The following is a 432500-nucleotide window of genomic DNA, read 5'->3' on the forward strand; positions in this document are numbered from 1 at the left end:
TTGGTTGTATTTAATGCGGTAGAATGAAACTTGCCGGATTCTCCATAATATTCACCGGAGAAGACAGCAAGGGAGATATTTTATAGTGGATGGGGTTGCAGCCCATTCATTGGAGCTTAGAGTTTATAAAGTGTGGTCCAGTTCGCTTCAATGGGAAGAAAATCCTCCCTATTCCCAAAATCAATTGGCTGCTCCCTGACCGACATTCCATGAAGCCAAGGACTGGGAAAAGTGTCTCCGGCTTGGGCCAGGATGTGGTGGGAAATGTCAAGAAGCCGGAACATGGCAGATCGGTAATCCCAGCACACAGCCCTGTATATCAGCATTTGTTAAATCAACACCATCCAGCAAATGTTGACATAAGTTCCATGCTTTGTGACCCGGGAAGTAACACACACATTATATAAGTCCCCAGAGCGGGGCTCCTGGCACGGATTAGGTGAAAGCATTGTTGGCCGGCAGTGGCTTGGGTGTGAACGCCGCTAATGAACCGTAGATAAGGCAACATGACGCTCCAACACCTCTGCTGACTATTGCCCCGAGCGCCCCGAGCGTCCCACACAACGCCATCTCAATGACAACAATCTCCTGTCCCAACTTGTCAGAAGTCATTTTCCTACCATTGAGATGATAGATCGGGAGGCACTTACCTGACAAAGGCCAGAAAGAGAAAGAATAGAAAGTCAGCCTAGTGGTAATTAGTCCCATTTAACTGGACTTGTTCTGCAAAGCTGAGGAGGTTTCGGAGATTCTCCAAGCCGCTTCTTCAGTTCAACATTTCAGAAGAAGTCAAATTCATTGTGACTTTACTACTAGATATACCAAAATCCCATTTATGCATTGAAGGAGAGAAAGTTGGGACTTTGTATGAGGCCATGACCATCCGGTACACAGGTCTCCATCCCTGTTTATATGAAAACATAAAGGGGAAGAGGGGGGGGGGGGGGGGAATTTGGGACTTTATATGAAGCACACCACTCAGGTCGGATGAGACATACAGTAGACATAGTATATGTAGTTAAATCAGTGGCTATCATGGGCATATTATAATGTGCTTCGACGTCACGCCCCTCACGCCCGCGCGCCTGACGTCACTGTTGGCGTCGCGCACCGACGTGTTTTTTGCCATCAATGTGCAGGCTGACGGAGGATTCAGGTGCCCACATTATAGACGGTTCCCGCATGTGTGTGGTCTCCCTCCTCTATCACAGCACTACAATACGTGGCGTTGGCGGGACACTTGCTGGTTGGCAGGTCTACCTCTCTACCATCTTTCATTCAGGGACCTTACTTCACTTCACTTCACTTACACGGGGTACTTTCTCGTTTTCACTTCACAGTCCACGGAAATTCACTTTTGGTATTTCTTATGCATTTCTATTCCTGGTGTTTGTATTTTCTCTTTTTCTATATCACCCTCAGACTCTCCTTTCCCTGTACGGTGGGACCTAATCCTGCACTGTTCCATCACTCTCTTCATCATTCTCTATCTCACTCCCCTTCCCCATAACCTTTTATATTATACTTACCTGCATATTTTATATATTTACACAATATTTATGTATTACAGCATACTCCTTGAGGTTATATTCACCCCTATAATTTTGGAATGGGGGAGTCCACTCCCACACCTTTCATTATTCCTAAGCCCTGTTTGTGGTTTTGCCCTGCTGCCGCAGTGTCTGCCGCCTCAGCTCCCCAGGTTAGGGATGTTTACTCCCATCCCCCGATGTCCTCCATTACACGTATACTTACATAAGTTATTTTGTACCTTTACCAGATACCCATAGGTAAGAGTGTTAGGACCATCTTTTGGTGTTCCCTCTCTTCCTATGTCAATTTATAATTTATAATTAATTATATACATTACACTCTATTACAGGCATTCCCAGACTGGTTTCTCCTGATGAGTGGATATTATTCCACGAAACGCGTCAAGCTTATTTATTTGGTGACAGATCATGGTATCCATGTATACACTATGGGTCTTATTCGGCTGAGTCATAAAGAATTTTTCTTGAATTTTTATTGTTTTTACTTTTATATCTGTGCCTATCTTTGGGTATATTTTTGATACGTATTGTACTTACATGTGTTACATTGTCTACTATGCTATGAATTGTACATTGTCATGATGGTATAATTATGTTTGACTATGTATTGTATCCAATTATCTATTTGATTACATTTTTTATCAATTATTATAATATGCCCATAATAGCCACTGATTTAACTACATATACTATGTCTACTGTATGTCTCATCCGACCTGAGTGGTGTGCTTCATAAAAAGTCCCAAATCCCCCCCCTCTTCCCCTTTATGTTTTCATAATCCCATTTATACCACGACCCGGAGAAATGGGAAGTTCGCGTACTTTCTCCAGGTTATTACTTCGTCGTTTTGAGGCCAATGGGTCAGCTTGGCATCCGGACAATGGTCATTATTAAAGAGGACACCAATGGCTGCCTTTATGTGAAGGTTCATCCAGGTCACGGTGAATCTAGCGGTAGTTAGTCCCATTCACCTGGATGTGTTCTGCAATGCTGAACATGTTTCGTAGGTCCCCCAAGCCGCTTCTTCAGTTCTGCAATTCCACATTACAGAGGAAGTCCAGCTCAGTGTGACTATTACCAGATATACCATGACCTGGATAAATGGGAACATTGTATGCTTTCTCCGGGTCATTACATCAGGGTATAAAAGCCAATGAGAGACAGCAATGGCTGCCTTTATCTCTGTGAAGGTTCATCCAGGTCACGGTGTATCTAGCGGTCACATTCACCTGGACTTGTTCTGCAATGAAGTGGCTTGGAGAACCTACAAACGTCTCCAACACTGCAGAACAAGTCCAAGTCACCTGATAAACGGGAACCTTCACCGACATAAAGGCAGCCATTGGTGTCTCTCTTTCTGATAATGCTCTTTGTCTGGATATCATAGCGATCCATGGGCTCCATCACCATGAAGTAATGACCTGGAGAAAATACGCAAGGTTTAGAGCACGGGGTCCCCAAACTTTCTAAAACAAAGGGCCAGTTTATTGTCCTTCAGACTTTAGGGGGTCAAGACGGTGGCCAGAAGCAGTGGAAATTTTCTTGGCATCGGTGAGAGTAAACATCACCACGTTTGCTATTAGGGAGAGGAATTATTGCCCCATCGTTTGTATCTTTGGGAGGAATAGTGCCCCATTGTTGGTATCATTGGGAGGAATAGTGCCCTATTGTTGGTATCATTGGGAGGAATAGTTCCCCATCGTTGGTATCATTGGGAGAAATAGTGCCCCATTGTTGATGTCAGTTGGCAGAATAGTGTCTCCTATCAGTGGGAGTAATAGTGTCCCGTCATTGGTATCAGTGGGAGGAATAGTGCCCCATTGTTGGTATCACTGGGAGGAATAGTGCCCCATTGTTGGTATCATTGAGAGGAATAGTGCCCCATCATTGGTGTCAGTAGGAGGAATAGTGCCCCATTGTTGATATCATTGGAAGGAATAGTGCCCCATCATTGGTGTCACTGGGAAGAATAGTGTCCCATTATTGGTATCACTGGGAGGAATATTGCCCTATTATTGGTATCACTGGGAGGAATAGTGCCCCATTGTTGGTATCATTGGGAGGAATAGTGCCCCATCATTGGTGTCACTGGGAAGAATAGTGCCCCATCATTGGTATCATTGGGAGGAATAGTGCCCCATTGTTGGTATCATTGGGAAAAATAGTACCCCATTGTTGATGTCAGTTGGCAGAAGAGTGTCTCCTATCAGTGGGAGAATAGTGCCCCAAGGGCCAGATAAAGCCAAGTAAAAGGCCACGTCCGGCCCCCGGGCCACAGTTTGGAGACCCCTGGTTTAGTGGTCATAAGAAAAGTGTAGGTGTTTTTTCTAAAATAAAGTTTGCAATACTCACCTTACTCCACGGTCCTGCAACAGCGGATTTCCAGCTCTGAAGTGTCAGTTATGGGGGGGGGGGGGGGGGCTGGGGGGAGGGGTTACCTCCAGCAACAGTCTCCTCCCATCCTGACAATGTGGGCACTGGAATTATTTACAGTGCAGAAAACAACCAAAAGAGCGGCGACAAGACCAGTCAGAGATTGTGAAGCAGAGGGGCTTCAGCGGTCCTCACAGCCAGAACTACCAAGGAGGAAGATATGGTTACAAATTTCCTATGGCGGGGGAGGGGGGGGCACTCTTATTTTTCTTGTAACCTGGTTAGCTGGGCTTTAATGTATAAGAATTGGGATTATATCATCTGATAATAAGATTACTTTCATTGGCACTGATGTCACTTTTTCCTGCTGAGTGTCTGAAATGTAATCTGCAATCTTGGTGTAAGGAAATGACATTGTGTGGAAGGAATCGTTCGCACTCATCCCATCCGATGAAGGTCCGGCACCTGCATCGGCTCCGGAATTAGTACACACAGAGCTCTGCTTCAAGGGACGCGTCGCCATCCTGTCTGCGATGTTATGGCTGCCGATCCATTAGAACGCACGCTGCACTCGCATCCCATAGACATTATTACTGATACTTTCCTCCGGGGAAAAGAAGAGAAACCCAGCAAATCCGCCGAATTCTGCCAGAAACCGGCCGCAGACTGCAGACTGGTTTTCACTAAGCTTCCGCCCGCAGGTGACAAAGAGCTAACAATCATTCCAATCGCCATTCCATGAGCGTGCGCAATTTTAACCCCACCGGCACCGGCTGTGCGCAAATATGCGGCCTCTCCGCGCCTGGTGCCGAGGGGTGACATATTTTACGTGAATTTCTGACCAAACAGCTGTGCCGAGATGCGCATGCTGCGCCTCCCTCCCCCCGACACAGTCACCGGTGCCTTAACCGAAAGCTCCCGACCGCTGCTTGCAATCGGGTGTTTTTGGATCACATGACCACCGTGACAGCCAATCACAGCGGTCATGTGGTGTTAAGCCCCGCCCCATAGCATCCGTGCTGTTACGGGCCGGGAGGCGATGGCATGAAAACGCTAAAGCCGAGTTACCCCTGGGGAAAAAAAAAAAGTAAAGTCAGGAGCTACAAATACTGCAGCTGCTGACTCTTAATATAAGGACACTTACCTGTCCCAGGAGCCCGTCATGTCGTCACCCAAGGCTGACCCGTCCCTCGGCTCCGGGTGCAGGCGGCTTCACAGCCTGTCTCCTACTGCGCATGCGTGAGTCTCGCTGCGCGTTCTGAATGGTCCCTGCTGTCTTCTGGGACCTGTGCATCTCCCAGAAGACAGCAGGGGGGGGGGGGAGGGAGAAGCGGCCCAACATTGCGTAGTGCGGCGATTTTGTTCCCCGGAAGAGGGAGCAGATACCTAGATTTGACAAATATCTGCCCCCCCCCCCCTGCAAATGCGTCACCAGAGGGGGAGGGGGGAGGAATCTGATCCGCTGAACTTCCATTTTTGGGAGGAACTCCGCTTTAAAGCCTGACATGTTACATATCTATTTACTCGGCGTAACATCATCTTTTTACCAAAAAAAAAAAATGGGCTATATATTGGGTATTTTTGCATTAAAATTCAATAAAGTGTATTTTTTCAAAAAAACAATAAAAAAAAAAAATAGACTTGAAAAAAACACTGCACAAATACTGTGTGACATAAAGTTTTGTAAAGATCACTATTTTATTCACTAGGGTCTCTGGTAAAAAAAAAAATATATATATATATTTTTTTGCTACAAAATTTCATAGAACCCCCAAACATTATAATATATTATAATGTTATTATATATATATATATATATATATTATAATGTTTATTATACTATTATAATTTAATTAAATAATTAAATGTAATTATAATTATCATTTAATTATAATTATATTTTTTTTTTTTTACCAGAGACCCTAGAGAATAAAATGGTGATGTTTACAAAATAAAAGATTTAAACTTGTAAACCCGCGGGGTGCCAGAGTAGGAGCGGTGTGGTCGGCGAGTAGTTGTGTAGATGTGTGCAGAGCCATTATCTCGCTCCTTGGAGATGAGGAGTCTCTTGTGGTCGGTGTTTCATCATCACATTAATCCGTGTTTTATATTCTGGAGTTGTAAACATTCCCATAGAGAAGGACTCCGGTGTGACGCTTGTCTCTGTATCTCCAGACATGGCTTGTATACAGGTCTCCATCCAACACAAATAATGTCACCAGACAAACAGCAACAGCAGCACACAGGTCGGCCTTTCCTGACTTCCATAACCAGTCCCAGGACCTGAAGCTCGGTCCCTGCCAATATCCTCATTAAAGCAGAACCCCAACCACAACTTCTTCCTTTGGATAGAGTAAAGTGAGGGGCTGGACCCTATGTCAGATTTTTATTGCTGTTTATGTCCCGATCAGAGAAATTCACCTGTTTGTCTTGATAACCATCCCCGCTATCTGCATCTCCCCCTCCCCCCCCCCCCTTCCTCTAATCCCTAAAGAAGTCCCCCGTCTCCTCTTATCTCTCCAGTAATGTCCATTCTGCTGCATCGCTCCTCCGCTTTCTAGTCTCAGAGGACACACAGGCAGTAGGGGGAGCAATTGGCTCCTGCTGCTGTCAGTCAAATCCTAAAGTGGGGAGCTGGGGGTGTGGCTGAGCCATGCTGTGTGTGCCTGTGGATACACACAGCCCAGGCTCAGGAGTGTGCCCACATGGGTGCTCCCTTCAACACATGGCTTGCTATGGGGTCACCCGCAGGAAGAAAGAGTGGACAGGGCCAGCGGGGGGCAGGGGGGGGGGCAACAAATAGGAGGGAATGGGCAATATCGCTGCACAGAGCAGATAAAAATAATATCTTTTTTATATATAAACAATTGTCTTTACGGTCCTCCTCCTAGGAGGTGGTATGTGCCAGCAAAGCCATGGAAGGTACGGTCCTCCTCCTAGGAGGTGGTATGTGCCAGCAAAACCATGGAAGGTGCGGTCCTCCTCCTCCGAGGTGGTATGTGCCAGCAAAGCCATGGAAGGTACGGTCCTCCTCCTAGGAGGTGGTATGTGCCAGCAAAGCCATGGAAGGTGCGGTCCTCCTCCTAGGAGGTGGTATGTGCCAGCAAAGCCATGGAAGGTACGGTCCTCCTCCTAGGAGGTGGTATGTGCCAGCAAAGCCATGGAAGGTACGGTCCTCCTCCTAGGAGGTGGTATGTGCCAGCAAAGCCATGGAAGGTGCGGTCCTCCTCCTAGGAGGTGGTATGTGCCAGCAAAGCCATGGAAGGTACGGTCCTCCTCCTCCTAGGAGGTGGTATGTGCCAGCAAAGCCATGGAAGGTACGGTCCTCCTCCTAGGAGGTGGTATGTGCCAGCAAAGCCATGGAAGGTACGGTCCTCCTCCTCCGAGGAGGTGGTATGTGCCAGCAAAGCCATGGAAGGTACGGTCCTCCTCCTAGGAGGTGGTATGTGCCAGCAAAGCCATGGAAGGTACGGTCCTCCTCCTCCTAGGAGGTGGTATGTGCCAGCAAAGCCATGGAAGGTACGGTCCTCCTCCGAGGAGGTGGTATGTGCCAGCAAAGCCATGGAAGGTACGGTCCTCCTCCTAGGAGGTGGTATGTGCCAGCAAAGCCATGGAAGGTACGGTCCTCCTCCGAGGAGGTGGTATGTGCCAGCAAAGCCATGGAAGGTACGGTCCTCCTCCTAGGAGGTGGTATGTGCCAGCAAAGCCATGGAAGGTACGGTCCTCCTCCTAGGAGGTGGTATGTGCCAGCAAAGCCATGGAAGGTACGGTCCTCCTCCTAGGAGGTGGTACGTGCCAGCAAAGCCATGGAAGGTACGGTCCTCCTCCTAGGAGGTGGTATGTGCCAGCAAAGCCATGGAAGGTACGGTCCTCCTCCTAGGAGGTGGTATGTGCCAGCAAAGCCATGGAAGGTACGGTCCTCCTCCTCTGAGGAGGTGGTATGTGCCAGCAAAGCCATGGAAGGTACGGTCCTCCTCCTAGGAGGTGGTATGTGCCAGCAAAGCCATGGAAGGTGCGGTCCTCCTCCTCCTCCGAGGTGGTATGTGCCAGCAAAGCCATGGAAGGTACGGTCCTCCTCCTAGGAGGTGGTATGTGCCAGCAAAGCCATGGAAGGTACGGTCCTCCTCCTCCGAGGAGGTGGTATGTGCCAGCAAAGCCATGGAAGGTACGGTCCTCCTCCTAGGAGGTGGTATGTGCCAGCAAAGCCATGGAAGGTACGGTCCTCCTCCTCCGAGGAGGTGGTATGTGCCAGCAAAGCCATGGAAGGTACGGTCCTCCTCCTAGGAGGTGGTATGTGCCAGCAAAGCCATGGAAGGTACGGTCCTCCTCCTCCTAGGAGGTGGTATGTGCCAGCAAAGCCATGGAAGGTACGGTCCTCCTCCGAGGAGGTGGTATGTGCCAGCAAAGCCATGGAAGGTACGGTCCTCCTCCTAGGAGGTGGTATGTGCCAGCAAAGCCATGGAAGGTACGGTCCTCCTCCTAGGAGGTGGTATGTGCCAGCAAAGCCATGGAAGGTACGGTCCTCCTCCTAGGAGGTGGTATGTGCCAGCAAAGCCATGGAAGGTACGGTCCTCCTCCTAGGAGGTGGTATGTGCCAGCAAAGCCATGGAAGGTGCGGTCCTCCTCCTAGGAGGTGGTATGTGCCAGCAAAGCCATGGAAGGTACGGTCCTCCTCCTCCTAGGAGGTGGTATGTGCCAGCAAAGCCATGGAAGGTACGGTCCTCCTCCTAGGAGGTGGTATGTGCCAGCAAAGCCATGGAAGGTACGGTCCTCCTCCTCCGAGGAGGTGGTATGTGCCAGCAAAGCCATGGAAGGTACGGTCCTCCTCCTAGGAGGTGGTATGTGCCAGCAAAGCCATGGAAGGTACGGTCCTCCTCCTCCTAGGAGGTGGTATGTGCCAGCAAAGCCATGGAAGGTACGGTCCTCCTCCGAGGAGGTGGTATGTGCCAGCAAAGCCATGGAAGGTACGGTCCTCCTCCTAGGAGGTGGTATGTGCCAGCAAAGCCATGGAAGGTACGGTCCTCCTCCGAGGAGGTGGTATGTGCCAGCAAAGCCATGGAAGGTACGGTCCTCCTCCTAGGAGGTGGTATGTGCCAGCAAAGCCATGGAAGGTACGGTCCTCCTCCTAGGAGGTGGTATGTGCCAGCAAAGCCATGGAAGGTACGGTCCTCCTCCTAGGAGGTGGTACGTGCCAGCAAAGCCATGGAAGGTACGGTCCTCCTCCTAGGAGGTGGTATGTGCCAGCAAAGCCATGGAAGGTACGGTCCTCCTCCTAGGAGGTGGTATGTGCCAGCAAAGCCATGGAAGGTACGGTCCTCCTCCTCTGAGGAGGTGGTATGTGCCAGCAAAGCCATGGAAGGTACGGTCCTCCTCCTAGGAGGTGGTATGTGCCAGCAAAGCCATGGAAGGTGCGGTCCTCCTCCTCCTCCGAGGTGGTATGTGCCAGCAAAGCCATGGAAGGTACGGTCCTCCTCCTAGGAGGTGGTATGTGCCAGCAAAGCCATGGAAGGTACGGTCCTCCTCCTCCGAGGAGGTGGTATGTGCCAGCAAAGCCATGGAAGGTACGGTCCTCCTCCTAGGAGGTGGTATGTGCCAGCAAAGCCATGGAAGGTACGGTCCTCCTCCTCCGAGGAGGTGGTATGTGCCAGCAAAGCCATGGAAGGTACGGTCCTCCTCCTAGGAGGTGGTATGTGCCAGCAAAGCCATGGAAGGTACGGTCCTCCTCCTCCTAGGAGGTGGTATGTGCCAGCAAAGCCATGGAAGGTACGGTCCTCCTCCGAGGAGGTGGTATGTGCCAGCAAAGCCATGGAAGGTACGGTCCTCCTCCTAGGAGGTGGTATGTGCCAGCAAAGCCATGGAAGGTACGGTCCTCCTCCGAGGAGGTGGTATGTGCCAGCAAAGCCATGGAAGGTACGGTCCTCCTCCTAGGAGGTGGTATGTGCCAGCAAAGCCATGGAAGGTACGGTCCTCCTCCTAGGAGGTGGTATGTGCCAGCAAAGCCATGGAAGGTACGGTCCTCCTCCTCCGAGGAGGTGGTATGTGCCAGCAAAGCCATGGAAGGTACGGTCCTCCTCCTAGGAGGTGGTATGTGCCAGCAAAGCCATGGAAGGTACGGTCCTCCTCCTCCTAGGAGGTGGTATGTGCCAGCAAAGCCATGGAAGGTACGGTCCTCCTCCGAGGAGGTGGTATGTGCCAGCAAAGCCATGGAAGGTACGGTCCTCCTCCTAGGAGGTGGTATGTGCCAGCAAAGCCATGGAAGGTACGGTCCTCCTCCGAGGAGGTGGTATGTGCCAGCAAAGCCATGGAAGGTACGGTCCTCCTCCTAGGAGGTGGTATGTGCCAGCAAAGCCATGGAAGGTACGGTCCTCCTCCTAGGAGGTGGTATGTGCCAGCAAAGCCATGGAAGGTACGGTCCTCCTCCTAGGAGGTGGTACGTGCCAGCAAAGCCATGGAAGGTACGGTCCTCCTCCTAGGAGGTGGTATGTGCCAGCAAAGCCATGGAAGGTACGGTCCTCCTCCTAGGAGGTGGTATGTGCCAGCAAAGCCATGGAAGGTACGGTCCTCCTCCTCTGAGGAGGTGGTATGTGCCAGCAAAGCCATGGAAGGTACGGTCCTCCTCCTAGGAGGTGGTATGTGCCAGCAAAGCCATGGAAGGTGCGGTCCTCCTCCTCCTCCGAGGTGGTATGTGCCAGCAAAGCCATGGAAGGTACGGTCCTCCTCCTAGGAGGTGGTATGTGCCAGCAAAGCCATGGAAGGTACGGTCCTCCTCCTCCGAGGAGGTGGTATGTGCCAGCAAAGCCATGGAAGGTACGGTCCTCCTCCTAGGAGGTGGTATGTGCCAGCAAAGCCATGGAAGGTACGGTCCTCCTCCTCCGAGGAGGTGGTATGTGCCAGCAAAGCCATGGAAGGTACGGTCCTCCTCCTAGGAGGTGGTATGTGCCAGCAAAGCCATGGAAGGTACGGTCCTCCTCCTCCTAGGAGGTGGTATGTGCCAGCAAAGCCATGGAAGGTACGGTCCTCCTCCGAGGAGGTGGTATGTGCCAGCAAAGCCATGGAAGGTACGGTCCTCCTCCTAGGAGGTGGTATGTGCCAGCAAAGCCATGGAAGGTACGGTCCTCCTCCGAGGAGGTGGTATGTGCCAGCAAAGCCATGGAAGGTACGGTCCTCCTCCTAGGAGGTGGTATGTGCCAGCAAAGCCATGGAAGGTACGGTCCTCCTCCTAGGAGGTGGTATGTGCCAGCAAAGCCATGGAAGGTACGGTCCTCCTCCTAGGAGGTGGTACGTGCCAGCAAAGCCATGGAAGGTACGGTCCTCCTCCTAGGAGGTGGTATGTGCCAGCAAAGCCATGGAAGGTACGGTCCTCCTCCTAGGAGGTGGTATGTGCCAGCAAAGCCATGGAAGGTACGGTCCTCCTCCTCTGAGGAGGTGGTATGTGCCAGCAAAGCCATGGAAGGTACGGTCCTCCTCCTAGGAGGTGGTATGTGCCAGCAAAGCCATGGAAGGTGCGGTCCTCCTCCTCCTCCGAGGTGGTATGTGCCAGCAAAGCCATGGAAGGTACGGTCCTCCTCCTAGGAGGTGGTATGTGCCAGCAAAGCCATGGAAGGTACGGTCCTCCTCCTCCGAGGAGGTGGTATGTGCCAGCAAAGCCATGGAAGGTACGGTCCTCCTCCTCCGAGGAGGTGGTATGTGCCAGCAAAGCCATGGAAGGTACGGTCCTCCTCCTAGGAGGTGGTATGTGCCAGCAAAGCCATGGAAGGTACGGTTCTCCTCCTCCTAGGAGGTGGTATGTGCCAGCAAAGCCATGGAAGGTGCGGTCCTCCTCCTCCGAGGAGGTGGTATGTGCCAGCAAAGCCATGGAAGGTACGGTCCTCCTCCTAGGAGGTGGTATGTGCCAGCAGAGCCATGGAAGGTACGGTTCTCCTCCTCCTAGGAGGTGGTATGTGCCAGTAAAGCCATGGAAGGTGCGGTCCTCCTCCGAGGAGGTGGTATGTGCCAGCAAAGCCATGGAAGGTACGGTCCTCCTCCTAGGAGGTGGTATGTGCCAGCAAAGCCATGGAAGGTGCGGTCCTCCTCCGAGGAGGTGGTATGTGCCAGCAAAGCCATGGAAGGTACGGTCCTCCTCCTTGGGGTCACTTTATTGTCCCCAACATCCCAATGATCTCATGGCGGCTCTGCAGCCGACGGCTCATTCAGAACCGAAGCAAAAATCCTATCCGAGTCTCTTTGTTTGTATGGCTGGGAGCAGAATTGGCATCTTATCAGAAAAAGCCTTTCACATAATAGACAAACCATTAGACTGCGGCGTATAATTATACCCTTCATAGACCTCCCACAGCCGCCGAACAAACGTGAGGAGTCCGAGAAAATAAACACAACTAAAGAAGAACAATCACACCTTAGTACATAGAGAAACAACCTCATACTAAACCACAAACCTTCCATAGGAATACTTCTTAAAGGGGAACTGCACTCTGTTAACATGAGCTCCGTGTAATCCTGATGCTGCCACCATTAGTAAATAGATAGGAACTTGAAGGCTCGGCCTTTTCCAGGACTGTTAGTAAAAATCTGTATTTTTTGCTACAAAATTGCTTAGAACCCCAAACATTATATATATATATATTTATTTATTTATTTCAGCAGAGACCCTAGAGAATAAAATGGCGATCATTGCAATATTTTATGTCACACTGTATTTGCGCAGGGTTTTCTTTCAAATGCTTTTTTTTTTAAAAGTACAGTTTAATGAATTGTAATGCAAAAAAACAAAAAAAAAAAAACAAACACCATATATACCCCAATTTGTTTTGTAAAATATAAAAGATGATGTTACTTTGAGTAAATAGATACCTAACATATCACACTTTATAATTTCGCACACTTGTGGAATGGCGACAAACTCCGATAGGTGACACTTTAGAAATGTTTACAGATTATCAGTTTAGAGTTACAGAGGAGGATTAATGATAGAATTATTGCTCTCGCTCTGACGTTCACAGTGATAACTCACATGTGTGGTGTGAACACCATTTAAGTTTACACCATTTGTGTGTGACTTATGTATGCGTTTGCTTCTGCGTGCAAGCACAGGGGGATGGGGCTGCTTTCATTTTTTTTATTTCTCATTTATTTTATTTTTACACTGTCCCTTTAGTTTTTTTTTATCATTTTAATTCCTATTACAAGAAATTTAAACATCCCCTGTAATAGAAATAAGAGATGACGGGTCCTCTTTATGGGGATCATGTAATAGAAATAAGAGATGACGGGTCCTCTTTATGGAGATCATGTAATAGAAATAAGAGATGACAGGTCCTCTTTATGGAGATCTCATGTAATAGAAATAAGAGATGACAGGTCCTCTTTATGGAGATCTCATGTAATAGAAATAAGAAATGACGGGTCCTCTTTATGGAGATCATGTAATAGAAATAAGAGATGACAGGTCCTCTTTATGGAGATCATGTAATAGAAATAAGAGATGACGGGTCCTCTTTATGGAGATCATGTAATAGAAATAAGAGATGACAGGTCCTCTTTATGGAGATCATGTAATAGAAATAAGAGATGACGGGTCCTCTTTATGGAGATCTCATGTAATAGAAATAAGAGATGACGGGTCCTCTTTATGGAGATCATGTAATAGAAATAAGAGATGACGGGTCCTCTTTATGGAGATCTCATGTAATAGAAATAAGAGATGACGGGTCCTCTTTATGGAGATCTCATGTAATAGAAATAAGAGATGACGGGTCCTCTTTATGGAGATCATGTAATAGAAATAAGAGATGACGGGTCCTCTTTATGGAGATCTCATGTAATAGAAATAAGAGATGACAGGTCCTCTTTATGGGGATCTCATGTAATAGAAATAAGAGATGACAGGTCCTCTTTATGGAGATCATGTAATAGAAATAAGAGATGACAGGTCCTCTTTATGGAGATCATGTAATAGAAATAAGAGATGACGGGTCCTCTTTATGGGGATCTCATGTAATAGAAATAAGAGATGACAGGTCCTCTTTATGGGGATCTCATGTAATAGAAATAAGAGATGACAGGTTCTCTTTATGGGGATCATGTAATAGAAATAAGAGATGACAGGTCCTCTTTATGGAGATCTCATGTAATAGAAATAAGAGATGACGGGTCCTCTTTATGGAGATCATGTAATAGAAATAAGAGATGACGGGTCCTCTTTATGGAGATCTCATGTAATAGAAATAAGAGATGACGGGTCCTCTTTATGGAGATCTCATGTAATAGAAATAAGAGATGACGGGTCCTCTTTATGGAGAGAATGTAATAGAAATAAGAGATGACAGGTCCTCTTTATGGAGATCTCATGTAATAGAAATAAGAGATGACGGGTCCTCTTTATGGAGATCTCATGTAATAGAAATAAGAGATGACAGGTCCTCTTTATGGAGATCATGTAATAGAAATAAGAGATGACAGGTCCTCTTTATGGAGATCATGTAATAGAAATAAGAGATGACGGGTCCTCTTTATGGAGATCTCATGTAATAGAAATAAGAGATGACAGGTCCTCTTTATGGAGATCATGTAATAGAAATAAGAGATGACAGGTCCTCTTTATGGGGATCTCATGTAATAGAAATAAGAGATGACAGGTCCTCTTTATGGGTCTCATGTAATAGAAATAAGAGATGACGGGTCCTCTTTATGGAGATCATGTAATAGAAATAAGAGATGACTGGTCCTCTTTATGGAGATCATGTAATAGAAATAAGAGATGACAGGTCCTCTTTATGGAGATCTCATGTAATAGAAATAAGAGATGACGGGTCCTCTTTATGGAGATCTCATGTAATAGAAATAAGAGATGACGGGTCCTCTTTATGGAGATCTCATGTAATAGAAATAAGAGATGACAGGTCCTCTTTATGGAGATCTCATGTAATAGAAATAAGAGATGACGGGTCCTCTTTATGGAGATCTCATGTAATAGAAATAAGAGATGACGGGTCCTCTTTATGGAGATCTCATGTAATAGAAATAAGAGATGACGGGTCCTCTTTATGGAGATCTCATGTAATAGAAATAAGAGATGACGGGTCCTCTTTATGGGTCTCATGTAATAGAAATAAGAGATGACGGGTCCTCTTTATGGAGATCATGTAATAGAAATAAGAGATGACGGGTCCTCTTTATGGAGATCATGTAATAGAAATAAGAGATGACGGGTCCTCTTTATGGGGATCTCATGTAATAGAAATAAGAGATGACAGGTCCTCTTTATGGAGATCTCATGTAATAGAAATAAGAGATGACGGGTCCTCTTTATGGGTCTCATGTAATAGAAATAAGAGATGACAGGTCCTCTTTATGGAGATCTCATGTAATAGAAATAAGAGATGACAGGTCCTCTTTATGGAGATCATGTAATAGAAATAAGAGATGACAGGTCCTCTTTATGGAGATCATGTAATAGAAATAAGAGATGACGGGTCCTCTTTATGGGTCTCATGTAATAGAAATAAGAGATGACAGGTCCTCTTTATGGAGATCTCATGTAATAGAAATAAGAGATGACAGGTCCTCTTTATGGAGATCATGTAATAGAAATAAGAGATGACGGGTCCTCTTTATGGATCTCATGTAATAGAAATAAGAGATGACGGGTCCTCTTTATGGAGATCTCATGTAATAGAAATAAGAGATGACGGGTCCTCTTTATGGAGATCTCATGTAATAGAAATAAGAGATGACAGGTCCTCTTTATGGGGATCTCATGTAATAGAAATAAGAGATGACGGGTCCTCTTTATGGGGATCTCATGTAATAGAAATAAGAGATGACGGGTCCTCTTTCTGGGGATCTCATGTAATAGAAATAAGAGATGACAGGTCCTCTTTATGGGGATCTCATGTAATAGAAATAAGAGATGACGGGTCCTCTTTATGGGGATCTCATGTAATAGAAATAAGAGATGACGGGTCCTCTTTATGGATCTCATGTAATAGAAATAAGAGATGACAGGTCCTCTTTATGGAGATCATGTAATAGAAATAAGAGATGACGGGTCCTCTTTATGGGGATCTCATGTAATAGAAATAAGAGATGACGGGTCCTCTTTATGGGGATCATGTAATAGAAATAAGAGATGACGGGTCCTCTTTATGGAGATCATGTAATAGAAATAAGAGATGACAGGTCCTCTTTATGGGGATCAGGTAATAGAAATAAGAGATGACAGGTCCTCTTTATGGAGAGAATGTAATAGAAATAAGAGATGACGGGTCCTCTTTATGGAGATCTCATGTAATAGAAATAAGAGATGACAGGTCCTCTTTATGGAGATCATGTAATAGAAATAAGAGATGACAGGTCCTCTTTATGGAGATCATGTAATAGAAATAAGAGATGACGGGTCCTCTTTATGGATCTCATGTAATAGAAATAAGAGATGACGGGTCCTCTTTATGGAGATCATGGAATAGAAATAAGAGATGACAGGTCCTCTTTATGGGGATCAGGTAATAGAAATAAGAGATGACAGGTCCTCTTTATAGAGATCATGTAATAGAAATAAGAGATGACAGGTCCTCTTTATGGGGATCAGGTAATAGAAATAAGAGATGACGGGTCCTCTTTATGGAGATCTCATGTAATAGAAATAAGAGATGACGGGTCCTCTTTATGGATCTCATGTAATAGAAATAAGAGATGACAGGTCCTCTTTATGGAGATCATGTAATAGAAATAAGAGATGACGGGTCCTCTTTATGGGGATCAGGTAATAGAAATAAGAGATGACAGGTCCTCTTTATGGAGATCATGTAATAGAAATAAGAGATGACGGGTCCTCTTTATGGGGATCAGGTAATAGAAATAAGAGATGACGGGTCCTCTTTATGGAGATCATGTAATAGAAATAAGAGATGACGGGTCCTCTTTATGGAGATCTCATGTAATAGAAATAAGAGATGACGGGTCCTCTTTATGGGGATCTCATGTAATAGAAATAAGAGATGACAGGTCCTCTTTATGGAGATCTCATGTAATAGAAATAAGAGATGACGGGTCCTCTTTATGGAGATCTCATGTAATAGAAATAAGAGATGACGGGTCCTCTTTATGGATCTCATGTAATAGAAATAAGAGATGACAGGTCCTCTTTATGGAGATCATGTAATAGAAATAAGAGATGACGGGTCCTCTTTATGGGGATCAGGTAATAGAAATAAGAGATGACGGGTCCTCTTTATGGGGATCAGGTAATAGAAATAAGAGATGACGGGTCCTCTTTATGGGGATCAGGTAATAGAAATAAGAGATGACGGGTCCTCTTTATGGGGATCAGGTAATAGAAATAAGAGATGACGGGTCCTCTTTATGGAGATCATGTAATAGAAATAAGAGATGACGGGTCCTCTTTATGGACACCAAATCTCTCCTCTATCTTTGAAAGCAAAAGATCAACAAAATAAAAATTTGATCTTTTGCTTTAAAATAAAAAAATGATTACTTCCACCCTAGAACAGAAGTCTAGGAGTTGTGTTACTGGCCAGATCACCAGGTGAAAACGGAGACTAAAAAAAGAAAATGAATGCAGCCACCGCATCTAATGACTGGTGAGCTGTGATATACGACACTTTTGGGTTTATTACCGCTTTATTGACAATGCAACAATCTGTCTGCAAGAAAAATGGGAGCGTGTTGCTGCTGAGCATTTATTGAAGGTTGCGGAAGTTGCAGAAGTTCGGATTCCTTTCAATGAGGTCACAGAATCATTTTTATTTTTTTTTAAATCTTAAAGTGTTTGTAAACCTCAGTCATGAAATCTGAACAAAGCACATCCCTCTATAGTGTGTACTTATCTCTGTCCAGAGCACTGAGTGTCATTTCTGTCTGCTGCCTCCTTCCTCTGCTATCTGCATGAGCCACTTCTGATAAGAGAAGAATTGTGACAGGGGAGGGGGCTCCAGCACATAGCCTGTGATTGACAGGCATAGCTCTCTTCCTGTGTGAAAAAAAGGGGGGGGGGGCTCCTCTTCAATTCGCTCTCACTGAGCTCTGCAGGGTGTAACTTCATCTCTCCGCCCCTTTTTCTGAAAGCTCAGACATGCAGTATAAATTCTGCACTTTGAACAGATGTAGATAAGAGAAGACTGCAGATAAACAGGTACAACTTCTGCAGGAGGATTTGTACTACCTGAGGTCAGTCACTTCACTTGGTATATGGAGGGATTACAGACATTTGAACCCCTTGATGCCAACATAGCACAGATGTGCGGCCTCACTGGACTGGGAATTTTGCTGTGGTGCCACATATATGCCTATCTGGCTTTGTGGCAGGAGCGTGCCACACAGTGCACTCCCAGCACAGAGATCGGGGTCTCACCCAGAGCGTACTAATGATCGGGACCCGGAATACCCGATTCTGTGTCACCTGATCACTGTGGTAGCTTCTGATTGGTCACTGTGAAGCCCACCCCCCTTGTGTTTCTCTCTTTGTGAATGGCCAGGAAACATACATTGTATCTCTTTCTCTCTCTCCTTGCAGAGAGGAAAAAATACTGTGTGTAAAAAAAAGATAACAATAAAAAATAAAGAACAAATACCCAGATGAGGGTTTGCTGTAGCTCAGTGCCAGGCTTAGTGTTTGGGTCAAAGGTCAGGGTCAGGATATTTGGGCGGGATTTTATTTTTTATTAGTGTCGGTGTGTTTTCAGTAGGACAAAAAAAGCAAAATGCGCGCTGTTATTTCTGGGCTGTACTCCGCGTACAAACACCAACCAACATCCACGTGTGGTATGTCTGACATCATCAGGAGCGGGAGGATTTTTTTGGGGTTGTTCTTTGGTGGAAGCTTCCGGTAGTAACAAGAAATATACAGCTATATCTTAAAATATATATATATATATATATATATTTACTATTTTGCACCAGTTTTCCTTTAAAAAAAAAAAAAGGAAGTAATCAAATTACTGTTTACACCAAATGAAAGGCCAGTTTGTCCTGAAAATAACTCAGTATAATCCACGTGGATGGGATGATATGTACGGTGTTACTAACACGTGCCAAAGTTGCAAAATGTTGCTTAGGCATTAAAGAGGAAGTAAACCCTGATGGGTGTTACTTCCTCTTTGTCTCCCTGCAAAGGTAAAGCATAATGGACTACTGTGCATCTCATCGCATCGCATCACATAGTAGTCCATTATGTGTCACTTACCTGACACAGGAGCCAGCGAAGTCACCGCTGTCCCCTGTAGTCCGGCACATCCATCTTCTCGGTGGGTCTCGCTGCTCCGCCACTGTCATTCGGCGAAGCCGCGATGACGTCACTCCCACACATGCACACGGGAGCCGCCACTCGCGGCTTATCGCCGTTGACAGCGGCGCGATCAGTGCGCTTGTGCACCGCTGTCTACATGCGGTGCCTGTCTTTCAGCAAATATCTCCTAAACCGTGTAAGTTTAGGGGATATTTCTTGGACCTACAGGTAAGCCTTAATCTAGGCCTTAATCTAGGCTTACTTGTAGGTCAAAGTTGGTTGTAAGGGTTTACAACCACTTTAACATTTGTTTTACACTTTGAAAAAAAAAGCGCCTGTAAAGCGCTTGAAAGAAGCCTCATCTGCAATCACAATGTGAAAGCCCCGAGTGCTTTAAGAGCCATTTTACGCTGCCAGCGCCCGAAAAACACTCGTAAAAGCGCCGCTTAAGCTAGAGGCGCTTACCAGTGTTTTTTGAGCGATAGTGGGGCGCTTTTAACTCCCACTTGTGGCCAAATAAAGGGTTAAAAGCGCCCACAAAGCGCCGCTGCCAAAAGCGCTTTGCAGGAGCTTCCCATTGATTTTTTTTGTGTGAAAGCACTCGGGCCTTCACATTGGGATTGCAGGTGAGGCTTCTTTCAGGTGCTCTAAAGGTGTTTTTTTTTACCACTAAAGCACCTGAAAAACGCCCGAAAAACGCCCCCGTGTGAAAGGGGTCTTACACGCGAAGGGGTTAAAATTCAATAAAAATATATCCAATTTTCTGATTGGAGGAAGTCCGTGTAACCAGAGAAGATAAATCCTTCGAAATACAATGTAATGGAATCTCGATACAAAATGCTAAATTTAGACTGGTGTAGCCGCGGCCTGTTTGCTTCCTTCATGACACGGATTCCTCTGATTGGACAGGGCTGTGTATTGTGTGATCACGTCTGATAATGTTTAATGACACGCGAGTAACACTAATCACGGGAGAAGATTCGAATGATCTCATCAGATAGCGATGGAAGGAACGGCGGAGCACTAATTATTGTGCAATCAGGAGCTCTATTACCACCCATATCTCATCACTCCTCTAAGGCAAAGTTCAGGTGACACCCTGACATTTACAGTCATATCTCCAGGGAACGCCCATCCATTCACTTCTGTATTTCTACAAAAGTCAATACGTCTTTTTTTTTGTAATCCAGCCAATGTATTATACAGCAGCTGAAAGGAGAAATCAGGCTTGCTGTAGGAATGGTTTTATGTTGGTTCACAGGAGAGGGAAGCACTCTATGGATGAAAGGTTCACCTCCTCCATTCATAGATCGCTTTTCATTGTGGGATGCTATAGTACAGCTTCCATGAATGGAGGAGGGGAGGCAGAAAGGGTGGGCATACTCAGCAGGTCCAGCCAATCAAATTATCCCTTCAGGTTACAGCTGTGGAGGGTATGGGGGTGGCAGTGGACTTTGGCTTTCAGAGACTAATGCCGCGGACTTTCCGGCGGACTAGGTCAGACGGACTTTCGGCGGAGGTCCAACGGACTTTCCGAATGAACGGACTTGGCCACACACAACCGGACTAAGTCCATTCGAAAGCCCGTTCATTTTGAACGTGATGACGTAAACGGGACTAAACAAGGAAGTTCAATAGCCAGTAGCCAATAGCTGCCCTTGCGTCGTATTTGGTCCGTCGGACCAGCACACAGACGAACGGTTTTCCAGATTTTTAGTCCGTCGGACAGATTTGAAACATGTTCTATTTCTAGGTCCGTCTGTTTTTTTTTTATAAAAAGTGGTCGGATTAGCCCACACACGATCGAATTGTTTGACGGACTGATCCCGTCGGACCTAGTCTGCCGCAAAGTCCGGTCGTGTGTACGTGGCATAAGAGAGCGGTCATCAGCACAAGGGACTTTTCAATGAATGTAAGTCCCGTCCCTTGTGCTGATTTTTTTTTTTTTGATTGTAAGCTCTCAGGGGCGGGGTCCTCTGATTCCTCCTGTATTGAATTGTATCGTAATTGTAATGTCTGCCCGTTATGTTGTAAAGCGCTGTGAAAACTGTTGGCACTATATAAATCCTGTATAATAATAATAATAATGATAATAATAATAATATATAAATCCTGTATTATAATAATAATAATAATAATAATATAAATCCAATAATAATAATAATAATAATAATAATATAAATCATGTATAATAAGAATATATAATAATATTATAAATCCTGTATAATAATATTAGTAATAATAATAATAATAATATATAAATCCTGTATTATAATACTAAATAATATAAATCCAATAATAATAATAATAATATATAATAATATTACAAATTCTGTATAATGATAATATATAAATCCTGTATAATAATAATAATAATAGTAATAACTAAACTTCAGCCAGAATATAACGTTGCCCAAAGAGCAGTCAGGAATAGTCTATAAGCCAAAAGAAAAATGTAATAAATAAATATATAAATATTGAAAGACGAATGCGGATTGGCTGCTGGGGAAAGCAGAATGTTCCGCGTTGCTCCTTCATTAGGAAATCATTGTAATGATGTTGTATTTAATGAAAGAATAACAAGTTGTGATGTCTGTGATGTACTAAGCAGCCGTCAGACAGGTTATGGTGGATCATGAAATGATAAAACAATTAAAATTCCTGAAGTACAATGATTGGAGATTGCGGTGTAAACACGGCCGGGAGAGGAGAGCACGATATATCTACACATTCCGGTGGTGGGAATGACGCGCTCCATTGGCATCTCCACATATAATTCCACACATTTCCCCCATCCACAGACATGTGTACAACTAATGTAACCATACACGGCACATGGATCTAATGTAACCATACACGGCACATTGATCTAATGTGACCATACACGGCACATGGATCTAATGTGACCATACACGGCACATGGATCTAATGTAACCATACACGGCACATGGATCTAATGTGACCATACACGGCACATGGATCTAATGTAACCATACACGGCACATGGATCGAATGTGACCATACACGGCACATGGATCGAATGTAACCATACACGGCACATGGATCTAATGTGACCATACACGGCACATGGATCTAATGTGACCATACACGGCACATGGATCTAATGTGACCATACACGGCACATGGATCTAATGTGACCATACACGGCACATGGATCTAATGTGACCATACACGGCACATGGATCTAATGTGACCATACACGGCACATGGATCTAATGTGACCATACACGGCACATGGATCTAATGTGACCATACACGGCACATGGATCTAATGTAACCATACACGGCACATGGATCTAATGTAACCATACACGGCACATGGATCTAATGTGACCATACACGGCACATGGATTCAAAACTTATTAAAACTATTTCAATGAAGTCTTCCACAGAAGAAACATGTTTTTTTTTTTTTTTTCTGAGATTGCTGCACTCCTGACTGTCATTCCGGTCCAATGCCTTCAATACTTTTAGACTTCATTCCAACTAAGGTGATCTGCTGCGGTGCTTTAACATGTCGTTCATGTGCACAATGTAATTTGTTAATTTTGGTAATTTGATGCACCACAATTCACTAATATGTGTATGGTACTATGAGTTCCCCGGACACGGCAGCATGACCTCCATCAGCAGCATGATCTCTATCAGCAGCATGATCTCTATCCGCAACATGATCTCTATCAGCAGCATGATCTCTATCCGCAACATGACCTCCATCAGCAACATGATCTCTATCAGCAGCATGATCTCTATCCGCAAAATGATCTCTATCAGCAGCATGACTTCCATCAGCAGCATGATCTCTATCTGCAACATGACCTCCATAAGCAGCCAGACCTCCATCCGCAACATGACCTCCATCAGCAGCATGACCGCTATCAGCAGCATGACCTCCATCAGCAGCATGACCTCTATCAGCAGCATGATCTCCATCCATAACATGACCTCCATCAGCAGCCAGACCTCCATCAGCAGCATGACCACCATCAGCAGCATGACCTCCATCAGCAGCCAGACCTCCATCAGTAACATGACCTCCATGAGCAACATGACCTCCATCAGCACCATGACCTCCATCAGCAGCCAGACCTCCATCAGCAACATGACCTCCGTCAGCAGCCAGACCTCTATCATCAACATGACCTCTATCAGCAGCATGACCTCCATCAGCAACATGACCTCCATCAGCAATATGACCTCCATCAGCAATATGACCTCCATCAGCAGCCAGACCTCCATCCTCAACATGACCTCCATCAGCAGCATAACCTCCATGAGCAACATGACCTCAATCAGCACCAGGACCTCCATCAGCAACCAGACCTCCATCAGCAGCCAGACCTCCATCAGCAGCATGACCTCCGTCAGCAGAAAGACCTCCATCAGCAGCATGCCCTCCATCAGCAACCAGACCTCAATCAGCAGCATGACCTCCATCCTCAACATGACCTCCATCAGCAGCATAACCTCCATGAGCAACATGACCTCAATCAGCACCAGGACCTCCATCAGCAACCAGACCTCCATCAGCAGCCAGACCTCCATCAGCAGCATGACCTCCATCAGCAGCATGACCTCCGTCAGCAGAAAGACCTCCATCAGCAGCATGCCCTCCATCAGCAACCAGACCTCAATCAGCAGCATGACCTCCATCAGGTGCAAGACCTCCGTCAGCAGCATGATCTCCATTAGCAAAAAGACCTCCATCAGCAGCAAGGCCTCCATCAGCAGCATGACCTCCATCAGCAGCAAGGCCTCCATCAGCAGCAAGGCCTCCATGAGCAACACGACCTCCATCAGTACCAGGACCTCCATCCGCAGCCAGACCTTCATCAGCAGCATGAGTTCCATCAGCAGCATTACCTCCGTCAGCAGCAAGATCTCTGTCAGCAGCAAGACCTCCGTCAGCAGCATGACCTCCGTCAGCAGCATGACCTCCGTCAGCAGCATGACCTCCGTCAGCAGCACGACCTCCGTCAGCAGCACGACCTCCTTCAGCAGCATGACCTCCATCAGCAGCATGAGTTCTATCAGCAGCAAGACCTCCATCAGCAGCATGAGTTCCATCAGCAGCAAGACCCCCGTCAGCAGCAAGACCTCCGTCAGCAGCATGACCTCCGTCAGCAGCATGACCTCCATCAGCAGCAAGACCTCCATCAGCAGCAAGACCTCCGTCAGCAGCACGATCTCCGTCAGCAGCATGACCTCCGTCAGCAGCATGACCTCCATCAGCAGCATGAATTCCATCAGCAGCATGACCTCCGTCAGCACCAAGATCTGCGTCAGCAGCACGACCTCCATCAGCAGCATGACCTCCGTCAGCAGCATGACCTCCGTCAGCAGCACGACCTCCGTCAGCAGCACAACCTCCATCAGCAGCACGACCTCCGTCAGCAGCAAGACCTCCGTCAGCAGCACGACCTCCATCAGCAGCATGACCTCCGTCAGCAGCATGATCTCCGTCAGCAGCACGACCTCCGTCAGCAGCACAACCTCCATCAGCAGCACAATCTCCGTCAGCAGCACGGCCTCCGTCAGCAGCACGACCTCCGTCAGCAGCACAATCTCCGTCAGCAGCACGACCTCCGTCAGCAGCACGACCTCCGTCAGCAGCACAATCTCCATCAGCAGCACGACCTCCGTCAGCAGCAAGACCTCCGTCAGCAGCACGACCTCCATCAGCAGCACGACCTCCGTCAGCAGCACAACCTCCATCAGCAGCACGACCTCCGTCAGCAGCAAGACCTCCGTCAGCAGCACGACCTCCATCAGCAGCATGACCTCCGTCAGCAGCATGATCTCCGTCAGCAGCACGACCTCCGTCAGCAGCACAACCTCCATCAGCAGCACAATCTCCGTCAGCAGCACGGCCTCCGTCAGCAGCACGACCTCCGTCAGCAGCACAATCTCCGTCAGCAGCATGACCTCCGTCAGCAGCACGACCTCCGTCAGCAGCACAATCTCCATCAGCAGCACGACCTCCGTCAGCAGCAAGACCTCCGTCAGCAGCACGACCTCCATCAGCAGCACGACCTCCGTCAGCAGCACAACCTCCATCAGCAGCACAATCTCCGTCAGCAGCACGACCTCCGTCAGCAGCACGACCTCCGTCAGCAGCACGATCTCCGTCAGCAGCACGACCTCCGTCAGCAGCAAGACCTCAGGTAGCAGCACGACCTCCATCAGCAGCAAGACCTCCATCAGCAGCAAGACCTCCGTCAGCAGCACGACCTCCGTCAGCAGCACGGCCTCCGTCAGCAGCACGACCTCCATCAGCAGCACGGCCTCCGTCAGCAGCACGACCTCCGTCAGCAGCACGGCCTCCATCAGCAGCACGGCCTCCGTCAGCAGCACGACCTCCATCAGCAGCACGGCCTCCGTCAGCAGCACGACCTCCATCAGCAGCACGGCCTCCGTCAGCAGCACGACCTCCATCAGCAGCACGGCCTCCGTCAGCAGCACGACCTCCGTCAGCAGCACGGCCTCCGTCAGCAGCACGACCTCCGTCAGCAGCACGGCCTCCGTCAGCAGCACGACCTCCATCAGCAGCAAGACCTCCGTCAGCAGCAAGACCTCCGTCAGCAGCACGACCTCCGTCAGCAGCACGACCTCCGTCAGCAGCAAGACCTCCGTCAGCAGCACGATCTCCGTCAGCAGCACGACCTCCGTCAGCAGCAAGACCTCAGGTAGCAGCACGACCTCCATCAGCAGCAAGACCTCCATCAGCAGCAAGACCTCCGTCAGCAGCACGACCTCCGTCAGCAGCACGGCCTCCGTCAGCAGCACGACCTCCGTCAGCAGCACGGCCTCCGTCAGCAGCACGACCTCCATCAGCAGCAAGACCTCCATCAGCAGCACGACCTCCGTCAGCAGCACGACCTCCGTCAGCAGCAAGACCTCCGTCAGCAGCACGATCTCCGTCAGCAGCACGACCTCCGTCAGCAGCAAGACCTCAGGTAGCAGCACGACCTCCATCAGCAGCAAGACCTCCATCAGCAGCAAGACCTCCGTCAGCAGCACGACCTCCGTCAGCAGCACGGCCTCCGTCAGCAGCACGACCTCCGTCAGCAGCACGGCCTCCGTCAGCAGCACGACCTCCATCAGCAGCAAGACCTCCGTCAGCAGCAAGACCTCCGTCAGCAGCACGACCTCCGTCAGCAGCACGACCTCCGTCAGCAGCATGACCTCCGTCAGCAGCACGACCTCCGTCAGCAGCAAGACCTCCGTCAGCAGCAAGACCTTGCAGGCCAGCCATCAGCAGCACGATCTCCATCAGCCTCATGACTTCCATCAGCAGCATAATCTTGCAGGCCGGCTATCAGCACTAAGCCATAAATCTCTCTATTGAAGCCGCAAAAAAACTAAACTGAGAAAACAAAGTTTCTGACTTGGCAGTTTAATTACGTCACAGTGCACGCAGCTACGCAGGTTAGTGGGGAATGACTAAAAACTCTTCTACTGCATTACAGGAATGTGGAGAATGTTATTGTCCATAGACTGGGAACAGCATTAAACCGAGTATATTGTTTTTAATAACAAGAGACCCCAGGTGGATTATGACGCACATTATGACGTACATTTTCACATTATGACAGACTGCCCAGTCACACCAAGCCCTCCAGCGCGGAGATGTCACCGTGCCCTCCCGTTCCTTCACTTTGGCTGCATGAATTTCCGGTGTAACGACATGTTCGGCGACCCATCACAGTTTGCTAGGAAGTGTCATTACGTCGCCGCCATCTTGCTACACCCCACACTCGTCCATAGTAAGGATACACTAAGAAGGGGGAAGCGGACATCTTGTTACACCCAGCGCAGGTTTGCATTTTACACGTATTTATAACAGTAAACTGCGTTTCTATAGTGAAATACGGGACTTAAGAACTCCGTCTGACGGGTTAGATGTTGAATTTTAAAAGCAGCAAACTTCTGTGAAATTAGTGAACCTGTGAGATGAACAGGGATGCCGCTGCTTTTAAAATTCAACTTCTAACCAGACAGATGGAGTTCTAAGTCCCGTATTTCACTATATAAACGCACTTTACTGTTATAAATACGTGTAAAATGCAAAACTCCAGTGGGTGTAACAAGATGTCCGCTTTCCCACTTCTTAGTGTTTCCTTACTATGGACGAGTGTGGGGTGTAGCAAGATGGCGGCGACAGAACGTCACTTCCTTAGCAAACACCGAATATGTCGTTACACCGGGCTGCGATGACATCACTTCTACCCATGCGCATTGGACTCATATCAGCTCTCCACAGATTGGGTGCTAGAAATGTATGCCTTGCTGCGCATGCGCGATACATGACAGCTGATAGGCAGGGGGAAGCATTTTTCACAGAAGAAGCCAATAGCCTGTCAGCAACTTTTAAAAATTAAATGAATACAACTTTTTTTTTCTTTTTTTTATTGCAGACAAAGTCCACATCAGTGTGACACCCAAGTAAAGTTTTATTCAAATGACAAGTAGAGAGGTAAGTGCCTCTCACCTGCAGGTATAGAATACTGTAAGTGTGATGAGGAATGTGACAGCGCCGTCTGGTCCTTTTTGTACAGCGCCGGGCCGGTCAGTTGTTTGTGTACAGCGCCGGGCCGGTCAGTCCTGTGTGTACAGCGCCGGGCCGGTCAGTCCTGTGTGTACAGCGCCGGGCCGGTCAGTTCTGTGTGTACAGCGCCGGGCCGGTCAGTCCTGTGTGTACAGCGCCGGGCCGGTCAGTCCTGTGTGTACAGCGCCGGGCCGGTCAGTTCTGTGTGTACAGCGCCGGGCCGGTCAGTTCTGTGTGTACAGCGCCGGGCCGGTCAGTCCTGTGTGTACAGCGCCGGGCCGGTCAGTTCTGTGTGTACAGCGCCGGGCTGGTCAGTCCTGTGTGTACAGCGCCGGGCTGGCCAGTCCATTGTTTACAGCGCCGGGCCGGTCAGTCCTTTTTGTACAGCGCCGGGCCGGTCAGTTCTGTGTGTACAGCGCTGGGCCGGTCAGTCCTGTGTGTACAGCGCCAGGCCGGTCAGTTCTGTGTGTACAGCGCCGGGCCGGTCAGTTCTGTGTGTACAGCGCCGGGCCGGTCAGTCCTGTGTGTACAGCGCCGGGCCGGTCAGTTCTGTGTGTACAGCGCCGGGCTGGTCAGTCCTGTGTGTACAGCGCCGGGCTGGCCAGTCCATTGTTTACAGCGCCGGGCCGGTCAGTCCTGTGTGTACAGCGCCGGGCCGGTCAGTCCTGTGTGTACAGCGCCGGGCCGGTCAGTTCTGTGTGTACAGCGCCGGGCTGGTCAGTCCTGTGTGTACAGCGCCGGGCTGGCCAGTCCATTGTTTACAGCGCCGGGCCGGTCAGTCCTTTTTGTACAGCGCCGGGCCGGTCAGTCCTTTGTGTACAGGGCTGGCCAGTCCTTTGTGTACAGCGCCAGGCCGGCCAGTCCTGTGTGTACAGCGCCGGGCCGGCCAGTCCTGTGTGTACAGCGCCGGGCCGGCCAGTCCTGTGTGTACAGCGCCGGGCCGGCCAGTCCTGTGTGTACAGCGCCGGGCCGGCCAGTCCTGTGTGTACAGCGCCTGGCCGGTCAGTACTTTCTGTACAGCGCCGGGCTGGCCAGTCAGTTTACAGCGCCGGGCCGGCCAGTCGTTTGTGTACAGCACAGTTGCTCGTGACTCAATGATGCAGCAATGTCGGTGACAAGACAACAGAGCCGTTGCCAGTCCGGCTGCCTTTGTCATTGGAGCGTCTTACTGTCCTTAGTGCCGCACTGAGCTCCATGTGGCCGGTAATCACCGTCAGTACAATGCAATATTCATAGAGGCTGCAGAACTCTCAATGATTTGGATGAGAATCATTCCCTTCCGTAATCCTTCCGAGAGGAGAATGTTAGTCTTTGTGAAGGTCGGCTGTCAGGAAAAATGTTGGCCCGATCGATGACTTCTTTACTGAAATGCATTAGACGCCTGTATGATGTGCACTGAGCACGTGCCACATAAACAGCATTGGGGTTAATTTACTAAAGACTGAGCACTCTGAAAGTGAAATTACTCCAGAGCTTAGTACGAAGGGGGAAGCTCTGCTGACTTCCATCATCCAATCAAGTGCAAGCAAACATGTTTGTTTTTTTCCTTAGATGCGATTGGGTATTCTTTCCAAAGTATATATATATAAAGGAATAGAATTTGGGTCTAAAACTAAGGAACAAATTCCTCACAACATATAGGACACGTGGTGAATTGGCTATGCATAACAATGAACCAGGTGTACTGTGTGATCAGTGTCCATAGATTATTCAGAAAACGGCATTCCTCGATGGGTGACATATGACATCATATCCACCAGAAATTTGAAGGTGCAAAATAGTCTGTAAGACCCTTTCGCACTGAAGACCGCCCCACGCCAGCGGTAAAGTGACGCTCGTTTTAGCTGCGCTTAACTGGCACTGTGAAGGCGGTAGCGGGGTGCTTCTAAACCCAAAGAAAGGGTTGACAAAGAGTTAAAAGGGCCTGACAAGAGATGGCCTGAGACTGCAGACATGATACAGGAGATGATCAGAGACTGCAGACATAGTACAGGAGATGATCAGAGACTGCAGATATGATACAGGAGATGATCAGAGACTGCAGACATGATACAGGAGATGATCAGAGACTGCAGACATGATACAGGAGATGATCAGAGACTGCAGACATGATACAGGGGATGATCAGAGACTGCAGGCATGATACAGGGGATGATCAGAGACTGCAGACATGATACAGGAGATGATCAGAGACTGCAGACATGATACAGGGGATGATCAGAGACTGCAGGCATGATACAGGGGATGATCAGAGACTGCAGACATGATACAGGGGATGATCAGAGACTGCAGACATGATACAGGGGATGATCAGAGACTGCAGACATGATACAGGGGATGATCAGAGACTGCAGACATGATACAGGGGATGATCAGAGACTGCAGACATGATACAGGGGATGATCAGAGACTGCAGACATGACACAATAGATGATCAGAGACTGCAGACATGATACAGGGGATGGTCAGAGACTGCAGACATGATACAGGGGATGGTCAGAGACTGCAGACATGATACAGGGGATGGTCAGAGACTGCAGGCATGATACAGGGGATGGTCAGAGGCTGCAGACATGATACAGGAGATGGTCAGAGACTGCAGGCATGATACAGGAGATGGTCAGAGACTGCAGACATGATACAGGAGATGGTCAGAGACTGCAGACATGATACAGGGGATGATCAGAGACTGCAGGCATGATACAGGAGAATGGTCAGAGACTGCAGGCATGATACAGGAGAATGGTCAGAGACTGCAGACATGATACAGGGGATGGTCAGAGACTGCAGACATGATACAGGAGATGGTCAGAGACTGCAGGCATGATACAGGAGATGGTCAGAGACTGCAGGCATGATACAGGAGAATGGTCAGAGACTGCAGACATGATACAGGGGATGATCAGAGACTGCAGGCATGATACAGGAGAATGGTCAGAGACTGCAGGCATGATACAGGAGAATGGTCAGAGACTGCAGACATGATACAGGGGATGGTCAGAGACTGCAGACATGATACAGGGGATGGTCAGAGACTGCAGACATGATACAGGGGATGGTCAGAGACTGCAGACATGATACAGGAGATGGTCAGAGACTGCAGGCATGATACAGGAGATGGTCAGAGACTGCAGACATGATACAGGGGATGATCAGAGACTGCAGACATGATACAGGAGATGATCAGAGACTGCAGACATGATACAGGAGATGATCAGAGACTGCAGACATGATACATAGCCATAGAGACAAGAAAATTTAAGGAAGCAGGATGGAAAATTTCAAAATGTGAATATTTTCTGGAAGTGAAATGTGTTTATTATTTCTGGGATTCCATAGCAGGCCCGGATGAAATCTGAAGGAATTTCAAATGACATGAGTTGACTCATCAATGGCAAGAAAGAATGTTCTATCAAAGGATAAGATGGTCATAGATTGTTCATACCAGCCTCCAATGGAAAATCTATCTGTGTATGGCCAACTTTATTTCTCTCACTTCCTGTTGTGTTTCTGGGACAGGAAGAGAAGATGATTCTCTCCAATGGGCAAAGGTTGTAACCATTCTCTACTCAATCCAAACCCCATAGCTGGCACTTAATTGGTTAACACTATTATATTTCTGTGTATAAAGCAATCAGCGATATTGCTGCGATTCGGCACAATGCTGAGACATGAGTTATGTGCCGCCAGGCGCTCGCTCAGCACAGGAGGCCTTGTGTCAGTAGAAATTCCACAAATCTTGCTGAGTAGAAACGATCGGCTTATTATCTCCTTATCACAGTTCACTTGGGATGGAAATGATGCAGAAAATGTTTCTTCCTCTATAGAAGATCTAAACACAATTCACCAATCAGACTAGAAAATCCCGCGTCACGGCCGCCGCAGACTGTCAATACCGGGAGCTTAGCTATAGGTTGTCTGGTCGGGTTTATAGTAACTTGGAGGAAGAGAAGGAGAGACACAGAGATGGAGGGAGAAGAGGAGGAGAGATGGAGGGAGAAGAGATAAGATGGTGGGTGAGAGATGGAGGGAGAAGGGGAGAGATGGAGGGAGAGGGGGAGAGATGGAGGGGGAGGGGGGGGGAGGTGGTGGGTGAGAGATGGATTGAGAGATAGGGGGGGAGGTGGTGGGGGAGGGGGGGAGGTAGTGGGAGGAGAGATGGAGGGAGAGGGGGGAGATGGAGGGAGAGGGGGGGAGGTGGTGGGGGGAGAGATGGAGGGGGAGGGGGGGAGGTGGTGGGGGGAGAGATGGAGGGGGTGGGGGGGAGCTGGAGGGAGAGGGGGAGAGATAGGGGGGGAGGTGGTGGAAGGAGAGATGGAGGGAGAGGGGGAGAGATGGAGGGGGAGGGGGGGAGGTGGTGGGAGGAGAGATGGAGGGAGAGGGGGAGAGATGGGAGATAGGAGGATCTTTCCTGTTTTTCCCATCTAGGAAATGTTTCCCAGAAGGAGGTGTAACTATCATACGGTCATGTGAGAGCACAGAGCGAGGGGTGAGTATATTGGACTTATGGGGTCCATACGCTCATGTGAGAGCACAGAGCGAGGGGTGAGTATATTGGACTTATGGGGTCCATACGCTCATGTGAGAGCACAGAGCGAGGGGTGAGTATATTGGACTCATGGGGTCCATACGGTCATGTGAGGGGTGAGTATATTGGACTCATGGGGTCCATACGCTCATGTGAGAGCACAGAGCGAGGGGTGAGTATATTGGACTTATGGGGTCCATACGGTCATGTGAGGGGTGAGTATATTGGACTCATGGGGTCCATACGCTCATGTGAGAGCACAGAGCGAGGGGTGAGTATATTGGACTTATGGGGTCCATACGGTCATGTGAGGGGTGAGTATATTGGACTCATGGGGTCCATACGGTCATGTGTGAGCACAGAGCGAGGGGTGAGTATATTGGACTTATGGGGTCCATATGGTCATGTGAGGGGTGAGTATATTGGACTCATGGGGTCCATACGGTCATGTGAGAGCACAGAGCGAGGGGTGAGTATATTGGACTCATGGGGTCCATACGGTCATGTGAGGGGTGAGTATATTGGACTCATGGGGTCCATACGGTCATGTGAGAGCACGGAGCGAGGGGTGAGTATATTGGACTTGTGGGGTCCATACAGGATGAAATACCCTTTGAGGGTTCTAAAGAATAACAGTACGTCTTATTATTAAAGAATGTGTCTACGCGTTTCCTGACTTCTGCAATTTGTGTGACTCGCGTCTTCCAGGCTGTTCTAATGGTTTGTTTAGCAGCTGGTAATATATACAGCATGTCGCTAACTAAAATTGGGGTTTAGTGAGGATGGGGGGAGGGGTGTTGAGATGGAGAACTGGCTCCTTCTATTTTTCAATCAAAGGATATCAGGCAGACGAGTGTCACCAGGGCCACCTACGGAGCAAATGCCTTCATAGTATGGCCAGCTTTAGGAATACATCAAAGCTAATCTAGGGTTCCCCCCACACCACTAGAAGGCACTGTAGTGACACTGCGGTTGGCAGGAGGAACCACTGAGCGCAGCGGGTGGGGGCCGGGAATCTGACACCCCCCAAGTCTTTGGTTTTTGAAGACTTTAGTGGGGGATTCCTCTTCAATGTAGAGGGATTGAGCAGTGCTGGTGCCGGGAGAGGTAAGTATTCAGTTTCTTCTTTGCGGTAACAGGTTGGCACTTCCAGTAAGGTGACGAGGTCACTCAAAGGAAAACAATCTTCTAATCTTTTGGAGAATAATTACCTCCCTTCCAACTGCCATTTGTATTTAATAACCCGCTATCACCCCGAGGGAACTGATCTGAAGCTATTCATAGAGCGGCATGCCATATTGCTTCATAGACTCGGGAAATGTGTCCAGTCTGATGAAGAAACTTTCCACAAACCCCAATGACTTCTTCTACACAGAAAGGTGAATGATTGCACAACATGCACAAGGCGAGCCAAGAGAAAACCCAAGAGATGTTTCCAGGTATAGAAAATGTCCTCCATCAATAATGATTGCCAAACAGACCCACAACAAGAACATTCATAGGAGGGAATCGGCCCGGATAAAACGTGTTCCACACTTTGATTTTACAGACAAAGATCAATATTATGTCAAGGATGGTCTATTGACGAGGATCAGTGTTATGTCATTGGGTATTCTTCTAACCCTTTCTAAGCTGTAGGGTCTTCAGGACTGATATTGTGGTCCTTACAGGTCAGTGTACAAAGGGTTACATTTACAAGCAATGTACAGGGTTAGCGTAATGCCGCGTACGCACAACCGGGCTTCCCGACGGACTTTCGGCGGAGGTCCGATTGACTTTCTGAATGAACGGACTTGGCCACACACGACCGGACTAAGTCCGTTCGAAAGCCCATTCGTTTTGAACGTGATGATGTAAATGGGACTAAACAAGGAAGTTCAGTAGCCAATGGCTGCCTTTGCGTCGTATCTGGTCCGTCGGACCAGCACACAGACAAACGGTTTTCCAGATTTTTCGTCCATCGGATAGATTTGAAACATGTTTTATTTCTAGGTCCGTTGGACTTTTGGGAATCGGATTCCAATCCGCCAGACCAAGTCTGCCGGAAAGTCAGATTGTGTGTACGCGGCTTTAGTGTTAGGCCACGTACACACGGGCGGACTGTTCGCTCAACTTTGTCCGCTGAACAGTGTTTGGGTGGACAGTCCGCTCGTGTGTGGGCTTTCAGCGGACAGTTTCAGCGGACAGTCTGCTGAACAAAGTTTTTCGGAAATTCCGAAAAACTGTCCGCTGAAACTTTGTTTCAGCGAACAGTCCCCTCGTGTGTAGGCTTGTTCGTCAAACTAAGTTCCGCGCATGCTCAGAAAGGATTTACACGCCGAAGTTTGCATTGCAGTGTATAGGACGTCGTATTTTTCGTCCCGTCGTACGTGCCGTTCACGTCATCGCGCACGATTTCAGCGGACTGTTCGTTCGTCGTGTGTGGGCAAGTCCGTCCATGCTAATTTTGAGCGGACTGTCCGCTGAAACTGTTTGACGGACAAAGTTGAGCGAACAGTCCGCCCGTGTGTACGCAGCCTCAGGCTTAGTTTAGAGTAACAGGAAGGGTTAAGGTTTGAGTAGCAGAATTTGTGTCAGCATTACAGGCATGGCGAGTTCTATGCCGCGTACACACAACCGGACTTTCCAGCAGACTAGGTCCGATGGGATCAGTCTGTCGGACATTCTGATCGTGTGTGGGCTAATCCGATTGTTTTTATAAAAAGAAATCTGATGGACCTAGAAATAGAAGATGTTTCAAATCTGTCCAACGGACTCAATTCCTATCGGGAAAACCGTTCGTCTGTGTGCTGGTCTGACAAACCAAATACGATGCAAGGGCAGCTATTGGCTACTGGCTATTGAACTTCCTTTCCTAGTCCCGTCATCACATTCAAAACAAACGGACTTTCGAATGGACTTTGTCCATTCATGTGTGGGCAAGTCCGTTCATTCGGAAGTCCGTCAGTACTCCGTCGGAAAGACCGTCGGACCAAGCCTGCGGGAAAGTCCGGTCGCGTGTACGCGGCATTAGAATTACAAGGAGATCTAGTGTTTAAGTAACAAACATAATTAGTGGTAGCTTGACAGGCAGGGTTAGTGTAAAAGAAACAGGTAATGTTGGTGTTAAAGAGGAAGTAAACCCTGATGAGTGTTACTTCCTCTTTCATTCCCTGCAAAGGTAAAGCATAATGGACTACTATACATCGCATCGCATCACATCACATAGTAGTCCATTATGTGTCACCTACCTGACACAGGAGCAAGCGATGTCACCGCTGTCCCCTGTAGTCCGGAGTATCCATCTTCTCGGTGGGTCTCGCTGCTCCACCGCTGTCATTTGGCAAAGCCGCGATGACGTCACTCCCGCGCATGCGCACGGGAACCGCATCTTCGTCGTTGACAGTGCCGCGCTCCGTGCACAGTAGACAGCGGTGCCTGTCTTTCGGGAAATATCTCCTAAACCATGTAGGTTTAGGAGATTTTTCTTGGACCTACAGGTAAGCCTTAATCTAGGCTTACCTGTAGGTCAAAGTGTGTTGTAAGGGTTTACAGCCACTTTAAGACAAGTGTTATGCCGCGTACACATGACTGGACTTTCCGTCAGAAAAGGTCCGACGGTCTTCCCGACAGACTTTCAACGGAGTTCTGATGGACTTTCCGAAATGAACGGACTTGACCACACATGAATGGGCTAAGTCCATTCGAAAGTCCGTTCGTTTTGAATGTGATGACATAAGGCGGGACTAAAAAAGGAAGTTCAGTAGCCAATAGCTGCCCTTGCGTTGTATTTGGTCCGTCAGACCAGCATACAGACGAACGGTTTGCCCGATGGGGATTGAGTCCGTCGGACAGATTTGAAACATGTTCTATTTCTTGGTCCATTGGATTTTTTTTTTTTTAAAGAAAAACGATCAGATTATCCCACACATGATCGGATTGTTCCGACGGACTGATCCCGTCGCACCTAGTCTCCCGGAAAGTCCGGTCGTGTGTACGCGGCATTAGAGCACAGGAATGGTTAGTATTAGAGAAACAGACAGAATCAGTGCCAGAATTACAGGCAGGGTTAGTGTTAGAGTAATATACAAGGAAGGGGCACAAAAGAGATTGATGCAGGCTGATAAAGTAGAACTGTAGGCAAAACTTTTTTTTTTTTTTCATTATAGATAGAGTAAGTGAGGCTTATAACCCCTGTCAGATTTTTTTTTTTTTTTTTCACTTGTCCCATTGCAAAGATTTCCCATCACTTCCTGTCCTATAGCCAAACGGGAAGTGAGAAAAAATCCCTGCAAATTAAGGGAACTCCTTTGGGGACCTCCCAGGTCACCAGAACTGGTGTCCCCAATGGAAGATTTCCCCTCTATCACTTTTCTGGGGGCAACCCAAAATCTGGGGTTTTCTTTTACTTTCACTTTTAATGATAATGGTAAACAGGACAAACGGAGAGGGTGAATCTCCCCAACGGAGACACAGACAGTAATAAAAACTGACAGGGGTTCTAATCCCTGTCCACAACCTAAGAAAATGTTTTGCCTTTAGTTTTACTTTAATGATTTATTGGGCACAAAAATGTAATGTATTACCTCCTGCACTCTTTTGCAACTGTTTCCTTTTCTTTTTACCATTCGGGCACTTGGGCACTGCCCGAGGGCCCCATGCCACTAGGGGGTCCCATCAGGATTGCCAGCCTCAATAAAACCAGGGACAGTATGTAAAAATCCCAAGATTATAGCTGCACTGTCTCTCCAGTACCTTTTCAGTGTGTGTGTGTGTATATTGTATGTGTGTGTGTATATTGTATGTGTGTGTGTATACTGTGTGGCCCCATAATCAAATGCCTGGGGTCCCCATAATCTCCTATTGCCCGGGGGCCCCATGAGTTGTCAGTCTGCCTCTGGATCCACCTTGAAGTCCCATCCATGGACTTGGCAGCATCTGAGTTTTCAGTACATTGGCAGCTCTCCTAGGTTTAGTTTTTGGGAAATATCTTCCAGATTAGATTGTTGTTGTTTTGTTTAGTTTTGTCTGGTTTAATGTTATGATACAATATCATTATTGTCATTATACAATGTTGTTGTTATTATAATATAAAGTTATTATTATCATCATACAATGTTATTATGTTGCAAAGCTTCTGCTTTGTTGTTTCTTTCCCATGACAAATAAAGAAACTTTCTAGGTTTATATGTTTTATCCTGTGGATTGCTGAGAGCTTAAAGTGGTTGTATACTCTTTTTTTGTAACTTTACCTACAGGAAAGCCTATAATAAGGCTTACCTGTAGGTAAAAAAAAATATCTCCTAAACCTGTACGGTTTAGGAGATATTCCCCTCGGTATGCGCCGCTGACTGCAGCGGCGCATGCGCACGAGGGGATTCTCGGCCTGAAAATCCGGCAGTGTCCGGCCGGCCGGAATGAAATCTCCCGCGCGCATGCGCGGGAGTGACGATATCGCGGCTCCGGCCACTCACAGCGCCGGAGCCGCGATACCCGGAAGAAACGCAGAGGGAGCATGTCAGCTCCCTCGGCGTGGATCGTGCCAGATGTCGGGGCCTCGTTCTAAGGTAAGTATTTCATAATGAGCTAGTATTGCGGTGCATACTAACTCATTATGCCTTTTGCTTTGCAGGTGTTAAAAAAAAATAGCGGGTTTACTACCGCTTTAAGTGCCCGTTCACACAGGGGCGACACGACTTGCAGCGCGACTCACAGATGCGACCTGCACACGACTTCAGCAGCGACTTGCAAAACGACGACTGTATAGAAGTCAATGCAAGTCGCCTGAAGTCGCCCCAAAAATAGTACAGGAACCTTTTTCTAAGTCGGAGTGACTTGAGTCGCTCCTCTTAGAACGGTTCCGTAGTACAGAACGTAGCGCGACTTGTCAGGCGGCTAAGTCACCTGACAAGTCGCGGTAGTGTGAACGGGCACTTATGGTCATTGTTTTTCTTTCTTGGTGTTGGGGTAACAAGCAGAAGCAGTGTTGGCATTACAGCCAGGGTCAGTGTTAAGGACAATATTCCAGTAACAGGGAAGGTGATGCCGCGCGCACACGACCAGACTTTCCGGCAGAAAAGGTCAGACGGAATTATTTCTTCGGATATTCCGATGGTGTGTGGGGGCTTCATACGACTTTTTTTTTTTTTTTTATTCTGCCGGACCTGGAAATAGAACGTTTTAAATATTTCCGACGGAATCAATTCCTATTGGGAAAACTGTTTGTCTGTATGCTGGTCCAACGGACCAAAAACGACGCAAGGCTACGTCACCGCGTTCTAAACGAACGGACTTTGGTGTGTAGGCAAGTCTGTTTCAGCTGAACTCCGTTGGAAAGGCGTTTATTCTGACGGAAAACCCTGTGGTGTGTACGCGGCATTAGTCTTACAGTACCAGACCTAATTAGTGTTGGCATTACAGGCAGGAATGGTATTTTTCCCCGTACACACGATCCTAAATTCCACCAGCAAAAGTCCGATGAGAGCTTTTGGTTGGAAATTCTGACCGTGTGTGCGCTCCATCAGACTTTTGCTGGCGGAATTTCGGCCAGCTAAAGATTGAGAGCAGGTTCTCAATTTTTCGAACGGAAAAAGTTCAGATTGGAAATTCTGACGCGCAAAATTCCTACTCATGCTTGGAAACAATTTGACGCCGGCTCGGGAGCATTGAACTTCATTTTCCCGGCTCGTCGTAGTGTTGTACGTCACCGTGTTCTTGACAGTCGAAAATTCAGGGAACTTTTGTGTGACCGTGTGTATGCAAGGCAAGCTTGGGTGCCACGCATGCTCAGAATAAATTAGGAGACGAAAACTATTGGCTACTGGCCACTTTATAGTCCCGTCGTACGTGTTTTACGTCACTGCATTCAGAACGATCGGATTTTCTGACAACTTTGTGCGACCGTGTATATGCAAGACAAGTTTGGGCCAAAATCCGTCGGAAAAAATCAGATGGATTTTGTCGTCGGAAAGTCCAGCTGCGTGTATGGGGCATTCGGGTTACAGGCAAGTGTTATGGTTAGTATTAGGGTTAGATAAAGGGGAATTGCACAGTGGTGTAGTGGTCAGCACTTCTGCCTGGCAGCACTGGGGTCGTCGGCTCCAATTCCAACTAAGGGGTACTAGCTGCATGGAGTTTCCATGTTCTGTCTGTGTGGGTTTCCTCTGGGTACTCCGGTTTCCTCCCACATCCCAAAAACATCCTGGGAGGTAAATTTGGCTTTGGTCTAAATTGGCCCTAGTATGTGTATTTATGTTAGGGATCTTAGATTGCAAGCTCTTGGGGACAGGGACTGATGTGAATGTACAATGTATATGTAAATTGATGGCACTAAAGAATAATTATTAGGGTTACAGGGAAGGTGGTATTGGGGTGTTGGGGTTGGATGAAGATTAATTAGGAGGGTTACAGGGAGGTGGTATTGGGGTGTTGGGGTTGGATGGAGGGTAATTAGGAGGGTTCCAGGGAGGTGGTATTGGGGTGTTGGGGTTGGATGAAGGGTAATTAGGAGGGTTACAGGGAGGTGGTATTGGGGTGTTGGGGTTGGATGAAGAGTAATTAGGAGGGTTCCAGGGAGGTGGTATTGGGGTGTTGGGGTTGGATGAAGGGTAATTAGGAGGGTTCCAGGGAGGTGGTATTGGGGTGTTGGGGTTGGATGAAGGGTAATTAGGAGGGTTCCAGGGAGGTGGTATTGGGGTGTTGGGGTTGGATGGAGGGTAATTAGGAGGGTTCCAGGGAGGTGGTATTGGGGTGTTGGGGTTGGATGAAGGGTAATTAGGAGGGTTACAGGGAGGTGGTATTGGGGTGTTGGGGTTGGATGAAGAGTAATTAGGAGGGTTACAGGGAGGTGGTATTGGGGTGTTGGGGTTGGATGAAGAGTAATTAGGAGGGTTACAGGGAGGTGGTGTTGGGGTGTTGGGGCTAGATGGAGGGTAATTAGGGGGGTTCCAGGGAGGTGGTGTTGGGGTGTTGGGGTTGGATGAAGAGTAATTAGGAGGGTTACAGGGAGGTGGTATTGGGGTGTTGGGGTTGGATGAAGAGTAATTAGGAGGGTTACAGGGAGGTGGTATTGGGGTGTTGGGGTTGGATGAAGAGTAATTAGGAGGGTTACAGGGAGGTGGTGTTGGGGTGTTGGGGCTAGATGGAGGGTAATTAGGGGGGTTCCAGGGAGGTGGTGTTGGGGTAATATGGAGGGAGGTATAGTGAGGCAGTAATCACGGCTCATCATTTCTGCCACAATCTCCCATCTCGGATCTTTTCTGATACATATTATATAATATTTTTCTCTCTCTCTATCCTCCTAGCATCACCTGCTGATCTAATCACTCGGACCTATTGTGTCTTATTGACATTTCCGGAATTTTCTGCATTTTTATTTGCCTCCTAATAGCACCTTCTGTACATATTACACATTGTAACATTTACAAATTCTATGCAGTATTTAAACAAATATAGAGAGCCCCTCCCCCACGTGGCCTCCATGCACCGTGTACATTGCCGGCCCTGCTGGGAAGGGAACAAAGGCTGTACAGCCACAAGGCACATCGTCTCCCCATGACGGATACAACTCTGTACAGGAAGAACAATCTGCAGAGATGATTAGAAGCACAAACATGACCTAGAAAGTCTTGTATAAGTGGAGGTGTGCGTTCACACAGCGCCGCTCACACAGCGCCACTCACACAGCGCCGCTCACACAGCGCCACTCACACAGCGCCACTCACACAGCGCCGTTCACACAGCGCCACTCACACAGCGCCGTTCACACAGCGCCATTCACACAGCGCCGCGTCCAATCCTTCCGCCGATGCATCCAGGAAACGCTGCAGCTGTGCTAAAATCACAACATCTATACACTACACACTATACACTATACACTATACACTACACACTATACACTACATACTACACACTACACACTATACACTACATACTACACACTACACACTATACACTGCCTTTCATTGGAATTTCAAGTAAAGTTGCAATGATTCCTTACAGGCAGATTGAGCAAGGCTTTTACAGTTCCTGCAGACAGTACTGCAGCCTCTGGTCATCCATTCCTCAGTGTATACAGTGCCTTGAAAAAGTATTCATACCCCTTGACATTCCCCACATTTTGTTACATCCAAAACCATAAATGTATTTTATTGGGATTTTATGTGATGGACCAACACAAAGTGTCACATAATTGTGAAGTGGAAGGAAAATGATAAATGATACAAATAAATATGTGAAAAGTGTGTGGGGGAGGGGCATTTGTATGGCGCCCCCCGGAGTCAATACTTTGTAGAACCCCCTTTCTCTACAAGTCTTTTTGGGGGTGTCTCTACCAGCTTTGCCCATCTAGAGAGGACATTTCTGCCCATTCTTCTTCTTTGTAAAATATCTCAAGCTCTGTCAGATTGGATGGAGAGCGTCTGTGATCAGCAATTTTCAAGTCTTGCCACAGATTCTCAATGGGATTTAGGTCTGGACTGTGACTGGGCCATTCTAACACATGAATATGCTTTGATGTAAACCATTCCATTGTAGCTCTGGCTGGATGTTTCGGGTCGTTGTCCTGCTGGAAGGGGAACCTCCGCCCCGGTCTCAAGTCTTCTGCCGACTCTAACAGGTTTTCTTCTAAGATTGTCCTGTATTTGTCTCCATCCATCTTCCCATCAACTCTGACCAGCTTCCCTGTCCCTGCTGAAGAAAACCATCCCCACCACATGATGCTGCCACCACCATGTCTCACGGTGGGGATGGTGTGTTCAGGGGGAGGGGCAGTGTTAGTTTTCCCCACACATAGCGTTTTACTTTTAGGCCATAAAGTAGAATTTTGGTCTCCTCTGACCAGATCACCTTCTTCCACATGTTTGCTGCCCCCTCCCCCACATGGCTTCTCACAAACTACAAACAGGACTTCTTATGACTTTCTTTCTCCAATGTCTTTCTTCTTGTCACTCTTCCATAAAGGGCAGATTTGTGGAGAGACGACTAATAGTTGTCCTGTGGACAGATTCTCCCCCCTGAGCTGTGGATCTCTGCAGCTCCTCCAGAGTTACCATGGACCTCTTGGCTCTTCTCTGATGAATGCTCTCCTTGCCCGGCCCGGTCAGTTTAGGTGGACGGCCATGTCTTGGTAGGTTGGCAGTTGTGCCATACTCTTTCCATTTTCCGATGATGGATTGAACAGAGCTCCGTGAGATGGTCAAAGCTTGGGAGATTTTATTATAACCCAACCCTGCTTTATACTTCTCCACAACTTTATCCCTGACCTGTCTGGTGTGTTCCTTGGTCTTCATGGTGCTGTTTGTTCACTAAGGTTCTCTAATAATCCTCTGAGGGCTCCACAGAACAGCTGTATTTATACTGAGATTACATGACACACAGATGGACTGTATTTACTAATTAGGTGACTTCTGAAGACAATTGGTTCCTCTAGATTTTAGTTAGGGGTATCAGAGTAAAGGGGGCGCCATACAAATGCCCCTCCCCCACACTTTTCACATATTTATTTTTATCATTTATCATTTTCCTTCCACTTCACAATTATGTGACACTTTGTGTTGGTCCATCACATAAAATCCCAATAAAATACATTTATGTTTTTGGTTGTAACAAAATGTGGGGAACTTCAAGGGGTATGAATACTTTTTCAAGGCACAATAGATATTCACATTTTTCTTTTTGCGTTTTCATCACATGGCGTTGTGGGACATTTCAATGTGCGACAAACATAACAAAGTAGCTCATGTAACTTCTTGCCGCATTGAGCCATGCTCCTTTTTTACTGTGCGTTTGGCTGCATTTGTTGTGCATTTTTCTGTGTACTAAAATGCACATGTTGGTGCTGCATTTGGGATGCCGGTAACAATAAATGGGACCCCAAATGTGATGCAGGTTTTTAGTGCTTTTGTAAATGTGGAAAAAATATGCAATTTTGCATGAATGTCCAAAATGTGCGAATAGAGCCTCTTCCCAGCAGGCATCATTGTAAGGGGGGCATTCCTCCCAGCAGGTATCAGTGTAAGGGGGGCATTCCTCCCAGCAGGCATCAGTGTAAGGGGGGCATTCCTCCCAGCAGGCATCAGTGTAAGGGGGGCATTCCTCCCAGCAGGCATCAGTGTAAGGGGGGCATTCCTCCCAGCAGGCATCAGTGTAAGGGGGGCATTCCTCCCAGCAGGTATCAATGTAAGGGGGGCATTCCTCCCAGCAGGCATCAGTGTAAGGGGGGCATTCCTCCCAGCAGGCATCAGTGTAAGGGGGGCATTCCTCCCAGCAGGTATCAATGTAAGGGGGGCATTCCTCCCAGCAGGCATCAGTGTAAGGGGGGCATTCCTCCCAGCAGGCATCAGTGTAAGGGGGGCATTCCTCCCAGCAGGCATCAGTGTAAGGGGGACATTCCTCCCAGCAGGCATCAGTGTAAGGGGGGCATTCCTCCCAGCAGACATCAGTGTAAGGGGGGCATTCCTCCCAGCAGGTATCAATGTAAGGGGGCATTCCTCCCAGCAGGCATCAGTGTAAGGGGGGCATTCCTCCCAGCAGGCATCAGTGTAAGGGGGACATTCCTCCCAGCAGGCATCAGTGTAAGGGGGGCATTCCTCCCAGCAGATATCAGTGTAAGGGGGCATTCCTCCCAGCAGATATCAGTGTAAGGGGGCATTCCTCCCAGCAGGTATCAGTGTAAGGGGGGCATTCCTCCCAGCAGGCATCAGTGTAAGGGGGGCATTCCTCCCAGCAGGCATCAGTGTAAGGGGGACATTCCTCCCAGCAGGTATCAGTGTAAGGGGGGCATTCCTCCCAGCAGGCATCAGTGTAAGGGGGGCATTCCTCCCAGCAGGCATCAGTGTAAGGGGGGCATTCCTCCCAGCAGGCATCAGTGTAAGGGGGGCATTCCTCCCAGCAGGCATCAGTGTAAGGGGGGCATTCCTCCCAGCAGGCATCAGTGTAAGGGGGGCATTCCTCCCAGCAGGCATCAGTGTAAGGGGGGCATTCCTCCCAGCAGGCATCAGTGTAAGGGGGGCATTCCTCCCAGCAGATATCAGTGTAAGGGGGACATTCCTCCCCGCAGATAGCAGTGTAAGAGGGGCATTCCTCCCCACAGATAGCAGTGTAAGGGGGGCATTCCTCCCAGCAGGTATCAATGTAAGGGGGCATTCCTCCCAGCAGGTATCAATGTAAGGGGGGCATTCCTCCCAGCAGGCATCAGTGTAAGGGGGACATTCCTCCCAGCAGGCATCAGTGTAAGGGGGACATTCCTCCCAGCAGATATCAGTGTAAGGGGGACATTCCTCCCAGTAGGCATCAGTGTAAGGGGGGCATTCCTCCCAGCAGATATCAGTGTAAGGGGGACATTCCTCCCCGCAGATAGCAGTGTAAGAGGGGCATTCCTCTCCGCAGATATCAGTGTAAGGGGGGCATTCCTCCCAACAGGCATCAGTGTAAGGGGGGCATTCCTCCCTGCAGATAGCAGTGTAAGAGGGGCATTCCTCCCCGCAGATAGCAGTGTAAGGGGGGCATTCCTCCCCGCAGATAGCAGTGTAAGGGGGGCATTCCTCCCAGCAGGCATCAATGTAAGAGGGGCATTCCTCCCCGCAGATATCAGTGTAAGGGGGGCATTCCTCCCCGCAGATAGCAGTGTAAGGGGGGCATTCCTCCCAACAGGCATCAGTGTAAGGGGGGCATTCCTCCCAGCAGGCATCAATGTAAGAGGGGCATTCCTCCCCGCAGATATCAGTGTAAAGGGGGCATTCCTCCCCGCAGATAGCAGTGTAAAGGGGGCATATTTCACATTGACCACCGATGAATTGATTATATTGGGGGTTCCCTGAGATATGAAAATGATTTGAAGGGTAAAAATGTTGAGAAAGGCGTCTGTAGGCCGTTTGATTATATTACAATCAGAAGGTGGATGAAGGTGGATAAAATAAGTAGAAATGTCCCCTATGTATTATTAAAGCCATCTGTTCACAGAGACGCACACAATCCAGCATGCAGAATCCCTACAGAATCCCATCCTCCTCCCATACAGACCACAGACACGCACACCCCTCTCATGCACAGCGCCGCTGACTGCTCTTTGCAGTAAAAGGTGGGGGATGAGGATGAGGACCCAGCCTTCTGCCTGCAGCATGGCGCATGATGCAGATGTAAACACTGGGCAGGTGCAGATCAGGTTCCTGGCATCCATCCCCACACATCCCTACAGAGCCATACCCGAGCCGTACACAGGGGGCATGGGAAGCAGAGCTGTGAACTCGGCTCACATACCTGGCAGAGTACACTGACATGAATAGAGGAGTGCCGGCGGGTTACACCTTCCTCTGCTGCAGTAACATTATATACCAAGACAGAGCGAGAGGCAACCTCAGAGGGATCCCTACTTATTGGGATCATTAACCTCGCATGCTGGGTGAACAATAAAAAAAGCTTACAGAAAGAGCAATTATCACTTCATCAGTATTCGTTTTTATCTCACTTTGAAATTTTTCAAATTTTTTTTTTTTTCATTTAAAGGAGTTCTGTAAAAAAAAAAAAAAAAAAAGTAAAGTAGAAATAGAATGTGAAACATTAGAACCTTATTGTGGATACATTCTTCCATTCCCCCTACACCCCCTGTACCTTTACACCCCCTACACCACTATACCCTGTATACCCCTACGCTCACATACTCCTACACCCCCTATACCCCATGTACTCTACACCCTGTATACCCTTTACACCTCCTATACCCTGTCTACCCCTACAACCACATACCCGCTACACCCTCATACCTCCTATATTCCCTACATGCCCTATACCCCCTTCACCTACTACACCTACTATACCCCCATAATACAACCCTCCCAGGCATTCTCTCCTATAACCTGCTCAATGAATTTAAATTCTTGCAACTCTCTTCTTTTTGTTTCTCTTCTCTCTCTCTCTCCCATGTATCTGTACTTGTTTCTCTCCTCCTCTCTGTTATTCTCTCACTTTCCCTCCCCCATATAATGGCAGAGGGGGGACGTCACATCCGGAGAGAGACCCCCATATAATGGAAGTGGGGGGACGTCACATCCAGAGAGAGACCCCCATATAATGGCAGAGGTGGGACATCACATCCGGAGAGAGACCCCCATATAATGGAAGTGGGGGGACGTCACATTCAGAGAGAGACCCCCATATAATGGCAGAGGTGGGACGTCACATCTGGAGAGAGACCCCCATATAATGGAAGTGGGGGGATGTCACATCCGGAGAGAGACCCCCATATAATGGAAGAGCGGGACGTCACATCCGGACAGAGACCCCCTTATAATGGAAGAGGGGGGACGTTACATCCGGAGAGAGACCCCCTTATGATGGTAGAGGGGGGACGTTACATCCGGAGAGAGACCCCCTTATGATGGTAGAGGGGGGACGTTACATCCGGAGAGAGACCCCCTTATGATGGTAGAGGGGGGACGTTACATCCAGAGAGAGACCCCCTTATGATGGTAGAGGGGGGACGTTACATCTGGAGAGAGACCCCCTTATAATGGAAGAGGGGGGACGTTACATCCGGAGAGAGACCCCCTTATGATGGTAGAGGGGGGACGTTACATCCGGAGAGAGACCCCCTTATGATGGTAGAGGGGGGACGTTACATCCGGAGAGAGACCCCCTTATAATGGAAGAGGGGGGACGTTACATCCGGAGAGAGACCCCCTTATAATGGAAGAGGGGGGACGTCACATCCGGACAGAGACCCCCTTATAATGGCAGAGGGGGGACGTTACATCCGGAGAGAGGCCCCCTTATAATGGAAGAGGGGGGACGTTACATCCGGAGAGAGACCCCCTTATAATGGAAGAGGGGGGACGTTACATCCGGAGAGAGACCCCCTTATAATGGAAGAGGGGGGACGTTACATCCGGAGAGAGACCCCCTTATAATGGAAGAGGGGGGACGTCACATCCGGAGAGAGACCCCCTTATAATGGAAGAGGGGGGATGTTACATCCGGAGAGAGACCCCCTTATAATGGAAGAGGGGGGACGTTACATCCGGAGAGAGACCCCCTTATAATGGAAGAGGGGGGATGTTACATCCGGAGAGAGACCCCCTTATAATGGAAGAGGGGGGATGTTACATCCGGAGAGAGACCCCCTTATAATGGAAGAGGGGGGACGTTACATCCGGAGAGAGACCCCCTTATAATGGAAGAGGGGGGACGTCACATCCGGAGAGAGACCCCCTTATAATGGCAGAGGGGGGACGTTACATCCGGAGAGAGACCCCCTTATAATGGAAGAGGGGGGACGTTACATCCGGAGAGAGACCCCCTTATAATGGAAGAGGGGGGACGTTACATCCGGAGAGAGACCCCCTTATAATGGAAGAGGGGGGACGTCACATCCGGAGAGAGACCCCCTTATAATGGAAGAGGGGGGATGTTACATCCGGAGAGAGACCCCCTTATAATGGAAGAGGGGGGACGTTACATCCGGAGAGAGACCCCTTATAATGGAAGAGGGGGGATGTTACATCCGGAGAGAGACCCCCTTATAATGGAAGAGGGGGGATGTTACATCCGGAGAGAGACCCCCTTATAATGGAAGAGGGGGGACGTTACATCCGGAGAGAGACCCCCTTATAATGGAAGAGGGGGGACGTCACATCCGGAGAGAGACCCCCTTATAATGGCAGAGGGGGGACGTTACATCCGGAGAGAGACCCCCTTATAATGGAAAAGGGGGGACGTTACATCCGGAGAGAGACCCCCTTATAATGGAAGAGGGGGGACGTTACATCCGGAGAGAGACCCCCTTATAATGGAAGAGGGGGGACGTTACATCCGGAGAGAGACCCCCTTATAATGGAAGAGGGGGGACGTTACATCCGGAGAGAGACCCCCTTATAATGGAAGAGGGGGGACGTTACATCCGGAGCTCCCGGGAGATACAGAGTTTCTAATGTTTTATAATCACTTCCAGGAAGAGAGAAATTGCTGCCGCTGAACCCGCCACACAATGCCGTCCTGCAGGACTCACAGCGGACTTTACACCCCAATCAGAGAAGAAATCCTTCTAATCACAACAAATATCTGATAAGCCATTTATCAATAGGAACCAACATGAATGCAGAATAATGGGGGTTTCATGATGATCCAAAGGGAGGTCCAGGGACATTTCCAGGGACACAATCTTCCCAATCAGAGACTGGCTCTGGCCATTTAGAAGAAGGGAATACATACAGGGCTGCCATTACAATCTTTTAAAAATGCTATTTGATTGGCTGTTATGTAGATCCAAAGACATCGTCCCTTCACAGATTCAGAATATGTATGTAGAATGAGAAGTGACTTTACTAACTAGTCCTGCTTCATGCCTGAGCCCCCCCCCCAACCACGTCCAAACAGCCACTGTATGCCCCTCTATGTGGCCCTTGTGGCACTGTTCATCCGACTGACACCAATGACGGGACACTATTCCTCCCACTAACACCAATGATGGGGCACTATTCCTCCCACTGACACCAATGATGGGGCACTATTCCTCCCACTGACACCAATGATGGGGCACTATTCCTCCCACTGACACCAATGATGGGGCACTATTCCTCCCACTGACACCAATGATGGGGCACTATTCCTCCCACTGACACCAATGATGGGGCACTATTCCTTCCACTGGCACCAATGATGGGGCACTATTCCTCCCACTGATACCAATGATGGAGCACTATTCCTCCCACTGACACCAATGATGGGGCACTATTCCTCCCACTGATACCAATGATGGGGCACTATTCCTCCCACTAACACCAATGATGGGGCACTATTCCTCCCACTGATACCAATGATGGGACACTATTCCTCCCACTGACACCAATGATGGGGCACTATTCCTCCCACTGACACCAATGATGGGGCACTATTCCTCCCACTGATACCAATGATGGGGCACTATTCCTCCCACTGACACCAATGATGGGGCACTATTCCTCTTACTGACACCAATGATGGGGCACTATTCCTCCCACTGATACCAATGATGGGGCACTGTTCCTTACACTGACACCAATGATGGGGCACTATTCCTCCCACTGATACCAATGATGGGGCACTATTCCCCCCCCCACTGACACCAATGATGGGGCACTATTCCTCCCACTGATACCAATGATGGGGCACTATTCCCCCCCACTGACACCAATGATGGGGCACTATTCCTCCCACTGATACCAATGATGGGGCACTATTCCCCCCCACTGACACCAATGATGGGGCACTATTCCTCCCACTGACACCAATGATGGGGCACTATTCCTCCCACTAACACCAATGATGGGGCACTATTCCTCCCACTGACACCAATGATGGGGCACTATTCCTCCCACTGACACCAATGATGGGGCACTATTCCTCCCACTGACACCAATGATGGGGCACTATTCCTTCCACTGGCACCAATGATGGGGCACTATTCCTCCCACTGATACCAATGATGGAGCACTATTCCTCCCACTGACACCAATGATGGGGCACTATTCCTCCCACTGATACCAATGATGGGGCACTATTCCTCCCACTAACACCAATGATGGGGCACTATTCCTCCCACTGATACCAATGATGGGACACTATTCCTCCCACTGACACCAATGATGGGGCACTATTCCTCCCACTGACACCAATGATGGGGCACTATTCCTCCCACTGATACCAATGATGGGGCACTATTCCTCCCACTGACACCAATGATGGGGCACTATTCCTCTTACTGACACCAATGATGGGGCACTATTCCTCCCACTGATACCAATGATGGGGCACTGTTCCTTACACTGACACCAATGATGGGGCACTATTCCTCCCACTGATACCAATGATGGGGCACTATTCCCCCCCCCCACTGACACCAATGATGGGGCACTATTCCTCCCACTGATACCAATGATGGGGCACTATTCCCCCCCACTGACACCAATGATGGGGCACTATTCCTCCCACTGATACCAATGATGGGGCACTATTCCCCCCCACTGACACCAATGATGGGGCACTATTCCTCACACTGATACCAATGATGGGGCACTATTCCTCCCACAGATATCAATGATGGGGCACTATTCCTCCCACTGATACTAATGATGGGGCACTATTCCTCCCACAGATATCAATGATGGGGCACTATTCCTCCCACTGACACCAATGATGGGGCACTGTTCCTCCCACTGACACCACTTCTTTCTGAGATTTGGTGTTTACAAGTTAAAAACGTTATTTATTTATTTTGCTAGAAAACACCTTAGAACCCCCCAAACATTATACATTTTTTTTTCTAACACCCTAGAGAATAAAATGGAGGTCGCTGCAATACTTTCTGTCACACCGTATTTGCGCAGCGGTCTAACAAGTGCACTTTTTTTGGAAAAACTACATGTTTTTTTGCATTAAAAAATAAGACAACAGTAAAGTTAGCCCAAATGTTTTTTATATTGTGAAAGATGACGTTACGCTGAGTAAATTGATACCCAACACGTCACGCTTCAATATTGCGCCCCCTCGTGGAATGGCGACAAACTTTTACCCTTAAAAATCTCCATAGGCGATCGATGTTTAAAAATAGGTACAGGTTGTATATTTTGAGTTACAGAGGAGGTCTAGGGTGTAGAATTATTGCTCTCGCTCTACCGATTGTGGCGATACCTCACGTGTGTGGTCCGAACACCGTTTTTATATGCGGGCGCTACTCACATATGCGTTCACTTTTGCAGGCGAGTTCGGTGGGATGGGGAGCATTTAAAAAAATAAATAAAAATTCTTATTTATTTGAACTTTTATTTAATTTTTTTACACTGTTCTTTATAAAAAAAGTGTTAATTTTATTCCTATTACAGGGAATCTAAACATCCTTTGTAATAGAAAAAGGGCGTGACAGGACCTCTTTAATGTGAGATCTGGGGGGTCACAAAGGCCTCACATCTCATATTTACACTAAAATACAATAAAAAATAATTCAATCATTTGAAAAAATAAAATATAAAATGTCCCTTTAAGCCCTCCGTACACACGGCCGGACATTCCGACAACCAAATCCGTCGGACTTTTTCCAATGGATTTTGTCCGAAACTGGTGTTGCATACACACGGTCGGACAAAGTTGTCGGAAAATCCGATCGTACGTAACGTGATGACGTTATTTCGTTACGACGGGACTACGTTGCGGCTGGTAGCCAATTGCTTTGGTCTCGTAATTTGATCTGAGCATGCGTGGCACTTTGTCCAATCGGAATTCTCCACAAACGATCGGACAAAGTCCGATCGGATCATGTTGTCGGAAAATTTCATATCCAGCTCTCAAACTTGGTTGGTCGGACATTCCGACGGAAAAAGTCTGATGTAGCCCACACACGGTCGGATTATCCGACACCATGGTCCGATCGGACATTTTCCGTCGGAATTTCCGACTGCGTGTACATCGCTTCCGCCCTGCAGCGGTAAGGAGAGGGGCGGGGGCCGTCTATCCCTCTCCATGCCAAGCCAGGGAAAAGACCGATCGCCTCTGCCACTATCGACGTGGTGGAGGGCACCGGAGAGCGGCGCGGGGGGTCCTCTCCTGCTGCCAATAAAAGTGATCTTGCGGTGAATTCACCGCAGAAACCACTTTCATCTTGAAGCGGACCACCCGCTGAAGAAGAGGATACAGGGGTTATGGTAGCTGCTCCCATAACAACAATATTTCTTTTCAAAGTAGTGATGTAAAACAACGGTGGGCGGGCGGACGGTCCGGAAGTGATTAATGTAGAAAAATGTAAAATAATGCGTTTGGGTGGCAAAAATCTGAATGCAATCTATAGACTGGGGGGAGGGGAACCTCTGGGGGGATCTAGGATGGAGGGGGACCTGGGGGGAGAACCTCTGGGGGGATGTAGGATGGAGAAGGACCTGGGGGGAGAACCTCTGGGGGGGATCTAGGATGGAGAAGGACCTGGGGGGAGGACCTCTGGGGGGGATCTAGGATGGAGGAGGACCTGGGGGGAGGGGAACCTCTGGGGGGATCTAGGATGGAGAAGGACCTGGGGGGAGAACCTCTGGGGGGGATCTAGGATGGAGAAGAACCTTGGAGGAGAACCTCTGGGGGGATCTAGGATGGAGGAGGAGCTGGGGGGAGAACCTCTGGGGGGATGTAGGATGGAGGAGGACCTGGGGGGAGAACCTCTGGGGGGATGTAGGATGGAGAAGGACCTGGGGGGAGAACCTCTGGGGGGATCTAGGATGGAGGAGGACCTGGGGGGAGAACCTCTGGGGGGATGTAGGATGGAGAAGGACCTGGGGGAAGAACCTCTGGGGGGATGTAGGATGGAGAAGGACCTGGGGGGAGAACCTCTGGGGGGGATGTAGGATGGAGAAGGACCTGGGGGGAGAACCTCTGGAGGGATCTAGGATGGAGAAGGACCTGGGGGGAGAACCTCTGGGGGGGATCTAGGATGGAGAAGGACCTGGGGGGAGAACCTCTGGGGGGATGTAGGATGGAGAAGGACCTGGGGGGAGAACCTCTGGGGGGGATCTAGGATGGAGGAGGACCTGGGGGGATACCTCTGGGGGGATCTAGGATGGAGAAGGACCTGGGGGGAGAACCTCTGGGGGGATCTAGGATGGAGGAGGACCTGGGGGGAGAACCCCTGGGGGGATCTAGGATGGAGGAGGACCTGGGGGGAGGGGAACCTCTGGGAGGATCTAGGATGGAGGAGGACCTGGGGGGAGAACCTCTGGGGGGGATCTAGGATGGAGGAGGACCTGGGGGGAGAACCTCTGGGGGGATCTAGGATGGAGGAGGACCTGGGGGGAGGGGAACCTCTGGGAGGATCTAGGGTGGAGAAGGACCTGGGGGGAAAACCTCTGGGGGGGGATCTAGGATGGAGGAGGACCTGGGAGGAGAACCTCTGGGGGGATCTAGGATGGAGAAGGACCTGGGGGGAGGGGAACCTCTGGGAGGATCTAGGGTGGAGAAGGACCTGGGGGGAAAACCTCTGGGGGGGGATCTAGGATGGAGGAGGACCTGGGGGGAGAATCTCTGGGGGGATCTAGGGTGGAGAAGGACCTGGGGGTCCTAGTAGATGATAGGCTCAGCAATGCCAAGCTGCTGCTAACAAAGCAAACAGAATATTGGCATTAAAAAGGGATCAACTCCAGAGATAAAAGGATAATTCTCCCCTCTACAAGACTCTGGTCCGGCCGCACCTGGAGTATACTGTCCAGTTCTGGGCACCAGTCCTCAGGAAGGATGTATTGGAAATGGAGCGACTACAAAGAAGGGCAACAAAGCTAATAAAGGGTCTGGAGGATATTAGATATGAGGAAAGGTTGTGAGCTCTGAACTTATTCTCTCTGGAGAAGAGACGCCTGAGAGGGGATATGATTTCATTATATAAATACTGGACTGGTGACCCCACAATATATAAATAGCGGACTGGTGACCCCACAATATATAAATACCGGCCTGGTGACCCCGCAATATACAAATACCGGACTGGTGACCCCACAATATATAAATACCGGACTAGTGACCCCACAATATATAAATACCGTACTGGGGACCCCACAATAGGGAAGAAACTTTTTCACAGAAGGAAGTTTAATAAGGCTCGTGGCCACTCATTAAAATTAGAAGAAAAGAGGTTCAACCTTAAACTATGTAGAGGGTTCTTTACTGTAAGAGCGGCAAGGATGTTGAATTCCCTTCCACAGGTGGTGGTCTCAGTGGGGGGCATTGATAGATTCAAGAAACTATTAAATAAACACCTGAATGACCACAACATACATGATATACAATGTAATACTGACATATAATCACACAACATACATGATATACAATGTAATACTGACATATAATCACACAACATACATGATATACAATGTAATACTGACATATAATCACACAACATACATGATATACAATGTAATACTGACACATAATCACACAACATACATGATATACAATGTAACACTGACATATAATCACACACATGGGTTGGACTTGATAGACTTGTGTCTTTTTTCAACCTCACCTACAATGTAACTATGTAATTATGTAACTCCGTCCAGCTGGAGCCTTCCATAGACTTTGACAGGCTGGAGGCAGCAGTGCCAGGGGCTGTATTTGTCCTTCCCTGGCAGTAAAACACAGAGAAGCGCACACAGAACATAGAGGGCCCCCCATGTTCAGGGGGCCCCTGAAATCTCTAGGTATGGAATACAATCTGCTAACATTTTGCTTAGATGTGAATTTTAATCGATAGTTTTTTTTAGAAATGCTCGACATGTAGATTCTCATTGTGTCCCATGATGCCTGACCCCCGCTGGTGTGGTGACGCTTGGGGTTTGAAAAAAGATCATGGACCCCCTGGGGCAGGATTGGGCCTTTCTCGGTTTCTTTAGACCAATGGGAAATAGGCCAGAAAATGCACCCAGTTTATTGCCTCTTCTCCTGGCAGATCTCCCCATTTAGACCCTTTCACACTGGGGTCATTTTTCAGGCACTATAGCGTTAAAAATAGCACCTGCAATCCGCCCTCAAACAGCGGCTCCATTGTCTCCAGTGTGAATGCCCCGAGGGCGAGGGCCTTCACACCGGAGCGGTGCACTGGCAGGGTGTCAGGAAAAGTCCCGCCAGCAGCTTCTTTGGAGCGGTGAAGGAGCCGGGTGTTTACCGCTCGGTGTGAAAGGGGTCTTACTAAAACCAAAATGCTCAAACAATGTGACCCCGGGGTGGGGGGTACCCAGGGTGGGGTGACCCTGGAAATCCTGAGTCAGGAAATCAACATTTTATAAACAATTCCAGGGTCTCTGCTATGACAAGTCTACAGGTCTTTCTCTAGAATAGATTGTAAGCTCTGCAGCCAAAGCTCTGCACTCACCAAGAGTCTCTTCTATAACAAGTCTATAGAACTCTCTAGAAAAGATTGTAAGCTCTGCAGCCAAAGCGCTTCACTCACCCGGAGTCTCATCTAGGACAAGTCTATAGAAATAGATTGTAAGCTCTGCAGCCAAAGCTCTTCACTCACCTGGAGTCTCATCCATGACAAGTCTATAGGTCTTTCTCTAGAATAGATTGTAAGCTCTGCAGCCAAAACGCTTCACTCACCCAGAGTCTCATCTATGACAAGTCTATAGGTCTCTCTAGAATAGATTGTAAGCTCTGCAGTGAAAGCTCTGCACTCACCTGGAGTCCCATCTATGGGAATAGATTGTAAGCTCTGCAGCCAAGGCCTGTGTACAGGAATAGATTGTAAGCTCTGCAGCCAAGGTCCGTCTATAGGAATGGATTGTAAGCTCTGCAGCCAAGGCTTGTCTATAGGAAAAGATTGTAAGCTCTGTAGCCAAGGCCCGTCTATAGGAATGGATTGTAAGCTCTGTAGCCGAGGAATATATTGTAAGCTCTACAGCCAAGGTCCGTCTATAGGAATGGATTGTAAGCTCTGTAACCAAGGCCCGTCTATAGGGATATATTGTAAACTGTGTAGCCAAGGAGAATAAATTGTAAGCTCCACAGTCAAGGCCCGTCTATAGGAATGGATTGTAAGCTCTACAGCCAAGGAGAATAAATTGTAAGCTCTGTAGCCAGGGCCCGTCTATAGGAATGGATTGTAAGCTCTGCAGCCAAGGAGAATAAATTGTAAGCTCCACAGTCAAGGCCCGTCTATAGGAATGGATCATAAACTCTGTAGCCAAGGAGAATAGGTTGTAAGCTCTGTAGCCAAGGAGAATAAATTTTAAGCTCTACAGTCAAGGTCCGTCTATATAGGAATGGATTGTAAACTCTGTAGGCAAGGCCTGTCTATAGGAATAGATTGTAAGCTCTGCAGCCAAGGCCCGTCTATAGGAATAGATTGTAAGCTCTGTAGGCAAGGAGAATAGATTGTAAGCTCTGTAGCCAGGGCCCGTCTATAGGAATGGATTGTAAGCTCTGCAGCCAAGGAGAATAGATTGTAAGCTCTTGACTCACCCGGAGCCGCCAGGGTGACGGTGCCATCCCGGTGCAGTAGTAGTGATGCGGGGTCCCGGATTCGGGCGGTGCTCGGTACCCCCGGTCCCTGGCACAGTCCCCGGGCACACTGGTAGCACACGGCCCACGCCTGCTCTTCATTGATTGGCTGATCGTACGACTTCAGCACCCGATCCAGGGACAGCTCCCCCATCCCCCCACCGATCTCCCCGCCACCACTGCCTGCCTTCCCCGCCATCCGGGCCGCTCCATCACCGGGAATACACCGGACACACAGCCATCCTCCGCCCCTCCCACACCCCGCCCACTACTCCGCCCTCCTACCGGGAACTGTCATCACCCGGGAGGGGGGAGGAGAGGACTGGGATAGGGATCACAGGAGCGGTCCTCTGTTAGAACTGGGATAGGGATCACAGGGGGGGGTCCTGTACTAGGACTATAATAGAGACTGATAGCGGGGATCCTGTGCTGGGACTGATAGCGGGGATCCTGTGCTGGGACTGATAGCGGGGATCCTGTGCTGGGACTGATAGCGGGGATCCTGTGCTGGGACTGATAGCGGGATCCTGTGCTGGGACTGATAGCGGGGATCCTGTACTGGGACTGATAGCGGGGATCCTGTGCTGGGACTGATAGCGGGGATCCTGTACTGGGACTGATAGCGGGGATCCTGTGCTGGGACTGATGGAGGGGATCCTGTGCTGGGACTGATGGAGGGGATCCTGTGCTGGGACTGATAGCGGGGATCCAGTGCTGGGACTGATAGCGGGGATCCCGTGCTGGGACTGATAGCGGGGATCCAGTGCTGGGACTGATAGCGGGGATCCTGTGCTGGGACTGATAGGGGGATCCTGTGCTGGGACTGATAGCGGGGATCCTGTACTGGGACTGATAGCGGGGATCCTGTGCTGGGACTGATAGCGGGGATCCAGTGCTGGGACTGATAGCGGGGATCCAGTGCTGGGACTGATAGGGGGATCCTGTGCTGGGACTGATAGCGGGGATCCTGTACTGGGACTGATAGCGGGGATCCTGTGCTGGGACTGATAGCGGGGATCCAGTGCTGGGACTGATAGCGGGGATCCTGTGCTGGGACTGATAGCGGGATCCTGTGCTGGGACTGATAGCGGGGATCCTGTGCTGGGACTGATAGCGGGGATCCTGTGCTGGGACTGATGCCCCACAGGCAGGTGACAGGTGTGTTCCTGGCCTCACCCAGTGCAAAGCTCAGCAGATAAGTCGGTGTGCTCTGGCTGTGTGCCTGGGACCTCACCTTCTCCTCACATATGGCAGAGTATGGTGGGGTATGGCAGGGTATAGTGGGGTGTGGTAGGGTATGGTGGTGTATGGCAGGGTATGGGAGGGTATGGTGGGGCGTGGCAGGGTATGGTGGGTAGTGATAGGGTATGGCAGGGTATGAAGGAGTATGGTGGGGGATGGCAGGGTATGGAGGAGTATTGTAGGATATAGTGGGGTATAACAGGGTATGGTGGGGTATGGCAGGGTTTTAGTGGGGTGTGGCAGTATATGGTGGGGTACCGCAGGATATGGTGAGGTGTGGCAGGGTATGGTGGAGTATGGCAGGGTGTGGTGGGGCATGGCTGGGTATGGAGGAGTATTGTAGGGTATGGTGGAGTTTGGGTGGGTATGGTGGGGTATGGCAGGGTGTGGTGGGGCATGGCTGGGTGTGGCAGGGTATGGAGGAGTATTGTAGGATATAGTGGGGTATAACAGGGTATGGTGGAGTATGGGAGGGTATGGTGGGGTATGGCAGGGTTTTAGTGGGGTGTGGCAGTGTATGGTGGGGTACGGCAGGATATGGTGAGGTGTGGCAGGGTATGGTGGAGTATGGCAGGGTGTGGTGGGTAGTGATAGGGTATGGCATGGTATGGAGGAGTATTGTAGGGTATGGTGGAGTTTGGGTGGGTATGGTGGGGTATGGCAGGGTTTTAGTGGGGTGTGGCAGGGTATGGTGGGGTACGGCAGGATATGGTGAGGTGTGGCAGGGTATAGTGGAGTATGGCAGGGTGTGGTGGGGCATGGCTGGGTGGGCAGGGTATGGTGGAGTATGGTGGTTTATGGCAGGGTGCTGAAAGGGTCGTTCCACCCAAAAATCCGTTTTCCATTTCTAGGTGGCGCCCCTTGGCATCATTCTGCGCTCTGTTCCTGGGGGTTCGTGGACCCCTTTATGCATTCCGGCTCCTCCTAACATCCGAGATGAAAAATGTGCCTGCTGCTCGTGAACACGCATGATTTTGCATGCATTCCCAACACAGTAATGTGAACCTACCTAAGGCCTGTAGAGTACCGGAGAGGTAGAAGAATGTGTCAGCCGCCGGTGTGATCAGCCTGTAACGCGTTTCGCCCTGACGTATTATATTGGAGGGTTATTCAAAAAGGTCGCCTTTTTAAAACTTTATTGAATATTAAAAAAGTGTGGAAACTTTTTGAAGACCCCTCGTGTTTTTTCCTGGACGGGGGCTCACCTGTGACAGGAGAGGTTTTTATTCCTGCAGGTTTTATTTAGAAGAAATGATAAAGTATAAAAAAAGGAATTCTCAATTTTTTTCCCCAATTTATCATTTACATCATTTGCACACCCAATCACTCCTCACTGCCTGTAAAATGCCACCTAAAATTATTTTGAAAGTGGCAATTCAGCCCCATGTCTAAGCCTTAGTCTCCCCGGGGGGGCATGTAAAGGGGTAACAATGCGGGTGCAATATTGGGGGACTCTTGGCACCTAATCACAGGAAGTGGCTGAACAAGAACCTCCATGGGAAGGTCCCCGGGGATCATTTGAACAGATTGAGGTGAAGAAGAGTAACAACTTGTCCAATGATAGTTACATGTTCCTTCCTCCATGAAATGTCGGAGATTGGGGCGCAGCGCTCCTCCTATAAATATCCCCTTATGTAACCAAATGATAAGTCTTGGCAGGATGGCAACACGCAGGACCGGAGACATTGCAACATCCAAGGATGAATCTGCAACTTTTCTTTTCTAATCATCAGGAAACAATGTGAAAGTTCCCCACAGCTGGGAGGAGGGACTTATTTCAAGGATTTGTTCAAGTTTTTACAAGTTAATATTGATATAAGGAGAAGGGAAATGTCTCAGTTCAATTACCCCATAAATCATCTTTTCACCCCTGAAATAACTTTCTCGACTTAGGGACCCTCTGCAAATAATTCCTCTACAACTCGTGATATAACAGTGTGATGGTCAGAATGTCCCTTACATTGGTGATCAGTGAGAAGAATGTTCCTTACATTGGTGATCAGTGAGAAGAATGTTCCTTACATTGGTGATCAGTGAGAAGAATGTTCCTTACATTGGTGATCAGTGAGATGAATGTTCCTTACATTGGTGATCAGTGAGAAGAATGTCCCTTACATTGGTGATCAGTGGGAAGAATGTTCCTTACATTGGTGATCAGTGAGAAGAACGTTCCTTACATTGGTGATCAGTGAGAAGAATGTTCCTTACATTGGTGATCAGTGAGAAGAATGTTCCTTACATTGGTGATCAGTGAGAAGAACGTTCCTTACATTGGTGATCAGTGAGAAGAATGTTCCTTACATTGGTGATCAGTGGGAAGAATGTTCCTTACATTGGTGATCAGTGGGAAGAATGTTCCTTACATTGGTGATCAGTGAGAAGAATGTCCCTTACATTGGTGATCAGTGAGAAGAACGTTCCTTACATTGGTGATCAGTGAGAAGAATGTTCCTTACATTGGTGATCAGTGAGAAGAATGTTCCTTACATTGGTGATCAGTGAGAAGAATGTTCCTTACATTGGTGATCAGTGGGAAGAATGTTCCTTACATTGGTGATCAGTGAGAAGAATGTTCCTTACATTGGTGATCAGTGAGAAGAATGTCCCTTACATTGGTGATCAGTGAGAAGAATGTTCCTTACATTGGTGATCAGTGAGAAGAATGTCCCTTACATTGGTGATCGGTGGGAAGAATGTTCCTTACATTGGTGATCAGTGAGAAGAATGTTCCTTACATTGGTGATCAGTGAGAAGAATGTTCCTTACATTGGTGATCAGTGAGAAGAATGTTCCTTACATTGGTGATCAGTGGGAAGAATGTTCCTTACATTGGTGATCAGTGAGAAGAATGTTCCTTACATTGGTGATCAGTGAGAAGAATGTCCCTTACATTGGTGATCAGTGAGAAGAATGTTCCTTACATTGGTGATCAGTGAGAAGAATGTCCCTTACATTGGTGATCAGTGGGAAGAATGTTCCTTACATTGGTGATCAGTGGGAAGAATGTTCCTTACATTGGTGATCAGTGAGAAGAATGTTCCTTACATTGGTGATCAGTGGGAAGAATGTTCCTTACATTGGTGATCAGTGGGAAGAATGTTCCTTACATTGGTGATCAGTGGGAAGAATGTCCCTTACATTGGTGATCGGTGGGAAGAATGTTCCTTACATTGGTGATCAGTGAGAAGAATGTTCCTTACATTGGTGATCAGTGAGAAGAATGTTCCTTACATTGGTGATCAGTGAGAAGAATGTTCCTTACATTGGTGATCAGTGAGAAGAATGTTCCTTACATTGGTGATCAGTGAGAAGAATGTCCCTTACATTGGTGATCAGTGAGAAGAATGTCCCTTACATTGGTGATCAGTGAGAAGAATGTTCCTTACATTGGTGATCAGTGAGAAGAATGTTCCTTACATTGGTGATCAGTGAGAAGAATGTTCCTTACATTGGTGATCAGTGAGAAGAATGTTCCTTACATTGGTGATCAGTGAGAAGAATGTTCCTTACATTGGTGATCAGTGAGAAGAATGTTCCTTACATTGGTGATCAGTGAGAAGAATGTTCCTTACATTGGTGATCAGTGAGAAGAATGTTCCTTACATTGGTGATCAGTGAGAAGAATGTTCCTTACATTGGTGATCAGTGAGAAGAATGTTCCTTACATTGGTGATCAGTGAGAAGAATGTCCCTTACATTGGTGATCAGTGAGAAGAATGTCCCTTACATTGGTGATCAGTGGGAAGAATGTTCCTTACATTGGTGATCAGTGGGAAGAATGTTCCTTACATTGGTGATCAGTGAGAAGAATGTTCCTTACATTGGTGATCAGTGGGAAGAATGTTCCTTACATTGGTGATCAGTGGGAAGAATGTTCCTTACATTGGTGATCAGTGGGAAGAATGTCCCTTACATTGGTGATCGGTGGGAAGAATGTTCCTTACATTGGTGATCAGTGAGAAGAATGTTCCTTACATTGGTGATCAGTGGGAAGAATGTCCCTTACATTGGTGATCGGTGGGAAGAATGTTCCTTACATTGGTGATCAGTGAGAAGAATGTTCCTTACATTGGTGATCAGTGAGAAGAATGTTCCTTACATTGGTGATCAGTGGGAAGAATGTTCCTTACATTGGTGATCAGTGGGAAGAATGTTCCTTACATTGGTGATCAGTGAGAAGAATGTTCCTTACATTGGTGATCAGTGGGAAGAATGTTCCTTACATTGGTGATCAGTGGGAAGAATGTTCCTTACATTGGTGATCGGTGGGAAGAATGTTCCTTACATTGGTGATCAGTGAGAAGAATGTTCCTTACATTGGTGATCAGTGAGAAGAATGTTCCTTACATTGGTGATCAGTGAGAAGAATGTCCCTTACATTGGTGATCAGTGGGAAGAATGTTCCTTACATTGGTGATCAGTGAGAAGAATGTTCCTTACATTGGTGATCAGTGGGAAGAATGTTCCTTACATTGGTGATCAGTGAGAAGAATGTTCCTTACATTGGTGATCAGTGAGAAGAATGTTCCTTACATTGGTGATCAGTGAGAAGAATGTCCCTTACATTGGTGATCAGTGGGAAGAATGTTCCTTACATTGGTGATCAGTGGGAAGAATGTTCCTTACATTGGTGATCAGTGAGAAGAATGTTCCTTACATTGGTGATCAGTGGGAAGAATGTTCCTTACATTGGTGATCAGTGGGAAGAATGTTCCTTACATTGGTGATCGGTGGGAAGAATGTTCCTTACATTGGTGATCAGTGAGAAGAATGTTCCTTACATTGGTGATCAGTGGGAAGAATGTTCCTTACATTGGTGATCAGTGAGAAGAATGTTCCTTACATTGGTGATCAGTGAGAAGAATGTCCCTTACATTGGTGATCAGTGAGAAGAATGTTCCTTACATTGGTGATCAGTGAGAAGAATGTCCCTTACATTGGTGATCAGTGGGAAGAATGTTCCTTACATTGGTGATCAGTGGGAAGAACGTTCCTTACATTGGTGATCAGTGAGAAGAATGTCCCTTACATTGGTGATCAGTGAGAAGAATGTTCCTTACATTGGTGATCAGTGAGAAGAATGTTCCTTACATTGGTGATCAGTGAGAAGAATGTTCCTTACATTGGTGATCAGTGAGAAGAATGTTCCTTACATTGGTGATCAGTGGGAAGAATGTTCCTTACATTGGTGATCAGTGAGAAGAATGTTCCTTACATTGGTGATCAGTGAGAAGAATGTTCCTTACATTGGTGATCGGTGAGAAGAATGTTCCTTACATTGGTGATCGGTGAGAAGAATGTTCCTTACATTGGTGATCAGTGAGAAGAATGTTCCTTACATTGGTGATCAGTGAGAAGAATGTTCCTTACATTGGTGATCAGTGGGAAGAATGTTCCTTACATTGGTGATCAGTGAGAAGAATGTTCCTTACATTGGTGATCAGTGAGAAGAATGTTCCTTACATTGGTGATCAGTGAGAAGAATGTTCCTTACATTGGTGATCAGTGGGAAGAATGTTCCTTACATTGGTGATCAGTGGGAAGAATGTTCCTTACATTGGTGATCAGTGAGAAGAATGTGCCCCACACCCCCATGTGTGCAATGCTCCAGTTTATTAGCATGCGCAGTGGCTTTCTCCTGATCTTTTTGCTCTGGTAAGACTGATAGTAAGAAATAAACTTCCCATGAACACATTTTTCCTTCCACAACTTACTGGTCCCAGAAAACAAAGATGAAGGAAAGGACGTGACTTGAAAAGTTCCCATGCCGGTACAATGGGAGTCTGTGCTCGCCGTCCCAGACCATGGATATGGGGCCAACCGGCAAAGACTGAGACCCTGTTCTCTGGTCGGATCTCATTTCATGTAAAATGAGTCCTCACTGCTGGTCCCACAGGACCCCGGACAAAGGGAGATCAGAAAAGTGGGCAAACAGGATCCCCCGGTGCCCTTTGTCTTCTGCTGTGCTGAAAGGCTGAACAAAGCTCGGCCCCAATGACTTCAGTTACATCAACCCCATGAGCCCAGAGGAGGAAGTGCTGAGGAATTTATACTCTGATTACTACAATCCAATGGAATCCTCCGTAATACGCTAATCAGCACCTGAGATTTTACAACGCAGGGCTACGTTCATTATGTGCTGATCATTCACTAACCAGCATGTCACCTGCTATGTAACCATAAATGTCTACAAGGAAGACACAAACTACTTGTAGCATTTTTCAAATCAGAGATTAGTAAATGAGCAGAATCTCTGCTGACTTCCAACGTCCAATCAGGTGCAAGCAAAAATGCTGTTTTTTTTTTCTTTTTTCTTCTTGCATGTGATTGGGTATTCTTGCCAAAGTGAAGCTTCCCCTCTTTTACTAAGCTTTGGAGCCACTGCCCTTTGCAAAGTGCACCGTCTATTTACCTTTTTTAAATCAACCCCAGTATGTAGGCGAAGGAAACGTCCCCAATATGGCGAGAGTTACACGACCCAAAAAGATCTAATATGCAGAATATGATTGGCTAAACCACACAACTGATTTTTTGAAACCTCTGTTTTTAACGTGACCCTGTGCTGATAATCCTTCTACTAGATTAACCATTTCTTTTCTTTTTTGCTTCCTCTTTGTTATACTCATGCTGTGTATTTAGCTAGGATAGCATATTCTGTATGCTCTGACTTTATTCCTTTTTTATTTCTTTTTTTGTTTCAATACATTGGCTATTTGACCTGTATTATATATGAAAATGCTCAATAAATAAATAAATAAATTATTATATATATATATTTTTTTTTTTAACTCAATTTTTCCTTTTTATTGGCTTATCAAAGTAAAAAATTGAGTAATCTAGAGGCATTGGTGTTATTGTATTAGAGTGTGCACCCCAGAGCATTAACACACATGCGTGTAAATCAGCAGAGCAGTAGAAGGGGTCAGTAGGGCAGAGATTGGGACTAGTGACAGTGGACAGTGTCAGAAGTTTTTTAATTTTATTATTTTTTACAATTTTATTTTTGCAATTATTTTTTACACTATGTTTGTTATTTTATTATTTTTGTAAATATTTCTTTACAATTTTTTTATTTTATTATTTTTTTACAATTTTATTTTTGTAATTATATTTTACAATATTTTTTTATTTTATTATTTTTTACCATTTTATTTTTGTAATTATTTTTTACAATATTTTTTTATTTTATTATTTTTTACAATTTTATTTTTGTAATTATATTTTACAATATTTTTTTATTTTATTATTTTTTACCATTTTATTTTTGTAATTATTTTTTACAATATTTTTTTATTTTATTATTTTTTACCATTTTATTTTTATAATTATTTTTATTACAATATTTTTTCTGTTATTTTATTATTTTTTACAATTTTATTTTTGTAATTATTTTTTACAATATTTATTTTATTTTATTGTTTACAATTTTTTAGGAGCCCCGTTGGCGGGGGGGGCTTTGGTGAAATATCAAGGATCTAAACAGACCCCTGATGTCTCATAATCAAACATAGTTTACTATGCTTCAGTTAACGTGGCTGTAACCCCCCCCCCCCCCCCCCCCCCGAGACATTTTTACATATATGTAAGCCTATAATAAGGCTTACCTTGGTGCAGGCAGTTTCCCTTCACTGCAGCATCTCCTCTCCCTCCTGGGATCTGTCAGTCATTTCAGGGGGAGCCACAGGGGGATCACTTCAAAGGAATGCCCCCTCTACCACTCTGAATACCCCCTCTCCAGTATCCCCTTTCATCCCCAGCTTTGATCCCCCACCACCGTGTTTACTATGCTTTGGTATGTGAATGACCAAGTAGCATCTATATAGAGAGCTTCCTGTTCATTTGTTCTGTAGCAGCTGAGGCTGCAGAGAAAGGATTGGGGGGTTTGTGTCCTCAATCACTCCTCTTAAGAGAGAAATTGGGGATCTATTTAGAACCCCGATATTTCACCCCCTCCCAGGCTATTACAAATTAAAAAAAAAAAAGTAATTACAAATAAAACCACAGGGCTCATTCACAGGGGTACTCGGACCACGTGTGGTTTGTTCATGTGGCTGGAGCCGTGTTCAGGGGGTCATTCACCTGCACCCACCCAAGCTGGGGGGGGAGGGGCCCTGTCAGGTACGCTCTAGTGGGGCCCCATGATTTCTAACAGGAGCCCTACAAGAAGCACATCGTACCAATTGCAATTTCTGTCCCTTGTGCTGATTTTTCTGTTTCTAATTCAGGCTAAACGTATCCCTTAATGTGAACTTTGACTTCTATTCAAATTATTGTGTGATAAACGCGTGTTGATGGGTGGAGCGCTGTGATCTCATCGCTGATAGAATCTGTACAAAGGTTCATGAGGAGCCGTAAAAAGTTAAAAATATGCAAAAGCTGCATAAAGCAAACAAAGTGCAGAGCGCAGCCAATACGAGTACATGCAGGCCGGACTTTTTATTGCCAGAGATGATATAATAGATTATTGTGACAAACAGCACCGTGTATATGCTTGGTAGGGGGGCCATAAAAATTGACACCCCCTGACTGCCCCGTGACCATTGGAAGGGACCAAAAGAGACATTTTACCAAACGTGCCGGCGGGCGTGCTTGTCCTGGGGGCGCCTGTTCTGGGGGCGCCTGTTCTGGGGGCACCTGTTCTGGGGGCGCCTGTTCTGGGGGCACCTGTTCTGGGGGCGCCTGTTCTGGGGGCGCCTGTTCTGGGGGCACCTGTTTTGGGGGTGCCTGTTCTGGGGGCGCCTGTTCTGGGGGCGCCTGTTCTGGGGGCACCTGTTCTGGGGGCGCCTGTTCTGGGGGCGCCTGTTCTGGGGGCGCCTGTTCTGGGGCGCCTGTTCTGGAGGCGCCTGTTCTGGGGGCGCCTGTTCTGGGGGCGCCTGTTCTGGGGGCGCCTGTTCTGGGGGTGCCTGTCCTGGGGGCGCCTGTTCTGGGGGCGCCTGTCCTGGGGGCGCCTGTTCTGGTGACAAGCAGTTTTTTTTTTTTTTGTAAGTGGAAGAAGAGCCATCGGGGGAGATTTACTAAAAGTGGAGCACACAGAGACTGGTGCAGCTCTGCATGACAGCCAATCAGCTTCCAGGTTTAAGTGAAAATCTGATTTCACAATGCGATTTCTGTTGCGGCGGTTGCAAATTGAATGCAATTTCTGAGCTAAAGATTCAGTTTGCACCGCACCCCCCACTAAACTCGCACAGGACCCTTTTTTTTTTTAAACGGGGTCAAAATTGCACACCGCATTGGTGCGGACGGCCTTCATTGGAAATAATGTGTTTTTAGATGATATACAGGCCTGAACCGTCACACTGAGGTGGTGTGAATTGATGCGATTTCACAGTGCGACTTGTGCTTTGACAGGTGCAAATTTAATGCATTTTCTAAGTAAACTAGGCAGTGGCGATTCGGGGGCTGGTGCTCCGTAATTCAGGGGCTGGTGCTCCATAATTTGGGGTCTGGTGCTCCATGATTGGGGGTCTGGTGCTCCATAATTTGGGGTCTGGTGCTCCATAATTTGGGGTCTGGTGCTCCATAATTCGGGGTCTGGTGCTCCATGATTGGGGGTCTGGTGCTCCATAATTTGGGGTCTGGTGCTCCATAATTTGGGGTCTGGTGCTCCATAATTCGGGGTCTGGTTCTCCATAATTCGGGGTCTGGTTCTCCATAATTTGGGGTCTGGTGCTCCATAATTCAGGGGCTGGTGCTCCATAATTCAGGGTCTGGTGCTCCATAATTCAGGGGCTGGTGCTCCATAATTGGGGGTCTGGTTCTCCATAATTTGGGGTCTGGTGCTCCATGATTGGGGGTCTGGTGCTCCATAATTTGGGGTCTGGTGCTCCATAATTTGGGGTCTGGTGCTCCATAATTTGGGGTCTGGTGCTCTATAATTCAGGGTCTGGTGCTCCATAATTCAGGGGCTGGTTCTCCATAATTTGGGGTCTGGTGCTCCATGATTGGGGGTCTGGTTCTCCATAATTTGGGGTCTGGTGCTCCATAATTTGGGGTCTGGTGCTCCATAATTCGGGGGCTGGTGCTCCATAATTTAGGGACTGGTGCTCCATTATTCGGGGGCTGGTGCTCCATTATTCGGGGGCTGGTGCTCCATAATTCGGGGGCTGGAGCTCCATTATTCGGGGTCTGGTACTTCATAATTGGAGGCCTGGTGCTCCATAATTCGCAAAAGTAGTGCAGGAACTACTTTTTCACATTGGTGCGGCACCGCAAAGTCGGTTCCATTGCTGACAATAGGGTGCGACTTGTCATGCGATTCACCCAGTGTGAAAGGGGACTTTTCTGTCAAAGTCCAATTGAAGAAGATTCTGTACTCCCCAGTTTCATAAATCCTACTCTATGGCCAACTATTCCCAAAAATGTCCCCTCCCCCCTCCTCCTACCTACTACAGTATACATAAAACAAGATGGATACACTGAGCCTCTTCTGTCCGTTCCCATGATCCTGCGTCCGGGGCCGATCATCGCAGGTAAACGCTCCATGCACGATTAAAAGCGATTTGCTACAAGTTGCATCAGCTTTGCCGCGGCTGCTGCGGCATGTGAACATCCCTGTCCGCTGCCTATTGCAGATTAAAGGGGGGGCAGTTGGCGGGCGGAAAAATGCGTCTCAGCCATACTTTTTTTGCTGCCTCTCAACCACAGGTCTAAACAACGCCTAATAGACATTTGGGGGGGGGGCATTCCTGGAGTTGCACTTTAAGGGGGGGGTTCACACTGGTGCAAACACAGACATTGCATGTGATTGGCACCGCATTGTTGAGCACATCACATGCGATGCGAATTCATCTACTGTATACTGTTTGGCTGATTTCGTATCACAGGACCTTTTTCTTGGTCCGCACTAGTGATGGACGAACTTCCGACGGGACGTTTCGCGAACGCGAAACGCGAACGGACACAAACGTTCGCGAAAACGACCGTTCGCCGCGGGCTCCATTGACTTCAATGGGAGGCGAATTTCGCAAACCTTTAGGTCGAATTTGCGGCCACGGGGTAATTATTAGGGGGTAGCACGTAGTCCCACCACCTGGACAATAGCATAATACATGTATGAGGTGAATTTGGGATCGATAACTACAAGCATTTTTTTTTTATTTGGGAAATTGTTCTGACAATTCAGGACTATGGAGCTAATGAAGGCAATGGAGGAGAGGGAAGGTCAGGGACCAGGGTAGGCAAACAAGAGGGTGCAGGAGATACAGAGCACTGACAGCAGCACCGTAATACAGAGCACTGACATCAGCACCGTGACATACAGCGCTGACAGCAGCTCCGTGACATACAGCGCTGACAGCAGCTCCGTGACATACAGCGCTGACAGCATCTCCGTGACATACAGCGCTGACAGCAGCTCCGTGACATACAGCGCTGACAGCAGCTCCGTGACATACAGCGCTGACAGCAGCACCGTGACATACAGCGCTGACAGCAGCTCCGTGACATACAGCGCTGACAGCAGCTCCGTGACATACAGCGCTGACAGCAGCTCCGTGACATACAGCACTGACAGCAGCTCCGTGACATACAGCGCTGACAGCAGCTCCGTGACATACAGCGCTGACAGCAGCACCGTGACATACAGCGCTGACAGCAGCTCCGTGACATACAGCGCTGACAGCAGCTCCGTGACATACAGCACTGACAGCAGCTCCGTGACATACAGCGCTGACAGCAGCTCCGTGACATACAGCGCTGACAGCAGCACCGTGACATACAGCGCTGACAGCAGCTCCGTGACATACAGCGCTGACAGCAGCTCCGTGACATACAGCGCTGACAGCAGCTCCGTGACATACAGCGCTGACAGCAGCTCCGTGACATACAGCGCTGACAGCAGCTCCGTGACATACAGCGCTGACAGCAGCTCCGTGACATACAGCGCTGACAGCAGCTCCGTGACATACAGCGCTGACAGCAGCACCGTGACATACAGCGCTGACAGCAGCTCCGTGACATACAGCGCTGACAGCAGCTCCGTGACATACAGCGCTGACAGCAGCACCGTGACATACAGCGCTGACAGCAGCTCCGTGACATACAGCGCTGACAGCAGCTCCGTGACATACAGCGCTGACAGCAGCTCCGTGACATACAGCGCTGACAGCAGCTCCGTGACATACAGCGCTGACAGCAGCTCCGTGACATACAGCGCTGACAGCAGCTCCGTGACATACAGCGCTGACAGCAGCTCCGTGACATACAGCGCTGACAGCAGCTCCGTGACATACAGCGCTGACAGCAGCTCCGTGACATACAGCGCTGACAGCAGCTCCGTGACATACAGCGCTGACAGCAGCTCCGTGACATACAGCGCTGACAGCAGCTCCGTGACATACAGCGCTGACAGCAGCTCCGTGACATACAGCGCTGACAGCAGCTCCGTGACATACAGCGCTGACAGCAGCACCGTAAGCAGCCCCAGGAGGAAGTCAGCACAGCACAGGGATGGTGTGATCCCCTCATAATAAGAACCCCCAGGAGGAAGTCAGCACAGCACAGGGATGGTGGGAGCCCCTCATAATAAGAACACCCAGGAGGAAGTCAGCACAGCACAGGGATGGTGGGAACCCCTCATAATAAGCAGCCCCAGTAGAAATATGACACCGCTCAACCTCTTCAAAGAGGAGGGTAGGGGCATATAGTACGGTGTGCTTTTTTGGGTCAGGGAAGTGAGCCAAATGAATTAAGAAGGTCTGTGTGCTTGATTCCAAAAATTGTTTATAGACATATACATGGTCTACTGATCACATGTGTTGAATTCCTCCGAGATCCATGCCTCATTCATTTTTAGAAATGTGAGGTAGTTAACACTGTGGTGAGCTAGGCGAGTACGCTTATCGGTCACAATCCCCCCTGCTGCGCTGAACGTCCTTTCGGACAGGACACTGGATGAGGGGCAAGCCAACAGTTCGATTGCAAATTGGGCAAGCTCTGGCCAGAGGTCAAGCCTGCCCACCCAGTAGTCTAGGGGTTCATCACTCCTCAGAGCGTCCACATCGGCCGTTAACCCAATGTAGTCGGACACCTGACGGTCTAGGCGTTCCCTGATGCTGGATCCGGATGACACCTGTCGATGGGTCGGCTGAAAGAATGACCTCATATCCGAAGTCACCAACACATCTTCAAACCGGCCTCTTCTTGCAGGCGCTGTTGGATTGGTACCCGCAAATCCTTCTCTGGGAGTGGGAATTGCTCCTCTGCCAGCGCACGCAAAAGCAGAATGCAGCATTTCTCGAAGCAAGGCCTGGAAGTGCTGCATTCTGACAGCCCTCTGCGACGGCGGTAACATTTCCGCCATTTTGTGTTTGTACCGGGGGTCTAAGTACGTTGCCACCCAGTACTGGTCCTTGACCCTCATGCTTTTTATACGGGGGTCCCTATTAAAACACTGGAGCATGAAGGCCCCCATTTGCACTAAAGTGGAAGCGGTGTGGTGGCCTGGCTCCTGCTCATCATCCAGGATAATGTCGTCCTCTTCATTCTCCTCTCCCCATCCTCGCACAACAGGGATCCCAGAAAGGTTTAAAGCATGCTCTTCTTGCTCCTGCTCATCCGCCCCGGCACCATCCTCCTCTGACTCCTCATCAGACTCCTGTTGTTGACTTGTCTCAGATAGAGTAGCCCCCCCTGGGAATTCATCCAGCATTGCGACTTCCTCATCTTCCCGCTCCTGCTCCTCCACAGCCTGATCAATGACACGACGCAATGCACGCTCCAGAAAGAAGGCATAAGGTACCATGTCACTGATGGCGCCATGGCTGCGACTGACCAGTTTGGTGATCTCCTCAAATGGCCGCAGAAGTCTGCATGTGTCGCGCATGAGCAGCCACTGGCGCGGTGAAAAAAAACCCAGCTCCCCAGAACCGTTTCTTTCGCAGAGTTCATACAGGTAGACGTTAACTGCACGTTTCTGCTGGAGCAGCCTATCAAGCATATAGAAGGTTGAGTTCCATCGCGTCGGGCAATCGCAAATAAGACGTCTGACCGGCAGATGGTGTCGCCGCTGAATGTCAGCAAGGCGAGCCATGGCCGTGTAAGATCTTCTGAAATGGGCCGAGATTTTCCTTGCCTGCCGCAAGATGTCCTGGACCCCAGGGTATTTGACAAGGAATCGCTGCACGACCAAGTTTAAGACGTGTGCCATGCACGGCACGTGCGTGATTTTGCCCTGTTTCAATGCGCTAAGCAGATTGGCACCGTTGTCACACACCACTTTACCAACTGTCAAATTGAGCGGTGTTAGCCACTCATCTGCCTGTGAACGCAAAGCTGAAAGGAGTGCCGGGCCAGTGTGGCTCTTTGCTTCCAGGCACAACAGACGCAGCACGGCATGGCAACGTCTCACCTGGCATGTGGAATAGGTTCTGGGGAGCTTGGGCGGTGCAGTGGAAGAGACGCTAGCAGCGGAAAAGGAGGAGGCAGCTGAGGAGGAGAGGGAGGAGGATGGAGTAGGAGGAGGAGAAGAAGAGTCAGGCCTGCATGCAATCCGTGGCGGTAAAACCAAATCTACACGGGTGCCACGGGTTACATGCTTGACGGCCGTCAGAAGGTTCACCCAGTGGGCAGTAAAACTGATATACCTTCCCTGCCCGTGTTTGCTAGACCACGTGTCTGTGGTCAGATGTATCTTGGCACCGACACTGTGTGCCAGAGATACATTCACTTGCCGCTGAACATGGCCATATAGCTCTGGGATGCCCTTCTCTGAGAAATACTTCCTTCCTGGGACCTTCCATTGTGGTGTTCCAATGGCCACAAATTTGCGAAAGGCCTCCGAGTCCACCAGTTTATATGGCAGTAGTTGGCGGGCTATGAGTTCTGACAAGCCAGCCGCCAACCGTTGGGCAAGAGGGTTATCCGGCGTCATCATTTTTTTACGCTCAAACATTAGGCCCACGGAAGCCTGCCTTTTTGCAGAAAAATGTGAGCTTGGCGTGATGGAAGGTGGAGTGGAGGACAATTGTGAGGAGAGAGGAGAAGGAGAAGTAGAAGACGAGGCTGGACGGTGAGAGCCTGCAGTGTGGCTTTGTGTGTTCCGTTGCTCCCACTGGGCTCGGTGATGGCTGCTCATGTGCCTTCTTAAGGCGGTCGTCCCTAGGTGAGTATTGGGCTTACCGCGACTAACGCGTTGACTGCAAAGATTGCAGATGGCAACGCTATTGTCAGCAGCGGACACGTTAAAAAAAGCCCACACTGCGGAGCCATGTGCCGGTGTCCTGGGAGCGCCAGATGTGACCGTACATGGTCGATGACTCGCTCCTGATACATTTGCAGTCTGCTTTGTCCCTGCTGTGCAATGTAAGTCATTGCTGCTTCTCCTCCCTATCTGCTGGTCCATATCTCCCTCTGAACTCCCCTCCTCTTCCTCTCTTGTGGGCACCCACGTGACATCACTAGACACGTCATCATCAACGTCACCTTCCCCACCGCTATAAGTAGAGTAGGCAGCAACACCGGGGACCAACCTCCTCCTTGGGCTGATCTGGGTACTGGCGTCAGACTGCTGAGTAGCGCTTGTTGCTACCTCCTCTTCCTGATCCAATACCAAGAGTGGCTGCGCATCAGAAATGTCCTCTTGATATGGATCGGAAAATAATTCCAGTGACTCAAGCGGAAGGTATGTGGTGGTGGTGGTGGTGGTCGTGTTGTTGGTGGTAGTGTCTTTGGGGGTGCACATAGCAGAGAGTGAAGAAGAGGGTGCAGATCGAGAGGATGAGGAGGGTGCAGAAGAGTAAGGCTGAGCGAGCCACTCAACCAAGTCTGGTGCATCCTTTAAAGTAATTGAACGCACCTTCTGCAACTTCCCACTTTGGCTCAAGCCTGTTGCTCCTGCCCTACCCCTACCACCCCTGCGGAAGGGCCTGCCTCTTCCTCTGCATGTCATTTTTTAAATGACCCTGTGACAAAACTCTTAGTCCCTATACCGCTGAAGGACTGCTGCAGTATAGGTGAGCGGTCAGCAGTGGTGCACGTCAACCCTATCTATTGTGGACCGATAGCGGTCCTTACAGAACAGCAGACTGTACCGCACTCAAGCCTATGTACCGTAGCACCCTATACCAAGTTACCAGTCCTTATAAGAACTTTTGTGGACCAAGCAGGTTGTGTATTAGTGTTTAGCAGACTGTACGTCAGTCCCTATACCGCTGAAGGACTGCTGCAGTATAGGGCAGCGGTCAGCAGTGGTGCACGTCAACCCTATCTATTGTGGACCGATAGCGGTCCTTACAGAACAGCAGACTGTACCGCACTCAAGCCTATGTACCGTAGCACCCTATACCAAGTTACCAGTCCTTATAAGAACTTTTGTGGACCAAGCAGGTTGTGTATTAGTGTTTAGCAGACTGTACGTCAGTCCCTATACCGCTGAAGGACTGCTGCAGTATAGGGCAGCGGTCAGCAGTGGTGCACGTCAACCCTATCTATTGTGGACCGATAGCGGTCCTTACAGAACAGCAGACTGTACCGCACTCAAGCCTATGTACCGTAGCACCCTATACCAAGTTACCAGTCCTTATAAGAACTTTTGTGGAACAAGCAGGTTGTGTGTTAGTGATTAGCAGACTGTACGTCAGTCCCTATACCAATGAAGGACTGCTGCAGTATAGGGCAGCGGTCAGCAGTAGTGCACGGCAACCCTATGTATTGTGGACCGATAGCGGTCCTTACAGAACAGCAGACTGTACCGCACTCAAGCCTATGTACCGTAGCACCCTATACCAAGTTACCAGTCCTTATAAGAACTTTTGTGGACCAAGCAGGTTGTGTATTAGTGTTTAGCAGACTGTACGTCAGTCCCTATACCGCTGAAGGACTGCTGCAGTATAGGGCAGCGGTCAGCAGTGGTGCACGTCAACCCTATGTATTGTGGACCGATAGCGGTCCTTACAGAACAGCAGACTGTAACGCACTCAGGCCTATGTACCGTAGCACCCTATACCAAGTTACCAGTCCTTATAAGAACTTTTGTGGACCAAGCAGGTTGTGTGTTAGTGATTAGCAGACTGTACGTCAGTCCCTATACCAATGAAGGACTGCTGCAGTATAGGGCAGCGGTCAGCAGTAGTGCACGGCAACCCTATGTATTGTGGACCGATAGCGGTCCTTACAGAACAGCAGACTGTAACGCACTCAGGCCTATGTACCGTAGCACCCTATACCAAGTTACCAGTCCTTATAAAAACTTTTGTGGACCAAGCAGGTTGTGTGTTAGTGTTTAGCAGACTGTGCGTCAGTCCCTATACCGCTGAAGGACTGCTGCAGTATAGGGCAGCGGTCAGCAGTGGTGCACGTCAACCCTATCTATTGTGGACCGATAGCGGTCCTTACAGAACAGCAGACTGTACCGCACTCAAGCCTATGTACCGTAGCACCCTATACCAAGTTACCAGTCCTTATAAGAACTTTTGTGGACCAAGCAGGTTGTGTATTAGTGTTTAGCAGACTGTACGTCAGTCCCTATACCGCTGAAGGACTGCTGCAGTATAGGGCAGCGGTCAGCAGTGGTGCACGTCAACCCTATCTATTGTGGACCGATAGCGGTCCTTACAGAACAGCAGACTGTACCGCACTCAAGCCTATGTACCGTAGCACCCTATACCAAGTTACCAGTCCTTATAAGAACTTTTGTGGACCAAGCAGGTTGTGTATTAGTGTTTAGCAGACTGTACGTCAGTCCCTATACCGCTGAAGGACTGCTGCAGTATAGGGCAGCGGTCAGCAGTGGTGCACGTCAACCCTATCTATTGTGGACCGATAGCGGTCCTTACAGAACAGCAGACTGTACCGCACTCAAGCCTATGTACCGTAGCACCCTATACCAAGTTACCAGTCCTTATAAGAACTTTTGTGGAACAAGCAGGTTGTGTGTTAGTGATTAGCAGACTGTACGTCAGTCCCTATACCAATGAAGGACTGCTGCAGTATAGGGCAGCGGTCAGCAGTAGTGCACGGCAACCCTATGTATTGTGGACCGATAGCGGTCCTTACAGAACAGCAGACTGTACCGCACTCAAGCCTATGTACCGTAGCACCCTATACCAAGTTACCAGTCCTTATAAGAACTTTTGTGGACCAAGCAGGTTGTGTGTTAGTGATTAGCAGACTGTACGTCAGTCCCTATACCAATGAAGGACTGCTGCAGTATAGGGCAGCGGTCAGCAGTAGTGCACGGCAACCCTATGTATTGTGGACCGATAGCGGTCCTTACAGAACAGCAGACTGTACCGCACCCAAGCCTATGTACCGTAGCACCCTAGACAGACCAAGTTACCAGTCCTGATAAAGAGCTTTGTGGAACAAGTGAGTTGTGAATGATTAGCAGACTGCAGCAGAAGGGCAGCAGTCAAGTATAATATTCTTTCTATATTTGGAAGAAAGAATATTATACGTGTACAAGCCTATTACCGTACCACTGATACCAGTCCTGAAAAGAACCTTTGTGGAACTAATAGTAACAGCAAGTCTTTAAAATTATCCTCACTGCCTGACACACTGCTTCCTGCCTGTCCCTATACAAATTGGCAAAAAAGAGTAGGCTGGAACGATTAGCTGGAACAGCTCTTTTGTGGACCTGATAGTAACAGCTAATGATGATGATGATGATGATGATGAAGAAAGACTAATCTGGCTGAGCTGTCCCTAAAATAGCAGCATACAGCGCTCTGTCCCTTTATCTAAACTGACAAAAGAAACTCAGGCTGCTGACCTAACACCTATACCAGTCCTGAAAAGAACTTTTGTGTACCAAATAGCTAGCGTTTTCTCTGTCCCTACTCCACACAGGATCCTTTCCCTACAGTGACAGAAGAAAGAATGTAAAATGGCCACCGGATCGGGTGTATTTATAGGTTAGGGGGAATGTCCAAGTGTCCATGAGCTGTCATGTCTCAATTGGTTGTCCTGTAACACATGATAAACGTGTCACGAAAGGTTAAAGTTCTTGTATACATTAAACACGTAAGTCCGCCGGGGCGAACGACGGAAAAAGGCGTTCGAACCCGCGGACGGCGAAAGTCGGAAATTCGCCGCGAAACGACCGCCGGGCGAACCGTTCGGCCATCACTAGTCCGCACTGGAAACGGATCGGATTGGGTCTTCACACTCATGTGATTCGATTCCTGTATTATTTCAGAGGTCGCACTGCGATCTGCGGACCGATCTGGGGGGGGGGGGGGCGTCATTATTTTTTACATTGACACCCGCTACAGATGTCAGTGTAAACGGTCTGCGATGCGGGAGATCCGCACAGGATTCGCAGGGTTTCCCGCATCGTACGGGTGTGATCCCAGACTAAGCCTCTTGCCATGACGTTCCCTACTTGGCACAATGTATCGGCTTACATTCCTCCTAATGGTTATTATCGGGGAACAATGTGTCAATATTTGTCTGGCAGTGACAAGTACTCATTAATGGGGAGGAGCAGGCATCCCGTGCGCTCTGTGTTTGTTCTACAAATGATCTCATAGAATGACATCATACCGGATGTGGAATCTCTGACCTCTCCGCTCAAATATTTACCATTGTGATGTCATAATGACCTGGAGGTGAAATTGTTCTATCCCGAGAGATGTGTGACATCATAGTGACGGGGCTGAGTGATCCAATCCTTGTACTGGGGGGTTCAAGGGGCTCAGAGCGATCGATGTACCGAGTGTGACACTTCGATGATGTCATCCTCATGCACATGGCGGGTATCGATGGGAAGCTGAGACATAATACAGGACTGAGGAGTAGAAGATGGAATGAAGACAAAGGAATCACTTTTATTAAACCCAAAACCAAACACTGATTATATTGCAGCTTATCAATTCTTCGATGTGGTGGCTGCATTCGTTTTATTTTTTTAGACTTTCTTTCCTTTATTTTCACTAGGTGATCCTGCCAGTAAGTCTGATGTTCTTCAACAGAACAAGCTGTCCTGCAGACAGGGCCAGTGCTAGACTATTTTGCACCCTAGGAAAGACCAGCTACTTGCACCGCCCCCCCCCCCCCCCACCCCCAAAAAAACACAACTTAATCGCTTGCCGCCTGCCAACCGTAGGAGGGACGGTGCGGCTCTCGTTCTAGGATGTTGTCCCAGAATGGACGATCTCTCGCACCTGCGGGAGGCACACAGCATGGCGATCACGGCCACGCCACATTGCTAGGACGCCCTGCAACCCCCAATCTCTGTAAAGAACCGTGGCTCTTTAACCATGTGATTGGCTGTGTCCAATCACAGCCGGTCACATGTAAACACGGAAATGCCAATAAATGGCTCTCCTCTCCTCACACTGACAGAGAGTGGTGAGGAGAGCCGATCAGTGGCATCTCCTCACAGGGGACATCCAGACATGTAATCAGGGCACCGATTAAAATAAAGCGCCACCAGTGCCAGCAATCAGTGCCCATTATTGATGCCAGTCAGTGCTGGCTATCAGTGCTGCTCATCAATGCCGCCTATTTGTGCCACCCATCAGTGCCCATAAGTGCCACCATTCAGTGCCCATTATTGATGCCAGTCAGTGCTGGCTATCAGTGCTGCCCATCAATGCCTATCAGTGCCGCCTATTTGTGCCACCCATCAGTGCCACCATTCAGTGCCCATTATTGATGCCAGTCAGTGCTGGCTATCAGTGCTGCACATCAATGCCCATCAGTGCTACCTATCTGTGCCGCCCATCAGTGCCCACCAGTTTCACCTATTAGTACCCACATGTGCCACCATTCAGTGCCCATTATTGATGCCAGTCAGTGCTGGCTATCAGTGCTGCCCATCAGTAACGCCCATCAGCGCCACCTATCTGTGCTGCCCATCAGTGCCCACCAGTGTCCCCTATCAGTGCCCATAAGTGCCACCATTCAGTGGCCGTTATTGATGCCAGTCAGTGATGGCTATCTGTGCAGCCCATCAGTGCCCACCAGTGTCACCTATCAGTGCCCACATATGCCACCATTCAGTGCCCATTATTGATACCAGTCAGTGCTGGCTATTAGTGCTGCCTATCAGTGCTGCCCATCAGTACCCATCAGCGCTGCCTATCTGTGCTTCCCATCAGTGCCCACCATTGTCACCTATCCATGCCCATAAGTGCAACATATTAGTGCCCCCTCATCAGTGCTCATCAGTGAAGGAGAAAAGTTACTTATTTACAAAATTTACTGACAGAAACTAAGAAACACTTTTTATTTTATTTTTTATTCAAAATGTTGTTTTTTCTTGTTTGTGAATGATTACATAGCGCCAGCAGAAAGCTCTATTTGTGGGGAAAAAATGATAAAAATGTCACATGGTGTCAGTGCAGCATGACCGCGCAATTGTCATTCGAAGTATGAGAGTGTAGGTGGGTGCCGTCCCTTCTGACGTCTCCGGCTGATTGTTGGGTGTAAATCCGTGTAATGGGGTGCGGTCTTCTCCACGCCTCGGAAGAACTCGCCGGGGTTCATTCCTCGGGGTTCAAGCCGGAGCTAAGAATACACACTGCAGGAGGGGGCGGAGCCGGGGATCTCCTGATTGGCCGGTCTGGGGGGGGGACGCGATCGCTCTGCTGTCAGGAGGGTAAATCGTATTTTTTGTTTTTGGTCTTTGGCTGCAGAAATACTAAAGTGAGATTTTTTAAAAATAAATATTGAATTGAATCTTTATTATCCACGTCCAGCGCAGACAATTCTCCCTTTTCTCTCCTAAAATCATCATTTGTTTCCTAGAAAATGACTTCCAATCCCCCAAACATTCTATATATATATATTATCCCCTGAATGTGCCCCGTACAGGAGACATTTTAGCAGCGCTGGGGATGTGACCAGCGCATGCGCGGTGCGCTCTCAGTGGATGGCGTGCGTGCGCGGGACTGACGTTGATGCGGCCAATCACATGGCGGCTGCCTGTAGACCTGGAAGGAAGGCTTTCTGGTGCTCCTTTCCAACTTCCTAAGATGGGAATGAGGGACACCTATCAGCAAAAGTATACAGGTATAGGACACACCCCCCTGACACGCCCCCTTAAAGGACAATTGTACAAAAAACAAGATTGGTTAAACCCACAAGTGATTTTTTTATCACTATTATTCCTTTATATTGACTTTTGGAATTTACAAATGCAGAAATTTAGAGATCAGATGAAAAGTTTAGCACCAGGAAAGATAGATAAAAAGTGCACTCCCTCCAAATCGGGACACTCCCTCCAAATCGGGACACTCCCTCCAAATCAGGACACTCCCTCCAAATCGGGACACTCCCTCCAAATCAGGACACTCCCTCCAAATCGGGACACTCCCTCCAAATCAGGGACACTCCCTCCAAATCGGGACAGTCCCTTCAAATCCGCACAGTCCCTCCAAATCAGGGAAAGTCCCTCCAAATCGGGACACTCCCTCCAAATCAGAGACACTCCCTCCAAATCGAGACAGTCCTTTCAAATCGGGACACTCCCTTCAAATCAGGGACAGCCCCTCCAGATCGGGACACTCCCTCCAAATCAGGGACACTCCCTCCAAATCGGGACACTCCCTTCAAATCAGGGACACTCCCTCCAAATCAGGGACAGTCCCTCCAAATCGGGACACTCCCTTCAAATCGGGACACTCCCTCCAAATCAGGGACACTCCCTCCAAATCGGGACAGTCCCTCCAAATCGGGACACTCCCTCCAAATCAGGGACACTCCCTCCAAATCGGGACACTCCCTTCAAATCAGGGACACTTCCTCCAAATCAGGGACAGTCCCTCCAAATCGGGACACTCCCTTCAAATCGGGACACTCCCTCCAAATCAGGACAGTTCCTCCAAATCAGGGACAGTCCCTCCAAATCCGGGACAGTTGGGAGCGATGGCTGTCAGCGGAGGGCCGCGTTCTCAGGTAAGTCTTCCATAATGTGTACCCCAATATACGGGACGCACCTCACACATCATCACACTCATCTGCAGGGAGAAGATCTTTTTCTTGCGGTTTTCTACCGCTTTGGATTTGATTTTTTTATTGGAGATGTTTTGTAGCAGAAAGTTTTTTCTTTTTATTGTTGGTCTTTCTTTGTTTATATAATAAAATAAAAATACAGAGGTGATGAAATTCCTCCAGAAGAAAAGCTCATAGAAAATGATATAAATGTCCTTCGGGCAGAGTGCGGAATAATCGCGCACCTGTCAGATAAAGTAGCGCAGTTCTGCATGGCAATAAAATAAAAGTAATCCCGCAATCAATATGAATGGATTGGAACCCGATATGACCTGAGAATTGGCACTACACGGCTTTGGCCACAATAAAATGGCCGCTCCTCCGGCCCCACAGAAGTGTCTTCACCTCTAGCGTCCAGAATCCCACCAATAGAAGCGCGCCCCCACCGCGGATCCACCAATAGGAGCACAGCGCGCCCCGTGTGGCCGCAGAGTGGCGGAAAGGTCCCGGTGATCCCGAGGAGTTGTGTGTGTGATGTCGGCGGTGACCGGCTCTACCCCGGGAGGTGCGAAGAGGAGCCTGGCGGAGCTGCTCGGTATATGTCACCTTTATTTCCTATAGGCGGTGTGCGGTACTACACCTCCCATCCCCCCCCATGTGCAGAGCTCCTCCATCCTCATCACAGGAGATCCCCGGTGTGTCATCCGGGATCCCTGGTGGGGTGGAGTTCCCCTTTAGGACACACTTCTGCCCCTGGATGATTGGACGCCCCTGTGTGCAAAGTGACACGGCGGCAGATGTACGAAACTTCCTTGTGACAGTATTGATTTCCACTTCCAGGACACTTCCCGGAGTATCGATTTCCCGGGGAAATGGCCACTTCCCGGAGTATTGATTTCCACTTCCAGGACACTTCCTGAAGTATCGATTTCCCAGGGAAACGGCCACTTCCCGGAGCATCGATTTCCCGGGGAAACAGCCACTTCCCGGAGTATGGATTTTCACTTCCAGGACACTTCCTGAAGTATCGATTTCCCGGGGAAACGGACAGTTCCCGGAGTATCGATTTCCACTTCCAGGACACTTCCCGGAGTATCGATTTCCACTTCCAGGACACTTCCCGGAGTATCGATTTCCCTGGGAAACGGCCACTTCCCGGAGTATCGATTTCCCGGGGAAACAGACAGTTCCCAGAGTATCGATTTCCACTTCCAGGACACTTCCTGGAGTATCGATTTCCCGGGGAAACGGACAGTTCCCGGAGTATCGATTTCCACTTCCAGGACACTTCCCGGAGTATCGATTTCCACTTCCAGGACACTTCCCGGAGTATCGATTTTCCCGGGGAAACAGACAGTTCCCGGAGTATCGATTTCCACTTCCAGGACACTTCCCGGAGTATCGATTTCCCAGGGAAACGGCCACTTCCCGGAGTATCGATTTCCTGGGGAAACGACCACTTCCCAGAGTATCGATTTCCACTTCCAGGACACTTCCTGGAGTATCGATTTCCTGGGGAAACGACCACTTCCCAGAGTATCGATTTCCACTTCCAGGACACTTCCCGGAGTATCGATTTTCCCGGGGAAACAGACAGTTCCCGGAGTATCGATTTCCACTTCCAGGACACTTCCCGGAGTATCGATTTCCCAGGGAAACGGCCACTTCCCGGAGTATCGATTTCCTGGGGAAACGACCACTTCCCAGAGTATCGATTTCCACTTCCAGGACACTTCCTGGAGTATCGATTTCCTGGGGAAACGACCACTTCCCAGAGTATCGATTTCCACTTCCAGGACACTTCCTGGAGTATCGATTTCCTGGGGAAACGACCACTTCCCAGAGTATCGATTTCCACTTCCAGGACACTTCCTGGAGTATCGATTTCCTGGGGAAACGACCACTTCCCAGAGTATCGATTTCCACTTCCAGGACACTTCCCGGAGTATCGATTTCCACTTCCAGGACACTTCCCGGAGTATCGATTTCCCTGGGAAACGGCCACTTCCCGGAGTATCGATTTCCCGGGGAAACAGACAGTTCCCGGACTATCGATTTCCACTTCCAGGACACTTCCCGGAGTATCGATTTCCACTTCCAGGACACTTCCCAGAGTATCGATTTCCCGGGGAAATGGCCACTTCCCGGAGTATCGATTTCCCTGGGAAACGGCCACTTCCCGGAGTATCGATTTCCACTTCCCGGAGTTTAGCTTTCCCTGGCAAATGGACAGTTCCCGAAGTATCGATTTCCACTTCCAGGACACTTACTGTAGTATCGATTTCCCAGGGAAATGGACACTTCCCGGAGTATCGATTTCCACTTCCAGGACACTTCCTGGAGTATCGATTTCCCGGGGGAAACGGGCACTTCCCGGAGTATCGATTTCCCGGGGAAACGGACACTTCCCGGAGTATCGATTTCCTGGGGAAACGGCCACTTCCCGGAGTATCGATTTCCACTTCCAGGACACTTCCCGGAGTATCGATTTCCCGGGGAAACAGACAGTTCCCGGAGTATCGATTTCCACTTCCAGGACACTTCCCAGAGTATCGATTTCCACTTCCAGGACACTTCCCAGAGTATCGATTTCCCAGGGAAACAGACAGTTCCCGGAGTATCGATTTCCACTTCCAGGACACTTCCCGGAGTATAGATTTCCACTTCCAGGACACTTCCCGGAGTATCGCTTTCCCTGGGAAATGGGCACTTCCCGGAGTATTGATTTCCCGGGGAAACAGCCACTTCCCGGAGTATGGATTTTCACTTCCAGGACACTTCCTGAAGTATCGATTTCCCGGGGAAACGGACAGTTCCCGGAGTATCGATTTCCACTTCCAGGACACTTCCTGAAGTATCGATTTCCACTTCCAGGACACTTCCTGGAGTATCGATTTCCCGGGGAAACAGACAGTTCCCGGAGTATCGATTTCCACTTCCAGGACACTTCCCGGAGTATCGATTTCCACTTCCAGGACACTTCCCGGAGTATCGATTTCCCTGGGAAACGGCCACTTCCCGGAGTATCGATTTCCCGGGGAAACAGACAGTTCCCAGAGTATCGATTTCCACTTCCAGGACACTTCCTGGAGTATCGATTTCCCGGGGAAACGGACAGTTCCTGGAGTATCGATTTCCACTTCCAGGACACTTCCCGGAGTATCGATTTCCACTTCCAGGACACTTCCCGGAGTATCGATTTTCCCGGGGAAACAGACAGTTCCCGGAGTATCGATTTCCACTTCCAGGACACTTCCCGGAGTATCGATTTCCCAGGGAAACGGCCACTTCCCGGAGTATCGATTTCCCAGGGAAACGACCACTTCCCAGAGTATCGATTTCCACTTCCAGGACACTTCCTGGAGTATCGATTTCCTGGGGAAACGACCACTTCCCGGAGTATCGATTTCCACTTCAAGGACACTTCCCGGAGTATCGATTTCCACTTCCAGGACACTTCCCGGAGTATCGATTTCCCTGGGAAACGGCCACTTCCCGGAGTATCGATTTCCCGGGGAAACAGACAGTTCCCGGACTATCGATTTCCACTTCCAGGACACTTCCCGGAGTATCGATTTCCACTTCCAGGACACTTCCCGGAGTATCGATTTCCCGGGGAAATGGCCACTTCCCGGAGTATCGATTTCCCTGGGAAACGGCCCCTTCCCGGAGTATCGATTTCCACTTCCCGGAGTTTAGCTTTCCCTGGCAAATGGACAGTTCCCGAAGTATCGATTTCCACTTCCAGGACACTTACTGTAGTATCGATTTCCCGGGGAAACGGACACTTCCCGGAGTATCGATTTCCACTTCCAGGACACTTCCTGGAGTATCGATTTCCCGGGGGAAACGGGCACTTCCCGGAGTATCGATTTCCCGGGGAAACGGCCACTTCCCGGAGTATCGATTTCCACTTCCAGGACACTTCCCGGAGTATTGATTTCCCGGGGAAACAGACAGTTCCCGGAGTATCGATTTCCACTTCCAGGACACTTCCCAGAGTATCGATTTCCACTTCCAGGACACTTCCCAGAGTATCGATTTCCCAGGGAAACAGACAGTTCCCGGAGTATCGATTTCCACTTCCAGGACACTTCCCGGAGTATAGATTTCCACTTCCAGGACACTTCCCGGAGTATCGCTTTCCCTGGGAAATGGGCACTTCCCGGAGTATTGATTTCCCGGGGAAACGGCCACTTCCCGGAGTATCGATTTCCACTTCCAGGACACTTCCTGGAGTATCGATTTTTCCCGGGGAAACGGCCACTTCCCGGAGTATCGATTTCCACTTCCAGGACACTTCCTGGGGTATTGATTTCCCGGGGAAACGGGCACTTCCCGGAGTATCGATTTCCACTTCCAGGACACTTCCCGGAGTATCGATTTCCCTGGGAAACGGGCACTTCCCAGAGTATCGATTTCCACTTCCAGGACACTTCCCGGAGTATCGATTTCCCGGGGAAACGGCCACTTCCCGGAGTATCGATTTCCACTTCCAGGACACTTCCCGGAGTATCGATTTCCCGGGGAAACGGGCACTTCCCGGAGTATCGATTTCCACTTCCAGGACACTTCCTGGGGTATCGATTTCCCGGGGAAATGGCCACTTCCCGGAGTATCGATTTCCCGGGGAAACTGGGACTTTCACGGAGTATCGCTTTCCCTGGGAAACAGACACATCCCGGAGTATCGATTCTCCAGGGAAACAGTGGTAGGTGACACGGTGGCAAGTTAAAAAGCGGATCTGGTGACCGGCGACGGTGGCAGGTGAACCCCCCCCTCGGAAGAAAGGTTGGTGACCGCTGCCTTGGGCTCTGGCCCTGATCTCTTGCAGACCTGGCTGCACCTCTGGTAGGAGCTTTACGTTTCCTGACAAGGGGAACTTCCACTTGAAGGGATTGCTTGTGATAAGAAGTGATTGGTTCTCTTGGCTCCGGCATTGGATGGAGGGTCACACCCACTCGGCAAACACTGACCGCCATGATAAGAGGTACAATTATAACCCTCCGATATATAAATAGGAGGAGCTCCCACCCCGGGGCGGATCTTATTTGTCATCAATAGTTTTCTTTGAATTTAAAGTGGAACTCCGAGCGCAGAGATTTGTGGTAATCCTGAGGTGTAGGACCCCTTTCACACTGAGGACGTTTTTCAGGCGTTTTTGCGCTAAAAATAGCGCCTGTAAAGCGCCTCTCGTGCCCCCCCCCCCCCAGTGCGAGACCCCTGAGGGCTTCCACACTGCGGGACGGGAAAAAATGTCCTGCAAGCCGCATCTTTGGGGCAGTTTGGGAGCGCTGTATACAGCTCTGTATACACCCCTCAAAAAACACCCCACCTGTTGAAATGAATGGGCAGCGCTGTCAAAGGGCCTGCTTTTAACCCTTTCCTTGGCCACCAGCGGGGATTAAAAGTGCCCCGCTAGCGGTCAAAAAGCGCCGCTAAAAGAACGGTAAAGCTAATGCAGCGTGGCCCCGGTGCGAAATAAATGTTACATCACCTGGAGGGTGATCACTGGTCAGATCACTTCCCAGCACCAGGAAATCAATACTTTGTTTCCAGTGGAGCTCCCGCTCTACATCCGACTCAATGTGTTTTATGGAGACTTCCTCTTCCTCAGCCCCTGAAGAAGTCTCCTCGAAACGCGTCCTGGAACCACACACAATCCAGCGGTGATGTCATTCAGGGGCCGGTCAGCTTGGAGCGGGGGATCCTTGCGGCTCATCTACCACCACACCAGGCCAGTCCTCCATCTCTCCCTACATCCACAATCCCAGCCGATCCCCCACCCCCCACCACAGTGCCCTCATGTTATATCCCTGAGAGTAGAACTGGTGGTTATGTTGGTGATATTGCACTATGGCGTATGCATTGATTTCCCCCCCCCCCCCCTCGTCTTTCCATCGATGGGATCCACGGCTTTCATATCCAGATGTACAGAAAGAACCCAACCCCCCCCCCCCGCCAATCTCCGGGACACAAGCCTGCATGCTAAAATAACATTGTATTTCTTTTTTTTTTTTTCCTTTTTTTTGCTTCCCGCCCCCTCCCCCTATTTCATTATCGGAGGGGAACTGAGGAGATAAATGACATTGTGTGTCAAAGATCATGTTTGGAATTTTCTGAAAATGCTGAAAATAATAATAAATTAAATTAAAATAAGCTCACGGGAACGGGTCCTAAAGGTAAATACTGCGAAAATATCTCAAAATCTTCATTCCAAGAGGTCCGTTTTATACAAAATTTGTTGGACGAATGTGACAAGAATTCACCCGTCCGACTCATTCTGACCATCATTTCCTGAAGATGTTGATTTCCTGAGATCGTCAGCTCCATCTAGTGGCCACAAAAAAGTATTCACTGTGCTGTGCGCTCCGATAGAAACTCCTCCATTCACTATGCGCTCTGATATATACTCCTCCATTCACTATGTGCTGTGCGCTCTGATATATACTCCTCCATTCACTATGTGCTGTGCGCTCTGATATATACTCCTCCATTCACTATGTGCTGTGCGCTCTGATATATACTCCTCCATTCACTATGTGCTGTGCGCTCTGATATATACTCCTCCATTCACTATGCGCTGTGCGCTCCGATAGAAACTCCTATTCACTATTTGCTGTGCGCTCTGATATATACTCCTCCATTCACTATGTGCTGTGCGCTCTGATCTATACTCCTCCATTCACTATGTGCTGTGCGCTCTGATATATACTCCTCCATTCACTATTTGCTGTGCGCTCTGATATATACTCCTCCATTCACTATGTGCTGTGCGCTCTGATCTATACTCCTCCATTCACTATGTGCTGTGCGCTCTGATATATACTCCTCCATTCACTATGCGCTGTGCGCTCTGATATATACTCCTCCATTCACTATTTGCTGTGCGCTCTGATATATACTCCTCCATTCACTATGTGCTGTGCGCTCTGATATATACTCCTCCATTCACTATGTGCTGTGCGCTCTGATATATGCTCCTCCATTCACTATTTGCTGTGCGCTCTGATATATACTCCTCCATTCACTATGTGCTGTGCGCTCTGATATATACTCCTCCATTCACTATGTGCTGTGCGCTCTGATATATACTCCTCCATTCACTATGTGCTGTGCGCTCTGATATATACTCCTCCATTCACTATGTGCTGTGCGCTCTGATCTATACTCCTCCATTCACTATTTACTGTGCGCTCTGATCTATACTCCTCCATTCACTATGTGCTGTGCGCTCTGATATATACTCCTCCATTCACTATTTGCTGTGTGCTCTGATATATGCTCCTCCATTCACTATTTGCTGTGCGCTCTGATATATACTCCTCCATTCACTATGTGCTGTGCGCTCTGATATATACTCCTCCATTCACTATGTGCTGTGTGCTCTGATGTATATAAACTCCTCTATTGATGATTTTGCAGCCGGCAGAGCCAGCAAGGCATCCAGGAAACCTGAATACAGCCGGAAGAGGATCCAGGAGGCGGCGGTGTATTTGCTGAGTTGTCATCAGGATGTGAATGGATTTCTGCTGGAGGTGAGGCTGCTGGAGGGTCCCGGATGCAGAGTTGTTGGGGGGGGGGGGGGGGTGAGCGGAGGAACACCCGGATTTTATAGCTCCTCTGAATCGCACGTATTGGGGCGATGTTTCCGCACTCGCAGCAATCATTTTCTTAGGCATTAGAGACCCGGTCACCAGAGATTTCATCTCAGCAAAGATCTTCCTATAGGATTATATTTGCATTACTTTGTGTTATTGCTGTTCTTTCCTGGAAGATCCTCCTTTATATAGACTTTCATAAGTCCGTAGACTTGTGCTGGGAGCCGCCATCTTGGATGGGATGTCAGCAGCCCCACAGACTCAACTGTCACTTAAGTGACACTCTATAGCACAGGCCACAATAAGTGGAGCGGACGGAAGACAGATCCGTGTCTGCTCTGTATATGTAGAGCAGAGCGGACATGGACACACAGCCCACTCTACTCCTGTGGGCCCCTCTATCCCATCCAACCAGAGGGAACATCTGAAAGCTCTGCGGGCCACATGTGGCCCCCAGGCCACTGATTGGGCACCCCTGTACTAGAACCTGGTAGGAGAGAATAGCGAGGATCCTTGTGAGGGCAGTTGGAGTTGCACACACTGCATAGTGCATCCCTAAACCTTGCACTCCCATACACAGCGCAGCCCTGAACTCTGTATGTTAAGCCCCATACACACTATCCGTTTTTCTGCTGAGTTTTTCTTTCACATTTACCAAAACCATGTAATATGAGGTCAGACCTTAGGAGTTTCAATGTGTCTGCAATCAGGCCGGCCCTTCTACTACATGGTTTTGGTAAATCTGAAGACAAAAATAAGCAGAAAATCGGATAGTGTGTATGGGGCTTTACTCACTCCCGAACCCTGCACTCTGTACGTGGTGCACCCCGAACCCTGCACTCTGTATGTGGTGCACCCCCAAACCCCGCACTCTGTATGTGGTGCACCCCCGAACCCCGCACTCTGTACGTGGTGCACCCCCGAACCCCGCACTCTGTACGTGGTGCACCCCCGAACCCTGCACTCTGTACGTGGTGCACCCCCGAACCCTGCACTCTGTACGTGGTGCACCCCCGAACCCTGCACTCTGTACGTGGTACACCCCCGAACCCCGCACTCTGTACGTGGTGAACCCCGCACTCTGTATATGGTGCACCCCCGAACTCTGTATGTGGTGCACCCCCGAACCCTGCACTCTGTACGTGGTGCACCCCCGAGCCCTGCACTCTGTACGTGGTGCACCCCCGAGCCCTGCACTCTGTACGTGGTGCACCCCCGAGCCCTGCACTCTGTACGTGGTGCACCCCCGAGCCCTGCACTCTGTACGTGGTGCACCCCCGAGCCCTGCACTCTGTACACGGTGCACCCCCGAGCCCTGCACTCTGTACACGGTGCACCCCCGAGCCCTGCACTCTGTACACGGTGCACCCCCGAGCCCTGCACTCTGTACACGGTGCACCCCCGAGCCCTGCACTCTGTACACGGTGCACCCCCGAGCCCTGCACTCTGTACACAGTGCACCCCAGATACAACCGACCCTTTTGAAGGCAACCATACTGCTGATGCGGCCCACGATTAAATTGAGTTTGATGCCCCTACTCTATAGTATTCCCCTTCACTCTTTCCCAGCAGCTACATAAAAGGTTATGAAGGGAGGTGATTGGAGGAGCTGGGCCAGCACAGACAGTATCTAAAACCTTCCCAGAAGAGGATATGACTATGGTGTGCAGGGGGGGGGGGGGGGGGGGAGGGTGGCTCTGTCGGGAGTAGTTAAATTTTTTTTTTTTAAAGCAAATTTAAAGGCACATTGCAAGTGAATAAAATGAAATGTATGGAAAGGAAACGCAGCAGGTAAACATCTAAAGCAGAACTAAAGTCCACAACACTTTCCACTCCTTCAGTGGTCAGCGGTCCCTCACTTGTGCTGGCATCCTCTACCCGGCTTCTTCTGGGCGCTGTGATGCAGCCCTCCTCATTGGCCAGCGTTGGATGATGTCACTCTTGTGCCGGGGTTCAGTCGCCCCGACACACGGGATCTATAAACCATGGCATGTGCACCACACAGGGAGATGATTGGCTGTGGGAATGGGGCCCCGGGCGCTGAGCGGAGAGAAACGAATCGCATGCACCCGGCTTTAGAATGAAAATTTCTTCTATTTCACTGCAAATTGTAGGTAGAGGATCCTCCCTGTAAGAAGGTTTGTGATGGGGAAGATTCCGATTCCAAACATTCTCCGAAATCTGCCCGACTTCCACAATCGTTTATCGGTAAGTGAAATCTTCTGCCGGCCTCCCGACTCGCAATGTCCATCTTCTGTCCGAACCTGAGAGAAAGTATCCAAAACTTTTCTTTCTACATTCACTTTATATAGTGACCATTGTCAGGAAATGTTGTTATACTTTTAATATGTAATTCTTTTGTAACTCTCTTGTTTTAAAACAATTGTAATTGCAGCAAAAATATATTTACCATATGAATAACTAACTAGGCAGACAGGCAATGTATGAGCAGCCCTCATTATCCTGTGTTAGTAGTTGTGTCTGAGCATGACTACATCCTTCAATAGTCACCAGAGTTTGATCCAGTGTTGTCGGCAATCGGCACTCAGTAACAGATGTGGTCAGACCCCCTCCCCCCCTCCACAATGTCCTCCAAATGAGGACCCTTGTGCTGAGGGTTGTGCCTGCTACTGAGCTCTGCCAGCATAGAGCACTGCAGTGGGAGAGCAGGAAGTACCATTTTGATGATTAAAAAAAAAAAAAAAAAAAAGTTTCCTAGCAGAAATCGACCACAAATTCGAATACATGGAGTACAGGACTATAAAGAGATAAAATGGTGTGAGTACCCCACAGGGTGGATTTAATGTTCTGCAATGGCTCCCCCTCTGACCCCGCTGTCGGCTCCCTCCTCTGACCCCGCTGTCGGCTCCCTCCTCTGACCCCGCTGTCGGCTCCCTCCTCTGACCCCGCTGTCGGCTCCCTCCTCTGACCCCGCTGTCGGCTCCCTCCTCTGACCCCGCTGTCGGCTCCCTCCTCTGACCCCGCTGTCGGCTCCCTCCTCTGACCCCGCTGTCGGCTCCGTCCTCTGACCCCGCTGTCGGCTCCGTCCTCTGAGCCCGCTGTCGGCTCCGTCCTCTGAGCCCGCTGTCGGCTCCCTCCTCTGACCCCGCTGTCGGCTCCCTCCTCTGACCCCGCTGTCGGCTCCCTCCTCTGACCCCGCTGTCGGCTCCGTCCTCTGACCCCGCTGTCGGCTCCGTCCTCTGACCCCGCTGTCGGCTCCGTCCTCTGACCCCGCTGTCGGCTCCGTCCTCTGACCCCGCTGTCGGCTCCGTCCTCTGAGCCCGCTGTCGGCTCCGTCCTCTGAGCCCGCTGTCGGCTCCGTCCTCTGAGCCCGCTGTCGGCTCCGTCCTCTGAGCCCGCTGTCGGCTCCGTCCTCTGAGCCCGCTGTCGGCTCCGTCCTCTGAGCCCGCTGTCGGCTCCGTCCTCTGACCCCGCTGTCGGCTCCGTCCTCTGACCCCGCTGTCGGCTCCCTCCTCTGACCACGCTGTCGGCTCCCTCCTCTGACCCCGCTGTCGGCTCCCTCCTCTGACCCCGCTGTCGGCTCCGTCCTCTGACCCCGCTGTCGGCTCCGTCCTCTGACCCCGCTGTCGGCTCCGTCCTCTGACCCCGCTGTCGGCTCCGTCCTCTGACCCCGCTGTCGGCTCCGTCCTCTGAGCCCGCTGTCGGCTCCGTCCTCTGAGCCCGCTGTCGGCTCCGTCCTCTGAGCCCGCTGTCGGCTCCGTCCTCTGAGCCCGCTGTCGGCTCCGTCCTCTGAGCCCGCTGTCGGCTCCGTCCTCTGAGCCCGCTGTCGGCTCCGTCCTCTGAGCCCGCTGTCGGCTCCGTCCTCTGAGCCCGCTGTCGGCTCCGTCCTCTGAGCCCGCTGTCGGCTCCGTCCTCTGAGCCCGCTGTCGGCTCCCTCCTCTGACCACGCTGTCGGCTCCCTCCTCTGACCCCGCTGTCGGCTCCCTCCTCTGACCCCGCTGTCGGCTCCCCGACAGTTCCATTCACTTTAATGGGACGGTTGGTGATGGGGCGGTGACACAACAAGGTGAGTGATGTGGCGGCAGCAGGTGATTGGACGCCCACTAAGAGGCACTGCCATGATGGATCTGAAATGACAGGGGCTCTTTATATGGAAGGACTTATTCTTAATGGTAATTAGAATCTTTTAATATTTGCAAACAAAATGAAGGTTTCCTATTTATAATAATAAGCTGTCAGGTCAGTAAAGCAGCGATATCAGAACCGATCCAATCATACAGTTTGTAGTGTACATAGATCTCCTAAACAATGGGATGAAGGAATATATTCCTGAACTTTTATCTTCATGGTTACTGTGACATTGTGTGATCAATGCAGTGCATGTTATCTCAGCCTGCAGAGCTTGGATTCATTGAATGAGTTTACCAAACATGTAAATATTGCTGAATATACAGCCTCATGCTACATAACTAAGCTCCATTTCATGCTGAATAAACTAAATTATTAATGTATCTTAAATAGAAAACTTATCAAATTTTTTACTGCAAAAGCATTTTATTCAAATAAATTTGATATAAATCCACATAAATTGATTTAAATAAAAAATAAATAAAAAAAACTTAAAAAAAAAAAAAAGTATTTATTTTTAATAATAATAAAAAAAAAAAAATCTGTGATTTATATCCACCCTGGTACCAACATTTCAGATATGTTGGGGGGGGGGGGGGGGGGGCAGATTAGCAGTATGTTGCTTTTAAGGGCGTGTTCACACCAGCGGTTGTGTTAGGATGACAGCAGAGCCGCTGATTGTGGCACATCGCACTCTATACTTTTTATTTTTAAACAAACTTTTATTGAAATATCGGACATGGACCGCAGTGTGGTGTGAGGAGGTAGGTTGAGTCGTGCTGCATGCCACGCATTTTGCCTTGTTTTGCGGGGGGGGGGGGGCGCGACCCCACTGGAATGAGGGGGGGGCGGGGGCGCGACCCCACTGGAATGAGGGGGGGGCGGGGGCGCGACCCCACTGGAATGGGGGGGGGGCGACCCCACTGGAATAGCCACCCAGCACATTCCTACCGCATGTGAGCCCTAAAGCTGAACTCCATGCATTCCGCAGTAGACAGAGATGTTCTTCAGCACAGTCCAATCTGCCAGAGTTTAAGACCCGACTTCTCTCTGTTGCAGGTCAGTATCACTTACAGGTCTTTTCCCTCCCCCAGCCTGTGATTGGACAGTGAAAGGAGAAGTAGGAAACTCATGTTTGTGTCCCTCAGCTCTCCTCTTACATGGGAACAAATGTGCCAGATGTGTTGGGGGGGGGGGGGTTATTTGTTCAAAAATTGGGCTTTAAACCTGAAACTGAAACAGAGAATCCATCCATCTGTGTATTTTTCTTTCTTGTCAGGTTCCACCTTAAGAGATCAGGCCTCACATCTGGGCGTTCCTGCTGATGTACTTGGTGCAAGATCTGCTGTCTCCAATATCCAACAGCTCTGCCATAACCCCGGAGACAACATGGAGGACGCCTGGCTCAGCCAAGACCAGCGAGTGAGCACAGCTGAATATAGAAATCTTGGCGTTTTTACCATTTAATGGAACATCTAAAATCTTCATATCAAATCTGATTACTGAAACGCACATTCTGATTGGTTGCTATGAGTTTCCACCATTTGCTGATATCATGATTTCTAGTGATTGTTTCTCCAGCAGCCACAGAACACGAATTTCATTACCTTCTACTGAGAGACTTGATTGTTATTGTAATGCCGTCTCTGTGTCTTCACACTAATCGTTTATGTCGGGAGACGTCGGGCACACACTCTATATTTTTGGATAGATCTAAGTGATAAAATCTGTGCATGGCTGAAACTTTTTTCTGATCGAGTAAACAGAAACGGTTACAACCCCCGAGCAGTTTTATGTTCTGCTGTCTGTTCAAGAGATTTCCCTTTTCACTTCCTGTCCTGGAGACACAACAGGAAGTGAGAGGAAATCTTTCCAAAGTAAAGAAGTGTCCCCATTAGAAGAGATCTCCTCAGCGCTTCCTCTGGTGTAGAATGTAGAATTTTACATCATTGTGGTATCGGTGATGACGGTCACTGCCGGGTGTTTTTCACCTTAATACATAGGATGCACGAGGGTTTACAACCCATTGAAGTTCCCTTTAGGCTGGGCTCACACCTCTGCATGGAGCGGCTCACAGTGGGGGGTCCCGTGTTTTCCTGATCACCGTTTTCAGGTCCAATTCCAGTTTGAATTTTTGGCTGAATTTGGACCTGAAGACGCACAGGACTCCTCTGCAATTCACTCCGGATCCGCTCCAGAGATGTGTGAACCGGCTCCATAGAGAGCTCCATAGAGAGCCGGACACGGTCTCCTGACATACGAATTGGATGCGGGAAAACCTCTTCCAATTCACAATAGTGTCAACCCGGCCTTAATATTTCAGTATGAAATGTACAAATCTGCACGCCGGTATTCCACATTTTATTAAGGGCTAATCCCCCCCCCCCCCCCATAGTCCAATGTTCAGGAAGTAGGCTGCAGTTGGGGGCGTGTGTATATTGGGTTTGTGTGTGTGTGTATTGGGGGGCGCGTGTATATTGGGGGTGTGTATATTTGGTGTGTGTGTGTGTGTATATTGGGGGGGCGCGTGTATATTGGGATGTGTGTATATTGGGGGCGTGTGTATTGGGGGCGTGTGTATATTGGGGGCGTGTGTATATTGGGTTTGTGTGTGTGTGTGTATATTGGGGGGGGGGCGCATGTATATTGGGGGCGTGTGTATTGGGGGGTTGCGTGTATATTGGGTTTGTGTGTGTGTGTGTGTGTGTGTATATTGGGGGGCGTGTGTATTGGGGTGTGTGTGTATTGGGGGGTGTGTATATTGGGGGCGTGTGTATATTGGGTTTGTGTGTGTGTGTGTATATTGGGGGGGCGCGTGTATATTGGGTTTGTGTGTGTGTGTATTGGGGGGGTCGTGTGTATATTGGGTGTGTGTGTGTGTATATTGGGGGGGCGTGTGTATATAGGGGGGCGCGTGTGTATTGGGGGGTGTGTATATTGGGGGCGTGTGTAAAGATTTTGCGTCACAAAGAAATGTCAGTACAGTAGGGGTTAATCACCAGAACTCTCATCATCACCTTTTCTGGGCTGATGAGTGTCGTTGTACACCAGCTCTGAGCATCGCTAACAGTCCCTCATTTCTATCCTATTTTTAGGACAGGTTGACGGCTTTTCTGAGGACACTGAAAGTGCTGATGACAGAAAATTGCTTCAGACGTTCGGTTTTCTTGAAGGAGATTTGGGAACAATCAGTGAGTTGAGTTGCTGAAAATCATTTTTAAAGCCGTTCCATTTCTTACATCACTCTTGTTACTTTCTGCTCAGCAGCGCCCTCCAGTGTTAGAAGTTGTGTGGCACTTGCACAGTGTGGATATAGTGGGAATAGAGGATGTACTGGAGAGGTAAGACTGGCCTGTGTGTATTGGTAAGTATTGCCTGATAGAGCATTTTTATTTATTCTTATTGATTTATTTCAGGTACGTGCATAGCGCTGTCAATTTACACAGCACTTTACATTGTATATTCACATCAGTCCCCGCCCTCGAGGAGCTTACAAGGTCCCTAACTCACATTCATACACACATGCTGGGGCCAATTTAGACCGGATCTAATTAACCTACCAACATTTCTTTGGAGCATTCAAAGGACATTGTAGCAAACAAGAATTTGCAATGGATGAAAAGCTTAAAGAGAACTGCATTATACTGTACATAGAAAATGGAACAATATTCAGAATTGTGCCGCAGTATCTGATTTGGCCCCGGTTCACACTGCTTTGACTTGTCATGCGACTTGAGAGTTTAAAGTCACATGACAAATCGCACCCCATTAACAGCAATGGACCTTTTCTAATTGGTGTGACTTAAAAAAAAATTTCCTGCACTACTTTTGGTTGCGACTTCAGTATGACTTGCATTGACTTCTGTTAACTACTTAAGGACCCGGAAGGATTTTCCCCCTTAATGGCCAGGCCATTTTTTGTGATACGGCACTGAGTCGCTTTAAGTGATGTTGTACCCAAGCAAAATTCGTATGAATCATAAAAATATTAAAAGTGCAACACACATAATAATAACAATCGATACAAAGTGTCCCGTATAATGAATCTCCAAAAAGACGTCCAAACAAAGAAAAGCAAAAAATCCCTCCAATGTCCAGTGTGAAATGTGAGGCAAAGGACAATCCCTCCAAATTCTTCCTTATTTCACCAACGTAGCGCTCTCCATCACCAGATGTACTAAATATACTCCCCAGAGGCAGGCGCAGGGAATTCGGTAAACCAGCTAATCGCACATTTATCTCTGGGAGTCGGGATCTGCGCACGGTTCAGAAATTTTTCTTTCGGGAATCTCTTTAAGGCCGGGTTCACACTGCTGCGGGGGGAGATCCGGATGTGATTCGCACCGCACTGCAGTGCAAATCACATCCGATCTCCGTAGCGATGCGAGTTCAGCCATACAGATAGTATACAGATAGTATGACTGAATTCGCATCGCTCCCGCAGCAAACTCGCACGGGACCCTTTTTTTGGTCCGCAACAGAATCGGATCGCATGGGTGTTCACACCATGCGATCCGATTCCTGTGCGAGTCGGCAGACCGCACTGCGATATGCGGACGGATCTGGGGGTGTCATTAACATTTCATTGACACTCCCAGCCGTTCGCATAGGGCAGTGTGGTGTGCGATGCGGGAAAACGCAGCAGATTCGCGGCGTTCCCGCATCGCTGTGGTGTGAACCCGGCCTTAAGGGGAAAAAAAGGTGTGAAACCATCAAAAAGACAAAACAAAAAAAAAACTAAACTCCCATTGATGTGTCTCCACTGACTGACACTAGTGTGATGGATTCAATCAAATGTTCGAGCGTGAGTACGGACCTGGCGTGTGTGATGACATCACATCCAAGCCCCGCCTTACACGCTTTATCATCCAATATATTGTAGGATAAAGTTGGGGTGCCGTTCGCAATGAACGGCACCCCAATGGGACGTGTTCCATGACGTATTTTGCAGTAATGCGTGTTATTGAAGGAGCCCTGAGAATCCCATTATCTAGACCCGTCCTCGCACTATTTTTAGCGGCGCCTCTTAGTGGCGTATTGTGAGATTCTGCCGTTGTCGGGTGAGAAGTGCTAATCCCTCTCTTGTAGTTTCCTAAATGTGAATGACATTTGATGCATCACACAATTTCTCTGCTCACTGACACCTTGTGTTCAGTTGTACAGGCGCGGGTGGTGCTGTGGATTGGTTCTGCTCGGGAATGCGGGCGCTGTGTCTACACCTGGAAAATTCACCTTCCGATGCCGAGTTCGTGGAACAGATCATATCTAGTAAGTTCTCCAAAGTTTTATTTATAACATGGATAGGAATCTTTGCATTGCCTATATAGCAGTACGGGGGATGTGCCCGGCGTCCTGTGCCCGGCGTCCTGTGCCCGGCGTCCTGTGCCCGGTGTCCTGTGCCCGGTACATTAGACAAGATACAGCTTCCATGTTGTCTAAAGATTTTCATCTTTGAATCTATAGATCTGTTGGCTGTGTTGATTGGCAAAGCGTTTTGTCAGGCTGCTTCTTCTGTGAAGGATCCAGAACAGTCCAAAATGTCCAAGGTATATCTTATTACTGCTGTTTTACCTTTTCTTGTATCTTCTGTACAGTTTTTTTTTTTTATAACGGAGCTTTTCCACTATTTCAGATCTCGCTCTCCATCCTGGACACGATGCTTTCATGTAAGTAATCAGCAGACTGATGAAGCTTTTCCTTCATTTTAAAGCGGTAGTAAAGTCCACTTTTTGCCTTGTACCCACAGGAAAGCCTATAATAAGTCTGACCTGTAGGTGTGTTGAACCTGCACTGATCAGGAGATGGAACTCTGATCACAGCGCTGCCCCAATGTTTACTTCTAATGTGCCAGAAACTTCTTAAGACCCCTTTCACTCTGGAGGCGTTTTTCAATCCCTACAGCGCTAAAACTGCATAGCACCTGAAAAAAGCCTCAGCTGCAAACCCAGTGTGAAAGCCGGAGTGCTAAAAAAAATGTAATGGCTACCAGGGTAGAGTGAGGCTGGATTCATCACACCTATGGCATTTTTAGTGCATTTTGCAGATTTGTACTACAGTCCGTTTCCCATGGTTTCCTATGGAAAACGTTCTATTGTGCAAATCTGCAAAATGCAAAACACTAAAAATGCCATAGATGTGAATCCATCCTTACAGAGGAGGTCTTCTTGCTAGAATTATTGCTCTCACTCTAACAATCACAGCGATACCTCATGTGTGATTTGAACACTCTTTCCATATGCAGGTGTGACTTATGTATGCAGGTTCTTTGCTGCGCAGGGACGGGGGCGCTTTAATAAAAAAAAATATATATTTTTTGTTATTTAAAAAATGTTACATAAAATAAAAAAAAATAAAAAATTCAGATTACTTTTATTGCTGCCACAAGGAATGTAAACATCCCCTGTGACAGTAATATTTGATGAGGTGATGACAGGTGCTCTTAATGAAGGGATCGGGGGTCTAAAACTCCAAATCCCTCCTTTGCATGTCAAAGTATTCAGATCGCTAAAAACGGTATTCTAACTGTAATTTTTTATTTTTTAACAATCGGTGCCAAGGCTGGAGTCCCTGGGAGTCATGATGGCATTGGGTCACATTGCTAATACCCCTGGATGAGCATGTGCCCCCCCCCCCCTTCCTATATACGGAGGCAGAAACCTAGAACTGACCACTTTTGGCTCAGGCGATCGGTGCTGTCTGCCATATCTCCAGGCTCCCAGTCTCCCATTTTTAAGAAAGTTTTTAAGTTACGCCTTGTTAGCTGTGTAGACATTACCAATACGTACCTCTCTCTGCGGGTGATCCGGCTCATTTGGACAATCCTTGGTCAGCTGGATGTACTGGGCCACCGGACCTTGCTCTTCCCTCATGCTCTGGCCATAATCCGGCTCCAAGTCCTCAGTGCATTGAGCCAGGAACCATTGTCTGAGGACACTTACCTTTTGTGCGAATGCTTTCATTAGATGAGAGCCCATGCTTGTCCTGAGGAAGCCATAAGGTGAAACATGTAAAATGTTAGCATGGGAAAAATGACAATTTAACAGCTTACAATGTATCCCCTCTTCCAGTCGGATGTGGATGATGTATTGTGTGTGTATATAGTGATTTTTATCAATGTTATTTCTATATAATATAATGTATCTTTTTTTTTTTTTTTTTTTTACACTGTTACATGTTTGTAATAATTCCTCCCAAATTCTGTTTCTTGTTCATATACAAGGGGTGTTGGTACTATTTCATTGACCCTGGTATTGATCACATCACTTTCTACATAGGAGGTTATTTACTAAAACTGGAGCATGCAGAACCTGGTGCAGAGCTGCATAGAAACCAATCCGCTTCCAGGTTTTATTGCCAAAGCTTAATTGAACAACCTAAAGTTAGAAGCTGATTGGCTCCCATGCAGAGCTGCACCAGATTCTGTGTGCTCCAGTTTTAGTAACCCCCCCCCCCCATAGTGTCAGTAATATTGAGTGAGGTTGGTCTCTATGGTAGCCTTTCACCCTGACTCTGGGCTCATGTTTCTGCTCTCATAAGGTATCGGCGCACACCTACCTATCCTTGAGAATTTTAAGACTAAATTCTCAAAGTGAACCTGTGGTTTGCCTGTAAAGAACAAAGTAGAGCTGCACGATTCTGGCCAAAATGAGAATCACAATTTTTTGGCTTAAAATAAAAAGATCACGCTTCTCGCAACGTAAAATCTTTCACATTATACAAAAAAATTGGGCTAACTTTACTGGTTAGTGTATGTATGTATGTATGTATGTGTGTGTGTGTGTGTGTGTGTGTGTGTGTGTATATGTATATATGTATATGTATATGTGTATATATGTGTATATATATATATATATATATATATATATATATATATATATATATATATATATATATATATATATATATATATATATATATATATATATATATATATATATATATATATATATATATATATATATATAAATATACCGTTTCCCCTGAAAATAAGACGTAGCGTGCTTGTCGGTGATGGCTGCAATATAAGCCCTACCCTGAAAATAAGACCTACAAGGACTTTAACTAGGGATTATTTGGGGGGTAGGGCTTATATTGCAGCCATCACCAACAATCACGCTAGGTCTTATTTTCTGGAAAACGGGGTGTGTATATATAGGGTTATATATTATGTTTGGGGTTCTAAGTAATTTTCTACCAAAAAAAAAAATATTATTATTTAAACTTGAAACCAACAACAAATGTCAGAAGAAGGTTTAGCGTTTAAGTGGTTAAACTTTCCTCATTTACACACAAAGTCTATTCCTTTGACAAATTGTTACAATGTTTATACTTAAGTTCCACTGATAAAAAATGTTGTGATTCTTGGCGGACTGCCCGTGGTTTTTTTTTTTTCTTTGCATAGAAAGAATCGTGAAACCCTTTTTGTCAAGATTGCAACAGGAAAAAAATTGCGATAACAATTCTTGGCGATTAATCGTGCAGCTCTAGAACAAAGCAATGGCTTCCATTACCTTCTCCCTCTTCTGCTTCACATACATTTCCTTTGCTTCACCCTCCACTCCGCTTGACTGCTGGGAGCATTGATCATACCCCGTACCTCTGGGTATGGTGGATCATGGGACTCTCTCCTCTTACTTAGGCCTGTGTCACCACTTGAAGCTTTACACAGTGCACCCGCTCTTCATTCCTAGAGGTTGGCTGAAGCTCGCGGCCCGGGGAGGCTGGGCTCGCGGCCCGGGGAGGCTGGGCTCGCGGCCCGGGGAGGCTGGGCTCACGGCCTGGCTGGGCTCGCGGCCCGGGGCGGTTGGGCTCGCGGCCCGGGCGGCTGGGCTCGCGGCCCGGGGAGGCTGGGCTCGCGGCCCGGTGAGGCTGGGCTCGCGGCCCGGGGAGGCTGGGCTCGCGGCCCGGGGAGGCTGGGCTCGCGGCCCGGGGAGGCTGGGCTCGCGGCCGGGGAGGCTGGGCTCGCGGCCGGGGAGGCTGGGCTCGCGGCCGGGACAGCTGGGCTCTTAGGTGGGGCGGCTGGGCTCGCGGCCCGGGGCGGCTGGGCTCGCGGCCCGGGGAGGCTGGGCTCGCGGCCCGGGGAGGCTGGGCTCGCGGCCCGGGGAGGCTGGGCTCGCGGCCCGGGGAGGCTGGGCTCGCGGCCCGGGGAGGCTGGGCTCGTGGCCGGGAGGCTGGGCTCGCGACCGGGGCTGTTGGTTCTTTAATATTCAGATTGCACATAGAAGAATGGCTTCCTTAGAAGAGATGCTGATTGGATCTTTCGAATTGTATCCTAGCCAGTAAAATCTATTTGAACCACAAACTGCTGTAGAAATGTGATCGATGTGTTTTATTTCAGGGCTCCTGGATGGCGTTGTGGAAGCAGGGAGTGGTCAGTCATACAAGCCAGGTGTTGAACGACATTGGTAAATCTCCCTTCCCTGCGATTTCAGTTGCTGGTTGTGCAATCCAATAATGTACTGCAAAGGGCTGTTCTAAAGTTATCTGATCGCTGTTATTATCTCTCTATTGCTCAAGAAGGACAGGTCTGCCAACCACCATCTAATACCTTTTGGGTGCCTTTAAAGTGGGACTTTACCCAGAACAACTTGTTTAGTTAGGAACATCCATCCCACATTAATAATTCTGCTGCCAAAACGAGTATGTGCTGTAAATTGCCTCCAGCGTTGCTCCTGTTTCTTTATTGCTGGAGGCGGCCATTTTGCAGAAGCCCAAAGCCCCTGAACAGCAGTAAATCCTAAAGTGGAACTAAACCCATCGATTTTAACGGTTTCAAAAAACGGTTACATTCCTGGAATGCTGGGATTGCTAACTGTCACATTTTGCTTGTGTCCTCAATCAAACTGCCAGACCATCAAATGGCCGGAGTCCTAACTGATCACATGTGCAGGACCATGGCAGTTGCAGATTACACAGAAGCAGCTTCCTTGGCTGTAAAGGATAGGAGGGTTTCATTCCGCTTCAAGGCTGTCAGCAGATCGGCCTCTACAAAGTCAGCAGTGACTAAAAATGGAGAGCAACTGAGCATGTGCAGAGCAGGGCAAAGCGATGTATTACTGGATTATTCTTAATGTTGTGCAGATCTATACCGGCAAAAGGGGCCGGCCTGAAATCATCTGGCAGGACTTCCTTTCTAACTAACTAAAGTTTCACTTTGAAGCCAAATAATCGGGTAGTTTTGATATAAAATGCTCCATTTAATCCTCAGAGCTGTGTTTTTTGTCTCTGTTTCTCTGCAGGTTAATTGCCTACAAGGTCTCCCGGTACAGAGCCCGCGTGATTCCCGAATCGCTAGAGGAATTCTTTCTGCACACGCTCAGTCACACGCTTACCTATAAGCCGAAGCTGAAAGGTACCCGATCCAGTGTCGACCTTATTGTCTGTCTTCCTCAGGAGGGGATTGAAGGAGAGGATTTAGGGTTGGGTGAAGGGTGAGGATAAATCCCAAACACTTTATTTTTAGATAGTAAAGGGAAGGGTTAAATCTCCTATTGGGGTATTTTTTTGCTCTCTGTGTCCTGCGGGGGGGGGGGGGAAGAGTTGCCCTCACTTCCTGTCTTGAAGATTCAACAGGAAATGAGAGTAAATCTCCCCAGAATGAGGGGAATTCTCATGTCCGTTGTCATCAGAACACTTGTCCCCATTGGACGATCTTCCCTCACATCTTTGTCCTACTAATCCTCTAATTTGTTGGATTTTCTTCTATATTTTGTCTTTGGTTACTCTGGTCACAAGGACCAATAGAGGGTTAAATCTCCCTAGTGGGGACACTGACCGCAAAAAAAAATAATGTAGCACAGGATTTAAACCCTTTCCACCCTAAATTAGAAAAAAAAAGAAAAAAAGTTTTACCTTTTAGGCTACTTTCACACTGCGGCGGTGCTTTACCGCTGTTTTAGCCGTGCTTTTAACCCCTGCTAGTGGCCAAATAAAGGGTTAAAAGCACCGCGGCCCTTTGCAGGTGCTTCGGCAGCGCTGGCCATTGATTTGAATGGCGGGGGTGGTTTAGGAGCGATGTATACACCGATCCCGCACCGCCACAAAGACGCCGCTTTCTTGTCCTGCAAGGCGCACCACCCCGGTGTAAAGGCACTCGGGCTTTCACACTGGGGCTGCGGGGGAGGCGTTTTTCAGGCGCTATTTTTAGCCCAAAAGCACCTGAAATAATGCATCCAGTGTGAAAGTAGCCTTAAAGTGATACTAAAGTCTCACTTTTGTTTTCGTTCTCTTCACACCTGAGTATATTGTTTTCAGACAGAAAGTCGTGTGATTTATTTTTTACTGCGATTTTTTTTATTTTATTTTTTTAAATCTTTTTTATTTATTTTTTGCACAGGTCAAAAGGTGACCAATGTAAACGAATGTAAAATGCCTGTAATCTGCCCAAAAAAAAAAAAAAAAAAAAAAGAAGCTCCTGTACTTTTTTCAGCGACGGGCGTTTTGCTTTAGGTGACAGAACGCTCAGATGTGAACAGGGGTCATTGAAGTGAATGGGATTTGTCTTGTTCGGCATTTTTAGAGCTGAGGTTTAGAGCAGACATATACCCCCCATAAGAACGCCTAGATGTCATCGGAGCCTTAAAAATAACAAACATGTCATACTTCCTTCCTCTGTAATGGATTTGCACAGAGCGGTCCCCGATCCTCCTCTTCTTGGGTCCCTCTTCGGTGCTCCTGGTCCCCCTTCAGTCCTAATGTGAGAAAAGATTCACAATACAAATGATCTCCAGATTACAGCAGTTGATCTACTAACAGACTCCAAGGGCCACTGCCAACTGACGCGTTTCGAAGGGATACCTTCTTCGAAATGCATCAACACTGAGGAAGAAGGTATCCCTTCAAAACACTTCAGCCAGCAGTGGCCCTTGAAGCCATCTGGAGTCTGTTGTTAGTAGATCAGTTGCTGTTATCTGGAAATCATTTGTATTGCGAATCTTTTCCCACATGTTTGTGAGTTTTTTTATCTTATTTTTTAATAAAAATCTGTCCATGGATAATGCACAAGGCTGATGCGCCCTCCTCCTTTTTTTTTTTTTTTTTTTCTCTTCTCGCTCCGGACTATTAGGATACCCCTATCCTTGAGGGCAGAAAGGCCTGAGACACTATCCACTACCAGCTTTAGTCCACCTGGCAACTCGCTTGTGCACAGGAGTGTTTGTCTTTCTTAAAGGGGTTGTAAACCTTTTGTGTGTTTTTTTTACCTTAATGCATCCTATACATTAAGGTGAAAAAACAGCTGTCAGTGACCAGCCACCCCCCCCCCCCCCCAGCCCCACAGCCCCCAAGATTTATTTACCTGACCCACGGGGACGTGCTGTCTCTCTGCCCGAAACCTGGCTCTTGATTGGATAGATAGATGGCAGAGCAGCCGTTGGCTCCTGCTGCTGTCAATCAAATCCAATGACGTGAGCGCCGGGGCCGAGTCCTGCATTCAGCCTCTATGGAAGGTGATTGCTGGACTCGGGAGCGCCCCCACAAGGTAACCCCCTTGGGGAAGCTCTTCTCCAAGGGGGGTTATTAGATGTGGGGAGGGGCCGTGAGAGCCGCCGAGGGGCGTTCCTTCTGGTTTGGTATTTTCAGCCGACATTAATGGCCGGGCTGCGGCGATGTCACAAGGATGTCACATCACCGCGACACGCATAATGTGATCTGAGCTGCGCATGTGTGGCTCGGCTCACATGACTCGCTGACATGCAGCGTTTGATTTAATGTCACTGTATTTCTTTGAATCGGCTGTTAAATTTTTTTTATTTTTTTTTCACCCCGTAGTTTCTGACGCCATTCGATTTCAGGGGAACTGGAGCTTTGTAAAGACGTGCCCGCTGCTGATGGATTTGTTCCGCAAGGTATGTCGGGTGGAATGGCGACAGTTATACTGTGGGGGTCAGTCACATGACCAGAAGCACAGGGTTGGTCCTGTTTGTGCTGTGATCCCGGAGGTCACATGACCAGTGCCGAAGCATTTGATTGGCAAATGTGAGATTCCTGAGAAATGGTTTCTGCAGCAAAGTTTGTAATGATTTCTGTTCATTTGTTAGAACTTTCAATGAAAGAACCTAATTGTGTATTTATTCCATTTTATTTTATGTCAGCTGTTTATTGATCATGCCTGTAGGCTGATGGTGTATATATATTTTTTCTTGTCCAGTTGAGGATCTTGAAGTCTTAAAGCGGAGTTCCGCCTAATTTTATTTAATTTTTTTTAAAGAATCGGCTACAAATACTGCAGCTGCTGACTTTAAAAATAAGGACACTTACCTGTCCAGTGTGCCCACGATGTTGGCACCCAAAGCCGATCTGTCCCTCGGCTCCTGGGTGGAGGCGCCGCCATCGGTGAAGGGATCAGGAAGTGAAGCCTTTGTGGTTTCACAGCCTGGTTCCCTACTGCGCATGTGCGATCCCACGGGTCCTTTCTGTCTTCTGGGACCTGTGGGTCTCCCATAAGACAGCGGGGGTGGATGAGGCATTGGATGGATATGACGTAGATATCCGTGGATACTGCAGCTATCCATGCCCGGAAGTGGGAGTAAATACCTGGATTAGACCAGTATCTACTCCCCCCTGAAAGGTGTCAGATGTGACACCGGGGGGGGGGGGGGGGGGGAGAATCCGAAAAGTGGAAGTTCCATTTTTGGGTGGAGCTTCGCTTTAACCCTTGGGGTTATATTGCTGCCTACAGAAGGATTGGACAATGGGAGACAAACTGTAGGCCAGCCCAAGTAAACAGCATTCCAGTCATATACTAACTATTCCTAAACCTTCTCCCACCCCCCCTTCTAATACTAATCTAACTACCCTTCAAAGGAAAGATGTGTATACTTACCTAGTCTGAGGGCACTCTGGTCCGGTCACATGATCTCTGCAGCGACCGGCTTCAGCGAAGAGAAGAACTGAGACAACTGCTGTGCCTGGGCGGTGATGTCACCCATAAGCTTATACCAGGGCATCCGTTGTCGGCTGTCCCTCCTCTGCGCTGAGGCTGGCACTTGGTTCTGATCATGTGACCGCACTGGAGCACCCTCAGCATAGGTAAGTATAGACCACCTTTCCTTTCGCAGAGTAGTTAGAATGGGCGTAGGAGTAGATTTAGGTATAGTAGGGATTTGATTGGAATGCTACTTTAACCCCTCCTACTACCAGCGGCAATCCGGTGTGGTTGTCCTCAGCCTGGCTTTGAATTGCACCACTTCCGGATCCCCGCTGGGCAGAATGTTGTGGGGCTGCCCTGGAAGTGACCTTTTAGGCACGGAGTTCTGTATGGAATGCTTTCTAGACTAAGTTTTGGTTAAGAGAGCTGCGGAGCACATTCCAGGCCCAGCATTGCCTCCTGCTCTTGCTCCGGTCTCTGAACACCTACTAAGTAAGTATTGACCAAGCAGTACACGGATCTTCCCAGTGAATGGCTGTGCAGGGGGAAATCTCAGCACAAGTCTGATCACTGGCAGGCTGTTCTCCCATCGCATACAAAAACCTGACCACACTGGGATGGATGAGCTTCTTTACCTAACGTGGTCATATTTTAATAGGAAAACAGAGGGACAAGTAGGATCACTAAGAATTCCTCACAAAGGAAGGAATACAAAGAGAACTCCTTCATACCAGTACGTGGGACAGCAGCCAGGGGAGGGAATGTTGGGGGGGACATATTCTTTAGGTTTGCAGATACAAATCTATCTGTCCTTTGCTCCCCTCTAGCTATTTGTGCTGCTGAGTGCCGAGAAGCTGACGTCACACGTACAGAACATATTGGATACACAGGAAGTCAATTGGTATCATATTCTATCGTTTTTTTCCTGCCTTGTCGTCTGTCAGTCTGAAGCTCAGCATCTGGTAAAAGGTGATCTCATGTTTACAGCGTCTCTTCCATTATTATGCTTCTTGCTTTGTCTTTTTGTTATTTGTCGCTTTTTAATACCTCCATATGAATGTGGACAGGGTGGCAGTTTTTGTGCAGAGAAAGTATTTGTGTCACAAGCACTGGAGCCGATAGTGGAAGCATTGACATCTTCTGGTGTTCTATTAGTTATTAGCCCTTAAAAGAGTTTTTATATACAAGACCGAGAGTCTCTCAAACTTTATTTTTTTTTTTTTAGCTTGGCAACAATCTTAAAGCTGTAGTAAAGTCCACCTTATAACTTGTACCTAGCGGTAATCCATGAATAAGGCTTGCCTGTATGTACAATGAATATCTCCTAGAAGTGCACCGTGTAGGAGAGATTCACATTTGTAGAGTCCAGTGACGTCACCGGCGCATGCGCACTGCGCTCTGAACAGACGGCATATTGGAGTATGTCATCCATTGAGAGCGCTGTGCTGTGACCATCATCTCGGCCCGGCCATTCAAACGGCCTAAGCCTGGAAGGAAGTCCGGGTGCAGATGGAAGCGCTGATAGTGGTGATAGCGCTCCACTGGAGGGCTTTGTTTCAAGGTAAGACTGAGTGCCATATTGTGCTAGTCATAATAAAACCGCCCGGGGGCCCAATTGTTGTGGTGTGTGTGTATGGTGTGTGTTTTTTGTATAATCCAGGTATCTGCACCCACTTCCAGGAATAGCTAGCCGCAGATGCCCGCCCACCCGTTGTGTTCTGGGAAAACACACAGTTCTCAGAACACAACTGGGACCAGTGAAGACGCGCAGCGCGACTCGCGCATGCGCAGTAGGGAACCGGGCAGTGAATCCGCAATGCTTCACTTCCTGATTCCCTGACCGAGGATGGCGGCAGGAGCAGCCAAGAGACGAGTGATTGCTCGTCATCTACTGCCGACATCGCCGGCACCCAGGACAGGTAAGTGTCCATTTATTAAAAGTCAGCAGCTGCAGTTATTTTGTAGCTGCTGACTTTTAATAATTTTTTTTAAGGACCAGCCGCCGCTGTTATACTGCAGCAGCTTGGCTCCCCTGGGTGAATCGCTGTAACTCTACATCGGCGGCTTTAAGAGCTCTAGTGGGCGCCGGCCACCTATGATTGCTCCTGACAGAGACAGAACGGAAAAAAAGTGTCCGATCTGTCTGCTGCAATGTTGCAGTCCCACTAAAAATCGCAGATCGCTGCCATTACTAGTAAAAAAAAATGCCATAAATATATCCCCTATTTTGTAGACTCTATAACTTTTGCGAAAACCAATCAATATACGCTTATTGCGATTATTTATTACCAAAAATATGTAGGATATATTGGCCTAAACTGATGAGAAAAATTTTATGTGGGTACAACGTCGCACGACCGCGCAATTGTCAGTTAAAGCAACGCAGTGCCGTATCACAAAAAAAAATGGCCTGGACAGGAAGGGGGTAAAATCTTCTGGAGCTGAAGTGGTTAAACAAGTTTTTTTCAATTAACAACAAATACTTATAAGTACAGAAAAAGCATCATAAAGACATTCAAAATAAAATGGAATACGGAGTCAGAGCCATAACAGATGTATGAGCCCTCCCATGACAGCCATATATACCGTATTTATCGGCGTATAACACGCACTATTTTCCCCTTTTTAAAATAGGAGGAAAACCGCGCGTGTGCGTGTTATAGGTCGATATAGGCTGCCACTGAGGGGAAGGAAGGGGACGAGTGCTGCCGGAATAGAGCCGGATCTCCTGTGTGCTTGGCTCGGCGCTCAGTCACGCCCCCTGGACGGCTTCTAGCATTGATGTCCCAGGATTGGACCGGCGTTATGTCCAGGGGCGGGACTGGGCGTGATGCTTGCAATAAGACACTTTCCGGAGAATTCTCTGGAAGTGAAGATCATGGTGATCCATGTGTGAACATTACGATCGCTTCTGGACATTCTGATACATGAAATCATTGCACCTCTTTATATGTATTTATGAACACTAATGGATGATCTATGAATTGATCCCCGAGATGTGGAGATCAATATATGAATTGTTGTCTAACAAATTCTGTTTATTTAGGAGGTGCCACTATTGGGCTGAGCGCTGCACTATTGTCTATACAAGTCTCTGTATTACATGTTTTAAAACTCAAACGTGCCTTATCAGTGAAGCCGAGTTCCATACCCCATACGGACCAATCAGGAAATGGCTTTTCCTGATCAGACTACAAACATCGGGGGGCTTTGAGTATCGGCATTTATAGTCATCATTTTCTGCAGCGCTTTGTTCAGAGTTGATCTGTCAGTTCAGTGATTCTCATTCTCGTCTTGCTTTAGATCTCTTGAGCCGTCTTCTGTCTCAGGCCTTTGAGACCTACGAGCTGGAATATCTCATCACCGCCTTCCTCATCGCTCGCCAAGCCGCTCTAGAGGGTCCTGCTGCATTTATCTCCTACACAGACTGGTTCAAGGTCGGATAGTTCCATCAACAGACAGAAAATTTAATTTGATGTTCATCTTATCTGGGGCCCCTTGTTTCCTCTAATGTGTTCCAAATATGTTTTGGCCCTACTGACTTTTAGTTTATGATGTTGCCGTCCTCCTGTACCCCACCAGAATCCTAAACCTTGACCTAAATCCTTAAAGCCCCTCCGCCGCAGTGTGAAAGCAGCCTTAGAAACAGAAATCTTCTGCCTTAGTAACAGAAATCTTCTGCCTTAGTAACAGAAGTCCTTCTGGGTATTTGGATCTCCTGTATGTTCACCAGAATACCTCCGCTCCTCTCCACCGTATGTCCCGCAGAAGTATTCCTATAAATGAGGGAAACTTGGCCATCGTGTAAAACTGTATCACCAATTTTGTTAAAAACAATAGATTTTGATTTTGTTAAACGTGGAAGCGATTAGTATACAATGTTGCCGCTCGTATACAGACCTTTGGCCTCGGCTGTGACACGGAAGTCATGTCCTCCATCTCCTCCTGACGCCCCGAGCCCGGGACATGCGGTGGGGAGGAGGTATATGGTGAGCAAATACGGGAGATCTGACTTCCCAGGAGGATTTCTGTTACCGAGCGTTATAGACCTGTATGAGGATATGGGGTCTATATTGGAGGTGAGCCACAACTTTATCACAGGGCCCCGTACACACGGTCGGACTTTCCGGCAGAAAATGTGCGATCGGACTGTTTCGTGTGTGGGCTCCATCTGACTTTTTCCGTTGGAACTTCCAACACACATAGTTTGAGAGCTGGATCAAAAATTTTCCGACAACAATATCCGATCATTTAAATTCTGATTGTGTGTATACCATTCTGACGCACAGAGTGCCACGCATGCTCAGAATAAATTACGAGACGAAGGCTATTGGCTACTGGCCTCTTTATAGTCCCATCGTACGTGTTGTACGTCGCCGCATTCCGAACGATCTGATTTTCCGACAACTTTGTGCGACCGTGTGTACGCAAGACGAGTTTGTGGCAAAATCCGTCAGAAAAAATCCGACAGATTTTGTTGTCGGAATGTCCGACCCGTGTGTACAGGGCACAAGGGTAGAGCACAGTGTGGTGAATATTTATTGCTATCTTCTAACGAACCAGAAGATGAAGGTGGGATGTAGTAGGAATCGGGACTTTGGACTGGTGGAGTTAAAGGACTGGCTGTGACATAACTTTGCTTTTTGTTTTTTTTCAGGGAACATTTGGTTCCTCCACCTCCCACCAGAGCACCAGCAAGAAGTCTTTAGTCTTCCTGTTGAAGTTTCTTTCTGATTTGGTTCCATTTGAAGCCCCACAATACTTAAAGGTAAGCCTTTCCTTTTGTGCCAATATGGTGACATCTGTCTGACATCACTCCTCCTCTGACAAGTCCAAAAACTGTGGTCAATCATGGGCACAAAGGAGAGCGGGAGGGTAGGAGATCTCCATACAAGTCGGTCACAGGTCTAACAATCGAGAAACAACTTTTGCATGGAAACCAAACGATCAGCGAACACTTTGCTCCTCCCTGTCTTCTTTGGCCTCTATGATTGCTCCTGTTTAATGGGCAAAACGTCATAAGAGTAGCCAAGTCTGAGGGGGAGGGGTCACCATTGGCTCAGATTAATAAATAGTTCTTGTAAACCTTTTACAGCCAGCCCAGAACCCATGTCTGGTGTGTACTGCTTGTACCGCGCTCCATCACTTCTACTACCAAGATATCAGATTCTCGAATTTTCTACCTTTTTGCTGATACTTTTTCCAGTCTCTGCAAATGTCTTTCATTTACTTCCAGGTCCATATCCTGCATTCGCCATTTGTACCCACAAAATTCCGCTCCTTGTTGATGGAATATGTCACACTGGCTAAGACCCGGCTTGCCGACATGAAGGTACGACCCCTGGGGTGTCCAGACTCGAAATTTCTCTTTACTACACGGCTCTTATTTTTTTTACACTTTGTGTTTTATTCTCTTCCAGGTGTCTGTTGAAGACATGGGATTGTATGAGGACCTGTCAGTTGGATCAGATAAAGATCAGGTGTGAAAACGTTCCTCTTATCAGATTTGTATGCACTGCTGTAAACTGACTTGCATTTAAGACCCTTTTTATGTTTTTTTTAATTTTTAAATTTTTTATTTTTTTTGCTTCTGAGTTGGCTTGGCATTCACTTGATTGCAACAAATCTTTGTGTACATGTCCATGCACCATACATTGGGAGTTACTTTAACCACTTTCCGCTCGCCATATAGCAATATGATGGCAGCAAAGTGGTTCTGTTATCCTGACTGGACGTCATATGATGTGATCAGGATAACAAAGCCGCGGCGCGCAGCGATCGAGGTGTTCTGTGTCAGTCTGACGCATCGCATCTCCGATCATGGTATGGAGCCTCTGACGGAGGCTTATTGCCATGTGATCAGCTGTGACCAATCACAGCTGGCCAATCACAGCTGATCATCATGTGAACCAGGAAGTGCCGGTAAGCGGCTTTTCTCATTTCACGCTGAAAGGGAGAGCCTATTGGCAGGGGGTTCTGCGCTGATAATCAGCACATTGAATATCCGTGCAGCCCCCATCAGAGGCCAATCACTGCCCATCAGCCGCCAGCCTGTGCCCCATAAAGAATGCCTATCAGTGCCCCATAAGTAATGCCTGTCAGTGCCCTTCAGATGCCACTCTATAATGCCTGTCAATAGCTCCTCATCCGTCCTGCCTATACAGTGCCATCTATTAGTTCCACTCCAGTGCCGCCTATCAGTGCCCATCGTTTTTTTTTTTCTCTATTTTGTTTTTTTTATCAAAAAATAACCCCAGAGGTGATAAAATACCCCCAAAAGAAAGCTCTATTTGTGGGGAGAAAATTATAAAAATGTAGTTTGGGTACGGTGTTGTATGACCACGCAATTGTCATTTTAAGTGCAACAGCGCTGAATGATGAAAATTTTTCCTGGGCAGGAAGCGGGTGAAAGTGCCCGGTATTGAAGTGGTTAAAAAGCAGTCTCTTTTTGGCAGACCCAGTAGTCACAGTAGCCTTTCTGGGGCCCTTGTTGTCTGACCATTGTTTGTTTGTGTGTTTTTTTTTTTTTTTTTTTTTCTTTTTTTTTTTTTAACCTCCCAACATGTTTCCTAACAGTTCCCACTTAATTAGATATAGTATTAAAACAAAGAGGGAAGCGCGGTCTCTCAAGCAGGCGGACGCACATGTTGCGAGCTCCCATTTGTCAAATGGGGGGATGTAGATTACCATTCCCTGGGAATGCAACTACAGATTCCTAAAGTCTTATAGTTCGTTAACATCACCTGACCATTCAGATCAGAGTTGCATTGCCCACCCACCCCCAGGAAGGTTTGCTAACTGATCCATGCTCCCTCATTGTCTCCCTGCCTCAGGAGTCCAACCTGTATGTTTCCCAAGGGGATGATGTCATTTTCCCCCCCTCCTGTGTACAGGCCTGGCTATTGGCTGCTCTGCCCTGAGCACTATCAACCGGGAGAGGTTAAATGCCCCCCCAATACCCGGAACCTGGGGCATCAATGGAGCAGGCTGGTGACGCGGTTGCACAGATTAATGAGTAGACTTCACCAAAGACGTGAGCTATCAGAAGGCACTTTTCATTTTGCCCTGAAATGACTAAATGTATCTACAAGCACTAAATTGATTCTCTCTGCAGAGGAGACGCTTGAGAGGAGATGTGATGGCGATTTACAAATAACCCAATGGTGATCCCAGCATAGGAATCAAACTTTTCAGTCTCAGGGAGTGTAAAAGGACACGGGGGGGCACACAATGAGATTGGAGAAGCAGTTTAACTTTTAAGCTGTGTAGGGGGGATTTTTTCACTGTCGGGGCAATAAGGATGTGGAGCTCCCTTCCACAATTCCTGTCAGTGTGGATTATTGCTATTTTTAAAAGACTCTTGGATGTGCATCTTGGTGAACAAAACATACAGGGATATGGGAAATGATTATCAACATGGACACACCTACAGAGGTAGAACTGGGTGGACTATTTTCTTTATTGAACCCTTTTTTTTTTTTTTTAAAGGTGTTTATTTTGATTTTGTAACATAGAAACACAAAAAAAACAGAAGGACTGTAATTACAAATGTGTAAAGTGCACTTAGTAGAACCTTTACTTAGTAAAGAGAATGGGACAGGTTTACTAGTCCATAAAAAACAGAATTGCCCCAACAACACACATTTATACCTTCCTACATGCAACCATTCAAACCTGCAACACATGCGATCCCCTGAGGACAGCAAAGGTCTAGAATCCCCCCCATTCAGTAGATGCTTCATATAAGGCAATCTGTGATTATCAGTTTTGGTATCTTGCCGAAAATGAAGATTGGAGTACATAAGTAGTGGGCCTACTGGGAAAACTGTGAAGAGAGGACACCCCCCCCCTCCCCCCCCCAAAAAAAATCCTCCCATACATCAGGCCATGGTTGCCAGATTTTAGTGAATTTCTTAGGGCATTCCCTACTCTTGTATATCAATGTGAATTTGGGAAGAACCCCCATGAACAATGCGGAAGACAGCGCGGGCTGAAAGAGGGCCCACGTCCTCCCGTCTTTATTGAACCTCACCAACTATGGAAATGAGCGGGGACAGCATCACTTTAAAGCTTAAATACAATAAAAGGTTATGTTTATCTGCTGCGTTTTATGGTTTTATTGTCATTTTGCTACAGCATAGCTTATTGCCTCCTTTCCTCCGGTACAGACACAGTCTCAGGCACAGCAGGATGTAGAGAAAGCTGTAAAGATATTTCAGAATACCGGCAAGATTCCAGCTAGTGTAATGGAAGCCAGGTAAGTGATTATTGTTGTTTTTGTGTATTTTTTGAATGTTTATCTTTCTCTAATATGTATAATAAAGCTCATTCTTCAGTCCTGAGGAAGCAGCAGCACTGTGAAACGCGTAGCCTGATCTAATTTTTAAAAAAATTTATGTATTCTCTTTATTTAAGAAACAATGATATCAAGTGTCACATTGTGGAATGTTTTTATGTCCCTCCTGCACGTTGCCTGAATTCTGTTGGCACTTTGTTATGGGAAGTTCCGGGGACACGACGGGGTGATGGGTCTCTGGTGTCGGGCTCTCTTCTTAATAGAGGTAGCTGGGGGGTCCCGTATAACCTCCAGATACCGGAATGAGATCAGCATGCTCTGGATAGAGAAACTTGTGACCATAAGTTGCGCCATGACTCCAATGGTCATCTGAGCATCCGGACTGTGGACAGGAAGTGGACCAGCGCCAAGATAAAGGTCCACAGGGTGAGGTACAAGAGTGTCTTATCGCGGATATCGATGGCACAGCGAATCACAGACGAGAGCAGAGTCCAGATCCCCAAGGTGTGAGTCTGCAGGCCTCTCACTTCGCTTGGCCTTCCCGCATATAATTGATCGATCAGGAAGCTGTGATCGCGGAATTTCTGCAGAGTGTTTCCAGCTACAATAATGGAAACCATCATCAGCCAACTACAGAGGACGGCGAGGAAGCAACTCGTACCGGCCACCGGTGTTCTGAAAGATAGTGTCCTGCCATCATATAGTGTCCGCCCCGTGCATGCGCAGTACGGAGCAGAAGAAGCTTCGGAAAATCTCAGAAGATGAACGGCGCCTGCGCCGTGAGTGGAGGTGGTAGCCCCACCATCCAAGCGGACATAGGGCTGGGAAAATTAGAGGGCCCCTCGCTTCGCTCGCCACGCTTCGGGCTCGGCCTCTCTGCGCTCGGCTCTTTTATATTCCAACTCTATGTCCACTTGGATGGTGGGGATAGAACCTGGACTCAGTGCGCAGACGCCGTTCATCTTCGGGTATTTTCGGAATCTGTGTATGCTGTGTTCTGTGCATGCGCAGTACACAGCGGACACTATCCGATGGGGGACACTATATGATAGGACACCGGGACCCGGCACCCTGCAGACTCTGATCAGACTCGTATTATCACGGCTGTCAAGGCTAGCCCCGCCTCCCGACTGATCGAGATTTTTGAATGTTTAGCCTTTTATATTTGTGTATTTTATATGTTGCTTTTGTCAAATACAAAAGATCCCGTGTCTGTATACATGTTTGGGATCACTTTTACATTTTGTATGTAATAAAAGTGTAAACATTTTACCAAAAATTGTTGTAGCAAATACTGATACAGAGTTATCCCCAGGGGGGGTGTTTATAGTCCCGTTTACATGAAATGGTATTTGGATAAGTATGAATCGGGATGATGCCCCCCCCCCCTCCCCCTACGAATGTATTCCATATATATATATATATATATATATATATATATATATATATATATATATATATATATATATATATATATATATATATATATATATATATATATATATATATATATATATATATATATATAAAAAAATTTTATTATTGAGTTCACATATATAATCTTTGTTTATATGGGTTACGATTTACCACTTTTAACGTCTCTGAAATTCAATTCTGTTTATTGATTTGCAGCATTTTCCGGAGGCCGTACTTTACATCGCGCTTCCTGCCTGCGCTGCTCACCCCCAGAGTGGTCAGTATACACTTCTAGTGTCATCCCGTCAAACTCAAATTTTATATCATTGTTTGCATGTTCATGAATGGAGATTAAAGTTTACAGATTATTTGTTTGTTTTTTCTTCTTCTTTTTATTTTAATATAGCTGCCTAAGAATTCGGATTCACTCATGTTACTGATCGACTCATTAAAACGGTGAGAGAATTGAATATTCATAAGCTTTGACCTTTTCTAGTTACCTCCTTTTCTTTCTTTTTTGTTCTTTGCTATCGCTTCTCTTCTCATCGTGCACACTCACATATGGATGGAGTTACAAAAGAGACCCATGGAAGCACAGAGAGAAGACAGAAACCCCCTGCAGATAGTGAATCCGTCCCATGAGCCTAGCACTGCAAGGCAAGATTGCCCTCCACCATCCTAAAACGCATTAATTAGGTGTTACTCTCTGAACTAACCCCTTCCTGTCTACAATATGTATATAAATGTTCCTCCACATGATGCCCTGCGCTGAGGATACATGAACAAATGCTATTGCCTTGTCAGCAGCTAGCCAACTTTGTTGCCCATTAACAGTCAAGAGCCAATCAGAGTGGTTCTCAAATCATGAGATTATGATGCCAACAGCAAATAAATGGTTTCAGTGTGTATAGGCCACAGCAGCCTGTAGATGGCAGTATACCTCTGTTTAAAACTGCACTTGCATCGGTTTTAATACTGTAATCGTTTAATACATTTATAGTGTAGAAAAAAAAATTATTAAAACATTTGAAAAATAAGTGTCTGATCCACTTGTCAATCTGTAATAAAAACAGAGAAGGGAGTTAATTAAATTTGTGTACCAAAAGAAAATGTTGTATGCCCCTCATAAAATGAAAAGGATATTGGGATTGGCACATTATTCAGTTATAGTCATTTTTCCCGGGCACATATTGGTGCTGCGAAATGTGTCCTGGGAATCTAGGCTTCAGTGACTTGGTATAAAATAAATGTGATATTTGGTAGTAAAAATTAGACCCTACTGCTGCAAGATAGCCTGGAAGCCTATAAGGTGCCTACAGAATGGAATTTGGAGATTTGAGAAACTATTTCTCTATGGCACACATCTACCCACAATGCAATGGGGGCAAAGCAGGTTTATGTGCCTTCTGGGGGGCTTATTAACATTGGAATCTCACTGGGAGGCTGATGGGCAGTGTGGATAGAGTACACGTACCTACAGTAAAGTGAACCTGTTATCTTGCCCAGTATGGTATTACTGTAAGATGAACATATTATTATTAATTCTCTATATTATTAATATGCTACTCATGTGATCTGCTCACTAAAATCCACCATCATGCCAGATTTCTTATTTGTCTTTATCACTGTAGAGCTGATAAGATTCCTGCAAACATGCTGAGCTCCTATCTAGATGGCTGTGAACTAAAGAAGCATCGGAAGCTGGAAGGTGAGGATCTCGGCTGTTGGAGGATTGTCAGGATGATGGTTAACCAATCAGATTAGTTGAACTTTGTTTAACCGCTTCAATACCGGGCACTTTCATCCCCTTCCTGCCCAGGCCAATTCTCAGCTTTCAGCGCTCTCACACTTTGAATGACAATTACACGGTCATGTAACTCTGTACACATATGACATTTTTATAAAAAAAATTTTTTTTTTCAGACAGAGCTTTCTTTTGGCGATATTTAATCACTGCTGGGTTTAAAGTTTCTGTCAGAATATTTTTTAAAGAAGTCCATTTTTCTCCTTCGCTGATGGGCACTGATGAGGCAGCACTAATTAGGTGGCACTGATGAGGAGGCATTAATATGCTGCACTGATGGGCGGCACTAATATCCCGCACTGATAGGTGCCATTGATGGACACCAATAGGTGACACTGATGAAGAGACCCTACTATGCTGCACTGATAGGCACTTATGGGCAATGATATGGTGGAATTGATAAAGCACAAACCACCATGTGAAATGTGTCTACCCTTTTTATTTTTTTTTTGTCCCTTCCCTTCCGATCAATATTGGTTGTTTTTTTTTTTTTTTTTGTTTTTTTTTATGAATTTGTTATACAGAAATAAAGCAGTTTTTGCATTATATGAGAGTGCAGATATCCAATTTTTTTTTTCTTTTGCAATGTGTCTGCAGCAGTGGCAGGGCCTTGACATTCACAGTGCAATTTTGAGAACCATAGCCAGATGGTATCACCTATGAGCAGCAGAATCTCTTTACCTCTATATGGGCAATGATAGGGGGCACTGATTGGGGGGGGGGGGGGCACTAATGAGCAGGCACTGATGGACACTGTATGGAAGCACTGATGGACACTGATTGGTGTCATTGTTGGGGCTGCACTGTTGCTCTGTACCCGGATTACCTGTACAGTCTCCCCTGCAAGGAGATACCTCTGATTGGATCTCCTCACACTCTGTCAGTGTGAGGTGGAGAGAGCTGATAAACTGAACTTTTAAGCCGATCACATGGGTAAGGAGCCACACCATTAGATCTTTCCTGTCATTGGGTACACGGCACGGCGGCTATCTGAGCGCGAGGGGTGACGCTGGGGCAATTTTTAGATGACGTCACCACCCCAGAATGAGAGAGGATCCCGCCCGCAGTCTTTTTACTATATGGCAGGTGAGAGGTGGTAAATGACTCGCTTCATGTTCTAAATTGGTGTATTGATGCCTAAAAATTGAACATGACACATCGATTTAAATTTTAACAAGCAATTCAGTAATTTGTACCTAAAGCTGAAATCCAGGCAATGTGAACTCTACTAACATTAAAGAGGAAGTAAACCCTGATGGGTGTTACTTCCTCTTTGATTCCCTGCAAAGGTAAAGCATAATAGACTACTATGCATCGCATCGCATCGCATAGTAGCCCATTATGTGTCACTTACCTGACACAAGAGCCAGCGAAGTCACCGCTGTCCCCTTGTGTACGGAGCGTCCATCTTCTTGGTGGGTCTCGCTGCTCCGGTGCTGTCATTCGTCGGAGCCGCGAAGACGTCACTCCCGCTCATGCGCACGGGAGCCAACACTCGCGGCATATCGCCATTAACTGCGGCGCGCTCAATGCGCCTGCTCAGCGCATGCGCTGTAGACAGCGGTGCCTGTCTTTCGGCAAATATCTCCTAAACCATGTAGGTTTAGGAGATATTTCTTGGACCTACAGGTAAGCATTAATCTAGGCTTACCTATAGGTCAAAGTGGTTTGTAAGGGTTAACAACCACTTTAAGCTTTCAGATTGTTGGAACAAAAATGAAAAGGGCATTGCAGAGGTAGAATGTAATGCCATTAAACATAATAAAATGATATCCGGTGTTCAGCTCCCAGTAGGGAGCGGGTAATTCAGTCTTCTGTGCTCCATCCATAACTGAAATGTGATTTCCTTGTGATTTGTGACCTCACACCGCATCAAGTGCAAAAACTCTACTGGTTTTACACCCGATACAAATACACATTCTGTTCCTGGTTGCAATGGGGCCCATAATCCATGAAATGGGAGCAGAAACGATTGATGTTTGTGTTGGGGGAATTGAAGCGCTTTGAAGTAATAAGTATGGTGATTTGATGAATGATGTCAGCTTAATTGTTAAATGATTTTCTGATTCGTTAGGCAATGAGAAGATGGACGTGTCCCTGAATGAGGAGCCCATGGCGAGGTTACAGGCAGCACTTTGGGAGCTGAGACCATATGTCATGGATGGCAAGCGATATGATGGTGGGTGGTAAAAGGCCTGTAAATGTAAATTACAACTTTAGGCAAAATGTACAAATTTGTGTGTAAAGTAAACTAGTACTTCTAGTAAAGAAAATGTGTAAACAAAGATTTTCTCCTGCGCTCGTGACGGCGTTGTTGGTATAGATTGGTAGTCCTTTGAAAGGAAGGGAATTAGAAGATGATCATGTGTGTCCCGCTGCCTAAACTGACCAGCGGTGGTCCGAAGAAAGCCAGGTGAAAGAAAGAGGTGGAAGGCACGTGATCTTATGTTTTGATCAAAATTATACAGTTTATTCATATACAAAAAAAGGATGAAAAAAATATCTACGTATTCATAAAAACTGGGTTACAAAATATACACATTCAAATTTAGAAATTAGACATGCGCATACAAGGGCAAGTACTCAAAGGTGGGCTGATGCGTTTCGAGGGGGTTCCCTCTTCATCAGAACCTTGAAGAACAATAAGAAAAGTCTGTACAATATGGTAGAGCAACATAAAAAGCAGTGGCCAGTTAGGAAGTGTATCGCATGGTAAGTGATGGATTCTCCTTGGCTCTAGAGCTGTCCACATCCCAGCGCTCTATATAGCGTAGAGAGATGTGGTTCCTGTGTTTTTTATGGGGATTCCATATATGTCTGTCAGCTGTGCCTGCATCCGAGTATGTAAAGAGGTTGGAGCCTGCATGCATCGGTTCAAGAACAGGAGGCAGATACTTCTGTGGGGGTTCTATGTACCTCTTGTCAGAGTTGCCCTATGCAGCCTGATGTCTCACACAGATGGAGACAGAAATGTGTAACCTGCCCATTCAGGACAAACATTGCAACCCCTAGCATTGTTTGTCTACTCCCTCACCATCAACTAAGTGCAGGAGTCCACTCTCCGCACGTTTTGGTATCAGAGTTTATCTGGGTAGTTGACCTGATGGGGCCCCCCCATATTACAGTGATTGAGCCTTGAGCCAGTGATTGAGCCCGCTCAGGCCTGGGCACTTTTATATTATTATTATTCAGGATTTATATAGCTCCCCAGTGTCCAGTGGAAGTGAGGGTGGCTGCTTACCAAAAGATGTTGGCTTACAAATGAATGAAAAGCCAAGTGGCGCCTTAGAGAATATATCCCAAACACATCCACACTTGTTATGGCGGCCTTGGATATATCCTCAGCTCCCTGGTTCCATTTGCGGTATTATATATAATATAAAAACTCATAGCGTAGTACATAATATTGATTTATTTAAAAAAAAACATGAATTGCACTCACATTGCTGAGGATAAAAGCATACATTTCAATGTATAATAGCGGCAGCAAAGCCAGAATCTCGGCATTGCAGTCCGGCCAGTGGCCGCTGTACGTGGTGACATCACATCTGGTAGCAGTTGTTAGATGGGGGCTTGGATAGGCCTCTGAAGTGATGAGTTTTCAGGGATCGTCTGAAAGTGGACAGAGTAAGAGATAATATGACAGATTGGGGTGGGGAGTTCCAGAGGATGGGAGAAGTCCTGGAGTTAAGAATGGGGAAGGTCACGTTTTACCATTTTTAGGAGCCCTTCACAGTTACAGAAACAGATTGGGGGTCGTGAAGGATTGCGGACGCATGACTATACCTTGCTGAGGACGATCCACATCCACAGAGCCATTTGGGTCCTTCCTCCTGTCTGTGGTAGACCTTTAGCAGCCAATGTGATGATGTCACAGGGGACAGAAGTGTTTTTTCTTTACTTTGGGAGGACAAGTAACAAAAAAAAAAAAGTGAACGCAACAACAGAAGAGGGGGGGGGGCAGATAAGAGTTTTCCATTGTTGCTTTAAAGCGGTAGTAACGTCCAGGTAAGTCTATAATCAGGCCTATAATAAGACTTGCCTAGAAGTAAAATGAGTTTCTTCTAAACATGCACCGTTTAAGAGATGTTCACCTTTCATGCCGCCGCTGATGTCAGTGGTGCACTGCGCTCCGAAGGTCCAGCATACGGTGCCGGATCTTCAGAGCTTCTTGCCGAAAACAAGTGACGTCATCGCGGCTCCGGCCACTCTCAGCGCCGAAGCCCGCAAACCCGGAAGAAAGGCCGCAGGAACAGCTCAGCCCTCTCAGCGTTTGACCGAGCGCCGCTTGAAGGACTTTGTTCTAAGGTAAGTATTTCATAATGTGCTAGTATGCAATGCACCTCCCCCACACATTATGGTTGTCACTGGGAGAGAAAGTGATGGGAAATCCAACATATTAGGGTTGTCACCAGGAATTCAGTGACACTCTGACTAGTACATTGAACTCTATTACAGAGGTCTCATCACAGGTGGCGGTGATTTCAGATAGGCTGACAGCAGTGATGGGATCTGGTGATCCAAACGCCGTTCCTGGGATCTCGGAGGCGCTATTTTCTCATAATATTGAAGAACTGGAACCCCAGGAACTGACCGTGAGTTTAATGGGATTTTGTTTTGTTCTAATCTGCACACCATGTGCCTTCCTAACCGATTTCTCTTCTGACAGGTATCAGACTTACTCCTCACATGCTTTTGTCAGTGTGTCATGGCGGCCTCCAGTACCAGTCCACCTAACCGGTAACCCACAACTGTCTATAGTGCATGTGTTACACTGTATAGATAAACGTTCCTAGACACCTGATCGTAATAAGCGATACAATACAATATGGAGCTGGCTTTGTACACGAGGTGGGGGGGTGGGGGCAAAGTCATGTTGGAACAGTGCAGCAGCCTCCCCATTGCCTGCAGTGCAGCAGCCTCCCCATTGCATGCAGTGGAGCAGCCTCCCCATTGCATGCAGTGCAGCAGCCTCCCCATTGCCTGCAGTGCAGCAGCCTCCCCATTGCCTGCAGTGCAGCAGCCTCCCCATTGCCTGCAGTGCAGCAGCCTCCCCATTGCCTGCAGTGCAGCAGCCTCCCCATTGCCTGCAGTGCAGCAGCCTCCCCATTGCATGCAGTGCAGCAGCCTCCCCATTGCATGCAGTGCAGCAGTGCAGCCTGATCGATGCCCATCTGCAGCCTAGAGGGGACAGGGAGGGGGGTGGGGCGAGTGCCGACATTACATACAGTGAGAATCTCCTATGATAGACAGACCAGTGGTCCAATGGTGACCCAGGAGATGGGACTTCCTATTACAGAGGCCGCCAAGTAAACAGGAGATTCTCACTGTATGTAATCTGGCAGCGCTCGTCCCACCCCCTCCCTGTCCCCTCCGAAGCAGCTAAAATTGAAGTATGGGCATATAACACACACGCCCTATTTGCACCCGATTTTCAGGGTGAAAAAGTGCACGTTATACGCCAATAAATACAGTAATTATTGAATAAAGAATAACTAATGCGCAAAACAATTTACAAGTGTCAAAGAGTGGCTGCCAACATTAAAACTGTTCCCACACAGAAAAATTTGAATCAAATAAATGTGGCACTTACTCTTATGGAAATCAAAGTGAAGAAAGAACAATCAAAATCCATGAGGTATAAAAAGTGTAACTAAATGAGCGAACGTTGCAAGAGCACCAACCAATCCTCAACTTATAATGCAAATGTGAATGGCAATATGAAAAAATGGCAGTGAGCGATTATATAAATCCAACAAAAAAAGCTGCAAAAATAATAGTACTAATAATAATAATAATAATAGTTGCAAAAATAGTATAGAAATAAAGCGCTTGTAAAAAATACTTTGTATTAAACGTGCAAAAAATTCAGTTGCTATAATGCCGCGTACACATGACCGGACAATCCGACGGACTTTGCAGCTGAGGTCTGCCGGGCTTTCAAACGAACGGACTTGGCCACACACGATCGCTCCAAAAGTCCGACGGATTTGAACGTGATGACGTAGAATAAGGAAGTTCATAGCCAGTAGCCAATAGCTGCCCTAGCGTCGGATCGTGTGTACGCGGCATAAGTGTAGTGATAATTGGTTCCACCATCCGCAGTACACCAAAGGTGTGCCCAGCCTCTCTTCTCAAGTAAAGACCCCCTACAGGTCTAGTAACCCTTTTTGTTGTAAGATACCCTCAATGGCAAAAACAGCGGACTCTTCTCCTTGGAGCATACGGCCAGGTAGGGTATAATCCAAGAATTGGAAAGAGAACTCTGCTTAAAATATTCTCCTCCAGTCAAAGCATCATGAGGCCACGCCAAACATTTCATCCAAGAAAAAGGCTCATTCACATGATCATTTTCCTTTCCAATTATTGGATTATACCCCACCTGGCCAAGGAGAAGAGTCAGCGCCACATTTTATTTATTTGATTTAAATGAAATTATTGGACATTCCATTCCAAATCCTTTAATATATTATATATATTATTATGGAGTTAGCCCTATATTTGAGGCTATAACATGCTCCCCTCTTCTGGGAAGGCTTTCTACAAGATTTTAGAGTGTTTAAGTGGGAATATAAACATTACAATTACAACATTACGTAATATTCAATCAAAAGGGGATTTGTGAGGTTCGGGTATTGATGTTGGACAAGAAGGCCTGGCTTACAATATGGAGCTGGCTTTGTACACGGGGTGGGGGGGGGGGGGGGGGGGCAAAGTCATGTTGGAACAGAAAAGGAAAAAATATCTGCACTTTTTCCCCGATGTTATATGTGTGTATATCTCACATTTATGAGTTGTTGCTTTATTTTAGTTTATTTTTTACATTTTCTGTTTAGAATGCGGTATTCTTTCCCTTGTTCCTATATCTGTAACAGAAAAGGGCCTTCACCAAACTGTTGCCACAAGGCTGGAAGAGCACAACTGTCTGCATTGTTTTCGCATGCTGTAGCTTTAACAGTGCTCTTCACATACCTTTGGCTATGTGGTAGGTGTGATGGTCAGGTGGCCACAAACTTTAAGCTGATCTATCGGATTATCGGCCTATAAGGTTTTTTTGTTCTGTTTTGCAAAATGGTAATCCAACTCCAACCCAAACCTTTTTGTTTGGATAAAATGGGTACAGATTAGATCCTCTATTTTCCTGCTGCCTGTGTCTTGTTAGGACTTCCCAGAACTTTAGTTGGCCAATTTTTATTATTGCTCATGGTTTTGGATTGGGATGTCCACCAAGTTTATATATAGGTGTAGCAGTTGGATGTCCTCAAACCTTTTGACCAGGTAATATACAAATGTATTGCGTACGATTTTAGTCAGAATGGCTTCTGCTTGAGGCAGAATAGGTTAACATGAAGTGCAGGTTGTAGAAGTCATGAAAGTCAAGACAACATATTTCACTTGTCAGTAAAACAGTATTATATTTGATACCCCATACCTTGTTACCATAAACATTTTTCTCATTTAATAGCCAAGGACCATGGCCAACCCTGTATGTGAAGATGCTGTTTGGCCATCGCAGGGCCCTTTTTGCTTTGCTGACCAGAATGTTGCAGCTCTTGTGTCATCAGGTGAGTCTATATGGCTGTAGATACATAATTAGGCTTGTACAGACAAAATCCTGAATATTATAGAATGATTGATATAAAGCAGGGGGTCTCAAACTGGCTGCCCTCCAGCTGTTGCAAAACTACAAGTCCCATCATGCCTTTTGCCTGTGGGAGTCATTGTCAGGAAGGGTTTCACCTGCTGGTGGCACTGTCTGATCTTTGGGCCGCAGTACCGGTGGCCACCAGTGGTTGTCTACTAGCAATCTGGAGCTGACATCATCTACAATCAGGTGTCACCTGAGACTAATTGCAGGAGATGTGTATTTATACCTGGCAAGCACTCACACACGCCTTGGTATTGTCTTTGAGCCCTGAACCAGAACCAGAACCTGTTCCTCCTGTTATCCTGTACCCCTGCCCTGCAGCCTGATCCCTTCCATCTTCTATCTGCCCTGTCTTGCTGCTTGCCCCCATCTGCTGATCTCCCATTTTATGACCCTGGCCTGACTACAATTACGATTCTGGTATTTCCTATTTACTGTATATACTAGTTTAGGTTGTTGTGCTTTGTGGGTCACTGGTATTGCAGGTGCGTTTTTATATCTGTGTTCACTTCTCTTAATTATATTACTTCTTTCACCTTTTTATATATGTCTTGGTTCACTCTGTTGCAATCCACACAGTTCTGTTTATGACAGTCAGGCTTGTAACTGTCATCCTTGCAATGCCTCATGGGACTTGTAGTTTTGCAACAGCTGACGGGCCGCCAGTTTGAGACCCCTGATATAAAATATAGAGTGTGTTTTTATGTCTGTCATCTGATTGGTCTAGAACAGATCGCCAAAGAATGTTCAACTTCATACACCCACTGATTATCTGGTTTATCCATGCATAATCAGCAAAAATAGGAATGGCGAGACGTTCTTGTCCCTGCCTCCGCCTGGCCTTCACTTTATTAGTGATGGTGTCCATTATGACGATGGAGTAGTAGCGGGGGTAACATGTGCACAAAGGTAGAATCAGATTGGCCACCAGTACTGGATCTTTTCTAGTATGTCTTCCTGATATTTCAGGAAGGATTCAGGTATTTACACTAATTGCGATTCATAATATGATTAATACGTTTTAATAAATGCATATCTGTATTAATTGGTGCGTAAAAGTAGTGATGGGTCAGTGGAAGAAAGATGGCCGCCATCTAAGTGAATGTATTACAGCGCCAGGGACTGTTACATAATGCAGAGGGGAACGTTGTGTTTTACAGTCACGTCACCAGTAGGTGTTTTTTTTTTTTTTTTTTTTTTTTTTTGGTGAAATCTAACATTTCAGTCCCGGGTCTTTGTAGACCACACAGAGTTCTGTTCTTATTCACAAACCAATAGGATTATTTCCTATTTCCCCTCTTTAATGTTACAGTTTTGGTCAGATATTCACACGTCTTGTCCTGTTCATTTCAGACTCCGCTCCTGAAAGACGCACATGTAGTGGGACTTGCTGCTTTTTCAGTCCATTTACATGATTGCCGGATGTCGCTGGTTCCCCCGGGTTCTGATGCCTCCTCATTGGACAAGTTCTGGGGAGCGCTGCTAAACCCGCAATGTTCAGGATCTCTTCCTGTAGTCCTCAGGTGAGCTTACACAGAAATGCTGAATACCATTCACTGCATGGAATCCATATGGTCAGGACGTGTGTGTGTGTGTGTGTGTGTGCGTGTGTGTGTGTGTGCGTGTGTGTGTGTGTGCGTGTGTGTGTGTGTGTGTGTGTGTGTGTGCGCAAGTCCATTGTATCACAGCCCATTACCTGCTGGTATATTTGCACCTTATCTAAGCATGTAATGTTCTGCATTGTTTAGCATCCAATTTTACTGAAGGGGATTATGTCTAAGATCGTTCATTTCAATAGAAATCTTTCCATAAGGTTATATGTGCATGAGATGTATTGTGTCGGCATGCTATTTACTTGTGGAAGCCTCCCTTGCATAGTTATCCAAAATCCCTGAGGCTGTTACTGGGCACCATGCGAAGATTCATTGATAAGAAGCTGCCCTTACCCTTTCTATGTGGAAGATATTGTGTGCAAAATAAGTGAGCAAAGGAAGCAGTGATAGTACATTCTCTCATAAATGAAAAGCGGGTTTTTGGGACTATGAACGAGGCGTAGAGCACAATGGGCTCGTCGCCTCCATTCCTATTGGAGGAAGAGAAGAGAGGAAGGTTGGGACTTTTATATGAGGCGCACGCTAAACAGTCTGTAAATGGAAATGGTGGGACACATAAATAATATAGATATATAAAAGGATAAATTCATACAGAAAACATACAAAAATCGTATTGTTGCAAGAAGATTATTGAACAACCTCATCAACACAAAATGTAAAAGATTCATATCGTACAATTCATACATGTATAAATCCCAGATAAAATATTCAATGAAATCATCACAGACTATAACAGGCAAATATTGAATTCAGAGCTGATAATGTAAATAGGTAGAATAATACAATAGGTTCATGATGGGTAAAAAAAATTCATGTATAATGTTAAAAATAACTGTGAGCGCAAGGAACAGTGTAATATAAAACAGAATAATAGTAATAAAAAAAAAATCACCATTTACCGAATCCGTATTAAAAGGGAGGTTATTAGTCCATAAGCACAATAGTAGTTTAAGAATACAAATAATGGAGGGATAATGTCCTCGGAGAGCTGGCACTGTACACAGAAATAGAGGGAGAGAACAAAGGAAGCGCCACCTAAGTGCAGTATTAGAAGCAGATTTTTAATGGCAAGGTATACATAAACACTCACAAGAAGTAAGGAAGGTACAGGCTGTTCTGTATAGGTAGTCCCAAGGGCTCCTTGAGTCCGGAAGGGGTTCCTGGTGCGTGGTGTGCTGATGGCAGGTCCGCAGCACGTCCTGTGGCCACAGGAGAGGAGCCGCAACCAGCATGGAGCGCACGGAAGTGACGTCACGGGTCACATCTGGAGGAACTGGTCACAGGAAAGGAAAGTGGCGGGCTACGCGCTCGAAGCTTCACTCCAGCTCCTTCTATTGGCCTCTAGAAGAAGCTGAAGCTCCGAGCGCGTAGCCCGCCACTTTCCTTTCCTGTGACCAGCTCCAGCATTAAACCTTAATGTTGAGGGCCCGTGTCTCCCTCCTCTGACACGCATGTTCTTCTCATGATTTTCTTGCAGGTTCTGTACAGCGGCCGTTTCCTATGCCTGCTGCAGGCTGTCCCTCCTTTCTCTGGAGACGTCCTCCGATTCCATCCCTCCCCTCTTCATGCGCAAGGTAATTCTGTCCGATCGGGCCGCTGAGCGTTCCGCAGTAAAAAGTATAAATGTGTCTGTGCCGCGCCTGGGCAGATCTACCATGAGGATCGATCGCCACTCGCCTCTAGGATACATGCAAGAATTCCCCAATAGTAGAAGTAATGGGAACTGCTTCTCATGGTGTATAATCTCAATTCAATTTATTAATTAAAAAGTATTGCACTCATTTTACATATGAATAAAAAACGTATGTCAGTAAACAACTCCAGCGTTACCAACCAGCAAGATGGCTGCCGAATCCCGATGCATGATGACATCGCGTGTCTCCAGCTCCTCCTCCTTGGAGGGGGAGACGCGGCGGCCATCTTGCTGGTGGGTAACGCTGGAGCTGATTACTGACCATGCAGGTTTTTATTCATATGTAAAATGAGTGCAATAGATTTAGTTGAGATTACTACACTATATGAGAAGCATTTTCCATTCTTTCTTCTACTATTGGGGAATTCCTGGAGGAGACAAAGTGACGAACAAGACCCGGGACAAGGGGTGGGCAGAAGGGCGCTTGCCCTGGGCACTGTGGTATCAGGTGGGGTGGGCACTGCAAGGAGATTGTGGGGGAGGGGGGGGGGGTTGTTTGGGAGGGGGAAGTTGGAGGACGACAGGGGATAAGAATTGTTCAAGGAGGGTAAATTAGAGGGCTGTGCTAGGAATGGCGATTTGAGGGCTGTGCTAGGAATGGCGATTTGAGGGGATTTGTGTTGGGGGGGATGTGGGAAGAAGATTTGTGCCACACGGGGGAGATTTGGGCATTTTGTGCTAGTAGAGGTGTTATAAGGGGGAAGGAATTTGTGCTAGGAGGGAAACTTTTTTTTTTGGGGGGGGGGGGGGGGGGTTGAGGGGGAATTTGTGCCAGTAGGGATGATTGAGGGGGTATTTGTGCCAGGAGGGGACATTTTTTTGGAGGGGGGACTGAGAGGGGGGGATTTTGAGTGGGGGAGAGGATTTGTGTTTGGGGGGGGGTAATTTGTGGGGTAGAGGATTTGTGCCAGAAAATCACCGGTGTGGACGCACCCATAAACTTTATGCACAATTGTGCGTTGAAATGCGTTGCTTTTCATTGCATACGAATCAGACATGCGGCACAACAATCCACCTGTACGGTGTGAACAGGGTACATGGAGAACATTTGTCTTCTCCAAGGTCTGGGGTTTTGGTGATCGATTGCGGACCAGAGGATCTGGCCAGGGCTTTCTGGTAAAGCTCAGATTTCCCACTGAAAAAGAAAAGCGAGCGAGGTGGGGGAGCCTTTTATAGTGTAGTAAATTAATTCAGAAACCAGAATGCAGCGCTTCCACAATAAAAGGAAAAAAGGTCAAAATGGACTTGGAATTGTTGAAGTTGCCATCACCCAACTATGGGGGGGGGGAGGGGGGGACTGGTGTGTGGGCGGGGAAAAGCTGTGCCCACACAGGGTCAGTGTGGTCGTTCTCTATACCTCGGGCATTCCCATCCTGGGTGCTCCTAGGGGGGGGGTTCTCAGGTGGGTGAACAAAGCGGTAGAAAGTCTTTTAGGTCGTTTGATTATCAGAGGCGCCCGATGTGATTGTTCAAAGGATCGGCACGAGACGTCTACTAAAGGAGTTACATCCAGTTACTTTATTTCACAAAATAAAATGTGTTTTGTGGCTTTAAATTTCCACTTCCTCAGTTCAAGGTGATAAATTTGGTGTCTGGTATCCGCTGGCAGTGAGATCCACTTGGGAAATTATTCTTTATTGGCCACTTGGCGGAATGTCTGGAAGGAAAAGTTGAGTATTGGGAAATGTGAAAGAAGTAATCAGAAGAATTCTGATATAAAGCAATTGGGCATTTAACTTAAAGAGGACTTCCGACCACATTTATTTCGGGATCCCCTCTGGTTGTCTACATAATATACATGAAATCATGTCTCCAATTCAGTCCCTTTTCATCTACATGGTTTTTAGTCTTTACTTTACCTTTTAGATTTTGTCTTCCTGAGCGCTTCCATCTTCATTGTGGGCATGTGAAGCCCACTCAGACTCTCTTCCAGGATACGGTGCTGCTGGCTACCCAGCATGCACCTCCCGATCTCACACATGCGCATTGTACACAGAGCGTAGCGCAGACGGGGTGTCTGGTTGCCCACTGACTCCTGGGAATTAAGACACGCCTCTCCCAGGAGCCAAGTGCGCAACAGGAAATTGTACGTCGCTGCGGAGGGGAGGGAGGGGAGGGACAGGAAGAGATATAGAAATGCCTTGGAAACGAGGTAAGCAAAGAAAAAAATAATAATAATTTGCCCAATGCAGTCAGTATGGTCAGTTCTGAAGCGGATGATGTGGGGATATAAAAGTGGGCGGAACTCCGCTTCAAGCAGACGACTTCTGCCTATCCTTTTGACCAACCAAATTGGGTGCCTTTGCCAATCGAACTACCGAAGGGCCCTTGTCGTGCTGACACTTTCTACCAACTTGTTTTCTCTGCATCCAAGCATTGAGCCTGCATTGATCAATGATGATCAGCGACATGTCTGGTGTGACCAAAGCCTAATTGTTGAGTCTCCAATACCGAGAATCCATACAGGGAGCAAGAAACCATCATTGTGCTTGGTAATGACTGTAGTAGTAGAACAGAGCTCCACTGCTGATTCTGCATACATCATCCACCGTGAGAGCAGTTTAATAAGAAAAGTTTCATCAGAAAGCAATGTCTGTTATCCATGATGGCGATGTCCATGGCCCACCATGGTGGGGATGTCTCATGGTGGAGATGACCATGGCCCACCATGGTGGAGATGTCCATGGTGGAGATGACCATGGCCCACCATGGTGGAGATGACCATGGCCCACCATGGTGGGGATGTCCATGATGGCGATGTCCATGGCCCACCATGGTGGAGATGTCCATGATGGAGATGCCCATGGCCCACCATGGTGGGGATGTCTCATGGTGGAGATGACCATGGCCCACCATGGTGGAGATGTCCATGGTGGAGATGACCATGGCCCACCATGGTGGAGATGACCATGGCCCACCATGGTGGGGATGTCCATGATGGCGATGTCCATGGCCCACCATGGTGGAGATGTCCATGGTGGAGATGACCATGGCCCACCATGGTGGAGATGTCCATGGTGGAGATGCCCATGGCCCACCATGGTGGGGATGTCTCATGGTGGGAATGTCCGTCTATTAAATATTTCTTGGTTCACAGATTCAGCACCTCTTACCCAGACTGGTCCTGGAAACAAGAAGGGAAGGCATAATGGAGGAAGAGATAGACACCCCGACTGTGATCAGCGCCCTCTCCCTTCCTTCTGCAGAGTGGAAAGAAGCAGCGCGTTCTCTATGGCGCCAGACACGTGTCCAGGAACTTTTTAGAAAGGATTTATTCCAGGTACGGCTCTGTGTTTTCAGGGACAGAATTTATCTAATGTCAGGATCTCGATACACGAGCAAAAGAGGTCAACTTTTTACTTGTCAGACCAAAATTAGAAATAAAAATAGATGATTTGGGTTTGTTGCCATGGATTGGCACATCATTGTTCTCTGCATGTCTAAGCTGAATATCAGGCAGGTATAAAAGACTCCGTATGCAGGAATACTTAAATGTATTTATTGCAAGCGGTGTAAGTACATGACTCTGACTTGGAAATCAGCCTCTTGCAGTGCCTGGGGGGGGGAAAGCAGCACAAGGGGACAGTCAGTGAGCATGCTCAGAGTAGGCGGGAGCAGAGATGAGCTCATCAGAGATCCGCTTCCCGTTTAGCCCTGGTTCACACCGGTGCGATTTGTCATGTGATTTGACACTTCAAAACCACAACAAGTCTCATCCCATTGCCAGCAATAGAACCATTCAAATAGTTGCAACTCAAGTTGCAGTGACTTTAAAAAAGGTTCCTGCACTACTCTTGCGATTTCATTGTAACTTGCATAGACTTCTGTTAAAATGAAGTCGCACGCCGCAATGAAATTGGAGGTCCAAATCGCACTGATCTGCGGCTTTGAAATTTCAAAGCCCCGCTGGTGTGAACTGTCCAGCCACAGACATGGAGAGAGGCAAGTAGAGTAAAAATCACAGAGCTGTGTAAATCTCTGAACTGGATGGAAAGAAATGGAGATCCTTTGGCAGGTAAAGCTGCTGCCTTTATATGTATTTCAGCTCTATATTTAGCTGTTTGTGGTTCAGCTTTAAAAAACAAATCTATAAAAAAGTTCAGCGCTGCCCCCCATACACCACATAGATAGCAGAGCTCCCGGGTGGTCGATCCTCAGACGCCGGCTGATGTGGAATAAATGATCCGCCACTCCGGTTGTTGCTCTTAAAATCTCTTCATTTTATTGAATAGCCACCGAGAAGAAAACGCAGATTCAGTCCGTTGACTCGTTTCGGCCTGTAAGGCCTTAGTTATAATTAAAAACGAATCTACCAAATTAAAAAATGTATACTTGAGTGTATAGGGGGCGTCTCCTTGTTACCAAATCGCATGTTTTATTTAAAATAATTGATATCATGAATAGAAACTCTGTTTTCCTCATGTGACCTAAAACAACCCACGTCACATGATCGCCGGCTTTCAGTAGCACTGACATTAGCTGTTCAACGCGCCCAGCAGTCCAGCTTAACCACTTCAGCGCCAGACCAATTTGCAGCCAAAGGACCAGGCCCCTTTTTGCGATTCGGCACTGCGTCGCTTTAACTTGCGCGGTCGTGGCGACGTGGCTCCCAAACAAAATTTACGTCTTTTTTTTTTTCCCACAAATAGAGCTTTCTTTTGGTGGTATTTGATCACCTCTGCGGTTTTTATTTTTTGCACTATAAACAAAAATAGAGCGACAATTTTGAAAAAAACGCATTATTTTTTACTTTTTGCTATAATAAATATCCCCCAAAAATATCAAAAAAAAAACAAAACATTTTTTTCCATCCGTTTAGGCCGATACGTATTCTTCTACATATTTTTGGTAAAAAAAAAAATCGCAATTTTTGATTGGTTTGCGCAAAAGTTATAGCGTTTACAAAATAGGGGGTAGTTTTATGGCATTTATATATATATATATATATATATATATATATATATATATATATATATATATATATATATATATATATATATATATAATATTTTTTTTTTTACTAGTAATGGCGGCAATCAGCGATTTTTTTTTTTTTTTTTTTTTTTTTTTTTTTTTATTGTGACTGCGACATTATGGCGGACGCATCGGACGTTTTTGGGACCATTGTCATTTATACAGCAATCAGTGCTATATAAATGCACTGATTCCTGTGTAAATTACACTGGCAGTGAAGGAGTTCACCACTAGGGGGCAGTGTAGGTGTTATGTATGACGTTATGTGTTTTTTTTTTTTTGTAGGGGGGCGTGGCCTGGCATGTGATGTCACTGATCGTCCTTCCCTATAAAAGGGAACAGACGACCGTTGACAGCCACACAGCGAAGCACGGGGAGAGGTTTGTTTACACAGACCTCTCCTCGTTCTTCAGCTCTGTGACCCGATCGCAGGACACCAGCGGCGATCGGGTCCGCTGGTCCTGCGGCCACGGTCACGGAGCTCAGGATCGGGTCGGGAGCGCGCCGCCGGCTGGGCACTTAAAGAGCAACGTACATGTACGTGATTGTGCCCAGCCGTGCCATTCTGCGTGAGGCGGTTCTTAAGTGGTTAAAGAATAGCTTCACCTTTAGGTACATGTTACACTCATTTTTAGGGTGGAACACTGCATGAGCCGCTCTCTGACCCGCCTCCTCTAGTGACAGCAAGTGGGGGATCTTCTCCTCACACTCACTGTCACAATTTTCTTTAAAAACACTGAAGAAATGACACTTGTCTACAATGTAAAGTAGTGAGTGTACAGCTTGTATAACAGTGTAAATTTCCTGTCCCCTCAAAATAACTCAACACACAGCCATTAATGTCTAAACCGCTGGCAACAAAAGTCAGTACACCCCTAAGAGAAAATGTCCAAATTGGGCCCAAAGTGTCAATATTTTGTGTGGCCGCCATTATTTTCCAGCACTGCCTTCACCCTCTTGGGCATGGAGGTCACCAGAGCTTCACAGGTCATCACTGGAGTCCTCTTCCCCTCCCCCATGACATCACGGAGCTGGTGGATGTTGGAGACCTTCCCCTCCTCCACCTTCCGTTTTGAGGATGTCCCACAGATGATCAATAGGGTTTGGGTCTGGAGACATGCTTGGCCAGTCCATCACCTTTACCCTCAGCTTCTTTAGCAAGGCAGTGGTGGTGTTGGAGGTGTGTTTGGGGTGGTTATCATGTTGGAATACTGCCCTGCGGTCCAGTCTCTGAAGGGAGGGGATCATGCTCTGCTTCAGTATGTCACAGTACATGTTGGCATTCATGGTCCCCTCAATGATCTGTAGCCCCCCAGTGCTGGCAGCACTCATGCAGCCCCAGACCATGACACCCCCACCACCATGCCTGACTGTAGACTCTAAATGTTTGATTTTTAATTGTCGATCCTTCCTGCTGACACCAGTGACTGTAAAAGGGACTTTCACATCCTTCAAAATTCCAAAATTGGCGCAGTGCAATCCAAAATGAATAATACAGTAAAACCTTGGATTGCGAGCAGAATTGGTTCCAGAAACATGCTTGTAATCCAAAGCACTTTTATATCAAAGCGAATTTCCCCATAAAACATAATGGAAACTCAAATGATTTGTTCCACAACCATTTATTCATAAGTCCTTCAGTTTATAGTCCATGTAAAAAGATTCTAGCAATGTGATTGGTTGTGTGACCATAAAATTTCCGTCCACAAATGGAATCTTCCACAAGAAGCAAAATCCAGCAGGAGCTCCAGAGTATAAAACAGAAGAGAGGGCGCCTCTAAGTGTAGCAATATGTTGCTAAATTTTGTACCTTCATTAAATGTAACCATATTGCTACACTTAGAGGCGCCTCTTTTCTCTTTTATACTCAGATGTGACACTACTTGTATATCAAGACATTGCTTGTAGATCAAGTCAAAATGTATTTAAAATTATGCTCTCCAACCAAGTTACTCACACCGATGTTTACTGTCTATACTTTAGTGAATAATGTAACCACTTGTCTTGTGAATATATAAATACAAGTCCACAATGTATAATCAAAAGTGAACATTGGGCGCTCCCCTCAGATATGACCCCTGAATTATCGGGAAGGTCACACAACACTTTGTTGCCCTCGGGGAATGCGACTCCTGGTATCGTGCCTTATTCTCAATGTCGCCGCACACCGGCACATTCCATCAGCGGGTACAAGACGTGTTCATGTAGGAACAGAGGAAAACACAAAACCTGGTGTTTAAATTTTATCATTTAATTTAATTAAAACGTGGAATTTCAGTTACAAAATAAAGCACTATAGCCGGTGCTAGCTTGAAATGCACGAGATGCAGAGCCGGCATCCAGTTGAAATCCAAGATGGCCGCGGGATGACGTCATGCCCTCAGCTCCGCCTGGATGCGTTTCAAGCTTGGCACTGGCTTCTTGAGAACCAATGCCAAGAACTGGACGGAATACTCCGTGCAGCCGGACCCGAGGCTTGTGCATTGGTAGAATGAGAGTCGTATCTCTGGAGTGGAACCTTTTTTTTTTTTTTATATGTCTGCTGGCCTTGCTTCCTGCAGCTTGGCCTTGCAATCTGTTGCTCCGTCTGTTATCATTTAGGACCTCCAGGTCCTTTTTCCTTCCTTGTTTCCACCTTGTCCGTTGTTGTAATACACTTTTTGGCGCCCCGGTATGTTCATTCTGTAGTAATTTGCTGTTTTAGCTTTCATTCCGGGATTGGCTGCTGTGGGAGATGTCTATGAATCCGGATGTAGATCCTCTGTCTGACCTGGAGAGGTAAACCTGTCTACGTGAATACAAATGATCGGGAAGTCCTTCATTACACTGAGACTGTGCCTTCTCTCTACAGACAGGACTACCAGCGATGGGCGGTGAACCAATGTTTTCTCCCAGAATCCTCTGCTGTCGATGGATGTGGAAACCATTTGGAAAAGGCCTGTTCAGCAATAGTTAATGCCGTCTTAGATTTTAGTACTGGGTGAGTTCAATCCTCCGATACCTAAAGAAAACCTGGGCCTGTGCAGGTCAAGGCAACAGCTTCACTTTGCAGGGCGCTACCGCCGGAGCTGATACTTCTCTTCCCTTTGCCCCCCACCACCCCCACCCCCCCGGCTGCTGCATTCACCTGTGGGAGCAAGGAATGGGAAACCTGTGTAGGTTTAAATGCTAGTCATGGCCGGAGACTCTGTCCCCACCCCCGATCATGACACTGGTACCCCGAGTAGCCAATTCTCCAGCACTGAGGATAAAGTAAAGCAGAGGACAACGTTTAGGTGAAGCTGTTGCTGTGGCCAAAGCTCAAATTTGCTGTAAGGGTTGGCACCTGACATGTAGATAAATGCCCATCTAATCATACAGAGCATACATGATTATACAAGATTCATTCTTATATTCTCAGGAATTTTCCACACCGGCAGCATTTTCCACTGCAAACTATAAGGAGGGTGACGACCTGATAAACATGTATTCAGACTTTTTATTCTGCAGACTTTTTGCCAACTTCTGCCTATTTGGTGAACTCATAATGAACTTTACCACATTGGTGATGCCCGCCTAAGCACCTCCTCCTCCTGTCTATATTTGAGAGCTGGGTGATGAGAGATCAGAATTCGGTACCGCATCCCATTTAAACAGAGAAAAAGGAATGAAGGGCAGGCGGGACTTTTAAGGTACCAAGGAGCAGAATAATCAATCAATTTAGAAAAATATAAATTTTATTTAAACAATTCTTTAAAATTGCAATAAACAGTTACAAGAATCACGTCTTATTTCTTTTAACATGTAAAACCACTTCTTAATCTACATGTTTCGCTCAGAAGAGCTTCTTCAGGAGTTTTTTTTGGAAGTGTCGCATGGAGTAATAAAATAAAATCACATGGCATGTCAATAAGACATACCTGTATACCTATACAAACATATAAAGGTATGTCTTATTGACATGCCGTGCGATTTTATGCATGGCAATTTTTAAGTATATATTACTTCATGCGACACGTCCAAAAAAAAACTCCTGAAGAAGCTCTTCTGAGCGAAACATGTAGAGTAAGAAGTGGTTTTACATGTCAAAAGAAATAATACGTGATTCTTGTAAATGTTCATTGCAATTTTAAAGAATTGTTTAAATAAAATGTATATTTTTCTAAATTGATTGATTATTCTACTCCTTGGTACCTTAAAAGTCCCGCCTGCCCTTTCCTCCTTTTTTTTTTTTCTCCTCCTCCTATCCATTACACTGATAAATCATTTCATTACCCTTAAAGCGGAACACCGCCCTTTTTGTGAAGTTCCCTCCTCCCCACGTAAAGGACTTCCTTTTTTGAATTTTTTTTTTGTTTGTTTACTTTTTTTTTTTTTTTTCTTAAGAGTTCTGTCCCACCCCCTAATGCCTGTGAATCGCCTAGGTGAATAATGGGTATTATGCCTGCTATGGCTCCTGGGATATGCATGCCACGTTGCCCAGGATGCATAGCTCTTCATAGACAAAGGAGGAGGGGGCCGAGCTTAGCAGCACATCATCCCAAGGCCCGTCAGCTAAACCTGGAAGAGCTGATGGGCTTCGGGGTGACATCACACAAAAAGATGGCGGTGTGGGGCCAAGCAGGGGCAGAATTCGGACAGGATCCTGCAAGACACCGCTGGGTTGCCGGGCGGGTCAGTATTTCAGAAATTTGGAACCCACCAAAAAGTATGCAGGGCTTTAAAAAAATGGAGGGGGGGGGGGGGGGTCTGAAGAACCGTTTTAAGGGCATGGATGTTAAAGCAGAACTCCAGTAGCTCACCTCGCTACCCGCCTTTTAGTGACAGGTAAACGCCCCAGTCCTGGGGTACTGTGAGCTCAGTCTGCAGGATGTTTTGCCCCTAGGGGGCGGGTCATCTAAATGACAGGCTGGGCTCACATGAAATGAGATAAATGTGATTGCTTCATATTCTGCTGTAAAGTGGACGGTAAGGACGGAAGAAGTCGGGAGCAGTGCTGGAGGGGGGGGGGTAAGTACAAGTTTATTTTTTGGTTTTCTGTTTTTTGGGGGGTGATCAATGTGGGGGGAAAAAAGCCGACATTCTGCTATAACTAATTTGCATGATCCATTTGGATCTGGATTAAGGTGTCTTGTACTCATTTGACCAATTCAATGTTTGACTTTTTGTTGCAGGTCTGAGCTCGTCCCTGGAAGTCCTCCATCTGATGGCCGCTCGGGTCTCAGCGGCATCCTCAGTCGCTTACAGGTAAGTGTGCAATCCGGCCAGAGCCTGTCATTGGTCGTTGCTCGGAACTCTGGGACAGAATTGGATGCAGCTAAACTACAGTAATTCTTTTGTATAAAGTCTCCGTGAGACTCCCGGTGCCTCCAATCTGTGGAGTAACAAATAAAAGGAAGAAGTTGATTGGCTGCTTTGTATAGACCCTACAGATGATTTGATGTGAGACCCTGTGTGCTCTTTGCCTAGGAGTTGGTGTGTGATTTGTTACTCAGTCACTCCGGGAAGAACATCCAAGTTAATTTCCTCCTTGACGTGTTCCATCGGAGGTTAGGAAAGATCTCAGACAGCGTGGAGACGGGGGCCCAACTCCGGAGACAATGCCAGCTCGCCATGTGCTGCAGGTATGGCTTCTTCATTCCCCTTTATAATGCACTTTGGTTAGATGTGAAAAGTTGCCATTTAAAAGGCAACTCCGCTTTACATGCAGTTTATTGGCTAGGCTAGAATTCTGAGCCAATAATATTCATTAACTATATTTATATGCTCTGCGTATTCAGGTATAGTACATACCAGGGGCGTCATACTCCATTTTATCGCGGGCCGCATCAGCATTATGCTTGCCTTCAAAGGGCCGGTTGTATCTGTAAGATTATATACGTTTATCCGGGACTTTTTTCCTCAGAGAATAGGTGTTGGAACCCAACCGCTGCCCCCCCCCCCCCACTGAACAACCTCAAACCATGGGTGTGGCAAATTTACACAGTGGGAGGATCTTAAAAGAACAATAAATAAGTGCGTTATGTGTGGAGTTCAGGAATGCACTAGGCACAGAGTTCAGGGGTTTGTTGTGCACAGAGTGCAGGGTTCAGGAAGGCGCTATGCACAGGGTGCAGCGTTCAGGAAGGCGCTATGCACAGGGTGCAGCGTTCAGGAAGGCGCTATGCACAGGGTGCAGGGTTCAGGAAGGCGCTATGCACAGGGTGCAGGGTTCAGGAAGGCGCTATGCACAGGGTGCAGGGTTCAGGAAGGCGCTATGCACAGGGTGCAGCATTCAGGAAGGTGCTATGCACAGGGTTCAGGAAGGCGCTATGCACAGGGTGCAGCATTCAGGAAGGTGCTATGCACAGGGTTCAGGAAGGCGCTATGCACAGGGTGCAGGGTTCAGGAAGGCGCTATGCACAGGGTGCAGGAAGGTGCTATGCACAGGGTGCAGGATTCAGGAAGGTGCTATGCACAGGGTGCAGGGTTCAGGAAGGCGCTATGCACAGGGTGCAGGGTTCAGGAAGGCGCTATGCACAGGGTGCAGCGTTCAGGAAGGCGCTATGCACAGGGTGCAGGAAGGCGCTATGCACAGGGTGCAGGGTTCAGGAAGGCGCTATGCACAGGGTGCAGGGTTCAGGAAGGCGCTATGCACAGGGTGCAGCGTTCAGGAAGGCGCTATGCACAGGGTGCAGGGTTCAGGAAGGCGCTATGCACAGGGTGCAGCATTCAGGAAGGTGCTATGCACAGGGTTCAGGAAGGCGCTATGCACAGGGTGCAGCATTCAGGAAGGCGCTATGCACAGGGTGCAGGGTTCAGGAAGGCGCTATGCACAGGGTGCAGGGTTCAGGAATGTGCTATTCTCCCTGCTAAGTCAGAGCTCTGCAATCGGCAATCACACTACCCACTGATTGGAGGGCTCCGTCTCTGACTCAGCAGGGAACCTCTGCTGTGAGACCCCTGCTTTCACTCAGAGAGCAAGGATCCCACTCTGCTGCAAACCTGTCCCAGGGCCAGGGGACAGGCTTTTCTACTCAGGATGTGGCTGTCTTCTAAAGGAAACAAACTGTAGGGGTTGCACACATTTCGTTTTGGTAAAGGTAAAATGTATGCCGTCCCTTCAGGGTGCTTCTCCGCGGGCATGGCTCCCGTGCGCATGTGCAGGAGTGACGTCACAACGGCCTGGCCATTCAAACGGCTGGAGCCCATGAACTCGGAAGGAAGACCGGGAGAAGATGGAGGCCATGTCAGCGGTGACACCGCACCACAAGAGAGCTTTGTTGAAGACCCCTTTCACACTGGGGGGGCTTTAGCGCTAAAGCAAAGCATTTTTTTTAGTGGCGCTCTAACACTGTTTAAGCATCTCTTTTTGGCTGCTAGCGGGGCTCTTTTAACCCCAAAGAAAGGGTTAAAAGCGCCTGTGCTGCGGCGCTGCCCATTCATTTCAATGAGCAGTGCGTTTTGGGAGTGCTAAATACAATGCTCCAAAACCGTCCCAAAGATGCTGCTTGTAGAACTTTTCCTAATGTCCCAGGAGCGCCTCGTCCGAGTGTGAACGCAGTCTGGCTCTCACACTGGGGCAGTGTGGGAGGCGCTTTACAGGCGATATTTCCAACGCTAAAATGCATGCAAACTGCCTCCGTGTGAAAGGGGTCTTAAGGTAAATCTCTTTTAATGTGCTAGTATGCGATGCATACTAGTACATTATGCCATCTTGCAGGGAGAGGTTTTTTTTTATTTTATTTTTTTTTGTCGCAACTTTACTACTGCTTTAAATGAGACATTGGTGATTTTGTACAGGATCATCCTGGGACTGCCCTCTTCCCTCCTCATCAGGCCGCACACCAACGGAGGCTTCACCACCCTGAAATCTGATGACTTCTTTCAATTTGTCAGCAAGCATTTGGTGAGCTTCTAATTCTCTTTTATTTTGGTGAATTGTTGGCTCTGGGTCATCCTTGGATTGAAGAACGCCTTGTCTTTACTTTTGTCTTGCAGAAAAACCTCAGTCAGCGAGGATATGCTCTGCCGTATCACCTCACTGCACACTTCTTCAGGGTAAAAACATTATTTTTTTTTTTTTTAGTTACCACCTAACTTTAAAATGGAACTTTAAGATAAGGAATTAAAATTATGCTGCAGCGGCCGCCTCTCTGCTTACATTTCCTGACTGTTGGCATCTCTGTTATTTCCGCAGGGGTTGTTGAGCTCCAGCGCTCAGTGTGAGGATCCTGAAGAAGCTGTGAATTCGGTTCTCACTGCCGCTTATACACAATGCCCCGTTGTGATGACCTCTGCTGCGGTATGCCACTTCCATTCTTCTCATGTCAATCACAGATAAAGAGAACCTGTCAGGGCAGATATAAGGGAGCCGGTGCATTGCTTTCTGCTTCACTGACTCTGAACAAGTTTTGGCAAAACTACCTGACATACTTGATCGAAGTCAGTGATTCATTAGGGGGTGAGGTAGGGATCAGGATGGCGGCACCTTTTAATGTAATCCTGTGTTTCACCCATGCAGTGCAAATATAATCCACCTGGAAGCACAAAGTAGTTGTGATGATCTGTACGTTTTTACTAATGCATGTTAGGCGGGAAGGAGTTAATAATAAAAGCTCCTTTTTATGTAACTTTTTTTTTTGTGAAATTCTTTTTATTTAAGATTTTCTTTCTTTTTGTATTTATTTTAGTTTTTTCGTATTTCATATTGTGAGTTTGTGGTGGTGAAGATTCTAACACTTTGTATTTTGTATTGTGAAGTTGTGGTGGCCCCAGCTGGATGCAGCCATCGGGTGTCAGTGGAAGTGCCTGTATGAAGCTGATTTGCCCCGGGAGATTGAAAGACTGAGGGAAATGCAGGCAGCTGTGGACAGGTTAGAGAGTCCGGCTTATCATCATTTTATTCTTCTTCTGTAACATACAGAACCTTTCCTGTGATCCCGATCCCTCCGTTCAATCCTCTGATTGTTCCCAGGTTCCTCTCCCAGGGATCAGCTCCGCCCCTCACTGACACCGTCTGGCTCTCCGCCGCCTTCCTGCATTTCACCATCCGAAGGAACAAAGTGCAACAGAAGAGACTCCCGGGCTTACTTGGTAGTTTGAGCGCAAAGTCTTTGCAGGTGAGAATTTTTGTCTGAGGAGGCTGAATTGGGGATCCCACCTTCCCAACACCATCACCTTCCTCCAGCTCTCTCGTCCCTTTGAGCTTATTAGAAAAAAAAGTATATCCACAACAAAGAAATGGCCCATTAAGAGGTTAAAAATACTTTTCCCCGCTGACCTGTCCGCTGATCCCTCCTCTGAGCTGTCCTCTGATCCCTCCTCTGAGCTGTCCTCTGATCCCTCCGCTGAGCTGTCCGCTGATCCCTCCGCTGAGCTGTCCGCTGATCCCTCCGCTGAGCTGTCCGCTGATCCCTCCGCTGAGCTGTCCGCTGATCCCTCCGCTGAGCTGTCCGCTGATCCCTCCGCTGAGCTGTCCGCTGATCCCTCCGCTGACCTGTCCGCTGATCCCTCTGCTGACCTGTCCGCTGATCCCTCTGCTGACCTGTCCGCTGATCCCCGCTGACCTGTCCGCTGATCCCTCCGCTGATCCCCGCCGACCTGTCCGCTGATCCCCGCTGAGCAGGCAGATGACAGGTCCTTGTCTGCTCCGCTATGCAGACAAGGAGGCAAGATGTCTCCAATGGTTGACCGAAAACAGGGGGGCACTCTTCTCTTCTCTTACTTTTTTTTTTTTTAATTATCATACAGAAATAGTTTCATGTCTACCCATTTGTATTGCAGCTGTTGGATTGCTTCCTGTTTTTCTCCATCATGGATCTTATCCCTCTAACGTTGAAGGTAAATGCGTTTCTCTGCTCTAGAATCATTTTGTTTACAGATGAATCCCAGCTGTGAGATTATTTCTATATGGTTACATTGTTCCAGCTTGGACCAACTATGTACAGTGGATAAAGTCTACACACCCCTGTGTTAAAATGCCAGGTTTCTGTGATGTGTTAAAAAAAAAAAAGACAAATATAAATCATTTCAGAACTTTTTCCACTTTTAAAGTGACCTATAAACTGTACAACTCAGTTTATTTTTCAACTGAGATCTTCTTTTTTTTTTTGTGGGAGGGAAGTTAAAAAAAAAAAAAATGTATGTGGTTGCATAAGTGTGCACACCCTCTTATAACTGGGGATGCAGCCATGTTCGGAATTAAGCAATCACATTCAAACTTGTGTTAAATAGGAGTCAGTACACACCAGCCTCTGATTAACCCCCAAGGGTTGGGGAGTGTCCGGTATTGAAGTGGTAAAAGTTGTTTTATTGTTGAATAGGGAGGAGCTGAACACACGATGGCGCAGTACTGCATACAAACCATCCAGTGCCTGGAGGAGAGGGGAGGGAACTGGCTTACAACTTTCCAGCTAAAATCTGAAAAATGTGAGTACGCACGCGCGGTATGAACATTGTACTTCTTGCTTTTGTATTACATAAATACAGCAACCAAGATTAGGAAAATATTAGGATATCCAAGGCAAAAAAATAAGTATATATATCTCAAGCAGCAGGGGATCGATCGCCTCGAATGATGCTGCCAGTGAGGATTCCTGTGCCCATACCCAGGGCACCCGCCATCAAGAGGCATCCTAATGCCAATGGAAGGGGAGATACTTGGAGGTCACTGCTGGCTGATTACAGCTGACCCTGTGCTAAGAATGATTAGTATAAAAGTATCACATGTATTATTATTACATAGTATAAATAAATGTTGTTTTTTTTTTTTGATAAATACTTTTTAATAAAGATGTATATTGCAGATTTTTGAAATCTATAAAGTATTCCCTCCAGCCTTATGATAGACGATCCCTGCGGGGCGGTCCCTCTGCATTCATATAGAAGTGATGGTGGAATTTCTCTCTTGCAGATAAGTGTCCCCTCCATCAGTCCGTCTCTGAAGAGTTTCTGAAGTTGCTCCCCATGGCGTTCTTCAGGTACAGCCACCTGGTGGTTGGGAAACGTTTTCTATCATTATTATAATCCCTTGTGATGAGGGATCCCAGCCTCACTCCTCTTCCCCCTTCATAATAACAGTGATGGTTAAACTTGATTTTTGTAGAAATTTGTACCTTTTTAGGGTGTTTGAATCCCCCCCCCAATGTCTGTGACCACCCAAAGTGCAAAGCAACAATAAGACAAAAGGTAATGTAATAATTCTACTTTTTCTGGTTGCAATGATGTGTGTTGTCTCTGCAGTGTGGCGCTGTCTCTTCCGGTGGAGAATTCGCTCCATCAGCGGGACTTTCTCCCCATTTCCCTGGAGATGTACACACAGATCTTCCAGCTCTTCCTGGATGGCAGCGCTCTTCTCCATCCCCTGCAGGTCTGTATTACAGACTGGACAGTAATACAAGAAGATGGGACTTCTGCCTGATATCTTAAAAAGGGAATTTTTTTTAAAAAAATTTGTGCTCCTTTTTTAGAGCGATCCGCAGGCCGTCTTCAACAGGGGGCGCCAGTTTCTTCTCAGCTGCATTGTGAAGGGCCAACACACAAGTGCTGCGTTCAGAAGTCGCCTGCCCCAGGTTTGCCAGTCCTCATCGTATTTCCTTCTGTAGTGTCCGCATTCTTTGTGTTTCCGGCAATGAAGGGCTCCGTTCTCATCCACACAGGATGTTTTTATTTGAACTCTCTTTGAAGCCGGCAGTTTTTGCAGAAAAAAAAAAATGCCTGCTTCTTGTAAAAGTATCTCTAAAGCATTTACAGGTGTCAAGCTTTCAGGTGTTTATTTATTCAGGCCAATGAAATGAATTCTTTATTCAGGCCATTGAAATGAATTCTTTATTCAGGCCATTAGAATGAATGTTTAAGCACCAGCGTTTACTTTTTTTTTTTTTTCCTCCCCAAACTCTGCTGCTCCTGGATGCACTGGCAATGGGGGGTTTATTTTTCCTGCCAGTAAATGCTGATAAAAGCCTGAGAATGCATGGACACAGACTAACATGTTTAGCGGCAGGGGGGAAAAAAAATGTCTGATGCCCCTACAAGCCGCTGTAAAAACATCCCACGTACATAAGAACATTTGGGTTCTATCAAAAAATAAATAAATAAATAAACGGATTTTTACTTGTAAACGACAAATGTAAAAGATAGGCCTGGTCCTTAAAGTGGTTGTAAACCCTAAAAAAAAAAAAAAAAACCTGCAAGACCAAAAGGAAAAATAATGAACTGTTATGCATTACTTACCTGAGATCGAAGCCCCTGCAGCTGGAGTGCCCCGCTCCCAGAGTTACGTCCGGGTATCGCGATGACGTCACTCCCATGCAGGAGCTGCCGGTAACGGCTCAGTGCCGATGACGTCGGCACATGAAAATACAGGCGATATCTCCTAAACCGTGCCGGTATAGGAGATATGCGGGGGAGCTACAGGTAATCCTTATTATAGGCCTTATTATAGGCTTACCTGTAGCAAAAAGTTGTTGTAAAGGGTTTACAACCACTTTAACCGCTTCCCGACCGCCTCACACAGATATACTGCGGCAGAAGTACAGGCAGAATTGCGTACCTGTACATTGCCCTTTAAGAGGCGGGCTGCGCATGCACCCACCGGGAGCTTCGTGATCGCGGGTCCCGTGGACTCTATGCCCGCAGGGATACCCGCGATCGTCTCGTGGAGAGGACGAACAAATGCTGATTATAAATAAATATCTCCCTGTTCTGCCTAGTGACACTGATCACAGCTCCCTGTAATCGGGAAAGGTGATCAGTATTGTCACACACAGCCCCTCCCCCCCACAGTTAGAATCACTCTCTAGGACACACTTAACCTCTTCACTGCCAGTCACATTTACACAGTAGTCAATGCATTTTTAATTGCACTGATCGTTGTATAAATATGAATGGTCCCAAAATCACGCCAAAAGTGTCCGATGCGCCCGCTGTAATGTCGCAGTCACGATAAAAATCGCTGATCACTACCATTACTAATAAAAATGCCATAAAACTATTGCGCAAACCAATCAAACACTTATTGCAATTTTTTTTTTTTTTTTAACAAAAATATGTAGAAGAATATCGGCCTAAACTGAGGGAAAAATTTATTTATTTTTTTATATATTTTTGGGGGATTTTTTTTCACTTTTTTTTTTTTTATAGCACAAAAAATAAAAACCGCAGAGGTGATCAAATACCACCAAAAGAAATCTCTATTTGTGGGGAAAAAAAAGGACGTCAATTTTGTTTGGGAGCCACGTCGCACGACCGCGCAATTGTCAGTTAAAGCGACGCAGTGCCGAATCGCAAAAAAAAACGCTCTGGTCTTTGGCCAGCCAAATGGTCCGGGGGTTAAGTGGTTAACACCATCTATGCAATAGGATATAAATAAAATGATTTACGTGAAGACCTCACACTATTCATTGCACAATCTTCCTCCCTTAGACCCCTTTCACACCACACCGCCCATAGCGTGGGCGGTAAAACGCCGCTATTTTTAGCGGTGTTTTACCGCGGGATTTGTGGCGCATTTCGTAAAAGCGCCCCGCTAGCGGCCGAGAAAGGGTTAAAACCGCAGGCAATATGCTGCAATAGTGGCATTTTGCCGGCGGTATTACAGCGCTGCCCCATTGATTTCAATGGGGAGCAGCGGTGGAGGAGCGGTAAACACACCGCTCCAAAGAAGCGGCTGGCAGGACTTTTCCTTGACGTCCTGCCAGCGCACCGGATTTCTTACGCTATAGTGTCTGCAAATTTCCCTGTTGTGAAAGGGGTCTTAGATTTATTAACAATCAGCTTGTAATGTGTGTGTGCTCATCTTCTGTGATTGATGGGCATTGTAACGGGCGTGTCAGACAAGCACTCGCCAGCGGCAGGATCGATAAAAGACAACTTTTACTTCCTTGCCAGGCCAGTCAGGATGTGTCGCTCCCTATCTAGTAAGTGAGGATCTGTAGCTTCCCAATGAGAAAGAACAATTCCCAGGGGGTAAATGGCGGCCGACCTTCACCGTTGTCCATCTGAGGGATGTGGTGGGGGAAGGGGGGGGAGAATAATTTTGCCCAGAGATGAGTTTTAACCAATTTTTTTGTCAGATTCCCCTCCAGATAAATGTATGGAGTAATCTGTTTGTTCTGTGCAGATTGTGATCTCCTGGGAAGAGAAGGACCCGGAGTTGGCTGGCTTGCTCAGGAACATTATGCGGAGCGAGGAGGAGGACTGTATGTACGATGAGCCCCCCGATCTATTCTGAAGAAGTCTGCCTCTAATGACCACGCAGGCGGAGAGATGTGGTTGGTGCAGGAAGTATAGAAAGCGATCGATGGCCGGAGTCATTGCAAAGAGCAGCTGGCACTGTTTACTGTGTAAATAATTTATTCAAAGGCTTTCACATCAGTTCATAAATTATCCACCTATCTATCTATCGATCTAGTTTTATGTCTGTAAACCCAGAGAGGAGGAAACACTGCGCTGCAGCGTCTGCTTTCCAGTTCATGGAGGAGGAAGCACTGAACACTTCGGGGGAGGGGACGCCCGGAGTGCCAAAAAAAATAAAAAATAGGACTGTTTTATGTTCACTGTGTGAAATCCAAGGGCTCGCGGATCCGCGCTGTGCTCTGTACAGAAAAACAATTAAAAATCGTATAAAAAAGTTAGTCTTCCACATGTTTTTTTTTTCTGTCCAGGCCTCAGCTGGGCAGTTGTCGGGCCAGTTCTGGTTTCACAGCTTCCATCGTCCCTGAGGGGGTGTCGGGTTCAGTTTCGGGGGGCTTGGCGGGGCTCTGGGTGAGCGGGTGGACCATAGACATGTGCACGTTGAGATTGTGCGCCTTCTCAAAACGTTTCCCGCACTGGTCACACGCGAACTCCAGGTCGGCCTCGGCCTTGTGCTTGGTCATGTGATACTTGAGTGACGCGCGCTGTCTGCACTGGAAGCCGCACACTTCACATCTGATGGGGGGAGGGGAAGAGGAACGTGTTACAGATAAACGCCGTCACATGACCACTCAGAAGATGCAAAAAGGCTGCGCTGGCTGAGAGACGACAACGCATGACGAACGTTCCGTTCACGGAGGAGACAGAAATGACATTTCGTTACTATAATACATGAGTTACAAAGCATTATGAATCGGATCTGGTTTACACTTTTGTGCAACTTCTGATGAGGTTCAAGTCACACAAATCGCACGACAGGGGAAATCTCATCGTTTACAATGATGCTCATTCCCATCAATGCGACTCAGAACGGGGCAATTTTGGAAAAGGTTCCTGCACTACTTTGGTGTCATTTACAGCGCGACAGGACCGCAGATGTTCTCTTCACTCAGGGAGGTGCAGGAGTCAGTGATCTGACTTGGGCTACTTTCACACTGGGGTGGTAAAGCGGCGCTATATTTAGCGGTGCTTTACCATAGTTTTAGTGGCGCTATTTGCCTGCCAGCGGGGCAGTTTTAACCCCCGCTAGTGGCCACAAAAGGGTTAAAACCGCCCGCAAAACGCATTGGCGCTTTGCAGGTGGGTTTGCAGCAGTGCCCCATTGTTTTCTATGGGAAGGGGCACTTTAGGAGCGGTAAATAAAGCGCTCCAAAGATGCGGCTTGCAGGACTTTTTTGACCGCCCTGCAAGCGCACCGCTCCAGTGTGAAAGCCCTCGGGCTTTCACGCTGGAGAGAGAGCAGCGGCTGTTTCAGGGCGCTTTTTTTTAGCGTTGTAGCGCCTGCAAACCACCCCAATGTGAAAGGGGCCTTTATAGTAGAACTATGGGCAAAAAATTTTTTTTTTTTCCATCGTAGAGATTTTCCTTCACTTCCTGTCCCATATCCAAACAGGAAGTGAGAGGCAATCTCTGCAAATTAAGGGGACCCCCCCCATTGGAAGATTTCTCCTTTTATTACTTTCCCGGGAATGACCCAAAATTTGGGATTTTCATTTACTTTCAACAATAATATTAAACAGGACAAATAGAAAGGAGGAATCTCCCCAACAGGGGAGCAGACAACTAAAAACTGACCGTTCTAATCCCTTTCCATTGTAGAACAGATGAAAAGGCCTCGATGGAATGTGGCAGATCGCTTCCAGCCATACACAGCACTGAGCTGTTTTTAGTAATAATCCCTTTCCATTCTACCCAAAACTAAAAAAAATATATATACTCTAATCACCTTTTGTGTGAAATTCCAGCTTCAGCTACTGAACTCTGTAACCAAGTCTATTTTTAATAGGAGATGGGGATGCCCTGGAAAACACATTGAAAGAATTCTAAAGCTTTATGCACTGCTTCAAAGGATAAGTTCACCTTTTTTTTTTTCCGAGGAAGCCTGCAGAGCATTGTACCCGTGATCAGCAGATCTCAGGTGCAAAGTCAGGCTCCTGCAGACTCTCTTTAAAGGCCAGGTTCACCTTTTGGAACATGTTACATGCTCTTCTTGCTCCCTCCTCCCTTTGTCAGGGGGCAGAGAATCCTCTCCTCTCACCCGCTGTCACAATTTGAAACCAGTGTGGCCATGCGGGGGCTACGGCCACATCATTCATTCATAAGTACCGCCAGCCATTGTGGCTGATGGATTGTAGTTCTTAAAGTGTGTGTTTGTTTTTGTTTTGTTTTTTACCTTTTTTTTATTTTTTACCTACAGGTAAGCCTAGAATAAGGCCTAGAATAAGACTTCCCTGTAGGTAAAATGAATATCTAGGTTTAGGAGATATTCACTTTTCATGCAGCTGCTGACATCAGCGGCACATGTGCTGCAAATGCCCAGCAGACGCTGCCGGACCTTGCTGGGAAGAAGACGTTGCGGCTCCGGCCTTTTGCAGAGTCGGAGCCGCGAACCCAGAAGAAACGCAGAGGGAACATGTCCGCTCCCTCGGTGTGGACCAGGATCAGACGCCGAGGCCTCGCTCATAATGAGCTAGTATGCGGTGTATCTTCGGTAACTGCCTGCCCCTATGATGTACTACAGACAGCTGTCATGAGAGTCTGCAGAAGCTTGAGATTGCATTCAAAATGTGCTGATCACAGGTGCAATCCTCTGCAGATGCCTTAGAAAAAAAAAAAACTATATCATTTTTATTTTATTTTTTTTAGGTAAAAAAAAAAAAAAAGTGCAAAAAAGAAACTTATCCTTTAAAGAAAAAATACAAAATATTAAAATACAAAATATTAAAATACAAAATATTAAAATACAAAATATTGTATTTGTGACCTAAAAAAATTTAACTTTTGGTTTATCTGTAAAAATCCTGTTCTTGGAGTACATCAAAGGACACAGCGTTTCTTCATCTCCATAACAATTGGGTTATGCTGCCACCATTATGTGAATGGAGAATGGGCAAAAAAAAAAAAAAAGGAAGGAATGTGCGGGTAGGCAGCCTTGATATCTACAGATACCAGGAAGGAATGTGCGGGGAGGCAGCCTTGATATCTACAGATACCAGGAAGGAATGTGCGGGGAGGCAGCCTTGATATCTACAGATACCAGGAAGGAATGTGCGGGTAGGCAGCCTTGATATCTGCAGATACCAGGAAGGAATGTGCGGGTAGGCAGCCTTGATATCTGCAGATACCAGGAAGGAATGTGCGGGGAGGCAGCCTTGATATCTACAGGTACCAGGAAGGAATGTGCGGGGAGGCAGCCTTGATATCTGCAGATACCAGGAAGGAATGTGCGGGTAGGCAGCCTTGATATCTACAGATACCAGGAAGGAATGTGCGGGTAGGCAGCCTTGATATCTGCAGATACCAGGAAGGAATGTGCGGGTAGGCAGCCTTGATATCTGCAGATACCAGGAAGGAATGTGCGGGGAGGCAGCCTTGATATCTACAGATACCAGGAAGGAATGTGCGGGTAGGCAGCCTTGATATCTGCAGATACCAGGAAGGAATGTGCGGGGAGGCAGCCTTGATATCTGCAGATACCAGGAAGGAATGTGCGGGTAGGCAGCCTTGATATCTACAGATACCAGGAAGGAATGTGCGGGTAGGCAGCCTTGATATCTACAGATACCAGGAAGGAATGTGCGGGTAGGCAGTCTTGATATCTACAGGTACCAGGAAGGAATGTGCGGGGAGGCAGCCTTGATATCTACAGATACCAGGAAGGAATGTGCGGGTAGGCAGCCTTGATATCTGCAGATACCAGGAAGGAATGTGCGGGTAGGCAGCCTTGATATCTACAGATACCAGGAAGGAATGTGCGGGTAGGCAGCCTTGATATCTGCAGATACCAGGAAGGAATGTGCGGGTAGGCAGCCTTGATATCTGCAGATACCAGGAAGGAATGTGCGGGGAGGCAGCCTTGATATCTACAGATACCAGGAAGGAATGTGCGGGTAGGCAGCCTTGATATCTGCAGATACCAGGAAGGAATGTGCGGGGAGGCAGCCTTGATATCTGCAGATACCAGGAAGGAATGTGCGGGTAGGCAGCCTTGATATCTACAGATACCAGGAAGGAATGTGCGGGTAGGCAGTCTTGATATCTACAGATACCAGGAAGGAATGTGCGGGTAGGCAGTCTTGATATCTACAGGTACCAGGAAGGAATGTGCGGGGAGGCAGTCTTGATATCTACAGGTACCAGGAAGGAATGTGCGGGGAGGCAGCCTTGATATCTACAGATACCAGGAAGGAATGTGCGGGTAGGCAGCCTTGATATCCACTGATATTGGGAAGTCCCATTGTTGAAGTGAAGCAATCACCAACTGGGTGGACTCCATTCTGAATTTCTGCACTCAACCTTGAGACAGAAGATCCCAATAATCTGGCAGTGCCCACAGAGGGTCTTACTGGGTTAGCTTTACATCTGTCTGGGCCAGTCCAGAGAAATGAGGATCACCAGAATGCACTCCTGAATCCTGCGAAGGCATGTAAGACGTTTCAGGGGAGGAAAGGAATAGATCCGGGTCTACTCTCTCTTATAGAAACCACCAGAGCTTCCTCTAAAGCAGGGGTCTCCAAACTGCAGCCCTTTACATACCTTTATCTGGGTCTTGGGGCACTATCCCCCCCCCACTGACACCAAGAGTGGGGCACAACTCCTTCCATTTATACCAATGGCTGGGCACTAATATTTCCCCTAATAGCAAAGATGGGGCATGGTTTACTCCCACAAACACCAGGACGTTTTCTTCTCCCACTGGCCACAGTCCAGCCCCCCTAAAGTCTGAAGCAGATTAAACTGGTCCTTGGTTTGTACATTTTAGAAACTCCTGTGATAGAGGATCCCTGCACCTTGATACAAACCCATCCAATTAGAAGATGATCCTGGAGGACAGGAAGTCCACCTCTGGCATCCCCCGCCTGCAACACAGCTCCTGGAAGACTTCCATGTGTGGGGACTACTCCCCCCGGGTCCAAGAGCTGCCATGTAGTCCATCTGATTGAACACATTCTCTTCTGCCTTACTTATTGCTGTACAACAATGGTTCTCAACCCTGTGCTCAAGTACCCCCAACAGGCCATGTTTTGGGAATTTCTCTTAGATAAAGTAGCTGTCCAAAATGTAAAGCACCTGTGCAAGATGTTTTGTGGAGACAGGAGGTTATAGGAATGGCGGGGCAGTTGCTGATACTATACCCGGCATATCCAAACCTACAAGATTGTCCGGAGTTTATGGACTACCTCGGTACTTGATAATAAATGTCAATCAAATATAATAAAAAAAAATGTACAAAAGTTTAATAACCAAAAAATATATACAAACATGTAAACATTTAATGAAATAAAACCAAACAAACAATTTCTAGCGGGTTTCGTATTCGTATTTCGTTAAATGTTTACATGTTTGTATAAATGTTTTGGTTGTTATTAAATGTTTCTACATTTTTTTTATTATATTTGATTGACATTTATTATCAAGTACCGAGGTAGTCCATAAACTCCGGACAATCTTGTAGGTTTGGATATGCCGGGTATAGTATCAGCAACTGCCCCGCCATTCCTATAACCTCCTGTTTCCACAAAATGTATTGATTCGGATGATGGTACGCTCATTTTTTTTGTGATCTAATGTTTATTCAAGGCTAAAACTTACCTTATTGCTCTGTGCAAGATGAAGGAAAACCTGAAAACATGGCCTGTTGGGGGGACTTGAGGACCGAGGTTGAGAAGCACGGCTGTCGAACACCCACAAAATTTCACATCTGTAGAGTCCATGTGATCTACCAGATGTCACTTCCAGTACGTATGTACTCCACGCTGCCCCTTTATGTAACAATAATACATTGGTTTTTGGCTGGAAGGCCGGTAGGTACTATCAGCATTGAAGTTGTACTTACTGTAAGGGTTTAGCTCCTGAGTGTCTCATCTGATGCACAGATAAGTGTTTTCGTTGTTTGAAGGCCTGTCCACACTGGTCACAGATGTAATTCCTCTCCTCTGGGGATCAGATCACAGGTGTCAGACAATAAGGCTTCCTATACTTTACAGTCTAAACTAGAGAGGTGTAAGCCCTTGTACACGCGGGCCGGACATTCTGACAGCCAAATCCATTGCATTTTGTCCGAAACTGTTGCATACACACGGTCGGACAAAGTTGTCGGAAAATCCGATTGTACATAACGTGATGACGTTATTTTGTTACGACGGGACTACGTTCAGGCAAGTAGCCAATAGCTTTGGTCTAGGAATTTGATCTGAGCATGCGTGGCACTTTGTCCGTCGGAGTAGGCTACACATGATCGGACTATGTCCGATCGGAGCATTTTGTCGGAAAATTTTACGGACAAGTTGGAAAACTTGGTCCATCGGATATTCCGATGGAGACCACACACAGTCGGATTATCCAACGAAACGGTCTCATGGGACACATTCCGTCTGAATCTCCGACCGTGTGTACAAGGGCTAATAAGGGCCTGCAATACACCTACTCGGTGCCGCATCAAACCCACAGCTTCCCCCAGCAGAACTACACCGATAATAAATAAATTGTACTTCATAATATAATATGCAACATATTAAAAAGAATACCAAGCAGCTGTTTAAAAGATAAAGCAAAATAAAAGAGTAGTATCTGCATAAAACAAATATAGTCCTTGGATGATTCAAATACTAAAACATTGCTGTAAATTAAAAATAAATGATGATAAAATCATGAGCATGTGGCAGAACACCGCAGGCGATGGTCTCTATATAGACGGATGTGTTGACAGTTCAAAGTGTAATAGGCGTTTGATCACAATTGTCTTAGCACCTTCCACCACAGAATAAAGTTCTGTAACCCACCTCGTGAAGCAACTCCCCCAGGGGGTCAAACTCACCAGAAGCCTCTATTAACCACCTGACATCCGCTGACAGCGGAGGAGAAAAAAAAAAGCCAAGCACCGGCTTATCTTAAAAGGGACATCGGACCCGAAAAGGAAGAGGCAATTATGCCTCATTTATAGCATCTAACAGTCCCGGAAGAGTCCAGCGAGAAGAACCCCCCAAGACGGAAGAAGAGAAGACCACCGGAGCTGTCTAATAAATTATTTTAAAAACTTGTGTTTTTTTTATTTACACTTTTTTCACCAGGTGAATGGGTAGGGATACATTGTACCCCATACTCATTCACATAGGGTGGGGGGCCAATATCTGGGGGCCCCTTTATCAAAGGGGGCTCCTGGATTCTGATAAGCCTGCAGAGTGGCGTCATATGGGGTCTGTGGGAGGGTCCTTAGCAGTGGTGGCTGGTGCTCAATATTTTGAATAACTAACACCACCCCCCCAAGACTCCCCCTAGCCAATTGGGGCTTCCTGATGGGCCGGGAGAATGAGGAAGACAATAGCCCTGCAGTGCTCTGCGCCCCAAGCCCACCCTTTTTCAAAGCAAATTCGAGCCTCAGGCTCTAATTATGTGCTTAAAAAAAAAAAAAAAAAAACATTGGAATCCATGTGTTGGCATTATTCATGTAGATTAGGGGGCTGGACACATAGGGGGGTGGCCCCTGTGCCACTGGTCCTTAGCCCTGTGGGCACCAACCTGGAATTTATACTGGGCTTCTTGGGGGCAAACAAGGCAATGGCGGAGTACAGATAAGGTACTGCAGGTTGAAGACCATCAAACAACCGACTAAGGCCTGTGTCACCTGGGGCTTCAGCTTGCAGAAGAGCGGTGTGGACAGCAAGCTCTGTTAATGCTCTAAACCATTTGACAACCAGCAACGTTCTTCAAATGCAGAGGCTGGGCATGACGTCATAACATCCGAATGATCCGAGACTTCGGGGGACCATCTGGCCCGCCGGAAATCTCTACAGTCAACATGCGGTGCTGTTCGATTCCTCCTCCGGTTCGCCCATCACACGGAAGACCTGGTAGAAGCACTGGAGGGCGGCGGGAGGGGCGTCCCGTCCCGCTGCATGTAAAAACGTTCAAGCAGCCGCTATGATTGTTCCTACGGTGCAGGGAATCGCCAACTCTAAGACCCCTTTCACACTGGGGCGTTTTTCAGGCGCTTTAGCGTTAAAGAAAAGCGCCTGTAAAGCGCTTGAAAGAAGCCTCATCTGCAGTCCCAATGTGAAAGCCCAAGAGTTTTAAGATCTCTTTCACAATGTCAGCACCCGAAAAACGCTCATAAAGCGCCGCTTAAACTAGCAGCACTTTACCAGCGTTTTTCAAGCGTTATTGGGGCGCTTTTAACCCCTGCTAGTGGCCAAATAAAGGGTTAAAAGCGCCCACAAAACGCTGCTGCCAAAAGCGCTTTTCAGGCGCTTCCCATTGATTTCAATGGGAAGGGGCTCTCTAGGAGCCGTGTATTCATCGCTCCAAAAGCGCTGCAAAGAAGCTGCTTGCAGGACTTTTTTTGATGCCCTGCCAGTGCAGCGCCTCAGTGTGAAAGCACTCGGGCTTTTACATTGGGATTGCAGTTGCAGCTTCTTTCAAGCGCTTTACAGGTGCTTTTTTTAACGCTAAAGCACCCAAAAAATGCCCCAGTGTGAAAGGGGTCTAAAAGAAGATCTCCGAATGATGTCTGTAAGTGAACCCACCATTCAGATATTACTGATGATGTTGTGCGGGTGGGAAGTGGTTAAGGAGGCTGCTAGCAGGTTTCAGAATTTCTTGAAGCTTGTTAAAAGCCTACTAGCAGCCTCCTTATAGTCTCAATCAGCATTCCCGTTAGGATCGGTGTGTAAGGCCGCGTACACACGGGCGGACTGTCTGGCCAACTAAGTCCGTCAGACAATCCGACGGACAGTCCGTCCTACTTTTGAATGAACGGACTTGACCACACACGATGAACAGACAGTCCGCTGAAAGCTTGCGTAATGACGTGTACAACACGTACAACGGGACTAGAAATACGACGCCCAATACACTGCAATGCAACCTTCGGCGTGTAAATCCTTTCTGAGCATGCGCCATTCTTAGTCCGTCCAACTTGCCTACTCACGAGCGGACTGTCCGCTGAAACCAAAGTTGGACGGACAATATTACGGAAATTCCGAAAGACTAAGTCCGCCAGACTGTCCGCTGAAAAAGTCTGCTGAAGCCCACACACGGGCGGACTGTCCGCTGAAACACGTTTCAGCGGACCAAGTCCGTCAGACAGTCCGCCCGTGTGTACGCGGCCTAACATTTACAAATTGGAGCTGAATGGAATGTTCAGTGGAAGTGCAGTCACCTGTGTGGATGAGCTTGACGTGTCTCTGCAGGTAGCGGTCTATCATGAAGACTTTGTTGCAGCCGGGATGGGGACAGGGTCGCTCTCGTACCTCCTCGTGATGTTCCTTAATATGTTTCTGTAAGGCACAGCCGAGAGGTGACTTTGTGTTCCAGGAATGACATTCAGGATCAGCCATTGTGCTCCTACCTACCTTCATCCCATCGGCCCCTCTGTAGACGGCAGTGCAGCCCTGGTAAGGACACTTGTAGATTGTAGGCAGCTCCTCCCTGGAAGACAGAGTACAATTGGTGCCTTCATCGCGGATGCCATTGGTGGGGAATGCTTAGAAAGCTACGACCTGAAATCGCCCGTCCTTCCCTATACTGATGAAGTGCTGGCTGACGTCACTTCTCTTTTCATCCAGAGCCTAACTTACCTCCTGTGTGAGATTTATTTCAATTTGCTCCGGAGCCCTCCCTCCACTTGTGGCATAAAATGCCACCCCCCCCCCGCAAGCCAAGGGCTGGCCACCAACCAACCAGACCAGCGAGACTACAATAAGCGTGATCATTTATATCTAGGACTCAGGACCCTCACCACCCAATCTCTATAAAAACATGGTCAAGTCACCGTTTAGTACATAGCTGAGGAGGAAGGGGTCCAAGGGGAACTTGGCCTCTAGCGCCCTCTGTGATAAAACATCTGCACAGAATGCTCTGACTTGCTGCTGACTTCCCCTCTACTCCCGTTGTCTGCTGTGGGGGATCATTTCAATATTTAAGAGCAGAGGAAGGGGCCGGTAAATATGTACTTTACCAACCCCTTCCTTGTCTAAATGAACACAGTAAGTGATCAGTACCGATCACTATGTTCATTTGTAAGTGAAGTATAGTAAACTGTGTTTACTATGCTTTGGTTTGTGAATGAATGGGAAGCCTCTGTATGGAGCTCTTCCTGTTCATTCATTCTGTGCTGCTGAGGCTGCAGAGATGAAGACTGAGAACTGCGTCCTCAATCTCCTTCTTTAAAAGTGAGACATAAGGGGTCTGTTTAGACTCCTGATATCTCACAAAAGCCCCCCATCAGGGCTGTAAAAAAAAAAAAAAGCAATTGTAAAAAAATAAAATAAAATAAAAATACTGACACCATCTGCTGCACTATAACACCAACCTCTGCCGCACCCCGGTGACCTTTAATCCCTTTCATGTTGTTCAGGTTGATCCCCGATTCTCATTGGTTGCCTCCCCCCCCGCTATAACCTATTGTGCGATTAGTTGGGCGGAATTCATCTCTGATTGGGGGTGGGAAATATTACTATTGAGGGATATATTATCCCTACTTGTGATGGGAGTTCTGTGGAACCCGGAATCCCTTGGGGAGGTTGGGAAATCCTTGGTTCCACTCCCCATGCACCTCCTATGTCTAAGTCACCCTGTGTCTCTAATAGGGGCTCACCTACCGTGGTTTATAATCTCATTCACACGTATTATATCATTCACAACTTGTGGGCGGCGGATGTTTTCAATTCTTATTTAATGTGATTGTTGAGTTCAATAATTCAACTTTTGCAAATTTGATGCAGAAAATGACTTTTTTTGACAAATAATTTTATTTAATTGCATATATATCGTTTTAAAATTCCAGAGAAAAATGGCCCCATACTCACCGCTCTCTTTTAATCATATTCTTCCAGCCTGGTTTGGGGCCCGGCTTCTTCCTCTCCCGGGGTTCTCGGGTCTTCCGAGCCTCTCTGTGTCTGCTCTTCCTTGGAGCGATCCTGAATGGCCAAACAGAAAGAGATCAGTCTCTAATAGGGGGAAGGGACCCGATATAATGAGATCAGGTCTCTAATAGGGGGAAGGGACCCGATATAATGAGATCAGGTCTCTAATAGGGGGAAGGGACCCGATATAATGAGATCAGGTCTCCAATAGGGGGAAGGGACCCGATATAATGAGATCAGGTCTCCAATAGGGGGAAGGGACCCGATATAATGAGATCAGGTCTCTAATAGGGGGAAGGGACCCGATATAATGAGATCAGGTCTCTAATAGGGGGAAGGGACCTGATATAATGAGATCAGGTCTCCAATAGGGGGAAGGGACCCGATATAATGAGATCAGGTCTCTAATAGGGGGAAGGGACCCGATATAATGAGATCAGGTCTCTAATAGGGGGAAGGGACCCGATATAATGAGATCAGGTCTCTAATAGGGGGAAGGGACCTGATATAATGAGATCAGGTCTCCAATAGGGGGAAGGGACCCGATATAATGAGATCAGGTCTCTAATAGGGGGAAGGGACCCGATATAATGAGATCAGGTCTCTAATAGGGGGAAGGGACCCGATATAATGAGATCAGGTCTCTAATAGGGGGAAGGGACCTGATATAATGAGATCAGGTCTCCAATAGGGGGAAGGGACCCGATATAATGAGATCAGGTCTCTAATAGGGGGAAGGGACCCGATATAATGAGATCAGGTCTCTAATAGGGGGAAGGGACCCGATATAATGAGATCAGGTCTCCAATAGGGGGAAGGGACCCGATATAATGAGATCAGGTCTCTAATAGGGGGAAGGGACCCCATATAATGAGATCAGGTCTCTAATAGGGGGAAGGGACCCGATATAATGAGATCAGGTCTCTAATAGGGGGAAGGGACCCGATATAATGAGATCAGGTCTCTAATAGGGGGAAGGGACCCCATATAATGAGATCAGGTCTCTAATAGGGGGAAGGGACCCGATATAATGAGATCAGGTCTCTAATAGGGGGAAGGGACCCGATATAATGAGATCAGGTCTCCAATAGGGGGAAGGGACCCGATATAATGAGATCAGGTCTCTAATAGGGGGAAGGGACCCCATATAATGAGATCAGGTCTCTAATAGGGGGAAGGGACCCGATATAATGAGATCAGGTCTCTAATAGGGGGAAGGGACCCGATATAATGAGATCAGGTCTCTAATAGGGGGAAGGGACCCGATATAATGAGATCAGGTCTCTAATAGGGGGAAGGGACCCGATATAATGAGATCAGGTCTCCAATAGGGGGAAGGGACCCGATATAATGAGATCAGGTCTCTAATAGGGGGAAGGGACCCCATATAATGAGATCAGGTCTCTAATAGGGGGAAGGGACCCGATATAATGAGATCAGGTCTCTAATAGGGGGAAGGGACCCGATATAATGAGATCAGGTCTCCAATAGGGGGAAGGGACCCGATATAATGAGATCAGGTCTCTAATAGGGGGAAGGGACCCCATATAATGAGATCAGGTCTCTAATACCTTCAAGAAAGCGCACTGCTAACTCCTCAAAAGCGCTCGGCTTTTATAGGTAGTTTTCAAGCGCCTCAATGTGGAAGGGGTCTAACAGTGAGCGAGAGAATAACAACAAAAATAATATCCATAAAATTGCATTTCAAAAGTTATAAATTGATTTGCATTTTAATGAGTGAAATAAGTATTTGATCCCCGATCAATCAGCAAGATTTCTGGCTCCCAGGTGTCTTCTATACAGGTAATGAGCTGAGATTAGGAGCACTCTCATAAAGGGAGTGCTCCTAATCTCAGCTTGTTACCTGTATAAAAGACACCTGTCCACAGAAGCAATCAATCAGATTCCAATCTCTCCACCATGGAGACCAAAGATCTGTCCAAGGATGTCGGGGAGAAGATTGGAGACCTACACAAGGCTGGAATGGGCTACAAGACCATCTCCAAGCAGCTTGGTGAGAGGAGACAACAGATGGTGGGATTATTCACAAATGGAGGAAACACAAAATAACGATGGATCTCCTCGGTCTGGGGCTCCATGGAAGATCTCACCTCGTGGAGGATCAATGATCAGGAGAACGGTGAGGAATCCGCCCAGAACTACACCGGAGAATCTTCTCCATGATCTCAGCTGGGACCATAGTCACCAAGAGAACAATCGGTAACACACTACACCGTGAGGGACTGAAATCCTGCAGCCCCCGCAAGATCCCCCCCCCGCTCAGGAAATCACATGTACAGGTCCCCCCGCTCAGGAAATCACATGTACAGGTCCCCCCGCTCAGGAAATCACATGTACAGGTCCCCCCGCTCAGGAAATCACATGTACAGGTCCCCCCGCTCAGGAAATCACATGTACAGGTCCCCCCGCTCAGGAAATCACATGTACAGGTCCCTCCGCTCAGGAAATCACATGTACAGGTCCCTCCGCTCAGGAAATCACATGTACAGGTCCCCCCGCTCAGGAAATCACATGTACAGGTCCCCCCGCTCAGGAAATCACATGTACAGGTCCCTCCGCTCAGGAAATCACATGTACAGGTCCCTCCGCTCAGGAAATCACATGTACAGGTCCCCCCGCTCAGGAAATCACATGTACAGGTCCCCCCGCTCAGGAAATCACATGTACAGGTCCCCCCGCTCAGGAAATCACATGTACAGGTCCCTCCGCTCAGGAAATCACATGTACAGGTCTGTCTGAAGATCACTAATGAACATCGAATGATTCCGAGGAGAACCGGGGGAAGGGTTGTGGTCAGAGGAGACCAAAATCCAGATCTTTGGCATCAACTCAACTCGGCGTGTTTGGAGGAGTAAGAGGAATGCTGCCTATGACCCCAAGAATACCATCCCCCACCGTCATACATGGGTGACCTATGACCCCAAGAACACCATCCTCCACCCTCATACATGGAGGACCTATGACCCCAAGAACACCATCCCCCACCGTCATACATGGAGGACCTATGACCCCAAGGACACCATCCCCCCACCGTCATACATGAGGGTCCTATGATCCCAAAAACACCATCCCCCACCGTCATACATGGAGGTCCTATGACCCCAAGAACACCATCCCCCACCGTCATACATGGAGGTCCTATGACCCCGAGAACACCATCCCCCACCGTCATACATGGAGGACCTATGACCCCAAGAACACCATCCCCCCCGTCATACATGGAGGACCTATGACCCCAAGAACACCATCCCCCCACCGTCATACATGGAGGACCTATGACCCCAAGAACACCATCCCCCACCGTCATACATGGAGGTCCTATGACCCCAAGGACACCATCCCCCACCATCATACATGGGGGACCTATGATCCCAAGAACACCATCCCCCACCGTCATACATGGAGGACCTATGACCCCAAGGACACCATCCCCCACCATCATACATGGGGGACCTATGATCCCAAGAACACCATCCCCCACCGTCATACATGGGGGACCTATGATCCCAAGAACACCATCCCCCACCGTCATACATGGGGGACCTATGATCCCAAGAACACCATCCCCCCACCGTCATACATGGAGGTCCTATGATCCCAAGAACACCATCCCCCACCGTCATACATGGAGGACCTATGACCCCAAGAACACCATCCCCCACCGTCATACATGGAGGTCCTATGACCCCAAGAACACCATCCCCCACCGTCATACATGGAGGTCCTATGACCCCAAGAACACCATCCCCCCACCATCATACATGGAGGTCCTATGATCCCAAGAACACCATCCCCCACCGTCATACATGGAGGTCCTATGACCCCAAGAACACCATCCCCCACAGTCATACATGGAGGACCTATGACCCCAAGAACACCATCCCCCACCGTCATACATGGAGGTCCTATGACCCCAAGAACACCATCCCCCACCATCATACATGGAGGACCTATGACCCCAAGAACACCATCCCCCACCGTCATACATGGAGGTCCTATGATCCCAAGAACACCATCCCCCACCGTCATACATGGAGGACCTATGACCCCAAGAACACCATCCCCCACCGTCATACATGGAGGTCCTATGACCCCAAGAACACCATCCCCCACCATCATACATGGAGGTGGAAACATTATGCTTTGGGGGTGTTTTCCTGCTAAGTACCTCCAAATCTTGAGTGAGAACCTCCTTCCCTCAGCCAGGACATTGAAGATGGGTGGTGGATGGGTATTCCAGCAGGACAATGACCCACAACACACATTCAAGGCAACAAAGGAGTTGCTCAAGAAGATTAAAGGAGTTGTGGAGGCAGAAGGTGTATTCTATGCATTAAGATATAAACCTTCTCTGTGTAGCAGCCCCCCTAATTACTTACCTGAGCCCCCTCTCTCTCCAGAGATGAAACAAGCGCGCCGCTGATAAAGACAGAACCTCTGTCTGGCTGCCTTGTCCTAAAGCTGGCCATAAACGCTTCTTTTTCTTTTGTTCAGCCAGCGCACTGAACAAAAACAAAGTGGATGGAGGAATCTTTCCTCACCAGGACGTGGTATTGTGACAGAGGGACCCGGACTATCCGAATACACTGATCAGCCAATTAAAAAAAAATGTGACAGAGGTCGATGAAATGACTCCACACACCGAAAGAGATTCGGCTGAACCGGATGAATTGTGGTCAGTGATTGGCCAGCTTTAGTCGGTGACTCACAAGGCAGAGAAGTGAGGACCAGGAAGAGTCCCGGTGTTCTGCCTAATACAGTCCGCCCATCAAATGCTGTCCGCAGCCGGAAAATCTCCGAAGCTGAACGGCGCCTGCGCCGTGAGTGGAGGAGGTAGCCCCACTATCCAAGCGGACATAGGGTAGTGAATTTTAGAGGGCCCCTCGCGGGCGAGCTTCGCTCGCCACGCTTCGCTCGCCACGCTTCGGGCTCGGCCTCGCTCCGCTCGGCTCTTTTTTATTCTAACTCTATGTCCACTTGGATAGTGGGGATAGAACCTGGACTCACGGCGCAGGCGCCGTTCGTCCTCGGCAATTTTCGGAATGTGTGTTCCTGTGTACTGCGCATGCGCAGTACGCAGGGGACAGCATCTGATGGAGGACCCTATTTTACAAGACACCGGCACCCCGGACCGCAAATCAGCAGCTCCTTTATCTCGATTCTCGTGACTTCACATAGAAAAATCTGTTTTAGGCTGGGTTCACACTGAAGCGATGCGGGAACGCCGCAAATCCGCGGCGTTTTCCCGCATCGCATGCCTCCCGGCGGCAGTTCACACTGCCCTATGCGGACTGCTGGGAGTGTCAGTGAAATGTTAATGACACCCCCAGATCAGTTCGCATATCGCAGTGCGATCTGCAAACTCGGACAGGAATCGGATCGCATGGTGGAACACCCATGCGATCCGATTCTGCTGCGGACCAAAAAAAGGGTCCTGTGCGAGTTTGCGGCGGGTGCGATGCGAATTCAGCCATACTATCTGTATACTATCTGTATACTATCTGTATGGCTGAACTCGCATCGCACAGAGATCGGATGTGATTTGCACTGCAGTGCGGTGCAAATCACATCCGGGTTCTCGCTGCCGCAGCGGTGTGAACCCGGCCTTAGGATCGTAAAATTCTTTGGCAGATGTAGATAGATTACCTTTTCTCTGGGTACGGTTCAAAGGAGTCATCTGAAGACAGGAGGTCCCCCCTCTCCTCTCCATCTTCTTTACTATGGGACTCTCTGTAGAGAGAAAACCCGTTTCCTGACTTTAGGTAACATTTACCTGTATAGAGCCATTACAGGGTCCTTATACACACACACACATATTATATATATATATATAAACACACACACACACATAAAACATACACATTATATATATATATAGAAATAAAAAACACACACACACATATATATATATAAACACACACACACATATATATATATATATAAACACACACACACATATTATATATATATATATAAACACACACACACACATATATATATATATAAACACACACACACATATAATATATATAAACACACACACACATATATATATATATATAAACACACACACACACACACATATATATATATATAAACACACACACACATATTATATATATAAACACACACACACATATATATATAAACACACACACACATATTATATATATATATATATATATAAACACACACACACATATATATATATAAACACACACACACATATATATATATATAAACACACACACACATATATATATATATAAACACACACACACATATTATATATATAAACACACACACACATATTATATATATATAAACACACACACACATATATATATATATAAACACACACACACATATTATATATATATATATATATAAACACACACACACATATATATATATATACATATATATATATATATATATATATATATATATATATATATATATATAGAAATAAAACACACACACACTAGAGATTCACGATTTTGGATAAAATGAGAATCACAATTTTTTTGCTTTAAATAAAGCTCATGATTTGCGGCGTAACATCTTTAACATTAAAAAATTGGGCTAATTTTACTGTTCAGTTTTTTTTTTCATTTATTGAAGTGCATTTTTTCACAAAAAATTGCGTTTGAAAGACTGCCGCGCAAATACGGCGTTACATAAAATATTTGCAACGACTGCCATTTTATTCACTAGGGTCTCTAAAAATATATATATAGAATTTATGGGGGTTCCAAGTCATTTTCCAGCAAAAAATACTGATTTTAACAAATGTCAGAAAACAGTCTGGTCTTTATGTGGTTATAATGCCCTCATTTATAGACCAAAGATCACCCCTTTGATCTCTAAAAGAACCAAATGATACAATGTTTGTTTTAAGGGTTCCCCCCCCCCTTTTGACAGCTGTGAGCAGGAACTGCTCTGCACTTGTTACACAGAATCATGGAAATGCCGGATTAAGATCCTGAGGGGAGTTGAATTGAGATTGCATTTTTTTTAACGATTAATCGTGCAGCTCATACATATAAAAAAGCAAATGATGAATATGAATAGTGCTGGAAAACAAACAGATCTGCCCTAGTGGCTAAAAATAAAGTCCATAATAGTAAAATTCTGTTATATATATATGAAAAGTGCATTTATAAAATGTATAAAAGCAACATTAGCGGCCGCTCCCCATAGACCAGTGATGGGGAACCTTGGCACTCCAGATGTTTCGGAACTACATTTCCCATGATGCTCTGGCACTCTGCAGTGTAGTTGAGTATCATGGGAAATGTAATTCCAAAACATCTGGGGTGCCGAGGTTCCCCATCACTGCCATAGAGTGAAGGAATTCTCTGTAGGAAACAGACAGGACAGAAGGGGGCGCCAACCTAAGCGGGTTTTATTAAAAGCCAAATGGCGACCTACATAGCTAGCAGACAGGTAGGTATAGATCTATACGTTGTATTTGGGCCAGAGGGAGGTGTCCTGGAGTCATCTGTGGAAGTTCTAAGGAAAGTAAGCCGCTCCTCCTGATCTATCTGCCCCATTTTCGGCTCGGCTCCCCCTGCGGTCCTCGCTGACTACAGTTCCTTCCGGCTGGTGGCTCTCGTTCCGGTACAGGCACGCTAGGCTGAGTGGCAGCTTACTTTCCTAAGAACTTCCACAGTTGACTCCAGGTATATATATATACACACACACACACATATATATATTACACACACACACCCTTACCTGTCTACCACCTAAATTGCCATTAAAACCCATTCGTTTTGAACCAGTCCCGATTGTTACACACACGAGCCACTCACCCGTCTGACAGGTCGCTGCCCTCCTCCTTGTCCCGCTCATTCGTAGTCTGAGGGAAAGCTCCTCCAACTTGTTCTTCTGTAAGAAAGAAAATTCAGAGCGTCTATTTCACTCTATGGAAGGATTTAAATAGAAACAACCAGCAGATAATGGGACCCGATTCATGAATGCCAACATCCCGATGTAACTACAAGCAGAGAATTCTAAAGGCATTCGGGCATTCCACATGTTCACACATATAGTATAGATATAAAAAAATAAAATACATTTTTATTTGAAACATATTAAAAAAAGAGAAAAGAAGAAAAACAATACATGAAGCCCCAACTGTGATCAGAACATGTTGGGTACAATTCTCTTCTCTCTCACACGTTTCCAATAACACTTCCTCGGGGGAAGTAGGAATATCCTATGTAAGTTTGTTGGTTGGCTTGCAGATGGTTTCCTCATCTGTAAAGAAGAAAGTGTTGTTCGAAACGCGTTGGGTGTGAAGAGAATCGTTCTGTGAATGGAGGAGTTGAATGAGTGGATTTATTTCCGCTCATCCACAGAACGCATCTCTGATATTTTGCCCTTAAACAGAAGATGTATTATGTTTTGGGGGCTTTTAAAGTGGTTGTAAACCCTTACAATCCACTCTTTGCTACAGGTAAGCCTATAATAAGGGCTATAATAAAGCTTATCTGTAGCTCCCCCGGATATCTCCTGTATCTGCGTGTGCCGACGTCATTGGCACATGTACACTGAAGCAATGGCATGTACGTGCCGTTTGCTTCAGTGAATGTGCTGCTACCGGCGGCTCCCGCGTGCATGTGCGGGAGTGATGTCATCCCAGCTCCGGCCAATCACAGCGCCGTAAGGTACGCATTAGTAATTCCAGAGAGAGATGTCGCTGGCTGGTGCTTTGTGCGGGCACCGCAGCAAGGGTTTCAATCTCAGGTGAGTATTACATAATGAGCTAGTATACTATTCATACTAGCTCATTATGCCTTTGTCTTTTTTTTTTTTTCATGTGGGTTTAAAATCACTTTATGTAATCTTCAGGCCTAAAATATATATATATTTTTTAATGTGTGTAAAAATGGCAAACCGCTCCAGTAGCAAAAAGGGACTCTGCTCAGGTGTCCCCTGTAGCAGGCTGCTGGCTGAGGGTCACCCGAGCCGAGTCAGAGCTCTGTGTATCTATTCAGACACAGAGCCCAGACCTGGCCCCCGCCCCCTCTCCCCTGTTTGGCTGGCTGATTTTGATTGACAGTTGTGGGAGCCAATGGCACCGCTGCTGTGTCTCAGCCAATCAGGAGGCGTCTCTGGGACAGGTAAGACACTGGTGGACATCGCTGGAGAGAGAAGGGGCTCGGGTAAGTATGAGAGGATGCTGGGGACACTGCTACACACAGAAGGCTTTTTATCTTAATGCATAAAATGCACCTTCTGCACTTTAATCCCTTTTTGCTACTGGAGCGGTTTGCCATTTTTACACACATTAAAAAATATATATATATTTTAGGCCTGAAGATTACATAAAGTGATTGTAAACCCACATGAAAAAAAAAAAGAGGAGGAGGAGCCAGGAACAGCAAAGAAGGACCCCCAGAAGAGGAGGATCGGTCTGCTCTGTCCAAAACCAACTGCACAGAGGAGAGAAGTAATACATGTTTGTTATTTTTAAAGAAAAAAAAAAAAAAAAGAAATGAGCCTTTACAATCACTTTAAATGTCCCCGAGATTGGGATATTCCCTTGTGTGTTCAATATCTGACATAAAAGGATTTTTGCAAGCATCTTATGATGAAAAGAGTGTGTGCCACCACAGAGCGGGCACGTGCATCCACAGAGCAGGCACCTGCATCCACAGAGCGGGCACGTGCATCCACAGAGCAGGCACCTGCATCCACAGAGCGGGCACGTGCATCCACAGAGCAGGCACCTGCATCCACAGAGCGGGCACGTGCATCCACAGAGCGGGCACCTGCATCCACAGAGCGGGCACCTGCATCCACAGAGCGGGCACGTGCATCCACAGAGCGGGCACGTGCATCCACAGAGCGGGCACCTGCATCCACAGAGCGGGCACCTGCATCCACAGAGCGGGCACCTGCATCCACAGAGTGGGCACGTGCATCCAGGCAATGGCCATGAAGGATCAAAGCGCACACATAAGCGGTGGAGGCGTATATACAGATGTACACTCGGTGGGGTAGAGCAGATGAGAAGTATTGAGTCATGAAGAGATCAGGAGAGGAACGCAGAGCGAGAGAACGCGCCCAGAGGATGTGATGTAACCAGATTGTGATCAAACGTTTGTGCCAACATATGACTCACAACCAGCAGATCTGTCACCGTCTGCCAACAAATCGAGGGAGGAAACCGTCTCCATAAGAGAAGTGGAGGAGTGACATGGAATTCGGAATTCAGGGTGAAGAAAAAGAAGAAGAAGAGGTGAAGAGAAAAAAGGGAGAAGAGGATGAGTCTGATAGAGGAGAAATAGGGGGAGGGGCGGAGGGGGCAGTGCGGAGAGTAGGAGGGTGAGCTGATAAAAGTCGGCGTTTAGTTTGGTGGAGATTATCTGAGCCATGGCTGCCAAATCAAGAAAATCGTTAGGGCCTCAGGCGCACACAGGCGTTGTGTCCATGTACACATACAGGTGTTTAGAGGCAGGTAAAATAAATCCAAAGTAAACCATTAAATTACATCGGAAAAAAAAACAATATAATATTATAATGTGTCTACTTTCTGAAGAAATTGAATGGTTTACTTGGGATATCTTGTTTATTGCATTATCTGTCAGCTACCATATCCTATAAAAGGAAGGCAGAAAAGTGGATCCTGAGGAAGCTCTTTCTGTGTGAAATGCGTCACTCCCACCATGTTTCAAAGCTTGTATACTTTTCTGCTGACTGGTTGTAATTGATGGATATGGCTTTTATTGTGTATTTTAATGCACTAAAAAAACAAAACGGTATATTTGTCGTTATTTTGCCACACACTAGAAGCCCCCAGTCTCTCCCTTCTGGGGGAACACACTTTGTTGGTTTACATTTCAGTGGATTGCGCCTTGTTATTGTTACATTGTGGCTCTCCACCTATTAAATGTCGGAACCTCCCAGCCATTTAAAGAGGTTTCTGATGCCGGAAGGTGGGTTGAAATTTTGTTATCATGTGACCGCTGTGATTGGCAGTCACATGATTGGAAAGACCCCGATCGCAAGCAGAGATCCAGAGCTTTCCATTAGCTGCCAGTAACTGTGCAGTGAGTGCGCGGGGCGCGGGCTCTCGGCACAGCTGTTTACATTCTGGTGCACATATATATGCGGCCGCTCAGTGTGAAGGCCCACCCGCCTAGAGGTCACATATATGCACACATGCGTACCGCCGACATGAAGGCCCCACCCACCTAGAGGTCACATATATACACACATGCGTACCGCCGACATGAAGGCCCCACCCACCTAGAGGTCACATATATGTGTACCACCGGGATGAAGGTCCACCTGCCCAGAGGTCACATATATGCGTACCGCCGGTATGAAGGCCCACCCACCTAGAGGTCACATATATGCGTACCGCCGGTATGAAGGCCCACCCACCTAGAGGTCACATATATGCGTACCGCCGGTATGAAGGCCCACCCACCTAGAGGTCACATATATGCGTACCGCCGGTATGAAGGCCTGCCCACCTAGAGGTCACATATATGCGTACCGCCGGCATGAAGGCCCACCCACCTAGAGGTCACATATATGCGTACCGCCGGTATGAAGGCCTGCCCACCTAGAGGTCACATATATGCGTACCGCCGGCATGAAGGCCCACCCACCTAGAGGTCACATATATGCGTACCGCCGGTATGAAGGCCTGCCCACCTAGAGGTCACATATATGCGTACCGCCGGCATGAAGGCCCACCCACCTAGAGGTCACATATATGCGTACCGCCAGCATGAAGGCCTGCCCACCTAGAGGTCACATATATGCGTACCGCCGGTATGAAGGCCTGCCCACCTAGAGGTCACATATATGCGTACCGCCAGAATGAAGGCCTGCCCACCTAGAGGTCACATATATGCGTACCGCCGGTATGAAGGCCTGCCCACCTAGAAGTCACATATATGCATACCGCCGGTATGAAGGCCTGCCCACCTAGAGGTCACATATATGCGTACCGCCGGTATGAAGGCCTGCCCACCTAGAGGTCACATATATGCGTACCGCCGGCATGAAGGCCTGCCCACCTAGAAGTCACATATATGCGTACCGCCGGAATGAAGGCCTGCCCACCTAGAGGTCACATATATGCGTACCGCCGGTATGAAGGCCTGCCCACCTAGAGGTCACATATATGCGTACCGCCGGTATGAAGGCCTGCCCACCTAGAGGTCACATATATGCGTACCGCCGGTATGAAGGCCTGCCCACCTAGAGGTCACATATATGCGTACCGCCGGCATTAAGGCCCGCCCACCTAGAGGTCACATATATGCGTACCGCCGGTATGAAGGGGTTAACAGAACATCGAGTATATCCAAAGTCCATACAGTTCTAGTTCAGAATGTAATTAAATTAGGAGGTGCGATTTGAGCAGCTTTATAATAGTGAGATATGTTGGTTGCCCATTCTGCTTAGACTTGCAGAGTGCTTTTCTATTAAAGGATAAGTTCAGCTTTGGAACAGGTCACATGTTCCCGCTCCTGCCTCCTCTTCCCCCATGACAGTGGGTGGGGTTCTTCTCCCCACACCCGCTATCACTTTTTGAAAAGAGAGCAGCCGTGTGGCGCTTTTACTCCCAGACAGCCATATCATTCAGTCACAATTTCCTGTGAATGAACAAACTACAAGTACTGTCTTCCACCGCAGCAGACGGACACGTCCTCCAGCTTACAAACAGAAAGCTTGTACAAAGCCGGAGGATGTGTGTGCAGAAGTCTACTGATCCCGGGTGCAATGCTTTCCAAGCACATATTTTTCCAGGAAAAAAAAAAGGAATAGGTCTATTTATTTTTTCTATGAACGGTGAACTTAGCCTTTAAATCTGGGCTTGATGGGACCCCAGATAAGGTTCTGATTGAATGGAGTGTATTGGAGAGCACTGGATTGGGTAAAGTACCAAGGGAGGGTGAACCCCAGGAGGGCGGTCCTTCCACAGAAATGTCCGTCACTGAATCCACCCGAAAAACAACGACACAAAAGAGAAGCAGGCTGCGACACCATGTGACAATTATTATGAGGGTTTCGCCAGTGACCAGGATGATGGTGAACATTTAAAAGTGATAATGGAAAAGAAAAAAAAAAGAGAAATTTTCCTTTAAATAACTAAAATGCTCAACATGGAAAATGCGCAACATGAAAAAAAGAATAATGTGTCACAATGCCGTTTCTAAATCAGGAAAGACGGCTCACTTTTATTTCCTCTTCGCCTCCGCCGCCCACGTTTCTCTGTTCTACAATTAAACTTCTATTGCAGCCGGACTGACCATTTCTGCTGGAAGGTGTGAGCTTAGTGCACCATAATGTTTGAAAATCCCCCGAAAAAGTTTATATTTTGTCTTGAATTTTACTTCTGAAATAAGCAGTAGAATTCCTGCACCTTATAGCTGTATATCTGCAGCGTGAGATCATCTAGGGCAGGGATATGCAATTAGTGGACCTCCAGCTGTTGCAAAACTACAAGTCCCATCATGCCTCTGCCTCTGGGTGTCATGCTTGTGGCTGTCAGTCTTGCTATGCCTCATGGGACTTGTAGTTCTGCAACAGCTGGAGGTCCGCTAATTGCATATCCCTGATCTATGGCACTGCCGCCTCTGACTGCTTGTCAGGAGATTTGGTGATCTCACTGATCGGCTGCTCACTGTTCTCCTTGCTGGAGAGAAAGCCGTACCTAGAGACCTACAGTGCAAGGATTTCCCTGCTTCTGCCTCATTCATTCTGTGGATCTGTACTTCCTCCTTCTTGAATATCCCCCCTTCAGATTACTAGTCATCAGGGGAGCAGCTCTAGCACAAGAAGGCAAATATTTGCCAAGATGGCTGCCTCCTATGAGGACACCATGCAGGAACAGGCATAGGGAGTCAGTAGAGGTGAATCAATTTGCTGCAGGGAGCACACAGGCAACACTGGCCCTTCGTCCTCTGCTTGTTTTGTTTGGGCTCAGCTTCCACAGCACACGTCCTCTTTAAAGTGTTAGCTCACTGTTACAGGACAGACCAGAGGGCTTCTAATTGGTCAACACTGTCACATGAACAGCACTGACCAATCATAATCTGTCTGGATCGTCCTTGCAGCACTGGACAGAGAGGAGAGAATGCAGCGAGGACTTCAGATCCCTGGAGCAGTTGCTGCGGCTAGCTCAGGAGGGGTGGGGGTCCTCTGATGTTACGCCAGCTCAGGACTGCTGGGGGGGGGGGGGGGGGGTCGTCTGATGTTACATCACATTTATGGACTTTGCGTAAAGGTGAACTAACTCTTGAAGGCGGTCCTTCCACCAAAAAGCAAGGCTTGCTTATTTAACCCCTTCCTGCCCCGGCCAATTTTAAGCTTTCAGCACGGTCACAATTTGAATGACAATTGCGCGGTCATGTGACGCTGCACACATGTGGAGTTTTTGTCATTTTTTTGGAGACAGATAGAGCTTTCTTTGGGTGGTATTTAATCACTTCTGGGTTTTTATTTTTGCTAAATAAACGGAAAAAAAAAAAAGACCACAATTTTGAAAAAAACAAACAACAACAACACGTGTTTTTCTTCATTTGTTATAAAATTTAGTAATAATCTTTCTTCATTTAGATGTGCACTGATGAGAAACACCTGTTTGTGCTGCTACTTAATATCCAACAAACATGCAAATGAGGTGAAAGAAACGTCAATGTAAAAAAAGAGACAAACGATTCCACATTAGCGCACCAAATTAATCTACAAATCTCCTAAGGCTGGGTTCACACCATTGCGATGCGGGAAGGCCGCGAATCCGCAGTGTTTTCCTGCATCGCATGCCTCCCGCCGGCAGTTCACACTGCCCTATGCGGACTGCTGGGAGTGTCAATGAAATGTTAATGACACCCCCAGATCCGTCCGCATATCGCAGTGCGATCTGCAAACTCGCACAGGAATCGGATCGCATGCTGTGAACACCCATGCGATCCGATTCTGCTGCAGACCAAAAAAAGGGTCCTGTGCGAGTTTGCTGCGGGTGCGATGCAAATTCAGCCCTACTATCTGTATACTATCTGTATACTATCTGTATACTATCTGTATGGCTGAACTCGCATCGCTACGGAGATCGGATGTGATTTGCACTGCAGTGCGGTGCGAATCACATCCGGATCTCCCCCCGCAGCAGTGTGACATTGACAGTGACAATGACAGTGTACATTTCGGCCAAACTGTATTCTGTTACATTTCTTGGGTGACAATAAAATCAGTGTATATGATTTAGTGTGTAGGAAAGTTACAGCGTCCGCAATGTATGGGGTAGATATGTGACAATCGATCAATCCGGATGTACTGACGGCCGATCGCATTTCTTGAGACCCCAAAACACCAGGACACTACAAATACCCTCCTAATGACCCTTTTTTTGGAAAGTAAACAGTTCAAGTTTGAAGTTGTCATTTTTTGGCATTTAAAAAAAAAAAAAAAAATGAAGAGCTTAAAAAAGCTTCTTTTCTTTTTTTTTTTAAATTGAACATCCTGTCACCAGTGCAGTGCGGCGTCATCATATAACAGATGTGGCGGTGATCAGGGACACTGACTGGTGACAGTATGCAAAAAAAATAAAAAAAAATTATTTACATTTTTTTCCTTTTTTCGATGATTTTTTAACAATTAACCAGAGCATTACAGTGTTACCATAGCAACATTGTACTACTCTGGGGAAGAGATCAGGATTTATTTTTTCACATTAGGAATGCTTATACCAATGAATTTCATTGGTATAAGGCTAAGCAAACATTTTTACTGAATGAAGTTGACTCATTCAGTGTGAGTTGCTGTGATTAGCCCTGTCTGTACCATATGATCACTGTGACCAATCACAGGTAGCAACACAATTGTACACAATGAATGGCTTGAATTAAAGGGGTTGTAAACCCTCGTGCATCCTATGCATTAACTGCTTGCCGACCACCTCACTCTGATATATATGTTGGCAAAAGGGCTCGTACAGGCAAACAAACATACCTGTATGTTGCCCTTTAAGAGGCAGCCTGGCGCACGCGCACCGCCAGGAGCGAGCTCCATGAGTCGGGTCGCGGGTCCCGCGGACTCGATTGCCGCAGGGATACCCGCGGTCATCTCACAGGGAGGAAGAACGGGGAGATGCTAATGTAAACAAGCATCTCCCCGTTCTGCCTAGTGACAGTGCCACTGATCTCTGCTCCCTGTGATTGGGAGAGCTGATCAGTGACGTGTCACACGTAGCCCCGCCCCCCACAGTTAGAATCACTCCCTATGACATGCTTAACCCTTACACTGCCAGTGTCATTTACACAGGAATCACTGCATTTAAATAGCACTGATTGCTGTATAAATGACAATGGTCCCAAAAATGTCCAATGTGTCCGCCATAATGTCGCAGTCACAATAAAAATCGCTGATCGTCGCCATTACAAGTAAAAAAATAAAAAAAAATTATAAAATTAACTGTCATAAATCTAAATGCAAACCAATCAATAAACGCTTAGTGCGATTTTTTTGTACCAAAAATATGTAGAAGAATACGTATCGGCCTAAACTAAAGGGGATATTTATTATAGCAAAATGTAAAAAATAATGCGTTATTATCAAAATTGTCGCTCTTTTTTTGTTTATAGCGCAAAAAATAAAAATAAACCGCAGAGGTGATCAAATACCACCAAAAGAAAGCTCTATTTGTGGGGGGGGAGGGGGGAAAGGACGTCAATTTTGTTTGGGAGCCACGTCGCCACGACCGCGCAATTGTCAGTTAAAGTGGCGCAGTGCCGAATCACAAAAAGTGGTCTGGTCTTTGGCCAGCAAAATGGTCCGGTGTTTAAGTGGTGAAAAAACACCTGGCAGTGACCGCCCCCCCCCCCATTTTACTTACCTGAGCCCTGGAACTTGACCCACGGGGACGCGCTGTCTCTCTGACCGAGGTTCTCGGCTCTTGATTGAATAGATTGATAGCAGCGCAGCCATTGGCTCCCACTGCTGTCATTCAAATCCAATGATGTGGGTGCTGGGGCCGAGTCCTGCATTCGGTCACTATGGGCGCCAAATGCTGGACTCGGGAGCGCGCCCCCAGGACATCGCTTCTCCCATGGGGGCTATCTGATGTGGGAAGGAGCCGCGAGAGCCGCCGAGGGACCCCAGAAGAGGAGGTTCGGGGCCACTCTGCGCAGAACGAGCTGCACAGTGGAGGTTAGTATGATATGTTTGTTATTTTTATTTTATTTTTAAAAACAAACCCTTACAAACACTTTAAAGCCATTCATTGTTTACAATTGTCATGTGATCTGCTGTGATTGGTCACAACGATCACATGGTACACTGATCAGCCAGATCGTGTCGTAGCGCCATGCATCCACCCGGAGCAATGAAAGTCCCGCCCGGCCGTCATTTGGCAATAGGATGGTTTGGGAGTGGTTAGGCCTCCACTTCTGTTCTTGTCTAGTGTCTATAATGGAGATAGACGCACCTTGCATGGAGTCCAGCTCAGGGCACGGCGGTGCGGGAGTCTCCAAAGGCAGAGCTGGCGATCTGTTCTGCGATGGAAGATTAGCAGCCCTGGCGGTCTCAGGAAGCGGCACGGTGGTCTCCATCCTCTCTGATGGGCTGTATCCTACGGGCACCGGGCCCCCCCCTGTACTGACCGCTGGCACTCCATTACCGCTCGGCATCTTCTGGATTTCCTCGTGGTGAGAGGTGACAGAGTCAGAGTCGGCTTCCATGATGTAGTCGTGTCCCTCGCCACACCCCCACACCGCCCGTATGATGCCATAGTACTGGGCGGAGAGGACCTGCTGCAGGCTGGGTACACAGGGGCAGCCTCCGGCATGGCTGTGGGTCCAGCTCACCAGGCTGTGCAGACATTCCGGGCTGGAGGTGATCAGATCTGAAAGCCACAAAACCAGGTCAGGCAAAGAGTAAAAGTTTTATTTTATTAATAAAAACAAATCAAAATTACTAAAGTAAAAAAAAAACAAAAAAACAGCTGTACATGAAAAATTGTATATTAGACCCAAAACCAAAAATGTCTTTTACAGCAGCTTACCAATAATTAGATGGGGCGGCTGCGTTAGTTTTATTTCCTATGGCCAGTAACACAACCACCTGTATTAGAGCGTCCCCACTCTGGAGGAAGGAGCACAGGGGGAACACCAAACAGCAGCATTGTCAGTCTGGGGGGAGGGAGTGTTAGATGGACTAGCAGATTTAGATTCTATATATAGAGAGAGAGAGAGAGAGAGAGAGAGAGAGAGAGAGAGAGAGAGAGAGAGACAGAGAGAGAGAGACAGAGAGAGACAGAGAGAGAGACAGAGAGAGACAGAGAGAGGGAGAGACAGAGAGAGACAGAGAGAGACAGAGAGAGAGAGAGACACAGAGAGAGAGAGAGAGAGAGACAGAGAGAGACAGAGAGAGACAGAGAGAGAGAGAGAGAGAGAGAGACAGAGAGAGACAGAGAGAGAGAGAGAGAGAGAGACAGAGAGAGACAGAGAGACACAGAGAGAGAGAGAGAGAGAGACAGAGAGAGACAGAGAGAGACAGAGAGAGAGAGAGAGAGAGAGAGACAGAGAGAGACAGAGAGAGACAGAGAGAGACAGAGAGAGAGAGAGAGAGAGAGAGAGACACAGAGAGAGAGAGAGAGAGAGACAGAGAGAGACAGAGAGACACAGAGAGAGAGAGAGAGAGAGACAGAGAGAGACAGAGAGAGACAGAGAGAGAGAGAGAGAGAGAGACACAGAGAGAGAGAGAGAGAGAGACAGAGAGAGACAGAGAGACACAGAGAGAGAGAGAGAGAGAGACAGAGAGAGACAGAGAGAGAGAGAGAGACAGAGAGAGACAGAGAGAGAGAGAGAGAGAGAGAGACAGAGAGAGACAGAGAGAGAGAGAGAGAGAGAGACAGAGAGAGACAGAGAGAGACAGAGAGAGAGAGAGAGAGAGAGAGAGAGAGAGAGAGAGAGAGAGAGAGAGAGAGAGAGAGAGAGAGAGAGAGAGAGAGAGAGAGAGAGACACTGTATCTAAATCTGTTTGTCCATCTAACATTAAGCGCAGTTTTTTTGGTTTTGATTTAAAGGTCTGAATGTGATTGGTGGCTTCTTGTATGTGGGAGGCAGCAGGGAGCACATCTGGGAATCTGGGAACACCTTCCTGGATTACAAACATGTAAGGAAAAGGGATTCCCAGAGGTTGTGATGTAGATGAGGAGCTGCAGCTCTGCACAGGAACCCCCCAACTCTCTATTATGAGACGCACAGCAGTCGGCGTAGCGCCGGAAGAACACAAACACATTCTATGAATCTTCCCCCAACCACCTGATTACAATTCAAAAGCAAACGTATGAATCAGACGGCGCGGGGCCGTTCCCTCACCTGCACAGGGGCCCCGGGGAACACCATTCGGATTCTGAGGTTTGCTGTGAAGATAAAACAGAAATTAGAAAATCAGAAATGTCAACTATTCTTTTCCAAAGGAATGGGGGGGGGTCAGTCATACCCGGGGTGACCCTGAATGATGCCACAGTGGGGGGGGGGGGGCGGACATGCATACCTGGGGTGCCCCACATATACCAGTGGATGTACACAAGCAGCAGTGAGTGGAAATCAAAGGAAGAAGGACCCTCCATCAAAGGAAGCTCCCTAAACTATCCTAAGCTTTGCCCCCCACCAAAGTGCTTTCTCACCTCCCCCTCTAAGGGCAGAATTTACATTTTGGCTGACAAAATCTAGAGAGCAGCGACTTCCCGGAGACTTGTACAGAATATAACGGGGTGACATTTATAGGGAAAGGTGATCCGGGGAAAATCCGATTGCCTCTCTGGGGGTCAGGAAGGAATTTTTTCCCCTGCTTTAGAAAATTGGATCATGGCTCTGCTGGGGTTTTTTGCCTTCCTCTGGATCAACTCTGGGTATAGAATTGGGTATATGGGCTGGTATGATATTATTATTACATTTTATTTATTTTTTTGTGGTTGCACTTGATGGACTTGTGTCTTTTTTCAGCCTGACTAACTATGTAACTTATATAGGTTGGGCCTGCAATGTTGAACGGTGGTCTGATTCTAGTCTATGGGACATTACAGTGCAGATGTTGCCATTTGAGGTAGCAATTGGGAGAGGTACAGTATCTCACAAAAGTAAGTACACCCCCACACAATTTTTGTAAATTTGGTGTCCCCTTATTTTGAGGGGACAGGAAATTTACACTGTTATACAAGCTGTACACTCACTACTTTACATTGTAGACAAGTGTCATTTCTTCAGTGTTGTCACATGAAAAGAGAGAAGAAATGTCACTGAGGGGTGTACTTACTTTTGTCAGACACTGTAGGTGTCTGTATTACATGTTTTAAACTCAAACGTGCCTAGGTAGAGAGGGGGTTGGGGTTTTAGTTGAAGGTGAACTTGCACTTTAAAGCTAAATTCCAGGAATGAAGGCAGAAGATGAGCCGAGTCCAGCGAGGTGCCGGACATCTCATGGGCTTGGCTCTACACAAAAAAAAAAAGAGAGAGAGAAAGCGAGAGCGGTCATTGGCTGACAGCTGATCACATGGTAAGGGGCCAGGATCACTGACCGCAGCCCATGCACGGAAGGAGGTACACGGACGCCGTTCCGGCAATCGAGGCCCCGCGCTGTGGCCGGCTTTTGGCTGTAGTGCGGGCGTGAAGAGGTTAAAGAGCGAAATCCTCCTGAACTCCTCCCACCAGCCCGGTTTATAGAGCGTAAGCTCCGGGGGTTATCCGACGTTTTCTGTTTTCCTGCCACTGATCTGTAGATTAAAGTGAACCTTCCAAACCAAACAGAAGGCAGTGTGATGAGCGACCCCCCCCTCCCCCGCCTCCCCCCTCCCCCACCTCCCCCGCCTCCTGTACAGTCACTGACCGGCGGGGAGGTAGGTCAGAAAAGCAGACCTTCTGTTTGGCATGAAAAGTTTGCGTTCCCCTCCCCCCCCTCTGGTATGATGCCCCATGATCAATAATCTGCTGTTATAATGAGGCTCCTGATTCCAAGACTACACTGTCACCAGCAGGAATGGTCTCCAACTGTTGGGAACTTTTGATTGGCTGTCACGTGAACAGGAACCAATCATAGTGATCACATGGCTTTGTTTACAAAACAATGGTGCCTGGCATAGTGTGAGGCCTGCGGACAGCCAACAGGGGGCGATAAAGTAAAAGTCGGTGGATCCCCAGACTTCACTGAGCCGGGTCATGAAGAGGTTAATCATGCCCCTCCCCCCCTCCCCCCGGTGACAGCGGCACACACCTGGTTATGTTGGTGTCCTGGCAGGTCGGGGGAGAGGTTCACCCTCTGGATGAATGTCCTCAGCACGCTGCGGCATTTGTAGAACTGGGCGTGGCAGTCCTTGCATACAAACTGCGGCAGTCGGGGGTCCCGGCGGACCGACACCCCGACCAGCTGCTGGAAGTCGGCAAAGAAGACCTGATCCATCCGCTTCTGCTTCTCCGAGCTCCCGCCGGTGACCGGCACCTTCCCGAAGGCCTGCCGCAGACTGCGGGACGAGAACTTGCCATGGCAAAGCCGGCAGTACCCGGTGCTCAGCGTCTTACCGATACCTGGAGGGGGAGGAGACAAGGGAAAGGGGCGGTCACTATCATTCCCAGCAACTGAATCCTCCAATACGGAGCGATCATTCCTAGAGAGCGATCCCAGGATGGAGAATTATTACAGATCGATCGATGTGAATACCCGACCCGACTGATGTCCCTGGAAGGTGGAAATCACTATAGTAGATGACTCAACTACAACGCTACTACGTCACTGCTTCACCGCTACTACGTCACTGCTTCACCGCTACTACGTCACTGCTTCACCGCTACTACGTCACAGCTTCACCGCTACTACGTCACAGCTTCACCGCTACTACGTCACTGCTTCACCGCTACTACGTCACAGCTTCACCGCTACTACGTCACTGCTTCACCGCTACTACGTCACTGCTTCACCGCTACTACGTCACAGCTTCACCGCTACTACGTCACTGCTTCACCGCTACTACGTCACAGCTTCACCGCTACTACGTCACTGCTTCACCGCTACTACGTCACTGCTTCACCGCTACTACGTCACAGCTTCACCGCTACTACGTCACAGCTTCACCGCTACTACGTCACAGCTTCACCGCTACTACGTCACAGCTTCACCGCTACTACGTCACAGCTTCACCGCTACTACGTCACAGCTTCACCGCTACTACGTCACAGCTTCACCGCTACTACGTCACAGCTTCACCGCTACTACGTCACTGCTTCACCGCTACTACGTCACAGCTTCACCGCTACTACGTCACAGCTTCACCGCTACTACGTCACAGCTTCACCGCTACTACGTCACAGCTTCACCGCTACTACGTCACTGCTTCACCGCTACTACGTCACAGCTTCACCGCTACTACGTCACTGCTTCACCGCTACTACGTCACAGCTTCACCGCTACTACGTCACAGCTTTACCGCTACTACGTCACAGCTTCACCGCTACTACGTCACTGCTTCACCGCTACGTCACTGCTTCACCGCTACTACGTCACAGCTTCACCGCTCTACGTCACAGCTTCACCGCTACTACGTCACAGCTTCACCGCTACTACGTCACAGCTTCACCGCTACTACGTCACAGCTTCACCGCTACTACGTCACAGCTTCACCGCTACTACGTCACAGCTTCACCGCTACTACGTCACTGCTTCACCGCTACTACGTCACAGCTTCACCGCTACTACGTCACAGCTTCACCGCTACTACGTCACAGCTTCACCGCTACTACGTCACAGCTTCACCGCTACTACGTCACAGCTTCACCGCTACTACGTCACTGCTTTACCGCTACGTCACTGCTTCACCGCTACTACGTCACAGCTTCACCGCTACGTCACTGCTTCACCGCTACTACGTCACAGCTTCACCGCTACTACGTCACAGCTTCACCGCTACTACGTCACTGCTTCACCGCTACGTCACTGCTTCACCGCTACTACGTCACTGCTTCACCGCTACGTCACTGCTTCACCGCTACTACGTCACATGTTCACCGCTACGTCACTGCTTCACCGCTACTACGTCACAGCTTCACCGCTACTACGTCACTGCTTCACCGCTACTACGTCACAGCTTCACCGCTACTACGTCACAGCTTCACCGCTACTACGTCACAGCTTCACCGCTACTACGTCACAGCTTCACCGCTACTACGTCACTGCTTCACCGCTACTACGTCACAGCTTCACCGCTACTACGTCACAGCTTCACCGCTACTACGTCACAGCTTCACCGCTACTACGTCACAGCTTCACCGCTACTACGTCACTGCTTCACCGCTACTACGTCACTGCTTCACCGCTACTACGTCACAGCTTCACCGCTACTACGTCACTGCTTCACCGCTACGTCACAGCTTCACCGCTACTACGTCACTGCTTCACCGCTACTACGTCACAGCTTCACCGCTACTACGTCACAGCTTCACCGCTACTACGTCACAGCTTCACCGCTACTACGTCACTGCTTCACCGCTACTACGTCACAGCTTCACCGCTACTACGTCACTGCTTCACCGCTACTACGTCACTGCTTCACCGCTACTACGTCACAGCTTCACCGCTACTACGTCACTGCTTCACCGCTACTACGTCACAGCTTCACCGCTACTACGTCACTGCTTCACCGCTACTACGTCACTGCTTCACCGCTACTACGTCACAGCTTCACCGCTACTACGTCACAGCTTCACCGCTACTACGTCACAGCTTCACCGCTACTACGTCACAGCTTCACCGCTACTACGTCACAGCTTCACCGCTACTACGTCACAGCTTCACCGCTACTACGTCACTGCTTCACCGCTACTACGTCACAGCTTCACCGCTACTACGTCACTGCTTCACCGCTACTACGTCACAGCTTCACCGCTACTACGTCACAGCTTCACCGCTACTACGTCACAGCTTCACCGCTACTACGTCACAGCTTCACCGCTACTACGTCACTGCTTCACCGCTACTACGTCACAGCTTCACCGCTACTACGTCACTGCTTCACCGCTACTACGTCACAGCTTCACCGCTACTACGTCACAGCTTTACCGCTACTACGTCACAGCTTCACCGCTACTACGTCACTGCTTCACCGCTACGTCACTGCTTCACCGCTACTACGTCACAGCTTCACCGCTACTACGTCACAGCTTCACCGCTACTACGTCACAGCTTCACCGCTACTACGTCACAGCTTCACCGCTACTACGTCACAGCTTCACCGCTACTACGTCACAGCTTCACCGCTACTACGTCACAGCTTCACCGCTACTACGTCACTGCTTCACCGCTACTACGTCACAGCTTCACCGCTACTACGTCACAGCTTCACCGCTACTACGTCACAGCTTCACCGCTACTACGTCACAGCTTCACCGCTACTACGTCACAGCTTCACCGCTACTACGTCACTGCTTCACCGCTACGTCACTGCTTCACCGCTACTACGTCACAGCTTCACCGCTACGTCACTGCTTCACCGCTACTACGTCACAGCTTCACCGCTACTACGTCACAGCTTCACCGCTACTACGTCACTGCTTCACCGCTACGTCACTGCTTCACCGCTACTACGTCACTGCTTCACCGCTACGTCACTGCTTCACCGCTACTACGTCACATGTCACCGCTACGTCACTGCTTCACCGCTACTACGTCACAGCTTCACCGCTACTACGTCACTGCTTCACCGCTACTACGTCACAGCTTCACCGCTACTACGTCACAGCTTCACCGCTACTACGTCACAGCTTCACCGCTACTACGTCACTGCTTCACCGCTACTACGTCACAGCTTCACCGCTACTACGTCACAGCTTCACCGCTACTACGTCACAGCTTCACCGCTACTACGTCACAGCTTCACCGCTACTACGTCACTGCTTCACCGCTACTACGTCACAGCTTCACCGCTACTACGTCACAGCTTCACCGCTACTACGTCACTGCTTCACCGCTACGTCACAGCTTCACCGCTACTACGTCACTGCTTCACCGCTACTACGTCACAGCTTCACCGCTACTACGTCACAGCTTCACCGCTACTACGTCACAGCTTCACCGCTACTACGTCACTGCTTCACCGCTACTACGTCACAGCTTCACCGCTACTACGTCACAGCTTCACCGCTACTACGTCACAGCTTCACCGCTACTACGTCACTGCTTCACCGCTACTACGTCACAGCTTCACCGCTACTACGTCACAGCTTCACCGCTACTACGTCACAGCTTCACCGCTACTACGTCACAGCTTCACCGCTACTACGTCACTGCTTCACCGCTACTACGTCACAGCTTCACCGCTACTACGTCACTGCTTCACCGCTACTACGTCACAGCTTCACCGCTACTACGTCACAGCTTCACCGCTACTACGTCACAGCTTCACCGCTACTACGTCACTGCTTCACCGCTACTACGTCACAGCTTCACCGCTACTACGTCACTGCTTCACCGCTACTACGTCACTGCTTCACCGCTAGTACGTCACAGCTTCACCGCTACTACGTCACAGCTTCACCGCTACTACGTCACTGCTTCACCGCTACTACGTCACAGCTTCACCGCTACTACGTCACTGCTACTACATCACTACTTCACTGCTTCACCGCTACTACGTCACTGCTACTACATCACTACTTCACTGCTTCACCGCTACTACGTCACTGCTACTACGTCACTGCTACTACTTCACTGCTTCACCGCTACTACGTCACTACTTCACCGCTACTACGTCACTACTTCACCGCTACTACGTCACAGCTTCACCGCTACTACATCACTGCTTCACCCCTATTACATCACTGCTTCACCGCTACTACGTCACAGCTTCACCGCTACTACGTCACTGCTTCACCGCTACTACGTCACTGCTTCACCGCTAGTACGTCACAGCTTCACCGCTACTACGTCACAGCTTCACCGCTACTACGTCACTGCTTCACCGCTACTACGTCACAGCTTCACCGCTACTACGTCACTGCTACTACATCACTACTTCACTGCTTCACCGCTACTACGTCACTGCTACTACATCACTACTTCACTGCTTCACCGCTACTACGTCACTGCTACTACGTCACTGCTACTACTTCACTGCTTCACCGCTACTACGTCACTACTTCACCGCTACTACGTCACAGCTTCACCGCTTCTACGTCACTGCTTCTACATCACTACTTCACCGCCTCACCGCTACTACGTCACTGCTTCACCGCTACTACATCACTTCTTCACCGCTACTACATCACTTCTTCACCGCTACTACATCACTTCTTCACCACTACTACATCACTGCTTTACCGCTATTACATCACTGCTTCACCGCTATTACATCACTGCCTCAACACTACTACACAGCAAACGCTTCTCACCTCATCCAATCAGTGAACACTTTGCATTCATTCACAAAATACAAACTGTACTCTGATTGGTGCCAATCAGCCGACCTCCTGTGATCAGTAAACCGAGGAGGATTATAAACGATCGTCTGTAATTTTATTGGTCGGTTTATAGAACAACGAGAGAATAACAACAAAAATATCCAGAAAAACACATTTGATAAAAGTTATTTCATTCATTAAAATGCAAATCAATTTATAAGTATGTGAACCCCTCACAGAACATGACTTAGTAGTTGGTGGAGAAACCCTTGTTGATCACAGAGGTCAGACGTTTCTTGGAGTTGGCCTCCAGGTTCGCACATCTCAGGAGGGATTTTGTCCTCTTTGCAGATCCTCTCCAAGTCATGAAGGTTTCCAGGCTGACATTTGGTGACTCCAACCTTCAGCTCCCTCCACATATTTTCTATGGGATTAAGGTCTAGAGATTGGCTAGACCACTCCGGGACCTCAATGTTCTTCTTCTTGAGCGCCTTTGTTGCCTTGGCCGTGTGTTTTGGGGTCATTGTCATGCTGGAAGACCCATCCATGACCCATCTTCAATGCCCTGGCTGAGGAAAGGAGGTTCTCACCCAAAATTTTATGGTACATGGCCCCGTCCATCGTCTCTTTGATGCGGTGAAGTTGTCCTTTTAGCAGAAAACCCCCACAAAGCTTATTGTTTGTGCTTCCATGTATGATGGTGGGGGGGGGTGTTCTTGGGGTCATAGGTCCTCCATGTATGATGGTGGGGGATGGTGTTCTTGGGGTCATAGGTCCTCCATGTATGATGGTGGGGGATGGTGTTCTTGGGGTCATAGGACCTCCATGTATGACGGTGGGGGATGGTGTCCTTGGGGTCATAGGACCTCCATGTATGACGGTGGGGGATGGTGTCCTTGGGGTCATAGGCGGCATTCCTCCTCCTCCAAACACGGCAAGTTGAGTTGATGCCAAAGATTTTGGTCTCCTCTGACCACAACACTTTCCCCGGCTCTCCTCGGAATCATTCAATGTTCATTAGTGATCTTCAGACGGACCTGTACATGTGATTTGCTGAGCGGGGGGGACCTGTACATGTGATTTGCTGAGCGGGGGGACCTGTACATGTGATTTGCTGAGCGGGGGGGACCTGTACATGTGATTTGCTGAGCGGGGGGGACCTGTACATGTGATTTGCTGAGCGGGGGGGACCTGTACATGTGATTTGCTGAGCGGGGGGGACCTGTACATGTGATTTGCTGAGCGGGGGGGACCTGTACATGTGATTTCCTGAGCGGGGGGACCTGTACATGTGATTTCCTGAGCGGGGGACCTGTACATGTGATTTCCTGAGCGGGGGGACCTGTACATGTGATTTCCTGAGCGGGGGGACCTGTACATGTGATTTGCTGAGCGGGGGGGACCTGTACATGTGATTTGCTGAGCGGGGGGGACCTGTACATGTGATTTGCTGAGCGGGGGGGACCTGTACATGTGATTTGCTGAGCGGGGGGACCTGTACATGTGATTTCCTGAGCGGGGGGACCTGTACATGTGATTTCCTGAGCGGGGGACCTGTACATGTGATTTCCTGAGCGGGGGGACCTGTACATGTGATTTCCTGAGCGGGGGGACCTGTACATGTGATTTCCTGAGCGGGGGGACCTGTACATGTGATTTCCTGAGCGGGGGGACCTGTACATGTGATTTCCTGAGCGGGGGGGACCTGTACATGTGATTTGCTGAGCGGGGGGGACCTGTACATGTGATTTCCTGAGCGGGGGGACCTGTACATGTGATTTCCTGAGCGGGGGACCTGTACATGTGATTTCCTGAGCGGGGGGACCTGTACATGTGATTTCCTGAGCGGGGGGACCTGTACATGTGATTTCCTGAGCGGGGGGACCTGTACATGTGATTTCCTGAGCGGGGGGACCTGTACATGTGATTTCCTGAGCGGGGGGACCTGTACATGTGATTTCCTGAGCGGGGGGACCTGTACATGTGATTTCCTGAGCGGGGGGACCTGTACATGTGATTTCCTGAGCGGGGGGACCTGTACATGTGATTTCCTGAGCGGGGGGACCTGTACATGTGATTTGCTGAGCGGGGGGGACCTGTACATGTGATTTGCTGAGCGGGGGACCTGTACATGTGATTTGCTGAGCGGGGGGGACCTGTACATGTGATTTCCTGAGCGGGGGACCTGTACATGTGATTTGCTGAGCGGGGGGGACCTGTACATGTGATTTCCTGAGCGGGGGGACCTGTACATGTGATTTGCTGAGCGGGGGGGACCTGTACATGTGATTTCCTGAGCGGGGGGACCTGTACATGTGATTTCCTGAGCGGGGGACCTGTACATGTGATTTCCTGAGCGGGGGGACCTGTACATGTGATTTCCTGAGCGGGGGACCTGTACATGTGATTTCCTGAGCGGGGGGACCTGTACATGTGATTTCCTGAGCGGGGGGACCTGTACATGTGATTTCCTGAGCGGGGGACCTGTACATGTGATTTCCTGAGCGGGGGGACCTGTACATGTGATTTCCTGAGCGGGGGGGACCTGTACATGTGATTTGCTGAGCGGGGGGGACCTGTACATGTGATTTCCTGAGCGGGGGGACCTGTACATGTGATTTCCTGAGCGGGGGACCTGTACATGTGATTTCCTGAGCGGGGGGACCTGTACATGTGATTTCCTGAGCGGGGGGACCTGTACATGTGATTTCCTGAGCGGGGGGACCTGTACATGTGATTTCCTGAGCGGGGGGACCTGTACATGTGATTTCCTGAGCGGGGGGACCTGTACATGTGATTTCCTGAGCGGGGGGACCTGTACATGTGATTTCCTGAGCGGGGGGACCTGTACATGTGATTTCCTGAGCGGGGGGACCTGTACATGTGATTTCCTGAGCGGGGGACCTGTACATGTGATTTCCTGAGCGGGGGGATCTGTACATGTGATTTCCTGAGCGGGGGGGACCTGTACATGTGATTTCCTGAGCGGGGGGACCTGTACATGTGATTTCCTGAGCGGGGGGACCTGTACATGTGATTTCCTGAGCGGGGGGACCTGTACATGTGATTTCCTGAGCGGGGGGACCTGTACATGTGATTTCCTGAGCGGGGGGACCTGTACATGTGATTTGCTGAGCGGGGGGGACCTGTACATGTGATTTGCTGAGCGGGGGGGACCTGTACATGTGATTTGCTGAGCGGGGGGGACCTGTACATGTGATTTGCTGAGCGGGGGGGACCTGTACATGTGATTTCCTGAGCGGGGGGACCTGTACATGTGATTTCCTGAGCGGGGGACCTGTACATGTGATTTCCTGAGCGGGGGGACCTGTACATGTGATTTCCTGAGCGGGGGGACCTGTACATGTGATTTCCTGAGCGGGGGGACCTGTACATGTGATTTCCTGAGCGGGGGGACCTGTACATGTGATTTCCTGAGCGGGGGGGACCTGTACATGTGATTTGCTGAGCGGGGGGGACCTGTACATGTGATTTCCTGAGCGGGGGGACCTGTACATGTGATTTCCTGAGCGGGGGGACCTGTACATGTGATTTCCTGAGCGGGGGGACCTGTACATGTGATTTCCTGAGCGGGGGGACCTGTACATGTGATTTCCTGAGCGGGGGGACCTGTACATGTGATTTCCTGAGCGGGGGGACCTGTACATGTGATTTGCTGAGCGGGGGGGACCTGTACATGTGATTTGCTGAGCGGGGGGGACCTGTACATGTGATTTGCTGAGCGGGGGGGACCTGTACATGTGATTTGCTGAGCGGGGGGGACCTGTACATGTGATTTCCTGAGCGGGGGGACCTGTACATGTGATTTCCTGAGCGGGGGACCTGTACATGTGATTTCCTGAGCGGGGGGACCTGTACATGTGATTTCCTGAGCGGGGGACCTGTACATGTGATTTCCTGAGCGGGGGGACCTGTACATGTGATTTCCTGAGCGGGGGGACCTGTACATGTGATTTCCTGAGCGGGGGACCTGTACATGTGATTTCCTGAGCGGGGGGACCTGTACATGTGATTTCCTGAGCGGGGGGACCTGTACATGTGATTTGCTGAGCGGGGGGGACCTGTACATGTGATTTCCTGAGCGGGGGGACCTGTACATGTGATTTCCTGAGCGGGGGACCTGTACATGTGATTTCCTGAGCGGGGGGACCTGTACATGTGATTTCCTGTGCGGGGGGACCTGTACATGTGATTTCCTGAGCGGGGGGACCTGTACATGTGATTTCCTGAGCGGGGGGACCTGTACATGTGATTTCCTGAGCGGGGGGGACCTGTACATGTGATTTGCTGAGCGGGGGGGACCTGTACATGTGATTTCCTGAGCGGGGGGACCTGTACATGTGATTTCCTGAGCGGGGGGACCTGTACATGTGATTTCCTGAGCGGGGGGACCTGTACATGTGATTTCCTGAGCGGGGGGACCTGTACATGTGATTTCCTGAGCGGGGGGGACCTGTACATGTGATTTCCTGAGCGGGGGGGACCTGTACATGTGATTTCCTGAGCGGGGGCTGCAGGATTTCAGTCCCTCGCGGTGTGTCACCGATTGTTCTCTTGGTGACTATGGTCCCAGCTGAGATCATGGAGAAGATTCTCCGGTGTAGTTCTGGGCGGATTCCTCGCCGTTCTCCTGATCATTGATCCTCCACGAGGTGAGATCTTCCATGGAGCCCCAGACCGAGGAGATCCATCGTTATTTTGTGAATAATAATCCCACCAACTGTTGTCACCTCTCACCAAGCTGATTGGCGATGGTCTTGTAGCCCATTCCAGCCTTGTGTAGCTCTACAATCTTCTCCCCGATGTCCTTGGACAGATCTTTGGTCTCCATGGAGGAGAGATTGGAATCTGATGAGGATCGGGGCAAAAATGTGGCCCTGGACTTCATCCACACCGGCCCGGGGCACAACACATCAGGGTACAGTACATCGGGGCATGGGGCATATCAGGGGGCACATGGCACATTACGGGACAGATGATGGGGCACATCAGGGGGCAGATGATGGGGCACATCAGGGGGCAGATGATGGGGCACATCAGGGGGCAGATGATGGGGCACATCAGGGGGCAGATGATGGGGCACATCAGGGGGCAGATGATGGGGCACATAGCGGGATCTTAGTATTCAGCACGCAGAGTAGCGCAGGAAGCGCCTGTAGTCAGTTCTCTCTCACGTCACGCAGCGCTGCTCCCCGGTGGCCCCTCCTCTCTTCTATCCCAGATGATCTTACAAGCCAATGGGGATAGAGGAGAAGAGAGGAGGGGCGTGACCTGAGAGAACTCACTACAGGCGATCCTCTGCAGGAATCTCGATCTGCCCGTCTGGCGCCCGCTGTTGCCGGTGACGGGCAGATTGCACCGCGGCTGAACCCGGCCCACCCCGGCCAACGGAGCACCGGGAATCTCCTGCTAGTCCCGATTGGCCGGTCCACTCCTGAATCTGATTGGTTGACTCTGTGGACAGGCGTCTTCTTTACAGGTAACAAGCTGAGATTCGGAGCACTCCCTATAAGAGAGAAGAGTTCTCTAATCTCAGCTTGTTACCTGTATAGAAGACACCCAGGAGGGAGAAATCTTGCTGATTGATCGGGGTTCACATACTTATTTCACTCATTAAAAAGCAAATCAATTTATAACTTTTATGAAATGCGTTTTTCTGGATATTTTTGTTGTTTTTCTCTCTCTGTTCTAATAAACCGACCAAATTATAGAGCCAATCAAATCCTCTCCCCCTCTCTGTACAGCGATTGGTCGGATCTCCATCAATGTTACAATGTATAGTACGGGGATCCTCAGGATTTGTGTCCCCATGGAGGAGATTCCCTTCACTTCCCACCCCGGGGACACCACAGGAGGGGGAGGGGAGTGTTGGATGGATGAGCAGATTTACATACTGAAGTTTTACATCAAAACCTCCCCTCCCCCTCCCCGGTGTGATATGGGGGGAGGGGGGTGCACACTCCATGCAGACCCCCCCACCCCCCACATTGTACCGGAAGGCCCCGGTGTTGTCACACATAGGAGGGGGCGGAGTTGTGTAGTGTGGGGGCGGGGCTGTCTCTCCGGTAGGTGCCGGTCGGTGTCCTCTCACCCGCTCCGCTCTCCTCCTCCTCGGGCGGGTTCTCCTCTCCGTCCTCCTCTCTGGCGGCTCCCCGGACACTCCTCCGGTGACACGCCGAGCTCCGCCCTCTCCTGTCCCGCTTCATTCCGCGACTTCACCCGCCGACACCGGAACCGACTACCGGGAGCGCCATTCACCTCGGAGGAGCGCCGCACAGCGACACCCGGTGTCCGCACAGAGGTACTACACCTCACCTCACTCATCGTTACACAGCGACACCCGGTGTCTGCACAGATGTACTACACCTCATCTCATCACTACACAGCGACACCCGGTGTCCGCACAGAGGTACTACACCTCACCTCACTCCACTCATCATTACACAGCGACACTCGGTGTCCGCACAGAGGTACTACACCTCACATCGCTCATCGTTACACAGCGACACCCAGTGTCCGCACAGAGGTACTACACCTCATCTCATCACTACACAGCGACACCCGGTGTCCGCACAGAGGTACTACACCTCACCTCACTCCACTCATCATTACACAGCGACACTCGGTGTCCGCACAGAGGTACTACACCTAATCTCATCACTACACAGCGACACCCGGTGTCCGCACAGAGGTACTACACCTCATCTCATCACTACACAGCGACACCCGGTGTCCGCACAGAGGTACTACACCTCACCTCACTCCACTCATCATTACACAGCGACACTCGGTGTCCGCACAGAGGTACTACACCTCATCTCACCTCATCACTACACAGCGACACCCGGTGTCTGCACAGAGGTACTACACCTCATCTCACCTCATCACTACACAGCGACACCCGGTGTCTGCACAGAGGTACTACACCTCATCTCACCTCATCACTACACAGCGACACCCGGTGTCTGCACAGAGGTACTACACCTCATCTCACCTCATCACTACACAGCGACACCCGGTGTCCGCACAGAGGTACTACACCTCACCTCACCTCATCACTACACAGCGACACCCGGTGTCCGCACAGAGGTACTACACCTCACCTCACTCCACTCATCATTACACAGCGACACTCGGTGTCCGCACAGAGGTACTACACCTCACCTCATCACTACACAGCGACACCCGGTGTCCGCACAGAGGTACTACACCTCATCTCATCACTACACAGCGACACCCGGTGTCCGCACAGAGGTACTACACCTCATCACTACACAGCGACACCCGGTGTCCGCACAGAGGTACTACACCTCACCTCACTCATCGTTACACAGCGACACCCGGTGTCCGCACAGAGGTACTACACCTCACTCCACTCATCACCACACAGCGACACCCGGTGTCCGCACAGAGGTACTACACCTCACATCACTCATCGTTACACAGCGACACCTGGTGTCCGCACAGAGGTACTACACATCACCTAACTCATTACACAGCGACACCCGGTGTCCGCACAGAGGTACTACACCTCACTCCACTCATCACCACACAGCGACACCCGGTGTCCGCACAGAGGTACTACACCTCACATCGCTCATCATTACACAGCGACACCCGGTGTCCGCACAGAGGTACTACACCTCATCTCATCATCACACAGCGACACCCGGTGTCCGCACAGAGGTACTACACTTCACTTATCTGACATTATCACCCCAACAGATACACTGACTGCCCCCACCAATCCACAGCGCAACACTATTTTATTGAAACTCAAATAATCTATATTATAATTTATAATAACCGAAATTATAATTTGTCATTTATAATAATTATATAATTTATAATATCATTTATAATAATCTAAATTATAATTTATAATAATTGTAATTAATAATTTATTATAATAATATAATTTATAATAATATCAATTATAATTATAATAGTAATGCGATAAATGATGATTCTAATAATAATAATGTAATAAATACAAATCTTTACTTGTATTTTCCCGATAGTATCTTCTTTTTTTTCTGATTTTATTTTTATCGTGAATCTCTAAACTGAAAATCTCAATAATATATATATATATTTCTTTCTAGATATATGAGAATATAATATATTGCTATTATTAACTTTAGAAACACCTGAGACTGAAATGTAAAAATATTTTTTATTAGAATGAACATGCTCAGCAATGACATTATCATAATCTCAGCACTCCCTGTCATGCTGTCCTCCGAGCAGTAGGTGGCGCTGCGCACGACTCTCTCCTGCTTCTCTGGCCAATCAGGAACCGTGTTTATGTACGCTCGGATTATCTCCCGGCCGGGAAGCGGAGCGGCGTCTCTCGGGTTCCGGAAGCGGGGCGGGTTCCGTGTGTTTATTATTGGTCCGCCCGCTGTCATGGCCTCCCCGGCTGGGGACGGGGCTCTGAAGCCGCTGCAGAGAGCCATGAAACTGGCCAACAGAGCCATCAAGCTGGACACCGGCAACCGGCACCCGGTGAGGAAGGGGAGGTGTCACCTCTCATTGTGTCCCCATCCCCCACGACTGATTATTAACCCCTTCCCAGCCGGGGGGAGGGGCAATTCTCACCTCATTTATGGAACAATCAGAGCTTAGGGGTTTTTTTTTTTTTTTGCTAGAAACTTAGAACCCCCCCCTCCCCCCAACATTATATATCATTTAGCAGAGACCTTAGAAAATAAAATGGCGGTCGTTGCAATTTTTTTTTATGTCACGCAGTATTTTTTTTTCAAACGCAGTTCTTTTGTAAAAAAAAAAGAAATAAAAAACTACTTTAACCACTTCAGCTCTGGAAGATTTACCCCCCCCTCATGACCAGGCCATATTTTGCGATACGGCACTGCGCTATTTTAACTTGTAATTGCGCGACGCTGTACACAAATAAAATCGATGTCCGTATCTTCCCACAAATAGAGCTTTCTTTTTTGGTGGTATTTGATCACATCTGCGTTTTTTTATTTTTTGCGATTATATAAAAAAAAAATAATAATTTTTTGAGAAAAACAACAGGAGGAGGAGCAGGAGGCTGGAAGTGTGAACAGGTCACAGTGTGCAGTGAGATTGGAGGATGGCGGGTCAGTCCAGGGGAGGACTGGAGTACAGGCCCGGAGGGGAGGACTGGAGTACAGGCCCGGAGGGGAGGACTGGAGTACAGGCCCGGAGGGGAGGACTGGAGTACAGGCCCGGAGGGGAGGACTGGAGTACAGGCCCGGAGGGGAGGACTGGAGTACAGGCCCGGAGGGGAGGACTGGAGTACAGGCCCGGAGGGGAGGCCTGGAGTACAGGCCCGGAGGGGAGGACTGGAGTTGGAGGCCCGGAGGGGAGGACTGGAGTTGGAGGCCCGGAGGGGAGGACTGGAGTTGGAGGCCCGGAGGGGAGGACTGGAGTTGGAGGCCCGGAGGGGAGGACTGGAGTTGGAGGCCCGGAGGGGAGGACTGGAGTTGGAGGCCCGGAGGGGAGGACTGGAGTACAGGCCCGGAGGGAAGGACTGGAGTACAGGCCCGGAGGGGAGGACTGGAGTACAGGCCCGGAGGGGAGGACTGGAGTACAGGCCCGGAGGGGAGGACTGGAGTACAGGCCCGGAGGGGAGGACTGGAGTACAGGCCCGGAGGGGAGGACTGGAGTTGGAGGCCCGGAAGGGGAGGCCTGGAGTACAGGCCCGGAGGGGAGGCCTGGAGTACAGGCCCGGAGGGGAGGACTGGAGTACAGGCCCGGAGGGGAGGACTGGAGTTGGAGGCCCGGAAGGGGAGGCCTGGAGTACAGGCCCGGAGGGGAGGCCTGGAGTACAGGCCCGGAGGGGAGGCCTGGAGTACAGGCCCGGAGGGGAGGCCTGGAGTACAGGCCCGGAGGGGAGGCCTGGAGTTGGAGGCCCGGAGGGGAGGACTGGAGCTGGAGGCCCGGAGGGGAGGACTGGAGTACAGGCCCGGAGGGGAGGACTGGAGTACAGGCCCGGAGGGGAGGACTGGAGTACAGGCCCGGAGGGGAGGACTGGAGTACAGGCCCGGAGGGGAGGACTGGAGTACAGGCCCGGAGGGGAGGACTGGAGTAGAGGCCCGGAGGGGAGGACTGGAGTAGAGGCCCGGAGGGGAGGACTGGAGTAGAGGCCCGGAGGGGAGGACTGGAGTACAGGCCCGGAGGGGAGGACTGGAGTACAGGCCCGGAGGGGAGGACTGGAGTACAGGCCTGGAGGGGAGGCCCGGAGGGGAGGCCGGAGTTGAGCTGTAAAGTAAATCCTGTTGAAAAATAGAGTGTCCTCTCTCTCCAAGGGAAGCTTAGCGTCTCTGTTCCGTACAATGGCGGCGCCTCCCTCTATGGCGGTGTCGGCTCACACAATGATTTCTCCTTGTTGCCCTCATGCAGGAGGCCTATGTGGAGTACCTGAAGACTGTCAGTTTTATCTCCCAGTTCCTGGCGGACGAGGCTGAGCAGAAAGGTAACCGCTCTGTGCGATGTTATTATTATTATCGTCCTTTTATTCTAATCTATGTTTTTATAGCCATTTAAAGGGGAACTCCGAGGAGTTTTCAATTAAGTTATCTAATGAAGCTGCATGTAAATCGATTGTGTGTGAATGGGGCGGAGTGAATGCTCCCCGATGATATTCTCTGCAGTGTGAATGTGGAAAATACTGTGTTATGACCACTAGATGGCGCTGAGTATATTGGGAAATAAGAATGCTCCTCAGCTCCATCTAGTGACCACAATGTGGTATTTTCATCCAGTCGTCATACCCCATGTGTCCCAATGATAGCCATTCATATGCTGTATGTCTTAATTTGTAGCGACTTCTTCAAAGTAGTTCATGTACTGCTTTAGTCCGACTTTCATGCAACTTGAGGCCTTCAATGTTAACCCCTCAAATATAAAATAGGGGAAGGGATGACCGCTCCAAGTGGAAATAGAACTCTCCTCGGAACTGGAACGTCAGGTGCCGGCTAAGCATATAGCAACGTGGGGCAAAAAGGAAGTTCTGGACAGCCGCGCTCCGGAATATAGCCTTTATTAGTAAAAAGTCCAACAGATACAAGCCACAGCAAAAAATGGGACAAACGAGCTGACGCGTTTCACACTTAACAGTGCTTAGTCATAGCGAAAAATTTAAATATTGTAGCTGCTGACTCTTACTATATGGACATTTACCTGTCCAGGGAGCCGGCGATGCTGGCTCCCCAGCCGATCTTCGGATGGATTTGTCGGGTGTGGCCGCCGCCATTCTAGGTAAGGCAACCAGCAGTCTTTCGGCTTCACTGCCATTCCTCTACTGCGCATGCGCGATACGCGCTGCGTTTTCTGATTGGCCAGGCGGCGGAGGGAGGAGGGGGGCCAAACTTTGCGGGACATCAGGCCGCGGCCCGGTCTCCCGGAAGTGGGGAACAGGTCCCTGTTCCCCCCTGAAAGGTGACAAAATGTGACACCGGAGGGGGGGGGGGGGAGCTGAAGTTCCACTTTTGGGTGGAACTCCCCTTTAAAGTCAGACCTGAATGTTTTACATGGAACAGGGGGTCGAACTTTGCAGAGGGACAACAAGTCACATCCAAAGTCGCATCCCGAAGTCGTGTGCCTTTGGAGTTCTACAAGTGTGAATGGAGCCTTAAAGTGGATTTTCACCCCCCCCCCCCTAATTTTTTCTTTTAACTGCCTGCTCACCAGGGGTTGTCTTCTGCATAATTCAGATACTCGCCACCCAGCGTTGTGCCCCCCCCCCCCCCGGTCTCCTCTTCTGTTTTGCCAATGCTTTGTCCCACGCTGCCATGATTTCTGTGACGTCATCAGTAGGCGCTGGCATAAATCAAACCTTATGTGAGTTTCCTAAAAAGTATTTTTTCTTACGCTCACCGACTAACACAGCTCCTTTCTTAGACCATAGGTTTGTTACGCCACCTTCAGGAGAGGACTAGGCTGAACATGTTATAACAAAACCAGAACTTTCTAGTTCTGTCCAAGGGGCGGCCCCTTATGTAACAGCCCCCCGGCCTGCCTCCTGCAGCCTCAGTTATTGATTAAAATCAGGTCCCGTAATAGAACATGTGACTTACATTAAGGTTTTGGATAGAGCAAGGAAGGAGTAACATTATTATGTGCAGTCTGTGTCCTATCGGGGAGATTTCTCTTCACTTCCTTTCTGCAAAGTGAGGGGAAATATCTTCTAAATGCCGTATCAGTCATAAGGGGTCCAGAGAGGTTTTGTTACATAGAAACGACAGAGTTCTTCTTCTATATTTTAGTAATCCGTGTACATTGGTGAATAGAGGAGGATCTGATTTGTGTGTGATCGGTCCTTCTGGTGATGAATATTTGATAAAGATCTTATTGTGATGATTTTTGTTGGCCTGGCAGGGGGTGAGTTGCTGAACTCGGACTCACACAAGATGCTGAAAGTGGCTGATCAATGCCTGGAGAGGGCGCGGACTACAGCCGGTAAACTAGGTGAGTCCACCTACCCCAATAATCCCCACCTACCCCAATAATCCCCGTCTACCCCAATAAGCCCCATCTACCCCATTAATCCCCGCCTACACCATTAATCCCCACCTACACCAATAATCCCCACCTACCCCAATAATCCCCGTCTACCCCAATAAGCCCCATCTACCCCATTAATCCCCGTCTACACCAATAATCCCCGTCTACACCAATAATCCCCACCTACACCAATAATCCCCACCTACACCAATAATCCCCGTCTACACCAATAATCCCCGTCTACACCAATAATCCCCGTCTACACCAATAATCCCCGTCTACCCCATTAATCCCCACCTACCCCATTAATCCCCGCCTACACCATTAATCCCCACCTACACCAATAATCCCCACCTACACCAATAATCCCCACCTACACCAATAATCCCCACCTACCCCAATAATCCCCACCTACCCCAATAATCCCCGTCTACCCCAATAATCCCCACCTACCCCAATAATCCCCGTCTACCCCAATAATCCCCGTCTACCCCAATAATCCCCGTCTACCCCATTAATCCCCACCTACCCCATTAATCCCCGCCTACCCCATTAATCCCCGTCTACCCCAATAATCCCCGTCTACCCCAATAATCCCCGTCTACCCCAATAATCCCCGTCTACCCCAATAATCCCCGTCTACCCCATTAATCCCCGCCTACCCCATTAATCCCCGCCTACACCATTAATCCCCACCTACACCAATAATCCCCACCTACACCAATAATCCCCGCCTACACCAATAATCCCCACCTACACCAATAATCCCAGCCTACACCAATAATCCCAGCCTACACCATTAATCCCCGCCTACACCATTAATCCCAACCTACACCATTAATTCCCCCCTAGCCCATTAATTCCCCCCTAGCCCATTAATCCCCCCCTACACCAATAATCCCCCCTACACCAATAATCCCCCCTACACTAATAATCCCCACCTACTCGAATAATCCCCTCATACACCAATAATCCCCATCTACACTAATAATCCCCGCCTACACCAATAATCCCCCCACCCCATTAATGCCCGTCTACCCCAATAATGCCCACATACACCAATAATCCCTGTCTACCCCAATAATCCCCGTCTACCCCAATAATCCCCGTCTACTCCGGGGAGTCCGACTTCTGCAGAAATCACCATCTCAAAAAAATGATAAGGAAATTTTAGGTCTAGCGGAAGACCCTCCATCCATTTAACGCCCCCTCTTTTCTTTCTCCTCTCCCCCTCTTTCTGGATGGGGGAATTGGATCCTTTTTTTTTTTGTTTGTTTGTTTTTCCTTTTGTTCAAGCCGCTGGTTGAACGAAAAATTAAATAAATCAATGTAGAACCTCTGTCATGTTTTTTTCTTTTTACTGTCTGGCTCCATTGGGGAGATTTCCCTTCAATTTTCCTGGGGATGTTATTACATGGACAGGAAGTGAGGGGTCGTCTCCCTAACAAGCAAACATTGAATACACATTTTTTCTTTCTTTAGTAAATTCAGGAGCCTCTGCCAGCAGTTTATTGTTCTCCGTGTTGCCATAGACACAAAAGGTTCTCCCAGTTGATCTGTGTAGCTGCACAGTGAGCCGTCTCTGCTGTCTGGGAAAAGGAAAAGATTGCAAAGTAAGAAAATTAAAGCCAGACTTCAGCTAGGAGGGAAAAAATGGCGTTTAGCCCTTCCCCCATCCTCAGACAATTTTATTGTTTTTTATTTTTTCCAAATTAAGCTGGTTACATACAGTTCAACATCAAGTCATTTTGATGCAGGGATCTCCCCAAGTGCGCTATTGTATTCTGACAGCAGGAACCCATCCCCCCCCCCCACCAGAATACACTGATCAGCGCTGCTGCCATTGGCTACAAGTGCTGATCTAATACTGGTTTTCCAGCAGAACTGTTTAAGAGAAAACGACTGGTCATTCGATCAGCTTCTGATGAACAGACAACGGTACTTGACCACTGAGAATTGTCCTTTTCCTGCAGAACCAGCTGACTTTCAGTAGGTGTGTCCCCGGATTTAGGTATCTGTGGCCCAGTTTTACTCACCTTCATCCAGGTCCGGAATCCAAGTCCTCGTCTTCGGCACTGCGGAGTGGGAGCACCCTCCATCCCATCCTGATGACAGGGAGGCTACACATTTGCTTGGGGGGGAATCGAATTTACAGGATGCTGATTACAGAGCAGACGGGGTGTTGATAGCTCGAGGGGTCGCCAACAAGGCCGGCCGCCTGCAAATTGAGGGGCTGCAGCTGACCGATCACTTTCATTGAATCGGGCACAGTAGACGATCGCGAGTCCATGATAAAAAGTCAGTATAACTGATTCTTACAAATTTTACTTAAAAAAAATAAATTTCAGCTTTCATTCCCATAAGCGGTATTCAACCCAAAATCAAAAATGTCATATATTGCAGCCTACCAATCCTTGCTTTTCTTCCCCCTCTGTTTTCACCTGGTGATCTGGCCAGTAACCCACTCTGGATGAATGGGCACAGCAGGCGGCATCATTATCAGTCGGGGGGGGGGGGGGGGGGAGGGGAGTGTTGGATGGACTTGCAGATTTAGATAAACTAACGCATTGAAAGCCAAACTCCATCTCACACTTACAGTAACAGATAAAATTAAGCTAAAATCTGTTCATTGTGAGCACCCCTGTCAGTGTTAAATAGTTTGCCTCATCCCTGTAAGCTAATATATTCTGCAGGAGAGTTTGTGCTGTGAAAAACAGACCTGCTGGCAGGATGACCAGATGAAAATAGAAGAAACCCTAAAAAAAGAAAACAAATGCAGCCGTCACATCTAGGAGTTGGTAAGCTATATAATACATTTTTGGGTTTTAAGGGGTTGTAAAGGCAGAAGGTGCATTCTATGCATTAAGATAAAAAACCTGTGTGTAGCAGGTATCAGCCCCCCTCCCCCCCCAATACTTCCCTGAGCCCCCATCTCCCTCCAGTGATGTCCATGAGTGTCCTAGCCACCTGGGACTCTCCTCCTGATTGGCTGAGACACAGCGGCGGCACCATTTGCTCCCACAGCTGTCAGTCAGTCAGTAAGCCAATTGGGGAAGAGAGGGGGTGGGGCTGGGTCGGGGCTCCATGGCTGAAGGGACACACAGAGGAGCTCTGACTCCGCTCGGGTGCCCCCATAGCAAGCTGCTGGTCTATGGGGTTGCTCACCAGGAGGGAGGGGCTGGGAGCAGCGACGAGGGACCTGAGAAGAGGAGGATCGGGGCTGCTCTGTGCAAAACCATTACAGAGGAGGAAAGTATAACATGTTTATTATTTAAAAACAAAACAAAAAAGAGACTTTTCAGTCACTTTACTACCGCTTCAAGTATGAGACATCTTTTTTCTCAAGCACTTTTGTTAAACAAATCCCCCTAATGATTTTTGTAATGTGTTCCCTTCTACAGGTAAAGCTGATGTAAGCTTGATGACACAGAAGAATCGTATCTCGGAGATCCCTGATCCTCCAGCCACTACCAATGTCTCTGCTCCTGCCCCAACTACCTCTGCGCCCCCCCGGGCTTCCATGGGCCAGTCCTGGGGTCATCGTAGGTCTTGCTCTGATGAGGTCCAGAAACACGGTGGCTTTCCCTCCCCAGAGGTTTTTCAGATGCTCAGAGCAGCCGAGGCTCAAAGTTCCAAAAAGTAAGACTGAGGAGCCTGAATCAGTCCCGTAAGAAGTCTACAGTGAGCAGTTCATTGGTGAACAGTGTGTCCTTTATCCACAGGGAGCTGACACCCATGCAGGAGGCCTCCATACAGAACCAGAAGCTCAGAGCTACGTATGAAGCCCGTCTCTCTAGACTGGATCCAAGGCAGGCCGCTCAGAAGACCTCACTGGTTAGTGGCTAAATATTACCAGGTCTGGTTTGTGTTACGCTAAATGGCTGGAGTAATGCTGGCTATAGATGGATGGAATGGAATTCCTCTATCAACCTCGCTTGTGTGGATGGAGGAATCTTCTTCTTTTCTTGTGGCCAGCTTTACACTGGCATTGTCACCAAGTGTTTTATTCAGTCACATGCACAATCTATAAAATATATCAGAATACAAGAGGATGAAGCAGGTTGCAAATCAAACCTCTGCTCTTTGAAGTTTTCAAGGTTACACGTCAGCGACTACAATAAACATTTATGTATACAAACAAGCCCAAGGATAAACCGAGGAAAAAAAAACAAGCTTTACTCACCACCAGCCCACAGACAACCAAATAACCTGTCTAACAATATGCGTGGGTTTAGTCTGCACACGTTTGCAAATGCATGCGTAAGCCACAGAGCCCTGGCCAAGGCACCCCAATATCCGTGGTACCTAACACTAACTTGTAAGTGTCCCCACAGTGGAGGCACATGCATTCTGATGGATAGATGAAAGCAGGTGGACTGAAGGGGAGCCACCCCTTCTTAAAGATACAGGAGCACACTGAACACCCAGCACAATGGCAGCACAGGTGTCCGTGAGATGCCTGACCAAAAAACACAAACTGTGACACAAAATCAGAATGCATGTGCCTCCACTGTGGGGACACTTACAAGTTAGTGTTAGGTACCACAGATATTGGGGTGCCTTGGCCGGGGCTATGTGGCTTACGCATGCATTTGCAAATATGTGCAGACTAAACCCCTGTTTTTAACGCATATTGTTAGACAGGTTATTTGGTTGTCTGTGGGCTGGTGGTGAGTAAAGCTTGTTTTTTTTTCCTCGTTTTATCCTTGGGCTTGTTTGTATACATAAATGTTTATTGTAGTCGCTGACGTGTAACCTTGAAAACTTCAAAGAGCAGAGGTTTTCGGAACCATGGACTTTGTACTGCCACTTTGGCAATCATAAGCGGCCAATACTAGCCATGTCCACCAGATGTGAAGGACATCCCCGCGATGGCTCCGGCTTTGATTTCATTTCACATTTGTTTTGGTTGATATTTTGGGGAATTCTGAGACCTTTGTACTGCCGTTTTTTTTTTTTTTGTTTGTTTCCAAAATCTTTGTGTTCTAGTCATTTACCCCTCCACCCTCTTTTCACTGCATCCTGTCAACATGCACTTAGGGCTGGTTCACACCAGATGGAGTGGGATTGCATTAGGCGGTTATTCCAAGGCAGTCCCATCACACGGACAAGGTGAAATGCCTTGTCTCCTATGTGAGCTGTTCACAGAACTGCGATGAGGTGGTGTGCTGACACAATGAGCTGAAAAAAAGTACTGCATGCAGCTCTTTTGTTTTAGTGCATCGATTTTCCAGTCAATCCAGACGCAATTGAAATGTATTATTTATTTCAGGTACTTGTATGGCGCCATTTAATTTTACGCAGCGCTTTACGTATGCATTGTACATTCACATCAGTCCCTGCTCACAAGGAGCTTACAATCTAAGGTCCAGGGCTTTATTTTCAGCTGGAACCTCCAGCTCAGGCCCTCTCCTCCCTGCACACCAAGATCGCTCGGTGGCAGCCAAGCTTTCACTTGTAAACACAGAAGCTGGACTTGTTTGTTTACAAGTGACAGCTTGGCTCCCCGAGATCTGATCTCCTGAGTGGCTCCCACTGAGTGCAGGATGGGGACAGGGGGATGCAGGTGCCCGGGGTGTGTTCAGGGCGTGGTTGAGTTCCTGCACCTAGGCTGATTAGCGTAAATTAAGTGTTATTAAGGGGTTAAACAGAGGATAATTTTATCCCTTTTGATCTGCAGATGAAGAAACAGAAATATACAAAAAGATACAATGTTTCTTTTTATTTTAGTGTTTCAGGGCTGAGCAATGATGTTAATAAACATTGTCGGCGACCCGCTGTCGGCTCAAAGAGCCGAGCCTGAAAGTATTGGTGCATTTGCACGCGTACCGATACTTGTGCAAATACTCTGTATCGGCACCGATACTAGTATCAGTGCAACCCTATCAGGATCACCAGGTATCTTTTTAAAGGAAATTTCACAAATTTAAAAGAATTGAAAACTACTTTGGGTTCAGCTCTTTCAGAGATTTAAAGCAGATGAATGTTGTATAGTGGATGGTGTCACACGGCTTGTAACGAGATAATTTTTTATTTTTTTTTCTCTTCTCTAGACTTTGTCACTTCAGCGGCAGATGATGGAGAACCTGGAGATTGCTAAGGCCAGGGAAGAGACTGTATCCTTCACTGTGGGTGGAGTCCACTGATTTGGCAGCCAGACATCTGTTCTTTTGAATGATAAAGTTTTCTAGCCTAGTGCTAACAATGGCCTAAGAGATGCTAATTCCTTAACCTCCACCCCCTCCCCAGCTGCAGAGGAAGGCAGAGGAACGCAAGATCCGACTGCAGGAAGAGTCGGACAGGTAACTAGAGATGATTTTTCAAACAATGTGCAGGGCCTTCTTATCCCTCTTTCCTTGTATTTTCTGCAGACGCTTCAAAAGCAAGCGCCTGACGCCAGCGCAGGAAGAGCAGAAGAGACTCTATACCGCCGTGCTGGAGTACGAGCAGGACCATGTGAGTACAGTGCATTCCTCCATATAACCTCCTGCAGACGTCAGCCAGGGCTTCATCTTCCCAAGGCACTCTGGTGATGCTCAGCTTTCATTTTCGGTGTCAGCAGACGGGTCATGTTTTCCAGATATAGCCTCAGAGTTGGTGTGCCTGACTGAAGCTGTTGCTGTTTATGAACACATTGGGAGAGATTTACTAAAACTTGAGAGTGCAAAAATCTGATGCAGCTGTGCATAGGAACCAATGGGCTTCCGCCCCGTTCACATCAGTGCGATTTGATCGCAGCCTATTGCCGGCAATGGCACTGTACCGATCGGTGCGATGCCGACTTTGCGGCACTGCACTGATTTCTAAAAGTAGTTCCTGCACTACCTTTGGCGACTTGGGGGGGGGGGGGGACGCGACTTCAATAGACATCTGTGTATGAACCCGCACAGATGTCTTTCAAGTCGCCCCCGAAGTCAGACTGAAATTGCACAAGTTCAGATGAAGTCGCACGTTTTTAAAGCCATGTTCACTGCTCCAGGTTTTATTGTCAAATTGTATTGTTTTAGTAATCCCCCCCCCCAGATTGGTTCTACCTAGATGGCTGGAAAAGATACACTGGGGTTGATTTCCTAAAGGCAAATAGACTGAGCACTCTGCAAGCTGCTCCGGAGCTTACTAATTGAGAGGAAGCTCTGCGGACTTCAATTGTCAAATCATGTGCAAGCAAAAATTATTATTTTTTTTTCTTAGCATGTGATTGGGTAATCTTTGCAAAGTGAAGCTTCCCCTTATTTACTAAGCTCTGGAGCAACTGCACTTGCCGAGTGCACAGTCTATTTTCCTTTAGTATATCCACCTCCACTGTCTCTTGTTTCTCCACACTCAAATTGGGAAATTGTGCTTTAGAATGTAAAAAGGTCAGTTCCATCCCAAACTGGAAAACCCTTTTATGGTCTCCTAGTAGCGGTAAGATTCCTGCCCCCACACTGTCTTTAAAATTTTCACCTTTTTTAGAAAAAATATAAATGGGTACGAACACCCTACAACCTCCCCACTTGCCTCCCCACCCCCCTGTCCCCGCTGCTCTTGCCTCCCCCCCCCCCCAGTCCCCGCTGCATTTACCTCCATGGGTGATACAGTTTTACCATCCATGCAGCCTGGTGGATTGTGCTGTTCTTCCTCTTTTCTCCCTAGGGACGCCAGGACAGATCAGAGCATTTGACATGGGCCGGCACCGGTCCATGACTGCGCCAGCCAATCAGACCGGCTCTAATCTGTCCCGGCATTCCTAGAGAAAGAAGAGGCAGAGCAGCCTCTTTTTCAAACCCCTGGTACACCGCATTGTTTTGCGTTGATGGTGAGACTGTATCACTTACTGAGGTAAGTGCATTGGGGGGGATTTGTTCCAGTAAGGTGAACTAACACTTTAAGCCTATAAAGAAGGCATCATTCTCTGGACAGCTGGATTCTTAATGTGATCCTGTCGCTATGATGGAAAAAAAAATGAATGCGAGTTTGGAGCATGCTTTAAAAGAAGAAGCTTAATTCTGACCTGTGCCGCTTGCAGCAAGTCTTATCTTTTTGATTTCTTTCACAGCAAAAAAGTGCTGCTTTCCAACAATTCTGATGCTAACAAATCGGAAATCACCTTTCAGGTGACTCCATTGTGTAGTTTTATGTGGATTCCAAGACACTGGAAACCCCGCCTGGCTCCTTCTATCTGGTTTAACTTGTAATGAACCTCTAAGTGATTGAATTAGCATGTCCCCTGCTGGGTGCTGGCAGTCCTTATGCTGGTCTTTCCATCACTTCACATTATCACGCTTAATAGTGACTCGGAGGTCACAGGCTGTCCCAAACCCTCGGAAATGCTGAAAAGCTGTGCCTGCCAAACTCTGCATCTAAATCATTGCCCACCGGATGGGTAAAACGTTCATTTTGTTTGGGTTCACATTCTGCATCATAATGACAGAGTTGCCTTTATTGATCCTTCTATTTATAATGGATCCATAATGACAGCTACTGTAGATACCATGAATTGTGGAATTGGAAACAATATTGGGCCCCTTTCACACAGCTGTTTTTTTGCGGCCGCGGGATTCCTGCGGGAAGAATCTGCAAATTCTTGCTGCTGGAATGGCCGGGTTATGCGATCAGCAAGTGGCATTAGTTTAAATAGGCTGAGCGGCCGCTGCTGATCGTTAAACCCAGTCATTTCAGCAGCAAGAATTCACAGATTATTACTGCAGATATCCGAGGCGTGCTCACACTTTTTAGTATAATTTTAAAGGTTCCTTTATTTATTTATTTTTTTATATATTTTTTTTATAACAAACATATCGTACTTACCTCCACTGTGCAGCTCGTTTTGCACAGAGTGGCCCCGAACCTCCTCTTCTGGGGTCCCTCGGCGGCTGTCTCGGCTCCTTCCCACATCTGATAACCCCCCTAGGAGAAGCGCTCTCCCGGGGGGTTACTTTGCGGGCGCGCTCCCGGGTCTAGCAATGTATGACTCGGCCCCACCCCCCGGTGCTGCATCGTTGCATTTGATTGGCAGCAGCGGGAGCCAATGGCTGCACTGCTATCAATCTATCCAATCAACAGCTGAGAACCCCCTAGCCAAGAGACGGTGCATCCCCGTGGGACAAGTTTGAGGGTTCAGGTAAGTAAACTGGGGGGGGGTTACTGCCAGGTGTTTTTTCAAAAAAAGAAACAAAAAAACACAAACCTTTACAACCCCTTTAACTACATTTCTAATGCTTAACAAATGCTCGCTTTTGAAGCGTTTGATGAGCGTTAAGGGGCATTAAAACCGCTCCACAAATGCCCATTCCATTACAGGAAATAAGCTAATCTTAATGCCCCACAACCACGCTGCAACTGCCTGCCAGAGAGTTTGCAAAGTGTTACCGAAGACTTGAATGGGAGGCGTTGAAAGGCTTCAAGCACCTCCTGACTTGGCACGAGACTTCAATTTTGAAGTGACGTGACGCTAATGCTTCATGTTTTGATAGTGTGAACAGCACTGAGTGCCCTCCATTGTATCATTTGAGGGGCGTTTTTAACACCTCTCAAACGCCTTTTTATTTTTTTTATTTTTTTTTTATGTTGGTGGTTGGTGTGCACTTGGCCTAGATTGTCACCCACCAAAGTATTGTCTTTGTTGTTGGCCTTTAAAAAAAAATCAACATCTCATTTACTCCTAATTATATTATTTAGGCCTCGGAGCGATTGCCCAACTCTTTTGAACGCCTCTCTCCTGGCAGGAGAAAAGCAGCGTTATAAACACGCCCAGAGCTGCATTTTGCAAACCTGGTCCGGCGCCCATTTAATTGGCCAGACTATCAAAGGATAAATTCACAGTTTGTAGCATGTTACACCCTGAACATGGGTTACTGTAGCACCAGCCCTCACAATCCAACCCCCCCCCCCCCCCCCCCCTGCCATGCAGGGCTCTGCCATTCATTGACAGAGTTCTGTGAATGTGAAAACTACCAGTACCAACATCCTTTGTAGCTGTCGGCTTGTAGTTTTCAATGAGCTACCAGGGTGCTGTTGAGTGCTGTGGCAGTCCATTGATTCTTCCTGGCAGTGAAAAAACTGCTTACCGGTATGATGTACTATGTACGGGCAGACAGCTCACACTGACAGTCTGCAGGAGTCCTGCATAGCGCCCCTCATCTGCTGATCATGGGTGCAATGCTTTCTGGGCTCCTACAAGAAATTGAAAATAAACGCACATTTTTATACCTGCATAAAAATGTTCATTTATTTATTTTTAAAAAGTGAATTCATCCTTTAATTTATTCTGTCCATTGAAATGAATGAACACGCAAGCGCTAAATGTGGTCAGTGCTTTAATGCTTTTTTTCTGCTGGAACGTTCCTCTCCTATCGCTCCCAAAACCACTGATCTAAGTGTTTTTTTTTTTTTTTTCTGCCTCTAAACGCTTGAAAATGCCTATAGTGTGTATGGACACGTAGGTTAACTTGGAGGGCACGAGAGGGACAAATGACACCGCACAAGCACGGAGTCATTTGTCCCTCTCTAAAATTATATATAATATAATATAAACATTTTTACAATGTTACAACTGCTTTAAAGTCAAAATTCAACCAAAATATTTTCTTGAAGTTTTGGTGTAGGGCAGGGTTAGAACCTCTGAGTTTTTATTTCATGGAATAATTTCCCCTTGTTTTCTGTCCTGTGGGATGGGAAGGTCAGATCTTAGTTATTTGGATGATAATGTGTCCGGACTTCCCAGGAAGTTCTGCCAAGGATGTGACACTTCCTGTAAGCACTTGTGCACGTCTATTCACGTGTACTGTCACTGTGCCTGTTGGCATTTTCTTTTTCCAATTTCCATTCTTCTTGTTGTAGTTATCTGACAAGCACAGGCTTTTTTTTTATTCCCCCCTTTTTTTTTTTTTTTTTTTTTGCAGTGGTGGGGAAATGAGAGGAATTTTTTCATCTCTGTGTTGCTGATCCCCTCAAGACTACTTTCGGCACTTCCTGTCCACATGCACGTGCTCCAAATCATTGCTCTGATGATAATGGTGGAGCGTGTCTGTGCGATGTGCGTGGTACAAAGCGAGTTCTGGTTCCGGGGCTCTCAATAGGTCCTGTGCAAAGGGCCACTCCCAGAAGACATGCAGGGCAGTCTCTTCATGGATGATACAGAAGGGGGGCAGTGCCTGTAATCTGCACAGGATTCTGGCATGTACTGTATGTCCTCAAAGGATCTCCATCCATGCGAGATCTTTGTGTGTTACCGACAGCATTACCAGGTGTATGTACAGGGGAAAAAAGTAAGAGAAAAATAAATCTAATGCAGTCACCACGTCTAAGGACTGGTTAGCTGCAACATATTACAAATCTTGGGTTCTTCAGCTCCCCCCATGAAAAAATAAAAAATCAGCAGCTGGAAATACTGTACAAATCCTGTAGCTGCTGACTTTTAATACCTGTTCTGGAATCCAGCATTGTCAGCTCCCCAGCCAATGTATCCATCGGCTCTCGGGTGCTGCCACCGCCTTGTGGCTCCACATCCGGTTCCCCACTGCGAATGCGTGAAGCACGCTGCTCTTTCTGAATGGCCCAGCGGAGGATGAAGGGGGCAGGGGGCCAAACTTCCAGGGGACCTCTCCACATCTCGCCGCAGCCAGGTCTCCCAGAAGTGGGGAGGAAGCAGATAAGTGGAGCTTCCCCTTTTGAGTGGAGCTCCGCTTTGAGTTTGTCCACCTCTCACCGATAGGACGTCAAACAGTGGCGGCTCCTGGTAATTTTTTTGGGAGGGTTGGGGGGGGGCGGCAATGGGTGCACTCTGAACCCCCCCCCCCCCCCCCCACCTCAGGTCTGGTCAGTTAGTCGGTCGGTGCACTTGCCACAACCACAGGCAGCTTCCCCGGCTCTCCTCCGCAGGCATCTTCTTCTCCTGCTTAGCGGCTTCCATCTCCTCCCTCCCTCCTCCTCTGCGGGCAATCAGAATGCTTCTTTCGGCCAATCAGGAAATGAGTCTCACACCTGTGATTCCTGATTGGCAGAGAGGCAATTCAGTGTTATTGATTGGCAGTTCGCTATTCTAACATACCTGAGTGGGTTCCAAGCGCAATGCTCTGCGTCTGGAGGGTGGCTGTAATATGTTGTCTCGGGCTCTTGAGTTCAAATACACTTTTAGGCTCGGTTCACACTGGAGTCGGCTGTGGATCGCACAGGACGCTGTGCGTCCCCAATTTTCCAGTTCAGGGACGAATCGACAGCGGAGCGCACTGCACAGAAACGCTGTGCGTCGTTGGCTCCGTTTCAGGGCCGAATTCAGGCAAAGATTCGGCCCTGAAATTGAGGTAACGACGCACAGCGTTTCTGTGCAGTGCGCTCCACACCCGCCCCGGAGATACGCGAACCAGCTCCATAGAGAGCCGGTCACATTCTCCTGCTATGCAAATTGGATGCGGAGAAATCCTCAACCCATCCAGCCTTAAAGTGACACTAAAGGTTTGTGTGTTTTTTTTTTTTTCGTTTTTTAAAATAAACCTATCATCATACCTCCACTGTGCAGCTCGTTTTGCTCAGAGTGGCCCCCAAACCTCGTCTTCTGGAGTCCCACGGCGGCCTCCTCCCTGCATCAGATATCCCCCCCCTAAGAGAAGTGCTCTCCGGGGGGAGGAATTGTCTTGCAAATGCGCTCCCGAGTCCAGCATTTGGCGTCCATAGAGGTCGGCGCCCATGTCATTGGATTTGATTGACAGCAGCGGGAGCCAATGGCTGTGCTGCTATCTATCCAATCAAGAGTGGAGAAAAGTTCAAGTGGGACAAGTTTGAGGGTTCAGGTAAGTAATACCGGGGGGGGCTGCCAGGTGTTTTTTCACCTTAATGCATAGGAAGCATTAAGGTGAAAAAACACACACCTTTAAGCCCAACACACACTATCAGATTTTCTGCTGATTTTTTTTCCTTCAGATTTACCAAAACCATATAATATGAGGTCAAACCTTAGGAGTTTCAATGTGTCTGCAATCAGGCCGGCCCTTCTACTACATGGTTTTGGTAAATCTGAAGACAAAAATCTGCAGAAAATCTGATGCTGTGTATGGGGCTTTACAACCCCTTTTAAGGTGCGATTTTCAATGATGGTGATCAGCTGATAGATCCGCTGTAGCGATCAGTATCACTCATTGTGTGCATGTCATTAAATCTTTCTTATTTCACTCTCTAGAGATGGACATGGATCTGCAAGCAGAAGATAAAGAGCAACACCAACGACCCAGGCCCGGTATCCAACTATGTGTATCAGATATTCAGGTATTCATTCTTGATGTTTGCAGGATGTCAATAGCAGCCTAAAGCAGGCCATACATTATACATACGTTTTTTTTCTTTGCTAAACCAGAGGGTTAAACAAAAAAATAAAAATGCAGCTTCCTCCAACCACCTCAAATCTCTCCTGCAGAGCTATTGTGAGATGAGCCTTCCCTGCCATCAGGACACGGTGATCAGTGTTGCTGGCTGTATCTGGTGGCACTGATCATTTGGAAAAAAGAATGGTTGTACAGAGTCCCCATCGACTTCTGTACAACCAGGATGCCCATACATGGATAGAAATATGGCTGGTTCCTGCTGAACCAGCCGAACTTTAATCCATGCATGGCTGGCTTACATCTTCCAACTTCAGCTCTCTGATATTAAGGCTGCATTCACACCTGAGCGTAGCGTTTTCAAGCAGAAAATCACGTGAATTTACTGCGTTTTTGTGGCGTTTTTTACAGCGATTTGCAGCGTTTTTTTTTACCGTGATTTGCCGTGATTTTGTGCAGGGCAAAAGGTCACCAATCTTAAAAGAAGAAAAACGCCCAAATCTGCTCAATTCGAGCGACAAAAAAGGGTCCGGAACTTTTTTGAGCTTCAGGCGTTTGGCTTCAGGCAACATGGAGTGGAGATGTGAACCATCTCCATTGAGAATAATGGATTTTTTCCCCTCCAGCGTTTTGTAGCTTCAGGCTTCAAGCTACAAAACGCTCAGGTGTGAATGGGGTCTTAAGCAAAAATCTATAACACCCGTGATGCTTCCCTGAATATGCTAACCAACCAGATTGTATTCACAGAGCTGAGCTCTGTTGTGGCAATAGTCTGTCTCCCACTAAGTAAATGTGAGGAAGTGAACAATGAAGAGGAGTCTTTACCCCCCTGCCTGTGGGTAAACAAAGGAAGGTAGCTTGGAATGTAGATGAAAGCAGAGGCACCTAATTGCATCTAATTTGAAGATCTGTATAAACGATTGAATGCAAAGTACGGCTTGTGAATCGGATAACTAGCAGTCCTGCAGCTGTGTGCCACTAATAGACAGTAAGGACCTCCTGTATACACTGCATACATCTCTGCATGAGAGACAGGACCCTGGTACACGCTATACAGTGCCTTGAAAAAGTATTCACACCCCTTGAAATTTCCCACATGTTGTCATGTTACAACCAAAAATGTAAATGTATTTTATTGGGATTTTATGTGATGGACCAACACAAAGTGTCACATAATTGTGAAGTGGAAGGAAAATGATAAATGATACAAATAAATATGTGAAAAGTGTGGGGGAAGGGGCATTTGTATGGCGCCCCCCGGAGTCAATACTTTGTAGAACCCCCCCCCCCCCTTTCTCTACAAGTCTTTTTGAGGATGTCTCTACCAGCATTGCAACTTAGCCAAGCAGGAAACAGATGCAAAGTCACAAGCATAGCCGGGTTCGGGTAGCACGCAGAGCAGCAGGGTACCAAGACATTAGGCAGGAGAAAGGTCAATCAGAAATCCGGGATTAGGAACCAGTAATCAGGAGTGTAGGAGAGTCCAGAAGCAGGGTCAAGGAAAGCCAAGGAAACAGCAGGGTTTAGATATCAGGGAACAGCTGAAGATCATTCCGCATCTGTCAGAGGTCAGTGTGCCCCTTAAATAGGCCATCTGGCTTCAAAGGGAACTGCAGCATCCAATATCTTGGAGCCTTCTCTCCAGTAGCGCGTGCGAAGGGAATATTGACAGTTGTGCATGAGACTCGGGAACCCAGTGCACTGCATAAATGTCTGCATGAGAGGAGAGACCTTGGTACATCGTATAACTATGTGTGCATGAGGGTCAGGACCGTGCCATAAACTGCATAAATATCTGCATGAGAGTTGGGACCACAGCAAGTTGGATCAATGTAAATAAGGTCGGGACCTCAACATACACCACAGTAATGGTGTAATATGTCTGCAAGAAGGTCCGGACCCTTGCACCCTGCTTAAATGTTTGCATGAGAGTCAGGACCCCAGTGCACCGTACTAGTATGAATGCAAGAAAGTCTGGACCCCAGCGCCAGGCATAAATGTTTAGGGTGCCCCCCCAACCCTTTGTCACATATTGAGTCCTGACCAGACTCCTGGGTGGAGTACCCCACTCTCCCACACCAGTACTTCATTATCAGTGTCCACCAGTAAGTCATTTTAGGGAGAGTCCCTTTTTTAGTGCAGTCTAAGCAGAGGAATTTGCAGTATGCCATTCCTGAGAAAACCCTGCACTGGTGGTGTCCCAATCCTGCAGCTGAACCAACTGTAGGAGACAGTCCAGGCGCTTGCTGGACTTTCTTGTGCACCTTGAAGCCTTCTTCACAACAATTGAACCTCTCTCCTTGAAGTTCTTGATAATCCGATAAATGGTTGATTTAGGTGCAATCTTAGTAGCTGCAATATCCTTGCCTGTGAATCCCTTTTTGAGCAAAGCAGTGACGAGTGCACGTGTTTCCTTGCAGGAACCCATGGTTAACAGAGGAAAAATAATGATTTCAAGCACCACCCTCATTTTTTAAAGCTTCCAACTCAGTCAGCATTACAGAGTGATTTCCAGCCTTGTCCTCATCAACACTGACACCTGTGTTAACGAGAGAATCACTGACATGCCAGCCGGTCCTTTTGTGGCAGGACTAAAATGTAGTGGAAATGTTTTTTTGGGGGATTAAGTTAATTTTCATGGTAAAGAGGGACTTTGCAATTCATCTGATCGCTCTTCATAACATTCTGGAGTATATGCAAGTTCCATCATAAAAACCGAGGCAGCAGACTTAAAAATTTATATTTGTGTCATTCTCAAAACTTTTGGCCACAACTGTATGTCTGCATGAGAAACAGTGACCCACTAGGCCAGTGATGGTGAACCTTGGCACTCCAGATGTTTTGGAACTACATTTCCCATGATGCTCAACTACACTGCAGAGTTCATGAGCATCATGGGAAATGTAGTTCCAAAACATCTGGGGTGTCAAGGTTCACCATCACTGCACTAGGCACTGCATAAGTGTCTGCCTGAGAAATAGGATGTCCTGACAGTACCAGTTCTTTTACTATGCTCTGAATTTCTTCCTGGTATCTGAAACCCAGTCTGGAGTGTCATTGTCCTGAAAAGCTGCATAAAGTTACATAGTAGGTGAGGTTCAAAAAAAGACACAAGTCCATCAAGTCCAACCCGTGTGTGTGATTATATGTCAGTATTACATTGTATTTCATGTATGTTGTGTGATTGTATGTCAGTATTACATTGTATATCCCTGTATGTTGTGGTCATTCAGGTGCTTATCTAATAGTTTCTTGAAACTATCGATGCCCCCCGCTGAGATCACCGCCTGTGGAAGGGAATTCCACATCCTTGCCACTCTAACAGCAAAGAACCCGTTCTCATTACTAAAATCTTGTATATATTCCCTTATCATCCCCTCCAAGAGCTTGCATACTATTGATGTTAGGCTGACTGGTCTGTAATTCCCAGGGATGTATTTTAGGCCCTTTTTAAATATTGGTGCTACATTGGCTTTTCTCCAATCAGCTGGCAAAGTGAAATTCAATGCGTTCTCATGTGTACATCAGAATTAATCATAACCTGTGCTTGCATCCTTCCTTTTCACTCTCCTTTATGGTGTTTTAGGGTTGCTGGTCAGTAAATATTTTAAAATAATTTAAAAAAAATGTAACTAATTCTTGTTTTTGTTTTTTTTCCTCGTATCAGCACCCCAGAACATCCGATTGCCAAACTAGTCCGGCTTCTCCAGTGCCAGATTTACAGCCGCCTATACCTGATCATCAGCAAAGACCCGTCTCCGGAATCTTCAGCCTCCGATATCGGTCACCGGTCACTCCCTGTAGAACTCGTTTCCTTACCGGCCTCCGGGAGTCCTAAACTGAAGAGCTCTCAGAGTCTGTATTGCCTCTCCAGCTGCCCCCGGCCCTCCATTCAGCACAGCCTTTCTATAGGCGAGGAGCTGCAGAGCCTCCAGAAAAGTACAGATTGCCACAATGACACAGAGCTGGGCAGCAAGGACATTGAGAGCTCCTATGAGGACCTAGAACATTTGTTGTCTCCTTCTTCCCTCTCCGGACCTGCGGCTCTGGAGAGATTGTCAGCTTCGCAGTATTTGAATACAGTGGTGAAAGAGATCCACAACGCCAGAGGTAAGTGCTGAGAGAGTCCAGCCTAGAATAAGCTCAACTCCAGGCAGATACACAAGACACAAAGTCATGCTGCTCTGTATTCATTATTGTACTATGAAATGTGTGTTTTTTTTATTTATTTATTTATTTTTTTAACCCTGCAAGTATGCATTGAATACTAGCACATTATGTGACACTTACCTTAGCATGAAGTCTTCCAGTGGCGAGCTGGCTTCCATCTTCACTCAATCAGGTGATGCATTTACAGTAAATATCTCCTAAACGGCGCACATTTAGGAGATATTTACAGTGCCTATAGGTAAGCCCTCCCTGCCTGGCCTATCGTAAAATGACAGCTGGGCAGGAGCACTGTTGTTTTGGGAAGACGTCACCAGCCGTGTCCAGCGGTACCATGTGACCGCTGTGGCCAATCACAGCAGATCACATGACAGCTGTACACAATGAAAGGCTTGATTATGTACTGTTGTGATGAGCTCTGTGATTGATCACAGTCATCACATGGTACAGAGAGGGCTAATCACAATAGTAAACACTGAATGAGTAGTTTTTCATCCAGAAAAAAAATGGTTGCTTATAACTGTAAAATGCACAGTTATAAGCAATCCTAGTGTGCAAAAAATAAAATAAAAAAATCTCGATCACCTCCCCAGAGTAGTACAATGTTACTGTGGTAACATTGTATTGCTCTGGTCACTGTATGAATACAAATTAAATAAAAAAAATATAGTAAGGAAAAAATAAATAAAAACGTTTTTTTCTTTTTTACATACTATCACTGGTCAGTGTCCTTGATCACCGCCACACCAGTTATGACACCGGTACTGCACTGGTGACAGGATGTAAAAAAACAAATGTAAAAATTGTGAAAGATATTTTTTTTTTTTTTTTACATTTCTTTACTTTCCAAAAAATGTGACAAAAAAATGACAACTTCCAAAAACTTGCCATGCCTCTTATTAAACACCTTGGGCTGTCTCATTTCCAACAAGGGGTGATTTTGTGGGTTATCTGCACCAGCCTGACAGTTTTGGGCCTCAAGAAATGAGATCGGCCATCGGTGCTCGTCAGGATTGATCGATTTTCAGATATATATCCCATAGTTTGTGGACTCTATGACTTCCCTACAGACTAAATAATATACACTGATTTGGGTTATTTTCACCAAAGAAACAAAGCAGAATATATTTTGGCCTAAATTTTATGGAAAAAGATTATTTATTTGCAAAATTTTATAACCATTTTTTTCCTTTTCAAAAGTTTTTTTGGCCTTTTTTTTTCATTTATTTTGCTAAAAAAATAAAAATAAATACCCCGCTGTGATTAAATACCACCAAAAGAAAGCTCTATTTGTGTGAAAAAAAAAAAAGATAAAAATGTCATATGGGTACAGTGTTGTATGACCGCACAATTGTCATTCAAAGTGCAACAGCGCTGAAAGCTGAGAATTAGTCTGGGCAGGAAGGAGGTAAAAGTGTCCGGTGTTGAAGGGGTTAAACACAAACACTGTATTGACTTAATATCAGACCTTTGCAATCGCTGTACAGCAGAGCTCACACTGGGAGTGGCAGGAGCACCACAAGGAACCAATCGCATTTGGTGTAGTGTAAGTAGCATGTGGATAGGAGGAGAGAGCAGATTGACAGAGATGAGCTCATCAGTCTGTTGCTTCTCCGTTCACTGTCCATTCACAGACTGCGGGAAAAGATGGGGGAGGGGGCGGCAAGACCTGTAAGTATTACTAAGCAGCAGCAGAAGAACATGAGGTCTCCTGCCAGATAGGGTGTGCTGTGTTACAGAAACGTGTAAATCTTCTAACTGGATGTAGAGAAATACAAATGGTTTTGCGGGTAAAACTGCACTCACATCTGTATGTTATCTGTGTGAATAGCTGGCTCTCTGGATTTCAGCTTTAGGGCGTTTGCCCGGGTAGAAAGAAATCCTGGAGTTCTGCAGCACAAAGAGGAGAATCTGTTTACAACTCTCCCACCCTCCCCGCCCCCCCCCCCCCCCCCCATACTGGCTCGCGCTCGGTCGGACATCAAGCCCGGCACTTACCCCATCTAGGTTGCGGCTGTGGGCAGGTTGAGGGCTCCTGCGGGCAGTGGCTTCTGTGTCCTCTCCTCCCCCTCTTCTGCGTCATGGCGGCGTCTCCTCCCTCCTACTCCTTCTCTCTCTTAGGTGTCCAATAGAATTGCCTGTCCTTTCAGCCAAGACCCGCTTCCTGATTGGCCATGAGGAGGATCAGTGTGGCATTAGCGAATATTAATTTGCTATTGTCACACAACTGGGTGGGCTCGGAGCGCAGTGTGCCCTGAGCCCACCCTTTTTTTTGAAGCCCATTCAAGCTTCTGGCTCTAATCACATGCTTTGAACCCCCCCGCAGAATCCATGGTGCGGTGCCCTGTATGTAGAACAGGGGGCCGGACGCATGGATGGGGGGATGCCGCCTGTGTGCCCCTAATGGATGGGCCACCACTGCACCCAGGGGAGATTTTACTAAAACTGGAGTGCGGAATCTGGTGCAGCTGTGCATGGCAGCCAATCGGCTTCTAACTTCAGCTTCTTCAATGAAGCTTTGATAATAAACCCTGGAAGCTGATTGGTTCCTATGCACAGCTGCACCAGATTCTGCGCTCTCCAGTTCTTGTAACCATCCCCCATACAGTATTCTTCCAGACACGTGGTGAGTGTGACCCAGTATATATTTCCCTATAATGTGATTGATCGGTGATATTGATGTTGGATACGCTTGTCCTTTATTACATAACTATAGTGTGACTGCCGGGGAAGTTCTGCTGAACACTTCACATGTACCTCCAGCAGAGGTCAGCACAGAGTATATAGGAATACGCCGAGCGCTATACATAGATTTGAGGTCAGACAGAGGGGGTGACGGTGACATCTGCATGGCGTGACAGCTCTGCATTTCTTTCATGACGAGAGGAACGTCTGGACCCTTCTGCATTTTCCAGTGCCCTAGACAGCAGTCTTCTTCTCTCCAGCAGAGATCATAGTTTAGAAGAAGTTTCAGTACTAGACAATTACTTTGAGGTAAAGTTTTACCTTTACATAAAATAAAATAAATTCACACATTTTTGCAGCTAAAAAAAAGTACATTTATTATTTTCTTTCTGGAGACTGCAGAGCAATTGCACCCGTGATCAGTGCAATGTCAGGCTCCTGCAGAATGTTAAAGTGGCTTAGGAGCTTAAATTGGAGGACAGGCGGGCTTTTTAATGCAGAAGAGACTTGCTTTGTCTCTTCTCCATTAAAACTGTTTGCTTACCTACCTTTCCGCCCTTGTACTGTAAGCCGAGCATGCGCAGCTCACTGTACAAATTTGGCAATGCCAAATCTGACTGAATGTCATCCCCGCCCTGCCAATGACAGCAGCTGGCGATCAAAACCCCGGAAGCCGGCCACCCAAAGATGTCAGCTGTCTGGGTGGGGAGCTCAGGAGCACCACATAGCTAGAACTGAGGTGAGTATTGTTCTACTTTAAGTATAGCTTTCTGCCCATACCTCCGTACTTCCATATGTCCCGTGCCTCTGTACATCCATACTGTACTTCCATACTTCCCGTACCTCTGTACATCCATATCTCCCGTACCTCTGTACATCCATACTGTACTTCCATACCTCCCGTACCTCTGTACATCCATACTGTACTTCCATACCTCCCGTGCCTCTGTACATCCATACTGTACATCCATACCTCCCATACCTCTGTACATCCATACCTCCCGTACCTCTGTACATCCATACTGTACTTCCATACCTCCCGTACCTCTGTACTTCCATACCTCCCGTGCCTCTGTACATCCATACTGTACATCCATACCTCCCGTACCTCTGTACATCCATACCTCCCGTGCCTCTGTACATCCATACTGTACATCCATACCTCCCGTACCTCTGTACATCCATACCTCCCGTACCTCTGTACATCCATACTGTACTTCCATACCTCCCGTGCCTCTGTACATCCATACTGTATTTCCATACCTCCCATACCTCTGTACATCCATACCTCCCGTACCTCTGTACATCCATACTGTACTTCCATACCTCCCGTACCTCTGTACTTCCATACTGTACTTCCATACCTCCCGTACCTCTGTACTTCCATACTGTACTTCCATACCTCCCGTACCTCTGTGCATCCATTCTGTACTTCCGTACCTCTGTACTTCCATACTGTAATTCCATACCTCTGTACATCCATACCTCCCGTTCCCCTGTACTTCCATACTGTGCATCCATATCTGCCGTACTTCCATACTGTAGCTCTGTACCTTTGTACTTCCATACTGTACATCCATATATCCCGTATCTCCATACTTTCATACCTCCATACTGTACATCCATACCCCCAGTTCCTCTGTACTTCCATACTGTACAGCCATACCTCTGTACTTCCATACCGTACTTCCATATCTCTGTACTTCCATACAGTACCTGTACCTTCATATCTCCCATATCTCCCATATCTCCAAACTTCCATACCTCAATTCTGTACATCCATACCGCCCATACCTCTGTACTTCCATACTGTACATCCGCACCTCCCATACCTCCATATCTCTGTACATCCATACTATACTTCCATACCTCTGTACCTCCATACTGTACATCCATACCTCCCATATGTCCATATCTCTGTACTTCCATACTGTACAGCCCTACCTCCCGTACCTCCATACTTCCACATCTCTGTACTTCCATACTTTACCTTCATACCTCCCGTACCTCTGTACTTCCATACTGTACAGCCCTACCTCCCGTACCTCCATACTTCCACATCTCTGTACTTCCATACTTTACCTTCATACCTCCCGTACCTCTGTACTTCCATACTGTCCATACCTCCGTACTTCCACACTGTATATCCATACATCTGTACTTCCATACTATATCGCTATCTCCAGTACCTCCATACCTCTGTGGAAGGTGTGCCATAGAGAAGGTGAATAGCTACACCTTATTGAGCCTATAAGTCATTTTTAGGAGGAGGGTGATCCTTTTTCCAACTCAGTGACCCCGTTTTTGAATATATATATATAATGTATATGTATGTGATATTTTTTATTTATTTTTTTCTATCATGTCACCATTGTGTTTCCATTCTCCAGACTTGTTGGTGTCGTCCTCAGTGCTGTCTTTGGATCTTCCCATCACACCGCCAGTGAAAGAAGTGTGCCTGGAGTGTATAGATGAAAGCTTCTTTCCTCCTCTATGGCCGGCACTACTGGCTCTCTACAGGTAACAGCGCCGCTCATATTTCCTATGAATGTAGCAGTATGGCCCCTCCGCATTAAGGACTGGGCCTGTGTTTTGACACTTGTTTACTTGTTAAAATCAGTTTGTTTGTTTTTTGCTAGAAAATTACTTAGAACCCCCAAACATTATATATATATTTTTTTCAGACACCCTAGAGAATAAAATGGTGGGTGTTGCAATACTTTATGGCGTATTCACGCAGCGGTCTTACAAACGCAATTTTTTGGGGAAAAAAATACACTTTTTTGAATTAAAAAATAAGACCGTAAAGTGAGCCCAATTTTATTTTCTATATTGTGATAAATAATGTTACACTGAGTATATTGATACCCAACATGTCACGCCTCAAAATTGCACCCACTCGTGGAATGTCGACAAACTTTGACGCTTAAAAACCTCCAAACTTGTACAGATTACCAGTTTAGAGTTACAGAGGAGGTCTTTTGCTAGAATTATTGCTCTCGCTCTAACGATCGTGGGGATATGTGTGGTTTGAACACCGTTTACTTACTTATTATTATTATTATTAATAACGATTTATATAGCGCCAACCGTTTACGCAGCGCTTTACAATGTATAGGGGGGAGACAGCACAATTACAGTACAATACAAAAGGTACAGGAGGTCCCGGCTCGTAGAGCTTACATTCTAAAGGGAGGGGGTGGTGGTACAAAAGGTAATAGCTGCAGAGAATGATTTGATGGGGGGGTTGGCTCGGGGACAGTTAGGTGGGGGGTGGGATCGGCTTCCGTGAATAAATGAATTTTCAGGGAACTCTTAAAGGTAGACAAGGTAGGGGCTGAGCGGACAGACTGGGGCAGGGAGTTCCAGAGGATGGGAGAGGCTTACGTATGCGTTCACTTCTGAGCGTGAGCATGGAAGGACAGGGCGGTTTAAGGTTTTTCTTTTAAATGAGAAAAAAAATAAAAAATTTTTATTTTTTTTACATTGTCCCTTTAAAAAAAAAATCCTATTGCAAGGAATGAAAACATCCTTTTGTAATAGAAAAAAAAAAGCATGACAGGACCTCTTTAATGTAAGATCTGGGGTCAAAACGTTTCTCAACAAAAGTGGATTTGCACTTTAAATGGAAGTCCACCTGCACTTAGTTTTCACCTAGCGCCCCTGCAAAGCCCCATAAATACCTGATGAAGACCACCTAATGCCACTTCTTCTGATGTATAAACAAGGCCAAGGATTAATCCAAGGAAGAAAGAAAAAAACAAGCTTACTTACCGAACAGCCCGCAGGCAACCGAATCAACCTGTCTAAAGCCTTGTACACACGGTCGGAGAATCTGTCGGAATGTGTCCTATCGGACCGTGTCGTCAGATAATCCGACTGTGTGTGGTATCCATCGGACTGATTCCGTCCGAATCTCCGTCCGACCCAATTTTCCAACATGTTGGAAATATTTCCCGACCAACTGGGCCGGACGGACCTAATCCGATCATGTGTAGAGCATTTTCATCGGACCAAGTGCCACGCATGCTCAGATCAAATTCCTACATCAAAGCTATTGGCTACTAGCCTGAATGTAGTCCCATCGTAACAAAATTACGTCATTACGTTCTGAAAGATCGGATTTTTAGCCAACTTGGCCCAACCGCGTGTATGCAAAAGTTTCGGACACAATCCGTCGGACTAAATCCGACGGACAAAATCCGACCGAATTTGGTTGCCAAAATCTCCGACCGTGTGTACGTGGGCTAACAGTTTGCGTTAAAACGGGGGTTTAGTCTGCACACGTTTGCAAATGAATGCGTAAGCTACAGAGCCCCACCAAGGCACCCTGGTATCTGTAGTTCTTATCACTGACCCCACAATGGAAGCGCATGCATTTTGATGAGTAGGTGGAGGACACATGGACTGAAGGGAGCCCCACCCCTTCTTAAAGGTGCAGGAGCACACTGAACAACCCAGCACGTAGCTCAATTGCTGCAAAGGTGTCAGTGCGTTGCCTGCCCAATATACAGTCATACAAAAAAAAGAGGGCCGATGCCCCCACCTTCAACTGGAAATTGCAACAAGCAGCATTGGAGGGCAACATAGAGTATAAACAAGACAAAGGATTAAAGGGGTTGTAAACCCTCGTGCATCCTATGCGTTAAAGAGGAAGTAAACCCTGATGGGTTTACTTCTTCTTTGTCTCCCTGCAAAGGTGAAGCATAATGGACTACTATGCATCTTGTTGCTGAACTCCTCCCGCTATGAGCTGCAGTGCCTTTGAGGGGGGAGGGGGGGAGCGCATGAGACACAACTGAAGGAGGATTTGGCTCAGGGGGGAAAACAAAGTTATTTGTTTACTTTTATGAGGCTCGTTCTTCACATAGTAAGTGGATTTGTTACTTGTTTAGACTGAAAGTTCCCCACCAACAATGAATCTCCCTTTGCAGGGGATGCATGTCATTTAACTTTAAGCTCTGTGCAGACTTGTGCGATAAATCAGTGAGAGACGGTCACATGGACAAGGTGATGGGATGTCTATAGAGTCCTGTAAACAAATTATTGTCACTGTGCTTACAAGGAAGAGACAATGTGGGATAAGGTGTGTTGATCAATACTTTATTTTCCTTTTTAATATGAGTCTTTGTTTCACTTTTCCTCAGACAGGTCCTCTCTGCACGGGAGGAATCCCTTCTGCAGATCATGGAGTTATACAGAACAGCGCCACCATCTGTAGTAGGAGTATCAAATCGCCTGTACCCAAGGACGTCAAAGACCCTTACAGATCAGCCGCAGAAGACTTAGAACAAATGACCAATCAACACACTCCAAACAAGAAGCTGGAGTGTATAGGTAAACAAAGCCGTGCTCGGGGGAGGGGGGGGGTGAAGAAATCCCTATTCTGCCGAGGTCCCATCTGTGGGTCTCTAGAGTTGTGCTGCAGTACCAGGTTTTACCTTTAGGTGGGACATGTGGAACTTGTTACTGCAGATTAAAGGGGTTGTAAATGTAATTTATTAAAAAAAAAAAAAAAAAACATTTTTCCTGCACTGTAATGGTTTTGCATAGAGCAGCCCCAATCCTCCTTTTCTGGGGTCCCCCACCAGGGCTCCTGTCTCCGCTCCCCTGCTGAGTGTTCCTGTATCAAGCTGGTTGCTCCTGCAGGCTTGCTCCTGAGCTACACTGTGTACGTCTATTGACACACTTAACCCCCCCCCCCCCCCCCCCCGCCTGGATTCCTTGCCAATGGCCTCCATATCCAATGAGGAGAGAGAACTCACGGGCACAGCGCTGGATTGAAGTCATGTAAGTATTGAGGGGGGACTGGACACAGAAAGTTTTTTTAGGTTAATGCAGAGAATGCATGATGGTAAAAAACCTACCTTACCCTTTCACACTGAGGCAGGTTTCAGGCATTTTAGCCCTAGAAATAAAAAACACCTGTAAACTGCCTCCCATTCCTTGCAATGAGAGCTCTCGCACTGGGGTGGTGCGCTTGCGGGACGTTAGAAAAAGTCCTGCAAGCAGCATCTTTAGGGAAGATTTGGAGCGCTGTATACACCGCTATTCCCCCGCCCCGCCCCCTGCCCGTTGCAATTAATGACCGGCACTTTGGAAGCGACGCAACACGGAAGTTTTTAACCCCTTCTACGGGGTTAAAAGCCCCGCTAGCATCCGAAAAGTGACGCTTAAACAGCGGTAAAGCTAAAACATACCCCTTTCACATGGGCAGCCCCTTACAATCACTTTAATGCGAACTTCTGAGCGCAGAAATGTGGAAGCCTGTATGGTAAACTTTTGTTTTTAACGTTGCAAAGTTCAGGGCAATCCGTACTTTGTGAATCACTGATCTGGACCAACTAAGCAGGGCAGAATTTCAGACTTCACTGGCGGCATGCTTGTTCCAGGCCAATTAAATACTGGTTGGTGAAGCCAGGATCAGAAATAACAGCCCTAGCTGTCAATAACTGCTGCTGTCAATCAAATTCTATGATGAGGTAGGGATTGTCAGGGCTGAGCTGCCCTGTCTGTGTCTATAGACGCAGACAGGGCGACTCAGGACCAAGCCCACATGTGTGCCCCCCCCCCATAGAAAGCGGCTTTCTAAGGAAGTATTCCCTGAGAAGGAGGTTCCGGGAGCGCTGATGAGGGACCCGAGAAGAGGAGGATCCGGGCTGCTGTGTGCAAATCCATTACAAAGCCGGTAAGTATAACATGTTTTTTATTTTAGTCTAAACTTTACAATCACTTTAAAGGAGTTGTAAAGTACATTCTATGAATTAAGGTGAAAAACCTTCGGTGATGCAGCAGCCCTCCTTTTACTTACCTGAACCTGATCGTTCCAGCGACTAGGGCGAGCGCAGCAGCTCCAGCCGTCGCCTCGGGTCCTCATTAGATTGATTGCAGCCATTGGCTCCCACTGCTGTCAATCAAATCCAGTGACATGGAGTCGGGGGGTGGGGCCCGGGTCCTGTTGTCTGTGTGAATGGATGCAGCAGCAGGACTCGGGAGCGCGCGCCCGCACGAGTGCCCCCATGGAATGTAGCTTTCTGTGGGCGCACTCGATAGCCAGGAACGCCGCCCGGGCACCCCAGAAGAGGAGGATCGTGGGCCACTCTGTGCAAAACCCTTTCACAGAGGAGGTAAGTATGACATGTTTGTTATTTTTAATTTTTTTAAACTAACCTTAACAATCGCTTTAAGTGTCCTGCACAGAGCCCTGACCTCAACCCTATTGAACACCTTTGGGAGGAATTAGAACACTGATGGTGAGTCAGGACTTCTCATTCAACATCAGTACCTGACCTCACAAATGCTTATTTGTCTGACTGGACAAAAAATCCAGAAAACTCCAAAATCCTGTGGGAAGAAGGAAAGGAGGGTTTTTATAGCCACAAAATGGGCACAGGGACGCTATAATAAGGAGATGTTCAAATACTAATACAGGATTGATGGTGGGGTGTCCGCTGACGTTTGGCCACATAGTGTTAGTCACTGACAAATGCAATGCAGTGAGGACATAAGTTATCTTCGAGTTCCCAGGTGTCTTCTGTTCTGATAGTGTTTATAGTCATTCCTGTATCTGGAAAAAAGTTGTCAATAGATCCAGATATATAAAACTATTGGGATGCCCCTTACCCATCACAGCCGGGGGATTGGCAGTTGTGATATGGCATCAATACCCTCTGGGAGCCATGGCAGCGGGTTCTCTTTGAGTAGCTTAGTGACTATGTAGACATACCCAGAGCCACTGTAGTATTTACTGACATGTCTGTATTTTCTAGTGAGGACCCTGCGGGGGATATGCGAGTGTGCCGATGACTATTGTGCCACCCCGGCGCTGCATCCATGTGAGTATCCTTCAAATAATTCTATAAATATGAATATTTTCCTGACCAGAAGACCTAATGATGCCTACATGGCCAGACCCAATGTAGTATTGTCAGGAAATAATAAAGCTTCTATCTCTGGGATCTCTCTGTCTCTCTCTCTCTCTCTCTCTCTCTCTCTCTCTCTCTCTCTCTCTCTCTCTCTCTCTCTCTCCCTCTCCCTCTCCCTCTCCCTCTCTCCGTCCCCCCCTCTCTCTCTCGCTCTCCCATCTCTCCCTCTCTCCTTCCCCCCCCCCCTCCCTCTCTCTCCCTCCCTCTCTCTCCCTCTCCCCTCCCTCTCTCTCCCTCTCTCTCCCTCTCTCTCCCTCTCCATCCCCCCTCTCTCTCCCTCTCCCTCCCTCTCTGTCCCCCCTCTCTCTCCCTCTCCCTCTCCCCCTCCCCCTCCCCCCTCTCTCTCTCTCTCTCTCTCTCTCTCTCTCTCTCTCTCTCTCTCTCTCTCTCTCTCTCTCTCTCTCTCTCTCTCTCTCTCTCTCTCTCTCTCTCTCTCTCTCTCTCTCTCTCTCTCTCTCTCTCTCTCCCCTGTCCCCTCTCTCTCTGTCCCCTCTCCGTCCCCTCTCTCTCTCTCTCTGTCCCCTCTCTCTCTTGCTCTGTCCCCTCTCCCCCCCCCTCTCGCTCTGTCCCCTCTCCCCCCCCCCTCTCGCTCTGTCCCCTCTCCCCCCCCCCTCTCGCTCTGTCCCTCTCCCCCCCCTCTCGCTCTGTCCCCTCTCCCCCCCCTCTCGCTCTGTCCCCTCTCCCCCCCCCCTCTCGCTCTGTCCCCTCTCCCCCCCCCTCTCGCTCTGTCCCCCCCCCCCTCTCGCTCTGTCCCCTCTCCCCCCCCCCTCGCTCTGTCCCCTCTCCCCCCCCCTCGCTCTGTCCCCTCTCCCCCCCTCTCGCTCTGTCCCCTCTCCCCCCCCTCTCGCTCTGTCCCCTCTCCCCCCCCCTCTCGCTCTGTCCCTCTCCCCCCCCCTCTCGCTCTGTCCCCTCTCCCCCCCTCTCGCTCTGTCCCCTCTCCCCCCTCTCGCTCTGTCCCCTCTCCCCCTCTCGCTCTGTCCCCTCTCTCCCCCTCTCCCCCCCTCTCGCTCTGTCCCCTCTCTCCCCTCTTCCCCCCTCTCGCTCTGTCCCCTCTCTCCCCCCCCCTCTCGCTCTGTCCCCTCTCTCCCCCCCCTCTCGCTCTGTCCCCTCTCTCCCCCCCCTCTCGCTCTGTCCCCTCTCTCTGTCCCCTCTCTCCCCCCCCCCTCTTTCTCCGTCCCCTCTCTCTCCGTCCCCTCTCTCTCCGTCCCCTCTCTCTCCGTCCCCTCTTTCTCCGTCCCCTCTCTCTCTCTGTCCCCCCCCCCCTCTCGCTCTGTCCCCTCTCCCCCCCTCTCGCTCTGTCCCCCTCCCCCCCTCTCCCCCCCCTCTCTCTGTCCCCTCTCCCCCCCTCTCTCTCTGTCCCCTCTCCCCCCCTCTCTCTCGTTCCCCTCTCCCCCCCTCTCTCTCTGTCCCCTCTCCCCCCCTCTCGCTCTGTCCCCTCTCCCCCCCTCTCGCTCTGTCCCCTCTCCCCCCCTCTCGCTCTGTCCCCTCTCCCCCCCTCTCGCTCTGTCCCCTCTCCCTCTGTCCCCTCTCGCTCTGTCCCCTCTCGCTCTGTCCCCTCTCGCTCTGTCCCCTCTCGCTCTGTCCCCTCTCTCCCCCCCCTCTCGCTCTGTCCCCTCTCTCCCCCCCCTCTCGCTCTGTCCCCTCTCTCCCCCCCTCTCGCTCTGTCCCCTCTCTCCCCCCCTCTCGCTCTGTCCCCTCTCCCCCCCCTCTCGCTCTGTCCCCTCTCTCCCCCCCCTCTCGCTCTGTCCCCTCTCTTCCCCCCCCCCTCTCGCTCTGTCCCCTCTCTTCCCCCCCCCCTCTCGCTCTGTCCCCTCTCTTCCCCCCCCCCTCTCGCTCTGTCCCCTCTCTCCCCCCCCCTCGCTCTGTCCCCTCTCTTCCCCCCCCCCCCTCGCTCTGTCCCCTCTCTTCCCCCCCCCTCTCGCTCTGTCCCCTCTCTTCCCCCCCCCCCTCTCGCTCTGTCCCCTCTCTTCCCCCCCCCCCCCCCTCGCTCTGTCCCCTCTCTTCCCCCCCCCTCTCGCTCTGTCCCCTCTCTTCCCCCCCCCTCTCGCTCTGTCCCCTCTCTTCCCCCCCCCCTCTCGCTCTGTCCCCTCTCTTCCCCCCCCCCCCTCGCTCTGTCCCCTCTCTCCCCCCCCCTCGCTCTGTCCCCTCTCTCCCCCCCCCTCGCTCTGTCCACTCTCCCCCCCCCCCCTCTCGCTCTGTCCACTCTCTCTCTCTCTCTCTCTCTCTCTCGCTCTGTCCACTCTCTCTCTTGCTCTGTCCACTCTCTCTCACCCCCCCCTCCTTTCTCTCCTCTCTCCTTTCCCTCTCTTCTCTCTCTCTTCTCTCTCTCCTTGTGTGCCCAGGTTGCAGAATACATGATGTTTATTGGGTACAGATATGAGGCCCCTGCAGGGATCTGTAGTGATGGATGAGATGTGACATTGTCGGGCAGAACACGGCCTGTCCTGCAGAGCACAGGGGGGCTGCGGCACTCCGCAGAGCAGCAGCTCCCAAGCACAGCGGCTGTCAACTCTAATTAGCGTAGAGAGAGAGAAGATGGGGGCAGGAATGGAGCCAGGCTCTGGAGTGAGAAGAGGGGAGAGGACCCTAACGCACGCCAGGATTGGAGGGCAGTGATGCACAGAACTCATAGAATGTTCCTGTATTAGGGATATGGAGCCTCTTTGCCATGTGGGGGAGGGGGGGGGGGGTAAAGAACATAAAATCTGATCCTTTAACAGCTCAAAAACAGAAAATGAATTTGGAGATCACATTTAAAGAAAAACTCTGTTGGGTTTTTATTGCTGTTTGTATCCCTGCCGGATACATTCACACTCTGCGTTTGTCCCGGTGCTGGTCCCCAAAAAAAGTGTCACTTCGTGTCCGATTTGCCGCAATATCGCAGTCCTGCTATAAGACGCTGATCGCCGCCATTGCTAGTAAAGAAAAAAACCATAAAAATATCCCATAGTTTGCAGATACGATAACTTTTGCGCAAACCAATCAATATACTCTTATTGGGATTTTTTTACCAAGAATATGTAGCAGAATACATATTGGATGTTTTATAGCAGAAAGTAAAAGATGTTGTTTTTTTTTTTCCAATATTGTTGTTTTTTTTTCTGTTTATAGCACAAAAAATAAAAACCTCAGGGTTTTTCACCTTAATACATTCTATGCATTAGGGTGAAAAACCTCTTGTGATGTGCCCCCCCCCCCCATGAGCCCCCTTTTACTTATCTGAATCCGCTCTTTCCAGCGCTGGGGACTAGCACAGCACAGATTGATAGCTGCGTAGCCATTGGCTCCCGCTGCTGTCAATCAAAATGCAATGACGGGGGGCGGGGCTGAGTCCTGCTGTCTGTGTCAATAGACGCAGCAGCAGGAAACAGGAGTGTGCCCGCATGAGTGCCCCCATGGAAAGCAGCTCTGCAACGGGGCACTTGAGAAGAGGAGGAGCCAGGAGCTCCGCTGAGGGACCCCAGAAGAGGACTATCGGGGCCACTCTGCAAAACCAACTGCACAGAGGAGGTAAGTATGATATGTTTGATTTTTTTTTTTTTTTTTTTTTAACAAACCTTTACATATGCTTTAAAGTAACGCAGTGCAAAAATGACCTGGTCATGAAGGGGGGTAAATCTTCCAGAGCTGAAGGAGTTGAGTGTATACGGAAGAGCCTCACCTAGAGGCGGCACTGTGCCTCATACAAAGAGGTGGTCTAGGTAGCAGAGAGGTGCTGGGTAAAGTAGCCGGGGAGGTGATCAGGGCTGGGGGGGGGGGGGGGGGTAATACAGACGAATGGAGACAAATCTGCCTTGGTGGGGGGTGGGGGAGGTGGATTTTGCACAGGCGGCATCCGCCGTGGCTGAGGGCACGCTCTGGGTGCAACTGTCAGCACATAATGAGCCACACATCCAGACACATCAGCATCCAGAGCGGCCCCATTGTGACCCCGGACAGCAGGGGGCAGCTTTGGGATGCTGACCCCAGGCAGAGGGGACACCTTGATGTGTAAACTCCTGATATTTCCTCGGTGGGTCCCCACCACCCCCAGCAACTCGGAGAGCCAGAAATGTCACGACCCCAAAACTCAGACACCAAAGGAATTCCTAAGTGCACCTCCCGGCATCGGATGGAAAATCTTCTAAAGAAAATCCCCCTGAGCAGCAGCCCTCGCTACAACTGTCTGATAACATAAAGCGTTCGTAGTCTGGAGGGACCGCAACTCGCCCTGAAAGAGTTTTACCTTCATGGTGTCTTTGTGACTCCGGCGTGATGTGTGAGAATGTTTACCGGTGACTCTGGCCGCTCCCCACAAACCTGTTGCAGCCGAGTTGTTGTCCTGAACCAGGAAAAAAAAAAAGTTTCCATCCCACAATGCAACGCAGATAAAGCTTGAATCTGCCTTAACCGCTTGCCATCTGGAAGATTTTACCCCCTTCATGACTAGGTCATTTAGGGCAATGGTCATCAACCCTGTCCTCAGGGCCCACTAACAGGCCAGGATTTATGTATTACCTCGGGGGAGGTGCAAACTAGAATCCGGCAATCACTGAGCAGTAAATGAGATCACCTGTCATGGATTTCAGTTATTCTGCAAACCTGGCCTGTTAGTGGGCCCTGAGGACATGGTTCATGACCACTGCTTTAGGGCACAAAATTCAAAGTATTACCCATTTTATTTGTTAAAATAAGAGGAGGTCGCTCTGAGTAAGCAGATACCGAACGCGTCGCGCTTTTACCGCTTCCTGACCTCCCACGATGTACTGCGGACGGGCGGCTGGTGTAGGCAAAGAGATGTACCCAGACGTCACTGCCTACTTCCAGGTTTAGGGCACACGTGCGCCCCCACCTGGCACTCGCTGTGGGAGTCTGTTAGAAAGTCCTGGCCAATAATTCACGGGCACGACCTGCTGATCAGTTGTGACCAATCACAGCCCAGAGCTCTGTGTTGCCAATTAACACAGTGCTCTGTACAGAGCGAATGATCTCTCTGTTTCTCATCCCTGCAAAGCAGGGACAGTGTTATAGTGTTAGCACTGATCACTGTATTCATGTGGTTGTAAAACCATTACAACAACTTTATGCTACAGGTAAGCCTATAATAAGGATTACCTGTAGCTAACCCGGATATCTCCTATACCTGCACAGTTTAGGAGATATTCCCTGCCCCCTGCATGTGCCGATGACATTGGCACATGGGCACTGGGGCAAACTGAAACAGTGGCACATACGTGCTATTACCGGCAGCTCCCGCACGCATGCGTGGAAGTGACGACATCGCGCCTCCGGCCCAATCACAGCGCCGGAGCCGCGATACCCGGAAGTAACCCCTGGGAGAGATGTCGCCAGCCTGGGGGGGGGGGGGGGGAGAGACGAGGACTGCTGTGGGGGCTTCGTTCTTGGGTAAGTAATTTATATTGAGCTAGTATGCTATGCATACTAGCTAATTATGCCTTTGTCATGCAGGGTTTTTTATTTATTTATTTTTTATTTTTTGCTACAACCACTTTAATGTCAATGGCAGTTAGTTCGCCCCCCCCCAGTGCCAGTTAATGTCAGATTGCCTGCTGCACTATCGCAGTCCCATTAGTAGTATCACAAAAGAAAAAATTCCAGTATATATCCCGTAGTTTGTAGACGCTACAACTTTCACACAAACCAATCAATATATACGCTTATTGGAATTTTTTGTTCAACTTTTGTTCAAATGTTCAACTTTTTTTTATATTTATTATTATTATTATTTATAGCACAAAAAACAAAACAAAAAAAAAACACCCCAACGGTGACCAAATGCTACTAAAAGAAAGCTCTATTTGTCTGAACAAAATGATAAAAAATTTAATTTGGGTACAAAGTGGCACGACCGCGCAATTACCAGTTAAAATAGTTCAGCTATGAGCTTGTCATGAAGGGGGGGGGGGGGGGTAAAGCGAATCGGTTAAATTTGCGTCTGCAGAATGGCGACAAACTTCGGTACCCTATATTTTTCAATCGGCGACACTTTCATTAGATCGCTTTCCCTGGAAAGCCGACACCCAGCTTGTGAAGTGCGCAAACAACCCTCCATCCCCCCCCCCCCCCCCCCGCGGCTGCACCATCTTCCAGGAGTGTGCATACCCCCCCCCCCCCCCCCCAGCTGTCACTGCTGTAAGACATACGGCGGTGGCAGTAAAAGGGTTAAACAGTAAGAACAGTTGGCATTTTTCTTTCCATAATGTCACGGGTGGCCGTGTCCCTCTGGGTGGATTCTTATTCAAAATGATATTTTAGTACCAGCGGGAGCCGGTTGGGTTGGGTTGGGTTGAGCCCATTGCTTCTTATGTTTCTTATATATTCCCACCAACAAGGGTTCTCCTCCCATGATCCCTGACTTCGCTGTGTGTTCCCTCTCCTCCTCCTTCTGTTTTGTTATTTATATTATAAATGAATAAAAAAAATCCATCAGGGACTGTGAGCCCCTCATAATGGGCGACGCATGTCTGAGGACCTGGGATGTCTGCACTGACCACACTGAGCGCTGGAAGGTGGGGATTTAACTCTCCAGCATCTACCAAATGCTGAGGTATTTGTTTTGGGTGAATTATTTTTCACGGGGAAAAAATAACAACAACAACAAAAAAAAATAATAATGCTCTAGCAGATACAAATTGCTTCATATTGTTATTGGAGGTTATTAAAAATGACCTTTCCAGGGGCTGCAGGAGAAGAGCCCCCCCCCCCCCGGATGAATTCCGCTTAAAAAGAATAAATAAAATTAAGTCAGCAGCTACAAATACTGCAGCTGCTGATTATTTTAATAATCGGACACTTACCTGTCCCAGGGTCCAGCGATGCGGGGGATCGAGCCCCGCTCCTCCACTCGGTGGCGCCGGGATTATAACTGTGTGCGCGGCCAGCTGTGGCTTCACAGCTAGGCACCCACTGCGCATGCGCGAGCCACGCCACACAATCATCTGTGATGTGTCCCATATGATCGCCTAGAGGGAGGGGGCAGAGCTGATATCCCTTCCTGCGTCGAGGGGAAGTGACGTCGGGAGCCCAGGCACCAAAGGAGGCAGATTACGAGGGACCCCCTAGCAACAGCATTTAAGAGGCGAGTAAAAAATAATAATTTTCTCCAAATGTTTTTTTTTTTTTTTTTTGAATGCACATTAATGACTTTTTTTTTTTTTGGGTGGAACTCCACTTTAATGAATCTCTTGTTTATTTCCAAAAATACAATAAACATATTGAAACAGAAAAATTATCTTTTCAATCTGCAGCCACTGTAATTTTTGTAAAATTCAATATGGCCACCTGGAGGCGCTTTGCACACACGGGGTAGTATCTACCACAAGGCAGTAGCCTAGGGGGGGGGCAGTGCCGCCTCCAGACCACAGTGCTATAGCTGAATGACGTCTACAGAGTGGTTGTCCAGTTCTGGGAGGGCGTCTATTGACATCCTCCCAGAACTGCGTGCCCCCAGATTACCGGACAACCCCAACAGTGCTGCCTATCCGTGCCTCCTCATCAGTGCCCATCAGTGCTGCCTATCCGTGCCTCCTCATCAGTGCCCATCAGTGCTTCCTATCCTTGACTCCTCATCAGTGCCCATCAGTGCTTCCTATCCGTGCCTCCTCATCAGTGCCCATCAGTGCTTCCTATCCTTGACTCCTCATCAGTGCCCATCAGTGCTTCCTATCCATGACTCCTCATCAGTGCCCATCAGTGCTTCCTATCCATGACTCCTCATCAGTGCCCACGAGTGCTTCCTATCCATGACTTCTCATCAGTGCTTCCTATCCATGACTCCTCATTAGTGCCCATCAGTGCTTCCTATCTGTGCCTCCTCATCAGTGCCCATCAGTGCTGCCTATCCGTGCCTCCTCATCAGTGCCCATCAGTGCTTCCTATCCTTGACTCCTCATCAGTGCCCATCAGTGCTTCCTATCCATGACTCCTCATCAGTGCCCACGAGTGCTTCCTATCCATGACTTCTCATCAGTGCTTCCTATCCATGACTCCTCATTAGTGCCCATCAGTACTTCCTATCTGTGCATCCTCATCAGTGCCCATCAGTGCTTCCTATCCATGACTCCTCATCAGTGCTGCCTATCCGTGAATCCTCATCAGTGCCCATCAGTGCTTCCTATCCATGACTCCTCATCAGTGCTTCCTATCCATGACTCCTCATTAGTGCCCATCAGTGCTTCCTATCCATGCCTCCTCATCAGTGCTGCCAATCAGTGCGTCCTTATCAGTGCTCTTCATCGGTGCTTCCTATCCATGCCTCCTCATCTGTGCTGCCTCATCCTCTGCCCTGCTGACCCCCCTCCTATGTCCTGCTGACCCCGTCCTATGTCCCGCTGACCCCGTCCTCTTCCCCACTGACCACATATGTGGCACTTGGAGGAATCATGTCTCGGGGTCTGATGAAGAAGCCGCAGTTGTTCACTGTGAGCAGTTGCAGCGTTATTCATCAGACCCTGAGATGAGAATGGGATACCACGGCTGGGGTGGGACAAATTTTAGGCGGGGGGGGGGGCGCTCCTGATTTTAGTCTTGCCTAGGGCCGCACAAAACCAAAATGCAGCACTGTGTACACAGATGGTATACAGAACTCCCCCCAGAAATGTAATTTCCTGCTTGTGTGATTAAATCATTGATTTTCCCGGAAGTCTGCACTGAGATACAAGTCAGATTTTGGGCATCCTTTGCAACAAAAATGCAATTTTGGGTGAGATACTCCCAAAGGGAAATCACATTTAAAGGAATGCATGTTCACTATTAGAACCCTGCAGGTGCAGCACCTGATTGATAATTCTAAAGTCACGCCTGTTCACATTCACTGTGCACATGGAAACAGCTATTTCTTCAGAATAACAAAAGGTAGGGATCTGCAGAAAAGTTTTAAAATCCTTGCAATGTACAGCGATCACCCAGAGGAGGAGGGGGGGGGTGTCTCTACAATGTTTAAAGTTAATAAAGATTCTTTGTAAGCCGTTTGTCTCTGATGTCCAGCTGCTCACCACGCTTTCTCTTTGACCTTTTTCCAGCGGTGCGGATGACCTGTTACCCATCTTGGCCTTTGTGATTCTGAGAAGCGGCATGTCCCACTTGGTGTCGGAGTGCGCTGCGCTGGAGGAGTTCATATACGAGGGGTGAGTACGCGTCTCCGGCGCTGGCTGCCTCGCCCCGCGCCGCCTTCTGCTTTAATATGACAGTTTATGTGAGTGTCACGGCTTCTGCCCTGCCATTAATTAATAAACGAGGAAGCGCTCTGGCCTTGTAATGTCACTCACTTTTAGCTGCCCGGCTGACATGTCTGCTGTTGTGACAGCTTTATTGTCTGGCGAGATCTCCCTGAGCTAAATGTGCAGACTGCCGTCTCCCTCGATTTCGTTCGGCCACTTTACTTCTGCGCCTCCCTCCCCCTTCCCACCACATCTGCTGTCTGCTCCCCCTTTTTCTGATCTATTTGCTGGGAACTTTTTTATTTTATTTTTTATTATTTTTTTTTTATTATATATGTATGTGTGTGTGTGTGTGTATATGTATGTGTATATATATATATATATATATTACGGCCTTTCCTAATGAGGGTAGAACTCTCTGAAGTCACCCACAGATCTAGTGCCTTGAAAAAGTATTCATACCCCATGAAATTCCCTACATCTTGTCCTGTTACAACCAAAAACGTAAATGTATTTTATTTGGATTTTATGTGATGTCACATAATTGTGAAGTGGAAGGAAAATGATACAAATAAATATGTGAAAAGTGTGGGGGAGGGGCATTTGTATAGCGGCCCCCGGAGCCAATACTTTGTAGAACCCCCTTTCTCTACAAGTCTTTTTGGGGGTGTCTCTACCAGCTTTGCCCATCTAGAGAGGACATTTCTGCCCATTCTTCTTCTTTGTAAAATAACTGATTGAGATATTTTACTATCATACTATACGGCTGTTATTTTACTTGATAAGCTCTTGTTTAGAAGTGTGACTCTTTGCTTCTCTTCCTCAGGTATCTGATCGGAGAAGAAGGATATTGTCTGACCTCTGTGCAGAGTGCACTGGTCTATCTGGAGACCCTTCCCATCCCCCCATCACCGCCTGCTATCTGAGGGGCCAATCCGCTGCTTTTATGTTCTAAGGCGTCCTGAGGACAGGCCAAACCTTCTATTGCACCTTATCTATGTAAATATTGCCAACTGCAAACACTGGTCAATCTTCTCCCCACCAATGTGAAACTGAACACTACAGGGGGTGTAGAACTGAGCAACTGAGCCTGCAGTCCTCCCAACCACCTTCATTTTGGAAATTTTTTTTTTTTTTTAAAGAACTTTTTCCCGCGTTCCCAGAGGGTCACATTGCATTGATGAGGAGCAGCCGGTTCTGGACTTGCTATAGAATGAGGGACATTGGAGGCAAATAGTTCCAGTACTTTAGGAACTCGGTGTGCTGGTTACAACATGGCGGGTAATGGAGGACTTCTGGAAGATATGGAGGAGGGGGGGGTCATATTTATAGGGATGGGCTTAGGCGTGTTCAGATCATAGTCCCAACCCACCTGAGCAATCCCGCCAGGAAGCCCTCATTGCACACAGCCAATCACAGAGAGGCATTTCCCGGCCCGCAGCTGCGCATACACATGCTGCCTTTGATTCGGAGGTGTGCAGTGCCGGCTTCCTGGCGGGGGGGGGGGGGGGCCGGATCCGAACACGCCTGAGCCCATCCCTGTCATCCCATCAGGGGTGCTGCTGAATTATGTTACATGGGTGAAATAGTATTCCTTCTAGCTGTCCCTATTTTTAATGGCGGTCTCAGTATTCTGGCCTAAGTGAGACTTTGAAGAGGAAACAACATGACTTTGCACAGGTCTTAAAGTAGAGGTAAGCCCAATCGCAAACATCCTTAATGCGGAACTTTTACCTATAAGAATGTGAAAAAAAAATAATGTTCTTTAGCAAGGAAAATCCATTCCACACTCATAACCCCTTCCCGCCCGAGGGTTATACAGGGATAATGCTCGCAGCTGCAGGCATCACCCCGGTACTATTTTTTAGAGCCGGCGATCGGCTTTCCAGTGATAACAACCGATGTGGCTAAAAGCCGCTCGGCTGTTATACCGGAGGAGCGGGAAAGGACGCCCCCCTCCCCCTCCCGCCGCTCTTACTGGGGCTCCCGTTCCATCGATCCCTCCGTAAAAAGTACCTGTCAACACCTATTACTGTCACAAGGGATGTTTTTGTGACAGCAATAAAAGTGATCAAAAGCGCTTGCCCCGACTTGTTCATGCCCCGACTTGGGGTAGGCGGAACACTTTGGTGGGGGTGGGTCAGCCTGACACTTGACCTTTGACCTCTGAGGGACACGCCTGCTGACCTTTGGGGGAGGTCCCTATTCCAATCCCTGAGTCCTAAACTTGTTCTTCTAGGGGAAACCCTAACCCTAAACCCTAACCTAATAATATATATACTTATGTGTCAGATGTCTCCCCTCTGTCTATGAGATCTGAAAAACTGCAGATTTTGTGGGTGAGTCTGTTGTCCGGAGCCCGGTAGGTGGAGTCGTGATGTCAGTAGACTCCCCGCCCACCTCTACACTCCCCTTATCAACATGCATTTTCTCCTGTGTATTTCTTACACTGAACTTCTGCTATGATCACTAACATCCAGTCACAACCCAGAAAAGTCACCACATGACTTCAGCATGCCAAATCATGCTGAGGTGTGGAACAGCCAATCCTTGCAGAGCAGCAGAAGAAAGGATTGGGGGAGGGAATTAAAAAAGAATGCATGTCTCTTAGGCTAGTGCACGTGATATGTAAATCACCCGTCACTCACAGCAAGGGGGGGGGATTTGACAAAGTTTTTCTCTGTTTGTCAAGATTAATCTCACTGAGCAATAAAAGAGGATTGGGCTCAAATGATGGGAAATCTTATACTCTACATCATAACCTCAAAAAAAAAAAAAAAAAACGTTAATAATTCTGCAACCAAAATGAGTGTGTGCTGTACATTGCCTCCAGCATTGCTTCAGTTTCTTCTTGCTGGAGGCGGCCATTTTGCTGAAGCCCATAAAGCGGAACTAAACCCATCGATTTAACGATTTCAAAAAACAGTTACTGTCCTGGAATGCTGGGGTTGCTAACTGTCAAATCTGCTTGTGTCCTCAACCAAACTGTCAAACCATCAAATGTCCGGTGTCATAGATCAAACAGAAGCAGCTTCATTGGCTGTAAAGGATAGGAGGGTTTTAGGCTGTCAGCAGATCGGCCTTCCTCTACAAACTCGCCAGTGCCTAAAAATGGAGAGCAACTGAGCATGTGCATAGCAGGGCGAGACAGAGTATTGCTGGATTTTAAACAGACTTCGGCAAAATGGCCGCCTTCAGCAAGAAGAAGCAGAGCAATGCTGGAGGCAATTTACAGCACATACTAATTTTGGGAATAGGATTATTTATGTGGAATGGATGCTCCTTGCTAGAGAATGTTGTTTTTTTTTTTTTTTTTATCAAGTTATCGGTAAAGTTATAATGTTTTACTTTGCTATACCTGCAAAAAGCGCCGGCCTAAAGTCATCTTAGTTTTCTGACTAAAGTTCCACTTAACATGGTAAAGTTATTTTTAAAAGTGATTTTCAATATTTTTTTTTTTTCTTATAATGTGCTGTATTTCTGCTGATATAAAAATATGTGCAAAAAAAGTGAGGCCCTTGCTTGACATTTGAGGTGTGACCTGAAAAAACTGCAACCCCTAAATCCCCAACAATCATTCTATTGGCAGGCGGGTCACTGTGCATGGAACTGTTACATGGCGGAGGCCGCGGGCATACCTGTTGCTCAGTTTTATACCCCCTGACAGTATTACCCCCCCCCCCTGATATTCATGAACGATGCCTATTGATGTCTAAGAAGAGAAGTAGCGTTGAAGGCAATTTAAAGGAGAACTCCAGCAAAACATATTGCGTAGAAAGAATTAGACTACCTGTGTATGTTCTTGGATACATTTCTTCAATGCAAAAATAGTTACTTATGTAAAATTGGGTCTCAAAGCCTGTCCTGTTTATGGGGACCGCAGACAGCGGCTAGCAGCTCTTTGTGACTCCCCATATTTGCAAGAAACTTTTATTAGAACTGTGGCCTCCACTATGGGGACCTGATTGGTAACCATTACTGTAAGTGTTCTGGATCTCACCATCAGAGGAGGACACGTTCTCATAATTCAGTTTTTTGGGGGGGTATTTTTACGAGGTGTGTCTACAAAGTTTGGTGAATGGTATCGGAAAACAAACAAACCAGAAGGTACAGATTACCTTTTATTGGCCTTCATAATGGCCGCCATCCTTCACCACACACTTTTGCCAATGTTCATGAAGCTTCTGGAAACTGTCAGCAAAGGCCTCTTTAGGAATCGATCGCAGAACCGCTTTTACACGTTCTCGGATTGCCGCCACGTCCACAAAACGTGCGCCTTTCATGACGCTCTTCAGGTGGGGAAACAGAAGTCTGCAGGCGCCAGATCAGGGGGGTGCGGTGGATGATTGGGAACCGGTACGCTGCGCTGAGCCAAGAATTGGCGCACACGGATCGCACAGGCGCATTATCGTGCAGCAACGTCCACTGTCCAGTCCTGTGCATCTCTGCAAATGTGTAGTAGCGACCGCTACAAAACATCCTTGTAGAATGCGGCGTTCGCGGTTTGACCGGCTGGAACTAATTCCTTATGGATGATACCACTGTGCCAGACTTTTGCAGGTGACTTTTTTTAGGACGCGGGGAAGACGGTAAAAGCCATTCCATTAATTGCTGCTTGGATTCCAGATGGAACTGGAAGCACCGGGTCTCATCCCCTGTGCCGGTGGTTGGCAGGCCGGATGGATCCTGGACACACATGGTAATGAGATCTCCAGAGGTTGCCATCCATTTCGCTTTTCTGTTCGTCTGTCAGCTTGTGTGGCACAAACTGGGAACAGATCTTCCGCTTACCCAAATCTTTGTGGCTGAACGGTGTGCACCGTGTCCTTCCTGATGCCCTGGTAATGACTAAACGCACGTGAAGTGTGCGAAACGCGTCTACCCAGCATTCTGATGCCTATAATTTTTTGGTATGTCCAAATAAAGAGGATTTTGATCTACAGTGGTGTGCGGCCATTTCTTCTCATTTCATTGCCCTGTTCCTCCGCCATCAATCGTAGAGTCAGTCGTCGATCTCGTGTCAGCATTTGTCACACTCGCTCGATCATATCTGAGGTTTCTGCTTGTTGACGGCCGACGCGAACGCAGCTCATCCTCAGTCGTTTCCTTCTTGGCGCGAGAGTGCTCAAACCAGTCGTAAACACATTTTCAGCTTTTTATTTATTTTTATTTTTTTGGACCGACATTTCATGCGCCTCCGTCACCATTTTCCCCAATTTGTACCAGACCTTGATGTTCACTCGTTGCTCCATTGCACTGTGACCCAACCTCGCTCGGGTTACCCTGATGAACACGTGTACTCCACGCCAGGTGGTCTCTGAATAGCCATGTGCAGCGCGAGCACCTGGCCCATGTTGCTGTTGAGATATCGGCTGTTCACCGAACATTTTAGACACACCTCATATAAAAAAACTGCTTGGGTGAGTCTCAGCTGGTGTTCTCCTTTTCTATGACTACTTTAGCGATATACAGACTCATTGGAGATGAGGCTTAAAATGAAAAGGACAAGAGAGTGTTGCCTGTAGTAACCGTTTCAGTTAGGTGTCAGTTTCTAACTCAAATTCTGGAATCTGGGGTTACTTTGGAAAATTCCTCCACTTTTTTTTTTTCTAATGATTACTTAAACCTGTATGAGTCAATGTTTGTGGACACCTGACCATCACAACTATACGGATAAAGTATGTTGACACTCCAAATGATTGAGTTTAGGTGTTTCCAGTGAAGGGTACTGTCCATTCTACAGCATACAACGGGCAATTTAGGCAATTGTACCCTTCCTACCTTGTGGTAACAGTCTGGGGAAGACCCTTTTCTCTTCTAGCATGACTGTAGTGGAGGAACTCAAGTGTCCTGAACAGAGCCCTGACCTATGTGGTAACAGTTTTGGATGAAGACCCTTTTCTGCTCCAGCAAAAAGACATGGGTTGACAAGTCTGGTGTGAAGGAACTTGAGTGTCCTGTACTGAACCCTGACCTATGTGCCCGCCCCCCCCCTCCCCGGGTTCCATAGACATGGTTTGGGGCTGAGGAACTCAAGTGTCCTGAACGGAGACCTCAACCCTACTGAACACCTTTTGGGATGAGCTGGAATGCCAATGCCAATGTTGAGCCAGGTCTTTTTTCTGGTGCCCAACATGTGAGCCATTACTGTTAATATTCCATCATACAAGGACATTGAAGACAATTGTGCTCTTCCAACCTATGTGGTAACAGTCTGGGGAAGACCCTTTTCTCTTCTAGCATGACTGTGGTGGAGGAACTCCAAGTGTCCTGAACAGAGCCCTGACCTATGTGGTAACAGTTTTTTGGGTGAAGACCCTTTTCTGTTCCAGGAAAAAGACATGGGTTGACAAGTCTGGTGTGAAGGAACTTGAGTGCCCTGTACTGAACCCTGACCTCGTCCCTACTGATCACCTTTGGTATGAACTGGAACTCGGCGAGCCAGGTCTTATTTTTTTTTTTGATGCCCAATGTGAGGCAGGTCTTCTTATCCAACATCCGTACCTGAGAGGTACTGTTAATACTCCATCCTACAAAGACGTTGTAGACAATTGTGCTCTTCCAACCTTGTGGTAACCATTTGGGGAAGACTCTTTTCGGTTCCAGCATGACTATGCCCCCCCCCCCCCCCCCCCCCGTGTACAAAGACAGCTCCATAAAGACATGGGTTGGCCAGTTTGGTGTGGAGGAACGCATGTCCTGCACAGAGCCCTGACCTCAACCCTACTGAACACCTTTAGGATGAACTGGAACTCCGATTGTGAGCCAGGTCTTTTTTTCTGGTGCCCAAGGTGAGGCAGGTCTTCTTATCCAACATCAGTACCTGAGGGGGTTACTGTTAATACTCCATTATACAAGACATTGTAGACAATTGGGCTCTTCCAAGCTTTTGGGAACAGTTTAGTGAAGGCCCTTTTCTGTTCCACCATGATCGTCCCCTGTCTACAAGGCCAGCTCAGGTGGTTTGATCAGCTTGGTGTGGAGGAACTTGAGAGTCCTGTACAGAGCCCTGACCTCATCCCTACGGATCACCTTGAAGGCGGACAGTGAGCCAGGACTTCTGGTCCAACTTCAGTTCCTGATCTCACAAAAGGGCACAAATCCCCACAGACCCCCTCCAAAAGTCAGGTGTCCACAAACTTTGGGTTATATGGATTTTATTGTATGCACTGGGGCTGAAGACATTCTATTGTTACTGGTCAATGCTTTCTCGTACACTAAATTTGCAATGTAAATTAGCCTGTGGAAATGCTGGTGAAGTTATTAAAGGAAACCTGTCATTGGGACTACTTTTGTCTATCTCTCCTGAAAATGCTAGTTGCCTGGCTGTGATGGTGACCCTCTGACTTTTACATAAACAAGAATACTATGACTTTCTGATTCACATTTATTGAAGTGCAAATGTTCAGCGTAATGGCCAGACAGCTGGTATTTTCAGAAGGAAGTCAGCTATTGGCCTACTTATTTCTTTCATGACAGGTTGACTTTAAAGCATCGTTTTTATATAAAAGCCAATTGCTGGACCCTGACAAAGCTACATCAGGAGCCTCTAAGGGTGGCCATAGAAAGGCAAATGCCGGGCTTTTGCACCCCTGTGAACTACATAGGGTCACCCTGCACATGGAGGGAGAGCGGAGCTGTGGGAGGTGCCTAGCAGGTTCCACCCACTACAGGAGGGGGCGGAGACAAGACCAGTCACCCTGCACGAGGAGGGAGAGCAGAGCTGTGGGAGTTGCCTAGCAGGTTCCACCCACTACAGGAGGGGGCGGAGACTAGACCAGTCACCCTGCACAAGGAGGGAGAGCAGAGCTGTGGGAGGGGCCTAGCAGGTTTCACCCACTACAGGAGGGGGCAGAGACAAGACCAGTCACCCTGCACAAGGAGGGAGAGCAGAGCTGTGGGAGGGGCCTAGCAGGTTCCACCCACTACAGGAGGGGGCGGAGACTAGACCAGTCACCCTGCACAAGGAGGGAGAGCAGAGCTGTGGGAGGGGCCTAGCAGGTTTCACCCACTACAGGAGGGGGCAGAGACAAGACCAGTCACCCTGCACAAGGAGGGAGAGCAGAGCTGTGGGAGGGGCCTAGCAGGTTCCACCCACTACAGGAGGGGGCAGAGACAAGACCAGTCACTCTGCACAAGGAGGGAGAGCAGAGCTGTGGGAGGGGCCTAGCAGGTTGCACCCACTACAGGAGGGGGCGGAGACAAGACCAGACACCCTGCAAAAGGAGGGAGAGCGGCAGTGAGTGGTCTTGATCCCAAGGAGCTCTGGCACAGAAGTTGTTTGAGGGCGGGCCACTGCACAGATATGGAAGACCTTCACAAAGGACAATATAATTTAGCTGAGAACGCACATGACTTTCATTAGTTTTTTTGTTTTTTTTCTCAGCTTTTAATTCACACTTTCATAACTCTAGAGGTCTGGAAGTGGAATCCATCTACCAAAGTAGTGGATCCTGGTGATTGGCGCTGGTGTCCGTTGCTTTGGCTCTGCACCCCTGGGAACGAGATCTGGGATAAAGCTGCCTTGACTGTTAAAGTAGTAAACTGCTGGCAATTATTTTTTTGTTTACCTGCAAGGCAAAGTTATAATGTGCTAGTATGCATTGCATACTAGCACATTATGTGAAACTTTACCTTAGGATAAAGCCCTTCTGCTGACAGAGCTTACATCATCACCTGTCTTCCTCCTGGGTTCGCAGACTCCGGCTGTGTGAATGGCCAGAGCCACAATGACTGGCATGCATGCGTGCAGGAGCCACAATGACGTCACTCCTGCGCATGCATGCAGGAGCCACAATTTATGGCACAAGACTCTAAAGGAACGGCTCAGGTGGTCAGAGCGCATGCAATGTTATGTCACTGGCTGCATGTGCACTAAAATAGCTCCTAAACCGAACTTGTTTTGGAGATAATTACAGTACATATAGGTAAGCCTTATTATAGGATCACCTATAGGGGTACATTTTGGGCGTATACTCCCTACTTCAAAGGCTTGCCAACCCCAATGGGCAGATCTGTCATTGAAGTGAAGTGCGGTGACACATCTGTCCGTTTATTGCTTGGTACTTCCACCACCAGAAGATGCTCCGCCGTCTTCTCCCACTGATGTACGAATGAGGCACATAACTCATTGAAATCGGTGACTGGTGTACAATCTCCGTGTGTGATAAGCCCCTCCCCCACCAATCCGCATGTTGCCGGTCATTGCAGCCAATGCTGGATTCGGCTGCATCACGCTCTGTATGGCAGGGATAAAACAAAATTCTTGATTTCTAAAAGCTGACGAATCACTGTAAATGTAATATTCTGTCTTTTTCTTATTGTATGCAGCATGAATAAGCAGCCTGTGGCTCTCTAGTTATGGTGGAACTACAAGGCTCAGCATGCTGGTAAGATGTAGCTCCACGATGCTTGGGAGAGCGCAGACTACATTAGAGGAGAGACTAGGAAGGTTTATTATTTTTCTGATTGAGATTAAGTTATTTTCAATAAAGAATTTGATAAAAGCAGTCTTGGCGTGTCTTGTGTGCCGTTCGGGAGGACGATGGAAAACGCAGGAAGAGCGCCAACTATTCACAACATGGTGATTATTATTATATGGAACGCTGTCTATTGTGAAATCTTCGGTAACATCTTGAAACATTTAAAAACGTATTTATATTTTCTTCAACTCCCCAAAATTAGCGGCGTCTTCAATATTTTCTATTTTTGGAACAATTGCATTTTACAGGAAAGACTCGCACGAACGTCTGGCCAATGACAGCTGACTTCAGCACATGCCTCTTCAATGAAATGATGCACTGCTGAGGCCTGTGCCACCCGGGCTTCACATTGTAGAAGAACAGAAAGCTTTGCTGAAGCTTTTAAAAGCACCGTCCAGCTCCAGTTTGTAAATGCTGAACACGGATCCTAATGGGAGTGCTGACTGCCACTTTAACCACTTCCCACCCGGCCTATAGCAGAATAACGGCGGGGAAATGGTTCAGTTATCCTGACTGGGCACTATATGCCAGGCCGTGCAGCGCGGGCGAACGGTGGTGTGTCGCTCTGACACACCGCATCTTTGATCATAGTAAAGAGCCTGTGACGTAGGCTCTTTACCATGTGATCAGCTGTGACCAATCACAGCGTGAACAAGGAAGCGCCGGTAATCGGCTTTCCTCGGTTTGGGCGGACAGGGAGAGCCAATGTATGCTGATAATCAGCACATTGATTATCAGTGCAGCCCCCATCAGATGCCCACCACAATGCCAATCAGTGCCCTTCACAGATGCCTGTTAGTACCTCCTTATCAGTGCTGCCTATTAGTGCCATTTGTTTGTGCCGACCAGTGCTGCATATCAGTGTAGCCAATTGGTGTCCATCAGCGCCACCTACTACTGCCTATCAGTGCCCAGCAGTGCTGCATATCAGTGTAGTCTATTGGTGCCCATCAATTTGACATATCAGAGCCACCTCATCAGTGAAGGAGAAAACAACAGAAACTAAGAAAAAAACTTTTTTTTCAAGTTTGTTCAGCAAAAAAAAGCTCTATTTGTGGGAAGAAAATGCAAAAAATTCCATATGGGTATAATGTTCTATGACTTGTCATTCAAAATGCAACAGAGCTGAAAATTGGTTGGGGGGGGGGGGGGGTGGAGTGCCCAGGATTGAGGTGGTTAAACAAGCTACTAGCAGGCTTCAGAATTTCTGGAGGCTTGTTAACCACTTGCCACAAAATTCCGTGCCTGTACGTCATTTTGCTTCAAGTGGTTGTAGCGGGCGATGCTTGCAGCTGCAGACATCCCCCCCCCCCCCCCCAATACCGGTTTTTAGAGCAGACGGTCAGCTTTCTTGTGATAACGACCGATGTGGCTAAGCAGCTGCTTGATTGTTATTACAAGCAGTGGGAGGGGATGTCGCCTTTCCTGCTAAAATATTGCAACAATTGCCATTTTATTCTCTAGTGTCTCTGCTAAAAAAAAAAAAATTATTATATATTTATAACAAATATATATATATATATATATATATATAATATATAATGTGTGTGTGTGTGTGTTTTGGGGTCTAAGTCATTTTCGAGCAAAAAAAAATTACTGCTTTTAACCACTTGAGGACCGCCGTATTGCCATTGTACGTCAGCACAATGGCACAGGCAGGCACAATCACGTACATCTACGTGATTGCCTTCCAGCGGGTGGGGGGTCCGATCGGACCCCCTCCCGCTGTTTACGGCGGTCCGATTCGGTCCAGGAGCGCTCCGTGATGAGGGGATGGCCGTTGGTTTTCGGCCACCCCCTCTGGATCGCTCCTGGCCAATGAGAAGCTTCCTCCCCTGTGTATTGTTTACACAGGAAGGAGGAAGTGATGTCATTCTCCTCGGGGCGGTCTTTTTGACCGGACTACGAGGAGAAGAGTAAAAGTAAGTGTGCACCAACACTACACTGACATGTAGGTACACACAGGCACACAAACCCCCCCCGATCCCCCCCCCGATCGCCCCCCGATCCCCCCCCCCGCCCCCCCTCCCCCCCCAGTCACAGTGTCACTGATTGCATTGATCATTTCTTTACTGATCAATGCATTCAGTGTCAGTTGTGACAGTAAAAACTGTCAGGACAGTTAGTGTTAGGTCCAGGGTAGCCCCCTATCACCCCCCAATAAAGATTTAACCCCCTGATTGCCCCTAGAGTTAACCCTTTCACCCCCTTTTGCCAGTGTCACTAAGCGATCATTTTTCTGATCGCTGCATGTGTCGCTAGTGTCGCTAGGTAGCTAGTTATTTTTTTAGGTTCACCGCCAGGTTTTTATATCGCTAGGTACCCCGATATACTACCCAATAATGTTTTTAACCCCCTGATTGCCGCTAGTTAACCCTTTCACCCCCTTTTGCCAGTGTCACTAAGCGATCGTTTTTTCTGATCGCTGCATTAGTGTCGCTACAGTCGCTAGGTAGCTAGTTATTTTTTTAGGTTCACCGCCAGGTTTTTATAGCGCTAGGTACCCCGATATACTACCCAATAATGTTTTTAACCCCCTGATTGCCGCTAGTTAACCCTTTCACCCCCTTTTGCCAGTGTCACTAAGCGATCATTTTTCTGATCGCTGCATGTGTCGCTAGGTAGCTAGTTATTTTTTTAGGTTCACCGCCAGGTTTTTATATCGCTAGGTACCCCGATATACTACCCAATAATGGTTTTAACCCCCTGATTGCCGCTAGTTAACCCTTTCACCCCCTTTTGCCAGTGTCACTAAGCGATCGTTTTTCTGATCGCTGCATTAGTGTCGCTACAGTCGCTAGGTAGCTAGTTATTTTTTTAGGTTCACCGCCAGGTTTTTATAGCGCTAGGTACCCCGATATACTACCCAATAATGGTTTTAACCCCCTGATTGCTGCTAGTTAACCCTTTCACCCCCTTTCACCAGCGATCACAGTATAAGTGTCACTGGTGACGCTGGTTAGCCAGTTAGTTATTTAGGTTCCCCGTCAGGTTTTTATATAGCGCCAGGGACCCCCATATACTACCTAATAAAAATTTGAACCCCCTGATTGCCCCTAGTTAACCCTTTCACCACTGATCACCGTATAAGTGTTACGGGTGACTCTGGTTAGTTTGTTTTTTATAGCATTTTATATTCAAATCCGGAAGGCAGTGCTTGGTTTTCGGGGTCCCGTACGTGGCTAGGCTCCCAAAAAGTCCCCCACATGTGGTATCCCCGTACTCGGGAGAAGCAGCAGAATTTATTTTGGGGTGTAATTTGACTTCTGCCCATAGCATGTGTGAGCAATATATCATTTAGTGACAACTTTGTGCAAAAAAAAAAAAGTTTGTAATATTCCCGCAACTTTTGGCAAAATATAAAATATTCCATGGACTCAACATGCCTCTCAGTAAATAGCTTGGGGTGTCTACTTTCCAAAATGGGGTCATTTGGGGGGGTTTTGTGCTATTTTGGCATTTTATGGCCTTCGAAACTGTGATAGGTAGTGAGGAGTTAAATCAAAAATTTGCACCCTTAGAAATCCTGAAGGTGGTGATTGGTTTTCGGGGTGCCGTGCGCGACTAGACTCCCAAAAAGTCCCACACATGTGGTATCCCCGTACTCGGGAGAAGCAGCAGAATGTATTTTGGGGTGTCATTTCACATATGCCCATAGCATGTGTGAGCAATATATCATTTAGTGACAACTTTTTGTAAAAAAAATTTTTTATTTTTTTTTTTGTCATTATTCAATCCCTTAGGACAAAAAAAAAAATATTCAATGGGCTCAACATACCCATCAGCAATTTCCTTGGGGTGTCTACTTTCCAAAATGGGGTCATTTGGGGGGGATTTGTACTGCCCTGCCATTTTAGCACCTCAAGAAATGAGATCGGCAGTCATAAATTAAAAGCTGTGTAAATTCCAGAAAATGTACTCTAGTTTGTAGACGCTATAACTTTTGCGCAAACCAAAAAATATACGCTTATTGACATTTTTTTTACTAAAGACATGTGGCTGAATAAATTTTGCCCTCAATGTATGACTAAAATTTAGTTTATTCGATTTTTCTTATAACAAAAAGAAGAAAATATCTTTTTTTTTCAAAATTTTCGCTCTTTTTCCATTTATATCGCAAAAAAAAAAATCGCAGAGGCAATCAAATACCATCAAAAGAAAGCTCTATTTGTGGGAAGAAAAGGACGCAAATTTCGTTTGGGTGCAATATTGCATGACCGCGCAATTACCAGTTAAAGCAGCGCAGTGCGAAATTGCAAAAAGACCTCTGGTCCTTAAGGTGTTTATTGGTCCGGAGCTGAAGTGGTTAATTTGTAAGCAGCAAGTCTCAGAAAAAGGCTTAGTCCAAGCTGCTAGCAGGCATCAGAATTTCTGGAAGCCTGTTAAAAAGCCTGCTAGCAGCTTGTTTAAAGTGGCAATCAGCACTTTCAGTAGGATCTGTGTTGAGCTGACACAAACTTAAAAGAGAAGTTTTTTTTTCCGGGCTGTCAGAGCGGACTGCACTCCTTTGATGCAGAGGAGAAGTACAGCCAAAAGGAGCCGCAGTTTGAAGAATGGAAGTCCTGCCCTATAATGATCTTCTGTAGATAAGAATACAAAAAAAAAAAAAGATTTGTTTTCTGGGGTAAAAACCTAAAATGTGATTCTCAAAGGTCAGCGGGTGATCTGAGCTTGTACCCTCCTATACACACATTGTACATGACACACGAGTTTGTTTTTTTATTTTGTATTCTTTATTTTACACAGAAATAGGTCCACCAAGATAAAAAGGGAGGCGAGGAGGAGGAGGAGGAGGAGGAGGAGGAGGAGGAGGAGGTCGAGGAGGTCCACTCTGGGATCTGTCCGAGGTCATAATGTAATGGGATCGGCTTCAACCATCTCTTCAAATTTAAAAACTCTGAACATAAGAGCCATGTGAGAAATGGGGGCGTTTGGAATAAAAGTCATCTAAATTGAGTGTAATAAAAGCCTCGTTGGTTTTGGTTCCTCAGAAGGATCTCCCCTCCTAGTTATCACAGTAGAGGGGCCACTAATCCAGAAGTTACCTCCAGGGTGACCCAAGGATCTACAGCCCTTGGGCACCATCAGGCTTCCCATCTAGGACACAATACGTCTTTATGCAGGCCATACATGGGTCGAATTCCAAATGATTTGTCAATCGATTGAGAATTTGCGCGTTTTTGTACTCCCGATGGCGCCACCGTTGATTTCGAAATTTGACCAACCAAGCCTTCAATTTCATCTCAATTTACGGAAAAAGAAAATGCATGGCCGGGAATCTTTTCTTTACCGGTCACAGCTTATGCGCATTTCTTTTTTTCTTTTTTTATATTTCTCGCACGATTCTCCCATCATTGATTAAAAAATTTGTTAATTTTTTTTAGAAAATTAGAAAATTTCCAGCCTGCCCAGTCGCTCAAGTTTGATGGCCGAACGATGATAATCAGCCGTTGCTACGGCCTCGCTACTGATCGGAGATCACACCATTATTCAAAGGTGGGGTTTTCAAACAGAGGAATTGTTCAGAATTGGAGACGTGTATGGCCCCGGCCTCAGTCCTCCCCTCTCTGATGTCAGACATAAGGCTCGGCTCGCACCGCTGCGACATGGGATCCGACTTGTGAGACCCCCAAGTCACATGACAGATTCAATGTTTCTCTATGAGAGCCGTCTGATCCCACACAAGTCATTCTGACTTTAGAAAAGGTTCCGGCACTATTTGGTCCGACTTGGATGTGATTTCAGCCTTTGTATCCTAAATATCATCCTAATCAGATCATTTGGGAGGGAAATTGCAGGGCAAAGTCGCCATCGCAGCAGTGTGAACCGATCCTTAAGGGGGTTGTTTTTACTAAACCTGGTGAGTGCAAAATCTGATGCAGCTGTGCAATGGTAGCCAATCAGCTTCCATTTGTTTTGTTAACCACCTCCCACCTGTGCTATAGATGAACGACGGCTACAGTGTGGGCCTTAAATGCCGGGAGGGTGTCAATAGGCGTCCACCCGTGCATGAGCTGCCTGTGTGCCCGAGTGATCACTAGGAGACTCGGCTGATCACAGATTGGAAAAAGAGGCAGACGCCGGCCCCTTACCATGTGAACAGCTGTCAGCCAATGACAGCTGATCACGTGATGTAAACAGAAGACTGGTAATGGTTTTTTTTTTCCCCCCCACACACTGGCACCAGCTTCTGCAGAGGGACATCGGTCCTTCACACAGAGAGCCGCAGCTGCCTCATCTGTGCTCACCAGTGCCACCTATCGGTACCCACCAGTGCTGCCTTTCAATGCCCATCAGTGGTGCCTTTCAGTGCCACCCATCAGTAGCCACCAGTGCCACCTACCTTTATCCAACAGTGCCACCTATCAGTGCCCATCGGTGAAGGAGGAAAATTGCTGGTTTTCAAAATTTTATAACAAACTATGAAACTGTTTGTATTGGGGTTTTTTTTTTCCAAATTTTTGGTTGTTTTTTTAGCAAAAAATAAAAAACCCTGCAGTGATTAAATACCACCAAAAGAAAGCTCTATTTGTGTGAAAAAAAAAATGATAAAAATTGAATTTGGGTACAGTGTTACATGGCTGAGTAATTGTCATTCAAAGTGTGACAGCACTAAAAAGCTGAAACTTGGCCTGGGGCAGGAAGGGGATTTAAGTGCCCAGTAAGGCCCCTTTCACACTGGGGCAGTGGGTGCGTCGGCGGTAAAGCGCCGCTATTTTTAGCGGGGCTTTACTGTCAATTTTGCGGCGCCATTCGGCTGCTAACAGGGAGCTTTTACCCCCCCCCCACTAGCGGCTGAGAAAGGGTTAAAACCACCACAAAGCACTATGCTGGCAGTATAGCTGCGCTGCCCCATTGATTTCAGTGGACAGCGGTATACACGCCGCTCCTTCACCACTCCAATGATGACTGACAGGACTTTTTTTTTTTGCGTCCTGCCAGCACACCGCTCCAGGGTGAAACCCCTCGGGGCTCACACTGGAGAGACAGCAGCGGCTCTTTCAGGGCGCTTTGCAGGCTCTATTTTTAGTGCTGTAGCGCCTGCAAAGCGCCCCCAGTGTGAAAGGGGTCTAAGCAAGTGGTTAAAGATGAATTGAACAAGCTGAAGTGGGAAGCCGATTGGCTCCCATGCAGATTTTTCACTCTCCAGTTTTAGTAAATCTACCCCAAAGGCTCTAATACACTTCTTGTCTCACACTAAACTCTAAAAGTAAATCTAGAGACTCTTGGGATGTGTCTGCACCCCATTAAAAAAAAAAAGAAGTAAGTTGTACGATGGCAAATGCATATGCCCAAGACCTTGAATGCAAGTCAGGTGACTCACTTCCAGCAACTTGGGTGCCAAGGCATAGCTGTGCCATTGGCAGGGTCAGCGGCAGTAGAGAGGGTCGATGTCTGCCTCTTCCTTTCAGGAGCGGATACAACTGTCAAATCTTTAGTATGATGTGGACAACCTCTTTAAGACCAGGCATGCATAGAAGTTTCTGGTGGTGAACAACAATACTTTATTCTCCCCTGTTCCCAAACTCGTACAAAGTTCAGTCAGTCCTCCCCTCTCCTTCAACAGAATGGAATGTTCCAAATGTCATCTTTCATAATCCACTTGTGTAGGTCTTCTCCATCCACTGCAAGGTGGTGATGGACAACGTAAAGCTCTCGGTATCTTGCTTTTCTATTACTTACTTTTCTTGGGATATCTCAGTACTATGGTCAGTGGTGCTGAACACTGGTGGTCTGAAGCAGGTGGAGGGTGGTGGTGGCGGCTTGTTTGGGGCTCTGAATTGGCCCTCTGTGATCTGGGCAGGATGCGAAGTGATGAAATGTATAGACAAGGTAGCAGTGGATGGGTGGTCACAGTACGCCAGGAATTAGAATCGGGCGGTAGGAGGAAAAGCATCCCGGTGCTCACAGCTTGCCCTCTAAGATAATAGTCTTGAGGTCGGTGGTGGAGTTGGCGCACAACACAGTATGTGACACTCGTCTCTTCTCCACCAGCGAGGCAACTGCCTCTCCCACCTCCAGGTGGCTCACGTAGCCGGGTCCGAGGCGTTCTGGAAGGGCCACTCCCATGTTGATCTTGACCTGCAAAAAAAATAAAAAATTCACAGCCTCTGCCCAAAGCATAATCTACCTAGAGGCTGGGTTCACACCGCCCCCGCACCCGTCACGTCACCCCCGCATCTGTCACACCATCCCGCATTGGTCACACCGCCCCGCATCGGTCACACCATTCCCGCACCCGTCACACTGCCCCGCATCGGTCACACCGCCCCGTCACACCATCCCCGCACCCGTCACACCGCACCCATCACACCGCACCCATCACACCGTCACACCGTCCCTGTCACACCGCCCCCGCACCCGTCACACCGCCCCCGCCACACATCACACCACCCCCGTCACACCGTTCCCGTCACACCGCACCCATCACACCGCACCCGTCACACCGTCCCCGTCACACCGTCCCCGTCACACCGCCCCCGCACCAGTCACACCGCCCAAGCACCCGTCACACATCACACAGCCACCGCCCCCGCACCCGTCACACCGTCCCCGCACCCGTCAGACTGCCCCCGCCACACATCACACCGTCCCCGCACCCGTCACACCATTCCCGCACTCGTCACACCGCACCCATCACACCACACCCGTCACACCGCCCAAGCACCCGTCACACTGCCCCCGCCACACATCACAACGCCCCCGCACCCGTCACACCGCCCAAGCACCCGTCACACCGTCCCCGCACCCGTCACATTGCCCCCGCCACACATCACACCGCCCCCGTCACACCGCCCCCGCACCCATCACACCGCCCCCGCACCCGTCACACCGCCCCCGCACCCGTCACACCGCCCAAGCACCCGTCACACCGCCCCCGCCACACATCACACCGCCCCCGTCACACCGCCCCCGCACCCGTCACACCGCCTCCCATCACACTGCCTCCGCATCCCGTCACACTGCCTCCGCATCCCGTCACACCGCCCCTGCACCCGTCACACCGCCCCCGCCACACATCACACCGCCCCCGTCACACCGCCCCCACACCCGTCACACTGCCTCCGCATCCCGTCACACCGCCCCTGCACCCGTCACACCGTCCCCGCACCCGTCACACCGCCCCCGCCACACAACACACCACCCATCACACTGCCCCCACTACACATCACACCGCCCCCGCATCCGTCACACCGTCCCATGCCCTATTGCCTGGGACCTAGGGCTGCCACCTCATCCCTTTAAACCTGAACACATATGAATTACACGGGTTCTGTGGCTGGTTAAGGTGGTAATTAAACCCACTTGGTGCCTTAACTGCATTAAATTAGCCTTGGAACCCGTGTAATTCATATATGTTTGGGTTTAAAGGGATGAGGTGGTAGCTCTATCGGGACCTCTCCTTTCTTAAAAATCACCAGCTGGTTCTCTAGGTCAGGGTTTCTCAAGTCCAGTCCTCAAGGCGCCCCAACAGGTCATGTTTTCAGGATTTGCCTCAGATGAAAAGGTTGTGGTAATTACTATGGAAGTTAAACTGATCAAATCCCCTGTGCAAAATAATGATCAGTTTAACTTCCATAGTAATTACCACAGCCTTTTCATCTGAGGCAAATCCTGAAAACATGACCTGTTGGGGCGCCTTGAGGACTGGAGTTGAGAAACACTGCTCTAGGTGCAAAATATACCTTCAAACAAAAAAAAGTCCTCTCTTTGAGTTCATTGGCAGACACAGATCTTCCTTATTCTTCACCATTGGGTTATATCGCCACCTACCGGAGTTTAAGGGGGGCATGCTCTCCACTGTCCACCAATGTAAGGAGTATTCCATCCATTGGTCACCATTGTAAGGGGTGTTTTTGCTTCTGACCCCAAAGAATTATATTTAGCGGTTTCCTTGAGACATACAAATTATTTTCATGGGTTCCTCTAAGATCGGGATCTCCAAACTACGGCCCTCCAGTTGTTGCAGAACTACGCATCCCATGAGGCATTGCAAAACTCTGACATTCACAGACATGACTGGGCATGATGGGAATTGTAGTTCCTGAACAACTGGAGGGCCGTAGTTTGGAGACCCCCTTGCTGTTAGGTAAAATGGTTGAGAGAAGCGGCTATGGAGTGACAGCTCTGAGTCTGCTGGGGCTGCTGACATCACATCCAAGATGGCGGCACCCAGCACAGGTCTGAAGACTTTAGTGTGTCTACAGGGGGGGAGGGGGTTATTGGGAAATAACATGAATAAAATGATAATCTCCTGAGAAGATCGCTTTTGGGATAAATAGCAACCCCCCCTCCCCCCCTCCCCCCCCCCCTTTGCACAAATGATAATTTTGTTTTCTTTTTTTTTGAACAGATTTGTTTCATTTTGCAAGGCTGCCCTTCCAGGTTCCCGGCCCCGTTGCCTCCTGGGATTGTTACATCACAGTTGTCCCCGTGTGTTACGAAGTCACAAGTTTGTGGCATTTGTGAGCATGCGCAGCAGACAATGCGCACTGACAACAAAATTTGTTCATTTTTGTTTCATTCGTTTTTTTTTTACAGAAATTAGAAAATTTGACATTCGAAAATTAACAAATTTGTCAAAATTTGTTAAAAAATGAATTCAGACCTTAGCAAATTGCACATGTCTAGATTTCTGCTGCAGGACTCTATAGCGCCCCCCCCCCCCCCCCAGAAGCTGGTGTTATTTGTGCACATGTGTGGCATCCGCCGCGCATGCACAGGTGCACCGCCGCTCTCTTCCGGCTCGCTTCCTCCTGAATCTTTTTTTTTTCAATCCCAAAGGAAGACGTAGTAAAACGTTGCACTGCAATTGCAAGCTGTGCATTTGGTTTCAGGGCGGCCCCATTGATCCCAATAGGCAGACTTGCAGTTTAGTATGTAGTTGGCTTGGGGGGGGGGGGGGGTAAAACCACAGCTTAACCACTTTTTTTTTTTTTACCGCCATCTCTGCTGCACATGTCAAAGAGCCCTTTACAAAGTGTTACAAACCTCATTTAGTTTGCATGGAATATCCGGATACTCCTCCCGCACCACCTGGGAAAAGGCCAGAGCCCCCGCCGCTCCTAATGTCAGGAAGCCGGTACCGGGCATCAGCAGGCGCTCGCCAGCGCCACCTGTGGTAGGGAAGACACAAAAGGCAACTTAGCGTGCAGAGCCTGAACTATGACCGATGCTCTGCACAATACGGAGCTCCGATGTGGAAATCTGGAAGCTGCCATGGCAAATATAGGATTCTGAAAATGCTGGCTGCCTGGCTTTCATGTTGGCCTAAACACCTTCAAAAACGTCCTTCATCACTGACCCAGAGCAAGAAACTAATGCAAAAAGTTCTGACTTCACTGCCTGCATGCTTGTTCCAGGGCAGTGCAGCAGTCAGAGGATCAGGGATGACAGCAAGGCGACTAGCATTTCCAAAACGGGCCAATAATGGGAATCTCCCCGCTTCACTCGGCAAAGGAAAGTTCTATGAAAGGACGCAGGTTGCCCTTGCTAACCTCTCCTCTTGAAAATGCGTGTCGCCTGACTTCCATGTTGATCTAATTGTGTAAATACCGTCCCAGGAATTAGCCTGGAACAAGTGTTCAGATCGGGAATTCTGATTTGCTTATCAGGAGTCAATAACACCAAAAGCTCAAAAGCCAGGCAAACAGCATTTTGAGGAGGGCATCCTCCATACACCTCTCAGTAGAAGTTTCGTTTTAGCTGGCAGAGTATGCTGGACGCCACAGACGGTGCTACATAGCCGATTTACCCCGAAATGAGCAGCCGGACACTGGAAGAAGACCAGGAGAAGACATCAGTGGCGGGAACACAGGAGCGAGGGAGATTGCAGCCACAGTCTGAGTAGAAAAGCCTGTCCCCTGCCAGCATCTGCAGAGAAGGAAGCTTGCTCTCTCTGTGTGGAAGCAGTGGTCTCTCTGCAGAGGTTGATCGTGCCGCTCCCCCCCCCCCTCCGCATAGGTATGACTCTGCAAAGTACATGCTCCCCACTGATTGAAGAGCTCTTGTTTTGATTCTGCAGGGGAGCACATCACACCTTTGCAGAGAGACCACTGCTTCCACACAGAGAGCAAGGGTCCTTCTCTGCAGCATGCTGGCAGGGGAGGCTTTTCTACTCAGGCTGTGGTTAATTTTTTTAAAGAAAACAAGCTGCATTGCTTTACAGATCTTTCCTTTTGTTCATATTTCATGTCTGAGATTTACAACTTAAAGTGATTGAAAAGATTGTTTTGTTTTAAATAACAAACATCTTTATACTCACCTGTTGTGTGTAATGGAATTGCACAGAGCAGACCTGATCCTCCTCTTCTCGGCTCCCCCACCTGCGCTCCTCCTCTCTTTCTCGTGCCCAAGCCGCTTCCCTCGGGGGGGGGGGGGGGAACGAGTGCGTGCTTGCTCCTGAGCCCCGCCGCTGCGTCCATTGACACAGACAGCAGGCCCCGCCCCATCACTGGCTTTGATTGAACAGCAGCGGGTGCCAATGGCTGCCGGTGCCCCAGCGAGACCCTGGAGGGGAGGGAAGGGCTGCAGACATGCACGGTGCTGGATCAAAAGAGGGCTCTGGTAAGTAAAAGGGGGAGGGGGAGATACTGATGCCTAAACATTTTTTACCTTAACCCTTTGGTGCCGGCGCCTCCCGGCCCTTTATGGAGTTTCAGATGCCGAGAGGCGGGGCTTATGTGACCGCCGTGATTGGCAGTCACATTATTGGAAAGCTCCAGATTGCCAGCAGCAATGAGGAGCTTTCCCTCAGCCTATCAGTGACTGTGCTGGGAGTATGCATGGCGCGCACGCTTGGCACAGCTGTGTTTGCAATGTGGTACGCAAATATGGAGCCAAATCCCACCCGCTGAGGGGCTGCATATTTCGGGTCCTGACGGGACCACAAGGTTAATGCAAGGAATGCAATACGGTAAAACATGTTTACGCTTTAGAACTGCTTTAAAGCATGTCAATTATTTGTGATATAAAGCAGCACTTCCACGTTTATCACCTCGATGAAAATTACATCCCCCCCCCCCCCCCCCCCACCTGTGCATGCACAGGTTTCGGAGAGGAATCGCACCGCATTCCTGTGCACATCACATTCAATGTCTGTGTGATTTGAACCATATATTTTGTATAACTCAAATCGCACCCGCACCAAAATGGTGCAGGACCCTGTTTTTTTTTACCCCCACACCCAAATTGCACTGCATGATGGATTGAACAGAGCTCCGTGAGATGTTCAAAGCTTGGAAGATTTTTTTATAACCCAACCCTGCTTTATACTTCTCCACAACTTCATCCCTGACCTGTCTGGTGTGTTCCTTGGCCTTCATGATGCTGTTTGTTCACTAAGGTTCTCTAACAAACCCCTGAGGGCTTCACAGAGCAGCTGTATTTATACTGAGATTAAATGACACACAGGTGGACATTTACTAAATAGGTGACTTCTGAAGGCAATTGGTTCCTCCAGATTTTAGTTAGGGGTATCAGAGTAAAGGGGGCGCCATACAAATGCCCCTCCCCCCACACACACTTTTCACATTTATTTGTATCATTTATCATTTTCCTTCCACTTCACAATTATGTGACACTTTGTGTTGGTCAATCACATAAAATCCCAATAAAATACATTTACGTTTTTGGTTGTAACGTGACAACATGTGGGGAATTTCAAGGGGTATGAATACTTTTTCATGGCGCTGTATGCATCTCATTAGTCTGGACCTTGTGGCTGACCTCTTAGCATTACTCCCAACTGTCCCCCCATTTGGAGGGACTGTCCATTCTAGAAACCCCCACATGGGACCCTACCTGTGATGAATGTGTAGGTTCCATTGGGATCGTCCTTCACCAATGGGAAGAAGGACTTCCAGGAGGTGAATGTGCTGAGGAGGAGAGTGTCCAGCACCTACAGAGGAGGAGAAAGGAGAGAGATGAGCACTAGACGGGTTCCTGCCCCGAGGTTGCCACCGTGACCACTGAAATGTGGGTAATAAATCTCATCCATGGAAAAGTGAGCAGTTCTCTTGTTAGGAGACCCTCAACCCCCCATTGATACCCTCACCACTCTCTTCACCACTCTCTTCACCACTCTCTTCACCACTCTCTTCACCACTCTCTTCACCCAGCTCCATTGTTCTACAGGAGAAAGCCGAGGATCGAAATCCTTCCAGTTGGAGCTTCCTCTGGGTTAATGACCGGCTCCCCTCTACAAGCGGTAGCTCTTGGGCTCGGCGAATGGAAGCACAGCCTCCAGGGGGAGGTCACATGTTTCCCTATACCCACAAGTACGAGGCAATTCCCAGCACTTTCATAGAGGAGGGGAACATTGGGGAAGTGTGGGACAAGGGTCAGTGGGTGAGGGGAGCCCCAAGAAGAGAATCGGTTTGCCTTCAATGGGTGAAGTGACGGGTTCTCTTCTATGGAGTAGAGTATTCCCATCACACACATTCCTGGAAGGGCTTGACGGAAGGGGTTCTGTAGTAACTACCACCTGAGAACCGGCATCGGCACAAATCAAAGCATATGTGGCCGGTGTTCTGCCGAGAACTCCACAAACTCGCCGAAATCTCCAACTACCTCACTTTCGGTTAGAGATTTCGGCAATAATTGGAGATTTACAGGAGTTGGGAGATTTGCGCCAGAACCCCCGGGGGGGTGTATACAGTCCGGGATGATTTGAATGCCGCCCACTACTAACCAAAAGCATGGCCGCCTCCAAAGCGGTGACAACTTTTCCTCCATACCCGATGTTCTGTGAAAAAAAAGCGAAATCACCCCGTAGCGGATTGTATACGCTTTCCGGGGTTCTGCCGAAAATCCCAACTCCTGGAAATCTCTAATTATTGCAGAAATCTCTAACCGGAAGTGAGGTGGTTGGAGATTTCGGCGAGTTGGAGTTCTCGGTAGAACACCGGCGCACCATGGGCTTCAGAATAGCGGCCAAAAGTGTATTAAAGCAGAACTAGAGGCAAACTTTTTTTTTCCTTTTGGATAGAGCAAGGAGAGAATTATAACCCCTGTCAGATTTTTTTTTTGTTCACCATCTGTGTCCCACTTCACTTCCTGTCCCATAGCCAAACAGGAAGTCAGAGGAAATCACTGCAAATGAAGGGAATCCCTTGGGGACCCCCCAGGTCACCAGAACTGATTTCCCCTCTATTACATTTCTGGGGACAACCCAAAATTTGGGATTTGGGACTTGCAATGATAATGGTAACATAACAAATAGAGATTTAGTGATCTCATCACAGCAGTGCATTGAGACGTTTGGGGGTCACGCAGGACCCCTTCATCAGGTATAGAAGATCCCGCAGTATGGGGTTCTCTATAATGGAAACCTGATGAAGACTGCCAATCCTAAACTCTCCTTCCATCTGCCGGTCATGCTGATCCTTCACTACGTCTCTTCCCTTATAATTATTGCAGGTCACTGACCCGGGGCCACCAATGGGGGGGGGGGGGGGGGTGCCACTGGGCCTCCTGTACACAGGTGGATGGAGAGTTGGGGAAGGGTCGGTAAATATCGTATTTATCGGCGTATAACACGCACCTTCATTTTAAGAGGGAAGTTTCACGATTTTTTTTTTTTTTAATAAAGTATTTTGAAGCAAAATAAGGGTCAGTGCCCATCAATGCAGCCTCATCAGTGCCCATTATTGAAGCCTGATCAGTGTCCACCTGCAGCCTCGACATTGCCCATCATTGCAGCCTGATCAGTTCCCATCTGCAGCCTTGCCATTGCCCATCACCACAGTCTGATCAGTGCTCATCATTGCAGCCTAATCCGTGCCCATCTGCAGCCTTGCCCATAATTACAGCCTAATTCGTGCCAATCTGCAGCCTTGCCCATCATTGCAGCCTAATTCGTGCCAAATCTTCAGCCTTGCCCATAATTACAGCCTAATCTGTGCCCATCTGCAGCCTTGCCCATAATTACAGCCTAATCCATGCCCATCTACAGCCGTGCCCATCTGCAGAGAGCCGGATCTCCTGTGTACTCGGCTGGCAGTCACGCCCAATCCCGCCCCTTGGCTTGGCTCGGCTCCTATGATGGACATAACGCAGGTCCAATGCCGGGATGTCAATGTTAGGAGCCTCCACGGGGCGTGACACAGAGTCAAGTACACAGGAGATCTGGCTCTGTGTATTTTGGCGGCGCCCATTCCCTCCTTCCCCTGGGTGTCAGCCCTATATCGGCCTATAACACGCACATACGATTTCCCCCCCTATTTTAAGGGGGAAAAAAGTGCGCATCATACGCTGATAAATACAGTATGTCATTTACCGGGCCCTTCCGTTTCTGAATTGGACACAATGAGAGATTGGTACAGATCGCTCCTGTGTCCATTTATTACTGAGCCTAGGAAATTGTGTATGAATTGTGGACGATGCTTCAGTTTATGAATGAGGAGGAGCCTCTGTCTTCTGTTCATTCGGCTACAGAGAAAGGAATGGAAGAATCTGTCTCAAAGGTGAGATGTCAGTGGTCTGTTTGGACTGCTGATATTTCATCCATATTTCAGCCCGCTGTCAGCTGATGTCACAGACTTGGTCCAGACTCGGGTAAGATCGCGACCATATGCCTGGAACGACACCCAGCTCCGCCTCTCAGCGAGCCGCCCCCTCCCCAATTGTCGTTAGACAAAATGCACGAAAATTGTGGCGAAAACGCAACACCAGATGTGCCCGGGGCCGTGCCAAAATGTGGTACATGAGCTTCTTTGGTGCGTCTTCGGAGCGGAAGGAGGCCCATTCAAAATGAATGGTGCTGCTATAAAAATGTGCAAAAAAATGCGATGGGGAAGAGTGCCGCTCTGTGAACGGGGCCCTAAAGGGGTTGCAAACCCTACGAGGCTTTTCACCTTAATGAAAAATCTGCTGCAGTGCAGCAGCCCCCCCTTTTAATTACCTAATTTTCCATCGACCAGAACAAGCCCAGCAGCTCCAGCCAGTGTCTCGGGTCCTCATTGGATAGATTGAGAGCAGCGCATCTATTGGCTCCCACTGTTGTCAATTAAATCCAGTGACATGGGAGCCGGGGGCGGGGCCGAGTCCCGCTGTCTGCATCAATGGATGTAGCAGGAGCAGGACGCTGGAGCGCGTCCGCACAGGTTCCCCCGAGGGAGAGTGACTCTCTGTGGGGGGCAGCCGAGAAGAGGAGGAGCCAGGAGAGCTGCTGGAGGACCCCAGAAGAGGAGGATTAGGGCTGCTCTGTGAAAAACCCTTACACAGAGAAAGTAAGTATAACATGTTTGTTATGGAAAAATAAAAAATAAACTTTTACAGCCCATGAGCTTCTATTGGACAATTATGGCAAGCAAGTACTGTATTTTTTGGACCATAAGACAAACTTATTCCCCCAGAAATATGGGGGAAAATGTCTCTGCGTCTTAGGTACCCACACCACCACCAGAAGAGAGGCAGGAGAACAGGGGACACACATTCAATCAGCGGATGGGAGATCATCAGGTAAGGCTCTGTTTGTGGCAATGGTCAGGCTGAATTTTATGGGCACTGGAAAATATTTTAGTACACCATTTGGTTCAGAATATTTTTTTTCTTGTTTTCCTCCTCTAAAATCTAGGTGCGTCTTATGGTCGGGTGCGCCCTATGGTCGGGTGCGCCTTATGGTCGGGTGCGCTCTATGGTCAGTTGCGTCCTATGGTCGGGTGCGTCTCATGGTCGGGTGCGCCCTATGGTCAGGTGCGTCCTATGGTCGGTTGCGCTCTATGGTCAGTTGCGTCCTATGGTCGGGTGTGTCTCATGGTCGGGTGCGCCCTATGGTCGGTTGCGTCCTATGGTCGGGTGCGCCCTGTGGTCGGGTGCGTCTCATGGTCGGGTGCGCCCTATGGTCGGTTGCGTCCTATGGTCGGGTGCGCCTTATGGTCGGGTGCGCCCTATGGTCGGGTGCGTCCTATGGTCGGGTGCGCCTTATGGTCGGGTGCGCCTTATGGTCGGGTGCGTCTTATGGTCGGGTGCGTCTTATGGTCAGGTGCTTCCTATGGTCAGGTGCTTCCTATGGTCGGGTGCGTCCTATGGTCGGGTGCGTCCTATGGTCAGGTACTTCTTATGGTCAGGTACTTCTTATGGTCAGGTACTTCTTATGGTCGGGTGCGTCCTATGGTCAGGTACTTCTTATGGTCAGGTACTTCTTATGGTCAGGTACTTCTTATGGTCGGTTGCGTCCTATGGTCGGGTGCGTCCTATGGTCAGGTACTTCTTATGGTCGGGTGCGCCTTATGGTCAGGTGCGTCCTATGGTCAGGTACTTCTTATGGTCAGGTGCGTCCTATGGTCAGGTGCTTCCTATGGTCAGGTGCGTCCTATGGTCGGGTGCGTCCTATGGTCAGGTGCGTCCTATGGTCAGGTGCTTCCTATGGTCAGGTGCGTCCTATGGTCGGGTGCGTCCTATGGTCGGTTGCGTCCTATGGTCGGGTGCGTCCTATGGTCGGGTGCATCCTATGGTCGGTTGCGTCCTATGGTCAGGTGCTTCCTATGGTCGGGTGCGTCCTATGGTCGGGTGCGTCCTATGGTCGGTTGCGTCCTATGGTCGGGTGCATCCTATGGTCGGGTGCGTCCTATGGTCGGGTACTTCTTATGGTCAGGTGCTTCCTATGGTCAGGTGCGTCTTATGGAGCGAAAAATACGGTAACTTTCATCTTCCAGAGAATCCATGGAATCTATTTAGAGGGAAGCACTGGTCTTCATAAATTAACTTTTGATTTGTTAATAAAATTCATTTCATTCCATTTCTCATCAAAGCAAGAGAAAAAAAGAAATAAATCTGTTGTCAGAAATGACGTCACACATTATCATATATCAGACGTTCGTACCCTCTGCAGCTCCTGAAGGGTCTGTGTGTGGGGCGGACCGCCCTGCCACCAGCTGAACCCCAGCGATGAAACCACATCGGTCACCTTCCCCACCCGACTGGTGAGGGCGTCTGCCGCCTCCTGCGCCCCCTCCTCAGAACCTGCACCCAAACACAAAGGGGGCAGAGGGTCAAACACCACCACGGGGCTCTGCTCCTCCGCCACACAGCCAACTCTAATTATAGGCAAGCAAACCACACACCCCCTTCATCCTCCAGATCTGCCCAACAGATGTGGTGACACATCGGGAAATGGAAAGGAATGTTGAGGCGCCTAAGATCTGTCTGGTTCACACGGACCTGGGATTAGATGGAAAGGAATTCTATAGAAAACCAGACTGGACAGATTATTACTGGATCGGGGCCGGTCACGTTTGGTCGCACCTACATCCCTCACTGAGAACGGTTCAATGGGGGGGGGGGGTTTACTAAAGGTAAATAGACTGTGCACTTTGCAAGGGCATTTTCTCTAGAACTCAGTAAATGAGGCGAAGCTTCACTTTGTAAAGAATACCCAATAAGGTGCAAATAAAAAAAAATGCATTGTTGCTTGCACATGATTGGATGATGGAAGTCAGCAGAGCTTCCCCATCATTTACTAAACTCTGGAGCAACTGCCCTTACACAGTGCTCAGTCTATTTGTCTTTAGTAAATCAAGCCCCTAGATCCCTCACTGAGAGCGGGGCAATGGAGTTGGTTTACTAAAGTGCACTCTGTGAGGGCAGTTGCTCAAGAGCTTATTAACCACTTCAAACCCAAAAGGATTTACCCCCCTTCCTGACCTTGTGATTCGGCGCTGCGTTGCTTTAACTGACAATTGCGCGGTCGTGCAATTTGATCTCTGTCATATCACTAGGCAGAAGAGTGAAATGCCTTGTTTACATCTCCCCATTCTGCCTCTCCATGACATGATTGCGGGCCCCCGGCGGACATCGAGTGCACGGGCCCTGAGTATGTGGGGCGCGCGCACGCCAACAATGCCGTGATTTAAAGGGGATGTACCTGTATGCCCATTTGCCCAGCCGTGCGCTGGTCGGCTAGTGGTTAAACGAGGGTCTCAGATAAAAATAGTGCCAGTTGGAGATTTTCACTTAGGGGTGTACTGACTTTTGTTGCCAGCGGTTTAGACATTAATGGCTGTGTGTTGAGTTATTTTGAGGGGACAGGAAATTTACACTGTTATACAAGCTGTACACTCACTACTTTACATTGTAGACAAGTGTCATTTCTTCAGTGTTGTCACATGAAAAGAGAGAAGAAATGTCACTGAGGGGTGTACTTACTTTTGTGAGATACCGACTGTATATATATTACACACACACACACACACATTACATATATATATATGCAAACATACACACATACAATGGGATTCCCAGTTCTCCATCTTACCCACATCTCCGACCATGGTGTGAAGGTTATCTCTGTACTGTGCGGGTACAAAATTCCTCAGCTTCTCCAGACGGGAATTTTCCCTGGAAATCACAGCGACCTGGAACCCTGCGACACAAAAATTCCCATAATCCCATTTATGTGCGTTACTGCACCACCTTCCTCTGGACTGTCACCCACAACTGTCCATCCAGATCAGCCGTTCTCAACCAGAGTTCCTCCAGAGCCTTCATATAGTTTCATAGTTAGTAAGGTTGAATAAAGACACCAGTCCATCCAGATTCCAGTTCAACCTGAGTGAGTGTCTACAATGGTCCCTATCCCTGTACATTGCACACTCACATCAGTCCCTACCCTCAAGGAGCCACAATCCAAGGTCCCCATTCATATACTAGGGGCCAATTTTGGACAGAAGCCAATTAACCTACCTGCATGTCTTTGGAGTGTGGGAGGAAACCGGAGTACCCGGAGGAAACCCGCACAGGGAGAACATGCAAACTCCAGGCAGGTAGTGTCATGGTTGGGATTTGAACCAGCGACCCTTCTTACTGCTAGGTGAGAGTGCTACCCACTACACCACTGTGCCACTCACTACACCACTGTGCCGCCCTTCTATAGGGTTCCATGAGCAGTGGCTGGTTGACCTCCCATTGGATGGCGCCTGCGGAGTTCTGGGGCCAATATCGCTTAGCAGAGCCAGCTGCATGAATGACACCAACCATCCTATTACCCGTCTGTAAGAATGAAAATTCTGACCACCGCTGTGAAAGGGGTATTCCTCCCACTGACCCCCCCCAAGGAATTGGTTTTAGCAGGAGTTCCTTGAGATCTGGAATTGATTTTAAGGTTCCCTCAGGGGTGGACTGACAACTCATGGGGCCCCTGGGCAATGGGAGATTATAGTGCCCCCGGGCAATAGGGGAAGATTATGGGGCCCCTGGGCAATAGGAGATTATGGGGCCCCCGGGCAATAGGAGATTATGGGGCCCCCGGGCAATAGGAAAAGATTATGGGGCCCCCGGGCAATAGGAAAAGATTATGGGGCCCCCGGGCAATAGGAGAAGATTTTGGGGCCCCTGGGCAATAGGAGATTTTGGGGCCCTTGGGCAATAGGGGAAGATTATGGGGCCCCCAGGCAATAGGAGATTATGGGGCCCCCGAGCAATAGGGGAAGATTATGGGGCCCCCGGGCAATAGCATTTTAGCTTGCATATGATTGGATGATAAAATCAGCAGAGCTTCTCCTCATTTCAGATCTACCCCTTAGATTTGCACTTGTAGTGCAAAGTGGATTTGCCTTTCATAAATAACCCCCTCTGTGTCCTTCTTTCCTCAACTGCCCATCTAGATCTGTTCCTTATACTTGTTTCAATTGCAGTTAATGCACCTTGCACATACTTGTAAATCATAAATATAATTTTATTTTATAAGATCCCCACCCCCACCCTCCTTCCCTCTGGACTCACACCACTCTGTCTCCCTGGTCCTTACACAACTGTCCCTCTACAGATGTATACGGTGGATTTACTGAAGGCAAATAGCCTGTGCACTGCAAACTTGCTCCAGAGCTTAGTAAATGAGGCACATGCAAGGAAAATAAAAAAACAGCATTTTTGCTTGTACATGATTGGATGATAGAAATCAGCAGAGCTTCCCCCATTTTAGAGCTTAGAGTGCTACCTACTACACCAAACCACTGTGCTACCCACTAGACTACACCACTGTGCTACCCACTACACTACACCGCTGTGCTACTTCTATCTCCAGATGTATAAGGCTATAGATAGCACAGCTGTATTATCATTTTTGCTGGTGTTGTACTGTAGGTGTATATAGATGTCTGTAGGTGTATATAGATGTATGTAGGTGTATATAGGTGTCTGTAGATGTATATAGGTGTATATAGATGTATGTAGATGTCTGCAGCTGTGTGTAGGTGTCTGTAGACGTATATAGATGTATATACATGTATGTAGGTGTCTGTAGGTATATGTAGGTGTCTGTAGGTGTATATACATGTATGTGGGTGTCTGTAGGTGTATGAAGTTATATCTTTTTGTATATGAAGTGTTTGTGGGATAAAGTAAGGATGGGTAATGGGTAAGGAAGGGTAATGAGTAAGGAAGGGTAATGAGTAAGGAAGGGTAATGAGTAAGGAAGGGTAATGAGTAAGGAAGGGTAATGGGTAAGGAAGGGTAATGGGTAAGGAAGGGTAATGGGTAAGAAAGGGTAATGGGTAAGGATGGGTAATGAGTAAGGAAGGGTAATGAGTAAGGATGGGTAATGAGTAAGGAAGGGTAATGAGTAAGGATGGGTAATGAGTAAGGAAGGGTAATGAGTAAGGAAGGGTAATGAGTAAGGATGGGTAATGAGTAAGGATGGGTAATGAGTAAGGAAGGGTAATGAGTAAGGATGGGTAATGAGTAAGGATGGGTAATGAGTAAGGATGGGTAATGGGTAAGGAAGGGTAATGAGTAAGGAAGGGTAATGAGTAAGGAAGGGTAATGAGTAAGGAAGGGTAATGAGTAAGGAAGGGTAACGGCGTCTTTGTAACCTCAGCTCTACATCTGCCACCTCTTCCTATCACTAAGTTGGGATTGGATCATACCATAATGACAAGGCTCAGGGGTCACCCCTGCTGGCAATTCTCATATTAGCGCCCTCACCTGAACAGAACAATAACCCGATTCCTAAATATTACCTTTTTCCAGGAGACACTTCACTATTCCGGATCCAACAGTGCCGGCTCCACCCAGAACCAAAACCAGCCTGTGCGCGGTGGACATGATGACCGGGCAGGACGTCCGCTGAGGAGAAGCTAGGTGAGACTCCGAGGGGACAAAGAGAACAGTTTGGAATCAGGATTTCAGATCCAATATTAATAGCAAGCTGCTTATGGTCCCTCCCCGAAATCCCTCATACCTCCCCACCGGCTCCCACCCCCCCCAAAACTAGCCAAATCCCACCCTCCAACCCATCCTTCTCCTAACTCTGTAGATGCCTTGCCAATGGAATTATTACAGCCATGCCTAAATACTTAGGTGTGGTGAAGGACAAATTGAAAGCTCTTTGGGTCGGTGTCTTCAGCAGGACTGACATCTGGATTTGGATTGTTAAGCAAAATGTTTATATCACAAGAAAGGGGCATTTAGAGCATTGAAGGGTGTGGAGTGCATAATTCCTACCAGGACTCAACAGGTAATACATTTTTTATTGATGCCCCCATAGGAAGCAACACGGCAAACAAATAGTGCCCTCAGCTTTTGTTGTCAATGTGCGCCCTCTGCTGGCTGATCTTCAGTGCAACACTTGATTATCATTATCACCAATTCCTCAGATCCCTGGTGCCTCTGCGGCTCTTTGGCACTTCTTGTGCACCCCTTTGGCTCTTATTCTGCAGCCCCCTTGGCTCTTATTCCCTTTGGCTCTTATTCTGCGGCCCCTTTGCCTCTTATTCCCTTTGGCTCTTATTCTGAGCCCCTTTGGCACTTATTCCCTTTGGCTCTTATTCTGCAGCACCTTTGGCTCTTATTCTGAGGCCCCTTTGGCTCTTATTCAGTGGCCCCTTTGGCTCTTATTCTGAGGCCCCTTTGGCTCCTATTCTGAGGCCCCTTTGGCTCTTATTCTGAGGCCCCTTTGGCTCTTATTCAGTGGCCCCTTTGGCTCTTATTCAGTGGCCCCTTTGGCTCTTATTCAGTGGCCCCTTTGGCTCTTATTCAGTGGCCCCTTTGGCTCTTATTCAGTGGCCCCTTTGGCTCCTATTCTGAGGCCCCTTTGGCTCTTATTCAGTGGCCCCTTTGGCTCTTATTCAGTGGCCCCTTTGGCTCTTATTCAGTGGCCCCTTTGGCACTTATTCAGTGGCCCTTTGGCTCCTATTCTGAAGCCCCTTTGGCTCTTATTCTCTGGCCCCTTCGGCTCTTACTCTGAGGCCCCTTTGGCTCTTATTCTGCGGCCCCCTGGCACTTGTTGTGCCGCCCTCCAGGTGCTTGCAGACATTGGTCTTTTTTTTTTCCTGACTCAGGTTCTTACACAGGCCAGTGAAAGAAAAACAAACTTTAGAATGCGTTCTAGAAGTTTGTGGCTTTTTTTTTTTTTCCACAATATCTTAGTATCATCTATACATTGTGAAAAGAAAGAAGCACAGAAGCTCAAACCCCATAGTGGAGCATTAAGATCATAAGAGGTTTATTAATTGGTTAAAAATGCACTTAGAAAAGACGCATGTACTCAGCCTTTTACAAACTGTGCTGCCAAAGGACCAGAATTGGCAGAGAAGTAACCCGCGGCTCCAGGCTTTGCCCGCCGGCGTGAGGATGGAGAGTGCAGTGATGGTGGGAGCTGCCCGACGTCACTCGGTGTTCCGTCAGCCTCAGAACGCTTTCCTGTGTAATGCACATGGGCTACGCCGGGGGACATCAGGTTCGAGGACAACCAGCAGCGGCTCCTCCTGCAGACCAGCGTTAGCGGCTCCCTTCCATCTCTGCACGTTCCATCCCCATGGCGGTGGCCAGGCCTGGATCCTCTGGTTACTGCTCTGTTACTTCTGGCCCTTTGGCAGCCCAGTTTGCTGGGAAATTTATTAAATGCAACGATACGGAATCATAAAATTTTTTTTTATTTATTTTTTTTTTTTAAATGGGGAGGTGATGGGGTAACATTGCCAAATGCAAATACCTAAATGTTCTAATGCTGCACTTAAAATTAGTAATAACTCATAAAATAATAATTATAAAAGGGCGCAATTAGACAAATGATAGTTAATAAAATATGAACACGCAGTGTTATACAAATAATAAAGTGCACAATGCATTAATACATCGTCCATAACAAACACACTATGGTCAATTCCTCTATATCTATATATATATAGTCCAACACCGTGCTTCTAAAGTACAATGTGCTCCAAGATCTCAAATACAACGGTGCTTCACCCCAAGTGATAATGAAATGCACTCACCAGATCGCACTGACCATTAAGCCTGTATTATAGGAAATAGGGCTGGGCGATTTCCCCACCCCAAAAAAAATCTGTGATTTTTTTTTATAAAAAACTCGATTTACGATTCATATCGATTTTCTTTTTTTTTTTTTTTATATATTAATAAAGTGCATCAGCAAAATTGCAAAGGCAAACCCTTTCTCTAACTGAAAAGTCAGTGTGCAACAAAGATTGTTAAACATCTAAATAATTTATACTGTAATTGGATTGAGCTAATAAAACAACAAAGCATCCTGAGGTTACTGGTCCGATGCAGGTCAGTCACTCACTGGCAGGTAAAATTCCACCTGCAAGTAAATTGTAAATTATTAAAGAGGAAGTAAACCCTGATGGGTTTTACTTCCTCTTTGATTCCCTGCAAAGGTATTCATCGCATCGCATCGCATAGTAGTCCATTATGTGTCACTTACCCGACACAGGAGCCAGCGATGTCACCGCTGTCCCTTGTAGTCTGGAGCCTCCAGCTTCTTGGTGGGTCTCACTGCTCCGGCGTTGTCATTCGTCGGAGCCGCGATGACGTCACTTCCGCACATTTGTGCACGGGAGCCGCCACTCGCGGCATATTGCCGTTAACTGCGGCGCGCTCAGTACACGGTTTGGGAGATATTTCTTGGATCTAGAGGTAAGCCTTAATCTAGGCTTACCTGCAGGTCAAAGTGGTTTGTAAGGGTTTACAACCACTTTAAACTGATGGCCGACTCCAGCCCTGATATGGTATTGTTCACTCTTATTATTGTAAAACGTAAAAAAAAAAAAAAAAAAAAAAAAAAAAGCAGCGGCATATGTTCAGAAAGAAAGCCGATATGAAGACAATGTAACGTATCATCTTAGTATACTATGGTGGGGAAATAGACGCCATGCTGGACAAAGAGCACAGGATGCTTCGCAGCACACTGGCCATAGAACACTGCACGCTCGTCTTTTTTACTGACATTTTGGAAGAAAATTGGTATTTAAATAATTGAGAAATCATTTATTTACTAAAGTGTTCACAGCCTAGACACCCAAGAAGATTCATTGACATTCCACAATCATAGTTGCCAACATTGTAAAAACAAAACAAAAAAAAAAAACGGTAAACTTTTTTTGGCTGTAGGCGGAGTTGTATTATAATTAGGGGGAGGGGCATGCATTTGTATGAGTGCCATAGAAAAAGTTAAAAATGTGGCACGCTAAGTGCACCGTGGTGAAAAATGGGCGTGGTTTGCGCAAATAGTGGACGTGGCTTAAATAGGCGTGGCTCAAAGGGGTGTGGTTAGAGTCTGAGATGAATGTGGGATGGAGAGGGAAAAGGGGGGGGGGGAGGGATGGAGGGACAGCAGCCCCAGATCCTACACAACAATAGCAATGTGTGTTTTCCAGAGTTTGACAATCAGCAGATAAAGATACTCCAAATACCTGGTGTTGGCGCTTCAATCATTCCGGCGCCATTATTGTTATGGTGTCAGGATGATTGAAGCGCATTGTTTCTATTATTACATTGTAATATAAAATGAAATCATTCAACTCACCATAATTCAGAATCAGTGGGAGCTATGAGCGTGTCACTAGCCACATTGCCTGCCACCAGATGCCATCAGGTGCCCCCAGCAGAGTCCCTCCTTACATCCGGTGTCCCCGTCAGGCCTCCTAACATCCGGTGTCCCTGTCAGTCCTCCTTCACAAAGGATGGAAATGCCTCTAAGGCTCCACTATACCCACTCATCTACCCCCAAGGGTGGCGATGGCTCTGATACACGCACTCACCTACCACAAAAGGTAACAATCCCTGTGATCAGGCTACGCAACCTGCCTCACCTACCACCAAAAGTGAATGCTACCACCCTGGGTATGGGGCGAGTGTGGACAATGGAGCTTCCCCCCCAAGTTTCATCTGCCCTCACTCCCCAACACCCAGCATACTGGTGCTTCCCTCAGACCCCTCCAAAGTGCACTCATCTACCCCAAAGGGTGGCAATGCCTCTGATCAGGCTCTGCTACACCCACTCATCTACCCCCAAGGGTGGCAATGCCTCTCATCAGGCTCTGCTACCTGCCTCACTTACCACTAAGAGGGGGGTGCTACCACCATGGGTATGGGGCAAGTGTGGGCAGTGGAGTTCCCCCCCAAGTTTAATCTGCCCTCACTCCCCAACACCCAGCATACTGGTGCTTCCCTCAGACCCCTCCAAAGTGCACTCATCTACCCCAAAGGGTGGCAATGCCTCTGATCAGGCTCTGCTACACCCACTCATCTACCCCCAAGGGTGGCAATGCCTCTCATCAGGCTCTGCTACCTGCCTCACTTACCACTAAGAGGGGGGTGCTACCACCATGGGTATGGGGCGAGTGTGGGCAGTGGAGTTCCCCCCCAAGTTTAATCTGCCCTCACTCCCCAACACCCAGCGTACTGGTGCTTCCCTCAGACCCCACCAACTGCCCGGTATTGAAGGGGTTAATAACTGCTGGGGGGGGGGTGTTATATTTTGTGTAGGAAATGTATCAGAGGAGGAGGTCCCAGGCAGAACTTTGCAGTTGCCTGCCCAGAACATTAGAGATACATTTGCATTGGGTTTAAGGCTCCATTCACACCATGGCCGTCCGAACGGCGGGCGGGCAGAAACGGAACTTCTTTTTGCGCGATTCGTCCTGGGACAAACGTGGCAAAAATTGTGCTGTGATTCGGGTGCCATAGAAAGTTACGGGGATTGCAAGTGTGTCCCGCGGTTTGCAGCAATTCGTAGTCTCAATCCGCAACGCAATGGTGTGAACAGAGCGCCACTTTTTTTTTTTTTTTTTCCAGGTTCACTTAAAGTCTATCCACCAGTGTTAGAATTTCTATCAGGCTAACACACATTCCCACTTTGTCCAAAACACAAAAAACAGATTTCAGTTTCCATGAATTCATTTTTATTATGGGGGGGGGGTTGGGCAGTCCGGACATTGTGACATTACCGCCGTTTCACGTCATCCATGTCTGACTGTCCCTTCTGTAGTCAGAGAATTCTCAGCACTGAGCAGTCCTGGTGAGCGGCCGGATTCCCTGATCAGGACTGCAGAGCCTAGCACGGGACGACACCCCATCCCGATCCATCCATCCATCCCAATACAGACACGAGGGACAAGTGTAGGGAACGCCATTCTATTGTTGGCTCTCCATGAGGCAGAAGCAGAGGGTCCAATGCTGCACCTTCTCCAGGGAATCCAACATAAAGCTCAACGTATGGTAGTTGATTGCAGGTCCTTTGGTGGGCATCAGAAACAGTCACAGATCACCCCTATGAATATCCGTCCTTAGAGGGTAGCGCCCCCAGCGAACCACATTCTCACAGTCCTTATCAGGGGGGATCAGAAGGACTCGATCCCCACATGAAACGTTCTCATTGGTTTTCTGGCATTAACAGTCCTCATACTCTTACCGCAGAGACATCTTCCAGACATCAGCTGGACAGTCCTCATTCACACCGCACTGGAAAACATGGCCGCTCCGCTCTTCTTCACAAGTATGTCCTTTCACGGTTTGCAGCGTTTGGCCTGGAACTCCGCCCCGGCGCTGCTCACTCTCTTGTTCCGGTGATGCGGGAACGTCGGCATCAGTTGCGGCTCACAAGCTGGGAAAAAAATAAAAAATTTAAAAAAAAAAGGTTATTTTAAGATTTAAAGTGTTTGTTACCCCAACACTGCATATTCCTGACATGTGGCTGCTGTCCCATGTCCTGGTATGAAGAAGTCTCCTGTTCTCTTTGTATTGCTTCCTTTATGTGAAATCTTTGGTTATCCTGCCAGTCCCTCTGGTTTCCTATTAAAACCTGACCACACTAAGCAGAAGAGCACACTGTGGTCAGTTCTCTAGCTATGCTGGGAGCGCAGCTTTCTCTCCTCCAACGATTAGACTTGTCCTGCACAGCCATTCACTGGGAAGATTATTGTACTGCTTACCATACCTTGTTCTGTACAGTATATGTACAGGCAAGGCTTTGCTTTCCTTGTGTCAGAAGTGCCCCCCAGATGACTGGTGGGGTAATGATAGAGGATAGGATGATAGCGGAGGAAGCACAGAGCCACGGAATAAATGAAGTAGAAGCAGCGATATTCTTGCACTGCAGATCTCTAGGCACAGCTTCCCCTCCAGCAAGGAGAACAGTTAGCAGAACAGTAGTGATATCCCCAAATCTCACTCCAAACTTCCTGAAACAAGCAGTCGGAGGCAGCACTGATACTGCAGATATACAGCTATGAGCGTGTAAGGGTTAGGAGTGCCCTGTACTCTCCATACCAGGAATTGCTCCGCTTTATTATCAGGAGGAACTTGTCAGGGCAGTGCTTAGATACAAGAAGGCCGCTTTCACACTAAGACTTCAAAGTCACGCGATTTTTATGCGATTTCAGGGAATGCTTGTGTAAACTTGCATCAAAGTCGGACCAAAGTAGTGCAGGGACTACCTTGAAGTCGCACAGATATGAACAGTACTCATCGGAAATCATGGGGTACGACTTGTCATGCGACTTTGCAGTCCCAAGTCGCAGGACAAGTTGCACTGGTGTGAAAGGGGCCTTAGCATTTCTAAAGGTTTCCTATAAAAGAGCAACTCTTTATATCGGAGTTCAGGTCCAGATTCCAGAGTATTAAAATGGTATTTGCAGGGCGACGCTCCAAGTTGCACATGGCAGTGAATACTCCATTTGTTCACCTGCTGAAAATACGATCGACCCTCAACACTGGAGGAGTGCGTGTGGCTGGAATACTTACGTAGAGGCTTCTCCTTGAAGTAGGAGCTGGCCAGACTGTCCTCAGCTGTGGCTCTGAGAAGGTAGGAGAGAGAAGAATGCTCAGTATTAGAAGTTTAGGACTTGGCATGAAAACCTTCCACCTCCCCCCCCCCCTCCCTCCCCCTCCTTACCTCTTTTTTGGGTCATACATGAAGAGGAAGTTGAGCAGGCGCAGGCCGGCCTCTGACAGCCAGGGGAACTTGTGTTTCAGGTTGTTGTATGGCTGTTTGCGGACCGTGTACTGACCAACCAGAGGCAGCTTAGAAAAACCCTGCAATGAGAACAAAGACACGGAGAAGAGAACATCAGAAAACCTCAGGAGGACCAACAGATTTATTTTTTATCCAGTTTCAGATTTCTAAAACCATCAGCGGGGTGTCTTCCCTCACCTCTGGTAGCCTGAACCCCCATCTAAGGTTTAGTTTTCAGTATGCTTTCTTTTTGTACTATACTATATTTTCCTAGATTGTAAGCTCTCAGGATCAGGGCCCTCCGATTCCTCCTGTATTAAATTGTATTGTAATTGGATGACCGAATCCTGTAAATACCGGCACCGGCGAGAGATTGGACCATCAGAGAGGAGTTTGTTCTACTTTAAAGTGGATCCCCACCCTCCCCACTGCATTTTTACTCCCCTTTCAATCCAAACATTCACCCATGATTCTAACCATTTCAGATACTCACCTGCCCAGCGGATCCAGCGGTGTCCTGCAGAATCCTCCCTGCTCTGTCCTGTGCCGCCATCTTCTTATGCGACATCATTGAGGGTCTCACCAGCTCTTCTGGGTTCAGCCACCAGGCCTCACGATGAGTAACAACCTCATCAATGCAGCCTCACAGTTGCCAAGAATGCAGCCTCACAGTTGCCAAGAATGCAGCCTCACCGTTGCCAAGAATGCAGCCTCACCGTTGCCAAGAATGCAGCCTCACCGTTGCCAAGAATGCAGCCTCACCGTTGCCAAGAATGCAGCCTCACCGTTGCCAAGAATGCAGCCTCACAATTGCCAAGAATGCAGCCTCACAATTGCCAAGAATGCAGCCTCACAATTGCCAAGAATGCAGCCTCACAATTGCCAAGAATGCAGCCTCACCGTTGCCAAGAATGCAGCCTCACCGTTGCCAAGAATGCAGCCTCACCGTTGCCAAGAATGCAGCCTCACCGTTGCCAAGAATGCAGCCTCACAATTGCCATGAATGCAGCCTCGCCATTGTCATGAATTCAGCCTCACCATTGCCATGAATGCAGCCTCACCATTGCCATCAGTGCAGCCTGATCCATGCCCATCTGCAGCCTGGGAGGGGATAGGAAAGGGGCGGGACGAGCTCGGTTAGATTACACACAATCTCCTGTTTACTCTGCGGCCTCTTTAATACAAAGTCCCGCCTCCTATGACAGGCGTCATTGTCAGTATGTGTTCATGCTAGCCCAACCTTGTTCGCAGGGCAGCTTAGTTCCATACAGATGCAACATATGAGTATACCGCTATTCCGATACATTTTATATGTAATTTCTACTCCCTTTGCCTATGCAATCTTTTATTGTATGTTTATTATAATAAAATTTATATTTTTTTACTATAATACCTGGTCTGCCTTTAAAATCCGGAGGGGTTATACCGTAACTTGAGCATTAGGTTCTCTTCTGTCTATCATAGGAGAAAAAATAAAAAAAACAGTCCTCCAATGCCAGCCCAGGAGACGGGACTTCCTATTACAGAGGCCGCCGAGTAAACAGGAGATCCTCCTGTATGTAATCTGATGGCGCTCGTCCCGCCCCCTCCCCCTCCAAGGCTGCCAGAAAAATAAATAAGGTGTGTATTATATTATATATATATATATATATATATACACACACACACACACAACGTATTTATCGGCATATAACATGCACAAAAGTTTCAGGAAAAAAACTTTTTTTTTTAAATAAAACACTTTGAAGCAAAATAATGGTCAGTGAGCATCAATGTAGCCTGATCAGTGCCCATCTGCAGCCTGATCTGTGCCCACCTGCAGTCTAATCCATGCCAATCTGTAGTCTAATCAGTGCCCATCTGCAATCTTGCCGTTATATATGCTGCCATCGAGGGGTAGGCAAACAATGCCAAAATAGAGCCGGTGTTCTGACACAAAGTCTTCGCCTATGGAATAGTGTCCGGGCCGTACTGCGCAGCGCTTGCACAATACAGGGGACAAGGAGAAGCTGAACATCTCCGAAGAAGAACGGCACCTGCGGACTGAGTCCAGGTTGAAGCCCCACCATCCAAGTGGACATAGGGTTCGCTCGGCTATTTTAAATTCTAACTCTATGTGCACTTGGATGGTGGGGCTTCAACCTGGACTCAGTGCGCAGGCGCCGTTCTTCTTTGGAGATGTTCAGCTTCTCCTTGTCCCCAGGACGGACACTATGTGATGGGGGGACACTATCTCATCGGACACCGGATCTCCTGTGCACTCGGCATCATGTACAGTCCCGTCCCTTTGCCCGGATCCTATGATGGACATAATGCTGGTCCAATGCCGGGACACCCATTCTAGGAGCCGTCCAGGGGGCGGGACTGAGTGTGACTTCGAGCCGAGCCAAGCACACAGGAGATCCGGCTCTATTTCAGCAGCACTTGTCCCCTCGGTGGCAGCCTATATCGGCGTATAACATGTACACACGATTTTCCCCCTATTTTAAAGGGGGGGAAAGTGTGTGTTTTACGCCAATAAATACAATGTATATGAAGACTTGACACTTTCTCTGAGAGGCAAGTCTGACCTAGCCAAAAAGATATGGGCCTGCTGGGTCGCCTTTAAGTACACCTTTGTATATGCGGATATTGTGTCTCAACCTATGTAATGTAATGTAATAGTACCGTAAAGTTTAATCGTAATTTTTATGACCGATGCTGAAGATGGACCCTGCTGAGGCGAACAGCCACCCCCCCCCCCCCCACCCCTTCCCTCTTTTTCCTACCCCCCCCTCCCACCCTCTCCCATCCCTCCCCCCTTTCCTACTCCCCCCCCCCCCTTTTCCGCCTAACTACCCATCTTGCTTCTCTCTACACTCTAGACTTTTATTCTCTCTCCTTCTGAGCTTTCCTCCCTTTCAGAGCTTAACAGACTTCTTTATGTAAAACCGGAAGGAGGGATATGCTTCTTTTGATATATTACCTTTGGAGTCTCAGTTAAACCCAAGAGGATATTGCTGGTACCAGGGGGGCCCCAGGACTTTACTGGTGGTCTGTTATCACTGACTCTCCCTCGGAGGGGTGCCCTCTGTATCCTACCTGCTGTTTCTTGCACGTTTGTTTATGTCATGATTGATCGTGTTACTCCTTTGACGATTTGTTTTTGATAAGTTGTATATGCTTCTTTTCATTAATAAAAACTGATTAAAAAAATACAATGTATATATTTTTATTACCTGTGGGGCCACATTAAAACTGTACGCAGGCTGCAATTTGGACATGCCTGGCGTAGTCACATGCGACACCGATAACCATCCGAACGGACTTTGTTTAATGAAATGTGTCTACAGTTGGAAAACAAGTGCTGACCCCATACATACCGGCCAGATGGTCTCATTTGGTGTCCCCAGAAGTTGTATAATAAGATCGATCTGATGGATTTCCGAAGAGCCCGGTAATAATGGCTTGTGAGCCAGAAGCTCGGCCAGGATACAGCCCACAGCCCTGTATGGAAGAAAGAAACCCCATCATCATCATCCAACCACAACGTGGGATGTATAAAATGTCCAGGGGAGGGAACGGGCAGGAGGGGGTCGGAGGGCTTTGTTGTTTATATCGTAACCTAAAATCTTCATTTATAAAATCAGATTAAAAAAAATAAAAATTCACCAACAGATTACTCACCTGCAAAGCTGAATTCCAAGAATTCTGCCACTTTGTAAAAAGCGAAGGCACACTATGGGGTTGATTTACAAAAGGCAAATCCACTTTGCACTACAAGTGCACTTGGAAGTTCAGTCGCTTTGGATCTGAGGGGAAGATCTGAAATGAGGGGAAGCTCTGCTGATTTCATCATCCAATCATGTACAAGCAAAAATGCTGTTTTTTTCTTTTCCTTACATGTCCCCCATCAGATCTACAGAGACTTTACTTCCAAGTGCACTTGTAGTGCAAAGTGGATTTGCCTTTAGTAAATCAACCCCTATGAGTCCAAGAAGGTGCCTGACATCTCTTGAACTTATCTCTGATATTTATATCTGATGGGTTTATGGCTCTGCTGGAGCATACACAGACACGGGACTGTGAGAAGAGAGAGCCACACAGGAGAAGCTATGCCTGTCCTTCTCCTCTGCTGACCATTTGTATTTTGTGAAGGAGTTCTTATAATACAAAGGCTTCTGTGATTGGAAAGGAGGGAGGGAGGTGCAGGCTTAGCCGCTGCAATGATTAGAATGCCAAGCCCCCGGAAACACAGCAATAGCCCTCTTCCGGGAGTGCAATAAAACTGTCAGATATAAATAATAGGAGATAGGTCCAGGAGAAGTCATGCACCTCCTTGGACTTAATTCATAGTGTGCCTTCACTTTTCAAAAAGGAGCTGAATTCCTGGAATTGAGCCCCGATTTCTGCAAAACACAAGGAAGATTTACCCAGAAATAAGAGTGCGTTGGTCACCTCTTTATTGAATAAGGTTAAATGTGAATATGACCCATTAAACAGGGGTGCTCAACCTTTTGAAGGGCGAGTGCCACTTTGGCAACTTGGTATCATTTCAATAAAATAATACTTTCTAAAGCCTCGTACACACGATTGGATTTCCTGCAGACAAAGCACCAGACTTTTTTCCGAAGGGCGTTGACCAGGAACTTGTCTTGCATACAAACGGCACACAATTGTCGGCTAACAAACATGAATGTAGTGACGTACTACGAGGCTTTTCAGCTCTTTAGCGCCACCCTTTGGGCAGCTTCTTCTAATGTCGCGTTTAGGGAGCATCGATTCCGAGCACGCGTGTTTGTATTTTGGACTTTTGTCTGAAGGACTTGTGTACACAAGATCGGAAAATCTGACAACAGACATTTATCTGTGGAAAATTTATAAGCCTGCCATCCAACATTTGTCCGTGGAAAATCTAACAACAATTACCCGATGGAACCTACAAACGGTCGGATTTTAGGCCAACAGTCTGTCATCAGTCAATTCCTGGAGGAAAATCCGATCGTGTGTACGAGACTTTAGATTAGGTGTGAACTTCCCTCCAGTTAGATTGAGTCCCGGTGTTCTCGATTTTGGTTTCATATTGAAAAGATCTCCTTACCGAACCTTATTCATCCCCTTCATGTATTTAAAGAAGGAGGACGCTCACCATGCCAACATCCAAAATATATATATAAAAATGGCTTGAGAAACTCAAAAAAATAAGTGGACTCTGTGGGCACCATATAGGAGGTGAATAGACTGGATCCGGCTGAAAAATAAAACAGGCGGACCCAATTGGACCGATCGCGTGAAAAAGGGACCCACGGCCAAGGCCGTCTTTAAGGCAGGGCCGAAGGGACAGCTGCCCTGGACCCTGTCATTGTTGTGGGGCCCAAAGCAGCTGCCCCATACTTGCCAACTATCCCAGTATAAATTCTCTCGTCCCTTGAAGTTTTAGTCCTGTGCTGTGTCCCGATGTCTCAGTGTGAAGTTCAGTTACTAATGCTGCCCAGCTCTGCCCTATTGTTGTGTACAGGCGACTCACCTGCAGACCCTGTGTTTACATGGAAATACCAGCATTGATATGTAAATAGTGGCAGCTCGGCAGCATTCATATGTAAATAGAGGCAGTATTCATATGTATATCATGCCCCCCTGAGGTCATATCCACCATCACCTATACGGAATTCTGCCTCTAGGGAGATAAAGGGGCATGCTGGAAATTGATCACACTCAGCACTGCCACTGATCCCCGAAGTCCTAGGATCCCTAGGAGTTTTCTGTCTATTAATGGGTCCCCTCACCTCCTTAGTACATGGTGAGCAGGCAGTGAGGAGATGATGTGCAGTAACCTCTAGCAACCAATCAGTGAGCAGTATCGATGTACAGTAATCTCTAGCAACCAAAGAAGCATAAATCATGTGCTGCAACTAATACACTGTGACCTCTGGCAACCAATCGTAATCGCTGCCTGATCTGATTGAGTAAACGGAGTTTGAGTCTAGCTGCTATTTATTGTAGGTCTCAAAGCAGATGGAGAGCGAAACTGCATGGGGGGGGGGGGCCCAGGAAATTTTTTGCCCAGGGTCCAATCAATATTAAATACGGCCCTGCCCATAGCTGCTTTCACAATGATGTGCTGTGGATTACCCACCCTGCGGGTGCAGCAGTGCCTTTCCTGTGAGTTTGCTGCACTTTTCCATAGACTTCTATTATATCCTGCAGGTGTGGTGCAGTGAAACTCCTGTAACAGAAGTCTATGGCTCAGTGCAGATAACCTGCAGGTGCACCTGTGAGTCAGTTTGAAAGCAGCCCAGTAACCAGTGCAGAAGAGATGTGCCTATATATATATACACAATGTGATTTTATAATATAAACTGACCTTTAATAACAGTCTTCCATTCAGGAATCACCTTGCAGGTATTGCCGGAAGTTGCTGTCCCAGGCGGAGTGCATTTGGTATCACTCCGCCTGTGACAAGAGTTGGCAATATACAGGAAGCAATCGGCTTACGCGGCCCTACTCCCTCCACAGCCGTGCTTCCTCTAGCGCTGGCTCCATTCAGAACTCTGGTGCTCTGGGACGGCGGCCCAGGGAACCTCCGCTCTGGGGTGGTGGGCGGTAGGATGGCAGACCAGGAACCTCCGCTCTGGGCTTGCCGAGCCGCAATCCCAGAGCAGGAGGCTGCAGGCCACTTTAGAGGACTCCTCTGTAGTAAAAGATTTGTCCACATTTTGTTGATGTCATCACTTTGGTGTCTGTAGGTATATTGGGGAAACTAACTGCAATAAAAAGCTGACTGAGGTTCCAGTGTTCAGCTTTAAAACATTCTCTACTCCAACAAAAAGGTAAAAAGTTGAGGCTTTTGATACTCTTAAAAAAAATAGCTGAGCCAAATTTTGGGCCAATTTCCATGTTGAGATGTTTCTTATCTGACATCCACTAAGGAGGGACAGAGAGAAACGTCACATGACCCGAGTGCTAGTGCCTCCGTCTCATTTTTGACAGAACCCCCCCCCCCCCCCCCCTTATATAACAGAAGCTTAGCAGAACTTGAGGCAATTCAGTTCGCATTGTAGCGCTATACAAATTATTCATTCATTCAGAACATGTGTTCCCTTTATATTCTCATAGACATACGAAAGTTTAGAGGTTTGGGGTCTCACCACATATCGATGGCGGTTGTTTGTGTCGTACTTCCAAACAGCAGCTCAGGCGCTCGATACCTGAAATCAGAGAAGCAGACACCGGAATGTGAGACGGGAACTGCAAATTATTCAACAATTCTGGAATTTAAAGAGTTTCTTTTAAAAAAATAATAATACATTTTTTATTATTTATGTTATGTAAAACTTTTTTTTTTTTACACTGTGCTGTTCCTATAATTGTTTTTTTTTAAATCAACTTTATTGCTGTCACAAGGGATGTTGTTCATCGCTCTGTAGAAGAGATTGAGCGGCTGTATAGTCACTTGGATCACTTCTACAGTAAAGCCCATCGCTCGCCAAAGATTCTGATGACCTTACAGGACATGGCTAATGGACAGCCATTGGGCAGTGTCACTGGCAGCAATGTTCATGCCTGAAGAAGGAACTTCCACTCTGCGGTCCAGAAGAAGGAAGACTTGGAGTGACTTAAGAATTTGGTTCTTTTAGATTTACTCTATTGGAAGATTAGCTGGAGGGGGCGTGGGCAATGTTTTGTTGGGGTGGATCCCTGGCTGGAAATGAGCTTTAAAAGAGAAGTATGGGTAAAGCTCTTTGGGCCTCACTCTCCTGTGACCCAGAATCAGGCGACTGTGGACTTAAACCTGCTGTTGGCCGAAATCACAGAACTGTTTCAGACACTGGAGGGATCCAGATAATGATTTTGGGATCAACCCAGATACCTCACTGGCAGCTGGCTCTGGCTCTCGGCGTAGCACTCCTGCCCGAGCTCAGCGCTTCCAGGGACCGCTGGAGGGGCAGAGCAGAGAATGGCGACTGACAGTCCCCGCTCTTTGTTCAGAAGTGACCAAGATGAGCGATCGGTGGTCATGTGATCGCTCAGTTCTCCGGCTTAGAGCCGATGTGGAACAGAGAGCCAAGTACATACATTTGCTTTTTTTACTATCCCCACACATCTCCTCCTTTGAAGCGGAGGTTCGCTCAACCCTGCAAATTTAGAAAGCCAGCAGCTACACATACTAATATTTTATTAATAGGATTGTTATTTTAATAGGACACTTACCTGTCCTGGAGTCCAGCGCAGCTGATGTTTCCGTCGGCTGCTGCGGCCACCATTGCGGGTAAGGGAACCCGGCAGTGTAGTCTTACGGCTTCACGCTGGGAAACCTACTGCGCACACGCGAGGCTCCGCTCCTCTCTCCTACTGTCCCCGGCGGCCGGGGAAGGAGGAGGAGGGAGCTGAGCTGCTGGCGTAATTTGTTACGGCCGGACTCCCGGAAGTGGGAACAGGATACCCGTTCAAAGACAGGCATCCACCCCCCCCCCCCCCAAAAGGTGCCAAATGTGGCACGGGGGGGGGGTAAAGGAGCAGAAGTTCCACTTTTGGGTGGACTTGCGCTTTAAGCCTATACAGAAATAACTCAAAGTCTGCGCTCTCGGGTCATACATTATGCTTTCTTTCAAATGGTCAGCTGGGATTGTTCATACTCAGCAGAACTCCCAATTAAAGGGGTTGTAAAGCTTTGTTTTCTATTTTCTACATAGGTTCCTTTAAGCTAGTGCATTGTTGGTTCACTTACCTTTTCCTTCGATTTCCCTTCTAAATGTTTTTTTTTCTTTGTCTGAATTTCTCACTTCCTGTTTCTCCTCAGTAAACTTCACACCATCATCCGAGAGGTGTTTAGTCAGCCAGAACAGCTTACTGAGGAGGAACAGGAAGTGAGAAATTCAGACAAAGAAAACAAAGAAAAAAAAAACATTTAGAAGGGAAATCAAAGGAAAAGGTAAGTGAACCAACAATGCACCATCTTAAAGGAACCTATTTAGAAAATAAAAAACAAACTTTTACAACCCCTTTAACTCTACACAGCCTCCTACTCACCAGAGAGTCACAACTTTTGGCGTCATCTGCTTTGCAGGAACGCTGTATGCACGAGCGAGACCAAAGTCAGCTGCAAGAAAAAAAAAAAAAACACAATCAATGAGTTCCACCAAACAAAGCAATCAGGAAATGATTGAGCAACCAAGAGAACAGCCATCTTTACTTCTCCAAATAGTGAACAGAGGTCACAGCTTACCGATCTTCACACATCCCTTGTCTGTCATCAGTAGATTGGACACCTTCAGATCTCTGTTAGGAGGGAGAATTATGAACCCATTAATAAAATGGTTACACAGTTGGGCTGATAAATAGAAAAAAAAAAAGTCCATCTAGTTCAACCAATATAAAAATCAATGAAGAAATAAAAAACATCCATAAACCCCCAAAAAAAAAACCTCCATACCGCTGGTTCCCAAAACGCGGCCCTCCATGTGCGGCCCACAGGCTGTTGAGCACCCTGTAGTAAGCAGAGTGGGGCGCTGGAATACTGTCTGTGCGCTTTGGTCTTTTGCTAATCCATGCCGACTATTCACTTATATTGTTTCTCAGCAATGTAAAAGGGTAACTAAACTCAAATCATAAGTGAGCCCTCCCCCAATGCCAAGTATACCCCCCCCCTCCACTGATCTTAAAAGGGTTGTAAACCTTTGAGGTTTGCATTCTATGAATTGAGGTGAAAAATCCTCTTGTACTGCAGCAGCCCCCCCAGATCCCCCCCCCCCCCGTTTTACGTTCCTGCGCCCGAGACGAGCACACCCGCTCAAGCCGATTTGTCTCGGGTCCTGATTGGATAGATTGATACCAGCGCAGCCGTTGGCTCCCGCCGCTTTCAATCAAATCCAATGACGTGGGAGCCGGGGGGGGGGGCGGAGCCGAATCCGGCTTTCCTACTCACTCCCAACACAACGCCTGTGCATACCGCCGTTCATTCCTGGAATGTTACAAATGCAGGAGACGATGCGACTCCAGTGTGCATGATCAGTGTCAGAGCAAGAAGACAACAAACTCATGAGAGAGACCGGCAGCAGCAAAGAGGAGGGTGGCGGGTATGACATCACTGCAGGGGGCTGCTCTCGGTACACAAGCGGTAGTAAACTTTTCTTTTTTTATATAAAAAAAAATAAATAAGCGCTGACAGGATATTTATGACAGAAGGGAGGAGCCTATCAGTCTCTCCTGCCCGTCAGCTTTCATGTACACTGAGCTGGTGCATGAGCAGCTTAGCGAACATTTACACCCCCGATTTGATCATATGACTCCCGCGTGCATGCGTGTGTGTAACATCATATCACCATGGGCAGTCAAGTGACTGAAAGCACCGAACCCGGAACAAAGGAAGACCAGGTGAAGGTAGAAACACCCCTGATCGATCGCAGTACTGGAGGGCTCGGTTTGACAGGTAAGTATGCCTTAATGCAGTGCATACTAGCACATTATCACCAGGACAAAGTGGGGGAGGGGGGGGATCCAGAACTTTGGGTTGTCACTGGAACAGGAAGAGAGGGGAATCTTCCAATGGGAACACGCGTTCCTGTGACAACTAAGAGGGCATTGGTGAGATTCCATCCTGCTTTCTGCTGTGTCTCCAAAACAGGATGTGAAGGGAAATCTCCCCAATGGGACAGAGACAGAAAAAACAAACCTGACGAGGCTTTTATCCGATCTCCTCTCCATCCAAAACTAAAATAATGCAACGTCTTAGTGTTCCATATACTTCATATATATGTCATTAGAGGGAGTTGTGTGAAATGTTCTACCTGTGCACTATAAAGCTCTCATGCAGATACTGAAGACCAGTGAGAAGCTGGAAACAGATGCACTTTACCTGAAAGAGAAGAAAAAGAGAAGAGAAGAGAAGAGAAGAGAAGAGAACTTTACGACAACATTGTATAAAAAATATATATAAATAAATAAAATATTTATAACTCCATTTTATATGATGAAAACCAACTGACTGAATCCCCAGGACTTCTGCTCCAATCGTTATCATTATGTGTACACTTTTATGGGGCGGCTATAGAGAAGAGAAAACCAACTTCCGGTTTTGTACCGTCCCCTCCCCCTCCTTGGGAACTTTGGACATACTGGGACCGTTGCTGGAAAGATTGACCAGGAGGACACCGGACTGCCCTACTAGATCACCACACAGACTGCTCAACTGAAACGTTTTACCATAATTACTTTACAAAGCTGAGGGGAGAGTGTAGGATATACTTTTAAAGACTGTTTTATGCTTTTATTAAAATAAATAGGTTGGTATAAAACGCGTTACAATTTTATTAAAAGGTCACTGAGCTTAGCAAACTGAATCAGCCATCACTCCTGACCCCTGCACTATGCATCCAATACTACTGACCCCCTGCACTGTGCACTGCTTACTACTGACCCCCCTGCACTGTGCATTGCTTACTACCGACCCCCCTGCACTGTGCACTGCTTACTACTGACCCCCTGACCTGTGCACTGCTTACTACTGACCCCCTGCACTGTGCACTGCTTACTACTGACCCCCTTGCACTGTGCACTGCTTACTACTGACCTCCCTGCACTGTGCACTGCTTACTACTGACCCCCCTGCACTGTGCACTGCTTACTACTGACCCCCCTGCACTGTGCACTGCTTACTACTGACCCCCCTGCACTGTGCACTGCTTACTACTGACCCCCCTGCACTGTGTACTGCTTACTACTGACCCCCTGACCTGTGCACTGCTTACTACTGACCCCCTGACCTGTGCACTGCTTACTACTGACCCCCCTGACCTGTGCACTGCTTACTACTGACCCCCCTGACCTGTGCACTGCTTACTACTGACCCCCCTGACCTGTGCACTGCTTACTACTGACCCCCTGCACTGTGCACTGCTTACTACTGACCCCCCCTGCACTGTGCACTGCTTACTACTGACACCCCTGCACTGTGCACTGCTTACTACTGACCCCCTGCACTGTGCACTGCTTACTACTGACACCCCTGCACTGTGCATTGCTTACTACTGACACCCCTGCACTGTGCATTGCTTACTACTGACACCCCTGCACTGTGCATTGCTTACTACTGACACCCCTGACCTGTGCACTGCTTACTACTGACCCCCCTGACCTGTGCACTGCTTACTACTGACCCCCCTGACCTGTGCACTGCTTACTACTGACCCCCCCTGCACTGTGCACTGCTTACTACTGACCCCCCCTGCACTGTGCACTGCTTACTACTGACCCCCCCTGCACTGTGCACTGCTTACTACTGACACCCCTGCACTGTGCATTGCTTACTACTGACACCCCTGCACTGTGCATTGCTTACTACTGACACCCCTGCACTGTGCATTGCTTACTACTGACACCCCTGCACTGTGCACTGCTTACTACTGACACCCCTGCACTGTGCATTGCTTACTACTGACACCCCTGACCTGTGCACTGCTTACTACTGACACCCCTGACCTGTGCACTGCTTACTACTGACCCCCTGCACTGTGCACTGCTTACTACTGACCCCCCCTGCACTGTGCACTGCTTACTACTGACACCCCTGCACTGTGCACTGCTTACTACTGACCCCCTGCACTGTGCACTGCTTACTACTGACACCCCTGCACTGTGCATTGCTTACTACTGACACCCCTGCACTGTGCATTGCTTACTACTGACACCCCTGCACTGTGCATTGCTTACTACTGACACCCCTGACCTGTGCACTGCTTACTACTGACCCCCCTGACCTGTGCACTGCTTACTACTGACCCCCCTGACCTGTGCACTGCTTACTACTGACCCCCCCTGCACTGTGCACTGCTTACTACTGACCCCCCCTGCACTGTGCACTGCTTACTACTGACCCCCCTGCACTGTGCATTGCTTACTACCGACCCCCCTGCACTGTGCACTGCTTACTACTGACCCCCTGACCTGTGCACTGCTTACTACTGACCCCCTGCACTGTGCACTGCTTACTACTGACCCCCTTGCACTGTGCACTGCTTACTACTGACCTCCCTGCACTGTGCACTGCTTACTACTGACCCCCCTGCACTGTGCACTGCTTACTACTGACCCCCCTGCACTGTGCACTGCTTACTACTGACCCCCCTGCACTGTGCACTGCTTACTACTGACCCCCCTGCACTGTGTACTGCTTACTACTGACCCCCTGACCTGTGCACTGCTTACTACTGACCCCCTGACCTGTGCACTGCTTACTACTGACCCCCCTGACCTGTGCACTGCTTACTACTGACCCCCCTGACCTGTGCACTGCTTACTACTGACCCCCCTGACCTGTGCACTGCTTACTACTGACCCCCTGCACTGTGCACTGCTTACTACTGACCCCCCCTGCACTGTGCACTGCTTACTACTGACACCCCTGCACTGTGCACTGCTTACTACTGACCCCCTGCACTGTGCACTGCTTACTACTGACACCCCTGCACTGTGCATTGCTTACTACTGACACCCCTGCACTGTGCATTGCTTACTACTGACACCCCTGCACTGTGCATTGCTTACTACTGACACCCCTGACCTGTGCACTGCTTACTACTGACCCCCCTGACCTGTGCACTGCTTACTACTGACCCCCCTGACCTGTGCACTGCTTACTACTGACCCCCCCTGCACTGTGCACTGCTTACTACTGACCCCCCCTGCACTGTGCACTGCTTACTACTGACCCCCCCTGCACTGTGCACTGCTTACTACTGACACCCCTGCACTGTGCATTGCTTACTACTGACACCCCTGCACTGTGCATTGCTTACTACTGACACCCCTGCACTGTGCATTGCTTACTACTGACACCCCTGCACTGTGCACTGCTTACTACTGACACCTCTGCACTGTGCATTGCTTACTACTGACACCCCTGACCTGTGCACTGCTTACTACTGACACCCCTGACCTGTGCACTGCTTACTACTGACCCCCTGCACTGTGCACTGCTTACTACTGACCCCCCCTGCACTGTGCACTGCTTACTACTGACACCCCTGCACTGTGCACTGCTTACTACTGACCCCCTGCACTGTGCACTGCTTACTACTGACACCCCTGCACTGTGCATTGCTTACTACTGACACCCCTGCACTGTGCATTGCTTACTACTGACACCCCTGCACTGTGCATTGCTTACTACTGACACCCCTGACCTGTGCACTGCTTACTACTGACCCCCCTGACCTGTGCACTGCTTACTACTGACCCCCCTGACCTGTGCACTGCTTACTACTGACCCCCCCTGCACTGTGCACTGCTTACTACTGACCCCCCCTGCACTGTGCACTGCTTACTACTGACCCCCCCTGCACTGTGCACTGCTTACTACTGACACCCCTGCACTGTGCATTGCTTACTACTGACACCCCTGCACTGTGCATTGCTTACTACTGACACCCCTGCACTGTGCATTGCTTACTACTGACACCCCTGCACTGTGCACTGCTTACTACTGACACCCCTGCACTGTGCATTGCTTACTACTGACACCCCTGCACTGTGCACTGCTTACTACTGACACCCCTGCATTATGCAGTACTTACTACTGACCTATGCACTATGCTTTACAAACTTATGCCCAAAGCCTTACCTACTCATGAATCCAACATTACATACTACTGTCTGAAGAACTCTGCATTACTTACTCCTGACCCCCCTGCCCTTTGTGATATTTATTCCTGAGGCCCTGCATTGTTTTAAACACTATTGGCCTCTGAACTCTGATAATTACTTCTGCATTGTGCATTAGTTACTACTGACTTATGTGCTACACTTTACAAACTCATGCACAAAGCTTTAATTTCTCATAAACTCTACATTACATACTACTGTCCCAAAGAAATCTACATTACTTGCTCCTGGCCCCTACCCTTTGTGTTGTGCTTACTCCTAGCTCCCTGTACTGTGTTATACACTATAGGCCTTTGCGCTTCCCTGATGCCCTGTGTTACATACTACTGACCTGTGCACCATGCTTTGCTTATTACTGACCTGTGCACCATGCTTTACCAACTACTGACCTGTGCACCATGCTTTACCAACTACTGACCTGTGCACCATGCTTTACCAACTACTGACCTGTGCGCCATGCTTTACCAACTACTGACCTGTGCACCATGCTTTACCAACTACTGACCTGTGCACCATGCTTTACTAACTACTGACCTGTGCACCATGCTTTACTAACTACTGACCTCTGCACCATGCTTAACTTACTACTGACCTCTGCATTCCTTAAATCTGACCCTGAACTCTTCAAACCTACTATCTTTAGGTTTTTACTCCATAAGCATTTTATTAAAATAAATTTGATTTTAAAAGAAAAAAAAAAAAAAAAAAGGGGGGGGGGGAGGATTTAAACAAAATAATAAAAAAAAAAAAAATAATTAAAAAAAAAAAAAAATCACAAAATTAAAAAAAAAAAAAATATATGATTTGATTTTATTTTTTTTAAATCGTTAAATTATATCCACCCTGGTACAGACACTACAAGGACCTGCACTACTACTACTTCACAAAGGTTTTACACCATGCCGGTTCATTTTAATGGGAGATAAAAAGAATTCACTGCAGTCACAGCAGGAAGGTGAAGTTGAGTCCCCAGAAACAGAACAGAAGGTGTTATAGTATATAATTCCAGCATCCCACCAAAAACTGGCTTTTTATTAATGAAGAAATTGAACTATAGAGAAGTGTCAGTGTTCTCCAGTGTGTCAGTGTGCTCCAGTGTGTCAGTGTGCTCCAGTGTGTCAGTGTGCTCCAGTGTGCTCCAGTGTGCACCAGTGTGCTCCAGTGTGCACCAGTGTGCTCCAGTGTGCACCAGTGTGCACCAGTGTGCACCAGTGTGTCAGTGTGCTCCAGTGTGTCAGTGTGCTCCAGTGTGTCAGTGTGCTCCAGTGTGCTCCAGTGTGCACCAGTGTGCTCCAGTGTGCACCAGTGTGCTCCAGTGTGCACCAGTGTGCTCCAGTGTGCTCCAGTGTGCTCCAGTGTGCACCAGTGTGTCAGTGTGCTCCAGTGTGTCAGTGTGCACCAGTGTGTCAGTGTGCACCAGTGTGTCAGTGTGCACCAGTGTGCTCCAGTGTGCACCAGTGTGCTCCAGTGTGTCAGTGTGCTCCAGTGTGTCAGTGTGCTCCAGTGTGCACCAGTGTGCTCCAGTGTGCACCAGTGTGCTCCAGTGTGTCAGTGTGCTCCAGTGTGTCATTGTGCTCCAGTGTGTCAGTGTGCTCCAGTGTGTCAGTGTGCACCAGTGTGTCAGTGTGCACCAGTGTGTCAGTGTGCACCAGTGTGTCAGTGTGCACCAGTGTGCTCCAGTGTGTCAGTGTGCTCCAGTGTGTCAGTGTGCTCCAGTGTGTCAGTGTGCTCCAGTGTGTCAGTTTGCTCCAGTACCTGGGCTTCTGTGAAGGGGGTCTGCATGTTCTCTAATAGGCTGGCCAAGTCCTGTTCACAGTAACCCATCACCAGAAAAATGCTGCAAAAACAAAAACAACAACCAATGACAGTTTTATCCAACATCAAGACACACAGATAACAGATATCTCTTTATTAGGCCAACGGCTGCATCAGGAGCTCCAGAGTATAAAAGAGAAGAGAGGGCGACTCTAAGTGTAGCAATATGTTGCTAAATGTTGTACCTTCATTAATCACTTTTTTCCCCACAAATAGAGCTTTCTTTTGGTGGTATTTGATCACCTCTGCGGTTTTTATTTTTTGCGCTATAACCAAAAATAGAGCGACAATTTTGAAAATAAAATGCAATATTTTTTACTTTTTGCTATAATAAATATCCCCCAAAAATATATAAAAAAAACATTTTTTTCCCGCAGTTTAGGCCGATACGTATTCTTCTACATATTTTTGGTTAAAAAAAAAAATAAAAAAAAATAAAAAAAAAATCGCACTAAGTGGTTATTGATTGGTTTGCGCAAAAGTTAGAGCGTTTACAAAATAGGGGAGTTTTATGGCATTTTTAGGGTTTAGAGCAGAGATCAGCGTCACTAGTTGCTAGGCAGAACGGGGAGATGCTGTTTACAACGGCATCTCTCCATTCAGCCACCCCGTGAGACGATCGCGGGTATCCCCGTGGCGATCGAGTCCGCGGGACCTGCGACCGGACTCACGGGGGTCCCCCGACCGGCACACTCGCGATGGCAGGGCGGCAAATTTAAAGGGACGTACAGGTACGCCCATTTGCCTGCCCGTGCCATTCTGCCGACGTACATCGGCGTGCGCCGGTCAGGAACCCGGTTAATTGTCGGTCGTTTTTTCTTTATAGCACAAAAAATAAAAACTGCAGGAGGTGATCAAATGCCACCAAAAGAAAGTTCTATTTGTGGGGAAAAGAGGGACATCAATTGTATTTGTGTGCAGCGTCACACAACCACGCAACTGTCAGTTAAAGTAACGCAGTGCCGTATCGCTAAAAATGGCCTGGTCATGAAAGGGGGGTGAAACCTTCCAGAGCTGAAGAAGTTAAAAGAGCAGTTTGGGATTTTTTTTTTTTTAATAGAATCATTCTTGCCTAGGGGGGATGCAGAATCTCTCCCCTGCCGTCTCTAAGACTGAGAACCGAGCGATCAAACACCCCTGATCGCTCGGTTCTCAGAGCTCTGTGAGCATTGACTGTCAGTCACTCCCTGCAGCGCTGGGCTGTGTAGGGGGGGGAGTGGGAGCGGCCGACTCAAGTTCTCAGCTGAGAGGCTGAGCCGAGTGCCGGTCCAGGGTTCTGGATGGATCCAGACCATATTGTCACGATCCCGAGCCTGGACCGGGTCTGTGACGTCAGCCAACTTCAGCCCGCTGTCTGCTGAAAACGGGTCACAGGAGTGCAGAACAAACTACACCCCCGTGATCCACAGGAGACGTCCAGCCAGACCAGCTTTCCCCGTACTTCTCCTTTCAATGGGGGGAATGTAGGATGGAGGTACCCCCACCCCAAAACATTTTTACATAGGTATGAAATGAATACTCATAGCATGCGCCAAACCTGAATAGCCTGTTTGATAGGAAGAGGTCCTCCAAGTCTTACCTCTCCAGGTGATTTCCCACCACCACTTCCTTGAGCCCCACTATGTTGGGGTGCTGCAGCTTTAAAAGCAGTGTGATTTCCCGCAGACTGCTGATCGGGATTCCTGAGTGATGAAGAGGAGATATCGTTATCAGTGACACCCTTGGGATATTACTGCCGGGTAAGGACGAGCTCAGTTGTGTGTTCGGATCCCAGTCTAAACCCACCTGAGCAAATACACCCCCCTGAAAGTCACTGTACTCAGCCCATCATAAGCAGGCAATGCATTCCATCCTCCCTCCCCCATATCTACATGTCCACTGATCAAAAGATAAACACCCCCCCCCCATTAGGGCTTATAGTGAAGCTGCTGACAGATCGAAGTGGTTGTAAAGGCAGAAGGTGCATTCTATGCATTAAGATAAAAAGTTTTCTGTGTCCAGCTCCCCCTTACCTCCCCAATACTTACTAGAGCCTCAATCTCGATCCAGCGATGTTGCACGATAGACGCGGCTGTCCGGGACTCCTCTCCTCATTGGCCGAGACAGCAGGGTGGCACCATTTTCTCCTTTGGCTGTCAAAGTCAGTGAGCCAATGAGGAGAGAGGGGGAGGCGGGGCCAGGCCACAGGCCCGAGCCTGAATGGACACAAAGAGCTGTGGCTCAGCTCGGGTGCCCCCTGAGCAAGCCTCATGCTGCGGGGACACTTAGGAGGAGGGAGGGGCCATGAGCACCAAACAGGGATCCGAGAAGAGGAGGATCGGGGCTGCTCTGTGCAAAACCAACTGCACCGAGGAGGGAAGTATAACATGTTTGTTATTTTTAATGAAACAAAAACGAGAATTTAGTATCACTTTAACTACTTTAAATCCAGCTCACTATATATTTTTTCATATGAAGCCCTGAGAAAAGGAGAGGGGGGGGGGGGGGGGGGTCTTTTGACCCAGAATTGTGTTGGCCCAGTGAATAAGCCAGTGGGGCCCCCCAGCACTGAAAGTCACAGCAAATATGGTCAGCACATCCTGGACTCTCCAGATAATATCCACACATTTGTTAAAGTGATGAGATCACAGCAGTGAAGGTTTTTCAGGACCGTTTGTCATCACATGCCAGACCCAGGAGCCATGTGCATCCCTGAAATCTTGTGATCTGATCACTTTATTAAATGCTTGGAAATGATCTTGAAGGTCCGTGTTGTGCTGGCGATCCTTGGACCTAGGATGTTATCGCTCTCCAGCCCCGTCTTACTTCTTGCCATTTCAGGCAACGTGTGTGATGTGCATATTATATGTGCCCAGCACTTCAAGGGTTAAATAATCGTTAGGTCCAGGAGGAGCTGAAGAAGGTGGGTGGTGCTGTAGGTGGTCCCGTTGTGTCGTCACGTTCAATGTGGGGCTATTAACCCTGCGTTGTACATGGAGGAGGCAGACCGCAGCCATGAGCACCTTAGAGAGTAAGCTTTGCAGGAGCGGGCATGCAGATAGGAGGAGTCTGCTGGAACCCTCGCTTCCTCATTCCCGTTACACCCTAGACTTCACAAGCAGTAAGGGCTGTGCAAGATCTGGAATACACCGAACTCACCGTCCTTCTCTTTATCCATCCTCACTTTCTTCAATGCCACAATCTCATTAGTGCTGGTGTCCCTGGCACGATCTAGAAGCAGAAGGTGACAATGAGGAATCCCAGCAGGTGAAAAGGTTGCAAAAAAATAAAAATAAATAAAAGGAAACAGGGGAGCATTAAATAAATTCTAGTCACAAATTCACAAAATGCCTGGATCACACGACCAAATAGAACCGGCAGGTATACCAGTGTTTATTACCGTAAGCTGCTGCTTGCTCTGAAGGCTGTAAAGCCAACAACTGCTATCCAGGACTCTGTTAGAAAGATTTTCCCCTCACTTCCCATCCTGACACCAGCGCCTTTCCCTCCCCTCACTTCCTGTCCTGACACCAGCGCCTTTCCCTCCCCTCACTTCCTGTCCCTACACCAGCGCTTTTCCCTCCCCTCACTTCCTGTCCCGACACCAGCACCTTTCCCTCCCCTCACTTCCTGTCCCGACACCAGTGCCTTTCCCTCCCCTCACTTCCTGTCCCGACACCAGCACCTTTCCCTCCCTCACTTCCTGTCCAGGTGCCAGTGCCTTTCCCTCCCCTCCCTTCCTGTCCTGACACCAGCGCCTTACCCTCTCCTCCCTTCCTGTCCTGACACCAGCGCCTTTCCCTCCCCTCACTTCCTGTCCCGACACCAGCGCCTTTCACTCCCTCACTTCCTGTCCCGATACCAGCGCCTTTCACTCCCTCACTTCCTGTCCAGGTGCCAGTGCCTTTCCCTCCCCTCCCTTCCTATCCTGACACCAGCGCCTTTCCCTCCCCTCAGTTCCTGTCCTGACACCAGCGCCTTTCCCTCCCCTCCCTTCCTGTCCTGACACCAGCGCTTTTCCCTCCCCTCACTACCTGTCCCGATACCAGCACCTTTGCCTCCCTTACTTCCCGTCCCGATGCCAGCACCTTTCCCTCCCCTCACTTCCTGTCCAGGTGCCAATGCCTTTCCCTCCCTGTCCTGACACCAGCGCCTTTTCCTCCCTCACTTCCCGTCCCGATGCCAGCACCTTTCCCTCCCCTCACTTCCTGTCCAGGTGCCAGTGCCTTTCCCTCCCTGTCCTGACACCAGCACCTTTCCCTCCCTCACTTTCCATCCCGATGCCAGCACCTTTCCCTCCCCTCACTTGCTGTCCAGGTGCCAGTGCCTTTCCCTCCCTGTCCTGACACCAGCGCCTTTTCCTCCCTCACTTCCCGTCCCGATGCCAGCACCTTTCCCTCCCCTCACTTCCTGTCCAGGTGCCAGTGCCTTTCCCTCCCTCGCTTCTTGTCCTGACACCAGCGCCTTTCCCTCCCCTCCCTTCCTGTCCTGACACCAGCGCCTTTCCCTCCCCTCCCTTCCTGTCCTGACACCAGCGCCTTTCCATCCCCTCCCTTCCTGACACCAGCACCTTTCCCTCCCCTCCCTTCCTGTCCTGACACCAGCGCCTTTCCCTCCCCTCCCTTCCTGTCCTGACACCAGCGCCTTTCCCTCCCCTCCCTTCCTGTCCTGACACCAGTGCCTTTGCCTCTTCTCACTTCCTGTCCTGACACCAGCGCCTTTCCCTCTTCTCACTTCCTGTCCCGACGCTCTAGGGAATATTTTACAAGGTAATGCTATGCACAACAGCTCACCCAGCTTGTTTGGTATTTATATGATATAAACAGAAAAAAAAAAAAAAAAAACACATAAGATTTACTAATACTGGAGCACACAGAATCTGGTGCAGCTGTGAATAGGAACCAATCAGCTTCCAGCTTTTATTGCCAAAGTTTAATTGAAGAAGCTGAAGACAGAAGCTGATTGGTTACCATGCACAGCTGCCCCATATTCTGTGTGCTCCAGTTTTAGTAAATCTCCCCCATGCAGTCCATCCAATCTGCAGTCGTTCAGCAATCAAACTACAAGTCCCAGCCTGCAGAGCACGACCACTCCCACAACATCTGAAGCCACCCTAAACCTCCATCACCCCCCCCCCCCAATACTCACACACAATGCCATAAGTCCCTTCCCCAATTCGATTTAACTTTTCAAACTCTTTCACACTCCGACATCGGCCGAGCTGTAATGACAAAGAGTACAGATCATTAGGAGGAAACCGTCATTGCTCTGATGAGAAAAATTCTGTATGGAAACATATTAACTTAAAGAAAATTCTCTGTGTGAAACCTGAAAATATAAAAGGACGCCGGTACCAAGGAACCACACTGGCCGCCACTGCTGAACTCTATATGAAGATGCTAGCTGCCTGGCTGTTATTTGGATCCATAGGCCTCAATACTTTCCGTCAGAGCCAAGAGAAATATGGAAGTTTAGAAGGAGGTTGGTAAAGGCGGCACCTGCATGTCTCACAGGTCCACTTTACAATGATCCCCATACCGTATGCCCACCATACCATAGACCCACCATACCGTATACCCACCATACCGTATACCCACCATACCAGAGCAATTTTGATTGGTCAAAGCAGTGATAAGAAAACATGTGACCAATCAGAATCACTTTGACCCATCCAGGAAGAAGACCGCAGCATCCAAATCCTGGATTCCTTCACCGGCTGGATGGGCAACGAAAAGCGAATCATCCACAGGGGGTGGGGGATGGGGTCTGCAGAGCTAGTTCAATTTTTTTTTTTTTTTTTTACAGAAAATTAAAAGTGACCTACACATTAAACAGGAAGTAAACTCTATTTTTTTTTTTTTTTACTTATACCTAGAGGTAAGCCTATAGTAAAGTTTACTTGTAGGTACAACAAAGATCTTGCTCCGTTTAGGAGATATTCGGAGTGTATGCAGCCGATGACGTTACCGGCGAATGCATACTAGATCATGATGCCTTTGTTGATGCCACAGCGCCTAGAGGCGATTCAGTTCGCATTGTGCGCTATACAAGTATTTCATTCATTCATTCATCTTACAGCTTTTTATTGGTGGGGGGGGTTTCACACCAGGATCTACAACCTCTCTAAAGGATAGGATATAAGTTCACTTCTTCCTCAAAGGGGCGGACGCATGAATAGAGGGTGGCTGCGGCGGCCATGGATAGATTCATTAAATTAATTATATTGGGGGGGGGGGGGGTGGCCCATGTGCCCTTCATGGACGGGCCGCCCCTGGTTCACTGATGACTACAAGCCAACAGCCACTAAGGATGTCAGGACACACAGAGCTGTATATATGAATGACGTGGGGGCGGAGCTCCACATGGACGCACTGTTTTCAAATAGTGACAGCTAGTACGGGAAATTTCTCCCCATACTGCTGCCCCGGGGGGAGGGGGGGGAGGGGGGGTGGCGACTACAGTGCTGGGGACAGGTTACATGTTCCACTCTAAAATCAGGTTGAACAGGTTACATGTTCTTAAAGGTGAACTTATCCTTTAAGATCATGTTACTTCCAAATTTAGGAGGGGGAGGGGGGATGTAATAAAGTAATCGCCCCCCCCCCCACAAAACAGCCCCCCCTCCTCTCCCCTGAAGCAGCTGTCAAATTTGCATGTGGCCGTGAGTGCCCCTCCCCCCTGTACAGCCGTATCATTCATTCACAGATCTGCAACCGCGGCAGACGGACTTCCCAATGGAAGGCGAGTACATTGATCTCCGCCCTCCGGGTCTGCCGACTCTTCCTCCAACTCTCTAACTGAACGGCCGTATCTCAGTATAAATCAAGCTGCAGGAAGAGTCTGCTGGAGTCTGGGGATTCTAACTGCACTTGAAATGCAAAAAAAAAAAAAAAAAATAAATAGAGGTCGACCGATATATCGGCCGATATTTGCCGTTTTTTAAATAATCGGCATCGGCCGATTTGTGCTGATAAAAAGCCGATTTAGAACTACAGCGGGACTTTGAAATGACTTCTGTAATAGAAGTCAGTCTAAGTTGACTGAGTCGTCATAGCAACACTTTCCTCCTCTCTGGGCAGACTGCCAAGAAAAGAACTAAATGATACAATGTTTACACTTCTGAATGAATGAAGTCATCTCAGTGTGTAAAGTTCTCAGTTTAACCATTTAAAGACTAAATCTTTTCTGACACTTGTTGCTTACAAGTAAAAATCCTGTATTTTCTGCCAGAAAATCACTTAGACCCCCCAAAAATTATATATATTTTTTTAGCAGAGATCCTAGGGAATAAAATAGCGGTTGTTGCAATATTTTATGTCACACGGCATTTGCACAGAGGTCTTTCAAATGCATTTTTTTGGGAAAAAAATACACCATTTAAAAAATAAAAATAAAATAAAAACAGTAAAGTTAGCCCATTTTTTTTTTTGTCCAAAAGTTTTGACTACCTGTTTTTATTTAATATATATATATATATATATATATATATATATATGTATTTTTTTTTTTTTATCTAAATCATACATACAAGTAAACTGATTGGAGGTTTGTTTTGTTTAATAAATGTTTAAGTGTAAGAAATTTTCTGTATCACTTATGAAGGCAGCTTTCACACTGGAGCGGGGAGGCGTTGATGGTAAAACGCAAGTTTTAGCGGCTCTTTACCGTCATTTTAGCGGTGCTATTTGGCTGCTAGTGGGGCACATATAACCCAGCTAGCGGCCAAGGAAGAGGTTAAATGCGCCCATGAAGCACTGCTGCCAAATCGCATTGCATGCGCTTCAGCAGTGGTGCCCATTCATATCAATGGGCAGGAGTGGTGGATGAGCGGTGTACACCACTCCAAACGTGCTGCTTGCAGGACTTTTTTTTAAGATCCTGCCAGCGCATCGCCTCAGTGTGAAAGCACTCTGTACTTCACACAGACTGCAGGGGAGCCATTTTACAGGCACTTTACAGGCGCTATTTTTAGCCCAAAAGCGCCTTAAAACGCCCCAGTGGGAAAGGTGTGTTAGATCAAGGGGGATTAAAAATAAATAAATAAATAAAATAAAATCGGCCTAACATATCGGCCCAAAAAAATCGGCATCATATATCGGCTATCGGCCGCCATGATTTCTAAATATCGGCATCGGCCAGAGAAAAACCCATATCGGTCGACCTCTATAAACAAATAAATTCACTTTTTTCATGCAAATCTGTGTGCATTTATTATTTTTTGCAAAAAGCAGTGTTGGCAAAGAGGCACGAGGCTTATTACCTTCATGAATTCTATGCATCAAGGTAAAACAAAACCAACCTTCTGTGTGCAGCAGCCAACCCCCCCCCCCCCCCCCAACACACACACACACACACACACACACAGCCAGTGAGACAATTAGGAGATGGAGGGGGTGGGGCCCTGTGTGAATGGACACACAAAACTGCGGCTTGGGAGTGAGCCTACTTGGGTGCCCCCACTAGCAGGAGGGAGGAGGGAGGAGCCAGGAGCGCAGGCGTGTGCAAAACCATTACACAGAGCAGGCAAGTACAACATGTTTGCTATTTTAGAAAATAAATAAATAAATAAATTAAAAAAAAACAAGACTTTAATATCAATTTAAAGAGGAAGTCCACCTAAAAAAATAAATAAAATAAAAGCCAGCAGCTACAAATACTGCAGATTAATAAATGGACACTTACCTGTCCCAGGGTCCAGCGATGTCGGCAGCCGAAGCCAATCAATTGCTTGGCTCTCGGTAGCTACCGCTGCCATCCTCTGTGAGGAAATCAGGTAATTAAGCATTGCGGCTTCGCGGCGCGTCCTGACCGGGACCCGTTTGTATGGGACGGGAAGGGGCGTGACTCCTGTGGGAGTCTATTCCCGGACGTGGGTGCAAATACGTGTCTTAGACAGGTATCTGCAACCCCCACCCCCCCAAAAAGGTGCCAAATGTGACACCGGAGGGGAGGAGGGGGAGGGGAGGAGGTTTCCGAAAAGCAGAGGTTCAATTTTTGTGTGAACCTCCGCTTCTAGCAATCTCCACCGGCCACCGCCGTGTCATTGGACAACCATGAGATACAGGCAACCAATGGCTGCTGATCGCACAATTTGTGCAATTATCGCTTGTATGGGCTGCAGTAGAACGGGCCGATGGAGGCAGCAGAAGAGATTTCTGTGGCACAAGACGGCCAGCACAGCCCCCGACTTATGGGAATAAGAAGGAGTGACATTTCCAGGCACAATGTCCTCGGTCTGGGGCTGTCCCTGGAAATCTCAGACCACAGACCATTCACAGGAAAGACTTGTAGACAGAAAACTGCAAATATCAGACGAGGTACAAAACATTCAATGTATTTCCTTAGCACCCATGAAGTCCAGGTTCTGATCCCAGCACAGCCGGACTCACCCTGTCCCTCTCTGGAACCGGGATGAACTTCTCCTCTCGGGCGCTCTTCAGGCGGATCTGCTCCAGCTCGGGGTCGGGCTCTGGTGCGGTGTCGGCCATTGTGGAGAGCTCAGCATGCGCAGCCTCTGTACACAGCACAGGTCTATGGGGCTCACAGTCTCAGCGCCCTCTAGTGCTCCATATGAAGAATGACCACAGCTGACCCTGCAAAGGATTGAAGCCAAGTTAACATGTCAGAAGTAATCATATGCCGGTTATACAAATATACACCAACTAACTGCCCCCGACTTCCAGGAGTGACCAACTAACTGCCCCCGACTTCCAGGAGCATCCAACTAACTGCCCCTGACTTCCAGGAGCATCCAACTAACTGTCCCCAACTTCCAGGAGCAACCAACCAACTGCCCCCGACTTCCAGGAGCGACCAACTAACTGTCCCCAACTTCCAGGAGCAACCAACTAACTGTCCCCCGACTTCCAGGAGCAACCAACTAACTGTCCCCCGACTTCCAGGAGCATCCAACTAACTGCCCCCGACTTCCAGGAGCATCCAACTAACTGCCCCCGACTTCCAGGAGCATCCAACTAACTGCCCCCGACTTCCAGGAGCATCCAACTAACTGCCCCCCGACTTCCAGGAGCATCCAACTAACTGCCCCCCGACTTCCAGGAGCATCCAACTAACTGCCCCCCGACTTCCAGGAGCATCCAAATAACTGCTCCCCGACTTCCAGGAGCATCCAACTAACTGCCCCCCCGACTTCCAGGAGCATCCAACTAACTGCCCCCCGACTTCCAGGAGCGACCAACTAACTGTCCCCCGACTTCCAGGAGCATCCAACTAACTGTCCCCCGACTTCCAGGAGCATCCAACTAACTGCCCCCCGACTTCCAGGAGCGACCAACTAACTGTCCCCCGACTTCCAGGAGCATCCAACTAACTGTCCCCCGACTTCCAGGAGCATCCAACTAACTGCCCCCGACTTCCAGGAGCATCCAACTAACTGCCCCCGACTTCCAGGAGCATCCAACTAACTGCCCCCGACTTCCAGGAGCATCCAACTAACTGCCCCCGACTTCCAGGAGCATCCAACTAACTGCCCCCGACTTCCAGGAGCATCCAACTAACTGCCCCCGACTTCCAGGAGCATCCAACTAACTGCCCCCGACTTCCAGAAGCATCCAACTAACTTCCCCGACTTCCAGGAGCGACCAACTAACTGCCCCCAACTTCCAGGAGCGACCAACTAACTGCCCCCGACTTCCAGGAGCATCCAACTAACTGCCCCCGACTTCCAGGAGCATCCAACTAACTGCCCCCGACTTCCAGGAGCATCCAACTAACTGCCCCCGACTTCCAGGAGCGACCAACTAACTGCCCCCAACTTCCAGGAGCATCCAACTAACTGTACCGACTTCCAGGAGCATCCAACTAACTGTACCGACTTCCAGGAGCGACCAACTAACTGCCCCCGACTTCCAGGAGCATCCAACTAACTGTTCCGACTTCCAGGAGCATCCAACTAACTGCCCCCGACTTCCAGGAGCATCCAACTAACTGCCCCGACTTCCAGGAGCATCCAACTAACTGTACCGACTTCCAGGAGCGACCAACTAACTGCCCCCAACTTCCAGGAGCATCCAACTAACTGTACCGACTTCCAGGAGCGACCAACTAACTGCCCCTGACTTCCAGGAGCATCCAACTAACTGCCCCGACTTCCAGGAGCATCCAACTAACTGTACCGACTTCCAGGAGCATCCAACTAACTGTACCGACTTCCAGGAGCATCCAACTAACTGTACCGACTTCCAGGAGCATCCAACTAACTGCCCCCAACTTCCAGGAGCATCCAACTAACTGTACCGACTTCCAGGAGCATCCAACTAACTGCCCCCGACTTCCAGGAGCATCCAACTAACTGCCCCTGACTTCCAGGAGCATCCAACTAACTGCCCCTGACTTCCGCTAGAAAATTACTTAGAGCCCCCAAACATTATATATATATTTTAGCAAAGAATCTAGAGAATAAAATGGCGATTGTTACAATATTTTATGTCACACGGTATTTGTAACACAACTTTTTGGGAAAAGGGAGACTTTCATGAATTTAAAAAAAAGCTAAACAAGAAATTTGGCCAATTTGTTTGTATAATGTGAAAGATGATGTTACGTAGAGTAAACAGATACCAAACGTGTCGCGCTTTATAATCGCACGCACTCGTGGAAAGGCAGCAAACTACGGTACCTAAAAATCTCCATAGGTGACACTTTCAGTTTTTTTTTTTTTTTTTTTTTAACGGTTACCAGGTTAGAGTTACAGAGGAGGTCTAGTGATAGAATTATTACTCTTATGATCGCGGTGATACCTCATGTGTGGTTTGAACACTGTTTACATATGTGGGTGCAACTTCCATATGCGTTTTCTTTGCTGCGCGAGCTCGCGGGGTACAGGGGCGCTTTAAAAAAAAAATTCTTATTTATTTTAATATGATTAAATTGTTTAAAAAACAAAAAACATTTCCGATGACTTTTATTGCTGTCACAATGAATGTAAACATCCCGTGTGACGGGTCCTCTTTATGGAGGGATCGGGGGGGGGGGTCCAATCCCTCCTTTGCATTTCAAAGTATTCAGATCACAGTTTTTGGCGATTCTGAATATTATTATTTTTGAAACCAGCGCCATTGGTAGCCAAGTAAACAGGAAGTGACGTCGCTTACGTGTTCACAATCAGGAGGCCGATTCCGGCGTCTTTCCAGTCTGTCTCCGGCCGCCGGAAGAGCCGGAACGTCGATCGGGTTTCCTGGTGGGACGGGAGGCCCAATCAGAGCGGTGGGAGGGAGGGGGGGGCGTCCCCCTCCTCCAGGATAACAGCCTCATTGGTTGTTATTTCTGGACAGCCAATTGCCGGCTCTAAACAACGGTACCGGGATGATGCCTGCAGCTGCGGACATCCCCCCAGTATAACCCCCGAAACCTGAAGCCACACATCTGCGTACGCTTGGTGGGAAGGGGTTAATTTGCTGTTGTAATACCCGGGTGGGCTCCGGACTCAATGCTCTGCACTCCGAGACCTCCCTATTGTGAAGCCAATCAGAGCCTCTCATCAGGGGCTGAGGGCGGAGCTCCTCCGAAATAAAAAATGGAAAGTCAGCCGCTACAAAAAGTGTATCTGGTGACTTAATAATCGGACCCTCAGCTGCCGCCCCCCCTCCAGTGATGGAGCGAATCAATCCCACTCCTCCTCCTTCCTCCTCTCCGCACTCTTCCCCCTTCCTCCTCCTCTCCCCACTCCTCCCCCTCTCTCTCTCCGCTCCTCCCCCTCTCTCCGCGCTCCTCCTCCTCTCCCGGCTCCTCTCTCCCCACGCTCCTCCCCCTCTCCCCGACCCTCCCCCTCCTCCTCCTCTCCCGGCTCCTCTCTCCCCCTCCTCCTCCTCTCCCGGCTCCTCCTCTCCCCGCTCCTCCTCCTCCACTCCCAGCTCCTCCCCCCAATCCTCTCTCCCCCCCCTACTTCTCCTCCTCTCCTCTCCCTTCTCACTCCTCCTCTTCTCCCCGCTCCTCCCCCTCCCCTCTGTGCCATTCTACCTGTGGGCGCCGGCTGTGTCTTCACACCCCGGACATGCACTGCACATGTGTGAGCCGCGTTCTGATTGGCCGGGCAATCTTCTGGGACCTGTGACGCGTTCAGGAGGGAGAAGGGAGGGGGAGGAGTGATCTTCCTTCCGGTGCGGTGGAGGCAGAGGAGGAAGGTGGGGGCTGGGTGCACCCCCCAAAACAAAATGACACGCTAAATGTGACATGGGGGGGGGGGGGGGTCACCATCACTTAAAGGGGAAGTTCCATTCTTGGGTGACACGCCACTTTAAAATTAAAAAAACTCATCACCGCTGGAATTCCCGCGCCCTGAAAGGGGTGGGATCATGAATGGGGGGTCCGAATACATAGAGGGGTGTGGAAAGGAGAGGGGAGAGGGCTGTCCCTGGTCACTATGATGTCACACTGATCCCCTATCAGAGGGGGAGGAGCCCCCCATGCAATGCAGAGCAATTCACCCCTCCCCCCCTCCAGTCACTGATACAGATGTGGGGGGTGTACTGATTACACCTCAGGGAATAGGAAGACCCCCCAATCCTTCCCCTCACCCACTACAAACCTGCCCGCCGTACGGGGATCACCGCTGTCACGTGACTCGGGGGACGCGCCGTCATGTGATCGCTCCGGCCCCGCCCCCTCAGGCTGTGTCCTCTCGCGAGATTTGGAGTCAGGCGGCTCCCAGAACCCGGAAGTGTTGGAGAGAAGAGAAGAGCTGAGGATGGACGGTGAGTACTGGAGGGGGACCTACCGCCCTGTTCTGTGTGACCCCCCCCGTACTACTCACCTGACTGACCCCCTATAGGGGGAGAGGGACTTCATGTCTGTGTGTGCAGCCAATGTGGTCTCCCGAGGTGGGTGGAGTCGCGCTGGGTTACGCCCCCTGTCAGGTCTCTCCCCCCCTGATCTCTTCTCCTTCCCCCCAGTGATCTCTTCTCTCCCCCCTGATCTCTTCTCCTTCCCCCCAGTGATCTCTGCCCCCCCCCCCAGTGATCTCTGCCCCCCCCCCAGTGATCTCTGCCCCCCCCCCAGTGATCTCTGCCCCCCCCCCCCCCAGTGATCTCTGCCCCCCCCCCAGTGATCTCTGCCCCCCCCCCAGTGATCTCTGCCCCCCCCCCAGTGATCTCTGCCCCCCCCCAGTGATCTCTGCCCCCCCCCAGTGATCTCTGCCCCCCCCCCAGTGATCTCTGCCCCCCCCCCCAGTGATCTCTGCCCCCCCCCCCAGTGATCTCTGCCCCCCCCCCAGTGATCTCTGCCCCCCCCAGTGATCTCTGCCCCCCCCCCAGTGATCTCTGCCCCCCCCCCAGTGATCTCTGCCCCCCCCAGTGATCTCTGCCCCCCCCCCAGTGATCTCTGCCCCCCCCAGTGATCTCTGCCCCCCCCCCGTGATCTCTGCCCACCTCAGTGATCTCTGCCCCCCCCAGTGATCTCTGCCTGCCTCCCCACCAGTGATCTTTGCCCCCCAGTGATCCCCACCCCCAAGTGATCTCTGCCCCCCCCCCCAGTGATCAGCAGCCAATCAATTATGTTTTTCTCTCACTGTAACATGATCTTCCAAATAAAATGTTTGTAAACCCCTCCCCCCATACATACACATGTACAAACTTAAATACATGCAATGGGGTGCCTACCTACGCCTAAAAGATCACGGGGGGGGGGGGTGAGAGGAGAGATCACGGGGGGGCAGTGCAGAGATCACCGGGGGGGGGCAGTGCAGAGATCACTGGGGGGGGCAGTGCAGAGATCACAGGGGGAGAGAGAGAGAGAGAGAGAGAGATCACTGGGGGGGCAGGGCAGAGATCACCGGGGGGAGAGAGAGAGAGATCACTGGGGGGGGGGAGAGATCACAGGGGGGCAGGGCAGAGATCACTGGGGGGGGAGATCACAGGGGGGCAGGACAGAGATCATTGGGGGGAGAGAGATATCACTGGTGGGCAGAGATCTGTGGGGGGGGGGGGGGGGGATCAGCGATTTTAAGAGGGTCTGCAATATTGTGGCAGACAAATTGGACACTACCTGACACTTTTTTTTTATACTTTTTTGGGGAGGCAGTGACACTAATACACTGATCAGTGCTAAAAATATGCACTGTCACTGTACTAATGACACTGGCTGCGAAGGGGTTAACATCAGGTGTGAGCAAAGGGTTAAGTATGTCCCTAGGGAGTGTTGTTTAGCTGTGTGGGGGGGTGGACTCGCTGGATCTGTGTTTTCTGCAGGTTTTTAGCAGGAACAGAAGATCGCTGCGTTCTTCCCTTGTCAGAATGGAGATCTGCCTTGTTTACATAGATCCCTGTTCTGCCTCTCCGGACCCGCTGATTGGCTCCCCCTCTGGCCAATGGATCGCTTTTCAGATGAGCTACAAGCACTACCACATGTGTGAATGAGCCCTGAGGGCGAGTCCAAACCCACCCATACCGCCGGTACCACCCGGTGCCGGAATCTCCTATTTCCTGCAGAGTGCCCCTCCTCCCATATTGGGGGATCTTTCCCCAGAATAAAACTTGTTACAATGTTGTATCATTTCTTATTCTCTGATTTGCTGTATATAGGGAGGTGTCGGCTGTATTTGCAGAGTAGAGATGTCATTGTGTCAGATCGGCTCTGCGGTCTTGTGACTGCGGTGAGTAAGTCGGGTGACGTGATCGGCGTGATCGGAGTTCCGGGTGTGTCCGTGGACCGGGAACGGCAGGGCAGGTTTTCTGCGGAGACATCACCATATCAGCAGAGTGCGGTATTTATAGGACCGGCCCGTCGGCTTCTATCCCACAAGGACTATAAATAGAGCCGTGACTCAGAAAACCTGCAAGAAGCACGGGGGAGGGGGGGCAGTTCTGACACCTTCCTAAACTTCTACCTGCAAGACTTCCTCCAGCCTCACCCCTCCCTGTTCCGGGTCAGTGACTCCAATGTATGGAAATATGTGGCCCAGCAGGACCGCCAGGCAAGGCAGCCGCCATGTTTTCCTCCATCTTCCCCGTAGTGAACCAGTTGTCTCTCCAAGAAAAACTCTGAGCAACTTTAAAGCAGATCTCCGATTTTTATTTTTGTTTTGTTTTTTCAGACCCCCATCCCCCCCCCCCCCCCCCACCTCAGGTGTCGGCAACTTTTTTCCACTTAAGGGTCGGATTCAATGTATGTGAATATATCGGGGGCTGCATTCACCTGCTATTAAATGAAGGGGCTATAAAAATAACCAAAGGTCAGACTTCAAGCAAAGAAACAATAAAGAAGTAACAAAAATATTTATTGAAAACAATGAAAAGTCATATGAGAATTACACTTTACAGATGTGCCATTATGAGTGCTGTCTGTTTTCAATTACAATAAATTGAGTTAAGATTACAACGCCCCCGCAACTCTGGCCCCCTTTACATTACACAGCCCCCTGCACCTCTGGCCCCCTTTTACGGTACACAGCCCCCGCAACTCTGGCCCCCTTTTACGGTACACAGCCCCCGCAACTCTGGACCCCTTTACGTTACAAAGCCCCCTGCACCTCTGGACCCCTTTACGTTACAAAGCCCCCTGCACCTCTGGACCCCTTTACGTTACAAAGCCACCTTCACCTCTGGACCCTTTTTACGTTACACAGCCCCCTGCACCTCTGGACCCCTTTTACATTACACAGCCCCCTTCACCTCTGGACCCCTTTACGTTACAAAGCCACCTTCACCTCTGGACCCCTTTGCGTTACAAAGCCCCCTTCACCTCTAGACCCCTTTACATTACACAGCCCCCTTCACCTCTGGACCCCTTTACGTTACAAAGCCCCCTTCACCTCTGGACCCCTTTACGTTACAAAGCCCCCTTCACCTCTGGACCCCTTTACGTTACAAAGCCCCCTTCACCTCTGGACCCCTTTACGTTACAAAGCCCCCTTCACCTCTGGACCCCTTTACGTTACAAAGCCCCCTTCACCTCTGGACCCCTTTACGTTACAAAGCCCCCTTCACCTCTGGACCCCTTTACGTTACAAAGCCCCCTTCACCTCTGGACCCCTTTACGTTACAAAGCCCCCTTCACCTCTGGACCCCTTTACGTTACAAAGCCCCCTTCACCTCTGGACCCCTTTACGTTACAAAGCCCCCTTCACCTCTGGACCCCTTTACGTTACAAAGCCCCCTTCACCTCTGGACCCCTTTACGTTACAAAGCCCCCTTCACCTCTGGACCCCTTTTACATTACACAGCCCCCTGCACCTCTGGACCCCTTTTACGTTACAAAGCCCCCTTCACCTCTGGACCCCTTTACGTTACAAAGCCCCCTTCACCTCTGGACCCCTTTACGTTACAAATCCCCCTTCACCTCTGGACCCCTTTACGTTACAAAGCCCCCTTCACCTCTGGACCCCTTTACGTTAAAAATCCCCCTTCACCTCTGGACTCCTTTACGTTAAAAATCCCCCTTCACCTCTGGACCCCTTTACGTTACAAAGCCCCCTTCACCTCTGGACCCCTTTACGTTACAAAGCCCCCTTCACCTCTGGACCCCTTTACGTTACAAAGCCCCCTTCACCTCTGGACCCCTTTACGTTACAAAGCCCCCTTCACCTCTGGACCCCTTTACGTTACAAAGCCCCCTTCACCTCTGGACCTCTTTACGTTACAAAGCCCCCTTCACCTCTGGACCCCTTTACGTTAAAAAGCCCCCTTCACCTCTGGACTCCTTTACGTTACACAGCCCCCTGCACCTCTGCATATTACACAGCTGCCCCCCCCCCCCCCAGCTGTGTAAGCATGGAGGCATTGGGTGCTTTTTTTTTTTTTGCTTTCACAAGGAATGTAAACATCCGTGTGACAGGTACCTTTTATGGAGGGATCTGAGGATCTATAACACCCCAAATCCCTCCACCAAGTTTGGCCGTTCTGAATGATGACGTTTCTCTTCAATTTGGCGGCTTTAAGTCGTCTGTGAAGGCGCGTTATGACATCACTTACCAAATTACCAAATCCAAGACCCGATCCAAGCCGAGTTCCAGCTTCCTTCAGGTCTCCGGCCAACTGGCGGATGTGCCGGCTGGTCGCTCGGGCCTCCCGGTGGGGTGAGAGAGCCCCGGGGCGAGCTGCGGGAGGGAGGGAACGTCCACTTCCGCTGCTTGGATAACGGCTAAGCATCTTCTTAGCTGCATTGGTTACCCCAAGAAAGCCGACCACCGGCTCTAAATAAAAACAACGGTAGCTGCCGGCGTATCCCCGGTACAAACCCTTCAAGCTGAGGCCGCATATTTGCATACGGTTGGCGTGAATGTCTGCAGGCCGGGTGCTTTGGGTTCTCCACGTGCGCCGAGCGCGGCCAGCAGGCTGTAGGATGCCTACCCCTGACCTACCTTGTTACAGGTTTCAGATACTTCCCCCCCCCCCCCCCACCCCCCAATGGCCCCAGCGGTCTCCTACACAATCTTTAGAGAATTCTGCCCCCGCTCAGTCCCGTCGTGCCAAATGGGAAATCGAAATAGCCGGGTGGAAAAAGGTCATCCAAAAAGTCTGTAAAAGTGGCGGGGGGGGGGGGAATCGATCTATTTTTCTCATGTAGTCCAGAGAAAACATCTTTAGGTGTGTGGCCCACATTGGACCGGCATTGGATGGCGGAAGGAGGAATTTTGATACATGAGGTTTGTTGCAGAGCCGTGTAAGATCTGGAGTCACCGTCATTGGAGATATATCACTAACGTGGTGTTTTTTCTTTTTTTTACAGACACATTATTTCAGCTAAAGGTGAGTAAAAAATATAATTTTATACATTTCAGACTCAGAAATGTGTGGTCTCAGTGTTTGCATCAATTAAAGGAAAAACTGAACAAATTTGCACTGGTGCCAACAAATCATTACCAATAAGCAGCCCTCACTATACTCCAATACAGAGCATAACAAAAGTCAAAAACAAAAAATGCAAAAAAAAAAAATAATATATATATAATATTGTAAATTAGTGCAATCAATGGCAGATTAGGTAACGGAAATGACATTCCGTCAGCTGCGCACCCGTTCCTCCGCTACCAGGTCTTCTCATCTGACAGAACACCTGCAGTCAGAAGGCAGCAGCGGACATCTTGCTACACCCAGCTACTGCTTGAATTTCACAGCAATTGTAGCAATAAAGCGAGCGTATATAAATATAGCATGTTGAGAGCTGTGACGCTGTTTGGATGGTTAACCACTTCAGCCCTGGACGGTTTTACCCCCCCCCGTTCCTGACCAGGTCGTTTTTTAGCGATACGGCATTGCGTCATTTTAACTGACAATTGCGCGGTCGTGGCGCTGTACACAAACAAAATGAACGTCCTTTATTTTTTTTTACCCTCAAATAGAGATTTCTTTTGGTGGTATTTTGATCACCTCTGCGGTTTTTATTTTTTTGCAATATAAACAAAAAAAAGACCAACAAATTTAAAAAAAAAAACAAACGATTTTTTACTATAATACCGTATATACTCGAGTATAAGCCGAGATTTTCAGCCTCTTTTTTGAGGCTGAAAGTGCCCCCCTCGGCTTATACTCGAGTCATCGCTGTCTGCCTGCTCGATCAGCGTGTCGAGCAGACAGACAGTGGCCATTCTATAATTCAAAAGCCGCGCCTCCGGCTCCGCCTTCGCCTGTGATAGGCGGAACACTGAATTTCCCAGCAGCCTGTGTTCCGCCTATCACGGACATCGTCTCATCCTCGTACTACGGACGAGGATGAAAGGATGGCCGTGATAGGCGGAACACAGACTGCTGGGAAATTGTGTTCCGCCTATCACAGACAGGGAGGCGCGGCATTTGAACAGGGAATGGGCGCCGACGAAGAGCGGTGATCCTGGGACGGGACCGGACGGAGGCTCGGCTCGGCTCGGGACGGGACGGGACCGGACGGAGTCTCGGGACGGGACGGGACCGGACGGAGGCTCGGGACGGGACGGGACCGGACGGAGGCTCGGCTCGGGACGGGACGGGACCGGACGGAGGCTCGGGACCGGACGGAGGCTGGGGACACAGGTAGGCTGGACACACAAGGCCACACACACACACACACACACACACACACACACACACAGGGATGGATGGATGGATGGACACACACACAGGGATGGATGGATGGATGGACACACACACACACAGGGATGGATGGATGGATGGATGGACACACACACAGGGATGGATGGATGGACACACACACACACACAGGGATGGATGGATGGATGGACACACACACAGGGATGGATGGATGGATGGACACACACACACACAGGGATGGATGGACACACACACACACACACACAGGGATGGATGGATGGACACACACACAGGGATGGACAGGCATATCTCACCCTCGGCTTATACACGAGTCAATAGGTTTCCCAGTTTTTTGGGGGTAAATTGGGGGCCTCGGCTTATACTCGGGTCGGCCTATACTCGAGTATATACGGTAACCCCTTGCCGCCGAGCGTACGCAGATGTGCGGCCTCGGCTTTCAGGGGTTCTACCGGGGTGATGCTCGCAGCTGCAGGCATCATCCCTGTACCGTTTTTTTTAAAGCCGGCGATAGGCTGTCCAGCGATAACAACCGATGCGGCTAAAAGCTGCTCGGCTGTTATACCGGGGGAGCGGGAGGGGACGCCCACCCCCTGCCGCCTCCCGCCGCTCTTCCCGGGGCTCCCGTTTTACCGGGAGCACCGATCAACAATCCGCCGCCTCTGGTGGCTAGGGACAGACCGGAATGAAGCTGTAAGCGGCTTCATTCCAGCCTCCTGATTGTGAATACAGAAGCGGCGTCATGACATCACTTCCCGCTTACTCAGCTGCCAATGGCGCCGGTTTAAAAAAAAAAAAAAAATTATATATATATATTATTCAGAATCGCCAAAAAACGGCAATCTGAATACTTTGTTGTGCAAAGGAGGGATTGCACTGTCATTCGTCGGAGCCGCAATGACATCACTCCTGCGCATGCGCACGGGAGCCGCCACTCGCTCAGTGCGCCTGTGTGCCGATGTATACGGCCCATGCTTCCTACGGCACAACACTGAACTCTGCTAATCACTCAGCTTCCTCCTACACACCGTGTGACCTCACATACAGTCTAAACTTGGCCATTACTGCAGTCATCAGCTGAAGCTGATCAGTCTCACAAAGGGAAACATTAGACAATCGGCACAAGTAAATACTATGAAATAAAACAAGTCAGCTATGAACAGGGAAGCAGGGTTGCCATAGAAACGTTGGATTGAGAAGGAGGCTTGGTTAACAGTACAGGAAGTGCTCAATGTAAGGGCGGAAATACACTCCACTGTGGATTCAGAAAACAATACTTAAGATGGCGCTGCCTAACCCCTGGAAACAAGTTTTTTTTTTTTTTGTTTTTTTTTTAAAGTTTCTGTAAACAGTAAGTAATATGCGATTTGGGCTGATTACAGTGGCTATAGTCTGATAATGACTTATTATAATGGACTAAATGAAAAGAAGCATCAGAGTGAGAGAGTTTACTTCCTCTTTAAAATGGAACTATGCTTTACAGCCAAGGAAGCCGCCATCTTGGCCTCTGTTAGACCTGCAGTTGCCATGGTGCCGCACATGTGATCGGCTATGGCCCCCCCCCCCGCCATGCAACGGCTTGACATTTCAGTCTCTGTTTTTTGCTATCGATCATCTATATACGGCTTTATTGAGGACAAATATATTACAGAGAAGTTGCATAGTAGTTCTGTTTGCATTGATTGGATCCCCGCGGTGTCGGCGTGCGTTCCCCTTTAACCTGCACTTGTTTTCAGTTCACAGCCAAGCAGCTGGAGAAACTCGCCAAGAAAGCGGAGAAGGATTCCAACACCGAGAACGCCAAAGTGAAAAAGGTGATAATGATAATAATTGCGTGAAAAGTTGCAGCTTCCTCGTGTGTATTGATGTCTGCGTCCTCCAAAGCCTCCGGTCGTTTTCTCACGGGGGGGGGGGGGGTAAAATGCATCAGGGAGATTTTTTTTCAGATATGGCGGTAATGCACTAGGCGTTTCCACCCCCACCACCCCCAATCTGGGGAGGACTGCAGCGGGCGAAGCATTACAGTGACCCCATTGGATTTAGTGCTGTGGTGGTGTGTCGTCTATGGCGGGAAGCCCTCTTAAAGTGGAACTCCACTCTCCCTAACAACATTGATTATTTTTAATCCTCGTGCTGCTAATATTAGTAAATGGATAGGAAAGTCGATCATATTTACTTCTTTGTTTAATTTATTTATTTTTAGTTAATTTTTTACACTGCTTCAGCTACTACCTGGTTTCCTGCTTAGGCTAATGGTGTCATACATCCCAGGAGTCTTTAGTGGGGGGGGGGGGGGGTTCTCAGCTAATCGCACCTTTCTTCATGCATGCCTGAGCTAAGGACAGATGGATTACAGGAATTTATCGAAATGCTACATGAATCCTTTGCCCTTACTCAAGTTGGTCATGGCCCAAAAATGTAGGGGGGGGGGGTTTAAAATTATTTCTCAACAAAATAAAGCATGCAGACATGGAGATGTGGCAGTTTTCTTTGAATGTTAAAATGAATTGTAGTGTTTTTGGTTTGTGGTGCTCAGAAGATGCCGTGAAGAATTTGTCCATCCTGTGTGTGTGTGTGTGTGCGTGTGTGTGTGTGCGTGTGCGTGTGTGTGGGGGTGTGTGTGTGTGTGTGTGCGTGTGTGTGGGGGTGTGTGTGGGGGTGTGTGTGGGGGTGTGTGTGGGGGTGTGTGTGTGTGTGGGTGGGTGGGTGGGTGGGTGGGGGGGTGGGGTGGGGTGTATGGATGGATGTACCCGGACCTGTTCCTGAACATTGTTTTCTGTTTCTCCCTCAGGCTCTGCAGCAGAAGAATGTGGAGGTTGCTCGGGTCTACGCTGAGAATGCCATCCGCAAGAAGAACGAGGGGCTGAACTGGCTGCGGATGGCCTCCAGGGTGGACGCAGTGGCCTCTAAAGTGCAGACAGCAGTCACTATGAAAGGGGTATGTGAGAAATGGCTTGCAGACATGTGTACAGCCCTGGCCAAAAGTTTTCCGAGTGACACAAATTATTAATTTTCACAAAGTCTGCTGCCTCCGTGTCCTTAGATCGTTTTGTCAGATGTTACTATGGGATCCTGAAGTATAATTAGAAGCATTTCATAAGTGTCAGAGTCTTTTATTGATAATGACATGAATTTTATCAAGAGTCAATATTTGCAGTGGTGACCCTTCTTTTTCCAAGACTGCTGCAATTCCCCCCGGCATGTTGTCACTCAACTTCTGGGTCACACCCCGACTGATGGGCACCCCCCCCCCCCCATTCTTGCATAATCAATGCTTGGAGTTTGTTAGAATTTTTTATTTTTTTTTGTTCACCCGCCTCTTGGGAATTGACCACAAGTTCTCAATGGGATTAAGGTCTGGGGAGTTTCCTGGCCATGGACCCCAAATTTCCATGTTTTTGTTCCCCAAGCCATTTAGTTATGACTTTGGCCTTATGGTAAGGTCCTCCATCATGCTGGAAAAGGCATTGTTCCTCACCAAACTCTTCTTGGATGGTTGGTGGGAGAAGTTTCTCTCGGAGGATGTTTTTGTAGCATTCTTTATTCATGGCAAAATTGTGAGTGAGCCCCCCACTCCCTTGGATGAGAATCACCCCCCCCCCACACACACACATGAATGGTCTCGGGATGCATGACACAGGACTGATGGTCACCCTTTCTTTTCCGGATTGGCCAAACAATGGGAAAGGGAATTCCTCAGAGAAAATGACTTTCCATAGTCCTCAGCATCCAATCCCTGTACCTTCTGCAGAATATCAGTCTGTCCTGATGTTATTCCCGGAGAGAAGTGGCTTCTTTGCTGCCCTTATTGACACCAAACCATCCTCCAAAAGTCTTCTCCTCACTGTGTGTGCCGATGTCCTCGCACCTGCCTGCTGCCATTCCTGACCAAGCTCTGCACTGGTGGTGCCCCCATCCCCCACCCCCTCCCCTCTGCACTGGTGGTGCCCCCATCCCCCACCCCCTCCCCTCTGCACTGGTGGTGCCCCCATCCCACATCTGAACCAACTGTAGGAGACGGTCCTGGCCCTTGCCGGACTTTCTTGGGCGCCCCTGAAGCCTTCTTCACAAATGCAACAGAAATGCTTTTTATGGGATTAAGTTCATTTTCATGGCAAAGAGAGACTTTGCAATTAATTGCAATTCTGGAGTATATGCAAATTGCCATCCTAAAAAAACTGAAGCAGCAGACTTTGTGACAATTAAATTGTGTCATTCTCAAAGCTTTTGGCCACAGCTGCATATAATGTATAACAGAACTAAATTAATTTTACAAATTTATACTGCTGCAGCATATGTCCATACAATCCAGCCAACCCGCACCCCTGCTGAACGTTCAGATTGTATGGGGGGGGGGGGGTACAGTGGCTAAAAAATGACGTGAGAACCATATACATTAAATACTGAATAAATTATAGTGTGATTGGGTTTCCAGGATGCCTGAACATTGTCTGTGCATATAATTATTGGATGGGGGAGGTGCAGTTCATGTGCAATGGGTATTGGGACAAAGCAATCTTTAGATGAAAGATATACGGAAAAAAAGGAATCAATTACAGGCATTGAAGGAGATATTTGTAAAAAAAAAAAAAATAGAAATAAATCAATATAGATAGATATATCTATCTATATCTCTATCTATCATGCTTCATTACTAGAGATGCACTGACATTTTGGCCACCGAAACATATCGTCCGAAAATGGTGTTGTCAGCAGTGTGTATGGGGATGTAATGATCGGGGTGTATGGGGGATGTAATGATCGGGGTGTACGGGGGATGTAATGATCGGGGTGTACGGGGGATGTAATGATCGGGGTGTATGGGGATGTAATGATCGGGGTGTATGAGGATGTAATGATCGGGGTGTATGAGGATGTAATGATCGGGGTGTATGAGGATGTAATGATCGGGGTGTATGGGGGATGTAATGATCGGGGTGTACGGGGGATGTAATGATCGGGGTGTATGGGGATGTAATGATCGGGGTGTATGAGGATGTAATGATCGGGGTGTATGAGGATGTAATGATCGGGGTGTATGAGGATGTAATGATCGGGGTGTATGGGGGATGTAATGATCGGGGTGTACGGGGATGTAATGGTCGGGGTGTACGGGGATGTAATGATCGGGGTGTATGGGGGATCTATTGATCGGGGTGTACGGGGATCTATTGATCGGGGTGTATGGGGATGTAATGATCGGGGTGTATGAGGATCTAATGATCGGGGTGTATGGGGCTCTATTGATCGGGGTGTATGGGGGATGTAATGATCGGGGTGTATGGGGCTCTATTGATCGGGGTGTATGGGGATGTAATGATCGGGGTGTATGGGGGATCTATTGATCGGGGTGTATGGGGATGTAATGATCGGGGTGTATGGGGGATGTAATGATCGGGGTGTACGGGGATGTAATGATCGGGGTGTACGGGGATGTAATGATCGGGGTGTACGGGGATGTAATGATCGGGGTGTACAGGGATGTAATGGTCGGGGCGTACGGGGATGTAATGATCGGGGTGTATGGGGGATGTAATGATCGGGGTGTACGGGGATCTATTGATCGGGGTGTATGGGGATGTAATGATCGGGGTGTATGGGGATGTAATGATCGGGGTGTATGGGGATCTATTGATCGGGGTGTATGGAGGATGTAATGATCGGGGTGTATGAGGATGTAATGATCGGGGTGTATGGAGGATGTAATGATCGGGGTGTACGGGGGATGTAATGATCGGGGTGTACGGGGGATGTAATGATCGGGGTGTACGGGGGATGTAATGATTGGGGTGTATGGGGGATGTAATGATCGGGGTGTATGGGGATGTAATGATCGGGGTGTAAGGGGGATGTAATGATCGGGGTGTATGGGGGATGTAATGATCGGGGTGTATGGGGGATGTAATGATCGGGGTGTACGGGGGATGTAATGATCGGGGTGTACGGGGGATGTAATGATTGGGGTGTATGGGGGATGTAATGATCGGGGTGTATGGGGATGTAATGATCGGGGTGTAAGGGGGATGTAATGATCGGGGTGTATGGGGGATGTAATGATCGGGGTGTATGGGGGATGTAATGATCGGGGTGTACGGGGGATGTAATGATCGGGGTGTATGGGGGATGTAATGATCGGGGTGTATGGGGGATGTAATGATCGGGGTGTATGGGGGATGTAATGATCGGGGTGTATGGGGGATGTAATGATCGGGGTGTATGGGGGATGTAATGATCGGGGTGTACGGGGGATGTAATGATCGGGGTGTATGGGGGATGTAGACAAATTGATTATTAATAATTCACACTTTACAGAGGTAAATTGATGAAAAAAATAATAATCCAAGCAGCGCTTCTATCAGTTCTGTGTCATCAACACAATAACTTTTTCTATATTATAACATAACATGTGAATAACCAGAATAATTTGATCGGTAAGATTAATCAATCAGACTCCAGTAATCAGTCCAACAATTCCAGTGCTCTGAATGCAACAAAAGATTAAGGAAGTGAATAAGTCCAAAGCAAAGGGGGCCGTAGTGAGTGACTCCAGTGAGAAATGGTAGAAAACTAGGTGCACTTCACACTAATTCCTCCACACGGTGCTCCACACTCCCACAGGGGGTTAAACTCACCAGAAATTCCTCAAGAAAGAACCTTATCAGCACAATCACTTCAGATTATATATTATATAATATAATATATATAATATAATTTCTGGTGAGTTTAACCCCCTGTGGGAGTGTGGAGCACCGTGTGGAGGAATTAGTGTGAAGTGCACCTAGTTTTCTACCATTTCTCACTGGAGTCACTCACTACGGCCCCCTTTGCTTTGGACTTATTCACTTCCTTAATCTTTTGTTGCATTCAGAGCACTGGAATTGTTGGACTGATTACTGGAGTCTGATTGATTAATCTTACCGATCAAATTATTCTGGTTATTCACATGTTATGTTATAATATAGAAAAAGTTATTGTGTTGATGACACAGAACTGATAGAAGCGCTGCTTGGATTATTATTTTTTTCATCAATTTACCTCTGTAAAGTGTGAATTATTAATAATCAATTTGTCTATGTTTATGTATATATATTTAAGTAGCTGCTGTCTCAGGTGTAAACCTGTTTATATGTCTATTATTATTTTTTTCTTTTTACATTGAGCTTTTAAACCATTTAGCGCCGAGGTGAGAGAAATAGTGGGAGCGCGCTTGTCCTTTTTTTTCTCTCTTATTGTTTAAATGTATGGGGGATGTAATGATCGGGGTGTATGGGGGATGTAATGATCGGGGTGTATGGGGGATGTAATGATCGGGGTGTATGGGGATCTATTGATCGGGGTGTATGGGGGATGTAATGATCGGGGTGTATGGGGGATGTAATGATCGGGGTGTATGGGGGATGTAATGATCGGGGTGTATGGGGGATGTAATGATCGGGGTGTATGGGGGATGTAATGATCGGGGTGTACGGGGGATCTATTGATCGGGGTGTATGGGGATCTACTACCCCGTGTTCTGTGAATGTCCATGCACTGTGTCGGTTGTATTTTGTGAGTTCCCATTTTTATATAAAAATTTCTTCTTCTTTGGATGTGATTCGTGTTCTATAAAAGGACGTGCTCTCTTCCTCCTCTTCTCTATCAGGTGACGAAGAACATGGCCCAGGTGACGAAGTCTCTGGACAAAGCTCTGAACTCGATGGATCTGCAGAAGGTCTCGGCGGTGATGGACAAGTTTGAGCAGCAGGTTCAGAATCTGGATGTACACACATCGGTGAGTGAAGGGATCTTCTCCATCCATTATACTTTTCACATTTGTCAGACTTCTGTGCTAAATCCCATCGTTGTAGTGATTAGAGATGTCACACCTGCAGTGATGACTGCAATGGCACTCAGGAAGGCGGGTGGTTCCTTCAGGGGTGTAAGAAGGTGAAAGATTCCTGTCTTTAGGATGGAACATGTAACATGCTCCCAATGCTGCAGCTGCTGCCAGCTCCCCCTCCCTGTGACAGCAGTATAGGGAGCATATCCCCGTATTGGCTGTCGCTTTTTAAAATCGGCGCAGCGTGCAAGACTCCGCCAAAAAGGCTGCATCATTCATTCACATCACTTTGGGTTTAAATAAACTACAAGCCACCGACATCCTTTTGTGGCTGTGGGCTTGTAGTTCTCAATGAATTACCACGGCGCTGTGGAGTGCTGTGATAGTTCATTGAGTCTTCCTGACGGTGCATCTGCTTCCCTGTATGGGATATACGGGATGTACGGGCGAGCAGATACGGTGACAGATCTGCTGATCGCTGGTGCAATGCATTACAGGCTCCGGTAATAAAAGAATAATGCAATCTTTGTACCTGCAACAAAAAAATGTGCATTTATTTTTATTTCTTTTTTTAAAAGTTAACTTTTCCTTTAAGATCCTTCATCTCACAGTTACTATAATGCAAGTGTGGATACACACTATATTACCACTATATTACCAAAAGTATTGGGACACCTGCCTTTACACACACATGAACTTTAATGACATCCCAGTCTTAGTCCGGAGGGATCAATATTGAGTTGGCCATTTGCAGCTATAACAGCTTTACCTCTTCTACTGTCCAACCTCCATCAGCTCTCTCTCTCTCGCCAGCCGCCAGCGGAGCTCCCTCTCTCTCGTCAGCCGCCAAAGTCTCCCTCTCCCGCTCCCTCTCACTCCAGCCTCCAGCGGCTCCCTCCCTCTCTCTCTCTGTCTCTGTCTCTCTGTCTCTCTGTCTCTCTGTCTCTCTGTCTCTCTCTCTCTCTCTCTCTCTCTCTCTCCAGCCTCCAGCGGCTCCCTCTCGCTCGCTCGCTCTCTCTCGCTCGCTCTCTCTCGCTCTCTCTCGCTCTCTCTCGCTCTCTCTCGCTCTCTCTCGCTCTCTCTCGCTCTCTCTCGCTCTCTCTCGCTCTCTCTCGCTCTCTCTCGCTCTCTCTCTCTCGCTCTCTCTCTCTCGCTCTCTCTCGCTCTCTCTCTCTCGCTCTCTCTCTCTCGCTCTCTCTCTCTCGCTCTCTCTCTCTCGCTCTCTCTCTCTCTCTCTCCAGCCTCCAGCGGCTCCCTCTCTCTCTCCAGCCTCCAGCGGCTCCCTCTTTCTCTCTCTCCAGCGGCTCCCTCTTTCTCTCTCTCCAGCGGCTCCCTCTTTCTCTCTCTCCAGCGGCTCCCTCTTTCTCTCTCTCTCCAGCGGCTCCCTCTTTCTCTCTCTCTCCAGCGGCTCCCTCTCTCTCTCCAGCCTCCAGCGGCTCCCTCTCTCTCACCAGCCTCCAGCCACTGTCTCGGGTCCTTATTGGATAGATTGACAGTAGCAGGAGCCATTGGCTCCCGCTGCTGTGAATCAAATCCAGTGACACGGAGGCCGGGGCCAAGTCCTGCTGTCTGTGTCAATGGATGCAGCAGCAAGACACGGGAGCACACCCGCACGGGTGCCCCCATAGAATGTGGCTCTCTGTGGGGGCACTCGATGAAGAGGAGGAGGAGGAGCCCGGCAACCCCAAAAGAGGAGGATCGGGGCCACTCTGTGCAAAACCCTTTCACAGAGGAGGTAAGTATCACATGTTTTTTTTTTTTTTTAACTAACCTTTACAACCACTTTAATGTCCCTGTGGCTTTCTCCCCTCCCCTGAGAGTGTGGGCTAGGTGGCTTCTGATTGGTTAGATTCCCTGTAGTCTGTACTGTCAGCACTAGAAAGAGATGTCTCAAACCACTGGAGGAAGCCATGGGAGAAGCCACAGATATCCGCAGTCACTCGGGAGCCAGAGCTGGTGGAAGCTGTCATGCAGAGCGCCTCGGGTGCGGGAAACCATGTGCGTTTTGGACAGGATTAGCACCACATTCCTGTTCAAATGGCAACAAATTCTTTGCAGTGCGACTTTCACCCATTCATTTTGTGTTGCCACAGCGTTTTGGTATCGGGAGCATTTTGACAAGTACTGGTACCAGTATCGGTGCATCCCTACTGAGCATCCTAATAATATATATAAAAAAAACGCTATTTGCCATAATGTAGATGCAGACTGATATGCTGCTATGCCTCTATCTGTCCACCTGGTGGCAGTCTTTCCCAGTCTAGTAAACGTCTAAACCACAGCTTGGTTTCATAACATCCCACCGGTAAGAACTCAGACGTGTGACATTGGAACATGCAAGATTGCTGAAGTACATTTATAATGGGTGTGATTCATATGAAAAAGTGAAAGTCCCTCCAAAAAAAAATGATCTGAAATGTTTTTCCTGTGGTTTGATGTAAACACAAAACTGCAGACAGGAAGACAGGATGATGACCCAAATTGGGGCGTTATGTCGTCAGTTAACAGACTTTCATGGCCGGATCTCAACAACAAACCACAAACCTGAGTGGGATGTAGAGACCGTAAATGCCAAAAGACAGAATTTACAATGCCCCCCCCCATGTCTGTAGTCCCATTTTATTGTAATGCAGCCCATAGAATATGCAATTTATTTATTTTTTCCTTCCACAATAGGTGGAAGAAAAGAAAATCGTTCGTCTTTTTTTTTCCCCCGTCAACACAGTCAACGTTGATGGGGGAATCCCTCCCACAGTGCTATTGTCAGTGAGGAACCTTCTCAGCCGGCAAAACACAGAGATCACTGCTGGCACCTATAGCCACTGGCAGCGATGGCATGAAAAAAAATCTGACAAGCTGATGGTATTGAAGTTGATCCACTTCAGTACAACCAGCCTGCCCCTAGATGGATCAGATATCAGCCGGTCCCTGCTGCACTGCCTGAGATTCGATCTATCTAAGGCCCTTCCTCTTCTCCTCCACCTCCTGAGATCTTCCAGTCAGTTAGCATCAATGCAGCCTGATCTGCGCCCATCTCCCCCATCAATGCAGCCTGATCTGCGCCCATCTCCCCCATCAATGCAGCCTGATCTGCGCCCCATCTCCCCCATCAGTGCAGCCTGATCTGCGGCCCATCTCCCCCATCAGTGCAGCCTGATCTGCGGCCCCATCTCCCCCATCAGTGCAGCCTGATCTGCGGCCCCATCTCCCCCATCAGTGCAGCCTGATCTGCGGCCCCATCTCCCCCATCAGTGCAGCCTGATCTGCGCCCCATCTCCCCCATCAGTGCAGCCTGATCTGCGCCCCATCTCCCCCATCAGTGCAGCCTGATCTGCGCCCATCTCTCACACAGCCGTCATCTGTTTACTCGGCTCTCAGTCAGCAGTCACATACACAGTCCTGCCTCCGCCATCGGCATTGGATCAGCTCCTGTGACAGAACACTGGTCCAATGCGGAGGTGGGACTGTGGGACTGTGATGTGCGAGCCGAGTGGAGAGGGGACGACAGCTCTGTGAATTCCAGCTGCACTCGTCCCCCTCTTTCCCCTCTGAGGTACGCTGTCGGCGTATAACATGCACCCGCGATTGGTCAGGGGAAAAAAGTGCGTGTTATACACCGATAAATACGGTATATTGCGCCATCAATTTACGCAGTGCTTTACATATACATTGTACAGTTCCATCGGTCCCCGCCCTCAAGGAGCTTACAGTCTAAGATCCCCAACTCACATCCATACATACACATACTGAGGCAAATTTAGACAGAAGCCAAGTAACCTCCCAGCATGTCTTTTGGAGTGTGGGAGGAAACCGGAGTCCCCGGAGGAAACCCGCACAGGGAGAACATGCAAACTCCAGTAGTGCTGTGGTTGGGATTTCAACCAGCAATCCTTGTGCTGCCCATTACATCACTGTGCTGCGTTGCAATTTTCCATACATCAGAGTGAGGTCACCCACCTTCCTCCTGGACTGGTGGCTTTTTGTGTGTATTTCGGGGTTGGAGTACAGGTGGACACACCTGGAGCAGTGTATTTGCTGTGTTGGACTGATTTGTTCAAAATAAAGAATTAAATTCACACCAAAAATGCGCGCTTTATTGTGCACATAATGCCTTTTACGTTGGTTTTTACATGCGTTGCAGTGCATTCTCCAAACGCGTTGCAGTGCTTTTTTTATTGGGGCGGAGTGTTGTGCCTCAGTGCAGCACAGCAAAACACGCTGCTCCGCGCAGCAACGCTCGTATATCAACTGTGCTGCTCTACCAGAAATATACTGACATACGATATGAGATAAAGAAGAATAAACATAACAAAAAGGGATTCCCAAAGTCCAAATGTTCATAAAGGTACTTCTGTCAGAGAAATCTGAAGAGTGATCTAGTATATCCCTCACCAAATGCTCTTCCACCACCGTACAGAGACAACCAAAGGCTGACCACAGAGATAAAAAAAAAAAAAAAAAAACAAGCACGTGTTGCATGACAAAACACGTTGGGTGGAGCAACATGCCGTGATGTCACTGCATTCCTGGAACCGTCCCAGAAAAACATCCAGCGACATGAGATTGTATTATAGACAGCACTCTCATTTTATACTCGTGTAAATGCATTTTAGCAAATTTTAATAAAAGAAGGTTTGGTGGGTATCACACTTTTGGCTGCTTTTCTTATCTAACATGTATTTATGGAGAGAGATGGAGGCCTTGATGACAATCGCGGCAATTGCATTGTGTATTATGTAACTTTCCTATAATCACTGGGGGTTATTTACAAAAGGCAAACCCACTTTGCACTACAAGTGTAAAGTGCACTTGGAAGTTCAGTCGCTGTAGATCTGAGGGGAACATGCAAGGAAAATATAAAAAACAGCATTTTAGCTTCCACATGATTGGATGATAAAATCAGCAGAGCTTCCCCCTCATTTCAGATTTTCCCCCTTACATTTACAGTGACTGCACTTCCAAGTGCACTTTCAGTGCAATTTCAAGTGCGCTTTACACTTGTAGTGCAAAGTGGATTTGCCTTTCGTAAATAACCCCCAGTGATTATAGGAAAGTTACATAATACACAATGCAATTGCAGCGATTTGTCGAGGCCTCCATCTCTCTCCGCGCATACATGTTCGATAAGAAAAGGAACCAAAAGTGTGAAACCCAACAAACCTTATTTTTTTAATTAAAATTTGCTAAAATGCATTTACACGAGTATAAAATGAGAGTGCTGTCTATAATACAATCTCATGTCGCTGGATGTTTTTCTGGGACGGTTCCAGGAATGCAGTGACATCACGGCATGTTGCTCCACCCAACGTGTTTCGTCATGCAACATGTGTTTGTTTTTATGGGGTATTTTTTTTCGGTGTGTTTTTATTTTTTTTATTTTTGGAACAAACCAGCACTGCCTTATGAACTAGGACAGTGATGGAGAACCTCGGCACCCCAGATGTTTTGGAGCTACATTTCCCATGATGCTCCACTACACTGCAGAGTGCCTGAGCATCATGGGAAATGTAGTTCCAAAACATCTGGGGTGCCGAGGTTCCCCATCACTGCACTAGGACATGATGCGGATCGCCTTGCTCTTGCATTGGTGCTGCGGTAGGCACCTCATTGAAATGGTTTTCACCAGCCTAAAAGTGAACCTGTTTGTTTGTTAATTGTTAGTGTAATTGTAGACACTTTATACAGAATTACAATGTGTAGAATATTTTTATTTCTGTCTGTTTTTGCGTCTCCTGCCCTAACTGAGGGCAAATCTTTAATGCAAGGAAATTGGAGGTTCTAGAATTGAACCAAACAGGAAAAGTATTTCTTTGTGTCCCTTCTAGAGAGATGACATGATTTGTGCTCCACTATATAAAACCATCTAGGAGTCCTGGTGGAATAATGGATCTCGGTCTCCAGGCACTGGATCTCTCACAGCTTTTTGTTCCTCTTCTCAGGTGATGGAGGACTCCATGAGCTCCGCCATGACACTCACCACCCCGCAGGAACAGGTAGACAGTCTTATCCTGCAGATTGCGGAGGAGAATGGGCTGGAGGTGATGGATCAGCTGAACCAGCTCCCGCAAGGAGCGTCATCGGTAGGAGAGAGCTCCACCCGCACTCCGGAGGACCAGCTGTCTCGCAGGTGAGGAACTATACCGCCGTTTACAGCGAAGCTCTGTCTATGGCTGTGCGGCTTTTTATGGCCTGTTTTCTGTCTGCTTTCTTTGTATGACATTTTGCCATTTTTTAAAGAGGAGTTCCCTTTAAAAAAATAAAAAATATATGAAAAGTCAGCCGCTACAAATACTGCAGCTGCTGGCTTTTAATAATCGGACACTTGCCTGTCCCAGGGTCCAGCGATGCGGGGGGATCGAAGCCCGGCTTGTCTCCCCCTCTGCTCACCGGCATTCTAACTGTGGGCACCCAGCCAGGCACCCATTGAGTATGCGCAAGTGGCGCCGTGATTGGCCGTGCAGTCATCTGGGACCTGTCGCGTTTCTCAGATGACTGACAGGAGGGAGGGGGCGGAGCTGAGCCCTTCCTGCGCCGAGGGGAAGTGACGCCAGGAGCCCAGGCACTGAAGGAGGCAGATTACGAGGGACCCCCTAGCAACAACCATTTAGAGGCGAGTTAAAATAAAAATAAAAAATTCCAAATATTTGTTTGTTTTTTAGGAATTTTGATGAATTTTTATTTTTTTCTGTGCAACCCCACTTTAAGTTCTGTCTGTGGTGTTGTGCACAGCAATGTACCCTCTATGTTATGGGTGTGCCGGGTACAAAGCAAGGCACCTAAACCACAAAGGTGTGAACTAGGGTTTCACTGGTATCTGTGTCGATAGCGAATATTTTCACGAGTACTTGTGGAAATGCTCAGATACACAAAATTGATACCTTTGCGGTGCGATTTAAGCCAATACAAAATGAACGGGCTCAGATCACAATGCAAAGAATCACATGCGATTTGAACAGGAATGCGGTGCGATTCCTGTCCACATCACATTCGGTTTTCCCCCCACTGCTCCTGCGAAACCCAAGCTCAGCTCCCATCAGCCAGTAATTGCCTCTATCTATCCCTGCAGTGTACAGCCCCTGGGTGTGGTCATCTAAATTAGATCCGTCTCCCAATGTGCTCTAGGACCCTCCCCCCTCCCTTTCTCATTCTGTATGAGAGGGGTGATGACATGCAGTGAGGTGTCACCGGGTGAGTGTGTCAGAATGAATGAACAGGAAGGGTTATGCAAAGCTTTCTGCCCTGGTTGGGGGTCTTTGGTGGCATATCAGGGGTTTACACAGACCCCAGATGTGTCATTTTTGAGACAGAGAAAGTGATTGAGGACATAGTCCTCATTCTCTATCTCTGCAGCCGGAGCTGTACAGCATGAATGAACGGGAAGAGCTCTGCACAGAGCTTTCTGCTCATTCACAAACTGAAGTATAATAAACACTGTTAACTATGCTTCAGTTATGAATGCAGCGAGTGATCGGTACCAATCACTCACTGTGTTCATTCAGAAAAGGAAGCGGCCAGTAAATTACATATTTACAGGCCCCTTCCCCCCGCTCTTCATCCTGAAACAATCCCCCGCAGCAGCCATCAGGAGAGGAGAAGAAGCCGGTATTTTAATAATTTCTCTTTTAGGATTAAAAAAGTATTCTGAAGCGCTGCAAGGGGAAGGCGGTGGACCATGGGAGCACATAGGGGGGCCCATGCAGCAGAAGGAAGAAGAACCTGGACAGTAGGGGTGGCGAGGACAGCATTTATTGTATTTTCCTCCTGCAGCAACTGAATGCCGGCAGGAGGGAGAGGAGAAGAAGCCTTTACTGGAACGGTCTCCTGTATTTCCCTATTGAAGCAGCTGAATCCTGGCAGGAGGGAGAGGAGGAGAAGCCTTTACTAGACTCATCCTCCTGTTTTTATCACCTACATCAGCTGATGGTGGGAGGGAGGAGGAGAATCCTTTACTGGACTGATCTCCTGTATTTTCCCCTTGCAGCGGCTGAATCCTTGAAGAGGAGGAGGAGGAGAAGTCTTTACTGGAACCGATCCCCTGTATTTTCCTCCTGCAACAGCTGAATGCTGGTGGAAGGGAGAGGAGGAGAAGCTGGCTTTCAGCTTTTGCAGGAGGAAAATACAGGGGATCGGTTCCAGTAAAGACTTCTCCTCCCTCCCTCCCTCCCTCCCTCCCTCCCTCCCTCCCTCCCAGGATTCAACCGCTGCAAGAGAAAAATCCAGGAGATCGGTTCCAGTAAAGACTTCTCCTCCTCTCTCTTGCTGGCACTCAGCTTCTGCAGGAGTAAAATACAAGGGATAAGTCTAGTAAAGGCTTTTTCTTCTCCTCCCACTATTAGCTGCTGCAGGAGCAAAATACAGGGGATCGGACCAGTAAAGGCTTCTCCTCCTCTCTCTTGCTGGCACTCGGCTTCTGCAGGAGGAAAATACAGGAGATTGGTTCTAGTAAAGACTTCTCCTCCTCTCTCTTGCTGGCACTCGGCTTCTGCAGGAGTAAAATACAAGGGATCAGTCTAGTAAAGGCTTTTTCTTCTCCTCCCACTATTAGCTGCTACAGGAGCAAAATACAGGGGATCAGACCAGTAAAGGCTTCTTCCCCTCTCCCTCCCGCCATCAGCTGCTGCAGTAGGAAAATACAGGAGATCGGTTCCAGTAAAGACTTCTCCTCCTCTCTCTTGCTGGCACTCAGCTTCTGCAGGAGGAAAATACAAGGGATCGGTTCCAGTAAAGGCTTCTCCTTCTCCCCCCCACTAACAGCTGCTGCATGAGGAAAATACAGGGGATCAGACCAGTTAAGGCTTCTCCTTCTCCCTCCCTCCATCAGCTGCTGCAGGAGGAAAATACAGGAGATTCTTTCCAGGAAATGGCACCCCCGCTCCTGTCCAGGCTCCGGGCGGGGGAGGGGGGGGGGGTCGGAAGGGACGCGGTCTACCTGTCACCTGCCTGTGATTGTCATGATATAAAATCTACTATATACTTGTGTTTCTTGTGTACATTCAGGCTTTAGTAGGTCAGACATGAGATTTCACAATTCCCGGCTCCATGGTCCATCACTAACTTTGATCCTTTCTGTCTTTCAGACTGGCGGCACTGAGGAATTGACGTCCTGCTTCTTCTTCTTCTGCGCCCCCCCTCTCTCCTGGGCTGGAACGTTCTGGAGTTTTGGGGTACACTGGGGTCACTTTATCACGCTGTGGCCTTCACCGATCATTCTGGGGTGGGGGGGGGACACACGGGGGGGGGGCCTGGGCTATACTGCTGCTTCTCTCCAGTTTCTCTGTTCTTCCAGATCTTGAAGCTGGTCTCCGGTTTTATTGATGTCTTGGCGCATGATCTAAAGCCTCGGCATTACCTAATGGTCCCCTCTAATGATATGCAGATCCCCCGATCCCGACTCCCCCTTTCCTTCCTCCCAAAACAAAGACGACACTATTCTCTATATGCCTTTCTGCTGGAACTACCCAGAATGCATCTGGCAGCAGACAAGAGCGTTCCAGCATACATAACATTAATGAGATTGCACTGTCTGTGGTCCTATCAGACTGAAGTCCGACTTTATCATTTAAAGTGAAAGTTCACCCAAAGCGAATGTTTAAGTTTTGAGCAGATGCAGGCAGTTTGAATCCTCAATGGCTTATTGGCTTATCCAGAATTCCGCACCGTCTTGGCCCCACCCACCTGCTGCCGCTGATGATCACGTGTTTTTTTTTTTTTTTTTTTTTTTTTATTTGTCATCCTGAAGAGTGCAGCAGGGGGACTGAGACTTCTATGGTTGTCATGGGGGACGGCGAAATTATATCACAGAATTTAAGCCTGGATTGTGGCTTCAGTCTGCAAGTATCCGACCTATCATTGTCTCGAATATTGGTGATGGGCGGAGTTAACCTCTCATGTCGGTGTAAATTGAATTGCTGCGTTGCCACAAGATTTGTCTTCTATGTTTACTTTCTGTTTTTAGGGTTCATTCACACCACATCCTCATTTTTTTTATTCCACCCCAACACACATATACAGTACCCTGTAGGACCCCAATATGTGCAGGTGCCCTTTGTATTTATTTTACTGCGTTAAAAAAAAAAAAAAAAAAAAAAGTCACATGACTGATATATAATATAATATCACAATTCTTTTTATTATATATATATTATATGTAATAAAAAAAAAATTGGATTTTTGTTTTGGATAAAGTGGCTGTAAACCTTCCCTATCCCCAGTGAAGGGACTTGTCCTCAGGTGATACACAGAGATGAAACAAAGCCTGTCCATTGGCCGCCCCCTCTTCTCTACATCCATTCAAAGCACTAAATTTAGAATGTTTGTCTGAGAGTTCAGAAAAAAAAAAGGGGGGGCAGAGACCTGAAGTCACGCTTACTCTGCAGAGCTCAGTAAGAGCTGATTGGAGGGAAGGGACACCCCTACACCGCCTCCCCTTTCACACAGCTCACAGGAACAAAGCTGAGGCTGTCAATCCACTGGAGCCCCCCCCTCCCCTGTCACCTTTTTATCTCTTGGTGTCAGGAAATGTTGTCTCTAAAGTGACTCCTGCAGATAGCAGAGGAAGGAGGCAGCGGGCAGAAATTACACTTAATGCTCTGGATTTCGGACAAGTACACACTATAGAGCAGTGATGGGGAACCTTGGCACCCCAGATGTTTTGGAACTACATTTCCCATGATGCTCAGGCACTCTGCAGTGCAGTGGAGCATCATGGGAAATGTAGTTCCAAAACATCTGGGGTGCCAAGGTTCACTGTTACTGCTACAGAGGGATATGCTTTTTTTCAGATTTCATGTCTGAGGTTTACAACCACTTTAAAACAAGTAGACTGAGCACTCTGCTAGTGCAGTTGCTCCAAAGCTTAGCAGATAAAGGGGAAGCTCTGCTGACTTCCATCATGCAATCATGTGCAAGCACTTTTTTTTTTTTTTTTTGCTTGCATTTGATTGGGTATTCTTTGTGAAGCTTCCTTCTCCTTATCTACTAAACTGTGGAACAACTGCACTTGCAGATTGCGCCGTCTATTTGCCCTTAGTAAATCCACCCCATTGCCCCACTTCTTCAGTGCAAATCGGCTGCCTAATGCTTGGAGCGTCAAGGTTCAAGCGCATGGATTGTGGTGTAACTGGACCCTTGGTGCCTCCTAAATCCTCGGTCTGCCGGGATTCCTAAACTTCTAATGCCTGTTGTACCTTCTTCATCTTCACCGCGCCTTTCAGAATGAAGACCTATAGATCCTCCTATTGGTCAGTCTTCTCTCTGTCTCTGTCTCTGTGTCTCTCTCTCCCCCCTCCCTCCTAACCATACCTTGTAAAATGAAAGGGAAAAGCTGATTGGTTGCTCGGGGCACTACAGACAGTTCATTGAGCTTCTCCAGCATTGCCATGTGTACTGTTCAGCAGTTCCCTAGACGACAGAGGAGTTCATTGTGGGGTAAATGGGGCTCTTCATGTACAATTTCTAGTACTTTTATGGGGCAAGGGAAACCCTCCCTGTAAAATATCACCTCTCGCCTCACCTGCAAGGAGGGGCTGCTCCATCTGACCGACACCATGGGATTAGCATCGTTTTATGCAGATGTGTGTTCCTTTTTAATATGTATATTTACATATTACTACCCTGATCTGTCCTAATATCGGCCTCCTCTCACCCCTGCACAGCAACCATTGCACTGTGAGGGAGGGGGCAGTACTAGGAGGCAATCAGGTGTTGCATGGATATGTACTGAAGGGGGGCGCGCAGACAGGAGGAGAGTGCGGAGTCAGCAGAGTTGATGACAGAAATCCTCCCAGGATTTGACTGACAGCAGTAGGAGCCTATGGCTGCCAATGCTCTTGGCGTCTCCTGTGAGACTGGGAAGTGGAGGAGCGGTGCTGCAGACTGGACCAGTGACAGGAGCCAAGTAAGTGTTTAGGGATTTGGGGGGGGGGGGGGGGGCTCATTAGTGAGGTGTTTTTTTTTTTTTTTAATGCAGGGAATGCAGTTAGACTTTAGAACCATTTTAATTTGGATTGGCACAACCAGTGCTCTTAGGCAGCACACCATACCGCAGTGCATTGCACAGATGGGAACCATAGTGATATCAGGTATTCCATCCACAAAAGGGGTTGTAAACCCTCGAGGTTTGCATTCTATGCATTAAGGTGAAAAAAACCTTCTGTGCTGCAGCAGCCCCCCAGAGCCCCCCTTTTCCTTACCTGAGCCCGATCGTTCCAGCGACAAGCCGAGCAGCTCCAGCCACTGTCCCTCTCCTCACTGGACAGATTGATAGCAGCAGGAGCCATTGTCTCCCGCTGCTATCAATCAAATCGAGTCCTGCTGTCTGTGTCAATGGATGCAGCAGCAGGACTCAGGAGCAAGCCCCATAGAAAATGTCTCTCCGAGGGGGTACCCAATGAAGAGAAGGAGCCAGGAGTGCCGCCGGGGGGGGGGCGGAAATGGAGGATTGGGGCCGCTCTGTGCAAAAACCTTACAGAGGCCAGGTAAGTATGACATGTTTGTTCGTTAAAAAAAAAAGCCTTTACAAACACGTTAAGACGTGCTGCCAGCTTGTTCAAAGTAAATATTGCTGCCTTAATGTACGAAAACGCATTGTGTAAACGCACGTGTGTTCTGGCAAGGTGTAGTGTGAATGGGGCCCGCAGCTGATTGATGGAATGCTGTACTTGCGGTACGATTTGTCTTCTTTCTGCTTCCACCTCTCCCAGCCAATGGGATTCCAATGCTTTGCTTTGGTGTGTCTGGTAACCCGCTGCCAGGCGGCGGCAGACTTGCTGTATTCGCACCGGCGAGGCCTTCAGGAATGTGATGACGGAAACAAGTCAGCCAAATGTTATCGGCTGAGCCGAGGCTTTCGCAGAAGTCTGGCCAAAAAAATGTTAAATAGCGTTGGGGGGGGGGGGGGGGGGGTTACAACAGGTTTACATGACTTCTTCTATTGCGGAGATTTCCCTTCATTGTTACTGAGACAGGAAGTGAGAGAATACCCCCCCCCCCCCCAACGGGGGCTTTAAAGAAGCAAAAAAACTACAATGTGTCCCGGAGTCCCAAAAAAGTGTGTATATAAATGATGTAATATATGATTGGTTTGATCAATGAAATACCGTTTTTCGGTGGACTGGCCCTTACAATGCCCAGGTTTCCATGGAGACGGTATTACCGGCTATTATTTCCGCCCCGCCCCCCCCCCACCCCCTGTGATGTGCCACCATTTACTCCACGCTGTTGCCGATTTATGTTATTGTGTTGTAGTTCTCAGAGCTTCCCAATATAAATCTATTGTATTTTTTTATTCAAATTTGCCTTTTTTTTTCTGCTTTTAGTCTTTTTCTTTTTTTTTTTTTCTTTGGGTGTAATTTATCTGTAAAGAGATGTTTTGTATTTTACGTTTCAAAATAAATTCTGATGATTCCTAAGTGCAGCGTCTTGTTGTGGAGTGTATGACGTTCTTCATAATGTGGTTCATGCTGGTTCCAGGATGTGACACGTGAGTAGGGCACACCCCCCCCCCCCGCTGGGTTTTTTTTGTTTTGTTTTTTTGCTAAAAAATAATAAAATAAGCTGAAAGTTTGAAAAACAAAAGAACAGTTTTATAAAATTTTGCAAACAGGTGGCTCTCTGTGTGAGAGACCCGATGCCCCTCTGACAGAAACCGGTGATTGCTTTTTTTTGAGTTGGGAAGGAGGAGACGACGCATGGTAAAGCGGAGGAGGAGGAGGCGATGCAGGGTAAAGCGGAGGAGGAGGAGGCGATGCAGGGTAAAGCGGAGGAGGAGGAGGCGATGCAGGGTAAAGCGGAGGAGGAGGAGGCGATGCAGGGTAAAGCGGAGGAGGAGACGACGCATGGTAAAGCGGAGGAGGAGGAGGCGACGCAGGGTAAAGCGGAGGAGGAGACGACGCATGGTAAAGCGGAGGAGGAGGAGGCGACGCAGGGTAAAGCTGAGGAGGAGAAGGAGGAGGAGAAGGAGACGAAGCAGGGTAAAGCTGAGGAGGAGAAGGAGGAGGAGGAGGAGACGACGCAGGGTAAAGCGGAGGAGGAGACGACGCAGGGTAAAGCGGAGGAGGAGACGACGCAGGGTAAAGCGGAGGAGGAGACGACGCAGGGTAAAGCGGAGGAGGAGACGACGCAGGGTAAAGCGGAGGAGGAGACGACGCAGGGTAAAGCGGAGGAGGAGACGACGCAGGGTAAAGCTGAGGAGGAGACGACGCAGGGTAAAGCGGAGGAGGAGACGACGCAGGGTAAAGCAGAGGAGGAGGAGGAGACGACGCAGGGTAAAGCAGAGGAGGAGGAGGAGACGACGCAGGGTAAAGCGGAGGAGGAGGAGACGACGCAGGGTAAAGCGGAGGAGGAGGAGACGACGCAGGGTAAAGCGGAGGAGGAGACGACGCAGGGTAAAGCGGAGGAGGAGACGACGCAGGGTAAAGCGGAGGAGGAGACGACGCAGGGTAAAGCGGAGGAGGAGACGACGCAGGGTAAAGCGGAGGAGGAGACGACGCAGGGTAAAGCGGAGGAGGAGACGACGCAGGGTAAAGCGGAGGAGGAGACGACGCAGGGTAAAGCGGAGGAAGAGGAGGAGACGACGCAGGGTAAAGCGGAGGAAGAGGAGGAGACGACGCAGGGTAAAGCTGAGGAAGAGGAGGAGACGACGCAGGGTAAAGCGGAGGAAGAGGAGGAGACGACGCAGGGTAAAGCGGAGGAAGAGGAGGAGACGACGCAGGGTAAAGCGGAGGAAGAGGAGGAGACGACGCAGGGTAAAGCGGAGGAAGAGGAGGAGACGACGCAGGGTAAAGCGGAGGAAGAGGAGGAGGCGACGCAGGGTAAAGCGGAGGAAGAGGCGACGCAGGGTAAAGCGGAGGAGGAGGCGACGCAGGGTAAAGCTGAGGAGGAGGCGACGCAGGGTAAAGCTGAGGAGGAGGCGACGCAGGGTAAAGCTGAGGAGGAGGCGACGCAGGGTAAAGCTGAGGAGGAGGCGACGCAGGGTAAAGCTGAGGAGGAGGCGACGCAGGGTAAAGCTGAGGAGGAGGCGACGCAGGGTAAAGCTGAGGAGGAGGCGACGCAGGGTAAAGCTGAGGAGGAGGCGACGCAGGGTAAAGCTGAGGAGGAGGCGACGCAGGGTAAAGCTGAGGAGGAGGCGGAGACGACGCAGGGTAAAGCTGAGGAGGAGGAGGAGACGACGCAGGGTAAAGCTGAGGAAGAGGAGGAGACGACGCAGGGTAAAGCTGAGGAAGAGGAGGAGGGGGAGACGCAGGGTGAAGCCGGGGAGGAAGAGCTGCCTGTGACCTAGATGGGATAAGGGGGGGGGGGGGGGTGACTGATCGAAAGGGGGGGTGGTGTGGGCTGGCAGGTGTTTGCCGTCTGTCTGGACACAACACACACACAGAAGTCTCAACAAATTGAGAAAATATTTATAGCGTAAAGTCATTTATTATAAACATATTCGCACTTTGTAGTATTTTATTTTTTTTATCCAATAAAATCTGTGATTTGGCTTTGTTTGACATTTAGATCTTTACTCTTTTGTTAGTGTTGGAAGCACTGTTGTGTTTTTATTGCTGTGCTCTTATTTGGAAGTATTCCCGGGTCACACCGCCCCCCCAAGTTTTGGCTGAAGTATGGAGTTTTTGTCATCCCCCCCCCCCCAATCCACACTTGCCTAGGTGGATGGCCCATCTGTCCCCCCACCCGCGCTAAACCTGAGAACCGAGCAATCAATCACCGCCAATCGCTGGGTTCTCAGGGCTCCCTGAGCAGAGAGCTGGTCACTGCTCTGCTTCTGCCCCCCCCCCCCCCCTCACTGGAGCGCTGGGCTGTGGAGGAGGCAGGAGCAGCCGGTTTAGCGGCTCGCTGAGAGGCTGAGCCAGGTGCCGGTCCAGGCACGTGGGCGGATCCCCACTTCATTGTCACAAACTTTCACAAGCTTGGAGCGGCCCTGTGACGACAGCAGGCTTCAGCCCACTGTCTGCTGAAAATGGGTCACGAGTGCCAAACGAACAGCCAAACAAGCTTTCCCTGTACTTCTCCTTTAAGAAAAGATAGGTACAGACCTTTAAAATATAAAACCATGAATGTGAATATATGAGGTTGAATCTGACCATGAGAGTGAACTGGTTATTTCCATTATCTATGCTTGGTTTCAGCATTTCCTGTAGCTGTGTGTTTTTTTTTTTTTTATCTTCTTGGAATCCTATAATTTAGCAAAGCCTATATATATATATATATATATATATATATATATATATATATATATATTATAGATGCATGTGCTGCAATACCCAAACTTTCCAGTATGTGGTATCTGAAATATCGTTTCCCCCCCCAACCCCCATGGTCTGCAAAGACTCTTCCCCCAATCAGATGTTTTTTTTTGTGTTCAAGCTTGAGAAACATGGAGTTCCATTGGGTTACTGAACAATGTCTCTTGTTTCCTTGCCTCTTGTGTTTTGAGAATAGCTCTGTAAGTCTAACCCAATTTTTGATACAGAAGGACTTAATCGTAAACCCAAAGTTAAAAAATAAAATAGGGCACATCTGGAGTCCATAGCTGAGGTGGTACAGTAGTCCCGGCATCCTTATCAGGTTCTTCTTCTTTTTTTGCATTGCTTTGAGCCCGTTGTCCGTGCAATATCAGTCTTTTTGTGCTCTGGGAATGGATGAAGAACGCCCTTCATAGAAATAGTGCAAATAGCAGGCAGAGAAGAAGAATCCCTTGTCCCAAGAGCTGTCGGTTCGCTGTATTAGGAGTGGTTTTAACCGTGGGGGTAGTGGTGGGGGTAGCGGTGGGATTTTCAGCCGGGATATTATAGCCCCAAGCAGTGCGACAGCTACTTTTTATCTCCTCGTATGCAATGGGTTCATCTTTAGGGATTTCCGCACTCGTTCTATTACTTGTCTAAAAAAAAAAAAAAAAACAAACACCACAAGAGTGAGTGGTTAGTTGTAGACATTTCTCAATGAAGTGTTAAAAAAAATTACATAAGCTAAAAAAATAAATAAATAAAATAAAAACTCTAGACAAACTTTTCCCCCAGTTTTTAGACTTGGAAAGAGTTGAGATTTTTTTGCAGTCCGTGTAACCACTAGAGAGATTTTCCATCATTTCCTGTCAGGACAGGAAGTGAGGGGAAATCACCCCAAAGAGGTTCAGACTGCAAATAAAAAATAAAATAAAAAACGTCCACCGGTTCTGTCTCTCTTTCCTTCCAACTACCAAAAGTTTTGGCTGGAGTTCAGCTTTGATACTGAATGTTAGAAATGACTAATGTCCATCAACCTCCCAGAATAGCAAAACCACTGCGGTGGTTATTATTTTATATGTGTTCTGACGTACATTATATGGGCAAAAGATTGTGGACACCTATTCATCACACCTACCCATGTGGCTAAAAGTAAGCAGTAGCTACACCATAGAAGTGTTGTTTCCAGTGAAGGGTATTGGCAGAGGTGGAACTAGAACCTTCAGGACCCCAGTGCAAAAAAAAAAAAAAAACTTGAAGGCCCCCTCCCCATGGTGGCAGAACGCCAGGACATGGTCGCAAGTGCGACCTTCGCGACTCTGGTAGTTCTGCCACTGATGTCAGTAGAGATATATATAATATATATATATATATATATATATAATCTCTTTCTATTAATCTCCCTCTCTCGATATCTCTCACTATCTCTCTATCTCTCGATAAATAAAAATTGTATTAAAAAAAAGTTAGGTGCCCCATTGGGGATGTTGGTGAAATATCAGGGCTCTAAACAGACCTCTGATGATTGACCTTTGAGACAGAGAAAGGAGATTGAGGACAAAGCCCTCAGTCTCCATCTCTGCCGCCTCAGCTGCACAGAAGTAATGGAGAGGAATTAGAGGAATTGCTCTGTGCACCTCGAAGGAACAGTTTTGGGAAGGTCCTTTCCTGTTCTTCCCTGACTGCCCCTGTCTACAAAGCCAGCTCCATAAAGACATGGTTGGGTTTGATGTGGAGGGACCCAAGTGGCAACCTCATCCCTACTGAACACCTTTTGGATGAATCTGGATGTCAATTTGGAATCGGGTCCGACTTCACAAAATGTTCTTTTGGCTGAGTGGACACAAATTCCCCCCAGACACACTCAGACATTTTGGGTGGAACATCTTCCAAGAAGAGTGCAGGACATTATCGCAGCAAAGGAGGTCACCTCCATATTAATGCTGGTGGTTTTGGCATAGAATGTCCAGCCAGCTCCTATGGATGTCCGTTGGCAGTAGAGTGTTCTACTATGTTAGAAATACAATTTTATCTCCCTTTTTTTAATAAGTTCCCAAATTTTGTTTGCTTTTTTTTTTGTAGCTGCTACTTGGCATTGAGTGGCGACGTTACAATTTAGACACTGACCGCTTCCACTTCTCGGAATACTCGTAAAAGGTTATCGGCCAGGGCGGCCTTAAGTTCCTGCTCCGTCCATCCTCTTCTTAGCAGTTCAGCTACAAGATCCGGGTATTTGGACACATCTTCCAGGCCGTCGGGCACTCTGAGGAGAGGAAAATTCTTTGATTACTCCTCGGACTGAATCCACAATGTGGGCACATTGTATTTTATACAAGTCGATCGATTGCCTGCTATTGATCAGAGATTTCCGTTTATTTTAGAGCAGATCTGACATGGAAGACGTAGGACATCCTCCACCTTCCATCCAACAAGGACATTAAAAATTGAAATGGGCAGGATGCAGATTTCACTCTCAATGCACAACCTGAGTATTGTGTGAAATTTGCTTTACTAACTTTGTTTTAAACAATCCTCTGAAAATACCAGTAGCCTGGCTGTCATACTAATCCTTTTAGCTTCAGTACCGGCCTGAAACGGGAATGAGACCAGAGCAAATGTGGTCCTATTTATTGCCATCAGTAACTCAGGATACCTTCTCTTCAGGAGGCAGAGCTCAATAATAAGTGCTCCTTTTATGATACAAATAAAAAGAGGAAATTATATTTGATTCCTCTGCATTGGTTTATTATTACCTTTGCTACCAAGAGCCATGAACTGATGATTCCGAAACGCGTGCCAGCTGTGAGCAAGATTTTAGAAGCACAGCACATCAAAAGGGACCCCCGAGATGCCCTACTTGATATTCTTCAGACATGAGCCCTTAGCCCTTTTTCATAGGGATCAAAGCAACGGGAGGGGATTTACAACCTGACAGCAAACTGGTGAGGGGTTAGAACCCCTGTCAGATGTTTTTTTACTGTGTCCCTGCTGAGAAGAAATCTTTTGATAACAACCGAACTCCGGGCAAAATTTTCTTCCCCATGCAGTAGGGCTGTGCCTGCACTCCATGGGTCAGTTGCTAATTTGTTTTGTAGCAATGAGCACAAAGGGGGGGGGGGGGCAACAGAAGAGGAGGGCTGCTCTGTGCAAAACCGGTATAACCGGTTTATAAAAAAAAAAAAAGTAACTTTTATAATCACTTATCTATTAGTATCCATTTTTTTTTTTTTTTTAAGATATTGCTGTTCAAAAGCTTCCTTCAGGGACCGCCTTGTTCCAGCACACGTTGTTCAGTGTAATGATCTGGAGAACTCTGAGATCATCTCTCTGAATTTGTTGCCGACTGAACAGCAGAACGTTCCCGTTTTATTCTTTTATTACAAGGCGTTTGATGATGTCAGCACTTACCTGGGCACACCATCGTAATCCCCGCCAAAGCCGACCGACTCGTAACCAGCAATCTTCTTAATGTGATCAAAATGATCTGCAAACATCGGAGATAAGAAAACTGAGCGCTGCGCTACATTGATGACATTTCAGAAAATGTTCTCAGCAAATGTCCAAACACGTTACAAAACGATTGATCTCTCCGGTGGGGGGGGGGGGTCGAACGCTTTCTTGTAGACGGCACACACAAGTACTAATTGTCTGCACACCTTTCTGCCAGTTAAACTGCATGTAATCCTAACAAAGTCATATTACACTCTCAGATTTCATCATTACTGAGTGTGCAGCTTCTTTATCTTCACCACCTTCAACGTGCTACAGGCCGGGCGGGGCCTTATGTCATAAGACGTCCGCCCAGAACGTGCCGCTCGCACGCCGTGATCTGGCACCAGCTGCATCCACCGGACACAGCCGAGGACTGATCACTATACCGGCACACTGCCAGTACCATGTGATTGCCGTGACCAATCATTTTAATTGAAAAAAAAATAATAATTCCCCATGCCTCTTACTAAATACCTTGGACTGTCTACTTTCCAAAAAGGGGGCGATTTGAGGGGTATTTGTACTGTCCTGGCAGTTTTAAGCCTCAAGAAATGAGATTGGCCATCAGTACATCAGGATTAATCAATTTTCAGATATAGGTTATGTACCCAGGGCTCCCCCCCCTCCCCCTCAGGAGAATAGGTGCGGGTACTCTCCTGTTCCAAGTCACTCCTTGTCTCCACCCCCTTACCCACCATGGAGCATGGTCCCTTGATTCCACCCCCCTACCCACCTCCCTGTACTGCTGAACATGCACTACAGACCAGTGTCAAATCAAGTCAAATTTCAATTTAGTTTAAGTCTTTTGACTAAAATTCCATTTTAGTTTTAGTTGTATTTTAGTCAACTAAAATAGTATTCATTTAGTTGACTAAAATGTTTTAGTCCACGAAATTAACACTGATCAGCATCCGCTTATTTTGTATGCATGCAATGATACTGCCAGGGGGGCGCACACACACATCTGTAGTCAGGGAGATGGGGGGGGGGGGGGGGTGTCGCCGAGCCCAGCATGGGAGATTTTTCTTTTGCCCCCAAATTCAGCCCTTACTTACCAGCAACATCCGATATATTGGCTTTCTGGCTGCAGGTGACGTAATCATTGTAGAAATTCACCATCACCAAACCTTTTTTCTCTTTCTGATTAACAAAAAATAAAAAATAAAAGTGGTCATTTAAAACTTTTTTTCCCAATTTAGTCCAATTGGGGAATTCATTACTAATCTGGAAAATACTGAGCAATCTTAAAAGGATAACTCCACTTTTTATAGCATGGTTACAGAAAAGTGTAAACAGGCTCCTTATCCATCTACACAATACAGTAAAACCTTGCATTGCGAATATAATTAGTTCCAGAAACATGCTTGTAATCTAAAGCACTTGTATATCAAAGCAAATTTCCCCATAAGAAATAATGGAAACTCAAATGATTCGTTCCACATTCATAAATCCTTCAGTTTATAGTCCATATAAAAAGATTCTAGCGATGTGATTGGTTGTGTGACCGTAGAATGTCCGTCCACAAGGGGATTAGAAGTAAAATCCAGCAGGAGCTCCAGAGTATAAAAGAGAAGAGAAGAGAGGGCGCCTCTAATTGTAGCAATATGTTACTAAATGTTGTACCTTCATTAAATGTAACCATATCGCTACACTTGGCGCCCTCTCTTCTCTTATACTAAGTTGTGACGCTACTTGTATATCAAGTTAAAATTTATTTTAAAAAAAATGTTGCTTGTCTTGCAAAACACTCTCAAACTGAGGTACTTATGAGCACAAAAAATGGAATTACGTACCGGTAATGTCCTTTTCCAGGAGTCTTTCAGGACAGCCACCTTAGAGAGACACCGGCTCCTCCCCTCTGAGGAAACACCGCCTTCATTTTCATGATTTAAGCCTCCTCCTCCCTTCGTTCCTCAGTTCTTCCAGAGTACCTCCGGCCAAACTGGGGAGACACAAGAACACGTCAAACAAATAAACTTTTTAAGTCTTACCTGACGGCCTCATGTAATGAGTTCCCGATGATCTGCAAACAATTTGGGTGGGAACCGGTGCTGTCCTGAAAGACTCCTGGAAAAGGACATTACCGGTACGTAATTCCATTTTTCCCCAATCGTCTTTCAGGACAGCCACCTTAGAGAGGATAAGCGAGTACATTACCTTAGGGTGGGACCACTGCCTGCAGTACTATACGGCCAAAGGCTTGTTCTTTGGCTGACAGAAGATCCAGTCTATAATGTTTCACAACCGTAGAAACACTGGACTACGTTGCAGCACTACAGATCTGTGCAGGAGATGCCCCAGCCCACTCTGCCTGAGAAGTTGCCACTGCCCCGGCTGAGTGTGCTCTAACCCCAACTGGAGGACCTAACCTCCCTGTCACGTACGCCTGTCCAATGGCTAACTTAACCATCTAGCTATCGTACGTTTAGAGGCTTTGGAACCCTTCCTAGCCCCAGAAAACAACACAAAAAATGAATCAGATTTCTTGAACTGACCTTGTGCAATCCAAATAATGAAGAACACATCTTTTAGCATCTTAACCTGTGAAACATGTGTTCCTGTTCTCCTACTGGATTCGAACAGAAAGTAGGTAGCACAATCTCCTGTATTCTTATGGAAACTAGAGGCTACCTTAGGTAAAAAAGGTGCCCTAATAGAAAGGGCTTCGAGTCACTTACTCTCCCTGCTGTAGTGATTGCCACCAAAAATACAGTTTTGGGAGTGATCAATCTTAACGAGCAAGGTTCTAACGGCTCAAAAGGTTCCCTTGTGAGAACCTGTAAAACTAAAGCAAGATCCCGACTGGGAAGGGGGCGACCAAAGGCTTGGTCTTCACCTACTTAAGGCTCTGAAGAACCTTACTATCCCAAGGTCTGACATTAGAAGTCTATTCAGAAACACGCTTGAAACGGATACCTGACTCTCCAATGTTTCGGGGCTAACCTTTTATCTGCCCCTGACTGCCGGACCTCTAGAACGGCCCCCGAGCTGTGCTCCTTGAAGGAGTTCTCTGAGCACCAGCTATTGAACCGCCTCTATACCCTCAAAAAAATGGTCTGAGCTTCCATTTACCTGCCATTCAAAAGAGTGGCTACTAACAGTCTGAGACCCCTTTGCCATTCGGAACTTCCTCAGTAGCCAAGCTGCAAGGTTCCACCTGGGGGCAGCAGATTGGACACTGGGAAAAAACCCAGGGGAGTTCCACCGACAGGCCCTTAAGAATGGAGACCTACGGCCTCCTGGGCCAATGAGGTGCGATTAGAAAGAGTCACCAGAACTTCCTCAACTCTGCAGGAATCAAGACGGGAATCAGGACGGGAAGGGGGAAAGCATAGCACCTAGAGAAATCCTAAGTCTGTGCTTAGTGCGTCTGCTTCCGACATCCCATCTCCCCTGCTCATAGAACAGGAGATGGCTTCTTTCGCGTTTTCCCTTGGGGCAAAAGAAGTCTATCGAGGGCATCCCCCTCCCCCGGGTGATCATTTCGAAAACGTCCTGTTTGAGAACCTGGTTGCTCTCTCCCCGCGTTCTCCTGCTGAGGCATCTAATACCTGAATTTGCTCTCCTTTCCACCGGATCACTGGAAGGACAGGAATTTAACATTTGGCCCATCTGAGGGTGGCTTTTCGCTAAGGCCCTTAAGGCTCTGCTCCAGAAGCCCCCGTTTTATTGACGTAAGCCACTGCCAAGGGATTGTCTCCATGACTGCTACCTAATGTCCCCAGAGCACTCTCTACGGGGTCCTGAGAACCAGATCTACTGCTCTCAACTCCCTCCAATTTTGAGGGTCTCTTTGACTCCCTCCTTCTTGGATATTGGCCAAATCCACTCTAGGCCTTGTGACAAACATGCTCCCCTATCCCACCAAAGGGACTTTAAAATACAGGCTATGTAGTATTATCTCAATGCTCTAAGTCGGTTACTCACTGCTACCTTGCCAGCACGGGACTGTCAGCTGTGACCTTTGCCATTCGGTGATCAGTCATGAGCTACCGTGCTAAAGCTAGCAACAGAGACCCTCGTGATTTGACACAGGGTGGACTAGAACTCAGACATACGCAATCCAACCGCAGACTGTGCCTTTGGGAGACGGCGCGCATTGTCACACGCCACCGCTCCTGGCTTCTTTACCTGAGTTAGAACCGAAAACAAAGAGTCCTAAGGCCCTCTACTGTGGCCCCAAACCTTCAAGATGAATAGCTTGCAGACGACAGTAACGTAACCCCGTCCACTGAACAGCTAGGAGCGTGGATGTCAGTAAGCTCAACCTGACCCTCTTTACTCAGGAAGGTGACCCCCTTGGGAAGAAGTTTAAGATGAGTTTCCGTAGGTTCAGAGGCCAACCCAGGCTCCCTAATAGGTCCCTTATAAGCTGTGGATCCCCGTTCAACTGCGCCAGAGAAGGGACAAACAGGAGAAGATCGTTAAGATACACGATCACAGAGACTACCCTGAGACGCAGGAAGGACAGGACCTCTATCATCGCAGGAAGGTGACCCCCTTTGGTGAAGATACTAGGGAGAAGGGGATAGCCCAAAGGGGAGTGCTTTAAACTGAAGGTGTAGCACCCCTACCGAGGTTATCCCTGCCAGCATGAGGAAACGCTGGTGGCTTTCTGCGTTGGAAATATGCAGGTATGCATCCTTTACTATCGATGCCCTGAAACAGTTTTGGTGGAAGAGGTGCCCTCACCCCGTGATTAAAACCAACCAAAAACTTCTGTAGGTGACCAAGACACCCAGACGATTCAGGCTCAGGATGAGCCTGAACTTTTCCACAGGCTTGCGAACCCCAAATGAGAGAATAGAAGCCTTGCCTATTTAATCTGCTGGGACCTTTATTACCACTTCCTATTCCTCTAACTCCTGCAGAGGAAAGAAAGGCACCTTTTGTCAGCTCAGTGACAAGGAGTCTCAAAGGGGGAAGCTCTGAAAACTCCACACGGTAACCTCTTTTGATGATCCCCAACACAAACTGATTGGAGGTGATCATCTCCCACTGGGGGAAGAAGGACCCTTTTTAACTGCTCCCCCTATTTTTTTCTTAAGGGGAAAGGCCTCTTTCTTATAAGCCATGCGATAGCACTGCTTCAAGACCTGGCCCAAACAGCAGGTCTCCTCTAAAGAGGGATTCCACCGAGCTTTGATTTAGACGCCCTGTCCCTCTGCCATGTCTACAGCCTTAAGGCCCTCCAGGCTGAGTTGGTCAGAGCCGAGGACCTTGCATACCATCGAATGAATTAAGCCGAAGCATCCGCAGAGTATGCCAATGCCTAAAGCAGCACGGGAAAAGGAGGATAGAAAAGACTCCTCTGCCGTCATTGCTTCATCTGGATAAGCCAATACTTTGTACTACGAGCCACCACTGTGGCTGCTATGGTAGGCTTAGAGATTTCCTTATGGTAAAACCCAGGCATCTTCAAACCATAGGGTCTAAAAGTGCCCCCATGTCCCCAAGGACAGGTCAGTATGCCTGGACATCTGAGAAAAGGCCGCATCTAACCCGGGGGATTTTATTCCAGATGAGAGCCTCCTCTTCCGCCCAAGGAAACCTTTGCTTTAATGCACCAGAAAAGAAAAGTTTTCCTTCGGGATCCTGCCATCCTTGATGGCATCAATCAAGACGTCATGACCCGGGAACACCCGCTCCCCCTAGGCCCTAGTACATCTGATCGTGGGGTGACAGTGCCTCCTAAGTGATTTGGACAGCTCTCAAGAGCCTTTCCATCTCATCCAGGGGAAGTTTATACCGTGAGGTTCTTTTGGGTTCCCCATCCAAGTCCTCACCCTCAGTCTCCCCTTTGGGAGTCTGAGACGGCACTGTCCACTTCTTCCTCAACTTCCCTCTGGAACCCTCTGGATTCTCCCTAACCTGTGGGAGGAACAACCATTGGGTTAGGTGGAACACTCTGCTGTGCTGGTGAAAAGAGTGCTCTGGAGCTGAGGGCATTGAAACCTTTACAGAAGCCGCCAGATCTGCACCCTGTTCTGCTGCCTGCTCTCTAATGGCACCCAAACAGAGCTACGGACTGAGCTATCCAGGCCTTTAAAACACTCCTTACAAAGTGCCTTGAACCAGGAATTCCCCAAAGAGGCTCTACATGAAGGACACTTCCTCCAAGAGCCAAGGGGGGACCTGCTTAAGTCTTTCTGAGATACCTGAAGCAAAAGAGAGAGAGCAGCATAAACTTTAAAAAGAAAAGAAAAGAAACGAAACACCAGCACTACTTAAGAGAACCACCGGGAGTGCCCCCTCCTAGGATCAATCTCCACCTGGATCCCAGATGCACTGCCCTTCCCCCCGACCACCTAGGGGGAAAACACACCAGTGGAGCTACTGGTTATAAGGTAAGGGAACCCCTCTCCAGGGCTATTACCTTTGAGTGGCTGGTGCTGTTATCTCCAGGAGTTCTTGAAGCCTCTGCTTCGGAAATTCTCCCGTTGAGGAAGCGTGGTACGAACGTGCCTCCAACAGCTACCTGTGCAGACTGTAGAAAGAGAGGCTGCACCAGCCGAACGCTAGGTTCCCCTTCACGTGCCGCGTCCGGAACCGGAAGACGCGGATTGAACGAAGGGGTCCGCCCCCACCGGAACTGACGTCGCCCGCCTACCGGTCCGGCTTCCAGCTCCCAGCCGGCTGCATACACAGGGGGGCCCTGGACGCCTTCGTTCAGTACCCCACTGGGCGAAACGCAGGGATGAACCTCTCCAAAGACTTCCTGCTTTCCCCAAGCGAAGATTGGAGTGCGTGTAAAGGTCAGTCGAGTATTCAGCTTCCCCAGCCGACTGGACTGTTTGTTCCGTTGAAACACCCACGGGTGAACGAACAGACGACCCCATAAACTTCCTGCTTCCCCAAGCGAAGTTTAGGGTATATGGACAGTACGAACACTTCAGCTCCCCGCTGATAGGACTGTCCCGGACCGACCGATAAATGGTCGGATAGCCGAACGAGGCCGGGGCTCCGCTCGGATAGCTTTCAGATTCACCAACCGAATTCAGCCTTCAGGTTCCTTGGCGATGTCTCCCCGCCGGAGGAAACACCATAACTGAGGAACGAAGGGAGGAGGAGGCTTAAATCATGAAAATGAAGGCGGTGTTTCCTCAGAGGGGAGGAGCCGGTGTCTCTCTAAGGTGGCTGTCCTGAAAGACGATTGGGGAAAAGGCTGGTTTAAAAGTCAAAGAGTTAAAGGCATGTTTGGTGTGCATGATGGGGGCGATTGGTGACTTGTTCAGGCTTTAGAAATGTTTCATTACCAGGTTACAAGGGAGATCAGTTAAAATATCTGCCCCTTCAACCCATTGCTAGGACAAGTTAATCTAGAGCCCAGGGTGAATATGCCAAACTGCACCCCCCCCCCCAACAAAATGTGTGAAAATGACGTGTCAGGAAAGATCCCGCTGCAAAAGAAACTGAGCACTAATCCGCATACTTACCCCTTAAGCATAAAAATCAGCCCCCCCCCCCCCCGTGACCCATAATATCCCTCTTCTAGTACACATACCTGCCCACTCCAAACCCCCTCCAGCACAAATACCACCTCAATCCCCCCTCCTAGTACAAATCATCTTCCCTCCTCCCCCCCCCCCCTTCCAACACAAATCCCCCTTAATCACCACTCTTAGCACACTCCCCTCAAATGTCAACTCATAGAATAATAATTACCCCCTGCCACCCCCTCCAAACAAAAAATTACCTCCCCCTCCCCAATCCCCATCTCCTTGCAGTACCCTCCCCACCTCACATGATACCACAGTGCCCAGGGCAGCTGCAGCTCCTGCCCACCCCCTTGTCCCAGTCCTGCTTCCACCTACTGTCTATGCCTCCCTCCCCCACAGCGCTGCCAGCTTCCCTTCTCTCCCGCCAGTAACTGCTATGGGCACTGGGGAGTGGGGAAAGGGGTCGGTCCTTTACCAGCCCCTTCCTTTCCTGAATGAACACTGTGTGATCAGTACCGATGGCTTCTGTGTCCATTCATAACTGAAGCATAGTAAACTGTATTAATGTTGGACAAAAAGACCTGGCTCACAACTGCCATTTCCATTCACCCCAAAGGTATTCTGTAGGGTTGAGGTCGGGGTCCTGTGCAGGCCACTCAAGTTCCTCTACACCCAAATCATCAAACCATGTCTACATGAAGCTGGCCCCGTGCCCGGCTACACAATCAACGGCAACAGAAAAGGTTTTCTTTCTACAGGACGTTACATGGAGATCACCGAGGGAAGTTCTCATGAGATATCGATTGAATCTGCAGCTCTGCTCCTTCTACGTACCACGATCCTGAGTACGTCGTCCGGCACGTTCCTGCGGCTTTTGCACAACTCATAGGCGGAAGAGTGGCTGAATATCACCGGAGCCTTCGAGACCTCCAGAGCATCTTTCATGGTCTTCACCGAAACGTGGGCCAAGTCTATGATCATCCCCAGGCGGTTCATCTCCAGCACTACACTCTGCAGGGAGGAGAGAAGTCTATGAAGAGCACAACACTGAACAAGCTATAGAGGGCGAGTACCCGAGGTCCTACCCTCCCCCCTTTCTGGTAATAGTGGGAACATTTCACTTTATAAAAAATGTATTTAAAAATTTTGTTCTGAAACTCTTAAATAATAAAAAAATAAAAATAAAAAAAAAAATTAAAAAAAAGCCATAGGCTCTAATAGGCGTCAAAAAAGGTAAACAGCGAGCGCCATGCTTGGCACTCGCAGTTCACTCAGCTTTGTTAGAAAAACGAATGAATATTCGCTTTTCTAACGCTGAACCGCATCTCTGCCAATTAGTTGCTCGGGTCTGTTACCCATCACCTGATTGGCTGAAACGGGCTGTGGGGATCTGCGGGCAGGCGGCTCTTCGGAATCTGGAAGCCCCCTTTAAACAGGGGACCCCAGATCCCAGCCCCCCTCCCCTATGTGAATGGGTATCGGTACATTGTACCCCTACCCATTCACCAAAAAAAAGTGTCAAAAAGTAAAAGCCACAAAAGACAGTTTTTGACAATTCCTAAAATAACTAAATAAATGTGTCCCGCAATGTCCATCCATCTTTGATCACTCTGTCCGACAGACCTGAAAAAAAAAAAAAAAAAAAAAAGCTCCGCCTCGATGGGAGGCGTCCCGCCGGCTGCTGTCTCTTAGCTGTGACAGCCGTTATATAGGCAAGGGTGGGGCCCTGTGATGTAACAGAGTAACCCCGCCCCTTCTGACATCATGTGCCGTCAGAGGGGCGGGGTCATCCAGTTACGTCACCGAGCAGCCCCCGCCTTGCCTATATAACAGCTGTCACAGAGAAAAGACAGCAGTCGCTGGGAGGCCTCCCATGGAGGAGTATTTTTTTTTTTTTTTCAGGTCTGTCCGGTGGCGTGATTGAAGATGGATGGACATCGCGGGACACTTTTTTAAAGGACTTGTCAAAAACTGCATTTTGTGTTTTTTACTTTTTGACACTTTTTTTGGTGAATGTTTAGAACAGGGATATGCAATTAGCGGACCTCCAGCTGTTGCAAAACTACAAGTCCCATGAGGCATAGCAATACTCTGATAGCCACAAGCATGACACCCAGAGGCATGATGGCACTTGTAGTTTTGCAACAGCTGGAGGTCCGCTAATTGCATATCCCTGGTGTAGGGGTACAATGTACCCCATACCCATTCACATAGGGGGGTGGGATCTGGGGACTCCCTTGTTAAAGGGGGCTTCCAGATTCCGATAAGCCCCCTTGCCCGCAGACCCTGACAACCAATGGCCAGAGTTGTGGGGACAAGTCCCTTGTGCCCATCAACTTGGGGACAAAGTGCTTTTGGGGTGTTCGGCCCATCCCTATTGATTGTTATACAAACCCCTGAGGAAGCGAGGGCGTAATCTGCATTGTATGTGTACAACAATGTTTGGTGCATTCCTCTGTTTTTAACTTTTTTCTATGTAATAAAAAGTGTATGAATTTTCTTTTATTTAAAGTATTTATTTATTTATTTACCCTCCATAAATATTCCCTTGGCCAACCCTATTTACTTCTTTGTGTTCTTCTGTATTCTCTCACATTCTTACCTTTCCAAAGTCAGAGAGTCCGTTGCTTTTTGGTGGATCCACATTTTCATCCACAAGCCAGTTATCCACCCTGAGTAGACAGAATAGTGAAGACGGGTTTATTATTAATCAACAATTCAGACACAAATATCCAAGATTATCCAGAATTGTTGGACCAACTTTTCATTATCTACATCACTTATGGAGGACCCGCTGCCCTTCGGGTGTGGAGAAGATGGAGCTCCCCGCATGCTCTGCCAGTAGCACCACACTGCCCAACCCTTTGCCACACCCATATATTGATCTTACCATGGTGTGTTACAGCTGTGCGTTAACGTCATATAACGCACCCCCAGGTTGTAGAAGGTGCGTAGGACCCCCAGACTGCTGTCAATTGAATGTCCTCCTTCCACACCAATCAGACTGGCCACCTTCTTAGCTTGGAAGGCCTCAAGGATCCCTGGAAAAGAAACATTAGTGAATGTATAATGGAATTCCAAGGACTTATTGATGGGCGATTGTATAATAATCGTGTAGCACCCTGGTGTTTAGGCAGGACTGCTAACCAATTTAGTTTGCCAGGCAGCAATTGTCCTGACTAACTGTTAGGAGATCCACCGATTCCTCTCTAATTCATGCACTTTTCTCCTCTGTCACTAGGTGGCATTGTAGCTGGTGACATTAGATAGACAAGGGCATAGTAAGGGCAGATTATGAATGGATGGGTTGTCTCAGCCAATGGGCAAGGGTTTATTTAAGCCCCATGGCCTTCTGGGAGAGCCTATTTATTTGGGTGGAGTCCGGTGATCCGGGTTCTGTGCCACCTGGATGGCTGTCTGGGTGGACATGTGTTATGTTGCCCCGGGCTGCTAGGCCGGAAGCCTGAGGCCTATTCCGGGGGACACCTGGCTGCCTGAGGCCTATCCAGGAGCGGGAGAAGCAGAGTAGGGTTGGGACTGCAGGATTGGAGTCCAACCCAGTTGAGAAGGTTCAGCCGGACGGGGAACCAGATGTGGGGAAGCAGTCGCCACTGAGGGACCATCCACCTCGTTACCGGAGACCACTGCGGAGTAAGATTGAGCAAGTACCGGAGCAGTCTTCTCACCCGCCGAGGACGGTAAAGAAGTAGAAAAGCTCCAGTGAGTGCCAAGCCAGGGACCCGGCGGGCGTGACGCTTGAGGAGTGTACAGCGGAATAGATGCGGAAGAGCTCAGGAGATCTGGCGATGACTGGCATGTTACATGGTTAGTAAGATTGAATAAAGACACCAGTCCATCCAGTTCATCCTGAGTGAGTGTCTACAATTGTCCCTATCCCTGTACATTGATCACTCACATCGCTCCCTACCCTCAAGGAGCCACAATACAAGGTCCCCATTCATATACTAGGGGCCAATTTTTTGGACAGAAGCCAATTAACCTACCTGCGTGTCTTTGGATTGTGGGAGGAAACCAGAGTACCCGGAGGAAACCCACGCAGGCACAGGGAGAACATGCAAACTCCAGGCAGGTAGTGTCGTGGTTGGGATTTGAACCAGCGACCCTTTTTACTGCTAGGTGAGAGTGCTAACCACTACACCACTGTGCCGCCCCACTACACCACTGATCACTTCACCACTGTGCCGCCCCACTACACCACTGATCACTTCACCACTGTGCCGCCCAAGTCTATTGAGAGACCGGGAGCTCAGTGAGATAAGTAAAGGACTGTTCTGTTCTACCAAGAGTTATGTATAACTACCTTTAGTGACCGTTGCAAGATTAGTTGCCATAGGAGACAGCAGTCCTACCTATACAGAAGTGTTATCCGGCTGGAGGCTTTCCACTGTATAGCTGTCTACCTATAGAAGTCTCAGAGTCTGCCAATTACTATTGCATCTACCTAAAGGTGTCCTGGCCCTAACCCTCTCTCCCCCAGTTCTGTTAAGAGACAATTAAATCTCTTGTTTGCATCCAAAAAGTGACTGGCACCCATCATTTCTTCTTGCATCACACCCACCATGTCTGGTAACCCCCTCTACAAGGAAGGACGTCAGCTCTCCCTAACCCCTGGAGGTCACCATTAGGCCTCTGGGGGGGGGGGGGGGGGGGACCTTGCTACAATAGCAGAAAAAGTGATTTGTATTTCCAGAGTAGAAACCCATCGCAGATGGAGAGAGGCTGAGACAATGAATCTTCTGCTATATGGACAACCCCCTTCACCATCATCATAGGTTATCATTAGTCGTCTCCTAAGCTGCCGGACACAATGTAGATCTGAGGATAGCCAATAGCCAGCGCAAGCCAATCATCCCCCGGGTAGGAAGACTTTCCTAAACAGACGTCAAAGCTGAATTCCATTATTATGTAGTTGGGTTGGTCCAGCTTGACAAGTAGGCTGTATAGGGGCTGTATAGGGGCCCCGGGATTTCTAACAGCCTTGTCAGGCTATAATGTTAGCATTTGGGTTTAGAGACTGGAGGATGGTAAAACCACAGCTAAGCCTTCTGTTTTTACCTCCCTGGGCTGCCCCGACTCTTATTTTGTTCTGTTAAATAAAATTGGAAGCTTCGTTATATCTGTTTGATAATAGCAACAATACTTGTTGATCCTGCCAGAAATCTTGTCAGCAATCGCGTCCCTTAGAACAAGTTCACTCTAATGTAAATAAGGAGGCTGCTGTGACTATTTCCCCGGATCCCCTCACCCGCCACCGATCCCATCACCCCTCACCCGCCACCGATCCCCTCATCCGCCACCGATCCCATCACCCCTCACCTGCCATGGATCCCATCACCTGACACCGATCCCATCACCCCTCACCTGACACCGATCCCATCACCCCTCACCTGACACCGATCCCATCACCTGACACCGATCCCATCACCTGACACCGATCCCATCACCTGACACCGATCCCATCACCTGACACCGATCCCATCACCTGACACCGATCCCATCACCTGACACCGATCCCATCACCTGACACCGATCCCATCACCCCACACCGATCCCATCACCCCACACCGATCCCATCACCCCACACCGATCCCATCACCCCACACCGATCCCATCACCCCACACCGATCCCATCACCCCACACCGATCCCATCACCTGACACCGATCCCATCACCTGACACCGATCCCATCACCTGACACCGATCCCATCACCTGACACCGATCCCATCACCTGACACCGATCCCATCACCTGACACCGATCCCATCACCTGACACCGATCCCATCACCTGACACCGATCCCATCACCTGACACCGATCCCATCACCCCACACCGATCCCATCACCCCACACCGATCCCATCACCCCACACCGATCCCATCACCCCACACCGATCCCATCACCCCACACCGATCCCATCACCCGACACCGATCCCATCACCCGACACCGATCCCATCACCCGACACCGATCCCATCACCCGACACCGATCCCATCACCTGACACCGATCCCATCACCTGACACCGATCCCATCACCTGACACCGATCCCATCACCTGACACCGATCCCATCACCTGACACCGATCCCATCACCCGACACCGATCCCATCACCTGACACCGATCCCATCACCTGACACCGATCCCATCACCCCTCACCGATCCCATCACCCCTCACCGATCCCATCACCCCTCACCGATCCCATCACCCCTCACCGATCCCATCACCCCACACCGATCCCATCACCCCTCACCCGCCACCGATCCCATCACCCCTCACCGATCCCATCACCCCTCACCTGACACCGATCCCATCACCTGACACCGATCCCATCACCTGACACCGATCCCATCACCTGACACCGATCCCATCACCTGACACCGATCCCATCACCTGACACCGATCCCATCACCTGACACCGATCCCATCACCTGACACCGATCCCATCACCCGACACCGATCCCATCACCTGACACCGATCCCATCACCTGACACCGATCCCATCACCCCTCACCGATCCCATCACCCCTCACCGATCCCATCACCCCTCACCGATCCCATCACCCCTCACCGATCCCATCACCCCTCACCGATCCCATCACCCCTCACCCGCCACCGATCCCATCACCCCTCACCGATCCCATCACCCCTCACCTGACACCGATCCCATCACCTGACACCGATCCCATCACCTGACACCGATCCCATCACCTGACACCGATCCCATCACCTGACACCGATCCCATCACCGATCCCATCACCCCTCACCTGCCGATCCCATCACCCCTCACCTGCCGATCCCATCACCCCTCACCCGCCACCGATCCCCCTCACCCGCCACCGATCCCCCCTCACCCGCCACCGATCCCCCCTCACCCCTCACCCGCCACCGATTCCATCACCTGCCACCGATCCCATCACCCCTCACCTGCCACCGATTCCATCACCTACCACCAATCCCCTCACTCCTCACCTATCCCGGATCCCATCACCCCTCACCTGCCATGGATCCCCTCACCCGCCATGGATCCCTTCACCCGCAAACCGATCCCCTCACCTGTCACGCTGCCGACACACAGGAAGTCCTCCGGGTATTTCAGACACATGCCATGGATGACGTCTATCTGCTCCAATGTCCTTCTCACCGCGTCCTTCCCCTGCGTGTCACACGGGACGTACGCCGCCCAAAACTACAAAAACACAGAAAGAGAACTGAAACATTGTATTGTTTTTGTTTGTGAAAAGTTTGGAATATAAAGCATAGAAAAGAAACGAGCAGCATCCAATTCACCTTTGTGCGCTGGCCCAGCTCCTCTGCCCCTCCTCCCTATAGAACCGTTTTAGTAGCTCCTGGGGAGCAGCGAAGGGGATACTAGTATAGAGTGTAGACGTGTGCAATTTGTTTCGTTCCAAATTCGTTTTTTTTTTAAACAAATTTTGACAAATATGTTCATTCGGAAATAACGAAAAACCCGTTTAACGAATTTTTCTGAATGTTCAGAAATTAGAAAATTCGAAAGTTCAGAAATTCAAAAAATTCGGAAATTTGGAAAATCCTAAATCCGAAAAGAATGAAAATCCAAAAATTAGAACGAAAACCCGAATATCTGAAATATTAACTAATAACTTAACTATTACTAAATTAATAAAAATTGCAGGTATTGGAATTTATCCGAAGTTATAAAGCATCCAAAATAACGAATAGAACGAAACAAATTAATTTGTTCCATTTGTTTAGACACGGCATTCGTTATCTCGGATAATTCGTATTCGCTACGTTCACTAACAGACAAAATTTGAAAGGAAATTCCAATACCTATCATTTAATAGTTATTTTTAGTTCGCTATTATTTCAAATTTTCGGATTTTCTTTCCGATTTTCGAATTCTAGAATCTTCACATTTTTCTAATTTACGAAAAAAAAAAAAAAACGATTGTATGAATTTTTCGGCAGCGCACATGTCTAGAGTGTGACTTGACTGACAGCTCTGCGTCTGGTGGGGCTGCTGACGTCACATCCAAGATGGCGGCACCCAGCAGGGGCCTCGGATCTTTTGGATGTTCTTTAAGGGAGGATTTTACAGGCAAACAACATGAATCAAATTCATTAAGGTCGACTGCAATACATCCCGTATAGATCCGTATAGATCCACCGCGGCTTTGAGGTGGTTTGCCGGGATTACGGTTGAAGCTTTCAGCTATTTATTTATTTTCAGCTGGTGAATCTCGTTCTCATAAAAGCGATCCGAGCCGATTAGCTGCTGGATCACTTCTAGAAGCATCTGCCGGTGTTTACCGTTCTTACCGGTGAGCAGTGGCAGCCGGTGCACAAGGGGCTCCCCCCCCCCCCATCGGTGTGCCAGGGCACTGTGCGGGGAGCCAGCCCAACAGGTCTCTATCAGGTCCGTCACCTCCTCACAAACATGTGACCACGACCCAGGGCCCCAATTGGCCCATTTGTTGTTGTCCTTGGGGGCGCAGAGTACTGTGCCCCGAGCCCGCCCACCCTGCCATACCAGAGCGAATCGACATAGACTTCCTGCCCAATCAGGACAGGAGGCCAAAAACTGGGTCAACACTCACAGAAGCCGCAGCGTCGGGCACCAGAGGAGCCATTACTGCTAGAGGGTTCCGCCCCCCCCCCCCCCAAATCCTCCGGCACCAGCCAGCGAGACCCCGAGAAACGATTCAATGGTTCATGCGGCTGGCCATAAAGGTGAACAGAGACCAGATCGTCTCTCCCCACCTCTATGATCTAGGACAGTGATGCTGAACCTTGGCACCCCAGATGTTTTGGAACTACATTTCCCATGATGCTCAGGCACTCTGCAGTGTAGTCGAGCATCATGGGAAATGTAGTTCCAAAACATCTGGGGTGCCAAGGTTCGCCATCACTGATCTAGGAGGACCCGAGCAAAGTCATGACTTCACTTCCCCTCTAGAGTGACCTATAGGGTCCAGCATAGCAAAAGGTCAAGGGTTTTTTTTTTTTTATTTCAAAAAGGTAGCATAGACCCCAGATCTCCCCATAAAGAGGACCTGTCATTCCACACTTCTACTACAGGGATGTTCCTTGTAGAAGGAATAAAAGTGATAAAGAAATAAAAAAAATAAAAAGGGACAGTGCAAAAATAAAATAATAAATAAACAAGAAGAAATAGAAAATGTAACAGCTTTTCCAACTATACCCTCCCATCCCCCCTCATCCCCCATGGCATGGGGAGCAGGTTGCATGTAGTCTAAATTAGACATGTGCAGAACAAAAAAAATAAAAAATAAATAAAAAAAAGTTTCATTTTGTTTCGTTTAGTTAATTTACATAAATTTATTTACTTAAATCTGTTTTATTCATGTTCAGAATTCATTTGGTTTATTCAAATTCGATTTGAATTTTCTGAATTCGGTCAAATTAAGTTAAATTCAACCAAATTCAGAACATTTTAAATGGCATTCGAATTGGAATTAATTCTATTCAAAATTCGAATGATGGTTATATTCTATTATATTTTTATTTCCTGTTCTATTCTATTCAGATTTATTCTATTTAAATTCTTATTTATTCTATTTGAAATTCGAATTTCAGAATAAGGTTATATTTATTCTATTGTTTTTTCTATTCTTTTTTTATACAAATTTATTCTAGTCAAAATTAAAATATGGTTATATTTTTTCTATTTTATTCTATTATATTGTTTTTTTCTATTCCATTTTCTATTCTATTCTTTTTTTTTTTACATTCTATTCCATTCTTTTATTTTATATTATATTCTGTTCTGTTTTACTCCATTTATTCAATTCAAATTTATTCTATTCGGAATTTGAATTTAAAAAAAATGGTTATACGTTTTCCATTTTATTCTATTCTATTGTTTTTCTCTAGTCTTTTCTATTCTATTCAAAATTAGAATTTTGGAAGATGGTTATAGTCTTTCCATTTTATTCTATTGTTTTTCTCTATTCTATTCTTTTCTATTCAAATTTATTCTATCCAAAATTAGAATTTTGGAAGATGGTTATATTCTATTTTATTCTATTGTTTATTCTATTCTAGTTATATTCCATTCTTTTCTGTTCTATTCTTTTATTTTATAGTCTGTCTAGTTCTGTTTTACTCTATTCTTTTATATTCTATTCCCTTATCTTCTATTCTATTCCTTTATTTAGTATTTTATTTTATTATATTTTTGTTTTCGAATTTGATTTCAAATTTTGTTCTGAAATTCCATTGGAAAAAGTAAATGAACCGCACATGTCTGGTCCAGATCAGGAGGCGCAGCATTGAGTGACGGCTCCCCTCCTCCGTTGATACAGGATGATGGGTGAGCGTTGTCACACTAGGACAGGAAGTGTGTTACAGGTGAAAACAAAGAAATGAAAACTAATGCAGCCGCCTTCTCTATGGGCTGATAAGCTTTTATGTTTGGTATTAATACGCTTTGACTTCCTTATGAAGACTGAATCCTGTCATTGAATTCGGGGCACAGACACAGGCTGGCAATATTCTCTCCCCTCCCCCATCCCCCCCCTCCCAGGCACACCATTCCACCCAACCCAACCCCCTCCCCCCCCCCCGGCACCCCCTCACCTGGCCGCCCACCCGTCCCTCTCGCAGTTTGGGGATGTTGGTGTGGGTGCTGTCCAGGGTTTTCAGGTCCGCTTTACTCAGCTGGTTATTGAACTTGTCCAGGAGCTGCCAGGGGAGATCGTTGTGTCTGTGGAGGGAAAGGAACGATTGGTTCATAGAAAGGAAGATTTATATCAATCGATATCGCTCTCCTGCCTCCCCCTGCACAGCAGAGCTCAGACTGGGAGGAGGAGAAAGGCACTGAGCTAATCAGGTTCTACAGACTGTGCTGACAGGGAAGAAACCAACAGGGGGGAGAAAGCAGAGTGAGCAGAAGGATGACTTCATTAGTGCCCTGCTGACCCTTCAGTGTCCAATCAGCAGGCTGGGAGTGAGTTTTTTTTGTTTTTGTTTTACACCCACCTGTGCTCCAGTGGAAGATCAGATCTTGGCTGTGCAGTCAGCAGGCAGTTACTGCCCCCCATCCACCCAAACAAGTGAATGGGGCCTCATTGCCACCACCCGGCACCCACAGCTGTGGTGTAATGGGCAGTGGTGGCTGGTGTTTTTCTTTTGGGGGGGGGGGGGATGGTGGCAAACAACCACCCCCCCTCACTGGCAGCTAACGGCACCTCAAACCCCCCAGCCCCGCCCGCTTGCTGTCTTACCCCATCTAGGTGGCAGGTATCGGCAACAGGGTCGGGCATCAGCAGCGGGCATCTCCTCCCTTCCTCCATCTCAGCGGCCGTGCGTCTCCTCCCCTTCAATAGGATCCCCTGCCCTTTCAGCCAATCCGGTGACGGGTCTTAAAACCTGCTCCCCGATTGGCTGGGAGGAGGATCACTGTCATGTCAGTGGTAGCCCCCCCCCCCCCACACAGTTAGAATCAACCCCTTGATCGCCCCCCTAGTGTTGAACCCCTTCACTGCCAGTGTCATTTTTTTTTATAGCACTGATCACTGTATAAAGGACAATGGTCCCTAAATGGTGTCAAAAGTGTCCGATGTGTCCGCCATAATGTCGCAGTCATGCAACAAAAAATAAAAAAAAAAGCAGATTGCCGCCATTTCTAATTTAAAAAAAATATATATTAATAAAAGTGCTATAGTTCTAGCCCTTATTTTGTAAACGCTATAACTTTTGCAAAAACCAATCAATAATCGCTTATTGTGATTTTATTTTACCAAAAATATGTAGAAGAATACGTATCGGCCTAAACTGAGGAAAAATTTGCTTTTTTATATATTTTTGGGGGGATATTTATTAGAGCAAAAAAAAAAAAAAATAATTGTCGCTCTTTTTTTGTTTATAGCGCAAAAAATAAAAACCGCCGAGGTGATCAAATACCACCAAAAGAAAGCTCTATTTGTGGGAAAAGCAGGATGTCAATTTAGTTTGGGAGCCACGTCGCACGACCGCGCAATTGTCAGTTAAAGTGACGCAGCGCCGAATCACACAAAAAAGTGCTCTGGTCAGGAAGGGGGGGGGGGGGGGTAAATCCTCTGGGGCTGAAAGGGTTAAAGTAGAATTAAAGCGGTTCTTCACCCTAAAGGGGAAGTTCCGCTAATCTTATCCCTCCCCCCCTCCGGTGCCACAATCGGCACCTTTCAGGGGGGAGGGGGGTGCAGTTACCTGGATAATCCAGGTAACTGCACCCACTTCCGGCCAGACCGCCGCAGACCCCCGCAGACGCTCCGCCCCCCCCCCGTTGTGTTCTGGGAAACACACAGTTCCCAGAGACACAGCGGGGGACCATAAGAGACGCGCAGCGCGACTCGCGCATGCGCAGTAGGGAACCGGGCAGTGAAGCCGTCATGATTCACTTCCCGATTCCCTGACAGAGGATGGCGGCGGTGGCAGCAGCGAGACGAGCGATCGCTCGTCATCTGCCGCCGACATCGCTGGAACCTGGGACAGGTAAGTGTGATTTTATTAAAAGTCAGCAGCTGCAATATTAGTAGCTGCTGGCTTTTAATATTTTTTTTTTAGGTGCAGCTCCTCTTTAAAGGCAAATGTTTATTTCTTTCTTCATTTTGGAGCGAGTAAGGGAGGGTTCTAATCCCCGACAACCCAACATTTGGAATTTTCGTTCATTTCCCCCTCAGAGATTCAGGTAAACAGAATGCTGAATCTCCCCGAAGCCGATTCCCATCTAATGGCATTTTTAGTGCTCTTTGCATTTTGTAGATTTGCACTGCAGTCCATATAACATGGTTTCCTATGGAACACGTTCTCTGGTGCAAATCTGCAAAATGCAAAAAGCACTAAAAATGCCGTAGGTGGGAATCCAGCCTAACGAGGACACACAGACAGCAGTACAAACCTGACAGGGGGTCTAATCCCTCTCCACCCCATCCAAAGATAAAAAAAAAAAAAAAAAAAAAAAGTATATTTTCCTTAAGGGTCCTTTCACACGGGGCGGATCAGTTCTGATCCGCCCCGTGGATATCCGTTTGCTCAGCGGGGATCACTCCGCCGATCCCCGCTGAGCAGGGAGATGACAGGTCTGTCTCTGCACACTGCGCAGGGACGGACCTGTCACAGCGCCGCTCTCCCCTATGGGAGATCGGATGACGACGGACCGCAGTGCCCGTCGTCACCCGATCCGATGACGGATGGAAAAGTACCAGTTACTTACCGGTAACTGTCTTTCTGGGAAATCTTCCAGGACGGCACACCTGAGAGATGAGAGGCTCCTCCCTACAGGAAACACAATCAATCGACAGCTGTTTTAAGTCCCCACCCTTCCCCTTGATCCTCAGTTTGTAGAGAAGTAACTCCTGAACCAGGTTCACAAGGGAAATCATTCCTCATAGGTACTCACCTTCTAGTGTTCTAGAATTTTCCCTCCTCCAACGGGCGGGAAGTAGGCCTGCCGTCCTGGAAGATTTCCCAGAAATACAGTTACCGGTAAGTAACTGGTACTTTTCTCAAGTCATCTTCCAGGACGGCACACCTGAGAGGATAAACAAGTACCTCAGGCCTACCTTAGGGTGGTGCCACTGCAAAACCCTCTTGGCGAACCTTGGCTCTGCAGTGAGCTTTACCTCCACTCCATACGCTCATATGCTTGATGAAGGCATGTTAGCTGGATCATGCGGCTGATCTGCAGGTCTGCTCCACAGATGTTCCTGCCTTTTCCGCTTCAGATGCAGTATCTAGGTGAAATGGGCTCTTAAAAATGGAATCAGAAAACATGTTAAACTTGTAGGTTAGCAATGTTGCCTATCTCACACATCTAACAACCATGGCCTATTATGCCTGTAGGTGCTACTTAGAACCACTAAAAAGATAAATAAGAGACCTGTGTAAGACAAGGACACTACATTAATCAATAAGAGGGCCTGTCTTAACACTATCCTGTTGAGGGAAATAAAACTGCTTCCTTTTTATCTTTATGTCAGCAAAAGACTAAAGGGAAGCCTACTTAAGGGAAATAGATTAACAGAAGCTTGAACCCTGGGTTTAAGGCACGCCCAATCTATGTCCTTACTTACGCCTGAGAGCCTTCTTCAGGAGATTAAAGTCCCTAGCAGGAGTAGACTACCCATATTGCTATGTCTAGTTTTGCTAAAAGGGCAAAATGAAGGCCATGCACCGAGCCGAAACCTATTCGATCGGGTATACATCTTTATACTTCATCCTTAGGCCCTAATACTCCTCTGAACAGAACTCTCCAAGTTCTTACTAAACAGGGCGATTCATTATCCCCTTCCTCCAGTGTCCCATAACCCTACAGGGCTTCAACCCTAGGAAATGGTTCTGGCATCCCTGAATGTAAGTGGTCGAGGTTTTCTGACATGTGGCAGCTGCAGCCCGAACTCCTGGCCCCTCCATGGAAAAGAAGGCTGAAATACAAAAAGGTGATACATGTATTATTAATATCACAAATAAAATGATCATAGATTGTGGGCACGGCACAATAGATTTAGACAGAAAGGACACAAGCATAGACAACAATGTTGTGTGCCTGAGTGTGACTAGCTAAACCAATATATCAAATATGGGAAGAGACCCAAATCTGAACCTCAACGTAGACAAACAGTCCTCATAGTCTGGTTTTCTGATGTGCTGCCAAGACGTAAAAACATTAAGACTCAAGCAAACCCTAAATGCTGCGTATTTCTTTAGTGCAGCTAGCTAGGTCATAACTGATATATAAATACGGAAAGGACAGGAACCCCCTTTACTGTTGTGCTTTACCTATGTACAGCAAAACAAGGCTATGAAGACAGAAAGACCCAAACTTCTATGTTGTGTATTTCTGACAAACCACCACAGTTATAAGATTAATATGAACACCAACTCCCGTGTTGTGCATTTCTGCTATGCCACAGGGAAAAATATGGAACACAAGACAATCCTTTCTGTCATGCACTTCTGTAGTGTAGTTCAGATAGAACCAACACTGAGAAAGGACACAAGCAACCTGCAGCATTGTGTTTTTCTGAAACAGAAAGCACCAACAAGCTTCAATCTTGAGTATTTCTGCTGTGCAACAACATAAAAGCAGACACTGAGGAAAAAGACAGACAGCCTTTACAGCTGCAATCTTTCTGGTCTGCTGCAAAATAAAACAATAACGTCATGATGAGTATTCCTGCTGTGTAGCAAAACCTCAATCAGAAGGGGCAGATAAGTTTAGGGTTCCCACACCCGTGCGACCCAACCTGCGACTTGGGACTGCAAGACGCATGAGAAGTCATATACTATGGCTTCCAATGGGTACCATTTGTGTCTGTGCGACACCAGCAGTCCCTGATTCCTGGATCCACAGACCTCAAGATTACACAGGTCGCAGGGAAAAAAAAAACAAATAGCAATTTTCAGGTCGAATAAGTAAGGGGTCCCCAATGCTGTGACTCCCTGGAGGATTGCAGCCAACAAACCCCTGCTGTGTATCCCTAAGATGCAGAAAGGTAGATCCATGAGAAACACTGCTTAGCCTGATATACAAACGATAAGGCAGTAAATATAGGACATACAGGACACAAACATTCAATCTTTGTGTATGTCTGATGTGTAGTAATATACCAATACTGAGCAGAGAGGCCACCATCCTCAATGTGTCTCTCAGCTGAGCAGCAAAAACAAAATCAGAAAAAGACAAGCAACCTTCACTGCTGTGTCCTTTCTGATAGGCAGCCAATAAGGCAGTATATGCAAGACATAAAAGGACAGACAACCTTCAATCTTGTATATGTCTGATGTGCAACAATATAACAATTCTGAATAGAGATAGCACATCCATATTGAAGCGATTTGGCCTTGCGACTCAACATGTCAAATCGCATGGCTAAAATCAGCACAACACCACTTTGTGGTGCTACATGGATTACCAAAGGCAGTATATGTACTACACCTGGCAGGGGTTCAATTTGTATTTCTACTAAGTAGCCCAACAAATTCGAACCATCAATTTTCACTGCTGCCTTTCTGATAAGGCAGTAATACAGGACACAAAACCTCACAGACCTTAATGCTGTATAAATCTGATGTGCAACAATAAAACACTATGAATAGAGATAGCACATCCATATTGAAATGATTTGTCATGCGACTCAACATGTCAAATCGCATGTTTAAACTCGGCAGCCATTGCTGTTAATAGCACTGTCTGAATCAGCACAGCGCCACGCAAATCAGGACCATCAGACTTCACTGCTGCCTTTCTGATAAGTAACCAACAAGGCAGTAAAACAGGACACAAAGCCCCACAGACAGACCTCAATCTTGTGTATGTCTGATGTGCAGCAATATAACCATTATGAGCAGAGATGTCACCAGACACAATGATGTGCATTTCTGCTGTGCAACACAAAACCAGAAAGTACAGACCACCTTCACTGTTGTATTCTTCTGATCTGTAGCCAAACAAAGCAGTACCTTTAGTATATAAAGGACAGCAAACAAGCTTCAGTGCAGTGCATTTCTGATGTACAGCAATATAGCCCTTATAAGCAGAGATGTCACAAATCTCAATGTGTATTTCTGCTGTGCCACAAAAACATCCCAGCAAGCACAAACCTTCACTACTGAGGTCTACTGGTGTGCAGCCAATGAGGAGTCATGGTCTATCCCTTTATGAAATAACCAACAGGCAATTTATTTCATAGGCATAGCCTGGGCTGTAGATACTAAACCTTCACCACCAGAGAAGGAACAGATCCTAAAATGGTTGGACACCCTACTATTAGTAGTAGTTGTTGTCCTACCTTACCTCCATAGACTGAGCAAACGCTAGCCAGCACATATCCAGGTGGTGCTGATTAGCAACTAAAGTCTCAATGAGCCCAGCCCTAGAGACCAATTTAAGACCTCTCTAGAAGAGGTGGTTACCAGTTTAGCCTGGGAGGTAAATAGCTATTTGCAGGCTTCAAGCAATCAATTATGTAGCTCTTGCATAGGTTTGCACAGAAAATCCTCAATTAAAAGGATGTAGGGAGCGATCTATGGTGAATCGCCTTTAGATCTGCCACCGAGTGGATTGTAGCCCAAGCCAATAAAAAAAGTTTCTTCTTACCTCCTACACTATAATATAAACACAGTGTAAAGGTGGAGTGGGAGGTTGGAGCTTATGAAAGTTAACTATAGCAGGCAACCCCTAAAAGGAGGATCTGTGACAAGGGAACCCCTACTGTGCCACACAGTAGCTTGGTCTCTGCCCATCCTTGAACGTTAGGTCAGCTTTTAAACATTGTGAAGCAACTTCAGATTCCTAGCAGCTGGGCTAATAGGGCCGGTAACCTAGTGCACCTGCTGACCAGGGGAGCTTCTGAATCCACCAACCACTGCCCAATTAATAACTTGTTCAGTGGTATACCTGGCCTGTAAGTAACTTTGTATCTACCAGGTCCCCTCTGTACGCTATATTCATCCCTACTAAATGTACCACAACTGGGCATGTAGGGAGAGGCTGGCAACCTACTGCTGCGATAACCACAGTGTCTCTGCTGTAAGAGGGAGCTGTGGCTGGTGGTTTTAGCAGTGGCGTCTGCGCTATTTGTATCCCGACCCCAAGTTCTGCACTGCACCAGTCAGTATATACACGGGGAAGGGGGAGCAATGGCCTACCTACCTCTTTCTCATCTGAAGTGGTTTAGGCACACTCGTTCCTCTGCACCACCTGTCCACCATACAGCTTCTCTGATGTAAGAGGGGCTGCAGCTGGTGTTTTTAGCAGAAGCTTAAGGGCTATTTGAATCCAGACCCCAGGTGAGATCTCAAATGCCCAGGAACCCTCTGGCTGGAATTGGGGATTTTGCAGCTAATTTCCCACGGCAAAAGGAAAGTAAAGTACTCACCGTTGTCGTCTTCCTCTTTTTGCCACAGCCAGCGGGCTTGCTTTTCCATCCTTATGGTCCACACGCAAGGAGGATAGCCGCCAAAGTGCTCCCCCCCCCCCCCAACTGCTGTCCCCATAGGGAGGTGCTAGGTTAGGCTGTGTCCTGCACTGTACCAGTCAGTCAGTCTATATACATGGGGGGGGCAATGCCTTCCATTCCTCATTCCCATCTTCATATCTGAGGTGGTTAAGGCAGACATCCACCGTAGTAAACTGGTGCCTCCTCGCTCTAGAGAAAGGAGGATGTGGGCGCCTGCTCCTACTGACTCTCAGCCTTCCCTCCTGGGTAAGAACGCCGCTGCCATTTTCCCGAAGTTTGAAAATGACGCGGGTGCTTGTTGCCACGCCCTCTCCGGCAGCCCACGCGAGCTACCGGGGACCCAGGAGTCGGGGACAAGATCCCCCTGGAAAGAACCGATGGCCAGCACCCCCGTCTGAACAGCCACCTGTACAGGTAAGGAGGGGGAGACAGGATAATGGCCCCTGAAGTTCTGGGTACACCACTGTACCCAGGGTCCTTCAGCTCTCAGGGGGGCTCTTCCAATTTCTGCTGCCCGCCCTGAGGAAAAGATAGGGGAACCCCCCAGGAAGGACAAGAATATCCTACCAGACCCAGAGGCTTCCCAGGCTTGTGGTCCGGCTCCCAGGGGGAGACCACTAGCCCCAGGCTTCGGGTCATTTGGAAAAAAACAAACAGTTTCGCTGTGTAGGGAGAAACACAATCAAAAACTGAGGATCAAGGGGAAGGGTGGGGACTTAAAACAGCTGTCGATTGATTGTGTTTCCTGTAGGGAGGAGCCTCTCATCTCTCAGGTGTGCCGTCCTGGAAGATGACTTGAGAAAAATAGCTTTTTCCTCCGTTACACTTTTTCGGATCGGAGCGGGTCGGATGTCAGCGGACATGTCACCGCTGACATCCGACGCTCCATAGACCTCTATGGAGCACCCGTTCAGGTCCGCCTGAAAAACTGACAGGCGGGCCTGAACGGGACGTCAGTGTGAAAGAGGCCTTAGTTATAATTCAAGGACTGCTGCGGCAGGGAGAGGCGGCTGCTTGAGATCGAAAATGTTACATTTTAATAAAGTCATATTTGATTCGCATTTCAAATTGTTACAGGATTGCTTTCCAATACTTCCAGCCTCGGTTCTCACTGGATGAGGTGCAAATTTACAGTGAATTCCGCATCAAAATCGCAACCCGAAGGACTTCTACAAATACTGCAGCTGCTGACTTTTAATCAATCGGACACTTACCTGTGCCGCGGTCCAGCGATGCGGGAGGAATGAAGCCCCCCTTGTCTCCCCCACCGATCAGCGGTACCGACATTGTCACTGTGGGCACCCGGCTGTGGATTCACAGCCAGACACTCACTGCGCATGCACAAGCCGCGCTGCATGCTGAGACTGCCTGGGCAATCTTCTGGGGCCTGTGATGTCCCAGATGATTGCAGGGGGGGGGGGGGGGGGGGGAGGTGAACTTACTTTCGGCGCCCCGGGAGGAAGTGGGAACTGGAGCCCCCCCCCAAAAAAAAATGACAGACAAATGTGGCATGTTAGGGGGTCACCTCCCTTAAAGCGGAAGTTCCATTTTTGGGTCGGACTCTGCTTTAAGTTTGCCTTTACTACCTGGGTTGGTGCCAGTTTTTTTTTTTTTATATGTGCACTACTATTGGCTACTATGTATTACTTTCAGTGATTTCCTGTGATAGAGGTTTGTACTCTCAGCCTGGTGTGTCAGAGGGGCCGAGGTTCTGGAGAAGGTCCAGGCAAAGAACAGAGGACCTGGTCATATCCAGCGGCTCCTACAAATGCAAAAGGTTTCCAACCCAGGGTGACTAAATTAGTGTATATATATATATATATATATATATATTTTTTTTTACTTTTATTTTTTTCTCAAGCTGAACTCCAGGAAAAAAAAAAGTGCCACCATCCATATAATAATATATTCCTGAGCCACTTGGCGCTGGAAACATTACAGACTGCCGGAAGCAGCTGTGCGACTCGCAGAGCTCAGGGGACGGGTGAAGGACGTTTCCAATGAGGTTTTTGGCACTGGGCTGAACACACGTAGTCCTGTGGCCCACCCACCACATTGTCCCAAACATGACCCAAAACCGACCACTAAAAAAACGAGTACAGACAGATGTCCTGCCTTGCAGCACCGGGGTCCCCGGTTCAAATCCCAACCAGAACACCACCTACATGAAATCGGAATGTTCTCACTCTGCTTGTGTGGGCTTCCATCGGGTATTCTGGTTCCCTCCCACACTCCAAAAGATAGCTAATAGCCCCTCTTATGGGGCTGATTAATTAAAGGCAAATAGGCTGTTCACTTTAGAAGGGAAGCTGCACTATGCAAGGGAATTTTTTTTTCCCAGAGTTTGGTCCATTTTCACTTTGCAAAGAATACTCAATCACATGCAAAGGAAAAAAAACAAAAAAAAAAAAAACAGAAACAGCGTTTTTGCTTGCTTGTGATTGGATGATAAAAGTCAGCAGAGCTTCCTAAGATTGTAAGCGCCTTGCGGGCGGGGACTGATGTTCTGGAGCCGGTGTTCTGCCGTATAGTGTCCGGCCATCAAGTAGTGTCCGCCCCGTACTGCGCATGCGCAGTACGGAGCAGACGAAGCTTCAGAAAATCTCTGAAGCTGAACGGCGCCTGCGCCGTGAGTGGAGGTGGTAGCCCCACCATCCAAGCGGAGATAGGGTTGTGAATATTAGAGGGCCCCTCGCGGGCGAGCTTTGCTCGGCTCTTTTTTATTCCTATTCTATGTCCACTTGGATGATGGGGATAGAACCTGGACTCACGGCGCAGGCGCTGTTCATCCTCTGCAATTTTCGGAATCCGTGTTGCTGTGTACTGCGCATGCACAGTACGCAGCGGACACTATCCGATGGAGGACGTTATATAACAAGACACCGGCACACTCAGGGCAAATCTGTGGGGGTGACTCTGTCTGTAAGTCCTCAAACAAAACTGGACTATCAAGTTTGGGTATTAGAAAAATGGGGAAAAAGGAAAAAATAAAAATAAGAGGAGTAGTATGTATTTTTTTTCCTTTTTTCTTTTTAGATTTTTTCTACTTTACATCTACATTTTTTTTTTACAATTTGCATATATATATATATTTTAAAAAGGCAAATTGTAAAAAAAAAAAAAAAAAAAAAAGTAGAATATAACAAAAAAAATGTAAAAATAAATAAAAATCTCCCATTAAACTTTGGGTTTTATCATGTTACAGTTGCGGTCTTACACTCACCCATCTATGACAGGAACTTGGTCCATTATTTTCAGCGCCTGCGCTCGGTCTGAACGCGCCCCCGCCACACACCAACACAGCAGCAGTGCCAGAATCCTGAGGACCGCCATGGGGGGATTGTGGTGCCAGGTATCTCCGGTCTAATGGAGCTCCAAGTCTTCCCAATGTTCCAAGACTCAGGTCCAGGCCCTCCACGTCCTCAGCCGGTGTCCCTCTGTTACCCCAACGCCTGGTAGGTGATTGCTGAGCAGCTCGGCGCCGTTATATATATATATCCTGGACAGTAGAATTAATCAGTAACTTGAACAATGAAGAGATAAGATCTCATTCAGAGATTTGTAATTATCTCATCTCAGGTGATCAATTACTCAAACAGGACTACAGCTGTACAACCTTGGAATCCCATTAGAGGAAAGTTACTCCTTTCACACCTATTAGGAAAATGATTGTATTCTGATACCTGTCTGCAGGTAATACATTTAAGGCTGGGTTCACACTGCTGCGGGGGGAGATCCGGATGTGATTCGCACCGCAAATCACATCCGATCTCCGTAGCGATGAGAGTTCAGCCATACAGATAGTATACAGATAGTATGGCTGAATTCGCATCGCTCCCGCAGCAAACTCGCACGGGACCCTTTTTTTGGTCCGCAACAGAATCGGATCGCATGGGGGTTCACACCATGCGATCCGATTCCTGTGCGAGTCGGCAGATCGCACTGCGATATGCGGACGGATCTGGGGGTGTCATTAACATAACATTGACACTCCCAGCCGTCCGCATAGGGCAGTGTGAACTGCCGGCGGGAGGTGTGTGATGCGGGAAAACGCCGCGGATTCGCGGCGTTCCCGCATCGCAGCGGTGTGAACCCGGCCTCAAGGACGGCTCCACCCTAGATTGATATTCAAGGTTCTCCACCTGATTTGCTCTTTAGGGGACTCAAGACCTGGATCTGCCCACCAGCTGTGCCCCATATGGAAGGCTCCCGCCACCCCCTTCTGTCACCTTAAAGTGCTTCTAAAGCCCCATACACACGGTCGGACTTGTACAAACTTTTCCGTGGACTTTTGTACAAAGTGTGTTGTCCACAAGTTTGTATTGCATACACACGGTCGGACTTTTTGACAACAAACACGAACGTGGTGACGTCACAACGTACTGACGCCGCTTCAAAAGAGGACGTTCAATGACTCCAGCGCCACCTTTGGTCAACTTCTGTATTGTAGTCTGATCGTTTGCAATGGTTCTGAGCATGCGTGTTTGTACCTTGTACAAAAGTCCGATGCTTTTGCGTACACACGGTAGGACTTTGCTCCATCGGACTTCTGTTGTCAAAAAGTTTGTCCGTTCGCACAGCCAACAAAAGTCCGATGAAAACAGAAAAAGTTTGTCCGATGGAGCGTACACACAGTCGGATGTTGCTCCAAAACAGCTAATTTGCATGTTTGTTGTCAAAAAGTCCGACCGTGTGTACGGGCCTTAAGGCTGGGTTCACACCGCTGCGGGTGGGAGATCCGAATGTGATTCGCACCGCACTGCAGTGCAAATCACATCCGATCTCTGTAGCGATGCGAGTTCAGCCATACAGATAGTATACAGATAGTATACAGATAGTATGGCTGAATTCGCATCGCTCCCGCCGCAAACTCGCACGGTACCCTTTTTTTGGTCCGCAGCAGAATCGTATCGCATGGGTGTTCACACCATGTGATCCGATTCCTGTGCGAGTGTGCAGATCGCACTGCGATGTGCTGACGGATCTGGGGGTGTCATTAACATATCATTGACACTCCCAGCAGTCCGCATAGGGCAGTGTGAACTGCCGGTGGGTGTCATGCGATGCGGGAAAACGCTGCGGGTGCACACTATAGCGATGCGGGACCGCCGCGAATCCGCGGCGTTTTCCCGCATCGCATGACTCCCGCCGGCAGTTCACACTGCCCTATGCGGACGGCTGGGAGTGTCAATGATATGTTAATGACACCCCCAGATCCGTCCGCATATCGCAGTGCGATCTGCACACTCGCACAGGAATCGGATCGCATGGTGTGAACACCCATGCGATCCGATTCTGCTGCGGACCAAAAAAAGGGTCCCGTGCGAGTTTGCTGCGGGAGCGATGCGAATTCAGCCATCCTATCTGTTTACTATCTGTATGGCTGAACTCGCATCGCTACGGAGATCGGATGTGATTTGCACTGCAGTGCGGTGCGAATCACATCCGGATCTCCCCCCCGCAGCGGTGTGAACCCAGCCTAAAGGCTGAAGGGTTTTTACTTTCATGCCGGGGCAGAATACACTTATATAAAGCTTACAGTACATATATATATATATTATGTAAAATCAGAGTCCTGGCAGCTGTTGGCCATCATTGTGCATCTCGCTTAATATGGGACTTTATTTAAAAACAATGGATTTGAGATCAGTCAAGTTTCCTTCACTCACCTCCGGAAACAATGGTGCTGGTAGAAAATTCTTTAATCTGATGATATTCTATTCAACCCGACGTAGATAACAAAGGTCAAAAAAACAAAGGCGGTGCAAACCCAATCATAAGATGAAGGGTACAAACCGTATAATAAAACTATTACAGGTTGAGGCAAATCAAAGTAAAAATTGTACAAAGAATAAAAAATAAAATAAAAAAGAAAGATTATCGAAAAAAAAAAAGGCTTGAAAGTTCTTTTTCTATTCATCACAATCAGAGCCGCAACTCAATCCATAGATGGAAAGAACTTCCAACAAAAAGCACTCAGGAAATGTTTACAAAAATTCTTTTAACATTTGATTTTGGAATAATTGGGAAAAAAAAAACACACACCACACAACACACACCACACACCACACACCACACACCACACAACACACCACACACACCACACAACACACACCACACAACACACACCACACACACCACATACACCACACACACCACACAACACACACCACACAACACACACCACACAACACACACACCACACAACACACACACCACACAACACACACCACACAACACACCACATACACCACACAACACACACCACACAACACACACCACACAACACACACCACACACACCACATACACCACACACACCACACAACACACACAACACACACACCACACACCACACACCACACACACCACACAACACACACCACACACACCACACCACACACACCACACACCACACACCACACACCACACAACACACCACACACACAACACACCACACACCACACACCACACACACACACCACACACCACACACCACATACACCACACACCACACACACCACACACACAACACACCACACACACAACACACAACACACACCACACACCACACACCACACACCACACAACACACCACACACACAACACACAACACACACACCACACACCACACACCACACAACACACACCACACAACACACACCACACACCACACAACACACACCACACACCACACAACACACACCACACACCACACAACACACACACCACACAACACACACCACACACCACACACCACACCACACAACACACCACACAACACACACCACACACCACACAACACACCACACACACAACACACAACACACACCACACACCACACAACACACCACACACACACCACACACCACACACCACACAACACACACCACACAACACACACCACACACCACACAACACACCACACACACAACACACAACACACACCACACACCACACACCACACAACACACAACACACACACCACACACCACACAACACACACCACACAACACACACCACACACCACACAACACACACAACACACACCACACACCACACACCACACAACACACACACCACACAACACACACCACACACCACACAACACACCACACACACACCACACAACACACACCACACACCACACAACACACCACACACACAACACACAACACACACACCACACACCACACACCACACACCACACAACACACACCACACAACACACACCACACACCACACAACACACAACACACACCACACACCACACAACACACACCACACACCACACAACACACAACACACACACCACACAACACACACCACACACCACACACCACACAACACACCACACACACAACACACACCACACACCACACAACACACACACCACACAACACACACCACACACCACACACCACACACACCACACAACACACACACCACACAACACACACCACACACCACACAACACACCACACACACCACACAACACACACCACACAACACACACAACACACACACCACACACACCACACACACCACACAACACACACAACACACACACCACACAACACACACAACACACACACCACACCACACACACCACACACACCACACAACACACACACCACACAACACACACCACACACCACACAACACACACCACACAACACACACACCACATACACCACACAACACACACCACACAACACACACACAACACACACCACACAACACACACAACACACAACACACACACCACACACACACCACACACCACACAACACACACACCACATACACCACACAACACACACCACACAACACACACACCACACACCACACAACACACACCACACACCACACAACACACACACCACATACACCACACAACACACACACACACCACACACAACACACCACACCACACACACCACACACCACACCACACACCACACACAACACACACACCACACAACACACACACCACATACACCACACAACACACACACCACACACCACACACACCACACACAACACACACAACACACACCACACAACACACACACCACACAACACACACAACACACACACCACACACCACACACACCACACACAACACACACCACACAACACACACACCACACAACACACACACCACACACACACCACACACCACACAACACACACACACCACATACACCACACAACACACACCACACAACACACACACCACACAACACACACACCACACACACCACACACAACACACACCACACAACACACACCACACAACACACACACCACACACACCACACACACACCACACACAACACACACACCACACACCACACACACAACACACACCACACACACCACACAACACACACAACACACACACAACACACACACCACACACACCACACAACACACACACCACACCACACACCACACACACACAACACACACAACACACAACACACACCACACACCACACACCACACACACCACACACCACACACCACACACACCACACAACACACACACCACACACAACACACACACCACACACAACACACACACCACACACACCACACACCACACATGCACTGGTAGAAATATGTTGGTTCGAGAAAAATTTTCCATTCTGCTACTTGGAATTTTCTCATCACTGAGGTTGGAAAAGAACGTCGGCTGGACCCCACTAATAGTCAGAAAAACAAACAGACTTTCTTTGAACCTTCTTTTCTTTAAAAAATGAATTCACAATTCACAATGCCTGTTTTAGCCTGTCATCGCCTCCTTCTGCTGAATGTAATAGGAGACAATCGGGGTGTCTATGTAGGGCGAGCTATACAATATCTATATATACTTTGTATTAATATACAACCTCCAGCTTTAGCAATTGTTTGGGCCCGGACCTGCTGCACAAGGTATTTCTGCATGTTGTATTCAGCAACTACCAACTCATCTTCTGCGGTTACTCTCTAGTTATTACAGCCGGCCTGTACTTTGCCCATGCAGTTTATTTTGTGCTTAATTGTTTATTTGTTGCTTAACTGCATGATTTTTATTGAGATCGAGGTCACATTTCTGTTCCAAATGAAGGAATATTCCATAAATATATTATGTAACTATGAATACATTTATATCAAATGATTGTAAATGTTTCTACGAGTTTACAATGAAAGATGGATGCCTTGATATTCTGGTGCAGATGTTCCCGATTCTGCTTGGAATTCATTGGTCTCTCCGTGATTGATTGCAATCATCCAGGCAGTAAAGGAAGCCCCAAACATTATGCTTTCTCCATCAGGACTCACAGTTGGAATGAAACTTTTTTTTTTTTTGTCCAAACCCAAATGATGTGAATGTTTAACAGAAAAATTAATATTGGTTGTCTTTGTTCCCAGAACTTTGTTCCAAGAATACCATGGAACATCTGGAGGGTTTTTCTATAGGATCAATGACAAGCAAGATAACAACATTGTTTATTTTTTTAGTTCAATCTCAGTTTATTGTATCACAAAATACGATAACAAACAATAAACCAATACAGATACGTGCAGGGGGTTATAAGAGGAGCAAGTATAACGATCAATAAGCTTCAAAAGAATAACATTATTCATCAACACATGAATATGGGAGCGAAATGTAACAGTCATTAGTTATGGTGGTATTGATTAGGATGATATCTGGATACATTAGAACACATAGTAAAGATGAAGAACATCCAATCCCTACATTGGCTCCCAATCACCCAGCAAATTAAATTCAAAATACTAACCACAACATACAAAGCCATTCACAACTCTGCCCCGAGCTCCATCACCAATCCTGTCCCCAAATATCACCCAAACTGTCATCTCCGTTCTTCTCAAGACCTCCTATTCTCAAGCTCTCTCGTCTCCTCCTCCTTCTATGCTCATCTTCAGGATTTCTCCAGAGCCTCTCCCATCCTCTGAAACTCGCTACCTCCACCGGTCCGGCTATCTCCTACTCTCGCTACCTCCAGGCAATCCCTGAAAACTCATCTCTGCAGGGAAGCCGATCACACCTCCAACTTATCTTCTACCCCTTCCATCAGCTCATTCCACACAGTGACAACCTTTTGTACCACCTGCCCCACCCTATTAGATTGTAAGCTCTTCTGAGCAGCTCCCTCTTAATCCTCTTGTATTTTATTGCATTTTAACTGTTTTATCTCTCTTTTATATTGTAAAGTCCTTTGTAAACTGTTGGCGCAATATAAATTCTGTATAATAATAATAATAATAATCAGAGATATGTTGTAGGGAGCACTAAGGTGTAGAGCACATTTTTTACACTTTTTCTTATGACAAAAATAAGGAGTCAGAAAAAAGAACAGCAGGAAGAACAATAATACAAAGTGGAATCAAGAATCCAGAGAGAGAGAGAGAGAGAGATAGAGAGAGAGAGAGAGAGAGAGAGAGAGAGAGAGAGGTTCTGTATACTCCATCAAGATCCAGAAGAGGTATATATGGGATCACCTGAGACCCAAGTGAGAAATCCAGATGAGTAGCGGAACACGAGGTCCAGGTTACCGAGAACCGTTCTTCTCTATTTGCCTCCTGTGCCAACAGCCGTTCAAGGACTCTGATTGAGTCAAGTTCCATGGACCACTCCCCAAGAGAAGGTATGTTGGTTATCTTCCAGTGGTGAGGTATGACCATTCTAGGTGTGGGTAAGGCCCCATACACACCATCAGTTTTTCTGCTGAGTTTTTCCTTCAGATTTACCAAAACCATATAATATGAGGTCCAACCTTAGGAGTTTCAATTTGTATGCAATTAAGCAGGCCCTTCCACTACATAGTTTTGGTAAACCTGAAGACAAAAGTCAGCAGAAAATCTGATAGTGTGTATGGGGCTTAAGAAATGGCGAAGGACATCTTTTTTAATGTATTTGAAGGATCCAGGAAGTATTGACAGGAGAGCTAGTTCTGGTGAGGGATGTACGAAGGTTGCCATCACTTTGCAATAAAGGTCAAAGATATGCTGCCAGAAGGATCTGATAGGGTGGCACTGCCACCCTATGTGGATCATAGTACCCTTGGAGGAACCACAGCGCCAGCAAATATCGGGTGTGGAATGATTAAAATGGTGCAAAACAGAGGGGCAGCTATACCAGTGATGGCAAACCTCGGCACACCAGATGTTTATGAACTACATTTCCCATGATGCTCATGCACTCTGCAGTGTAGTTGAGCATCATGGTGTCAGGGCTGGCTTAGCCCTTCCTCCTCTGGGCTGGCCCCTCAGCTGTCAGCTAATTGCCAGCTCTCTTCTCTCTCCACAGTTACCAGCTGTTCCAGATGATGCTCGTCTGGCCTGCCTATTTAAAGTCTTCCAGCTCGTTTCTCCATTGCCTTCACGTTTGGTCACATCACTAGGAACCATCTCCTGCTGTTGTCTCAAGACTGGCTTGCTACATCCCTCCTGGCTTCTATCCTGCTTGCATCCCTGTCGTCTGGACTGGCTAATTACCCGATCTGGCTACTGGACTCTGGCTATGCTTGACTACGCTTTTTCCTATTTACCTTTTTATTTTTATTAATAAGCAAGTGTGATTTGATTGTACTTCTGTTTCTGTCTGTTTTATGGTTCCTGACACATGGGAAATGCAGTTCCAAAACATCTGGGGTGCCAAGGTTCGCCATCACTGCCCTATACCATCTGGAGGTCACTTTGACTCCCGTTCCTTGGTGCTTGGTAGCTAAGGAAAGTTTATGGGTAAAGGTGAAACATTTCAGCCAACCAGAAAGGGGATAGAATAATAAAGCTCAGCTTCCCAGACTCGGGTATAAGGGGGTAGATATGGAAATGACCCCGACAGAAGCACTGAGTATAGTTGGGGGACTATATGTAACTGGGGGCCCTCCTGCAAAAGCAGAGATTAAAATTCAGCTAGCTTGCAGCTCTGAAAGGGAAGGGGAAGAACGTATACATGATAGGGCCTGCCAACGCTGTAGCCATTGGAGTAAACTACCTACCGGTGGCACAGAGGCACGGGTCATCATTAAAGAAGTGTCTGCCTGAAGAATCTGAGCAAGTCTACTATGTTCTTGTTGGTTCCAACTCCGGGACCTCGGTGTGCAGGGCTGGTGCAAGAATTTTTGACAACCTAGGCGAAACCTAATTTTGTCCGCCCCCCTCTTGGCTGTCTCCACCCCTTTTCCCTGCCCATGTAAATCCCAACTTTTTAATAAAGCCCCGATCAAATGCAGCCTCACCAGTGCCCATCAAATGCAGCCTCACCAGCGCCCATCAAATGCAGCTTCACCAGCGCCCATCAAATGTAGCCTCACCAGCGCCCATCAAATGTAGCCTTACCTGCGCCCATCAAATGTAGCCTTACCTGCGCCCATCAAATGCAGCCCCCACCAGCACCCATCAAATGTAGCCTCACCAACAGGGCTGGACTGGGACAGAAATTTGGCCCTGGACTTCATCTAGATCGGCCCACTTACATCAGAGTGTCCCATCACCAGCCCCCTTAAATCAGAGTGTCCCATCACCAGCCCCCTTACATCAGAGTGTCCCATCACCAGCCCCCTTACATCAGAGTGTCCCATCACCAGCCCCCTTACAACAGAGTGTCCCATCACCAGCCCCCTTACATCAGAGTGTCCCATTACCAGCCCCCTTACATCAGAGTGTCCCATTACCAGCCCCCTTACATCAGAGTGTCCCATCACCAGCCCCCTTACATCAGAGTGTCCCATCACCAGCCCCCTTACATCAGAGTGTCCCATCACCAGCCCCCTTACAACAGAGTGTCCCATTACCAGCCCCCTTACATCAGAGTGTCCCATCACCAGCCCCCTTACATCAGAGTGTCCCATCACCAGCCCCCTTACATCAGAGTGTCCCATCACCAGCCCCCTTACATCAGAGTGTCCCATCACCAGCCCCCTTACATCAGAGTGTCCCATCACCAGCCCCCTTACATCAGAGTGTCCCATCACCAGCCCCCTTACATCAGACTGTCCCATCACCAGCCCCCTTACATCAGAGTGTCCCATCACCAGCCCCCTTACATCAGAGTGTCCCATCACCAGCCCCCCTTACATCAGAGTGTCCCATCAGCACCCCCTTACATCAGAGTGTCCCATCACCAGCCCCCTTACAACAGAGTGTCCCATTACCAGCCCCCTTACATCAGAGTGTCCCATCACCAGCCCCCTTACATCAGAGTGTCCCATCACCAGCCCCCTTACATCAGAGTGTCCCATCACCAGCCCCCTTACAACAGAGTGTCCCATTACCAGCCCCCTTACATCAGAGTGTCCCATCACCAGCCCCCTTACATCAGAGTGTCCCATCACCAGCCCCCTTACATCAGACTGTCCCATCACCAGCCCCCTTACATCAGAGTGTCCCATCACCAGCCCCCTTACATCAGACTGTCCCATCACCAGCCCCCCTTACATCAGAGTGTCCCATCACCAGCCCCCTTACATCAGACTGTCCCATCACCAGCCCCCTTACATCAGAGTGTCCCATCACCAGCCCCCTTACATCAGACTGTCCCATCACCAGCCCCCTTACATCAGAGTGTCCCATCACCAGCCCCCTTACATCAGACTGTCCCATCACCAGCCCCCTTACATCAGAGTGTCCCATCACCAGCCCCCTTACATCAGTGTCCCATCACCAGCCCCCTTAAATCAGAGTGTCTCCCGGTAGTCCCGATGGCCAGTACATGCCTGCTCACCAACACCCATCAAATGCAGCCTACCAGCACCCTTCAATGCAGCCTACCAGTGCCATTCAATGAATGTTTGCTTGCTGCGGGAGTCAGGACACAGACACAGTCCTCCACCACTTCTGCGCCTCTGACACTATGTGTGAACGGAATGGCGGCTGCCTGCTGATGCTGAGACTTAATTGCTTGCTGCAGAGAGAAGAGAGTAGGAACACCAGTGACTGGGCGCCCTAGGCAGCAGGGCACCCTAGGCGGCCGCCTAGTTTGCCTAGTGGTAGCACCGGCCCTGTCGGTGTGTAAAAAGCGGGTGGCAAAGCCGGGGTCCCAAGAAAAGGAGTCATAGGGCCGTAAAAGAGGAGGAGTGAAGAGCAGAGTTTCTATGATCCCAAAAGTGAAACCGGTTAATTAGTAAGGTCCAAGGAAGAGCGCGACGATCCATAGGGTTTGACTGTGACTTTCCAAATGCTGATGGTTAAGTCGTTGATCGAATACTCCCTCGATTGATTGTTCTATGTTCCATCCATTCCTGCAGCGGCTCTACCAGACCATTCTGTCCTTAGACACTCTCACCAAGATTCCTCACCGATTCTTTTCTCTTAGGCCGCGTACACACGGGCGGATTGTCTGCCCAACTTAGTCCGCTGAAACGTGTTTCAGCGGACAATCCGCTCGTGTGTGGGCTTCAGCGGACTTTTTCAGCGGACAGTCTGGCGGACTAAGTCTTTCGGAATTTCCGTAATTTTGTCCGTCCAAACTTTGGTTTCAGCGGACAATCCGCTCGTGAGTAGGCTAGTTGGACGGACTAAGTATGGCGCATGCTCAGAAAGGATTTACACGGCGGAAGGTTGCATTGCAGTGTATTGGATGTCCTATTTCTAGTCCCGTCGTACGTGCTGTACACGTCATCGCGCAAGCTTTCGGCGGACTGTTTGTTCATCGTGTGTGGTCAAGTCCGTTCATTCAAAAGTTGGACGGACTGTCTGTCGGATTGTCTGACGAACTTAGTTGGGCATACAGTCCGCCCGTGTGTACGTGGCCTTACTGTTTGATTTTATTTTATTCCACTGTTTTGTTTTTCTATTTTATATGCAAAATTCTTTGCTAAGAGTTTATATCTTTTAATATTTCTTGTTATCCAATCTGTGTTTGACATTAGGTCAATATTTTGGTGCACTGGTGGACCCGTGGTACTTGTAATTGTCATCTATATTTTGTATGTTATTATTTTTGCAAATCTTTTGATTTTGTAATTCTCTTTCTCTTTAATAAAAAATGTTTATAGCAAAAAAATAAAAAAAATAAAAAGAAGTTCAAGTGGTCATCCAACCGGACCCATAACTTAGAGGACTGGTGATGGAACCAGCCCGGGATTCACGTGAATACTGCAGCTTTATAGAATAAGGCAATGTCCGGGACTCCCGCCCCGCCCCGCCCCATGTTTTGGGAGAGACAGAGTTGCGAATCGAATTGTTTTTGACATATTGATTGATTGACACAATGATTTACTAAAGTAAATAGGCAATTTCCTTTGCAATGGCAATCTTCCCTTAGCTTAGTAAATGTGATAAAATTGTAAATGGGCAAAAATGACTGAATCACATGCAAGGAAAGTTTTAAAAAAAAAAACACATCAGTTTGCTTGCACGTGATTGGCAAATAGAAGTCAGCAGAGCTTCACCTCATTTACTAAGCTAAGTGAAAATTTCCCTGCAAAGTGAACAACCTATTTGCCATTAGTAAATAAATTCTGTTATCACCCTCAAATTCAGAGAAAAATGACAAGTTCTTTGCCCCCCCCTCCCCCCACCCCCGTCCCTTCCTGACCCACTGGTACTCACCTTTCCAGTGCTCCACCACCACTCCTTAAAGTGATTGTAAAGGTTTTTAATTTTTAAAAAAAATAAATAACAAACGTGATGCTTACCTCCTCTGTGCAAGGGTTTTGCACAGAGCAGCCCAGATCCTCCTTTTCTGGGGTTTCCCTCGGCGGTGCTCCTGGCTCCTCCTCCTCATTGGGTGCCCCTACGGAGAGCCGGTTTCCATTGGGGTCACTCCTGCGGGTGCGCTCCAGGGTCTTGCTGCTGTGTCAATTGACACAGACAGCAGGACTTGGCCCCCGCCACCCCCCCCCCCAGCTTCCGCGTCACTGGATTTGATTGACAGCAGCGGGAGCTAATGGCTCCCACTGCTATCAATCTGTCAAATCAGTACCCCAGACAGCTGCCAGCTTGTTCTCATTGCTGGAAAGATCCGGTTCAGGTAAGTAAAAAGGGGGCACATGGGGGGCAGCTGCAGCACAGAAGGTTTTTCATCTCAATGCATAGAATGCATAAGGGTGAAAAACCGTGGGGGTTTACAATTCCTTTAACCTTCTCCTATGTGACATTGTTGGGGTATAGTAGCCAATCACTAAGCCTGAGCACTGTCCAATGCGTATGACTGAGGATGTGACACCAGCCAACCGGATGGAGTGGCAGGGGAGTACTGGCAAGGTAAGTACAAGTGGGTTTGGGGGGGGGATTTGTAAAGAAGTTGTCACTTTGTTGAATGGCGAACTGCTGAGTAAAACATCCGACTCAGTCCATCCCCCTTTTCAAGATATAATTATCCTTCATACCTCCACTATTTAATTGCTTCATTCAAAGTCCCAATTCCCTTCTCCTTTTTTATTCATTACCGGGATGGAGGCACCTTAGGGTGCTTCATTTAAAGTCCCAACCCTCTTCTATTGTACTCAAATACCGGGATGGAAGCAATTGAATATTTGGGACTGGCAGTGTTCCCCTGCCATCCCTGTGTGAGGTTGCCCTCATTTATAGGGTACCTTCTGTTAAGGTTTTACATATTAAAAGTATTAAAATTATTACTATTATTTTTCATTGACCATCTATACTGTTATTACTGTACATGGCATTATTTACATGCAACATTCCTTATGCTGGTTTAAAGTACCCACATGAAGTGTCTCTATTCAGATGCCCAATACACCGCCTTGGCCTTGTTAGCTATCCGCTATGTGGGGATTGGTTGGCGTGGGGGTGTGGCTATGGTCCTTCCTCACCGCGGGAGCTGCGATGCGCTCAGCGGACCCTCCCTCTCCTCCCCTTACACGTATTACGTTTGGGAGGGGTGGGCGGTTGCCCCTCCGCGCATCGGCGCCACGTCTGTCATGCTGTGGGCATGACGGCGGGTGCACCGTGCGCATGACGTCAGTTTTGGCGCCATTGCGCCGACGCCTGCCTCCGACATCCTGTGCTCCGGTATGGGGAGCTTGCGCGCCTGTCACTGAGTGGTTACTTGGTTCAGGTGCGGTTGGTTCTCCCCCATTGGTCCACTGATGTGGCGTTGGCGGCATATATTCACATCCCCCAGTGCAGTGGGCTGTTCATTTGACTGGTCTGCCGCTGGGGGACTGCACACCGGCTACGTTGGTTGCTGGTGGTGCTTCTATGCAGCATTAGGGTCAGCTTTTCTTTTGGACTAGATTCACTTTTTCTTGCCTCCCCCTTTCTTTTATTCACTTTTAAGTTTTACTCCTCATCACCTTCCCACCTGTTTTGGATTTTTTAGATTTTTCGTTTTTTTCTTGCTTGTTTGATTCACATACTTGTCCATCACTTTTTTACACTGATACTCTCACATTTCTCTCGCACTTTTCTTATATTGTCCTAACCCCTTGTGGCTTCTTTCACATTTTCACACGTTCATAATCTGACACTTTCACTCGTACAAAATCATTATTTAGAACATGTCACCGTTACAATTACACATATCCCTCAAACATTTTGTTTTTAGATATCCTCGCTCCACGCAGTAGACACAATTCTTTGCCACATGGAGATTCTATTCATACTGCTCATGCCCTGATACCATCCTATGCTGCATTCTTGTTTCTATGCCGCCTCAGCTCCCGTGGTGGGGTTTGTATTCTCGCCTGACCCTTGGCTGGCCACTCCTAGCTGCGGTTGTGGACAGGTTTGGTGAGTGTTGCTGGTCAACCATTTATACTTGTATAATTATTTTGAGTATTTTTTACTTAGAATTCAGTTCTTTATATCCCTTTTTATATATATTCCATAGGAATGTCTGCCGCATCTGCTCCTGGCGATTGGGAATACCCATGAAACGCGTAGAGCTTTACTTGATGCTGCAGTTACACCTCATACGAACTGATATTTATTTATTACTACTAGACTTTATGATGTTTCTATATTTTTTGACAGATGTACATATACCATGTAGGTGTACAGGCCAGCATTGGGCATGGTGCTATTGGCATATACATGCCCTTTTGTATCAATCTGTACATTTATTACTCTGATCATGTGTTGTATGTATGTATTTTGTTTACTATGTTCAGTTTTTGTGCACACTACATGTGTATATATATGATATGAACAATGATTTAATGCTTTGAGAGTATTTATAAATAAAATACATTATATTGTAACTCACCTCCACTATTTAATTGCTTCATTCAAAGTCCCAATTCCCTTCTCCTTTTTTATTCATTACCGGGATGGAGGCACCTTAGGGTGCTTCATTTAAAGTCCCAACCCTCTTCTATTGTATCCTTCATACCTTCTACCTATTTTTTCCCCATCAATGACCTTGATGTTCACCAAAGATAAGGTGATATAAAATGTTGTTTTGGCTCCTGCCAAATAAGACAGTCGTTAGAATTGTCAGTTATACTTATATGACTCGGATGAAGAGCAGATCAAAGTTTCAGTGCCATTCAGGTAGAAATCCAGAAACCTAAAAGTTTACCTAAGTGAAGAATGCAGTTTATGGGCACCATTCCATGCCTTATCTACTGATTGGGTGTAATAAAAGTGCATCTATGGAGTCTTCATTTCTATAACACAAATGTCATAATAAATGGATGCCGTATCTAAGTCATAACAATGTATCACGTTGTGTTCACATGGCGTCTGAGCGGTCGAAGGATACAGCTTTGGCTCTGTTACAAAACCCCAAAGAGACCATCAGGTTGAGAAGATCATGTCCTATCAGTATACAATATGACCATATCCTCTTTATAGAGGCAATTAAAACATGAAAGTACAAGGGTTATGGTAATAGAGGATGTGTTTGTATCCAAGCGCTGATACAGAGAACATCATGGTGATAAGAACACGGTGACCCAACTAGGCTCTTCCTTGTAACAGTTTCCACCAGGGCTGAAATTTGGCCCTGGACTTAATCCAGACCGGCCCACTTACATTTTGAGTGTCCCATCAGCACCCCCTTACATCAGAGTGTCCCATCACCAGCACCCCTTAAATCAGAATGTCCCATCACCAGCCCCCTTACATCAGAGTGTCCCATCACCAGCCCCCTTACATCAGAGGGTCCTATCACCAGCCCCCCTACATCAGAGTGTCCCATCACCAGCCCCCTTACATCAGAGTGTCCCATCACCACCCCCTTTACATCAGAGTGTCCCATCACCAGCCCCCTTACATCAGAGTGTCCCATCACCAACCCCCTTACATCAGAGTGTCCCATCACCAACCCCCTTACATCAGTGTGTCCCATCACCAGCCCCCTTACATCAGAGTGTCCCATCACCAACCCCCTTACATCAGCGTGTCCCATCAGCAGCCCCCTTACATCAGAGTGTCCCATCAGCACCCCCTTACATCAGAGTGTCCCATCAGCACCCCCTTACATCAGAGTGTCCCATCACCAGCCCCCTTACATCAGAGTGTCCCCTCACCAGCCCCCTTACACCAGAGGGTCCCCATCACCAGCCCCCTTACATCAGAGGGTCCCATCAGCACCCCCTTACATCAGAGTGTCCCATCACCAGCCCCCTTACATCAGAGTGTTCCATCACCAGCCTCCTTACATCAGAGTGTCCCATCAGCAGCCCCTTACATCAGAGTGTCCCATCACCAGCCCCCTTACATCAGAGTGTTCCATCACCAGCCTCCTTACATCAGAGTGTCCCATCAGCAGCCCCCTTACATCAGAGTGTCCCATCACCAGCCCCCTTACATCAGAGTGTCCCATCACCAACCCCCTTACATCAGAGTGTCCCATCATCAGCCCCCTTACATCAGAGTGTCCCATCACCAGCCCCCTTACATCAGAGTGTTCCATCACCAGCCTCCTTACATCAGAGTGTCCCATCAGCAGCCCCTTACATCAGAGTGTCCCATCAGAACCCCCTTACATCAGAGTGTCCCATTACCAGCCCCCTTACATCAGAGTGTCCCATCAGCAGCCCCTTACATCAGAATGTCCCATCACCAGCCCCTTACATCAGAGTGGCCCACTGAGCCATCAGCCCATCGGGAAACTCCTGATAGTCCCGATGGACAGTACATGCCTGGTTTCCACTGTAGGTCCCAAATAGCCTTACCTACAGTGATGTCCACCCAATTCTGGATTTTTTTTAAATAGTCCCCAAGCTGGGTTGCAACACTCACCTCCCCTCCAGCACTGTCTTCCCAGCAATTACTTTTCCCTACAAGATATCCTCAGTCTTCCACATTGAATGATGCCCAATGTCATCCCACCCAGAAGACCCTCTATGTCAGTGATGGTGAACCTCGACACCCCAGATGTTTTGGAACTACATTTCCCATGAAGCTCATGCAGATGAGCATCATGGGAAATGTAGTTCCAAAACATCTGGGGTGCCAAGGTTCGACATCACTGCTCTATGTCCTCCACCTTCCTGTTAGCACCGCTCTCTGTGTTACACAAATTTTTTGGGAAATTATTGACCTCAGAGATAAAATGTGCTAATTCTTACATATTTTGATTCGATCAATTCAAAAACAGTTGACAAAGGTGCTGGTTGGCTAAAGTTTTCAAGATATTTCCCAAGAAAGATTTATACACGGGCGAGTATTTATATTTGCCTACAAGGGAGGGAGGTGACCGATGATCACGATGTCTTGTAACTTCATAACAAAGAACGGAAGGACAATGAGAATGGCACCACATGGAAGTCTATACATTTATCTTCACTTTGAGACAAATAAAGATAATTACCCAACTGTCATTTATTGTTCTTTTATTGCAAAGTTAATCTGCCTTGGTCAGATCTACACATCTTACAGTTATGTCTCGTGGCTTCTGAACGTGTCACCGCCTAACATTTCCAAGGAACAGTTGTGTAATATTTTCCCTCAGAAGCCAAGATGCCTCAAAACTGTGTAACCAACGCAGATGACTTCCGCTACAATTGTGCCGAGGTTGCATTTCCATCTCCAAAGTGCAGTATGACGGCAGTGGCAAGAAAGGCGCAACCACCTATATTTTGGATGCAATATAGGGGATCAGGAGAAGAGTTGGGCCCCTCATTATTGTTCCATCACATGAGCAATTTACAACATTTTGTTACAACCAAAAACATAAATGTATTTTATTGGGATTTTATGTGATGGACCAACACAAAGTGTCACATAATTGTGAAGTGGAAGGAAAATGATAAATGATACAAATAAATATTTGAAAAGTGTGAAAAACAAAATATGTGAATAAATATGTGAAAAAAAACGAAACAGTTAAATTAGCCCAATTTTTTTGCATAATGTGAAAGATAATGTTACGCCGAGTAAATAGATACCGAACATGTCCCGCTTTATAATTGCGCGCACTCGTGGAATGACGACAAACGACGGTACCTAAAAATCTCAATAGGCGACGGTTAAAATTTTTTTCCCGGTTACCAGGTTAGAGTTATAGAGGAGCTCTAGTGCTAGAATTATTGCTCTCGCTCTGATGATCGCAGCGATACCTCACACCGTTTACATATGCGGGCGTGACTTCCGTATGCGTTTTCTTTGCTGCGTGAGCTCGAGGCGACGGGGGGGGGGGGGGGGGGGGGCGGTGGGGGGCGCTTAAAAAAAAATGTTTTTTCTTATTTTAAAAATAATAAATTGTTTTAAAAATATTATGAAATACTTACCTTAGAACGAAGGCCCCCCAACATCTCGCCCGATCCACGCCGAGGGAGCTGACATGTTCCCTCTGCGTATCGCGGCTCCGGCGCTGTGGGCGGCCGGAGCCGCAATATCGTCACTGCGCGCGGGAGATTTCTTTCTGGCAGGGTCCGGCGTCTGCCAGACTTTCCAGCCGAGAGTCCCCGGTGTGCATGCGCCGCTGCAGTCAGCGGCGCATTGCGAGGGGAAGATTTTTGTTACCTACAGGTAAGTCTTATTATAGGCTTTTCTGTAGGTTAAAGTCCAAAAATTGACTATACAACCACTTTAACATCCAACATATTATAAAGGTTGAATTTGCTCCGACATCCTCCCAGTCGAGGTAAAAGGGACTTTGATGTTTTTTATTTATTATTAAAATAAATACAGAGCCGTCACCCACATAGAGAAATAGAAGGGAGAATGGAAATTACACAGCGTGTGTTTAGTATCACTTTACCTCTCTTCTTTTCCTGTCCTTTTCCCCCCTCTTCTTATCCTCAAACGTTTGAACGAGTACAATGTCGCAGAGTTTTGGTGCCCTAAGCTAATGATGTTCTTTTCATGGTTGTCCAACCTCGGGCCCTCCAGTTGTTGCGGAACTACAAGTCCCATCATGCCTCTGCCTTTGGGAGTCATGCTTGTAAACTGTCAGCCTTGGAATTCCTCATGGGTCCTGTAGGTCCGTAACAGCTGGAGGGCCGCAGGTTGGACACCCATTTTCCTATGTTTGTTGGTACGACCGAAGAACCAACATTTTGCTCTCTCTACTCTATGGAGGGTCTACTATTGATGGACCATCTAGTGGGCGGTGTCATGGCGGAGACACCTCAAAATATTATATATTTTACTATTTATTTAGACTTTAAAGTCTGACTCAGCACTCCCAAAAGAGCGCTTCCCCTCCCAATAGAAATAAGTGACTATGTTATATGATCCTTGGGCTAAAATCAAGGAGCAGGATCCTGTATTGTAGCTGAATGAACATGGACAGGGCCGTCTTTAAGGCAGGGCAAAAGGGGCAGCTGCCCTGGGCCCTGTCATTGCTGTGGGGCCCAAAACAGCTGCCTCATACTTGCCAACTATCCAGGTTTAAATTCCCTTGTCCCTTGAAGTTTTATTCCTGTGCTGTGTCCCGATATCTCAGTGTGAAGTGCTGCTACTAATACTGCCCAGCTCTGCCCTATTGTTGTGTGCAGATGACTCACCTGCAGACCCTGTGTTTACATGTAAATAACCGGCATTCGTATGTAAATATTGCCGACAATACTAAGTAAATAGCTGCGGCTGGCGGCATTGATATGTAAATAAAGGCGGCATTCCTATGTATAGCATGCTCCCCTGCTGTGAGGAGGTGATGTGCTGTAACCTCTAGCAACTAATCAGTGAGCCGTAATGTGTGCTGTAACCTCTAGCAACTAGTATGCAGTAATGAAATGCTGTAACTGTCACAATAGCTGCCTGATCTGATACAGAAAACTGATTTTAAGTCTAGCTGCTATTTATTGTATGTCTCAGAATAGCTGGAGAGGGAAATTGCATGGGACTCCCCCCCCCAGAAATTTTTTGCCCAGGGTCCAATCTATATTAGAGACGGCCCTGAACATGGACACTACACAAAGCCAGCTGACAAGGAACGAAATTTGTGTGTCCAAAGCCAAGTTACAAAGCTTTCAATTAAAGAAAAGAAGTGAATAAACCCATTGTGTCCCAGGGTGAAATTATACCTTTAGTCAGCCCCAATGTTGACTCAAGCTGTCCTCCAGACAATGAATGAGCTGTATGGTTTATATGACACCAAAAACATCAATAATCCCAAATGTATGAACAGACTATAATGTCATTGACCAAAAAGTGTCGATAAGGAGAGATTGTTTGTACAGCTAAACTTTTCTCCAGACTCTCAGTAAAAAACTGTCTAAAGTCCACTTCCAACACTCAAGAAAGATTTTCAATTCCTGTATTTTTCTTTTTATATATATATATATTGTAATGGACGCCGTGGCTGGGTCCTGGAAGGACGCTATATTTCCCCTCTGTTTGGGTTGTGCTCTCTTTAGGGAATGAAAATTGATTAACCCACCTGTTAGAGGAAGTGTCTTTAAAAGGCAAGACAGGAAGTTGTAGAGTGGTGTGGAGGAGTGGAGAACACATGGTGGATGGTGTTTGGCGTTTGTTTTGGGTTGGGTTGCAGCAAATGAAGTGGACAGCAGTGTCCTGTTTGGAAGGCTCCTGGCAGGAGAAGCTACCTGCCATCAAGACCAAGCTCTGTTTCTGATAAGGACAGCTGTTCTGGACTTTGCAAGTCGGTGAGACTACAAATCTTTTTCCTTTTGTTTTTGGCTGCTGTAAAGCTATTTAAGTTAATAAACCGTTTGTTGTATGAAAAGCCTGTGTCCTGCGGTCTACCTGGTCCCCCGAACATTACAAGTGGTGGAGAATGCGGGCAGGACAAAGTAACAGGCATTTTTTCTTGCTATTTTTTTTTTTTTTGTGGATTTGAACTGACATTTAAAGGGACAGTACAGTGAATTTATGTCCTGGGTTAAAGCTGCACAACTGCGGAAAGCTGAAACCATGGAGGAGCTAATTAAACAGCTGTCCTTGGCGAATATACAAGCGCAGACCCGCCATGAGGAAGCTAATCAGCGCTTAGCAACGCAGCACAACGAGGCACTGGCTTTGCAGCAAGAAAATACTCGCCTGTTGGTGGCCCAGTTAGCAGCCCAGCAAGTGACCCAACAAGGGGTTATGCAGGATCAGATGGCGGCCTTAAAAGAAGCAGTGCAGCAGCTTTCTCAGGGCCGTGAACAAGTGGCCGTTGCCCCTGGCAACCAGGTGACCATAAGAGCAAGCCATTTCTTGCAGAAGTTGTCCCCGAGTGATGACGTAGAGGCGTTTCTGGCAACATTTGAGAGGACGGCAGAGAGAGAAGGGTGGCCCCAGGACCAGTGGGCCGGCTTAATTGCTCCTTTCCTCACCGGAGATCCTCAAAAAGCCTATTTTGACCTACCACCAGAAGATGCTAAAAATTATCAAAAACTAAAGGCAGAAATACTGGCTCGGTTGGGGGTGACTACGGCCGTTCGGGCCCAACGAGTGCACCAATGGAAGTATCGTTCAAACCGGCCACCGCGATCTCAAATGCATGACCTGGTGCAACTAGTAAAAAAATGGCTGCAGCCCGAAGTGTTGTCTGGCCCCCAAATTGTGGAGCGGATCGTGCTGGACCGGTACTTAAGGTCACTGCCAGATGACCTTCAACGGTGGGTCAGTCATGGCGACCCCAAAACCGCGAATGGCCTTGTTGAGATGGTGGAACGATATACGGTGGTGGAGGATCTGCTTGGCCCCACCAAGCGTCAAGGGCCCAGTCTGCCACGGCCCTTCCGATCAACTGCCGCCCTTCGAACGGATGTCCCCAGGAGCCCTGGAACCAACACCCCGGAAGGCCAAGAGTCACACCCGTTACCCCCTCAGCGACCTGTTCCTGATCGGAGAGGAGGGGATGTACAATGTTGGCGATGTCATGCCTGGGGCCATACCCGGGCCCACTGCCCATTGCAGGAAGAACCCATGGAATGCGGGGTTCTTCGGAGGGGGTCTTTTTATGCCCATAAATCGTGTACAACACATCTTGACCTTGGAGAGAGGAATTTTGAGTGTGAAGTCCAAGTGAACCACCACCCTGCATGGGCCTTGCTGGACTCTGGAAGCATGGTAACCCTGGTTCACCCTAGAGTAATTGGGAAGATCGGTCCGGTAAGCAAAATTTTGCGGGTTGTGTGCATTCATGGGGACACTAGAGAGTACCCTCTCATCTCGGTGTCCATCTCCACAGCATGTGGCACTGGTACTCAAGAGGTGGGGGTGGTAAAGAACTTGGTACATGACGTTATCTTAGGACGAGACTGTCCATTATTTGCAAAACTTTGGAGACAAGGAGAACTATCTGAAAGGTCCAGAGACTGGGAAGAAACTAGTCCCTCTGTTCCTGTTGTAGAGGGTAATAACCCTGAGATGCCACATGTTCATAATATGGACTCAGTTGATAAAAACGCCAAGACTTTGGTTAATAATGATGAAAATAGTGCTGATTCTGTTAAAGATGTCAATATGTGGGGTTCTCAGACCTACCTGAACACTGAGGGGGGGGAACCTTCCCCGCTTCAGGTAATGCTGGGGGAAGATGATGAGGAAATGGCCTCTACCCCTGACTTGCCAGATTTGGGTGTTCCCCAGGGGGCATTTGGTACTGCCCAGATGCAGGACCCCACTTTGGCCAGGGCACGGGAACAGGTTGTAGTAATAAATGGGGAGCCCCAAGAGCCAAGTGCTAATGAGCGGTGGCCCCATTTTTCAATACGTAATGAATTGCTTTATCGGGTTACTAAAGTGAGAGAAAATGTGGTAGAACAATTATTGGTACCCCAACAATATAGACGCAAGGTCCTGGACCTGGCCCATGATGATGTGTTAGGGGGACACCTGGGAGTTGAAAAGACGGAGGCACGGATCGCCGACCGGTTTTACTGGCCAGGCTTGAAAGCAGAGGTAAGGAGATACTGTACCTCTTGTCCCACCTGTCAGTTGACCGCTCCGGCGACCCATTTCCGGAGCCCGTTGGTCCCTCTACCCATAATTGAGGTCCCATTCGAGAGGATAGCCATGGATATAGTGGGTCCCTTGGTAAAGTCGGCTCGAGGTCATTCTTACATACTAGTGATCCTTGACTATGCCACTCGATATCCTGAGGCGCTACCCCTGCGGAATACCTCCTCTAAGGCTATTGCACGAGAGTTATTCCAGTTGTTTACACGGACAGGTTTTCCCAAGGAAATACTCACAGACCAGGGCACCCCGTTTATGTCGAAGGTTATGGCTGATGTATGCAAACTGTTCCGGATTAAACAGCTGCGCACATCGGTCTACCATCCCCAAACAGATGGATTGGTAGAACGTTTTAATAAGACCCTTAAGTCTATGCTCAAGAGAGTGGTACAAAGGGATGGGAAAGACTGGGACTGCCTGTTACCAGCTCTCCTGTTCGCTATCCGAGAAGTGCCCCAGGCCTCCACTGGGTTTTCGCCCTTTGAGTTGGTATATGGGTGGAGACCTCGCGGACTACTGGACTTTGTTAAAGAAGAATGGGAAAGTGAACCAATCCAGCATAAAAGTGTTCTTGAATATGTCTCTCAAATGCAGGAGAGGATCCGAACTGTGATGCCGCTAGTTAAGGAACACTTACAAAAAGCCCAGGAGGCTCAACGACGGGTCTATAATAGGGCAGCCAAAATTAGGAACTTTCAAGTGGGGGATCGAGTAGCAGTGTTGATTCCCACTGTGGAAAGTAAATTCTTGGCCAGATGGCAAGGCCCTTTCGAGGTTGTAGAAAAAATGGGAGAGGTAAATTATAGAGTCCACCAACCAGGCAAGAGGAAACCCTTCCAGATATATCATGTAAACTTGTTAAAGCCCTGGACAGACAGGGAACCAGCGACCTCCCTGGCTAGTACAAAACTTGAGCCTCGGGTTGGGGTGGAGAGTGTCCAAATAGCAAATACCCTGTCTAAAACCCAAAGTCAGCAGGCAAAGGAGTTCTTACAGAGAAATAAAGAAAAATTTTCAGACTTGCCCGGGCTCACTAGTGTCGTAGAGCATGATATTGTCACAGAACCAGGAGTCAAAGTTTTTGTCCGGCCCTACCGCATTCCAGAGGCTCAAAGGAAGGCCGTTTCAGAGGAAGTAAAAAAGATGTTAGACCTGGGGATTATTGAGGAATCGCAGAGTGAGTGGTCGAGCCCGATTGTGTTGGTACCGAAGCCCAACGGGACTCTGCGATTCTGCAATGATTTCCGGAAACTTAATGAAGTTTCCCGGTTTGATGCCTACCCTATGCCCCGGGTAGATGAGCTTATCGAGAGACTAGGTCCAGCCAGGTATATCACTACGTTAGACCTTACCAAGGGGTATTGGCAAATACCGTTGACTAAGGCTGCTAGGGAGAAAACTGCTTTTTCTACCCCAGAGGGGAGTTTTCAGTACAAAAGGATGCCTTTTGGATTGCAAACTGCTCCAGCCACTTTCCAGAGAGCAATGGATAGGATTTTACGACCTCACCGGAAGTATGCCTCAGTATACTTGGACGATATAGTCATTTTTAGCAAAGACTGGGAATCACATTTGCCCAAAGTGCAGGCAGTGCTGGACTCTCTTTGGAAGGAGGGGTTTACAATAAACCCTGAAAAATGTGCTTTGGGAATGGAGGAGGTGAAATACCTGGGTTATATCGTGGGTAGAGGGGTAGTGAAACCTCAGGTCAACAAGATAGAGGCTATACAGAATTGGCCCCGCCCCCTCACAAAAAAGCAGGTACGTGCATTCCTGGGCATGGTGGGATACTACAGGAGGTTTGTACCCAACTTTGCCACGTTGGCGGCTCCGTTGACCGATCTGACTAAGGGTCGGAAATCGGTCATGGTGGAGTGGAATGCAGACGCTGAAAAGGCTTTTTTGGAGCTCAAGTCGGCGCTGTGCCAACACCCTGTCCTTGTAGCACCCAATTTTTCAAAAGAATTTATTGTCCAGACTGATGCTTCCGATGTAGGATTGGGAGCGGTGTTGTCACAGGTTATTCATGACGAGGAACACCCGATAGTCTTCCTCAGCAGGAAGTTAACACCAGCGGAGAAAAACTATGCCATAATTGAACGAGAGTGTCTGGCCATTAAGTGGGCTCTGGAATCCCTCAGATATTACCTTTTGGGGAGGAAGTTTAGGTTGATTTCTGACCATGCCCCTTTAACATGGCTGAGACAGGGAAAAGGGACTAATGCCAGGGTTACCCGGTGGTTCCTGGCACTCCAGGAATTTAAGTTTGTAGTGGAGCATAGGCCCGGGAGACTGCATCAAAACGCAGATGCCCTCTCCCGAGTCCATTGTTTGAGCTCCACTGTTGCCTCCACCTCCTTGGCGTTGGGGCACAGGGGGGGGGGGATATGTAATGGACGCCGTGGCTGGGTCCTGGAAGGACGCTATATTTCCCCTCTGTTTGGGTTGTGCTCTCTTTAGGGAATGAAAATTGATTAACCCACCTGTTAGAGGAAGTGTCTTTAAAAGGCAAGACAGGAAGTTGTAGATGTGTGTGGAGGAGTGGAGAACACATGGTGGATGGTGTTTGGCGTTTGTTTTGGGTTGCAGCAACTGAAGTGGACAGCAGTGTCCTGTTTGGAAGGCTCCTGGCAGGAGAAGCTACCTGCCATCAAGACCAAGCTCTGTTTCTGATAAGGACAGCTGTTCTGGACTTTGCAAGTCGGTGAGACTACAAATCTTTTTTCTTTTGTTTTTGGCTGCTGTAAAGCTATTTAAGTTAATAAACCGTTTGTTGTATGAAAAGCCTGTGTCCTGCGGTCTACCTGGTCCCCCGAACATTACAATATATATACACACATATACACACACACACTGTATATATATGATCATAAGTGATCCAAATGCTATATACCAAACGTTTTAAGAAAACACTGATAACCTGTATACATGTTGCATTATAAATACATGTGAGATTAAAAGTAGGTGTAGCGGCCATAACCCGTTGCAGGGCGGCCTTGATTTAATGGACTTACCGGTTACCTTCTCCTGGCCCGCTCTTCCACTTCTAGAGGTTCCCAGAGTTGATACCCAACGACTTGTACACTGACACAGATGAATTCCTTTCAAAAAGTTTTATTTTGCAGTAGAACTTTTTCAAAAAAACATTCTCTAAGCCCCTGTACACACGGGTCGGACATTCCGACAACAAAATCCATCGGATTTTGTCCGACAGATTTTGTCCGAAACTTGTGTTGCATACACACAGTCGGACAAAGTTGTCAGAAAATCCGATCGTTCGTAACGTGACGACGTTATTTAGTTAGGACGGGACTACGTTCAGGCGAGTAGCCAATAGCTTTGGTCTAGGAATTTGATCTGAGCATGCGTGGCACTTTGTCCGATCGGGATTCTCTACACACAATCGGACAAAGTCCCATCGGATCGTGTTGTCGGAAAGTTTTATAGCCCAGCTGGAAAACTTGGTCCGTCGGATAATCCGACGGAAACAGTCCGATGGAGCCCACACACAGTCCGATTATCTGACAACACGGTCCGATCGGACATTTTCCGTCAGAATGTCCGACCGTGTGTACAAGGGCTTAGGGAACAGAGGGCACGGGGTGAAGAACTCAAGCACCTTGAACTGCGGTTCTAGCAAAGTCTCTATTTCCACCCAGAGAGTAGCCACTCGCAGCTGGGCATTTCGAGGCTGAACAGATCTCTAGCCAAAGGTCATGGCAGTCAGCACATTGATTCAGAACTTGATCAATCAACTAAGGGTGAACAGGAACCTTTATCCAACCGTACCTGGAATGTTTCCCGCTTTCTTTATGGTACTGGAAAATTGTGAATTTGTCAACATCATTCATAACTCAGTAACCAGGCACTTCTCAGGATGCCACTTGCCGGCCCTCCTCCGAAGAGTCTTCCCCCGGTCACTTCCACGAGCTGTGGTGTCCCTCCAAGCCAAGAGCACACCCGGACACCCGGACACTTTGAATCCTCCCTCAGTTACTGCGCCTCGGACCAGCAGGTTCCGAGACTCGGGAACAGACGGATCCCTACCCCAGACCAGGCCGGTCTATCAGGGGCCACAAACAGGAACATGTTGTGGGATGTCGAACACCCCGTGACCAGGACCCCTCACGGGGCTACCCCGGTCCTGGAACCAGAACAGACCACACGGGTCTCTCGAACAACTCCGGAACCCTGAATACGTGACCCACACCCCTTTAAGTACCCCCTCCCAGACTCCTTAGCGGGGCCCCAGCACTCCCGCTGATTGGCTCCGAGAGGGCCGATACAAAAACATCCAACCAGACTTGGTTCTAGCCCGTCATGTGCCCCTCACCGCTCACATGACCAGCCAGAACTTCTAAACACAGCCCGGCCAGACTGGTGTTAGGCCCACCTACAATAATTAACCCCTCAGCACCTTTATTGTCCTGAGGTCAAAAACTAAATTTACAATGCGTGTGACATTTCATCCCAAATGTCATCCGCTACACAGAAATGTAATATTTTAATATAGAATGAAGGACTGTGTTTTAGAGACCATCATGGTTGTAAAGACACAGAAACCTTAACCTCATCTACATAAAATTACATATAAGTGTTCATAGGATTGGCAGGAGTCATGCATCTGTCCATATATATATCCATTGTGTGTATATTAATTAATCAAATTCTTACTAAATGATTATATTTTATACCAATTGCTGGAGGTCCATAAACAATATATACATACATTCATAGCCCCAATATATAGATATATACCCATTATAAAAGAAAACATCTTTTTCTTGTAACAAATAATTTTAGAACACATTTCTGTCCTCAGACACACCCAGTGGCTGAAGATGATATTACCTAAAAAAATATTTCAGGTAAAACATTCGAATTTCCCAACCAATGGAGAATGAGCCAAACCTGATGGGTTTTACTTCCTCTTTGTTTCCCTGCAAAGTTAAAGCATAATGGGTTAGTATGCATCACATCGCACAGTAGCCCATTATGTGTCACGTACCTGAAACCGAAGCCTGCGATGTCACCGCTGTCCCCTCTTCCACAAAGCATCCATCTTCCTTTCCGGGTATTGTGGCTCCGGTGCTGTGATTGGCCGGAGCCACGATGACGTCACTCCCACGCATGCGTGTGGGATCTGCCAGCCATCTCCTTTAGAAACGGCACGCTTGCCGTTTCTAAAGGAGTCTAAAGTGCGCCGTTGTCTATGGCGCATGCGCTGTAGACATCGTGATCGCCTTTTTTGTAAATATCTCCTAAACCGTGGTGGTTTGGGAGATATTTCGAGCACCTACAGGTGAGCCTTAATCGAGGCTTACCTGTAGATAGAAGTGCTTGTAACGGGTTGCGTGTCTCCTGATGCTGGAGAAGTCTATGCAACTCCTCAGGTGAAGAGCTTATCAGCTGTTATAGTATATGTGGTCTGTTGTAGTACATGGAGATCATATCCCCCTTATGTATTTATACATGGTGATCATATCCCCCCTTAATCTCCTCTTCTTAGGAGAGAATAAATTCAGTTCCTCTAATCTTTCCTCATAGCTGAGCTCCTCCGTGCCTCTTATCAGTTTGGTTGCTCTTCTCTGCACTTTCTCCAGTTCCCCGATATCCTTTCTGAGAACTGGAGCCCAAAACTGAACTTCATATTCCAGATGAGGTCTTACTAATGATTTGTACAGATGATATCTCTCTCTCTGGAGTCCATACCTCTCCTATACAGGAAAGGACTTTCCTCGCTTTGGAAACCGCAGCTTGGCATTGCATGTTATTATTGAGCTTATGATCTACCAAAACCCCCAGATCCTTCTCCACTATGGATCCCCCAGATCCTTCTCCACTATGGACTCCCCCAGATCCTTCTCCACTATGGACTCCCCCAGATCCTTCTCCACTATGGACTCCCCCAGATCCTTCTCCACTATGGAATCCCCCAGATCCTTCTCCACCATGAACTCCCCCAGATCCTTCTCCACTATGGACACCCCCAGATCCTTCTCCACCATTGACTCCCCCAGATCCTTCTCCACTATGGACTCCCCCAGATCCTTCTCCACTATGGACTCCCCCAGATCCTTCTCCACTATGGACTCCCCCAGATCCTTCTCCACTATGGACTCCCCCAGATCCTTCTCCACTATGGACTCCCCCAGATCCTTCTCCACTATGGACTCCCCCAGATCCTTCTCCACTATGGACTCCCCCAGATCCTTCTCCACTATGGAATCCCCCAGATCCTTCTCCACCATGAACTCCCCCAGATCCTTCTCCACTATGGACACCCCCAGATCCTTCTCCACCATTGACTCCCCCAGATCCTTCTCCACTATGGACTCCCCCAGATCCTTCTCCACTATGGACTCCCCCAGATCCTTCTCCACTATGGACTCCCCCAGATCCTTCTCCACTATGGACTACCCCAGATCCTTCTCCACTACGGATTCCCCCAGATCCTTCTCCACTACGGATCCCCCCAGATCCTTCTCCACTACGGATCCCCCCAGATCCTTCTCCACTACGGATCCCCCCAGATCCTTCTCCACTACGGATCCCCCCAGATCCTTCTCCACTACGGATCCCCCCAGATCCTTCTCCACTACGGACTCCCCCAGATCCTTCTCCACTATGGACTCCCCCAGATCCTTCTCCACTATGGACTCCCCCAGATCCTTCTCCACTATGGACTCCCCCAGATCCTTCTCCACTATGGACTCCCCCAGATCCTTCACCACTATGGACTACCCCAGATCCTTCTCCACTATGGAATCCCCCAGATCCTTCTCCACCATGAACTCCCCCAGATCCTTCTCCACTACGGATCCCCCCAGATCCTTCTCCACCATGGACTCCCCCAGATCCATCTCCACCATGGACTCCCCCAGATCCATCTCCACCATGGACTCCCCCAGATCCTTCTCCACTATGGATCCCCCCAGATCCTTCTCCACCATGAACTCCCCCAGATCCTTCTCCACTATGGACTCCCCCAGATCCTTCTCCACTATGGACTCCCCCAGATCCTTCTCCAGTATGGATCCTCCCCAGATCCTTCTCTACTATGGATCTCCCCAGATCCTTCTCCACCATGGACTCCCCCAGATCCTTCTCCACTATGGATCTCCCCCAGATCCTTCTCCAATATGGATCCCCCAGATCCTTCTCCACTATGGACTCCCCCAGATCCATCTCTACCATGGACTCCCCCAGATCCATCTCTACCATGGACTCCCCCAGATACATCTCCACTATGGATCCCCCCCCCAGATCCTTCTCCAGTATGGATCCTCCCAGATCCTTCTCCAAAATGGACTCCCCCAGATCCTTCTCCACTATGGACTCCCCCAGATCCTTCTCCACTATGGACCCTCCCAGATCCTTCTCCACTATGGACCCTCCCAGATCCTTCTCCACTATGGACCCTCCCAGATCCTTCTCCACTATGGACTCCCCCAGATCCTTCTCCACTATGGACTCCCCCAGATCCTTCTCCATTATGGGTCCCCCCAGGTCCTTCTCCACTATGGATCCCCCCAGATCCTTCTCCACTATGGACTCCCCCAGATCCTTCTCCACTATGGACTCCCCCAGATCCTTCTCCACCATGGACTCCCCCAGATCTTTCTCCACTATGGACTCCCCCAGATCCTTCTCCACCATTGATTCCCCCAGTTGTACTTCCCCTAGTATGTATGATACATATTCCCAGCCCCCAAGTGCAAAACTTTACATTTATCAACATTAAATCTCATTTGCCACATAGTCGCCCAATTAGACAGAGCATTGAGGTCGGCTAAAGTATATGTAGTCCAGTCTTATTATATAATAGATTTCTTATAGACCCCAGTCTAAGAATAAACTATGAAAATTACATAAAACACTCACTCTGTATCTTCTGAGACCTTGCTGATGTTCTTCACCTTGGTTGCTCTGCTACTTCCCCAAGTTGCCCAATATATGTTTGGCACCTGGACCAATGAGGATGGGTGAGGAGACGGAGAACCTTTCAGCCATGCCTATTAAAGGGCACAACGTCTATGAAGATCTACAGGTTCTACTGGTTTTACTAGGAGGTACCCATCTGTGTCCTCTCCAAGGTGCTGGATGGTTAACTATTTTGCTTGATGTAGCTCAGAAAAAATTTGGCAAGTGTGAAATGACTTTGTATGTCATGTTATGAAATCCGGTGCCAACCCTGAGAAGAGTTCTGTTAACTCCTGTTGTGACTTCAAAGTCTAAGGCCAGTTTCACCCGGGCTCCGGCTTGTATAAGAACCGTGTGAACAGCAAGCTTTGTTGACGCTTTTAAGCCTTGTACACATGTCGTTCGCCAACAAAACCGTGGAAATTTGTCTGAAGGGCGTTGGCCCAAACTTGTCTTGCATACACACGGCCACACAATTGTCAGCCAACAAATACGAACGTAATGACGTACTATGTGTTTTTTCAGCTCTTTAGCGCCACCCTTTGGGCTCCCTCTGCTAATTTTGTGTTAGTAGAAGTTTGGTGAGTGTTGATTCGCACTTTTCTTATCGCGCTTTTCTTTTCGCGCTTTTCATTTCTCACTTTTCAGTTTGTTTCTGAGCGGCCGTTCGTCAACCAGCCATGTTGCGGAATTGGAGGAGAAAACTTGTTATTTATTATCTGCCTCGGAGTTATTGCTTTGACATTATTTTTTTAGTTGAATAATAATGATTTCATTTGTTATATTTTCTATATTTTTGGATGCATAGAACGCTCTTTTTGGTTAAGTTCTATTGGCAGATATCGTGTCTAATTTTATTTGTTTTCTTTTTTAATGCACAATAAAAAAAAATGTGTTGAATAATACTTGGCTGTGTGTTTTACTTCAAATGACAGTTGGGAATCGGCAGTTACATTTTATAAAATACAAAGTAACATTGACAAGGGACACAACATAGTTGTATCTTTCATCTTATAAACTCCGGGATAATGGTGTTGTGGTAACTTGCCAAAATTAAATAAAAAAAGCATAATAATATTATTCTTGATATCACTAGAAAATAAAAGCCTTTGAAACTTTGAAACAGAAAAGCAGCTTCATTATTATCCCATTAAAGAAGAAGAGAATTGTGCGCTGCATTTCCACATTTCATACTTTGCTGCGTCACGAATGTTAATTCTCCATTACAAACACTAGTGTACAAGACCGACCGCTTCTGCTTCCGAGCATGCGTGTTTGTACTTTGGACATTTGTCCGACGGACTTGTGTACACACGCTCGGAAAATCCAGCAACAGACATTTGTACGTGGAAAGTATTAAAACCTGCCATCCAACATTTGCCCGCGGAAAATCCGACAACAATTGTCCGATGGAGCGTACACACGGTCGCATTTTCCTCCAACATCCTGACAACACAGAACACAAACGGGCACTGATATGCCGCACTGATGGAAACTGATGAGGCTGCACTAATGGCCACTAAAGAGGCAGCACTGATGGACACTGATATGCTGCACTGATGGGCACCTAAATGCTGCACTGATGGGCACTAATAAGCTGCACTGATGAGGCTTCACTGATGGCCACTGATGAGGCGGCAGTGATGGCCACTGAAAAGCTGCATGGGCACTAATGGGGCCGCACTCAGGGCCGTCTTTAAGGCAGGGCAAAAGGGGCAGCTGCCCTGGGCCCTGTCATTGTTGTGGGGCCCAAAGCAGCTGCCTCATACTTGCCAGCTATCCCAGTTTAAATTTCCTTGTCCCTTGAAGTTTTAGCCCTGTTGTGTACAGATGACTCACCTGCAGACCCTGTGTTTACATGTAAATAACTGGCATTCATATGTAAATAGCAGCGGCATTACTAAGCAAATAGCCATGGCCATCTGCATTGATATGTAAATAAAGGGGACATTCATATGTATATCATGCTTCCCTGCGGTGAGGAGATGATGTGCTGTAACCTCCAGCAATCAGTGAGCAGTATTACTGTACAGTAATCTCTAGCAACTAATTAACAAGCAGAAATCATTTGCTGTAACCTCTAGCAACTAATCAGTGAGCCGTAATGTGTGCTGTAACTTCTAGCAACCAGTCAGTAAGCAGTAATGATATGTTGTAACCTCTGGCAACCAATTACAATTGCTGCCTGACCTGATACAGTAAACTGATTTTAAGTCCAGCTTCTATTTACTGTATGTCTCAGAGAAGGTGGAGAGTGAAATTGCATGGGAGGGGGCCCCCAAAAAATGTTTTGCCCGGGGTCCAATCAATATTAAAGACGGCCCTGGGCCCGCACTGATGGGCACTAATGAGGCTGCACTGATGGGCACCAATGAGGCTGCATTGATGGGCACTGATATGCTTTATGTTAATATTGGTAAAGTTGTTGTTGTTAATATTTATTTTTGTAACCTAATGTAACAAAATGTAACAGTCATTTCATGAGTAAAATTATGAGGGCGTGTTTAGGGGTGGAATTAGGGGTGGGGCAGGGTAGGGGTTGGGTGGGGCAACTAGTGGTGAGTATCTCTTAAGGCCTAGCTAGTAGCCCAGAACTTGAAATTCTGAGCCCTGAACTATGGGATATATATATATATATATATATATATATATATATATATATATATATATATATATATATATATTTATATATATTTTTTTTATACTAGTAATCGTGGTGATCCTTTGTGTGATGGTTTTGCACAGAACAGCCCCGATCCTCCTCTTCTCGGGTCCCCCGCTTGCGCTCCAGGCCCCTCCCTCCTGCCTATTGCCCTCACAGCAAACAGCTTGCTATGGGGCACCCCAGCCACTGCTCCATGTGTCCATTCACACCTGGAGCCTGGCTTGGCCCCACTGCAGCTCTCATTGGCTCTCTGGCTGTGATTGGCAGTAGCGGGAGCCAATGGCAACCGCTGCAGTCTCAGCCACTGAGGAGGATTAGAGTGAGTTGCTGCTCTTGTGCACATCGCTGGATCGCAATGGGGTTCAGGTAGGTATGGGGAGGGGGGGGGGGGGGGTGGAGAAGAATGTGCACCTTCTGCCTTTGCAACCACTTTAATTGGAATGTCTTTTGTTTGGATACTGAAGTTGTTTTTCTTTGTTGTTTGAAATCACATCACACGGATCCCTTCCTCATTCTTTTTCTTCTTCCAACTGAACAGGTGTACCTAATAAAGTGTCCGGTGAGTGCGAAGAGTCCCCATTTTCTATATGAAGGGTTTGCAGTAGGGAAGGGTTAATAGGTGGGGATCCGCCCTGATCTCAGCTGTTCTGTATATGAAGATATTGAGGAGCCGAAGACTCGGATCTCCATCTCTACGGCATGGTGCAGGTTGGTGCTGAGAAATGGACACCATGTCTGAAGGGTCCAGATTACTGGCTATAATATATATATATATATATATATATATATATAATATATGTGCTGCTTCTTCTCTAACCCCTCCCCCCCCCCTTTGTATTACATGTTCAGTAGTTTGGTGTTTTTTTGGGACTTGTATAGAAAACAGTTTTTACCTTCTGCTGTTTTCCACCCTTCTAAATGTTGTGTGTATATATATATATATATATAAATAATAATATTTTTTTATTTATTTGTTGCCTCTAAACATCCCCCCATGTTAGTCGATGTGCACACACACAGGAGTTTGCCGTATTTAGAGGCAGAAAATAATATAATCTGTGCGCTCGGGTGAGGAGCATTTTGGGAGAAAAAAAACACACACACCTAAGCGCCAGCCAACGGCGGCTGGAGGTTATTTTATTTTTCGGGGGGTGGCAAGCAGTACCACACCCCCCCCCCCCCGTCAGTGGGGTCTGGAGCACTTACCCCATATCTATGGTGGGCAGCGTCCCCTGCTCTCCACGGGCATCGCGGCAGCTTTTGTTTCCTCCTCCTCAGTGGCTGATTGGAACTCTCTCTTCCCCCCCCCCCCCCCTTTTTTTTTTCTTTTTTCGGCCAATTGGAAAACGGGCCTTAGACCTGTCCTGATTGGCCAGATTGAGGATCAGCATTTCAATAGGGAATATTAATTGGCTGTTGTAACACCTGGATGGGCTCCTGGCGCAATGCTCTGCACTATGAGACCACCCTATTACAGCCTCTGGCTCTAATCTGGTGCTTAATAAAAAATAAAACACCCGCCGCTGTAATTCATGCGCCCCGCGTCTGGAAAGGGGCTGAACCCATGAATAAAGGGGGGGGACCACAGTGGCCGTGGATCGATTAATTCATAGCATGAGCTCCATCTATTCATAGAGGGGGGATGGGGTGTGGCATGGATAGAGGGGGCGGTGCCCCTAATGGACGGGCCGCTAATGATCACTTGTGTGCTTGTGTGAGGAGAAAACGCGCACAAGCGCCAGGAATAAGCAGTTGAGCGCCAAGTACTTGAACGTTTTATTCATTTCAATGTCCAGAACAAAAGAATAAAGTCATATTTTGGCCAATGACATGAACAGACATGCGTTTTGATGAACCTAAATGCGTTTGTAAAGAGGCGGAGGTTTTTTTAAGCTGTTTTTCTTCTGCCAGGAAAAAAATCGTTTGGAAGCAAATCTCCCGTGTGCATGCGACCAACAAGCCTCCTGCCATCTACTGTAAAGCAGAGCTGGGGGGGGGAGAGAGAAGCAGCACCAGCAGCCAGTCAGGTGTGCTGCAAAGGCATGCTGCTAGGAGGAGAGAGCAGAGAGATTAGTGTGCTGCTTCTCCCTTCACTGTCTAGTCACCGGCTGGGGTGGAAAGATGGGTAAGTGAAAGGGAAACTGCAACAGAGAACGATCCGCACCCCCCCCCCCCCCCCCACTGGATGGACAGAAATACGAGATCCTTCAGCAGGTGAAGCCGCTCTTCACTCTTCGCTCTTCGCTCTGTATTCCGTCCGCACATTCGTCTGTTTTCCTGGAGAGCGGAAGGTGAACGCAGAGCATTGGACGGGGTCCGGCAATCGTCTTCCTACCAATGGCAGTGCTGGCGGGAGAAGCTGCCGATTGGCCGTCTGATCTCTCCCTTGGCACCGGAAGAGGAGAAGGGGGCCGGACCACACCTGACATTTACAGGAAAAGTCAAGACCTCCTCCCGCTTCTGACTTCTTCCTAATTCGCTCCGTTTTAATTGCCAACTTATGAAAAAAAAAAATGTATTTAAAACAAGGAATCCTCTTTCTTCTGGATGGTTCTCGGAGCTCCTATTTCCTGGCAGAGACATTCGTGTTTTTAATCCACCAAGTTATCAGGTGTTTGTTCAGCGATTAAAGTGAAGAGCTTAGTGATGGACCGATCAATGCTGCTGTATAGAGACCATTGTCCCGACCGGCTCTCAGAAATCCGGTTATGACAATAATAATAATAAAAGGCCTCCAAAATGACAAAGAGCCATTATACCAACAAGCAAGACTTTCATTATTCTATATCTCTTAAAGTGACATTGTGGCCACGAGGTTGTCCTCTTCAGACCCGGCCTGTCCCAATAGTACGGTCACCTGCTGACTTGGCACCATCCACAGGCAGCCTCACTCTTCAATAGGACACGGAAGTTGAATCCAATGCATTTTTTATTTATTATCGGTCATTTATATAGTGCAACATATTGTACTTCAAAGGTTCTGGGCAGTGAAGGGCCTAAATGGGCACCACATCCCAAAAACATAAATAAATACAGATAGATAGAGATATATATATATAGATAGACACAGAGAGAGAAAGAGAGAGATAGAGATATATATATATAGATAGATAGATAGATAGATAGATAGATATAGAAACAAAATGCAGAACTTCTAAGGTGCAACAAATAAAGTTACTACATAGTATAATAGATAAAATGTAAACACAGTTTTATTTTGTAACAATTTTAAAATTGATAAAAATTAGTTATCATATCAAGATGTGATTCATACAACAGTGCAGCCACTTCAGCTCTACATGTTTCACCCCAATGAGCTTCTTCAGGAGCCTTAACAGTGCTGCATGAAGTTGATACTATAAGTGGGGGGAAAAAAAACATACAGGAATAATTGCGAAGTGATAAATTGAATACATTACATTCTACTCAATTTCTATATTTTTGTACATCTGTTATTTATAAATGTTGAAGTAAAAGAGAGAGGGTTCAAAGCAGATAAATATATAGATTCCAATAACACAAATGTGTGGTGACCAATAGGGGAATGATAGGAACACCTTAACAAAACAAACTTGGATTAGCCATTTACCTTTTAATCTTAGCGGGTTACATTGAAAGCAATTCATTGGAATTTATATATTTATCTGATTTGAACTCTATCCTTAAAGCGGAGGTCCACCCTAAAATGGACCTTCCGCTCATCGGATTCCTCCCCCCCTCCGGCGCCACAATTGGCACCTTTCAGGGGGGAGGGGGGTGCAGTTACCTGGATAATCCAGGTAACTGCACCCACTTCCGGGCTAGCTCTCTGCGGAAAGGGGTGTACATTACGCCCCTTTCCGCAAGTGTCCGCCCCCTTCCGCAAGTGCCCCGCTGCCTGCTGGGAAACACACAGATCCCAGAGACAGCGGGGACCGTCCTCATTGCGCAGCGCGGCTCGCGCATGCGCAGTAGGGAACCGGGAAATGAAGCCGAAAGGCTCCATTTCCTGATTCCCATACCCAAGATGGCGGCGGCAGCACCCGAGAGACGATCTAGAGATCGGCTTCGGGTGCCGACATCGCGGGCGCGCTGGACAGGTAAGTGTCGCTATTTTAAAAGTCAGCAGCTGCAGTATTTGTAGCTGCTGGCTTTAAAAAAAAAAAAAAAAAACGCGGAGTCCCGGTGGACTCCCGCTTTAAAAAAAAAAAAAAATACTGCAGCTGCTGACTTTTAATAATCAGACACTTACCTGTCCCAGGGTCCAGCGATGTGGGGGATCGAAGCCCCGCTCGGCGGCACCGGCATTATAACTGTGGGCGACTGGCTGTGGCTTCACAGCCAGGCACCCACTGCGCATGCGTGAGCCGCGCCGTGACTGCCTGTGCAATCATCTGGGACCTGTGACGTGTCCCAGATGATCGCCTAGAGGGAGGGCAGAGAGGTGATCTTCCTTCCAGCGCAGAGGGCGCGCCAGAAGGAAGTGGGAGCTGTAAAGAGGATATCCCCCCCCCAAACAAATGACATGCCAAATGTGGCATGTCAGGGGGGTCACCTTCTCTTAAAGCGGAAGTTCCATTTTTGGTTGGAACTCCACTTTAAGCATCCGGTATGCCTATCTCTTTTACTTCAAGATTTATAAATAACATATGTACAGAAATGTAGAGATTGAGTAGAATGTAATGTATTCACTTTATCACTTCGTAATTATTCACATATGTTTTTTTTTTTTTTTCACTTATAGTATCAACTTCATGCAGCACTCTTAAGTCTCCTGAGGAAGCTCATTGGGGTGAAACATGTACAGCTGAAGTGGCTGCACTGTTGTATGAATCGCATGTTGATATGATAACGAATTTTTAGCAATTTTAAATTATTACAAAATAAAGTATCTTTAAATTGTCTCTATTGTAATATGTAGTAACTTTTTTTTTTTATTATTAATGACACCTTAAAAGTACTATGTTTTTGTGTGTGTGATGGTTTTTTTGTTTTTTCTCTTTCCCTTTTTATATGTATTGAACAGTCACATCAGTCCCCGCCCTCAAGGAGCTTACAATCTCAGGTCCCTAACTCTCATTCATACATACACATACCAATTTAGACAGGAGCCAATAAACCTCCCAGCATGTCTTTGGAGTGTGGGAGGAAACCGGAGTCCCCTGAGGAAACCCACACAGGCACAGGGAGAACATTCAAACTCCAGGCAGACAGTGCTGTGGTTGGGATTCAAACCAACCTGGTGCTGCCATGCAGAAGTGCTACCCACTTGGCCACTGTGCTGCCCAGCCATTGTACTTCAGCTATTGGCAGTACAGAGGATGTTTTCCAGTCCTTTGAAGTGTAAGAGGACAATGACTTTCCTAATCCCTGTCTCTGAAGTACTAAACAGTGGTGTCTTTTTTTATTTTTTATTTTTTATTTTTTTTTTGTGGGGGGAGGAGGCAGCAAGCAGGGAATTCTCATCAAAGCTTAGCCAATGAAATAAAGCACACAGGTGAACGCTGTCATCAAATCATGTGCAAGCAACAATCTATTCCCCCCCCCCCCCCCCCACCTTGCACATGTAGCACCCTGCAATTTAGTCAGGGACGCTCCTCAAATATACTTGCCAGGAGTAGTTATCCTGGTCGATTGATAGGGATCTATTGATCTCTCCCTAAGTTTGGCCTTGTTGAACTTTTCTCTTCTACCACTAGGTGGCCGAGCACTTGGTGGTACTAGATATGAGAAGGAGAACTCAAGGTCATTTTATAGGTATATGGGGGTATCTTAGCCAATGGGCAGGGATTTTCTTGAATCCTTTGGCCTGCTGGGAGCGCCTATATATTTGGGTGGAGTCAGGTGATTGGTGTTCTGTGCCACCTGGACGGCTGTCTCGGTGGATGTGTGTTGTACGCTCCGGGCCCCTAGAATGGAGTTTGGGCCCATCCTGGGGGCATCTGGTTGCCAGGCTGTCTGAGGGCCTATCCAGAAGTGAGAGGGCAGCACAGGGTTGGGATTGCGGCTTGCAGTCCAATCAGAAGTGACGGTTGTGCCGGCCGGAGAACCTGTCAGAGGTAGAAGGGAAGCTGCCGCCACAAAGGGACCAACCACCTTTACCAGGGACCACCGTGAGTAACTGAAGCATGTACCAGAGCAGCATTCTCACTGAACGGGCACAGTGAAGAATTGGGGGAAACCTCAGGTGGTGATCAAGTCAGGAACCCGACCAGCGGAGGAGACACTTGTAGAGCAGCCTCGTGTGTCAAGCCCGGGACCGAGCCGGTCAGCAGGGGGTGAAGCTTGAAGTATCTGGAGTGCCAAGCTAGGGACCCAGTAGAGAAGAGCGGGAGACGCTTGAGGGAGATACCACCACAAAGATGGGAGGAGCTCCAGAGATTCAGAGTCGGTGAATCGGAGAGACCGGGAGCTCAGTGTTGAAGAACTACAAGGAGTAGTTGTAGTGAAGCTGAAGGAACTGTTACGCTTGCGTTAAGGACTGTTGCCATAGGAGACGGCATTCCTACACATGCAGATGTGGCGCCTTGCTGGGGCCTTTCCCTGCGCGGCTGTGCTCTTATTGAAGTCTCTGAGTCTGCCAATTTAATCTACAACTACTTAAGGGTGTCCTGGCCCTAACTGTCTTTCCCCCAAAAATACAAAAAAAGGACTATTGAGAGAGGAAAAAAACTCTTTTACATCCAAGAAGTGTCTGGCACCCAATATCTTTTGTCCACCTCTCACCCACTATGCCTCACAACCCCCCCCCCCCCCCCCACATACAGAAGGATGTCGGCTATCTTTGGCCTGGAAAGTTCTCATTGGATTGGAGGAGGCCGGAGACCTTGCTACACACATGATTGGATATTCTTTGCAAAGTGAAATTGCACCACATTCACCAAGCTGTGGGTAAAATCCCCTCGCAGAGTTACCAGCCTATTTGCCTTTTAGTAATTCAACCGTCTAAGTCGGGTCCTCTTTATTTGCTTTTTACTTGGTGCTTGTCTCTTTGATAATCCTGGATCTTCCAATTTACAGCTTTGATGATGATGATAAGTAAAGAGATTTTATGATAAAATCTATGAAAGTGATGAGGATAATCGCCGATAGCGCAATCACGCGGACTCGCCATAAAGGGATTTAGCTGGTTATTGATTTATTTCGGCAGCAATATTTATAGCTAAAGTGTAAAGGTGACAAGATGGCGAGGCCAGGAAGACGCCTTTCCTAGAAGTGTCACCCGAGAAATACAACATCGGAAATCTTTAGCCAAATTATCTGTTCACAGCTCTGAGGGCCACATGCAGCCCCTTGTGAAGCCATTGGGTCACTTGTGGCCACTGATCATCTGTATTTCACTATTGCTTTGTTATAGCAGTGTTTTGTAGCAGTCTCTTGTAATATTTCACCAGTCTAGGACTGTTTTTTTTTCCTGAAGCATGTCACCATTCTCCAGCAACTCCTATAGCCTGTTCATAGACTATAACTGTTTCCTGTATCATGTCTGCAGTCTCTGACCATCTCCTGTATCATGTCTGCAGTCTCTGACCATCTCCTGTATCATGTCTGCAGTCTCTGACCATCTCCTGTATCATGTCTGTAGTCTGACCATCTCTTGTATCATGTCTGCAGCCTGTGACCATCTCTTGTATCATGTCTGCAGTCTCTGACCATCTCCTGTATCATGTCTGCAGTCTCTGACCATCTCCTGTATCATGTCTGCAGTATCTGACCATCTCCTGTATCATGTCTGCAGTCTCTGACCCTCTCCTGTATCATGTCTGCAGTATCTGACCATCTCCTGTATCATGTCTGCAGTATCTGACCATCTCCTGTATCATGTCTGCAGTCTCTGACCATCTCCTGTATCATGTCTGCAGTATCTGACCATCTCCTGTATCATGTCTGCAGTCTCTGACCATCTCCTGTATCATGTCTGAAGACTCTGACCATCTCCTGTATCATGTCTGCAGTATCTGACCATCTCCTGTATCATGTCTGCAGTATCTGACCATCTCCTGTATCATGTCTGCAGTCTCTGACCCTCTCCTGTATCATGTCTGCAGTCTCTGACCATCTCCTGTATCATGTCTGCAGTATCTGACCCTCTCTTGTATCATGTCTGCAGTCTCTGACCATCTCCTGTATCATGTCTGCAGTCTCTGACCCTCTCCTGTATCATGTCTGCAGTCTCTGACCATCTCCTGTATCATGTCTGCAGTATCTGACCATCTCCTGTATCATGTCTGCAGTCTCTGACCATCTCCTGTATCATGTCTGCAGTATCTGACCATCTCCTGTATCATGTCTGCAGTCTCTGACCATCTCCTGTATCATGTCTGAAGACTCTGACCATCTCTTGTATCATGTCTGCAGTCTCTGATAATGATTATTCCCAGAATTTTTGTATGTGTGGCCCTTTTGTTGATGTCGGGGGGGCCCCACTTGAGGACATCTTCTCCCCCCCCCCCCAATATCAACAAAGTTGACCACTGCTGGTACAGAGAGTGCAGCTGTTTGCAGCATGTGGTGGCCCACTCAGGATATATCGCCAATAATGGCTGTCACGGGGTGCAGTTGTGATCTGACCGCCTACAAGCTCAGCTATCAGCGCCCCCGGGCGCATATATACAACGTAAGAGGGCGGCTTGGCAGACACCGAGACACCTTGGCAGATGCACAGGAATACACCGATCCGATCCAACTCCCCTTATCCTCTCTACATGCTGTTTTACCTTTTATAGCAGTAAGGTAATCATTTAGTACAACCACGGGTGTCAGTGACACCGAAGACACATTTTGCACTTAAAGTCACAGCGACACTGGATATCATTGTATCGCCGCTCGGTGTTCCTGTGAAACACTTGCACACCTGCCCTATTTTTGCACACCGGACCCTGAAGAGCGTTCAATACTGCACTATGGACTTTATATATCTATGCTTATCTCTGTGATTTATTTTGCACATTTATGTTTATACCTATTTATATACTCTGCGGATTTTGCACATTTATAGATCACACTCAGTAATACCGTCAATCATGTTTGCTTGAATTTGCACATTGTGTAATATTTTTATTGCACGCTAGCACTTTTACTGTGAGAGTTAAAACTGCTGATTACTCATTTTTTACGAACGAACTCCTTTCACATGAACGATAATTGTGTATACAGATTCCAGAAAATGTACTGCTAGGAGCGCAACACCGCTTACTATTTTCATTATCGCACATATGCTGCTGCTGTTGTTTTTTCTCTTCTAAAATGCAATAAAAACATATTTGACTCTTTTATTAGCAGGAACACAAGATCTCTCTCTTCCCCCTCTGATGGATCAATGTTCTGCCTCTTCAGCGAATGATTGGCGGATCCCAGCGACCATCACTCCCGCCGGACCCGCTGATTGGCTTTCCGCTGTGTCCAATCACAGCAGGAGTGGGTCGCCGACGGGGGTTAATGCGTGCCCCAGACCCGGAAGAAGCGAACACCGTACAGGTAGTCCAGAAATGGTTATAAGCAGTCACAGCAACAGTTTTTTTTTTTTTCTGGGGGGATAAAGGTTTTACATCAATAAATACAAATTGATCATTGTAAGTACCCCTGTCAGTGGTAAATGGTGTGTCCCAACTCTCTAGCTGTAAGGGGGCTTTTCTGTTGAAAAACAGACTTACTGGCTGGATCACTACATACAAATAAGGGAAAGAGAGCCTAAGAAAACAAATGCAGCCATCACATCTAAGAATTTAGAGTTTGATTGCGCCTTTTTTTGTACAATCAGGAAAGTTTGATGTCTGAATCCAGATTGGTGAGCGAAATGCAGCACATTGCTATATGAGCACTAAAACCGACTGAGGAGGAACGTAGCGCCATCTGTAGGCCGGCATGAGGTATTGCATGTGTAGAAAACAAATGTAAGATTTGACTTCGCCGTGTCCCACCATTTGTGATCCTCTCCCGGAATACCGACACATCAATGTGTGACTGCAGCATTCACTTCTTGATTCCTTTCCAGCTGGAAACCCAGACTGAAGGTCGTGTGAACGTGTCCACATATGAATGAGTGCTTTGTAATGCTAAGTGTGAGAATACAATCCCTACAGAATTCTCAGAAGACGCGATCTCCGATTACGTGATCCGATTCACACGCCCCGCAAAACCAGATCTCCATCTGACTTCTCAAACCTTTATATTGGGATACCTTTTATATTGTGATCCCCCTTCTCCATTCCACATACCTTCCCCCCCTTCTCAAATACACATACCCCCCCCTTCTCCATTCCACATACCTCCCCCCCCTTCATTCCTCGTTACCCCCCCTTCTCCACCCCCCCCCCTTTCTCAAATCCACATACCCCCCCCCCCCCCCCCCTTCTCCATTCCACATTCTACATATCCCATTACTTTACACAAGTGGTAGTCAATTTATGATCTAAAGGGGCCCTGACATCACCAAAGGGCCACACATAATGTTCAATATATGTAATTTTGGAGAGGAGTGTCAGACTGCAAATCTAATAGAGATGAGCATCAGAGAGTGAGGACGGGATACATTGTAGGGGGTCAGAGAGTGAGGACGGGATACATTGTTGGAGGTCAGAGAGTGAGGACAGGATACATTGTTGGAGGTCAGAGAGTGAGGACAGGATACATTGTTGGGGGTCAGAGAGTGAGGACAGGATACATTGTTGGTGTCAGAGAGTGAGGACAGGATACATTGTTGGAGGTCAGAGAGTGAGGACAGGATCCAATGTTGGTGGTCAGAGAGTGAGGACAGGATACATTGTTGGGGGTCAGAGAGTGAGGACGGGATACATTGTTGGGGTCACAGAGTGAGGACAGGATACATTGTTGGAGGTCAGAGAGTGAGGACGAGATGCATTGTTGGAGGTCAGAGAGTGAGGACAGGATCCAATGTTGGTGGTCAGAGAGTGAGGACAGGATACATTGTTGGTGGTCAGAGAGTGAGGACGGGATACATTGTTGGAGGTCAGAGAGTGAGGACAGGATACATTGTTGGAGGTCAGAGAGTGAAGACAGGATACATTGTTGGAGGTCAGAGAGTGAGGACAGGATCCAATGTTGGTGGTCAGAGAGTGAGGACAGGATACATTGTTGGGGGTCAGAGAGTGAGGACGGGATACATTGTTGGGGTCACAGAGTGAGGACAGGATACATTGTTGGAGGTCAGAGAGTGAGGACAGGATACATTGTTGGAGGTCAGAGAGTGAGGACGAGATGCATTGTTGGAGGTCAGAGAGTGAGGACAGGATACATTGTTGGAGGTCAGAGAGTGAGGACAGGATACATTGTTGGAGGTCAGAGAGTGAGGACAGGATACATTGTTGGAGGTCAGAGAGTGAGGACGGGATGCATTGTTGGAGGTCAGAGAGTGAGGAAGGGATACATTGTTGGAGGTCAGAGAGTGAGGACGGGATGCATTGTTGGAGGTCAGAGAGTGAGGACAGGATATATTTTGGGGGTCAGAGAGTGAGGACGGGATACATTGTTGGGGGTCAGAGAGTGAGGACGGGATACATTGTTGGGGGTCAGAGAGTGAGGACGGGATACATTGTTGGGGGTCAGAGAGTGAGGACGGGATACATTGTTGGGGGTCAGAGAGTGAGGACGGGATACATTGTTGGGGGTCAGAGAGTGAGGACAGGATACATTGTTGGAGGTCAGAGAGTGAGGACAGGATACATTGTTGGAGGTCAGAGAGTGAGGACAGGATACATTGTTGGGGGTCAGAGAGTGAGGACGGGATACATTGTTGGAGGTCAGAGAGTGAGGACAGGATACATTGTTGGAGGTCAGAGAGTGAGGACAGGATACATTGTTGGAGGTCAGAGAGTGAGGACGGGATACATTGTTGGAGGTCAGAGAGTGAGGACGGGATACATTGTTGGAGGTCAGAGAGTGAGGACGGGATACATTGTTGGAGGTCAGAGAGTGAGGACAGGATACATTGTTGGAGGTCAGAGAGTGAGGACGGGATACATTGTTGGAGGTCAGAGAGTGAGGACGGGATACATTGTTGGAGGTCAGAGAGTGAGGACGGGATACATTGTTGGCTGCAGAAGACAATACCAGACTAGGAAGATATTACATGAAGCTGGTAGAGATCAATGCTCTTCCCCTAATCAATGTTCCCTCTACACACTGCTGAGGACGGAGGGCCCATGTCAGGGATGTGGACATTTAAAAAGAAAAAAGACTTGTCCAAGGGACTAAATCGGGGTTCCAATGTACTTGTCCTGATAAAAATGTGTATATATATATATAATTTTTTTTTAACAAAAAAGGTATTTAACCCCTTCCCACCTGTGCTATAGCTGCTACAGTGCAGGCTTATATTGGGTTGTAAACCCGCTTTGTTTTTTTTTGTTTTTTTCAAACCCCTGCAAGACAAGGACACAGTGAGCTGCATAGTATACTCGCTCGTTATTTAATACTCACCTGAGATCGAAGCCCCCACTGCGGTGCCCGTACACAGCACCGGCCAGCGACATCTCTCCCAGGGGTTACTTCCGGGTATTGCGGCTCCAGAGCTGTGATTGGCCGGAGCCGCTATGACATCACTCACTGAAGCAAACGGCACATACATGCCCAGGAAACGCCCACTCGTGTAACCTAAAAGAAATGAGCGAATAAGTGATTAAAAATGTCTAAACACAGCATAGCCTCTATTATGACATAACGAACTGTCTCCATAAATAGGAGTCATTAGTCCTAAATGTTGACAAGTAGTGATGGACGAACTTCCGACGGGACGTAACGCGGACCGCGAACGCAGCTGGAAGTTTGTGAACCAGAACGTTCTCGGCGGGCCTCATTGACTTCAATGAGAGGCGAACTTTAAAAACCTACAGGTCATATTTCCAGCCGCAAAATAATTAACAGCTGTGCACACATAGTCCCACCACATGGCCAATGACATAACACATGTATGAAGTGAATCTGGGATCGACAACTACAAGCATTCTTTTTTTTATATGTGAAATTTTGACAATTCAGGACTCAGGAGCGCATGAAGGCAATGGAGGAGAGGACAGGTCAGGGTAGGCTATGAAGAGGGTGTAGGAGATTATGACCAGCACCGAGATAGAGAGCACTGACACCAGCACCGTGATAGAGAGCACTGACACCAGCACCGTGATAGAGAGCACTGACACCAGCACCGTGATCTAGAGCACTGACACCAGCACCGTGATCGAGAGCACTGACACCAGCACCGTGATCGAGAGCACTGACACCAGCACAGTGATCGAGAGCACTGACACCAGCACAGTGATCGAGAGCACTGACACCAGCACCATGATCTAGAGCACTGACACCAGCACCATGATCTAGAGCACTGACACCAGCACCGAGATAGAGAGCACTGACACCAGCACCGTGATCGAGAGCACTGACACCAGCACCGTGATCGAGAGCACTGACACCAGCACCGTGATCGAGAGCACTGACACCAGCACCGTGATCGAGAGCACTGACACCAGCACCGTGATCGAGAGCACTGACACCAGCACCGTGATCGAGAGCACTGACACCAGCACCGTGATCTAGAGCACTGACACCAGCACCGAGATAGAGAGCACTGACACCAGCACCGTGATCTAGAGCACTGACACCAGCACCGTGATCGAGAGCACTGACACCAGCACCGTGATCGAGAGCACTGACACCAGCACCGTGATCGAGAGCACTGACACCAGCACCGTGATCGAGAGCACTGACACCAGCACCGTGATCGAGAGCACTGACACCAGCACCGTGATCGAGAGCACTGACACCAGCACCGTGATCGAGAGCACTGACACCAGCACCGTGATCGAGAGCACTGACACCAGCACCGTGATCTAGAGCACTGACACCAGCACCGTGATAGAGAGCACTGACACCAGCACCGTGATCGAGAGCACTGACACCAGCACCGTGATCGAGAGCACTGACACCAGCACCATGATCTAGAGCACTGACACCAGCACCGTGATAGAGAGCACTGACACCAGCACCGTGATAGAGAGCACTGACACCAGCACCGTGATAGAGAGCACTGACACCAGCACCATGATCTAGAGCACTGACACCAGCACCGAGATAGAGTGCACTGACAACATAGTCTGAGACTAGCATTCAGTCCTCTCCAAAAGCCTCTGTCCCGGGTGAGTCTATCACTGTAGCACGGAGGCTGATCAGCGAATTATACACGATATTACTATGTTTGTAGCTGCTGACTTTTTTTAATCCCCACCCTCGGCTGGAACTCTGTTTTAACCCCTTCAATGCCGGACACTGCCTTTATACACACATAAACTTTGTCATCCCGGTCTCAAGCCTCATACACACGATCCAGATTTTCGTACGAGCGTTCGTCTGTTTTTTGTGGCATGCTAGTCTCGTGTTGAAAGTGAGGAGGTTACTCGCCATATGAAAATTCTCGTACGACAGAATACAACTTCAGAAGTGATGTAATACTTCGACTAGTTTTGTATGTCTTCTTTTGTTTCTGAGCATGCGTAATCTTGCTCTTGCGATTTTTTTTTTTCCGGCTGAAAACTGTACTAATTAAACGAAAATCGGACGTTTGAGTTAACGTACAAAATTCTTTTTTATGTGTCATGTGTTAGAATGGCCCAGTCACAGTCCAGACCTAAATCCCATTGAGAATCTGTGGCCAGACTTGAAAATTGCTGATCACAGACGCTCTCCATCCAATCTGACAGAGCTTGAGATATTTTACAAAGAAGAAGAATGGGCAGAAATGTCCTCTCTAGATGGGCAAAGCTGGTAGAGACACCCCCAAAAAGACTTGTAGAGAAAGGGGGTTCTACAAAGTATTGACTCCGGGGGGGGGGGGGGGGCGCCATACAAATGCCCCTCCCCCCACACTTTTCACAGATTTATTTGTATCATTTTCCTTCCACTTCACAATTATGTGACACTTTGTGTTGGTCCATCACATAAAATACATTTATGTTTTTTGGTTGTAACAAAAATGTGGGGAATGTCGTGGGGGGGGGGTGAATACTTTTTCAAGGCTCTGTATACTGAACCAGAACTTGCATAAAGTTTGCAAAGAAAGTTGCTGTGAGGTCATATGATGTGATAATATTCAGCTTCTCCTTCCAGGTCACTCCACCTTTCTGCTGACGACTTCCCCTCCCTTCCGTAGTACTTGTCGGTAAGATCACACAGACAACCGGACAGTCTGACACCGATTCCCCCCCCCCCCCCTTCACTTTCTCCTGGTTCCCCCCCTCCCCTCCCCCCTCACTGCACACATCCCCTCCCCCGCCCCATCAGATCTGCCCATTCCACTTCAGGAATCCTCATGCTGACTGTCTGCCTGACAACCTTTCCACCCAGATTTACTTTTTTATCTCTTCCAACTCTTCTTCACCCTGCATTCCTTTTTAAGAAGTCAAACAAGATTATTTTTTATTTTGTTCAGCCCCCCGAAATAAAGTAAAGAAGAAAAATGAACAGATTTCTTCATCCACAGGTAAAGGTGAATGGAGGAATCGGGACATTGTACCCTGACAGTAGGACATTGCACCCTGACAGTAGGGCATTGCACCCTGACAGTAGGGCATTGCACCCTGACAGCAGGGCATTGCACCCTGACAGTAGGGCATTGCACCCTGACAGTAGGGCATTGCACCCTGACAGCAGGGCATTGCACCCTGACAGTAGGGCATTGCGCCCTGACAGTGGGGCATTGCGCCGTGACAGTGGGACATTGCGCCCTGACAGTGGGACATTGCGCCCTGACAGTGGGACATTGCGCCCTGACAGTGGGACATTGCGCCCTGACAGCGGGACATTGCGCCCTGACAGCGGGACATTGCGCCCTGACAGCGGGACATTGCGCCCTGACAGCGGGACATTGCGCCCTGACAGCGGGACATTGCACCCTGACAGTAGGGCATTGTACCCTGACAACAGGGCATTGTACCCTGACAGCAGGACATGATGTCGGCAGAAGTAATCAAAATAGTTTCTTGCAAGCAACTATAATGCTATATAATTACATAGTTGCATAGTAGGTGAGGTTGAAAAAAGACACAAATCCATCAAGTCCAACCCATGTGTGATTATATGTCAGTATTTGTATTATATGTTAGAGACCAAACTGCTTGCACTTCACTCATCCCCCTTATGTGTGAATGCATCAAATTAAAGGTAAACGCGCAGCGCTGTGTATATAACTAAATACATGTTTTGCTAACTATGAATTTTATAAATACAATTCCATTCATAAAAGTTCTCCAATTCATAATCATTATACAGAGCAGCCGGAAAGTATTCACAGCACTTCACTTAATCCACATTTTTCTTATGTTGCAGCCTTATTCCAAAATGGATACATTCATTATTTTCCTCAAAATTCTACAAACATCCCCCATAATGACAACGTGAGAGAAGTTTGTTTAAAATCTTTGCAGATTTATTAAAAATAAAAAAAGGAAATAAATGACATGTTTATAAGTATCACAGACTCCTCCCCGTGGACATAAGTATCACAGGCTCCTCCCATGGACATAAGTATCACAGACTCCTCCCCGTGGACATAAGTATCACAGGCTCCTCCCCGTGGACATAAGTATCACAGACTCCTCCCCGTGGACATAAGTATCACAGGCTCCTCCCATGGACATAAGTATCACAGGCTCCTCCCCGTGGACATAAGTATCACAGGCTCCTCCCATGGACATAAGTATCACAGGCTCCTCCCATGGACATAAGTATCACAGGCTACATAAGTATCACAGGCTCCTCCCATGTACATAAGTACATGGGAGGAGCCTGTATGAAGCACCCAAACATCTAGTGCTGACAAAATACACTCGTGCCCCCCCCCCCCATCAGATGTGTGCTCCCCTAATGATATGTGACCTTGCATGCAGTATAACCCGAGCTGCGCACATAAGGAAAGGAACGCCAATATCGCTTATATCGTAAAATACAATTGCTTTTATTTTTCCAAAAATACTCCTCACATTAGTTGGGTGCTCCCAGTGCACCTCCTTTTTACAGCATTTAAAAATCTCTATATCCATGACACTGCATCAGCCTGTGATCGGTTTGTTCCAAGTTCAAATACCATGCATCTTCTTGCGCCCCCCCCCATGCGTTACGCCACAGGGACACGTGGCTTCCTCAGGGGGTGCAGGCAGAACGCACTGATTAGCAGCTTAAATGGGTCTTATTCAGCTGTATACGGTCCGCAAGCGGATAAGCTTTCACAACCAGTGGCAGCTGGTGTTTTTTTGAGGGGAGGGACATCTCAGTCAGCACCCCCCTCCCAGCACCTACCCATGCAGGTCCCCAGCGGGCGGGACACTGGCTCCGACAGGCAGCGATGGGCTTCAGTGGACAGTTGGCTCTGGTGGCGGCAGCGGGCTTCTATGGACGGTGGGCGGGCTCCTGTGTCTTCTGTGCGGCTCCTTCTCTGTCTGTCCTTGCAGCCAATCTGGTGACGGGTATCAAACCTGCTTCCTGATTGGCCAGGAGGAGGATCAGTGTTGCAACTGCGAATATTCATTATACGGTCGGCAAGCAGTTAAGCTGACAAAGCTTTAACAACCAGTGGTGGCCATTTTTTTTTTCTTTGGAATGGGTGGCAAGTAACTACCCCCCCCCCCCCCCCCCGTTGGTTGGTGGCATCTCAGTACTCCCACATATTTATCCAAGCAGGTCCCGGGGGGCGCAGGTTTGCGTGATTCGGCAGGCAGCGGGCTCACTACCTACCCCCGCCATTGGTATTCATACGCCCGGTGCCCTGAAAAGGGCCGGGCACTTGGATAGGAAGGGGGGAAGGGGAATGGATGGGGGGGGGGGGGCGTGTGCCCACAATGGATGGGCTGTCCCTGATGCTTTTTTTTTTTTTTTTATGAAATAATTGTTATTTCATAAAAAAAAAAAAAAACAACTTTTTATCCTTAGTAATGGCAAATTAATTGCCGCATAAACAGGCCCATATCAGAAATATAAAAATTGCCCCAGAGGGTGGGAGAGGCGAAGTGGTAAAAAAAAAAAATGGATTGGTTAGTCGGGGTAAATTTGCATCCTGCAGCACAAATCGTCTCGCTGCAATCTGATCCGACCCGGAGCCGTTCCCGGGTCACACTCGCTTCCCCGGACTCTTCTACACGGGAATGATGAATTGTACCCGGCGATCCAACCAGAAATATCCGCACGCTGGAAATTGTATACAATTATTATAAATTAACTGATTTTCCAAACACAAATCTCACTGTATTGACTTTTTTCCTGTGAATGTCTCATTCATTGGATTCGTGGCTTCTTTAAGCTTCCCCCCCCCCCCCTTTGTCCTTGTTGGGAAGTGGGAGGTGAGAGCTTTATATAGGACCAGCAAATTCCTCTGCACTGAACAAAGGCAGAAAAGATCTCGGCTGCCTAAGAAAACTTCAGCGGGTGAGAAATTCCTTTTTATTTGTTTTTTTTTTCTCTTCCATCTTATAAGAAAAAATAATCCAGACGTATGGAAAGTAATCCTTTGTGCATTATCCCTCAGTGGCGGCTCACACCGGGGCGACCTGGCGGAGCGACTTACCCGCCTGACAAGACGCGCTCCATGCATTGCAACGGAACTGTCCTAATAGGAGTGACTCCGACTCAGGAAAAGGACTTGGGAGCGACTTGTATTGGCTTCTATACAGAAGTCGTTTTGCACGCCGCGCTGAGGTCGCGATGTACGGGGCGATCTTTGTGTCTCTGAATTCTCTTCTTGTTTCCTAAAGATCTCCAACATTTCATTCTGTACATTCCTCACCTTCATTATTTCCCTCTAATCCTCTCTCTACATCAGCGGAGGGCAATGTTAGCATTGCAAAGTGAACAGCAAGATAACCGAGACATAGGTGTGCACCCCAAAGCGCAAACACGTGTGTGCATGTGTGTGTATATACTGATGGTCAGTAGAGCAATGGATGGTGTCAGTAGGGCAGTGGAAGGTGTGGGTAGGGCAGTGGAAGGTGTGGGTAGGGCAGTGGAGGGTGTGGGTAGGGCAGTGGAGGGTGTGGATAGGGCGGTAGGGCAGTGGAGGGTGTCGGTAGGGCAGTGGAAGGTGTGGGTAGGGCAGTGGAGGGTGTGGGTAGGGCAGTGGAGGGTGTGGGTAGGGCAGTGGAGGGTGTGGATAGGGCAGTGGAGGGTGTGGGTAGGGCAGTGGAGGGTGTGGGTAGGGCGGTAGGGCAGTGGAGGGTGTAGGGCAGTGGAGGGTGTCGGTAGGGCAGTGGACGGTGTGGGTAGGGCAGTGGAAGGTGTGGGTAGGGCAGTGGAGGGTGTGGGTAGGGCAGTGGAGGGTGTGGATAGGGCGGTAGGGCAGTGGAGGGTGTAGGGCAGTGGAGGGTGTCGGTAGGGCCGTGGAGGGTGTCGGTAGGGCAGTGGAGGGTGTGGGTAGGGCAGTGGAGGGTGTGGGTAGGGCAGTGGAGGGTGTGGATAGGGCAGTGGAGGGTGTGGATAGGGCAGTGGAGGGTGTGGGTAGGGCGGTAGGGCAGTGGAGGGTGTAGGGCAGTGGAGGGTGTCGGTAGGGCAGTGGAGGGTGTAGGGCAGTGGAGGGTGTCGGTAGGGCAGTGGAGGGTGTCGGTAGGGCAGTGGACGGTGTCGGTAGGGCAGTGGCGGGTGTCGGTAGGGCAGTGGAGGGTGTCGGTAGGGCAGTGGAGGGTGTCGGTAGGGCAGTGGAGGGTGTAGGGCAATGGACGGTGTCGGTAGGGCAGTGGAGGGTGTCGGTAGGGCAGTGGAGGGTGTAGGGCAGTGGAGGGTGTCGGTAGGGCAGTGGAGGGTGTAGGGCAGTGGATGGTGTAGGTAGGGCAGTGGATGGTGTAGGGCAGTGGATGGTGTCGGTAGGGCAGTGGATGGTGTAGGGCAGTGGATGGTGTCGGTAGGGCAGTGGATGGTGTAGGGCAGTGGACGGTGTCGGTAGAGCAGTGGATGGTGTAGGGCAGTGGACGGTGTCGGTAGGGCAGTGGAGGGTGTCGGTAGGGCAGTGGAGGGTGTCGGTAGGGCAGTGGATGGTGTCGGTAGGGCAGTGGATGGTGTCGGTAGGGCAGTGGATGGTGTCGGGCAGTGGAGGGTGTCGGTAGGGCAGTGGACGGTGTCGGTAGGGCAGTGGAGGGTGTCGGTAGGGCAGTGGAGGGTGTCAGTAGGGCAGTGGAGGGTGTAGGGCAGTGGACGGTGTCGGTAGGGCAGTGGATGGTGTAGGGCAGTGGACGGTGTCGGTAGGGCAGTGGAGGGTGTCGGTAGGGCAGTGGAGGGTGTAGGGCAGTGGAGGGTGTCGGTAGGGCAGTGGAGGGTGTAGGGCAGTGGAGGGTGTCGGTAGGGCAGTGGAGGGTGTAGGGCAGTGGATGGTGTCGGTAGGGCAGTGGATGGTGTAGGGCAGTGGAGGGTGTCGGTAGGGCAGTGGATGGTGTAGGGCAGTGGATGGTGTCGGTAGTTTTATTTTTTCTTTCTTTTTTTTTATTATTATTTTTTTTTTTTTTAGGAACCCCGTTAGGTTTAAACAGTGGGAATCTGCACCACACTGGGTGATTGGATGTGCCCAGGCACACCTGGCACACCTTGTGTAAATGCCTATGTACCGAGCTCACTGAAGGGGGTAGGTGGTATTTAACCACCTACCCCCTTCATGACCAGGCCATTTTTTTTGGCGATACTTTAACTGACAACTGTGCGGTTATACAGCTTTCTTCTGGTGGTATTTGATCCCCTCCTGCAATTTTTAGCTTTTGCACAATAAACAAAAAAGACCGCTGTGAAAAAACCTCCAATATTTTTTACTTTCCGCTATAAAACATATCCAGTAAAAAAATCTAATTTCTTCATCAGTTTAGTCCAATATGTATTCGGATACATGTCTTTGGTTAAAAAAAAAAATTCCCAATAAGCGTTTATCGATTTGTTTTATGCAAAAGTTATAATATCTACAAACGATGGGTTTAAAAAACAAAAAAAAAAAAAGATTTATTTATTTATTTATTGTGACTATTAATGGCGGTGATCAGCGACTTATAGCGGGACTGCGATATTGCGGCGGACATTCGGACACTTGGGCTGCTTTCACACTGAGGCGCTTTACAGGCGCTATAGCGTGAAAAATATCGCCTTGAAAGCGCCTCTCCTCGCACTCCAGTGTGGAAGCCCCGAGTGCGCTCACACTGGAGGGGTGCGCTGGCAGGATGCCAAAAGTCCTGCAAGCCGCATCTTTGCGGCGCTGTAGCAGCGGTGTATACACTGCTCCTTGCAATCAATGGGCGGCGCTGCCAAAGTGCCGGAAAAGTGCCACTGCAGCGGCGCTTTGCTGGCACTTTTAACCCTTTTTCGCCTGTTAATGGGGGTTAAAAGCTAGCGCCCGAAAGGGGCTGCAAAACGACGGTAAAGTGCCGCTAAAAATAGCGCTGCTTTATCGCCGACGCCCCCAACGCCCCAGTGTGAAAGTAGCCTAATTGATACTTTTAGGGAACCAGTGACACCAATACAGTGATCAGTGCTAAAAATATGCACTGTCACTGTACGAATGACACTGGCTGGGAAAGGGTTAACATCGGGGACGATCAAAGGGTTAATTGTGTGCCCCCCGTGTGTATTTGAGGTGTTTTTACTAAGGGGAGAGATGGAATTAATTCCCTGCTTTGCAGGGACACAGGAAAACACACGGCCAAGGTAACACAGGAGTGGCTCAAGAAGAAGCACATTGAGGTCCCGGAGTAGCCTAGCCCAGTCTCCAGACCTTAATCCCATAGAAAATATGTGGAGGGAGCTGAAGGTTCGAGTCGCCAGATGTCAGCCTGGAAACCTTAAAGACTTGGAGAGGATCTGCAAAGAGGACAAAATCCCTCCTGAGATGTGTGAACCTGGAGGCCAACTCCAAGAAACGCCTGACCTCTGTGATCGCCAACGAGGGATTCTCCACCAACTACTAAGTCATGTTCTGTGAAGGGGGTCAAATACTTATTTCACTCATTAAAATGCAAATCAATTTTATAAAACTTTTTTGAAATGCGTTTTTCTGGATATTTTTGTTTGTTATTCTCTCTCTGTTATAATAAACCGACCAATAAAATTATAGACCGATCGTTTCTTTGTCACAAAATCAGCAGGCGGTCAAATCCTTTTTACCCCTCACTGTGCACTCGGCCGTCCGAAGCTAAATATGGATAACTCCTCCTCCTCCCTTCAACCGATGAACAGTAAAGCTGAACCCTCGGGCGATGCACAAGTGTTGGCGCGTTTCGTCCCGGAGAATTCAGATTTGGTCGTCTAATATGTGAGATGACATTTTATTTCCAAGGAATATTCCGTTGTTTTTACAGGAGTGCGGCGGATAAATCCGGAGGGACGCCGTAATTCCACCTCCGCCTGCGATAAATATAAGACCTCATTTATTAATGGAGAAAGCTTCATGGAGTGGATAGAAGCTGCTTTATATAAGGGGCCAGTGAGGGCGTCCTGAGAAAATGACGTCATACCGCCGATTGAATGGAAGGATCTGTGCAGACGGCTCAGCTCCCGTCTTGTATGTACAGAAACTGTGCTGACCCTCCCCCCCCCCCCCTAACGATGAGCCCATGGGGGGGGGGGGGGGCGTGAACTTTTTTTCTGTTTTTGGTAATGCACTAACACTACATTCACACCTGAGCGGAGCGTCTTTGAGCGCTTTTCCAGCGGTTTTATGTGCAATTTTGGCATATTTTTGTGCGGTTTGTATGCAGCACTTTTGGGCTTTGCTATTTTTTTTTTAATTGCCCAGTAGAGCAAACTGTTATCTGCTGCATCATTTGTTGCTAGGTAATTCAGCTTTATATATATATATATATATATATATATATATATATATATATATATATATATATATATATATATATATATATATATAATATTATTATTATTATAAATTTTTTTTTTTTTTTAGCTTTTATTTCTTTATTTTTATTATGGGTTTTTTTTTTGTTGGGGTAAGGGGTTTGAGTTCAGTTTGGGTTAGGAGTTGGGGGTTTGGGTTGTTATTATTTTATTTATTTTTTATTTATTATACGAATAGTTAAAAATGTGAAATAAATACACAAATAATAATCATTAAAAAAAAATTCAACAAATGAATACTAAGTAACAATAAATAATTAACCCTTAACTTTAGCCCTTACCCCTTTAAAAAATAAAAAAATTAATACATTTTGTGTTAGGGTGTTATTATTAATAATGTATTTTTTTGTTTGAGACGGATAGTCTGAAACGTGTCGGCGTCATTCTCAATACAACATATGTCTTAAGCCTCTTTTGAGTCGGTACTGTGATGTGTATATATGATAACATACATATATGACTGTACACATATATATATATATATATATATATATATATATATATATATATATATATATTCATATTTTTAAGTTTAGAGGTTAATTTATTAATGTAGTACATATTATTAATTTATTTACTTATCTATGATCATTTTTATTTATTTGTGTATTTATTTTACATTTATTCATATATTATTACTATAATATATATATATATATATATATATATATATATATATATATATATATAGTGTGTGTGTGTGTGTGTGTAATTTTTTACTTTTTATTTGAGCAGAAAACGCATGCAAAAAGGTACAAAAAATTTGCGAATGGTGCATTTCCATTAATTTCTATGGGGATGAAAACGCGCAAATCTGCCCGATTCGTGCACCAAAAAAAGCTCCAGAACTTGTTTTGAGCTTCAGGCGTTCGGCTTCACGCGATTTGGAGTGGAGATGTGAACCATCTCCATTTTTTTTTTTCCTCCTCCAACATTTTTGAGCTTCAAGCCGATAATCGCTCAGGTGTGAAATGGGGCCTAAGGCGACAATTGTGGCAGATCCCAGATCCACCCTGCGATTTTTTTTTTTTTAATTTTTTTTTTAGTGCTATTCAAATAAATAGCATCTCAAATGATCGTTCTGCGATTTTTATTATTCACACCTCGGCACTTTAAAATCGCAAGGCAGAATGGCCGCAAATCTGCGCACGATTCAAATCACCAAGGTGTGGATGTAGCCCTAAAGTGTTGAAATCCCTAAAACAAAATTGGGGTTCGTGCCCCGAATGTACGAATTTTCATACATAATCACACATGTCTACAGGAGATTGTACAATCAGATTGGAAGGTGTGGTCTGGAATAGTGATGGCCGAACGGTTCGCCCGGCGGTCGTTTCGCGGCGAATTTCCGACTTTCGCCGTCCGCGGGTTCGAACGCCTTTTTCCGTCGTTCGCCCCGGCGGACTTACGTGTTTAATGTATACAAGAACTTTAACCTTTCGTGACACGTTTATCATGTGTTACAGGACAACCAATTGAGACATGACAGCTCATGGACACTTGGACATTCCCCCTAACCTATAAATACACCCGATCCGGTGGCCATTTTACATTCTTTCTTCTGTCACTGTAGGGAAAGGATCCTGTGTGGAGTAGGGACAGAGAAAACGCTAGCTATTTGGTACACAAAAGTTCTTTTCAGGACTGGTATAGGTGTTAGGTCAGCAGCCTGAGTTTCTTTTGTCAGTTTAGATAAAGGGACAGAGCGCTGTATGCTGCTATTTTAGGGACAGCTCAGCCAGATTAGTCTTTCTTCATCATCATCATCATCATCATCATTAGCTGTTACTATCAGGTCCACAAAAGAGCTGTTCCAGCTAATCGTTCCAGCCTACTCTTTTTTGCCAATTTGTATAGGGACAGGCAGGAAGCAGTGTGTCAGGCAGTGAGGATAATTTTAAAGACTTGCTGTTACTATTAGTTCCACAAAGGTTCTTTTCAGGACTGGTATCAGTGGTACGGTAATAGGCTTGTACACGTATAATATTCTTTCTTCCAAATATAGAAAGAATATTATACTTGACTGCTGCCCTTCTGCTGCAGTCTGCTAATCATTCACAACTCACTTGTTCCACAAAGCTCTTTATCAGGACTGGTAACTTGGTCTGTCTAGGGTGCTACGGTACATAGGCTTGGGTGCGGTACAGTCTGCTGTTCTGTAAGGACCGCTATCGGTCCACAATACATAGGGTTGCCGTGCACTACTGCTGACCGCTGCCCTATACTGCAGCAGTCCTTCATTGGTATAGGGACTGACGTACAGTCTGCTAATCACTAACACACAACCTGCTTGGTCCACAAAAGTTCTTATAAGGACTGGTAACTTGGTATAGGGTGCTACGGTACATAGGCCTGAGTGCGTTACAGTCTGCTGTTCTGTAAGGACCGCTATCGGTCCACAATACATAGGGTTGCCGTGCACTACTGCTGACCGCTGCCCTATACTGCAGCAGTCCTTCAGCGGTATAGGGACTGACGCACAGTCTGCTAAACACTAACACACAACCTGCTTGGTCCACAAAAGTTTTTATAAGGACTGGTAACTTGGTATAGGGTGCTACGGTACATAGGCCTGAGTGCAGTACAGTCTGCTGTTCTGTAAGGACCGCTATCGGTCCACAATACATAGGGTTGCCGTGCACTACTGCTGACCGCTGCCCTATACTGCAGCAGTCCTTCATTGGTATAGGGACTGACGTACAGTCTGCTAATCACTAACACACAACCTGCTTGGTCCACAAAAGTTCTTATAAGGACTGGTAACTTGGTATAGGGTGCTACGGTACATAGGCCTGAGTGCGTTACAGTCTGCTGTTCTGTAAGGACCGCTATCGGTCCACAATACATAGGGTTGACGTGCACCACTGCTGACCGCTGCCCTATACTGCAGCAGTCCTTCAGCGGTATAGGGACTGACGTACAGTCTGCTAAACACTAATACACAACCTGCTTGGTCCACAAAAGTTCTTATAAGGACTGGTAACTTGGTATAGGGTGCTACGGTACATAGGCTTGAGTGCGGTACAGTCTGCTGTTCTGTAAGGACCGCTATCGGTCCACAATAGATAGGGTTGACGTGCACCACTGCTGACCGCTGCCCTATACTGCAGCAGTCCTTCAGCGGTATAGGGACTGACGCACAGTCTGCTAAACACTAACACACAACCTGCTTGGTCCACAAAAGTTTTTATAAGGACTGGTAACTTGGTATAGGGTGCTACGGTACATAGGCCTGAGTGCGTTACAGTCTGCTGTTCTGTAAGGACCGCTATCGGTCCACAATACATAGGGTTGCCGTGCACTACTGCTGACCGCTGCCCTATACTGCAGCAGTCCTTCATTGGTATAGGGACTGACGTACAGTCTGCTAATCACTAACACACAACCTGCTTGGTCCACAAAAGTTCTTATAAGGACTGGTAACTTGGTATAGGGTGCTACGGTACATAGGCCTGAGTGCGTTACAGTCTGCTGTTCTGTAAGGACCGCTATCGGTCCACAATACATAGGGTTGACGTGCACCACTGCTGACCGCTGCCCTATACTGCAGCAGTCCTTCAGCGGTATAGGGACTGACGTACAGTCTGCTAAACACTAATACACAACCTGCTTGGTCCACAAAAGTTCTTATAAGGACTGGTAACTTGGTATAGGGTGCTACGGTACATAGGCTTGAGTGCGGTACAGTCTGCTGTTCTGTAAGGACCGCTATCGGTCCACAATACATAGGGTTGCCGTGCACTACTGCTGACCGCTGCCCTATACTGCAGCAGTCCTTCATTGGTATAGGGACTGACGTACAGTCTGCTAATCACTAACACACAACCTGCTTGGTCCACAAAAGTTCTTATAAGGACTGGTAACTTGGTATAGGGTGCTACGGTACATAGGCCTGAGTGCGTTACAGTCTGCTGTTCTGTAAGGACCGCTATCGGTCCACAATACATAGGGTTGCCGTGCACTACTGCTGACCGCTGCCCTATACTGCAGCAGTCCTTCATTGGTATAGGGACTGACGTACAGTCTGCTAATCACTAACACACAACCTGCTTGGTCCACAAAAGTTCTTATAAGGACTGGTAACTTGGTATAGGGTGCTACGGTACATAGGCCTGAGTGCGTTACAGTCTGCTGTTCTGTAAGGACCGCTATCGGTCCACAATACATAGGGTTGACGTGCACCACTGCTGACCGCTGCCCTATACTGCAGCAGTCCTTCAGCGGTATAGGGACTGACGTACAGTCTGCTAAACACTAATACACAACCTGCTTGGTCCACAAAAGTTCTTATAAGGACTGGTAACTTGGTATAGGGTGCTACGGTACATAGGCTTGAGTGCGGTACAGTCTGCTGTTCTGTAAGGACCGCTATAGGTCCACAATAGATAGGGTTGACGTGCACCACTGCTGACCGCTCACCTATACTGCAGCAGTCCTTCAGCGGTATAGGGACTAAGAGTTTTGTCACAGGGTCATTTAAAAAATGACATGCAGAGGAAGAGGCAGGCCCTTCCGCAGGGGTGGTAGGGGTAGGGCAGGAGCAACAGGCTTGAGCCAAAGTGGGAAGTTGCAGAAGGTGCGTTCAATTACTTTAAAGGATGCACCAGACTTGGTTGAGTGGCTCGCTCAGCCTTACTCTTCTGCACCCTCCTCATCCTCTCGATCTGCACCCTCTTCTTCACTCTCTGCTATGTGCACCCCCAAAGACACTACCACCAACAACACGACCACCACCACCACCACCACATACCTTCCGCTTGAGTCACTGGAATTATTTTCCGATCCATATCAAGAGGACATTTCTGATGCGCAGCCACTCTTGGTATTGGATCAGGAAGAGGAGGTAGCAACAAGCGCTACTCAGCAGTCTGACGCCAGTACCCAGATCAGCCCAAGGAGGAGGTTGGTCCCCGGTGTTGCTGCCTACTCTACTTATAGCGGTGGGGAAGGTGACGTTGATGATGACGTGTCTAGTGATGTCACGTGGGTGCCCACAAGAGAGGAAGAGGAGGGGAGTTCAGAGGGAGATATGGACCAGCAGATAGGGAGGAGAAGCAGCAATGACTTACATTGCACAGCAGGGACAAAGCAGACTGCAAATGTATCAGGAGCGAGTCATCGACCATGTACGGTCACATCTGGCGCTCCCAGGACACCGGCACATGGCTCCGCAGTGTGGGCTTTTTTTAACGTGTCCGCTGCTGACAATAGCGTTGCCATCTGCAATCTTTGCAGTCAACGCGTTAGTCGCGGTAAGCCCAATACTCACCTAGGGACGACCGCCTTAAGAAGGCACATGAGCAGCCATCACCGAGCCCAGTGGGAGCAACGGAACACACAAAGCCACACTGCAGGCTCTCACCGTCCAGCCTCGTCTTCTACTTCTCCTTCTCCTCTCTCCTCACAATTGTCCTCCACTCCACCTTCCATCACGCCAAGCTCACATTTTTCTGCAAAAAGGCAGGCTTCCGTGGGCCTAATGTTTGAGCGTAAAAAAATGATGACGCCGGATAACCCTCTTGCCCAACGGTTGGCGGCTGGCTTGTCAGAACTCATAGCCCGCCAACTACTGCCATATAAACTGGTGGACTCGGAGGCCTTTCGCAAATTTGTGGCCATTGGAACACCACAATGGAAGGTCCCAGGAAGGAAGTATTTCTCAGAGAAGGGCATCCCAGAGCTATATGGCCATGTTCAGCGGCAAGTGAATGTATCTCTGGCACACAGTGTCGGTGCCAAGATACATCTGACCACAGACACGTGGTCTAGCAAACACGGGCAGGGAAGGTATATCAGTTTTACTGCCCACTGGGTGAACCTTCTGACGGCCGTCAAGCATGTAACCCGTGGCACCCGTGTAGATTTGGTTTTACCGCCACGGATTGCATGCAGGCCTGACTCTTCTTCTCCTCCTCCTACTCCATCCTCCTCCCTCTCCTCCTCAGCTGCCTCCTCCTTTTCCGCTGCTAGCGTCTCTTCCACTGCACCGCCCAAGCTCCCCAGAACCTATTCCACATGCCAGGTGAGACGTTGCCATGCCGTGCTGCGTCTGTTGTGCCTGGAAGCAAAGAGCCACACTGGCCCGGCACTCCTTTCAGCTTTGCGTTCACAGGCAGATGAGTGGCTAACACCGCTCAATTTGACAGTTGGTAAAGTGGTGTGTGACAACGGTGCCAATCTGCTTAGCGCATTGAAACAGGGCAAAATCACGCACGTGCCGTGCATGGCACACGTCTTAAACTTGGTCGTGCAGCGATTCCTTGTCAAATACCCTGGGGTCCAGGACATCTTGCGGCAGGCAAGGAAAATCTCGGCCCATTTCAGAAGATCTTACACGGCCATGGCTCGCCTTGCTGACATTCAGCGGCGACACCATCTGCCGGTCAGACGTCTTATTTGCGATTGCCCGACGCGATGGAACTCAACCTTCTATATGCTTGATAGGCTGCTCCAGCAGAAACGTGCAGTTAACGTCTACCTGTATGAACTCTGCGAAAGAAACGGTTCTGGGGAGCTGGGTTTTTTTTCACCGCGCCAGTGGCTGCTCATGCGCGACACATGCAGACTTCTGCGGCCATTTGAGGAGATCACCAAACTGGTCAGTCGCAGCCATGGCGCCATCAGTGACATGGTACCTTATGCCTTCTTTCTGGAGCGTGCATTGCGTCGTGTCATTGATCAGGCTGTGGAGGAGCAGGAGCGGGAAGATGAGGAAGTCGCAATGCTGGATGAATTCCCAGGGGGGGCTACTCTATCTGAGACAAGTCAACAACAGGAGTCTGATGAGGAGTCAGAGGAGGATGGTGCCGGGGCGGATGAGCAGGAGCAAGAAGAGCATGCTTTAAACCTTTCTGGGATCCCTGTTGTGCGAGGATGGGGAGAGGAGAATGAAGAGGACGACATTATCCTGGATGATGAGCAGGAGCCAGGCCACCACACCGCTTCCACTTTAGTGCAAATGGGGGCCTTCATGCTCCAGTGTTTTAATAGGGACCCCCGTATAAAAAGCATGAGGGTCAAGGACCAGTACTGGGTGGCAACGTACTTAGACCCCCGGTACAAACACAAAATGGCGGAAATGTTACCGCCGTCGCAGAGGGCTGTCAGAATGCAGCACTTCCAGGCCTTGCTTCGAGAAATGCTGCATTCTGCTTTTGCGTGCGCTGGCAGAGGAGCAATTCCCACTCCCAGAGAAGGATTTGCGGGTACCAATCCAACAGCGCCTGCAAGAAGAGGCCGGTTTGAAGATGTGTTGGTGACTTCGGATATGAGGTCATTCTTTCAGCCGACCCATCGACAGGTGTCATCCGGATCCAGCATCAGGGAACGCCTAGACCGTCAGGTGTCCGACTACATTGGGTTAACGGCCGATGTGGACGCTCTGAGGAGTGATGAACCCCTAGACTACTGGGTGGGCAGGCTTGACCTCTGGCCAGAGCTTGCCCAATTTGCAATCGAACTGTTGGCTTGCCCCTCATCCAGTGTCCTGTCCGAAAGGACGTTCAGCGCAGCAGGGGGGATTGTGACCGATAAGCGTACTCGCCTAGCTCACCACAGTGTTAACTACCTCACATTTCTAAAAATGAATGAGGCATGGATCTCGGAGGAATTCAACACATGTGATCAGTAGACCATGTATATGTCTATAAACAATTTTTGGAATCAAGCACACAGACCTTCTTAATTCATTTGGCTCACTTCCCTGACCCAAAAAAGCACACCGTACTATATGCCCCTACCCTCCTCTTTGAAGAGGTTGAGCGGTGTCATATTTCTACTGGGGCTGCTTATTATGAGGGGTTCCCACCATCCCTGTGCTGTGCTGACTTCCTCCTGGGTGTTCTTATTATGAGGGGCTCCCACCATCCCTGTGCTGTGCTGACTTCCTCCTGGGGGTTCTTATTATGAGGGGATCACACCATCCCTGTGCTGTGCTGACTTCCTCCTGGGGCTGCTTACGGTGCTGCTGTCAGCGCTGTATGTCACGGAGCTGCTGTCAGCGCTGTATGTCACGGAGCTGCTGTCAGCGCTGTATGTCACGGAGCTGCTGTCAGCGCTGTATGTCACGGAGCTGCTGTCAGCGCTGTATGTCACGGAGCTGCTGTCAGCGCTGTATGTCACGGAGCTGCTGTCAGCGCTGTATGTCACGGAGCTGCTGTCAGCGCTGTATGTCACGGAGCTGCTGTCAGCGCTGTATGTCACGGAGCTGCTGTCAGCGCTGTATGTCACGGAGCTGCTGTCAGCGCTGTATGTCACGGAGCTGCTGTCAGCGCTGTATGTCACGGAGCTGCTGTCAGCGCTGTATGTCACGGTGCTGCTGTCAGCGCTGTATGTCACGGAGCTGCTGTCAGCGCTGTATGTCACGGAGCTGCTGTCAGTGCTGTATGTCACGGAGCTGCTGTCAGCGCTGTATGTCACGGAGCTGCTGTCAGCGCTGTATGTCACGGAGCTGCTGTCAGCGCTGTATGTCACGGTGCTGCTGTCAGCGCTGTATGTCACGGAGCTGCTGTCAGCGCTGTATGTCACGGAGCTGCTGTCAGCGCTGTATGTCACGGAGCTGCTGTCAGCGCTGTATGTCACGGAGCTGCTGTCAGCGCTGTATGTCACGGAGCTGCTGTCAGCGCTGTATGTCACGGTGCTGCTGTCAGCGCTGTATGTCACGGAGCTGCTGTCAGCGCTGTATGTCACGGAGCTGCTGTCAGTGCTGTATGTCACGGAGCTGCTGTCAGCGCTGTATGTCACGGAGCTGCTGTCAGCGCTGTATGTCACGGAGCTGCTGTCAGCGCTGTATGTCACGGTGCTGCTGTCAGCGCTGTATGTCACGGAGCTGCTGTCAGCGCTGTATGTCACGGAGCTGCTGTCAGCGCTGTATGTCACGGAGCTGCTGTCAGCGCTGTATGTCACGGAGCTGCTGTCAGCGCTGTATGTCACGGAGCTGCTGTCAGCGCTGTATGTCAC

General features: G+C 48.0%; 10 protein-coding genes and 1 non-coding gene across 19 annotated transcripts in view; 5 read left to right on the top strand and 6 right to left on the bottom strand.

Annotated features, from left to right (window-relative positions):
• The window catches only part of SPIRE2 (spire type actin nucleation factor 2), a 108835-nt gene extending 52369 nt beyond the window's left edge, over positions 1–56466 (bottom strand). The window contains exon 1 of the mRNA XM_077450867.1: positions 56203–56466. Within this exon, the coding sequence (XP_077306993.1) occupies positions 56203–56440 (238 nt within the window). The 5' untranslated portion in view covers positions 56441–56466. The remainder of the gene's footprint in view (positions 1–56202) is intronic.
• Positions 56467–80806: 24340 nt separating this feature from the next.
• On the top strand, positions 80807–147717 carry FANCA (FA complementation group A). 3 transcript variants are annotated; one of them, XM_077450878.1, is made up of 43 exons: positions 80807–80953; positions 87784–87896; positions 90074–90167; positions 93328–93470; positions 95144–95239; positions 95313–95389; positions 97204–97316; positions 97512–97594; positions 97681–97714; positions 101386–101452; positions 102287–102399; positions 104817–104893; positions 106743–106884; positions 109219–109352; positions 110573–110683; positions 111152–111247; positions 111336–111395; positions 114084–114172; positions 115844–115904; positions 116034–116083; positions 117259–117335; positions 119506–119610; positions 121890–122026; positions 122101–122171; positions 124897–124996; positions 126433–126602; positions 128170–128266; positions 131483–131665; positions 136064–136137; positions 136211–136339; positions 138513–138585; positions 138808–138962; positions 141121–141226; positions 141319–141378; positions 141518–141622; positions 142081–142193; positions 142295–142439; positions 143104–143160; positions 143643–143748; positions 144233–144299; positions 144562–144688; positions 144789–144890; positions 147440–147717. In XM_077450878.1, exons 1-43 carry the CDS (start codon positions 80893–80895, stop codon positions 147548–147550), a joined length of 4284 nt encoding a protein of 1427 aa, XP_077307004.1. In that variant the 5' UTR covers positions 80807–80892; the 3' UTR covers positions 147551–147717. The 3 variants fall into 3 exon arrangements, with proteins under 3 accessions (XP_077307004.1, XP_077307012.1, XP_077307019.1); XM_077450886.1 differs by having other exon boundaries at positions 95316–95389; XM_077450893.1 differs by having other exon boundaries at positions 80828–80923.
• On the bottom strand, positions 147655–191351 carry ZNF276 (zinc finger protein 276). Its single transcript, XM_077450904.1, is given in 12 exon segments — positions 147655–148248; positions 153569–153668; positions 156890–157007; positions 157083–157158; positions 158538–158648; positions 164262–164345; positions 166433–166508; positions 176074–176490; positions 177968–178011; positions 179862–179890; positions 179892–180172; positions 191145–191351. Coding segments are annotated over 12 exon segments (1713 nt in total). The 5' UTR covers positions 191260–191351; the 3' UTR covers positions 147655–147986.
• A 2008-nt stretch (positions 191352–193359) lies between these two features.
• Positions 193360–244287, top strand: VPS9D1 (VPS9 domain containing 1). The gene is given in 17 exon segments (XM_077450915.1): positions 193360–193561; positions 195446–195518; positions 197423–197512; positions 200950–201187; positions 201271–201382; positions 203602–203664; positions 203798–203850; positions 203920–204004; positions 210705–210790; positions 214511–214953; positions 220086–220215; positions 222843–222940; positions 222943–223032; positions 225465–225517; positions 234478–234491; positions 234641–234745; positions 235605–244287. Coding segments are annotated over 17 exon segments (2034 nt in total). The 5' UTR covers position 193360; the 3' UTR covers positions 235705–244287.
• Positions 205195–205329, bottom strand: LOC143956518 (small nucleolar RNA SNORA17). Its single transcript, XR_013269942.1, has one exon. It is a non-coding gene; the product is annotated as a small nucleolar RNA SNORA17 (small nucleolar RNA).
• Positions 244288–249569: 5282 nt separating the features above from the next.
• Positions 249570–272234, bottom strand: LOC143926915 (L-fucose dehydrogenase-like). Its single transcript, XM_077450953.1, has 6 exons — positions 267219–272234; positions 264518–264625; positions 263087–263226; positions 258064–258160; positions 255253–255377; positions 249570–252342 (listed from the first exon to the last, which is right to left on the bottom strand). The coding sequence occupies exons 1-6, from the start codon at positions 267301–267303 to the stop codon at positions 252166–252168; spliced, it is 732 nt and encodes a 243-aa protein (XP_077307079.1). The 5' UTR covers positions 267304–272234; the 3' UTR covers positions 249570–252165.
• Positions 272235–272388: 154 nt separating this feature from the next.
• On the bottom strand, positions 272389–304681 carry CDK10 (cyclin dependent kinase 10). Of its 4 annotated transcripts, none has more exons than XM_077450943.1 (14): positions 304659–304681; positions 300277–300480; positions 296036–296108; positions 294047–294118; positions 292488–292590; positions 290849–290930; positions 285223–285290; positions 283662–283714; positions 283466–283535; positions 281584–281643; positions 277819–277942; positions 274397–274536; positions 274246–274298; positions 272389–273106 (listed from the first exon to the last, which is right to left on the bottom strand). In XM_077450943.1, exons 2-14 carry the CDS (start codon positions 300373–300375, stop codon positions 273009–273011), a joined length of 1095 nt encoding a protein of 364 aa, XP_077307069.1. In that variant the 5' UTR covers positions 300376–300480; positions 304659–304681; the 3' UTR covers positions 272389–273008. The 4 variants fall into 4 exon arrangements, with proteins under 4 accessions (XP_077307069.1, XP_077307052.1, XP_077307065.1 ...); XM_077450926.1 differs by lacking the exon at positions 304659–304681 and adding an exon at positions 304434–304562; XM_077450939.1 differs by lacking the exon at positions 304659–304681 and adding an exon at positions 303866–304056.
• Positions 304513–331737, top strand: CHMP1A (charged multivesicular body protein 1A). The gene is made up of 7 exons (XM_077450964.1): positions 304513–304599; positions 309569–309588; positions 312621–312698; positions 313676–313822; positions 318527–318655; positions 324643–324830; positions 327781–331737. The coding sequence occupies exons 1-7, from the start codon at positions 304593–304595 to the stop codon at positions 327800–327802; spliced, it is 591 nt and encodes a 196-aa protein (XP_077307090.1). The 5' UTR covers positions 304513–304592; the 3' UTR covers positions 327803–331737.
• A 680-nt stretch (positions 331738–332417) lies between these two features.
• On the top strand, positions 332418–333980 carry LOC143941293 (uncharacterized). The gene has a single exon (XM_077463329.1). The coding sequence runs from the start codon at positions 332418–332420 to the stop codon at positions 333978–333980; it is 1563 nt and encodes a 520-aa protein (XP_077319455.1).
• Positions 333981–334100: 120 nt separating this feature from the next.
• DPEP1 (dipeptidase 1) lies at positions 334101–398155 on the bottom strand. Of its 2 annotated transcripts, XM_077450972.1 has the most exons (11): positions 397994–398154; positions 367050–367325; positions 356463–356589; positions 352935–353067; positions 348751–348901; positions 348463–348532; positions 346695–346871; positions 339477–339561; positions 338338–338413; positions 337057–337192; positions 334101–335585 (listed from the first exon to the last, which is right to left on the bottom strand). In XM_077450972.1, exons 2-11 carry the CDS (start codon positions 367157–367159, stop codon positions 335361–335363), a joined length of 1290 nt encoding a protein of 429 aa, XP_077307098.1. In that variant the 5' UTR covers positions 367160–367325; positions 397994–398154; the 3' UTR covers positions 334101–335360. The 2 variants fall into 2 exon arrangements, with proteins under 2 accessions (XP_077307098.1, XP_077307105.1); XM_077450979.1 differs by lacking the exon at positions 367050–367325 and having other exon boundaries at positions 397994–398155.
• Positions 398156–415784: 17629 nt separating this feature from the next.
• Positions 415785–432500, top strand: part of LOC143926956 (sulfotransferase 2B1-like) — a 33245-nt gene continuing 16529 nt past the window's right edge. The window contains exon 1 of one of the 3 annotated variants that reach the window (XM_077450991.1): positions 415785–415842. The gene's annotated coding sequence lies outside the window, so the exon portion shown is untranslated. Of the gene's footprint in view, positions 415843–416004; positions 416164–418967; positions 419100–432500 lie in introns of those variants that run through there. The other 2 variants (XM_077450994.1, XM_077450987.1) reach the window with 2 other exon arrangements.

Source organism: Lithobates pipiens, unplaced genomic scaffold (assembly GCF_037356315.1).
Source record: "Lithobates pipiens isolate NorthernLeopardFrog02 unplaced genomic scaffold, aLitPip1_a1.2 Scaffold_10, whole genome shotgun sequence".
Taxonomy (NCBI): Eukaryota; Metazoa; Chordata; class Amphibia; order Anura; family Ranidae; genus Lithobates; species Lithobates pipiens.

Coding starts and splice junctions, on each gene's coding strand:
- FANCA (XM_077450878.1), top strand. CDS start 80,893: ATGTCGGCGGTGACCGGCTCTACCCCGGGAGGTGCGAAGAGGAGCCTG. Junction 115,905..116,033: donor CGCTGCTCACCCCCAGAGTG/GTCAGTATACAC, acceptor ATTTTAATATAG/CTGCCTAAGAATTCGGATTC. Junction 119,611..121,889: donor GGATGGCAAGCGATATGATG/GTGGGTGGTAAA, acceptor ACTCTATTACAG/AGGTCTCATCACAGGTGGCG.
- DPEP1 (XM_077450972.1), bottom strand. CDS start 367,159: ATGGCGGTCCTCAGGATTCTGGCACTGCTGCTGTGTTGGTGTGTGGCG. Junction 353,068..356,462: donor AGGGACGGGTGGGCGGCCAG/GTGAGGGGGTGC, acceptor GTGTTTTTGTAG/TTTTGGGCGGCGTACGTCCC. Junction 346,872..348,462: donor GACTCTCTGACTTTGGAAAG/GTAAGAATGTGA, acceptor TCCTCCCTGCAG/AGTGTAGTGCTGGAGATGAA.
- LOC143926915 (XM_077450953.1), bottom strand. CDS start 267,303: ATGTCCACCGCGCACAGGCTGGTTTTGGTTCTGGGTGGAGCCGGCACT. Junction 258,161..263,086: donor CCCTTCAGGAGCTGCAGAGG/GTACGAACGTCT, acceptor CCTCCTCTGTAG/GTGCTGGACACTCTCCTCCT. Junction 252,343..255,252: donor TTCCATGCAAACTAAATGAG/GTTTGTAACACT, acceptor TTTTTTTTGCAG/GTCAAGATCAACATGGGAGT.
- CDK10 (XM_077450943.1), bottom strand. CDS start 300,375: ATGGCCGACACCGCACCAGAGCCCGACCCCGAGCTGGAGCAGATCCGC. Junction 283,715..285,222: donor GAGAGCTTTATAGTGCACAG/GTAGAACATTTC, acceptor CCCTCCTAACAG/AGATCTGAAGGTGTCCAATC. Junction 274,299..274,396: donor ATGTATGACCCAAAAAAGAG/GTAAGGAGGGGG, acceptor CTACCTTCTCAG/AGCCACAGCTGAGGACAGTC.
- CHMP1A (XM_077450964.1), top strand. Junction 312,699..313,675: donor AGAACGCCAAAGTGAAAAAG/GTGATAATGATA, acceptor TTTCTCCCTCAG/GCTCTGCAGCAGAAGAATGT. Junction 313,823..318,526: donor CAGCAGTCACTATGAAAGGG/GTATGTGAGAAA, acceptor CTTCTCTATCAG/GTGACGAAGAACATGGCCCA.
- LOC143941293 (XM_077463329.1), top strand. CDS start 332,418: ATGCAGGGTAAAGCGGAGGAGGAGGAGGCGATGCAGGGTAAAGCGGAG.